Below are 576,716 nucleotides of genomic sequence, written 5' to 3' on the forward strand. Positions count from 1 at the left end.
GCCGCGGAAGAGGTCCGTGTAACAGAACCATCTGCAAAAACATGTTCGGTATATCCGTACATGTAAGCAATGTAGGATGACGCGAAATGTTTGAGACCCGCAAGCGGTATTTTCGACTTTTTCGTTATTCCGGAGATTGAGATTTTCACCGTCGGCTTTGCCATCGTCCAGAGTGGAGCTTCCGGTATGCCATGCGGTGCGAAGTCCGACGGCCGTAGATCCCGTTGCGACAATACTGCTTCTGAGTAGGTGGCGTCAGGCCGTATACTTATGACATTTGTCAGTGGATGATTCCTACGCCTAGTTAGTAGCCCTAAATGCCCTCGCATTGGCTCATGTTGCAGGTAAACTCGAGCTGGGCATGCGCGTGCCTCTGCAATAGTGCCCCATGTGGAAGTACATCGTGGTAATCCTAGGTTATTGCAATCAATGCTTCGCCTATCGGGCGGAACTGCGACTTTTGTTTTGTACCCTAGCAGCAGCTGGAGTGTCCACATTTGTCAGTAGTAGGCGCATGACATTTGTGACACACTTTAGCATAACAATCACTTGCGAATCCTTGTCAGCTGCAGCGACAGTGGAGTTTACTTGGCAATTCATGCGGTGTGGCTCTGATATTTCGCATTTCTTCGGAAGCGCTGGCCGCATTTCACTTTATGAAGCCGCAATAGCACTGCCGCTTGTTTCATTGACATTCGCGGTCTTATTAGATGCAGATGGAGGAGGAGGCACCGTTGCCGGAGGAGACATCTCCGTTCAGCCGGAAGAGGATTTCCCAGACTTTCGTTTCCGGGAATGTTGTCGCCTTATTGCAGTAGAAGTGCCTCTGTGTCCTTCTCTGACTATCTTGCTCAAGAGTTCCTGCTATTTCTTTAACGTGGAGACTCTTTTGAAGATGCAGCATGCAAACCTTGACAATCTGGGCACTTGAGCTCTGTTGAACGGCAAGTGTCAGTGTCGTGTTTTTCAGGACATCATGGGCATACCGTTGAATTTCGGCAGACAGAGTTCACGCGTCCAATCCCTTGACATATTCTGCACTGAAGTGATTTGGGTACGAAAGGTCATGCCACATGCCGAAAATGGCCGACCATTACGTGTGATGATAGGCGGTCACCTTTAATGGCGATCTTTATACAGCTAGAGTTGCCAAGGCGCCGAGTTTGCAGCAAGGCAACACCATCGGTAACAGTTTTGATTGAAATTGGGAAGTCGCTGTTGAAAATCGATGCGTCAATGTAATAAACAACATCAGCGGTAGTTTCATTGTCCTGCGGAATGATTTAGTGGACATTAATGTTGCCCAGGAGCTTTATTGTCATTCAAAGCATCGATTGCGCTTCGGTGGTAGACATTAATAGCTAGGATGTTCTTTCGGTTATTAATTCTGATATCCGTAATCTCTCCTGGGACAATAGCCTCAAGATAAACGGAAGTGGCTGGTCAATCAAGGTAGTTAAGTTTGTCCGCAGGTGTGTCAGGCCCAAAGACAATTGTGTGCGCCGATGGATATCGCTGGGGCATGACAGTTGACTTACTTGACGTAGACCGTCCACTGATGTTTCTTCTCTTGGCCTTCCGGTGTACCACTTTCTTGAAGCCTTCTTCACCTGAAGCGTCATCGTTTGAGCAGGAGTACAGCACAGTGTCCTCGGTGCCATCTAGACTTGGAGGGCAGTTTCTCTTCTTCGGGCCGGTTTCTACTGAAGTAGTCACGTCGCGTCGGCGTTCTGCCGACTGCACCTCTATTGTTGTAGCAGTGGGAGCGGCGTCTCCCAGTTAACCACTTCGTCGTCCAACGGCGAACGAAGCCGCATGATTCAGGCTGGACATGCACATTTCTGGTCATTTTGACTACAAAGAAAGTGTGATGTGTATTGCGCGACACGGTTCGGTGGTAGGAGACTGTAGGATAGTGTGATATGTGTGGTGCGCGACAAGGTGCGGTGGATTGAGACAAGAAGCAGACGACAAGGAGAGCGCGCGCCGAGGCGAATTCCGTGTTGGCTAAAGACGACAACGTCGAAGTGCACGTGAACACGCGCCACAAGAAGAAAACCAACAAAAGAAAGACATCCTATCGCAAGACAACACGAAACCTCAAGCAGCCAATGAGGAAACGACAAATCGTCCAGAGTGGTAGAAAAACGAGCCGCGCTGGCAGAAGAAGGGAGAGAGTTCCGGAAGCGGCACCAGGAGAAGGTCGGCCACCGGACCGTGGGTTGAAGACGGGCCGTCGGGTTCCGGACCCGAGCCACCAGGACTTCACCCGACCGGGGCCTCCTGCCAACCCGTTCCTGGGCGTCGTCACTCCAGCTGTTCGGGAACTGCTGAACGAGGCCGGTGAGCGTCTGGGCCCGTGGGCAGAACGTGAGCTGGGGCTATGGGTCCGAGTTCCACAACCAGCTGCCCGGCCAGAACGCCACCACCGTCTGCCCGTGCTGCCAAGCCGCCTGCCTTCCTGGGCATCGCTACTCTGCCCGATCGTCAACTGCTGCTGCCCGAGGCCGGTGAGCGTCTGCGCCCGTGGGCAGAACGTGAGCTGTCGGGCTACGGGCCCGAGTTCCACGACCAGCTGCCCGGCCAGAACACCGCCGCCGTCTGCCCGTGCTGCCGAGCCGTCTGTCTTCTCCCTCCAAGCCAGAGTTACCACGCTCTAGTAGCCGGTCAAACACAGCGATCTTTTGCTGAGAACTACACCGCTTCTCTCGTCGTCTCATCTCCGTTTCGCCGCGTCGAGACTATAGTGCGCACACACACCCGCTGCTTGCCCGAACTTGACTGTTATTAATATCATCCTAGCCATAAGTGCGTTTCGTGCTGTGATAGTCTTTTTGAGTGTTTGTTTTATGGGTTACTTTTCGTTCCAGTTTTAATAAATGTTTGTGTGCGTTTTCCAACTAACGGCTTTGTCCTCGATTGGGTTCTCCCACACAGACAGACACAGACAGACAGACAGACAGACACACAGACAGACAGACAGACACAGACAGAGAGAGACAGACACAGACAGACAGACACAGACAGACCGACACACAGACACAGACAGTCACAGACAGACACATGCAGACAGACACAGACAGACACATGCAGACAGACACAGACAGACAGAGACAGACAGAGACAGACAGACAGACACCCTTCACGTTCTTACCTTTATCATTTATGAAGTTCTGCTTGGTTGATTTTAGATTCCAATACGCCCTGGATTTCTTTATTAAGATAGACGTTTAGAGCCTGCGCTCTATTTTTTTGGTGGATCTATGTTTCACCTTGCCGTAAAAGGAAATTTATGTGACGTGCATAAATTCCCTTCATGCCCTGACAGATCTATTTTATGACTGCTACCAATCACTCCTCCGGCCTCCCTTTGCTTATCTATATGCCTTTCGCATATGAATATATAACCCGTGACGACCTTTATATCTAAATGTTTCTTGAATTGCAATGGTCGCCTCTTTCACCTGAGGCCGAACGCAATTACATTTTATTAAATATGTCCCGTCATTTTCCTGGCCTTCTAGAACTGCGAAAAATATCATTTGCGTAATCAAACATGTGCCTTTAGAATTGAGTCCACTTAGCCCTAGTGTGAAAAAGTAATGTGCTCTCTTTGACATTGTCAAAAAAACATACTCTCCCTCTCTCTGTGCATGTTTGTACGCGCGTGTCACTCTGCGTACCCATAACTTGCGACAAAAAGATCACAGGAAAACCTTTCCGCTCATTCACATTGCAACACGAAAAAAAAAGAAACACACACACACACACACACACACACACACACACACACAAAGTAATACTACCGAACGAGGCACAGTTGATCCTGTAGTGCTCTTTTGCTTCCGGCTGCTTTAAGAAGAGATAAACATGTACAAGTAACATTTTTACTGTCCCGCCGTTCTGATGGCGAAGCTTCCTCACTACGCTTAATTACGGACGCCCAGCGTCCAAACTCAGTCGCAAACTCAGGCGTGTTTTATCACTCATACTTTGTGCTAGCGGAGAACAATCCTCTGTTGACACCAGAGAGCTTAACGCACAGTGTGGGGCGCGGGTATTACGATAAACACGCGGTGAAGCAAGTGGAACGGGCGCTGCCATGTTCCCACGCGGTCCTGGCTTTTCCATTTTCCATTTCTTTTTTTTTCTTTTTTTTTTTTTTTGCAGATGCCACTTCTTGTTTTTTTCTGTTTGTGTTGGATACAAAAAGGCAGCATACATGTGTCTTTCGCGCTTGCAAATGTGAATTGCTGACTCGATATATTTGCTTGTTCTTCTTTTTTTAAGCCCAAACCGCATGAGAGCGATTTTGTGCGCGACGGCAACGAGCGACGGCTTCGAGCGACGAATCGGGCCGTCGCGCGAACATATCGCTAGTTCTTGTCGCTCGATCGCTAGGTTCTGAAAATCTAGAATTCGTCGCTCGTCGCCCGGAAGTGCTATGAGCAACTAGCCAATAGCGCGAAGCCGGAACAGGATGTACATCAGTCAAGTACTACCGATTGTCGCACTGAACGCGCAAACGACTAACTTTTGATACGTGCAAGGATAAGAACCTAGCGCAAGACCTTTAGAGATATTTATGCGGCTCGTTACAGTAAAGCACATCAACTTAAATTAATAAAGCACGCGTCACGCCAGTTTCGGCGCGTATTTGCTGCCCTCATAACGGCAGCACCGGGGAGACGTCGCTCAATGTCGTTGCTCGCTTGCGGTACGACTTGTAGGCGACGAGCGAACGCGACAGCCATCTCCATCGCGTCGCTTGTCGCTGACGCGCGCAAGATCGCTTGCATGTGGTTTATACTTTAAGTATGCGCCCGAATAAGTATAGCAGACACGAAGTGCCGAAGTAAGCGTCTCCTTGACGTGGTTAGTAAGTTAAGGTGAATTATTTGCCTCGAATTGCTTGTATTTTGCAGTTTATATTACAGTCATTGGTTAGAGGAAGCTGTTATTGACGGTTCTCACGCTGTGTGAAATTCTGGAAGTTGTCGCGCTCCTTGAGATGTTCGTCGGCAGGGTTGATCATGGAGATTCCCATTAACTACGCGATTGAAGAACGCGAAGCTAAGGGGCGAGGCCGTTCTTCTTATTTGCGGATATCAGGCTGGCTGGGTTCGTTCTTCTGTTTCAGTACAACGGGAGTACTGATAAGCCATTCTTTACATCATGCTTAGTGATATGGTATTACGTTTCGAAGTTATTTAGTTCGTGGCTCATGCGGTGCAGGTAACGGCTTAGCCAAGAGTAATAAAAAGGTAGACAGATAGATTGATAAACTGTGGCATCACATACAGGCGCCATGATCTCAATAAACAGACCCAATAAACAACAAAAAAGAAAAAAAGTTGACGTCTCAGGGTAACATAATGGTTAAAGAGTTCTTGCAGATCAGCCATATTGTCGATAAGCATTAGGATAAGAAGTTCATTTGTATGTTTCGCCGGTGAAAATGACGGTGTATAAATAGGCAACGTATGCATGTATGTATGTATGTATGTATGTATGTATGTATGTATGTATGTATGTATGTATGTATGTATGTATGTATGTATGTATGTATGTATGTATGTATGTATGTATGTATGTATGTATGTATGTATGTATGTATGTATGTATGTATGTGCGTACCTACGTACGTTAACGTGTCTATTCTAAAATACCAAGAACATCTCTTGGTCACGTTAAGACTGTTTCACGGGGTATCGGGGAAGTATTTTGTATTGGCCTGGCATAACTCAATGTTTCTCTGTCGTGTCGATATATGTTAACTGTCGATCACGCATTTCTAGAACCTGGACGTAAGCAACAAAATTGTGCAGTCGAATTTTGCGCTTCACAACCACGCTTAATCCTACAGAAAGTGCAAGATTGAGAAACTTTCCACTGTGTAGCGTTAACAAAGCTACGGCGTTCACTGACCATAACTGTATAAGCTTAGCTAATAAGGTAATGAAGATAACCTAATAATTTTGTCTGCGCATGATTTTTCTGAGGCTAATGGCCACCGAACACGTCAATCGAGATGGAAAGATGGAGTTCGTGCTTCAGGTATAGCTCAAGAGAGAAGCTCCGTGATAGTTTACTAAACTAGAGGCATGGCACTCAATGTTCTTTTGCTAATTTATGCACCACAATGCAGCCCGACGTACAATATATGCATCGTCTGCAGAAACGTTTGCAATATTAAGTGGTGTGGGCGTGCCTGAAACTTCAACGTCAATTGCTTAGCGTAACTGTGCCTAATTAACACTGCTGTTTCTCTATCGCCTTGTGGGCTCATTGAAAATAAAGTAATAAATCATCATAATCATCATCATCATCATCAGCAGCAGCAGAAGCAGCAGGAGCAGCCTATTTACCCCACCTAATTTTCTGCCTGCCGTCCTCGACTGCGCTTCCCTTCCATTGGCACTCATTCTGTAACTCGAAATTGTCCACTGGTTATATGCACTGCGCAATAATAAATCAGAATAGCATAAAAATTACAAAGAAGAGCAGCCAGGCTTGATGGTGACGAAATGCTATGTATTGAGGAGTTGTGCTTACCGTTTTTTTTCGCAGTGACATATTGTGCCAACTAAGCAAGCAAGCATTTTAGAGGTTACTCAAAGAAACAAACAAACAAAAGTAAAACAACAAAGAAGCAAAGAAACAAGCAATAAGTCATACATACATACATACATACATACATACATACATACATACATACATACATACATACATACATACATACATACATACATACATACATACATACATACATACATACATACATACATACATACATACATACATACATACAGACAGACATACATACAGATAGACAGACAGACAGACAGACAGACAGACGAGGTATGTTGAGTCATCTTGCAGTGCACAACGGAGGGCGCAATTCCGTTCACTAAATACAGTGCGCGCATGCCCGCACGAAAAGGACACCCGCGCCAGACAAGTAAGGCGTCGCGCCTCAATTGTTTCTGCGTCGGATTAATTAATTCCTCTGTTCCCTACTTTTATGTCGGTTATGCTCGTGATCATTATGATAACAAGGTCACACTTGAGTACTCACGTACGTGCTCTTCCAGATAAGAAAAATAAAACCCTTTCGATTTCCTAGTGGTAACGCCATTTTGTCGCCTACTCCGCCCCCCCCCCCCCCTTTTTTTTTGTTTCATTATCTCGTGTTGTTATCTCGCAGCCTCTTCAGAGAAGAGACGGGCTCCTTTTCGAAAGGCGCTTGTCCCACGGCAGAGCCGTGTCCCAGAGTCCGCCGCGCACGAACTCGGCGACACGGTGCACGGAGTTCAGTTCCCACAGGAGCAAGTACGAGCGTGCTTCGACTTACGAATGAGACCTGTTCTGGCAGACTTCGGGAACGATGCCTTTTAACTGCCGCCCTTTTGAGAGCTATCGCGAACGGCGCAAAACAACCAAACAAGAACAGTTCGTAGTATACGTAAAGCCAAAATAAAGACGCTGCTCGGAAGCCCGCTTCTTTTGCCGGTTCCTGTATTATACGCGCGCGCCTGTTTACGGTAGCCGAAAGTTGTTTTCTTGTTAGCCGGGCGAAAAAAAAAAGTTATTCGTGGCGGAACCGCAGAAACTGGCCAGACGGCTCGACTCACAGCGGGAGCACTGACATTAAGGATCCGGTGCACAGTTGGTCGGGCGTCCGAGTAGATAAATAACATAAGCGGGAGGGAAACGATACGATGGCGGTTAGTGGTGTCTGCGACTAATCGGAGCCGTGTTTGATATCTCGTTCGGGGCCATAACCGAACGTGCTCGTCAGCGGCGAGAATTCCCACGACGGAGAAACTGAAGGGTGGAAGACTAATAGCAAACCGGTGCTTGAGCGATTGGAAGTGACGTCTTCATGATGACGCGAACCGGTCCTCTCTGACAGTCGGCGTTTAGCGATAGGGCGACGTTTCCCACGGTCATGAACTAATGCTCGGAGTAAATTAAACCGGTTTGGCGATGGCCCAGGTAAGGAGGAAATCAAATTCTTTAATGTCCGCGGGCTACGGGACCCTGCGTAATTAGCTGTCACTGACCATGTGATTCGGTTATCGAGCATCCTATAGTCGGTGTCACTGGAAGCTTCGCATGCAGACAGCATTTACACCCTTATTTAGCGTAATGGTACATGCCTGCAGGAGTGGTATGTTAAAACGAAGCAGGGAGAGATGTTTGTCGAGATTGGAAATAACCGGTACAACCTCGGTTAACCCGTCCACAAATAGAACAAAAGAAAAGGCGCCACTTTAAGTGCGTCAGCGCGGGCAAAGACGTACATGCAGGATCTTCTTTAGAGCGCTTAATTCAAGCACGGTGAGTTAAGATGGTTGACTGTTGGCGAAGCTAATGGGGATTGATCGGATACCTGGAAACACGTGGGAGATATTTGGCAAGCGACCACCAGATATCCTTCAAAAGCGCCTTTGTAGCTCCTGTAGAGTCTTTAGAGGCCCTTTATTACGTAGCCGACTAATATTAGCATAGATAGGAGTAAGTAGGGAGTTTTAAGTTCTGCGCCTCCAAAGCTAGTGGACGCTAACAGCCGTGTGTACAAAAGAATGCAAAAAAGTATTAAAAAGAATGCAAAAGGAGTAAAAAAAAAAACGCAGGCAGGGCCTTGGAGCTTCTTGTACGCAAAGATGCTTCTGTCCGGATCTCCTGACCCTCCCCCTTAGATTTTTGAGCGCCGCGCCAGCGTACTGAAGGTGACAAACTCATAAAGTCCTTTTTCACAGCTGCTGCTGTTCTTTTGCGCTGGAGAAACAAGAAAGGTTTAATGTTTTTTCCGAAAGTTTTTTTTTTCTTTTAAGGCGAAATGCCTTATATGCCTCATCGCACAATGACCTTAAAACACTCGTGTCGATGCTTCTGTGAGTAAATAAGGGGAAGAACCTGCGGAAGAAGACGACGGCGAACGCGCGAGCCGTGCACGAGCGCGTCTCTGTGACCACGTGACGTCAGGTGGCCCAAATATACGTTCAGGCTTTCGCCTTAACGTTTTACAAACGTGTAACACTTGCTTAATTTATTATACCGCATTTTGGATTTATCACTTTTTATTTGATCCTCGAGGCCTTTATGCCTTATCCCTAAATAAATTAATGCACTGCTTATCTGCGTGTAAGCACCCGCGAACTCGTTGGCCGACCTGGTATCACTGTCATGGTTAATGCGAGCTCCTTCTTATATTGATGTCGCAAGTGAGCTGTATCTCCATTAAAAGTAAGTGCACTTAGCATCGCAAGTTGGCCCTCAATGCGCTTTACTTGTTTTAAAACCTGCTTGACATTGACTATATATTAAGTAGTGGCTCTTCACTATCGGAGCGCACACAGCCGGCCGGCATACTTTAATTTTGAAGTTCTTTTGTTCCTTTTATATCCAGCCACAACTGACATAGAGATGCATTGCTGCTGTCTCTGTGTGCCTCAGAAAATCAGTTGCCTCCGAGCCAGCAAAGAAGTAAAGCGGCATGCTTGAATGCCATCGCTTCTTGTTCAAAAAAATTGTGTCGTTAGAATCGTCGCTGGGAAGGCTAGTTTATTATTATTATTATTATTATTATTATTATTATTATTATTATTATTATTATTATTATTATTATTATTATTATTATTATTATTATTATTATTATTATTATTATTATTATTATTATTATTATTATTATTATATATGGCGGCGATACCTCCGCCCAGCGCTGACACGTACCTCGTTTTTAACAGATTACAGATGTGCCGCGTGAACGTGTTCGAGCTGCACTGCTACTGATTTGTCGATTCCACAAGCTTCTGACCCTGCTGCTACTCTTGGATTCCAGAATTCTCGTAAAGCGTCGCAGGAGCGGTCCATCTTTTCGCTACACCAGGAATTGGTCGCTAGTTGCTGGATTCAGCGGCAATCGTCTACTTCATCTGAAAACGCTGGCAGAGGAGCACCTATAAAATTTGCCCCGACGCCCAAGATTCCTTGCAGTTGGCAGCGATACCTTCGCCCAGCGCTGACACCTCGTTTTTTAACAGGTAGAGTGTTGCGACTTTATTTTTTTTTTTGATGTATCGCCGCCGACTGCAATGTTGTTGCTTTATTGGGGAAGTCACAATGTCCGATGATGATGAAAATTGCATTGTATATGTCACAAACAGCCACCCACTGACGGAAGGTAATGACGTGTTCAAGCTGTAGCCATTCCTATCACTTAGGCCAATCTTCCTCGCCCAAGATACGTTCACCACGATGGGGATGTCTAAAAGAGAGGCTTGGATTTGCAAAACGTGTAGAACTACAAAAAGCCGTGCTGGTTCTACTACTCAGTCTGATACTACCCATGTAGCGGAAAATGTGATCCCGGGAGTGTCACTGGTGGCTGAGCTCAAGGTCATAAAAGACAGTCTTCTCTGCTTACCGTCCTTGGCCCAAAAAGTGGACACACTTCTAAGCCTCAAAGAAGAATTTTCGAAAGTAGCTCATTCCGTTGACGATCTAGAGGAAGCGGTGACATTTCTCTCGCATAAATACGACTCTGTTATCACCCAGCTAAGCGAATGCAAGACTCAAAACGCAAAATACGAATCTGAGATAGCCGTTCTATCATCTACAGTGCAAACGCAGGCAGAGCAGCTTCAGCGGCTGCACGATGTTCAAAATGACAGCGAGCAATGTAGCCGCAATGCTAATTTGGAAATTCACAGCCTTCCACAAGAACAACACGAAGACTTGAAGCAGACGTTGGGGCAGCTCGCTGCAAAACTGGGATTAGCGAACTTCACCCTATCAGAGGTGGCAGCTGCTCATCACCTACAAGGAAAACGCGACTCGATTCCCACAGTCTTGGTGCGTTTTACGTCTGCTACCTCTAAGCAAGGATGGTTCAAGGCTCGTGGCAAGTTGCGGGAGCTCTATTGCTCTAATAAGCTGCCAAAATTATTTTTCAATAAAAATCTAACCAAGCAAAATCGAGAATTGTTCTGGCGAGCAAGGACAGTTGCCAAAGAAAAAGGATAGAAGTTCGCCTGGGTCAAAGCCGGAAAGATTTTCACAAAGAAAGATGAATCCTCGGCTCTGATTCGGATCAACACGCTAGCAGACGTTGAAAAGATTGTCTAATATAATGGCGAGCACCTGCCACGAGTTTCCTGATTTTCAGTCGTTCTGTGACAGCTGCAGTCACAAGTCGAATGACGACTTTATAGTTATTAATCTTAACATTAGAAGTTTACGGTGATACTGGGAAGAATTTAAAATGCTTGTCATTTCAACACTTAGTTTTGTGGATATGTTTGTTGTTACAGAAATTAATGTCGCAGAAACAGACTTGGATAGGTTTGTTCTACACGGTTATCAATCGCTCTTTGTGACACGACCGCATCGGCGAGGAGGTGGGATTGCTATTTTTGTGAAAAGCGTGTATGACGTGTCGCACATTCATGTATCATTCACTTTTGCGGAATGTCTTGCTATCAAAGTGGCTCGGGTGCGGTTCCTGTTATCTGTATTCGCATTTTATAGTCCTCCATCAAATAGCGTCAGTCGCTTTTTAATAGAATTGGAAGCATTATTGCAACGAATCAACCCGGTGGATGACATAAGCCTAGTTGGAGACTAACATGAACGCTATTTGCCACACAAAGGGCGTGGTAGCGGACTACTTATCACTTTTAGCCTCCCAGGGGATTGAAAATATTATAAACATTTCAACCAGAGCAGAGCTGGTAAATGGACATGTAGTCAGTTCATGCATTGATCATATTGCGGTTCGCACTTCGAACCATTCTTTAGACTCATGTGTCATAACTCAACGTTTGGCAGATCATTATTTTGTGGCTTGCCGCTTTGCGTCGTCAGCCCCAATGGCAACGCATGTTTGCGCAGATGACTCGCCTAACAACGTTGTTCATATTTGTATAATAGACCAGCGCAAGCTGGATGACCTAATTAGAGCATTATTGGTCTGCGTTAATGAAGTCAAAGGTGCTGCACATGTCTATGATTGCTTTTGTGAACAAATACAAAAATTCGAAAACTTGGCAAAAAGAACTGTAACGAGGAAACGCCGAAGGAATCATAACTGGTTAAATGCTAGCATAATTCATGCTATAGCGGAGAGAGATGTGCTGTGGAAACGTTCGAAACGTTCCCCTCAAAACAAAACACTTCGTGCAGAGTACACAGCAGCTAGAAACAAGGTAGTTGCCCTTATTAGATCATCAAAACAACAGTATTTTTTACAACAATTTAATCTATCCTTCAGAAACCCGGCAAAGACATGGTCTTTAATAAATCACCTTCGAGGTAAAGAAGACCGGAGCTCTGCTACTGATACCTTTTCGAATGACCCCGCAACAACCGCTAATAATTTAACCGTCACTTTGCTCGTACGTCGGATGGATAAGCTTACGGGCATGCGTTGGACTGCACGCTCCAAAAAGCTGTATCTGCTTCCGCCTTCCTGCCGAAGCTATCGGAACATGGTCTACGTAGGATAATTTTCAGTTTCAGACAGAATTAACCACCCGGTTTTGATGGCCTTTCAGCGCGCATGCTCCAAAGAAACTTTGAGGTATTATCAGTCATTCTTCTTTTTATGCTGAACGGGTTTTTGGACGATACTTCTATCCCTGAAAAACGAAAAACTGCTTTCGTCAAGCCGCTTCACAAAGGAGGAAAAAAAGGACGTAATTGAAAACTATAGGCCTATATCTATTCTGCCTATACTGTCCCAAGTGTTAGAAAAGTTTCTCTTGGAAGTAATGCTTTCCTTCATTGACAAGTTCTCGATTTTGTCCTCTCATCCGTTTGGATTTGTAGCTGGTAAAGGTACTACATTACGTTTAGAATCCTTTTCTGGTGAAATATTTTCCGCGTTCGACCAAAATTTGTTCAGCATTGCGTTTTTCCTGGATATTAGTAAAGCCTTTGAGACAGTTAATCATGACATTCTGTTGAAGAAATTATGTTTATTGGGCTTCCGGGGGCCTTTTTATGACATCCTTAAAAGTTATCTGTCGAATCGATCACAAGCAGTGGTATTAGGCAATCACTCTAGCTCTATCCTGCCTATCAAAGCCGGGGTCCCTCAAGGGTCTATTATATCTCCGCTACTTTTTAACATTTTCATGAATGACCTTGCGGCCACTGTTTCAAAATGCGCAATTTTTCAATACGCCGATGACACCATACTGCTGGCAAAGCCTTTATGCTATAAATCGGCGATCAATATGCTACAAAATTATGTCTATAACGTAATTGAGTGGTTTTCTAAAAATTGTCTTCTAATCAATAACTCAAAAACGAAGCTGATTTGTTTAAGAAATCCCTTGAAGATGACGTCGATAGATGAACATATTTATTTGCACAGTAAGGTTTGTTCGTCGTATAGTTGTACTCCAGTGGAGCATGTGCAGTCAATAAAGTACATGGGTGTATTCTTTGACTCAAACCTGTCGTGGGAAACCCATTTAGCGTATGTATGTACTAAACTCCGAAGTGTTTCCTGGGTACTTTATCACTGCAAAAGTATAGTTCCCTTTTCTGTCAAAAAAAAAAAGCAATTGTGCACGCTCTTGCGTATGGAATATTAAGGTACGGCATCACAATTTTTGCCTTGTGTTCTGCGCGCTGGGAGAGCCGGGTGGACGCTCTTTAAAAAAAAAAACATGCTCCAAAGTGTAGCGTACAACTCGCCTTTACTTTCATCATAAAATATATTTACCGCCGTAAGTCTTCCTTCTTTCCGCTCGTTGTTTGTTCAAACAGTGGTGCTACGTCATTTTTGGGACTCTGATTTCAACGTTGGGCATAAACCTGCACGCATGCTCCGTTCGGGTTTGCGTTTTACTGTGCCTCGTTTCTCAACGAGATATGGTGAGGCACGACGATGTGTGTACGTTCCTAACCTGTTTAACAATTTACCGGAGGATATTTTCTCGGTAACTTCGGAAAGATTACTGAAAAACATGATCCGTACTCTTTAGGTTAAATCTGTTACATATCCACACTCGAAGTACTTGCTTACCTTATGTGTAACGTTTACGTGGCAATTGTTTTAAAGAGTTGAATCATGCAGTCTGTGTGTCTGTTTGTTAGTTATTAGGTTTTTGTTATGGGTAAAGCTTGAAATCTTTGTACTGTTGTAATAAATTTGCGCATCCAAATGTAATGTCGCGCGCACTTTACGTAACAGCGTTACTTTGATATCTGAATGTTCTCCTATTTTTGTATTGCCTTGCCAAATCTGCAGGGCCATGTCCCACAAGCCCTTGTTGGCTTAGACAAGCCTGATGATAACTCTGTATACCTGTTGTGGCAATAAATTTATAATAATAATAATAATAATAATAATAATAATAATAATAATAATAATAATTATTATTATTATTATATATATTATATTATTATTATTATTATTATTATTATTATTATATTATTATTTGGTGAATAAACATTATTATATTATTATTATTATTATTATTATTATTATTATTATTATTATTATTATTATTATTATTATTATTATTATTAATGATCGTAAGCATCCATGCAGTCATGCAACCGCAGCTGTGGCCTAGCGGTAGAGCATCCGCCTCTTATGCGGGAGGTACCGAGTTTAAATCTCGGTGCGAGCGAGAACCCACCGGCTTTTTTCTAATAGGTATAGATGTTCCCTGCCTGGTGCTGGGCACTCGTAGGGATTCACATCTCGAAAGGGGGCCCAATAGAGATTTCACGAGTTAATAGAGTTCAATAGACATTTCACCACAGACGGCCTTCTAGAAGAGCATCCACCGCGGCTGTGGGAGGCAAGTGCTACCGCCGGGTACCTACCGGTAAAATAAGTACAAGCACGCTCCCGGCCTCGTGCGCGCGCGGCCATTATGGGACGTCAACGCTTGGAAGGGGGTGTTCGTCCCCAACCCGAAGGCGTGCCAACCTCAATAGGTGCATTTGGGGCGCCACATGAAAAATGCTCACCATGGGAGCAGCCCAAACCTCCTTTCTTTGGGCTTACGTGGGTTTCGACGGGAATTTAGGACGCAGGCTCCTTTCCCAACCTCGAAGTGAGACACTCTTAAAAATCTCATGAGCCATTCCACTTTGTGAAGGTGGATGACCAGCGAAGTTGTTCAGCACATAGGCGCGTTGCTCCAGGGGAGTCCGGCCTGTACGCAAGCAGTGGTATTAGGCAATCACTCTAGCTCTATCCTGCCTATCAAAGCCGAGGTCCCTCAAGGGTCTATTATACCTCCGCTACTTTTTAACATTTTCATGAATGACCTTGCGGCCACTGTTTCAAAATGCACAATTTTTTAATACGCCGATGACACCGGGGGCGTATTGGGTTCCCCATCACGACGCCCGAAGAGATGTGAATTCAAAATGGAGAACGGCAACTTGTCTTTCTGGTTTTTTATATATATATTCGCGTGGACGATGGCACCGCGGCCACGAGGAGCCGGAGGAAACTAGACACGGCGTCACGTCTCGACGACACTGCCACCACGGGAAAGCGGAAGGAAAGGAAACTAGATACACAAGCGCTTCGAACGCCGACAAAGAGAGGGCGGTGCGAACGTAGACATGGCCGACGCGGGTCGCACAGCGGCATATCTTTGAGAAACCTTTATTATCTACCTAGGAGTCTGCTGATCTTGAAAATTGTGCCTATTGAGAAGTAATCTACTCAAAATGCATATCCGAGGGACGCTGACGAGCCAGTTGAGGATAAAGACGACGACGAACGCGCGAGACCTGAGTTTTTGTTGACGCACACGAAAAATGCACGGAAACCTAGGCATATACACCTTCGCTGTCAAAAAACCTGGACCCGCGCCTGGTTGTCCATGCTGTTTTCATGATACAAATTGCGCACCTTTTGCAACACAGTTCCTCTTGTTGCCAAGTCAAAAGGAAGCATTGATTGGGCTTGTGTCATCAGTGCTGGATGATGCTGATGTCTTATAGAGACCTGTGACAGGGGACATCAGCAATAACATGTCATGCACCGCATCCTGAGTGGCGCGATGAACACAATGCTGAACCATTTGTAAGCGGCTGCAAAACGCAAGTTGCCCGCTTCCCCCTGAGGCGCGGAAGCTTGAAACCATTAAAGCTTAATTTATAACTACTTCGGGTCAAATAAAACTATTTTACAGCTTAGCATGGATTGCTATTAGCGGCGAGAAGTTGGAGTGGCGCCCTCTACGAGTGACGTCACGGCCAGGACGGCGCTCGCTCGACTACTGCGTGCGCTCGTTCCCTTCGGTAATGCTTGGGGTATTGGTGGCTCGAGCCGTACTTATTATTGCGATAGCAATTATATGGACACTCCAAAGCAGATTTCTGCCGTCGCCGTCGCCGTGAGGTTCCGTATGATGTCAACGGCGATGAAATCGTCGCCGCGTTCCGGACGCTGTATGTGCGACTGAAAGGGCGCGAGGGACGCGCGCTTTCGCGGGGAGCGAACGCACGTCGGAGAGCAAACGCGCGTTCTGCGCCGTCCTCCCTGAAGGGCTGCAGAATTAAGCGTCTCTTTCCTCCGTTCCATATATAGAGAGCAAGCGCAACTTTTTCCGTCGAACGAAAGGCTGGGGGGGGGGGGGGGGGGGGATGGGAGGGATGGAGGGGAGTCGAAGTTTAGCTGCGGCACCAAATACGTATTGATATAAAAACGCCGCGCGCGCTCGGTGCGAACGCGGGCAAAACGCCGACGGCGTCGACAACAGTTCTCCGCGTTGCTGGTGCTGCTGCATGTCCAAGTTTATACAGCTGATAAAACCACTATCCTTACTCCGTATAGCTCTCTACTAATTTGCTATCGCAATTGGTGCTTCGCCTTTCGGGTGAAACTGCGACAAACTTTGAAGGATATGCCGGCTTCTTTTTGCTGTCATGCCTGAAGGGCAGTTTCTTCTTCAAAACCGCGAGTCGTGAAAATGTGCGGCGTGGATATCGCAAGCTATGTATCATGGAAGGGGTCTATCGGGTTTGCAATGCGTGTATGCGCAGTGTCTGTCCATAAACTTTGCGTAAAAAGAATGTCTGCAAATTAATTCAACACATGAAGTTGTGTGTGATGCTCCGCAATAGCACTTAACATTCCCTAAATGCTTAGCTATGAGAGACATTGCATTTTACAAGGAAGAAAAATCTTGGTATTGGTATTTTATGCCAATAATATATAAATGTGTATTAGAAGGAAACTGCACAGCGAATCTTTTATGATGATTCTTATTACTATGGTGAGTTGTTCTAGTCAAATATGGCTACTTTATTAACGCGTAAAGGGAAGAGTTAGGAGCGCATTTTGCATGAAAACGTTTGCTTATACTTTCACCGTTCTCTGAAACAGGCACCCAGAAAACGCATTGCTCATGACTGTTAACACGACGGCGCGTCACCTATAGTATGTATATACTTCACGAATACCATAACAGCAATCACCTAAAAGAACATTTTCGTGGTTAAGATCGACAGCCTATCAATTGCAAGCGAGAAAGTGTTTCATAGTGACCCTCAGTTGCCTTTAACGGCATCATGGCACAGCCCTTACGCAACTAAATCTACCGACTGTCGTTATGGCGAGGCACGCATTATTCGTGAAACCCATCAGTTCACTACAACTTCGAATTGAAACCATGAAGCAGTTCTTTAAGCGCCAATTGCAATGCCTAAGGTATACTGGAGATTATACAGCGCAGCTTAGGCTGCCCTGAAGAGGAAAATTCAAACGCCTTCTGCCTCACCATGTCTCGATCCTGCGTTGTTTAACTACATCCCAAACTGAGAACTATTCGCTTCGTGAGTACATAAAAGCAAACCTCACATACCCGCCTCATAGAGAAGACACCACAAGCCTCAAATGAATTCACTTGATTTTTGACCTCCACAGAGGAATAATGATATCTTCAATAAGCCCCATACTGCTAATGAATGTGGCTTCGGCTTTTTTCTAGCTGCAGCCATACGGTCCAAAAGGCATATTTCACTAAAAAATGTGGGCCGAGCAGCCTGTGTCAGTTCGCCAAAAGATTCGTAATGTCTGTTCCTCAAGAAACAAGCAGCAGTAAATTGCACACGTGAGTTGAACGGGTAGCTCGGAACAGTGAATAAATATTGGTACATTCCTTTACGTAATCTGCAAATAGCTGTAAGCCTGAATTATCTTTACTTCAAATTACCGCTACTTAAGATTAACTGCTAAAGAACGGCCTAATTTTGAGAAGCAGTTAAAGAAACAACTGGTGCTGGTTGAATCTAAACTGCAGTGTCAGGTCCTCGTATTACTGCCGAACGTTTCTGTGAAGAAATGAAAAATTAGATATTATACCATGAGCTACTCGTCATAAGCAAACGCGTTTTAATGGGTTAAAATGAAGGTAAATGTAGCAGTCATATATAGCAGACATAGTGACATTCTCGTTGCACCACTGCATGTATGGTACCATAACTGGATTCTCATGTGCTATGTTTATGCGTTTATGCTTTTATTAGTCACTTGCTATTTATGCTTTTTTATTCGTCCCTCAATCTGCAAAGTTAAAACACACAACGGGCTGGTCTGAGTTCCTTCGGCTGGCACATGCAGCGTTGCCCTTGAGAAATAAACTCTTTGAATAAGTTTGCGCGAACGAAGACGTCGTAAAAATGTATTTGAGATGACCGTCATAAGTATACAAGCACAGGGAACGACAGCGAACAAACGGAAACACTGCAGAAGGCGCCCGGACAGCGCCCGAACGGCAGCAGACGACAGGCGCGAGTCCGTGCCCTGACGTCACGCGAGCGGCGTTCGCAGCACCCCTGTAGGTCGTTCTCGGGGCTAATAGCTGGCTCAACGTGAAATTGTTTCATTTCCTAGTGCAACACAAACATATTTTGGCAGCATATAGTTGTTTTTGCTAGTGTCACTGCTGTTCTCATCGACAGCAGCGAGTGGACAAATAAAGTAATTACACCGATGAGATAATAATTAAATATACTAGAATGCCCAATGAATGAAGATGCCCTTATGACTTTCATGCCCTTTGAAGCAATCACAATTTTTTACAAACACCCATGTCCTCTGCGCGTATCTTCAATGGAAGCCACATGCTCGCAACTAGTCAGTTTTATAAATAAGAAGCGTGTCAGTGCATCAACATCACCACCATCGAAAGCTTATGGTGGAGTCCAGAAGTTCGCTCGTTCCAATGATATGCGCGGTGAACCCAACTTCTAGGCCCATCTTGTCCGTATGACGTCACGCTAGCGTGCGGAAGCCCTGTTAATTTCGGTGACGTTGGCTCAACACCGGTCAACCCCCGTATATCGAGTCTGCATATACGCAAAGCCAACTGTATAACGCCTGGAAATGAACCGGTTGTCGGCTTTGTTCTCTACAGGATTATGCTACGAAACAACAAAGGCTACATACCTACCCTCATCGCAAGGAGTATATGCCTTCAAGAGTCACATTCCTATAACAAACTGAATTGATTTCGTTCTCACTGACGTTTTGAAGCGAACAGCTTTGTTTGATTCCTTCATCCGTCTTCGTACTCGAACGGGCTCGTTCGTTGCTGAGTGCCAACTAACTTATGAGACGCCCTTACTCTCGCTCGACAGCTTCACGGCCTGTGAAGGTTTGGATGTTTGGGTCGATGGTGGGCGCCGTGTCACGTTTCTTTGCCGCTAAGTATCTTATTCCCACAGGTCCATGCTCTCGAAATGAATTCTTTTTCCATGGGTAACGCACATTTCAATGTCATTCACTTGCAAACATATCTGCGCCTACTTTCACTGTTATTTTGGCACTCAGCGGTGACAGCTTATGTGGTAATCTAGTTTGGTTAAGAAATTAAATAGCCCTCAGTTTCTTTCTTAGACTGATACTAGTGGCACTATTTGGGAACTTCATCCAGTTTGCGGTGTGTCTCCATTAATGCAAGCATGTCCACGCCTAACCCCTGTCCCGCCAACTTCAGTCACTGGCTAGTTAAAGGTCTTCTTCTTCTTCTTTCTGGGGTTTTACGTGCCAAAATAAGTTCTGATTATGAGGCACGCCGTAGTGGAGGGCTCCGGATTAATGTTGACACCTGGGGTTCTTTAACGTGCACTACAACGCAAGCACACGGGCGTTTTTGCATTTCGCCTCCATCGAAATGCGGCCCAATGTGTAGATCATTGGGGCTGCTGTGTAAAGGTAACCGGGTTCAAAATGAGCCGTCCGACTAACTTGGGTAACGTAATATGTAACCCTGGGTATTTACCGCCTTTCGGGGTTATATGGGTTCTGATATGTGTCTGCGCGCGGCATTCGAAACGAAGTGCGAAACGCTGAGAATTCTTTCCTCTCGCCGCATACCCAGTGGCACATACTCAGGGACCTAAGTTTGTGAGAAGTTCATTGATGAGTGACACATACCTAGTGAATTCGTGGCCCACCCCTCGCTAAAGCGTTGGCGTGAAAGCCCGCACATACCCAGTACATTTGTGACGCAGATTGCTAAAGCGTCAAACTTCTGTCCTTGAGGAAACCGTGTGAAGTGTGTTCGATTCTGCCCAGCACGCGACAAATTTCAACGGTTTGTCTAATGGTACATTCAGCTGGTCGAAATCACCCATCACTAAATCAGTTGGTTGAAATGGAGCCGGGCTTCTCTACCACTGCAAGGCTGCTACTGCGCGCTGCTTCCCACTGCACACGCTGCGCCGTCTATCGGCGTTGCCGTAAGTTCCGCTGAGCATCGAATAAATTAAAATTATACTTTTTTGTAATTATGGAGCAGCACGTTCCCAGTGGCAATTATCTAGTTACTGGTACCATCACATCAATATTCACTGTTGATAAACTCACGCTCTGCATGAGTTTACCCAACTCGGTCACTTTACTACCTAGAGTACTATTGACCACTTCACAGACTATCTATCTATCTATCTATCTATCTATCTATCTATCTATCTATCTATCTATCTATCTATCTATCTATCTATCTATCTATCTATCTATCTATCTATCTATCTATCTATCTATCTATCTATCTATCTATCTATTCGTTTTCCTGCCAACTTTGGCCATGGGGAAGTTCGTGGTAAAATGAGTAGAGCATTGGGGTTTTGTGCTGATGGGACCGTGTTCAAAACTAATGGCCGTACCATCTTGGACCACTGGCTATGTGCCATGGGGTATCTGCCACTCTTCAGTGAATCTCTTCGACGGCATCTTGGGTAACTATGTGCCACCTAGTATTTGCCGCCTTTTCAATGGCAAAAACAAAACAAATTATGTAAGATTTCTCCGTTGCTTAGGTGGAATTGAACCCGCGTCATATAGTCTATATATTCAGAAAAACGTATCTGAATGTATATTCACACAAGCCCCATACGTGGACTTCGTGACGGCGTCGCTAAATGATCCAGCGTGTCCAGAGCGAAGTGCGAGAGAGGATCCCGGCTACAGAGGCGTCTCTGTGGTGGCATTACGGTGCGTCGCTACTTTGCTTCATTGCTAATCGCATTATCTTCGACATTCATCGTGATATAGGTTCTGCCGCATTTTTTAAGTGTTATTCGCGTCTCTGCCCTGTGTTGTTCCATTACAGCTTTTAACAGCAAAGCTGCTTAAGCCGGCCGTAAAAAGTACGCGTTTCACGAAATTATCATCATCAGCATTGGCTCGATTGTCGTCGTCTTCTTCCGCAGCTGGCTCGTTGGCGCCCCTCGGTTAGCGCTCGAACTCGTGCTCGGCGCGCGCTCGTTCCACTGCTCCCGCGTCCCTCTTCGTCGTCTGGCTGCGTGGCCGCTAATCACTCCAGCGTGCAATTTCACTTCTCTTCTGTCGTCGTAATGGGGAGGCAAAGCTTGCACTAAGCCGCGCAAAGCTCGAGTCACAATGAAGCTGGCCGATCGATTGTGTCTCCTGGTTGGTCTCCTGAACTTGGCTATGTCGAGGTTGAACTTGTTGTATCTAGGTTGAACTTGGCAGGAGCTAGGTTCGGCCTTGGATATATGCCTGAGTTCAGCTTGGTTATGCAAGGTATCTCTTAGGTTATGACGCAATCGATCGGCCAGCTTCGCTGTGTCTCGAGCTTTGCGTGGCCTAGTCCAAGCTTTGCCGCTTTTTTTTTTTCTGATCGATAGCTACATTACGTCAGGTTTTCGCCTCTGCGCCGTCGCCGCACTTTGAGCCGTGGCCGCATTGTGACGTCACACCACGGCCCTCGATTCTCCAGCGACTCGGCTCGTCGCGGTCGCCGCCATGGAGGAAGGAAAAATATAGGAGGTAGCCTACCGCAACGCGATTGACGCCGACTGTGGTGACCCAACACGTGGTGAAAACGTCAGAGCACGGAGGATACATCAGAGCGCGTGGTAGGTTTTGGTACTCCCGGTTGATTTTTTTTTTTCAGTACCAATTCAAAACCGTTTGAAACTCTTGACATAAACGAAAACAAAACCAAGGAAGAAAACAAAACAAGGAAAAATCTTTTTTCTTCCTGCATGTGAGCAGCTGCCGACCGAGCGCGCACCGAATAAAAACTACCGGTAACCAAACGTCTGGGAAAATCTCGATTCTCCGTGATCTCGACACAAGAGGTCACGTGTTGGGCCACCACTGCTGGCTACACGAAGCGTTCGCTTGCCAAGGCTGGTCGCGTAACGTAATGCTCCCTACTATATTTTTCCTTCTTCCATGGTCGCCGCGCGGCCACCGCTCCTGCCCTTGGTAAAGCCCCTTGAAAATTATCAATGGGCTTTAGCTGTTGGTAGGGAGCCTACATGCAAACGCTGTTTTAACAGCGCTTGCATTAACAGCGCTTGCATGTAGGCTCCGTAGCCGTTGGGCGCTCGCCGCGCCCTCTGTGTGACGTCACACCACGGGCCTCGATTCTCCGGTGACTCGGCTCGTCGCGGTCGCCGCGCGGCCACCGCTCCTACAGGCGCGCGTCCGCCGTTGCCTGGCAACCGCCACAACTGGCGCGCTCGCCGCGCCCTCTGTGTGACGTCACATCACGGGCCTCGATTCACCGGCAACCCACCTCGTCGCGGTCGCCGCGCGGCCACCGCTCCTGCCATTGGGCGCTCGCTGCGTTCTCTGTATGACGTCATACCCCTCGCTCCGCAGCTGTGATAACCGGGAGTATAGATGGGGAGAGCTTGCGTCGCCACAGCCATAGTTGAGGCCGCAGTATGGATTGTGTCTAACTACAAGCGAAGCCTAAGCGCAGCCGGGGGTCTGTAGCTATCGCTACTCGACTAGGTTTAACCAGAGCTAATTAAACCACAGCCAATATTTTTTTTTTCTTTTTGTTCTTGTGACGTTATTCAGCTGGCTCGTATCTTGTCTTGCCCGATAATCGAAATGAACATCGAATAATGAATAGCCGTTATGATTATTTATATCAAACGATCTTCACATTATAATATATTCACAAAGTTAGCCAAGCTGATGTCAATACATTGCACGTTATCGAGCATTGTTTAATAAAAGCACAAATGGAGCGTTTTAAGTGAACCAAGGTGTTTATTGGCATACTCAGGACTCATCGCGCAGTGCGGATGATAGTGGTTTAGCTAGAAAGGTCTGGCTCCCTCAGTGACACAGCGTCCTCCACTGAATAACTTCTATATTGTGTCTATATTTACAGTCCAAGGTGAAATTTATAGTAATTTGTTTTCCACCAGCACAAGTTACCCACTTGATCCGGCGAATAGCAACCAAGGCAAGAGGCAGCTGGAAAGCGGACACGCTTCGGTTTGTCCAAGCCTTCGTCGTGTCTCGAATAACTTACGCTATCCCATACGCACTTATCAACGTGACGGAATTCGAGAAAATCGACACAATGACCACAAAGGAATGCAAGCAGGTGATGAGTCTGCCGATAAGTACGCCCACAGAACGCCTACTACGACTAGAAGGAATAGAATGGACGGAAAGACAGGGAAGTTAGCCAGTTCTCAGACCGGCTGTCCACCCTGTGCTGGGAGTGCAAAATACGGCCGAAGAGCTGATCGAGGCACAACTATCCAGCCAGCGAACAAGGTTGGCGGTCACGGAAACGGGTAGGTCTATCCTCTCACCACTGGGGCTCTCTGCCCCGCTCAGCCACCCGCCGCTTCAGAGTGTAAGCTTACCCCATGGCATCCAGAGCAACATCACCGTACCACCCCTACCTCGCAACACGCACCCAGCGCACCAAGCGCAGAGAATGGAGTCCCGGGCCCGGGCGATACACAAGCAATACGGGATTTAACCCTCGACAGATTGCACGGATGCGCTGTCTTACCAGGGATGAGCAGCCACAACAGCCGCCGTAATCGTGAGCAAAGAACATCGGAGCAGCATTTCATTCCCTCCGAGCAATCCCTTCTAGCCGAGGACGCGGCCATAGCCCTCGCGCTCTCCTAAACCGAGGTTGAAGTCATAGTGACCGACTCTCAACAGACGAGTCGCAGCTTCGCTAGTGGCAGAATTCATACCAACACACTCAGAATCATCAATCAGAAGTCGCCGAAGAGACCAGTCATAATCATCTGGGCGCCAGCTCACCACGGCATTCCAGGCAACGAGATCGCCAACCTCGTGGCTCAAGATATGACCAGCCGAGCCGACGCTGAGGAATCCGAGTCCGAGCGCACGCACCCTCTAGTCTCGTACTAAGATATCAGACAACATTACAAGCTAACCCGCATCACATACCCTCGCCCGCTCAAATCACTACACAGAGAGCAGGACAGATTCCTACGAGCTCTACAAGTTCACCACCCAACCAGAAACCACCTCACAGTCCCTAAAAATTCTGTCCGCAATGCCGCTTCTGCGGTGAACCCGGGTCCATTAGTTATTCGCAATGCACACAGACGGTCGCGCCGCGTAGTGGCCAGCGAGAGAAATATTTCAAAGAGTATCCGCACAATCAATGGCACAGTGTTACCGTGTTGCTCTCTATGCGCTGGCGCGTTTCTGTTTTATTAACAGCTTCTTCATACGCCATGTAAGAAAAAAGTGTTGCGTGCCTCAGTGCACCAACCGAGCGGTGAAGGATGAGATAAGCCTTCATTTGTTTCCGCTGGACGCGTATCTTAAAAAGAAGTCGGCGTTGAAGCTCCGTATCGGCAAGCCTGTGACTCCGCCAAAGAAAGTTTGTTGCGAACACTTCGTCGCCGAAGACTTCTTCTCGAGCAACATCGGTTAGCAGAATGCTAATCGTTGACGTTGTTCACGAAGGCATAAACATTGCACTTTTACGATGTGGTAGTTGTAGCTTACGTGAACGGCACGTTCAATGCGGCACGAAAAGACAAGCTAACAAGTTCGCGCCTATGCCTTACGACGTCCGAACGCTACCGCTACAGCTGAATATTTGTGAATAAGGCTGCCCAAACGCTCCCGCAACAGCTGGTTATTTGTAGAGCCATTTAGGCAGCTTGTGTCTGGTTTTCGAGCGCAACTAGGTATCGGAGCTCCACGCCGATCGCTACCTCTGTGGCATATTTGCTTGCACTGACCTTTTTTGATTGTTTTCAAAACAATATCGGTGTACCTTTTCTGGCTTAAACCGAAAATGTGCACTCCAGCCATAGCGTTAGTTTTAGATACGCTTCGCGTCGCATACATCCTTCAGTAAGGTTAAGGGCGCCATTCGCCGTAAAATAACAAGCACGCACGTACTTCTCGTTATGCACGCTTCTATAGTTACGCAGCGGCATTCCGCAGCCGATGAGAATAAACTCTGAAAAAATAAGGATACACTCGGCGTGCGACGAGAAAGATGAGAAAAAGCCCGGCGTGCTACCACACGGACGCGCAGTCGCCTATTTTGATACTCTCTCGGTCCGCCATCATGGATCGCCTCGCGCGCCACCTGTAGTCCGTGTGCATTGCGAATATAGTAGGGGTTGCAGACAGGCCCCACTAAATCATTCGAAGCCTTAACACACCAACTAGCTTTGGGAGAGAGCCTTCCCACCCCCCGACCCCGAGGATCAGCAACGGCTGATCGCGAGCGCCCAGGACGAGGCTCGAGCTCAAGACATTCGGGCCTCTCCTAATCTACATTCACATAATAAATATGTTTATTCTCTCTCTCTCCACCAGCTTTATGCTTGATTGCGCAAGTTGGCGGTTTGAAATATTCAGAAGTACTCCAAAAAATATTCGTATTTACGAATAGTAGGTATTCGATTCGAATGCCGAATCGAATGGGGCAGTATTCGATTGGTTGTTCTAAAGTTTCGAATGTTCGCACGCCTAGATGTTTTGAGAGCAGCGCCCGAAGTGCAAACTTGATGCGGAGTTGTGGCAGAAACTACAAGTTGAAGCACGTGTGCTCCGCAGATAACAGTTTCCATTAGTACGGGCAAGCGCATACGACGCGTGTGGTGTGGTTGCAGTTGCTGCAGGAAGGGTCATCTTCGATAGCAGCCGTTGCACAGCCACGCAGCGAACAGAGACAAAGCCACCCATCAACAGCACACGCTATCCGTTTTTCCCTTCGTGTCCAAAGGAAGACGTATAAGCGGCAAATCTTTATTTCTCTTCTCAGGTACATGACAAAAGTTGGCTATGGAACAAAAAAAAAAAGAAAGAAAAAAAAACCGGCGGGAAACCACTCTTTCGGAGAAACAAACAAACAAACAAGCGGAAAGACAGAACGGAGAACAAGGCTCAGGCAGGAGAAGCTACCAAAAAGCCTCATTTGCCGCAGCTCCCGACAGTCGACTGCCCCGGACAACACACACAAATAAGAGCAGCAGCGACATAGCGCTGGCCGTGCGTGCCTCCTCGGAGGGCCCCCCGAAAAAGCGTCCGCGCCTGTCTCGACAATCAGGCCAATCACGCAACAAGCGCAGCCGTCACCAGCGTCGCAGGAGACGAAGAAGCAGCGGCAACATGGGCCGGATCGAAGGACGCCCACAAGCGTTCGGATATCGCCTCGCCGTCTCGGAGACCCATTCGTCATTCAAAGGGGGGCGCGCACGCTGACAAGCGCGGGCCCTTAGCGTGCGGTGGCTGCCGCCGCTGGGGCCCCGTGACGGACGCGCGCGTACCCAGGACGGCTTTCTGGCCACGCATATTAGCCCGGCGCAAAGACGTTTCCCGGCCGGGCGGCCAGCAAACAAGGCGTCCTCCCGGCAGACGCTCTGCTCGCAAGCGACGCTCTCTCTGTCTCTCTCTTTCTGCGGCTCGCGTCTTTTTTTCCGGGCCAAGGAGAACAAGACGTCTTGGGCACGTGCGTGCGTTCCTCGCGTGTCGAACATGCAGGAACAAAAAGTTCGCGCAGTCACGCCCCAAGCGCGCGCTACGGCAGAGTTATTTGATTAGCCGCCAAGCACGGGGTACCTGCCACTGGTAATATCAAGTCGAGAGCGATAAGCAGGCAGTTTTCTGCCACGAAACACGTGTTTGAACTGTTTGCAAATGCGTGGTACTCTCGTTTTTTTTTTTTTTTTGCTTCTGGTGCAAAACTGCAGGAAAGCTTCGCGCGACGACGCATTCTATACTGGTTGTTAAATTTACCCGTATACATAGACGCACCTCCCGAAACAGGTGGTAAGGTGCCACTAAGAACGTTTAGGCTGACGACAAGTGGGAAGAGCGGAGGAAGAAAATAAGAGTAAAATCAGACAAGTTGGCACTCAGTCGCGCAAAGCTTAGGCACAACGAAGCTTACTGGCTGCTACTGCTAGGTATGAACTTGGTTGCTGCTACCTCTTAACTTGGTTTAACTTAACTACGCGTGCAGGAGAGTATTCTCGAGCTATCATTTTCCGAGGTACCTTCCCTTTCGCGACATTTCGCGTGACTAGCGCTGGACGCGTGGGCGCCTACGAGCAACAGCGCTCCTGGCATGCCACAAACGCAGGCAGGCTAACCAAGTTTGGTTCAGTGCCAAGAGCGCTGTCGCTTGCCGACAGCCGAACGCGTTGGCGACATTTCGCGTGACTAGCGCTGGACGCGTCTGTGCCTACGAACGACAGCGTTCCTGGCATGCCACAAACGCAGGCAGGCTAACCAAGCTTGGCACAGTGCCAAGAACGCTGCTGCTTGTCGACACCGAACGCGCTGGAGGCTAGCCGCTCGATATCAATCGGCAAGCTTCGCTGTGTCTTGAGCTTTGCGCGGCCTAGTGCAAGCTCCCGCCTTTTTAGGGGCGAAGCACCTTAGGGCCGAGCCTTGTCCCTCCCTCGTCGTCGTCCGTAGCTCTGGTTTAAATGGAGTCCGTTAGGGGCGCTGCGGTGCATAAGGGCGTTCGTTCCCGACGCGCGCTCTATTTCTCTCTGCAGCCATGGATGATAACGGTCGCTTCTGATAACGGCGCGCCCGGTATGGATGAAAAGGCGAGAGTGGCGGCTCAACTGCAAGCGGAGTCGAGGGCTCGCAAAGCTGCTGCAGCATGGCGACGCAGACAACAAGCGGACCCGGAGCTGAGGGCTCGCGAAGCTCGCGCTTGAACCGAGCATCGGCGCCACCAACCTCAGGTAGAGAATGCTTCCGGCGTTTTGCCGCCGCTTCCCGCGCTTTCCCATGTACGGGGGATTCACGTTTACCCGAATGATTCCCCGGTGCTTCGCCCACTCATCATCATTCACTTCGTGGATATGCGGTGTTTTTTTTTTTTTTTTTTTTTTTTCTCCGGGCTCAGCGCACCGCGGAGAGAAGAGAGGCAGGGGTCGGGAAGGCAGGGAGCTGGCGAGGAGGTAACCGCGTGCGCATCTCATCCTCCTCCTCCAGGTTGCCATGGCTACCACGGCTACGCACCACAGATTACGGCTTGGCTTAAACAGCTTCGCTGTTAAAAAAACAAACAAAAGATATGGAAGAGCTTTGAGAAAGGTGCCAGGTGCAAAATGTTGAGCGCAACTATTACACACTCCTACAAGTACGTTGCTACGGATTTCTAGATACCGTGTGGAGTTTCGTATTCCTCAGCTAGCAGTTTTACCGGAGAAGCATCTGTTGTCGAGGTCGCACTTGTATACATCCATTCCGCGGTAACTGACCTTGTTGCCGGACATGGCGGCACCTACCTGCCCACTTCAGGCCAAATGAACAGCTATTTCTGGCCCAGTCACCCTCTTCACAGGAGATGAATGGTGTTGCATACTTTCGCTAACCTTCATCTCACCTTCGTATCAAGGCAATGTTCGGCCGTTATCTCGGCGGTCTTCTTGAAATTGACTTATCGGTATCGGGGTATGAAACCCTAGCTTACACACAGGCGGCTCGCCGTGTCACTGGCTTGGACTGGCCTGGCTTCAGGCATCATGCGCTCTTCTTCGATCGAGGTAGCTCGAGTCTTGCAACGATTGAAACACTCATTGAATATGCATATGAACGAATCTGTCAAAAAAATTAATTTTAATGGACGGAAATGTGCGACATAATTTCGCACCACTGCCTTCGTTTTAATATGTACTGACTAGCTGAAGCTTCAGCTTTATTTCAAAATACTTATACTTTTGACGGACACAATAAGAGGTCGGGTCGTTGCTTTGTCTGACGCATTACGAGTACGTTTCTGATGAAGTCTTCTTCACCAAAAAGTGAAATCTGAATGCTGACACGCTCTTTGGACGAAAGATACAAAAGTGTGATGCATATGCCCCACTGTCCACATTGGCTATTTTTCATGAAGGAGAGCATTACACGACCCCATTTCCAGGCTGCCTGTAAAGCTATTGGAAGTAGCCTATACACTATCCCCTATCCACTATACAGCATACATGCAGTAGTTGTACAGTTTCCATGATTTCGTTCTGCTATTTATATACCAGCATCATATACCAGCCTTTAAGGGCTGGCCAATATCACAACCATTCCCAGAAAGCTTCTCAGAAAACAGGGGCTTCATGGAAAGCCTCACAGGCTACGCATTTCCCAAATATAGCGCTATGATATATTATTTGTAGGTGTGATTATGGGCAAATTAATGTCTAGCCTGACCAACATAATAAACTCACACAGGCTGTGATGGAAACATGTCTTCAAGTATTCTCAGTGAATACATATGGAGGAAAATGGGCTTGGGTGTTTCTTGTGTCTTCACGTCATTGCAAGAAAGAAGTCCCGCTGGAATAGAGTCTCAATTTCTCATGGCGGTAGCATGAACATTATGGTGGCATCAACGGCAAAGCGTTCATCGGACCCAGAGAAAACGCCTTGGATACTCAGCAATGAACATCGTACTAGTCCCGTAGACGGACTATCCGTGACGATCGTGCCCAGGAGTCACTGTCACTGTTCCTGCAGCGCTCGCCAGTGCCAGCTTCTGCTGTCCCCTAGTTTGGTTAAGAGCTCAAATAGTCCTAATTTGTCTTAATGGTTACTGCGGAGCAGTTCTCACATGGACAAGTAGTGGCCCCTCTCCCGCAAGGCTATTTTTGTCTTCTTCTTCTTCTGCTTCTTCGTCTTGTTGTTGTTGTTGTTGTTCTTCTTCTTCTTATTATTATTATTATTATTATTATTATTATTATTATTAGTAGTAGTAGTAGTAGTAGTAGTAGTAGTAGTAGTATTTGGTTTGCACATGTAAATGCCGACATGGAGAAATCCACGCAAGAGTAACAAGACAGTAAGTGAACGAGTAAAGCTTTGCTTCCTGCTTTTTCGCGCCGATGCACTTGAGAAGGCGGTTGTGCGACTATGACGACGCTGAACGATTACTCACGCTGGCCTTGCGGCATACTTACGAGCGCTGGTCGCCCCTACAGTTCCCATCACGTATTATGGCGTACACCAAGTATCGACTCGGTGCGATACGCGTCAAGCGATCGCTTTCCTTTAAGTTGATCTATGCCACGAAAGGTTTTCGGTATATTTCTGTTTCTTTTTTTTTTTTCGCGCTCTGGTTCACAACTATATCATTAGTTCGGCCAGAAACTCGTTTCTTATCTCGAGCTTCGGTACAACGCACTCTGTTCCACGAACGACACAGGCGGAATGAGAAGCAAACAACGTTGGACACTTCCGAGCTTAATAAATGGTAACGACCGGCGATAAAAAGCCGCGTTTGGTGAGAGCGATTACGTCACGAACCTTAGGCTGCGCGCAAAGCTTGTTCGGCTCGGAGCGGCGCATCTGCATGTTGAGTTACATTGAGAGCTGCCAGCTTTCGTGAAAAGATGTTATCTTTTGTTTCTTAAACAACTTGCAAACATGAACGTTACTAGCGCCTTATTTCCCATTATGGAAGAACCGTTTGCGATGACGCGCTGAAAAGCAGGGCAGAAAGATTTCCCTCGCGCGTGTAGTTAGGGGATAATTGTTATAGCTCTTTTGTTAAACAACCGCAGATTTTTCGCTAACGACTCGTTACGAAACTACGCAACTCGCTTTGCACGCTAACTTGCTGCGCCGTACTATGTTTGCTTAGCAAAGAAGGTAAAGGTTTACGAAACAATGTTGGCCGTTAAAGAATGTAAAGTACTTGTTTATGTCATCTTATAGTTTAAAAAGCTCTCTTTCAAAACATGATCAATGTGTTTGCAACCAAGATTTAAACTTATCTGTTTTTATTTCATTTTACAACAGCCCGCTTACTGCAACGGAAGTAAGAAAACAAGTAACCAGTCCTCTCAGTGCATAACCTCCCTAAATACGCATCGTAACAGTTCGTTACACAAAACCTCTTGCGTAAGCAAGCTCATCTCCTCTAATGTGGTTGCGGTGCAAACTAGAGTCAGCCCATAATATGCGGCATCAAGAACGGAAGTTTGAATAGTATTAAGCAAATGTACAGAGTCATGTTAATGGGAATTTCTGCGGTGCAATCTGCTGCGATACTGCGATGCCTGTCGTTTTAACACCAACACAACTAACCTGTGCGTCCATCCAGAATATCCAAGCCCAATCCCTCAGGATATGCCTCAGATTACAGTGGAGCGCGTCAACGATAGAAACTATTGCAATCGCTCAAGATTACGAAACCGGAGTTACGACATCACTTTAACTGTGTCCGATTGTGTATTAACACTCGGTATGCCCTTCTCTGTTGATTTATTTTGTGTTATTCAAATATCTCGATTGAGTGACTCGTTTTTAATTGCAGAAAGTGCCATTTTGGTAGTGAATGTGACGTTTTGTTTCCGTTTTTGTTTTGACTGTTCAGGCTGGTTTAAAAAATGTGCTTCACTTGTGGAACGTTTCTTCTTTTTTTTATATCACATCATGTGATCAACCTTTATCACTGGACAATTAATTTTTTTTTTGTGGAGAAGCTGGCGACAGAATACTTGCGAACATTTCCGATTTCTTCCAAATAAATCACTCACGTTACAGAATCAGGATGCACATTGGCGTTGAGATCATGCGTTTTGAATATGAGACACTCGGCCCCGCACGACATTCAGTGCACCTGTCTGTGCACGTAATGCCGCGCCAACACCAAGTATACGCATTTGTTGCTAGGTAGTCGTTTCCTCCGCAATGTGGGAACCCGTTTTCAAGTGCACCTCACAATTCACGGGCTTCAGTAAAAAACCTGACTTGCCATCTTTTGCACTCAAGTCACTCGGTTTGCTCCTCTTGTATGAAAAATTCAGGCAGAACCCATTTCACGACGAAAGTCGACGTTAATGCGATTAGCATTGAAGCAATGTAGCCGCACAGGGAATCGCAAACGCCAAAGCGCATCATGCATGACACGTCTGAGCAGCCGGACTCTTTTCGCTGCACGCTGACCCCGCTTCGTCATCTAGCGGTGGCACCGCGGAGTTTGCGCTTTGCCCGCGTGCGAATATATATCAAGACAAGGTTGTCTGAACATAGAGGGAGTTTCAGCGAACACTTTCAAAAACATTCTTTCTTTAATTTACTTGTGGCGGATAGCGCAATTCTAGTTCATGTGCTCGTCTACTCGAAGAGGCGGACGTTACTTGCAGAAAAAAATTGAAATGCGTAATCCACTTATTACAAAAAATTCAGTAATTAAGCTTTCAACTAATTACCTTATAGCACATATTGCAATTTACAAATTGTAGCCGTGGAGTTCGCAAGGCGGATGCACTTGGAACGAATTCTTAGGATGACACTAGTTTCAAGATATTAATTCCCGAACTTTGCGGAGAAATTCATTGGCGTTCCAGTTGCTTTTGCGCTTCAATGCATATAAAATCAGATCAAATAAAACATTTATTTATTTTTTTCAATGCAGGGTTACAACAAGAAGAATATGCAGAAGAGGGTCCCAAGGTCACAACACCATACCGTGACCCTCAAACGACGAGACCAGAAAGCGACGTTTTGTAATGAAAATAACTAAGTGAGAATTAATATCTCAAAACTGGTGTAATCCTGAGAATTCGTTCCAAGTGGATCCGCCTTGCGAACTCCACAGCTACAATTTGTAAATTGCAATATGGGCCCCAAGGCAATTGGTTAATAACTTAATTAGTGATTTTTTAATTAGTTGATTATGCATTTCAATGTTCTGTGCAAGTAATATCCGCCTCTTCTAGTACACCAGCTCATTAACTAGAATTGTGCTATCCTCCACAGGCAACCTTTAAAAAGTTGCGAACGTTATCGCTGAAACACCCTGTATATCAAGACAAGGTTGTCTGAACAGATAACACGGATTCGATTGCGATCTGAACCGGATAATTTTTAAAGCTTTTTTTGTCATGGGAGAGTGGCAGAAAACCTCACAGATGTTCAGTCTCTGTGAAAATTCGACTTCGCCCTGCCATCTGCTAGCCACCTGGTTAGCTCAGATGGTAGAGCGGCTGCCCCGGAAAGGCGGTGGTCCCGGCTTCGAGTCCCGGACCAGGACGAATTTTTCTTCAACTGCGAGGCTTTCTTTCGAGGGAACCCGGTTGGGTTTCCATTGTAGCAAATTGCTACATTTGGGTGGATGTCTCAGTTTCCCTTTAGCTATAGGTAAACGTTTAGAAAATGCTTTCTACACCCACCCAACCTCCCTCCTCCCCGGCTTGACCGTGGTATTTTTACAAATTTTAACGTTCGCAGGTTGGTAGGTACGCGAGTGACCCAAGTTAGCGCGAAAACGCTTAGAGACATCGATATACAAGTGCGTGAGGTACCCTAAAAATGCTAATCGCATTAAAGTACAGTGACTGCACACATGTCTATACCGATGGCTCAGCTACATAGATTAGTTCTGGCGGCGCTGCGGTCCCAGCGACAAAAAACATTCCAACAATTCAAGACTGCGCATGTCACAACGTGTATCAGCAGCGATACTGCAGAACTCGCGGCTCTCCGTAGTGCAGTTGAGATGGTCGATACAGAGAGCCCTGGAAAACTAGGGCGGCTTCTGCGAGTCTAAGCCAGCATTTGAGTGTATGCAATTGTTCTTTCGACACGAAACTCGCGATACATTGACTTGAGAAATCGAGGAACATCGCCGCCTCTTGAAAGAAAAGGTCATCCGACCGTTGCGGAGTCACTGGAAATGATGACGCAGACAAGGCTGCTCGAACGGTAACTGCATATGAATTTTACTCTCTGTAGCACAGACGCTGTGAGGCAGCTTAGAAATCTGGCACACACACTCTAAGCTGAGTGGAATGATGATAATGACGACGTTGACCATACTTACATCCCTTCTGAAACACGTTGCCGACAAATAGTGGCGCAGCCTGCTTATGCTAATCAGGTTTACCTGACGCATAAAGCACGCCCACCAGACGGCAGAGCATTCGCTGCATCTCGGACCTCCACCCGGAGTGCATCGACTCGAGGCACCTTTTCTGCGCCGGTTGTGGTTGGGAGTTGCCTGCATGAGAACTTATTCACCACTAATTGGAATGGCTGACAGTGATGCACGTCCGGTTTGCGGCTGCGAAGAGAACACAGACCACCTGGTTTGCCACTGTACTCGATTCGACATACAAAGAGAATTATAGTCCAATACAATTTAGGCGACTAGATGATCGTCCACTGAACGCATAAGCACTATACTTATTATCCCGTACAGACCCGATAATAAGTGTAGACACCATAGTTGTTGACACTATAACCCGGGTACAACCTTATAATTATCGGGTACAGACCTCGTCAATCTTATTGCGGCTTTTAGTACGTACCCCCCAGTATTTTGTGCTGCAGACATACTGGAATAAATGAATAAATAAATAAAAAAGAACGTTCTCGCCGAGCATCGGCTCAGACGACAGTCAAGGTACTTTTGTGCGTTTTGAACACGAGTGGTTTGGGCGACCGCCTTTGACTTCGTGGCGCTGTTCGCCACCTCTCTCTTCTTTGTATTCCTCCTTTGCCATTTCCTTGTGTAGGGTTGCTCGTGGCCTCAGAGATCGCACGAGCGCCATGGTTAGCTAACCGGACGCTTTCTGGTTGACATCCATGCCTTCATCCTTCCTTTTTTTTTTTCTTTTAGATGCGAGAGCATCTTATGCTCGGGGCAGTGTCCGCACTGCGGCGTCCGCACCCATACTGCTCATGCGCAACTCTCCCTCATTCTCCTCTCCTACACAGGTGTGCGCTCTCCTCCCCTCTCCCCCTCTTCGCCACAGGTGCGGCGCAGCAAATCATTGCATATAACTCTCTCTCTCACTCTCTCTCTAAGGGTATGCCGGTAGGCGGCGCAAGTGTCGCGGCGCAGTATAAAGCACGCGTTCTCTGTGCTTCCGTCATTATCTCTCTGTGCAACGATCTGCGAAACGCTATGAACAACGTTAACGTCGGCGCTAGTTGCAGCGGCAGCGCCACCGCCGCGGAGCAGAGGAAGGCTCGGGAAGCCGAACGTCAGCGTCGGCAAGCGGACCCCGAACTTCGGGATCATCTTCAAGATACCGCGCGCACCGACGCTAGGAATCACGTACGATCTCTAAATAAAGACGCAACAACCCCGTACAAACGTCTCCTCTCTTCTCAATACATTCTCTCACTCTAACTTTGATTGGGTTGTGTTGCCAAGTGAAACGAAACGGAAACTCGATGCGCACCCCCCGCGATGCTTTCGCATCCCACCAGGGTTGCCTGTAGGTTGAGATGACGTGATTTTTTTTTCTCTCTCAGATCACAAAGCAGCTGCATTAGCGCACCCAATCACCGGCAAGGCGGTGCGTGGAGCCCATCGTACCGGGCTTGTGGTCACTATAGAGCGAAAAGCTTGAGCACTTGCTGCTATACAGTGCTCAATTTTCGACAGTCGTCGGTTTGTGCTGCAGAGAAACTTACAGCAACTGCGCTCAATGATTTCTTGCTTCCAGCGAGTCGTGTTGCAATTCGATATGAGGCTCTCAAAGCTGTACTAGAACTCTTCTCAACAATGGGACCGGACTCCCCGGGAGTCTGTGGTGTCATACATTGTGATGGGATATGTGGCGCGGTGTGCCTTCCTGTTCTTTTCCCATTTTTCTTTTCAATCTCCTTGTTCTTGTTTTCTTGTTTTTCCCCTTTTCTTTCTCCACCTTTCAATTGGGTCGGCGCGGTGTCAGTTTCGGGAGACAATTGCCATATCCCACGACTGTATCTCTCTGCCTGGTGTGTTTACACATGTTTTGATATCGCTAATAGAGCGGCAACATGCTCTCAATAGTGTAACGAAACGTCACATTATATTCGCACAGTTTTCAAACTACAAAACAACGTTGTGGTAGCGGCACTTCTTCCCTCAAACAAGTTCATCTTTTCAGAAATATCGCATTATTCGTAACAGCAGCCAAAGGGCCGTGCAGGTAACGCACAGTAACAGCGATAAGCCTTAATAGAAATCTGGCTGTAAAAAAAATTCATTGCTGCTTTTAATTGCACGAGAACTCTCGATCAAGGGCGAGAAGCGCCTTTTTATCGTCGAATGGCAGAACCTTTCGAAACTGTCTCAAACAACCCGAGCTCTACCTCGAGCCTCAGACAGGACGGGCGCAGAGCAGGCAGGCATATTAGGCTAAATCATTATTGATGTATAACATTCAGCGATAATGAAGGTCAAGCACGGAACACCACTCGGGAGCATCGATTACGGGGCGCGAAGGAGGACCCGGCAAGCCAACTAGGGCAGCTTAGGGAGCAAAAAAAGAAGGATAAGGGAAAGAAAGGGAGGAGGAAACGAGCGGCGAATCAAGATACGAGCAGCGAGCAACAGGAGCAAAAGAAAGCGGGAATGAAAACGGGAAGAAATAGCCGGAAAAGCTGTTAGGAGTACCGTCGGGTACTTGATTGATGGAGCTTCAGCGTTTACCATTACGAAAAGCGGGCCACGGTGGCAAAAAACAGCGCCGCCTCCGCCGCCAGGAAAGTAGCTCCGGAAACAAACGAAGTTAGCCGCGCGCTCCGGGTTCTAGCCCCGTAGCCGCTTAAGGAACGCGATAAGGAAAAAGTTTCGATGGCGTGGATGTGGCCGGGCGGAGTGCGGGGCAGCGCGGTGTTGGGGGTGGGGGGAGTGGAGAAGGTGATGCCGGGGAATGAACAAGTCCATCGCTCCGACGTGTGGGCAGCGGTGGTTAATCAGGCCGAAGAGAAAAGAAGGAATTTAAGACAGTCCGCGAGAGGGCGGTCAGACACGCAGGCAGAGGAGCACCGGCGCGCAAACGAAATAGGAAAAAGCGCTGGACCATTAGGTTCCCACGCTCGGCATGCACAGCTCTCATCAGTCTGAGTAAACGCTAAGGTTTACGGGCCTTCCTAGCTCTTCTATCTCTCTCTGTATGCATCGAACTTTCTTTCTTTCCTTTAGTTTCGGTTTCTTTTGTCTTCCTTCTTGTTTTTTTTTTTGTTTGTTTGTTTTTCGCCATGAAAACACTGGAGAAACGTGTTCGCTTCGAATAAGTCTGTTTTGCAACGTCGACGATTAATGATCAGCGTGCGGTGCTCATTACCATTTTCGCGCCGGTCATTACGACGCGTATGTGCGAGTGGACTTGGCGAATGAACGTTAATCACTAAAATTAGGCGCCGCGCGCGAAACTTGCGAATTTTCTTTTCTCGCGAGCAAATGCAGCGCTGCGCATGTGTAGTCTCGAGGCCTGAACTCTATGAAATGTATTGACGTAAAGAAATCGTGATAACAAAAATGTTGAACCTATGATTAGCAAGGCTGTGAGTATGCGGGTTCAAGTGTTTGGACACTGGAGAGAGCATACTGTTGGGCATGATGGGCCAGAAAACCGCTTATTCGTGTATGCAAGATGGCGTGGTTCGAGTGCATGGATTGTTCGTTGCTTCATATAACATGGTACACTCTGATTTATGTTGCAATAACGCGCCACATCTTTGCTGAAACGTGCCCTACCCTGCGCGCGCGCACGCGCGCACACCACACGCACACACACACACACACACACACACACACACACACACACACACACACACACACACACACACACACACACACACACACACACACACACACAAACGGTTATTTGACGTTCTTTGCACCGAGGGTATCTGCACTGTTAACATCATTTGTGGACGTTCTTGACTCATCTGAAGAAAACAAGAAGTACGCTGATAATGCTTGGTCGCTAGGTTAAATAGCTCCGTTGCATAAATATTTTGAAATTGGTTTGAATAGTTATCCCCTTCATTTCCTTGAGCAAGGTTGGAAGGCGCAGGCTTAGCAGTGTAAGCCGCATTGCCAATAAACTGAGTTTAATACAGCCATTGCCTCGGTATAGGCATTTTGTTTTCGCAAAAAAGAAAGCTCTTTATCGCCCTTTCCCTATACAACTCCGTGTTGTTGTTGTTGTTTTCCTTTTCCCTTTTCTTTTTGAATATACATTTCCTCACAGTAAGGGTCTCAAGAGATCTTGAGTAATCGTTTTGTCGGAATTAAAAACAATTAAATGCGTTTGTTTCACATATGTCTGTTCATGGTATCAACCTTAATGCTGTTACGAGGAAGCAGAAGAAGAAGCTCACGAGGAGGAGCGTGTAGCGACGGCTCCGCCGATTTCGAATGTTTTGCGGCGTGTGATGGAAGATTACATCTACAATCCTTAGTGGGAAGGCGGGAAAGTTCCAAGGAACACCTGGATATCCGAATCAAGTAGGTGGTCCAATTATTATTGGCACATCGACCACTTCTTTGAAGAGCCACGCCAGCGGGGAAGCTAAACCAAACCAGCGTACACTCGGCGCCATTTTTCTCGCTGCCCCCGCGGCGAGTTCGACCTAACCCAGGGGAAGCTGATCTGGGCCCCCTGGACAGCTTAATACCTCAGGTTAGCGCCTCAAGATGGACGTCGTGAGTGTGGAGGAAGAGTATATAACGAAGGAGTACGCTGAAGAGCCAGGTTGGCATACCGTAGGGAAAGGCAACCAAGACAACGTGGAATCCGGAGTTCCCGGAAACAAAGACCAAGGAAAACGTCTCCTAAGCGAGGTTTTGGCTAGAAACAAGTGGACTAAGGGCCATAAAGTACGGCAAGTCATCATGGCGAGCAAAATGGCCAATTTGGCCGAATGAATGAATGAATGAATGAATGAATGAATGAATGAATGAATGAATGAATGAATGAACCTTTGTTTGAAGCAGTGACTTGGCAGTCGAGGTTGGAAGGTCCCTTATTCCAGGAACCCTCTGGCTTGGATCGCCCTCCGGGCCCGGGCAACGAGTTCGCGCTGGTCGACCAGGTCCGGCTTGGAGATCGCAGCCTCCCACGTCTCTGCGAGAGGGTTGGGTCTGCGTCTGCTGCTATTGGTCGTGTCGTTGTGATGCTTGCTCGGGTGTGCTTGCATTGCGGTAGCAGGTGCGCCAGGGTGTCTGGAACGTTGCACTGTGGACAGGAGTAGCTGTATAGCGTCGGGTGGAAATGATGAAGTAAACTTCCGTGGGTGAAGGTATTGCTCTGGAGTCGCCTGTAGTCGGTGCCTTCGTTTCTAGTTAGTTTTGGATGTGTGTGTGTGTGTGGGGGGGGGGGGGGGGATACCCTGCGTCCAAGCCGATAGTGCTGCCGTAGTGCTTGGTAAGTTAGCGGTATTGTTTCCGTTTCCTCCGCTGATTTGGGTGGGTGGGACATGTCGTGCGGGGAGGCCCTCGTGCGGGAAGGCGGGCCGCGGTGTGTGCCGCTTCATTCCCCTCGAGTCCTTCGTGTCCCGGAACCCACATGATGTAGGTGTAGGTGGGAGGAATGTAGATTACAAGATAATCATGCGTCCACGTGGTGGCTTTAAGGTCACCGACTACGGACTCGATCGCCTAGGATGTTGTGTGCATAATGCCGCTGGAATTCCAAGAGGAGAATCAAAAGGGGACATCGTGTGTGTCAACTATAAGCAAAACATTTTAGTGGTCAGTACGCCATCCAACGATCGTGCTGCAAAATACAGGCATATTACCAGCTTGAAGATAGGCAACCAAGAATTCGAGGCCAGCGCGTATGAAGCCGCCCTGGAGAATACATCTAAACGAATAATACGGGGGATATCCCTGGAAGAATCCCCGAAAGACATATGGGAGAATCTGGTGAGGCCGCAGAATCCAGGCGTTCGTATGGTCAAGAGGATGGGGAACACCACAAATGTCATCATCTTATTCGACGAACACTACGTCCCAAACTATGTGAAATACGGGTGCATACTAGCCAAATGTTGGCTCCACAAAAAACGAATCGACATGTGTTACCAGTGCGGACGACTAGGCCATCCAGCCGACGTCTGCCCTAACCCCAACGACAAGGTGTGCAGAGGGTGCGGAAGTGAAAACCAACCGCAAGACCATGAATGTGAAGCAAAATGCAAGCTCTTCGGCAAGAATCACCCTACGGCGGATCGCAAATGTGAGGCCAGGTACAAGCTACCGTACTTAGTGAAGAAATGCCCCTGGGAGAAGACCAGAAGGGAAGAAGAAGCGGAGGCAGCGCGCAGTTTCCATAATGCCAAAGAAACAAAGGGAACATATCAGAACAGCCAATGACCATACGGAGAGAAACAATCAGAATACAACAAGAGGGACAAGAGCCAAGATACTCGAGGACGAGACAGATCGCGATCCTTCCCTAGACTCAACAGAAGAGAAGAGGGCCGCTCAACGTCACGTAACAGATCCCACAGCGACAAAGAAGCACACTCCAGCAATGGCCCCGGTGGACCCTTACAAGTGAGCTGGACGGACGCAGTTTCCTGGGCGCGCTCGAGGGCCGAGGCTGCTTCTCAAAGTAAAATAAGGGAGCTAGAGAAAGAATTAGCACAGATTAGGCAGGTGATGGTACAGTATAATCAAAGTAGTGCCGCATTAGAAGAGGAGAACAGAAAGCTCAAAGAGGAGAATAACAGAATTAGGAAAGCAACGGTAGAAAACCGAGAAGTGACACAAGTTGTAGTGGAGGAAAGAGAAATAGATATGGAGGAGGATGTAGCTACTCCGGCTAAACGTAAAGCCATGGAAGATACAGTGGGAAACAGTGAGAAAAAGACCAAACCGGTTAGTACACTTTCAGAGCGCCAGGAAGAAGTCGAGCAATAAATCGAGGCAAAAATAGAGGAAATGGGCGCAAGAATTATGCAACAAATACAGCAGCCGCTTAATGCAATAGTGACCCGCATCATGGATATAGAAAGAATAGCAGCGTGGGGACCACAATCCAGTGGGGGTGGTCCCATCAAAACAACAAGCAAGCCCTACATCAAACCCCCGGTACTAACCGAGAGAGCAGGAAACCTAACACCGCCATGGATAGACCCGATACACAAAGGATCTGGCAATGGAATTGAAGAGGATACCGTAGAAAAAGATTCAATCTACAGCAGAATCTGCTTAACAAAGAAAGCCCAGATATCTCAATGATACAAGAAATACACGGAATAGCATAATTATCAGCATACAAACCATTTAGTGGTGCCGAAGGGGAGACGAAGGCCATAACCACTCTTTTAAAGCGAAACCTTACGGTCGTGCAACGCGACATGGAAATTAGGCGTATTGACAATATCTTAATAGAGATTATACCCACACGGAAATTAGCAGATAGCCTTTTTATCCTCAACGTTTAGAGTAACCCGCGGTGTAAAAAACACAAATTCCGAACGGTATTTCGTAAAACGCTCGCCATAGCGAGTAATCGTGCGGTGGTAATCGGGGGAGACTTTAATGCTCAACACGCGGCATAGGGCTATAAATTCGAGAGTCCCAAAGGCAGAAACCTCTCGCTAGACGCGCAACAGGAGGGCCTAACCCTCGTAACAATGCTTCAGCTCCCACCAGGAGAGGCACCAGTGTTTGCGTCGACACTACGCCAGACTTTACTTTCACAAAAAACATAAGGGACATGCAGTGGATAAATACACATCAAGACCTGGGTAGCGACCACAATATTAAGACGTCTCTGTTTGCACGACGTTTATTCGGCCCGAACCAGCAAAGGCACACACCCGATGATGATGATCACACATAACTGAAGATGAGGATCGAGCAACGTAGAATGATGATGATAATATACAGATGAAGAAGACGTGCGTAATAAACGCCCACACTAATTTTCCCCCCACGTGGAAGCGGCCATCCTGGCCGCAGGTCAATGTGACGAAGAACGCCACGTGAAGGGTTTCATGCGGGAGACATGAAAGACCTCGGTGCTGCGACAACGGCGGTCTGTTGCGGCGACAACAGGAGTCACGCGACAATTGACGGGCGATGTCTGCTCCAGGACTATGTAGGGCCCGATGAATCACGGCTGGAACTTGTCGCACAAACCAGGCGTGCGAAGGGGTGTCAATAGAAGTACTTCCTCACCAGGTCGGAAAGACACAACGCGATGGAAGGTGTCGTAAATGATCTTCCGGTCTTGTTGTCTGGCCGCTGTGTTTACGCGAGCACGCTGGCGGCACTGGGCGAGTCCTGAAACGAATTCTTCGCTAGACGATGCAGATGGGTTGACAGGAGAATTGAAGAAAGAAACGTCTAGAAGGGAAGTAGGCGACCATCCGTAAACTAGGTAAAATGGCGAGTAGCCGGTGGTACGCTGAACGGCCGTGTTGTAGGTGAAAGTGACGAATAGTAGAAGCTTGTCCCAATTCTTGTGATCAGGCTGAATATATACGGCGATCATGTCGGCAAGCGTGCGATGAAATCGCTCTGTCAAGCCGTTAGTTTGTGGATGGTAACTCGACGCTGTTTTGTGGGTGGTACCATAGGCACGCAGGACTTCGTTTAAAAGTTGCGAAAGAAAGACCTTTCCACGGCTTAGCAGTACCCGAGGAGCACCATGGTGCACAATTATAGATTGAAGGACGAAGTCGGCAACCTCCGAAGCTGAGCCAGTGATCACTGATGTTGTCTCAGCGTAGCGCGTCAGGTGGTCGATGGCGGTCACTATCCACCGATTGCCAGCTGCAGTAACAGGAAGGGGCCCGTAAAGGCCGATGCCAACAACGTCAAAGGGTGCGGGGGGACACGGAATAGGCAGTAATTCGCCGGCAGAAGCAGAGGTTGGGAATTTGCGACGCTGACACGGAGAACAGGAACCGAGGTATCTCCCCACACTAGTAGAAAGGCCAGGTCCAATAGTAATGGCTTCGAATGCGATCGTAGGTCTTGTGGAAACCGAGATGGCCAGCAGTCATGTCATCGTGGCATGCTTCGAGGACATGGGCTCGAAGAGAGCGCGATAGAACTGGCACCCAGCGTTGACCGTCAAGGTGGTAAATGCGCCGATACAGCACGCCGTTGTCCAGCTTGAATTGTGCGAGTTGGCGTCGAAGCCGCGCGTTAGGTGGGCGAGAAGCGCCAGAGAGGTGGTCTATCATATGCTGACAATATGGGTCAGCCCGTTGGCGAGATGCAAATGTTTGATCGTCGTCCTGAGAAAGGTGGTCTATTGAGGTTAGAGAGGAAACCGGCGTAGAAGTGACATCCGAAGAGCTGCTTTGCGACGCAGTTGCCGAGTTGTCGAGTGGGTGCGCAGGAAGCGGGCAACAAGAAAGAGCGTCAGCGCCTTTTTTTTTTGCCTGACTTATGAATAATGTCAAAGTCATATTCTTGCAGGCGGAGAATCCAGCGACCCAGGCGTCCAGTCAAGTTCTTGAGAGTGAAGAGCCAGCATAATGCGTGGTGGTCCGTAACAATTGTAAAATGACGCCCGTGCAAATAAGGACGAAACTTCTGTACGGACCAAACAACAGCCAGGCACGTGCTCCTGCTCAGTTATCGTATAGTTCTTCTCGGCATCGGTGAGTACGCGGCTGGCGTATGCAACGACTCTCTCGCGCGAAGATTTGTCGCGTTGCAGAAGGATGGCGCCGATGCCGTGGCCGCTAGCGTCTGTGTGCAAGAGAGTCGGTGCAGTCTCATCAAAATGGCAAAGCACAGGTTCAGACGTGAGGGCGCCTTTCAGCATGTCAAAGGCTGCTTCACATTCTTCAGACCAGAGAAAGGGTACAATGGAAGCAAGTAGCTTGTGTAGCGGCGCAGCGATAGAGGCAAAGTTCCGTATAAAGCGACGGAAATAAGAAGCGAGGCCAAGGAAGCTTCGCAAGTCTTTAAGCCTTTCTGGGCGAATGAAGCGAAGGACCACAGCAATCTTGTCAGGGTCAGGACCTATGCCCTCCTTGCTCACGACATTCCCCAGGACCTTAATAGATCTGCTGGCGAAACGGCATTTCTTCGTGTTGAGTTGAAGACCAGCGTCGGCAAGGCACGTCAGTGTTGCAGGTGCTCAGGAAATGTTGATGAAAAGACGACAATGTTATCCAGGTAACAGAGGCAAGTTTTCCATTTCAGGCCATGCAGCACGGTGTCAATCATGTGTTCAAACGTGGCAGGTGCATTGCATAGCCTGAAAGACATGACGTTGAATTCATAAAGTCCATCAGGGGTAGCAAACGCTGTTTTTTTTTTCTTTATCGTCTTCGTGCATTGGGACTTGCAAATAGCCGGAGCGCAGATCGAGGCTCGAAAAGTATTCTGCACCTTGTAGTGAATCAAGGGTGTCGTCAATGCGAGGCATAGGGTATACGTCCTTTTGAGTGATCTTATTGAGGGCTCAGTAATCGACGCAAAAGCGCACGGAACCGTCTTTCTTTCGAACCAAAACAACCGGAGATGACCAAGGGCTAGCTGAGGGCCGGATGACCTTCTGTTGTAGCATGTCCGCGACATTTTCTTCTATGATTTTCTGCTCGGCTAGGGACATGCGGTACGGGCGTCGGCGCACTATGGCCGCGTCGTCTGTCGGAATGCGATGCACTGCAGCTGTGGTTTGGCCCAGAGTCGACGAATGGACATCGAAAAAGTTTGCGTGTTTGTTCAACAAAGCAAGCAGCTGCTGCATCTGTGAAGGTGGCAAGTCACTGCTGATGGCTGCAGTAAGGGCAGAGGGAGAAGCAGTAGCAAATGTAGAAGGGTCCTTGGAAGGCATAGTTGCAAGAGGCACGACGCATACAGGCCCTGGGTCGGCCGTGCAAGCCACTGTGGTGTTTTGCGGAAGGAGAATTTTCTCCGATGTCGCGTTCGTGGCGGTGACAAGCGCCGAGCCATTGGAAAATCGAACTACACCTGGTGCAAAAGCGATGCCTTTATGAAGACAACGGGAAGAGGGCAAGACCAAGACGTCACCATAGTCGATATCGGTTGACATAACGGCGATAGCCGCAGTAATAGCACGTGGGACGTGACGGACGCCGTGGCGGATAGTACAGGGGGCTAGGAGCTCCTGGAGTCAGTGCAGTCAAATGGGCCGATGAAAGCTCGGGCGGCGTCGACGAGATCTTTACTGGAGGCGCGGCAGCAACCGACGCGTACGTGGGTAGTGGCACCTTGGAGTTGGCGCTGCCTGGAGGCGTGGCAGCAACTTCCGCGTACGTTGGTAGGGGACGAGAGACGGAGGGCTGCAAGCGCGTGGAGCAGGTCAAGGACGCCAGTTCATCCCTGATGATGTCAAGCAAGGCCGTGCTAGAAGGCGCACTGGGGCACCCCGACGGTGACGACAAGCCCATAGATTGTAATTCTTCGCGTATCATAGCTCGTATCATGACACGCAGATGTGGGTCCGCCGTAGAAGAATAGTCGCCAACGTCCGGCTGAAGGCGAACAGACTCAAGTTCGTCCAGGCGCTGACACGTTGTGACGATGTCAGTGATTGTAGCGGGGTTCTTGATGGCAAGGGCGTTGAATGCGACTGATGTAATGCCTTTCAGAACATGGCGCACTTTGTCTGACTCTGACATGGATGAACTCACACGGCGGCAAAGCGCAAGAACATACTCGATATACGATGTGTAAGACTCGCCTGGCTGCTGTTGGCGAGTAGCGAGGGTTTTCTTTGCGATGGTAGAACGAACAGCCGGTGTACCAAATACTTGGCGGAGCTGCTGCTTGAAGGCAGCCCAGTCAGTAAAGTCTATCTCGTGGTTGAAGAACCATGTCTTCGCCACACCCGTCAGGTAGAAGGAGACGGGGCGGAGCTTGTGAGGGTCGTCCCAAAGATTGGCGGAACTTACTCGCTCGTAGTCGTCCAGCCAGTCCTCCACATCTTCCCCGCGAAGACCAGTGAAGAGATGGGGGTTACGCTGGTGGCTGCCTAAGAAGTAAGGGGTGGCTGGTGGTGTCAGAACGGTAGCGGTAGAAGTGGAGGGTGGTGCGTCTTGAGACTTGCTAGTAGACAGTGGACGCAAGCGGCGGCCTGAACGTAGCTCCAGGGGGGTAGACTGAGCGGGCAGAAGACTGAGGATCGAAGGAGCTACCTCCACCACTTAGGACGTCTCTGTTGGCACGACGTTTATTCGGCCCGAGTACTCGGGAGCGAACCAGCAAAGGCACAACCCGATGATGATGATCACACATAACTGAAGATGAGGATCGAGCAACGTAGAATGATGATGATAATATACAGATGAAGAAAACGTGCGTAATAAACGCCCACAATATAATAGAAATAACAGTCAGGGCAGGACCGCGCAAACACAAAGGCAAGAAGCTCAAAATTGTCGACTGGGATAAATTGCCGAACATTAGAGAGGATACCAGCGGGGAAATTAAAAACAACGCAGATTGGACTGAACAGTTAACGAAAGACGTAACCGCGGCTACACAAATAGTTCCACCAGAAGCACACTTAGAAGTCATAGACAGTAGGCTCCTGCACATGTGGGAGGCTAAGGAAGGGCTACAAAGGAGATGGAGGAGTCAGAGACACAACCGGGCAATCAGTAGGATAGCCAAATTAGATAGAGACATAGAGCAGCATGCACAACAGCTATGTAAGCAGCAATGGGAGGGGACGTGTAGTAACATGGGCTGTCAGTTAGGGCTAGCAACGACATGGAACCTTCTCAGGTACTACACCCAGAGGAAACTAACGTGGTATACAAGCAAAGTATTAACAAGGTAATTAATGTCTATCAAGGTTCAGAACAAGACTTTCTACGGGAGGTTACAGAGAAATATATCTCTCAGGCTAGACCGGTTATACACCCAGACTATACAGGAGTAGTCAACAACCAACTTGACAGGGAAATTAGTGGAGCAGGAGTAAGGGCAGCCTCGCAAAAACTTCATACTAAATCAGCACCCGGACCAGACGGAATCACAAATAAGATACTCAGGAACCTATATAATGAGTCTATAACGAAATTGACAGAATATATCAATGAATGGTTGAAAACCGGCAAAATACCACAACAATGGAAGACGGCACACGTCATCTTAATACCTAATCCAGGCGGGCGCTTACAGCTGGAGAATCTGAGACCCATATCTCTCACATCTTGTGTTGGAAAGCTCATGGAGCATGCGATCCTAGCGAGACTAACCAACTATCTCGAGGACATTGACCTGCTTCCCTCCATGATGTTGGGTTTCAGAAGGAATCTTTCCGCGCAGGATGCGATGCTCCAGCTTAAACACCAAATTATAGACAACCCAGGCAGATCCACTAGAGCCATGCTTGGCTTAGATTTAAGGAAAGCTTTTGACAGTGCAACACATCAGACAATACTCAGCAGCCTTGAAGAGCTAGGATTAGGAAGAACATACAATTATGTTCGTGAAATCCTAACCAGCAGAAAGGCAAAGATCACCGTGGGGGACCTCGTCTCGGAAGAGATTGAGATTGGTAGCGCCGGCACACCACAGGGGTCAGTGATATCGCCGATGCTGTTTAATCTGACATTATTCGGATTACCAGCCAAACTAGAAGAAATTGAGGGCCTTAACCACACTATATATGCCGATGACATTGCCTATTATTATTATATGGTATTTAGGAGATGCTGGCGCCTTTAATTGGCGCCGGCTACTCCTTTTCACATAGAGGTGTGAAAAAAAAAAGAATGAACCTACACGCATTAAAATTAAATGTCAACTCCAAATCACAATAACACAAAGTCCAGTCACATAAGTGCACTAATACCACACTAATACTGAAAGTCAACTCAGAAACACAGCAACACAAAGTTCAGTCACAAAGCTAGGCGCATTAAGTTAAACACTGAATGCGCCTTTGTGACTGAACTTTGTCATTACCTTATGAATTTTGACATTACCTTATGGGTAAAGGAGGGTAGTGATGGGCAGATAGAACAGACACTCCAAAGCGCGATTGAAACAGTCGAAAAATACGTAGAGGGAACCGGATTGGTTTGCTCGGCGGAAAAATCTGAATTATTATTGTACAGGCCGACTCGCAGGGGCCGTAAACCAAATAGCTACAGGGGGGCAGACAATCTAAAAACGGACATACAATTGAAGACAGCCGATGATGAACCTATACCTAAGGTTGATAAAATCAGTTTTTGGACTGCTCATTGAAGCAAAAGGCAACAATGGAGAAACCATTAGGAAGTTGGAAGGCACAGTATCTCAAGTTATGTGGTTGATCAAAAGGATAGCCAATAGGCACAGTGGAATGAAGGAAGGAAACATGATCAGACTGGTACAGGCTTTCGTTATCAGCAGGATCATATACGTCATACGCTACCTTCGATTGTACGCTGCAGAAAAGATTAAATTAGAATGCCTCATTAGGAAAATTTATAAACAAGCCGTAGGACTACCAATTAGCACTAGTACCGACAGGCTATTCGAATTAGGCCTGCACAACACAATAGACGAGCTCATAGAGGCGCAGCGGATAGCGCAGTACGAACGCCTTTCTAAGACCAAGACAGGAAGACATATACTAGAAAGACTAGGTATTGGGTACCATACTCAAGACAGAACCAAAGTGGACATCCCGAATGGTGTCAGGGATACGATAACCGTTCCCCCCTTACCAAAAAACATGCGCCCAGTATACCATTAAGGTAGAAGAGAAAGCAGAGCAATGGACATACAAAAGAAATTTGGGAATAGTAAGGACACAGTATTTGTAGACGCTGCTAGATACAAGAACAGGCGCGGCTTTACAGCCGTCGTAATTGATCACGAAAAGAAGTGCAAAACATGCGTTACGGCAAGCACAGCAAACATCGAGACTGCGGAGAAGATAGCTATTGCGCTAGCAGTATCACAGACCGAAGCGGACGTAATAGTCAGTGACTCTCAGGCGGCAGTACGAAATTTCGCTAATGGCCGAATCTCTATTGAAGCACTACAAATCCTGATGGCAGGTAAGAAAAGTCAAGAAAAGAATGTTTATTTAATATGGATACCCGCTCACACCTCCACCTCGCCAGGAGACAGCAATAATAATAAGACGGCGCGTGACGTGGCTGGAGGGCTTACGGACCGAGTCACGGCCGATTATAGGGCCGACACCATAGCGTCTCCCGAGATCGAGGATGGGGAGGAGTGGGAATGGGAGGATCGTATGACCAGATTTAACGACATCGCACAACACTACAAATTTCCAAGGTGCATTTTCCCACCACCTCACCAAAAGCTCAGCAAAAAGTAGCCTGTCGAGTGGCGGCAGTTACAGACCAGAACTTATCCGAACCCGGCGATCTCACACCTTATTTGCCCAGACATGTGCAAGACAGATAAATGCAAAAACTGCGGTTCTAGAGCCAATCTGGAACAACTGCTATGGGAATGTCGAGGCATGACAAACAATAATGGGGATGCAGCTTGTCGCGATCGCCTCCGCGTGCGCTGGGAGACTGTGTTGCTGAGCTCTGCCCTTGACGATCAACTTTGGGCTGTCCAGCGGGCCGAGGAAGCCGCCAGGACTAAAGAGCTCCTGGCCGTCACCTAGGCGGGACCATTTGCCCGTCCCACAAACTCGCAGGGCCTTTCAATAAAGTTCTTTGACTGACTGACTGAATGTTGTTACTGCATGCATATAATTTACGCGTCGTTGTTTCCAGCTGTTCCTTTCTGTTTTTGTGTGTTGCATTTTTTAAAATTATATTTTGTTATTATACTTCCCATATTATACTTCCCATTATTATACTTAGGGGCCACGGCATCGCTGATTCAATGCTGTGTCACTCACCCATCATGTTCTTCCAGATAGTGCTGCTGGCTGTGAATAGCTCTTTATCGGCCGTTGCGTCAACCCTGCCGCCGGTCTACCCTGCTGATGCTGCTGCCGCTTTCCTAACCGAAGACGGCCTATCCCGGATTCCGCCACTGGACGAGCCGCCACTTCTGGTGCAGACGCGCTTCTTCGTCTGGCAACATGCTACGCTGTCAGCTGACCCGGAACCTTTAAAGCACGGGGATCCCAGCGGAGACACGGGCCACGGCATCGCTGATTCAATGCCGTGTCACTCACCCATCATGTTCTTCCAGATCAGTTACTATGAGTGCAGTTGTTACCGCAGCAATGATGTCTGTCTGTTAGTGGCCCCCTCATGTTTTGAAGCGTTTCCGAGTGGTTTCAATGCACGTGTGGCGTCTTTTGGTTCTTGGAGGCGATATTGAGATGAATCCTGGGCCGATGACTAAGGCCCAAGAACAGAAGCTTGAAAGTGTGTTCAACACAGTACAGCGGCTTGAGGCCAGTAACAATAACCTACTTGAAAGCGTTAACAAAATTTTACAGATTCGTCTTTCACTGCAGAATGATTTACAGGCTCTAACTAAACGTGTCGAAGAACTAGAGTCAAAAAGCCAGGCGACAGCATCACCCGGGGCTTCTACTTCCTTTCAACCTGACATTTCAAAAAATGCAAGAAAAGATAGACGACCTGGAAAACCGCTCACCCCGCTCTAATGTTCTTTTTTACGGTATTAGTGATACGAACAAATCTGAAGCATGGGACGTCTCCGAGCGTCTCGCCCGTGAATTTTGCTACTAACAAACTTGGCATATCCGTATCCACCATAGCTAGGGCGCACCGCATAGGCCGTTTTTCACCTGATAAACCAAGGCCTATCATTGCTAAGCTGTTCAACGAAAAGGAAGTTGAAACAGTCATGGCCAACGGCTTCAAGCTGAAAAACACGACATTCAGCGTTTCCCGTGACTACTCAGAAGCTGTTCGCGATATCCGTTGTAAGCTGCGGCAGTTCTCTAAAACGGTAAAGAAAGATGGTGACCGCGTGCACCTTAACTTTAACAAACTTACTATTAACAATGACACGTATTTCTGGGACACTGAAGCTGAATGCGCTGTACGTGCTTCTCAGCCTGTTTCAAAACCGTGCAATAGCGACAGCCATTGACACTCTGCAGTCTTTCGTCCAACTACTCGGGCTAATCAGCATTTTTGCTCACGTGTACGTCTTAATACGAACATGACTACGAGTTTTTTGTTTACTAATATCCGAAGTGTAGTGCCCAAAAGCGTGCCTCTTTCCTCGCTGATCGATTCATGCTCTGCATCGGTCGTCGCACTAACGGAAACATAGCTAAATGACAGCATTCCCGATCATTCCATCCTTCTCAATGACTCTGAATTTAAGTTGTATCGCTGCGACCGTGAAAACCGCCGAGGTGGGGGTGTTCTTCTTGCCCTTAGTAAAGACCTTATTGCTATTCCCATTTTCATTCATACATATCTCGAGTCTACATGGGTGTCTTTGAAGAATGGTGCTACCAACATAATTATTGGTACTGTTTATCGTCCCCCTGATATGAATATGTTCACAGTCGAATTTCCCAGAGTATTAGTCGAGATATCATCGAAATTTTCTAATCCAACGCTAGTCATATTTGGTGATTTTAATTTTCCCACTATCGATTGGTCTACCTTTTCTGAAGCTTCCTTGCAATCGGAGCCTCGTGCTTTCCTGGACATCTGCCTTGATTTCTCATTGTTTCAATTAATCAGTCTGCCCACACGACGTTCTTCAACCTCGGCTAACATCCTTGACCTAATTTTAACAAACCATCCCAATCTTTGTTCTGATATTGTACATCATGATGGTCTTTCCGATCACGCCATTATCACAGGAAACCTGAACTTTTCACCCATTTCAAAAAGCGTTACTAAAAAGCAAATTAGGTGTTACGGTAGAGCTAACTACGATCGTATCAACGAGGAATTGTCTACTTTCGCAGGAGTGTTTCTCGACGATCATGAAACCCGATCAGTAGATGAAAACTGGAGTTTGTTTAAAACTAAATTTGCCGACCTCATAAACAAATGTGTACCCGTCATAACAATTCCATGTACTAACACAGTTTCTTGGTTTCATAACCAGCTTCGGCGACTTAATAACAAAAAGAAACGCCTTTAAGGCAAGCTAATAAAAATAAAGAATCGGCTTCCTGGTACCGGTACAAATTTTGTGACAGTCAGTACCAATCGCTGCTAAAATCAACCCGCCGTAACTTTTTCATTCACGATCTGCCATCAATGTTAACCAACAACCCAAGAACGTTTTGGCGCACAATAAACCCTTGTAATCATCCCGACATCACCCTTTCAAATGCTACTGGTGACGCGATTCCCTAGGACGAATTCGCGTAAATAATTTCTTTTTGTCAGTGTTTACTCGAGAGGACGTTACGACATCGTCAACTGTAATCCCTTTTTCCGTTAACTCAATGCCCGAAATAGTTATTGACGAAGCCGGTATCTTTTCCTTACTCAGCAAACTTACAACGACTTCAGCATCTGATCACCTTGGATTCAATAACAAGATACTAAAAAATGTTGCTCAGGGCATTCATCGCATCTTATCTGCTCTCTTTACTCAGTGCTTGTCGTCTGTTTTAATCCCTGAAGACTGGAGAATCGCTAGAATAGCACCCATCTTCACATCTGGAGATCGTTCATCCCCACTTAATTATAGGCCAATATCATTAACTAGCACCATTTGCAAACTTCTCGAACATATAATTCACTCGCAGGTAATTAACTATCTGGAAGAGCATAACATCATTTTCAAATACCAACACGGCTTTCGAAAGGGCTACTCGTGCGACACTCAACTTGCTGGGTTCGTTCATGATTTACATTCTTCCGTTGACGCTGGCATACAAACTGACGCAATTTTTCTTGATTTTTCCAAAGCCTTTGACCGTGTGCCTCATCACAGGTTGCTAATCAAATTAACACAGGTTAATATTCATCCGCTTGTACTCGCATGGATTAAAGATTTCCTTTCAAGAAGAGTCCAATTCACATACGTCAATAACAGTTCCTCATCCCTTGGGAAAGTGTACTCAGGCGTTCCTCAGGGCAGCGTCCTGGGCCCTTTGCTTTTTTTAATTTTTAATAATGATTTGCCTAACACAGTTTTATCCCAAATCAGGCTCTTCGCGGACGATTGCGTGATCTATCGCAAAATTTTATGTAAAGATGATGAACGGGCACTCCAGGCTGACCTGGCCTGCGTAACCTCATGGTGCTCTAAATGGTTAATGTGCCTTAATACTTCTAAAACTAAGTTTATGTCCTTCACTAAACGCCCTAATCGCATTGCCACCTCGTACTCTTTAAATAATACTGCAGTTGAACTTACTACTACTTACAAATACCTTAATGTTTACCTTAGTTCAGACTTATCCTGGAATCATCACATCAACGTCATACTCGCATCTGCTAACCGCTCATTAGGTCTCTTAAAACATAACTTGAAGCATGCTCCATCGCACCTACGTAAACTTGCTTACATCACCCTAATACGGCCTAAAATCGAGTATGCATGTGCCATTTGGGACCCTTACCAAGCTTACTTAATCAACAACATCGAATCACTTCAAAACCGCGCAGTTCGCTTCATCTTTTCAGACTACTCCCGTCATTCTAGTGTCTCAGCATTGAAAATTCGTGCAGAACTGCCAGACTTGTTTCAACGACGCACAGTTTCACGGTTATCACTGTTTCACAAACTTTATCATCACCCATTGCTTCATGACGACTCCTTTTCTTCACCAGTTGCCATCCATCCCAGACGTGACCATCCTTTCAAAGTGAAGCGTGTTGCGTGTCATACCTTAAACTATTCACAATCATTCATTCCACGTACAATCGTTGACTGGAACGAACTGCCATCACACATAGCCACCGTCATTGATTCTGTTAAATTTCATGAACTAATAATGACGGAAGTTGTGAAGTGAAAATAAAACTATCGCTATTTTTATTGTATAACTTCCGACACATTGTTCTCTCTTTGTTTGTTGTTGCTTCTTCCATGTCTATCTTTGTGTTATTTGGAGCTAATATTATTTTGTGATATTTGTGTTCGCTCATGCGTTGTTCTTTCCATGTTTGACTAATCCCACTTTATAACATTTTTTTTGTTGTTGTATTGAACACCCCCTATGTAATACCCTCCTGCGCGAGGGCCTTCAGGAGTATTTTGAATAAATAAATAAATTGCTTTTGTGAGATTTGGGCTTCGTTCCCTTTCGTAATGTTTCAAAACCAATGTTTGCTTGTTCTGAGCTCTGCTTGACGTTGTACCTTTCTATTTGTCGTCGAACCACCATTTACTGCACTGTCACGGATCGACAAGCGTTAACAGTATGAGTGAATAACAAATGAGTGAATACAAAGAATACTTCGAGCTTTGCTTACTCTTCCTGATTTTCCTTTTTTTTTCTTTTTCAACTGAACCTTCCTTGTTTTTGGGGGGCGTGACGAGATCTGTGGAGAGTTAGGCCACGCCATTGCAGTCGCTGTTTCTTTTTCTTTTTTGCTTTTCCTTTGTTCGCAGAGACGTAGTTCTGCCTTCACTGACGGCAGTCAGTGAAGGCAGAACTGCTATACTCGCTGAACGAGTATAGCGTTAAATTCTGTAATCTCTGTTTCATGTGGGCACGCATCAATTAGAAAGCTTCCGTATTGCACATAATTCAATAACGGGAAGTTCGACCCATTCTTCGCAAATATTGCGTCACCGGGATGTCCAGATATAAACATGGCAGTCAGCCGATATTGCGACATGAGTTTGATAAACGCTGCTCTGGATCGGATCACCGTTCCGATCAAGTCTCCCGGACTGTGCCGCACTTTCTGCCGGGGAATATGCGCGTTAAAATGTTGCACGGTATTTGTGAGAAGTTCATCCCAACGAAAAAAGATAGTATAGCCTTTTGTTCTTTCGATAGTGCAATGATGAGTATCTGCTAGCGTTCCTGACATCATTGGTGGAAATTCTGACGATAATAATTATACTGATACAGATTGTCATAATCATCAGGTTTACTGCGCTGATGTTTTCCCGGTCGTTATATATTGTCTTTAATCCCCAAGGCGATAAGGAAATTGACAATATTATTGTCCGTTTTGGAATGCATGTTCTCACATTCTAACAAGATAGGTGCAGTTGTTTACGCCGTACTTTTGCACGCTACGCACAGATCATCTTCTTTAGTAAGCCTTCTTTAACAGCCTGCCCAAATGCCTAAAAAAGAGGTCCACTGCCCGTCGAGTTATCGTAGAGAACAGGCTTCTTGGTCTCTTTGTTCCCTATCTTATAGTTTTCCGTGGCCTTTTTATTTTAAATCTTCTCTAAGCACCGCTCGCACTCCGCCTGTCTAAACTTAAGACTGTTTTTTGTTTGTTCGTTCGTTTGTTTGTTTGTTTGTTTGTTTGTTTGTTTGTTTGTTTGTTTGTTTGTTTGTTTGTTTGTTTGTTTGTTTGTTTGTTTGTTTCACTAGCCTGAACTGTCGTCTGCACCCACTTGCCGGCCAGTTTTCTCGTTTTTTTCCGCCACTAGGGATCTACATTTGTTCTATACAATTCTTTATAATTTTGTACACCCTTGATGCCCACAAGCTGCACTCGGTGCGTCTCTGTCTCTCCTCGTAGGATAATTTTACATCGTAAAATTAAAATGAAATTATGAGGTTTTACGTGCCAAAACCACGATCTGATTATGAGGCTCGCCGTTGTGGGGGACTCCAGAAATTTGGACCACCTGGGGTTTTTTAACGTGCACCTAAATCTAAGTACACGGGTGTTTTCGCATTTCGCCCGCATCGAAATGCGGCCGCCGTGGCCGAGATTTGATCTCGCGAAATTTTACTTCGTGCTTCCCTAACCTCTCAACATTCCCATTTGATGTCTCCTTGTACCACCTCATTCGTAGTTTTTTTTTTTCCACGGGATTCCAATGCTGACCCACCTACAGCTATCTAGTTCACTTCAAGCACTTCCATTTTTATTTTTATTTAGAACATGCTGCCGTCCGAAGACATAGCAGGGGTGACATAATACAAAGAAACTTACAAATAAATTCAAACAATATACAGAAATTGAAATAGTGAAAACATGGTTCAGTAGTAAAGCGCACGCACTATAGCTATTATACACAGTTAAAAGTCATGCAACAGAGCAAAACACTATTCACGTACATTGATATGCAATGTTATATTGACAGCCATCATCGTTTGAATACTGCGGTGATGAAGAAAAAGATGAATAATTTTCAAATTCAGTGTTATCCATTTCCAGAAAGGCTTCAGATGGTAAAGCGTTTCATTGATTGATAGCCCGAGGAAAAAAAGGGATTACATGAAAACATTAGTGCGAGATCATTATTGATGAGATTGCTGTACTTCCGACCTTAAACGCCACACAGCATCTCCGAACATCAACAACCAGCACTTCTAGCAGCCGCGAACGGGAAACAGGCCCTCAACACACATTTTAAATGTCCTCCATGCTTCATCTGATTTATTTTGGTTTACATCTCGTTTCTTCTTCATTTCTTTGTTCTTGTGTGTATAAATTCTAAGTGTATGGCATTAAGCATTAGTTGGAACTTAGAGCTTGTGCCGGCCGTTTATAGTCTCTCATATTTTACCCCAAATGTATAATTTTTATGAATTCCGAACGATCCAGGAGCAAGGTTTTGCTCATGTATAATTTTCTTCCATAAATCAGTTTGCACCGGTAAACTGTTCATTCGAGGCTATATATTTTATTGCATGATTCTTATACGATGTTTTATATACCCCATGACCATGACGTTTGGTGCAAAACGGCTGATCATTACTCATAAAGAGGAAGGCCAAATGTATATTTCTTGATGACTTTTGTGCCGCGATCGCAGCGACGTCAACAAACGTAACGAGTTTCAAAGTACTTTTTCGGACTGAAACCATGTTGGCGCAGCTATTGTTGCCTAAACTTGTTATCTTGAGTACAAAAATCGACCATACGTTGGATACCCTTATACACCACTGACGAATAGATGGGACCTACATTTCTCACTTTTTGCATCGCTTGAAGAAGGCTACAGCTAACCCGTGACACGCCAGAGGCTTCTGAGGAGCACTTCCTCACAGAATATTCGCAGAAAGATTAAAAACGAGACCGATTTCGCTATATTTAAGCCACTTGGACTGACATTTTTTCCATAACAAAAATACTTCATCCATGCTCATGACCTGCTAAACAGAGATGCGCGTTGACAGCCCTGCGACATTTCCTTGCAGACACAAGCGTATTTTATTTTATTTTATTTGTAAGCATTTATGAACTCCTCCGCTTATGTTCAGTGTTCTATGTCAGGATTGCGTCAACAATGGAATTTGTGTGCTAAGCGGATGATGGTGCTTGTATTGCACATTGGACATGGACTTAGTTTATTTAAGGTTGGTGCTACGGGGGTCGTTGTTCGCTATTATTATTATTATTATTATTATTATTATTATTATTATTATTATTATTATTATTATTATTATTATTATTATTATTACACAGACCTTTCCATGTTGCTGCCTGTCACCACCAACACTCAACCGTCCATAGAATACAGAGGCTTTATAACGCCCACTTTCATGACCTTGATAACTTTCACAACTCTCTGTCTTTGTTCTGCTCTCAGCTTTCCGTTGTTGTGTCTTAGTTTCACATATTGTTCAACTTCGCTTCTCCTCCTTTTTATTGTGTATGCATTTTGCGCCTTCGGTTACATGTATGTACACTTTTCTTTTCAAGATTGTTATTTTTTATTCATTGTTTTTTTTTCACTGATACTCCCCTGCTGTATTTCTTTTTCTATGTATACGTGCGCCAGCACCTAGACCTCACGGTTGTTCCTGGGCACGATAAATAAATGATTGATTGATTGATTGATTGTTATTATTATTATTTGTCTACCGTCATGGTTTTTGCAGACATAGCATGTTTGTGTATTTGTGGCATACGCGTGCGTATTCGTGAAGAAATGTGTAGTTTCGATTTCCTAATTGTGTCTTTGAACAGGCGGATCTAATATAGCTTACCGTGCCATTTGTCTACAGTTATCGAACGACATAACAAATCTCTCTGGTTTCTTTAAAATGTGATGCTGCCCTCTTTTCTCAAGAAGTGGTTCACTAGACCCCTCCGGTTTTCTCCGTTTCCTCAGGTCTATATACTGAGCAAACGCTGTCAAAATCCATGGTGCCACAGAGAATTCACGCGGGAATTGATAGATGGCGCCGCTTAGCTTACTTTTGGGCTATTTTATTGCGATAGCAATTATATGGACACTCCAAAGCAGATTTCTGCCGTCGGCGTCGCCGTCGCCGTCGCCGTGAGGTTCCGTATGACGTCAATAGAGATGAAATCGTCGCCGCGCGCCGCCGAACGCTGTATGTGCGAGTGAAAGGGCGCAAGGGACGCGCGCTTTCACGGGGACTGAACGCACGGCGGAGAACAAACGCGCGTTCTGCGCCGTGCTCCCTTAAGGGCTGCAGAAGTAGGCGTCTCTTTCCTCCTTTACAATCACCTATATGTAGAGCAAACGCGCCTTCTTCCGACGCGTGAAAGGCCGTGGGGGGGAAGGGAGGCGACGTTTAGCTGCGGCACCAAGTACCTATTTATATCAGAGGCTCCGGCAACAGTCACCAACGCCGCACGCATTTTGTGCGAACGCGGGCAAAACGATGACGGCGTCGACAACAGATCTGCGTGTTTCCGGTGCTGCTGCATGTCCAAGTTTATACAGCTGATAAAGCTACTATCATTACTCCGTATAGCTCTCTACAAATTTGCTATCGCAATTGATGCTTCGCCTTTCAGGTGAAACTGCGACAACTTTTTTTCTCTTCTCTTGTGGCTAAGTAAACCTCCCCTCAGGATAATAGTAGCGGTTTTACTGTTGCAATGTATTGATACAGCCTAACTTAGTATGCTTCTGTAGTGTATCATTCACTATTCGATATACAAAAATTTTCTGCGCAAGCTCTTACGGAGGCTCTTGCGGCAAGGGCAACATATTCTGTATTTAGGCATAGTTGGTGAACACTTGATACTGGAAACACTGGAGACACGGCGCTGTACGTACAAATGACACAGATCAACCGACTGAACATATCACATTATTCCGTGTAATTTCGCGGTTGGAGATTCAAGCAATGATAACGTACCGCTAATTCATAGCTACTACTCTTATAGCTAATTCATAGCTACTACTCTTATAGCTCACTCGCTAATGCACTCTAATGATATGCATATCTCGGGTGTGGTATTGCACGACGCATGACAAGGACCAGAGATCGAAGAGCATAGGCGATAACTTACAAATACTTGTTTTGGCATTCCTACGAAAATAAAATATGAATTCCTAAAAGATTTCTAATCTCAATTTCCACGAGAAAATCAGGTCAGTTATGTCACACGGATGACTATGTGTTATTCGTTCTCTCTTCTGGACTTACTTAAGCGTCTCTAAAGGTATTTGCGAATAGTTTTGCATAGTTGACGCCGTTTGTTGGTCATATATATGCGTGTACAATGTGTGGATATTGTTTGCCAGTATTACTTGTGTATCAGTCGTATTTAAACCTCCCTAATTTAAGGCTGGCGACATGATGCATCGAAGGGATCACTTAGTGAGCAAACACGTGAGTGCCCGTCATCACTACCGGTGGTTCTTTATTGAACGCAAGAGGTATTTGTACACAATCACTTGTTTTTTAAACAGGTCATTGCCGGCAGGTTGCGGGGCCAGTGACCTTGTCAAGCTACTCAATGTAGCAAGTTTTAATGATTTCTCGTTCCTTTTATGCTGCAGAGAAAAAATTACTGAATTCAAATTGAAATTAGGTTGAAGAAAACGATGCCAAATTTGCGCACTGTCCTTTATTAAAAATCAGTTATCCGTGGCTTGCGTTGGGCTGTACTAGACGCCATAGAACCAACGTGTCTTGCTATTTGTTTAAAGCTTCACACACGCTTGCGAAAACTGCCTTAGTTATGCAATGCAAACTCGTGTTATTGCCCTTTTAAGCAATGAACAATCTACATTTTGTGGAGATGCTGGTGACAGGATAATTGCGAACGTTACCAAATACATCAAGGTGAATCTTTCATTTATAAGTCATAGCCCGTGCCCATACCCGTCTATGTCGTTGTCCGCGCTAATGGTAAAGGCTAAAGTTAAAGCATTTGCGTATTTATTAGTCACTATTTATGACCCCTGGGTTCCGGCAGCTAAGATTTCTTCTGTTTTCACTTGAAGACGCTTTGGGGGCCAAAGAACAAAGCATTTGGTTCACAATCTCAATATTTCTTCTGTATTTTTATGATCTGCTCGAAATGCGCCAACTAGAAAGCTGAAAATAGTTTTTTTTCATTATATTGTGTTCCAACTGAAGAACTACTTTTGAGGGGCCAAAATCTCATAACATTAAGATACGCAAGATTCTTGCACAAAAATCATGCGTTTCTCATTATGGATGCACAAAAGGCGCGAGCGTTATGTTAACATGCACGTAAGCCCACTAACCATGCAAAACAGGGCAACTGCTGCCGCCTTCAGTGCCTCTGGCGCCATAGCTCTGAGCAAAGGAAGATATCGCAATTATTTCGACGGAAGCATGCCATGCATTCCATAGTTTGGTCTTACGTTAGCTAAGGAACTTCCGTCCACTGCTACGCTCTTCTTTCGTTTACCGCCGCATCTGTTTCAGCCGTCATGACGCACGCTGCAGACGAGGGCTTTCGCGTCCAGCAATGCATCCAGCTTCTATATGGCGATTCCTACTCACAGAAGTGCACAAGGAAGGCACTGCGGGAGCCTTTCCCTTGTTACCACTGTGATCAAGTTCTCGTGCTGGCCGAAATACCTTGCCTTGCGTCAATGCAACGGCTCAATCAAACTTGGTCAGACTCCTCGGACTGTTCAGTGTGTGGTGTTCTAGAGAATATAGAGCATGTGCTCGTGGTGTGCCCTGAGTATGCGCGCGCAAGACTGAACTGGCAGCTACCTTGAGGAATTTATACAATGGACCACTGTCGGAAGACCTCTTGCTGGGTGCATGGCCACAGAGTTGGCAGACGATAGAGACAATGCGTGCTATTTCACGTTTCTTAGGCGACACGGGCCTGGACTCACGATTGTGATATTTATGCAACGCGTCCTTTCACCTTGTTCCTTCCATTGTCATCCCCCATTGTGACCCTCTTTCTTCCCCTCTTCCCCTTCCCTTACGTAGAGTAGCAGGCCAGATGTTCCATTTTCCGGCCGACCTCTCTACATTTTCAAATCATTAAACTACTTCTTCTTCAATCAAAGGTGCCTTTATTTTGTGGTCTGGTACAGTGGTCTTGGACTTGGCTTCTTGGTTGTTTTCGCGAGTAGTCCTCGCCAAGAACAGACACTAGCAGGAGCCTCGTGCAAAGAACAAAATCTACGTTATTTCAAAATTCAAACTGTGTAACAAGACAAACTGCAACGGCATTAGAAATAAATCCCCGAAAGTATTTCAACGACTTGATGATAGCAGCAATCATCCTCGAGCACTGGACGGGTAATCTTCGACCCAGCGAGGACAACGGCGCATACACGTACCACGCTGTCGCGAAGACGACTCTCCTTTTTTTTTTTTTTTTTTCATCGCAAGAAGCCGGGGCCATTAGCGCAACACATCAGAACGCTGGTGGTCAGAGGTTGTGTAAGCTTTGTGCCAATACCTGCTAAGGATGCTTTCCTACCAATTTTTCTTCCAGAACACCCTTTATGCACCCAAATTAAATTCATGGAATAATGACGAATGGCTCTTCCGTCCCCATGTATGCCCTAGAACACCCCTCATGCGCTCCAATTCACACCACGGAATTAAGGCGAACCATTGTCAGCCCATGAGCCCACACCTTCTCGTACATCGCACGAAGCCCACACTGCAACACGTCAAAAGCCGGTGGCTATGGAGGATAAGTAATATTCAGGCTTTTTCCTTTTCTTTTTAACTGCAGCGGTGGCCTATCTTTCGCTTCTTTCCAAGCGAAGGCGCCGGCAACCACGCATCGTAAGCGCACGTATGAACTCCCGGTCACGTTTTGTGATGCACTAGCTCATCCCGCATCAATCACGCTTTTGACGATGCATCCCTCTTCCCTCAAACTCCTTAACGCACGTCTTCCCCCTCCGTCCCGGGACCCGATGATCGGGCGGTGCTCAAGCCCCAAGGCTACACTGATTCGCAAGAATAAAAATAAGAGCGGCGCCTGAAGAAGACAAAAAAGGGTAAAAAAAGGAAGACAAATGCGAAAGAAGAACAGGAGAGGACTCCTCTTTAAGCTGAAGCACATTTTCTCATCTGTGTAAGACTCGAGTAAATCCCTAATTTCTCAACACCCGCGTCCACGGTTGGGGCGCGCCTACGAGCGCGCGCAGCGCGCAACCCACGTCTTCCAATACTTGGGGAGGGAAAAAATCGGGAAAAGGAAGGAGGGTTCGGGGGAAAACTGGGACGCCTCGCGCGTGGCGATACATGTAAAAAGTATACTTTCCAAAACCTGCGAAAACTTGACCGGAAAGACGACAAAAAAAAATGTTTCGCGCGGCGAATCAGAGCAAGAGCGCAGTGTAAAAGCCGGGAAAAACTGGCCGGTTCGCTCGCACTCGCGGCGGCTCGCTCCGGGAGACAATTTATTTCTGTTTCGCTGGTCGGCGCGCAGAGCCCAGAGGCTTTAGAGATCCGAATGAGAAGAAGCGCGGGAGGGGGGAGAGGGGTGGCGAAGATCTGGACGCGGACAAAGAATACTGGGAAAAATTGACCTGCGCGAAGCTAAAAAAGAAGGATCGATTGCTGCAGCCGTTGCTGCTTCCAGCCTCCGCGACGAGAGAGACTAAGGCGCCAACGCAAAGCGCAGCCATCGCGCTCGCAGCCTCCCTAGAAACAATGGAAGAAAAGAAACTCGCGCAAAGCGTGTGTGCGGCGGACTGCTTGCACTGTGTACGCCAGAGTCCGTGAGGGAGGAAGACCGCCTTTCCTGGAGAGCGCGCCCAGGGAAGAGAACATATATATATATATATATAGGAGGCGCCTCGCGGCTCGTCTTGGCCTTTCTAGACGAGATTAGGAGCACTTATGAGAAGGGGGCGGGTGGCCCGAGGTTGGGGGAGGCGCACGCGCGGGCGCGCGCCCGGCTCTGTCGTGCTGGAAAGTTTACTTGTCGAATTTACCGGGCACCTACTCCTCGCCTTCCCGCCCACCCTAACCCGGCTCCCCATGCACATAGACGCGCACACTTTCCCGGGCCGTTGCAGCTACCGAGCGACTCAAATCTGCGCCGCTTAATGCGCCTAAAGGGGAGCGAAACGCGGAAGAGGCTAGGCGCTGCTGGAATGCTTGACGGGAAAGTTAGCACACATCGTTTGGTTTAGGCGTGAGGAGCCTAGATTACTTTCTCTGTTGCCGAGTCTTGTTTATTTTAGTTTTGTGTGTGTGCGTGTGTCATTTTGCTGCGAACAAGAAGTATAATAAGCTTTTTCGCGGCGTCGCAGGAAACTTGGGAGAACATATCGCGTTCTCCCCGGTAGGGAGAGTTCTCTCGGCGGCGTCGTTGGGGGAGACACGTTCAATCGCAGTGAGAAATTGAAAGTGTCTTAAGGTTGAAACTTAGACGTTTGAGATTTTTCCAACGCCCAGGGGTAAGGAATAAAAAAAAATTAGAAAAAGAAACGGCTATAGGACGTAATGGACGCTCGACGAAATGAGGTTGAAGAAAAAAAGCGTGTCACTCTTTTTGTTACATGAAGAGCATGGTTTCTTTACGGTATTCCCCTAGACTGCGCTAAATGCTACGTTGGCCAGAATAGGTGATGTATAAAAGACTGACTGAGAGAACATCGTGAGCAGGGTACTGCTGCTAGCGGGGTAGGGTAATCTGGGAGACCCTGTAAGTGATGCCAATTCACATACTGTGATTGTTTCACAGCATGTATGTCTTTGAAAATTGTGAGAAAGAGAAGCGCAGATAAATACTGGAACCTCATCGTTTTATAATCGAGTATCTTTTACTGCGTTTGCAGCGCGTCCATCGTTCTGACCACTTATGAATATGACTATATCGAGGGTTGTGGCCTACATTAATTAATCTGTGATGGGCCCTGCTCCGACAGTCTGTCACCGCGTGATCTTTGCGGCTGTATTTTTTCCGGGGAGTAAAACAAGTTGAAGCTGTGCCATGAAGCGTGCCTCATTTCCATCCCATTGTCTGTGACGTTGCAGTTAGGCCATCCTTTTATTGATCCCGAGAGACCCGTCGAACGCCACAGAAACAATCCACACCCAGGCAATGAATAATAAACGCACACGTATGATGATGATGATGATGACGATGTACTGATAAGAAATAAGTGCGCTCTTTGTGAATGTCTCAAATTTAATTAAGCAGAGATACCGAGCTGCTTCGTCTTTCTTAGATTTCCGCGTAGCGTAGCTGGTTGATAAGACCTGATAAAATTAAATCGCGGCGCGTGAAAGTCATCTGATCTAGTGGTGACTTACACTATATGTGTGCCAGTTCAGTCCTCAAACCACATGGCAGATAAAACCTTTTAATAAGGAAACAGCGTAAGCGAAAATTTTGAAAAAAAAATATTTTTCTTGTTTGCGTGGTATTTAAAATTATGGCTTCTTTCTTAACACAATTCCCTATCTCGCTGTTTTTATTGGAAGTTGTTGCTTGAAATGAGCAATTTTCTAAACAATGTAGTCGTTGACACGGCCGCTTTCTTTCAGTTACTAGTGATACGCATGTTGTATAAAAAGCGAGCAAAAACAAAAAGTTGCTTTATCGCGCGACCTTTAACGTGATCTTGAATGTTTCTCTGGCAACACTGAAAGCCACCTAGGAATTAAATTCATATTTCAGCCAAGCTTTAAATGCAGCCAGAAACTTATAGAGCGCGTTGCAATAGCATTACTGGTGATGTACATCCTGAGCTGTTCATTCTGAAATCTGAAGGTTATAGTTCGTTTCTCTCCGTGCACCAGGAACGCTGTCCTAACTTTCAACCATGAAAGCATTGCCCCAGTACACATCGTAAGAGCATTTGGTCTATCACCAGGCCGCTACACAGTGCAATGGCTGTGAGAGATCGACCGGCATTGAATCTACTTTCGTAATCTACGCCGATCACGAAACAGGCCCAGATAGCCAAACAAGAAGCACAGAAACGGACAATTGATTGTGGCGATGATTATGTGCCCGGTGGTTGCCAAATAAACACCTCAGTAGGTTTTTAGTACAGGTGGGTAGTAGAGCATTGTTCTTACTTTCGACTAAATTATCTCAAAACGTCAATTTTCCTACATTTGCTCCACTATTTCAGAAACTACTTCGGCGAGAAAATATATTTTCCTCCGATGCTTAACAAATTACTGGATATGTCTACTGTAACAGAATTATAAAAATTCAATGAAAGAAAATATTTGAACACAGTAATTCATTATGATAATATCGCAAATTCGGAAGCTTTCAGTAAAAAAAAAAAAAATCTGCAGCCCCTCCCCTGTCGAGGAAAGGGGGGTAAGCGAAACTTGTGTGTTTCTTCGGTGTTTCTCGGAGCGAATTGCACTGACGAGTACCACGTTTTGCTCGAACCACAACCAGTCACACGCACTGCAGCTGGCACCTGGCACCTAAGTTCTGGTGGAGAAGCTCGCGTTGAACTTGGCCGTCATACCGAGGAAGTTGGCGCTGGCGTTGCCGAGGTGTGCGCCACCGTTGTCGGGTTCCTGAAGGGCAAGACGGCGCTGACATTTCGCATGGGCTTCGGAAGCCCTCACGCTAGAATTGGCACGTCGACATCGAGCCTTTCCCCGAGCGAGTTCGCGGCACCGTTGCTCAAACGCAGCCTGCGTCTCGGCGGAACGCCCCACGCGTGCCTTCCCATCAGGGCGCTGACACTGATCTGAGGAGAGGGAAGCCCGGCGGAGCGCGCGCCAACCTACTTTCCTTTCCTTTCCCTCCCCACGACACACCAAACGACCCTGATTGGTCCCGCGCGTCACGTGATCCGGCCCCGGCGTAGCTTAGCCCGTACCTGCTCTTTCTTTCTTTCTTTCTTTCTTTCTTTCTTTCTTTCTTTCTTTCTTTCTTTCTTTCTTTCTTGTTCCTGGCTCATACCGGCTTATCCAATGCGGGTATGCACCATACGTGATTTTTTGCGTGACAACAACGCTACCGAAACTTGTGAGCCAATAAAGCTTGGCTTTAAAATAATACAAAAATAACTATATATCGCCACAACTATCCCGACCAACCATTCTGTTTTGGTTAAAAGAGTTAAAAAAGTTGAAAATTATGAATACAATGACAGCAGTGTGGCTATGTTGCGTTGCTCAATTCCAAAGAAACCGGGTCATGAACATGCCTAAAGTTCATGGCTAGTATAGGGCTTACCTTTTCTCTTATTGCGAAGTATTCTTTGCCTCAACCTTGGTATTTAGTATGCAGGCAGTTTTCTGTCTCGCCTCGCTTTAACAAAAAGAAAATAATCTGTTAGCCATGGTTGAATCGAACATCTGCCGTGGAGCGCAGCAACCCGGCACCTTAACCACAAGACTACAATTATTTTACTTCCATGGTATTTATTTCAGGCACGCATGAATCCTGCGGGAAACCAACATAAGCGAGCTAAGAAGTACCTTGTAGTTACACGGTGACGAAGACGCAATACACCGAGCACCATAGAGTTCCTTTTCACTCTTGAAACCCGCTGTTCAGGTTGTGGTCATGCAATCTTCACAATAAACACTAAAGTTGTGGTAAGGATAATAAGCACCTTACGAATACAGAATGACAAACTGAACGAAATTCAATTTGTTCGTATATATGGACGATCATATTGAATAAAATGAGTGACTGATTAAATTACGGGTTCGGCATATCGATCCATCATGCTCGTTGTCCACAGGTTATGTATTGAAATGGGTAGAAACATGTGAAAGGGTACATCGTCTTAATTAGTTCGCACCAGGAGGAGAATTGAAATCAAAGTCTTTGTGAATAATTTGTTGAAGCACATCCCAAAATAATATAGCATCCCTGCAGCCTATAAAGCAATGTTCATTTGTTCAGGTGCATCACACAAGCGACAATTAATAGACTTCACAAAAATGGTTCTTGAACGTAGCCAGGTCCTGACAGGCAAGGTTTAAGAATGCAATTTAAAGAAGCACGTTTTTTGTAGGTGGAGGCCGAGGGGTTTTCGCGCACGAGATAGTACATCCTGTCCTGGCAGGCCAAAGTATTTTGCGCCGTAAAGTGGTGGCAGGAACAACATATATATTAAATCTGTAAAGGTTTTTAACAGCGGAGCTGTTGTAGCTCGATACTGCGCACAATGAGAGGCTGCGCTCAATGTAGGTCGAGGAAGCGACCAATGAGAGGCCGCGCTGGGCGCGAGGAGGAGAGGTGATAAGAGAAGGTGTTTCTGAGCGGCGCGCCGTTTCGGATAACGCGCAACGCACAGAGCTGCTGCCGACGCCGTCTGCGTTTCCCCGCATTCGCTTCGAATGCGCGCGGTGTCCGTAACTGCAGCCGATGCCTCTGGCGGCGGCTCGGCATGTTTGGACCACATAGCTGGACACTCGTCGAGTAGCGTCAGAACTCGCTGCCTCTTTTCGCCTCGCAACGTTTCAATATAATATAAGTTCGTGTTGTAGATGTGTGTTTAACTGTGTTTACGCAATTACATCACGTTCAACAAATGCACATGTAACCGTCGTAACGCTCAATGTAACTAACACAGCTTCACTGTTCGACCATCTTCACGGAGTGGAAGACAGGCATAATTTTTTCGTGATGCACAGTACAGATATTCATTTGAAAAACTCACTGTTAGAAAACGAACCAAGATATACACTTCACGCATAAATCTCCAATGACATTGTCGCAAATCAAAATTTTGTGAAACCACTAGGTTAGGTAAAACGTTCCTCATGTTGACCTTTAAGAAAGCTCGGACTATGGGTGAGAACTGTCACGAAGAAAGAAGTAGCGAAATACCAATTGCCATGCATACAGATGTACTAAGCCCAGCCAACCTGCACTAACCAGCCTGAAAAGATTATCTCACCTTATACCTTCATAACTTGAAGACCATATGAAAGTCACAAATACGCGGTGAAAAGTTGAACGTACTATCTGGCACAGTGGGGCACTTGTAATACATAGATAAGTTTTGTTGCCAAGAACGTGTTGCATGCCTCAGTTTTACCAAAAATTGAAAGGTTGTTTGGCAGAAAGAATTTAACGTAACGTTCAATGGCTGGAACTCTCTCTTTCCAATAGTGTGCACTTAACATATGTGCATTTAATGGAACACCGAGGTACTTTGGGAGCACCACAGACAACTCTATTGCAGCGGACAGAGTAGGTGTCGACTACCATGACACAAACCCCAGACCTGAACTTTTTTAATAGTTTATATGTGCCCCTGAAACAGCATCAAGTTGCACCATGATACCTGCAATTTGTTCAATGCTTGGTTTGTCTTTGCAGAAAAAGGCAATATCGTCTACATACGCTAGCACTTTTACCTCCTGTCCTAGCACGCTGTAGTGATGGATGATATCAGATTGAAGAATGCTAAAACATTCCGGCTCTAAGTAATGAGAAAACAGGAGAGGCCGACATAGGATTATCTTGCATGGCAGAGGATTGGATAGATATAGGCTCTGAGTTCACAATCAAGCCGGTAGAACACTGTTTTTAACAAAGTTTGAGTCCTCTTAACAAAGTAGAACAAACATTAGCTTGTTCTAGAAGAGATACAGAAAGTCGTGGGAACACGTTGAAATACTTTCTGCGAAGCCAACTTGAAGTAATGCGAGTTGCTCATCGGAGTTCGAACAATAATCAAGAATCGTACGAGCGATATGGATGTTACATTTTATAGAGGGGCCCTTTGGTACACACGTTTGGTGAGGTCCAATTAGGACTGACACTACAAATTGTTATCTATTAGACCAAATTTTGCCTAAACTTTCATAGTTCACGTTGCATAACGTTATGGGCCTGTAACCCTCAGCATGGCGTAATTTTTCTCAATCGGTACTTTTTGGAACAAAATTCGTGGGACGTTTGGCGAAGGACTGTGGAAGGGTCTTGCGGTCGAAGCCCTTGGTGAAGTCTCATTAGAATGGGGCAAATATGATTCTTAAGTGTCTTATAGTTCATATTATATTGCTATGAATATATTTATATATATATATTTATATTATTTTATAGTTGACGTTATAGTTATAGTGAAGCATATTAATCTTCTACCCCACTCTTACACTTTCTCGGTTAAGGTCCTCAATGATTTGCTGTAATTTGTCTCCGTTATTGCTGAATAGGACAATGTCATCTGCAAACCGAAATTTGCTGAGGTATTCGCCGTTGATCCTCACTCCTAAGCCTTCCCCGTCTAAGAGCTTTAATACTTCTTCTAAGCATGCAGTGAACAGCATTGCAAAGATTGTGTCTCCTTGCGTGACCCCTTTCTTGATAGGTACCTTTCTACTTTTCTTGTGGAGAACCAAACGGGGATAGCTGATATTCTAGTTAACATTAAGCGGAAGAAATTGAGCTAAGCAGGCCATGTAATGCGTAAGATGGATAACCGGTGGACCATTAGAGTTACAGAATGGATACAAAGAGAAGGGAAATGCAGTCGAGGGTGGCAGAAAACTACGTGGGGTGATGAAGTTAGAAAATTTGCAGGCGCAAGTTGGGAATCAGCTAGAGCAAGACAGGGGTAATTGGAGATCACAGGGAGAGGCCTTCTTCCTGCAGTGGACATAAATAGGCTGCTGGTGATGATACTTTATTATTGTATATATTACTATGTTTATTTTATAAAAACCACAAAGAAAAGATGTTGGCGAAAAGTCTTAAAAGCCTTTATGAGCTAGAGCGCGAGGTGCCCGTTTCATACATTCGAAGAAATTGCCAGTGTTAAATGTCAGCTCCTAAAACTCGACACAGAACGCTACAGAGGTGTCCGTATTTGCTCGCCCAACAGCCCTGTATTAAATTCAGAGAAATCAACCCGTCAGGCTTTGCTAGACAAGCATCGCCACGAAAAGCCGAAAACAATTACGGAAATATACTCTAATGGCACCTTCATAACAAGTACAAATGATATTATGACGCAATTTCAGAATTACTACAGAGCACATTATACCGCTAATCAACATACCGATAAAGCTGACATTCAATACCATTTCGTATCTCTTATTAGCCCGTTAAAGGACGAAGAGTGTTCTCCTGTAAGCAGCCCTCTTACTCTGCAAGAGGGGTGTTGGGCTTAGTGCGATGCATGAGGTCGCGGGATCAAATCCCGACCACGGTGGTCGCATTTCGATGGAGGAGAAATGCGAAAACACCTGTGTACTTAGATCTAGGAGCACGTTAAAGAACACCAGGTGGCCCAAATTATTCCGGAGTCCCCACTACAGCGTGCCTCATAATCAGATTATTGTTTTGGCACGTAAAACCCCTGAATTTAATTACTCTGCAAGAGCTTGAACTTGCCATAGATCATCTGCATTTATCAAAAACACCAGGTCCTGATGAAACTTCCGGTGAATTTTATAAAACTAGGCCACAATCGCTCGCAGTATTCGCTCCTCCCAAATGCATCCAGCTCTTTGAAACACTCGGCGCGTATGGCACGTGCCACTTTTTCGTCTTCTTTCCTCGTGACAGCTAGCGCTTTGAGGCGCCGTTTCAGAATGCACCAACTCTTTGCTCTTGCTCTTTGCAATGCCTGTCTTTGCGAGGAGACGCTAGAACACATTCTATGCGACTATCCTGAATATAATATTCAGAGACAGTCCCTGGCGTCCGCTCTAGCGCACCTTGACAATATACCGATGTCAGTTGAAACGATTCTCACATGTCGCCGACAGAAGACATCGCTGCTGAAGGCGAAGAAGGGACTACTCAGGTTTCTGATATAAATGGGCTTGGACAAGCGGCTGTGACAGTGATGTCACGTACCACGCAAGAGTGACGTACTTTGACTGACGATGTGTATGCTGTGCTATGTGTTCTCTCTCTCTCTCTCTCCTCCCCATCTTTCATTCTCCCCCATCCCGCTCCCATATGCAGCGCAGCAAACCGGTTGCGCTAAACTGGTTAACCTCCCTGCCTTTCCTTCTCCACTCTTCCTTCCATGTAGTGATTGCACTACGTAGAAACAGTCCGATGTTCTGCCAACTTCATGATCGCCCAGGTTAATCATGTTATTACATTTCTTCGGGGCAGTACAAACGCCATTGTCCTTTTAACATGCCTCACATGACATAGCCATAGGACGATTGCATAAAACGTAGTTGCTGATCAGGTCACAATTCATGTTTCTCTCCCTTACGCTCACCCACCAACCATGTAGTACCCAAGAACTGTCCCGTCGTAAACTTGCGTCGAACAACCAGCGTAGACGTCATGCATACCTTGCTGCCATAGGGTCGTCTTCGACGTGGTCGTCGTCATGCTGTTGACCTCACGCACACACGTACGCTCGCGACCCACGCACACAACTACTCAATTTACATCTGTTGAAGACAGCCGCGTCTCACAGGTCACAGTGGTTTGATTGAATGAAACTTGGTTTATTAAGTGAAAAAAGAAAAGGAAGAGTGCTCACAGAGAGCAACGCAGGGGCTCACGTTGGTCGCACATAAACTCGCACATAGCGTCCGTCGAACACGCACATGGTCTTTTTGCGCTCACACTCGCACAGCCTCGTCGTCACACTATCGAACGCGCACTCTCACTGCCACAGAATCCCACAACACAATAGACGCGTCTCGGCCGCAGATTGAGGTGTACAAGGTAGGGGGCGCTAGCTAACAGCTTGTGAAAAAGCTAACACATCAACACGTTGGTTCACCTGGTGACGGTTTGCGAAACCCCAAACAATGCGGGATTGCCAGCTACCTGCAAAATACTTCGCGTAACATCGATTCCCACAGTGTGTGGGATCCGCCCAATTTACTTTTTGTTCACTTGATACTTGCGTACATGTGCACATTCAGTGAAAAGATTAGCGGTGACTCATCGCTGCATGTGGCCAGCCGGAGGAGAAGGAAATTGCTCATGTGCTTCCGGAGTATTTCCAGTCAGCAATTTAAAAAATATTAAAGAAAAAAGAAAGTGTGACCGCGGCACAACACTTCTTTAAGTATTGGAACTGCTTGGTTCTCGCAGCAAGGGTATACCCTACAACGGCAGCAATTTCTTACTTATTTTTTTCTTGCTGTAGAATTTGTTATGCACTCGCCACTCGCATCCATGAGTTCAAGACTTCGTTATCATTATTATGAGGAGCTGAACAGCCTTCGAGTAATGGAGTCACCCAGACTTGTTATGGCCTTTTGCGGACGTTTGGAGTTTTTCGAAGACGTTACCTGCAGTGTTAGCGGTTTCATGCAAAACGCATCGACTTACACTGCCAAAGCGAAGTTTCTATTGCTAAAGCATTTGACTACAGCCTGTCAAAACTATGCAGGTATATACAAATGAGCCAGCTAGTGTAGATTCAGACCTGTGTGCAGCCGCGTTCTGCATATCTTCTTTCGCTGTGTGATGATCGGGCCTGATGGATCGCTTAGCATCTCGTACAACCATAGAAATCGCTGAAATCACCACTGCACTAGAAAACTTAATCCCTATTCGGGACCACATGTCATGGCACTTACAAACTCAGGTCACCGCTATAACGACAATGTCATGGCCGGCATGGTGACAAACGTTCTGAGCAATATATGGCGCTACTTATGGTACTCCTCATGAGCAGAGGTGTCGATATGAATTGTCACTCTGTTGTCTAACGCTGGGAATGAAGAAAATTACAACGCTGAAGCCCTTGCGGGCGCAGCGCTGTCACTTGCACGGGCACGGCGACTCCACAAGAACCTGCAGCGCGCGAAGTACGCCATCCACAATCATTTTCGCACAGACAAGAAACCTCGACACCAACGCCGTGTGGGCAGTAAACTTAACCTCGAAAAGCCTACCCTCCTGTATCGCGATCAAACTGGCACTATCTAGACAGAGGGTCCATTACTTAAGACGGGACGAACTGCTTGCCCGCTACGTGCCTTACCTGACGAGATGGCTGACGTGGAGCACTTGCTCAGGATGTGCCCGGGCTTCCGAGCAGCAATGCTTCCTGAAGGCCCCACAGCGATCATAAAAGAAGGTTTACGACCGTTGCTTGGCCTTCCACAGGGACAATGAGTTGAAAAACGTTACTTCAAAAGGTCCGTGTAACAACATAAGAGATGATCAGGTGAGCAAAATCGCAGGCCAAGCGAGCCAGGCTAACCCTGCCTGTTGCTCAACATGATACTCAGCAGCAGAAAATCACAGCAAATGAGCGGACCATGGCGGGTATAGCTGAATTCGTAGACCTGATGCTGGAAATATCAAGTAGGAATGCGAGACTTACGGAACGGCGTGAAAAAAATTACTTCCACAACGCAACGAAGGCAAGACAAGACTATACAGCTGAATCTGCTCGGGGCGGGCTTTGAGCACCTTGACTCTCCCGTATTCACACTAAGAATTGTTCGCAACAGCAGACGTCAACCGATCAGGTTGCTGGACATATTAATGAAGACGGCAGGTCAATGGCAAACAGCACTTACGTTACAGTATCCGTTAACTCGAAAGCGCTCAAAAATGAGAGAAGAGGAGACACCTTAGCACTAACTGCGCACCCGGCCCCCTTTCTGGGCATACTAGACCTTGCAGAAACTTCTGCTGAAATACCCGTATCGGCATTTTACCGAATAGTATCGTCATAGTATCGATAATAGTATCGACATCTCTGCATTGAAGTATCGGCAATGCAAGATAATTATGAGGATGGATAATTTCCTATCGCATCCCCTTTGAAACAGGGTGGCTTCAATAGGCACCTAGCCTGCTCGAGCTAATCAGGTTTTACTACGTCTATTGCAGTCTAGCATTTTGCCTATGTCTCTGTATTCTTGTGTCTCTCCCTTAAAACATCAATATCTACCTTGTATAGTTACCTATGTCTCTAAGAGACGCGGTTCAATAAATATCTTCCCTTTTCCACCTCTTATGTAATACCCGAAGTCGGGGGTCTTTAAGGAAAATAAACTGAACTGAACGGAATACTCTAAACGTGTCTGGTCTTCACGACCACAGAACAGTTAATGCTCTTCCCATCAGTTTTGAACCTCGGCGATTCGGCATTCCCTGCGGTCCTGGTTGGGTGAATATCTTGCCAAGCCATTGCAATGTGCCGAGTCTGCTCTTATTGTTTATTTATTTTTGCCGCAGACACGTGCTGAATCCTGTTGCGCATAAGGAGGTAGTGCACCGTGTCGCTCTCTTTTATTTTTAATGCAGCCAGTGGAGAGGATAATGGTAACGCGGCTTTGTGCTCTGGAGAGCGGTGCCTAACGCTGAGTAACAGCCGGCACTGACTTCTAGGCAAGCACCTCCTGTAGCAACAGCACCACGCCGCCACCGCTGCCACACCCACCACCACGCCAACCCCGATTACCATCTGAGGGTCTGGGCGGGTGGCCCAAAGAACGGCCGCGCCTCTCTCGAGTCGCTCCTGGCTTTTGTCAAAACATCGGGCCTTCTCTGCCATCCTGTAGATCCTGCTGCTCACGGCGCATCTCCCAGGGACTTCAAAGATGCGAGGCAAGCTTTATAGCCCGGGGTCAACTCCGACATTCCCATCCAAATGCACGTAAAACGCAGAAATGCTTTTATGAGACAAACACTGGACAGTTATGAACGAAACTTGCTACATTTGATTGATAAAATTAAAGTCTAGTAACTCTAGAAAGCAGAATTTTGGCTTACGGCCTGAAAGTGTTTTACAGACTGAGAACCGGTAAGCTTAAAAAAAATGTGGTTGATCCCTCTTATATAGGAATCGGTATAGAACACGAAAGTGAAACGTGTCTTCACAGAAGTAGTGTAATGTTTATTGCACATTGATATATAATGTCTATTGGTGTTTTGTGGCTAAAGCGCCCTTAGGCGTTGATGCACCCACGCTGACGCCTGGTGGCACGTCTCCTCCATCACGACTACCAACGTCGATGACCATGAGCAACCGTCGTGCATATGGAAGCTGCACTACGCTGCACACGCTAGCACAACGCGAAAGACGAAGCACGTAACTGACACACTAATACAACGCGCAAGACAAAGCACGTAACTGAATCGTCACCGAGTCAAATCAGCGCGTACAGCGCGTCGTAATTGTAGCCTCCGCGATCAACTTCAGAAACATTTTCAGAGCTAATTGCGGAGGCCACGCTCCGCTGTGCTGAGTACGGTGAACGCCACCTAGGTGGCGTTGGTAGTGCTTCTTGATGCCAGCGTCCCTTCGAATGCTGGCATCGAGGCGTCGTAGTGCTGAGACCACCGAAGCGTTCACTGTCGGTGCGCGTTAGTGTCATAATGCAGTACTTCTCTTTTCTGCTCGTAGGCGGCAGGCACCGCCCCGAGCAAGAGCGCGGGTACACGGAGGAGTGTTAGATATATAAGGCGCGTCTGTGTAGCTCTCTGCAAATGCGTTTGTGGCGCAATGGGTTAAACGCTCGGCGATCTATCGTCGCGGACCGAGAGGTCGTGGGTTCGATTTCCAAATTTTGCATGTTTGTGGAACTTTTTCTTCTGGTTTCTTTCTTTGTATTATGTTCGTGTACATTGTAAGCTGACGTATTTCCGCGAAAATTGAAGCACGAAGTTTACAAATCCTTAACTCTGCAGCAAACACAAATAATACACTTATGTTAACTTAATCTACTAGAGTATGTCAAGCGGACAAAGGTGATATATCAATTTAGAGCCTACGTTAAGTTGTTCCAATGATTACGAGGCTTCCGCGGAACTCCTACTCACAAAGTGGTATACTTCACAGTGGTGTAAAAGAAATCCGTTTTGTCCGCTTTAGAGGTATTATTAAATTATGTGCGATTTGCGGAATTGTGATATTGTTTTTCGTTGCTCAGTCGGCGAGTTGTAAACTTGGTACTTGACTTTCTTCTTTTATTTTTTTTTTCTGGAAATCGTCAGGAATCTAAAAAATACATATTTATGACATGAATTATTAATCCACTTTCTGCATTTACTAGTTAGATTGTTCTTCTGAATACACTAAAAGTAATCAAAATCGCTGTTTTGGGTGCCGAGAAAAACGATTTCTGCGCTCGCATGTATTTAGATGGGAGCTCCCAATTTATAGCTTCCTCTTAAGCCTCTTAAGCTTCGTACGTCCGGCTCGTTCCTGCATATTCGTGTAAACCTAACGAATCTGTACCACTGCCGAGATATTTTCCCTGGCAATGCACTCTAAGCGAACAAAATGAATACGTTAAGCAAAGCGTAACATTTTCGTGACACCTTGGTTTGCTGAGCTTTCCTAAGCTTCTTTTTTACAAAATACCATCGAGTCCAACGACGAAGCGAATTCTATGACCTGTGATTGAACGAAGTGCAATGTCTGCCGATAAACTGAAGTTATATTTACAATTTTTTCTTCTTGAAATAAGCTATTTCTTTCAGCATTTATGACAATTATTTGATGTTTTCCTTTCCTATACAACAAATTATACATCGATTGGTTTAGTGGTAGCCTGTTGAAAGCGTTCAGCTTTCCCCACTTTTTTTTAAGTAGTCAGCAAAGTTCTGCTAGACTGAAGGCTTTTCTCAATACAACATTTCTTTAATTATTTGAATATGAAATGTCTGGTTCAATAAATGTAGTTTTCTTCAGTGACAGAAGCTCTCGTATGGCCGGTTTCAAGTGTTGTAGTAAACCTGTCTACTTTAAAGGGCATTTTTTTTTTTTTTTGCTTATGTGCCATCGTAAACTTTGTCTTGCTCACTCAAACCTCCCGAGGCTAAATATTCCGGGTATATTTCGCACTTTTGGAACTCTAGACTGTGAACTCAGAGCACACATTCGACACCTATGTCGCGTGCCCAGTCACTACATTGCTGCTATGCCGGCAAAAAGACCTCAAACCACGTTTTCGAAACTTGTTTCGGCACATCAAGGCTGCCTTCCGTCTGGCTTTACGCCAGCAGCAAGACAACTGTTACCCCTGTGGTGTCTACGACAGCCACAAGTACACCTCATGATTCCGGGAATTACTAATAAGATCCGTCATTCCACAGTGGCTTTACGACAGTTGACATTGTCATTATTGAACGATGCATATGAAAAAAGAACGCAGATTTACACCGATGGATCTTTCTCAGCCACCAGCTCCACAGGCGCTTTTATCATCCGGGCCTTGCAAGTCACAAGGAAGTTCAAAGTGTCCCAGATAACGACCTCTACGGCAACAGAACTTGCCGCCCTACGTGCTGCTGTTAATTACATCGTAAAAGCACCACGTATAAAGTGGGTCATTTTTTCTGACTCCAAGGCAGCCCTTCAGAGTCTGCAGTCAGCATTACGACGCAAGACCCATGAACAACTGTTGTTTGAGACCAGAGAGGTTCTCCATCAAGCACTCATGAACGGACATAATATCATATTTCAATGGTGGCCTGGGCACTGTGGCATCGTCGGTAATAACCTTGCTGATGCTGCCTCCCGGTCAGCCCATACGGAAACCCTGACAGTTCCTATGCCCTTATCAAGGACAGACGCTGCGAGGGGTATTCGTTTACTCGCTCAAACCAAGACTGAAACTTCATGAAGCACCCAGATTTTCTCGAACTGTCGTGTCCACCGGCTGGATCCTACATTGAGGCTGCGAATTCTATCGAACTTCCCCCGCCGTGATGCAACTTTACTTTGCCACCTATGGTTAGGGGTGGCTTTTACGAAAGCGTACTCATTCCTTCTGGGCATGTCCGACACACCAATCTGTGACTCGTGCAACTGTGAGGAGGCGGTGAAACACGTGTTGTATTTTGGTCTTCTTAAGAGACCGAACGCGACATTCTCCGGAGTGTGTTAAACTGATTAGACAGGAGACCGTTTTCAGAGACAAAAGATTCTTGGGCCGTGGCCCCACGCGTCACAGGTTAACAAAGCGATGCCGGTATTGTTACAGTTCATGAAGTCGACTGGCCTCAGTGACCGATTGTGAAGTGTTGGACAACCGCACGTGTTCATACTGAGAGTACTTTCTTATCCTTCTCTCCTTTCTTTCTTTTCATCCCTTTAAATCCCTTCCCCCGTGTAGGGTAGCAAACCGGACGTGCGTCTGGTTAAACTTCCCTGTATTTTCTTTCTTCTTTTTCCTCCTCCCCCTCCTAGATTGTGAACTTGAAGAGCATACGTACGCCAGTCAGTAAATATTCATCAGCAGATATCAGGCGGTATCATTCAAGAGGGTTGCCGGTTTTTCCGGATTCTTTTTCGGCAGTGAACAAGTCCTATTCCCGTTTCACGGATGCGTCAGATTTATTGAGCACTAAGAAGGGACCTGGGGTGCTATAACGTAAAATGATTCCAAACTGTTTTGATTCCAATTTCTGCAACCAGCCTCCACGATTGGTCAAAACATCTTCGGGCCACTCCCAACTTCGCCTGTCGGCCACGCGACGTCACGAATCTGATATAACGTGTACACACTGATTATGAATGATTAAACCACACAAAAGAAAAATAATCTTTCCTGATTCGACGCCTTTTTCACCATTAGCCCTCTGCTATTGGTCCAATCTTTTCTGGCTACGCCCACTTCGCCTGTCTGTCACGCGACCTCACAAAACCACAAAACTCACCACGTCAAAGTGACGTATACGCGAAAAAATGCATTAATATGCTGAAAAAAACTGAAAATGTTTTTTGAATAGCCGCAGACTGCCCCGTTCCGAAAGGAATCGAAGATGGATGCCTGCCGATTGCTCAGGCCCTCGCTACTCGCACCTGCCGATGCGTATGTATTTATTTGTGCATGATAAACCTTTTTGCGTGGCAGTAAAACGTTATCGAGCCCTTTCGGCATGCATACGACATCGCTCTGCCAACTCTTTTTGCTGAGGATCCGTTTTACCGGCATTCGTATCCTTCCGTTGCACGCTGTCGCGATTTTCGACCAGCCACCGCAAGCTAAGTAAGGCGAAGCGGACCAATCGGAGAAGCCGGCACCACCTTCTTCATGCGGTTATCTATTTTCACTGCGCTGGCTCGGCCCCATCGAAACACTCTCCACTAGAGCGTGCTCCTTGCCTCTTGTCAGCCAATTTTGTAAGAAAAACCGCTGAATGTAGACAATGTTGTTGGTTTTGAAGCCGAACAAAGGTGACCTATAAACGAGGAGGGTGTTTGATTGGGTTGTACAGACAATGCTGCGGGTCACCGCCCGATGCTTTAGTCGGTGGTTACTTCAATTTGACGTCAGGAGTTTGGAATCATTTTACGTTATAGCGCCCCTGTTTGATGACATTTGATCTTCAAATGTGGAAGTATGTTTTTAGTTTGCTGAGGGCTTTGCCTCTCAGTACACGGGTAAGTACATCCTGCCAACAGTCGCGGCTTGTGTTTTATTGACATAACATTATGCAGAGTGTGTTTTGTTAACGTGGTAAGGAGCCGCGGAGGTCGATGCAAAGATCTTCTGACGTGCGCGAAAAGTGCATCAATTAACTTCTAGAAAGCTTTTCACAGGTTGAAGCTGAGTTTACTTGGCCAATCACGCCGGTTTACTGCGCATAATGAGTTTGCTCGGACTTTGTTGACGAGTCAATTCACCGCTGCTGTGCGAAAACCTTTCTGTAGTTTCACTTAAACTAAAGAAGAAGAAAAAAGAACTAAGCGTCTTGATAATACTTTTAACCATGCTTGTTGTAACTCGCGAACAGATAATTTAGTGAGTTTAATCTTGAACGACCATACGTCGCAAAGTGTTAATCAATAGGAAAGTCACACTCAGAGCTAGTTAAAGAACTTCAATCTAATTACCAGCGCGAGAGAGTCAATGGCAAAGTACGGGGGACACGACGCCTGTGCTGATGCCAGCTCGTGTAACAACTACTCCACTAGCAACCACATCACTAACAACAATAATGTATTTACTACTAATACTAATCGTAATATTAGTAATAAAATTATTTCCAACTAAAACACTATGGGAGAAACAAAACCTGAAAATGTAAAGCACACGCTTAAAGTTCACCTTTAAAAAAGACGAGAAACCTAACTAGCTTCCGAAGCTGTAAACACATATACATTATTAATAACCATATGAAATAGCACCCAGCACCTGTCTTCCTCTCCACAGCAAGAATCGTGAGCGCCCTAAAAATGGAAAACAACATGTAAGAAAGCCAAAATGTAAATGTAATTAGAATATGCATAGTCTTCCCGCAGAAAAAAAAAGAACACGTAATGATTGTTATAGTTATTATACGGCGCACCGTTTTAATCACGCACTTGGAGGCCACAGAAATTGTTTTACAAACTGCAATATCATGAGCACTAGCTCTTTTTCATCGATTTCTCATTGCTCTCATACTGCGCTGTGCTGCGCACGCGTTTCGTTTATCTTTCTTTTCCCGGTGCATTCGGCAGTATTTACCAGTTAATATATTAACCTGAACCAACCAGCCAAAACTAATCGTTTTACCAAAGTTTGCGCACCGCTTAGCACAAGCTCCGAAAGAAGCAAAGGCACGGAGCTCCGGAAGTGTATTTTGAGTGTGGAGGCAGGAGCCGGGACTCATCTTGACTGTAGCACCTTTTTTATTATTTTGCAACCCGTTCTTAATTTATTCTATTGGATGGGGGTAGGCCCTTGAACGGGAGGGCTTGCAATGAAAACCATGGAGTCTGTCGCTGTCCCCCCCCCCCTTCTCTCCCGGTTCCAGAAAGCCTGATTTGAGGGTATGCCCCTTACAATATCAAAACTACGACGTGGCAAATAATTTCCTGATATCGACTGCCCAGATACGAGCGCTGCACAATTTTTTTAACCCTTAAGAAACTGTATTAGTTCTTTGTTTCCCTCGTGTTCAATCTTCCTATGCACGAACCTGCAACGAATGGTGGTAGAATAGAAGCTCGGCGGCGACAAAAACTTGAAGGGAGATTTGCATGTCAAAAGTCAGAGACTGCTGTCGGCGCCGCCTTGCGACGCCTTTTGGGAGGTGACAGAGAGGCGCACATCCATCGCAACACAGCGGATAAAAGATCGCAGCGAAACGACGCGATCGCACGTCCTCTTTTCGCCATCTGCCTTTCTGTCAACGAGCCTGTGTTTCTGATCGTGTCCCGGTGTCCCTGCTATACCGCTTCTGAATCTACGACGCCAGCGTGAAATATCGTTGTTATGTATTTTATTGTTCAGTCGACACTTTTGGAAGCGTGAATACCGGATTAGCTTGCCGACGAACGAGGAACACGTCACTCTCTCTGATCCTCTCATATGTTACCGCTACTACATTGAAGTTTGCCCCTTTTTATTCCTTTTGAGCGCATTGTGGTGTTTTTTGCTTGGAATGGGAAGCGGGCTTTTTGTACCAAAGCATGAGGCGATAACTGCGTTTACAGATTTAAGAGGTCTTCGTTCTTTGCTGACAGTGATAAAATGGGGAACGACGCCTTCAAGTTATGGCGATGTTTAGACTCGGTCTCTGTCACAGTTGTGAAGAATGCAAGCCCATGTCCCCTGTGGCTCTTTTGCCCCTTCTTATCCTCTTACCCCTCACCACCCCCTACACCCATGTAGGGTAGCAAACCAGCAATTCTCCCTGTGACTTCCCACTACCCTTTTTATTGCAATTAGTGTTCATCGCCCACTTCAACCACTTCCTGTCCGTCCGTCCGTCCGTCCGTCCGTCCGTCCGTCCGTCCGTCCGTCCGTCCGTCCGTCCGTCCGTCCGTCCGTCCGTCCGTCCGTCCGTCTGTCCGTCCGTCCGTCCGTCCGTCCGTCCGTCCGTCCGTCCGTCCGTCCGTCCGTCCGTCCGTCCGTCCGTCCGTCCGTCCGTCCGTCCGTCCGTCCGTCCGTCCGTCCGTCCGTCCGTCTGTCTGTCTGTCTGTCTGTCTGTCTGTCTGTCTGTCTGTCTGTCTGTCTGTCGTCTGTCTGTCTGTCTGTCTGTCTGTCTGTCTGTCTGTCTGTCTGTCTGTCTGTCTGTCTGTCTGTCTGTCTGTCTGTCTGTCTGTCTGTCTGTCTGTCTGTCTGTCTGTCTGTCTGTCTGTCTGTCTGTCTGTCTGTCTGTCTGTCTGTCTGTCTGTCTGTCTGTCTGTCTGTCTGTCTGTCTGTCTGTCTGTCTGTCTGTCTGTCTGTCTGTCTGTCTGTCTGTCTGTCTGTCTGTCTGTCTGTCTGTCTGTCTGTCTGTCTGTCTGTCTGTCTGTCTGTCTGTCTGTCTGTCTGTCTGTCTGTCTGTCTGTCTGTCTGTCTGTCTGTCTGTCTGTCTGTCTGTCTGTCTGTCTGTCTGTCTGTCTGTCTGTCTGTCTGTCTGTCTGTCTGTCTGTCTGTCTGTCTGTCTGTCTGTCTGTCTGTCTGTCTGTCTGTCTGTCTGTCTGTCTGTCTGTCTGTCTGTCTGTCTGTCTGTCTGTCTGTCTGTCTGTCTGTCTGTCTGTCTGTCTGTCTGTCTGTCTGTCTGTCTGTCTGTCTGTCTGTCTGTCTGTCTGTCTGTCTGTCTGTCTGTCTGTCTGTCTGTCTGTCTGTCTGTCTGTCTGTCTGTCTGTCTGTCTGTCTGTCTGTCTGTCTGTCTGTCTGTCTGTCTGTCTGTCTGTCTGTCTGTCTGTCTGTCTGTCTGTCTGTCTGTCTGTCTGTCTGTCTGTCTGTCTGTCTGTCTGTCTGTCTGTCTGTCTGTCTGTCTGTCTGTCTGTCTGTCTGTCTGTCTGTCTGTCTGTCTGTCTGTCTGTCTGTCTGTCTGTCTGTCTGTCTGTCTGTCGTCTGTCTGTCTGTCTGTCTGTCTGTCTGTCTGTCTGTCTGTCTGTCTGTCTGTCTGTCTGTCTGTCTGTCTGTCTGTCTGTCTGTCTGTCTGTCTGTCTGTCTGTCTGTCTGTCTGTCTGTCTGTCTGTCTGTCTGTCTGTGTCTGTCTGTCTGTCTGTCTGTCTGTCTGTCTGTCTGTCTGTCTGTCTGTCTGTCTGTCTGTCTGTCTGTCTGTCTGTCTGTCTGTCTGTCTGTCTGTCTGTCTGTCTGTCTGTCTGTCTGTCTTACGCTACTCTTCAATGTAACAAAAAAATCCTTAAGGCTTCCCGTTAATTGGACCGCTAACAAGATGTTGTACATGTCGGTCCCTTTGAATGTACAATAGACAAGGATAGCATCTTGTTTATTTGTGATGCCACAAAGCTCCAATTTCCACTTCGCCCATTTCAGCGTGCTCACTAGTGCGCGTTTCTGAGTTTAAGTGAAAGAGTATGCATGTGCATTTTTTTTCCTCTCGTACTTCGATCTCTGGTTATATATTTAACCTGTAGTAGCATGCCAACCTCTTTTCTTGCTTTTGTTTGCAACATTCTGAGCAGTGTAGCTGAGAGAACCAAAAGGTAAAATATGATCTCTCTTTGTTCACTACTGTATACCGGGCCCCTCCGCAAAAATAAATTGTTTTTAATGTATGTTACGATGAACTTCTGCAAACAACCAGTACCCGGCCATGGCTCTCACGTTAATATATTTCGTCTCCACATTCAAATACTAGCCCTCCACTACTACTATTATTAATACTAATACAAGTCGAAATACTACTAGTCCTCAACTCATCGTTAGATGACGCGAGCTCGGTGCAGCCATCCTGATGTCCTTTAACGCAGATGACACTGTCTGGCGATGAGGAGCAAGTATATGCTGATTTGTCTTGCTCTTAATATGGACAATTTGGGCGCGAAGGCCATCATGCTAAAACCGCGCGAGCTATAAGCTCGCGCGGTTTAAGTTTACCTAAAACACGCGAGAAATCAAACACGGCAAAACTCGAGTTCAGCAACATTTCGAAGTGTTTATGTGATGCGAAGCGTTAGCGCCGGTAATTTCAACACTTGTGTTCTTGATCGCCACGCTTGGTCGAGTTTGCGACACGAATCCATTAGCATACGGTATTCATCCGTGTGTTGTGGGGAATACTATAAAAAAAAGATACATTGATTGGGTCCTAGTGATTTCTTCGACAACGAAGATTCGTCAGCCAAAGGTTCTTGATTTTTCACGGGGAAAAAAAGGAAGGATAATCTTGGTTGCACAACTGAAGTCAAGATGCATAAATAACTCAAAAGTTTATTCTCCCTTACTAGGCGAATCTTCAGGCAACGCTGAAAGTGAGTGTTCCCGTTACTTTATTCGACTATACTCCGCCTCGTTCGCTGATTACATTTAATTTTGTCGACTTGTAAAGACTCCACGATGCCCTATACAAAGAGCTCTTTTTTTATTGTACTCAGCATTCCGCACTGTGGCTGACAACCACAAAAGCATAGTTGAGCAGGCAAGGCAGTTTTACAGCGGCACGTGCTTGCATAATTTGCTGCTGTTTATCAGTAGCACTGAAATATCCTGCAGGAGAGAACCGCACGCATGAACGAGGTGTAGTCCAATGCACATTTGCGCAATGTATAGCCCGCGCCCTTGCATGCATCAAAGCACGCAGGTTGCATTGTCAAAGCTTACAACACTTCTTTAAATATTCCTTCCTCTACACGCGTGCGTTTTGAGACGTGAAGTGTCACTTTCAAGTCACTTGCTCCGAAACCAGACACGCGTACTCGATGTCAGAAACTTGTCAGCACTTCGCCGAGTTGCCGTAACAGGGATTTCAGGTACGACAAAGAGGTTTCACTGGGGTTGTTTTCGCTGAAACTGGTTTCGTAATTCATCTCTCCCTCAAGGAACGTCCATTGACCCTATGATTTTTTAAGTCTTCTATTTACTTACTTAATTAATTATACTGTAGCCGTCTTGGGTTATGGCAGGTGGGGTAAAGAAGTAGAATAAAACAGCGCATGAAATCCGAAATTGGAGTAAGAACAAGTGAAACCGCGTAATGTACAAAATCGCGTAGATTATAAAGTACAACTTCAAGGAGTGAACAAACTTTGACAGGGACAATGACATATAGGTAAGGTACCAGGTTATACATTTACCGTAGCACTAAACTAGAGCTCATAAGAATTTGGACAACGGCAATGTCTGGGCAAGATAGAGTGCGTGGTCATCAAGCATATCACATTATGCAAAATGAAAACGCCATCAGGGGACGTATTCTCCGAAGTTCACTTTCGGAGGTATCACTTTCAGTGCGCGCTGATTGGTTGGGGCCCCAAAGTCACTCGAATCAAACAACGCACCGTGTAGATACGTCACGTGAGAGTGATAGTATCACCGAAAGTGATCGTCCGAGAATACGCCCTATGCCTTCATTGTCCCTTCTAGAGAAGGAATTGAAGAAAGAAAAACGGGGGGCGGGGCTTCATTCCCGTTTATCGCATTAGTCTTAGCGCTGCGTGGCAATGATCAGATATTCTGTTTCTTTTTTATTTCTTTTTTGTTTTCTCCTCATATTAACTTTTCATTGCGTCATGCTTAGGCGGCGCCTGAACGTAAACAGCTTCTGTGAACAAACTTCAGGTTGCTAATGCCCGTATGTTCTGTTACACAATGTTTCTGTCCCGATCGTTTTGCGCCGCTTGTTCTCCTTCGGAAGGACCGACCAACTAGTTCAAAAGAAGATGCTGCTTGTAAACGTTGTGCTAACTAACCAACATTCTGCATTTTTTGTAAAACCTTGGAGGCCCTAAATCAAACTTCTGCTTCTTGCAGTCGCTATAAATCAGCCTTGTCTGTTAAAGACAACAAGTTTAAATCAATTGGGCGGTTGTCTAATAAAAGTATTTGCGCGTTTCAAACGTATTTCAATAGATAAATTGGTTTTGGCCGAGCTTACGATTCACTCTAATCAGATTTGCTGGCGTTTGTCTTGTTCATACCTCTGTGTGTATATGCGTCAATTCGCGCCTCTCTTCTAATACACATTTGCTGCAATTGTTGGAGCTACCGGATAGAGTGATCGTCTGAGCTCCGGGCTGAGTGACCGTCTGTTATACAAAGCAGAAAACTCTTAGGCCCTATAACGTCGGCGATATCCACAGCGAACTTTTTCTTCTCTTATTCTTTCCCTACACGTTTCCCTTCCCCCAGTGCAGGGTAGCCAATCGGACTCAGTCCTGGTTAGCCTCCCTGCCTTTCATTTATCATTCTTTTTCTCTCTCGCTCTCTCTCTGTTGTCCAAGGTATGCCACATTCTCCGTCCGCACCACCAGTTTTCTCTAGTACAAAAAAGAGAGAGTGTACTGCATGGTTAATCCTGAGATGAGCAACAAGTATGAACATTTTATCCTGATAACAGCGACTGAAATAACGTCACTGCTTTCCCGAACGCCCCCACCTTTACGTTTTCTCGTGTATGTACTACTTTATCAAAATGGGCAAGAACCAGAAGTTTTGTCAATTCGCACTATAGTGCCAACTTAGTATGAACCCTCGAATCTGTGGAAGACCTTTCGGCGTAGCGAATGAGCACTTCTACGAGCAGTATTGACACGACAACTTCAAGAACAAATTCCGCAAAAAAAATGAGAAAAAAAACTATGAAAAAGAAACGCTTGTTCTTACATGGTTAACGCGTAGTAGTTACGTTGAAGGAAAACTGGTCCTGAGGCAATTCAGAATGTATCACAGGTTGTCGAACGATACGTCTGAGAATATCGGAAGCCTTGATGCAGACCAACATTGTCCGGCGCAGATGCCTCTGTCTGCCATACCACGGGCGCCAGTTAAATATTCATAAGCGTTCCTCGAGCCAGCGTGAAAGCGGGAGGGAAGCAACCCACAAGGGGCGCTGTTCTCAAGAACGCGCGCGCGTGTGTGTGCGCGCAGAAGCAAGCTGCGCCCCGGACGGCTATCTCCAGATGGTCGTCTGCAGCCGAAGCAGGTGGCTAGCAGCGTTTCCTCGATCTGAAGAGCGAATAAAGAATTCAGCGACGACATCGGTCCGACTTTGGCCACGTGATTACCAACGGAAACCATCCGTTTTATGATCTTATTGCTCTTATTTTATAGCCTCTGACAGAAACGGAAGGCAACGACGCAGCAGTCACCTGCTGGAAGCCAGTAACGCCTAGAGCCTTTATTTTTGTGGCGTCAGTGGATGTTGGAACCAATGTCAATAAACTTGTCACCCTATACGTTGAAATACAGGGTCCAGTCTGCTAAAAATGACTTGGAGATCAAATGCAAGCAACCGTTCTTTTTCTTTAGGTTCTTACTTGCGTCTGGCTATACATACGAACAATAGAATTAGTTAGATTGAGTAGACTTGTGTTATTTCAAAGCTCATTATAGGGACTTCTGTGGCTGCATACATTTTCTTGGAGCTAAGAAGCCATACTGTAAGCAGCAACAACGTATTTTGAGCGTTATAGCCATGATGACCGCTCCGCGACAAAAATCCCAATTTACAATTGTCACATCGCGTCTCTTATTTATTTGAATTGAATTGAATTGAATCTTTATTTTCATGTATCATACATGAAGGATGGCGGGAGTTCCGCAATAAACATCTAGTCTATTGTATTCGACACTATGCGTTTCAGAGTACACACCTCGAAATATGATTGAGCAGGCGCCGTGTCTGCATACTTCTGATAGAAGTATGCAGACACGCAGGCAGGCAGATGCTGTTCTGGAGAAACTCCAGCCACAGCATCGTTATTCTATCAGGCTATGGTATACTGTACCGATTGCCGCGTACTTGAATCCCTTCCTTATTAAGGCCTTATATGTCTCATCATTCACTCGACCTTCAACGTCCTTGAGCAAAATGTGTCGTCGAAGCAATGTCGTGTTTAGAAAAAGTTTATTTCAACAAAGGACGATGCGATCAATGAGTCACAATGGCGGCGCAATTCCACTGAGGCAACAACATATACAAAGTACGGAGCACTGTATACACGGCACGTTTTCGAAGAAATGTGCGAGTCCACACTCACTATCATATAACCACATAGACCCATGGAAACGCACAGCGAAATCGCACACAATGACGACTCGGTGTAGTAATTCACTCACTACACCCACGAGGCATTGTGTCCTAGAGCACTGCACGGGCTCGGGCTTACCCGAAAGCCCGGGCCATGGGCCGGGCCGGGTAGGCCAGTTTTCTTGCGGGCTCGGGCCGGGCTCGGGCACGGCATGTGCTATTGGACCCGGGCCCGGGCCGGGCTCAGGTGTTTTGACGCGGGCCCGCGCCGGGATCGGACTTTCTGGTGGTGTGATGTAACGTGCAACGAGTTATCCTCGCACGTCTCGACCCTGAAAAACATGCCTTTTTCGGTCTCGGGCCGGTTTCGGGCCGATTTCGAGCCGGGCTCGGGCCGGGCTCGGGCCTAAGGTAAAGGGGTTCCGAGCCGGGCCGGGCGGGTAACATAGATTATTTACCGGGCCCGGGCCGGCCCCGGGTTTTCCCATAAAACTTTTGGTTGGGCTCGCGCGGGTAGCCCAACGTAAAAACGGGCCCGGGCCGGGCCCGGGCTGACAAAATCGGCCCGTGCAGTGCTCTATTCTGCCCTACCTATACGCAAACGCTCCCGCAACAATTCTGATGGTGGGCGGGTCAAGCAAGCAACGGCCGCGGCGGTTGCATTTCGATGGAGGCGAAATGCAAAAACGCCCGTGTGGTCGCGTTGTATTGCACGTTAAAGAACACCAGGTGGTCAAAATTAATCCGGAGCCCTACACTACGGCGTGCCTCATAATCAGAACTGGTTTTGGCACGTAAAACCCCAGCAAAAAGAAGACAACGCTCATGCAACAATTTTGATGGTGCGTGGGCAACCGTCGTCACCATGTTAATTAAGATGGAGTTAACTGAGGCTCTCGAACCCACCACCTTTGGTGCGAGTCGAACCCACGCCATTTGGTGGTAATTATAGTGAAGTTAATTAAGGTAGCGTCAATTTAGGCACTTGCACCCGCGACCTTTGGTCGGAAAAAAAGCAAGTAATAAGAAGTAACATTGCATTCGAATGAGAATGTCAAGTAATTTAATGAATGTCTCTTGAACGTGCAGGCTTTCGCCTTCCCCCTCTTTTGCGTATGCTAAAGTGACTGTCAATTTTTGCTTTCCTCATTCCCGCAATCGATTTGCACGTTTCTAGAGCTGCTTTTACTCTATCTTTACCGCTTTATAGCGACAGCAATTATATGGACCCTCGAGGCGCGCTCGCGCAGTCGCCCTCGCCGGGCTTTCCCGGTATCGACTGCGCATGCGCGGCTTGCGCGTGGAGGTTTAGAAGGCATCCAGAGACGCGAGACGCGCAGCCTGTTTGCCTGCAAAAACGAAGAAACCAAATAGACCTCGCCCTCACGCTCCGCTCGAACGTTTCTGCAACGGTACCAGGGCCACGTTCTGCCTTCCCCAGCCGCCAGTTGGCTCCCACAAAGATTTCAAGCTGGCCCATCCCAAAATTCAACTTGGAACAACCCCAAATTTCAAGTTGATTTAAGCCCGAATTTCAAGTTGCCCCACCCCCACATTTCAAGTTGCACCACCCTGAAATTTCAGTTGGGCCAACCCCAAATTTAAGTTGGCCAAAACCACTATTTCAAGCTGACCTACCCCCAAATTCGAGTTGCCCCATGCACAAATTTAGGTTGACCCACACCCAAGTTTCACGTTGGCCCACCTCAAAATTTAGGTTGGCCCACCACAAAATTTTCATTTGGCCTACCCCTACTATAGGCTTCGCCATGCATTTTCTATAGAGTCCTATGTATCTCTTGTATGGGAGTGTGCAACAGAATGACTGGGTCAAGGAAAGGCGAAGGCGTAGGCATGCTAATTCGGCATGGTATGAAGTGGCAAAGGGTAAAAGATACATATATAAGGAACATTTATGGATTAGCGACACATGGGAAGGAAAAAAAAACGTGGCTGGAAGTAGCTTACCTATTTTCACGTAGTGATAGCAGATATTAAAAAAAAAAAGCCGGCAGATCCCATGCCCTGTGGGAATCTATGTTATGCGAAGCAGTGTGCGGCGACCCTACCAATTTAACGAAACGGCCATGAGAGCACCAAGATGTAGGCGGCTTTTTCATGACCTACATGACACGCATGTCATGAGTCCTCAGGATTCCCTTTAGCTAGACCTAAGAGACCATAAGACGAAAGCCTTAGTCGTTCTCGTGACTATGACTTCTACCACCATCTTTTATGTGTCATTCACTTAGTGCCCACGTTCGAACCCATTCCAGTGATTTTTGAGTGGTAATCTCTGTTCGCTGAGTCATTGTCATTTTTGCTGAGTCATGCTCATGAATATGACTTCTACCAGCATCCTATAGTGTTTCTTCAATATTACCCACGTCGGAACCCATTTCAGTGGCTTTTGAGTGTTAATCTTTTTCGCTGGGTCATTGTCATGACATTTATGTCATGACATGCATTCGTTATACACTCCTGTCATACTATGCCAAGTTTAGCACCTACCAAGTTAACGAAACGACCATGAGAGCACTAAGACGTAGGCGGCTGTTTCATGACCCACATGACGCGCATGTGGTGACATTCATGTCATGAGATATCATTTATGTTCGTCATATTGTTACGGGGAGAAAATATATGTATTTACAATATATACAGAGGGTTGTAGCTCTGTGGCCAGGGTGACACCATCTACCGAGCTCCGAGACACTTCAGCCTCTTCTTCCCCAACCAACGTCATTTTGCCAACAGCGGTACAAACTCGTACGTGACATGAACCCCCCGGCGGCAGAAGCATCGTCTCGATGCTTCTTAGGGTGTCGAAGTAGCGTGCGAGCTATAGGGCTTTAGTCGCGAAACGTGCACGATATCAGTTCCTGGGGTGGTAGAAGACTTTGAATTCACAGGTGAGATCTCATATGTGAGGCTGGTGACTTGGCGAAGAACTCGGTATGGCCCGACGTATCGTGGGAGCAGTTTTTCGCAAAGGCCGACGCGACGGGAGGGTACCCAAAGCAGAACAAGGGACCCAGGGCTGAAATGAGCGTCCCGACGATGACTGTCGTAACGGTGCTTCTGGATAGTCTGAGATGCCAGAAGACGGTCACGGGCAATACGACGTGCTGCGGCCGCGCGAACAATGGCGTCGTGAGCATAGAAAGTGGTAGTGGTGGCGTCAGAAGGGAGCAGTGAGTCAAGAAGCAGGAGAGGGTGACGGCCATATAGTAGATAGAATGGGGAATAACCAGTAATATCGTGACGCGACGAATTGTATGCAAACGTCACGAAAGGTAAGGTGCAGTCCCAATCCCGGTGATCATCACTCACGTACATGGAGAGCATGTCCGTAAGTGTACGGTTGAGACGCTCGGTAAGTCCGTTTGTCTGTGGGTGGTAAGCCGTCGTGAACTTGTGGGACGTTGAGCAAGAACGAAGAAGGTCGTCGACAACCTTAGAAAGAAAACAGGGGCCTCTATCGGTGAGTAGCTGACGTGGGGCACCATGATGCAGGATCACTTCATGGAGGAGAAAATCAGCCACATCAGTTGCGCAGCTTGTAGGGAGGGCCCGCGTTATGGCACAACGCGTGGTATAGTCCATCGCAACAGCCACCCACTTATTGCCCGAGGATGAGGTAGGGAATGGGCCAAGGAGGTCCAGGCCGACGCGGAAAAATGGCTCACTGGGGATATCTATAGGCTGAAGGTGGCCAGCGGGAGACAATGGAGGCGTCTTGCGGCGTTGGCAAAGTTCGCAGGCAGCGACGTAGCTTCGAACAGAGCGAGATAGCCCAGGCCAGAAAAATCGTCTGCGCACACGGTCATATGTACGGGAGACACCCAAATGACCAGCGGTAGGCGCATCGTGTAACTGCGAGAGAATTGTCGAGCGCAGATGCTGGGGAACGACGAGGAGCAGTTCAGCACCATGAGGATTCATATTGCGTCGATATAAGGTCCCGTCCTGGAGAACAAACATACGGAGAGAAGCGTCCTGTTGCTCCGAGGTAATGCGTTCGATGATGGATCGCGAATATGGGTCACGACGCTGCTCGTCGGCGATGCGTGAGAAGTCGGAGATCGACAAAACGCAGGTATCTGTATCGGTTTCGATGCCATCCGGTGGGTCGACAGGGTAGCGGGAGAGGCAGTCGGCGTCCTTATGTAACCGCCCAGATTTGTAGGACACGGAAAATGTGTACTCTTGCAGGCGTAAAGCCCAGCGGCCAAGACGGCCTGTCGGGTCTCTGAGTGAGGATAGCCAACATAAGGCATGATGATCGGGTCCCCAACGAAAAGTGGTGTCCTTTTTCAGAAGGTCTGTGAGAGGACGAGCGATTTCGGCAAAGTTCTGGATAAATCGCCGAAAATAGGAACACAGCCCTAGAAAACTGCGGACATCGGTAGGAGAACGCGGAAGGGGAAACTCCCCAACGGCACGAACTTTGTCAGGATCAGGCTGGACGCCAGAAGCGTCAACCAAGTGACCAAGTACTCGTATTTGGCGGTGGCCGAAATGGCATTTTTCAGAATTGAGTTGTAGGCCGGCACGTCTAAAAACATCAAGGATAGCTGAGAGTCGGTGAAGGTGGCTCTCAAACGTCGGTGAAAAAACTATGACGTCATCAAGGTAGCAGAGGCATGTGGTCCATTTGAATCCGCGCAGAAGAGAGTCCATCATGCGCTCGAAGGTAGCAGGGGCATTACACAGTCCAAAAGGCATCACTTTAAATTGGTAGAGACCATCTGGGGTGACGAAGGCGGTCTTTTCGCGATCTCGTTCATCCACTGCGATTTGCCAGTAGCCGGAGCGCAAATCAATCGATGAAAAATAACTGGCACCGTGTAAGCAGTCCAGCGCGTCATCAATACGCGGAAGCGGATACACGTCCTTTTTCGTAATCTTATTCAGGTGACGGTAATCGATACAAAATCTCCAGGTATTGTCCTTCTTTTTAACCAAAACTACAGGTGACGCCCACGGACTGCAGGAAGGCTCGATAATATCTTTGGAGAGCATTTTGTCCACCTCCGATTGGATCACCTGGCGTTCAGCTGCTGACACGCGGTAGGGCCTCCGGTGTATAGGAGGAGCGTCACCAGTGAGGATGGGATGGGTGAGGACACGGGTGCGACCTAGCGGGCGATTTCCAAAATCAAAGATGTCTTCATAGGACATCAGAATACGGCGAAGGGCGTCGGCGTAAACAGGCCGTAGGTCAGTAGCTATCATGGGCGTAAACTTGTCGTTGCTTGAAGTAGGACGGTCGGAAGCTGCAGCAGTGTCGAATCGTGGTTCGGGCGTAAGAGCAGCTACTCCACACTCTTCCAAAGGGGACAGCAAAGCGAGAGATACACCCTCAGGAAGCACTTGCAGACACGAACCAAAGTTCAGAAGGGGAAGCCACGCTCGATTGTTAACAAGAGTGACAATGTAGCTGGGTAATGCGATTTGGCGTGCCAGGAGAACGTCACAAAGTGGGGACACCACGTAAGGACCATCTCGAAGTGGAGGAGAAGGCGACATGAGGACGTAGGTCGCAGCATCAGGTTGCAGGCGAACAAATTCAGCAGAACGAAGTCGGGACTTGTGGTCTTCGGTCGGGTCGGCAAAGTAATGGGGCAGTTCAAGGCGAAGGGTGCCGGTTGCACAGTCAATAAGTGCTGAATGAGCAGTCATGAAGTCGATTCCAAGAATCACTTCGTGGGGACACTCGGCCAGTACAGTGAACAGGACTAACACAGGACGACCGGCAATGGTAACACGGGCGGCGCACATTCCCATCACGGCTGTTGTACTGCCATTAGCCACTCGGACGGCAGGCGACTCGGCAGGTGTCAGGACTTTACGGAGACGGCTACGAAGATCTGATCGCATAACCGACACCTGAGCGCCAGTATCGATGAGGGCTTGAACGGGTACATCATCAACAAAATTTTCGACAAGGTTCGGTCGAGCAGCAGGCGTCAGCAGAGGTTTTGCAGTCCGAGTCGTCAACGCAGCCTCACCTCCGGGGGCTGCATTGCTTAGTTTCCCGAGAAGCGGCCCGCGTAGGACGGGGACGAGGGGCGTCGAGGTGTAGGCGAGCGGGACTGACGGCGTTGCGGCGAGGGCGAGCGGCTAGTTGTGTGTCCCTGAGAGGGAAGGCCGGCATGGTATGGTTCAGAAAGAGGCGACAGAGACCGAGGGTCTCGGTTGAAGCGGCGATCAGCGTATGGTCGAGGCGAGGAGTACCAGCGGCTACTACAGCAGTGGCGGGAGATGTGGCCGACCCGGGAGCAAGCAAAGCAAATCGGCCTGTCATCCGGTGTTCGCCACTCAGATGGGTTCCGATATCGACTCGGGAACGACTGGCGAGGTGCAGCAGAGGCAATTACAGGAGTGGTAGGGGTGGGACGTGGGCGGACGGCAGACTGGATGTCCATGTTGGCAATTTCTTGGCGGACAACAGCTTGAATGAGCGAGATGATCATGTTGCCGTGCGTATGGGGACAGTGAGAACTTGGAGCCATAGCCTCAAGTTCGCGGCGGATGACCTGTGTCAAGCTTGGCGTGGCAGGCGGATGTGATGCCGGAGGGTCATTGCAGGAGGAAGTGGCAGCCGTATTGGGAAGTCGGTCGAAGCGTTGTACGGTGCGTTTGCTCTTCGCTTGCTCAAAATTCCGGCATTCCTTTATGATGGATTCAACCGTTGAGCAGTTCCTGCAAAGCAGGAGGTTGAACGCATCGTCTGCGATGCCCTTCAAGATGTGTCCAACCCTATCGGCCTCTAGCATGTCCGCGTCCGCTTTACGGCAGAGAGCCAGAACGTCTTGAATATACGCGACGTATGATTCGGTTGGTGTCTGGACACGAGACGCTAGCTCTTGCTTGGCCTCCATTTGACGTCCCACAGGCCTTCCGAAAAGATCGCGTAGCTTTTCCTTGCAGGAGTCCCAGCTTGTAATTTCGGTTTCATGCGTATCGAACCATACCTTCGCGGTTCCTCCCAAGTAAAAGATGAGGTTGGCCAGCAAATGTGTGGCATTCCACTTGTTGTGCTTACCGACGCGCTCATACGACGTCAGCCAGTCTTCGACGTCGACCTTGCCAGTGCCAGTGAAGATTCCCGGGTGACGTAGCTGGGTTAGTACCACTTCCGCCGGTGTCTGAGCGGCGGAGGCAGCGTCAGCGTCGGAGGCAGCGTCAGTAGCCATAACAGCGGAACCGATGTGACGCCCGCTGCGAAGATCCAGGGCCGGCTTGTGGCGAGATTACCCCGCACTTCCACCAAAATGTTACGGGGAGAAAATATATGTATTTACAATATATACAGAGGGTTGTAGCTCTGTGGCCAGGGTGACACCATCTACCGAGCTCCGAGACACTTCAGCCTCTTCTTCCCCACAACGTCATTTTGCCAACAGCGGTACAAACTCGTACGTGACAATATACTCTTGTCATAGTATGCCAATTTGGTACATACCAAGTGCCATGATATAGGAAGCAAGCAAGTCTGCCTGATAATGCTAGAGGCAGATAGGCTGTGCGCATCCGAGGGGACGCTGCTGAGGTAATGTACCGTGAGAAACAAGCAAAAGAATTATTCTGCGTTCGCGATTTTCTAGCGCACACAAACCGTTTGCGGTGACTATATGATACATCAGGGAAGCGGTAAGACTGGAGGACCAGCAGCGAGAGGTGTGACATAAATAATAAAGTGACATAAAGTGGTTTCGGTGATTTATTGCGAATAGACGAATGCGGCCCTGGTAAAGGGCGATAACAATCAATCGTTGTTGCGAGTGAAAGCAACTTGACCCGGAAAGAGGGTGCATGGTATCAACTCTAAGAAATGACGAAGGAAAGTTTGTCAAGGGGAAAGGTAGAGAGAGAGAGAGACAGAAGAAAGGGGAAAGGCAAGGAGGTTAACCAGAGAAGAAGATCCGGTTTGCTACCCTACGCTGAGGAGAGAGGGGAGGGGGACGTAAAGTGACAGGAAAGTACAGATAGAGAAAAAGGGAGCACAGATACACAATTACAGTCGTTTACTAACACCGCAGACTATCACCGCACATCAGAGTAGCACTTCTAGCACTGTAGACATCAGTTCAAGATACAGCCGCTTGCCCAAGTCTGTTGCCTTTAAAAACTGCAACAGAGCCCCCGTCACCCTCCGCTGCGATGGCTTGTGGTGTCGGCATTCTAAAATGGTTTCCTCTGTTAACGGTCCTTGGTCAAATAATGCTATCGCGATTGCGAGCGACCGTCTCTGTAAAGTACTCGCTACAATTTACGGAGAGGACCCTAAGTCATACACACCTATAGCTTGATGTTATGCATGGAAGTAGAACGTTTCAGTGAGAAGGGAAGATAAGTGCTTGAAAATGGGCGCACATATACATGTTCAGAATGGGTAACGCGTAAAGACGCTGCATGTCACTGAAAAAAAAAATCGTATGTGTAAGGTCGTCCTCCAGAACCGCGCAAGCGCTCGGCGAGCGCCTCAATGGGTTACAATCGTCTGTAGGCGTCGAAAAGCTGAACGAAAAGCTTCAAACTGTCCGTGCAATCGCCTATTTCTCCCGTGCCCCAAAGCCTTAAGTTCCCTAATCAACAGGTAGCTGTCTATAGACTGTCCTAGATACTCGTTACCGCCTATGATTGTGCTTGTTACGTTGTGTGCGTGCGTACTGAATATGAGTAGGTCCGTTCATGCTTCACCGTGTCACCTAGAATGACGTAAGGACGTCTGAAGCAAGGACGTCATTGTAAGGACGTCTGAAGCAGACATGTAAGCCGATTGATCAATAAACAAATCAGTGTTGTTGAGTGTCACTTCAAGTCACAGAGGCGATAGAGAAGTGTACAGTGTACACTTCTCTATCGCTGGCTAGCTAGGTATGCTACGCAATTGGCGATGCCTTTCAGTGTTGTACACTGTGCCAATGTATGCTTCAAGAAGCGACTCGCATAGAAATGTGAGATAACCTCCCGACTGCTGTGCACAGCGCCTCTTTCGACCAGCGACGTCTCTGTTCGCGGGTCCGGCAGACCACCGCAAAGGCCAGAAGGAGAGAGAAAGAAAAAAAGAAAAATCGAAAAGTCATAACCACCCGCGGGATTCGCAATCGATGCAGCGGAAGGAGCAAAGCTGTAGCCCCGCCATCAGCACCACCGTGACACAAAACAACCACACGAGACCCCCTCCCCCTGCGGCCGCAACCGTGGCGGCCAGATTGACGCATGGCCTTCCCGCCAGCAATGAGAAGCCCGTACGGGCACCCACAACGGCAATACATGCCCAATGCCCGAGCAACTGTATCGATCTCTTCCACAGGACCATAGAAAGGGGAGGTATACAGGCGGGCCAGTAAAAGGAACGGAAAAAAACAAATAGAGAAAAGGAAGTATTAGGAAGGCATACAGGAAAGCCAACATCACCACCGCCTTATCGTCGTCGTCTCCTCCTCCTCGGAGGGCCATTGGCAATACCAAACAGCAGTGGCTGCAGCCGAGCTATTCTAATGCAATTACTCGCCGAGGTTCCGAATGAAAGGCATTGGGCGATGGAGACCCCATCTGCCCTGCTGAGCTCTGTCCGCGCACGGGATACCAGGGCGGCGCGGGCGCTGCCAGGTAATAGCGCGGCAGGCCAACCTTCATTATGGGCGCAGTGGCAAAAAAGCAGCTGTTGCCGCCGCTTGGCGGATGAAACCTGTTCCCGTCGTCTCATTCAGGTCTCCCGCGCGGTCGGTAAAATATCGCGGAGTCGGAGATTGCGACGCGCCAGCCGTTGCCGCCCCGGGAGCCTGTCACCTCAGCCTCTCGTCTTGGCTCCAGTTTCTTTCTCTTTTCTTTTTCGTTTAATCGAGCAATTCTGGATTAGGTTTATATTGGTTCCCCTACTATAACGACGCTCTCTGCAGCTTCTCGGGGAGCCTTTAGGGGGTTTCCTTTTTTTTCTTCCTTCCCTCCTTCCTCGGAGGAAGATCTCGAACGTGGGCGTTAAATCACAACCTTCGGCTTCGCTCGATAATTGCTGCGGGGCCTGAACTGATCAATAAAGAATCAGACCTGTAATCGATATTGATCGACTAGCTTGGCACTAATGAAACGTGTTGAAATATCTCTAATTTGGCGTAATTTGCGAGACGTGCAATCAACTGGTGTTGTGAGAGAGTTTTTTGGGGGACATGAAGGTGGCGCATCAATTGCTAACAAGCAAACACCCTGTGCCAGAAAAGAAAGTAATAAAAACGTGCTGTGCACATCTTAAGATTCTTCACTATACGGACGTCGTTAGCTTCATGCGGGTGCCTGGAAACGCTTAACCACATGAAATCACGCTTGTACTATGGAAAACCATGAAAGATAAATCAAAATTACCAAAGGTATTCCTGCTTGATATGAACTACGTACTCAATGCACATACTGTGTTCAGAATTCCATCGTTTCCAGCACACCCAATGTGTGCAAGAACTCTGCACTGAAAAACACAATGCACCTGTACACCTTAGCAGCTTGCCAATCTTCACCGTGTTATGTTTTCTGGTAAATTTCTAATTTAGTTCAATGAGTCACGCATTTGGATGTGTCTTCAGCGTCAAATTAAAACATGTCTCTCTCTCTCTCTCTCTCATGTGAATAGCAAGGCGGAAACCATAGTACACCAAACACGATTGATAATAAGCCTGATTCAAATCATCATTAATGAAGATAATAACTGACGCTATTGTTGTAGATGGCGCCACGAACGATTTCATTCAGAACGTTCTTCAGTGCCTTTGAAGTCGTTCTTCGAGAGCCTAGAATGTTCAGAAGGTTGACAGCTAACCTAGAATGGCCCACAGAAAGTGGACATCGCTGTTCGCGTAATGCCGCACGAAATTAGCGTTTCCTCGAGTCTACCCTGGCCGTACGAACCGAAACCCTCTCGATTGGGTCGATGAGGCCATCGGCAGTGTTTCAACGTAGACGGGACGTATCTATATCGGCGACCCGTCTACAAGACGTCGATCCGTGTTCTCGACAGGCGAACAATGGATTACGCCGTGAATTGATCCGTCCCGACAGAACACGGGATCCATCACGATTGATCTGGCAGGCACCAGGAAGGACAGAAAGCGATCACCCTGCCTCACGCTACTTACTGCTCGCCATATACGATAGCGAGCGAGTATATGCATAAGGCAATCCGCTCGCTCAAGCCGACGACGCAGAGCGCCGGGTATCGACAAACTATTAAGCCCCCCCTGCTCGTCTCTGAATATTCATAGCAGAGCCGCCTCTCTACAGGCCGCCGCCTCCGGTGTCGGTCCGCGACACGGCTGAAACGCGATCGCCCGAAACCCGCGGCCAATGATTGATAGGGAAAGGCAGCCAAATTCCGGGCGAGCTGCCGCCACGCTGCTTGACTTTGCCTCCTTTTCTTCTTTTTTTTTCTTCTTTCATTACCAATTCGTGCTTTTGTGCTCCTTGATGCGGCAGTGCTTGCATCTGACTCCCTCGGCACATTCTATCCGATCTTCCCGACCCTCGACACCCCCCGTATTCACCACCCACACATCAGGGACATGCTGAGCTGCCGATCGGGGCGGAGCAAACAACCTGATACCGTGCACCGGCCCTACAACATGCTGTCAACTCGTGGCAAGCAAGGGGAGGACGATCAGCCGCCGTCGACTCCACTCCGGTGTCCATTACGCTTACCCTCAACGTCACAAGAGCGGCAGCGAACGGCGATTGCTTCTATCTCTGCCAATGTGCGCGCATCTGTTTGCTTAGGTTCTGGCTAGCTGGAATTGTTTTCGTTGGATGACGAAGTGGATAAAAGAAGCTGCTGCAAAAATACATAGCATAGACGACAATTATTGTTTTTTTTCTTTCTTTCTGATATTTTAGCGTGTAAGATTTCCCCCTTGTCGAAGAAGGCGATTTGGAACTCCTTCGGGCTCGCGCTCAATCGCAGTTTCGAACAATTTCGCTTCAACTATCGTTTACCATCGAAGCGACGGACAACGTTTTCAAAGGGGGAAAAAATAAGCCAAGCGCGCAGGGTTTATGCTAAATGTATACGTGTAGCTCCATCGCGAATAATAAGCGCATAAACGTTTCCCTCTCCCTCGTTCTCGTCCCCCCCTTCGAGGGATCGGTCGTTCCATTAAGTTCTGGTACGAGTCGCATATACGCTGGTCTTTACGATAATGGTAATGCGCGGACAGGAGCTGGACCGCAGGGACGGGGACATCAAAGCCGCCCCCACGCCGGGTTTTGAGTCCCCCTTACGCTGCAGGAAAACTGCAGCTGTCATAGTGCCGGGTGGAGCTTGCTGAAGGGAGGGGGGAGCGGTGGGACAGAGGGGGAGAGGGGAGTATGTAGGGTGCTGGAGGAGGGGGGAGGAAAGTTGTTCTGAGGTAGGGACGGAGAACTGCTTACGCCTCAGGAATTGCGTGCGCGTGTCTCACGTGTACAGCCCAGCCTGATGGATTAGATGGGAAGTTTTGGCGGGGAGCATTAGAAGGTCCCCGGCGGTGACGGTGTTCGGCGGCGCCCTGTCGCAATTCGATCGAACGACGAGAGGTGCTGCAGATGTCTCCGGAAGAGCGCTCGACGTCGACGTCGGCAGGTTCGTCGCCTGACACTCGGCCGATGCACGCTGTTTTAGCGGCCGGGAACTTAAAGAATGCCGCGACGGCTGAGAGCGTCTGGGCCGGGAAACGAGACTCGCTCTAAACTGGCGCGAGGTAATCAACCGGGCGGGAATGATAGCCTTGTTTGTGGACCGAAGCCGATAGCGAATTTTAAGGACTTCGAAGACACCGAGGTTTGGAATAACGGAACGGTGCGTGCGCGGATTCTAACGAGTCGGCATAGTGCAGCATTCGTCCAAACCTATTTCATTCTGCTGACTGCGACATCGATAAAGACGAATGCTCTGAAAGTGGACTTGGAGTGGCCTTCTCCGTCTCGGCATTTTGCTTTCACTTTAATTTTCGTAGAAGGAGCACTTCTTTAATGTCGCTAAGCCGGTAACTGCTTTGTAGCTTCTTTAAAAAGCCAATTGGGGGTTGATGTGCCTCTTAAATAAGTATACCAATTACTTTCTTTCAGTGGAGCCTTCTTCGGTACATGCGAACCAGAAGTATTTTAGAAAGCTGTTACCTGCAGGTAGTCTACTTTAAAAAAAAAGCTTGTGATAACTATAATAACGCAGTCACTAATGCCTCCCGATAAAACAACCCTGCTCCAGCCGATTAAGCGCCGCTTACGCAACAATCCAACCGCGCCAAAGTGAAACAAAAATTGGCCTCGGAGCAATCAAGCGTGGCGCTACAGCTGCTACAGTATCACCGTGTTACGTATTCCACAATAAAGACAACAACTCCCCTCCATACTGTCTTTGACTGTTTCTTTCTTCTTCTGTTCTATTTTTTTGATTTTTTTACTTTATTGTTATTTTTTGTCCGATATGCGCAAGAACGAACGCACTGCGAGTCCGTAAAAGTGCCACGTTAACAAAAGACGGTATAGTCCGGCGATAACGGCATGTTCTTAAACAGTCATTTATCATCCTCAATCGGTCCCCGCTCCTTTAATAGAGGTCATGGAGGAGGCCTCTAATAATCGAAAGCAAAGAAAAACAAAACAGTGAACGAGGAGGTAAGCAAGAGACGCGGGGGGGGGGGGGGGGCAGAGAGAAGGAGGAAGGTGTTGAGAGGAAGGGTTGGACAGAGGACGGAAGCATTTACCCATGAACCGCTCATATACAGAGGAACAAGACAAGCAAGCATCCCTATAGCTTCGGCGATATTTTCGCGGCGCCCGAGTCGACGAAAGGCGTCCAGTGTTCGTGCCGCCCACCTTTTGTCTCCGGCGGGTTTACACACCGTCCTCCCCCTTCTCTTCCCTCCGCCAAAGTGCGCTCTCGGACAATATTATCGCTTCCAGACTTCGCGGTCAGGTCACCGTAGGCGTCGCCCACTACACCACCTCCGCCACATTCTCGTTCGCGACGCCACACGCGCATAGCGCGAACACCTACCAACCTATGGCGTCGGGGGTCGCCTTCGGACGAGTTGGCACGCTGGTGTTGGTAAGCAGATTAGGAGCGCCGTTGCCGGCACGACGCGTCCTGTGGGCCGGGCGCGGCCTGGGAAAGGAAGCGTGTAGCTAATTGTTGATAAAAGGAGTCGCTAATGGCTCGCCGGAGATAAGTGGTAATTAATTAAAGGTACAGCACACGCGCAGGGGCTAAACGCGGTACAGCCACCGTGTGTGGCCCGCCGCAGCTGAGCCGGTGGCCGTCGCTGCAGGACTGGCCGACCGAACGCTTGAAGACCGCGTGTTAATCACCTGACTTGCGGAACGGGCGACTGCATGAAGCTTTCGGGTGAATCGGTTGTTCCGTTACGCGTCCTGCTGCGAGAATGTTTAGCGGGGATGGGCTTCGGGGTTGCTGCATGCGCGGATCTGAAGATGACCCCGCGCGTCTGCTAGCGACGCCGTGCGAGTGCGTTTAGCGGAAGCGGTGAGTTACTGCTCAAAGTTGCCATGAGCGTTTCACCTGCGCTCTTTCTCTTCTTCGCGTTTTCTTTCTGAGCGCTCTATTTGTCTAGCTTCCTCAAAAAAAAAAAAAAAAAAGAAAACGATCGAAGAAAGCAATGGATTGCTGTCAACTCTTTATCTGGGAGTATCTGCTTGCTTCAAGTAAATTACATTTTCCAGCGTCCAAATACTCTCCTATTAGAGTGCATTAACGCTGATTAGATGCGGTTAAAACAAATAGCTACCCACCCTCCACCCTCACCCTCGCCCCCATCGGTAAATAGGATTCAATGCTGATAAACGAATTACTGCCTGACGAATATTTGATTGACCCATAAGAATGTGCAATTGTTCTTGGAGTACTGTTAATGCAATACAACATGCCCCCAATATCACTCATTTATCGGCAAACAAAACGACGGGAGACAAACGCAGCTTTCACATTTTCTGGCCTCTGAGCGCCATTCATACTTGCTGCCTCTGAGGCGAGGTCAGGTGTGGTATTGTGAGTAGGAATATATATATATATATATATATATATATATATATATATATATATATATACAGCGCGTTTCACTCTCGCAGGATGCTTCAACAGGCTATGAATCAATCTTGCGCCAACAAGTCATCCAACATAGCGACATTGAACTGGTCAAGCAATAGATCGTTCAAAATGATTCACGTAGTGCAACATGAATAATTTGCAAGTGCACATTGTCTTTCGCAGTGTGGCTGAAAGGAACACCCTTATCGGTCATCTCACGAAGTCAAAGGCTTCAGAACTAATATAAGTTCCCATTCTTGCTAACATTTGCGGCTTTATTTATAGACCGCACCAGTCCTGTGGCCGAAACAAATCGTATACTTCGTGTGCTTGCCTTTTGGCCCCTTGCTTTTCCTTGCGGCCAAATAAATGGCCGCACTACGAATGCTTGTGGAATTGAGTACACGGGTGATATTCCTGCCGTCGTGTTCTACCAAACTGAACAGGCCTTATGCGAGCCATATCGAACCGCGTCTGCTGGCAGCGTGTACATATCAGAAGGACAGCTGAGTATTGCGTGTGCCGCCGATTCTAAATCCGGCAGCATTACAAAGCGGGGGAAATGAAACACGGGCCGTCGGAAATGAGGATATAATCGAACGTGGGGGCGGCCTAGTCTTCGGGAGGACCACGTCTAAGCAGAACGCTTTGTGAATTTCGGCCGCTAATAATGGGGCGGCCGACGGAGAGAACCGGCGCCCCCGCTGCTGACATGAAACAGCCCAGCGAAGAATTTGAATGTGCCGACTCAGAGGTCGTAATTGTTACTGCCGTGGGCCACGGAAGTCGTGTACACGTGCGTGCTTGCGTGCATGCGTGCGTTTGTATATGTGTGTGTGGTGCGTGCGTACGTGCGTGCGTGCGTGTGTGTGACGGTACGCAAAAACACCTTTGTGGGTGCATTGATCTGTTCGGTCGCTAACACCTTCTTAAGAGGTGTAACAATTTTTCCTGCGATGCATGTGTGCGTGTGTGCATGCCTGTCTGCGTGCGTGCGTGCGTGCGTGCGTGCGTGCGCGCGCGCGCTAAGTGAGCTTGGAGAGACGTGTCGCGTATAGGAACCTTCGCTCTAGCTTCGCATGGTGACTGTGCGGCGGCACAAAGTGGCCTTCAACCTACGGCGCGAAACTGGCCGCATGAGTTGTCGAGCACGCACAGATGCACCACCGCGGAGACACTGTGAGCGCCGGTTTTAATTGGGGTCAAGATAAAATACGGCCAGCCGCGCGCGCACACGAAAAAAAGGCGCGCACGCAGCTCAGCTTAAACGAGACGCGGTCGCCCGCTCTGTTTGCGATTGCCGGCGATAAGAGCTGCTTGCCTGACGCCACAATGAGGTCTGCTCGTGCATTGTCCCTTACGTTGGAGAACAGAGTAATTACGTAGCGCGGCGGGCATTACGAGGTTTACTTTTCACTCGGCGAGACTGTATTTGTCGCGAGAGTTATCGCGAAATGCCCCGAGTGGAATTGTTTACCGTTGTTTTCGTTTCGTATACTGAAATGGTCATTAGCCGGGCACTTGTCCGGCGGGACTTAAAGAGTGTAATCTGCGCCGGAGACCGATGGGCTGTTCGAATAATGGAGGTAGTTACGTCTGAGTTTGAATGTGATCAGAAGACTACTACAATGCCATTTCAAAAATAGAAGCAAAAACTGCTACATTGTCCTTGTGCATAGGCTTCTATAACTCTAACACTGGCTGCAACTGTGTTTATCACCCAAGGACAAAACTCTCGGCGAGCGCTGAAATGGTTTTAATCGGACTATAATTGGATATGTGTAAAACAGCGTGAACATCTCGGTGTAAACTTTGATAACTTACTACTTCTTGCGCTATCATGTCGTGTTACTGCCTAAATATTATGCAAGAGTAACGGTTGTTCATGTTCTGAGTGTTAATCCTAAACTATATGAACATGTCCCTAAAAAAATAAGCGGTGCGGGTTATCACTTGCCTTAGTTGTGTACATTATCAGGAGTCATAGACAGGTAGCAATAAGGACGGGACAAAGCTTTAAACTACCAACATATGTCCGCTATGCGCTGTAGGTCACTGACTCCCAGCTTGACTGACACTTTTGAAGACTCCAAATCAACGAATATTTCCTGAAGGAATGCTCGTTAACGTAGACTCATGCACTGCATAGGAAAACTCAGCGTTCGCTGCATTGTTCTTCCGCGCTTGCAATAAAAATGTTCGCTGCTCTCACTTCGGAGTGTGGCGTATAGCTGAAGCAACGAAAGCCTCAGAGTGACCACTACACGTGTCAAATAAACGTGACTTCAGGAATGTGGTCAGTCGCAACATGGCTCGATTGCTTTTCGCATTACCGTTCACAGTCATCCCGAGATGAGTTCTGCCATAACTTTTTTTTTTCAGTATAGACCACTCTAATTTGTTGCCTGGCTGTGTTCGCCAATTGTCACTTGATGAGTTTCTAAAATTTATTGAATGTTATAGTGTTGCGCACCTTGTCTTTTTTTGTGCATTATACTATCGCTTACTGCACTGGTTTGTGCCTTTGCATTATTCTCCTCCTCCTAGGCCAATATTTGGGCCGCAGTATGTAAAAGGTAATTAATTAATTATTATTTAGGATTGAATGTGCTCATCCAATAGTGTTGTACTTTCTCAAATGTACGTGGCAATATCGTACCAGCAGTTACTAAGCAAGAGTGAGCTCCCAGTATTTCCTCCGTTCTGCAGGGAGTACGTGTGAATAACCATGTAAGCAATATAGACGACATATTACGCAGATGAAGCAATTTATACGGAGTACTCACGCAATCAACCTTTCCCGTGTAGGCAAAAAGCGCTTTCGCAAAGCGCCTTGCGTGAGTTGCGTGCCTGACATTGTTCGGATTCATGGTGGAAAATCACAACACACGCGATTGAATTGGTAAAGAAAATTATCTCATTATTTTAGTCTTGCACAACTCACATCACGTGGCAAAAACGAAAAATACCCGCCGCGATAGGTTATTGGCCATGGCGACGGGCTGCTAAGTCCGAGGTCGCGGTTTCGATTTCGGCCGCCGCGGCCGCATTTTTTATGGCGTCCAAACGAAAAAATAAATAAATAAAAACCGTTCATGTACTTAGACTAAGGCGCACGTTAAAGAGCCCCAGGTGGTCAAAATTAATCCGGAGTCTCCCGTCACAACAGGCCTCATAATGTCAGATCGCGGTTTTGACACTTAAAAAGTCCAGATTTTATTCTTTGATTCGAAGATTAACGTTACCCAACAATAAGCCATGAGCGCCTTGCGAAGAAAGATCTCGCATCGTGCAATGCCATTCTGATAAATTGGAGTGTCGCTGTTTCCACACCAACACGGGGAGATCGCGAGAACCACGAAAAAAGGCCGATTGCAAAACAGTGTCTGGTCGCAGATAAGACTCATCCCGCGGTTGCACCGGTGACGGTAAACCCGCAAGAAGCAAGGACGCGCCGCAGCAGCTGTATCGAACGGAGGAAGAAGCAAAAAACACGTTCGCCCCCCCGACGAGGCAGCTGCAATGTCATGCTTCCAGGCGGCGTTAGGCCTATCGGTTGACCCGGCAGCTGGATCCGATCGAGAGCTGCGGCCCGCTGAAATCGGGCCTCGCTTCCAAAGTGCGCTCCTTTGACAGCGACCGCCTTGAACGATGAGTCACTGCAATATATATAGGTGCCACACTGCGTACAGAATGCTAACGAGATGCGCGGCTTGGAGCCCGCGGCGGTGTATATCCGGCCTTCTGCTGTACTTCTGCTTCTGCTATGCGGCCCGTATACGAATCCCAAAAGTGAACTCCAGTGAAGGGGAGGCATGGGAAGGTTCGGCTTCGCGCCTCACGTACGACTGGTACAGTGTCGGCAGGCCCGCTAAGAGGGAAGCCACTTAACGCTGCACCGTTATCGAGAGTGCGGTTCCAAAAGGCGAAAGAAGCGCTTTTTTAAGCGGGGATCGCGAGGAAGACATCCGTTACTGCATGGTCTGAGACTTCCATGTGGCCATGCGCGGGCTTAGAATCTCTCTGAATACGATGACCTGAGTTTTTACGCTAGAAGCTTTTTAAAAGAAATGCCTGTTTAGCGCTACATTAATTTCGATCAAATTCCGCAGCAAGATCGCATTTTATGGTGTCGATCGTTCGATATAACGCTTGGTGTAGTTACTTACCTGACCTACCCCCCCCCCCCCCCAAAAAAAAAAAAAAAAGCGAATTTCTTTCCGTCGGAGATCCTCATGGTGTCTACCTCGCACGCCCCAGCGACTTCAGGAACCCAGTCTCGAAGACCATGTTCTGCCGCACTGCGGAGGCCGGAAGCGAACATATGACGTTATAATCGCCATGTTTCTCACCCACCTTAAAGGGTGCAAATAAAGGAACCCCCATTCTTTTTTTTTTTCCTTGGTAAACCACGCAAGTAAGAGTGTCAAGTGTTACACAAATTGATAGGGGCCATAAAATGCGAAATTGCTGCAAAACTTCAGCAAGCCCAAAACAGCGGCAAGCGAAAACGCTCTGCTTTAAAGTTCTTTCGGTAAAAACGCGAGTATGGATAATGCGAGACCTATGAGTTCGTGTCAATGTTGCTTTGTGTAGAGGCTGGTGATAATCAATTATCGTTTTACTTTTTCGGGACCATATCGCATCGTTTCTTCCAATAAAACGTTGAGTCAGCAAACGACGCATACGTTGAGGTGGTGCGCCTCAATTTCTGCGATATATCTATATACCGGTGCTACTGGCTTATGATTAACTACATTTTGTAGAAATTCACGAGGTGGTGGAAGCGTTGCGTAAATATTTTCAGTTGTTAAGCAAGTCTACCCACTTCCTGCCATCTGTGCCTTCGGATTAGCTGAGTCGGTTGACTTATCGAACGCGCTGATTGTGATTTCGATTCCCGGACAACGCGGAAGAAACGGGGAGCTTTATTTTTAAGGACACCTAATTAGCTTTCTTTCTAGCTGAGTACTACTTTTATACGGATGCCAAATTTCTCATTTGTGCAGTTAGCTCTAGCCAAATAATTCTGTCCACTTTTGCCTCAGTTACCAATAATCTCTTCTCGCCACTTGCTACAGATGCAGGGTGACAAGAACTCCCTTTTACGTTACGGTGATCACAAAAATATCACCTTGGAGCCCTTTCGTACGTATCTATAAGTTCTACATTCACAAAAGACTGATGTTTACATAGCTTTGCTCTTCAATAACTCTAAGTAAATGTCGACCCTTCGGTATTGTCACGGTAAGGCATAACTTTACTTAAAGATTGCTTTTGAAAATTTCACTGGTGCCGACCACTGTGTGTGAAATATATACGGCTCTTTGTAACACAGTAATGCGTCGCAGAATCAAAGAAATACAGCGACCTCTTAAACATCATACTTTTTATGGAACAGGGTGATTTGTCTTCACTTCCTTTCTAGAATAACAGCGTCTGGTTTCAACCCGCCTCTCCGTGTCAGAGAGCAGACTGAAGTTAAAAAAAAATAATAAATAAAGATCTACTCCACGTCGGTAGTCCAGACGTGGTGTATATGGCTTGCTTAATGGTTTCGAGTCGCGATGACCCAGTATGCGGCCGGGTTCTCTTCGTGAATAGAACAGCCCTGCGGTCTCTCGCGCGTCGAGGAAGTTATCGGAGCGAGAGAAGAGGCAAGAGCGCCGGAGCAACAAGAGAGCGCACGAGAAGAGAAAGGCCAAAGGGCAACACTTCGGCGGCATCCGAGCGGCGAGCTTCCTCGACTCAACGAGTGCTTCCGACTGCACCTTCCGGGTTCTCCACGGACGCCGCTCCTTGTAACACTACGTGTGCCCGTCATTTCTTCGCACTCACCTCCCCCGCCCCCTTCCCCTGCTGGGCGCCTCTCTCTCTTTCTCTGCGTCCTCCTCTCTTTCTCTCTCTCTCTCTCTCTCAGGCCACAAGGGATGTGCGGGGTCACGGGCAGCCGCAGGCACTCGGCTTGCCGAAAGTCAAGGCTGTTTTCGAAGGCCCCTTTTAACCCACTGACTTGTTCCGCCCCATGCGCCGTGAGAAGAAAGAAGACTCGCCGTCACATCGGGGCGATTGTCGATGCGTACGCCGAGTTTTCCTACTAAAATCGCTAGGGGGAACTGTGGCGCTGCGATCGCTCGGCTAGCATGGGAATGATGGGTAGTAGATGGATTATTCGAATCTTCGTGCTTGTCGCTTTAGACGTTCTCGTGGCTTTCAGATGTACCCTATCGATAGCTTACACGCGACTTAAGTGACGCAGCTTCTCACCGTGATGGTGCTGAATTTGAATTACGTGATACAACCACGATTTGGTTATGAAGCACGCCGTAGTAGGACTCCGGATTAACCTTGACCACCAGGGGATCTTTAACCCGCCCCCAATGCACGGGACACAGGCGTCTTTTTTTTTTTTTTTTCGTCCCTATCGAAATGCGGCCGCCGCGACCAGGATTTGATCCCCGCGACCTCGTGCTTAGCAGCGCAGCACCATACACGCTAAGCCACCGCGGCGGGTACCGTGTTGGTCCTCCAATATGGCGCCTAGGATGACGTCAGTACATCATATTCGCTGCCGCGGGTAACGTGCTTCCGTAGAGGAAGGAGTCGCTTAGTAAAGGCCACTGCACTATACTGGCTGTGTTGGAGAGTTGAGGTCGCACTATACGACAATGGACGCAGCTGTACACTGCGCTGGTTCACCAACATGGCGCCTAGGATGACGTCAGAGTAAGCTATCTCTTGCAAACTAGTTCGTCTATTTATTTATTTATTTATTTATTTATTTATTTATTTATTTATTTATTTATTTATTTAAATACGGCCAATGGTATTGTGGTGTTACAGAGAGAGATACAACTATGGTACATTAACGCAGATGGAAGTCTTGAATGCAGATTGATCCGGGTTGCTGGCGATGAAGGCGCGAGTGAGTGAAAGTGGCATCTTGGTACTTTCACGTTGAAGCGATCATCAACAGGTGACGAAATGTAGCATTGCACATCGAAAAGGATTGGGCATGAGACCATGATTGGTAGTAGTGGTATAGCAGTAATAAACTTAATTGATCTAAAGAGCGGGCAACGTCTTCGCCCTAGGGCGGCGAAAAAAAAATCGATGCGAATGAGCGAAGACGGGCAATCGCTCTTCTGCAACCGAAAGCAAAAGAAGTAGGAAGATTGAGAGAAGGCTTCATTGTAGAGACACTGGAAGTACGAGAATAATTGGTAAAAAATAAAACAAGCACAAAGATTCTGGATGGCCTAAAAAAAAGAATAAATGAGCACAGATGATGACGGGGCGACCCAGATTGATGAGGCGTTACTTTAGCTTCGACCTGACGAATGTTTTATAGAGCGTTAGTTTCAACGAGACGGGACCCACGGAAAAACGTTCGCGTGCAGAAAAAAAAAAGATTAAAAAAAAGAAAAGAAACGAAAGAAAGACCAAGGTAACGGTTTGCATTGTCATTGACGTAAATCCGTGAATACTTACGTTAACAGTACGTTAACCCACTAATACAGTTCCTAATGATTACGTGCTAAGCTAAATTGGACAAGAAGGGCGGAATGGGAGATTAACTATTCCAGGCTACGATTGTCCCAGCCTGCGCTCTGTCATATCTCTATTTCTATTCTTCTTGCTGAGCTTATGCGCAGCGCATTACTTCCTCGTGGCTTTTTTTACTACGCTATATCTCCTCGAATTTCCAAGCTCTCATAGTTTAGATTTTAAAGTCAGCAAGGCATAAGCTTCTGCGTACATATACGTAATCAATGAGAATTGTCGCTAACATATATCGTATATTGTATTTCATTTCCCTCTTCACATAATTTTGTTCCATGCTAACTATTTCATAATGCTAACAATTACACCCCCCGTGCTTGCGTTTTTAAATATATTTTTATTGCGCTGTCTATATAACGAACAACAATTTGCTATCTGTCTCCTTCCCTCACACAATGCCCCGCTTTAAGAAGACTGCGATGTATTTGTATATAAATAAATGAATAATTAATTAATTACACCGGGATAGCGACCAACTCTGCAACAGACACAACAGCAGCCAGAACAAACACAGGTGTGTATGCAAAGGGAGCTTGACTTTAATTTTAATACAGTCGAACCCGGATATATCGAATCTGAAGGAGAACACAAAACAGTTCGATATATAGGTAATTGGACATATAAAATAAAATAATTATACAAACATTTTCAAGGGCATTTTACTGCTGTTCGTTGAACAAACACAATAATTCGTTACATGTTGGTTCGATATATCCGAGTTCGACTGTAGTTAACGCAGAGCACACATCGCTCTAGCAATTGGCAACAATTCTTTAAGCGGCATCAAATTCAAGTGTCGGCCATGGCCCCAATAACAGCATAAATTTTGGAAATAAACAGCGCGACTTTTACGCCGACCGCAGGTATGTGCCTACGTCTGTGTAAAAGCTGAGCTGTCTGTATTCGCCAATAAGCCCAATAGGCCGTTCCACTGATCAGCTTCTTGACCTCGCAACAGATTGAAAATTCTTGGACACGTAGTATGAAGCTGCTCTAGGCCCTCAGCTTCGCCGCGGCTTATCCCAGAACGGGGCCTTCTGAGGACATCGAGCGGACAGCGATACGTCGTCGTTTCCAGATTCAAACACGCCTGCTTCCGTGGCGCGTCTGTAGCATGCGGGCCCTGCTTGATAGCCAGGGGGCACAGGCTACGCTTACACTCATACAAACCACGTTCGGGGCTTTCCAAGTTAAGCTTCCGACAGTTTTTCGTGAGAGTGAAACATACAGAAGCTACTCAAGCTTCATTAGTTCTAGGTGGGTTTTTGCGGTATTTCACAAGGGGCAATCTATTTCTGAGAACAGACAGACAGACATGAACTTTATTAAGGTCCTGAGGAAACAAACGCGTTTTTTTTTTCTTAATTGCCACATTTACTCATTATACAACAGTGATGGTGATCGCTACGCCTTTCGAAACCATTTTGGACGAACGTAATTAGCGTCTTATCATCATGCCACCAAAAAAAAAAAACAACAAGGAACACAATCACACCACGCTGATCAAATCTGGCAGGAGCTTGCGGCATGCAGCCTTGTTGCCGCTCCCGACTGCGCAGTGAAGCAGAAGAAGGAATAACTTGCGCAAGCAGGGATATTTATCGAGACGCTTTCTTTACGCCCTTGCACATTCAGCCATCGTCTTCAACTTTACAATGCAAACATAGCACGTAAAGTTCACGATTACATGGGTATCATCATAATTTTTGCTAAGTGTAGTCTCTCCAAGCTGATACTATAAATTATTGCCCGTCAGGCCAAATATTACGGTAGCGCTCTGCATCCGGGAGAGCCGCACGCGTGCATGTTCTTGCGTGCGTGTGTGTGCTTGCATGTGCGTGGGTGTGCTTGCATGAGCGAGCGTGCGTGCGTGCGTGTGTGTGTGTGTGTGTGTGTGTGTGTGTGCGTGTGTGTGTGTGTGTGTGTGTGTGTGTGTGTGTGTGTGTGTGCGTGTGTGTGTGCGTGTGCGTGTGTGTGTGCGTGTGCGTGTGGGTGTGCGTGTGCGTGCGCGTGCGTGCGTGCGTGCGTGTGTGTGTGTGTGTGTGTGTGTGTGTGTGTGTGTGTGTGTGTGTGTGTGTGTGTGTGTGTGTGTGTGTGTGTGTGTGTGTGTGTGTGTGTGTGTGTGTGTGTGTGTGTGTGTGTGTGTGTGTGTGTGTGTGCTTTGCTTCTTTGCTTCTGCTGTTTTTCTGCTTTTCTTCGGCTTTGTACGCATACCTGCCATTTCAAGGCGCACAAATACAAATCGCAAACTACATTCTTTCCTCCCGACCGAGAGACAGAGAAAGTAAAGGAAACACCAGAATGGTATCCAGGTTCCACTTGGTTTGCTATATACGTTTTCACGAGGGCGCTTCCGACGGTCTGGCGTCGAGAGTATGTCTCAGTGTTGCCTGTTTGGTCTGGACTGTGAGCTTCCCTTGCGCTTCGGTTGCGGAGTGGTAGCTTTCCTTCGATGTTTCCGTTTATTTTTGTCCCGAATGACTTACGCTCGTAAATAATGACATATACTCATCAAAGGGCTACAGGCCAGCACTGCGCAGTTTATGGGTGCACAAACAACCAGCGGAAAATAACGATTTTGGGGACTATAGTGTGTCCACAACACAGCACTCCGCGAGAACACTACCGATGTGGTATGTTCACGCTTCGCCGGTTTCCTACATCACCTGAGGACTTAGCATTTCAGTCTAATATGAACCAATGCACACATCAGTTAAATAACGCATTATGGTAAACGATTTCCGGCACATTTCATTATAGGTTGCCAGAATTGTCAGCTCTTCGATGCAATATTTTCTCGTATGTAGTGTGCAGAGGCTAGATTTGTTATTCTTTCAAACACGACTTCATTCAAGTGCCTAATACGCGGGTCACAGGCGCTCTTTTGATCGTGATCGAGCCCGATCTGGGTCAAATTTCTTGGTCGCGATTGGCTTCTTTGCTCAATCTACGGGAGGGAGCTAATCGCGGTCGAACATTCCGATCCAGATCGCGCTCGATCGCTGTCAAAAGTGGCCGTGTGACACAAGTATGAGACAAATTGAAGCACTCTGCGAGAGAACTAGTCGGTAAATACACTTCGCAACGATCTGGAAAAATCGTGTCCTATGGAAGATGTATGCAGCCCCTGTGTCCACCAAAGCATTGTCTCTGCGTTCACAAGCACCCTGTGCGGCCTTGCCCATAAAGGTAATTGAGTTCAACAGTGTGGTGCTGCATGGAGCTCGCCCATGTTTGAACGTTGTCTATGTGCTTGGGCAGCAAGAGAATGCAAAAACTAACGCGTCAAACTCATCAGCGCGGCCTAGCTCCTGTGCTAGAGTTCGGAAACGGTAATGCGGTCACTGTGCGTGGCGTAAAAACGCGCTAAATGAGCCCGCGCAAGAACGTAAAAAACGGTATTCGCATGAGTTCGCGGACAATAGCATCATGCTTGCAAGAATAACAGTAACGAAAAAAATTAATTACTCGCACAGTCGATCAAGTGAAATACTTACGTGCGTGCAGTGACCGCTTCGCTGACCACTAAGCGCTTTTCACTCACGGTACGTAGTGGTTTACAGTCATATGCATATGTATTTATTCGACAATTGTTAAGCCTCGACATTAGTTTATTATGAACATAGCACAGTGAGACAGTGTAAGGGAAACAAGAGAAAGAGCAGAGATGGCCCTAACGCCGCAATATTATTGGCTCATTTCGCTTCAGAGATAGTGCACACGAACAATTCTTGCCGTACGCCATATCTTCAACACAAACTTCGCGCATGATCTGCGTTAAGGTTCACCGTGAGCGAAGCTTGTTTCAATTTCACACATTCGAAAGAAAAGCCATTCCAGGTAAACAAACGTAAAAAATAGGTAAACAAATACATCTTTATAACAAGTCCTGTTATAATCCCTATTGGGATTGACAGTATGTATAAATAAATAAATTCTAAATACTAAAAATAAAAATCTAGCACCATGGGCTGTATCAGGTGCGCTGGCATCTGTGATCACTGTCGCGCGTCGATTCGCTGCAGGTACCGCGCTGCTCGATCGCCACGCTTTCACATTTTGTTATAAGCACCCTGCACTGCACCAGATCCAATAAATTTTGCATGATTGAGCTGCTGAGTTGCGTCGGAAGCGTATGGAGTGACCACCGCATATCTACCAACCACTGACACGCGTCGTCGGGCCGCCGGCGCCTGGTTCTAAGCATTTCCCGACAGCTACGTACGCGCCTGCTTTCGCTAAATGAGGCAACCCTCAGCCGCGAAACGTAATGATGATCAAATTCAATCGACGATACGGTCACATGTGCCCAGCAATAACAATGAAATATACTGTAGTTCCTCTATCTGTGTCTAGGGATTGTTTATGCAGTCAATCCAACTGCACGTTGAAAAATTTCATTTCGTAATTTACTTTTGAACTAGACCAGAAGTGCTTCTAGTAGCTGTCACACACCCCTTGTTTCTCTATTGTGTCTAGGGATTGTTGATACAGTCAGTCCAATTGTGCGTTGAACAATTGTGCGTTATTTGCACGCCAGGTCTCGACGAAGCAGAGGCGGCTGCCGCCGCTACCGACGGACGAAACACCGTATCCACTGGCTGGGCTTGCTGTTGCCATGACACACCACACTGAGCGCTCACGCGAGCACGTGAAACATGTAACAAGTCAAGCAGCACAAGACAAGCAAAGCGGAAGAAAACAATCGAAATAATGCGCAGCGAAAATCACACAACCCAAGTGCGGCCGCCCTTCTCTCGCAAGGCCCACAGTCCATAATGGCGGCATAACATGTTCTGACGCTAGACGTCGCCCGTGTCGGGCAATGGCGCTACTCAAACGTCGGTTTGTGAAAACTTCTACACGAGGAAAAAGAAACGGGAAGACGAAGTCGATAGCAAATGATGCTTCTCACCAACCGAAACAACCGAAACGGTTGCGTGACATGTGCGCCTCATCGGCACTACTTTCGTAGCCTTCTGAGAACTAGGATTTTGCAACAGAAAAACAACTCGTCGAGTCAGTCGACCTGAGCACGCATTTGCACCTCAGACGTTTCGCTTACACATCTCATCTACTTATTTAGGTGACCCATTCGCAAGACCTCGAGCTCCGGTGGCACAAAATCGATGTTTGGTTTTACCCTATTGAAGAGAAACCTCTAGTTTAATGTTAACAGCAATTTTCTTACTCAGACACGCGTGAAACGGGGAAATTATCTCATCAGACTGCCGCTGAACTGATCTGAATAACGCTTGCTTCATATTAAAGAGAAAAACAAATTCCAGCAACTGGTAGAAGGAAAAAACGACATACATCACAATCTTGTTCAGTGCTCTTCTTAGGCGGACATATACGTATATAATGGATATGTTTGCACCTTACGTGACATCATTACGTTGTTTACTCGAGTTATGCGAGCGTCCTGCTCACAAATAATTCGTTTAATTCAGAGCGGTGCGATAACATATCCGTTTCTCCGTGTTGGATGTTGCAATAAGTACAGTATATAACTTGTGACATTGCTTTTGATGTAGAGTTAAAGTTGCGTACTTGACGCGTCAGTTGCGTCAGCTAATTGTTACTGGCTTAATAATCAAGAATGTGTTTGCAAGAGCCGTTAGACTTCCAACCTCAGTCCAACAAATCTCGTGTGAATGCTTGCTCCCCCTTCACCGTCTACCTCGCCCCTAGACGTCGGCCGGAATCAGTTGGCAGGGAGGTTAGCCAGACGCACATCAATCCTTTAGAAAGGATAGAAAAGAGAGCAAGAAGGAAAGAGAGAGAGAGAGATAGCACTAGTCTTTTCCCGTACCTTCAACCGTGTATAGACTCGGTGCAAATATTCAAATATGCGCGAAACTGTGCTCTCTCTATCTCCTCTCTCTCTCTTTTCCTCCCTGTACTCCCTTCCCCAGTGTAGGGTAGCAAACCGGGCGTGCGTCTGGTTAACGTCACTGCCTTTCCGCTCTTCTATTTCTCTCTCTCTCTCTCTCTCTCTCTCTAGCGCGCCGCTGTTTTGCGCATACGAGAATTGTTCGCGAGCGAGCTGAATTTGTGAAAGTTACGCTTGCGTATGAACAGTCACACAGGCTACATATCTACCTTACTACTTCGTTGTAAATATATGATGTAATCTGACATATATGTGACGTATGATATTAATAATTAATAATAATGCGCATGGGATTAGTCAGCTATCCTAAAACGCAGTCAAGAATATAACGCTACCATGCACTTCGCAGCAATAACACGCCCATGCAGACCCACGAGAGAGACACAAAGCATGCTTGATGCCTACCTTTTTGGCAATTCTTACGACAAGTGCCACGAGCGTTGAGCTTGTTTTCGAAATTTATGATCTAGCATTTTGAATATTGAACAGCGCAACAAAATACAATGACAAAAGACGAACACTGTACTTGTCCTTTCGCAGTGCTGGGCTGTTCAAACGTCATAAAATTATAATTGACAGTTCAACGTGATGATCGCTGCTTGCCTCGGCTTAGGCTTTTTGTTTAGAGGTAAGCCTGACTTACCTTCGATATCGTGCACAAAAATGCAGCTCGAAGTGCGTGGTTTACCCAGCTTATATTGAAGTTTGGTATCTGCTAACCCAATGACGCGCGGTTCCGCTGGATTTTATATACCAGTTATGCGCTGTAGGATAGCATATTACGCAATCACTGAGCAATCAAGAAGTGCGTTTCCGGGTAAGCGCTTTTATTTTCCCGAACCTTCTTTTTTTTTTTTTTTGATGATATGCTTGAACGATGTTTCTTTTTTCTTTTAGCTGTGCAGTAAGAGAAAGTGCGTTCTCGCTCAGGAGTATTACTTCTCCAGAACGCCTGCATAAGGTAGAAATCTTTATTGGTCTCTACTGTACTTAAGTACTGAACTGCGCTGACAAATAACATTTTGAAACGCACCGGTCCTGTTAGTTATTCCTTTACTGGGGACAATAGGTCTAATTAATATCTCTAAAGGCACTTTCGCAAATACTTTTTATTTTATTTCGCAGTTGAGCGTGTTTTGCGACTCTTCTATATGCGAGAGACACATCATATCAAGACTAATTGTAACGACCTTCGCTGCTGTTGTGGCACCGTCATTTCCATTGTCTCTATCCCTTTCTTGCCTTGTTGCACAACACAAAGCTTTAATTAACAGCCCGCTTTAATTCTGAAGCGACGCGAGAACTAACTAGAGCGAAAGAAGATAACGGAGTGCCGGTAACTTCATCACAGGTAGTTATGGTTTGCCAACTAACCTAAATAATAAGATAGAAGCACCAGAAAGAGATGCTGCACAAAGTCAATCCGAAGGTTTTATGCATCGTTATCACAGCCAAAAAAATCAAATTGTGGGGCTTAGGACCCAAAGAAAAACGAGCTACGAGAGACGTCGTAGTGAGGGTTCTCCGTAAGTTGACAGCCGCTAGTTTCTTTAACGTGGACCAATAGCTAAGTACACGGGCGTGTCTTTCTTGAACAACATGTTCTCTTAGGCTGTTTGGTACATCTTGTAGACAGTAGCAGTTTTATTTCTTCTTCCTTTTATTTTTGTCCGCGCCCGATTGAATGCGGCCGCCGTGGCGAGAATTTGAACCCACGAGCTCATGTTCTGACGCAGAACGCTACCGAGTAGGCACGGGAGGTGGGTGTTTCCCAGACAATCGCACTCGACCGGCAACACGAGCAAGTGCACTATTCTGTCCATAGGCTTTAAAATGAACTGACTCATGTGAAAGCCACGTGACTCAAATCCTGAATACCCGTACATTAACAGCTGCTAATTACGAGACTCAATTTGACGCAGCCACAGTAGTTGAGTCTATGCAGACCTGACGAAGTTCGTTTAGCGGATTTAGTGGCAAGCTTTCCATGGGCCTACAGAAGACTTCAGGCGTCCTTTATCGCCAAGATCTGAGCTCACTTCACGCTCATCCTCTGTTTCATAAATGATTCATTTGACGACTCAGTGCGCGCTGCAATTAAAAATCAGTGCCTCCCCCCCCCCCCCCCTCCGCCACCACCTTTTTCTTTTTCGATTAGGATCGATTTTCACAAGACGCTTGAGAGAAAACAATTCCTCGCATCATCTCCGCTATCGTGTATATATTAGCTACGTTAGTCGGAATAAGTTAGCTTCGTTCAGCCGGCCGTCCTACATAGGCATTAATTAGCTGTCCATATGATTTTCTTTTGATTGCTTTTTCAGTTATCGCACTTTACGCAGCCAGTACGTAGTGCAAACTTCGCTAGCGTTATAAAAGCAATTACAGCTATGCAATTTTAGCGGTGAAACACGTAAAAAAAAAAAAAAACACAAACCTTTAGCAGAAACAATAGGAAACGTTTTCAACAAACTTCAGTAAGGAATCCCGATTCGCGCCAATAGAAAACATTTCTTGATTTTGCTTTCGCGATATAAACTGACGATGTTTGAGCATTTACCCACAAGAAATTTTGTACCCGATGGGCGACGGCTTTCTCCTTTGCTCGGGTACGCTAAATGATCATACTACAACACTTTACCTTAACTACACATTTCTTTGTCCTTATATTGTAGAGCAGTTCAACCAATAGATTTTTAGTCGTCCAACTTACATGGCAAGCAAACAAACGCAGAACATTGGTAGCAGTGTTGCGTTTTGATCTTAACGGAGGCATGCCTTTGACGCGCCTGAAAAATGGAGTCCGTTGTAATGCGTACTTGAGGGTAAGAACAAAGAAAGCCTATATTCAATAAGAAAACCGTGGAGTACTTCGAGAAATTTCATCGCAACTCAATTTATTTGCGTTTGCTTTCTTTCCGTGTCCCTTCTAACTGCTCCATTTCTTTTTTTTTTTTTTTTTTTCGTCTTCCTTTCTCCACGTTCCGGTAGAAACGGTCGGAAGTTCTGCAGGCTGCGGGAAATCACGATGTCATAGGGCGTTAACCCAAGAACGCCGCCCGTGAATAGAACAACAAAGGAATACAGCGGAAAGAAAGGAAAAGTCGATCTGCGCGCCGAATGAGGAAAGTTTCTCGGCGTTCTTGACGTACGCATCCTCCCATTCTTCCGTCTTTTTTACGCCAACCGAGAAACGTTGGAACGAATAAATCTGGGTGGCTGGCCGCTTTGAGACGTCTTTATAGCTTCTTCGGGCCGCGCGTGTATTTCCATTCGGACAAGGCACTTCCTGACGTTATACGAACGCTTCATTCTCGCCCGAATATTTATAGCCGACGTCGCGCTTCTTCCTAATCTCTACCACGACTTTCTGCATTATTTCGGCGCGCACATTCGTAGTAACCCTCTCTCTCTCAGACCACGCGCGCTCCTTTCTCGTGCCCCCCCCCCCCCCCCCCCCAGTACTTACGCATCCTGGTTTCCCACGAAAGTGGTGGAACCGATGTTGAATAACAGCGTCAAGCGATCGCACAGTCTAGCGATCCAGTAAGAGCAGACCTTTCTCGCCTAAGGCGCTTTCGTTCGTTGACTCTCTCTCTCGTGTCCGATTGTGTTTTACCCCACCGATGCATCTGTATGGCTCTCCGGAGGAGGTCTTGGCAGAGCGCTGTCATGCTTACTATGGTACGCAAAACAAACACACGCGTGTCTACGAAAACCGCAAGTGCTGACGAAGATAAACAATTGCCGGGCCTCCTCACTGAGGACGAGCAGGTTAGACGGTGCCGGAGTGGCAAGAGTGCCACCCCCTTTGGTGCCGGCAGCCTCTGGGAAGAGACACGGTCGAGGGTCGGAGAGAGAGAGGGTCTGTCTAATGCCTTGCCAGCGCTCTCCCGGCTTTCAGCCGTGCGGTTTCCAGAGCCGGCCGCGGGAGGGCGCCACGGGCCTTGCCGAGCGGAGCGCGCCGCCGCAGCTTGGCTCAATGGGCTCCGTGGCCGCGATCGGAGGAACAACAGCGCGCCGCCCGCTGCCGCCGCTGCTGGCATTCCAGCCATCCGTCCAGCGTTCCAGCTCCAGTCTCTCCGGTTGCCCGGCGGCGCTCTGACCCCGAGGCTCGCACGCCGAACGGCTCCTCGTCGCGGCTCTCCTCCCCGGCCGCATCGCCGCTACTGACTGCTTCTTTTTTATTCTTCTTCATTTGCGCGCGCTGCGTTCGACGTGTTTTGGGCGAACGGCAGCAGTAGTCCGACCGGCATCGTCGCACCCCGACGGACATCGCGCGCCTATCCGGTGCCGCTCTTCTCCGTCGGGACCGGCCCACGCGGCCCTGAGCACGTCGTGGTCGTTCGCTCGCTCTCCAGGAGAACTCTTCTTCGAGCCTGCGGCGTCGCTTGGAGCTTCGCGCGTTGGATGCGCGCTCCGTGTTTCTTGTGGCGCTCTTTCTGCACCCCGCGACTGCTGTCCTGGGCCCCGGCTTGCGGGTCGCTCGCCGCCGCCGCTGCCGGAACAGCCGGCCGTTCTCGCTAGTGCGTTTCTCGGTGCGAGTGTGAGTGCGTTCTTCTTCTTCCACTGGTTCCTGCGGTGTGACCGGGAGCCAGAGGCGACTGGTGACCGCAACACTCTTGCGCGGCGCGCTATTATGGTGGTGCGTCGTTCGACGACTGTTGCCCGTGCGCGACAAGCGGCGAAGACGACGACAGCGTGCCTGTGTCGACTCTGAGCGCGAACTCTTCCGTAAGCTTGGATATCCGTCGACGGGACATTCGAGGAGAACCGTCGCCATGCAGTGCCGGAGGCCGTCACCTCGTCGGCTAAACCCTCCTGCGGGCATGCTACTACGAGTCTTCGCCGGCTGCCTGGTTCTGGTTAACACAGGTCAGTTGCTTTCTGCTCGATCGGAATCGCTCGCTGCGATTAAACGGCGCGCCTTGTACCTGCGAATTCTCAGAGGCGGAGCGCTTGTTGCTTCTTCGCAAGCCGTCGTGCGACGCAAGCAAGTAGGTGATTTCTAGTCATGAAGCGATGCGACGAAGGACGCCCGTCATTTTCGCTTCCAAGGTACCGCTTCCTACGTCTAATGAATTCGACAGAACGAACTTAAGAGTGATACTGATTTCTCGAAGCAGACGAACTTTTGTATTTTAGTTCGAGTTGTTTCGAACAGCCAGCGCGCGATCGCCGCATCTTTGAAAACACATTGCTTCGTGCCTGTGCATACTCTTTCCCGCATGACTTCTGTGATTGCAGGTGAGAGCGCGCTGCTTTGCGGTGCGCTCTCGCCATCGAGGTGCTGAACGCAAACATGATTTCATCTGCACTTGACTTTCTAGCGCACCCAGAGAGCACCTCGCAGTTTTGTCTGGGTCTTCGCGTTCTGGGGGTAGTTTCTGTTTACTGGACAGATAATGACACCAAGTTGAGGTTCGCGTCAGTCGTTGCTTTACTGGTAGTTTGTTTGGGAAGCGTACAACTAGGAGTGTTTCAAAACCGCGCGATTCTGCAGATCGACGCAATAATCTTGGGGACACCGTGAAGCAACAGTTCTTGCGCTGCAGCGGCGATGACGGCGATTTCGAGTGTTCCTAAACCTTGTCGCAAGCCAACGTTGAGCAAGCAAGCGCTGCATGGAAACTCGATTTTTATGAGCTTGTTTACGGCGACTGTGCCAGATTGCCTGACCCTTTTTGGGTTTTTTTTTTACTTTGTTTCTTTTGCGCACAGCATCTCGCTGCTCGGTGGGCTGCATCTGCAAGCAGACGTTATCAGTGTTTTTTGCAGAAGTCCATATCTGGCTCGTATACCTATAACGCACCGTCCACAACTTCTTTCGATTTCCTCTGTCACAAACTTTTCCCCGTGTATGTGAAATTTCATCACATATCACACGAAAACTAGACTGCGTTGAGGTCAAGGGACCTTACGAGAACATTAGTTCTTCATTCTTAGCGATTTTTTTTTTTCATTTCTCGACCACCAGCTTCTAAGCGCTGGTTGATGAAAATTGTTCATCGTCTTCAGAGATTTTGCTTTAGCTTAGCGACGGCCAGCTGCGCTATATCACCGCCTGCTTAAGTTAAGCTTCCATAATCTCTTTTTATCGTGTACTTGCTCTACACTTGTTCCTGTTGAAGTTTTCCCAAGTGCAGGATGTTTTCGAACTCGTCGCTCGCTGAATTGGTTGGATTGTTTTCGAGCTAGAGACCTCGTTCTTATTTTGCGTATACCGTTGAATGCTTGACGTAATTTCGTGTTAATCGATATTCCCTCCATGCGCCTTGAGGGACTTCTTGCTGTTATTTTACTGCGACGGCAGTTGGAAAGCTCGAAACTATAAGCTTGCCATTTCTGTATGTGCGTCCTTTTTTGTTTTTGTTATTTTTTTTTTCACGCTGTCGTTATCAATCATCATCCTGTCCTCTGCGACTCTGCGAAAAAAAACAACTAAATTTTGCTCACCTCAAGGACCGAATTTTCTTGCGAATATTGTCCCGGAGTACCGCATAGTCGCAGGAATGCTGAAAATTCTGCAGTCACTTTTTTTTTTAATTCACCACGAGCGCTCTGTTTAAGTACAATAATTTTACGTATTTACATCACACTGCAAACACAATAAATTTCCTCTTTTTTTGAAGTTCCTTATACGTTCTGCTTCGCCAGTGCGGAAATACTTCTTCTGCGACGCTTCCGAGGAAAGAAGCATGATGAGCACTTGCGTCGTCGGCGAACTTCCGCGAAAAATGTCTGTGCTAAGTTATTGATGTATATTTCCCAAATGCCGCGGTGGCATGCTCGAGCAAATCAGCAGCTACATGTAGTTAATAGGTGCCAACATACGCTGTAAAACCTGTTAACATTTCAGTTGTCATTTCGGGATGCTATTCCTACGAATTGAGTGCCTTTATTTTTTCTCTAATCTTCGTTATCTTAGTGTGCTACTCGTAATTTTTTTTTCGGCACCGTTTCGATATACTCATACAGTTAACCAACAGCCTTTTCCCATATTTTTGAAATGCAGCACTTATGAAACGTTCCTGTACGACCGCATATGCATCTAGTAAGTGGTTCGTGAGGAAAGGGAAAGGTTGACGCTATCTTCTGCAGCCCTTGAGGGAGCACGGCTCAGCGCCAAGATATGCATCTGCCTTAGGTTTTGTACTTGCATCTCACCTGATAGCTTCGCGAGAGAACCTATTTATTTGTGATGGCGACTGAAAAGAGCGCTTACGCATTATCTTGGTTTGCGATAGTTGGCCACGCATAACCCGGGTAACCATCGGCATTAAACATACGCGTACAAAAAGTAGAGTGACAGAGAGAGAGAGAGCTAGTCGCGAGTCTTAAATTATTCATCCAGCTCCGAATTCATTTACGTGCCACAGTCGCAGGCTATCACAGCAGAGATACCGCTATCGTGCTTGCCTTGCTCCTCAAAACAACGCTATCCCGGTCTGGTCTTTAAAAAATGACTCTTACGCACTATCGCGTATTACCCACTATGGCGTATTACCCACTATGGCGTATTACCCACTATGGCGTATTACCCACTATGGCGTATTACCCACTATGGCGTATTACCGACTATGGCGTACTATCCCACTATGGGGGCAGTACTGTCAACTGCGGCCTCCGAGATGCGTGAGCAATCTTGGAGTTGGCGTGGCTCGCGCAATCCCGCACGAATCTCCGAGCGTGAAGGTCACGTGATAGCTCAGCAGTTGGCGCGTCCGGTTACCAACCCATCGGCGAAGAGACGTGGCTTTGGATGTCCAGTGGTGCCCAAAGTTTGTTTTTCTTCGCCATGCGCTGCGGGCAAAGCTGAGAGTGAGAAGGTGGCCAACACGATGTAGCGTCAACACCACACGACGACGTCGGTTATGGCGAAAAGTTCCGACGGACAGGCCAAAGCATCCCAGTTTGGAGATTTTACAAGCAATGCGATCGGGCTAGTTGGTGACGACGCCGTGGTTGCTGCGGCCAGCGCGTACTTGACACAGAAGCAATCTCGCCTGTGTGGCCTGTAGCGCTCGTGATTGTCTTGCGTTGCCTGCAACCAATTTCGCGCTGCCTGCAACCAGGAATGTTTAAAGGTCTGCCGCGGTAAAAACGTTCACGCCAAGACGGCCTCTAACGCGAGCAGTCGCACTTGGAGAACGCAAAAGGGTCTCCAAAAGCTTGTGCGCCCTGGCAAGAATCATTCGACCGCATTCCATTGATCTTCTTTGGTGGCGGGTAAGGAAAAAAAGGGGGGCAAAAACCATCAATCCGTGCCGGATAATCAGATGTCGTTTAACGCACTTGCCATTGGCACTCATTCGCGGAGCCAGGAGGCAGAAGAAGAGAGAGGGTGAGGTGGCGGGGAGGGAGGGATGGTGGTGGTAAAAGAGGCAAGAAAGGAAAACGTTAGGTCGTTGTGTCTCGTTAAGGACGGTGGTGCAGCCTGCAGCCTCCGGGCCCAAAGCGGTGGCGGCGGCGATTCACTGCACCACATTGCTTGTTTTGTGCTCGAGCGCTTCTTGGGTCTCGGGCGTCGAAAGGACAAGCGGCAGTGCAGTGGGAAAAACAGGAGCGAGGAGTGGACGCAGCACCCTCCTCCTCTCGGAATCGAGCAACTCTCCCGATGCCACGGGCGGTTTGCGACGCTTCGCTCGCCCTCTGGGAGAACGGCGACGCGCGTCGCTCTTTCTCGTTGGCCCCGAACGTCCGGAATTCGGCGCCCACAGCAACGTTTCTAATTGGATCATCACGTGACGAGAAGCGCCAAAGGAGGAGGAGGAGGAGAGTCGCGGCTTTGGCAGAAAGGCCGCCACCGATGACCTGCTCTAGCTGTCTCTCCTCTTCTCTCAGACACACACACGCACGCACACTCGCGGACCCTGTCGGACGGATAGCAGCTCGCAGATTATAGCTACCGGTCTTCTTGGCTTTCCGAGGGCAACTCGGCCGTGGCATGTGGAAGCGAAGCGAACGGCCAGAGATGCCCGAACCGTAAAGTGAACGATAGGTTCGACAAGGAAGGAACTTGGGCACATGTTCCTCTCACGAAGAGACTTCCTCCTCTCCACTGTGCCTGCGTGAGCTTAACGTTAACTACGGAGGCAGAACTCTGCACATGTTGTCTTCTTCTACCCCCCCCCCCCCCCCTAACACATGCACACATACACAACAGATACCTATTTATTTTCGTGAACAGCAGATGTGCACTTACTTCGTAAAGACAACCGAACAGCGTTATATATGGTTGTTTCTTGTGGCGTAGAACTGGTTACCACACGTTGACGCGTTGTAGTTTTGATACGTATGGCGCCAGGTTTCCACACAAATGAATAAACACTTGCACACCTGTAAATAGTGCTTGCCGTTTCCCTTTGCATGAGACATTTAAGACGCTGGTGAACGTATTTAAGCTCCTAGTGCAGTGTACAGGAGGATCACGCGGAAGCATTACTAACGCCCTCTCTTGGATGCGCAACATTGTGCCTCGAACATCTATCTATCTATCTATCTATCTATCTATCTATCTATCTATCTATCTATCTATCTATCTATCTATCTATCTATCTATCTATCTATCTATCTATCTATCTATCTATCTATCTATCTATCTATCTATCTATCTATCTCACAAGTACAACACTCCACGCGCCCAACTAGACTACCGATGTGTTCATAAGAGCCAGCTGGCAGACACTCAGTGTATAAGGTAATAGTATAAATGTCCCGCGAATCGTAGATTTGCGACAACGGTTTTTTTTTTCTTTTTTTTTTTTTTTTGCCGCACCTTACCTTATACCGCGAGACAAAAGACGGACGTGGATGCCGCTAGCGCGAGTAAGCCTCCTCCTGTTCCGAGCACGTGTGTGCATCGAAAGCAGCGCTCGTTGTGTTATAGTACGCATAAAGGAACCGGTTGCCACTTCTCGAGCGGGGATTTAACCCAAGATAAACGAGCCCGTCGAACGTCGTCGGCTGGGGCATGGGCTTGCCGCGGCGCACGCATTTCGCTCGATTAGTCTCATATGGGAAAATGAAGTCGGACGAGGAGATTTCGGGAGAGAAGAAGTTCGCCCCCCCCCCCCCCCCCCCCTCTCTTATGCGCATCCTCGGTTCGTTCGAGAAGCGGAGACGCATTTCGCGGCGAATTTTTCACTGGAGGGCTGCCGACGCCGGCGAGCTACGCGCCCGGGACGTGCACACAGCTGCTCGGGCGCAGGTGTCTCGGTGCAAATCTGGCGCATTAATAGCGAGAGCGTATTTCTGTCCAGTAATTACTAAGGCCTGGGGAAAATTTATTGTTGGTTAATTTTATTCACTTTTTGGAGCCGCGCGGTGGTGTAAGCCTCGCTAACGAGCCCATCATTTCCGGTTAACTCGAGGGAGGACACGGGACATGTGTGAGACGATAAACGAGGCGATGGATATCGCGAGGAGTCTAGCATGCGTAATACGCTAATGTCGCGCGCGGTATATATATATATATATATAGTGCCGCTACATTGGAGCTCCGCGCGTTTGCAGTGCCGGCTCTTCGAATGCTCGTCGAGGTAGTGTTCGATTTTTCACGTTTTCGAGCTCTACGATTCGGGCTGCAGGTACAAATTCATCCCATTGATCACTGTGTATATCGCATTTCTCGCCAAACACCCGAAGGAGCAAGTCTCGCCATCAGCGACGCTAACATCTTGAACTTCTATAGCTGAAAGTCAGCATTCATCATAAAACACTCCTTTACTTCTTTTAGGAGGTGAAGAAATCGCAGCCGGTGAACGATGCTACCTTGGTACGAACTGCACGGAACAGCTGAGAAATTCACGGTTTTAGCGGGATAAATATGCGAGAGCAAAGCGATAACTGTTACCCGTCTCATAGCGACGATAAATAAGACTTTGGCAGTTAACTTCTCTGCATATAAGGTTCGAAAGCGTGCGCCTATTTTATTCTTATCTTCGCAATCTTTTCTGTCCTCTGACCAAATCTGCGTTAGCGTCAGCTACCTTCGCGTTTTCGTTGATTTGAACAGCGAATTATTATTTTGTCACACCAACAGCGACAATACTTGCCGATCGGATGGAGAGAGAGAGAGGGAGTAAATATAGGGAGGATAAGCAGATGAGAGTTTCCGGTTTGCTACCCTGCACGTGTCTGCTGGAAAATCGGTTTAGAAAGAGAGGATCAAGCAGCCCGATAAAAGGAACAATTGATAGGCAATGCGCAAAAGTATTGCGTGTCGGATCAGTATCCCGAGTTGCTGCGACGTAATCGACGTAAAGCCACGGCCCTCTTACCATGTTCTCTCGCAATGCACGCATTCCTGCGCTCAGATAATGCGCGCGCTCGCATACGCAAACATGATTTATTTTTCTTTCATTGTTCCTTCTCTCTCTTGGCGTTTGTACAAGCACCGTTACAACGCATTTGCCTATTTCAGACTAGGTATCGATTGTAATATCCAAGATACGACTTGCTCGAGCCGGAAAGTACACAAGCAAACTCGTCCTCTTTATTTCCTCGCTATCAAAGAGAGATGAAAGGCGCTTCTCTTCGCGAGTGCCCTCGGGGTTTGGCTTGACGCGTCCTCGAGGCAAACATTTCTCGAGAGTAAGGACCGCCGCCGCGGTAATCGTCATTACTTTAAACAGAGCCGCGCGCGCGCACACACACTTTGAAGACGAAGGGGGGGGGGGTCTCGCACTCATGGCCAAGAAGGAAACACTTGGCGCGGCTCCAGAGGATCTCTCCAAAAGCGTCGTCGTGCACGGTTTCTTGCCTTCCGTGGATCCGCGCCTTCCTTCATCCCCCACTCCTTTCCCCAGTTTCCTCCCCCCCCTCCCCCTCCCTTTATCTCCTCTCACTTCCCCCTCCACTGCCACGCACGCTGCCTAGGCGGACGCCCGTTTCCGGAGACGTAAATCTAATTTATTCCACTGATTCGTTCCCGCTTTCAACCGGCCATGCATTTCTATCCACAAGCGCGCACACACACAGCATCATGACTCCCGCTAAGCAGAAGCAACGGCACGAAGGACACAAGTCCGTTTGTGCTTTTTCGCGCAAAGAACAGCACATCCCCGTCAGGGAAAATGAATAATGCTTGTTTGGCGGCGTGGTTCTCTCTCTTTCTTTATTCTGTATTTGCCCAGTCATACGGCGCAGGCGATAAGGAAAAACTAATCAGAGTGAGCGACGGTTTGAGTCTTGTTTTGGTATGAGGCCAGGAGGCGCCAAGCTTTGTGCCCCCTCTACCCCTGCTTCTCGAGCCCCATTACCACTCGGTGCCCTATAGGAGAAAATAAAGATTCCCCAAAGATTTATTTCCGATCCGAAGTATTATGAACACCTGTTTGATGTGTGTTTGGCGTGCAACGAATGTTCATCGAGTGACCTAAAAGAAATTATTAAATAAACCAGTTCCTGCAATGTTTACACTTCGATATATCGCGCTGCTTTCCTCAACGGTCAATGTAAACATGTCCGGACATGTAATTTTCGAGAGACAATTCAGCGTCTCTGCGGAGCGCTTCGATTATACTTCCAGATCACGCGTTTGGAAAGCGTCGGTTAGCATATAGAGCAGTCTAGCTCTCTAGTATGTTTGAGCAAAATTGAAACATTTTTTTTTGGGGGGGGGGGGGAGGGGGGGGGGAAGAGGATTATTCTAGCCACAACACTCGGAATGCTCTCTTGTTTTGAAGAGGTGAAGGCGAAGCCCGCAGTCCGATAACAGATTGTGTGTTCACAGAACAAACACACGTGCACAGGAACACACGCGCATATTTACGAGATATTACTTTGCTGGTTTCAACGAAGTGTGGTCTTGGTACGGGTATCATATCTATAGGCCGATGAGAGCAACACTGGAAGCCGCGCAACACACTCCCATCTTGCAAACTGCTCGCTCTTCAGTACAGGGGGCGTTGTGCGCCATGTTGTGTTGTAAATGAATAGTGCTGCCGACTGACAGCACAGATTGCACCCAGCTTAGTCCAAATCGTCAACTGGCCTTAAGGAAGGGCAAGGAATACGTTTCTACGTTTCGCATCAAACTACTCGGAGGTGGCAGTTAACATTTTATAATTGAGGCACTGTTTCTGCCTTGTGACGGGTGTCAAATGCCGGACCTATAAACTAACATGGTTTGACACGCTAACTTAGTGATTAGCTGGAGCCCACTCATCTGAGTCAATACTGTCTTACCGTTACATTGAAGCGCAAAATGTGATGGATTGGCGATACGCAAAGGTTGAGTTCATTGCTTTGTTTACATGACACGCCTTCACCATTTACGACAATACGCCCATTGTGCACGACCACTAAAGAAGACATCCTTGCCCCTGGTTTCGCCGCGGTGCCAACAGATGGCAGCACATTTGCGTGAAGTCTAGAGCTGCTGTTCGAACCAGGCATGCAGTGCTCGCTGTCGGGACCGCCGGCAGTATAGGCTCTTGTCCGGCGGGAGAGCTTGCATGAGATATTGGTTGGCGCAGACGTCTCCCAATCAATTATTCAAATTGCATCTCTCGCTTCCTGCATTAAAGCATCGCACGACAGTCTTCGAGGCGTAGAAGGGCGCGCGTCACACGCGGGTCGATGATCGTTGCCCGGGCAGGAATGAACGATACCGCAGTGGTAATCAAGTCTCGTAGGAACCCAGGTCGTCAAATTCCATCCACAGAACACGGACAACGAATGGTAATTTGATAGGAACGTCTCTGTTGGATGCAGATGTAAAGAAAAGAGAAGTTCGCACTTTTGGTACATGGATGTCTTACGTGGCGAAGCAGCCTGCAGACGGTCGTCTGCTTTTGACGAATCTGAAGAGCGTTAAAGCAGACGACGTATAGGAAGAAAACCGTCAAGCCTAAATGCCAGCTCCATCATTCTCTATTTTCCGGCTGTTTCGATGCTGCCGTGCGTGGTCGCAACCGGGCCGGATTTGAAAACTCTGGTTTATATTACCTATATAGAGTGCTGATTCGAATTCTTTTCGTTTCTTCCTGGCGACGTCACGTGTACACCTTTTTAAAGAGAGAGAGTTAGAAAAAAAGAGAGATGCAGTCGCTGCTTCGACCGGCAATAATTTGTTCAAGCTGCCAAGCAAGTTTCCATTCTGTTTCCAGCCGAGTTACGCCGACCCCCTTTTCTTTCTTTTCGCTGACACTTTCCCACGGCATACTTCCAATTTAAATTTTACCGCCACCGATCACTCAGATCGAGCACGATGCTGCATGGAAGTCGACTCATTCTCGATCGACACTTCCCCTTACACAGTAAGCGTTGTTCACACGGCAGGCGTGACCCGAGTCGCTCCAACGACGGCGCTTCTATGCGCCCACAAAAGCAGACAGGACCCCATTGAAGCTCAAATCTCGGCCGCCACGGAGCATGCAACACGGCGACGGCATGCAATCACGGCATGCCATCGCGTGACCGTGTACACGAGAGACGAGTCCATGTACGCCCAAATCACCAACCTGCCCGCCGCCGCGCCATGTGCCTGCTATATATGCATCCCGACTCGCCCCCCCCCCCCCCTCCCCTCTCCTCCGATACAAATACACTCTGCATATGTGAACACGCACGTCCTCTCCTCCCTCTGCCTCCTCCTCTCCGCCGACTCACTTCAGCGCGCGGGCCGCCAAATTGTGAGCGGAGACCCAACCTCCGGTGTAACGTCGATCGAGTCCCAGGCCGCGTGTTCGGACTTGCGTCCCCACGGGACTCAGCCACTAGCCATATAGCTGCCGCCACATCACACATTTAGAACCGTGCAGCATCCGTCCACGCCCGACGTAGGCTCTAAAAAAATGGGCTCGAATCCGGGAAGCCGCTTGCGTCGCTATAACGCGGTTCACAAACGCGACGCGTCGCGTTTTGTGAGCGTCGCTCCCAACGTTACGATTGGGCAGCGCACACACTCCGCTCATTCGCTGGCTGCAACCGATGCTTGCGGTCCCGATTAATATTGGTTAACTTCTGGCAAGGACGAGCGTACGCCATCGTCCCTTCCATAGGCTTCGCGGCGCTGCACCCTATTATTGAGACAGATCGTAGCTGGGCTAACGCACCCCCCCCCCCCTCCCCCCCTTCTGTTCGCCTTCCCGCCGTATCTGCTGCGCGGCGGACAGGAGTGATGGCAAGGTTAGAGGGGAGGTTCCCTCTTTCCACGGTTGGGAAAGAGGGAAGCGAGGGGAGGCAAGCCGTTCCCGCGTTACCCTTCGCAGAATCGGCAGCAGCAGCCGCCGCGGTGTGATTGGTCAGGCCGGCCGATCGGCCGCCGAGAACCACAATTCCCGCGAGTCCCTCTATCAAGTGGCCCACGCGCTGGCTTCTCTTCATTCCGGGGCAGCCGGCCGCTATCGGCGCCCACTATATGGAGCGCTGGTTTATATATTGCCCCGGCTCGTCGGCTTCCCCGCGCTGCTTTGCCCGGCCTTTGGTCGTGAGCCTGAAAAGTGGCGGGTTTGTGGCGGCCGGCCGCTTCGTTTCCTTCGCAGACTCGGCTGGGTCGTCGTCATCGCAGAGGTCGTCGCCGCACGATAGGAGAGAAGGATAAGGTGCTTCGGCGTACGCGTGCTCAGACATGCGCCGTCGTACGAGACGCACAAAAGACGCGCGTTACACCTGCGTTGCTCGGATACGAGGGAAGAAGTGCCCGAGGAATTCGAAATAAAAGGAACTTGAATAGAGGAAGTCTACGTATGCGGGAATATGTTCGGTTAAAGGGGAAAAAGAAAGAAATAAAGACAGAAAGAAAAGAGAACGTGCTCGTGTGAATATAGGATGCCGAGATAAAAAGAAGTAAATTGAAGGAAGCAAGAAAGAGACCAATAAAGAAAAAAAGAAATCGCAGTGAATGAGCGGTATGGTTCCCGCTTCTTTTTTCGCTCACGTATAGCACGAGTTTCGATGCAGACTCACGCATGCCGATCTGCGGACGGCGGCACAATGCGGCATATATATATATATAGACCTCGGGAGCTTGCTCCATCGCATCTTTTTTTTACGATCCTCCCTGCGCCAGCAGTTGCACTTGTTACTGTCCTCACATCTCCCTGTCTTTATATATAGTATTTTTTTCCCTGGTCGGCGGCCGCCCCGACTCCCGCGTCGTCGTCGTGCGCGCCGCGTTTGTAAGCGTTTTGTTCTCCCAGTTTGTAGCGCTCGCCGCCGCCGCCGCTCGCATTCCGGTCACACGTGCCCGTTCGGCGTTGTGCCGTACCGGGCCAGCCCCCGCCGCGATCTCGGAAATAACACGCTGCGGAACGCATTAGGGCAGCGCTTGCTGCGCTCTTGATGGTGGCGGAGGCGGAGCGATGCTCCGGTCAGCGGAGGAAGAGGACGGCCGAGTGAAAAAGAAACGTGAACAGCGCTGCCTCTTCTTCCTCTTCATCGTGAGGAGGAGCGAACGGCTCTCGGCTGGCGTTTTTCTTCTTTCTCTTTTTTTTTCGTGGGGACCTGCGGTGGTGGTCATTCCTTTTCTTTTTTTTTTTGTTTCTTTTTTGTTGTTGTTAGACCGTCTAGCGTCGTCCTCCTTTGTGAAAGGTGCGCGTGTTCGCTCTGATTTTGTCCTTTCTCTCCCTCTTTTTTTTTTTTTTTTTGCTTCATTCTTCTATTCATTCAAGCTCGAGAATTCACCTCCTTTAGTAGTATATACATATATATATACACACCGCTCCGGGCTTGCGGTTTCTTTGTGAGAGACTCTCTTGACGGCTTGACGGCGTGCGATGCTGTCGACGACCTGGCGGCGACGCATTCATCGCTGCGCATTCGGCGCGCCGTCGCTGAGGAGGGTGCCACGCGGTTGAGGGGGGGGGGGGGGGGGGAGAGAGAAGATTAGAGCGAGTATGGTAATAACAAGGCGCATGGTGTCGGCACTGCCGTGTGAATGGCGTGTATGTACGCGAGCTCCTTATCGCGTCCCTGGGAGAGAGGTGCTTTGCGCGCGCGCGCTCGGACGAAGGAGCTGTTGTTGCGCAAGGTCAATTTCGGCTCCGTCTTCTCCGCGATGCTTTGTCGGGGATGTGAGCGACCGCGAACGTTGGGAAACGTCTTTATTATATATATATATATATATATATATATATATATATATATATATATAGTGTCCTAGCAACGCGGAGAATTCGTATCGCCAGTTCGTTCGAGCAGCACAAATAAAAAAAATGAAAAACGGCTATGTAGTGTCCAACGCGCGCAAACATACCTGCGGGTAGATGGTAGAGCCTATAGAGGAATGTAAGTCCAATCTTAGTAAGGATCGAGTGTCTGTGTTTGCTTACGAAACATAGTGGACATGAACACACACACACACAAAGAAGAGGGAAGTATTTATAAGTTCGACCTTGCGTTCGTAATCATAATAACAATTTGAGTGATTCGTATCCCGACTTCAGGTGCGCAGCCCTTGGTGAGTTGTGGATTTACGCTAGCTTATCCGGACTGAGCTGTCGATCGATTGCGTCATTACATTGCGTCGCGAAGTTTAATGTAAATAAAGCGAGGATGGGAAGATTCGCGGCTATGCTTGCGTCATATTAGTCGAAATGATCTTAAGTTATTGCTTTTCATCTTAGTTGCAGCAAAAAAGATGAAGTACTTCAAACGCTCTGCACTAACAGCCGTTTAATTTATATTTTTAATACCGCCAAATCTATCTCATTTATTCGTCGCTTTACGAGTTCTCTTGCGATACTAAAGCAACTCACGCGAATTCCATTAGTGTACTGATGAAATTGCGGCCTTTCTTTCTCTTATCGGTTAACATGTATCCGCCTGTCAGATTGCTTCGGTTGCGGAAGCTTGTATTCCTTCTATTCGTCGCTATTACCAGTTCAACATTGCGTTCTAGCGGACACGCGGCCGCCACGATTAATACGAAGAAACGAAAACATGTAACGCGCCGCTCAGGCGGCAAATTCGGAAAAGCGAAGGGCTGCTATACCAGGGGGATCCGACGCGCTGGAAACGCTTGAAACGGTGCACAGCTCGTAATGTCTGGTGCGCGTCAACGCCGCCACATAATTCCGAGAGACGCCGCATTCATATAGGAAGACCCCCCCCCCCCCACCCTGGTCACAGAGCCGCCGCGCGGTCTGGCCACTTTTACCCGCTCTATAGCTTTTCCCGCGCGTCTCCCAAGCGCTGCGGGAAAAGCCGTCGCCTAGTGCGTGTTCCTCCCTACCCTCGATCCCCGCAGCCAAATCGGGACGACGGCGTGTCGCGCCGGCCGGTGGCGCTGGCACGTTAGCTTAATTAAGGGCGAGCTTGTTTTCGATCCCGTCGGCCCGCTCAATTAGGCGCAGCCAACCGTGGACTCCCTCGCCAGCCCGGGCCGCCGATTACGCAACGAGTGAACGAGACGAAGCACCGTCACGAACACACGCAAACTCGTGCGTGCGCACGCACGCACGGAGGTTGCCGCGCGTCCACGCAGATCCTTAGAAGTTCGAGAGACCCCCGCCACGAGTTAATGTTGGAGACCGACGAATATAGAGAGTTTCATTCCAGAAAGCTGGGAAGTACAGCCTGTTGCTTGCAAGGCCGGGGAGCGCTCCCGCGTTTCCGCCGAGCGGTCAGCGTAGGAACTTCTCGGCGGCAGGATAATTTGAGTGGTATTGTACGACGGGTCGGGTTTGTGTGCATATGGGCGCAGCGACGAGTGGCTCGAGCATCGGTAGCCGGCAAATAATTGGACAGCTGCGCCCTGCCGCTCTCTTAATCCGCGCGACTCCAAACTATATAATCCTAAAGCGACGATTGCACTGCTTCCACATTTATCACGTGATAACTTATCGCTATGCGTTACAACGTAACCTTGAAGCTACGAGATCACGTGCGCTGTCCGTTCTTGTAGCGTCACCATTTTCAAACATCGGTTGCAGTGCCAACAAAGAAAAAGATGGACTCGAGCGCGTAGAGCAAGCGAGCGAGGGTGACTTCGCCACCGTGGCCTGAGTTGGGACGCCGCTGATCCGCTCGCCTTTCGCTACACTGGGGCCTAGTTGTAACTATAATAAATGTTAGTCCCTCCTTTTGCTCCTTTTCGAATGAATGCGTAGGGATGACTTTGGACTCCGTTGGCACCGATCACGGCAGACTATCACTACCGTGCAACGCTAGCGGTATGCCGTTACAGCTACCATGTTCCCTCGACTACGCTTGCGTGGTAAACATCTTGCATGCACAGTCGGCGGGATTACTAATGGTAGAACCGTAACTGTAGGGAAGAGTCAATGCCCTGGCAAAGACGAGATATCCTTTGCGGAAACGTTGGCTCCTGCGTCATTTCTTCCTTGTTCGACCGCATTTCATCGCTGTAATGATTTAGTCTATAGGTAGGACAGCGCTATGCAATGTTAATTCGTGCGTGGTACAATACGAAACATTGATTGCTCGCAGCAAAGGCAACATTACTCCGTGGCTTAGGCATGCGTACACTCGTAAGCAAAAGCATACGAGCCACTGACTCGCAAAAAAAATTATGCGTGGCTTAAACATAGAGAGTAAACCTGAAGAGCGCACTTCAATGCCGACTTTGCGCAACAGAGCTAAGTTTCAAGTTACATTCACAGTCGGAGAAGAAGAAAGGGGGAGGGGGGGTATATTCTTTAAGTGTCCACCTAGTGGACATGTCCCTTTCGTCTGCTCCTGAAGTTGTGATTGGCTGCGCTATGGTATGCGTCAGAAGGAGGCAGGCGTCCGCAGCCAATCAGAACTTCGGTAAGCAGACGAAATGGCCATGTCCACTAGGTGGACACTTACAGAATCCCCTGCCCCAGCTTTACTGCGGAATTTCTGGACCGCATACTTTTGAAGACGTAGGGAACAAGCACAACCTAGAATTGCGAACTGCGGCTTCAACTCCGCTATGAGAACACAAGAATTCACTCATCACTTTCAGTATGTGCACTTGAGTTGCCGAGAAAATTCCAAATTTTTCTCGGCAACCACATTTGTTACGCTCACCAGTGCGAGTAGCGTCGCGCGCGTGGCGGTCAGCTCGCCATAGCAACATGCGCTTCCTGAGCGTCACAGGCTATGTGCTCTCCCCTCTTTCTATCGGCGTGAGCGTCGATAGTTAAAGAGCTCAGTGTTGATGATTCCATTATGAACGTCTCGAGGGAAATGAACAGGGCTTTTTCAGTGCCGGGCAGTTTCGATAATCGCAACAAGCGCGTCGAACACAAAGAAAAATAATTGAGCGAAAAAAAAAGAAGTATAAGGAGCTTAGCGACGCGACTCATTCGAGACGCAGCAAGCACCTGCCAGTCGCTGAAGGTGCCGGTCTGATTCCCAAGGAACCGCGCGCGCGCACAAACACACAGCGAGAGAGATACAAATGAACTGCGTGGAACCTTCTTGTTTTTCTTTTTCTTTCTGTCCCCGCACCGAACCGCCGCGTATTACGGTGTCCCCGCCACTTGGATATCAGCGGGGATTAATTCCTCACGATGCAGCGCGGTAGCGTCCCGGCGAGGCGGGCCAAGCCTCGCGCCTTAATCCAGCACGACCTCCGCTCCCGCTTTTTTTTTTTTTTTTTTTCCCGCGCGAAAACTCCTTTGCCTGGCTGGAAGCGCGCGTCGCACTTATTACGCGGTCTGCCTTGGCGCGAAATCCCTTTCCGCTCTCTCTCTCTCTTTCTATGTCCCTCTATCGTTTCCCCGCACTCTTGAGTTCTCCGTTTGATCTTTGTCCATTTGATCGCTTCACATTCTGACGCAGCCGAGAGAGCGAAAGCACGGAACAACAACAACTGACGAGATGAGGAGAGGGAAAGAGAGAGAAAAAAAAGGAAAGGGGTGCGGCCGGCAGAGAGCCGCCATAATTCGCGCCCTTCTTAATGACAATGCCTGCTCGCGCCGGGCCCTTCTTCCCTTTCATCTTCTTCTTCCTGCTCATTGCGTCCTGCGCAAGCATCGGTGGAGAACTAATTAGAGGATGATAACAGTCGGCACCGAGCGTGCATGGAAAAGGAGAAAGGCCTGCGTGCTCCCTGCGGAGCAAGGGAGGGGGAGGGGGAGGAGGAAGGGAGGCATAGACACGACGTCCTCCTCCTAGTGCATCTAACTGACTGCTTGTCGAAGAGTGCCGCGATGTTGTCGCTGCCGCTGCGGCTGACGCACGCACGCACAGCGCAGAGGGCTAAATTCTCTGTGTGTGTATGTGTGTGTGTGTTTGTGAGCGTGCGTGCGTCGGACAATGCGCGAAAGAAATAAAACAAGAATGAAAGAATGAAAGAAGGCGTCAGCGTTGGGTGTCGAAAAAGGGCGCGCGAGAATTTGAGCCCATCACTCGGTAGCAGCCGCCGCCGGCGCTGTGGCGAAAAGTACTGGTATACTCCGGATCGACGTCGATTACAGGTGTTTTTTTCCGCGGCCAGAAATTACGCCCTTTGGCACTTGCTGCTGCTGCTGCTCCTTGTCTAAGTGACCCCCTCTTTATCTCTTTAGTTTTTTTTTCCTTTATCGGAATTGGTAGTATAACCGGTGAAGAAGTCTTACGGCGTATTTGCAGCCATACTTTTCAATTCAATTCAAGTTTATTATACATACTTAAGAGGTTACATAGTTGTGTATATACAGAAGGAGGTCCCAAGGTTTTAATCACCGTTGGCGGGACCTCCTGTGCAAGTATAACAAGCAAAACTACAAAGTAAAAAAGCAAGCAAAAGAGAGAACATAAATATTACAAAGGCAAAATACATGTAAGTATCGATAACATTCACTGGTTGATGGGATTATTTATAGTTTAAAAATAGAAATTGTTTTAGGTTTCTCCTAAATATTTGCAAACAAGTAACAGATTTCATATGCGTAGGTAAACTATTCCAAAATGTTACTGAAGAAAAAAGCAAAGTGGATCTACCATAATTAGTACGGATACTAGGCAAGTTACGATGAGTAGCGAATCGAGTAGAATTGGGATTAGAGAGCACATGTTGTGGAAAAGTGTCTAAATTAAGGTAATGGTTATGAATTTTAAAGAATATAATGCCTATATTATAAAAATAAAGGCTAGACAAAGGCAACATATTAAGATGAACAAAAATGGGAAAGGAAGGTGAACACCGTGAAGCGAAATTAATAATGCGAAGTGCTTGTTTCTCGAGTTCAATCAATGGGGAGAGGTGAACGGAGTATGCGTGACCCCATGATGACATACAGTAGCTTATATGACTGTGTATAAAGGCGTAATATAGTGTTGTGAGAACATGGAGGCGGAAGAATCTGGTTTTAAGGAGGGCACGTATGCCAAAAGATATTCTATTGCAGACTGAAGAAATATGTTTATGAAACCGAAGATGAGCGTCAACAATAACTCCGAGAAAAGTAACATGATCGGATGAAGTTAGAGCCTGGTTGTTGATGAAAAGGCATGGAGACATATTTTTTTCTGTTTGGTGAGTGAAAATGCATAAAAGAAGATTTAGAAGGTTTAATTGAGAGCCGGTTTGCTGCACACCACTGCACAAGGGAACAGGTCCCGTGAATTGCGAGTATATATACACAATAAATAATAAGAGAAGATATTTTCCAATTCGTACGGTTTTCAGGTTCCATTATGACCATAACGGGACTTTTAATCCGCCCAATCTCTGTGCGCGCTCGCAAGTCTTACGATATCCGCTCTGTTAAGCAGACGCGTCCTCGTTCCTTATGCGGACAGGAAACACATGGAGTTAAGGTTTCTTTCACATTTGGCTGCTGACGGGGATCTCGGCGGGTATTTTCAGTCCGAGTAAGGACGTAAAACCTGCGTTATAAACGTCGGGGAGTAAATGCTCGCAGGCCGAGAATACATTCCATCATTCTATTAACAGGAGACCGTCTTTCTAACGTTTATTTCTGCTTTTACTTTTAACAGCCGAGACTTATCCGCCTAAGGCGTATCTGCATGTCTTTCTATATTTCTCTCTCTCTATCTCTTTCTGCTTGTTTTTTTTTTCTTTACTTACCTTCTCCTAGAGTCGGAGAGAAAAAATCCCGAGTGCCCTTTTAGTTATTGATCCTCAAACCCGAGCCCCTATTAATAGCCCCTTTGCGCCTGACTGTCGGGAACACAAGTCGCCTTAATCACGTTGACAGTTTATTACACTTCCTTACGCGGCCGGAGCTCTCTTTTATGCGAGCGCATAAATTTGGGACAGTTAAACAATATATATATATATATATATATATATATTATATATATATATATATATATAACTACTAATCTGGGTGACACGAAATGCGGCACCATTGTTCCCGCTCTTTTTCACTTTTCCTGAATACTTGAGCCATTTTAGCGCCTTCGTGCTAGCGTGCGTGTTTAAAATTTTTTTTTTCCTTGTTTCTTATATTGCGCTGGAATGCGAGAGAAATGCATTTCGCTGTTTAGTAGACAGCTATACAGCACCTCGGATGCCGGTACAGCCCTATCTGACTGTGTTCATCGCGAAACGATATGCGCCGGCAGCGCGAATCTCCCGGAGTTAATTATTTCGATCTAAAAACCTCGCAAAATCCTCAGTGATTAGCATGTCATTTGAGCATTATGCAAATTTTGCCGTGTTTTTGTTTTGTTTTCGCACCTCTCTCTCTCCTCTGAGCCACGCGTATACATGGGCGGCGATAAAATTAAATTGAGTCGCACTAATAACGGACTAAACGCTAAAAAAAAAAAGTATCAAAGCTACGCCACTGATTCCACACCACCTCTTTTGTCCTTACTTTGGCCGTTTTTTTTTTTCTTCTTTCTTACATTTCGTTTACGTTTTTCTTTGTTTTGTGCGTGTCAGGAAAAAGAACTTTTGAAAGTCACTCTCGTACGTGCCACGAAAAAAGGCGAAAGCCGCTGGCGCGGCGATTTTAACGTTTTTGCAAGATGAAGAAAATAATCCCCGATGAATTGAACGTTCGCGGCGGGCTTGTTCGCGTAGCTTTATAACTTGAGAGCTGGTGGCAAACTCCATAATTACAGTTGAATTTGATAGAGAGAGAAACAGAGAGAGTGAAAAAAACGTATATATATAACAGGCACGCCACGCGAATTCGCTAAGTACCTGTGCACTTCCGCAGAATTGATTGGAAGTCGTTAAGATTCGCACGGCACGTGTCACAAGCCTTTGCTTTTGAACGAGCTCGACAAAAGGTACTCAGACAAACGGACTTTACATTATGGCACGGAAGCTTTCTTTAAAGCACGCCCACCTGCTAATTTGAAAACATGGTAACAGGCGTATGAAAAAGCGTTTTGCAGGAAGCTACTATACTGGCGCGACTTGCAATAGCAAATAGATGTCTGCCGTGCAAAACATCCAGCCGACGTCAGACTTAACCCGAACAATCAACACAAATCTATAGTGGCTTAACTATAACAAACACCAACTATAAGGAAAGAACATGAAATGCGTCCAAAGAAATTTGCGAAGAAGCACAAAGTTGCCTAGGGGGCATGCTCGGGTTAAGTATATGACGGTGATGGTATGTGCTCTTGCTTGTCGATTGTCGCATCAGGCGCACGTTGGTGAACTTATGCTAGGCCTATAAAGCGCGTTGATGAAGCGCTCGTATTGGCAGCGTTGCGGTATTTTGCCGCCAGATGACGGCTTTGTCCTCCGAGATTTCATCCGTGCGTATCTTTCGTCTTTCTAGTATTTTTTTTTCTGAAGGGGGGGGGGGGGGGATGTTCTGTCTGATTAAAATGTGAGAAACCAGAGGTGTCGCAAAATATAATACGAGTCACTGCAAACACCAATTGCACATCGCTATCGCCAGGAAAACTTTGCGTGAGAACACATCTCGGAGCACGTATAACACACAGAAAAAGGCTTCAGACAATAAGCGTCACGACCCACTGAAAACACAGAACTCTCTATTGCAAGTAAAACTAAAGTTGGTACAGTGCGACAAAGCACAGATGCCTGGCGCGTCCAATTCAACGAGGGCTTTGGATATCTGTCATGCATTTTTGCCATTTTTCCAGATGGCTTATTCAACGCGATTAAATATATTGCTGTCTTCTGCAAAACATGTTTTTATTATTCACCTGTACTAACGTAGGCGTTGATTAGTAAAATTCTTCCCTCGATATATATTTGCTTATCGCTCGACAGTAGTAACTGCTGCTGCAGCTTTCTGCACTGACAAATAGCGAGAGTTTGCCAGAATAAGTAAAACTGCGACGTTTTGTGCTCAGTCCTTAATTTCTTTCTTTTCAGGCCACTGCTTCGTTCATCAAGTTCAAATTAAATTCCGGTTCCACCGTGGTATATTAACGGTGGCTCTGAAACTTCGCTTTTGAACAGCGATTCGCTTTGTCTCGTTCGTTAATCGGTTTAACAGTGAGGAATTGAGTTGTAGATTGCCTCTACAAGCAGCTCTGACCGGACAAAAGGTAAGAAGCGCGTTAGTTTGTTTCGAGTTTTGCAGTTTCGCTAACTTAGCTAAAACGAGAGTTGGGGGAGCAAGAGGGAGACAGAACGGGCAGGGGGAGAGAGGGAGGGAGAGACCGGGTCTCCGTTCGAGCACCCGGAGAAGACGAGATGGCCGCGGCCGTGGGTGAAAAACAAGCAGGACAACTGCCGGGCGAATGACCGTGCGTAGCCCACGGCTCTGATTGACCCGCGGAAAAGCAGAGGCGGGCAAAGCAGGGAAAGAGGAGAGGGAAATGAGGAGGAGGAGGAGGAGAGATGAGGCGACACGCGGCGGTGGGTGCTTGCGGACACTGGGCGCGACTCGAAGTGGCAAAAATACGCGTGCAAAGCAAAGCCATCGCGGCAACTCGGCCCGGTTCATAAGCGAAACACGACGGAGGCGGGAAGGTTTGCCCGAGCGTCGCTTTTCCGAGTCTCACCTCTGCGACAGAAGGGTCGACTCGTGCGAACGTGCGTGAGTACAGACCTTGCGTACCGCGCGGACCAGGAGAGAGGGAGAGAGACGGTCATTTCGGGGCCCGAGGCGCTCATATACGCGTATAAACACAAAAGAGACAGACGCGGGGGACCAGCAGGAGAAGAAGAAGACCCTTAGCGCAAAAACTCGCTTTGCAAGTCGGCTGCTGCTGCTGCTGCGCGCGGGAAAGGGAACGGCGAAGGGGACGGGAAGGGGGGACGTGGCCGGAATAACAATTACCTGGCTGGACTGTCGCGCCCGTTTTGTTCTTGGTGTTCGGTCTTTCTACTTCTTTTCTTCGTCGCTTATCGCGCGGGGAAAGAGCTAAAAAAGGGGGAGGGTGAGAATCTACAGATCCTCTCATGTCTCCCCCCCCCCCCCCCCGTAGTTTTTCTTTTTGTTCAATTTGCTCGCATTACTTTCATTGCTCCTGTGTCCTCCTCTCTGAGCAAAAGCGTCGCCGTCGTGAGGTCCGTCGTTCTCCCTTGCTTCTCCGAAGAGTCCGCGCGACTCCTCCTCCTACTCCTCCCTCTCTCTCTCTCGTGCCTCCGAACGGACAGTCGACGAGCTAGCTATTCTCTTCTCCCTGTCCTCCGCATCTCGTCGTTTCCGCCGAGCGCGCACGCTTCTCATTTTCCGCGCCGTTTCTGTGTGTGTGCGCGCGTGTTGTGTGCATGCTATACAAATGCCCCGTCGCCGCCGCCGCCGCCGTTCGAGTCCGCATTTTCTTTGTTCTATTCGCGACACACTCGCACGCTTTTCGCATCCCCAAAACCGCTCCGGACGTCACTCTCTCTCCCCCTCTCGCTCCTTCCCCCTCCCACCATAGTTTCGTTTCTTCTCTCTCTCCCCTTTCCTCTTCTCCCCGGACACCTCCGTGATACACCCGACTCCCTCGCCCCTTTTCTCTCCTCCCCCCACTATAGTTTCGTTTCTTCTCTCTCTCTCTCTCCGATTTCTTTCTCTCCATGTCGTCCTCCTCCTTGATAACACGTGCGCAGACGGCAGCCGGAGCGCGGATGCGAAAAAAACCTCCTCCGCGCCAGGTTCTGTATTCTCCGAAAGTCGCGAAGGATGAGCCACGCGCTGGCCGGGGCAGCAGCAGCAGGTGCTCTTCCTCGCCCGGTTTCTTGGCCCACTACCGCGCCCGCCCGCCTTCCCGTCCCGCCCAACGCCACCGCCGGGCGCCGGAAACGCGTACCGATTAAAACGTGATGGTCAGATTTTTCACCCCCTCGGCGCCGAATGCCTTTCGCCTGGACCGTGGAGTGGAGCCACGAACGGTTCCAGTGGGTTGAGCCGTTGTCCGGCAGAGGAGGCCCGGTCACTGCTGTCCGCCAAGGCGTGATTCACGCCTGTGTATTTCTATCTCTCTCTCCCTCGAAGCGCGTTCGCGCATGAGTCTGTTTCCTTTCACCTTGGCGCTCGGCGTTTCTACACACGACTCCTTGTGAACACGACGAACGTGATTTAAAGGGACACTAAACAGTGAAGGCTAGGTATATTTAGACTGCTTGAGTATTCTTTCAGAACTGTGTTTTCGTTAGTTTCACGGTAGTAGGTCAATTATTAGAAGAGAAAGCAAACAGCGAATTTCCATTTCCTTTCTGATGTCGTGCCCGAACGTCAGCGCTGGAGCGTCAGTCTGATGTCAGAGATTTGAAAGTACCTTGTCGTATTTGGGCTGCTCTGGCTCACTAAAGGATCTTGAAGCGTACTAAGTTCCTTCTTTGGTTCTCTTATAATGAAATGCAATCCATCCACATTTGATACAAACTTGACTACTCGCGAGTAGACGCGGTGGACATTTATGACGTCATGTAAACATGGTGAGGACACTTCAAGGCGGCTTCGGCACGCGTCTTCCGTTTTCACGAAGTTTCTGGGTCGCCAAGCCTGTGTTCTCACTGTAAAAGCGGCTTTTTTTTTCTTTCTTAATTCTTTTTGTATCATAGAAAGGTAAGTTTAATTTACTAATACAGCTGACATTACTTTTCTTTTTAGTGTCCCTTTAACCGACATTCTCGGTGTCCTGGTCAAACTGCCTACGTTTAATGTGCCTCCGTTTAATTCAGTGGAGCGAAAACGCAGAACTTAGGCCTACAGAAACTAAAGCAGCTAAAAATTGGGAGTTGTCACCTCAAATGTTTCGTATAACCGAATGAGTTCAATTGTCATTTGTTGGCTTTAGTGCGGTTAGGAGAGGTTCTATATTTACAGACAAAAAGTTATTACGGTAAAAATTGTAAGAGTGGATGCCATGCATCCAATCCTGACGTCAGCCATATTATTAACGAATGGCATTAAGGCAAATAAAGCTTAGATGGCAAATAAGCTTAGAACGAAAATATTTGTGAATTTGGCCCCGCATTAAATTTTCTACCTATTACCATTTAAGCAAACAACACTGTGTTCTTTCGCGTGCTTTTATTCCGATGTTTATATGGATGTTCAACTCATGGGCTCTTTCCGATCACTGCGGTTAATGATTTGTGGACTGCTTTATTGATATTATGTTTGCTCTTCTTGTTTTTCTTGCGTACTGTTGACTCAGTTTTTACCCCATACAGGCTTATTACTCCAGCTATATCTCGTTTACGAACATCAGCGAAATCTATGAAGGAAAAACAATCTCGAACTTTGCTTGACACCCTGGACGATCTGGATCGCGCGCATCCAGAGGGAACGCGTACATCAAGCCTTTAGTTTTTCTGTGTGTCGACGAGGCGTAACACATTTCACCGTCGTCGCTTACGGTTGGTTAGATGCGGGATTAAGTGGTGGAATCGCGAGTAAACATCCCGCTGCGTGGGACGCTAATAATCGTGATCCCAGAGAGATATCGCGCGAGCGCGGTGATTCCTCATTAACCTGGCCGCTGTTGTAAAGCGCGTAATCTCTGCTAAGTACCTCTCCTAATTGCCCTCGCTGATTAACCCTGGTTCCGAGTGCGAACGAAGATTGAGCGCTTTGTTTCCAGAAAAATAAAGAAAGATAAAAAGCAAAACATAATACTCAGAGAGAAGGGCGAGAAGACGTGGATAAAGTTGGGAACAATCAAGCAAATGCCCATTTGAGACAAAGTGCGCTTGAGAGCCGCGTTGCGTGAATAGAAGGATTTAGCTGTCTGCTCTGACGTCAAGACTGGCTTGTTGGTAATTCATATCTGTTTATTTTTCTTCTTCCAGACGACACGCAGTGGCAGTATATTAGAACGAACGCTGGTGTCGTCTATTTCTTTCCCACGGCCGGCGTGTCGTCTGCACTGTAGAATAGTGCAGACGACGCTGCTCAGTGACTATATTTCTTTAATATCAGCAAAAGTATGTAAAGAGATGTTGGCGCCTAGTACAAGCATCGGTTACTCCTTTGCTTTGCTCGACTTGCAACAAATAAAGTAGGAACACGCTTGGAAGGATATAATGATATACAGAGAGCCCTTATGCACGAGTTCCCGCAAATAGTTCAAAAGTCGTAACACATCAGTGACAAGTTCACAAACCCTAGGAAGCTCTTGTTAAAAAAATAAAGAAACGAAATGGAAAAATGTATTTCGTTCGAGTAACCTGCAATGACCGGGGCCCTATACAAAACCTGGCAGCGTGTCTAACACCCCGACCTTTCCTTGATAAACCCCATGATTAAATATCAGACCACCCCGGAAGGATTTAAAACACTGTCATTGGAGAACAGTCAACCTCAGGTGTCTACTTCAAAGGAGTTTAACCTCACATGCCTATACTTAAAAGCAGTGAGCGCTGGCTAATTATACACTGGCCAAGCTCATCACTAATGTAATGTTCACACACCATCTTTAATAGCATCGCGCTTCAGTTTTATTCATTACTTCCTCTTTTCCACAAATATCTTTTGGCAGAATTCACACAGACTAGCAAACACTTTAACTAAAGAACGAGTCGAACGCGCATTTGAGCAAGTTTTCTTACGACAGATTTCGCCATCAAACTGAAACGCCGCATTAACGAAATCACAGCACCATCTAACTAACGTTCGGAGACTTACTCCCCCTTCTGTAATGAAAAGCGGGGCACATCTTAGTCAATTTGACCGGGGAGCACGAATACGTGTAGGACCATTATCGGAGGGCGCCATTTTTCTTCAACCTTTTACCCAAACTCTTCCGCGCACTCAAGCCGGCTACACGCAGGATGTCATGTTCGATAAATAAGCAACAGCGGCCGCGTAACGCATGCGAGCGCATAAAAGCACGCTTTTGTTTTTAACCCTTCCTGAGCGCGACTCGCGACGTTTCTTCCTCCTCCTCTTTTTTACCCTTTCTTCCTTTATCCTAGGATGACAAATTGACAACGCCCACTACGTCGATTAATTCTGCACTCGCGAGATCACGCTCACGTCGAGCCGCATTACAGATTGCGCCCGAACCGAGTGTCAGGAGATGGGAGGGAACTACACACAGCACAAAACACAGCCAGGAAAGTGCGCAGAGTGAAAAAAAAATAAAAATAAAGGGAGCGCTGTGACATCAAGCAGCCCCTATAGGAGAGAGCTGCCTTGTTAGTGTAGCCACGAGCCAAAGAAAGCGTACATTGCTGGAGAACCGGCTTTGTTTGTGTAGAAATTCACGGGTTCTCGCTTTTTCTTCTTTCTGTCTCTATCTATCTCTAGATTCTTTTTTTTTCTTGGTCTAGCCTGAAAGGGCTGTGGCGAACAAAGGACCGAACTACTAAGTGTACAGGCCCTGGAATGAGTAATTATTCGGCACAACGAACCCGTTCTTCCAACTCGCAGCGTGTTCCTACTACTGACATCTCCGTGGTACACTTCCTCTTGTTTCTTGAGAATCGAGCTATTCGGCGTACACCGTGTTTCAATGAGTGAACCTGATCAGAGACATAAAATTCGTTCTAATGACACCTCCGTGGTACACTTGCTCTTGTTTCTTGAGAGTCAAGCTATTCGGCGTATACACCGTGTTTCGATGAGTGAACCTGATCAGAGACATAAAAAAAAAGAATAGAACAAGAAATCCTGGTGTGGCGCCGGGTGGAAAGAGTTGCGCACCGATCGCCAGCTGAACCCGAGTTCAACTCGCGTCGACGCACACGCCGCGGCGTTTCTGGAGCTTGAAGTATGATCAATGATGTGGGAAGGCACTTGAAGGCTCGCGACTCGGCTTCCGTCTGAATAATTTCACGTCCCCTCACGTACAAGAAGTCGCACCGTTTCCTGTCACCCATGAATCACCGTAAATGTAAAAATTTGTCCGAATGTGTCGCTTTTATCATTCCTTCATATTCTCTCATTTATTTTCAGTGCTCGTTCCCTTTGTGTCTGTATTGCAGCACGGAACATTTCATATTCGACGCGACCCGAAGTTTCCAAGCTGTCACCTCCTCCACTGAAATCGAAGTCCTCGCTCTGTCTCTCTCGCCTAAAGGTATCTATCAATCGGCCGAGCTTGCACAATCGCGTCGTGTCGGCTTATCTCTCTGTCTCCACTGCCTTTGTACTCTTCGGGACTAAGCGCAATCGGGGCAGCGCGTAAGGACCACCCATTAAAGGCAATTCTCTGCCCAGGCAGACCTGGAAAAAAGGAAGAAAACTTACAGAAAACGGTCACTGGGCCCATCGGTCCAGCGGGCGAAGCTCACATTGTATATCTCGGCTCGCCGATGGACCAACGACTCCGTTCGAGAGAGGCGAAACTTCGCAATCCTGTAGAAGCACTCTTTTCTAGCCGGGCCCGCTTCTTCAGAGCTAAAGCCGCGCGCTTCTCGATCGTCCTCTCTGTCTCCTCGCCTCCGCATCTCGCGCGCCATCACTCATCGCTACGAGCTCGGTCCGTGAAGGAGACTTGCGACAGTGTGTACTAACCAGCGTCGAATCGAGCTGGCGCCCTGTCGCAGACACGCTGTCCAAGACCCGGTCCGGACAACGACACCCTCCTCGCAAGCGACCACGCCCCTCCGGTCCACCCTCTGTCCATCGCTTCGTTCCTCTTTTTCCTCCTCGTTCTCACTCTCGTCACCTCGCCTCCTCCGTTACTTGACGCACGAACTAAACTAGAAAAAAAAAAAAGTGCGTACTAGAAAATGAACGAGAAAGAAGGAAGGGGGGGGGGGGGGGGGGGCTTTCTGGCTCCTATTCATCTCGGCGCTTCTACGCTTCCCTGGTCAGTGTCTTCCAGTCCCACTCGCAGGTCGTTTTTGACGGAATCGCCGTGTCTTCACTGCGCCACGTTCTTTTTTTTTTTGTGTGTATTTTCTTCAATTCTCAACGCTGCGCGCAGGATATTTTCTCCGCTGTGTTTTATACTTTTGTATTTCCCCCACTTTTACTCGACATTTTTTTTTTCATTATTACATCGGATCGCTGGCCATTCAGGGCGACTGAATTCCGAGATTCTATAAAAGAGGGGCCGCCTCGCCGTTTCCCTGCTGCGATCCGAAAATGACAAGTGGTCGCTTGTGATAAACCTCTCTTTCTCTCTCTCTCTCCTGAACGACGATGTCCTTTTGTGCTCGCCTAGCTTACCGCTTTCGGTATACTTTCTAGTTTGAGCGGAGGCTCAAATGCGGGAAAGGAAACAGTCTATATGTTAGTAGTAAAATAAAAAAAAAAGCTATTTAACCACAGCTTGGACTTGGCAGGCCCTTATCAAGAAGTAACAAGGAAGAAATTAATGAGTGAATGCAGTCCAATAGAGGCGTCACACGGAGAGAGAGAGAGAAAAAAAAAGGAATTTGCGTTGAAATCGTCGTGGAAACCGGAGTCTTGGGAAATGTGATTTTTCCTCTTCTACAGGCTCGGCAAAGAAAAAGGGTGTAGTTTCTGGGCTGTAGACTGGAGCGTCGGTTTTTGACGGCCATGTCAATCGCGGAGTACGTTAGAGCCTTTCGATTTCTTGGTAGAAAACGAAGAAACTGCGCAACCGGATTGTCGACTCATCATGTAATATATGTCTGAAACTACGTGCTTTGGAAGGTCTGAATTTGAGACCTCATTCGTTTTTTTTTTTAATCCTCTTCGTGCCTCGCCAGTGACTCACAGAGTCACCTAGGGTGGCCACACCGCTAAAGTTGGATTTACACGACGAGGGGGATCACTTGATCAGTTCGCAAACACGTGCGACGCGGCTGCGCCGTCGAGAATAATGTCGCAAGCAACTGCGAAGCGCGATTCGACAGCACTGAATAACGTCATGCTCGTCCGCAGACTGAACTATGGATACGGTCCCGTCGTGTGGATCCAGCTTAACCGGCGTCCGCACTCATGCGTGTGAGTTGACATCACTTGAAACCAACAACCTAATGTTGCTGTCACGTAGTAGGATTCTACGTGTCCTTACATGTTGACTACAATTTTCGTTGGTTTGTTTTTTTCTTCTTCTTTTTTTGTTAGAGAAATGTTTAGCGTCGTTCTTTTTTATAAAAAACGCGTTCCTGTGAAAATAGGTCATTGAAGGACCGGCTATACCACAAAAACACCAGAACTAAGCGTCAGCTGATAAGAAATTTGAAAAAGAAACAAACAATATCAGCAAGGACAGGAAGTAAATTAAGGCTCGAAGGAAAAAAAACGTTGGTTCGCGTCAAGCGTAGCCTATGCCACATTTTATGTCTATGGCCTTGCGCAACAGAAGAACGTCCAATCACGGCACATATTACGAGCACATCTGCTCAGCAGAGCCAAAAAGAACATTACGGTCAGAACGTTGTCGAGCGATCTTGAAGAGAAGGGGAACTACTAAAAGCAAGCTACTTCAGTGGCAAACAGCGTCGGCGCTATAAAGACAGAACCAAAGCTCACCTGAGGAGAGTAAACGAGCTTTTATTTTTTTCCCCGAAGCGGAGCGGTTCGGCGCGCCCATAGCAGCTTCAATGACCTGTCATCGCGGGAGCGGCCTCCCCCCTGGAAGGTAACCGCCTGCCAGAACTTTTCACGCGCAGGCTTGTCTTCTGCTTCGCCGACTCATTGGTGCCGAAAAGCGCGCACGCGTGCTCGTCAAGGCTAGCTTCTCTTCTCCCGTTTTACCTTTCTTTTTTACTTTCTTGTTTGGCCAGGCCAGGTCGGGTGCGCCTGTCTATATACATGACCTACAAGCGAAGGGCAAATATTTGCCTCCGTTTAACACGCTTTTCCTTTTTCTTTCTTTATCCGCTAGCTGTTTCTGTAACTTCGTCGGCGAGCGAACGGCGGTTCCTCGCGTTTGCTCTCGTCTGCGTGCGCAATATTAGGACTTATATTACGCCCAACAGCGCATGCGACGGGCAGCACGTTCATCCGGAACGGCTTCGGGAACGCTTCGACGAACACGCGGCGCAAGAACCCGTTCGGAACGACGCCTAACTTTCTCCCTGGCCCCGGTTCCGTCGCGATTAGCAAAGAGAGCGAGGCCCCTGCCGTGTCCACGCTTGCGATTAAATGCTTGACCAACGAGGACCTTTGCAACAAGGAAGCTCATTCGCGTTGGCATTAGACCTGCCGCTATTTTACTATGTGCTTTACGTTCGAGCCGCTTAATCGGTCAGGTGCATAACGGCACTCAACGCGGTCGTATGTTGACGTCAGGTGACGTCATATCTGGCCTGTTGTATGGGTAGCCTGAAAAAAAAAACGACGAAGCTGCAGATACACACGCGCGCCCGAGCCAGTCCTTGTGCTCGTCCCCGAAGAAATCGGTAAGCCGTCGTGCCGTTGTCGTAACACTATCTTCGTCGATCCATCCACGTCACTTCTTGTTCGTCATTCTATTGGGATCATGCTGTCGTCGTCCAATCGTGATTGTGCCGTCGTTTTCACGTCATCGTCGTCACTGCGTCAGCGTCATACAGTCGTCATCATGCCTCCATGTTTCATGGGCGACCTTGGCAAGCGAGTGCCATCGCAAAGTGGGTCGAAATCTGGGTATGTATAGCATATGGCGGAGTCGACGAGTCTCAGAATTGCCACTGCACGTGTTAAATAAACGGGACTTCGGGATTGTGGTCTGTCCCTCCATTGCTCGACTGCTATTCGCATTACCGTCGACAGTTATCGTGAGATGAGTTCCGCCATAATATTTTATAAACGCTCGTTGCTTCACGTGTTTCTGCTATAACGATTTTTACGGTTCTTCGTTTGTTAGCATAGCGAAGTAGAGGAATGCCGATTACCAGTGAGAGCAGCCATTTGCGAAATTGAAATGCAGCCAGGCACAGCGAATTAAATGTGGACACAATGTGCAGAGATAGTGCGAACAAAGAAAAAAAAATCAAAGTTGAGGCGCCTTCGGATGCGAGCTACTCATTACGGAGCTTCAAGCACTTGCGCAGAAACGACGTTTCTGGCTTCGTCTTTTTTTTTTTTCTTTTGGCCGCCGCGCAGGACCCTTTTAAGTGCATCCACTTCTTCACAGGGTCAAATGAAATGTGCATTAAGGATTTCAGAGTACAACGCGGCTATATACGGTTGGCGAGAGGATAAATACTTTCTTGCGTAATGCAGAACGGGAAAAAAAAGGCCGCCTTACTGCATTATAAAGCACGAGAGACGAGCTATAATCCAATATTCTTCCGTCGTCATTGCGTTCAAGTATGCCTAATACACTCTGATCTTAAAACAAGAGGGTGAATTCGAGTACGGTCGCCAGAATGGCGCCGTCTTTTCTCGATAAAAGCCGCCGTTACAACAGCGCCAGTAGAGCTGAATAAGACGATCGCCAAAGTAAACCAGGAGTCTGCGCATTCTACAAAGGAACTATAAAATAAACAGTCTTTCCAGGGAAGTTTGCCCTCCCACATTTGCTGCGACTCGTCTGGTTCGTAAATCGATTCCTTGTAAATGCGCTTTTACGCAAGTACGAAAAACAAAGTAACCTTGTCAACAACTTAGGCGGACTATCGCCCATGTGCACACTCTATTCGCTTCATGAAAACACCAGTTCCGGCAGTGTGCTCCGATTGGGTCATAAAATGGAAAACAAAAATAGACAAGTATACATTGACGGACGCTAATGAAATCCTCTTGAGTTTCGAGCGTCAGAATTGCCGCACAACTTTTCGAGCTCACACCGACCTAACCAGACGATAATCACTGTTTTGAAGTTTACATAGACGTATTGCAGCTTACACGTCGGCCGATAATTATTTTACCCTCGCCTTGTTCGTGCGTGCATTGAGAGTCAGCAATGTAAACATCAGTTTAAGTTGTTTTACTTTCTCATCTTGCAATGGTGGCTTTCACGTATCATGATTACCTTAGTAGTTACGTCGAGCACTTTGAAGTCTTGTGCGCACGTGATCGGTCGTATAGTTATCGTTAAACAGATAGGAACCGCGAAGCCGCACTGAAATAGCAGCGCCTCATTTTCCTCGCACAATTCAACTAACCGACGTCCTGAAATTCGCTTCGCGTCTGCGAGCGTCGGCATTCATAATTGCCGCCCTTGTTCCTTTTTTTATTAGTGGAGCGAATAATTTCAAACTCACGGGAAGGTCATGGTATGAATCTACATGAAACAGAAAAAAAAAAAACGCCGTACAAAACAGAAGTTGTTTCGGCAGCACATACAAGAAACTGGAAACATCTCCCAAAGCGTTTAAAGCCCTTTATGCAGGTAGGCATCCTCATTAAACATCACTAAGCACCATAATTTGGTAAAAGGGAATTGCCCCAGGTCGACGCACTATCACAATTACTCTGACTGGCCCGTGCACTCTGAAGTCGTGTTGATGACAGCTGCGAGCGGTTTGGCGTAGCTTTGTTCAAGGGGCGTTAGTCGCTACCGCCGCGCTGTGACTTCGGTTGTAGGAATGACTGCGGAAGAGAACGAAAAGAATGGCGCTTGTTCCCTCAATTCAGCACCTCGCATAGTGACTCACGTCATTCATTGAATGTCAGTGAATGGATAACGCTGAATATATCGTTGAAAAGCTTTCCACAATGTTGCACAGCGTCACACATCGTTTACAGCGTATAGCGCATATAACGTCGACGCAAAGTGTCAATAGAGGCTTCGCCAATACAAGTCGTTCAAGAGGTAGCGTGAAGACGGGAGTTCTTTTTTCTCTCTCTCTCTCTCTCTCTCTGTTGCTGCTTTTGTCTGTGGCTCCTACTTTTGCAATACGAAAGAGGAAACGAGTGTCGGACACCCGATCCCTCGCAGCAGAAGCGGCGCCGGCAGGAAAAGTTAACGGAGCTAAACCAGTGCCACCATCTGCGAGGCCGTCGCTCGCTCGTTACCTCGCCTTCTGGGCGACCAGTGCAGAACTTACTGCGCCTTTTCCCCCCGTGCGCGTAAGCTTCGCGGTGAAGCGCGCGCGCGGGGAACGAGCGGGCTCTTTCTTTCGCCACGGTCCGTCGCATCCGAGAGGCAGGCCGATCGCGATGTGAGATCTACTCGCTCGCTTCATTAGGCTTATGGCTTCGAACTGGGGCCTGGCTGCCGCCGACGCGCCATTGAGCGGGTCGTTTCGGGACTCCTCTGCGTTCGGGTGTCCGCGTTCGCGCCAGGTCAAGTGTCCGGAGCCGTCTCGACGGTGTGTATAGCTGCAGTCATGAGGCCAGAGCGTTCTCCGTGTATACAGCTTCGTATACGTATAGTTCGGGCGGCCAACGAGCCGAAAGTTGCAGCTGGAAACAGCCGGTCTGAACGTAATATATATATATATATATATATATATATATATATATATATATATATATATATATATATATATGTAACGGAAGCAAGAATAAAAGGAACGAAAGAAAGAAAAAAAGAAAGGGGAGCCTGGCGTAAACGTCGTGACAGCCATCAATGCAGGCGCACCGCTCGGTCCGATGCCGCCGTTGCTCGAGCAGGTGCTTATTGCCGAAACTGCAGCCGGCCCCGTTCAGCACCGCCCTCGTGTACGGTGTGTGTGCAGTGTAAATAAGGATGGCCGCGTGTACGTGCAGCCGCCTCGTGCATACAGCCGCCTCCTACGACAGGCAGCCGGTTGCTACAGGAAGCGACCGCGAGAGATGACTAACCAGTTAAAGGCTTGCGAGTGGTGGGGTTTCGCACGTCGTCGCGCCAGAAGATGAGGTCAGACGACGCTTAAAACGATCGTCAAAGCAAGATAAGAAGGCGCGGCTAGGTTTCTCATCAACCCCCGGGTATCGCGTGCTTTTCTCGATATAAATTTTTGTTTTGCGGTCGTGCGTGGTTCGGCTAAAGCTCTTCCAGCTATATATTCAAAGGCGCGAGAAGAGCAAACTGCATTGCCACGTATTGCAGACATGAGCTATAGCATCATTACGTACTCTTACAAACCAATCGTTTGCGACAGACTTGCAGTTGTCGACGGATTTCAGAGGACATGCACTGTCTATAGGAACACCTGAACCCATATTTACGAAATGTTTTGTAGGCTGTAGTCTTAGGGTTAGCTATATATTAAGCACAGGTGCCGTCCAATGGGGATAGCGAACATATCGGCAGATGCCGCCAGCCAGTAACAAAGAAGTTCTTACCGGAAGAAAATGAATTCGGTTTCTGGTAGTCTCTGGACAAATGCGAGACGATGGCAACGTCGATATACCAGTTTCGTTGTAAAAAAAATGAAATGAGAGCGACGAAGGCGGAATTTTGTGCAAACAACCTATATAAACACAGCTCCAAAGAGATGTAGAATCTTGGAAACCTGCTAAAGGCTGCATTGTAGGTACGTGCGCGGGAACGGAAGAGCAAAGTAAAACAAAAAAAATAGAAAAGCTAGAAAAATAGGGGCACGGCAAACACCATGGCTTGCTGCGCAGTCCCCTCGACGTTTCCTTTCCGAGACTTCACGCGGTCATTGCGATTGTCCTTTACGACTGTCCCGGCTGGACCCGACGACGAGTGCGACAATACTGTAGCCGGGGGAGACCTGTTATGCAAAAGACTCGGCCATTCAGCCCTGACCCCTAGAGCGTCTATCTTCTCTCAGAGATAACACGCGAGGGCAGCAGTGTCGCTTAGGCACCGCTCCTCCTTTTTCTGCGAGTCGAAAGGGGGGGCTGGGGGGGCTGTGCCCGCGCTCGCCGAAATTACTGCCGACGAGAGAAAAGAAGCCAGAGCGCAGGTCGCGTCCGCGCGTCGCTTTTGTCTCAACGCGGCAGGCTGCGGCCGTCTCGTGAATAGACACCGAGGACACCTGTCCGTGGGTTCCGGCGGGGGGATAGGCGTTCCCCGATGCCCAATTGGCGTGTCGCTGATTTCCTTTCACGGCGACCGCTCGAGCGCGTCTCCGGCGTCACGCTCACGCTGACGTCTGGCGGCTGATCTATACGCCCCAGCGCAGAGGCGCATACAAAAACTACGCATTTACCCTCTCACTCCGCCAGTTCTGTCTTTTGTGTTAATCGTTTTGTTTAATGTTTAGCCAAGCCTATCCCCAGCAGCGGCTGGCCTCTTCGGTCTTCCCACGCGGTTATGGCTCGACACGGTATACGCGGGAGCAGACCAACCTTCATCATCCCGAGCCAGCCGGGCTGTCGCGTCGTCGACATGCGCCGCCGCTGTAAATCGAAGCTCGGACGCGCACAACACAGTGAGGGCTCGGGCTCCATCGCTGGACCGACCGGCGTCGTTCGGGACCCTGGGCCGAAAGAAGAAAAAGAAAAGAAAAAAAAAAAACGACTGTCCTTCCGCGAGCGTTCGGCTCTTCATTGCCTCTGCTCCTAAAGCAGTGTATACATACATAGGCAGGCGCCACACCTACGTATATACCGCACAGGCGCGGCTGTCTCTGTCCTTCTTTGCGTTTCTTCTGACGCAAGCCTTCTCCCGGGACCTGCACTCGGTGTGTATAGAGGTTGGTTGTTTATCTCGGTGGAGGTCGGTTTTGTTGTTGATGTCGCTTGGTTCCTGGCGCCGCCGCCGCCTCACTGCGATGGGGCCCGAGTCTTTTTCGGCTTGTTGGCCCGGGCTCGCTCCACAGCAGAGCCTGAGTTCCACTCGAACGCATCGCGCATTTATTAACGCGTGGACGCGCGGGGCCGTTCGGCTGTGGCCCGAGGCACCGTTACGTCGCCAACCGGGCGTGCGAATGCTCCGCGATGGTGTTTCTTCTATCTTTCTTTTATTTTGCTTTTTTGTTTTTATCTTCTCCACCCCGGTCTTACCCGAGCGAGAGCGTTCGCAAGTGGGCGGGAGACCCGCCGCTTCTTCGGTGGCACTCTCTTGAAGATGATGTGATTCTTGTTATATGCCCCATCGTTTACTTTATTTATTTACTGATATATAAATATATATTTTTTTTCATCTGGAAAAACGTAGCCAGGCTTCTTACCGCCGACTTCGAAGTTGATGCGCTGAACTGCATCGCTATGCGCTGTCGACGGCCATTGCTGGAGCTACCCCTTCCTTCCTGCCTGTTCTATTTTTATTCATTAATTTTTTAAATTTTTTTAGGTTGAACGAAAAAGAAAAAAAAAACTTAAAAAGGAGGAATGACACGTAGATTTATTTCCTAAAGGAGGAAACGATGGAGTGACTGTCGTTTCCGGAACAAGATACAGGCTACTGCTTTGCAGTCTAGAAAGAGAGAGAGAGAGAGATTTCAAAATACGAAGGATGGGGGGAATTTAGAAGGATAGGAAAGCGAGCGTGCAAGCATACCGTGAACATTTATACTTCAGACAGGGATATAAATGTCCAATGTAAACCGGCGTCGTGAAGGAGAAAAAAAAAAAGATAGCTAGCGAAGGAAAACAAAAGAAAAATAGCGGAGAAAAGAGAGGGAAATATTCTCGCGATTCTGGAGCGTTGCATGAAATTTAGATGTCCTAAGTGATGGTGTCACACTCAATTTTAGTAAACGTGCCATTCATTTCCGGGCCTGCCCTCAGACGCCGTGAGAAAGACGCAGTGAGGCCCGTTCGTAGGCGCAGTGAGTTATCTAGAAATCCGGTCAACATTCCGCGTGCGAAAGCGACTTTCTTCTTCTTCTTCTTCTTCTTCTTCTTCTTCTTCTTCTTCTTCTTATTATTATTATTATTATTATTATTATTATTATTATTATTATTATTATTATTATTATTATTATTATTTTAGCTAATTCATATTTTCCATGAAAGGGCAAAGCTGTAGCCGGAGACTTACTACCTTCCAACTTCCAACTTGCCCATTTAACCCTGTGGATACCATGATCATGTCCTGACCATGGAGTTATTTGACCTGTGTTGCGCTATTTAAACCTCATCAGGGTACTTAAATTAATGTCGAATCATTCGATGTTCGAGCTAAAAATTGACTTCGATGGAAATAAACTTATTTTGTTACTATATGATATAGAGCAGGATGATACACATGGTAAATATATAGTACGGTGAGGTGAGCACGGACAACTGCGCGGGCCAACATACGCTGTAAATCGCTGCCACCTTTGTATTCGTGCTCGAAGAGCAGTTCTGCTAATATTTCCTCGTACTTCCGTTTCACTTCGAAACCGGACTCAACATAGCGCCATTGCCCAGACAAATTAAAGCCTTCGCATCATTTTTAGCTGGCTCTATCATTTCAAATAAGCCAAGGTTTCATGTAACACACACACAAACACGCACACACACGTATATATATATATATATATATATATATATATATATATATACCTGTATTTTTATTAATTTATTTTTTACTATTTAAAAAGATAAGTTGGCCCACCGTTAGCTCCTCTTTTCCTGTTTATAACTCCTGATCGGGTAAACAGTTTAATGTCCTTTCTGTCTGCTCGATTAGGAGAGAGATACACAAATGGAAGGAAAATTAGAGAGGTTACCCAAGGCCGTGCCCGGTTGGCTACCCTACATTTCAGCTAGCCGGGGTAAGCGTCCTCTGCGTTCTGTAGTGCAACTACCCTCCCCTCCCCTCCCTCAATTCCAGCCTCCTCTCCTCAACTGCCCATAAAACACAAGTATATAGTTCACAAAACTTTCTCAAGGCGTCTATGGGTTGCAGCAGCATTCACTATTACCAGCTCCTTTCTCATTAGAAAAGTCAATAGTACTCTGTGCGAAGTGGGTTGGCAGAAAAGAGATGTTTGCGCACCTTCTCTGTCACTGTTCTCGCTTGAATGTGCAAAGAACGACGTCCTCCACCCCGCTTCATAAAACCGACGACCGAGCCCTGAAGGAAAACATGATTCTTGGCTCATGTACCAATTGAAACCACTATGGTTGAGAAAACACCGCTGTGGTTCTTTCTTTCTCTCTTTCTTTCTTTCGAAAGCAATGGGAGTGCATGACAGACTGATTGGCGTTACATTTTGCCTGTAAATATAATGCACAGACAAAAGTATTGCGGGCTATCCCCCCCCCTCCCCTTATTTCCATTTCACTCTTATTTATTTTATTTATTATTTACATATACTGCCATCTTGCATATCAGGATATTTCAGGAGTGAGGACATGCATATCTTTAATCAATTGAATGATATATTTGCGGCAATAAATGAATAAATAAATAAATAAATAAATAAATAAATAAATAAATAAATAAATAAATAAATAAATAAATAAGAACACAAAAGAAAAGATAGCAAACAGAAAAAGCAATATCAGGATGAGATAGTTGATGACGAACGAACATAATTAAGCAATTTGTCGCCGAATTCATCAATCGAAAACTCGCGCAAAGACTCCTCAAGGCCATTCCAAATCCCAATCGTATGTGGGAAAAAATGAAACTTTCTACTCGCTAAGACGCTATAGGCGATAAATATTGCCCGAAAAAAAGAAAGAAAAAAGGAAAGAAAGCTGACGAACACGGGGAAAACTAAGAAAGGAAGTAATGGATGACGTAGGGTCACACATAAGCACGAGGTTGAAAAGGTCAAATAAAGCTCGAACCCATGCGCACTGTCAGTATGCGTACACTCTGAGGCTATAGCGTCGAGGGTGCTTTAATCCTTCTTCGCAGTCCTTCCTACCATTTACCGTAGCATGCGTGCCTGGTACACCTTGTGTTTCCCCGAAGGATCAATTATAGCCCGCAAAGAAACTTCACGTCTCATTATCACTGGTTTGGTGGACATGCGGTGAAACACCGCAGTGATATAAGAGACGCTCGGGCGGAGCAATTGCTGGCCTTGATCGCCAAGCCAAACCCGCCTGTTGCTACAACCCACCACCACCCTTGCCCCAGTACAGGGTCTCTTACCGGACATTTATTCCGCCTAACTTCCCTGTCTTTCGTGTGCTGCTTGCTTCTCTCACTCTCTATTTTTCACACAGACCATACAAAGTCCGCGTGGAAGATTCTCCTCTCTAAGGAAAGCTCCACGGTGAGATACGGCAGGGCTCGTATATCGCTGCTTCGTTTTGTTTTTGTTTTTTTGCCCGCACCTTATTCACGCGGTGTCGATCAGACGAGATAAGGATCTCCAGTATACGAGATGGAAAGTTGTCTGGCGGGGAGGACGAGCGTACGCAAGCGGTGGCCGACTCGCGGGAAGCTCGCGGCTGCAGGCGCACGCGAGGTGGCGCCATCGAAGCTTTTTTCCTTAATGGAAGCTGGCTGGTCAGCTCAGAGACGCTCTCAGCGTCCACTCTATACGCCGCGGGACGCGTGTGATTCGTCCTCGTGGGAAAGACAGCGCTGGGAATTCCCAGGGTCTCATTGGGACGAGCAAAGGGAACGGGCCGCAGCAACTCGACAAGGCGCCACGCACCTGAAGGTGAGGCCAGGGTGGGGGGATCACTCTGTCTTATCCGTCTTCTTCGGGCCAGTAAGTGTCAACGAAAAGCGGAACGTATACTTGGTGGAGGACGATGTAGTTGACCGTATTGACGTCGTGTGTCGCTATAATAGGGTGTTTTAGAAGCAGGGATGCCCAAAGCTAGAGGCCCTCATTCCCTCTCCCCCGTGCAGGGTAGCCAACCGGACGTCCCTCTGGTTAACCTGCCAGTATTTACTTGTTTTCTCTCTCTCCCTCTATGCAGTAGATAGATTTTGATTCGATCGTACACAAGCAACAATATTTGAATACTCAAGGCATCGACAGGTCTGCATTTATGCCACAAGAAATGTGGCGTAGCGGGATGTATGCAGGCATAGAAGTACGTTGTACATAATTGGCTGCGTCGCTACTGATGTATTGCGCGCCCCGATGACTTCATTTCAGGAATTCTTGCAACGAGCAAAGAAATCAATGCATAGAAAACAAGGAAAACGCGTATTTCGACGGTCGCTGTCAACGCGGAATACGCGTAATTCCGTAGCAGAACCGAAACGTTCACACAACGGCAGGTTAATTACTTACGGTCGCGATTGCTCCTCACATCGCTTTACCCATATTGATCCTAGTTACGTTTAAACTTTCAATTAGGCTTTCGCGCTCGAACGTAAGTACTTGGAATTGCATAACCTGCAAGGTCTACAGAAGCTATGTAACTCGCTGTGGGAAAATTTTTTGTGTTTTAGCAAAACCAGTAATCTCGTTTGATACCACGGGCTCTATGACCCCAGTGAATCCTCGAGATTGAGTTAAAGGTTTAAAGGTCACGCTTACGCAGTCAATTTTGAAACCTAGTGTGACCAATATCGTCGCTGTCGTTGAATGCACGCTCGCGTCAGCTGTGCTAATTAACGATTTGATTAAGAGTGTTCACGTGTATTTTAACAGGACGAAATGGCTTCAGGACGTAAACCGGTTCACCGCATTACAAAACAAGTACTCGACAAATCAATGAGTGATTCGTAAGGTAGCTTACCCATTCGTGGTTTACCCGTTATGGAAAGTTAAGCCTTACGAACTCCTACTACAGTTATACTGTGAGCAAAATATTCATCCTTCATCTCCTTCACCTGTACATAATCATCATGACTGTGCGCGTCGTCTTCGTTCAGCGCGTGGCTCAGCAGAATAAAGGCGACGAGACAACAGCTGTGCTGCTGCCTTACAAAGTGGTGGAGTTGCTGGACTGGAGGACGTGAAATACCAAGACATGGTGACATTCGGTGACAGGGCCTTACGAAATTGTCTGCGACAGTTGTGCGCTCTGCACAGCTTCGAATAAGGTGGAGTTCACCTGTTAATACAGATCACGACATCGGCGAAGCGCTTGCGCCAGGAGATTAGTCGAACGAGATGCGCGTTTCAAAAAGCCTTCCGCCCACTTCTCCGTCGAGAACACCTTCATCGAGTGCTGCTAATAGCTCCAAGGCCCTTACGCCACGTCACGGCGGTAACACGGCAACGCTAACACGCGCAGGTCAGGCTACTGGCTCCGCTCGGTCGAATACGTTTCCTATACGCGCCAGCATCTGAGCAATCGAATACGTCATTCCTCTTTCGAGCAGCGCTTGCCGCCCACCTATTTGTCTTCCAGGGCCCCCGGTCGGGAAAATAATTTGCGATTCGTCTTCCCGCCCGTTTCTTCGCCTTACTCCCTTCCCGGTCTAGGCGGAATACATAAGGAGGAGAAATAGAGGGAGAGAGAGAAAGAGAGAGGGAGCAAAAGAAATGACCAAGCGCAAGCTGCCGACAGAAGTATGGGCGAGCGCGCACCGAGGCGCCGCCTTCGCCAACACGCTGACCGATTCGGCAGAGCTCGATGACGGATGGCGGCTACTGAATTTCAATGCGACAAGAAACTTTCCGGACACAGATGTCCGGGACCCCCGGAAGCAATCAATACGGAGAGCCTATCGACTCATCCTGGCCGTAGGCGTAGGAAAATTGCGCCGTATAAATAAGTATAAACGGGCGTGAGGACAAGGGCTCCCCGTACTCGAAGCAGTGCTGATCAAACGAAACGAGATACAGCATGCTTAGACGTAAACAATGGGACTGGGTGCGGCACTGCGCAAGGAGGAAGCAGCTTCGGGAGTATTGCAGGAACAGCGCAAAGCGCGTGGAGGTTTCGGCGTCGAAGGGAGGGGAGGGTTGGTCGAGGTGAGCAGTCCCAACTTGGTGCCCGCGTCCTTGTGCCCAGACCGTCGGTCCGCGTATCGAACCGGCTCGCTGCGACCGATGCTACAAGCGGACAAAATCCGATACACGGGTCGCCGACCGTCCAGTTCGTTTCGACCTGCACAGGCGTGCGCTTATCCTTTTCTTTTTTTTTCTTTCTATATATATACATTTATATATCTATCATTTTTGTAGTTGGCTTCGCTCACCGAATGGCTGATAAAGTCTGAGAAAGAGCTGGCGATTCGGTTCCCGCGAGGTAGCCGGTTAGGACGTCGCGAGAGCCACGATCGAATTATTGGTGAGTTTCTTGCGGACGGCGTTTCAGTATTCCGAATGTCTTTCTTTTTTTTTTTGAGCCAACCTCGAAATTCCTACTGTACGCCGGTTGTATCGATTCTCAGGCTACGTTGTGACGAACGCGGCTTATCTTCGGACACAGAAATACGGACTTGTTCAGGGCGCTCCAGCTAGAGTGCACTTCGTTTTTTTTTTTTTAATTTTTTCCCCGTTTTTTTTTATGGAAAGTTATGCTGAAATCAAGGGCGAACGATAAAAAAAAAACAAAAAAGCTCGCGCATTATATATGGCTTGTATGAGCGAAATAGCCAGACAACAGTGAGCAACGTAGTCGTGGAAAAAGCAAGAGTTCCAGCGTCGAGGTTCGCGCCAGAGCTCCGTTGCTCTAATGGGTTTCATAATCAGAGTAATGTCGTCATATGAAGGATTTTGTATCTTTAACAAACAACCTAGCACTTGCTCTTACACACTAGTGACCGAGCGTCGAACAGAAGGAAATTTCAAACCAACAGACCTGACGACAGTGAAAAGAACGCCGAGACAACACGAAGCTGCACCGCTCGGTATTCTTGTGTTCGTTCCGTGCCCTTCGGCTTGTGCACCGAATTATTTCACCCTGAAAACGAACCCGAACCAACTCGTTCATCTATTCATACTATACCGCGCCTCGAGGCCTCCAGCACCGAGGTTCGCGCCAGTGTTCCCAGGGACGAAACCACGATGAGTTTGACTCGAGCGTGCAACGAGCGCCCGACAAAAGAACCTAAGCACTTTCAACCCTCTCTCCACCTTTATCTCTTAACAAAAGACCCGTAGACGTCACGCAGCTCCGTACGCGTTCAAAAAAGAAAAAAAAAAAAAGAAGCATCATACACGGCGTCAGAGGAGCAGAATGCCTAAATAGAGGCGGCTCACTCGCTGCGCGTGTAATGAGCCATTGTCCGGTGCCTTCGCTCTGCGACTGTCGCCTCGGCAGCGGCAGCGTCATCCTCGGTCACGCCAACGCTTTATCGCCGCTTGTGGCGTCGTCGTCAGCGAAGCCGAGGAACTTGAAACAATGCTATTCCTACCCCGGTGACTGGGCCGGGACCACTGAGAAAGCAGGAAAATCAAAAACTAAGAGAAGAGATTTTGAGGGGCCAGCGGGCAGGTTAGGTCCGCCGCTGCTGACCCCTACCGGCGACGGCCGTAGAGCGGGCAGGCAACAGCGCTCGCCTCTGCTGCTGCTGGCTCAACCTGGCTTGCGCTGGCTCTTCTCACCTCCCTCGGAGTCACCGCCTGGCGCGATTACCTTCGATTACGAGTGGTGGGGCCCCCATTGTTTGTGTTGCGTTTCATGCGCGTCAGCAATTAAAGACCGGCGCGCGCTTAATTGCCGCACTGCCGTGGTTGGCTTCCTTTTACGCCCACTTTGGCTCTCGCGCGCGACAGGGTCGAGCCGGGCTGGGCCTCGGCGCCATTTTTTTTTCCCGCTCCCTTCCTCGCTTTGTTTTTCTGATGTTGTCTGATTGCTGAAGCCCTTTACGAGGCGGTCGGCCAACACGCACCCACCGAGGCCGGCCCTGGTTTGGGATTGAGATTGAAGAGCCGGGCCTCGCCGAGCGGTGGACAAACTTTGTTTCGGCTGCGCGGGAACACTTGGGGAGGCGGCGGCCGCTGCTGCCTTCGGTAGCAGCGGTGGTGGGGGAGGAGGGAGGGTATGGTGGCAGTGGTGTTAGGGAACTTGGGGGCGGAAGAATCGAGGACTTCCTTTGTTTCGTCCGGCCGAACGCCGCTAAGGAACAAGAAGAAGTTGGGACCGCTTTCGACCACGCGGTTTTCGCTGATTTCCATTAGCCCTCTCTTCGCGCAAGTTTCCTCCGCCGAAGACATGTTTTTTTTTTCTCCCTCTTTTTCTTCGCTTTTCCGCATTGCTTAAGTGCCGGGGAGTAATTTTGTCGAGACCGTGCCTACGATGTATTGTTTATGTTGCCGGGCACTTTGCTTGTTTTCTGGGATTTGCCTGCTTGCTAACTCGCTTGCTTGTCCGTGCCCTAATTTTTGCGACAGTTGGGGAGCTCCGCCTTTTCAAAGGGACGCGACACTGTATCTGTCGTTCAGCACGTCTTCCCTTCTAGAAGAAACTTCTAAGCGAAACGACGGGTCATTAACGTAATGCGAAGTACACAGATCCGATCAAAACATAAAGAAACAGGAACCTCTCGTTAATCCTTACAGAATGCCTTCTCGTTCGTGTATTTATTTGTATGTCTTTTACTGTCGTTCTTTCTGTTTTAACGACAAAAGAATCGGTCTCAAACGCAGCGATATATAAGCACGGCGGCTCTACCTAAACGCCGTCAGCGGGTTGCAGTGCATTACATATTTCGCCTGGCTGCCTAGATAAAGGAAATGGTTTTAAGGACCTTACGCGCCAGCGAATGGTCTTCTGATTATATATTTTTCTTTCCTTATTGCTTAGCACTCACCAAACTTTCGAGAGCGAAAAGTTTCACCTCGCTATTGGGAAAATGGTCGGTGCTTCCTAGACACACTGCGCAGTTCAGGTTATGCAAAACACGCTAAAAAATATCAAAGGAATGGCGATAACTATACACATTCACTATATTTATCCCATTCATTTCTATAGGAGCCTTACTGAATCTCATTAGCAAGAGAATGGGGCCTTATAAATGAAATAAGTATCCTTTAACGAGCTAGATAATTAAATTTAGCGCAGGGGCGGCTGATATTAAAAACGCGTTATCGAATTTCTCGAAGTCAGGATGAAGAGGAAAGTGCCAAATTAAAAACGTATTAGACGATGATATATGCCCCGGCATCATTCCATATGAGTTCTGAGGCTGCGGAAGCCGAAATAGTCAATATATTTTACTGATGCCAGGAGTGTGAATCGCAGCAGAAGTCTGCATGAAAAGTGAGGCCATGATTCATTTGCTTAGGGCTCCCGGAGAAATTTCTCCCGTAATGTTTCGATGAGAAACCGATGAGTTCTGTTTATTATATTAGCGCCGCGAACTTCGCCAAAGTAGATAACTGAAAATTAAGACAGAATTGAATGGGGAGAAAAAAGAGTAAACGAAAATTACAGCTCCTGCAATGGAGGGCGGTGATCTCAATCAGCTATCAGGGTCCAGACACCACCGTATTTTTTTCTCCCCCTTTTACGGCACAACGCGCTCTGTGACGCCGTTGCTTCAATGGATGGGCTGGTCATTGGCTACCCGAAGGAAAAGAGCGCGCTTCGTTCTTGTTTTGATTCTTGCCAACTTAACGACATGAAGTTCAGCTTGGATTCGAGGCTGTTCTTGAAACCTCGTGTAACGTGTTTCAGCTGGAACTAGCTATAATAGTGTTAATAATAAAGTTTCCATAAGTACATTGTTGATGGAAGGGGTAATTCGAATAACTAGGTTCCTACCCTCTGTACAAGAAATATACGCTTCCTTGTACGTACTGTGAAAGCTGGTGTATTTGCATGTCTGACGGGAACAATAGCTGATCAGAACAGTCTGGGTCTTTTTGTGAACGCTCAATGTAATTGGGTTGACAAATTAAAAAAAAACACCGAAAATGCTTTCTCGTTTGATCTCACGCTATGTTTTCCACCCTGTAGTAGTTTAGAAAGAAAAATGGTGTTAAAATTTGTAAAATAAATTAAGCCGCATGACTACCCTGTGTGCGCCCAGTGGTATGAGAACTAGAAACTAGAGGGGAGGACTTCATTATTGTAGGGATACACACCACAAAAGAAAAAAAAAGGAAAAAAAAGAAGCGTTCAACGATTTCTTCAGCTCTCATTTAGCCCGACAGGAATAAATGAATTCTAGTTCAGAATTTAGTCTACTTTTGCTTTACCTGCTTCCCAGTGACTGAAAGTGTTCTCTTAAAATTATTCCTCGCACTGCACTCAAGCCGAGTCGTTACGGCCGAAGCTATACAGTCTCTCTCTTCCATCGGCCATGGCATACGGTGATTGCTGAACGCAGCGTCAGGCCAGGTTGGTCGCGCGCGAGTCTCCAACTCTTTTCTTGACGCGAAGAGCGCAACAAGACCAAAAAAAAAAAAACAGTTACATAGGCCTTCCCGCGTAAGACACGTTCCTACGCCATACACATACGCATGTCTTGACGCTCTGTTTGCGCGCCCACAAGTACCCGCATAGCCGCACACGAACAGCTAGCTTCGGTGGAGCAGCGACGTACCACAAGAAAACGGCCGAGGAGACCTAATTTGAAGCGGCTCTCTTCGCCCATCTGCTCTCCTCTCGCGTGCAGCCTGCTGCTTCCATGTCTCGGCGCTCTCGCAGCCGAAAAAAAAACACACACACAAAAAAAAGCAAGGGTGAGAGAGACAGAGAAGGAGAGAGAGAGAGAGACAAACGCCGGCATATCGAGCAGAACGCGATGGGACTCGACAAAAAAACACTAGAGGGGCCGAACGAGAAGCGTTGAATACACCGCAAGCGTGGATGATGCCGCATTGCGGGCGTGCATTCCTCCTCCAGAGACTCCCCCCTCCCCACCGCTGCTTGCTTGCTTGCAGTTCGCTTATGCAAAGAAGTGCCGCCGCCGCTGCTCGGTCTTTCTCGAACCCTTTATTCCTGAACGCGACGTCGCCGCCGCCGAGTCTGGCACGGCCGGCAGTTCGTTTGTTTGGGGAAGCGATAATCTGGGAAGAAGGAGGAGTCTTCAACTGGACGGTGCTTTTTTCTTCCTTCTTTTTTTATTTTTATTTGTAGTCGGTCACCCGGAGTACGGAAACCTCTTGCGAGACGAGACCCCCGCTCTTTCTTCGATCGCGTGTTCTCGCACCGTTTGGACGCGTGCGCGTAAAACGCTCACCGGGCTCAGAAAGCTTCCTCTGAGGCATCAACGCGACGCTGCCTCCCTTCCCCATAGTCACAAAACCCTCTTTCCCTCCTAGAGCATTCGCCCGCCGACCGTTTTTTTCTTTCAATCCCCGGAGAAGCGTGGACTAAAGGTTACGCGTGGCAGTGGTTAAAGCGCTAGCACGCCAGGTTTTTCGTCCGCAAGTTCATAGAAGCCTCTCTCTGAGATATACACGCGCTGGCTTTATTGAAGTAGAGTTTGAGACCAGCGCGCGCTCTGCGCTCTGGAGAGATTGTCGCACCGGCAGTGCAGGTAAGCAATGAGACCAAGAGACGGGCGAGCGGCTAACGAAACACACCGCGCTGTGTGGCAGGAAGGGATATCGTATCCTCTGGGCGCGACTGAATATTAATAAGCTGGCGTTGTGCGCGGGTGTCGTCGCTATAGTTTAGGGGAGAAACGGATGCTCCTTTGTAGCTTAGCTTGCTTCCAATCATTGGCATGCGTCTCCACTGAGTGTCTATGGAAGCGCGCATTATTAATGCGAAACTTCTGGGATTACAGGACCTTACAGAACTTATAAATTATGCGGCGTGAAAGAAGCTGAGGAATAACTTGAAAGGACAGCTTAACGTCGTCGACTGTACCTGTACCTGACTGTACTGTACCGAACGGATAACTTCGAATCGGCTGACGGTATACGAAAAGGAAGGGGGGGGGGGGGGGGGATACCTCTGAAGTTTAAAAAAAGCCTGCCGTAATCTCCAACCTATGTGTGCACCGCGCCAGCGTTGTTTATTTCTTCCCAATCCCAGCCTTTTGCGTCATCTTCCCCGCCGATGCAGGAAGCCAACCTACTGCCTGTTTCTGCAGATCTCCGATGTTCCCGCGCCATGGTCTTCGTCTCGTTTATTTATTTATTTATTTATTTATTTATTTATTTATTTATTTATTTATTTATTTATTTATTTTCATCTCTCCCCATGGAACACATCGACAAGACTAGAACAGCGGAAGCAGTGTGAACCGCCTCCGACAAAAAAAAAAAAAAAAAAAAAATCACCGGCAGATTTCGACCTTTCCGCCATAGCCGTCAACACGCAACCTGTACGCCTCCAGCCGCGGAAGCAATGGACGCCGCCCCTGGAGGTTGCGCTTTGGATGCTGAACTTGCCGTGCAGTGAAGAACCCCTCCCCCCAACCAAAGGGGTATTGCTGATCGCCGCTGCTAGGGGCAGAAAGGGAAGACGACTCTGAGCCCAGTAGGTCTGCCTGCCTGCCAGGGGGGCGCTGCAGGCATGCCGGACGGCCAGGCCGGGGGAACGCGCGCGCAAATAGACTCCCGCCAATCCACGTTCGCAGTTATCGACCTCGCGGCAATAAAAGCGTTGATCCCGGCCGGGAGCGGTGTCACCGGGAGAAGGAATGGAGGCGGGAGAAGGAAGGGATGACGCGGAATGCAGGTTAAAGGACCCCAGGGCGCGGTCGGTGCATCGCTCGGGTGGCTCAGCAGCACGCCACCTGCGGTGCCGCTTCATCACTCGGGGCCGCGGAAATCAAGCTCTCGGAGTAGGGCGGTTGCGAGCACACGAAAAGATGCTGGGATTAAGCGCGAGATTGAAAAATTTCGCGAAGGGCCATGGAAGCAGAGCGTAATAATTACGAAGCTGTAAGGCGGAAGGAAAAGCGTAAAACACCGAATCTTTATATATTTATTACTTCTTTCGTGAGAGACTGCCACGAGGAATTATTTCTCTTTTCATTTTCGATTTGTAGAGAAACGGAAATAGTCCGTAGTGATTCTAAAACTTCTAATCTGTAACTATGCTAAAAGCGACATTGCTGAGGCAGGCTCCTCTTCGGAGCACATTACCCTCGAAGGCCAGAAAAAAAAATCGTTTTTCTTTTTTACTTCCTCTTCTTCTGTTTGAGGTGCGATTGCGCTCAGGCTGATATTTCTATAGCGTTTTCTGTCCGTACACTGTAACCTGTTCTTGAAGCCATCTGCGCCGGTTTCCTAGCGACTCTGAGAGATGGCCGCGAACGTTCTTATGTCAATTTGGTCGGCACAAACAAATAGTCGGTGGAGCCATAGCACCAGTTTGTGCCAGAGTGCCTCAGTTGTCGGTTTGCTAGCGTGGCAAGTTGCTGTTCGTACATTTGTATCCGGTAGCGCTTAATCATAATGCTAATACATAATACTCGTGCGTCTTATAAGCGACAAATCATTACGGCTGGTATATTTGGTTTGTTTATGAACACCTAAGGTTCCTAAACGTAGTACACGCAAAGCACGGTACACGATCCTTTGTTTTCGTTAAAGCAGCAATCGAACCCACGACATCATGCCCAGCTGCACATCGCCGTATAGCCAGTGCCACTGCGGCGGGCGACAATACATTTGACAACACCTTGCCACCAAGGCCGAACCACTACGCTCGTCAAGCTCACCGCATTTTGGGAACCTATACTATCAGGTACAAGAAACGAAGAACGGTAGAAGGCACACCACGGGGGTGTCGTGCCGTGTGTTCTACCACCTCCTTCGTCTAGTGGGCTTCTCTACTAGGTTCCCAAAATGTACCAACTAGTCAAGCTCTCGACTCTTCTGAACATCACCACTGCGTGATCTATACTTTTTTTTTCCCCGGTCAGTAGCGCTCAAGGAATAGGTGGTCGAGGGAGTTGGTCGGGAGTATCGGGAACCGTATCCACAGGAACTGCGGATGCAGGAGACGCAACGGGGGACAGATAATGGCGAGAGGGTCGGCGGGGAGGCCGCAGTAGGTAGGAAATGGGCTTTGGTGGTCGGGAGCTTCACTGGCTGCCGCAGTAACGAGCTGCGTGACCAGCACGGTCGCAAATGGGCTTGTCGTCAACTGTGCGGAGCCATTCAGTCGCATCGCGGGGAAGCTTGGGAATGCAATGACTACGACAAGGCGGGACCGTTGAGACGTGCATATACATGGAGCGAAGAAAGTGAATGCCCGTGTTGACGCTTAGATAAGAACGACGATGTATTAGGGAGTTTTAGAAATAGCGCACGCAAGAGGCTTTGCGTCCCCAAGGCCCCACGCCCAGCTATTTGTACTCCTTTTGCGTTCTTTTTCGTGCCTTTCTGGGTTCTTTTGTAGGCCCGGCGGATTGTGTCCCTTAACTTTGGGTATCAAAATTTAGAACTCCCTATTATCAGCGGTCTCATTGAAAAGAAAGAGAGATATACATATAGAGGCACACACGAAGGGAAGATAATCACACAAACAGAGCATATATAAAGACAAGCGAGAAGATCAACCGAGATACACCTGCGTGGCCTTCAATGAATTGACGTGCTTTACCCTTCTCGACGAACCCTTCTCGACGAAACAAGGCCTGTGTTTGATGCAAAATATCACAAAACGCTTTAGAGTTAGAAATTGAAAAACTTAGCCCTATAACTGGCCTACATTACAAACAAAAGTCCGATAGTCGGCGATAAAATGTCTCTTAGTGCTTTCATTCTTCTTCTTGTTATTTGTTTCATTCATGATAGATACGTCCTGCAGCCATGCACTCTGGGCATCCTCTGTTGCCGCCTAAAGCTAAAGCTAATAATAAATAAACAAACTGCGTAGTAATGGAAGGGTTTCGATCGTCACTGTAGCTCGTTGTTTCAGCGTGTCTCCGCGGATATGTCGTCCATCCGGGAGTAGCGCTGAGCTGCCAAAGAAATCTGTGTTGTCGATTCCTTCAAATTTCGTGATCGTCCAGCGATCTCCTAGCCTCCTATTGATCGAGCTTAGATGGTATACAGATTGCCCCGCAAGGGCGTTAGTCCCGGGTTGGATCCCCAGACCAGGACAAAATTTTCTTCAGCTGTCAGAGAGAGAAAGAGTTTTAATGGGAGCAGAAGATGTCAGCCCTGCTATATGCAGGGCTTGCTACTTCAGATTAGGTGAAGAGAAGAAAAAAAAAAGAAAAACAAAGGGACCAGGAATAAATAAACGACTCAAGCCCACATGACTAGCAACACGTGAATGTGTATTAAACCTGGCAGGTGTAATCGTATACCAGCAAGGCCTTCGTGGCTCATATTGCGTCCCCATTTCTATCCCAAAGGCATAAGTAATCACTAGCCCGTATTTGTCCTTATACAACAACCGAAGTAGTTGCTGCTAACCGCGCAGTGGCGTAGCGGGAACAGTGACATAACGCGGGCTCACAATCACCAGATATTTGGCGAAGCTTTCGTTGTGAAAAACCCCGTGTTGGTTGTCTTAGTAGCTTCCGTCCACTTTCCGGTGGATGGAAGCTTTTCGCTTTCGAGAGCCCTAGTTTTAAAAGAATTATTGACCATCACTTTAGCATACACCAAAGAGGGTGAAGGCGAAAGCCTGCGCGCTTAAGAGACATTCATTAAATTACTTGACATTCTCATTCGAATGCGTTGTTACCTCATATTAATTTTTTTCCGACCGAAGGTCGTGGGTTCGAGTGCCTGAATTAACTCTATCTTAATAACACGGTGACCCGCACACCATCACAATTGTTGCGTGAGCGTTTGCATAAAGGTAAGACACGATGCCGGGGTGGTGTAGTAGTAAGTGAACTACTACACCGTGTACGATTTCGCTTCGACGACACTGTTTTCGCTCAAGGACGTTGAAGGTCGACTGAACGATGAGACATATAAGGCTTTTTTCGCCTTAATAAACGCGCGAAGCCTTCGCTCGCCGAGGAGACGTGTTCGCTGGCGAAAACGCAACGAGCCGGTTAGGACTTTTAGGATGGTGGCGCCATCTGTGGCCGCCCGTTCTAACGAGCCATGGTCGATCGTGGTGCGGGAGGTCCGTCTGCTTTGTTCGTCGCGTTCCGACGCGAGCGAGATGCGAAAATTGGAAACGACGCAACTACGCGATGACATGAGCACATTGACAACGGGGAAAATTAAAAGGCTGCGAAAATATGCGCCGGCAGCGTGTCGCAGAGTTTGTCGCTGTGCAACAGAGGCTCGTTTCTTGATGGCACGTGGGGCTCCATGTTTTCGCGGGCAATTGAAAAGAGCCAGGAAATTACTATTTTTCTTTTTCTGACACCGCATATCACCGATATTATTAATACGCTGAAAACGTCGACAGAGTGAATCGACCGTGTTTGCTTCGTTGCTTAACGTCTGGTTCGCTCAATCGACGAGACCGTTTCGACGCAAAGGACAAATCACGCGACTCTGCAGATCCGCTGCAATATCAGAAAACACTCAAACAACGATATTGAAAAACTCGTATTCTGTAACCGATATTTTCTTCGCAGGCATACGCAAGCATCGGCGCTGGCGGAGATTTCTTTTCCACCCACAGATGGTTGCGTATGAAGCTACGCGGTTCTTGTTGAACTTTTGTTTCGTGCTACATATAAGCATAGCGCAGCCGTTATTTCTGTTCGTAGGTGGTGTGATTACCGGAACGCGAATCTTTGGCATCCGACAAGTCAAACATAGGGAACTTTGCGTTTATGCCTTGGTGTTGTGCAAGTGTTTGGACTGTTTGCGGTTGGCTTTTATATTCAGCAGTGCGTTCTCTGTCAAACAAAGTTGTCAAAAAGAACGCGAAACCTTTACAAGTCTAAAAGCTGATTTAGTGTCGTGCTCTATAGTGTCCTTTTCATGTAAACCACGCACTGAGCGATGATAGCTCTATTAAGCTTGTTAAGACGTCTTCCTCTCTTTATGATAAACGTTCACAACCTTTTTTATCGCAGTGCGAGCGAAATGAATCGCGCAAAAAAAAAAAAAAAAAAAAAAAAAAAAGATGTGTAGGCGTCGAGAGGGGACGAGCGCTCATCAAAAAAGACCTTTATAGCCAAGACCAAAACAAGCAATGAAGAACAAAGATGGACGTTTGAGTGCGGCCTGCTTTCAGTCGCTGATTGAAACTTCTAAAGGGTAGTTGTCTGAACACTTAAATTACGGCGCACGCTTAACAGTTCACGAGGAGCCGCAGAACTTGAAACGTCATTGCCAACGCGATAAAGCACTACGCCGCAAACCACGAAAGGGAATATATGTGTACTGACAATAAAGTCCTCGTAGATGGCCTAGTCCATAAAAAAAAAAATAATAATAAGCGAGAGAAAGGCTGAGTGCCAAGAAGAAAGAAGTAAAGTAAGAACAGTCAGTCAAAGCTGCAGGAGACAGGAGGACAGGATCCGGACGCAAAAAGTTCGTTAGCCCCCCCCCCCCCCCCTCCTCCTTCCTCCTCCCCTCCCCTTCCATGGAGGCAATGCGCGACGTAACCACAGATGATCCGGAGCAAGGCAGGCATAGCAGGTTGAAGAATGTTCAGCTGGTCGCCATGTGTCGAAAGAGAGAACGAGGAGTCTCGGCCAGAATGCAAGAACCGTGAGAAACGCTCGACGAAGGTTTGTGCGCTTCGCCTTGCAACGCGTTTATCTTTCCAGTTTAGAGCGTTAGATGGCTCTCCGCTTTTTTTTTTTTCCTCCTTTTTCTCGTTCCTTTTTTTGTTGCCCCCTCACATGTGCTCTGTCGCGTTGTGGCTCAAAGAAAAGAGCGGCTGGTTTTCATAAACATACGCGGTGGCTTTGTCGGCGGCGAATGTTCGGGATTTGATGTAACGCGTGTAACGCGGCATCTTATAGCGGAAGCGTTTGTGCTCCCCGGTTAACTCCCGTTATTACGCTGCGGTTGGTGCCTTCTTACGTGGCGAGAAACAAACGCGAGGAATTTGGGCCATACGTTTAACTGTGACTTGCGCTTCAATTTATTTGGCCTATATACGTCACTGTTACATGAATGTTGACGTTCCAGACGGAAGCCGTGGGGGAGGTTTAAAAGCCCGCTTTTTTCTCATGCACATGGCTGACTTTACCGACGTTCTAGTCAAATTTGCTCGAATGTGCTCAAATTTGAAACAGTAGCACTGAATCAGAATGACAGAATCGCTCTACGTTGATATGTCCTTGAGTATGACACATGCAGAAGAGGGAAAGAAAGAAAGGAAGAAAGAAAAAAAGAAAGAAAGAAAGACGTCCATAGCGTCCACTCCCTGCTGAAACCATGAGCACCATAAACAGAAGACAGTTACGACGGTCTTGTCGAAAGCCGTGCCGCATCCACGAGCCTCCTGTCGTTCCTGTCGACACAAGGACGGCGCCTTTACCGCTGCTATTTCGGTTTACATGACCGTCGAACAGGAAAAAAAAAAGTTTGCCCAGCATGGCGCCAGACCATGTATTCGTAACCACACGGATATTATAGAATTCGGTGCAGCACCACAGAGGCTTGCAAGAAGCGCGCAATGACATATAGGTAAGGAGGCCTTTCAATGCGCAGTCAGCGCTCCTGTATCTACGCGCGCATCATCTCTTATAATTTACATCGGTCCTTCTTTTATTTCTGCAACTCATTCTCTCTTCGCTAGTATGGTATAGTATAGTATAGTACAGTATAGTACAGTGCAGCAAGCCAAGCTTAACCCGCTTCACCTTCCTTCCCTTCGGTCCCTCGTTATCTCTCTTCAATTTACAGAAGGATGGATGATAGCGACGGCCACTGTTGTCCATCAACTTAATCGTTCCCATTTTCGAACACTGTAAAAACGCTAAAAACTCTCTGCTTGGGGCTTGCGACAGCAACCGTCAAAATGAAGCATGTTGCCGAGGATGTTCTCTGATATGAAAACGTTTTTCGGATAATTGCGTTATAGTGAATCATCAATTTCACACTAAAGTGAACAGATTCCTTGTGCGTCAGCCTCGCAAAATTTTTTAAAATTGCTTTACGTTTTCTTGACTCTGCTCGTGCTCGCGTCTGGTTGTTCGGCGTTGGTGGTGGTGGTGTCACGCTGAAAGTGGGCCGATCCTGGTGATTGTGCAGGAAGGGTCCAAGCTCAACGGCACATACCAGGGATAACAAAGAAAGAGAGAAAGAGAGAGAGAAAGAAAGATGGAGAGAGAGAAAGAGAGAGAGAAAGATAGAGAGACAGAAAGAGAGAAAGAAAGAGGGAGAGAGAGAAAGCACGAAAGAAAATCACCACGGAGGTCAGATACACACACGACAAGCTTCGCTTACCTCCATTTTCTCGACAGGGTAAGGGCTCGGGATTTTTTTTTTTATTACATCTTCTACTACACCGATTAAACTCATCGCTAGTAAGAGCGCTTGCTAGCGTCGCTTTTATGTGCGGAGAGGTCGACACACTTGCCTAAAACACACTTCTGAGGGCCAAAGCAGCCACCAAAGCTTAATCCGACCACCAGGTCGAGAGAAATCAATGGAAACAGTAAGTGCAGTCACCCAACCTCACATACAGCCGATTTCGTGCCACATGTCATCTTCACATATCGCCAGCGCAGTCCTGAGAACGTGGTTCGCGCGTTCTAGAGACGTGTGTTGACCTCTGTACCACCTCGTTTGCACTGTAAACACGGATTATATATTTTAAAAAATTTGAGGACGCTTAAGCTTCGCCTTTAAGAGTGGAACGCGATAGCATTCAAAAATCCCCGGCTCCTTATCAGGCTTTTTTCTCGTATATTCAAATTACAATCCGACGCTATCACGTCCGTAGGTTGTGGTTAAGTCGTACTTTATGATTTTTCTGACGAATTTTACTTTGAGAAATTCAATTTTTGTTCACTAACGCCTTGCGCCACGCGAAGGGCCCGCCCGGTCGGGGTGGTTCGGGATGATTATTTCCGCCAACGCCGCCGGCGAGCCCACGCCGACACCGACGGCAACACCGCGACGCCGGATTTTCTGCGACACGGGGCCCCTTAATGCTATCGCCTTAGAATGTAGCTACGTTTCTTTTAGCGGGTATAATTGCATCGAAGCCGCTCGCTTGTTGCTCCGTGCGACCGCAGCGCGAAGTCCAAGTTTTTTTTTTTTTTTTTCTGCAGCGCTGCACGCAAATAGCGAGGCGACGGTGCATAGCTGCACGCGCTCTGGTCTCGCCAGAGTGCCCACGCGTGCCGCCCGCTTGACGGGGGAATCGCGCGGCGGTCTCGTGCCAAACAGGACGAGGTGCCGGCACGCGCTCGCTGTCTTTCGAGCGAGCGCGTTTTGCGTTATGCGCTGCTCCGCGCGGCTCGCAGCGGGAGGCCTATCCTCCCCTTCTCTCCCCCCCCCCTCCCTCTTATAACGCACACACGCAGACATACACACACAAAGGCAGCGCGCTCGCAGTCTAAACAAGTCGTAACTCCTGCCCAGTTACGCGAGAGATGCCTCGGCGCGCGCTCGCTCAGCGGGGGACATCCACACAGGCCCGTGTGGGTGGACACGTGTGCAGCGTATAGGCACGCGACCGGAGTGATGACGACGATGCACCACCCGTGCACTGCGCCGCGTTTATTTCATCGCGCTGTCTTTCCGAACCGGAACGATGTTCCGGCACGCGGTGTTATACAGCGCGGTCGCTGCGTTTCGCCGCCGGGAACTTGTTTCGAGAAAGGGCGATTTCGGCTCCGCTCGTTCATTCGCCAAATTGGCTGTCCGCCGATTGTAAATCCCGAATAAAGATTCCATTACATCCCTCTGGGACGCCCTTGTACGTTACATTCGATAATAAAATCACGTGTGGCGCATACACGAATTGGATATGCGGGTACACGCCAGGGATGTGCGGGTATGAGCCTGGGACAAGAAAGAAAGAAATAGAGAAAGAAAGAAAGAGTGAAAGAAACAAAGAAAGGAAGGAAAGAAAGAAAGCAACAAAGAAGGAAAGAAAGAAATCGCGTGTGGCTCATCCAGGGCCGCACATTTCAGCTTCGCGGATTAACCATCTTTACGGAGTGCTTGGGTGGTGATTTTTCTTTTAATGAACTAGTGAAGGATTACGTAGAATATTAATCCGAGATACCAAGTAGGGTACGTTGTGAACTGTATGGAGTTGTCGAGGCATATTCTTTGCGTCATGTCTCGAAACACTGACGCTAATTCTATCTTGACCATTGTTTCGCCACATGCGACGAAACACAACGGTGTGGCGCGCGTTTTGAGTACACCGAGACTGACATGAAAATCCTCAACGTACCATCACAACCCACCAAATGATCTTACACCTTCACCTCTGCGTTCAAAGAAGAGCTGTCTTCGTCGCTTTCCTATGCCTCAACACAAAGCTGTCTTATATAGGCCTGAATACAGCATTTAAGCTACGAAATATTGCGGTATAAATGCAGCACTTCGCACTGATTATGCATCTGTGACAATCCTTTTGTTTTCCTATGTTTAAAAAAAACTTCAATTATTCGGAAATTTCGAAAGACAAAGTGTAATTATTAACTCCACAAAAACGCCTGGAGCCACACGCGCACCCAAAGATCATGCAAATCCGGACAATTCCTTCGTTTGAGTAATTTTTCGAAGCCACCTCGACTTAGATTACAACTCAACATCACCGATTCTTTGTATAAAGAAATGCGCGTGCGCAGGTTAACGAGCCGTTGAAAAATGAAGATGATAATAAAAGGCGTCGGGAATGCGCTCCCTGCGATTGCCGTTTTAATCTCGAGGCACGTGGCAGATCCCGGAAGTTCGGACGCATCGCGCAAGTTCCGGCCTATCCACATCCCAGGGTCTTCTTATTGCACCAATGCGTTCTTTTTTTTCTGTCACTCAATGCCTTCCGAACGCAAAGAAGAAGAAATAAGTGCATCGAACATTTCAAAGCACGCCACACTCGGGAAAATGCTATAGGTCCAAGAAGACGCCGGTCTCGTTTCCGCCAAACAATTTATTTAATGTGTCTTTTTTCTTCCTATTTCCGCACGCCAAGTGGGTCAAAGTGAAACTTGCGCCTTTTCTGCGACGCCTTTATACAGCTTCGTCTTTCTGCCGTTTCTTCTCGGCGTTCTCGTTGAAAAGGAGGTGCCGATACGCATCTGCAAAGAAAGGAATTAGAAAACAAACTGCGAGTTTCGAGGCCGCCGAGAGGATCCTCGTGGTCGTCGAGTCTTCCCTGGCTGTCATTCAGAAGACCGGGAGGCATATGGAAGACGAGCGCAGCGCCATCTTTCGTCACCCTGGTGTCGGCGTCGCGCGTCATGGCAGCCCGTCAGCAGCAGCGAGGCATCGCGCTTTCTTCTCCGCTATAGTGAGAACTGAAATTGCGTCAAGTGAATAGCGTCTCTGCGACGTTTCTGATACAGCCTCCCGTGCTGCAGCTGATAGCAGGCTGCACCCAAACGCGCGTTTCACCCATGGCACTGCTCGCTTCCTGCCGAAGCGAGGATTCCACAAAGTTTGCGCGTCCTCTATTCCGCTTTTCACGTCACGAAAAAAAAAAAAAAAAGGCTGCCTTTTGTTATTCGACCGGCAAAACTTTCTGCTTGTGTTTTTCAGTGTGTTCTCCCGTTGAAGTTCTTCCGGCACCGCGCTAGATGTTGCGTGAATTATTTAGACGACAAGATAAAACACGCCGAGGCTTTCCAATCTATTTTTCAACTTTGTCTCTTCGATACTCGGGGCTTTCGCCACATGCCTTCAGGCTTAATTGTACTTGGATCATGGAGTGAACTTGTAGTGCTTTCCCAAAATGCCTCGTTGGTTCGCTCGTTGGGGATAACAGCAAATAAAAGCGCGTCTACGTTCATCTTGGAAAAGTTTAGCGGATTATCGATCGAAACAGATCAAGTCCGCTCGAGAATGTTTAGCCCGAACTAAGAGCACGCATGAAATGTCCGGTTAAGGAGCGAAGAACGTGGCCGGTCAAAAGCGCGTTAAAAAAAAAGAAAAAAAAACAGGTCTTCGATGGCAGCAGTTGCCGCTTCCTGCACCGTTTGCCTAAATTTGAGAAATTGCTTCTATGAGGCCTGCGGAATACTGATGACGCCAGTTGCTTGTAATGCATTCCACCCCCTCCTACCCTTCCGCTTTGAAAAAGAAAACGAAAATAAGAAGTAGAATGCGTCTGTTGCGCTGTCTAACGCAATGACAACGTGGTAGACAGTGAGCACAAAGGAAAAAAAATCAGGAAAAAAAAAAGAACGCGCGAGAAATTGCGAAGAACATGACGTGTCTGTGGAACACAGTTGGACTTGTAGCATGGCGAAAGCGCGAAAATGCAAAAAAAAAAAGGAAGAACGACGCATTACTCGCTCTGACAGCGGTGCTTAATATGCAAATGCATTCACGGTCACAAGGCGTTTATGCATGCAAATCATTTAAACGGGCTCGAGCTTGCCCGTTCCTCGGTTCTCTGGGACGAAGCTTTTTTTTTCTCTGGGGCTTGTTGGCTTGCCGATATATTTTGTCTGCAAGTATTTCTTTATCTTTACGGCTCCTCCAAGTTAAGGGCAAGTGGCCTTGTTCACGTCACGTATCCGAATCGTTCTTGCTTGGTCGTGTGATGTCTTTCCTGTGAATTATGTTATCTTGCTCGGCTAACGTGGTCGTGTCAGTTCCGCTAACGCTATTAAGGATTGCACACATATAACATGGCGGTCTAAATTGATGGAAATCAATTAATAAACTTAGGCATTTGAAACAGCCAGAAACCAAGCGAGCAATACGCAGGGTAGACGACGGCTGCAGCTGGAATGGCGAAAATTTCTGCGGGGCACGTCTGTAATACTTTTTATTTCTTTCTGTTTTTATTTATTTCTATTGCGTCCATAATCGTTTGACACCGAATGGACGTCATGTCTGTATATTTTGGCTGCAGTGCTCCGCGGCAGTAGCCTTACAAAGTTAGTCCATAGCATAATTACAAGCATGTGTGATCAGCGGGCGTTCTATGCACTTCCACACTTTTTTTTTTCGTAACATCGGCTGCATGCTTGAGTTCAGATCGAACTGTTTAATAAGTGCTTGAGGATCTAGCCTACAAATTCTACATCATAAAGCGTGTCGTCATAGATAGATATATTTAATTGATAAGCAATTTAGGTATTGAATGTTTCTCGTGTAAACTTGGTTATTCTTGTGCATTTTTCACATGATTGAACCAGATGTCAGCACTTTGATTAGTGCTTAGTGTTAACATTATTCTATGTAGCGAGTTACATATATTAGATCTAATCAATTTATTCTACTCATTTTGTTATTGTTTACCAGTTTGTTCCCATATGGGCGTATTTATTGCCTCTGGCTCTCTTTTTATAATTGCCCCATTTACGTAACTACAGGAGGTCCACCCAGTTAATTTTTCCCACCCTCTGAGCCTTCCTGCAGCGATATGTTTTTACCATGTATAGATAACGTCACCATGCTTTTTCAACGAAACTTGATTTGCCGCTTTATGAGCTTGAGTTGTGAACGGAAATTGCTGCGATAGGCCGCAACAAAAGCGCGGAAGGGCGACGACCCTAGACAAACCATAGTGTTTTTTTTTTTTTAGAAGAATTACTAGAGAGAACTTTAATGCTGGTGTCTACGGGAGCAGCAAACATGCCGGTTCAGACAGCATAAGAATGATAGTTAGTACATCATCATCATTATCATCATCATCATCAGCAGCAGCAGCAGCAGCTTATATTTATGTCTACTGCAGGACGAAGGCCTCTCCCTGCGATCTCCAATTACCCCTGTCTTGCGCTAGCTGATTCATTCTGATAGTACATAGATTTGCCTAAACATCAGTCCTTCTAGCTTCAAATGACTTTTTGGTTTTTGCAAATTGCTCATATTCAAGTAAATATTAGGTTATAAATTCAACAGTTCGCAACGGTCACGCATTTCATCCAAGACTAGTCGTATTGCTGTGTCTAGAAAACTATTGAGTGCTTCGAAATTCACAAACATTAAGTGCAATAAATGACGCCACAAGAACGTTTGAAACCGCAAGCACGAAGAGCGAGACAAAGCTACGCACTATAACCACCATGGTAGCCGAGCGATTGCAGCGCCAGAGTTTCCCTTGGTGGTTTTAGCGGGAAACTGTAAACACTTCCGGTGACATCACTCGCCTCATTCAACTGCCCGACGCATTTAAGTCTCGCGGACTAAGCGTTCAGATTAACATAGTCCGTTGCTCCACTGATGCCAATGCGTGGGCGGCCGCTAGAATATGGTATCCTCGGCCATGCCGGGGCTTGGGCGCTGCGAGCATCCCCTAAGTTATCGGAAATTCGCAGTTCTTTGGCGGATGCAGTCTTCATGCATAAATTCATGCGTCTGTAATGAGAACAAGATATCCTCTCGGCAGGTCATTCGTAGCCGTGACTCCGACTTCTGATTAAGAGGACACAACGGAACAGGAGCGAATAATTTATGGCCCTAGAGACTGTCGGGAAAGGTAGAATAAGGAGAAGGAACAAAAAAGAAAGACGGAAAATAAAGAAAAAATGAGAAAAAATGGCAAGAATAGAAGCTCTGAGGCTTAATGAGGACCTGAGGACACTGCCTTTTCTTAGGGGGCGAACGTGAAGAAGAAGTTCATATCATTATGCAGTCCCCCGAAGCAGCCAAAAGAGAAGCAGTACGGGAAAAAAAAACAAGGAAGGAAAGGAAAGGAAAGGAAAGGAAAGATGAAATAGACAAAAGAAAAAGACGGCTCTGCAGTTATGAAGGCTCAGGTGATTAAAATTGGGAGGACGGTTCTGTGTTTTACATGCGCAGGCCTGCAGCCTATGTATACGGTCGTTTGTTCGTGTAAGAGTTGCGGGCTGCGTCGACGTAACCGAGTCCGCCGGTCGGGCACCTCCCGCGGTCTACTATAAATAAACAGACCGTTGAAAGCAAGCAGCTGTACCGCGCCTCCGATGTCAAGCCGGGCGAGCATAACAAGAAAAGACAAGAACAAGCCGCCTGTCCCGGGTATGGGCTGTGTATAGTTCGGGTCCGTGGTTTGTCCTGTTGCTTTCACGGTAACGGGAACCGTGAAAAGAAGGAACCTTCTCGGCGGTCGGGCTATGTTCGCCATGTTGTTGTCATCATTACTTCTTCCTTCCCCGTCTAGCGTCGCGTTTCAAGCTTGTACACGCGTCGGTTGCTTAAAGGGTTGAATACCGCTGGCGTTTCTACGAACCGCCGCCACCAAGCACACGAGGACACTCGAAGCTTTGCCTCAGGCGTGATTATACTGGAAACCTGATAGGAAGAAAACACCTCGCAATACTCGGCGCATGCGCGATACAGACTCTCACCTGCGAGCTGCAGGCACTGAGCTACCGTGCCAAAGGCTGAGTGGTTTTCCTTTCACTGTCAGTACAATCTCACCAACGTTCTGCGGACTTAACGAAGTTGTTAACAATGGTAATAGCGTTATCCTCGTATCTTTTTGTTCTCCTATTTATTAAAGTATTTTTTCCCTACTTTTTGCTCCTCACCAGAGAGATAAGAATAGTCAAGCTATTTTGTACCCTAATCTCTCTACAGCAACCAATCTAGAGCAGAATGAGCCAGAACAGCGTTGTTGTGCTGGCATCGTTCAACCTGAAAGCATCGCACAAGAAGACACAAATCCCGACATGATGCGCCTCAAGAAGCGCAGCAGCGCTTTTTTTTTTTTTCGGTCGTGATGAACTGAACAATCAATGCTTGATAGAGAACGTGTCCGTGCGAAGTGTGAAGTTCTTCCCTTCCCATTTTTCAGTCCCTTTTTCCCGCTTTCCCAGTACAGTGTAGCCTACAGGGCTCAGCCTGGTCAACCTCCTTGCCTCTGCCTTATGACTTCTTTCTCGCTCTGAACCCCATGAATCAATCAATCACTCCACAAAAATGACAAATGCGGCTGTTGTATACGGAAGGCAGACGGTTTCTTTAGGGCGAACGCACGTGATTAAGATCCTGCGCCACTTACTCGACAACGCAGTATATGAATTGATCACGTAATGCCTCGACGAGTCCCTGTCCATTCCTAGCCTTACAACAGTCGATATTCTCGGATGCACTGCAGGAACGGTGCCAACTTATCGATCACATTTAGGCGGCAAGAAAACCGTCGCGTTGACTTAGTGGATGGCGTTCTGAGCACGAAAGCTACGGTATCGAATCCCGGCTGGAGCGACTCCGTTTTGTTAAATGTGGCACAGAAATTAAATAAATAATAAAGAGGAGAACTTATACTCAAGTACACGTTATAAAAACATCTCGTTGTGAAAATTAATTGGCATTTGTTCGCACTGACAGTACACTGTGTATATCCGAGATGTTAAACACCAACAATAATGCTTCGTCTTCGAAGTGACATTATACAATACTAAGCCGTTGTAATCCTCATTTTCGTAAACTGACCGCGTTACAACCTAGTTTATTCACCGTAAATTTTCCCCGCGTTAATTTTTATTCATCTCCTTCTTCCTTTCATCCATCCGCTAGCGTAGTAGGGTAGCAAACCATCGTGCAGCCAGGTCAACCTGGCGCCTGCCTCTCTCTCTCTACTACGAGGCACGCGGCTGTCTTTTCTAATTGCTACTCCTATCTTTTATTTCTTGAAGTATCATCAACGTCATCATCATCGAACGAAGCCTTCATGTTTTCATGCCACGTGCGCGAAGGTAGGAGAAAGAAAGAAAAAAAAAGTAAAGAGAAAAAGAAAGAAGCTCATCGCAAGCGGTCCGAAATCGCGTGCGCGCGCAAATCCGAAACTATCTTACGAAATTCGGCCACGCATAGGCACGGTGCGACTTACTTAACCGCCAAGGGCACGTGGTTGCGCCGGCTATGATATACGAAGAGCGCCACGCCGTACCGCAACTCTATCAAGCGACTGCAACGTAGGGCGTACGGAACGACTCAGCTCGTCCTGCCTGTTCGGACTGAGCTCAGAGCTCCTGTCATGTACAGGCGGCCATGGTTTACGAGTTGGGAAACGCGGATCGCCGCTTCACTGGCTGTTATTTCGGACGCAACTGGCACCCCACGGTGTGCCAGCGACGCCACGGTGGTGACGCCAGCGAGGCCAGCTTTTGTATTAACGTCGAAGGCAGGCGGTTTTATTCATTTTTTTTCTTCCTTCGCGCTCGACAACGGATTACGTCTCTGGCTTCCCCGATTATTGAGCCTTGTCTGCCCGGCGGGATTGCAACATTTTCTTGCATTACGCCCCCGAAGTTATTTTCCGCATCGTGTTCACTCGCTTCCCGCCTAGCAAAGGCGAGAAAGTTGTCTATCTTATATACGGCTGTGAGAACTACGCTGCAAGAGGCGATGAAAGTAGATAAAAAGAAGCGACTGAGCAGGGCGCTCGCCATAAGTCCATCCGCCTTGTTCTTGCACGGTGTCAAGCTGTGTCCATGGACTGGCCGCGCTCTGTGTGCGGTCATATATTTTTTTTATTAAGACACTGGTCGTTCCATCGCCTTGGCGGCTTCTGCCGGACGCCTCCAGATCTCCGTGGTCATCAGCAGCGCACACACAAGTCGGTCGCGCTGATTGCGCAAACGCGGGCAGGCGACGTGACATCACTTTGTGATTCAAGCTGACAGCCGGCTTACCTTATTTCGTTGGGCTTCCAGGACTTAGCCGGGCGGAACGGAGGCGCGCCAGGACCGATCGAATGCCACAAGTCACGTCTGCTGGGCCGCTGGTCACCGTACAGCGTGGTGGTTCCATCCGTCTTTTTTTTTTTTTACCTCCGTGGGCATTAGGCTTACCTTTCGCTCCAAGGAACATCAGTAGGGGACGTCTTAATCACGCGAAGTGCTTCTGCCGACCTTACTTTCCTTTTTTTCCCCCCCTTTCTCCAAACTACAGTGACGGACTGTTTGTTTCAGTTGTCCTTCGTTGGTTAGGGAGGTTCCACGAACATTTGGGATGTACCGCGGTGAGGTAGAAAATAATGAAGCGTAGCGGCACAGAGGCAGCTAGAAAACACGTGTGCACCCTCAAAGCCAGATCCCCTGGAAGTATTCTAGAGGAGCTTGATAACTAAGGCAGAAAGCTGGCCTGGTAGTCAGTTTCAGTAGTCTGACCCGTTTGCTCCGCTAAAAGACAAGGAAAGTATAGGAGTTAAAAAGAAAGCTGTGATTGTTGGATTCGGTATTCTGACATATTTACAGCGCAAAAAAAAAGAAATAGAGAAGAAAAAAAAGGAAGAAAGGAAAATGAACACACAACAGGAAGAAGACCTATCCTGTCTTCTTCATGTGAGTGAGTGACATAACTTTATTTGAAATCCGGCGATTGGGAGACCCGGGCCTGGGGCCGCCTAGATGGCCACTGGGAGCTGTTGCTCCCGCACGGCATCCATGGCTCGCTGGACGGCCCAAAGTTGGTCTAGGAGTTCTGAGCTGAGTAGCGTGGCCGACCACCGCGCCCGTAGATTTTCCGGGGAGACTGCCATTTTTTCTTGATATACTTTACATCCCCACAACATGTGTTGAAGGGTGGCTCTAGCAGACTTGCATAGCTTGCATATATCGCTGGCGTATATCTCGCTGGCGTATATCTCGCGGTAGAAAGTCTTTAACTGCACGGGATTCACATAGGTTTCTGTTTGTATCGCCTCCAAGCAACGGACTCAGTTCTGTTCAGTTTAGTGTGAGGCGGTGGTAATATTCGCCTCTGATTTTGATAGAATTTTGTAATATCGCTAAATCTTGTTAATTTGTCTATTTCTCTCCAGATCTCTTCCTCCGCGTTCCCCTGACCGATAGAAGTCACTCCTTGCTCAGCTCGGCGAGTAAGACCTCGAGCTTCGCGGTGTGCTACCTCGTTGGGGTTGATCGCGTGAATGCCTGGAGTCGTATGTGCTGGGAACCAGAGCAATTGCCTGCCGTTCTTTTTTGCGTTAGAGAATTTTGCTTTGTTGACTATGATGATGCGCCACGCCTCAGGAGAGATCCTACCCTTAGCATAGTTTCTAATGGCTGCCTGAGAATCGCTAATTATGTATTGAGCGTTTGTGGAGACCAATGCTAGTGCAATGGCTACCTCTTCTGCTGTCTCGGAATGTTTGGTATTAACTGGCACGCTTGTAAGGTGCTTTTGGGTGTGATCTACGACTACTGCCACGTAGCTATTTCTGTGTGGGTATTCAGCCGCGTCTACGAAGGATGCTCTGTCGTCTGAGCCATAGCTTCGGATCATTTTCTCTGCTCTACTCGTGCGTCTGCCCTTGTTGTAAACGGGATGCATGTTCTTGGGTATATTTGTTACTAGGAGTTTGTCGCGAATTTCTCTCGTTATCGTCCTCTTTTCCCCGTATTGATTGTGGCAATTCATTCCTAGCTTGCGTAGTATATGCCGTCCTGTTTTGGTTTTGGTTAGTCGTTCCACCTGGGATGTTTGTTGCGCTTCTATGAGTTCGTCCAGTGTGTTGTGGAGTCGTGCATCCATTATTTAGCGCTCTAAATATGTTAGAGCTTGGTAACAACACCGCTCTCTAATAACCTTTGCAACAACAGTGCTCGACGCATGCTCATACACTCAAAAAGTTCGTAAGAACATGCGTCGTCGAATCACGATAGCGAATGTATATTGTAGTATGTAACTAGTCATATATAAAAGCATTCGGCCAGCCAATAGACGAAGAACTTCTTAGGAACAAAAGGCGTCTTCAGTTTGGTGCCTATATTTCAATATCATTACCATATATTATCGCGTACTAACGCTGTCCTTTGAGTGCTTATTCCGACGGGAATGACGACGATCTTTGCGACCACGTGACTTCAGTGTTCCTAGCCCTGCAGGCGTGTCGTGTAGACTAACAACGTGGCTCCGGGAGCCACCACTTCAGGCCGGGAACTCATGAGCGAATACGTATAATAGTCCAACCCGGATATATCGAATCTGAAGGGCATCAGAAACAAAAGTTAGATGTATAGGTAATTCGATATGTAAAATAAACCTTTTGTACGAAAATTTTCAAGGGTATTTCACAGCTGTTCCACATACACAATAATTCGTTATATGTGGGTTCGCTATATCCGGGTTCGAGTGTAGTCGCAAATGAGAGAGAGAGAGAGAAGAGTGCGGAAAGAAAACGGAGGTCGAAAAAATTATAGGCGCCTGTCTGGTGGATCGCGCCAACACTGAATACCCGCGCATCGGCTCATGCCAAGAAGAGTCTTCGCACGCTGCCGACAGTAAGGCGGGGGGAGGGGGGGGGGGGGGGGGAGCACGAGCGCGCCGCCTGTCACACACGATGGCCCTCTTCATCATGGCTGTTCCTGGTTTAACACCTCCGGAGGCGATGCCCGTTACACCGACTCGCGGGCCCGCAAGAGGCCGAGCGGGCTCGTCTACTATAGTAGGCGGCTGCACCACGTGACGGAAGATTAACTGTGAGCCCGACCTGCTGCGTGTCAGGGAGGAAACAGACCGGTAACTTTTTAGACCCCCCCTCCCCGCCCGCTCCGCGAGCCGTCGACTGTTCGACGTTTTCCTCGCGTTTGCCGCGTGCTCGGGCGCGCAGAGCGAAGTACATAAAGCTCGGAGCCATCCAGTTTATTTCCGACTCCGGGCAACGACGTTTTCTCCCAAAGCCGAGCTGGCCTCACCGTTAATGGAGGGAATATATATATATATATATATATATATATATATATATATATACATATACGTACATACTGCGGCATCTCTCACTAACTCCGCACTACCAGGGTTGCCGAGGCAAAATAAGGTAAGGGCGCAGGTTTTAAGCCCCGAAACGCGCAAGAGCCAGCGGCGCGAACGGGGCGAAACACGGCGCAGCTTGCGCGTGTTTATTTTAGTTTTTTTTTTTTTTTTTTGAAGCCCTTCATAATGCGCGTGTACTTCGGACGTCGTCGTAACGACCTCGGCGTGGGATTTATAGCTCCCCACAAAAGCGGCGTTTATTCTTTTTCTTTTCTTTTTTTCCGCAGTATATGTACAACTACGCTGGCCCGGGCCATGTTTTCAGTGTCCCGCGGAGGCGAGTCAGTCGAAACGAAAGAAACGAGAAGAAAGATTAGAACGTCGCACTCAAAACGAAAAGGGGAGAAACGTGTTCCATACACGCGCCCGTTTTGACGGATCCCCGGTTGGCAAGGTAGCTAATTACCCGCTTCGCCTCGGAATGGCATTCCCCCCCCCCCCCCCCTCCCCCTCGGGCTATCTGTCTATCGCTCTAACACGCGAGCGCACGCGTTTGTGTGAACGTTTCGAGTCGCTCTTTGTACGCGCCGTTACCTCGTATAGCGAAGCGACCAACTGCGATGAGCTTCGAACGCGATTTTTTTTTTCTCAACAGTGCCGCGTTTGTCCTGACGTCTAACTGTATAGTTGCGAGAGCCGCACACACACCTGCGGAGTTACAACCTCCCATAGAATTTCGAAAACACCGAACTTGTACCGCGTGCGCCGAGTTAGCGCGCCACGAATTCGTCAGAGCGATGGAGAGACAGAAAACAATAACAACAAGTCTTCGAAAATAGGGGGCGCTAGTTTTAAGCCGAGTGAGAGGTAAGAGGGATGGGCGGGGGGGGGGGGGGGGGGGAGTCCATCTCTTTCGTGTGCGTGCGCTACAAGTTCATGGCGTTCGGAGGTTGCCGGGTGGAACGGATAATGCACTGCCTCAGGGACTATAGTGTAGCGGGGGATAATGTTGCTTTTAAAAGAAAATTTGATGCTATGATTGGGCAGCCTGCTAATGGCGCACGCATGAAAGAGGTTTCTGATCTCCAACCGTGCCTAACGATATTGTTCAGCTGAAGGATATCTCTCTATCTCTTTGCACGCATAGCAGGTCGTTTCCGAGTGTATAGGTTGCATTAATAACTAATTCGTGTTTCCTGAACGTTGCCTAGAAACAACAACTCTTTCTACAGGCGGCCTATTAATGTTTCACCCAATAAACACGAGCGAACGACTACATTAATGACGTAGTGAGAACACACGCGATAAGGGGGAAAGAAGAGAAAAGAAAAAGAAGGCATAATTCAGTCGCACTGATAAGTTTCAGCTTATTTAAACTGATAGCACTCTGTTATTATTCAGTAACATCTCTCTCTCTCTCTCTCTCTTTATAATAATGCACTAAAATGTAGGAGTTCTCAGATAAGCAAAACGCTTTTACGAAATGCCACGGTCCGTTAGTACGTGGCTGCGTTGGCTGGCCGGACAGACAGAGCAGTCTTCTGCGTGTCAGGACGAGAGCACAAATATAAAAAGAAAACAAACGGGGGGCGGGGCTAGTTTTGCTTTTCGCCACGTCATTGAAAAGGATAATTGGGGAGGAGTTTGGATAGCGAGAATGTCGAACCTAGTACGAATATGGGAAAAATGAACAGCGACTGTTCTTGTGCTCCAAAAATAAGAAAAACTTGGCAGACTCAATTGTAGTTGACGTGTACATAATGCGAATCATTCGTAATTTGTAGGCAACTCTTGCATGAATAATGAAACTGTTGTGCAGCAAACGGTTATGTAGAGCTTATGAGCTGTAGCGTTTATATTTAACATAAGTACGACGTAATGTTTGTAATGGCAAGATATACGATTTAAAACAATCTATAACCCAGTGGCACACACACAGTCGCCCCTGTGGTACATTATTTTAGACTGTACGATCACCGCGAGATCAGTCCACGAAAATGGCGAGACATACTCGCCCGCCAAAAAGTGTCAGGACTCGAAAAAAAAATATGGGGTTTTACGTGCCAAAACCACGATCTGATTATATGAGGCACGCCGTAGTGGGGGACTCCGGAAATTTGGACCACCTGGGGTTCTTTAACGTGCACCTAAATCTAAGTACATGGGTGTTTTCGCATTTCGCCCCCGTCGAAATGCGGCTGTCGTGGCCGGGATTCGATCTCGCGACCTCGTGCTCAGCAGCCCAACACCATAGCCACTGAGCAACCACGGCGGGTGTCAGAACTCGAAGAAGAACGCTTCGCATGAAAATAAATGTCAAGAGGAAAAGCTGCGGAAAATATAAAAAATAACTGGTTTCTTTCCGTCACTGAACGAACACTATGTAGAAATCAGTTCAAACCAAGTTATGCTGTATAACGCCCCGAAGCGACGCACATGCTGTTCTGGGCGCAGTAATGGAGAGTTCTGGATTAACTTCGACCACGTGGGGTTCTCTAACGTGCATCTGAGTGTAAGTATACGATCGTTTCTCTAGTTCACTTCCCGTCTGAATGCGGCAGCCGCGTCCGGGAATTGAAACCGCGACCTGATGCTGAGCAGGGAAAACGCCATAACCACTGAGCCATGCATCTCGGCTGTTCAAGTAGACAGTTTGTACATTATAGTAAAGAGGCAAAAAAGTAATGACAGTTTTCAGTTGTCTTACAACGGACACTTCAAGAAGTTGGTATACCATACATGCCTGAACTTTCTTCCGTGACACGCAGACTCCAACCATGGTAATCGCCCCATACTTCCTCCTACAATCGAATCCTCGAAAGAAAGTCAACATCGAATACACTAAGCGGGCGCGCTTCGATGCAAAGCAGGTGACATTCGATTAACATTAGAAATTGCGAACATATTCACCCCACCTTATCACTCTATCTTCTCGAAATAACGGTCGTTTTTCCCAAGTATGCTATCACGAGACATCGCCGGCTACATTTCCTCTCCCTCCTTTCTTTGTTATTGTCCCGGTGAGGGTCTTCGAGCAACTCGGCATAGAGGCGCGCGCGAAGTGTGCCTGGTCGACAGTGGGCTTCAATTATTCGCGTGCTGCGTGGTCCCCCTCGTCGTCAAGACGACGCGATGCCACCTTGAGCGTCGCGAAGAAGAGAGAGAGAGACAACGACAGCACTCGCGTCTTGTACGGCGCTTGTCTGTGCGGCAGTTGTCGCTGGCAGACGGCGATCGCGGCGGCAGATGCCAGCGCACGCCATATCCAGGGAACCCATCGATTTCGATGCCGCTCCTCGAACGCGCCGCCGCCGGCCGCGGAAGAGCGCAAGCACAACAAGAACGCTGGGGTGGAAGGCTGAATCAGGCAGCGGCGAGGAGGAGAGAAGAGAGGGTATGATGCTACACGTCTTCAATTCGTAAATGCGAGTGCGGGTGCGGTGGGTTCGTATGGTGGAGACGAGAGAACGTCTGCCCGCCCAAACGCCTTGTGCTTAGTAGTTCCGTAAAAATAAAAAAAAAAGGTCAACGAAGTGTCGACGCTAAAGAAGACAAGGTCGAAGTACAGGGTGTTTCGAAAGATTGGATGAATAAATGTTGGTTATTCTGTTTCTTTATCTTCTTTTGCAGTGTAACTATTAACTTATTTCATATCTTATTCTTATCATATTTCACGCGCAATTACGTCGACGTCGTCTTAGCGTCGACGCTTTATTGACCCTTTCCTTTTTTGTTTATCGAGAGGCCAGGTGGGCCCATCAAAGAGGTGGGCCCTGCTTAACCCGAGCGAACTCGCTCCATTTCCAAAAAGTGTACTGTATGGCGGCTTTGCCTCAGCATGTCTATATCTACGGCGGATGCATCCCTTTCCAGGGGTATAGGTGCAATGTGGTTAATTTTTTACTGTATTAGCGCTGATTGACGCCCGTACTGTGAACTTTAACTGCACTGCGACTAATTCTCGCATTTCGTTCTGAAGTACATTTTGACACATCTTACGACTCGCTACGATGATCTGGACGCGCGAGAGGTTCTTTTGTTTTCTGGAAGTGGTTACAAGATACACAGATCCCACTTAGGCCAAACCCGTGAGAAGTCAGCTAAGAAGACATCGTCATCAAAAAGCGCTAGAGGGAAATGTGGTGTCTACGGAAGCTGCTGTGCTAGTATGGCGGTTCAGCAAGCGTGGGAATGATGGTCGGTACATGGATTTGCCTAAACTTCGTCCTTCTGGTTTCCATCGACTTTGCGTTTGAGTTTACTGAACACAATCATGCTAGGGTTACATAGGGAGTAAGGTACACAGAAAGAGGTCCCTTAGTGTGAACATTGCAATGAGACATCTTGTTAACTCTGTTAACTTTGTGACTTTGAAAGTTGATTCGCATCAATTGATCAGAAGGCTGCTACCATCTGGAGGGGCAGTACGGAAACAGAGGTCCTTCTATCGGGCCTTGTCGCAGTGGTACGAATACGGCCTTTCTTTGGTCTTTGTGATGTGGTGAATATGGGACACTTATTCACTAGCTTCTCAATGGAGATGAGTCAAGAATTCTCTCGAAGGCCATGACGTTCATTGCAGTACATTCGATTAATAAATAAGTGGATCAATCAATTGAATAATCCATTGCCTGTCTGTCTGTCTGTCTCGTGTTGTCTTGTCTTACCCAATATGCCTTGTCCTAAATTAGGAAAAAGAGAGAAAAAAGCAAGTGAACGCGCCGACCACGGAAATAGAGAGAGGGAGACAGACACTCTCGGCACCGCTGCTCTTCTATCACTTTAGAACACGTTTCCCAAGAGAAACAATAAACCGTGGCAAGCGAAAAAAAATTAATAATAAAAGCAGCGGAACAGCGTCGGTAAAGCCGGCCGCGTACGCGAGGTTGTACGCGCTGAGGCATCTCCGCGCTGCCGCCTCCTGCGCCGGTGAGCGCGCTCGCCGCTTCCTCGGGACTCCTGGCTTTTTATACGCTGTAAAGCCCAGCCACACATCAGCCGTACAGTACTCGTAAAGTGCTTGTATGGAGAGGGGAGGGGGAAGGGGAAGCGAGCTAACTCGAAAGGGAGGATGTGTTGAGCTTCCGCGGAAGGAGTGTGTAAATCCTCTTTAGAGGGATCCGGCACGGATAGCGCCGCGAAGAAGCAGCCCGCGTCGTGTCTAGCCGGCCGGAAAAGTGCTCGGATCTTGGGGAGAGTCTTAAGGGGCGCAAAATGGCCGCCTATAGAGGCTGGAGCACATCAACCGCAGCAGCAGACTCTCGAAAGAAGTGGTCTGCTTGGAAAGAAGGGGGGCGTATACCAGCGAGTGCGCGCATACACATGATGGATCAGGTATTCGCGGTATGGAAAAGAAAGAGATAAAGAAAGAACCAAGAAACGCCATATACTCACGAAGCAACGGGGCGCACCGGTTAAAATATATCAGGTCGCGAGCGAGCGCGTGAACGAGCCAGACTTGTTAAAGCAAATGCCGTCAGGCCAGTGTTTAGACCTCGAGTGTATGCTAACGAGTGAGCTGGATAGGAGGTCGCGCCGCGGTGTTCGCCCGCAATTACGTTCCGCTTTCCTGACTATTAATCCTGGATTATATAAAAGCGCGGAAGTGGTAGAAGATCACCGCGTCTTCTTCTGCTGCTTTCGTGTTAAAAAAGAAGTGCAATACGAACTTTTCCCGGACGAAAAGAAGAGAGATAGAAAGGGGGAAGGTGGGGAGGTGGCAAGAGGTTCGAAAAGGCCTGTTTGTTTAAGCTCGTTTGCTCTGTTTTGTTCTTTTCGATGGGCTGGTTATTTCTTGTCGCATTTTTCTCTCTCAGACCCGCGCAACAAAACTTCGAAACTACCTAACGAATCTGTCTTCTTTTCTTCTTTACCTCTGTTTGTCTTTCTTTCCTTCCTACATGCTTTGTGGAGCTCAGCTGCGCATTGCAGCCTTACTGTATAGCCGCAGTTCGAAACAAATTTCTCGCACGTGAACCGCAATTTGCAGAAATACCAGATAATTGCGTATACGCCAGAGACGGATTTGCTTACTTTAACCGCGGTACAGCGAACTACGTACAGCTTCTTATTCCGTTGCAGCCTTCACTTGCGCGAGTACAGATTACTGGTAAAATACTTGAAGCTGAAGTTGTTAAGTGGTCCGGTATGAAAATCCGGCGTCTCTCGCTCCCTTTTCTCTGTTTCTGTCATTAGAAAGGGAGCAATGCAGGCCTTTGTATTTCACTTCGAAGCAGCAACGCCGACAGAGCCCGTTAGACCGTACACTGCGCATAACGAGTGCTGCGTAGGATGAGAGAGCGAAAAAAAAAAGAAGAAGCAGAGAGTAAACGAGGCAATACATTTCTTGTCTTTTTTTCCTTTTTCGTCAGCACTATTTACAGTTATAAAAAAAATGATGCCCACCACTTAACTTGAACTGAGACTGAAGCAACGGTGGAAAAAACAAAGCGACAGCTGCGCTCCATAAATAAATGTTTCGGAACAGTATAACGGTATAGTTAGGTTGCTGCAATTTCTGGCGCCACTGCAATCCAATCAGGAACCTTCCTTCGTTTAGCATTGCACTGTCAAAAAAAAAAAAAGGCGGAGGGAGAGAGAGAATGTATAGAAAAAGAAGTGTATTTATATTAGAGGGATGAAGCCACGTTCTGTATAAGAGAGCAGAGAGAACTCATCCGACTGAAGCTGTCGTCGCGCGTCGAGGGTGTTCGTGAGTTTCGCTGCGAAAACTGCCGTGACAGCGAGTTATCGTCGTTTTATTGGGGCACCCATAAAATGTTACAGAAAGAGAGAGAGAGAGAGAGAGACAAGCGCGAGCCCAGAGAGCTCACGTAGTTGGACATGACGGCTTGACTGTCTCGCGTTTTTTTTTTTTTTTTTTTTTTGTTTTTTTTTTTTACCGTCATGCAATGTCAGCGCATTGAGAATGTGCCCTGATTGATACAATGCGTTCCGTGACTTCGATGATTTACCAGCCTTACAATGCGATGAAGTTAAATTTAAATAGCTCATCAAGTCGCCTTTTGTTATTGTTGTTGTTGTTGTTTTCTTATGTATTTCAAGCTTTATTCTCGTTCTATACTTGGAAACGCCTTTGTCTACTGCTCATGAAAGATCCTCATATTTCATATGCAAGTAATATTTCTATATTTCTTTTCGTTACTTATTTATACAAGTACCTACAGCGCCACAAGGGCATTATTGTAAAGTAACTATTACATTGTAGAGATAGAGAGGGCATTATTGTAGGGTAACATTGTAGAGAGAGAGAGAGAAAAAGAATATATGAAAAAAAAATGAGCTGGTTCCAAATCAGAAAGCATACAAGGCACAAGCGCTACATCACAGACGTCAGCACGATAGCAGGCTCACAGGTTCGTATTTAATATTAACATATTTCGTATTCATTGAATAATACTGTCGAAACGAAGAAAAACAGAATTTTGACTTAGTGCCCCGGTGACGCCGGGTCGGTTTAACACCCTGCTATAAATTATTCACTTTCACGGCCCTCCGGGCGACGAGGATACGAGTAACAGCGTGCAAATAATTGTAAATATGGATACGCACCATCAACGACATATCTACGCATATCTACGCGCCCTCCTACCTTCTATACGCAGTAAATTGTGTACCTGTACACACATTCTGGCATTTCTTATATATAACCACAATGGTTGCCATAAATAATGACAGTATGTCATAATTAACTGTAATTTGCTCTAAATGATAGCATAAAATCTAAATTATTGTGAGGCCTAAAGTTTACAGTAATCGGAGTAAACGGTACTCGTTAATTACCTTGTCAACTAGCGCAAACTTGTACCTTGCCTAAAAGTTACGGGAGCTAACAATGTTTAACTCTGGCGCCAGACGCCGTGTTACAAAGCATATGACACGACGCCAGGGGCTACGGTTAAATAGTTAAGTGAGTTGCAAACTTCCCCGGCATAATTCATTAACATCGTTGCTGCCTTCAGATCTAACGAAAAAATAACCAAAAAGCAACCAAGCCTGCAACTTATCCGCCGAAACTTGCACCTTTAACAAATGTTACCGCACTTTTGGTATACGAGGCATAATCGAGAGCTTTACCTTTGCGTTCTATGTCACCGCGATACTTAATACTCGTTAGGTCCGGTACCGTTGCAGACATAGCGAGAGACAAGTGTTTTCGCACACCGTCATCACTCATCATGCTGGAGCGTAGAATCGAATCAGTGAAGAATTAAGCTTTTGAAGCGTTCCCCATCGTCGACAGATCGCGAACGGTGATGCTGTGGCGCCATCTGGTAGGTGGAAACCAAAACACTTTTCCGGCTCGATGTCGCCTGTACATGCTTTGCGGCGTTAAATCAAACAGTCTTCTTTCTTTCTGGGGTTTTACGTGCCAAACTCAGTTCTGATTATGAGGCACGCCGTAGTGGACGGCAATGACACAGTCGATCGCAATAATTGCGATAAAGCGTACCTAATATTTTGTCTTCAGCATGAGGTGGGACTAAACTATGGCTGATTTTACCATTTATTTGTTGCTGTCACGGCGGAGAGCAGTAGATAGCGTGAATTCGGATGGAAGCGGCCGATCAGGACGGGGTGGAGACGCTGCCATGTTGTTACGCAAATCACGTTAATCTGCGCGGTTGTCAGCGCATGCGCAGTGCTCCTCACGTATCACGTATCATGCAAAGATAAGGGTATCGAATGTTCAGTGATTCTTTAAGTCGCTGTTCTGTCTCTTGTTGTCCCGTTAGGTATATCTGTTTTCGTTCTAAATATAGCATTTACCAACCTGCCCAACAGCGAATCCCGATATTGCGCTTGCGAACTTGCAAGCGTCGCGGTTTCATGACCTTTATGAAACCTCGTTAGGCGCTCGCTTCTGTCTCACCAGTTCAGCACAAAAACGGGACGGGAAAAGAAGACGCTGCTGGGTCGAGGAGGACCCCCCACCGAACTGGCAGCGCGCACGGCGCCTGGCGGGGATTAATGCACGCTGCTGGATTGTCGTGCGGAAAAACGAGCCCGCCGAGACGGCGTTTCCCGTTCCCACGGGGCCGCGATGCGATCGACTGGCGCGACCGACCGGTCAACGATCAGAGGGCACTCGCGCTAGCGACTATGCGCGCATGCGCAACTTGGTGCCGGAGGGCGCTTGCGCGCGCGACCTATAGCACTCCCACAGAGAGCGGCAACATCGCCTTTAACCACGTGTTTCAAGTTGCGGGCCAACCTTATACGCAAGAGCCGCGCCACATGGGCTCTTGCGACTTTGTTTTGTCAATAAAGCTTACATCTTGGGGCTAGCTGGTTTTGCATGACGCAATATAAATTACTGTCTTTTTTAATGTCTAATGGTCGAAAGAAAGACGTGGGATTTGCAAAGTATGTGCAGACACAGCAATTGTTTGTTTAGAGCAAACGTATTTTAGATAGATAGATAGATAGATAGATAGATATAGATAGATAGATAGATAGATAGATAGATAGATAGATAGATAGATAGATAGATAGATAGATAGATAGATAGATAGATAGATAGATAGATAGATAGATAGATAAATTGACAAGAAGGAAGAGAGGCTGAGTGGTCGATAATGTAAGGTTCCTCGAGGCCACTTCGACATTCTCTTGAACATACAGCTCGACAAATCCGAGAGCAAGCAGGGCTGGTATCGGAATGGCATTGTTGCTTCGGTCGATTCGCTTGGTCGAGGGAGACCATGGCGCTAAGGGAGGAGTCGAAGCCAAATACAAGCTTCCCTTGCTTGCAGGAGTCCTGCATTACGGATTGACCTATGCGGGTGCCCAGCAAAGCCATTGTTTTATTTTGTTTGAGCACTATAGTGAAGAACCTGGGCCAGAATTTCCATATTTTTAAAGTTTGGCCCAAGTTAAGTAAAACACCCTGTATAGGGGCGTCGACAATACGTATCAAAACATTGGTCTATGGAGCCAGTCAGACGAAGGCGGAAGAGAAGACAATACAACCGCCAACTTCGAGCTAACGTTCGTTCCAGACAAAATTCACTACTGCGGGCCTGCGACGCAGCAGAGAGGCTCGGCCTTTCTGTACCGACGTGGGAGCGACCCGCTACGTGCTGACGTGCGTTCCGAGGGACCGTAATAAAGTTTTACCATACCATACCTAAACTCAGTTAGGCCAGTCATGAATTCGCGCTACGAACTCGCCTAACTTTCAGTTCTCATAAACACGTGAGAAATAGGAATTAGGCTGTACATACGGAATGCTTCGTTACACAAGTCGAGTCGCTCGTTCTAGAGACGTGCTACAGTACTCAAGCAAGCGTATCACACTGTACTCACTGTTCAGAGCCTGCTAAAACCAAGACGACGTGTAGTAGCGACTGGTAAAGTTGTCGCAACCTCAGTTTTTTCCTGAGAACGTTCGCAGCTGCGAACCTCCTCCAGTGCATGCCCGGGCCGCGGGAGCGCTCTCCCGCAGACAACTGCGTATAGGTTCGTCGACCGCGCGTTGTACACACAATGAGAGGCATATTTTGTCGGTTCGGAAAATAAGTTGCGCCTCGCGGTTTCGAAGCGTATTGGGCTTCGCGAGTTTGCTCGTTGGGCACACAAACCACGAACTGCGCGTCGGTGCGGGGCATGCGGTGAAAGCCCTGCTGAGCGGAATGGAGAATGAGCCCTTTTGGCGCGTCGCTCGCTAGCTGAGGCGGCGCGGAAAGTTCAATGCGTCGTATCAGCAAAACGGCCCTCTGGAGCGATTCCCGCGCGAGCGCGCGCAGACTGCGTTTGAAAACAGAAAGAGAGAGAGCGAGAAAGAAAAAAAGTATTACAAAGGCGGCTGCAGAACGTTGACGTGGCGTGTGACCGCAGATGGTGGTGGTCCCTTTTCTTTCGCCGGAAAGGCGGCGCGCGGCTGAATATGAATGTGGCCCTGGCTTATTTTATTTTCTTTGTTTTTCTTCCCGCGGCTTCTAATCTTTCACACCGCAGACCTTTCTGTTTCGCAAATGCTGGCCCACGCCAGCGCGCAAAGGGCAATATTTCCAGGGTTCAGGAATGTATAAGGCTCGAGTAAAAAAAAAAAATTGCCTCTTCGGCACGTTCCTAATTACGCAGCGTTTTCAAAGTCAATACGCAGGTGTGGAGGGAAAATGTTTGCCGCTACAATGTTGCAAAAGAAATGTGCTGCACATGACGGTTTGAAATAAAACTACGTGGTGTAGTAAAACGAAAGGAAGAGGAAAAGAAGGAATGAAAGGCAGGGAGATGAACGAGGCACCCGTCCGGTGGTAGGTGGGTTAGGGCATGAAAAGGAACCAAGGAGAGGGAGGAAGGAAGGTACCAGCAATCTGAACACGTTGCGGTTGTCCATCACGCCTACAATCAGTCATTCAGTCCAGTCGATTTCATAAGCCATAGATTTCATAAGCCATAAGCCATAGAAATCTATAGCCATAGCCATAGATTTCAATGCCCGCGTCGCTTTGTAAGCTTGCCACGCGTGGGGCCATGGTCCGAGGGTCTGTGTCTCTGAAAAACGCGTGGTGTAACGAACGTCCCGAAACAGTCACACACGCTCTGAGCGACACCGGATGACAACTGACCACCTTTTCTGAGAGAAATGTTTGCACGCTTTGGCTCATACCTCGTCTCCAAGCAGTAATGGTCATCTATGTTGCGTTAATTTTTCTTCTTTCTTTTTTTTTTCCTTTTTATACGCTGCGCTGTCGGTATTTTCAGGTTATTTATGGCATGCGCAAATCAGCATAACCATTGCATTTTTCACAGGAAAGTAGCGATTGCAGAGTTTTAATGAAAGGAATTGCACTCAAGATGGATGGCGATCATTGTTTGAAGTCAAGATAAATGACATCAACAAGTAAAATTTATTTCTCAGCGTTCACCTCGCATTGCAAGCGCTGTACACGAGAGCGTTCGTAATCAACTCCCGTTAGAGTGCGGCAGCCACGGCCACGAATCGAACACGTGACGTCGCGTTCAGCCCCGGACCGCCATAGTCGCCATAGTCGTGCCAGGTGGGCATGGAATTTTATGCCGACAGGTCTTGTTCTTGCTGGTAAGTATTATGCGAGAAAGCCAGGTAAGTATGTCCAATGAAAGGAGAAAATGCGCGTTGGATTACATTCACGATGTAGCAGTGCTGCTTCACGATCAGCGCATCATTCAGATTCCTCGGTGCCATACGTTTAGCTTGCGAACTTTTGGGGTTTCCTGGCTGAGGGGCAATCGAAATGCAGCCGAAGTGGTGCGGCCGAGAGCGCACAGAACGCGACCACACATCGAGAAAGAGTCCGTGCACAGTCGCACCCCTGGGCCACCACGTAGTGTATGAACAATGAAGTCGTAGCCGCGTCCAGTCGCGGCCCGTCGTGAGAAAGGGAACCAAGTCCGACGATGGGGTGTCCGGGCTTATATGCTTCTGCAGTGTGGGACTCCGTGGGAGTCTTGCGCAAATCCGTGCGGCTTTTTCTTGAGTAATGAGTTCGGGGAAAGTACCCACGAAACAACGGAAGGTGGTGTGCGTTCGTGGGCCCCTGGAAAAGGACGGCGAGTTACGCGAGCTCTGTGTGCGATAAGGAAGCACTCCTCGCATTCGGTTTTCCCTTCACGTACTGTATATATATATATATATATACGTAGTGGATCCACCGCACTTGCGGCGGCTGCCGCTAAGCCTGATGAATCTGTTCGTGCCTAATAGGAAGCAACAGATCCATGACGTGACTTAAAGAGCGACGGTCGTGCAAGTGGATGGTGTGTTTGATTCGGCATTGCACACGCTCGCCTCCTCCCCCAATCACCCCCTACCCCCAGCCGAGGTGTCATAAGACCGGCCCAACTTCAGTTTCACTTGGCCTCCTACGGATTTCCTAATAGTCTTTTTTTTTCCTTTTACTTTTGATTGGAACCCTCCTCTTATCGACTTTATCCCTCTGTTCTTAGCAGATATATGGGAGGCGGGGTATATCGCGACTGTAGAAGTCTTTTGATTCGTTTGTGGCGCCTTGTTTTTGTCGCAGTGTCCGAACGATATACATATAAATAATTAATTAGGTGGCAAACAACAAGAAAAGGAAGATATAAAGATCGCTTCTTTCTTTTTACGTTCGAATGGCAAATTGAGTGCTTTGCTAACAGTCGCGCTATATTTGTTTGTTGAGGTGTGGAGTGTAAGAATGTGCGATCAACCACTGCCATGGTTGATGGCACAAACTACGTACTTCTTGGCAAGAGCCAAGAATTACTAGTTCCTGAAATATGATGCGCTAGTTGCGTGCTATATCTATGCATACGTGTAACGCTCACATTGTACAGCGAATAGCATAGGATGCGTCTGTGTTAAAGTTGTAATTGACCGCATGTGCTTGCCACGTGACTACGAGACCTGTTTAGCAGCCTGGGTTACGTCACCAGGAACGCGTATCCGTGGACGGAAAACGAGCGCCTCCATGTAGTACAGAGGTGTGGCGTGAAAGAAGGGACAGTTTCTTATCCTGCATCCTGCTATAGTCGTTATTTCTTAACAGATGTGTGAAATACACATTATGTAGCCGCATTATCATGAAGGAGTTAGGTCAAACGAAGTCGGCGTTCGCGTAACGTGACTTATACTGAGTAGCGATCGTGTTCGACCTACTGTATAGAAAAACGTAATCTCTTTTTTTCTGCAGCCTTACTATGGGCATGCTGCAATTACTCGTACTTCATCGCGATACCGACCTTAAGACGAAGCGGCTCTGCTATCGAAAAGCGTGCAAGAAACACGAAGTTAAAAAGGATAAACCGCTGTTTGTTGTCCGCCGGCCGCCGTCACAATAGGACAAAACAGGGAAGCGTAAATCTCTTTCGTCGAGCGACCAACGCTGTCGGATTACCCTCTCTCGCTCGGTACCTGCATCCGAGCATTCCTTTCACCTCTCTGCGAATTCCCGCCGCTCTCCGCATCCGACCGCGCGCGGATCAAGCCGTTGTGCCCGTTAGCCGGGGCTCGCCAAAGCCGTCCCGCACCCTTAACGAACACACGTACTCTGTACGCTTTCTGTATACCTGACCAGAGCGCAAGCGATCGATTGGCCGTGCCAATCGTGTCGACAGACCGGGCGCTCTTCGCTTCGCACGGCAACCAGGGCCCGACAGGCTCGGGGCACAAATAAAACGAAACAAGGGGCACAAACATCGTATGCGCAAAGGCCTACTTGTGAAGTGAGGAGGGGCCAACCACCGGCAACATCTCAGCGCGACAAACAGTCCACGAGGGAGAGAGCGACCTAACGCGGAGAGACTCCTGCGAGTTCGCGAGGTGCCCTTGGTCGGAAATGAAGGCTGGCCCGGCTTAACTGCAGGAAATCCCGGTAATCTCGCCGCCGTCGCGTCCACTGCGGCAGCGACGTCTTGCTGCATGGTTGCTGTGTCCCATTTGCTCTCTTTCGGCGATGTTTCCGATGTTTCCGCAACACTACACGCACGCGACGCATTGGCGCACGCTGCAATCCCCGGCAAGTGGTAATTAGAAGGCACGCTATCCGATCCGGACGTAGTTAGCGGGAGGAAGCTCGATTCTAACACAGCTCGTCCGTATGTAGTGGGTCAGAGAACGACGCTGTATGGAAGGATGTCTTTTTCGCGCCTTCATATATGCGGGGAGGGGTTTCTTTGTGCACCTCCGTGATTGTGTTGGCGCAAACTAAAACTCGAACCGACGTTTTGTGCCGTTCATGATACCTTCAAGTGGAGTGGCCACTATGCATGTTATCGTGAGCATCGCCCCAACTGCTGGTCAAGATAGAACAGGGCAGAGCGAAGAGAACGAAGAGAATCGAATGTCCCAGCCCTGGCCATTTTATTGAAGTAGGCGCGTGACCTAAATGAGAAGTACTGTAAAACACGATAATTTCGGGGCCCCAATATCTGCGAAATTCCGTAAGTAAGTTTTTTTCAGACGCCTAGTTTGACCGAACCACAATGGCGGACCTCCCTCACGTCATGTAAGCTTCAAAAACGCCTTTCTCAGGTTTAACAGTGCTACTTGCTGGAACGGCGGCCATCTTGGTTAGGGACAGTTGGCAAATGCATCATTACGAAATTTCGCATATTTATTTTTTTATTATTATATGGTATTTAGGAGATGTTGGCGCCTTAAATTGACGCCGGCTACTCCTTTTCACATAGAGGTATGAAAGAAAAAAAAAAGGAAAAAAAAGAATGAACCTACACGCAAGTCCAGTCACATAAGTGCACTAATACCACACTAATGCTGAAAGTCAACTCAGAAACACAGCAACACAAAGTTCAGTCACAAAGGCGCATTAAGTTAAACACAAAATCCAGTCACATAAGTACACTAATGTCACACTAAAACTGAAAGTCTTATTTTTCGCGAATCACTTGGGCCTCAAAAGCTCCTCTGCGGTATTTTGTAACCATTTTTCTTTCTCTCACGCTGGCACGATCGTGACGCCACTGAAGCAGGAAAAGATGACCAAGGTCCTTTGACGGTTTCACTGAGGAAGCCAGTGCACGTCGCCTGTCTCATCGAAGTATGACAATCCCTTTCTGCGACACCGGAGATTCCTCTTTCAGCATTTTGATAGGACTAGTGGCAGAGCACAAGCTTGCGTAGCATAGTAAATCGAGTGAGCGACGTATTATGGTGCACAGCCAACAGAGCTCGACGACAAATATATATATATATATATATATATATATATATATATATATATATATATATTAGTTTTCACCACATCTGGTGGTATTGTTCGCAGATTCAGTCCACAAGATTGTGTTACGGGAGCTGCTCTTCGCAATAATACACCGGTATTCTCCCGTGGCACTTATAATTTTAGCCGCAAACAGTAACAGATGCAAAACAGGTTAGCACTGCTAGTGTGACTATTATACTGACAGCTTGATACTGATCCCTCTTTCTTTTTCCTTCTAACTGAACGGACTCGGTAAGTTTTAAAAATACCTTTTCTGACTGAATGACCGCGTTAAGTGCGGATATTACTTGGAAGCATTATAAAGCTGGCCATCCTTCGAGTTCTCTTGTTTCGGTGTGAATATTCTGGGAAAAAAAGTAACTTGTAACTTTTAGCAGTGCTTAATTAAAAGCGCGCGCCTTCGCCGCGACGCACTTTTGGTGCTGACGTGTATCAGATATCGCGCGTTTTATTATCTTGCTGGAAAAAGAATGTGCCGTACCTTGCTGCAAGCTTACGCGAATCTTTCGTTAACTTCATTCTTACGTTGCGCTGCTAACCCCGAAGCAGCGGCAGCAAATCCCGGCCGCGGCGGCCGCATTTCGATGGGGGTGAAATGCAAACAAAATACCCGTGTACCGTGCATTGTGTGCAACTTAAAGAAACCCAGGGGGTCGAAATTCATCCGGAGTCACCCACTATGGCGTGCCTCATAATAATGATAACGTAAAACCCGCCCAGAATTTCTAACTGTGCACGGTCTTACGAATCTCGGCGCGAATTCATTTAATGCTTCGCTTTTATGCTTGGATTATGCTGCCGCCTTGCGCAATTTGCTTATTCTTGCTAAGCGAAATATAAGGTCGTAACGGCGTCAATTATGGAATATAATTAGGAAAACAGGAAACAAAATTTCAAGATTTCGCAATCTCGGTGACAGAATAAGCGCTTCGCAGACCAGATATGGAGAATGAAAGCCTCGAAGCGAGACTTCGTTAGGGAAATTCATCTCTCTAGCAGGTAAATGTATTCACGCTTTTGAAACTTTTCTAATTCCACTGCGCACCATATACGTCAAAATTATTTTTGTGCGCGTTGCTCGTTTGACTAACCGGGGGCCGTTGCTCAAACGTAGCTGACTTGGTTGGACTATTACCATGAGCGGGACCTTGTTAGGTTCTTCTCGCCTGTTGTCTTAATTTTTGGTGCCAACTTTTAGTTGACAAAAAAATAAACTGACACTTTCACTTTTTGCCGAGACCCGTCTGTACCAGTGTCCTAGAAATTTTTCCTCTGTCAAGAGGCGATCGCCCAGTTTTTCGAGCGTAGTCGCGTGCCTCATTGTTACGGGGACAGTCATAGAGGAGGTGCTTGATCGTCTTCTCGCAGGCACAGTTGTTGCAAGCGGGGCTGTCGGATAAGGTGTAAGGCTGTCTATTGGGGTAATAACTTGCAATAACTGTATACGTACACAGCCCATCGTTGCAGATGCGTGTTCGTGTTGAGGATGATAATATTAATTGGACATGTGGGGATATAGTGCGATGTGCGCCGTGCCGACGCTGTTTGTCGGGCCACACTGCCTTGTACAATTTTTTTTTTCATCTTATCATACCGGCTAAATTTTTCCACTGGTGCGTTTTATGAAGGTAAAGTGTTTGTCAAGTGATCACAAAAATGATTGCTTAGTTGTTAGTTGGACCCCGTAGGGCCGGCTGCGTGACAAGCATTTAAAAAAATAAGTAAGAAATAAGGTCTACACAGCTAAGAAATATAAATTTATGTTAGGTTGAGTGAGCGGCCTTCTTTTTAACGCCCTATTGTGGGCGGTTGCTTCCGGTTTCACGAAGTGAAAAAAGGCTGAAGCGTCTACTATAATTTGCATGCTTATAGAGTTCGGCTCGCACTTCTGTTGCGGCTTTGCCTCAGGGACAAAATGTTGGTCGCAAAGCTTGCAATAGTAAGGCGCCCGCGCATATCTAGCGTCGTCTTCCCACCAACAAACTTTAATTGCCGCTGTGTAGCAACATTGTGCAGTACAACTTTAACTCCGCTGAAATTATCCTATTTTTTTTTTTACTTTCCTGTCTTTTTTTTTTTTTTCGCCAGGAAACCCAACTGACACCAAAGCAGTAATATGAACTAGCCAAATCGGTACTTTTAGGCTACATATAACTCTTTCTTTTTTGTCAGTATAGCCATTCGCGTTTTCCCTGCTGAGATTCACGCACTAAACGTGCACGGCTTGGTATGTTGAGCTCAGGAACGAAAAAGAGAAGAGAATGAACCTATCAATACACCAAGTCTCCATAAAGAAACGGATGAGTTGTCGTTTACTGTAATTCAACGGCTCATCCTAAATTTATCCCCTTGATTTTTTTCTCCTATATGGTATGAAAACGAAGAGTACGAATATATATATCGGCGAATTAAGCGATGGACTCACTATTGCTGCGTATCTCCCACCTTCTTTGCCTCGAGTTTCTTACTTCGATGCAGAGGGTATATCACATGGAAAGTATTGTAATGCCAGGCCCGGGCTGTCGCCCACGCGTCAGGGCACGCTCCGGCTTTCGCCCTCACAAGGGGCGCGAGTTGGATGAAACGCATTAGTCAGGAGGACGAGGCGGCCGCCGGATGAAGCTTCAATTTCAGATACTTTTAATGCATCGCCCGAATAAGAAGAAGAGAAAAAAAAAGGAAATAGAGAATGTCCCGTATCTTCCCGCCGATCCCCTCCCTCGACGCTCTGTTTCTCGTAAATGAAAGGAAAATTCAATCAAAGCTGCAGGACCCGGATCATCACTCCTTGCCTCGTGGCGTGAACCAGCCACCGTTCTCACAGACTCTCCCCCCTCCCCTCCCGCTCTTCCCTATACTAGTCTGGTATCCCTCGCTTTTCGCTCGCCGTGTGGTACGTCGATGGCTTCGTCCGCGCCCCTCCTGCTTTAAGGCCGTGTCATTCACATAATGGCTCCAAAGCAAGCTTCGGGGTACCTCGGAAAGAAAATAAGGTTATTTTTCTTCCGCGTCGTTGTTTTAACTCCTAAAGGCCACTCGCCTAGGGAACGCTATATTGTATCGTCGTTCTTCTTCTCGTTTTTGTTTTCTCTCTCTCTCTCTCTCTTTTCGCCTGCCTTCTTCTTCAAACGTACTCCTCGTCAGCGGAGCTGATGACGGTCGCCGTCGTATCTGTCCCATCCGAGACGAAAAAGGGGTCTCTTTTCTTTCTTTGCCCGCGCTCTCGTTTGCCGTTTCTCCCTGTCTGTCACGTCGCTGCAGGTTTGTGTAGACCACTCCCTGCGAGGCAAGTGAGCAGACGTTGGCCATCTGTGTATAAGGACGGGGGGGGGGGGGCGCAATTAAAGATTTTCGATACCGTCATATGCGACGAGGAGGTCCCGAGATTTGAGCCCCCAAAAAGTTCCCTCGGCACTCGCTTTTGGCGCGAGCTGCGGCCGTCCGCTTCGTGAGCACGTCTCCTTCAATCGGACAGCCCGCCTCGTCGCCGGCTGCGCTGACTTTTTCAATTACGACGTCTATACGAGTCGCGATTCAGTCCCCCCATAGCAGTGTCCCCTGATTGCCGCCGTTCTTGAAGGCTTTTTGCCTTTTCGGTGATCTTACGGCACGCTGTTTGGTGAACCGGCACGTGGGCTATTGGAAGAAGGCCCTGCAAAGAAAACAAAACATCTCTGTATTTGAAGATGGTAGAGAGAAGGGGTGGTAGGGAAGGTGTGCGGACGTAGTTTGCGCAAGATATCACGCTTGCAAAACACGTTCAGTCTGGAACTGTGTTTCAATCTATAACTGTTTTGACACCATGAAGATGTGCCCTTTCGTGTAAACTGGGTGGACGGTTCTACAACAGCTAACTATGTTCTGTCGTAAAAAGAGTTTGCCAGGGGCCTTTGCTAGGTTCTCTCTCTGTTCGGCAGTTCCTGGCGCTGGAATTTACATACTTCGCTTATGTGCGTATGTAGAGCTATCTGAATCAGGAGCAGGATGTTGAAAGAATCGGCACGGCCTGGACGTTTATTCTGGGTCATGAACGCGTGTGTGTGTTCTTGCCTTCTTTCTTGAGTCTGTCTGGTTCTGAGCTGAATTTTATGCCTAACGGCCCGCGACGGCACGTGAAAAGCTACCAACACCTCGCATGACTGTGTTTGATAGTGTGCCTTTAGAGAGTTCAGAGTACTGTTATAGACTAGCGAGGACGTAGCGCTGATGTACTTGCAAAACAGATCAAATGAAACGCAAATGTCTTTCGAGGACATTACACACGACGTTATCAAACTTGAATCAAACAGTAGTTATTGGAGCTGAATCAAAGTGTAGAAAATTGTTAGATGACTAAAAATTGGTCGGAGCGCATTTGGAACGAAATATCATGTCATATCAAGGCAGTTTCCCGATATCGCTAAAAAGAAAAGTGTACAACTAGCCGATTCTAAATGTACTAAGCTGTGGGGATGAAACTTGGAGGGTAATAAGGAAGCTTTTGAGGAAGCCATAAACGGCGCAACCAGCGTTGCAACGGAAAATGACAGGAGTGACGTTAAGAGGCAGGGAGACGGCAATATGGATCAAAGAGCACATGAGTATAGCATACGCATATATTAGTTAAATGAGATCGAGTCAAGTTGAGAAGTACGTGCAGGTAATACTTAGAGCATATAACAGTTCCTCTTCAAGCTGGCCAGTGCATGTTGCGTCTTTATAGGTTTGAATAAATAAATAAATAAATTTACGATGCCCAGGAACACCCATGAGGTCTGACCATGGTTGAACCACGCACACATTAAAAGAAGAAAAAATACAGCAGGCGGAATATAAGGAAAAAGAAAGAAAAGCAAGCAATAAGAAGAACCATATTGAAAAGGAGAGTGCACATACAGCAAGGCGCAAGGTGAATACAAAAGAAAGAGGAGGAGAAGGGCAGTCGAACTATAACTGAAAGTATGACACAACAACGCGAAGCTCGGAAAAGAACTATGACAGCGACGTATGGAAAATACGAGAACAAGACAATAAGCCTTATAAATACTTATAATCAGCTAGTGCAAGACAGGGGTAATTGGAGATCGCAGGGAAGAGGCCTTCGTCCTGCATGGACATAAATTATAAGCTGATGATGATTCTATACTACTACTACTACTACTACTACTACTACTACTACTACTACTACTACTACTACTACTACTACTACTACTACTACTAATACTAATAATAATAATAATAATAATAATAATAATAATAATAATAATAATAATAATAATCCCATCTGGTTTATTAGAGTATCAGAATGTGCGCTAACGGAAGGAAAACGCAGTCCAGTACGGTAAAGAATTAGGTGGTGCGATGAATTTAGAAACTCTGAGGGGGGCCAAGTGTGGAGTTCGCTGGTGCAAGGCAAGGGTAAAGAGATCTCCATCTTGCAGGAGGTGTTTATTATACATAATGAAGAGACGCTTAATTATGTATAATAAACACCTCCTGCAAGATGGAGATCTCTTTACCCTTTCCTTGCACCAGCGAACTCCACACTTGGCCCCCCTCAGAGTTTCTAAATTCATCGCACCACCTAATTCTTTACCGTACTGGACTGCGTTTTCCTTCCGTTAGCGCACATTCTGATACTCTAATAAACCAGATGGGATTATTATTATTATTATGATGCAGTACACACAAGGGTGCGTAGTGACGACGACGACGACGACGACGACACTATTATCTGCGTGGTTCTACAGCATGCATACCTGCGACATCACGCGCAAGTTTTCAGCCTCATGATACAGGGACAAGTTTGGGCGCAGGGTTTCCCCATACAGTCTTCGACTCCCAGCCATTTTTTTCGAGGTTTCTTTCTCAGTTTGCCTGAAGGTGCGCAGAAGAGCTCGGGCGCTTCCAGCGTTGATTCCTTTTTCCCATCGACGTCAATCGGAAAAAGGGAGAAACGCAGTTTGTAAACGGCCGTCCTACATCGAAAGCGACGGCTCGGTGTCCTCTCCGTATCGACCTATTCCGGAGCGATGCGGTATTGACCACCACATGCGCGTGCCGTGCCGCCCTCGATCGTCCCAACTCTTTCGTTCTATCTGGCGCTTTCTCCTTGAAATCTTCGCGTCCTTCGCGGTCTTATAAACATCCACGCGTAGCGCTCGTTTCCTCGCCTTTCGCACACCGCCGTCCACGTCAACTCTTGCAGTCTTCCATCATTCTCCAAGCGCGCGCAATCCCGGGCCCTGGCTGCGTTTGCGGAAACAATACAATATCCACACACAAGCAAGCCCCGTACTATGAAAAAGGACCGTGCGTTCTGAGCACGCGGCATCACGGAGGAGAGCCATTGGAGCGAGTTCCCCGGCCTATCTCTCTCCTCGGCCCAGGGCTGAGGCTCTTCGAGCGAGCTCGCATCCCTGGCTGTCCGGCGGCGTGCCCGTCCCCTTATCGAGCGGGATTTGGGCTACCGACTGGACGCTGCATAGATATCGCAGCGGCACAACTCGGCCACCACTGGCACCGGTGATCTCGGTCACATTTTTTTCGTGTGTGCGTTTCCTGTTTTTCCCCCTTGAAAAAAAAAAACAGAGGAGGAAGGGAAGAATGAGTGGTGAGGGTGTGGCGCCGAGATATACAGAGTTTGGTGGATCTTGCTTGATGCTTCCTCGTCGGCCGACGATGCTTCCGCGGTGCTCCGGCGCGCGCTTGCCACTCCTAAAGTCTTATATGTATATAGTTTTATTTATTTATTTTTTGTTTACTAATTTTTTTCCCTTTCTGGCACCGCCTTTCGAAATTTGTGTGTTCCGTTCTTCAGCTTCTTATATTCATCGCGCGGGCCAGCACTAGGCCAAAGTTTTCGGCTATAGGATTGAAAGGAAGGAAGCCCTCATCAATCAACGCTCGCACATGGGAGCGAGATCGTGGCTTCTTAATGCGGGATTGGCGCCGCATCCAGTGTGAGAAACATGAAAATAAGAATTAGAAAGAGACTGGAGAGAAGAAGCGACGTTGGACGAAGTGGAGTCTCTATATACCGTATATAGCTGCGAGGAAACTGTACTTGCTGTGGATCGACACAGGAGTCGAGTCGCCGATCTATTTTCCAAGCTCGACCGAAATATGCGCTTCCCCCAGAAAACAAGAAAAAAAAACTACAAAATTACGATACTACGAAGATGAAAATATAAAAGTACCGCGATCTTTACTATTAGCTGGTAAGCATCATTGAGCTGGGACACTTTCTCAACCGACATGATCTGTACGCGCTTTGACATGACCCTTAACGTGACACAATCTAGCTTGCGCTGGCCAGCGGGAAAGTACAGAGCTACGTCTATACATTCCATTAGTTAAAATTTATTAAAGACAATTAAAAATTCTGCACTTCCATTCCTACTCAAGCAGCACATGAATTCTAGTGCGTATATAGACACCATGCGGAACTGGCTTTGTCCCGCGTAGGACCTTCGTCGGCGACGATTCTTGCACTACTTAATTTAGCTTGAAAGAACGCGAATACTGCTTTCGCCACCGACGCAACCGCGCGCACTGCCAATTTGGTTCTTTCCTTTTCAGTTCTCAGTTGGGAAAAGCTGCTTGAGGATACGCTCGTAGTCTAGCCGCTTTAGGCATGCCTATGCTTCCTACGCTTTCAAATGGTTTACGCGCTGACAAACGCTGCATTCAATGGCACCCTGTGTCTTGCTTTTTTTTCCCCTTTGTAAAGTACAAATCACCGACTCCGGCGGGAAAGTTATCCCGGGGTGAGGTCTTTTCATGCCCGTCCTATTTATTAGTACTGCCTGTGTAATTTGTGAAGAGCTTTAGTCGACACCGTGCAAGCTGTTCCGTGATCCGCCGATTGCTCAGAGAATATATGCCGTATTTGATAAGTGGCAGTGCTTGCAAGGGCAAGCAGTTTCGCCTGCGGCTAGCGGCATCTCTTTTTCACCTCCTGCGTCAAACTTAGTCGTTGCATAAACACGCACGGTAACAGACCGCAGAACCCTGTTGCCTTAACCAGAGAAAACAATTAAACAACCGCACCTTCGCCACCGAAGTCAAACGCGCCGAGTTCTAACATCTGCGTAGGAACTCTATTGACCCGACTCGGCCTTCAGAATAAAAGGCGTCTCTTTCATTTGTACGTGTTTTATGGAGCCCCGGAAGTGGATGCAAGATAGGGAAAAAATGACCCGAGCTTGTTTTTGCAACAGTGGGGGAGGTGGGGCTATGGTATACACAGAACGCATCCTCCTCACGTGACCGCCGCACATGCCGAGTCCGCGCGCGCACGCACAAGCAGATCGGTGCATCTCGCATGTATCCAAGGCGTGGTGGGCCATCGAAGCTGGGGCGCATGTGGCCAACGCATAGCCACGCAGGAGACAGCGCTGGCTCTCTCTCGCGGAGCTCACAAAAGCCCCGTCTCGATAGCAGTATAAACAAAGCCGAGCCGGGGGTCGCTGACTCGGAGCACTTTGAGCCGCGAGATGTGCGTTGCTCGGATGGTGGCGGGGAGGCCATCTGTATGCGTCTCCGCAGAGTCGTTGTGCTGGAACCCCTCCCTCTCCCGTCTTCCTTCGCGACGTCTCACTCTTATATGTTAACCTTCTTACGTCGCTTGGGCTCTTCGGTCCTCGACGCTTACGTTTGATCGGTTCCAGAGACTCTCTCTCTCTGCTGCTGCGCCCGAAATTACCTGCAGAGAAAAGATGCGACGGCAAGTATGCATGCGGAAGTTACGAAACTCGTGTAAGCATTGCGCTCCGTATACTGCGTCGTGTATACGTGTAATCGCTCACTTTTGCGCGGGTCTAATGTACACCATTTCTTTCTCGTCTCTTCTGTGATTACTCAATTTGCACTTTCGCATAGCAGGCCTTCGGGAATGCGTTTAAAGAAGAAATGAGCAAGAATTGGAAAGCTATGTGAGGTTTTCCAAAATCATCTTAGACGCTCTCTTTGGGATCGTAAGCCGCACGATTGTCCGTGATATTCTTCATCTTTTTCTCGCTGTCTATTTTTTATCCCTGTCAAGATGTGTGATTCAATCAGTCACGCTAACGGAGCTAGAATGAAGATGCGTTGGAATTGCCCCCTTTGGCGTGTCGGCGGTTGACCCGCGTGGGCAGTTATCCAGCTTCTCGAAGCTATTCGGCCGACAGTTGATGCTTGCCTAACTGTCTCTCAGTTCACTTGATTTTCTTCCAAAGCAGGTCAGTTGCAAAAAAAATTATTTGTTTATCAGACACTGCTGAACTATTGAGTTATTCATGCTTTAAATTAAGGAGCGCACTAAAAAGAATTAAGCGCACAAAAAAAAAAAAAAAAACGTAAGGATAGGGGTAAAGCGGTGATCTGTAACGACTGGTGTATTAGTGAAACTCGACTTAAGTGAATTCATGGTGCATGCGTCGGTGAAAGCATGTTATCGCAGCGCATATGTTTAATGCGCGTTTACTGAATGCACGTCCTTGCACAATAAGCCGCCGGTTGCTGTCTAGCGCTTTCGTTGCTCTCCTTGCTTTTTTTAAATGTTCTTGATTTAAAAAGGGATACACTTCTTTGACTAAGTCGAGTTAACCAAAGGTACGAGAGTTCTTTGAGAGTGAATTCTGTCCAACGAACCGTTCACTGCTAAAACAGTTAAGTGGGGGACCACACTCTCGTTATCGGCTTGCTTTTGCATGGTGCCATTTTTCAGCGTTGTTTTTTCGCCTGTCACGCACCACGCCGGATGTCTTTGATGAAAACAAGATGACTTGCATTGGCAGAAAAAAAATAAAGCCGAGAAACGTGATTACCACGAAACTCACTTCTATTATCCGTGTAAGAATACCAGATGACCGGTAACGCATGCAATGCGTTCCGGGTCACGTAGTCTTTACGACCACCTTCCGACTTGTCTACTCAACGACCACCTTCCGACTTGTCTACTCAATGATACCTCTATAAGGTCAAACATGGCAGAATCCTTGCGACAAGTGGCTGTATAGCTGAAGGCAGGACCACACCGTGTGTTCGCTGGCATTTGGAACATGAAGCTGACAAGTGATCGCACGATTTGTGAAGCAGTTCTAACCTGCTCCTCCCCCCTCCCACACACACACACGCGTGCGCTAGTGCGCGTCTTGCTGTCGGCTTGCTCTAAAATTTAGACGTCGGGCGCCAGCTTCAAGCAGGAATTCACGAAGCATGCGCCCACAGCTCACTTGTCGCATACCGGCGCGCTAGGAAACTTGAGCGCGTGAACATTTCATGCGTGACGCATCGCGCGAAGCGGGGACGAAAAAAACTCTATAGAGAAGCGTAGAGAGTTGAGCCTAGAACTCACTTTCTTGCCGGCGTCGCACTTTTGGAGGGATGAAAGCGAGCGACAAGAACGGAAGCAAGATCAAAGCAAGCATTTGCTCTTGCTATAAGTTAGCGCGCAGAACGACACTGAGGTGGGAAAACCGCGTCGTAATCAAGAACGAAAGTTTATGAGGGGAATTGAAAAAAAAAAGGGGGGGGGGGGTGAGCATAACACGAAGGAGAATGAACGACCGTCCACGAATCTGAGAAGCGCGATCGCTTCTGTTTGATAGAATTAAACCACAAGTAACGGAACGTTGAGCTCGACCGCAGGAATGTCGAGTTCCGAGGGGTGGGTGCGCACGGGAACGTTGCCGACAAGTGCGCGCGCAGGCCCAAAAGTATGCGTTCCGGAAACATTCCTAGTCCTCGTCTTCCAAACTCACCGAGTAACGCGAGCCGCACTGATACTCTTGCTTCGCGCTCGGAGCGGCACTTTGATCGCGACGAGCTCCGGCTCTTGAGAATGCTCGAGTGTGCTGCCGCGAGATGGAAGCAGAGGAACACAGCCTCCGGAAAAAAAAGGGCGAGAAGAGCGTCTTGGGAAGCGAGCCTGCGACTCCACGGAGACAATGAGACGCGAACGAACGCGCGAGGAACGCCGAGTACGCGCCACGGTCTTTTCAGTCGCGCTGCTGCTCGCGATATTTATGGATATATCTTCCCGTTGTCTCGCGTGTGAGAAAGCTCCCAAGTCCCCGCGTGCTTGGATGCGCGTGACTTGAGTACGAGTGTGAGCACGAGAGCGCCTAACAGCGTAGACGGAAAGCTTCCGCACTGGTGCGCCTTCTGTATGTATCCGAGAGACTTTGCTGTCGACGGCTCCCCGTCTTGGGCTTCCAAGTAGCGGGTACGTTCTCGCTAGGGATGCGTACTACATTGTTCCAGCGCCCGCTATGTTTCAGCCTTCCCGCCACCGCGAAGCCGCTTCTTCGTGGCAACGCCACCGCGTATAGTGTTTATTTAATGAGTGCCGCGTGTCCCGTGTCTCCCAACATCTGTGTCTGTTAATGCGAAGCGTTCTCGACTAACGTCCCTAGATATTTATTCTCGGCGAGTTCAACCGAGTTTTCTGTGGCGGGCATCTGAGCATCTGGCCTCTTCTGTGAAACACGAAAAGCGCTCGACACGTGCTGCTGACGTCAGCTTCCCTCACATTTACGCTCTGACATCTTACTTTTGAATAGAGAACCCGTAGGTACATGAATTGCTCCTGTCGGTCGGCTGAAATAAGAGTACTGATTTCAGCGCACATAATGATTGATTTACGTCAGAAACCACAGTAACCTTGTAATAGGGCCAGAGTCTGCACGGATTGCTCCCAGGACGATCTAGAAACGCCTGCGAATTTTTAGAGATGCGCATATTCAGTGCCGTTGAGTATGTACTCGTAAGCATATATAAACTCAATTGTATATACATACCCAACTCCAGATGCCATCTGGAGTTGGGTCTGCGTAACTTTTCTTATTACCGCAAGAGAAACCAGCTTGCAAGAGTTTCTTAAGGCGTTCGTTTATTTGTGTACTTGCCGGGCATATCAGCCGCATAGAGCGGGCCACCGTCCTCTGTGATATAGCGTTAACGGAGAGACGCCTGTGATGCATGCAGGGTGGGGCGTGCTCGCGTCCCCTTCAAAACTTTTACGCCGCATGAGGATCACGTCAATTGACAGGGCATTAACTTGTCACCGACCGTGAAGCAAAGTCCAGTGTTTTGCGGCGAGCTTTGTACTATGTGATCGAACGTGTTGAGGAGACACAGCCACGACCTTTCACAGCGCTCAAGCGCGACGTATAGGCCTAGCTGAAAAGCTAGTTGTCCGGCATGTCACTAAACGATGGGTTTAATCTCGTTGGTCGTAGAGGTGGGGAGGGGGGGGGGAGGAGGGGGGGACGTAGCGCTTTAAGGCAATTAGCACTGGCGACAGTAGAACGTTCCGAATCTCGGCGTTATCAATTAACAAGCTGTGCCGGAGTGAGCTCGTCCGCTCTGCTGGCCGAGATTCTGTCTCGTTCGGATGGCTGGACAGTTTTTCGCACTGACATGCAGTTGGCAGGACGCTGAACGTGTCAGCCGGGCCAGACCGCTGGTTAATGTGCTCGCATGATTGCAATTTGAAACGGCAAATTACTGCCGACAGCAAATGCTAACTGAGGCTCAGGCGTTGTTGTGGCGAGCGGCGTGCTATTGACATCCGTACAATTAGCGCTCTCCCATCTCACCAGGCGTCATTCTGTGCGCAACAAACCAGCCGAGGTCAAACCTCCGCTTTTCGCATACAGGACAGTCATCTCGAATTGACTGCCCTATCACGTGAACATCTGTCCCAATAATCAGTGCTGTAAATGACCTTCGTAATTGCCTAATTCGTATACGAGTTTAGTGACAACTTCTCATTGGGAATGAAGCATTTTTAGGGCTCGCTTCAAAGGAAACGACCGCGTTTGATCAGGGCGAAGTTGTCTGGCATATTTATCAACTCATAAAAATGTTAGCGTCTGACCGCCATTTGACAGAGTCGTCTTCGTATTCTAGAAACACTGATTGCTTGCCAGACGTTTCTACAAAGACTCGGAACTTTGGGTGGGACGGCGGTGTGTCGTTAACCGCTTGTTTGCGGACGATCCCTTGCACTGGTAACACGCTGTGTGTGTCTCTTTAACTGCACTTGCAAGCTTGGAGTACGAGGTTAGTCTAAACTCTCCGGGGCAGTTACTTCGCAGAAGACGACAACATATGGCTCGCAGCTGAGCGTTTGGTCGACTGGGAGGTCTGCGTTCGCTTGTGGTCCAAACGCCGGAAGAAACATAAAATAAAAGGGAGAGAAAATAAATAAAACAACCGGAAGCTTCTGCTTGTAACTGCGCGCGATACTGTGGTATCCATGTTTCGTCGCTATTATTGAGAGAAGTTGTCTTTGTTGACGCTGTTCAGCATAACAAGAAACGCAAACTTTGCCGTCAAAGTGCATTGACTGTTGTCTGCCAGATGGCACCATAGCGATTTGCGTTGATATTTGGTTGGCTAATGCCAAACGCCCTGCAGTTAAATGTCTCCCGAGGGTAAAGCCGTTTTGTGTCCGTCGACGCCAGACGACCGGAGCGCAATACCAAAACCGGTCAACTATCTGATATTGGAAACACCACTGCCAACCGATCAGTCAATGCAGACAGCATATGCATGGGGTGCAGATGTGCAACGCCTGCTTTATCCTAAGAAAGTGTTTTGCTCTATTGAAACAAACATCAAGCACCTGCTTTACTCCAAGAATTGGTTTCACTGCATCAAATACAAACATCGAGCTACCGGTGAAAAAAAATACACAAGAAAGAAAAAAAAAGAAAGAGCTTTACGGTAATCTTTGTTTCAGGGGAATCGCTATAACACAAATCGACATTATTTCTGGCAAGTATTCATGGTAACATCGTATTGGTTACACCATGCTATTCATGGTAGCATCCATGGTAACTGTCGATGTGTTTGAGTGCACGACATCACTCTCGCGTGGTACTTTTGCCACATCACTTCGGCGCCGGCATGCCAACTTTTCTGGCATGTAGGCATTTATTCTTTAGCTTAGTTTGAAAAGCCAATATTCACTAATCGTATCGACCCGCGCCAGCTGACCCATGCGATATCTCCCCTCTGATTGCTTTTTATCTTTTGTGTTACCGCGCCTCTGGAGCACCAACGATCACGTCAGAAGACGTCCCTTCGTGTCGCTCAATGTTCCTCCAAGGGCTTCGATCGCTTCCACTGGAACGGCGATGGGGTCCATTGCGCTGGTTCTGTTTGTTTGTCTGTCTGTTTTTTCCTTCCGTGTGCCTCAACAACAGGACCTCGTTTCTTGCGGGTGATCACGTTTTGCCGGTGTACGCAACGCCACGTCGAGAGGTTCGTCGGGGCTCTTGCTGAGATCAGGACACGAAAAAAAAAAAAAAGAGGGGAGGGGAGGGGGGGGGGGAGCCACGATTACTGTGCGTTACGTGCTCATTCTGTGCTCTGCGTTATTCGCGAGAGCTTCTGGAAGAAAAAAGTAGGAAGTGCTGCCTGGCGATCCCGTTTGAGTGTGTAAACAAGCCGAACGTCCAGTGTGCGAAGCCTGACGCCAATCGTTGTTGCAGAGAAAAGCAGATGAGTCAGACGTCGTTATCGTTTTCTCTCCGGCTCTCTCCTTTGTGCGAGCACGCATTGTCAGCGCTACCGGGGCTTGCCGGTGATGTCTTTCAAGGGTTGTTCAGCCTAGAGACAGATATCATACGGACAGCTGGACGTGTGATCAAGGCCCACGTACAAGCGTACCTCGCTTTATAGTCCGTCGCTGCTTGGCTGGGTCCTGCTTGATGGAGTGTAATAAACCTGCAAGGAAGCGGCCATAGTACTGGTTCGGAAGTTAATTACAGTCACGATGCTTTTTACTTTGGTAACGTAACTTGATCGCTCTACTGAGAGATGACCTTACGCAGCGATATTTTCTTTCAGTGTCCTCATTTCACCGGCAGCTAAGCGAAGGAAAGGCGTTTTTTACCGTTATTGCATCTTCGAGACAGTAAGGTTGCGTGTGTCTCTTGAACGCTCGAACGAACGGGCAATAAGTCAGTTATTGCCGAGATAGATATTTAGTTCCTGGTTTGTACACTTGCAGTTAACTGCCATTCAGACCTTTGCCTTGCGAAAACGTTTAATACGGAAAAAAAAAGATACAAACGACACCAGCGTCGTAGTTGCACAACTACCTGACGAGCAGTCTCTCTATGCAAGACCTTCACAGAGTCTAGGTGCTATAGTCGGATACAACTGAAGTATTCAGTGAAGCCCCGCACACGCCCTCATAACCACCAGCCACCGTTCCTCCGCGAGGCTGCAAATAGTTCGTACTTCAAACTTACCCTGTTACCTAAATAAGGCAGTAACCACAAAAATAAAATTATAAATGCGTAATTTTATACGTTTTCACTCGTCTATTATAGTGGAACGTGCAAGTACGACAAGTATAGTCGTATCAAGTACGACGCCATTTTGAAAACGTTGCATGACGACCATTTTGTTTGCTTCTGCAGTGTGATTGGCTGGCGGAGTAACACAATCCTGAGCAGTCCGCGTGCCTTTGGTGCCAACTGCTGTTTTCTTTTTTTAAGTTGTATGCTACTATAGCATGTTTGAAAGCTGGAGTAAGCGACAACACATTAGACCGACCGTCTAATGATCTGCAACATGGAGGAAGCACAACCATTTTTACATAAACTGGTGAGGTTGTTAATGCTGCATCCTGAAGAGCCACAGTGCACGCGCTCTGCGTCGGTTCTCTAACTTCGTTCCGTGTGTTTTATTTATTTATTATTATTGTTATTATTATTATCCTTGCGATTTTGTTCTTCGCGATTCTGCACAGCGCTTCCGCGCCATTTTGTATACGGTTCAGTTTTGCAACTCCCGACACCTTAAGTCACTTTGTGCAAGGCTGGGCGATTCTTCAACCAAGCCCAATCACGAATCAAAATACCAAGCATGATTGCATCATTGAGGCTATACTTCAGTTGAACAGTACACTATAGCTTTCAACTACATTGCAACGCGACACGAGAGAAAACCCCGAGGAACAAATGCCCGCGGTGTCGTTTACCCAGCCACTTTCGAATTTACGCCGCCAAATACGGGTGGCGCTTCTCAAGGCAGGTCGGTTCGCTGGCCCGCCTGCAGTGTAGCCTGCAAAGTCCCGCCGACAGCCCCGGTGAGCTCCAAGACGAACGAGCTTCCCCGCACTCCTCCCACTCCCCACCCTCGAGTGTTCTGAGACTGCTACGCGTGGCTTTTCAAAGCTCCCGGCGAGAGCTTAGGGCGGCGTTTTTCTCCCTGACGCTTATCTAAGCAGCCTCGAGGGCTTCCCCCGGCGTTGAAACGGCGGGCGGAGTGGCCATTGACTTCATTACGCGGCACCGAAACTCCGTGGTCGAGCGAGTGTAGAGGAGAACACTGGCGGTGGCTGCGGGCCATCTGGCGACAAGCGTTCATTCTCTCTCTCTCTCTCTTTCTCAATATATATATATATATATATATATATATATATATATATATATACAATGAACGCCTCGCCTTGAAATCGCCTACATCGCCAGCATCACACTTGCTTTCTTTCAACCTACATGGTGTTCTCAAGAACGAGACCTCCCTCATTCGACCGCACGATTCCGGGGCCCACGAAGTGCGTTTCTAATGAAGGCCCGGTGATCACGCGTAGACAAGGAAATGCCACCACGACATAGAAGAACAGACGTGTTCTTCTATGCCGTTTTCTTCTATGAACAGACGCTCGCTAAAGAAACTCAGAAGAACCAAGGAGACGGGGAGCATTAAATGGACGCTGAAGGAAAAATATCAAATCGAGATGGATTCAAAGATTAGGCTTCTACAACAACGAAATCGTCATTCGTCGTGAGGACAGAGCTTTTTGTAAGCGTGAGGGTGACGGAAATAGAAAATCGGAGTGGCGCCACCTAGCTATTATGGATACTAAGATGCCTCTCGCGTGACGTCAGCACTGGCTAGTCCACGGGGAGCGGCAGAGAGGGAGGTCATGTGGGCATTATGTCAACTCGTCATTCTTTTTTTTTTTCGAAGGGGGGGGGGGGGGGGGGGGGGGTGGGGGGCGTTTGAAATTGAGGAGCAGCAGAGCGAGCTTCGGTGGCAATTTCCTACACGGGCAAGTCATATATTCGCACACAAAAATTGGTGATAGACTTCTAGATGAATAATCTATCTATCTATCTATCTATCTATCTATCTATCTATCTATCTATCTATCTATCTATCTATCTATCTATCTATCTATCTATCTATCTATCTATCTATCTATCTATCTATCTATCTATCTATCTATCTATCTATCTATCTATCTATCTATCTATCTATCTATCTAAACTCAGCCTAATATTTTTCTTTAGCGTCCCTTTAAAGAGCAGCAGCGCATGCCCAGTTTTCCGGCGCGTCGCTAAATTCCGCGCAACGTTGCGAAAGATGCGTGACGTCAAAACGCGCTCCTTTGTCCCAAGGAAAACTGCCCGCGCCTGGTGTCCTCGTCGGTACACCCAACGCGCTGTCCTTTCATCTGTATACGTGACTAGCCAAATTTCGAGGCGTTTGTCTTGTGTCGCACCGCGGTCACGTGCGCTTGGTACATATGTCAAGGAGAAACGGAAGCTGAGAACATTCATTCTGAGAACTGTGTTTCTCCGCCTTTTGTGGCCCTCCACGACGACGACTACGGCAGGATCCAGCAATGCACGCTACTACAGCGAACAAACGCTGTTGTCGGGCGACGAGCCGCCGCCTCCAAAGGAAGACGCTAATTATGGAAAAATATGCCGAGTCGCTATTTAGACACGCTGGTTCAAGAGCCCAGAATGCCTCTTAACATTTCGTTCCACATTTGCATTACCGCGGAAGCTCCGGCTCGTCATGTACCAGCTGTGCGTATCTCTTGCAGTGGGTCCGCGCATGATCTAAGCCGCCGCGCAAATACATAAAGCACGCGCTGCTAATGCCTCTGCCAGCGCCATCTCCCGGACTCGTGGGGAGGGAATCGCGGGATCGTGAGGGAGAGATGGGTTTGGACGCGGCTGCCTGCGTCGCTTTGGGGAGGCTTGCCAAATGCTTTCTGTGCTTGGGTGGCTGCGACGAACCGCGGTTATACTCGACGAGAAAGCGTCGTCTCAGAGTTCGCGCTGCGAGGTTTATACGCGCGACAAGACAAACTCTTGGCTCACTCGACGAGTGCCGTGAGAGACGCGGGACACTCGCTATGCAGTTTGCCTCGCAGTTTGTCGTGAGACGGTATACTGAGCTCTTCCTTAGTGGGTTCCTGAAAAAGAAAAAAAAAAAAGAAAAAAAGAAATAGCTTAGGGAGTGCAGTCGTGGTCGAAGCTGGTAAATGTACGGTTTGTGCATGTAATGAGGAACACCTGAGAAAAAACATCGTATACAGTTCATGTTCTGGGGAATAAATAAATAAATAAATAAATAAATAAATAAATAAATAAATAAATAAATAAATAAATAAATAAATAAATAAATAAATGCTCTACTACAGTTCATTTACCAATTAAATATTTTTGGAGAAGCCGTTGACAATACAGTTCCTAACCTTGCCAGTCAGAATCAGTCAACGAAACAAACGAGAAATACAAAGAGTAAACGACGTGGCGACAAACAAATTATTTGGTTTTGTGGTTGTTCTAAGGCAATAGAAATCTGCTATGCGCCGTTCATATGACGTTCAGTTTGTAGTATTCCCGTCAGGTCCCTATAATGTTGAAATCAGATAGCTTGCCACGAACGATGAGCTGGTCACTTGGCTGCGTTGACGATATACACATAAGAAGGCAGCGATGTAGCGATGTTAACCAGTCAAGAGTCCGGTTGACATGGCTGTGTACAGATGACTTGGTTTGGACCTCTACGTCATCACCTTGCACGGTGAAAGTAACAGAGAGTGACAAGCGTTGGCTGAGTCTTAATTCAGCACCACGGTTTGTCCAACTCATAACTTTGTTGTGGCGCTTCTGTGAACTCCGCGCGTTATTTTCAGAAATAGGTTAGGTGGCACGTGGTATGTTCCTGAAGGCAGCAGTGTAATCCAATCTGTTGTAGGAAGCATCGCTTCTGATCAGTGCTTTACCGAACACTCTGGAGCTTCGTAGACTTCTTTATTCTCGTTCGTTAATTTTTCATCAACCGTTTTCCCATCCAAGCGCACAGAATGTATTTCGGTTTGCCGTACCCTACGTGCTGTACGATGACCCGTATGCTGGTCCGAATATTCGGGCCAAATAGCCGCATCAGGAAACCCAAAGAAATGAACGCAAGTCGCGGAAAGCAGCGCAGAGACCGACCGATGTTGGCGATGGTGCAGTTGCCCCGGGGAGGAGCAGGAGCAACCACCACTGCGTCGAAGTCGGCGGATCTCGTTGGGGGCGGCCGCAACAGCGCTGTTTTTTTTCCAATCCAATTCTAAAGTCACCATCTACGTCGCCGGTCACGTCTTCCACTCCAAGACGCCTTCCACTCGAGTCCAATACCTCTTCCATGTTGTTTTTTTTTCCTTCTCGGGCATTTCCCGTCTATTTACTCCGCTTTCTGTATCAATGGTTGGGTGGCACCACCGAAACGAAAGCCGTGTTATCTCCCGAGCACGCACACTCGCCCACGCACGCAAGTAAACAAACAACCAAACACACACAGGCGCATACGGACACCGTTGAGCCCTACAACGTGTACTCACACGAGTGCATACACCGACGCACTTTAGGCGTGCATGGGGACTCGCAACATCACGCTCGCACTCCCACGCCATATAAGCGGGTTCGTCCCTTCCGCATTCGAACACTTGATTGCTGCTCTAACCACTCGAAGAGCCTATGCGCACGATGGGAGATCTTGTGTTCTTATAGGCATGCTACGCAGTTTCTGGCCTTGCTGTCGCTCCTGATCATCGTACATTACGAAAAACCGGGATAAAATAAAAAAAGAAGAAATTGGATAAACGTGCGTCAGCTCTGTCTCGCGTCGCATTTTCTACCGGGCATCGTATTTCACTTAGGCTGTCCGTTTGCCTCTTTTATCTCCCATCGGCAACTGCTGTTTTGCCCTTCGTTCCACCTGCGATGGATTCCTTAGATTTTGTCTCCGACTGCAAGATAGCGTAACATGCGCGTTTCCGACTGGTTGGTAGGCTTGCCTACAATGCCAATGCTGCATGAAAACAGAGAGAAGCACATCCCGCGTCTTTTTTTTTTTCTTTTTTTTGCATTAGACAAGGAAGAGAAGCAGGAAAAAGAAAAAATACAGAATGAGAGGATTCCGAACACGCCGTGTGAAACGTCGCCTGCGTTAGGTTAGGTTAGGTTAGTTTAGCCATTGCAAGGCTGTTTCCACCCGAAAGAATTGTTACCGCGGGATGCGCAGACTTCTGACTCGGTTCCTGCGCTAATCTCATATTCTGGTGTCCCGCCAAGTAAGTTGAGCGGCTTCGTGTTGGTGCATGCTAAGGGTGAAGAGGCTGGTTTGATGGTGGAGCGCAATATTAATTTTAGTCACCGTGCTGTACCGGGATTATTCATTTTCTTTTCTTATTGTAGCTTCTTCTACAGTGGCTCAGTGCGTATGGTTTGCTTCTGCTAAGAACAAGGTCGCGGCTTGAATGGAGGGAGGCCGTGGCCGGATTGCGATGGAGGCAGTTTAAGAAAAAAAAAGAAAACTAAACTGTTTGGGTGCGCGTTAAAAAACACCGGCTGGTCAGAATCAGTCTGTAATTTTTTAAAAAGTTTAGCCTGAGATTAGTTCGCTATGTATGCTAGCCTATTTCGCACGGACACACCAGTAAGGGCATGAGCAGAGGACGCTAGTGAGGTGGAACTGGTTTGGAGGCTACCCTAAGCTATCCAGTTGGCTATCCTGCAAACGGGAAGACAGAGGAGTGAATTCAAAAAAAGAAAAAGAGTGAAGGAGAGGAAAGTTCTCTGAACATTAATTGCTTACGGAAAAGTAGGCGTGAAAACACAGGCAAAAGTAGAGAGAGCAAGACAACGCCTGCGTAATCCGTCTTCTGTGTGTGTCCTCGTTTGCACCGCCGAATTTTCCGGTACGCGGAAACCTCTGCCAACTCGTTCAACTTTCACTCGTTCCCAAGTTCCCTGGACACATGCAAGGGAAACGTCACGTGGTCAGAGTCCAATCACACAGCTGACACGGTTCTCCGATCTGGTTGATGCGACATTGCAAGTGCATACGCATACAGCGCGAGTAGGCGGAGCGAGGAAGGAGACAGGACCGGGCGTTGACAGAGCGTATAGTTCCATAACAGCTACACCGCCCTGTCTCGTTCCTTGCTACTTGCGATCACACGGGCCGTGGCTTCGAGGTACGCTTACGGAGTCCTGCTCCGGTGTTGCGATTCGGGGACCCGGCGTGTACCTGCGAAAGAGCCGCGGCTGAAGGACGCGCGCAGCAGTGTTCGGTAATTACGCTGTCGGTGCCAGCCACCTGAACGTGGCGCGTTTCTTCGCAAGGCTGGAGCCTCTCTCGCGCAGCATTGTGTTGCTGAGGCACCTGGGTGCTTTCCAAGCGGATGGGGGACGGCAACCGCGAAGGCACGCCGCACACGTGGGCGCAAGTGCAGCGGTCGACGTCTATTTCTGTCCTTGGGGTTTCCAGGACGACAAGACGCGCGAGAGATTTGCGCGCGTCGCTTGTCGAGGTGGTGGCCGCGATGCCGCCACAAAGGAGATGGTCGAGGTTTGCGCGTCGCCGCAGTAGTAGCAGCAGTGGGAGACCGCTAGAAGGTGGCCCCGTGCGGTTATATGCCTGAATGTGCGTTCGTTTATTTATGCAAGCGTAAGGAAGAGAGCACAAAGACACCGCGGCCTCATTCGACGGCTCATACCGCGAGCCGGGTGAGCCGTGGGAGGCGGCCCAGGGTTGAAGCGGGATGAAGGACTTGAGTAGGTGTACGCGAAACGTGATGATTCGACGAAATCGTCCGTGTAGAGGAATACTACCCCATACGCGCAAGCTTAGAATGACAAAGTAGTGCGGGAGTTTTCGCGAACGGTTCGTTTTCTTCAGATTATTCTTTAGAGCTGTTCCTTAAAGTTGTCCGCATGTTTGAAACTTTACACGTTCGGAGAAAAGAAGAGTACGTCACGGTGTACAAAACTACATCGCGTTTAACGACGCTCGCGTTGTTACTTCCTGCGCAGCTGCGGGACTTTCGCAGATCAGCCAGAGCCGCGGTCATCGCCTTTGCAGGGTGGCTGAATGTGCTTAGTTGGGGGTTTGTTTTGTGAGTAAAAAGCGCAAAGTCCTCAAAGACGTAAACGGGACGTCTTCGTCCTGTCCTACTCCACCGTGGCGGTGTTAGTTTTACGAAATTCGCCTTTGCATTCCTGGTCGCTTCTTGCGCCAGTGTTTCTCCATATTTCGCACGCCCCATTTCACATTCCATAAGTGTGCTCCGTTTCCCATCGCGTGTTTGCTTCGGCTGGCTGCGTGGTGGGCTTCTCGCTTACAGATAACGATCAACAAGCAAACAAGGCAGACGCGTCTTGCGCATGCCATAAGCACGCGCGCGCGCGGTCGTGTTTCCACTCTCGGATGCGGTGCTGCCAGCAGGTGTCCATCGGCGAACCTGCGATGTGAGGGGAGAGAAAGAACACATGTTCGGTCGGCCTCTCGCGTGTCATCGATAACCATTGAACTGCTATGCGGGGGCGCGCTCGACACGAGCCTGTCGGTCGACGGACGCGTGCGCTGGGGTCGGCTGGGTGGAGCATCCTTTCTTCTTCTTCTTTACTCCGTTGCGCTTTTATATACCACCACGGGCTCCGATGGTTTCAGCCGAAAGAGCGGGATCGCGTATGTACCTGGCGGGCTCCGCGTGGGCTCATTGAGTAGAGAGACCTAGGCGTGGGCAGGAAGAGGAAACGGGTGGAAGACCGATAAGCGAGGTTTGCGGGCTTATACTCCGCGATCGAGCCCGTGTGGTCGGTCGGTCGGGAACCCGCCGAGGTCCTGCGGGACCATTCAGCCCTTCTCCTCTCTCCTCCTCCTCGCCAACTTCTCGTATTCTCGGCTCGAGCGAAGAGTTGTTGCGGTGAAGCCCTCTCCCTCCAAATATAGAGCACCCAGGAGAGGCACCGCGGAGGGGCTTCTGTGTGCACCGGCTTTTTGCTGCGGCCGTTGCCGCCGCCGACGCCATCACCTCCGCTGGGCGTGTGTGACAGGAAAAAAAAAAGAAAGAAAGAAAAATCCCGCGCGCCGGAACACCATCATTCAAAGCGCGCGCGCGCGTCCCGGGGATATCGTCAGCATCCCCTTGTGTTGTGATTAGAAACAGCCGAGGGATTCGTTGACACGGAGTCTCGCGCTGCTCGTTCTCGTGAAGACATCATTCTCTCTTAACACCCCCCCCCCCCTCCCGACACCCACATGCCCACCTTCGTCTCAGTTTTGGCTCCTGTATTTCTCGAATTTTCTATTTCTTTCTGCACTTACCCCTATTTCTTGTTTGTTGACTTCATACTTTATTTTATTTTTCTCTCGCTACTTCGCTTTAAAAGCGCATGCCGCTTAATGACGTCGTCTCCTTTTTGGGGTCGTGTGCAGTGAACAGGCGGGCACATCCTGTCATTCAGGGGACGTAATCGCGCGTTCCTCATAACACGCGAGTATACCGGTAGCGCCTCTCGAAACTTGACATATGAAGTGGGTAAAACTAAAAGAACATTAGGTTCTGCGGTGAGCGGTAGCCGTAAGCTTTCCGGCTGGACGGCTATCGGTACTTGAGACGATAACCAGCACTATCAGCAGAAAATTCAAAGGAAAGTATATTTTGTTCAGTTATGGGTTGCTGCGGAGATTAAAAAAATTTTGACGCTCGGTATTCTTAGTATACGGACATAGTGACACGTTGACACGTATAAAGTGTATGAAAACAACAGGACGAAGGAAGAGAACACAACACGATGATGATGATGATGATCTTTACCATGGCTCGCACCCACTGAGGGGGATAGGCCAAGAATCGGGCGGCAGTAGGTAGCTAAAAAAAATGGGCTTGTTTTGGTCCTCCTTCTTCATTCTCGTCTTTTCAATGAAAGCGTTTTATACTTGCCATTTCGCTATGGAGAAATTTACCTGGAAGGTGCCACGAATGCTACGTTTCTTTCTGTTTTTAGGCAACAATTAATAAAAAAAAACATTGTACTTGAAGGTAACGAGAATAGAAATAAGACTTTCGCGACACAGATCTCAATCAACATCAGTTCGACCGGTATGTTGTAGTGGTTACTTTCGCTCGATCCAGTTATGGTTTCATTATCCACCGATTACGACCAGCTAATCTTGATGACAACGTAGGCGGATACGACTCCGTTTAGATCAGCTGAAGAAGCGCGAAGAAGAAAATAAGCACGATATAATAATTACGTTATCTATGGTACGCATTATGTAATGATTCTTTTAACAAAATTCTATCGATTTCTCATTATCTGCACCGCCGAGTGGCCGAACTCGGTGATAACGGGGGCGCGGCTTCATTCGAGCATATGACGAAGGTCACAATGAGTAAAAAATAAAAAAGGATCCTCGCGTAAGACGGGGTCCAGGCTCTGCCTCGGTTGTCAACCCAAATTTAGGCATTAATGCTTCCTGACATCTTTCAAGAACGTGGTATATATTTCGTAGATTCAAATTCAAGAGGACATTTACCGTACCTGAATCACCACGGACAGTTTGTGTCATATCTCGCGATTCGGTGACAAGCGTATAACCGAGAACAGAATTCTCCGCAAGGCCTCTTCTGCACCGAACGTCATGTTCCGCTCGGTGTCCGGGGACGAGTTCGCGGAAAAGCCGTTATTAGCGAGGGACGACAGGCCTCGCGGGTCGGCAAGATAAATGCGGGCCCGATATACCGAAGCCGCGCAATTCTTCACGTCGGCTCGAAGGGGCCAATGCTTTGACGCTATTTTTGAGGCCGCGCGCTACGGGCCTCATCACTTTGTCGAGAGAGAACCCTCAGTTCCTCCCTCCTCCTGTCTTCGTGAGCGAGCTTTTTGGCCGAAGCACTTCTTCCGTTGGCTCGTGCAGCCGAGCGCTGCGGTGCACGTACCCTGAGAGGCACAAAAGCGCGCCCCGATCATTCATCTTGGCGTTGGCGAACGGTTTGAAGAGCGAGCACGGTGGGGTTGGCGGGATGACGCTGTCCCATAACGTGTGCATGCTCGCCGACGTTGTCTCCAAGCGCATCCATATACGCCCGTGAAGGTTGTACACTAGCGGTACAAATACCCGGTGTCAGGTGTCGTCCCGGAAAGTCTTTTGTCTGCCGTCTCCTTGTTTTCTTGTTCATTTTTTTCCAACGTGTTAAGCATGTTTCTGCCTGCGAATGAATTTGGTTAAGTCTAGGAACGTGCACTGGAGGAGGGTGACGCGGTAGTTTCGAAGCACTCGCGCTGTCGTATTAGTCAGTCAGTGTTGAAGACTTTGCTAAGAAGAAAGTAACGCGCACGCACGCCCACACGCCCCCCCCCCCCCCCCCCCCTTCTCCTACAAGCACACCAACACAAATGACAGCTGCACAAACAATGGTGCTTTACTCTCGACATGACACATTTGGGGCCCCGAAAAAAACATTGGAGACACACTAAAGCTAGCAAAAATGAATGCAAAGGCATATCCGTATATACCTTCGGGAGCGAATGTTGAGAGACCACGCCATCAGCAAAAGTTTAACTTCTAAGGCGCAGCCGTCGAATGTGATATTCCGGCAATGTATTGCATTGGTTGAAAATCCACGCATGGAGTGCCAGTATTTCAATGTGCATGGCTATAGCTGCGAACAAATATATTATTTATGGTATTGTTGTTATTATTATTATTGTTCTGCGGAACTTGTTACTTCTAAACTTTCGCTCGCGACTGCAAAGAAGGTTGTACACTAAGAAACGTGCTGCAAGTGTGCTATGTCCGCTGTCCTGCCGACATACTATGTGAACACGAAGTTAGATGTGTGGATCGCAATCACTATAGCATAGCGATGGCTACTACATTGCGAGGAAGTTATCACCGCGCAGATGGAACGGCCGAAAGGAAAGTTACGATAAATGAAGACCGAGAGAGACAGTCGATCTTGAATTGTTCGGACACTACGAGGAGGGACGAAGCAGATTACTAAGCCGAGTGCACAGATCTTACAAAAAAAAAAAAAACACGCACGGTGGCGTGCTGAGACAAAGCAGACGAATGCCAGAGGAAGGTCAGAACCGAGGAGCATTCGGCTCAATTATATCGCTAATCAGATGGGCCTGCCCCCTGCCCTGAATCTCTGACGGTCTCGGCGAGTGAGCCTAATGTATGCCCAGAGACTGGACGCCGGGTTCTGACCAGGAGGGCTCGTTAATATCAATAAGGAATCGACTGGCATGAACACGGAAGCGGCAGAAGCAGAAGAAGAGCTGCTTGCGTCGGTGCTTTCCTCTGGGCCCTTTAAAAACCATCTCCCCCCCTCCTCCCCGGATTAATTCACCCAAGCTAATTAAAGAAGGCTTTTCTGTTTTACATCGCGAAAGTGTGGGGTGGCGTGTTTCCAGTGATCGTATATATAGAGTGCCGGTGCGTTGGGCCTCACTGAAGTCGCTTCGATCGCGGGCTGCAATCCGGTGGGTCTGAGTGAGCAGAGCATAACTGCGCTCCTTACCGAAACGGTACCAGAGCGACTGTTTTCTTTCATCTTTCTTTTTTTTTCAGCAGAGATTGTTACTCCTACGTCTCCTTTTGTGCCCAATTCTTTACATTCTACAACGCGACGAAGAATGTCCGGCATTCGTCCTCCGGCACTCTTGAAATACCGCAGGCGTTTTCTATTGTGGAAGGATATAGAAAAAGCAATGTGACTGCAATAGAAGGGAGACTATGCGCATAAATGACGACTAAGAGACTATTCTGCTCTAACAACAAATCCTGGACAACGCGTAACTAAGTGCGCTGTTTCGACGAATTTTGTTCGCTGAAGTGCACGGCGTGCAAAATGCGCGAGGTTTATGCAGAGCAAGGAGAATGGCGAGATACTTTGCACTATAAGTAAATTATTGCCGAGTGCAGGCGTAATGCGCGAATTCAAGCTATGGAAAATTTATGTAGGTTTTTTATATTTTGTTTGTAATAAATTTGCAGAATATATTTCAACAGATTCCTCTACTACGCTCATATTCTGTTCGAATGTAAGCTGTTCGTTAAAAAGAAATGTAGCTCCTTAGTTCGGTGATAAAGGTTGAGATGGCTTACGCAGAAGAGACTGTAGATTCGTATATATATATATATATATATATATATATATATATATATATATATATATATATCCCCGAAACTGAAACACGGCGTCCATCTTCTGTTCTACACTTTATTCTAGCAGCACCATCGCATTTCCTTCGCAGCATGGACATCCAGAACTGCACTGAACACTGATGTTTATGAAACTATACCTTGTTGCAATGCTTTAATTTCAACTCACGTCAACCTTGTTGCAACGATTTCACGACTGATGGTTGTGCGCGAGCGAATGCTTGCAGTCTCATCAAAATCAATCACTCTGTCAGCGTCACATCGCCAGAGTTAGAGCTTGTTTTCTTAAAGTTCCGGGAAAAGGGACGAAGAAAGGCGCGGAGGATGAAGGAAAGGGAGAGGGCCACCTCTCCATGCGCAAAAAGGCTCGTTCAGACATCCAAGCCGTTATTGCGTGGAAGGCGGAAGACCGAAAAGAATTATACCGAGCTTACCGTTTGTCCTATACTCCGGGCATATATGAGGGGTATCGCGCCTAGCACCGATGTACACCTTCGCATAGCACGAGCTGTATTAGTTTGAGCAAGCATTCAGGGGAAGCTTCGCCCCTACCAACATTACGAAGGCAGCGGCATAACGAAGTGGCGGCAGTCTTAGTAACATCAACATCAATGGTAAGGTGAGAGCTCGCGCCACGATCTCGTTTCAGTTCTTTTTTGTACCCCTCCGCATTCCCCCGCTCCCCATCCCGAAGAGGGTGGATTGGAAGATGCCTGCTCGTGTGGTGATAGGAAGCTGGGAATCCCATCCCCATTCAGCAGGTGAAGACGCCACGCGTGAGCGCGTCCTCGCTATCGGAATCACCGGGTCGGGGTAAGCCGTCTAGAAGAAAGAAAGAGAGAGAGAAAGAGAAAAAAAAAGGAGTACGTCTTTGATTTGGTCTTCTCCCACCGAGGCCTTTTCATTTAGTGACTCCTGCCAAGCTGCCTTCGCGGCGAAAATTCCATCCCCGTGAATCTGGCCTGCCGCGAGCCAGCTTCGCTGTCCCTGTAGCCTTACACCATGGTCCATCTCATCTTGGCCTATAAGCAACCAAAGAAAGAAGACGCTGATGCATCTTCGATAAGAACTGAGCTCATAATATCAGAGAGAGAGAGAGAGAGAGAGAAATAAAGAAAGAAAGGCAGGGAGGTTGGTCATAGTCGTGCACGGTTGTTACCCTACACGTGGGGAAGGAGAAAGGGTGAAGGAGAGATAAGAGGGGCGTATGGAGGTCACTCTGCAAACACCCGCAGATGAATGTTCTCTCACGTGTATATATATGTAGTCACAAACGCTCGTCTAGCACAGTTTTCTTTCAGAAGCAAATTAGCGCTTTGGCGGCCCCGTGCATATATACTACCGTTATTCGCCCAAGGACCGAGAAAATTTGCTCCTAGGAACGGTCTGTCTTCTAAGCGGCTCAGAATATGGACTGCCCCTGGGACGACAAAATGGTATCGCATATACGGGAGGCTTAATCAAGGCGAATCCAGTCTGAGCATAAAGTGGACGCCTCTTTCCATGCAGTCATCCCAAACGATGCTGTCCTGTTTGTGCAGCACTCTCACTGGACCTGAAATATTTGGCCAAGAGGTCATCTTTTGCCGAAGAGCCTTTTTTTTGTGGTTTTCTTTATGAGCATAACACTGCCCGTTTGAGGCATTTTGGTGACAAATGTCGTGCAACGTCGGCGTAAGTTTTGCTGTCGCCTTATCGGTGAGAAATGAAATGAAATGAAATGAAATTGTTTATTTGCCATCCTGTAGATTTACAGATGGGGGGACTGTAGAAAAAAAGCTATACATCAACAGCTTGACGAGTCTACGAGAGGCAGGTCGTTCGTGAGGATGAACGCTAGGCAAGCTGAATACGAATTTCATTTGCCATGGTTTCTCTAGTGGTTCTTTCAAGCTAGCCTTCCAGTGTTTGCTGCTCCAAAATGTACATTGTTGGCCACAGTGAAATTACCGATACATCTGTATGGTGTCTCTTCTCATGCATTAGATAAAGAAAAGTCCGCGATTAACCCAGAACACATAGCCGTGACATTTGACCCTATAGCCTAGGTTAGCAGGGCCCAGAAAGACAATTGTTGCAGGGGGGGCTTTGAGACAGCATATATACTGATTCTATATATCAGCAGAGTTCACCCATATGCTGAAATCGCATGAAGATGCTCTGTGTGAGATGGATGAGCGGTGGTCGAAAGCTGTCTGACCTGACGAAGGCAGGTTCCTTTGTCGAAAGGTTGACTCATGAGTTCTCCATGCTGAGGCTTCCCTTGCACGGCCACTGTAAATCACTTCAAGTCTCCGTATTGCCATGCCATGAACCCGTGCCATGTTACGCTTTAGCTGTGGTATACATCACAGTATAACTGTTACGAGCTTCCGAACAGATTGGCGAGGCTTCACGGCGCATCATTATGGCAGGAAACGTTGCCGTGGCTTTCTTGAGCACTGTCGAAGGACTGCAGTGCGAAGAAGCGGTACGTCGTCTGTCCACCATTCATGTGTCAAAGTTGGACAGGCTTCCGCATTTGCCGACGCCAATTGGGTGTCTGTCTTTGTTCTGGTTTTGTGTTTGCTATGTTTCCCTTGAACTCGTAAACTAGGAACACGGGTGTAACGTGAATACGGCCGTGATCCCGAGGTGACTGAACGAAGCGATGCAGTTGGAAGTTTGTGTACGCGCATCGTTTGTCGTACTATATATTTTGTTTGACTTCTTTGGCGATCAAACAAAGTCCGTTACATAGAATAATTGAGACGCGTTAGTAAAGTTTAGGCTTGGGGAATAGTTTTCAATATCCTTCGTTCGAAGTTGCGAGTTTCAAGAACACAGTTCACCTGTTTGCAACTGCAAGCTTGAATAAAAAACCATAGGTTTGCTGGAAATGGCGGAGACACGCTGATGTCATACTTTGGGCCATTGGTGCCCCGTAAACGGTTTCTTTGTACAAGTGCGCTTTTTCCACAATCTCGTGTTTCTTTCTTTCCTACGAAAAAAATGTTCAGCATATTTCTTCCGGACAATTCTCTCAATGTGACCGCCCATCCCGGGCGATAAAAACAGAGAGCGGAAGATGCGGTCTTGTCGAGAAGGCTTCGATACAAAACCGGTTTCCGGAACGAAATTATACGACGCCGCGGCGAAGCTTTGCGCGGGCGTTATTTGCACTACGGGGCCCGGTCACGTATACTCTTCCAAAGCGCGTGGCGAACCAGACAGACCCCTGAGGGCCGAAGTGCGCTGGTGGCGCAGAAGACGACGCCGCTCGTAGCACATTCGTGAGTGGGGAGAAAAGGCGTCGCCAACAACCAACCCACTCGACAACCTCCCCTCTCGAACTTTGAACTTTCGGCCTTCTTTTCCGCTCTCGAGCCATCGCGAGGCGACGAGACTCGCGTGTGCATGCGCGTCGCGCACAAATCGACGTCTCGTCTGGCGCTGCCCACGTCAGATTCTTTTTGCGCAAATGGGCGTGGATTCGTCCACACTGTATGCGCGTACTTGAGCGCCTACACGGCAACGCCGGCACGGGGCGCAGTCCGTCTGATAGCGTAGTACAATCGAAGCGTAGCGCTTGCTGGCTTTGGCATTCTGGTGATCCCTGTAGCGCACCGTGCAATGGACGTGTACACTTTCTGAGGTCGAAAAGGGGCATCGTCACTAGTGAGGCATGGCACTTTACACCCACCTATCGAGTGTGTGACCCGACCGCGCGTCACGACGGGTACTCGAGAAGGAGCCCACGAGGCGAAGTGTTACAGCGTCGCTCTATTCCGCACCCATGTTTAGGGAGCGTGGTTGTAGTGCACACTAAAAGATAAAATCAAACTTTCTTTCACACCTCTCAGGAGGAGAGCTAAGAGAAGTGCTGAACATGCCGACAGAATGTACGTTTCTCTTGTGAAAATGTGTGGGCTGTGTAGACTGGTTATTAATCTGTGTCTGACGCAGCTTATACGATCTGATGCGTCCTGCGGATGTTGCTGTCATGCACTTTCAAGTTTAGTTCGCTGCTCGGCAAACAAACCAGATCTCGCAAGAAACTTGACCCGGCGATTCTCGCGGTACTCGCGTCTGTCGTGCGGGCGCAAACTTCCAAGCTGGGCATTCTTCGGGCGTAGCCGATTTCGAGTGCTTTCATGTTTATAGAACTGTAGCAATGCCGCTCGTATTGTCGGGGCATAAGCGGCATGTGGGACTCGGCGTCAACACCGATATATCTACGTACTACATTCAATCAGGTAGCAGAGACCGCAGCTTAAGCGAAGAGGAGCAAAGTGGCTGCGCATGTGAAACCTTGAAAACGTTGTTTCAATGCTGAAAACAGCGCCAGAGACACGGAAGGAGAGAGAGAAAGCTTTAATTGTACAGGGTACGGGTTGCAGTCCTCGTTAAGACAGGGACCACCTAGCTGACGACGCAAGCGCTGCCGTGGAACAGCGCTTGGCCGTGTATCTTTTGTGTGTAGTTCGTGTTGTTTCGCACTGTCAGTGGTTTCAGTGTGGAACCTAACCTAACTTATCCTATACTAAGAGAAAAATTCGAGCCACATTCCACAGGGATACGCCTCTCGCTACTGCCCCTTATTCGAACATACAGGTGACGATGGTGTTCCAGACGGAAATGCTTCCTCGTAGTCTGCAATTGAAAGTGTAAATGGACAACCTGGAGTAATCGAAAAGAAAGTGAGAGAAACAGAGACTGTAAATTGGATGCGAAGGACTCAAACGAAAATGACCACGGAGATTTACAAGTATGGCAAGAAAGAAATCACGAAGAAAATTCTGTACGATAACACAAAGCCAGTGCAGGCACAAGCTAGCTGCCTAAAGACAAAAAAAACAAAAAAACATACCGGAGCAAATATTCGCAACAGTGTGAGGCATTTGTTTGTCCGCTGCAGCAAACGCAATACTCCAGATACAACTCAGCACGTTCTGATAGGAATGCGAGACCTGAAGGAAACGTCCACCTTCGAGAAGCACTGCGATTCAAAGGGGATGGAGGCATTAACGGGTTAGCATTCGAGATGGGCAAGAGACGTAAATAGTATTGGCGGCAAACAATCAGGGAAGGGATTGATAGAGAGAGAATAAAACGTTTATTATTGAAAATTAATAGCCGTTTTGTGGTCGGACGTCCTAGTCCGGAAGACCATTGGCTTTAGCCGCCGTCCGAGCTCGGTTGACCGAAGGGATTGATAGGAACGGATCTATTACATGCATAGGTAGCTGTAGAAGATAGATAGATGGTTGAAGGAACATTGGAAAAATATTAACATGTGTAGGAAAAATGCAAACTAATAGGCATATAAACTCGTTAAGCAGGCTGGGTGGCTATTTGTCACCGCCCCGTTTCAAAGGGGAAGTCAATAAATCATCATTGCCATCGTCTGCTGAGTTTACAGACTAACCTAACCTAATATATCCTACCCTACCCTACCCTACCCTAGGCTAATTTGACCTAACACCTAACGTACCGTAACACCCACCTAGCCCTGTGTCAACATCATGCTATAGACACGGTTCGCTGCCTAGAAGAATGGAACAAACGCGCTCCTACCGACGATGGCTCGCGGACAGTACGAATGGAAAGGTCAAATATAAAGCACAAAAGCGAACGTTGTATTCGCAAACTGTTGGTCGTAACACTAACGCAAACCACACGAAACGATGGGAACAGCGAACGAATTACGAAGTAAAAAAAACAAAGGCTCGAGTATTTCAGTGCTTTGTTTCGCTTCTTTTATTCATTTTCCGCTCAACAGAGAACATGCAGACGTCGGCAGGTGCGCGCGAGACCAACCGAGAACCCTTCGGCGCCTTTGGAGATCCGGTGTTCGTCTTTCCCATTCGCTTATGCGCATTTTCTTGCCTGCGTGAGCACGGCGATTCTCCTTCGCGCAGCGTGGTTCCGTCGCTTTACTTACTTTATGCAAACGTTATTTTTTTTTTCTTTGTAGACGCGTACGTGGCCCTCCGCATTATTTCGAGCGCTCGCAATCTGTTAAGAAACTATGAAACGTGAAGAACCCGGGCGAACGGAACAAGAAGGGCAATGCGCTGAATGCAATACGTGGTTGAGGCAGAAAAGAGGAGAGAGAGGCCGGGGAGCGAAAAAAGAAAGCTCCCCCACTCGGAAAATTGAATCGCCCGCCGTCGATCACGTCTTCCGTGGTTTACCGAAGACAAATACCATCCGCAAGCAGGCAGTCTCGCTTCGCGAATTGTGGCCCCGCGTGTTACGTGCATCTTGCGCGGCCCTTGTGTTTCTGTTTTCCGTAGCGTTGCGCAGTTCCGTTTTGCTTCCGACTCCTTCGCTCGCCCCAGTTCAACGCCACGGACGCAACACCCGCTCTGCTCGCATGAGAAACAAACTGCTTTTTTTTTATTGCTTTTTTTTTTTTGTCAATTCCGGGAGCCATTGGCTATACGGTGTTCTGCGGCTGAGCGGTCGTGGGTTCGAGGCAACGACGCGCCTGGAGCGAAACTCAAAAGCGCTCGTGTGCAGAGCTCGGGGAGCACGCTAAGTGACCACAAGTGGTCAAAATTGATCCAAGGCCTTTCACTACGCGTGTTACTGGACTGAAATGAAAATCAATCGGTGACTGACTGACTGACCGAATGAATGAATGAATGAATGAATGAATCTATCTATCTATCTATCTATCTATCTATCTATCTATCTATCTATCTATCTATCTATCTATCTATCTATCTATCTATCTATCTATCTATCTATCTATCTATCTATCTATCTATCTATCTATCTATCTATCTATCTATCTATCTATCTATCTATCTATCTATCTATCTATCTTTACAAAGTTCCCGCCCTTTGGGGCGTATCTCGTCCCCAAACAGTGATCGTCATGTGCCCATTGCTTGAGCTTCCTTTCTTAAAAACTCCACACTCGCTACTTCCCTGTCAAGAATGCTGCGCGCATGCCCGGCGCGATGCGTTCACGATAACAGATTATGATTATTGTTGTGGGGACAAACTGAGCCTAATAAGGTGTCAACTTCTCTTAGAGTGTATCTTTCTGTTTTCTTGCTAACCGTTGAAAAATTCCTTCGTTTATTTCACGTCCTCGCTGGCATCTGCAGATGCGAATTTCCAGTTGATTTTAAAACCACCTCTATTGAAAGAACTAACGAAATGATGACAAATACATAGTGCAGTGAGCATCTTTACATGTATATCGGGCGATTTCAGCAGTTCTGATTCAAAGGGGGGGGAGGGGGGAGGGGGGGAGGGGGGTCATCCCAACTTGCGCACCCTACACGCTGTCCCCTATACAGCCCTCACGTTGTTCTTGTGCGTTCATGCCTTGGTCTAAGCGACTATTTTCCAAAAATGTACTCCCAGCCTTCTTTCGTTTTCCTTTTCTATTTTTTTTTTTGGCGCAGAACATATCTATAAGTAAAAAACGTGAAAAATGAAGAGCGACCACAACTGAAAGCGAACGAGGCATGCAGTCGAGACATCGAAGCGAAAAAAGGTTCACGAGCGTGCCTTTGAATGCGTAGGTTGCCGCGGCAGCGCCGGCACGTTTTAAAATGTATACTTTTACGCTGCCTTTACGATCGCCTCCCGAGGTTTCACGTTTCTCTCTAAAAACGCTCTCTTCCAGGTTACAGACGTGCCACGGCATCGCGCGAGGCAGCGAATGGCGACAGTGCGCGCGTTGGATATCTCTTCGCGCTTTTGAAGGAACAAATCCGACTGAGCTAGTTGTGCGGCTTCCCAACTATAGGGCACATTGTGTGCGTCTGTATGTGTCGGTGTACGTGTGTATGTGTATGTGTGCATGTGTGTGCGCGTGCGTATGTGTGTGTGTTGCTAGGTGGCAGTTCACACCGTAAGAGGAGCCATAAGAGAGTGCGGGCGAGGTCTCATTTTACGAGTAACCCTATCGACATTGCTCGAACACTATGCGGACTCGTCGAAAATGCCTGTTTCTTTTCGTACTTATGTTTTCTTTTTTTATTATTATGACGTCTCTGTTGGAGCGACGTTTATTCGGCCCGGGTACTCGGCATCGAACCAGCAAAGGCACACACACCCGATGCTGATGATCACACGGAACTGAAGATGGGGATCGATCAACGTAGGATGATGATGATAATGTACAGATGAAGAATACGTGCGTGATAACCGCCCACATTGTTATTATTTTTGATTTTCAGGCGGGAAGCGGAATCTGACCATCATTTTTTCTCGGCACGCTTTGCAGGGTCTATTGAGAGTGGGAACATGATTCCTGATTTTGCGGCTCCAAGTTAACCAGAATAGACCACGAATGGAAGGCGTTGGAGCGCAAATTAAATGCGTAACCAAAATTAAGATGCATATTGCCGCTGGACGCTGTGGCTCGCGTTGCATGCATACAAGCTGCGATTGGTTCCGCCGGCATAAAAATGTCAAATTGAACAAAGGAACGACGGCTTGACGTTCCCTGGCGTCTCGCGTCTGCGTCAGGGTAACCTACTTCTCTGACCTACAACTTCGCGATAATCCGTGTAGCTGCGAAACAACAACCTGTGTTTCGCCGGTAAAGCCTTAGCAACCTCTCTTCGGCAACCTGCAATGGCTCGTTATACGCAATTAGTTCTCAAGCTCTGCGAATTACTGACATGGCCGTCAATTCCGATCGAGTGGCACAATGAATTTCAAGAGCCGTCGTACTGAGTGTCCACATGATTGTGTCCCTGTGGCGAGTACAAGAACCGGTAATTGTATGTGCGGTGTGGTGTAGGAAATCATTGAGCAGAAACAAGGCCTCTAATAGAGAGAGAGAGAGATAAATGAGATGCAAAATACAGGACTCTAAAATAAGCGCAGATGTCAAGCAAGCTATTTCCACTACATAGACGAGATGTATAGAGCTGATTAAGTGACTGGAACGGAATTTAATGAAGAAGCTATACCCTCATCGCGGCGCAAAGCTGTCCTGATCGGGTGTCGTGAAAGCATCGGCGAAAACGCCCTGGAAGCGCGGTGCTGTCCTGAAAGCATCATCCCGCGGACAATTCTTTTGCATGCAGACGTAAAACATTTTCTTTTTCTTCTTTTGATTCGCACTACTGAAGCAACAGCTCTTGTTTCACACACACACACACACACACACACACACACACACACACACACACACACACACACACACACACACACACACACACACACACACACACACACACACACACACACACACACACACACACACACGCACACACACACGCACGCACACACACACACACACGCACACACACACACACACACACACACACACACACACACACACACACACACACACACACTCTTTCGAAGCTAGCAAATGACGATTTAGTATCTTTCATTGCACTGGGCCAACACCCGGCCAGTCGGAGTGGACCGAAACAATGTTTTAAACAGGTGTACAACGATGTACGGTCAACCAAAAAAATTTTACGGAACACGAGATCTGAGAAAAAGCTGAATATCTGCGCAGGCTCACAACGCAGCATAGTATTCGCAATTACAGCCTCTGCCAGTACATGTGAACAACATTGTGATGTTCGGTTTTACTGACTATACTGTCACAGGCTGCTCGGAAATTGAACGTTTTACGAGATCGCGTGGTCCGTAAACGTTTGTGGTTCACTGTACACGTACAACGGCAGGCGCCACACTCCAAGATTCGAATGTGCTTGAAGGACCCACGGGGCAAGCCGAGGCGAAAGTGCTTGCTTCTTTAAGGGCCTTTTGACCTCGGCGTTTCCGTTCATTTCCATCGACCCGCAATAGAGCAATTAGTCCGGATAAAAGACAAATTAATTGGGCGGCGGAAGCGGTATAGCATGAAGTTGTCGGTGTCAGGAATGTTTAATGCCTCTCTTTACAGCGTGCATCCCCCTTCTCCTCCCTGGCCCCCTTGTCTTCTCGAGGGAGACGTCCCGGTCCGCGCTCGTCCAAAGAGACATCTCAATTGGCGAGCGACTACTCCGGCTTTCATTTAGCGCGTGACGCGGAGAAACAGGGTGCTCTAATGAGCGGATGCCAACGATATGGGGTCGCTGTGCCGTGCTGCGCGGACACTGAGAGGCGAGGGAAAGTGCGGGAGAGAGAGAGAGAGAGAGAAAGAGTACAGCTCGGTGACGTACGCCCGCTTTTTGCTTGTCACGACGCACATGTCACGGCTCGCTTACGTCTCTGACAGGTTCTGCGCACTGAAGTCAGCGAAGGGGCATGCCAGTGCGACCTTACTTTACATGTAGGAGAGATAGTAGCGAGCGTCTGAAACAAGCGCAGTAATAATTTTAAGGAAATGAACTGAGGCGAGAGCCGCTTGTTGAAGCTCCGAGGGGATTCAACAAGTTTACGACCCAGTAGGGAAAAGCGTTCTACTTGTCTGCTTGCTGGTTCATTTTCCCTTGTATTATTGCACTGTTTCTGCCAATGCAACTTAATGAAACGAAACGAAGCTCGCTCGATAAGATATTGTCACCTGAGCAAGGCATTATAGATATTATTGACGAGGAGCGTTCCCTGGAGGCTCCCTGGTTGTTTTCTGGGCTGTTTCACGAACTGCTCAATCGATCGATTGATTGGCCGATTCATTCATTGGTTGATGCATTGGGGTTTTACGTGCTAAAGCGAGGCAGATATTATGAAAGACGCAGTAGTCGGCAGGGTTCCGCAGTAACTTCGACCACCTTGGGGTCTGTGCTCCCGAATCACGGTAAACGAGCGTTTTTCGGATTTCCTCTCCCATCGGAATTTGGCCTGCGGGATCGGGAAATCGAACCCTTAATTTCGCGCCCAGCCAGCAGAACGTGGCAGCCACTGAGCCTCTATGGCCCTGTAGGCGTCACAAAACTGTCTCTGAGCGTCAAGAAAGATGGCAGAGCGTGGAATTACCAACCACGCACTATAAGAAGAAAGCGTACGTTCTTTAGTACAACATGAACCAAATATAATCACCACCCGGTCGAACAGGGCATGCCTCTGATGCCAACGATTCTGCGAGTCTCTATATAGGGTGTCCCAGTTAACATTAGCCAAGCTATTCAAAAAAAAATTGATGAAAAAAAAAATGAAAAACGAACACGGTGCCCGATAAAATTTTAGGACCCGCGGTGTTCGGTCGTTAGACCTTTGACGACTGAACACCGAAGGTCTTAAAATCATGACTTGCACCACGTTTTTGAAATTCTTTTTTTTTAATTTCAAAAGCTTGTCTAACACTAGCTGGAACACACGGTATATGTTGAAACGTTAACTTGACGGAGGACTATGGATAACTTCATGCCTCCGTGTTCCTGTGTACTCCACTCTTGTTCGTATGGACCAAATATGCACTCTCAGGACTGAACTCGTACTGCCTCACAACAGAGCACATACTAATCAGGACACACACTGCTTCGGCTCAATATACTTTCCCTGTACGTCTCCATCTACATCAGTTCCAACAAGCATAACGGACGGAAGACGTGGAAAGGTCTAAGTGGCTTACTAGAAAAGAATTAACGTAAATATATAAACGATCCACGAACGTACAGGAACTTCATTGCGGAAGTGAAGTACGGAAGACATGGCAAGGGTCTAAGTGGCTTACCAGAAAGGAATTAATATAAATATACGAAGAATCCATAAATGTGCAGGAACTTCATTGCGGAAGCGAAGCGGTGGCGGTAACAATTCAAACGGGGCTTCTCGGCGGAGCTCTCCATTTATATCGGCGTTCTTTCCTTTCAACACTCTTTCGCAGGAATGGTCGGTGCGCCCTATAAAGTTCTACGCTTTTGAAAATGTCCGCGTCCTTCGGGTTCTCTCGCGAAATTCAAAGGCGCAGCGGCAACAGCAGCAATGGCCAGCGTGCCGCCAACTTAAAAGTGAAAGGAAAAGAAAAGAAAAGAAAGAAGGCTCGTTTGCCTCCTCTGCTTTCCGCATTAGAGCACTTCAGATTGCGCGCGCGCAGTCTCCCCTCATTCGCCCCCCTTCTCTCCCATTTCATCCTTTTTGGATTCTCCCCCATCCTCCTCGCCCCTCCTAGCGCCAGTGTACTGCCATTTTTTCCCTCATGCACCCCGGCACTCCCGGGTCGTTGTCGATGAAACGCGCGTTCGTCTTTTTATCGGGCCACAACCAGTGGCCCCAATTTCGGGGCAGCCCGCTTATCGCGCCCCCTCTGGTCTTTTCTTTTTTTTTTCCAATAAACACAAATGCGTTCGCGCCTCTCTGCTCCTTTCGTCCCTGTTACCTTTTAACGCCGATTGATGTTAAAAGGAAACGGGATAGCTATTCAAAGCAACGCGTCGTCGTGCCAGTGTGTTGAGGCCATAGTACGGGTGGCGGTATGTGGCCAATGACGTTAAACCCACCTCCCACTCCCCCCCCCCCCCCCCCTTAAAAAAACTACTACTTTCTTAAGTATTCGAAAGTGGGTAAGTATAAACGGAAACATCAAATTTTCTTTATTTGTACACCATCAGCGTCCTTATTCGAATATAGATTGCAATGAAGGTGTATGTAGCTCCAGCGTTACTGCCATCGCATGTGTCGGACTGAACGACTTGCTCGATCAGCGGACGTTGTCTGTACTCTGGTTGTTACTGCGTTCAAGGAAGGCGCAAGCGACAGTGATGACATTCGCAAACATATGCGTCGTCGCATTCTGCTTTATGTTCTGTCCTGCTTCTCTTTGGCCGCATATGTTCTTACTTATAGCATACTTCTTCCTCTTCCTGTGTTTTTTAATCATTTGCAACTACGTTGAACCTCGATATAACGAAGTTGTAGTTGCAGCGAAAAACTTCGTTATATAGCGAATTTCGTTAATTCGAGGTTTCGGTAATTCAATGGAACTAAGATCGCGAAATACAAATAGTTGGTTACATTGCGAATTTTGTTAAACCGAGATTCGTTATATCGAGGTTTGACTGCATACCAATTGACGCCGCAGAAAGCATAGTACCAACTCCGTTGTTACCGTTATACGGCATTAGATACGGACGCCTTGTTTGCGAGATACCTGACTGCTATAAACCAGGCAGCCGGGCATATACGGTAGCGTGGATGAGACCGCGTGCGCGAATGACATCTTGGAACGGTCGTGTGAGAGCGCTTCGGCATCGCTGTTCAGCAGTCGTGGAACGCACCAACAGGGCTTTCACACGAACGCGAAGGTGCCTCCTGTGGCGATAATGTAGCCCGATTATCGCTATTACAGGCCCATCTTTTCGAAATGGAGCAGGAGTGCTGTATAGCGTGACCTTTCCACTATAGTGCAAGCAAGATCGGGCGCTCGGGAACGGGCAGTCAAAGAAGATGCCGTGCGAGAAACTGCTGTATCGTGCTGAGCGACCGCGCGTGCTGGCGGGCCGGTGATCATGATGCCGGCGTATGTAGCCCCATGCCGATCGCACTGCGTATAAGAATATTCTGCAATGCGTAGAGAAAAAGGAAGTGTCTGCTCGCGGATAGCTAATAAAAAAAATGCTAACCACTTTCCAAAGTTTCCATCGCAATGGACAGGAAAACTAGACCAAAACAATATCCTATTGGTCAACAAATTTAAATACGGCACGCACAGGCAATTTTCTCAGAGTTGATATACCGTCCCTTCCTGCTGCACGAAACGGGAGTGCAGTAAAAGAACGCGGTAGTCACGATCACGTAGAGGCCTCAAGGGCACATTCTATTGGTGTCAAGTTCGAAGAAAACAAAAGGAAAGCTGTACTCAAAGAGGCTAAAGAGACATCAAGACAGTTTAACGGTGCCATGAAGGAACACGTCAGTATGCTACAACCTGTTTTTCGGGCTGAGGTTGGTACACACTCGGGCAAAGGTGCAAATTGTGAACTGCCTGCGTTTCGATCCACAATGGTGGCTATATATGGCCACGACATTGTACTGCTGAGATCGATGCCGCGGTTTCGATTTCCGCGGCCACTGGAAGTGCACTCCGATTGGAGCGGAAGACGCGAACGATTGTTTGCTGCACCTTCGTTGCAATCAAACGCTTATGCAGTACGAGAATTTACAGAAACAAGGGTCTTGGGAGTCCGGCGTCACAGTTCATTAATCAGCCCAGCAAGCCACACGAGCTCTTCTGCAGCTCACGAAGACGACCAACTTGAGTGTCCTACTGTAGATACGCTATACCTTGCTTAGTGTGTAAGTGAGCTAGACTCGTGTCTTCTCTCTTTAACTCCCCTCTACACCTCCCTAAGTGTAGGGTAGAAAACTGGACAAAGCCTGCTTAACCTATCTTCTTTTCCTTCCTCCTCTCTATCTTTCTTCTCTCTCTCTCTCTCTCTCGCAGGTTTAAGATGGAGTCGGTTGGCACAAGACAGTGGTAATTGTAACATGTTGGGAAAGGCCTTCATCATGCAGTGGACATAAATGGGCTGCTAATTGATGATTAGGCTGATAATTATTATTATGTTTTATTCAGAAGCATGGATAAGCAGATGGCAGCAGAACTCAAAAGAAATTTGCCACAAGAAGGAGCGTAATTCACCCTTTTGCATCATGGCTGAATCTAGAACACTAGACTGGCGAATACGTTGCAAGAGAGGGAGAGAAACGAACAGAAAGTTGCGTGACGGTGTTTCTGTAAGTGAAAACACGTCTTCACGATGTCGAGACGAACGTAGCGCGTCCGCACGAAAGGTAAAAACAAAGGCTACCATTGTCAGCAGCAAAAAAAAAAAAAAAGAGGTTTGGGAAGGATAACGACGTTCCACCGCAGCTTCTCCGGAAAGTTTCTTCCCAGAAGTAGAAGGCAGGTGCGTTGTCTGCAGATGCATCTGGGAAACCCTTTCGTTTTTCTCTCGGATATTGCTGTTCCCAGGAGTGGACAACGCGAGCTGAGCGGAAGAATGAATCACCGCCTCACCGGATGCGAGGGATCACCTGTCCGCGCGAAATTGACTGCGCTTCCCTGGCCGAGCCGGACATGCGAGCGATGAGAAACGATGGCAGTAAAGCGCCAAACCCGTTTTTCTTGCGGTGTTCTGGAATCGCAGAAGGACTTCGCATTCTTAACGCACGTTTAGCCTTACGTATACCGAGATGAGTAATGAGGCGCGGATAGTTTGTTGCGTCCGAGATGTTCGTTAAAAAAAAAAAAAACTGAAGAGGAATATTCAGCTTTATTTAATAAATTAGGCTTTGCAATATCAGAACAACCACTCTCAGTTTGGAAGAAGCCTTGGTAAGCCAGAAAGACGCAGCCACGGAAGACTGGTGTCGACAGCAAATCGAAGTTTTTGCACCAGCTTGTAATGACGTCATGGATTTTGACAGCGTTCACTCGGGTCTGGGTAAAAGTCAGTAAACAAGAATGACGTCCCATTATTAAAAAAAAAAAAAAACTGACGGCTCACCCAAACAGTTTTCAACACCTTCAAACTGCCCAAATACGAAAAATCAGTTTGATATATGTGACGTCACATAGACGTAATGGTTCTGAGGTGAGAACGCGAAGTTACAAAAAAATAATAATAATTAGAGCCCTCATTTTCTACAGTGACATGTAAACAATATTTTTCTGCTGAATGAATCAAAATAGGGTATTGAAGGGATATAGTTTCCCAGTCTACAATAATTAACGTTAGTATTTAGCGTCTGCATAAAGCAGCATGTGTCTTTGCAGCCGCGGTATGTTTTGTTTGAGAAAAAGTGGTCTTTAATGTTAATCTGCGTTATTTTTCCTGGTACTTCTGCTCAAGTGTTTAGATTTGGAATGACAAAATCTTTCGTTTGCTTTGGGGCAGCGAAAAGCTACACGTATCGAAGGCAGCATTGTTTTCTCACGAAACGTTCAGTTATGGCTTCGCATTTGGGGTCCCGAGACGTCCTCGTTCATCTCATGAATGCGAAAACTACGGGACACTACCTTTAAGTTTTAAAAAAAATATTTTTCATTATTCGTCCATTCTCACCAACTGTCAGTATATATCTCTTGCACGCAGCGGATATCTCATCTAAAAATAAATCTTATTGAATGCACAGTCGAGCTCTACCGCACCAACAGTATTCAGAGCCAAAAAAAAAAAAAGGGGGGGGGGGGGGGCAGGCGGGATTGTTGTGAGTCTCCCTTGACGCCATTCCACAAGACCACTTTGGCATCGCGCACTTCGTCGTTGTTGCGAGTCATTTGACCAGTGAAGTCGGACGACGACGACCAGCTCTAACGCCAACGTACAATTGAACAGCAACTTACAATTGTTCGCCTCGGCGCAGATTCTCACGGGACCGCCACATTGCAAACGCGCCTCTACGTCAGTTCGGATGGCAAGCGATAGCGATCAGGGTCAATGTGTTGTCCACGAGAAAGAGAGAGAGAGACCTCGAACCAGAGTGGCCACCACTTCGTTCGACGCGGACAAAGCGTTTGTTCTCCTCTTTCTTACCGCCTTGTTGTCGGCTTCGCCACTTGTGATTAGTTCGCGCTCAAAAGAAGAATGAAAGAAAACAAGAATAAACGAACGAATATCGCAGGAAGAAAAGGCCAAGACAACAATGACAGTCACTGCGCTGTCTGCCTTCAACAAAGGGGACAGTACGTCTCCCAGCCAACTGACGTGATGACGAAGCCAAGGAGTCCGCGACGAATGCCAAGGGACACGCGAGCAGTTGACCAGCTAGCACAACGAAACAAGCATAACTTTAGCGGCTGGAGCGATGATGTGAAACCCTCTTGTGCCAGGGAAGTGTACGCTGCGAAGCCTGTAATTTATTCCCCCGATATCCCCTATATGAAGGAAGGAAGGAATGAAAAACAGCTTCGAACACTTATACGAACACTGCAGGGGGCGCCGGCAAGTTTCGCTGAAAAAGCAGGCGTGATAAACAAAGAGCGCTTTGTGTGGTATAGGCCCTGCGTTTTAGCGCGCTGAATCAGCGTCGCAGATCTCGCGTCCGAGGATCGCGGTGCCAATAGATTTCCATTGAGTGCGGCGGACAAACGGAGATGCCGACGGCTTTTGCGGAAAAGCAGGACGTATGGCGCTCCGCGCAGTTTTCTCTTCGCCGCAGACCGAGCGAGAGATTTCGGTTCCCGAGGAAAATATCACGGCATCCGATTCGAAAAACTGGACTCATTCGTTTTCGTTTATAGTTATTGTTCGGACGTGTTTATGGAGTTATTCCCCCCCCCCCCCCCCCCCGCTCCATTTGTGCGAAATACTTCAGCATTGGTGCAAACACATGTAGACCGTAGACCGATAAAGCTTTCGCCGTGGAAAGCGATCTGCGCCATGAACGATAGCATGAACAAATTTAGCATCACTCAAATTTAGCAAGATCGAAAGGAAGCCCGATTATGAAGACCTTTTCGTTTTGCATGTCGCATCCTATAACTTCCTAGCTTTTGCTTATTTATCGTTGCTAGAGTAACGAACTTGGAATTTTAGGATAGCCGGTTCTAACTAGCCTGCCCTCCCATTTTTCTGCATTGAAATAATTTCTTGTTTTCGGAATCTCATTTGCTCATTGAGTATAAGCTTCTAAAGTGCGTGAACACTTGACGACCTCAGTCTCACGTCTGTTTCAGCACAGCAGTGAACTCAATCCCTCATACAGGAGGGCGAAGTGGTGCGATCATCTTACCGTGTCGTACAACAACAAACCACCAAACTTCCCGCTGAAATGAAATCCATAGTATGGCGTGCAGCTTGCAACAAGTGCCGCTCTATACAAATAGACTACACGAGTGCTACGGCTAGAATTTGCTCGGCCAGCGCCGGTCGAAATCCACGTGTCCGTGGGGAACCATATGCCTCCCAAGAAGTCGTGCGTGTCTGGGACCTCAATTCACATCTCACGCAGGCAGAGAACGCACTCGCATAATGGGAGCGTTTCGTTCGAAGCCACAGCACGGTGCTTTGAGCCTTATACAGAACGCTACATAAAACTCTGAATCTGTGGCGGCGTACCATGCTTTAATGGGCCCTTTCGTTTGGTCTTTGCTCGGTGCAAATAGCACACAAAATACGGGCGACACCAATTTCAAACGCGCTGAACGAAGATGCATCGAACTGAAAGCATCACACCGCGGAACCTTTGGTGTAGGCGTCCCATAAACCGCATTAGAAGTTCGATCATTAGCGGAGACGGATGTGCGTGACTTGATTCAATCGGAACTTTGTGTTTCATCGCGAAAAACAGCCTGCGAGCGGATGTGTTCGCTTTCATGTGTCTGCCCACAAACACTTGTATTCTCCGGCTATATTGATTGCGCAGCCTACTTACACCGAGTTCATGCGGAACATTTCCGAGAGAAACCGGTCTCATAGCGATCATTAAAACACATGAGGGTAATTAAAAGTGCCAACATTGGACTAAAATAATACTGAGGTGCACATTCAATTAAGGTCTTCATTCTCCTGTTTCTTAAGTTCGGTTAGCATTGGCTCTTTGCTCTTGCCGCCTCATAGCTGGGTAATATTGGAAAGATATCAGCACTGGCGTAGCATCGCCTGTTGTGTTTTTGCTAGGAAATTAATGTTAAACGCACTGGTCGTACTCTCGTGGGATGTTCAGGTTACCCTAATGAAAGCGAATCAACAAACGTTTGAATTTTCGAAGGTATACATATACTAAACTCTACGTTGGGTCGCAACAGTCATTGTGACAACTTCTGATTGTAGACTTGAGTACACGCAAAAAAGAACGTCTTGCTTCAAATTTCTTGCGGTTTTTCTTGCCGAAAATTACACCGCCGCTATTGCGTGGCATGGTGAATACCTTTTAGTTCCCAACGTTTCGCACTTTATATAAATAAACCTCTTAAAGATGATGTTCAGAACAACACTGGCAGAATGTTTGGCAGAACATTTGCCGAACATTGGCGTAATGTTTGGCAGAATGTTTAGGAACAGTTCATGTTCAGGTTCCGACATGTAACACGCTTCTGTATTGGTCGTGTATACGCAGCTTTGTTTTTGAGAACTTGTCGAGGGCATGTACGGCATCAAGCAGCACGGGCCGAATTCACAAAATCAGTTATCACGTTAAAGCTGGTCATAAGACCGGTTGCTAGCCAATCGTTACGTCAGACATAATTTGGGCGGAGGCTGTCGGCCAATGGCATTCAGCACATACGACCCAAAAGCTTTGCGAATTTGACCCCTGGTGCTCAGATCATTGCAATATTTCATCAACAATCCTCACTCTCTTAATTTGTTTTTCTATCTTCCGATTACATCCTAAACAAAGCTTACACCCTTTGGAGCGTATCTTGCCCCCGAACAATAGTCGTCACCCGCCTGACTTGCGTTTCTATTCCTGAAAACTCGGCCTTCGTTATTTTCCTGTCAATAATGCTATGTCACGCTGATAACGCGCAGACCGTTCGTGACATGAAGGTACCTCTAGCGCAGCTTTAAAGAAAGGAAAGTCAAGCGATATGGATGACAATGATTGTTGTGGGACAAGATAAGCTCCAAATGGGGCAGACAGATTTTTTAGAGCCCACACCGCAGTGCAGACCATGGGCGCGCTCTTCAGGCTCAACTATATACGCCTTTCCCATCACTAAACAGTCTCCTCTCTCTCTCTCTCTTACCCTCAAAAGAAACACTCCACCTGAAAGCTTTCTATCTCGACGCTCCTCGATTTCCCGGAACTTCCATCAGCCCCAGCATCACCCCGATAAGTCTCCCGGCGAAGCGCGGTGCGCGATCACCGCGGCAATTAAGCTGCCACACCTCGCAGCTGCGCGGATGTGTGGCTCGGTGGTGCCTCCTGTTTCTCCCCGTCCTGCTCTCCTCTTCCAGTGCGCCCTGCTTCTTCCCAATTGCACTTTTGATGGACGGAAGAAATTATAGCGCCGCGGCGGCTCCTGTCATCAGTTCTCTCCGGCGTTTGGCGTCGAGACGTCAGACTCGCGCACAGATGCTGCGCCGACATCTGCTTCTATTTAGCGACGCCTTTTAGGAGGGAGGGTGCGGGCGACGGAGAGATGTCGCGATGGAGAGCAAGCAGCGAGGAAGTCGTAATGGCTCTGCAGGTTCACGGGCGTGTCCTTTTCTTAATATTTTGTTTTCTTTCTCTTTTTTTGAGGGGAGGGGGCAGGAGGCGAGGGGGGCACAGGGCATCTACATTGCTGAATGCTGGTCAAGTAGGCAGTGACAGAATTGGGATCAACGATGTTGGTTGCAGGTCGCGCGAAGGCCGAAGGGTGCGCACACGTGATGCCGCGCTGTACGAGCAGGTTGAACCCAGTCAAAATTTGATGTATTATCGCATTTGCCGTCTTGTCATCTGTGATTGGCTAACGAGGCGGTTAAGCCTTCCCTTACTGGCTCAAAATGGCAACAGGGAGGAGTTTGTTCGTGTCCGGGATGGTTTACCCTCCGTGGTCTTGTCGGTATCTGTGTACAGTGCTAGAAATGATCACTCTTCGGTATATTTTGATTGCAGATATATTACTTTTACCTGCAAGAGATGCACCATACAAGGAAGCGTTTAAAATTCAGTAAATTCAGTAGGAGGTTGTTGTGCAGGAATTGCTGGCTCCATGCATGAACGGGAGCATATTGATAGGAGGAATAAGGACATCGAACGTCGCTCTTAATATATAGTTTTCTTTGCTGCCCGTAAGTGCTGCATTTTTGTAGCTCTTGTTGGGACGATTTCGCTGTTCTTGTACTTATACGTGTCAGCCATTGTCGGTGTGCAGCCATTAATGGGTATTTTTATTTCTCTCTATTTGCAGGTATGGTACCAACGCTCTCGTTTCACAAGTGCTTGCATGAATGCGATGCACACGCGTAACTATGGCTTATTGTTCGGGCAGTCGTGCATCCATGGAACGTTTGGTAAGAATTATTTTTCATTCATACGTTAATGTAATTATCTCGCTGTTGTTGATACCTTGAAACGAAGCTTACTCCAGCGAGGCCGCGTGCTATTAACAGCATTTTTTCGGGTTTCTTGGAAAGTGAATGTCGTTTTCAAAACAGAAATACTGAAAAAAAAATATTTTCGGCACTTCAGAGCATCTCTAATAGCAAACATGATGTATTGTGTAAACAGCAAATCTTATAACTTGACCAACCTTGTACTTGCTGAAGCGGTCGCTTAGCTTCAAATAAAAGGAACCCGCTCCGATGAGCCGTTGTTTATCGCTGATTCACTGGTTTTACAGGGCTGCTATTCCATCATCGCGCATGTCATAATTTTGGCCTGTACTTTACGTTGCACTCGGAAGCTTCCACGCAGTTGGAAAGCGGCGAATCAGGAATGCTTCATCGATGGGCATCACCATAAATGTCTGTCTAATTGGTGGGAGCGCATGTCAGCACCTTTTCGAAATCCACTCAGTGTAGAGACAGTATGTTTTTTCGGCGATGTAATGTGCGACGGTCAAGAAAACGTATTTCATGGCACCACAAAAATATTGTAGCGATTGAGGACAGTTTATCGACTCCTCGGCGCCGTTATCCACTGGGGAGCCACGAAGCCGAACAGCTGCGACCAAACTCGTTGTGGCCTTTCAGTTATTGGCGTGCTTCTACATTGAATGTTGGAATATTCTCGAACAACCACATTTCCTATACCTCAATCGGCATGCATGGACGAAGGAATCACTTGACGTGTCTTGAGATTCCGAGGGCGAATTCAACATCTTTTCACTGAACAGCTGTTCGCCTTTAGTCCACCACCTTTAGAAAATAGTACGTCTAACGTCACGAGTGACTGGTACCTGCTCTAATGAACAGTTGATATTATAAGAAATCCTTCGTGAATGCGGCGCTTAAGCTCACCGTCGTCGCACCATCTGAAGCGCTCATTCCTACGAAAGAAAAAAAGAAAAGTGTACTTTAGGGCATAAAAAAAAGTCTTCTCTCAAACTTCTGAACGGAAGCAGACTGATCAAGTAAAAGACCTGTAAGAATAAGAACGAGAGTAATAGGAAAGAGAGGAAGGAAAGTCAGGTAGAGTTAAAGACCTCATCAAAGCAAACCGAGATGCTGCGGCCTACAGCCGAAAATAAGTTTGCATTACAGAAAAGCGGGGTATGATGGAAGCTCGCTAAGGACTGCACCGAAGTCATTCAAAATGGTGGTGGCGGAGCAATGAAGCTCAATTACGGCTAGGTGGCGCGAGGTATTTTGAAAAGGGAGCAATGGTGGTTTCGAGGGAAATCAGCCGAAGGAATGAATGAAAAGTCTAAAGTGACATGGCGCTCTCGAATTATTGGAGAGAAGGGCGTTACTGATCGTGCACAGTTAGAACAGAAATGAAGTAAGAAATTTATGCGGCGTTATTGAACGAAATCACACAATCTTAACAAGTTGGAAGTCTGTGGCATTCGGTTCGACATTAACAGCGGTAAATAGGCGTTAAGGACATGGACTGTAGTAGGACATGTGGCAGAACGGTAAACCAGGCAAAAGACATATGAGTATGCACACAGGTGACACAGAGCCCAAAGTAAGTGCTCAAAATATTCACAGGCTAGTGATAACGTTCGGAGCAACATATCAGTTTCCTTTGTCTTGTCTTGTTAATGGCAGAAAAGCAAGTGTAATGGTGACTAACAGCATTAAAAAGGAGAAAACTCATTTGACGCGCAAGAATGTCGACCGCTCCGGCAGCTGGTCTTCTTCTAGTCGACGTAATCATGAACCGAAACTTGAGAGTTGTCCTAACAGCTCGAGTAAGTCGTTTCGAGGTTGCCGGTATGGAGAAGCGAAAGAGGGAAGAGTTAAAACCCGATAGTATACTGGATTCGGGCAGAATGATCATAGAGGTGAAACTATAGCACAGAAAGGGGCAAGGTAAGGCGAGAGGTCATTGTGATGTTGTAACGCCGGAGTTTCCGGACATTCGGACTGCCCGAGCAACGACAGTCGCCGAAAGGGGAAAAAAAAAGTGATAGGGTGAGGGAGAAGTCGGAGACACGACGCCGGAGCGACGCAGAACGGCGTAAACTAATCGCGCGAGCTGAGAGACAAAAGGAAGTGTAATAATGAGAGGTCGTCTCCGCGAGTCTGGCCCCCCAGAGCAGCGACAAGTCGGGGCAGCGGCTTCTCTGTGACTGGCTATAGAGAGAAGAAAGCGGTATAGAAAGAAAGGGAGATGGGAGGGGGGAGGGGGGATAGCGTTTCTCGACTAATAGGCCATTTGGGGGACGCACAAAGCCGGAGACATCGTTACGGAGATGTTGTCGGCGCTCGTCACCCTTAGCCGCCTTTTGTGGCCGCCACAGCAACTCCCCCCCCCCCCTCCCCCTTTTCTCCCTGTCTCCCCCACCTCTCTTTTCTACTATGTCCGACCATGTCTCTGCGGCGAGGGAGGCCAAAGCGCGCGCGAACCGCCATTCATTTGCGCTGCCTTAACGCGCCCTGTGGACGGTCTTTATTCAGGAAAATTCGTGTTCCTGCTTAAGGAGGCGAGAACAGGAGCGTGGGCGCGCGAGTACAGCATGGCGGCAAGCGATGCAGCTACGGGAACGGACGCCGACGAGGGAGTGCGTCGCGAAGGAGAGACACATAGCCGCGCGCAGAGGCACGCCGCCAAACGCAGGGGCACCGCGAATTAAACTAAATCGCGAAGTCATTAAGCCCGCCGTCTCCTTAAATGATGCCCCCGACTCCAGGGGACGACGAACGAGTCGGATATTTGGCGCTGAGGCGGCCGAAGAAGAAACGTCCACACTGGGGGATAAAGGGGGAGTTGGGGGACAAGTTTGGCGTTCTTAAGGTTCGTGGTGCTCTGTGCGTGGTAACTGCACGTTCCGACGGTGGCAGGCTCGAGGAATGAGACAGTCGCGCAGACTTCGCGCATTAAAGCCAAAATTTCCTTTACAGCGGCTTTCTCACCGCTTTTTTTTTTATTTCTCTGTATCTTTCTGTTGTTTGGCTCTTAGTGACACTCTTGAATAAGGCATCGTTTCGTATGTAGCCCTCGTCATCTGGAGTAGCAAGCTAGGCGCGCTTCCAGGCAAACACCTCTGGTATCTGTTAACAAATGTTTCTCTCTGTATATTAGTGTGCAGAGGATGCGAGTCTTGGGATTAAAGAGTCGTCACTGTTTATTGCGAAACCCCGTGCTTAACAGGAAAAGCGTGAAGGATATTCCTGACGGCTCAACGTGGTCAGGGTAGCAATACAGCAGTCACGATCCTAACACTGTAGGAAATGATAGATAGGCGTTTCCAGTGCCTTAGAAATTACGCAGGCTATTCCAAAATGAAAGCTACGATGTAGTGGTCCGCTATTGCAAGAGGGATTCGTTTTAGTACTCATGCAGTGGTCTGACTCGTGGCATATCATAGGGGAGGCAGCTCACAATAATTATGAGAGTTTCACCAATGCCAGAGCAACGTACATATCAGAGTTAAGAATAAACTAGTGGTATCGAAAACGTGTGCCCGAAATAATTTCTTTGTGTGACACTGTGGCCACTATTGAAGGCAGTCGCACGAATGTCACGCCGCCTCCGGAGTATCTCACTAGTGTCGGTGTCGTCGATAAGCCGCGGATATACTAAATATTCCGCAATAATTCTTATCTGTGTTGTTTTTTACTAGCTGCAGTGACATGGGAAAGTTGGCTATTGTATAGTTTCCTCTTCAAAATCATAGCTCAGAAGTAAAGCTAAGAGCACGTACCAAAATATAAGAAAAGAAAAGAACTTCCCTTATCTTTTTCCCAATTGAACACCTTATCTAGTCTAACGGTGCTTGTGTAACAAGTGTAACGTTGCTGTAGTCCCTCACCAGAGAGAAGAGATGCTGCTGCTGATGGTGGTGATGCTGCAAAAAACAGAGCTCTTCTTCAGCGTCCACCATGACAGTTGAGAGAGATTGAGACAGAGATATAGATAGATAGATAGATAGATAGATAGATAGATAGATAGATAGATAGATAGATAGATAGATAGATAGATAGATAGATAGATAGATAGATAGATAGATAGATAGATAGATAGATAGATAGATAGATACGCGACTACACGGCACCTAATGCACCTTCGGTTGACGTTAAGCTCATTGTGTGACGGTTGCTGGCCTCAATGAGTCCTCGACATTTCTCGAGGAGACCATCGTAGAGAGCCATAATACACCTCGGTGCCCTCGCTCAAACGCCGAGGCGCCGTCGCCGATTCTCGCAGCTGAAGCGCGGCACTTGACGGCGCCGCCGGTCGGAGCTCGCTTCATCACGGCCGGTTTTCCGACGTGTTTCGGCCCGGCGATCACCGCGCGTAGCATCGTCTTGTTGAATCGACGACGTCGGCTATGTTTCGTCAGGGGCGGGTGGGGGGAGGGGGGGGGGGGGGGCGTTGCGGGCCTCCGGCGGGATTGAGCATCTCGTGCTAGAGGTCGCCTGTGGGGTCAGCCAGAGGTGAAGAGTGGGCACGATGAACGAACGAGGGAAAGAGAGGATAAGAGGAGAGGATAAAAAAGAGGGCAGACGCGTTACAGGCAGGGCAATGGAAAGACGGAACCCTTCGTTCACTTCTTGTTGGTGACCCGCAGCGCACGAAGAACATCACTCTTTCTTTTATTCTCACTTGGAGAGCTGAGGATGCGTCCACCGTTGCACAGAGTGACCTGGTGCTGCCGAAGATGTTACGGCTGCCAAGCGGTTGTCCAACGGAGCGGAGGAGCGGTTGATCTCGAATGCCAGCATATAACCGGGACGCACTCGATTTCCAGCGCTTGCTCTCTCTCTCTCCCCCCCCCCCCCTTTCTTTTTTTTTTCACTCGAACCATGCTCCAGTGGTGCTGTCATCGGTAGTTTGCCTTTTGGTATTCTTTGGCACTGAGGCGCGTTGGGTTGTACATTTATTGTCAGTGATTTTTAGGGCAGCATTGTGCACTGTCTGCACGGTCCTTTATGCCTGCACATTGCTGATCGAATCGGGTCGCGGAATCATGCCAATTTCTTATCAGTAAGCTCTCCTAGTACGATTGCAGTTGTAATTTTTGTTTTTCACATTTACCCTGACGTGTGTCCGAAATGCAAAGCGAAACTTCTTTTACTGAGTGCTGTCAATCATTTGAGTTGCGGACACGAGCTTTTCTTGCACTTTTTGTCATTTTGTAATCCTTAATTTACCCTTCGTAATATACTATATCCCGGGGCGGAATCTGCGTAATATAGTATAGTTATCTTAAAAATTCGGGAATATTTTGTTACAAATACTTACTTTAAGAATTGCAAACCGATGGCGAAGTCGCACGCGTATGCGACTTTCTTGGTTCTTTTTCATAGCCCTTTATTCATTATTAATGAAAGTGTTCAAGAAACGGGAGGAGAAGCCAAATAGAGGGCACGTAATGTCAGGAATAGCTTTGGTCGAACAGTGCGAATTATATGGGGTGGTGGAGTTGAAGTTGGCTGTTAGAAGATGCTGCGAAGAGGCAAGAGTATTTAGCTTTGATGGTAGAAGAGACATCAAGTATCGAAATGTCCACTGAAGTCAGCTCATAATCAACATCATCAGCTTTCTCGAAACCTTGTGGGGAAACCAAAGGTGCAGAGTAAAGGTTTCTGCAGCCTAGAGCTTCAAAAACGTAAGCTTGGCTATTATACTGACGTGCATACGTTGACCGATGTATAGAGTCCATCACAATAACCTTGCGATATATATACATTTAAATGGAAGGAAAAACAGGAATCCTAACTAGTCTTTATCTAGTTACACGGGGAGAGGTGGCGCGAGAAAGCCGTCTGCTGCAGTCTGCAGAAAGTCAGATGCCGCCGCATTTTGGGTGCAGAGTAGTCAAAATTCGTTGTTTCCCTTTGGCGTTCTTGCTTAATATACACACATCTAATTTAAATTTCTAGATTTATGCATTAAGACAAAACGGTTTCTATACGATGTGGGCATAAGTAAAGTGTTCATCCACCCGAGCAATGTGAAGAAAACCCAATATGACAGGGCTTTTACGGAAACTCGATCAACGTCATGTCTGCTTGGCTGTGTGTATGCGTTTAGCGAGGGAAACAATGTCACTGTATTTGCTCATATAGTGTAGACGTTGCAAAGCAGCTTCAGCGCTGACTTCGAGTCCGCGCATAGCATACACAGTTCTGAGGTGCATTCATGTATACGTGCAGTGAACTTCGTTGCTTCCTGTATACCGTATAGGTCTGGTTGTAGTTGATGATATTGAGCGAGATATCTTGAATAAACTTTCTTCAATTAACGCTGGAATGACAGCATGTCGAGCTTGCCCAGCTAACTTACACACAAGGCAGATCTGTGAAGATTTGTTTTCTACCTGCGTGATTCGCGTGAAGTTTAAAAGAAAAGAATTGGTTAGACCTGATCGATTCCGGCGGAAGCAAAATAATTTCCTTCCTTGGTTGATTGCTGTCCAGCGATTAGTTTAGGTACATTCGCATTTCGTCATCATACCTCCTTTGTCTACGGACACTTGTGACTGCTGGTTGACTTGTGACTGCTGTGCATGGCGACCACTAATTACCAAAATCACCTTTATCGACATTACGAGGTATATAACCACAAGGACGTTCGAAAGGAAGGGAACGAAGCTTGTCGTCGTATTACCGGTATTACCGGGTGCGGAGATACGGACACGATCAGAAACACCGACACGAACAAAGACATTTGTTTGTGTCTTTGTGTTTGTTCGCGTCGGCATTCGCCGCGCCAGTCATACCGCAGCGAATATGAAGGAAACTATAAACTTGTGTAGAGCTTTTTTTAGACGTATCGTAAACCTCTTGACGTAATGTAGGAATGAAGTATGAGCCTTAGAAACAAGCCATTTTAACCTTAAGAAAATACGTCCTGGAAAGGCACAATAATGCGTCCTTCCTTTTTATGACCTGCCACCATTCTTTGTTCTTTTTTTTTCGCTTTATGCTGGAAATAACGGTTTAAACGGGGAACCGAGAGCCTCGCAAAGTAGGGCACGGACTTTCTTCGCTCACAATCCCTCATTACAGATTCTGTACACAATTACGCTATATTTGAAAGACAACAAAATATGCAGCACTGGGTCATTTAGGACCCCCTTTTCTGGTTTGCATCACACCGCGTTCCACGGGGACAGAGTCGGCGTACGAAATCGTTAAGCGGGCGTACATAGTGCATGCATTTGCATGCCTGCTTCCGCATACTACGCCATGCATGCCCCCTTCCGTGCCTCTCCTCTTCCGCTGCCGAAGGCCCCGCGCTAATTCATTCACGCCGAGTTCGTGCCCCTCCGAGCACGTCTTTGGACAAACAGGTTCTTCGCTCGCAGCGCGGGCCGCTCGTCGAACGGAAAAGGACGAGGGATGCGCTCGCCCCTTCGGAGTATGTAGGTCGAGCCCCATCGGCCGCTCACACTGAGCGCGCCTCGGAACGCAAATTGATGAGGCAGGACGGAATCGCTCCAAACCGGCGCGCTCACGGCTTTCACCTGTCCTTCGTCGTCGACGTCGTCACGGCAGGTGCGCGTACGAGGAGCCTCGGCGCGCCAAGGACGGTTGCGCAAGGTGCGAGCGTCTTGTGGGATGCCGCTATACGACGCGCGCGCTGCGTCGATTATGTAGAACGACGGCAGCGGGCTCTGCCCTGAGTTCAGGGAGCCACCTGAAGGGGCTGTTTATAATTACTTCTCTCGGCGTCTGCGGTATTTTAGTGTCCCTATTTTTTTTGTTTTTGTTTTTTTCTTGCCGTGCCTTTTACTCGAGTCTTCTGCTATATCTCATGAACCGGAGGGCAAGTTCACACCCTGCGTAGCGTCTTTGTTTCTTTTCAAATCCAAACTGTGGAGCTTAACGTCCTGGAACAGCACAGTATATATATAGCTGTGTGACCTCTCGCGGTGGTGCTGTACTCTGAGGCCTTCATTAATTAAACCAGAACGCCTCTCGACAATATATTAATGAAAAGAAAAGAGGAGAGGTCGGCCGGGACAGAGTGCCTCTGTGCAGATACTCATCATATCAGGGTGAAGGAAAGGAGGAGAGACAGAAGAAGGAAGAGGCGTATGTGGCAGGTGACGATGCAGGAGTACAGTGAAATAAATGTGCGCAGATCGTCCAATATGTGGTATTGGCAAAGTACGCGCGCTGCACAGAGAAACGACGCGTCCACGCAGAATGATCTCGGGCAGTCAGATTTGGCGCCCTCTAATTCACGCCGCGCATGTGCTGTACAATGCGTTATATGAGGAGCGCCGCCGTCGGGCGCCGCTCCGAATTTATTTCGGCAGCGAGGTGTTCTTGGTGCGCAACGGAATATAAGTACACGAGCGCCATTTCGCCCTCCCGCGGAAATGCGCCTACCATTGGCGGGAACAGAATCCGCGATCTCTTGCTGCCGTTTAAGGGTTTCTTTTGAAACGCCGAGCGTCCGATTAAATGCGCATCTTTATAAATTATAACCCCTTGCAATAACACACGCACAAAGAAAAATGCCTCATCGAATGTTGTGTGCCTAGCAAATAGGCAAATACGGGGGAAACATTGGAGGGTCAAGTGTGAAGCTGGAGAAAAAAAAATAAGGAAAAGGTGTAACCAACAAAAATTGTGGATCCGCGCATCGCCCACTACACCGATTCCAGGCGGAACTCGCGGAAGGGTTCCGCGGGAAGACGCGGAGTCGCAAGTGTTCGCCGCACAGCAAAGGAAAACCACGTCCCCACTTTCACGACCCACGTAAACAATGTCGGATTGGAGCACCGGCGTCGTACGCGTATAGCTCCTAGCCGTAATAAGCGCAGTCGTAACGGCGCTCATGGTAGAGAGAGGGAGAGAGAGAGAGTGCGGCACGGCGACGGCGGGATGCTCCAGAGGAGGCTCCCTCCGTGAAGACGTAAAGTAATTTCGGTGTCCCCTCGGCGCTGCGTCATAAAAGCGGGCGAGGGGGCGATAGCAGGAAACGGGCGTCGTCAATAGGCATCGCTCCGCGTGGGAGGGCAGCAGCAGCGCGACCGACGGAAAGCGAGGTGAAGTGAGAAAGGAGGGTGATTTCGTGGCGACATTAGCTAGCGGAGTAGCGATAGTGCTTCGCACTGTTTTCCGGGTGCAACGGCGCCGTAGCCATTCATTCTTGCAGCTTCGCCCTTTGTTTCTTGTTTCCATCGAGATTGCTATCTCTGTTGCTCTGTTGAGACACACATCGGGGGTTGTAAGGAAATGTGACCGAAGTGGCCGGTAAAAATTGAGAGACTAATCTGGGACTGGGCGTTCGTTCTTGCAACGTTGTGGAGCTCGTTATGTGGTCGTATTCGTAGGGGCCGACGACGACGTTGTTGCAGTAAGAGGAACTGTCGACACAGCTAAAGGGAAAGGAACGGCCACTGGCCAGTATGGGTTAAGGTGTCGTTTCCGTCATTCAACTAATCGTAGTTCCTCATCAGCTTGTTTACGTGTGCAAAGCAGGAGGAAAGTCTTCTCCCAGAGATCTTCGGTTACCCCTGTCCAGACACCATCCTCTGTCTGTAAGTTTCCACGTTTTAGTCCCTGTCGTTAGTTAGTAACCACTGAAAATGACAGATAGGGTGGTGCTTGTGAACGACGTTGCAGAAAACAGTTCGTTAAGAAGTCCGCTCAATTTTGGTATCGGGTGACAGGAAACACACTTTTTAAAGAGACGATGAGATTGCCGTATAGAATTTGCATTCAAATTATCACAGTAGCGGGTAAGACGCTTGTAAATAGAGCGATGTTCAACCGTTGCGGAGACCCTCGCTGTATATATACTAATACGTGGTGCTTTACTAATGTGAACCTTGCCATCGTCATGTTTAGGACCTATTTACAGAAAGGCCAATAGCTTTTCGAAATTTTACAAAATGCATATCTGAAACATCCGTCGGAATACTGTCGGGAAGTGCAGGGTCGATTTTGTTATTCTGTAATAACGATAGAATAATGTGAAATTGGCAGTGTGGCATGTATAAAGAACATTGCTCCTCGTTCCAGAGCATGCGTACGCAGATCTTAGCGGTCAGCACAATGTCGATTGCAATAAAGCGACGAGCGACTCGTTAGAAAGTGCTCGTTTGACGAACCGTTGTGATCACTACTCCTTGAAAAACAGATATACTTGCTTCCTAACGAACGAAGATCAAACTGTGAGTCAATTACTGGATAATAAAGCACAAATATTTGGTCTGAGCGCTGTTTTCTTTTTTTATCGGTCACAGCTAAGAGCTCTTGCGCTGGAAGACAACTTGGCCTAGAGTTCACTAGGAAATAAAATCATACAAGGTGTTTTCTAAGCCGTGGCTTCGGTGGGGAAGCACGAACAACTTCCTACGTTTTTTGCGTGTTTCTTTCATTCTGTGTTCTCGCAGCAGCTGTTGCGATATGCGCCCCGGTGCTCGTTAGCGCTGTCAGCCGAGATAGTGGCCTTGCGCAATTTACCCTCGCCTCCCCCCCCCCCCCCCCCCCTCTTGTAAGGTAGCTTCGGTTGCACCACCGTGTCCATCGTGTGCGAAGTTCGTCAAAGAAGCGTAACAGTTCGCCACGTTCCTCCCAGAAAAGACGGGCCACACCGTGTCGACGACCAACTGACCAGCGCAGTCCAGCCGATATGGCAGACAAGGGAACAGAGAAACAAAAACAACAACAAAAAACAAGAGGCACATGGGAGGAGGGCTGGAGGAGAGGTAGAAGAGTGGTGGGGGTATCAAGAGGAGCCGTAGCCCGGTCACGATCGTCGAGTGGCGGTGCCCCCGTGATCTGTGAGAAATCTGGGGTGATGAGAGAGAGAGGTACGGTGACGAAGCATTCGTTCTATCGGCGCGCACGCATATATACAACAACGCTAGTAGGCGCTCACGGCGGCGTTGGCGAAACAATAGCGCCGGCGTCGGCGGGCCTGCGGGTCCTTGAATGCGCGTTACATGGTCGCTAAGCGAGTGGGAGGAGGGCACTTCTGCCGTCCTCCGCCGGGATCATCAGTGCGCGATCGCGGTATACAGAGCGGCGGCAGCGCTATGAGCTATTTCCAGAACGGACCCACCCTCGCCTTTCCGTAACCCCCCCAGCCCGCCACAGTCCCCCCGTCACTTTTCCCCACTTTGGCCTATGCTTCGGCTCTCTTCCCCTCTCTCTACGTCACTCGTTTTATATAACACTATCTGACGCACACGCACGCATCTCTCTCGCTCTCCCCGCTAGCCTCGTTCATTTGTTTCTTTTCGGCAGCGCTGCGAAAACGAGAGCAAATGGTCCCACGGTCGTGAAACGTGTGCTATACGAGGTCCCGATGCATAGCGACCGAGAATGGAGGGCGAACAAGCGTTTAAGACACGCTCTTCAGGCCCCAAAGACAAGGCGCATGCGCTCTCCGCACCTGGAGGTGGCTTGTACAGTTAGTCGTTCGTCTAGGCGAACCGTTTCTGAAGCGCAATGTCTTCCAGCCGGCCGGCCAGCCATGAGAACCGAAAAAGAAACGCTTAACAACGCTCGCTCGAGGAGATGTGTCCGGAGACTTCCACCTATCAGTTTGTCGGATATTCGTTGATGTATATCCGGGAAACGATGATTGGGAAAGCCGGGATGGGCAATGCGTAACGACCCCTGGAAATGTTTTGCAGAAATGGGTTATAAGCGGCTCTCGCGAACGTGCTGCCATCTTCGTACTTAACCCGGACAGGGTACCATAGACGGTTTGTATGCCCGTTTGAATTGAATCGGTTCACATTTCAAGTAACTATTAGAATGCGACGCCGTGTTGTCTAGGTGGTTTTGACGCGTGTGCTTCTTTAAGGGAACTTTCTGCGTAGCCGTGGGATAAATATTATCAGCGTGGCGGCTAGTTAAGGGCCCAGTGTGCTATTGTAAAGAATACTAGATTCGTACAAAACGTTCAGCGGGACATGACAAACATATCTTTCAGAAAGACCAAAAGCAGGGCTAGTTGACGAGTACCGGCAGTTCCTTTAAATGCGAGTGCTGCTAAGTGTCAAGTTTCTAAATAAGCTGCGCGAAGTGTGCCGAAACCGTATTTGACAGCAACGCTCACAATTACCTCATTTAGGACCAATATTTTCTTTGCCGCAACATTGACGATAGACTGACAGAGCAGTGATGACGTTGGGGCATCCGAACGCGCTGGGCGGAATGTCGCATCAGTGGTTCGCGTTCACGTGATGAGACGTTATTGAGGTTTCAGTGTCACTTTAACTCGAACCCGCATTAAGAGTGCTAATGGTAGTGATAGAGAAAGAGAGATAAATGGGGTGGAAAAGACAGGGAGGCTAATCCGAAAAGATTCTGGTTTGCTACCTTGCCCATGGGGGAAGGGGAAATGAAAGACGGAAAATATAGCGGAGAGAAAAAGCAATGTCACGAGAAAAAAAGACGGAAAACATAGAGGAGGTTGGAAACGTCCGTGAGAACTATAGTCTGTCAGACAGTTCAGTCGAACGCAAAAGCTACAAGAACGCGGTAGTGATGGTCACCAAGCGGCTGCTGGGATGAGTCAAAAGCATGGCACCAAAAGTGCATGCCACTTTAGGATGAAATGCAGCGAGTAGACTCGTAGAGAGTACAGCGAACGCCACGATACGCGACAGGTGGATGACTAGCGCCGACTGGTGAGTGAACCGGACGAACGAGCAACGAGGGGCCGCGGGGTGAAAGCGTCGGCGGCTGGCTGAAGACTTGCGGCAGCAGACAGCTTCTTGAGCGAATTTTCTCTTGGCGCAGAGTGCGTTTGTAGGTGTGGTTCGAAAATGCTACAGTGAGAAGACGTGTTTTCGCCTGAGCGACGATTCCAGCGTCTTTGTTTATTACTATATGGAGAACGAAACTCAAGGTGGGAACCGACAGATGGTCGGCAAATGTGTCGACCACCAGGAGGATCAATACCCCGCGAGGATAAACACACTGTAGGATAAAAGTTAAATGAACACGGGTAAGGTAGCTCAGACAGGCTGGCATTTTCTCTGTTCATCCTATAATTTTTATATAAATATTTTGTGTGCAACATGGGACGGAGTACACGGAAACGCTGAGATAGTTTCTTTACTGAAAAAGACTTTACATGCAATTTTTCTTCTCAACTTGTTTCGTGCCTTGACTAAAGAAGCTCTGAATTAACGATTCTCAGTTTATTTACCACTTGATGCGTAGCTTGTTGAGGTGTTAGGCAGAGTGAGATGTTGGAATCGTAAATTTTTCTTCAATAATGACAGAGACGTAATCGTGGACTTGCAAGAACGTGCTACATTCCTACTAAATATTGAGGGCCGCTTCTTGCATGAATGCTGTGTTGCCTTCTTTCGTGAATGTACATTGGAGGTTTCTGTAGGACTTATACGGCCCCTTTCCAGAATATTGAAAATCGGATGTATGTCAGTGGTGAAGAGTGGTGTCAGTGAAGAGCAGAATGGAAGAGAACATCTGTACGCGTGCCACCATAGGACCTCTTCCGATTCTGTATACTTCTCGTTCATTTTGCTATTCACTACCGCGTCTTCATCTTGTATGCTTCTCAACGAAGAGGCGATCGGGCCTTTTGTTTTCCTATCAGTACAAACAAATACGCGAGCTAGTGAGGGGATTCTGTGGTGCACCCTGTGGGCCGTGAACCGCAGTGCACGACTCACAATGGCTCCCTCGTGGGGTATCGATCCTCCTAGTGGTCGACACTTTTGCCGACACATTGATGGCGCCGTCAGTCGGAGCGTCAGTTTTCAGGGTGGTATAGGGTGGCTCCCGTTCGAAAGCGATCAGTGTGGTTCCTTTCGCTTTATAATCATTCATTTTATATATTCTATTTATCGGTGCCTATTGAAATGACGGCATTGACCGACCATCTTGTATTGCACCGGCGTCGATAACGCGTTTCAGAACCATGAGCGCGCGTGTTGTCGCGTTTCGCCGATGTATAAAAAGGATGTATCAGGCGATGCCGGGTGTCCTGTGGAGAAAAAGAAAAGAAAAGGAAAAAAGAAAAGGAATACAAAAACGAGAATAAACGAGGTGAAAATTCGCAGATCGCGAGAGCTCGCGGAAACAAAAGTAGATAGCTGGAATGAGAATGTATAACGGAGCGGCGACTACCTAAGCGTAGACTCGCTGCTTCGCGGCAACGCCCCCTCCTTTGTTTTTCGAGAGTGCATTCTTGTAGCAGCGACCGATTTTTGCGCTGGCTGTTTATTCAGCGTTTCCAAGGAGCCCGGCGGCTTCTTCCGAGGAGCCTGCACTTTCCATGCAACTCCTGCGTGCCTCTTGCTGCGGTACTGCGTTTGTGTTTGCGTGTTTGTGCCTGTATGTGCGTATATTTACTCGTATGCGTGTGTGTGTGTGTGTGTGTGTGTGTGTGTGTGTGTGTGTGTGCGTGTGCGTGCGTGCGTGCGTGCGGGTGTTTGCGTGTGTCTAGTGAAATTCGCTCCGGTGCTGGCGGCTAGCATAAAGCGGCCTCTCGTCCTTGCTCTGAGCTAGCGATCGCTATTTGTCGCCCCGCTGTTTACCTCACCTGAGTGCGCGTGAAAGGTGCAGACAGAGGCTCCCTCTGGCGGAGGCTCCAAATGGCTTTGCGCCGTTTGTCACCCTTACGAGTTCCGCAAGGTGCCATTATTCGGTATTGTGGATACTTGAAGTGGCGCGCATCCCTTTCTGTTCGGCATTCGGCTGTTTTTTCTTGCCTCTGGGGGTGAAAAGCGCTGCAGGCTGGCGAAGACAGCGAAGGCTATAGTAGGCTACAACGGAAGTAAGGTGTCCGGAGGCTGTTTTTGCTGATGTTTCTGCTTTCTTTTTCTCTTTCTTGCTCTCCCGCGTGGCTCTCTGCGTGGTTCTCTTGCACTAATCGACCTGGCTGACGCCACTGCGGCCCAGTGGCACAGTAGACTCTTTGCTATTCGTACGCGAATCAAGACCTCATGGAGCCCACCACCGCAAAATTCGAAAAGAAAAGTTTTCTTTAATTTTATTTCGTTTCATTTCATTTATTTTGTCCTTAAATGCTCGATGACATTACTGGGGCTCAGTTCAACATGAAAGAAATAAATGCAAAAACGTGGTAAAAAACCAATATGAGGCGCTTAGAATTGTAAACATAAAAAAATAGGATACTATAAAAACGCACTCAAAAGAAACAACACACAAGGCTTGAAGTAAGAGTAATCCAGTAAACGGCAAGAAAAAAAAAAAAAAACATGGTAACAAGGTGATGCATGTTTGAATGGGCAATACAGTTATCAAAAATAGAGAAAAAGAAAGAAACGTTCTTTTTCTGGATTGGTCCTAAGTCATAATTGGTTAGTAAGGTATATCGTTACTTTTTCCCGAAATTTTATGCGGTCTGTACAGGCCACCTAATGGCCTGGAAGGCTTACAGGTCATTACATTACATTACAGGCTGGAATAGCTTAACCTTTCGGTTAAGCTATTTCAGAGTGAAGTAATTCGTTAGTACATTCGATGCTGCTTCTGCGCTGGAGTGGGATTCGCCGGGAGACGTTCTCATGTAGCCGTCGACATACTTGCTTATTACGCTGTGTACATGACCGGCGTGGCCGAGACGAGTAAATTAAATAGGTATGGTGCACGCTTGAATTCTTGCTCAGCTTTATCGCTTCAGTGCTCGTACAAAAATGAGACCATCATCTGTTTCGAGTAACTAACTACACGTTGGCAATTCGCATGTTGTACTCCTTTAACCTACTCCTTTGTACTCCTGTGGTACTCCTTTAACGTCACCATGTATCAATGACACAACGTTTTGAGAAAAAAAAAACTATTTACACTACGCTGGGCTAGAATTTGTTTCTACAAAGGCCAGAAAAGTCGACCAGAAAAAAATAGCCAGAAAGAAAGGTGGACTCCTCTCTGATGGAACTACCGCGAAATATGTTTGTGGCTATAATGAACGCTAAGTGTGTATGTTTCACCATCTTATGGTTAGTGTAGATAAAGTTGCCAGCATCCGCTATTTCAGACGTTACTACTATAAGATCCCGGCTATTATCCGTAGCATCCGCAGGATATCCTTCGCGACCGCGCTGGTATTGGAGCTACGCATTTCTGCAGGGATTCCCTCCGGAGTCTCACGGTCAGTGGAATGCGCCGTGTTCTGGTTCCCACGGACGGTAACTTTCTTTGACTCAGTCGAATATCACCGCATGAGCGTGCAGCGTGTGAACGCAGGAAAAAGAAAGAAAAAAAAAGTGATTTGCTTTGGGCCAGTGCCCTCGCATTATTAAACCGGTCACACGGTTCTGTGATCATAGAGGCATGCGGTAATAGTCCAGTGCTATACGTGAAGTTGCGTTTGTACGTCCTTTTGGTTACTTAACCAATGTATAGTCACTAAGGTCATGAATGTGCCAGACCCCTTTTTCGCTGGCTACCAGTGCATTGTATTAAACCGAAGGTATTAGTGACATCGGGCTTGCGAATGGGAAAATCACGAGGGCTTCCTGTTGCTGGGTTCGATTCGATGCCGCGACAGTTGCGCTCTGCTCTCACATAGTCCGAGTATTTCCCACGAGGTATCTGTCATACCCATAGTGTTGCTGAGGACATTAAGTCTTAAAATTTCAAATTCGATGGCGCTGCCTCGATTTCAAAATTGTGGGAGTTGGTCGGTTTGACATGTGCAGAGCGAGCTATAGGCGAGTTCAAGGTGCCACCGATTTCAGTTCTTGCGCGTCACATGACTTGCAAATGTGACAGCTTGTATAACTCCTTATTATAATGACGGTACACACGCCAGGGCCGGTATTTTGTAGCGATGCCTTTAAAGTAATAGTACCTTTTCGCGCTTATCGCGCCTTGTCAGTGGTCCGCTCGCGTTATCAACGGGATCAGCCGGCCGGGAGCGGTGGAAGATAAGACTATTCTAAAATAAGTCATAAGGCATCGCTACAAAATCGCAGCCCAGGATAACACCTCCTTTAGAGGAATTGACCGTAACACGAAAGTGAAGCATGCGTTATGGGCATGGTTGCTCATTACGTTGCGAACTCGTAAATTTCGTGCAAATTATCTGCGTCTGGTAGCTATTCGTCTCATCATCAATAAACTTATTCAACGCATTGTAACTTTTGATTACATAAGGATCGTTACATATCGCTAACGCGTGGCTCGAGAAATAGGGCAGACACGCAGTTTCTACCATGCAATTTCGACGCCGTCATATGCCGTCGGTGGGCACCCAGCCTTCGACACCGACGTATAGTTCATGAAGGTGCCTCATTGCAATCTGACAAGCCCGAATGCGTAACTTCCTCTGCCCTTAGTCAGCGCTTCAGGCACGGGCGGACCGGGTGGACCGGGTTGACAAACCTTGTCAACAGTTCAACATATGCCGTTGCATTTCTTCCTCTGCCGTCTTTAACCTCACGTCTTGCGCCCATACCCACAGCAGTAGCTCAGCGGGTTTAGCGCTGCGCTTCTGAACTCGAGGTCCCGTGTTCTACCCCTGCCGTGGCGGCGGCATTTCCCCAATGAGGGCAGAATGCAAAACCGCTCGCGTACCAACGTCGGACGCACGTCACGATCAATTCTTTCACCTTAACGAAGATTTTTTTCCTCTCTGCAGTAAGTGAAAGTATCGACCTTATCGCTTAAACTTCTGCCTGAAAAGTCTGGCATCCATTTTTATCCTTCATCGCCGGCTACTTCTGCGTGCCTCCCGTGTCTCACTCATGACATGTCTTTGTACGAAAACACCTTCCTAGTTCGAATGAGCGCTAACTTAACGTTCTTTTCGCACCTCAATAGCGAATTACTAGAACGCGTACAACGGACCGTAACGAGGTCAACCAGCAGTAAGATGCGAAGAAAGCAAGTGACAGGGACATAGCGAACTTCAAGCTCAACTAGTGTACAATCTCAAGTCCACCCATGAAAAAAAAAGGAACCTTTCCAAACCCAGGAAAAGGGCAGATAACAAGTAAAAATAGGGTCTTTAATATATGGACGGCGGCAAAGATGCCTTTGCATGTAGATAAAACAAAATTCATTAATACATTTGCAGGGTCGAGCTAAATGCTTCGGTGGTTACGGGAGAATAATCTCGGGAGGGCTAAAAGAGAACCGTGGCTAACGGTGCGTAATTGATTAAAAAAAGGACGAATGAAGTCTTCAGTGACGTCAAGGTGGAGACACGCTTGGCTAGGCCAATGAGCACCGACTTATATATAGCTCCGGCTAACGAAGTTGCTGCTGGAAGACTTCATCTAGCCGGGGACACACGACCAAATAAAAACAAAAGAAGCGAAGAAAACAGCGAAAGAACGAAAGGAAACGACGAGGTTAGAAACGATAGACAGAGCGCGAAAAAAACAGAAATAAAATGAACGTGGGAAGAAAGCCGAGCTGAAATGTGTTGCCAGGTTGCACAATTCCGCAGTTTCATTACGCGAGAAAAGCAGAACTGAAAGAAAACGTAGAAAAAAAAAAGAAGAATCGGACAAAACTGCCTTCGTAAGGTTAAAAGCTGCTGGCTTTGTGATTTCCGAATTCGCTAATATACTCCGAAGATTATATACTAGTTTTCCTTGTATTTGCTGATCTTTTCCGGACCCGTCTGACCCGAGCATATTTTTCCAGAGGGAAGTAATTTCGAATGTCGACGATGAATCCGGCTGCGGTTTTTGTTCGCTCGCCGCCGTATGCACTGGAGCCTTGCGTCTTCATTGTAGTTTAATTATAATTTTTTTACGAGTGCAGTAATTCTGAAACACGGACAATTGAAGCATGTCCACTGGATTAGAAAAGCTGACAATAGTGGACACATCAGGCAGAATATGCTGACTGAATCCAATTCAATGAATAGACCGCGCTGGAACAAAATCACTACTTTGATGTGTGGCATGGACTTTTGTTTTCTCTTACCTTAGTAAAAGAGAAAGAAAATGTTGAATGAAAATGCGAAGTACTAGCATGTATCAGCAATTTTCAGGCGCTCGTATGCAACGAAATGAAAAGACTTCGGGACGCATTCATCATGCTGGCTTTTCTAAGAGGACCCGAAGTGAAACACATATAGCAAGTTCGTGACGTCAGCCGAACTCCCGATTAATTTGTCTGTGCGCCTTCTGATAATATTGTTCGATGTATGCAATATAATGTCAGTATTTGGAACCTCTCAAAGATTCGTCTCGTACACCCAAGACACAGAGTGGAAAATCATGCTTGGAACCTATGGGCAATGAGCACTGAAACTTGGCGTGTCAGCAGCAGCGCCGTAGCACGCAGTTTAGCGAGCTGAGGAAACAGTTTTCAATAGCGCATGCTGCGAGCACTACTAGTTCGAGTCAGCAAGTTCAGCATTGACGATCTCGGGGTGCATTTGTCCTGCGTTTAATCAGACCGGGCATCGGCGTGCTAAAATGTAGGAATGCATGCGCAGCGCAGAAGGCCACGGACGGAGCTTGGTTGGAGGCGTCGGATATAAAGGGCAACGTTCATACAAGCGTGTGTCGGTTACCGTTAAAAACGTATTGTCATCTTCGTGGCCTCCCTACCAGTCGATGTCGGCAAGCTTTATCAAGACTGCTGCAGAACCTTCTAGCCAGCGCTGGTTCCCATATGTAATCCGTTATAGAATAGAGTTGATTGAATTTCTTAGTTTATAACTGGTGATTCACTCGAAACATAGCGTTTGACACATTGAAAACACGCAGCAACATAGCATACGAATAAGCCACACCGTTGCGATTTACTAGCTCTATTCGCTGGGAGAAAAAAAAGAAAAACAGGAGGAGGCAAGCGAAACTGTTTCGAAGATTATTGTCCGTCCAAGAATCTTTAGCTCTGAGTAATCGGAAATCGCTATTCGGTGATTTTAGGCATGAAAATGTAGTGAACTTGGGCCGAATTCACGAAACCTTTTGTTTGTAAGCGCTGCTTGATACTGGCCGGCCGCCTTCACCTATCTCCAATATCACGCATAGCTGTATTTTCTTTTACCAGCGCTTCTGGTCTAAGGTCCATTTGTGTGTGTGCCCATTGTGTATGAAACTACAAAGACATCGATGCTTTCAGCGCTCGCGATAGGCGTTTTCTCACCGCGAACTTTTCTTGTCCTTTTCTCGTCGGCATCAAGCGGCGACCGCTTATCATCCACTACTTACGAAGAAAAGGCGACGGCATGGAAGCGTACGTTGAAGCGAGGCTGTGCTCTAATGCACCACCCCTGCGACGACTCACTCGGTGTAAGAGAAACTATCATCTCGAAGGATAAGCTTTTGCGCACTGCATGGGCTGGAAGCAATTCCAGGAACCGGAAACAGTTTGAAATGTTGCCAGGTTGCACAAATTCGAAGCTTCATTACGCGCCATTAAGCATTCGCAGCCTTATTATGTTTCATAATTGCCATGTTTTGTCCAGCACCTATCGGAGCACCAAACGCTCGTCTCGTGCTTTTCGTGTCGTCATGACTATCCGCACACCCGTGCATGTCACAAACATCAAGAGTCTCTTAAATAGGCTGTCCGGGAGTTTCCCTCTAAAAGCGCCGTGTTTACTACTTTAATCGGGAAAGACGCTGACTAAAGTGACTATACCCTGTGTATTACCGGTATGCGGATAGGAACCGACCAGAGACGTGTATACACGAACGTGCACCTAACGTGACAAGAAGCACGTCGCATTCCCGGAAGAGGACGCTCGGGCGTAAGGCCACTGATATCATCCTGCGCGCTGGTTACAAAGTAAAAGAAGCGATGATGCACTGGAGCTATGGCAAACAAAAAACAGAACGAACGAACCGACAAACAATAAAGTGAACGAAAGCATTGGAGGAAGGAACGGGGAGAGGAGGGACTCTGTAGGGGAAGGCGAAGAGCTGTCAGCCTTATCGCTGTCCGGCCCATTCTTTGGCTCATTGAAGTGGCCGAGATGGGGCACGATATTACGCCGGCCGCTGGCCGTTTTCCCTGCTGCAGGACATTTATCTTGCGCCGGGCATAACGGTCCCGCTGACGGCCACGGCGCGGCATCCCTTGTCGGCGTCTTCGTCCTTCAACGCGGCCCGCAGCGAATGCTCGCTGATCGCGGCCTCGGGCGAGAACGTCTCCGCTTGACCCGCCTTGAGGACGCTTGTGGTCTACGTTCTTTTTGCTGCGCGCTCACTGGCACCCATTTCGATGCTGTGTGGCCGGCTGGCCCCAATATTTGGCCTTTGATTACAACCCCCTCCCTCTCCCCTCTTTTCGCCGGTGTTCTTTCTCTGCGTGTTGTTTTTGTAGAGTAATATTCGGGCATTAGGGTGATCGTATTATCCCTGTTGTGACAGATTTTTCAAGGCCGAGTGAGCAATTCTTGTTGTTACATTAGAGTATTTTAAATGGTGAGGACGGCCTGGTACTTCAGAAGTTCTTGCTTTCCGATTTGTTTTGCTGAGGAGCGCAATATTCTTCTCATTGTACTTCAGGAGCTGCTTCATACGTAGCAATTTTTCTGCGTATGGGATAGTGAAAACAAATTGATCTGAGCGCGGTATAGTGATCGAGAAATCGAGACACTACAGGCAAGAGAGATGCGCATAAATGAACCGCATTCTAAAGTTGCCTATGGAATAGTATTACAGTGGTAATTACGAGGCAGTAAAGACATTAGGAAAGAGGGGTCGGCAGATGGGTAAGTTTGCTAATGTAAGATACGTATATTACGAGGCAGAGGCGGCGTTGTTTTATTACGAGCACTGTAATGGGCTTGACTTAATCCTTTCTGGACGAGGCGTCTCGTTCAAGTGGCGAGGACTTCAAACTTGTGATATTCCGCAATGTGATCCAAATGGAGTTTATTTTCTCTTTCGCTCTCTCTGTCCACGTTGTCGCGTCCACATCAACTTTGCGCAACGCGCGCGCGCTAGCCGGAGAAGACGACCGAGCAGGGTGCTCAGGTGAGCGAATTTTTCACGGTCAGATTGATTCATTAGAGACCGCGTGAAGTGCAGGCTAGATCTCGCAAAGCGTCAGTGGCGAGGAGGAGGTGATGGCGAGTGGCACCTCCCTTCTTCTAGGAAACCGCGCGTCCAAACTTGGCGTCTGGCTGCCGATAGCCCAACCACAACTTGCTCGCTCGAGCGAAGTCACATGCGCGCCTTTAATAAGGGCGCCAATGCAATAAAGGGGCCTCCCCGTGTGGGACGTTATTAGGGCTCCTTGTTTGGATGCCCGACGGATATGATGCGCCCCGGAAAGTTCTGCGACGCGAGCCGGTGACCGGTGAAGTTGGCCAGCTGGTTGGATGATTCCTAGCGTGGTTAGTTCTGCTTCAGCGGGAATGCCACCGAAGACCGGGTGCCGCAGCCGAGACCTCAAGTACCCTCCCCCAGCACCGTCCCCTTTCCCATTACAACACCTCTCGCGCACGCTAACATTCTTATGAGTGTTGACTGGTTTAGCCCAGGTTGCCTCCTTTCCGTGGCGGAAGTTTTGGGATGGCTAGAAGACGAGGTAATGACGGGGACCTTAATTGAGGCGCTTAGTTTGAGTAGGTGGGAGATTGCGAAGTTAGTTCCGGGTTGTTTGCGACGCAGCACGAAAAGTCTTGGTGGGGTATCTGCATCGTGAGAGTGAGGCAACACCTACCACACTGATAGGTGCGTAATAATTATAATAATTACTTCGGAAGTCTCCGGATTTTTTTTTTTTTTTTGTGGTTGGAGTATTAGCAATACAGCATGTAAGGTCGCCTCTTCAACTTCCTACAGCTCACTGTCTTCACTATAATTTAGAGACGATTACGTTGAACTTAATCCCGGCTGTTTTGCAACCAGTGCACCTACATTGAAGAAATGTGAGTCATAAATATTGATTTGAAGCCTAATCGCATCTGTGAAGATAATTAAAGTTAAACATTAAACACGAAGATCAACGACAGTGAGCGAGATTATTAGCGACTACGAATCGGTTATGTTTGATGTTGCATGTAGAGGGAGAGACAGAGGTAAATAGAAGAGAGGAAATCCAGGGAGGGTAAGCCGACGCACGTCCGGTTTGCTACCCTGCACTGGGAGAAGGGGGTATAGGGATGAAAAGAGAGAGAGAGGGGAGATAGAGGGAGCACGGTTTCGCGCACATGTTGTGTGTAGTGTTCACCAATGGTCATTGCCGTTTATGACAGCAATTGATTTGTTCCTTTTTTATGCATGGCGCATGAAAGAAGTGCACGAGCTCAATTCGATTAGAAGTTTACTATATTAAATGACACCTCAAATACCCTCATAAATGTCTCATCAAATACCGCACATGATAGCCAGAGTTCGTCGCTGCTTCAGATAAGCTAAATTTCAACTTTTAGTCGTAAGAACACCCGCTGTGCTACAAGAAAAATTATCTTTAGCCACTGTTTTCTTTTTGCTCTAATTATTGTGCGACGTTTGTTCCGCTCGCTCACCTTGGAATATGCTTTCTCCGAATCGACTGCGTGGACTGGTTAATTGACGCGAAAATATTAGTTCAGTTAGTGCGTGGTTCCACATTAAGTTCCGACGGTATCATGTGTGCGCGTCGCGGGGGGGGGGGGGGGGGGGGGGGGGGGGAGGTTGCGATGCGACCAATAAGAATAAAAGCAACAGAAGATACCGATGAGTAGTGCGGGCAAAATTTTAATCGAAATGCAGGTACTTTGGAAGTATGCGATCCTGGTTAGTGCATCGCGCAAACATTAATTATCTCCACCAGCTGTTATATCAGCTGTAAAATGACGCTTCGTGAGTACGTTATCTTTGTTTTTATTACTGCTTCTTGAACCGCGCACATATTGTTCCGGCCGTTGCAAAACTCTGCGCACTTTCTAGGAGTGCACAGATGATGTACGAGGGCACTTTGATCTCGAGCGAATGTTGGTTATACCTAGGCTAATAAATCATGCCTGTTCCATCCATTAGGCCTCTCTTCTATCGCCCTGCGCAGCCGCGAATTCGCTCTGAAAGTATATACACGTTCTTGGTGTACTTACAGAGGGGAACGCAAAATATCAAGAAAGAAAGAGAACGAAGACTGTGATATAGATGTCTCCATGCCACAAAGCCGGTCTCGCAGCATCAAAGCGGCGCGCATATTCAAAGGAAGCCGACACTTGCGATACAAGTGCCAGAGATTAAGCTCCTGAAAGGGGGTCCAACGTGGCCTCGTACGGGTGGCGCGAGAGATGCCGCTTGCGCTTGCGAACCGTGTTCACAGCTTCGCTTTCGCTGTGGTGTTGAGCTCGTTGATATGAAATCGCACAGCCTCGAACTTACACGCCACGCGAAGGCAGGTTTCTCTTCGAGGAGCTCGCTTTCCATGTTTCGGACGCGCTGGCGAAGGCGTCAAGTAGACGGGAGAGTCATTTGCATTATAAGAGAGCGCTTATCATGCAACCTAACTTTTCCGAATCCTTTGTTGGCACTGAATAATGGGAATTCACTATCGGTGGAAGCGCGAAAAAAAAAAAATACGTTTCTCGCGAGATATCATTATTTTTATGCTTCCTTACCGCAGGCACCATTTTCTTTTGTTCACCGGCTGTTTGCTGTGCCTTCCCATTTCCCTTGTACGTGCTATATTTGAGATGTGTACTTCACGGCATGGTGCGCGCGAAGGTTGTCGGCGCGTGTGGGCGTAAGTCACTGAACAGTGTCTTGTGAAAGCGGGCTTCTCCGCAGTAGAACTCACTGTGCGGTGGAGCCCGCTTCTCTGAATCTCTCTGTTCTCCGAGTTGTAAGCCAGCGCTTGTCTGGTAACAGCAGGCACAGTGGGAGATCGAGTTCCGACATTCTCAGCTGTGATGACGAGCGTAGCGTTGAGTCGCGGGAGAGCGGTGTTAGATGCGCGGCGCGTGCAAAATATTGCTCGGATAGCGGGAACTTGTGAAATACAGTGCGGAGACGATCTTTATGCTTGTCCTAAGAGAGAATGCTAATGGTATTGAAAGCTCTTCAAATGTTGTCAAAGATGAGCTGGATGCACTCAGAGCCGAGGACAAGGTTGCTGGAGGCATTGCAATGGACCACTGTGGTAGGGGTCATCAAAATTATTATGGCGAGATGATCACGAAGTTTATCACCTACCTATAAAGCACTAGTAATTAAGAAAGAAGCCAGATTTGTTTTATTTTTAGCGCTTCACATTTACTCATCGTCGAACACCTCACAAAGTCTTTGCAGTGATCTGGCCATCCGTGACCTGAGAACCAATTTTCAAGGAACTTTTCTTTTGAAGCACGTAGCTTTCAGCCCAAAAACACATATGTTGCGTACATTTCTTTTTTTTTTGCTTGCTGAAAACTCAAAATCTGTTGGTTCATTTTAAGCGTTTTGCACATGTCGCTTACATGCTGACAAGACAGACAACTTTAGTACAACACCTGTGATACCAAGGCCGCAACTCGTATCCCCAATGTTTAATAAAAAGAATCGTCATCCCATTAGTGTAATAGCTCTTTGTTCAAGCAACACCTTCGACTGGTTGAACACCATTCAGCGTCGCGAATACGAAAAAAAAATAAGAAAAAAAAAAGCTGGCCGATTCACTGAAAACTGCAAAACGCGTGCAGGCCAGTAGAGAAAGATAGGTGAAAAAAAAAGAAAGGAACAAGGACGGATTGAAAAACAAAATCGAAATAAAGAAACAAGGAACAACACGAAGTAAGAGATGGCTTGGCGGATGCCAAAGATGTGACCGCCTAAATCTGGCTCCAGTCCCGGAGAATGGATTCCATTCGCCGCCCTGCACCACCACGACGACGAGTCTCTCTCTCTCTCACCCGAGAAGAAGAAGCTGCGCCAGCGTCTACGCCGTGCAGCAGCGGCCGCTTCGTTCCGCCTTTTCGCCGCTCGCGCGTCTCGAACTCGAGCCTTCATTATTCACTTTGGCGTCCGCGCCGCTCCCACGCCTCCCGCACCGCGCCTATAGTAAAAGCGCGCGAGGAACGCGAGCGCGCGCGCGCGCGCCCTTGCCTTTCACGAGCAATTTCCCCGCCGCCGTTTCCTATCTCCTTCACTCTTTTCATTTTCCCCTTCATCTTCTTCCTCCTCTGTGCTGTTATTCCTTCCTATACACGTCGTCTGTGCGGGATGTACTTACTTTCAAGTAAGGCGCATACTTTAGCACCCTTGTTAACTTTCCGCCCTACTGCCCACCCCCCTAACCCTCCTCGCCCACCTCCCCATGTCTTGCCTTTCTTTTTTTCCCCCGTTCTGCCACCTTTTCGCTGTATCTCGGCATAACCGGTTTTCACTTTTGATTTTCTTTTTTTCCTACGGATAATTCAGGGAATATTTTTTTAAAGATGTACTGTCGCGAAGTTAACAGCGACTGCACTTTTTCTTTTTTTTTTGTCTTCATCTGGTCGTCTTGCTCCCGTTTTCCGTTTTGTTTTGCATAACGAGCTCGAAACGCTTTATTTTCTTGCAGTCGGCCGTCGTAATTTACTGTTAGAGATATTGCGTCATCCAACAGAGCTAGAAACAAAGAACGATCGTGACTTGAGGCCTTAAATGTACTTTTACAAGACGCACGCAACGTCTGTATATGCCTGACTTCAATAATCTGAGGCACTGCGGCTCTGTCTGAGTGCAGTCAAGGACTGACTCTTTCGTGCCGGCGCACATGGTCGAGAGCTTGCGTCATCTTACAGAGAAAAAAGACGAATCTTCATGAATTCAGGCCTTCGGTGAACCTTTACACGCGTATGAGGCACTCAACCTCTACTCGTAACTCACTTAAGTATAGCGCGTCCGTGATTTTCGTTGCTGCGGTGATTTGCTCTATAGGCGGCTAACATCAAGCCGGTACCGCCGCTAAACCCATATACGTCTTTCTCCTTCGCATCCCTGCATATCGCACATTTTGCTCAAAGGACACGTGCTGCTTATAATGAAAATCGTTTTTTCAAAGATCAAACGCGTACGATGAAATGCAGTAGCTCATTCTTTAAAATAAAACGAATGCGCCAGTCTACTTTTTTTATTGAAATGAAGCTAAGATTTAGTCGTCTTACAAAGGGGATAGCTGTGCTTCTTCATTCAACAGTAAATCCATAGTGTATCACAAGAAGAGACGTCTGAAGCTTAGAAAATCAAGCACAAATGTAGGTAAGAGCATACGACGTCTCGGTGCCTAATTCTAGTTGCGCAAGAGCATATGAGAACAAGAAGCACAATACACTAGGTCACAAAGACGAGAAAAACAAGAACACAAAGACATTATGCTTATATCAGAGGACCTCATCGTATTCATTGTTACCCTGAATGTTCCGTTACTGCAGCATGTGCAGGTTTTTCGGCGCATGTACACATGGTAGCTCGAGTCTCTGCATTGCCCATGGGGATAGTAAAGCGCGCTATGCCCAAATTCGCTTTCATCAGGACGACGCGGCCTAAGGACCCTCAAACAAATTAATCAGTTGCTATTTTAGAAAAGCGCTTAGGCTCAGACCTCTCAAGAAGCTCCAAAAAACAACGGACGTTAAACCTAGCTCGCTCATCTTTTTTTTTTTTTTTCGCTTTCTTTTCTCCGCTCAACAATTGTTTTTCAAGGGGTCGTTGACTCGGATGCCCACGCATGCGCACCTCGGGGCATACTTGTAATGCGGGAGGACTAAGTGTATAGCTCTGCTGCTTCACCCACGTTGGCAGCCAGAATAACGCATACATAGCACGCCGTGCACCGGCACAGTAGGTGCAAAATATTTCCTTGTTTCGATGCGTTCACGTGGTTCTGCACAGTAGTTTTTGTTTTATTCGTGTGCTGTTCGAGCGATGCAAGCGAAACGCAGCATTAACGCTGTGTTGGAACTCCGGGTCACGACCCGGACATCGGGCAACGCCCACCACTCTGCGTGCAGCGGGCAGGGAGCGGCGCGCAGACTGTTTCGAGTGCCAGCCCTTCCCCGTCTACAATTCGCTTAAAAGGCAACTCGTCTGGCCCCGCGGAGCCGCTGATCAAATTACGCGCTTTCTCCCCTCTCATGGATATTTATTGCCTTGTTGCGAGTCGAATCCATTTGTTTTCTTTCTATAGTGAACGACAACGGGGTAGGTATGTGTGCGCGCCATCGTTCTCGTTCTGCTTATCGTTGCTGTCGTTGTTGTTGCCGTTGTCGTTGTGCTGCAATATCTTAGCCGACGTCGAAGAAGGCTCCGTGGCTCATTATGCTGATTTACCCGAGCTGCCTCTGATTGTGAGTAATAGGTATAGATCCTCTAGATATGGTCTCGCTTTCTCTAGATTCTTCTGCGTAATCTTTCTTTTTTTTTTGTCTTTATCGATGCGAGGGGTTTCCTAACGTATTGGTAGCCACGAAATAGGCAAAATAAAAAAAAAAGAATTCATGCTTTTCATTGATAGCATTGCGCGAGGTCTTTTCTGTTAGGTGGCAGGTAATTGTGTACATTTCATTTTGTTTTAATTCTCGAGTTTTACGTTCCAAAACCCCGATCTGATTCTGAGCCACACCATAGTGGGGGACTCCGGATTGTATTTTCACCACCTGAGGTTCTTTACCGTGCACCCAACGCAAGGTGCGCGGATATTTTTTAATTTCGGCCCCATCAAAATGCGGCCGCGCAGCCAGGATTTGATCCCACGCCCATCGGGTTTAGCAGCGCAACGTCAAAGTTACTACGCCACCCCCAGCGGATTATTTCATTTTAAGATCAACTACGGTTGGGACTGGTGCTGCTGTAGATAGTAATTGGAGATATTAGAATGTAGACATTAGGTATTTGAGGGGTCTTCTTTCCTGCCTCTTGCAGCGCATGCGACAATCGGCTCTGGCTTGAGATACCAGGGAAGATGGCCCGGTCACGTGCCGAAGTCAGAAGCACGTAACAATGCAGAATTCGCGTACCGCTTTTCCTTGCGCTGAAATGGAGGAGGCGCAAGAAGATGGTGGTTAAGTCCAGGTGCATCTATTCTTGAAAAAAAGACACGCCGAACCGCGCGTCCCACACCACCAGAGGGTCTCATTTTAGCGCGCGTGCGGCTTAAAGAATGCCACAGAGTGACGGGTGGCGTGAGATTGTCACGTAGCACTAGCACTGCTAGGAATGACAAACAAGGTGACTAAATGGAGCGAAAGTAGCACGCCTTCACTCCAACAAGTTCACTTCACACTCACTGAGCATTGAAGTCCTACTACAATAAGCGATATAGGTGAATATGTATTGAGTACTGCTAAGCCTCACCACTGCTGGGAAAATTGGTGTTTAAGAAACTTCACTAGGGCGCAGAAAACTTCCGTTACGAAAATACAGTGCCCTTGCGGGAAGACCAAGTCCTCTATGATCGGGCACGGAGGCACACCAACGCTGTCTCGACTGTACCAGCCTTCAGATCAGAAGCCTCCATACTGCACCGTACTCGCACGCTGTCAGCGTCAGCTCCGGCGTGGCGACATAAAACGGGAGTGTCAACACCACCAGTGTGTTCGTTTTGTCACGGTCGTGGTGATGTGAAAGAAGACTTTATTGAATTGAACGACAAGGAGAGCTTCGCTGTTTTGGGTGGGTCCTCGGTGCAGGGATTTAGTGGCAGAGGCCACCGTGTGAGCCTTATCGCTGAAGCAGCGTTCTCCGTCCAGGGTTCCGCCCCTCAGTATGCAGGATCGGGGTTGGAAACTGGGGCCAGCATCTCTCGGGTATCTGGGTACCGCCTTGGAAGGGGGGAGAGCTTTGCGTGGAGAAGCGGTGGGCGGGAGGAGGGGGGGGGGGGGTGTATTGGTGCCGCCAGGCACTAGAAGTATGTGGCGTATCTTAAGTACTGTATTGCATGCTACTTTGCGTGTTCCACACATAGCCTGTTTCTTAAGATATTAGAGACAGGTATATGTTGTGTAAATCTGTGTTATGTCCGCCTGCCTGTTTACTATTATTGTGAAATTTACAGGGAAAGCGCCTAAATATGTAGGCGCCTTTTTTTTCTTTTCAAATATTTAGTTTTTTTTCTGAAACGTAGCAAAAAACTAGAAAGTGTATAGACTCATTTTGTTCATCCTAAAGGCCGTTCGATAATCTATTGAGCGAACAGCAAATATGTGTTCTACAGCGCCCAAGGAGCAGTGACCGATGTATGACTGGTGGTTCGTGAGAGGGTGGGTAATGACGAGACATTGCCCAGACGACTGATCGCTCTCACCTTCAAGCGACTGCGCTCGCTGCGATTTCTTTTACCACTCGGAAGCTGTTCGCCTCACTTAAAATTCCTTCGAGAAAACCGCAACGCACGGCATCAGCAATACGTAAAGGATGGGCGCTCGACCGAAGATCAGGAAGGGATAATAGAAAATATAAACGAACTGAAATAATATATATATATATATATATATATATATATATATATATATATATACAGTATGACCGGCAACCTACCCTGATCTGAGCAGTTTCGTTCGCACAGCCATTCCTTGCGTCGGAATTCCAATAGGCCATTTGCGGCCGCAGACCGCAAGACAAAGATTTCACGCGGCCATAGAAGCAAAACGCTGAGTTAAAATGCACTCGTTGCGAAAGACGTCTCCACCGCTAAGTGACTGGCCGCGCCGGCAGTTTCCATAAAGCGAGAGAGCAGGGTGGTGGAGGGGGCAGGGTAAATCACTCTTTTCAGCCATTCCGTGGCTGTTTTTGCTAAACTGGCTCGCCGGCAGCAGGCGAACCTTACTGGATTGCTCTTGAATGTCTGGCGCCAACTTGAATCGTACTCGCCGGCTACGGTTTTCTCATACGCCCTTTAACCGCCGCTGCTGGTCTAGGCCGTATTTGAGTTATCACTGCAGAACCGTTTCTCATCACGTTCGTGTTTCTTTCTGGTGCTCTCTCTCGATAGTTAACAACCACGACTAACAAAAAAAAAAAGAAAAGTGGGCGCTTTTTCCTTAATACTACGCTACAGCGATATGACCTGCGACTTTCAAAGTCATATCGGTACACTCTAAAGACAGTGTAGCGCGCTGGCGACTACTCATTCCTAAGTAACTTCTTGTCTCATGCATTACTCCATTTTGGAGAATTATCTGACATCCGCAGTAGAGTGCGTTCCCTCCGATTGGGCACAAGCTGAATTAAAGTCCTCCATTTGGAGGGTATTCGGGAATTCCAGAAAATTGATATAAGAATAAGACCTACTCTCTAAAAGGGAGTCGTCAGCGGCTCAGCGCTCCCTTAGTTTTGAGAGTGTGTATAATATCTGGTTCATATACCTTGTCTCCTAGACACTAACAGTGCGAGATACACTGTGCTTTTTAATTGTATTAGAGTTTTTCATGTCGTCCCCTCGTTTCATAAGGGCACGTTCTCTTTCAATCTGTCACTCTCGTTTTCTTCCGCGCTCTCAACTCGAGAAAGGCTCACGTCTCCAGCATGCCCGAAAACAAGTACGCCACTATCGAATCCGGAGGGTATTAAGCAGCGGATGGCGCGTGCAGGGCGCGTGCACTCCTAACAGCCTCCTGCGGGGCCGGGACGTCCCATTAATCATCCTCGCAGTTGAAAGACGAACACGAGCGTCCTTTCAACCACTATACGCTATTGGCGCTGTGCTTCAGGCGCCACTGCTACCGTACGCGGGATCATCTGTGCCGCTGGCTGTTCGCCGCCGATAAATCATGAACTCGGACCGGAGAAATCGACACGCGGCGGCGGGTTTCCTTAGGGGCGCGTCGGCGCTCGTGGGCAGGGAGGATTTGTGTACTTGGCGCTGGAAAACGAGGTCGTTATACTTGTTACGAACGCGACCCGTTTGGAACGGCGAGGCTATTTTGGAAGCTCTGCTCCCTCTGGTGGTCTGCAGTTGAGTTGACCAGTCGGCAAAACGTATCGAGGTACGTTCTCAGGTATGTTTTAATACAGTCCCAGGAAGAAGGATAAATAAGTACGCGTGTCAATATATAGTATCGCCGTGTTCGCGTTTTAATTGGCTAGTTTGCTTTCATGCAGCTCCTATTCAACCGGATCTCTGAGGATTCTGGGGTTATTTAGAACAAACAAACAAACGAACACACAAACAAAAAAAAACAAATAGGTAATTAAACAAACTACATAAATAAATTATCAAAAAATTAACCTCATTACCTGCAGGTCGTCGTGATTATCACAGTTATTCCTTCGCCCTGTGCCCCTTCATTGCACATTTCCAGTTCAATAGGCCATTCCGCGAGAAACTGTAGATAATTAGCACACATAACTATACAATTTCGTGCGGTAAAGCTGCCGCGCCTGGAAGAGTTCAGCACTTCAAGAACACCCAAGACACGCCTGTATTTTACATTGCATAATCACAGGAGATTTGTCATGAAATGACAGATTTTCTCCTTTCTGGTTGCATAGATGCTTGCAGACACCAGGGAATAGTTTTTCTTCTCTGCACTTCACAGTAAAGCTCAACATTTCCCCTCTCTTTGCGGAGGAGTTCCACTAGCCTTCCCTACGTAGAAAAATTGAGATCAGATTGCTAGTCATCACAAAAGTAGTACGTGCGTAAGAGTGGTAGGTGAACTTCAATAAGGTCAACAATACGCATAAGATAAAAGAGATAGAAAAAGGCCAGGAATTTCCCGCTCTGATAATGAATGAATTTCCTGATAATGAAGACCGGAGCAATCAAGATAGCAGAACTGCTGGGTGAAAAGCGAAAACACGCAAACTCAGAACTATCATTCCTTTTATTAGAGCAGAAGTTCTGCTCTAATACGTGTCACCTTTAAGTAGCGAATAAGCTAATCATTTAAGAGGAAAGCAACAACTTTTGCTCAACCTTCTTCTTTTTATTTTTTCGTTGACAAAATTGCTCTCTCTCAAAGCACGACCAGCTTACGGATTATGTTGCGTGGACGAAACTCATCAAGCCTTTTTAGCCGGAATGAACGGTTTTTGAATGCCTAATGAGTGAAGCTTGCTGCGCCAGTATCTGTCCGCTTATTCCAGTTTCCACCTTTCCCTTCATTCCACTATTTGTCTGTTCTTAAGTTTAAAGCTGTTTTTCTATATTACCACCTAAGAGAGAAGGATGAAAAATATATATATGTATCGAGAACTAGGTGAGCGAAGTCCGCGATGTTGAGCAAATATGTTGACACGAAGAAGAAGGAACGCGCGCGCCCCAAGTTTTCGAAAAGAAAAAAGAATAAAGAGGGCGGGAAAAGAAAACATTTCGACTGCAGCGCACCAGCTGCCGCGGCGTCGAGAGGCCCGAGTATCGATTCCCGGCATTTCAATAGTTCTCCGATGCTGCGGCGGCGCAAGGGGGGGGGGGAGACGAACAGCACAAAAGCGCGAGCGCCAAAAGTGGGGCGAAAGTTCTCCTCGGGCTATGGAAGAAGAAAGGGCGAGGAAAATGTGGAGTGGAAGGAAAGGGAGGGATACGCGTTTGCCGGCAGTGTTACGCGTGTTTGCATTGAACAAAAGACCAACGCGTTCGCGCTATAGGTAGCGAGCTTGTGGCGAAGCCTTTTTCGAGTTTTCGCGCTTGCGTGGGCGGCGTGCGCCTGTCGACGCTACCGGCGACAGAAAAAGGAGGGGGAATCTGCGAGCTCTACCGACTCTCTACTCTCCTGCACACTCTATCGCCTCTTTTTTTTTTTTTTTGTGCATTACGGCAATGCGTCTAGGTTGCGATGCGCCTGTCAGTGCCTTTTGTACGTGTCTGAAAGCCGGCGCCGCTGAGCCTGCGTATTGCCTGGAGAGGGTAACGCTGTGAATGGTAAATAGTGAAGCGCGCGTTAAAGTGACAGTTCGAAAATCGCGCTAGGGAGGATATTTAATATGGATATCGGGGGACACGTGCACACCTGTAAAGTAGTGCGTGGTTGTTGATGCATGAGAACTGAGGTGTGACTTGCCCCTGGTGCCGTTCAACATCGTTATCTCTCTGTGTGTGTCTTGGGGGCATGGGTGATATCAGCGTGTTCTCAAATGCTGCAGGGATATTGCGGTTGTGGCGAAGCCATGAGGTCTCTTAATTAGAATAAGAAGGACTTTATTGTCATAGTCGCCGGTTTCGTAGCACGCGCTAAGCGAGGAAGATAACAGTGAAGTTGCCGCTAAGATTGATTCCGGGATTTTGATTTTGAGGAGCGTTTTGATCTGAGTACCTTAGCAAGTCTGAACGGAGAAGCTACGAGCAGAATCAGCGGTTGCACCATTGTGGTGATCGTTGTGCATTTTTGCCGGTTAGGCCAGGTTTTGGCACATTGTCTGGCACTTAGTTGCCTTTCTGCCACTTCTACCTGCACAGCCAGCGTATAAAAACCATTTGTATGCCTGAATGAGCGTCTGAACAATTGTACGAATTGATTCCGCCACAGTCGAAAGTAATTCGACTGTGGCGCTAGAAAACAGGTTAAAGAGAGGGAGAGAGAGAGAAGTCATGAGAGAAAGGCAGCGAGGTCAACCAGGCGACGGCCGGTAGGCTATCCTGCACTGGGGAAGGGGGAAAGGGGATCGAAACGTTACAACGTGTGTTCCAGTGGTGGCGAAATTTTGTTCGCATACCTGGATGGCACAACTAAATCCTTTAATGCGCTTAAGAGCCCCGGTAAGACTTCGAAATAAGGAACTTTTTGAAAAATAAATCAACGATCAACTGAGCAAGGCCAACGTAGTGCTTTGCAAGCAGTGAAATTAGAAAGAGAGAAAAATACAAAGGGGCGAATAAGTGGTTGGCAAAGATATTGCGTAGCCGTACCGGTTCAGCGGCCGAGAAATTGTTACGGAGTTGTGAAAGTCTTTGGCGGGCTATTTTTATTTAAAACCTTCGTACTTTAACTTGTACTGACCATGACGTAACTTACAATACACACTTTGCGAATTTTGGGGGGCGAGCTAAAAGCGTGGAGAAGCGTCGTGGAATAATGAAAAAGAAAAAAAAAAGATCGTGGAAGTATGGAAGCGGGAGCAGACGTGAAAATCCCGTAAGGATGACCAGACAACTGCGCAACCACCGTTCATTGACCGCCTCGCTCCGGGCGTCAGCGTTTCTAAGCTGGAACCCTGAAGCGTCACAGAACGTTGCACTTAGTTATAGTTATCGTTATAGTTACAGTTGAATTCTATTTTAATATCATGAAAGTATAGGTGAGGGGCACGCATAGTGAAATTTCGGCGCTATGGGTCGTTCTCGCTATATCTGACACATATTTAGTACAGCCGAAGTTGGCACTCGATAATAATTTAGTATTTGATGGGCGATGAAAAAGTGCTCGAGTCGCCTTTTTGAGCTACTCCTCCTTCACACGCGTACCTTTAAGTGCGCAATAATTAAGTAGACATGGCGTTGCCGGCATGCCCGAAATCGTGGTTTGAAATCCTATAGCCACGGTCACCGTATACCGATGGAGGCGGAATGCAGTAGCATGTGTTCATTTATACTTAAGTTGAAACATATGAACCTTAGGAGGTCAATTTTGATGCGATGAATCGAGTTGCGCTGTCACTTCTAGACAACTCGGCAGATTTGAGGTAAAATACCTTATCAGGAGTCTGCTGTTGCTTGCTGGCGATGGCTACGTCCTTTTAGCTTGGGGAATAAAAACATTAATAGAAAAGTAATACAAAACTTCAATAGAAAAGCTAAAGAAAAACAAAACGATAAACTCTTGCGCTACCTAATTATGGCAGCAGAAAATGTAGCGACGCAACGACAAAAGCCTCTTCTACGAAAATTTTAAAAATTCGCGGATGTCCGAGACAGACGAGTGTTTTCTTCTTTCTTTTTGTTTGTTTGTTTACGTCGATGCATGAATGAAATAACAAGAGACGGCGATGTGCAGTCAATAATGATCGCTTGTACGCTGGTCCTCGAAGAATTCTGAACTGCATTGTATTGTAGTGTATTGTACTTTATTGTACTTTATTGTACAGTATTCAACTTTATTGTACAGTATTCAACTTTATTGTACTGTATTGTACTGCATTGTACTGTACTGCATTGTGTTTCATTGCATTGCGTTCTATTGCCTCGAATCGTTTCGTAATTTGTCACCCCCCGAATGATTTCCAACGCTCTCCAGCCGTTTCAGCGCCGAGCGCCACTGCCCGGCCAGTCCGAGTACGTGCTCGGACTGAGCGGTCAGCGCATGGCGTGCATTCTGAGCAACCGCCCCCATTTCCATAAGCCATTCCTTGTTGACATCCACAATGAGGTCGCCTGAACGAGTGGGGAGGGGGGGGGGGGGGGGGCGAACGGTGTCGCCGCTTTCAGGCGGCGCGTATGCAAAGCACATTTGGGGGTCCCCGAATGTTTGCCGCACCGGATAAAATTGCGCTTTGCGAGCTGGCCCGATGAGAAGCGCGAGGTATGGTCAGAAACCGATTAAATGGGCCAGCATGCGCTTTGCACGCCGATGACGACCGAAGCGGAGAGGAGTTACTGTTTATGATGACGAGCGGCGTGCAGGGCGAATCCTGCGGCTAGACTTGTTTTGCTGCTGATACGAGTGTTGCGTGGGGTCTAGTGAACCGAACCTTCAAGTTAGTGATCACGAAATAAAAAAACAAAATTTCACCGCCCACGCACCCCGTACAGATGCTAAACCAACGAAGCTGAAATATGCGGCCCCGGTATGAGCCACACGTGATTTCTTTCTGTCTTTCTTTCTTTCTAGTCCCTGGCTTATGCCCACATATCCCTGGCTCATACCAGCATATCCAATGCGGGTATGCGCCACACATCATTTTATTATCGCTAGTGATGACCTAACTGACGAGCATGTGATGATATTGATGTCATGACCTATCAGTCATGCTAGTCATACATTCGTACCCTTCCATGCCAATTGTGGTATGTACCAAGTGAACGATCGAGAGGCGAGTTTTCGATAGGTTTTCGATAGATTTATTTCCGCCGGCGGATTGCTGTGGTCGTACCACGAGTGTTTCAGCCAAGGCATATACAGCTTCGCTGCAAAAACTAAATTGCGGGGTTTAACGCCTACAAACTGCACGGTGGGCTGTGTGACGTGACGTAATGTGAGGGTTCCGGATTAACACTGACCACCTGGGGTTCTTTACTGAGCACCCGGGTCTACACCGCCCACGAGCGTTCTTGCATTCCGTCCTCCATCGGAATGCGACCGCCGAGGCGGGCATCGAACCAGCGACCTCGTGCCCAGCAGCAGCGCAACCCCGTAGCCACTGAGCTATCGCGGCGCGTCTTGCGCCATCATCGTCATGAAACGCTGTAGAGGCAAGCAGCAGCAGCGAAAGCTTTTCTATCGTCAAGCGGTGTATTCACAGATGTATCGTTGGGCTTGACAAGTTGTAAAAAAAATGCCCCTCCAAACGCCGTTTGTGACGTGCCATCGGTGGATACACTCTTGCAAAAAGTTTGCACCCTTTGGGGCTTAACTCGTTCCACGACGATAATCGTCATCTACCTTGCCCGCATTTCCTTTCTTTAACGCTGCGAGCCCGGTACTCCCAGGTCACGAACGGCTTGCTCGTTACCAGCGTGACATCATAGCCTTGTCGGGAGGAAACTAGCGAGCGCAGAGTTTTCGAGAAAGGAAACCCAAGCAAGGCAGAAGACGATTATTGTTTGGCGACGACATAAGCCCCAAATAGTGCAAACTTCTCCAAGAGTGTAATGTGGAGTGGAAAGTGTGAAGATTTATTTATTTATTTATTTATTTATTTATTTATTTATTTATTTATTTATTTATTTATTTATTTACAAAAGAAAGAGGACACCTGACGAGGTCTTTTTATTTCGATTGTCTGAGCAGCATTGCGATATGTTCTTTTATCATTCTTCGATCATTGAAGAATTTCACCACTTATTGCGTCCTCTTCGCCTGAAGATTTGGTACAGATTGCGTGACAGGCCTTGCCCGATGTTCAAACTGCCAGTTGCAGCACGTTCTACCTTAATAGAGTCGTAGTATAGTTGAGGCTTTTGAGAACCGAGACGTTTGAGAATTGAGAATGAGACGTTTACTGAATGCGGGTTTTTTGTTGGTGCATGGTGCGAAACCAGAGTGATCTCACAGTTCCTTCATTTTTCTTTTTTTTTATTTGCAGGTAAGAACACGACAAAGTCACAAGCCAAGCCCATGGTCAAATAGGGAGAGAACTGTAAGCAATATCGCTTCCATTCGTGTTCGCCCTGAAGGAACGTCCGACGCTTTCGCAAGCATATAAACCGTGTATCGCACATTTAATCCATGCGCTAGAACACGACGGATGTACGGCGCGGAGACATGGCGGAGACTTGACACAGAACGAGCGTTGTGTTTTCGTGACGGTAAATTTTTATTAGTTCAACTGAGCGAGGAGACTTAAGAGGACACCGTAGGAAAATATTAATTCGAGCTGAATTGAAACATAGGACTTCTGTAATAACGCCTTCGTCATTCGTCGCGAGAACAGAGATTTTGCGAGCAAGAAAATCGCGAAAACAGAAATTCGGAGTGGCGTCACCTGTCGTCGACAAGGGTACCTCTCATGTAAGGTCAGCACTGGCTGATCCACAGAGAGCGGGATATAGCCAGGTCACATGGAGATTACGTCGACTCGTCCGTTTTGGTGGCGCTGGTGGTCCAGGTCGAGGAGCAGCAGTGGAACTTTCGGCGGCAATCTCCTACGCAACAAAGTCATACATTGACACACAGAAAACGATGATAGATTTCTAGACGATCAATATATTGATCTAGGTCGACGTAATATTTCCCTTTAGTGTATCTTTTAAAGTGCCAAAGTGACACACATGCTATGAGGTGGCGAGGGCTTTTTTATTTTGTAAAAAAATTTCGTTATTTGTATTGCTTTTTTAACACGAAAGTGTTTTATGCCGGGGTCCACCAAGACTTCACTGACGTATTTCCGTCACGGAAATACGTCACACGAACATACACGAACATAATACAAAGAAAGAAACCAGAAGAAAAAGTTCCACAAACATGCAAAATTTGGAAATCGAACCCACGACCTCTCGGTCCGCGACGATAGATCGCCGAGCGTTTAACCCATTGCGCCACAAACGCATTTGCAGGGAGCTACACAGACGCGCCTTATATATCTAACACTCCTCCGTGTACCCGCGCTCTTGCTCGGGGCGGTGCCGCCGCCTACGAGCAGAAAAGAGAAGTACTGCATTATGACACTAACGCGCACCGACAGTGAACGCTTCGGTGGTCTCAGCACTACGACGCCTCGATGCCAGCATTCGAAGGGACGCTGGCATCAAGAAGCACTACCAACGCGTTCTCGCAGAAGCACTACTAGGTGGCGTTCACCGTACTCAGCACAGCGGAGCGTGGCCTCCGCAATTAGCTCTGAAAATGTTTCTGAAGTTGATCGCGGAGGCTGCAATTACGACGCGCTGTACGCGCTGATTTGACGCGGTGACGATTCAGTTACGTGCTTTGTCTTGCGCGTTGTATTAGTGTGTCAGTTACGTGCTTCGTCTTTCGCGTTGTGCTAGCGTGTGCAGCGTAGTGCAGCTTCCATATGCACGACGGTTGCTCATGGTCATCGACGTTGGTAGTCGTGATGGAGGAGACGTGCCACCAGGCGTCAGCGTGGGTGCATCAACGCCTAAGGGCGCTTTAGCCACAAAACACCAATAGACATTATATATCAATGTGCAATAAACATTACACTACTTCTGTGAAGACACGTTTCACTTTCGTGTTCTATACCGATTCCTATATAAGAGGGATCAACCACATTTTTTTCTATCTAGATTGATCCGACGTCTATACTCGCACTTGACCTTTTGCAGCAATTAAGGGAAAGCTACCAAAGTAAACGAGCAACAGTAAGAGCGCATGTGAAAAAAAGAAGTCCGACATTCTCAGCCGTCGTTTAATTAGCCCCCTGTGGAGAAGAAAACAAACAGCTCATTCACACGAGCGAGGCAAGACAAAATACACCACTGAGTATTAAATTTCATTTATTTTCCAGCTCTCCCGCGTTCCGGTCAATGCGACGCCGTCGTATGTGTAAGCTATACACCGAGGTTCCGAGTATCCATTAAAAGAAACCAAAAGTGTTGTACTTGAAGTTTCGCTCCTGTAGATTTTCTTCCATTTTCATTGGAAGTTGTTCGCCAGTACAGTGCTTTCTTTTTATTGCCGATAGCAATTAAACGGTCACTCGGAGCGCATTACGCACATGCGCTGTCGCTCGACACTGGGACATCATGACGAAGGTAGTACCGGCGGCGTGAATGCGCCTCCAGTGTACCCACAAAACTGCTGTCGCAACATAAAAGCGATATATGCTCTCGTGGCATGTATTTACGTTATGCAGACGACGTTGACATTCTACTTACGACGAGCAGTGCTACTGATCCGCGTAATTGCGGGCCTTCTGCACACTACATCTCGCACAGCCGTGACTATTGCTCAAGTTATATCTGCACTTGCTGACAAATTATCTGTTCTGTACATGAGCCAGATTCCAAACATTTCGAGCTAGGACACAGTATCTCCATTTTCCGGTGTGCCTTTTAGCAAACTAATACGAAATGGAACCAGCAAGATGAATTGTTCGGTCATTTACGCTACAGAATAGGGTCACACACTTCCGGAACGTGAAGGCCGCGAAGTTCCGGACGCACCGCCAACGCTATACGCTCAATCGCCTCGATCGCTGAGCGAGGGCGCCGTTCTGTACCTTCCAGTGCTGGCATGAGCTTTTATTGCGATAGCAATTATAGGGACACACCAAGCGGATTTCTGCCGTCGGCGTCGTCGTCGCCGTCGCCGTGAGGTTCCGTATGACGTCAAACAGCGATGAAATCGTCGCCGTGCGCCGTATGCTGTATGTGCGAGTAAAAGCGCGCGAGGGACGCGCGCTTTCACGGGGATCGAACGCACGGCGGAGAGCAAACGCGCGTTCTGCGCCGTGCACCTTGTAGAGTTGCAGAATTTAGCGTCTCTTTCCTCCTTTACATTCACCATATATATAGAGCAAACGCGACTTCCGTCGCGCGAAAGGCTGTAGGGGGACGGGAGGGAGGGAGGGGAGGCGACGTTTAGCTGCGGCACTAAATGTGTATTTATATAAAAACGTTGCAAGGCGAGAAGGTGGTAAAGACTTCGGATGTTGCTCGACCAGTGTCCTGTTCTGATCTCGTCGAAAACCTCCGAGCCGCCCCCAGAGGCACCGGCAACAGTCACCAACGCCGCGCGCGTTTTATGCGAACGCGGGCAAAACGCCGACGGCGTCGACAACAGTTCTGCGCGTTGCTGGTGCTGCTGCATGTCCAAGTTTTTACAGCTGATAAAACTACTATCCTTACTCCGTATAGCTATCTACTAATTTGCTATCGCAATTGATGCTTCGCCTTTCGGGTGAAACTGCGACATTTCTTGCGCACGCGCACTACAAGCACGGCTCGCTAGCGTTCCTGCTGAGCTGCATGGTCCGAGCTGTAAACGTCCACCTAGCGTTATATAACACTTGATCGGGCGCTGTCTAACGCCGACGGTATCCCGTCGTTCACATATCGTGCTTCATCAAGGTGCGTGATGCCTGCAACGCCACTGGCGCCGCTCTTCATCGCGCCAACCTTGTGAGACGCCTGGTAGCTGCAGGACGCTGTTTCTGACGCCCAGCAGGAGTTGTCTTGCCTGCTGCGTCGAGCCATGTCGCACCCGCTTGTAGTTTTACAGCACCGTCTGAACAATTCAAGCGCAACGCCAAACCTTATTCCTATCGATGTCGATGCGTCGCCTTATCGCCGCAGCTGCGAACCTTTTGTTTTGTTCTTCTCATTCTTCCCCGGCAATCGAATGCGAATGCCGCGGCCAAAAATCTAACCCGTGGACTCGGGCATGACGTTTGGCCACCGTGGGCATGACGTCATGGGAATGACGTTTTAGCCACCGAACCGTCGGTGCGGGTACGTCCGCGCTGTGCTTTCATCATGCACATTTTGCACCTTGCTTAGTTCGCTCTACTAATTTGCTCAAGCACGCTTTGTTCTACGCGACACATGAATAGGCGTAGTTCTGACTGGTTCGGTTTCAAGTAAGCACTGCGGATCTTCGAGCGGAAGAACCACTGACAAAAAAAGCTATCGAATTTTTTTTTACCAACTTTGGCGTAAACATAAGGCTCTGTCAAGGTGACATCGTTAGCACTAGAACAGCGTCGCAACGCCGTGGTTTTGTTTCAAATCAAGGAGCACTAAATAAAAAATAAAAATAAGAAAGAGAGCAGCAGAAGTGAAAGTGAGGCACTCTCTTGTTTTCTTTTTCTTTTTTGGTGGAGCGGGGTAGGATTCGCCCACAACAGCTACCACTGTCAGTTTTCCCAAAAACAAAAGCAAACAAAGTACGACAACAGCAACACTCTGAACATGCGAAAGCTAGACACGACATAACTGGGCGTTGCGTTCTTTAGAGAAACTGTTGACTTTACATTTCTTTTATGTTTATTGTTATTTCTTATTTCATTTTCCCTGATTCACCGGAAAGAAACTGTCACTATACACGAGTCATGTTAAAGTGACGCCGTTCAGCGAAGAGTCTACACGTGCACAGGGAACGGAAAAGAAGCAATAGCTTTTCAAACGACAGCGTCAGGAACAATCGATGCAACTCGCCCTCCTGGAAAAACAAAGCTATACAATGAAGATACAAAAAGAAAGACAGAAAGGGAGAAAGCACATACAGCGCAGTAAAGCCGTAACTAACGATAAGGAGAGCCGTGCAACACGAGAAAACATCGGGACTGATAAGACGGCGCGCTCAGGCGTCGCCTAACACAGACATGCAAACAGATATCCAGCAGTGGCCAAAAGACGCATCGAAAGCAAAGTGCCGATGCAGCTTTCTTATTTCTCTTTGTCTCTCTATCTTTCGGCGTTATTCAGAGCGCCAGGAAGGCTTAATCCTCGCATGCAGAGCGCGGCTTCGCATTAGCCTAAAAGCACCCCGCTCGCCTTTGTGACCGCGAGTTGTCGTGTTTTACCGCTTATCTCCGTTATTTTATGCGGCTCTGGTCATTTGTGCCTGGTTGGATGGAGGCCGCGGATTCCGGAGCTATATTTACCGTGATACACCAACACATATGCTGTGCAGATCGGCGCGTGCACATAGGAGATATCGAAGAGTAAAGGCAACGACTACGGAAGCATGTAAGATGAACTTGCGCCTGACACGTGCCGTACTTTTTTTTCTCCGTATGCTACCATTGATTGGAGTCGCTGGCCACGTTCTCTCTTGCCGCATCAATTGGCTAGAAAGTGCAGTCTGTCTGCCCTCTTGTATCGCAAATGCGTCGCTGTGGAAGGACTGAGGTAAAAGATACAATGCTTGCTGTATTCCTCCTTGTTCTACCGCAAAAACACGATAAAAAAGGTAAGAGAGAAAAAAATGTTAACTTGACGCCACGTAGCAAACTTCCATGAATAACTGTTGTAAAAGAGTAAACGACCACCACTCGCATAGCTGCAGCCTTTGTGGCTGTAGAGTTGTCAGGCTGTGTAAGTTATGGTTGCCTGCCTTGCCGTGGGTGACTGTATGAAGGCGTGTGCGGAGCAGATTAATATTAGTTTGGCTTGTCACTGCGATGACTAGAGGGCAAGAGGTGGGCAAGGATGAGCGAGAGCCTCAACTCAGCCGGGTACCCTGTGGTACCCGGCTAAAAATACCCAGCCGCGTACTCTGTGGAGTAGAGAATTTTGAGCTCTATACTTAGCTCGGATAACGGAATAACACGTCGCAGGTGACTTGGTTCTCCATGTGCGCCTTGTAACCTCTGTCCGTGAAAACAAATGCTGCTCGTTGTGCGTATAAGAAGCCTACCTTGCCGAATCACTGTCTGAGAGGAGAAATCGGCGCCGTTTATGACTCACGGAGTGACTGGAACACACGCAAGATGTCACGCTCCACAACCTGGGCGGTAATTAAAAAAAAACAAGAAAAAAGGATTAAGAGTTTCCGTTTTGTTGAGCGTCAAGTCTATACTGACAGCTACCGTTCACGTAATGTCAACGTTTCTAGGATTGGAGTGGCCTGACAATCTCTTTAAAAACAAAAAAGAACATGAGCAGGTTGGTGAGAATGCATCATTCTAACTACAAAGGCCAAGCGAGAGATGTCTACGATGTCGAATTGGCCTATATTGCCGCGACCACAGCTGTCCCCACAAGCAAATAACGTGTTCTCACTCGAATAACTTCTTCGAAAAACTTGATCGGGTGGGCGATTTACTATTGATGGAGTTAAATATCGCGAAGTATTGGGTGCCGAGTACGAGATCGCTGGTTCGAATCCGGCGCAGTGGCCGCATTCCGACAGACGTGTAACGCAAGGACGTTCGTAAACCCAGCACTGGCTGTACGTTAAAGAATCCCAGGTGGTCAAAATTAATCCTTAGTACCACAATACGGCGTGCCTGATATTTAGTCCGTGATGGCACGTAGAACCCCGGAACTAGAGGGCAAGAGAGGGCAAGCAATGCGACACACGCCGTAATGAAGAGATTCGGATTCCGCTTGGCGACTTCGGGTTCTTTTCAATATTACCGTTTGGCGGCGGGATAACAAAGAGACGGAACACTGGGCTAAGGGAATACGCGTAAAAAGCGCGCGCCAGAAATGCGATACACAAGCAGCCCTTTTGGATTGTGCCCCCCACGGGAGCGCAGCCTTCACGAGTGGGAGTCGAACTTGCGACCTCACGCTGTGCACCGAAACGCCATCTCCACTGAGCCGCCGCTTCGCGTTCTCTAAATGCACACAGCGCAGCTGGTTCTGCGTCCGCAGAGAAAGCCCAAAGTCAGGAGGAGATCACGCGACGCAAGCAACAGCATCCAAGCAGGTTCCTACGTTAGGAGGGTGCAAGCATGCATACTTACACATAGGCTGACATTTCGATTTCCCTAAAGGAATTATGATGGAAACGAAAGATGCATTCACGGGAAGGCTTGCATGGTTGCGCGTTGCGCGCAGTCACTGCAATCCGGTTGTTTCGCGCGACTTTCCTGGGCGTTTTTTTTTTTTTCTTTTGTGCCCCCCGAGTAATGTTTCTCCCTCTCGTCCAAGTTTTGCGAAGAGAAAAGAAAGATGAATTCTCCTGTTCCGAAGACAAGTCTCCGCAAATGTGGTTCGATCTTCTCGTTCGCCGCTTGAAAAGCGGATTACTTACTTTTATTTCGTTTTCTCGGAAAGGCCGTGTCGCTACGGCTACTGCCTTTTTCATCAGCTCTGGCCGGAAATCCGATTTGGGCACGTTAATGGTGTCTACGGGGCCGCTTCGAACGCCATGAATTACATTCACCGACATCGCGAAATAAATAAATTGAAAAAAAAAATCAGGACAAGGAGTTTAAACATTTTCCCTCTTCGTTCTTCTCTTTCCGATGCTTTTAAGCCCAGTTCCACGGTTAGGTCAGCGCATAACTCGCTTAGATTTCTTTACTTCGGGTCTCGGCAAGAACGTGCAAATCGTTTGGGAGGAGTTCTGAGTGGATTTATTTCTTTAACCTTGCTCTTAATGAAACGTGAGAACCGCGAAGAAAAGTGTCTGTTAGCGGCGGTGCTAACTCCGATTTACTTTTCGCTTCGTTTGGAGATCTAATAGCGGAGTGATAGGGAGGCGGTAAGTGGGCCCATATCGGCGATCAGCCGTCCCAGGGTTTTTTTTTTTCAGATAAGTTAATTTTTCAATTGACCACGATATAGGTGCCGTGGTGAGACGAGATAACAAAAAAATGAGCCAGGGGATATATACGCAAACGAGGAATCTGACCGGTTGGTGAAAGAAAAAGAGAGAAAGAGAGAGAGAGAGCAAACGACCGATTCGCTGAAACAGCACTTGAGAAACTGGCGCTGCATTGCAGTTGGAGTTCAGCGGACAGTATACAAAGTGGTCTGACACAACCTGGTCCATGGCGTTAGAGCAAGTCAAATGCGTTGATTCTCTAGTTACAGGGCGCCCTTACACTAAAGTTCAATGTGAAATTCGGCTGGTATTATCATGGTTCGCGTCGCCAATAGGCCGATGTGCAGCACTTGATTATCGTTGTGCAGGGAGGTTTGAGGTGGCAGTGAGGGCCGGGGTTCCACGGTTATGCTTGTTATCATTTCCCTGTTGGCAAAACGACGATTCATGGAAAACAGTCTTTATTCCAATTTTTTTTTCACTTACAATGTGGTGCTGCGGCATTTCGTGATCCGTAAAAGTGCCTTCACTCCTGTAATCGGGCACTTGTTGCCCAATTGCGTCTAGCATTATTGCCGAATGAAAGCCACAGTGAGCTGAGCCTGCCGGCGGAAATGAGTAGGCTGAATCTAGTTAGCGCACACGCGAAAACTGTCATTGAAGTCATGAATTCCACTAAACATTTATTTTCACCTAAAGATGTAGTAAGATGCGGCCTGATAAAGGCATTACAAATCCTATCACGGAGTTCTTTTTTTGTCTTTCTTAATTTTTCTCCCTTTTCCACGTGTATAGAGTACCAAACTGGCCGTGACCGTGGTTAACCACCCTGCCTCTGTTGCGCTCAATTTCTCATCACCACATTTTACAAGAAAATGGGGCTGAAATAGTCCCATTTTCTTATTTCTTGTATTTTGTGAAACGAATTGCAGCCGTTACAGCGTTATAGGCGTTTCTCAAGTGCCCAGCGTCATTTTTATGCGTTCTTATACCGGTTTTTGTCCGAACATTTATAATGCAGCCTTTCTGTTTTCTGAATATAAGCGTCGACTAGTTCACTTGCTGAACGACCTCTTCGATATGGGCAGCAGAATGTTTCAGTTTTCGAAACTGGTTTGGTGGGTTCTGAGTGCATGCCTTCTTTCACTTTCTTTAACACTGCGTCTGGTTGAAGAGAACTTAGATCGAACGAGAACTTCCTGATTACTCTCGCTTCGCGTGAAGTAGTTGTGTCTGAAAAATACGGCTTTGAAATTTGATATATTTTATCGCACACCTAGGGTACAGAGAAAATAAATTCACGTGATGTGCGTGAAGAGATATAGCCAATTTAGGCACTGCATTAGGACTACTTACACACGACAAATGGAATGTGCAGTACGATATGGAACCAAGGACAAGTTCCCTAATATTATAGCATCCGCAGCTATTGCATATTATTTTGTAATAGGTACACTATATATGCGTCAAAATGTTGGCACCAATAATCTTCGTGATGCAATACTGCTTTGCTAACGAGCAGACATGACCGAGTAATTAGTACTGGTAACTAATAAATAGCTAGTCGGCGATGTAAGAGCAATTACACCTTTAGCAAACACAATATAAAGGAAACCTATTAACAATGCGCAAATCTCTTTTTATTTGCCACGTAATCGGACAACGTTTGCGCTATTCGGTTTGGCGGCGTACTATCTGAGTACCACGTCAAGGGAGGCGGTATACCTTATTCGCATTCTGCGAACGGTGCTTCGGAGCAGAGACTCGTCACATCAAACGTAGCACGTGCTTCCTCAAAGCCGCGTCAGTGTTGCTCGCAGGAGATGGTGCACCGTGACGGGAATTTGAGCATTTGCGGGAAAGGGGGCTGCTAGCGTATAAAAAAAAAAAAAAAAAGAAGAAGCCAGCGCGAGGCTTGCCCGGTGTGTCGCGAGTATACCCACAGCAGATCTGCAGGACCTCTGAATGACTTTCGACGTGTGACAGTTTGGGACTTGGCAGCGGGGGCATCGGCGCGTACACCGCGTGGCATCCCGTGCTGGAGGTCCATTTCTGACACCTGTCACTAAATGCACCGGGCGGCGGCGGCGGCGGCGGGGGTGCGGGCTGCAGCTTCCGAGCGTCGTTTGCGCGCCTTCTTCTATCCTAGAGCTGACTGCTTCGATAAGAGCAAAGACAACGTGCTCCCGCTCATCGCGAACCTATTCCTTCCTTCGCCTTTCTCTCTCGGAAAAAAAACTGTCCCTGTCTCTGGCCCTTCTGGCGCCTTGCCGTCGAGATCTTCTTTTTTTTTTTCCTTCCTCGATTCTTCCTAAGACACTCATCATGGTCTCTGCTGCTGCCTGGCACCGCGCCTTGTCGTTCCTTTTCGAGACTGCTTTCTATTCCTTCTTCTTCTTTTTCTTTCTCAGCACGCCTTGTACCCGGCTTAACGTGCTGATGTGTTGTGATGACCGCGCAACGCTATACCGGTATTGGCTTTGCCGCGTCAATTTGTGTTTGCTTGTGTTTCCTCTGTTGTCAGATGTCTTTTGCTCTCTTGAGTCGCATGTCTCCTGCGTGCTTCGGGCAAGCGCCTCTGTTACTGGCACCGAGGAACAAATGCCTTCGCTGTTGCTTTTTGGGCAACAGCTATAAGCGGCGGCGGTGGCCGATAACAGTGAGGGAAGAAGCGTCCTGGCAACACTCGCAGCCTCTCTCTTCCCGCCAACTTCATCCTGCGCCGATCACATACGACCGTTCGCTGCGGTAGCTGAGTTCCTCTTCTTCCTCCTCTTCGCGCAGTCAGAAGGATAGCACGTGACTTGACGTGCTGCTCCTCTGGCCGGTTTTTTGGCTGCCCTATTAAATGAATTTCGTTCAGTATGAAATCAAATCAAAGCAGTGCCTATTAAGCATCTCGGAGTATGTTTCATTACCTCCCTTTATAGAAATTCTCAGTGCTTTCCGAATAGAGCTATCGTAGAGAATGAATCGTTTAACACTTGACAATTACTGGAGAAGCCGGCCACGAATTGGGTGCCAGAATTTCCGAGTGTGCTCAAATAAACAAAACCTAGTTGGAGCCATTTTGAAGATACTCGTGCATTGAGCCGTCGAAAGGGTTCGAAGCATTGGGACTGGTAATTACGGTGGCTGACGGTGTGCTTATAATACCACAAGAAGGTGTACTATGTTTCTATGTTATTTCTCGACCTGATTTTAGCGTGGTTTAGGCTGATGGGATGGTTCTCAGCTGAGATAGTCAGCTCGTACTTTTCGGGAAAATACCAGGCAGTTACTCTGACAAGACGGAAAGAAGACGACACCCCGAAATGACAAGAATGCTACGTTTCCGTTTTGTGTCGCGCTCATCTAGCATGCATTAGTCGGCGCTGCATGATACCCTCACATTCTATTCACTGTGAAATTCTGACTTCCTCTTATTAAATTGGAAGGAAATGGCAACAAGTAATCTTTTATGTGCTTATCTGAAGGAACAGAGCACAGAGGCTCCGCACTGCAGGAACACAGTTTCGTTACATTTGGGTTTCTTCGCCGTTTGCCGTACAACCTATCCGTATTTGAAAATGTCAGTGGCGGAAAGCCAAATTCTTTAACTCGCATTCGCGAGGACTTCAAAGTGGCGATTTAGGGTGAGGGTTAGGCCTTGACGGCAGACGCGAAACGGTGAGTGTCCTTCATTCTTCGCGTTAACAGAATTCAAACACGTCCGCCCTGCCCGCGTCGCTTATTTTACCGCGTTGTTTCATCTTATACGGTGTTGCGCCAAAATACCGCCCGCTTTTTTTTACTTTTTTTAAAAATAAAGAACAAGGAAACATGAATTCTTAGAATGTAGCCACTCCTACATACGGTAATTTGCATCAGCGCCAACAAGCACTGTAACGATATGGGAATCCACCCATTCTAGGGCGCGATTTTTAAGGGCGACGCGTAACGTGCGCGCAAATTATAATTGAGCCGCTAGAGTTGCGAAGAGGCGGCGTCCTTTGTCGTTTAGCGAGGCGAGAATGTTGAGCTATGCGAGGACGACGTTCGTATAGTTTCTAAATCAAATTCCTTCCCGCATTTGATTTGTGAAGCAGCGGCGCGCCGAATGGGGCCTCGACCTTTTCACATACGCCGGCGTAAAGTGGCTCGGTGATATCGTCCTATAATTGCCTCCAAATTAAAATTCCTGCACCCGCGCCACGTTTGATAAGGCGTATACTTGTCGATGTTTGTATTTTTTTTTCATTTATATCCAGCGCGCTATCACGCATTACGATATAACGGCGCGGGGACGGCAGTTCGACTGCTTCTTTGAAATTTGGTGCTGTGCTTCGGCGTTGAGGCGTAGCGCTGCCGAAACGAAATGCGTCCTTGTTACTAGGCGCATGGAGTTCATTCTGACTTTTGAAGAGCCAATTTTGTCCCCAGCAGCTGAAGCTGTCATATTGATTTCTTTGTGCATCGTGGTCTCGGTCTTTGTTACGTCTTTTCGACGCTTTTCTCCTGTAGTGAAATAAGAGTGAGAGACGGAATTTTATTCACCCTATACACTGGGTACAATTACTCCGTTTGGCGCCGTTAAGTATCCCGCACTCTATATGGAGTACTCGGAACATTACGTGCCAGTCACTTTATTACCTGAGTCTGGCTCGCGTAGCGGCAGTTCTTGGCACCAAGAAAGTGCCCGAGCGCGTTGGACACTGAGCTGTAATGTTTTATAAGTAGTATCTATTACTCCTCGAGAGAGTAGCGCGTAGTAAATCGAGTAGACATTTGCTACCCACACGCATGTAGGACAACAAAGGTTTGCACATGTCCGAACATCTATCTGTGAAGGGGAGTGTTGGTGTTGAAATTAAGAAAATTTGCATACAGCTCTCATAAAATACCGTAGTTACTCGAGTAAGGCCCACACTTTCTTTCGTATGGATGTATAGCCGAACCCGGATATATCGAATCTGAAGGGGATCACAAAAAAAAGTTCGATATATAGGTAATTTGACTTATAAAATAAAAATTTCATACAGAAAATTTCAAGGTGATTTTACAGCTCTTCCATATATACAGTAATTCGTTATATGTGAGTTCGATATATCCGGGTTTGGCTGTATTTACTGCGTGCGGGCCTTACACGAAGCAGAATTGCGGCTATACTCACTGAAGCCGCGAATTGCGCTCAGACACCTACGCGACATAACGCAACCACTTACGGTGACTATGGACACATTAACGTCGCACCGATTTTTTTCAGACACACACAACGCCAAAAAAAAAAAGAAAAGAAAGTCGAAACAATCTGGTAGTCCGAAAAAAAAAATGCGATGGTAAAGTACATTTTGTCACCTTTCTTAAAGCGCTAGCACAACTGAAAATTCGTTTACAGGCTTTTGCGCAGTGTAGGGATCCATAAAAATAAAACTTCATTAAAATTTCGTGATGGCCGACGCCCGGGAGCTTACTCATCGCGCAGCCGGCGCGCGTCACGACATCGTCAGTTTAGGCTGTGTTCTGCAAATTCTGTTCGGAGCGTTATTGGCTTTGAGGCCACACGCGAGCTTATACGTGGTTCGCTCCTGTAACTGACACGCGAACTTCGTAGGCGTTCGCGGTAGTTGCTGGCTGATTGCCGGTCCATGGACCTGAAACTCCGTTCCACGCACGTGGCCGTCAGACCAGCCCGTATGCGTGATCTTACATGACCCAGGATTACGCACGGTTTTTGTGATAAGTGGGCTTTTATAACAATGTACGCTGTTGTGTCTTTCTTATATTCTCGGCAAGTGAGGAAAGTTTAGACGGCTCCTTGTTTCAGCTTTCCTCGAGTTTTTGTCGATGCCGTTAGCAATCAAGATTTCAGTCGAAGAATCGATAACTATTTTCAGATTAAGTTACATAGACCGATTCTAGTCCTAGAAGAAATTTAGCGTAAGGGTCACAGCCCATAGGAGAATATACTAACTTTGGGCGTGATAAACGTGAAATATGGGGGAAAAAAAAGCCACCATGCATGTGGACCCACAGCCCCGCGCACATGGAGCCTAATAAACAGTTCCACTCAACCTGAACGCTGCGGAAGTGCGGAGAAGCCGCGCGTGTTAGAAGCGATGTTAACGAATTTCTGTTAATTAATTCGATTAATTCATGAGTATTCCTGTATTTTCTATTATTCTGAATCTTGTTAGTTTAATTTTACCCGGTTTGGTACTGGTATTGGCATGTTCTGGCCCTGTTTTGCGCTTGAGATTTCTGAGCGTGACGATATGACACATTAGACGCCGACAGCCTGGGCACCTAGAGTGCCCCGCACTTAATACCAGTCATGCACCGAGGCATGGTTTTTGTTCGCGGAAGCATCCGACGAATAAAAGCATCCGTAAACAAAACGCAAGAATGAAGTTCATCTCACTGCGGCTTCTGCTCGGAGATCCCGCATGTGATCGCTGACGTAGTACGCATGCGCGCAAGCCACACACAGAATGAATCTCGTTTCTCGGCGCGGATCGAATCGCTCGGTGTTTGCTTAAAATGCAAGAACCAGCGCATATATTTCGTTCCATTCCCTTACACCCGGCGACGCGGTCTTATAAATATCGTATGTAAATAAGCAACCTTCCGTACAAAGTATAAGTCAACTGCTTCCAGATGTAAGTAAACCGCGTGCCGTAGAATTGAATGTGTCGGGCGCAAATTGAATACGTCCGGCTACACACCATCTATGCAGTTCCGTTCTGCTCTATACGAAACACTCCTGGCGTCGCGTTGTTTATTTCCCGTGATATGTGCCCGGCCGTAGTACAAGTCTGTTTTTCAAATAAATCCAACATACATTTAGGACCTCCGAGTTTCAGCCCCATATGTTAACACCGGTAGAAAGCAATGATTGTACACTTTTCGTTTCAACGACAGCGGTAAGCTCCCAGTCAGGATTTATCAATGCCTGCCGTATGCACTCCAACCCAATTTTATTCTTCCGTAAATTTCCTTCTCATGATCAGGGTCCCCTGTGAGTAATTGACTTAGATAAACGTACTCCTTTACAGACTCTAGAGGCTGACTGGCGATCCTGAATTCTTGTTCCCTTGCCAGGCTATTGAACACTTTGTTTGTCATCTGCATATTAAGCTGCAACCCTACTCATACGCTTTCTCGGTTAAGGTCCTCAATCATTTGCTGTAATTCGTCCCCATTGTTGCTGAATAGGACAATGTAAGCTGCAAACCGAAGGTTGCTGAGATATTCGTCGTTGACCATCACTCCTAACGTTAAGAGACAGGAAGAAATCGGTGTGGATGATAAAGCGAACGGGGATAGCCGATATTACAATTAACATTAAGAGAAAAAAGATGGAGCTGGGCAGGCCGTGTAATGCGTAGGATGGATAACCGGTAGACCATTAGAGTTACAGAATGGGTACCAAGAGAAAAGAAGCGCAGTAGAGGACGGCAGGTAATTAAAGGGGGGGGGGGGGGGGGATGAAGTTAGGAAATTTGCAGGCGGAAGCTGGAATCAGCTAGCGCAATACAGGGGTAATTGGAGATAGCAGGGAGAGGCCTTCGTCCTGCAGTGGACATAAATATAGGCTGATGATGATGAGGATGGCATTTAGGACAAAAACTTCTCTTCAAAAGCGCTCCAATGCCCTCGCACATCTGTGATCTTGTTTGAGTCTGCTTCGTTGTCGCCGAAAGCAAGCGTACTCGCACTGCGAAATGTAAAGTGCGCGTAGTTTTACAGCTGAATTTAGGGCAGCGTGTTGGAAAAAATTTGTTCTCGCTACGGCTTCTCCTGTTGAGACGGGAAGCGTGCGCGAGTACGAGGGCTGTTTGTAAGTAACAGTGGTTAAACGAAGTGGCCTTGAGTAAGGTGCCACAACAAACCATTGCAGCCTTTAATATATAACCTGCCTTTTCCAGAAAGCCCCTGCGTGACTCATTCCTCGTCTTCCGTCGTCTGTTCAGAATGGGTGCTCGCAATTTCCGTTAAGGAATCTCTTATTTTGCGACGGCGCAACAGTTCCTGGAAAACCAACATCAAACGCAACTTTTGGCTGCCGTCTGGCTTTGAGAGCGTTTTTACCACGGCGAAAAATACATGCTCTGTCTCGCTGAACAAATAAAACTGACAAAAAGAAGAGAGAGAAAAAAAAAAGGTAACGGGACTGTCTTACAACTGAGCTCGTCTATTCAACAAAAGGGGAAAGATTTAAAAAGAAACGTTTATGAACAAGGCAAGTACACACTCAAGTGAAAGAAAAATTTGAGAAAAACGCAGTGCGGAATGAAGATCTCCACACACCTGGCCAACGCTGAGAGGCTTCCCAGCAGTATAAAGACCGATGTACTTTTCACGTATCGGCAAATACTGACCACTGCATTCTTGAGCCACTGCGTATAAGCCACGTGTCTATTATTGGACCAATCGAATGACTCTGCGAATGGCTGACTCTCTATTATTTTTCCTCTCTTTCCTTCTTATCTATTCTTCTTCTTTCCATCTCCCCAAGTGTATATAGGGTAGCCAACCTGGTAACGTCCTTGGTTAACCTCCCTACCTTTTCCCTTTTCGTTTTTCTGTCTTTCCCTCTTGACCAATTCCCCATCAATGCCACCGCAGCACATGGGACACAGAATAACTAAATGTGTTTAGATCTTTGACTTGAACATGTGCGTCAGCGCTGCATATTTGTGTTTTGTCTTTTGTTCGTCTACTACAAGACGCGCCGGGGTAGCGGCTAAGAACAGCGCCTTGAAGCTGCGTGATCGTCGCTTCGATCCCAGCTATACCTGCTGCCGTACCGTCTTTTATTTTTGCGTTTTCTCGTGGTGTGCCAAAGCGTAAAGAAGGAACTAACACGATCGGTTCGTTTCAGAACTCATAACCGCCATTCGCGATGAAAAAAAAAACACTTTTTCTTTGTCAATTTTAAAATGGGAATCAAAAGGGCAATGGCTGGAGTGGCGGGGTCGGCCCCAAGTGAATGACTTTCTCACCGGGGCAGCAATTTCCCGAATTATGTTTTTTTTTCTTCTGCTTCTTTTAACGCCAGTCAGACGTACAGCAAGTGATCCGTGACGGTGCAAAAATATAAAGCATGGCCGCAGAGGTGGCATGGCCACACTCAAGCAAACGATCTTGTTTTTTTTTTTTTTTTTTTTTGCAGTCTCGTTTCAAACAAGAGGCGTTATCCGGTAATGGGTTTGCGCCCGAGATATGGGGAATACGCCAAGCGCAATTCGCTAGCAAACGACGAAAAAATATATATAGTAAGGAACGAAAAGAAACAAAAATACAGTCCTATGTTTAGGCTTTTAGATAGCTCCATCGTGTGCGTGCAAGGACTTCTTTCGCAACCTATGTAAACAACACGCCTGCAACAGCCTTCGAATACTCGTAGAACTGATGGCTTATCCGATGAAATGTTGGTTGAGAGCTAAATGCTTCCGCAGGCCATTAAGCAGTTAATCAAACAAAATCGATGGGTAAATGCAAGTAAATACGTGAAAACATGCGAAAAACCCTTGTCTTTGTTTCCCGTCGAGCTTGCAGGCAATATGCCAGATGGGACTGTGTACAAACACCGGAGGGGTATTTCAGTTCAGGGCTGTCACCGTGAGCACGTCTTTCAGGGGTTATTCGGATTGCGGGGGAGCTCTTCACTCCATTACGTGAAAAAGGAAAGTTTAATGTTTCTTCGTTACTGTGCGCACGATTCGCAGCGGCAACCACTGCAGTGTGTGCTGGAATATTGCAGTGACCTGGCATCCACTGAAACGCTACAATGTGATTCTTCACACTTACTTTCGTGAGTTCTTTCAGCGTCTTACACCTTCCCCAGTGCAGGGTAGCAAACTGGAAATCTACCTTCCGGTTAACCTCCCAGTCTTTCGCAACTCCTTTATCTCTCTCTCTATCTTGTGCAGCGTTTCGTACAATAATTATCTATTCAAAAACGTATTGTCTATGCTTTTCAGTCAGGCGAGTGTGGCTTGATAATTACTCAAAATGATCAATTTGCGCGCATTCTCTACTGATGCTATATATATATATATATATATATATATATATATATATATACGAAGCACTCCGCCGATAGTATCACAAAAAGTTCTACGACGGTGGTATGATGAATGCTAATGCAGAGGAATTATTATGGCACCAACCTTACATAGACGTGGATATACTGAGGATATAAGGTGTAAATCTGGTATAGGGCCAATTGTTGCGCGGCTATCATGAACGTGTCTCTCTTGGCTATTATTCCCTCAACCGATAGTTTAATTTTGGGTGTTTTCAGCGTCCAAGGAGGACAAGTTATATCCGCTTAGTATAATTCGAAGCTAGGTAATAACGTTTTATGTTACTGAACAACCTTGTGGATTCTGCTTTTGTTCCTTTCTCTCAGCCGGGCCTGGTTTAGTGGATGCGTGTCACGTTGCTATAAAATGTGGCAAGTGTGTCGACAAGTTTCAACCTTACGTATAACTGGAAAGGGCGGATGACGAGATTGAGCGCTGACTAGAGGGCTCGAGGTTGCTTGGGCGACACCGAGACACACCCTAAGTCTCTCGTCAGTAAATGTTGAAACCGCTGCTCAGAAATTTGCGGCGAACCATGAAGAATAGGCGCAGAATAAGCAATTTTTTGCTTTATGAGTGCGTTATGTACTTATAATAGTAAAGATACTGTTCCCCCCCCCCCCCCCCCTCCTCCCATGTAGTGCCGGCTAGTCGGCGAAGTACGTTTATAATTGTGTTACCTTGTTTTTACACTGCACGGAAGTGCGAAGTTGTTGGTTGAGAATAACTCCTAAATATTTATGTTCTTTCACGGACATCAATGTTTGCCCTTGAAGATTTGGATGAAAATTCTTCAACTGCCGTCTAGTGAAAGGTTCTTTTTCATTTCGTCTATACAGCGAAAATCCGGCTAGATAATTAAACGCGTTTCTCACCACAATTAGTTTCATGTTGCCTTGACTGCATCTACAAATAAAAAAATACAAATAAAGACCAACTTCTTGGACACATCTACAATATATTATTTGAGTGTTAGAGTGGGATGTCGCAACAACCGTAAACCATTTCTGAATGCTGCGGTATGCTATAGGCGTAGCCTGCTTTCGTCGGCACTGCATTTAAGTGCGAGAGCTCCAGTTCTGTACAGTGGCACGATGCATTGCGTGTCTTAGCAGGACGTCTGTTGCGCAGGTGTCTTTCATAACCCGTATTTCTTTAGCTTTCTGGACAAGAATAATGACTCATGCAGACGTACGTTTTCAACCGGGTTTCACGAACTATAGACATCAGAGAGAGAGAGAGAGAGCAAGGAGAGGAAAGGCAGGGAGGTCAACCAGAAGAGCATCCGGTTTGCTACCCTGCACTAGGGGTAAGGGAAAGGGGAGATAGAAAGAGAAAAATAGGGAGAGAATGAGCACTGAGTACACGTGGGACGATGTACAGGGACACTATAGGCGGTCTCTTAAACCGGTGCACTTCAAATACAGTACTAATGCATGCAACGCTTTTTGTGCCAGTGACGGGTGTAGCCATGGTACGAGTATCTTTGCCTCAGAAAACGGTCTCGAGTCCAGCGGTTTAAAGTTGACCTGAGAGAGAGCCGTTGTACGTCGTAGCGAAATAGCTTTAAAAACAACACACGGGCCTGCTTGTTCTAAACCGTGTAGGTAGTAGGAGGTGGTTCGCAATCATATAAGTCCGACACGCATATTCTGGAGTTAGGTTCACCTTAACTATCATTTGAAGCAGACATGAAGCAAAGTTCGGATAATGCGAACATTGATTAAAACTTACTGTGCACGCACCACATGGGGAAAGCACTGCGAACATCGGAAAAGTAAATGCTGCACAGGTAAGAGCGCTTGTTCGGAGCAAGTTTTCCGAAGAATGCGTTAATACGAAATCTAGAAAAACTGTAACGAGGTACAGCACATTCATCTTTGCATGAAGTATTGTGTTAGGATGCCACAATATGGCGACAACGGCCGTGACGATGATGGTGGTTTTTGCGGCTCGAGCGTCCCTTTAATTGCACATCACACAAAAAAAAAAAACTCAGTGAGGACTCTGGGCTGCAGCGCAAAACGGACATAGACAGGTGTGCACACCTTGTGTCTGTTCTGTGCTGCAACCGAAAAAATGCTCGACTAACTAGCCCGAAATATTGCGTTCCGTGAAGACATGCTACGAGAGGACTGGTTAGTATAACACATCAGCACACAGCTGGAGTTTCTGAGCGGCTGAAAAAAAAGACACTTTTAGACAGTTTACTGCCAAGTTAAGAATAACGTCAGCGTGCCGGGCGTCAAACTGGAGTTTCAGGAAAGACCCCCGTGAAGGGCGTTTTGAACCGAGTGTTTCTTTTTTTTGTGTTTTTCTTTCTTATCTCCATCCTGAAATGGGCTGCCGATTCTTTTCTTTTTATTTTTCTAAGGCCACCGCTCTATGAACACAAAGTGGCGCAGCTAGTGCAAATCATAGCCACGACGGAGTACTTTCCATAACGATATTAAGAGAGGAAGAGCCACTTTCTGTTCGGTTTGGTGGTTCGCCATGTTTGGAAGGCAATAAATCATTTCCTTCGCCACTACTTTTCTGTTTTAAGCTAAGCAAACTTCCGCCCGAAAAACCCTTTGAAGTGTTAAATTATAACATTGCATCCGGCATAATCGAGCGGCAAATACCGTCGATGAATGCTGAAAAATAAACAGCAGCATCAGCACCGAAAGTAAATGTGCCAAATAAATAAAGCGAAACCGATCCAAGAGCCATGTGTAAAGAGGGAGGCTCAGTTACCGGCCGTCACCGGTCCAGTATTGATTTCAAATCGGCGGCGGCGCAGGTGACGAAGGAAGGAGGGAGTGGAGAGGAGGAAAGAAGAGGAAGCAGGAGTGGGGCTAACGATGTGCTCGGAGAGCACTTTGCCGTTTATTTTCGCCTTTTCTATCCTGTGTATTTCGTCCCTACTTCGAACACTACGCTGTATATGCTTTCAGCGGTTCATCGTAAATTGTTTGAAATCCCTTCGTTTTTTTTTTTTTTAAAAAGCTTAATACAACGTAAGCGTTCGTTCGTTTATTTACCAACGTTTATTCATTACTTTTTTCATTTAGTAGTCGTACGTGAGGCGGGCAAATCGGCTTTCCGGTACGGATGAGAGATTACTGGAAAAGTTGTTGGCGGGTAAATGCCGAGATTCGGCAGCTCGCGGAAGAGCAGTATAGAACGAGACGAGGTACGGCACTACAGCGCAAGTAACGGAACGATTTCTTCGTTAAGCCGCTGTAATTACGTTCGATATCGATAATTTATTTCCTAGTAAACACACAGCTAAGCATCCCGAGATCAAAACATGTACCATAATTCTGAACGCGTGCAAAAGCGCTAGCGATTACTGCGCTTTTGATGTATGTTAAACAAAACCAGGTGACCAAAATTGATCCGGAGCGCCACCACTACAAGATCTGTCGCACAGCGTGCGTTGCTTTTGGACGTCAGACATCACAACGCAATTTTTCTTCCCGCGCTTGGAGATTATGATGTATTTGTTCGTACTTTTCAGGAAGCGATCTTGCACTCTCAAGTTATAGTACCTACTTGTGTTGCATTTAGTACCTACTCTGTTTGCATCTGCTTGTGTTGAAGCAGCTACTGCTGGTGAAGGAATTGATCGGGGAGCGTCGTAGCCGTCAAACCGGCGGTGATTTATGGATTTTTCACTGCGCTCCCAGCATCTCTCTTAACAAGCAAATAAAGTTGAAGTTGGAGTGGAGAAGTGGAGAGCGCGTGAATTCTAGCTACTTCAAACCCAGCGTCGTTGTTTCTGGTAGGCTATTAATCGGAGCTTTGACTGAGCGCAGGTTCCCTTTAGTAGAGCATAAGGCGTCTTTGCCAATTCTGCACGTGCTGCACGCAATTAGCGAGAAAATGCGCATATATGCAAAAGCGCGGCGCTTGCAGTCGGGCGAGCAGCGACCCCAGAACGAACAATAGGCAGCACAAGCCACTCGCGAAGACAAAAAAACACGTGTCTTTTTTTCGGCCGGCGGTGCTAAGTCACAAACAATCCGGAACAGCGGATTCGTCTGAGGTGCGGGGAGGGAGAAAGGGGAAAAAAAGAAAGAGAGAAAAAGAAAACGAATAAACAAAGGTGCTCTCGCATTCAAAGAGCAAAACGGGGGAGATGCAGATTACTTAGCTAGCACGGGGCATGACTGAGAAATAGAACTAAAGAGAAAAGGAGAAAGGGTAAGAAAGGAGAAATTACGAATAGAAAAGGCTGTCGCGTAGTCCGCTACAAGCTACTCATTTGAAAGCGTTCAAGCGGCACTTCGCTGAAACGGCTGGGACAATGGCGGGTGCGTTGGCTAGACAGAGAGGCAGGCGTGTAGCGCGGGAAAGCCGCCCTAAACAGTGGAGGGACGAGAGAAGCTGAGTGGGTTTTGCTCCTTTTGTCTTCGCGGTTTTTGTTGCGGTGGTTTACTTACAAAGACCGCGTGTTTTTCCGGTTCATCCTCGAAGTGGAGGGGGACAACTTGCAAAGTAGATAAGGAAATTGATTTGAATTGCAAACGTACTCGATTGGCACTGATAATGGGCTTTCTTGCTGCCTTGCATCAGTATGATTCTCCTTTAGTTATCGTACGGTTAACTCACGCTTAGAGGCTCAAGCGGAGCTGTGTTGTTGGCGCTGATTTGCTGCGACGTTTGTCGGGCGTTGTATACAGCCATTTTTAGGTAACAACACGCAAGAAAAATTAAAGCTTTCCCTGGCGCGTTCGAGACCTTGTTATTTTTGGAGAAAGCGGAGAAAGCGTTTCAGCGTGAGAGTTGGGGTGATTGTGAAACACGGCAAGCAGCGCTATTGCACCGACATGCCGGCCACAGCCTTAAACTATTTAAGTTGAGCGCTAATTGTCTGAGGAAACTTTACTGAAAACGACTCCAACTTACAGAAGTGGCTTGTGATATTACTAGCTGATGTCATATCTCGCGCTGAGCTTAACTATATGTAGTGAAAGAAAAAAAAAACGTTGTGTTACTGCCTACACTCTTGTGATGGCTTCCATCAGCGCCTGGAATGCGTGAGTGTGCGAGAATATCTTCAGATTATTGCTGCGTAATCTTGCTACACAGCAATAATTTCGATTATTCCTATGGACTTTGTTTAGCGCTGGGCGTGCCAAGAGCACAAGCTGCAGAGCGTGGCACCAAGAAGGTGCAGCGGCAAACCCTACAGGCATGGATTTCCTAAAAGGAAGGGAAGGTTAGCACAGGCGACTGATATTTCAGATGTTAGTTAGCATAGATGGTTCATCAAAGTGTCAAACAGCGAAAAACAAAAGAGATGCGTCTGTTCAATTTTACCAGCTCTGTGGGCCGCAGTGCCCCTTTCGCAACAAACACTGCAGTTTGTCTGTGGAACGCCTAGAGGACCATACTGTTTCTGATGGGAACGTTCCTATCAACTAGCATTAAGCAAATGATACATATGCAGAAGTAGCGGTGGCTTTTACTTTGACGAAAGTACACGAAATGAGAGTGTAGGGTACAGTGTAAAAAATATGACTGCAAATGCGAGGAAATATCTTGAAAGCTCTATTTCCAAGCCATTTTACCGTCCGGCAGACCGTCATTTTTTAAGGCGTACACCACGACGTACTCCACACGGCAGCCGATCGAATCGCGTTGTTATCAAAGACGTGATAATCGTGAATCTCTGATTGTTCTTGGTGATAGAAACGTGTTGTAGTGATGCCGATGGCTCGTCAAAAATGATAAAAGTATGACCGTTAACCTGACGGCTGATTTTCCACAGAGCAGCGCATGGGAGCGCGATATATATATATATATATATATATATATATATATGTGTGTGTGTGTGTGTGTGTGTGTGTCTTCGTTGGCTGCTTATGATATGACTAATAAAAATCGGGCCCCGGCTTTCTTTCTACTCGCTCATATCTCTCTCTCTCTCTCTCTCTCTCTCTATATATATATATATATATATATATATATACCTCACTCAGTAAAGTGAAGTGCTTTTTTTTTTTCTTTTCTCGAAGAAACCGGAGGAATCCTTCAAAAAAAGGTCATAGCCTCCGGTAGAAGTTAACGCTCCACTGAAGAAGTCTAGTGGCCCCGGCGGCTGTGCCGTTCTCTCGGGTCAGGCGCTGCTCCGCTTTTCTCGAGGCCACCGAGTGTACGAACACGCGCCAGCTGCGGCCCCTCGCGCCCTTCCACAACAGCGCGCGGCGAAATTGAATTCGCGCCAGCTACGAAGGGCGCGCGTTCTCCCTTGACAGGCTCGAAACGCGATTCGCGTCTCCCGGCTTCAGCCGCGGCTCCTGCATGTGTGTGTGTGTTGGCGGTAGCTGTGCACATAACGCACGCGTTCTTCGAGTGTGCGCCCTCTGGAGGCGTCGTTGCTCACTAAGGTGTGCGGGATGCTTTATGACTAGAAGTGGCATAAACCGAAGGGAACGACAGAACTGGCCGGGAAAGCGAGATATCGAAAGCCTTTCACTAGAAAATATAACTTTTTGTTAGCCTAGGTAGATGATGATGAAAGTGTGTTATTAAAGTAAATTGTTTTGCGACTAGTCACGATATACTTGAGCGACTGTAATAAGCTAGCAGTATGGGTTAGCCGACCTGTTCAAGGAAAAAGAGAGAGAGAAAAAAAAAAACGTGGTGCTTGATACGATCCTAAGACCTACAGTGTTCGGTCGTCACACCCCTGACGATCTAATAACACGGTATCTTTTATAATTTTACCTTGAACCGCCTTAATTCTTTTAGTTGAACATATTGGGTAACGTTAGCTGGACACACGGTATAGATATTGCTGAAATATGCATGAGCCAGCCTGGCATAAGCGTATTGATTGTCATGAAACAAGGGGCGGCACTACCATGAACTTATACTCTCTCTCTTTTAAGTAACATAAAAGTAGATGTATTTATGAAGTGAGTGAGAAGAAAACGATTGGATAAGCGAATAAAGAAGCTTCCTCAGAAAATAATGTGCTCCGTCTTTCCTCAACCGTGAGGTCAACAGTGCAATAGGCTTCCTGACCTTTCTCTCCAGAAGTGTATGGCTCGTCACCCGTGGCGACGGAAATTATTTATAGGTGGGGGCAAAATGCATAAGCACCCGCGTACTTAGATTTAGGGGCACGCGATGGGTGGCTGAAATTGAAACAAATTCCTTCCCCCCTTCCCCCCCCCCCTCGCCACTGCGGCGTGCCTCATAATCATATCGTGATTTCGGCACGTAATACCCCGGAATTTCCGTATGCATTGTTTTATCCCTCGAAACCCTAATAAATATAACCCCCTTATGAAATTTTAATCACAACCATAAGACAGCACGAACACGTATTCACGTGACATTATCACAAAGTCACACTTATGCGAATATTTTGGAGAACAAAGGAAACCCCTCCTCCGATACGCAGTGGATTTCTCGCTTCCTTCGAAGTCGCGAGGTGCCTCGTGTTAGCCAACAACAATTTCGCCACCTGACAGCTATCTCGGTCGAAGAATCGCCGACGCAAAACCTGTTTAATGAACGTCATGAAACGTCGTGGCACAATTTAATGCACGAGCGACTCTTAATGTTACCTTTGACGCGCGCTAAAGGCGCCGCCGCGACAACAAAGACCGAATTTGCCGTGCGCCTGACGATCTTGATGATGACTACGCGCGCGCCTGTCTCAAAGTGCGCACGCAGCCACTGCTCCCGAACGTCACGGATACAAAAACCGCGCCACTCATTCGCATAGTCATGATAAGACAGCGTCGCTTGCCTGCGGAAAATGAAAGGACCTGGAACCAGAGAGCGAGTAACTTTCTACGAGGCAATGCCTTTTGTTTTTACTGTTTCTTCTCTGTTTTCCCTTTGAACTCCATCTGCGAACAAAGACTATGGGACGGCGAGGAGGAACGAGTAAATGACTGCGCAGTGTAGGAGCAGTTCCGGTAATCGCCTTCATTACCGCTGATATCGGCACCTTGGCGCTCCGCGCGTACTCTCCATAGACGGGGCTACTCAAACAAAAAAAAAAAGAAAAATGAAGTAGAAAAGATAAAAGGTGGACCTGCGACTCAGTACAAAGATTCTCACCTCCTGGCAGACAATGGAGGCCATGAACTTCTTTTTTCTGCGCGACAAAAGGCGCGGAACGTCTCATCTCGCCTGAGCCTTAGCGATGTCCTGATCTCCGCTCACCGTGATTGCCCCGTGTGCTCCCTGGAGGGTAATAACGCCAGGGTCAGGACAACCTTGACACCCGACTTCCGGTCGTATCTTCTTCCTCACCTGAGCGCCAACGCTCGCGAACCTGCTCACCGAGCAGGTGACGAGGCCCCGTTTTCTTCTCAGCTACGCAGGCTGCGCCGCGTCATCCTCGGTGTTTATCCCGACCGTAATCGTCGCCCGCGGCCTCTAAATGCCGGTTAATAGTGAGAAACTACGAGAATGGAACAGAGCAGCGCGGCTCCTTTTGTTTCTCTTTCGGGTTCAAACGGTTGGCGGTGAAGTACAAGCAGCAGCAGCAGCAGCAGTTAGAAGAGGTCTGGGTTCCCAATTCGACACGCGTGAAGAGCCACCGTATACGTTCGCGTTACGCCGTTGTTTTGCTGCTGCTCGCACGTCTGTCGTGGGTGTGACGGCGTCGGTGGAACAGCGCTTGGCGACAGACAGGTTGCGGCGCGACGCGGTAGTTTCCACTTATGGGAGAGTACGGAATCGCAAGGGGGGAGGGGGGGGGGGGGCTAGACGGCGGCAGCTAATTCCAAAAGATGTGGGTGTGTGCGCGCGCGCGCATTGACTTGACATGTGCGTAACGCGACACGAAAGAAAAAAAAAAAAAGGTGGGCAGGGGTCTCTCACGATGTTGCTGCCAAGGATAATGCAGGCGGAAAACAGCGGGTCTCCCCATCATTCTCCCCTTCAACCTTTCGTGTTCAGCGCGTAGGTGTCGTCTAGGCGGGTATTAACGAACCCTATACCCGACGCCGCATAAACCCTTTGTTTCCGTCGTAACCTTGCACCCCCCCGTCCGAGGTTAAGCCGGCTTTTCAAAGCCCACCGAAGCGACGTCGAATTTAACACCTGTCACGTGTTTATGCTCGCCAGCGCTTCGTGAGAGCGCAGTGAAGCGGCCTTATCGACTAGCCGAGTGCACGGCACTTCCTTAAAAAAGACTACAACGCGAAAAAAAAAAAAAACGATATCGATAAAGGTGCGACGAGCCATGCTGGCTTTGCACAAAATGCTGACATGCAATATTACAGTTTTGAATGAAAGACGCTAAGAGAAAAAAAATCAAGAAAGGCATAGTCTAGTTCAGGGACGAGCTTTTAGCAAATGGTGTCTGCATGCATAGGGTCAGAGCTGTCATGTTTGTGTAGTGAAAGTTTCGGTGGCGCTACGCGTGACGTCACTCGGCGAGGGAAGCCTTCTGTTCACTACGCTCACTTATGGAGGTATACAACTGCGGTGGTACAAGTGCGGACAAACGTTGCGCAAATAGAGCCACACCTTTGACGCGTTCATTAGTCTAATATTTTATTTAGCTAACGAAGCGTGCTCGAAACGCTGCGCGCTTCGTTTCGGGAGTTCGTGCGGCGCACGCAAGTTGCACTTTTACTACTCCAGCGAGGAGGAAATAAAGGGTGAAAAATAAAAAAAAATAAGTTGCGGCGGACAGAAAGAGCCCGTCGTGCAGAACGGGTACTCACGCCATGGAGCGTCCATAAAAGCCCGGAGGCCTGATTCGGCGAGAAGACGGAGCGCCGGCTAATTAAGGCAACGGCTGCGCGTTTCGCGTGCGTGCCGTTGTGAACGACTCCCGCGATGTTGAAGCTCTTGGAACGAGAAGAAGAAATGGAGAGAACACGGCGGCGCAGCCATGGTTTTGCTCCTTCCCTCATCGCACGCTTATACCGACTATTCGCCGCGACTGCATTCTGTCGTATATAGCAGCCGGCTCGGCTTTCTGTTTGATTCTTTTGCAATGCGTGCTTCACGTTTCCAAGTGTCCTCTGACGCAGGGATGCAGTGTTCCGACGCAAAAGGAAACGTCCGGGGCACTCTGTCATACGTGGCGACCGTTTTCCGTGGAGTTGTGCTTGGCTGCGTACGGAGCACTCGTACGTTGATACGAGTATCGTCGTTTCTCGTGCGAAGTCGCACTGCCAGCTTGGCCTGTCGAAGTCTTGAATTTTAATTGTTGACCGCGAAGTTGAACCGTCGTAGCGGTGGATGGTAAATTGAGTATTCTACAAAAGTCGGTGTACCTCCCGCTGTTGGTCAGTGGCCATGGCGTTCCACAGCTTAGCACAATGTGGAGGGTTCGTTTCAGGGTAGCAGAAAGCGCATTTCGATCAGTGAGTTGGGGGATGTAGGAGTGAAGAGGTGAAAGAGTAAAGGTCAGGAGATGGAAATGGCGGCCGCTCCAGTCGTGATCAGTTAGCAAATGCTACTTTGTCGGTCCATCTTAACTATCATTGTAAAGGGATGTATGGGTACCCTGTGTAAAGTACTTCTGTCGCAGAGTGTAACAAATCGTATGGTCTCGAGAAAAGCAGGTCTATATGCTGTAGGAATTTCGGGCACGTAACGGCACCTCTTGTACTAAGTATTGCTCGCACTGAATGTTAAGATGTCGCTCTACGAACGATGACATCCTAAAAGAAGTGAATGCTGAGCGAAGGCGGTTGACCTTTGAATGCGGGATGAGCGGGGTGCTCGGGCAGCTGCTGCTAGATTCCTAATGTTATTTAATCCAAATAAATGTTTTGCTTCACGTCTGCCTTGTCTCCGGAACCCACGTATTTAAAGGTGACAACTGCCACAATGCAGAAAAGAACACCGTCTTTCTTCAAACCGGCTTTACATGCTGTAATACAGTTGAAAAGAATATCAGCCGGATGACTCTTTGCATTGCGGTTTAAGTGCATTTCTCGCCAATGCAGGAGTTCGTGATAGCCTATTTGCAAACTTCTCTATTTTGAGGTCAATAACAATGCAGTGAAATTCTTTCCTAGTATACCAAGTTCTATCCTGCAGCAAGGCAATCTTGTTTTATTGCAAATACTGATGGTTATGCAGGGCATGTCTCCTAAAATGTTTATCCTAAATTCCACTCACGAAGAATGTCACGGAACCACGCACATATCACTCTCGGTGGATATTACGGGCCTCTCAAGAACGCACCACGCGCATCGAAAACTTCGCAGCTTCCAAAAGTTGACTCTATTTGTTGGCAACATAAACGCTGTTGATATTTTTTTTTACGGGACGCCTCCTTCTTATCCGAACTATAAAAAAGAAAATAGCGTAAACTTGCGGAAATGGACGATCACTGCAGCCGCATGACGTTCCGTGGCATAAACTCACTTATTCCGTAGCGCCCAGGGAGACACATATTTTCGCCGCGCCGACCGCCGCTCGCATATTTCCCGCCACATCTTGTTTCATTCTGCGCTTTTCGCGCTTCCCTGCACATTCGCGCGCGCTTTGCTTGCGTCAGAGGGTTATGCGACGGAGCTCGTGAGGAGCGTACTACACGATAGAGCGGACTTCGTATGTGCTGCTTCGAGTGCTTCGCAATTTTAACCTCTTATAGCCTGAACGTGTCGCCTAAAAAAAAAGCAAGCATTCAAATTTCTGTTAGAAATAGTTGTAGGCGAAGGAAGAACATTCAATATTACTCTCATACCATTTGCTACCCCGGGTGCGATTTCTAGACGCACTCATTTTTAGAGAACTGAAGCGGGCATATAGCATAAAACAGTGCCTTTATTTTTGCATATTTTCACATTGATCAAACTCAGGCTTGACAGGCGCAAGTGTCTCTGCATCTTATGGCAGTCCGTAAAACAGTCGGTAATGCAGAGATGGCGACTTCGCTTTATGCCCCTGAATGAACGCAAACGCGTGAGGTTCTTGGAATGTTCACCCTCATTGCAAGCACCAGGCTCAAACCGTTGTGTTCCGAGTCCGACACGGTGACACAATGGCGCGTTTTTGCTGAATGACCACAGATGACGTCAAAGTCAGGATTTATCTCGCTTAAGCGTTCCGTTTCAATTTAGGAGCTAATATTCGGTATGATCCTGAAATCGTATCTACAGGAATATATTAAATGAGTGTGCGATGTACCGAGCAAGATGGGAGCACTTACGCATTCTGCGCGAACAAGGGACAGGTACATGCCAGTGCGAGAGGCGCCGTTACAAACTGCAGACTCATTGCGGTGAAATCGTTAGTGTTATGTTTCCAACTCCAGGGAAAACAAGGGAAATGCGGGAGATGGCGATTCAAGACGATGAGTAGCAAGAGAACAAGGTGAGAGCAGGATCCAACGTTTCGACAAGTGGACTTGTCTTCTTCATCGCCTTGAGGAAGACAAGTCCACTTGTCGAAACGTTGGATCCTGCTCTCACCTTGTTCTCGTGTTACTCATCGTTTACAACTCCAGCGTTATATGACCATGCCAACACTCCTGAATGAACAACAACCAGAACAACAATGACGACGACGACAACGACGACGGTGACAACGACGGCAACAACAACATCATTGTCAACGCGTTGCGCTAAAGAATGGGGCCGTCAACGTTAGTACGGGGTCCCATTCGTTCGACGCATCGAATCGGCACGGCTATACTTCGCCGCTGTGCTCGGCGCAAAAGCCCGCTTGAGTTTGCTTCGCTGCATTACTGAAACGTATACATGGCAGCACCCTACCAGGCGTAAATTCTGGCACGAGGCACGAGCGCCCGTTTTCACGAACACGGGACGAGGGCTCGCGCACCACGGGAGCGATAGCGTATACCCGCGTGTGCGTGAAACTGTCGCCCGCATTCGTTCTAGCCTCGTTGTAAGAGTTTTTCGCGATATGCACACGTGACAACTGTGTTTCGATCCTTTTCGCCGGGAAACGAACACTTTCGCACAAAAACAACGCTATCTCGCCCCCTTCCGGTCCCAGTTTCCGGATTTTTTTTCCTTTAAACATTTGGCTTCTTCACTCAGGTACTAATGTTTACATTGTTTGTGGAAGATAACACTCGTTCTACCGCACTTTAGTGCCGGCGTTTCCTGCACAAAAGTAGTCCGCTTCCCTGGTCCGCGAGCCGTCGTGACTAATTTTCGAGAATAATTTCTTGTTTGTGTCCTGCACGAGGCTACGTTGCCTCCGCCTGCTGCGGGCTTTCTTTCTTCTTTTTTTTTGTCGCTGCTTCCTTTGTCGCGATAAATAATGGCGTGACATCGCGAAATACATCTGTTCTGTGTAATGTTGTGTCGCTGCGATTTTTGTCTCGATAAATAATGGTGCGGCGTCGCCAGATATATCATTTTTGCTGCGCTCGACGAGCAGTGATGCCGCGCATCGTTCTATGGCTGGCAAGGAGGCGGACGCGGAAGCGAGAGGGACGGGTCGAACTCCTCTCCGTGTGTTGACACTAGTTTCATCCGGAGATGGTAAGTGCGTCTAGGAATGGAGGAGAAGGACAGGGTGTATAGGACAGGAATAAGGTGGGAAGCCGGCGAGGGGTACACGGATCCCCGTTCCCTGGAGGGCCTGCTACACTGCCTCTTTTCAGAGCGCGTCTTTCCCCCCCTTTCTCTACGATTTCTCTCTCTTTTCGTCATCACTGAGACGGTTCGATAGAGCTCGGTTTAGAGGCTCGGAGCTCCCTCAGTGCTTGGTTTGTCCGGGGTGACATCGGCAGCATCTTTATTTGGCTTCGTCGATGATTAGGACCCGAGCGTTTTTGCTTTGTATTCGGGAAAGCCACACATCGGGGGGGGGGGGGGGGGGATTTATTAGAGCATGACGAGGTTCCACTTCCTGTTGTGTCCTTTTCAGTGAGAAAGGAGACGACGGGACAAATTGATTAATTGACTGATTGATAGCGTAAGATGGCTTAAATCAACATAGAGGATGTGAAAGGCGCCGTAATGCACAGATTCTGAATAATTTTGACCACGTGTGGTTTTTACTGCGCACCCATTTATCGGTTCGCGAACGTTTTTGCAAACCACTTCCACCGAAATGCAACCGCGGACTCGAGCCCCCGACCACGTGCACATCAAATATTATTATTATTATTATTATTATTATTATTATTATTATTATTATTATTATTATTATTATTATTATTATTATTATTATTATTATTATTATTATTATTATTATTATCATCATCATCATCATCATTTCATTTGAATACATATATACACTTGACAGGAAAGGAACGTTATCACGTTCGCTTTACACCAATAGAACACAATCGCCAAAAAGTCACCGGAGCGATTCATAGCTTTGTCAATATGAGCTTTACGATGTGCGCTAGCCATTTCACATTCATTTTCTCGAAGGCATCGAAAATATTGTTGCTTTTTAAAGCATCCAGCTACCTCTGGACACGTATTGGGTTTTGCCAGTAGTCAAATAGAAGGTGTATACGTTGAGAAAAAAGAAATAAGTCACAAGCAGAGCCTGCGTTTGTTAGAAGTACCATGTCATGTAATATCCAAAGCGCGCAACCATACTGCGCTGTTATTCGCAAAGAGAGCCCTTCTGCTTTTACTAGAAAAAAATTACCGTAGAACAGATGTTAAGATTATTACGCGTAGGCCCGCATGCAGGACATTAACATAAACTTTGGTTTCGTAGAGAGCTCCCATTTTTTTCCATTCTTTAACTATTAAAATGTCTCGATGAGGCCAGTGTATCTCAGAAAGGTTAAAAACGGCTTCCTTGGGCAGGTCGCGCAGGCGGGCGCATCCATGGGCCGTGTGCGTATCGTCGCTCAAGGCACGACAGTCTCTGATGTATATTTATATTTAGCGTGAACATTAGTGCGGTTCTGGCTCATTCGAATAGTGTGCAGAAGCAGATAGGTGAGCTATATTTCTTCCCGTATACGCTGCACACACAGCACAGCGATGATCTGATCCGTTTTGTTTAAGACAGGACAAGCATTGTTGTAGCTGCATTTATCCCAATGCGGTGTAAACAAGCCCGATCTGTCGTCTGGCTTCTGACTTAAAAGATGCGCGCTCACAGCTTGGGGCTGCCGTTAATCCCTCGAAGTTCGGGATCACCATAGTAAATCTTATACTCGCTTCTGCGAGAGAGGAAATTCATCCGCAAACCCTCCGCGCCAAGTTATCGATAACGACCGTTCTTATACCGCTTTCGTGAGGTTTTCGAACTCAGGAAACCCACTCGGCATGGCCCACGCCTCCTCTAAGGTCGTTTTTATTATTATCGGAAAAAAAATATCGTTAAGTGTTAAACAAGGATTGGCACCACGAACGCCGACGAACTCGTTTCCCGAGCCGTTCGCGTTTATTATTATTTTTTTTTGCACAATTGGCAGTCGTGCAGGGGGTGAAGGGATTCTGAACTGTTATTCGCTCAGCGAACTGCTTGGGCTATAATGCGTCCGATTATGGCCGGTGCATGCCCGGGCGCGCGCATAATCCACGGCCCAAGCCGCGACCCCGAGGCTGGAGCACGCGTCCTCACTCTGTATAGGCGATGCCGTGTCGTGGACCGCGCAGCTTCGCAAAGTGCCGTCGCCGCCTTGCAACAGCCGACGGCGACGTCCCAAGGCATCGGCGTCCCCGCCATGCTCGGTTTTCTCTGAAGGAAGGAAACTTGCGAGCCAGCGGCCCCCCGACTTTGGGGCCGTAATATAAGTTGTCAGCCGCAGGTGCTGTCGGCGACGCGAGCAACAAACGCGCGAGCAGGTCACGGCGCAGCGACCCTATAGTAGATTGGTGGCCTGGCACTGGCTGGCCGCTCTAGCTGAACGGGGGTGCTCGCAAAATGCCCCCCCCCCCCCCCCCCCCGGTGTCTCGTTGGTGGGAGCCTTGCAGCGTAGCCCTAATAGACGGAGTAAAATTAGTAACTCTGGTTGCGAAGAGAAGAGAAGAACGTCGCTGACTAACGCTTACGCACATATTGCTTTTGCTCCTAAACGTTATCCCTTCATTGTCCTTCGACATCGCGCTAGTTCAGGGGGATGAATAAATCTCGGTGGCAGTGTTCCGTTCGCCGAGGCGTTAAGGGCAGTCGTTTCCTACCCAAGTTACGCGGAAACGGTGCGCGTCTTAACTACGTATAATTTCAGCCACAGCTTCTGCATAAGTCATACGCGCGGTGGATTGTTAGGAGTAACAGCTAAGAGCAGCAGGAGGAAGTCAAGTAATACAGGGGGCTAGCGTTGCTTGTTATCGTATCTGTATAGTGTATCTTGAAATTTTCTTCTTTCTTTTCCTTGTCTTATTTTTCTTGCGTAACGAATCTGGGATTTTGGTACAGCCGGCTCAGACCTATGCCTTCCCATGCTTCTGCAACTAAATAAATAAATTAAAAAGAAACGGGTAGCCCCTGAGCACCAAAAAGAAAATGAATGGAGTAAAGAACAATACTGAGAGAGGGAGAAGAAAAAATCACCAGCCCTTCCCGTGTCCAGAAAATGGTTAGCTTCTCGTGTGTGTATCTCACCTTCGTGGTGATTTTCTTTCTTTCTCTCTCTTCCTTTCTCTCTATCTCCATTTCTTTCTCTCTTTCTATATCTCTTCCTTCCTTTCTCTCTTACCTATGTGTTGATTTTCTTTCTCGTCTTTCTCTCTTTTCCTTTTTCTTCTCTCTCTTTCTATCTTTGTCTGACCTTCGTGGTGATTTTGTATATTTCTTTCTCTCTCTCTTTCTCACTCTCTCTTTCTCTCGGTCTGTCTCTCTCTTTATTTATTTCTCTCTTTCTCTCTCTATCTATATTTCTTTCTCTATCTCTTCCTTTCTCACTCTCTGTTTCTCTGAGTCTCTCTTTCTCTCTTTATTTCTTTCTCTCTCTCTTTCTTTTTTGTCCCTGATATGTGCCATTGAGCTTGGACCCTTTCTGCACTATAGCCAGGAGCGGCCCCCTTTTCAGCGTGACACCGCCGCCACCACCACCACCACCGACACTTGTGAGCCTATAAAGCTTCCCTTATAAAAATGTACGGATAGGCTGAGACGGGAACCAGATGCACGTCCGGTTTGCTACCCTACGTAGAAGAAAGGGGGTTAGGGGGTGAACCGAAGGTAAAGGAGAGGAAAGACAGAGGGTGTCGCAATACTCGCAGATGCGCATCGAAACTACACTCACTCGCTGGGGTCTGTCGACTTCAGCATCTGCAGTAATACACGTCTCACAATCATTCTCGATGACAAAAGTGCTTGGACTGTGACCGCAAGCGTCGCGTGTCCGAAAGGGCAGAGTTGATGGTTTCTTCGCAATATGTAAACGGTGCCTGACAGCAAACAAAGAAGAGAGACATTCCGAACTATCAATCAACGTAATGCCATGTCGTACATCGGAAGCTTTATTGAATTCATATGTGGTGCATTACACAGGAAACTGTGGCGTGCCGCTAACACTGACACGCTGGCATACCCCATGACTGACTCACTGATAGGCTTACTCGCATACCTACAAGTATGACGCCAACAGACAACGAAACCAAGGAAAGGATAGGGAAAATTTACTGCGGTTCTTTAATTGAAATGTAGAAATAACAAGAAAAAGGGGATTGAAAGTGGAGGTTGTGGAGCGTGCGGCTAGTCTGTTTAATCTTGTTTAACTTGAGGAGTTTTGCACGCGTGTTGTGTCAAAGTGGAGCCTGTGAACATGTTTCGGCTGTATGCACGTGCACGTACGCAAGAGCACTTACGCGCCACCAGTCGTGTTCCAGCGCCATATCGTCATTTAATGTTCCTTTACAGAAGGCATCCACGCATACATAATACATTATAGTAGAACATATATGGGACAATCCGAAAACTCACGCTACGAAGAGCGTTGTCGTTTTGGTTCACTATCCGCTAAACTTTTTCAACGACTTCACCAATATAACAGGAACACAAAGAACGAAAAATAAAACAAAACAACAAGAACGACGAAACAAGTAGGAGTGCTAAAAAGAACAGAAGAACGAAAAATAAGCCTTCCCATTGTGCAAACGACGTGACCGAAATGCGTTCCGCGAAGGATAAAAAAAAATAAAAAAGAAGAAAAGTTAGAAGAGAAAAGAAAGAGAGAAATGGCGATACATTGGCAAGGATGGGGTGGAACTGCAGCCATTATACTCGCCAGTTTAGCAGGCCATTGACAAAAAACAGAGTGAGCGCAAATCGAAGCTCGCTAAATGAAGAAAGTGTAAAGAGCAAATATATAAAGAGAGAGAGAGAGTATAGAGTTAGGCCGTGGGCAAAGGGGGCGAGCTGCCACGGTCTTCATTGCTTCTGAATCGCACTACTTTCGGGGCAGGTCTCGCTGTCAGCTTGAAGTTTTCTCTCGCATAAATCACGACACGGAAAGCCGAGTTTTATGGCCAGCTGAGACCGAGACGCCTTGGTGCGCAGAAAGGCGCCGTCCGTGCCAACATCGAGAAGGGCCGAGCGATACACCAGCAGGTCGTAAGAAATGGAAAGTGAGACAGTAGAAAGATCAACAACAAACAAATAAGTGAAGACAGAAACATGATGTAAACAATCGTAGTAAACAAAGAAAACCGACTCTGATGGTGGAAAGTGTGAAGGGTCCCCACTAAGTAGTGATGCCGAAGAACGACAATAAAATGGCACCATGCTACTGTACGAAGAATAAGAAAAATAAAAAAAAAAAAGACTCTGAAGGGGGAACGCAGCTTGCAGCAGCAACCGAAGCGTGAATAAGCAAGCGCTTATGTCGATTTCATTGCCACGGCGTTCATTTCCTCTTGCGCCATTGCGTACGTTTAGCGCCTTCATGTGTTTCTTTTTTTTTCTTTTTCTTTAGTTTTTTGCTGTTTTTTTTTTCGTGGCCTCCTAGACGTTTCACGGAAAACAGGAGGATGTGCCGGCGTTCTTCCGGCAACGCGCGCACGCACGTACACACCACGTACACACACACACGCACACACACCACGCACCACCACCACCACGCACACACCACACACACACACACACACACACACACACATATATATATATATATATATATATATATATATATATATATATATTACGCCTCTGACTTTGAACGTAGAGGTGCTCCCGCCATGGCGTTGTAAACAAATAGAGCAAAAGCAAGCAACGCCATCGCCATCGAGGCTGAAACTGCTTGCCCGCATGGACGTTTCTCTGTGCAAGTTTCTTTCATTGCGTTTGCTATGTTGCCGCGTTGTCTGCTCCGATTTATTTGCGCATAATTTTCGTGATGTGCGCACATTTCGATTCTTTAGCAAGAGTGTTTCCTCCACCGTTTGTCTTTCTATATATGTGAATGCGCTATAGGAGAAAAGTTTGGATGAGTTGAGTTGACAATGTGTGAATGTGAATTCACGCTGAACTTCAGCAGCGTGTACTTTCAGGCAGATAACTATAGCATATGTTTAAGTATGGCATCAACCATGCGTAAACTTTTGTTGAAATTTTTACCTGTTTTCGGGGAGTAAATCGGTGCGATACTTTGCGGACGCTATCATCAGCGCGAAGTTTAAGCACTGAATGTGCCTGTTTTCAACGGTAAAACAAATGGCCCCCCGCAAGAAACTGCATTAAAATTGTCTCTGTGGATGCAGAACGAAATGATGTCTCCGCTATCACTTATTTAAATAAGGTCCTCGAGGTCCAGTGTATAGCCAACAGACCTCAATCGTGGTTAAACGATAGCACTTGTCATTCTCTGCCCGATTACGCGATTCATGGTTTCGCCGCATTTCACCTTAGAACTGCTGCCCTAAATTGCGTGCATTTAGTACGCCAATCTATCGACATCTGCGTAGTGGCACTCTTCCGATGCAAGCCTGACGACGTACATTGTTCCGTTCCTGTGTTTCAGGAGTCCACTGCCAACAGCAGAGCTTCCGCGTTCGGCCACAGCCCGTGGAGGTCATTGAAGGACGCACGGTGGAACTGAGGTGCGAGGTGGCCAACCAAGCCGGCGCAGTCCAATGGAGCAAGGATGGATTTGTACTGGGTGAGTGCCGCCGGACTTCAATTTTAAGTCGCACGGCATGCTGTGACGTAGATATCTTCTCCGGATAAATAATGTACTCTGGCTGCCTGAAAAGAATACGAAACGATGTCTGCCAAGGCGAAAATAGTGAGCCAAGACCAAGGAGGTTGGCCGAGACGTATCCAAACCGCCATTCCTCGCGAGGCACAGGAAAACGCAAGGCGCGCGAGCGCGAGCTTTCACACACCGGCTAGCGTACGTGTAGTTTGGCCTTTAGTGTGTCAAACTCTACGATCGGCGACATTTCGCATGAGCAGATGTCATAGTCTACCTAATTTTTCTTTTATACGGAGGGCTGCGAACATACGCTTAGCGCTGTGTCGTTCAACACCCCGTTCCTGTTTCTTTAACCGGCTAAGCGGTAGCCTGTTTGCGGTGCTGAACGTCTTGCATTTCTTAGTCTCCTAATGTCATACTGAATGAAGGATTTAAATAGGAGGCACCTCGTTAGGTGGCACTGGCTACTCCTCTTTGCTAAGGCCTTTGTTCGTCACATAAGAAAAGTTAGAGCGCAGTTCAAGCGCTGAAAAAGACTGCCTATAGTCTGAAAGCACAAACACATGCAATCTTCTACAATCCAATGAAAACGCTGATAAAGAGTTGTGTGATGCATACAGTTTTCGAGCATTTGTTCGAAAGAAAACACGCCAATTCTTGAGGTGAATTCACTGAATTCACGCAATTCTATCTCACCTCCAGGAAGGGTCGTATTGCTTACCGCTGATTTAAAACACCGAGTATGCAAAACCACGACAGCGCTGTCTCATTTTCACGTTGTTCCTGCTGCAGTGCGTGTGCGGGCATTCATCATTCTGTTTTCTGCAGTTAATACGGAAGACGATATGCCTCATTGCCGTAGCTGGCTGTTATCTGGAAAATTACAAGTATGGCTTTTTGGGCTAGTTGGTTATATACATCAGAGGGGGGTCATAGCGCTAGAAGACACGGACAAGAATGAGAGAACAGGACGAGCGTTAACTTTCAACTGAGTGTTTATTTCGAGAAACAACCGTATTTGTATACAGGCCCTCATACAGAAAAGGCCCAGTCATTGCACATGAAACCCGGCCGCATCCAGGAACGCAAATTCATTTGTAGTCAGCGCAACTGAAGGAGAGCTGGTGCAGCTATCACCGGCCCTCGCTATCAGAGTGGAGTCACCAACCTCTCGCGTAACTTTATCTACATTTCTATACAAAACAGAACACTTCTTGAACAAACCCTTGTTCAAACCCATGTGGGTGCAAACCCTTGTTCAAGAATTTCAAGGGTTTGGTTAAAACCCTTGTTCAAGGGGAGCTGCATCAGCGCCCCTTCAGTTGCTCTGACTACAAATGAATTTGCGTTCCTGGATGCGGCCGGTTTTCATGTGCGATGAGTGGGCCTTTTCTGTATGCGGGCCTGTATACAAATACGGTTGTTTCTCGAAATAAACACTCAGTTGAAAGTTAACGCTTGTCCTGTTCTCTCGTTCTTGTCCGTGTCTTCTAGCGCTATGATCACCTCTGATGCTGGAAAATTAGTTTTTCTTTTTGTTTGTCCGATAAAACAAAACAGAGAGAAAGAAAAATACATGACCGTTCTTTATTGCACTTTGTCTTGCTTGCTGGTACTCCTCCTTTTATTTATCATTATTATTTTTTACTCATGTATCAAACGAACCTTACACGTCTTGCCTGCGTTTTTCTGCGCCGGGTGATTATAAGCGTTCAGTTGTGTTAATCTTGGTTCTGAACTGTGATGAAATGTGTATATTTGCTGCACATGGTTACTTGTAATGCAGCACCCTTATGCCAGATTCCACTTAACGGAAGGCCTTCAAGGTATATGAAAGGAAACAACTTTAAAGTATGAGGTTCCTGAAACACGTGGGCTCCGAATAACCAGATAAATCATTTTAGGCAAACAATCCGGACGTAAATTTTTCAGAGGCATTTGAAGACGTCTGCTAGTTCTCTTCGTCATGGCGGCCGCTTGTTCTATTCTATAACCTTTAGCACTATAACAGCGCTAATAATGTAATAGTGTAATAGTAGAACAGCCGTAAAGTTGAATCACGTTTCAAATAGTTTAATGACGCATCTAGGCGGCACTTAATCTGCTGGGAAATACAAGGTCCGTTTTCAGCAAGGTACACTTTATCACATCGATAAACGGAAGTGCCAATAACGAGCGATAGTGTAGTAGACACCCAGCAATTTCCGGTTTCCGCGAACCAGTTATATCTGTGCGGCAGCTAACCGTACGGCAAAATTTATTGATACTTGATACATTGCTTAAACTGCTTCCCGGAAATACTGGCAACATCGACGTCTCAGATTACAAGCGCTGTAATTAAATTACGCGCCAGCTAGAGCCCTCCGAAGGCAAGGCCACGTGGATGAAGAACACGGAACAGTGTTCGCCTCTGGCTATTCAGCCTGCAGTATTTCGGTGTTTTTGTTTTCTCGGGCAATTTAGATCGCCAGACGTGGCGTACGGCCAAGTTTATATCGCTGTTTCTCCACTACACTTTCGCATGGCTCAAATTGAATTTTCTCTCGACATGGCAGATATGGCGCCAGGGGTGACTGTGTCGAACGGTGTTTTGATTAGCAAAATTTATTATGTTCGATTTTCCGCGGCATTTCCGCTGCGCCTGGGACACGTTAGCGTCATTTTCATTGGCTATGCCTGTCTCGCTTTTTAAAGTTTGCTTTTTAATCTGGGTGAAGTGTAATCAGTCCCTTTATTGATTTTGGAAGATGAGTACCCGCTCCCGCTTCCTCTCTCTTTCTGAGTGCGCGTGCACTCAAAGGTGTGAGAACAGGAGAAAAACACCGCAAGCGTGATACTGCATATGTAATGCACTCTGCGGCATACGAGAAAGGCGCAAACATCCGCATTGTAGCTGCTTCTCAGAACATGGGCCAGAGTGTGCACTATAGCAGAGGCTAAAGTGGCAGAGAACAAAAAGTCATCAAAAAGTATGTATATATATATATATATATATATATATATATATATATATATATATATTCACAACCCTTACATTAGCGCAACGTCCTGAAGCTCTCAGCTTTCTTGCACATAGAGGTATCTTATGAGTAACGCAAAGGTGTCAGAAACATGCGGGTTCAAGCGATTTTCCCGTCCCGCCCCATCTATACACAGTTGCCATGACGTATGCACTTGCGCTTTTAGATGACGCGACGACGCTCAGTAATAAACCGCGATACCATTCTCACTTACTAAGGGCAGGGTTTGGACTATAGACGCAGATGAAGACACTATAAAGCGCCGCGTATTGCTCCATGGGATTCCGCACGCGTTTGGGGGGAGTGCTTCTTTCTTCGATGGGAATATTTTATCTCAGACGTCAGGAGGAGGCACTTGCGTCTGCGTGATGTTGACATAGTCGCCGTATGGGCAATCAGCACTGCTGTAACACACAGCTTATAGCGCGCGGAGAAAACAGTTTCCAGTGGCACTGGCTGCGATTTCGCGTCAGCAAGTTTACCGCTCATCACAAATCACAGTCGTCCAGCTCTTTGGCATGACTTAACAGACGCGTGCTTCTATGGAACTCAACAGCGCATGCGCTCCTGACAACGCGAATGGCCATGGACATAGCTTGGATGGACCAACGCATCGGTCTAAAGCAAGCGTCGATGCAGGTATAGGGTGGTATAGGGTGTTTAGATTAATACGGGCATGTGTCTTTTCATCGATAAAAACGTAATTTTCGTGGGCTCCCTAGTGGAGAGTGTCAGAATATTTTATCTGTGCGCTCAGACTGCCGTAGCGTGCCTCCTGTTCAGCGTTGGTTTGCCGTAGGTGCCACGCTTATTTCATCGAGTAAGCCTTCTTACCTATTATTACCCTTTCCCCCTCCCCAAGTTTAGGGTAGCCAACCGGGCACTTACCTGGTTAACCTTCCTACCTTTCCTTCTTCGTTCGTCTCTCTCTTGTCTTCTCTCTCTTCCTCCTTCTCTCCCCTTCCCTACGTGTAGGGTAGCAAACGGTACGAACTCAATTTAACATCCCTCCCTTTCCCTCTTCGTCTCTCTCTCTCATCGCGTACGTCAGAAGGTTTGCAGTAGTCTCTTTTTTACTCGCCTTTCATGCGGGCTGTAGCCTTAGGCTACGCTTGTGTGCCGGTCGCCGTGACCGTACTCGGAGACGAAGGGAACGGAGGCGCGCACTTCAACGTCCGCACGGACCACTCCAGCTGTTACCGTCGCGACGACGGCTCCTTGCGCAGCGGAGCGAGCCGCCGCGATCGTTAAGCGTAGATCACGCTTGACGGAAACGCGCTCGCCAAAGCGTTAAAAAGTGCCGTTACCGGTGACACTGAAATAATAAAAAACCGGAGCAAAACGAGAAGACGAAGGATGTTTAAAAAATGCTAGGAACTCCCGGACGAGCGCCTGAGGATTATGCGAGCAATATAGGTACGACTACAAACTTTACGAGCTGATCGCACGGATATTTTTTTTTTCGCTTTTCCTGATTTTGTACGCTTCCTCTGCTTCAGTTCCGTTGCTCATATTAGTGGCGCACTCGTTGTATTGCAGCGCGTTCGCAAGGTTCTCTGTTGCCTCTTTTAAACGGTCGCTTTTCTCCGTGAACCAGTTTAAGAATCATTTTCTAGTGGCAAACGTAAATGGAGTGATGGCTCGAAATCGAACTGCGCTAAAGGTTCTTTCCAGTAGTTCTTTCTGCTTCGATGTCACCATTTCAAGCAAGATGTGTAGGGTGGTCCGTGACACTCAAGAGAAGACTCGCAAATATGCTTGCGTGGTAAAGAAGGGATGTACGTAAAAGCATTTGCATTCAACATGGTGATAGTCACACTTAAAAAAACTGTTTCCCTGCATGGCTATTATTATCTAGCAACATTATAAAGTGCTAAGGTTAACGCAGGACTTTCAGTTGCGTGTTAGACGGGCCAGGAAGTGTTCAACAGAGGAATGTTATCCCTCAGTTGGACCATGAGTTGTTTTAATAGTGAATACTCCACTGAAAGATAATCTCTGTTTTGACGGGCGCAAGAGCTTCGTGACAGACCTCGAATCACCACAACAACAGCTTATGTCCGCTCATTAGGATACGAAACACTTCCTTAATCTCTTTCCGGCGTCAATCGGTGTGTATTCTGGTATTCTTCCTCCTGTTTTTTTATCTTCCTTTCCACCGAGTGACTTAGTTGTAACGACGGGGACCTCATTTGTGTGTCCCAAGAACCATCTCCTCTCCGCAGACCCAGCCCGACGAAGCGCGGTGCGAACAGGAAGATGCCGAATCTCTAGGGCGGAATCGAGAATGTTGCTGCGATGAGGAACATTTCCCAGAGTCCGCTGCTCAGACATGTGCGAGCCCCTCTCGGACGCCCGGCTCGCTTGCAATACAGCGCACTTAAATAGAAACGTGCGCGCCATGCTAAGCGTGCTCATTAGAGCACCTCGTGGAAGGCACTTGCCCCTCTCTTCCCCGTCTCTCTCGTCACGCGTATGTCCAGCGTTCTTCTTAAGCGCACTGTCCGAGAGTCAGTGTTCGAGTGCGCGCTTGGCGAAGCTCCGCGTTGCGGGCCCGTTCCGTGCGGCCATTGCCGAAATCGGACGCATTTGTAAAAGCACGACGCTGCGCCATACCCTCAGCGCCCCGCTCACTTTCAACGCCCCAGCAGCTGAGCGTGCGTTTCTTTCTATAAGCTAGGCTCGGCTCGGCTTGGCTCGGTGCGGCGCTGAATAATCTTCTCGTGTTGCTCGCCACGAGAAGCCGGGTATCGTATAAGGCACCTTTTACTTATTCAGGTCGCACTTTGCAAGTTTCTGCCGGCGCGCGCGCGCTCTTCGCAACGTGCGTATTATGCAGGTGCCTCTCTCGGAGTGTCCCGCGCAACCGCATTGCTTTCCATACGCGCAGCCGCGCAGTCGAATTTAATTCAGCCTTCGCGGGTGTCCTCCTGAATTCGTCATGGCGTCGTTTCTCTTTCTATACCCAACGTTCTAACGACCAACGCTGCTGCGGCGCGACGCGCTGTACGAGTCTCTCGTTTTTTTTTTTTCGTGTTTTTTTTTTTTTTTTTTTTGCGAGGGTTCAGCTCGGAAAGCCACGGGAGAAGCCGGCTCGACAAGAGTCATTAGCGTGTCCGCTTGAGTTAGCAATTTGAGTTACTTGTCCTTCGCTTTCTCGGAGAAGCCCTGTGCGCTTTCAGATCATAAAAAAATGAAGGGACAAAGACGAAGAAAGGTTTCACACACACACACAAAAGAAAAAATAGAACTGGAATTGTCCTGGTTTGGGTGCTCCTAGCAGCGCTCGGCTTGGTCCCGCCTGTTGTCAGTACCGTGGAGAGAACCTGTTGGCAGCGCGACACTAGAGAAAGGACGCACGGCCCCACTCGGCGAAACCGCCATCGCAGGGTTATCTTCTCTTTAACTGTAGTCATAACAGTTGCGCGAGTTTGGATGGAAGCTTTTCGTTCAGATTTCAGAAAGATACTTCGAAAAGAATCGTCATGCTACGTTAATCGGAACTGGTGTCATTTTTTTATGAAACTTTTTTTGCGGTAAACTTTTTTTCTTTTTTTGCTTGCTAATTGGCTCACTAAACGTGGCTCACGTTATGAGGAAAAGCGAAGAAAGCGCTATGAAGGCCGGAAATTTGAAACAGGCAAGTGAATAAAAAGCTCTTCTGTATTGACATTTATTATCTCGGCAACATATAGCGCACCGCTTATACACGCTGCTGTGGCTTTAGTGATTTGCTGTTATTATCGTCGCGACCATCTGTGCTAGTTGCATTACACTGCAGAAAGCTGCTAAATTCTTAAGTAGACTTTGTGTATTTTTATCACTAATGGCACATTAGGTTTTTAAGTGATATCTCGGAGAATCACTGTCCTCCGTATGTTGTGAATAATGTTTAATGGACATCAGCGTAACTGACGTATGATTGGGGGTGCTCCGGGCATACCTCACAGGAAATAAGTAATCGTTTTTTGAAGCAATGAAAAATGGTAAAGTACGCCGACTGAAATAAAGAAACAAGCAATAGCTCTGGATGGAATTCTTTAACAAATACGCTGGAGGCAACGTGTCGTTTTCGTGCATGAACTTATTCAAAGAAAGGAGTCCTTTCTTACGCACGCATGTCGGTGTAACAAAAGTGGCAACCACTACTCAACGATCGACGGTTAACAAAAACGTGTAAGCAATGGTAGGAGGTAATTTCTAATGACTAAGCGGGGCAGTAAATTAAATCACCCTGTTCAGGTAACACAGTGTCATGAAGGAAACAGGTTAGGCCGTTCCGTCACCCATGTTCACCAAATGCCGAGTCTTCCTTTAGCGATGAAGGGAAAAAAAAAGGCAATGCTTCAAGTCAGGACTACCATCCTTGTGGGAAATTAGATAATGCTTATATTGTTCGGCAGGCCAGCGCAAATACTGAATGTAGTTTAACAACTTATTGAGTAAGTTTTCATACATACACATGAAATAGCGTGAAAGACAGCTGCGAAGCAGACTGCCTGTCGTACTTAGGGTAAAACAGCAAGTGAACACTTAGTGAATTCTAATGTAAACATGCCAGCGCTGAAATTTAACTACGTGGAAAAATGTGCATAACAATATAGATTACATGCTATAATCCTTCGCTTCATTATCTGTTGGCGTCGTAGTGTTGTGGCTAACAACCATTGGGTCCCTCGATTCCCTTACTCCTTCTATATATATATATACACACTTTAGCAACATCATGTGTTTATGTTTTACAGGAAGAACTTAAAGAAATGAATCAATACTTTTTTTTCCACCCAAGAGCTGACAGAACGTACTTCTGGTAATGTTCAAGTGCATATGACACTCATATAAATGTATGTGCATTTCTCTTACTTTTTAATGCATTTCCAGTACTTGGTAGAAAACTTTCCTTCCGCCATAGCAGTAAGGGGCGCTGGCTAGCACTCCCAGGGCTAGTCTTGTACTCAAACACAAGTACCCCAAGCAACTGGACGGACTGAAGTGGTAGCTTGGGCGAGTTTGCGAGTCAATATCGACATGACTGCACAGCACAAACGACGAGGACCGAAGAAAAGACACAACACAAGCGTTGAACGGGAGGCTGGCACCGCGGTAGCATTATTAGTAAAGCACAGCACGCGTAATGCGGAGGTGGTGGGTTCGGTTCCCACCTGCGGCAACTTATTTTTTCGTTCACTTTTATTTCCCTTCTCCTTGTCATTCCTACATTTATAATAAGTCATTTTAATTCATTCTCTGATGTTTATGGTGCTTCATTGTCTGTTTTCTTCACGTAGTTGTAACTGATTTTTTTTTCAAGCTGAATTTAGGTATTTCTAATTGTCAAAATGGGTGATAGGAATCTTCTTAACTATGCAGGTAGAATGACGTCTGATCCAACGCAAATGCTGGAATCCATGTGAAGGGAAGCTTTCATGACGCGGATATCTAAATGTTATAAAACGGCCTGTTTTTTGCACCCCCTTTCGCGGCATAGCGATTACTGGGCCCATGACGGTGACAGTTAACTAATGCACTTTCTCCAGGATCGGCTGGTTCTTCTGACGCCCGCTAGATGTCTCGGCAACTGCGCGCACGTGCGTCCTGGGCTACAATGCGCACTCTCATTTATCAATGCGATGTTTCTATAGAAACATCGCATTGATAAATGAGAGTGCGCATCTTTTCCTCTAGAGTTACAGTACTAACTCTAGAGGAAAAGCTGGGCGATAAAAACGGGAACCGAAAGGAGACCGCCATGTTGCTACGACTCATTTTGTCGCACACAATATATTCAAAATAATTTGCGAAAGCAAGCACTTACACGCAGCACGTAGGCACGGACAACGTTTGACGTTCATTCCGTATATTTTTCAGAAAGATCGGATGGCTATTTAGAAAATGTTGATGTAAAATTTACGGTGTCTAAAAGGCTGCGTTTGCAGACGCCTTAACTAGATGGCGCTACCATACTGACGGAGGCTCGGGATCGCGTTATTTTATTGCGCGCCTCGTCTGAATCGCATCTCGTCGTCTGCGCATGCGCGCCTGCATAGAGTAGGAACATGGCAGCGCCCTTGCGGTTCCCGATTTCAATACAAGGGCGCCATGGGGAGCTTTTCCTCTAGAGTTCTTTATAATAACTCTATGGTTTCTACATGCTTCGTATATGTTACAAACTTGCCGTTTCATGCACACTGAGCAAGCCTATAATGCTATCGCATTTAAAAAATAAGTGAACCACTTCGATCCGATTATCTTGCTTCTGCTTGGGGTACACTTCCCGTATTAGCACGACATGCCCCGATTTGTTATTTTTCAGATATTTGATGTGACGAAAAATTGTACTAGACAGAAAGGTTCAGGGAACGAAAAAAAAGTGGCACATTTGTCATTCTCTTTGCCTCGCTATCGTATCGTGGTATAAGACCGACGCTGGAAGCGAAACAAAGTGCGATGCCTGGTGAGAGCCCGAGGCGAGAGAACCGAAACTACGCTTCCGCGATGTTTTTGCGAGGTCAGAAATTGTTTTGCTTTGGCAGAATAAAAAAAAATGAAGGAAAACAAGGTGACGGCTATCACATCTGCCCTATAATGAAACCGTTGTCGTGTTCTCAACGTATACAAAAAAGAATAGAACCGCGACGCAAAATGAAGCAATATACGCGTGAAATATACGAAATATAAAAAGAGATAGATCCGCTGCAATATAAAAGAAAGGGATAACGCAGCTCTTTGAAAGCGAAAACAAGGCGTGGGGAATTGAAAACGGAGCGTGTGGCCTTAGACGCCCGGGGAGAGCGACGTGTGACTTCTGGTAACGCGAAATGGAAACTTCAAGGGTCACAGCGGAAAGAGGAACATTGTCAGAGGACGAAGACTGAACAAAACTTTAACAAAATAATAAATCATAAGTGTATAGCTAGAAATGGGAGAAGTTCCATGCGACCTTCTCTCTAGGGACAGGGTCGTTTGACTTTTCCCCCACTTGCGTTGTAGTGCCGAGTGTCTCTGACTTGTCATCCTCAGCACAAAAATTTTGTTCGAAAAAAAAACGTTGCGCATGCGTATGGCCAACTGAGTTGCGTTTCTTTGCTTCTTACGTCACGTTACTGTGAAAAAAAAGAAGCAGAAGTTAAGTAAGTTGTTTACTGCTTTCGTATGTATTCTTCCAAAACTTTAATCAAGTCCGCTGTGAATTTCGTAAATGAGATCTTATCTGCAGCAGATTGTCCTGATTTTTTAACCGTAAACATGTCAGCTCTATTCCTTGGGAAATCCTCTTTTGCCTGTATATATTTTGTTTAACGCGGAATGAAAGCACTATACGAACTTACGGAGGAATCAAGTGAGCAGACGTCAGGAAAAGATTAAAACATCTATCGAGAGAGAGCGAGAGAAAGAAAGAAAACATCTTTACTGGCCACATACGCATAGTTCTGTGCACAGTTCGCTGCTATGGGTTATCAGAGTTTCCTGGATGGTTGCCGTCGGAGTAGGACTGGTTCACTCTATAGAGGGAACTGTAGAGTGAACTATATAGAGTTTAGATTGAAGCATGTTCAATGTGTTCATGATGGGGTTCTCAGATGAAAACAGTACAACGCTAAAAATAGCTTTTTTTCCGATCTTCTTTATGGGCACTAAATAATCCCCCGAAGAAGATGAACTTGCGGACCTGAGAATACAGCTATTTCGTCAGAAACATTGTCGATGGATGAGCGATTCGGGCACTGGTACACACCTTGAAGTGCACCGCTTTAAGAGAACGCTTATAGTGTTCCTGTGCATCGTGCCACGTGTACTCAGTACTCACTCTTTTCCTCTTTCTATTCCCCCTTTCCCTTACCCCTATTGTAGGGTTGCAAACCGGACGCACTTTCTGGTTGACCTCCCTGCCTTTCCTCTCTTTGCTCCCTCTCCTCAGAAACACTCATCCTTTTTTTTTTCTGAAACGCGTACACGACTGTATTGTTGTCGCTAGTTGTTAGGCTACAGTATGCCGCCGCGTTTTCTCTTGTATGCAATTTGGGAAGCCATTTTCGTCCTTTTTCGTTTCCAGTGATCGAATCACGATAGATTTCGTCGTATCGGTGTTTCACGTCTCTGTCTTTTGAGACAGAAAAAAAAAATCTCGAACTCATTTTAACTTCTTCCCAGCAAATATTAACCCATAAAGTTGCTAACAGTGGCAGAAGAGAAGGGCGATTCATGTCTTATAACAATTTCGATTTATTACAGTGACGGCTTCAGCCAGTACTGTGAGATAAGAAATTCTCGATGTTGAGGCGCAATTTCGATTCTCGTTCACGAGGGAAAAAAATACATTTGACGTGCAGGACCTTGAAAACACAAACTACGCGAAAACTAAAAACAAAGGAAGATGTTTCACTTCAAAGGATGAGGGTAAACAATAGTGTCAAAAGGATTGACGTGAATAAAAGAAGAGACTGCGCTCAAACGCGCAAAACTAGGGAGAAAAAAAAAAGAAAAGAAAGTCGCGAATTCGATTTTGGAGGGCGTATTACAGCTCGTCTTCCATTGCCGTCGAGTTGAGGAAACAGCGACCGGCATTTGCCCTGTCCCCAAAACCCGGCGCGAAGCACAATTCGTGTCCGAGTTTAATGGCCGGCCACAAATCTCTTCGAAGGGAGATTTCCCCCAGCAGTCCCTGATTTCCCTCACCCGGCATACTCTCTCGCCCTCCAGCCGCGCATTGGATGTCGATTGTGCCGCGCCAACCCGGCGTCCGAACCTCGGCATCCGCTCCGTCGAAGAATACCGGAGCTCTGGGCGCCGACCGTTCGTTCGCCATCGGGTGTCGTGGATTGTTCCAAAAGTTCCCTCGTTCACATTTCGAGCACGCAGGAAACAAGCGAAATTGTAAAAAAAAAAAAAATAGCAAAGTGGGAAAAGTGGGCCAAATTGTAAGACTCAACAAAATTATACGAAACGTGCGAAATTGCTACGTGACTTCAAACTACAAAATGTGCCAGATAGCAAAAGGCGGAGGATTGCAAACGTTTCGAAATTTTTAAATGTGCAAATGAAAACGTGTCATTTCGCTTCCACTTTCTCTGGCTTTTGGCTGTTGGTGACTATTCCCCCTTTTCTCTCTTCTTCTTTCTCCATCTCAAACACAGCAGATGTGCGTTCTTGTGACGAGTGGATCGTTTAGGTATCATTCCTCTGTGGTTCTAGCTATAAGAGGACACTTCTTTTGCAAATCTATTTCTACTTATCTGAGATGCAAAAACGCCTGTGTACGGTGCATTGGGTGCACGTTAAAGAACCCCAGGTGGCCAAGTTTAATCCGTAGTCCCCCAATATGTCTCTCGTCTTGTGCCTCATAACAAGATAGTGGTTTTAGCACGTAACACCCCAGATTCTTTTTTTGAACATTTACGCATGACCTAGGTATTCTGAATAAACGGAATGTCCATCTCGCTGACGAAGAAAGGCTGAAATATTTGTTGGGCACTGTGTCGTGTCTATCCAGAGGGAGAGAAAATATGGCGAGGTTAAGCTGACGCACATCCAGTTTGCTACCCTTCACTAGGGGAAGGTGATTTAGAGACATAGGGGAGAAACAAGCGGAAAGAAAGAACCCAAGTGGCGCGCTCTAACGTGAATGTGCAGACCGGGCGAATAACTATTGTTGCGGGGTCAAATCGAAGGATATCAGGCGTGACTTTTTCTGAATGACTTTGTTTACTAATAACTCTCTAGCATCGATAGCCTTCTTTTCCTTTTTTTCTATTTCTCTTTTAGTTAAGGCGTCACTGCGACAAACAATATAACAGTAATCGTATAATTAATCCTTACATAGCTCGCACGTCCGTAATTGCGCTTCGATATGCTCACAAAATTTACACCAAGCCCCATTAACAGCCCCAATAAAAAACTAATTCAATTTTTCAGCAATGTTCGTCATTTGTAGATTCGCATGCTTCAGCAGACCGCGCCCCTTTCGGTGCTTTTATTTTTTGATCTTGCTAATTTTCTAAGAAGGTATTATTACTACACGACATAATTACAATTCTTTTTACAGTAGAAATGTAATCTCGTTTCTTTTTTTTTATCGAGCAGCAGGCTTACAAGCACTTTCGCTTGTAGTAGGCGCTAAGATGAGTCAATAACCCCTCCTTTCATACTTGTATATCATTCTTTCACTCATCAGCGACGGCGATAGATCTTTTCCAATTGACTGATATCATTTGTTTACGTAGAATCCACGTCATTTAGCCTTTTCTTTCTTTTATCGCTTGCTATGCTCATGAACGCCGTCTAGTGATGCCATCGGGAGGTCCCTTGAATGTCGAAAGTATGTAGCAACCGATGTTCGGAAGTAAATCTTCGTGTTAACGTCGTGTTACGCGCGCAGCCAGTCAGCGTAGCGTCAGCTCACTGTTCTATGGCGGCGAAACCCAGTGAAGCTTGTCTCTCCAGCGACGCTTCGCTTCACTTTCCACCTCACGTCATCGCGACCTTTCTCTTCTATTACATCTTGCTCGGCATTTTATAATCGCCACCCCTCCCCCCCCCCCCCTTTTTTTTTCTTTTTGCACCACGCCCACAAGACGCTGTGCGCGGCGCCGTCCGCCGGGATCTTCGCCCGGGCTTGCGAGAGGTTCTTAGCACGATCCGCCAAACTACACCTCGCCGCCCCTTCCGCACCCTTGGCTTCGTTCCTCTTTCAACCCCCCCCCCCCCCAACTGCCTCCTCCTCTCGTCTGCCGTTGTCTTGAACTTCGATGTAATGCATCCGCGTGCCCCCCCCCCCCCCCCTCCCTTTCACCTTATTTCCTGGGCCTCCTTTTTTCGTAAAGATGACGGAGGACGCGCGACTCCGGGTGCCCCGAAATTTATGCATACGACACACGCTCCAGTGACCGCAGGTCTTTCGACGTTCCCCGCCCACGACTGCCGCGTTCGCGCGATCATTGTCATTATCCCGCAGAGCTTCCGAGAATGAGAGAGGAAGAGAGAGAGAGGGAGAGAGAGAGCAGGTCCCGGCGGAAACGGCATCGACGGGTGCATCTCGTCTTGTTCACCGTCGCTTTCTTTCCTCTAGCTGCCATTTAATCTTGTTCCCGCTTGTTTCCCTTCGGCAGGCAAGAACGAAAGAACTGCACTTTCGAGTTCCCCATTTTTCATAGACCCTTCCATGTTTTTTTTTTCCTTCCTCTCGTTTCCTTCGCATTCTTTCCTCCTCCGCGTCGTTTTTCTTCCTTTCTTTTCCCCCTCTCCCCTTGGTGGAAGTAATGCGCACGGAACCCCAGGCCGCCTCTGCAACAGTATCGCTCCGTCATAATCCGTGGCGTGCTTCGACGCACAAACGAAAAAAGGGAACTGAGGAACGTAAGGGGGAGTGGGTGGGGGGGGGGGGGGGGTGAGGGAGGATGCACAGACGTTGCCAGGCGTCAGTAACGCTGCCGCTCCGAGCCCGGCCGACTCACGCACGCACGCAAGTCTCGGCCGCTTCGCGAGAAAAATAACGTCGGGACCACCACAGCTTAAAGAGCTCGATATTTTATAGCACCGCGAGCTTCTTCAAGGCGGAAAGGAAGGGCCGGGAGGAGCAAGACGCGAGGTGTGAGAAAGAAGAAAGAAAGCGGGAAACGAAAAGGAGAAAAACAACAACGCACCATGTTAATGACGCAAAAAGAAAGTAACTGCCACGCTGGTCCTTCTCCTCGGAGAAGGAGTGGACGTGCGGAAGTGAAGCTTGGCAGCGAAGTGTGCCTCGCAGGCTCCCTCCCTTTTTCTCCCATCACGGTAGTACTTCCGTCCGGACTCATGCTGGGCGTGCGAAAGGAGGGATGCGATTGTCCTCTTCGGCGCAGGAGAAGAGCGTCTCTGCTCCGTGCTCGGCAAAAGGATGCTGCAATGCCCCGGTGAACCAAGCGCGCTCGGCATGCCTTTTGCTTCGCATTCGCCTATTGGTTCTCTGGGCTTCGTCTTTCTGCCACCTTCATCTTCCATAAGACTTACCCTATAGAGTACTCGAATATGAGGTCTCTATTACTTGTTTTGTAGGCTTTACACGCCGCCTCGCAGCCTCACGTCTTCGGGATCTTTATTTCCAGCTTTCGTTCCGCTCCACTCCTGCTCTTGGCTCTTCGTGGCATAACGCACTGCTATGAGGCTACCTGCACGCAGAAAGTTCTTGTCTTAACGTCATCCACAAGTAAAACGTTAATGGAGCAAAAAAATATCATCAAATTAAATGCATAACGCCAATCGTGTCACCGGACCTCGGAACAGTTTCAAGCCTCCTTTTTGTGGCTTTTCGCTCCGAGGTCCATTTCCTTACATTGTCGTGGGAATCAAAAAACGTTTCAGACTTCAATCCAGCAGTTGCGTTTTTAATTATATCCCCTTGTGTCCGTAACCGTTGTGCAGGGTAACAAATAGGGCCCACTTTGAGTCAATAATCCTGCCTTTCCTGCCGTAAAGTTCACCCTCCACCTTTCGCTCTCTTTCGCGCTTTCGGAACATGCACATTTCGCAGACTTGACCTTTGTCGCAAATAAATTTCCCACGCTTAGGCATGACGTACGTGACTGAGGGACCATCTTTCGGCAAACTTTTCACCTTCAAAACACAAGATCGCTTTTCCTCAAACTCATCGACTATGCGGAGAAAGCGCCCTTAGTTCAGGGAATGGGCAGGTTGCGTCGGGGGCTCGAGGTTGTGGAAAGCTTGGTCAAAATGGCGCAGTTAACAGCGGCATTAAATGCAGGCAAATAATCAGAGCTGATTGTTGTATCTTGTGCCTGCCAGCTTTAATATGCTTCTCTTGTACAAGGGCGCATCATTATCGGTTTGCCGAAATGCCAACTATGGTTTAAACTGGTGCAAGAAGGAGAATCACGTTCAACTCAGGATCTTGTGTCCAATCTAAGCGGCAATCTTCATGGTTTCACTTATAGGTACTATTAGTGGCAAAACGCAACGCACCAGATGAGGAAAACGAATTTCTATAAAGTAATCAGTTAAATAGTTTGGACTTGTCAATTTATATTCTGCGGGGGCTAACACTGCAACTGACCAATTTCGACTAAATTTTGAATCATCGAGCATCCGCGATTCGGATGCGCCCGCAGCTCTTTCGATGGTGCTTTTCCGATGACCAATGCCAAATATCTCTGGTAAATTACCGTGCCCGATTGCTTTGTCTCTCATGGTTCTTTCAATACTGAAGTCCTTTGTGCCATGTGAAGTGAGGAAGTGAACTTCCAGGAGCTCAGGGTTTATAAAGAAAGGCGTTCATTCATTGTTCATTGAACGCCTCCCAACGTACATTTGCTTTCTCGAGCTTTAGTAGTCGTTCCACTCAGTCCTACAGCTTCCCCGAAATTGTAATTGAATGATGACGATGGTAATAATGATGCGGATTTTAATGGTATCTTCTTTGAAATGGGATGGCGACAAAGAGCCACCTATCCTACTTGAGCTAACAATATTTTACTGCAGTTTGATACTGCATGTTACGCTAGGACCGCGCGCCCTCTGTTGAGCCGCACGACAAGTTCTCCAGATAATACGCAGAGCGCGCGCACTTCGAACCGGTCGCAGTGACCCGGTTGCGGCAGCTATTTTTATCGCTGATATCATCGCATACTTTCTTATGTTAGGTTGCTGTGTTTGGTGTCCGGCAGTGGGAACATCCTTGCGCGGCATGTAGCTTCATGCGTCAATGCAGTATGTCGTCGCTTTCGGCGCGAAATTCTGCGATGATTCGAATGTTTATTTCACAGTAAATCCCCGCTAAAAGGGGGGCATATTACGGCACGAGGACATCACTGGGGTTGTGACTGTAACCTTCTCGCAAAGGGGCGAGTTGTCGAGACCGGGGCCCTTAGCTACTCACATCGGAGGAGACATTCGGGAATGTTTTACAAGCATCTGTTTCTTCAAGAACATCTCTCTTGTTTCGACGCTTCGCCGACGTTCTCATCTTGCCGCGAGATGAAAAGTTCGTTCGTTATTTAGTTCGTGGCTCAATGGGCCGATCGACTTGCGCAGATCAGGCTTGAATAATGTGTCCTTAGCTTCAATGTCATTTAATGATGCCGAATAAGATGCGATTGTGTTTGCGAGCTACAAACAAAACAGCAACGGTTCTTTCAAGTTACACGCGTCCCCTTTTCGAATCACAGTGTGTTCCTGTGACCCTTTAGGATTGATTGATTAGAGTATTAATTGAAAGGCTTGTATTTCAAGAGAAGCACGAGGGCAATGAGACACGGGACCTAGCCTGGGTCATCTTCTTCTTTCTGGGGTTTTACGTGCCAAAACCAGTTTTGATTATGAGGCACGCCGTAGTGGAGGGCTCCGGATTAATTTTGACCACCTGGGGTTCTTTAATTGATGCAGTCACTGCAACTCCAACCTCCATTCGGACTTCCTCGACGTGAAGCTTCGCATCTCTGTCGCCTTTGGTTAGGAGTTGCCTTCACAAAGGCATACTCTACATTAATTGGAGTGACCGACAGTGCAGCATGCGAGGTCTGCGGCACCGACGAAACTATTGACCACCTGCTGTGCCACTGTCCACGATATGCTCAAGAAAGACAAGATCTTGCTAACGCGCTAAAAAAACTGGACGATCGGACGCTTTCCGTGCAGGTGCTGCTGGAACACCGCCCCCATCGCTCGTCGGCCCATAAAGCGGTGAAGGCACTGTTGTGCTTCTTGAGGACGACGGGCTTGTGTCAACGTCTGTGACTATTAGTGCACTAACACACGCGTCAGCGAACTAACCGCTCATTTCTCTTCTTTCCTTCCCTCCTCTCTCTCCCTGTCATCTTTGTGTTCCCTCTTCCCATTCCCCCGGTGTAGGGTAGCCAACCGGACGTTATAATGGTTAACCTCCCTGCCTTCTGCCTTTCTCTTATTTCCTCCTCCTCCTGGGGTTCTTTAACGTGCACTACGACGCAAGCACACGGGGTTTTTTGCATTTCGCCTTCATCGAAATGCGGCCGCCCCGGCTGGGATTGGATCCCGCGATCTCGTGCTCAGCAGCGCAACGCCTCAGCTGACTGAGCAACCGCGGCGGGTGCAGCCAGGGTCAGCGAGTGTACATACTCGCGATGCCTACACGCATCAACTGTCTCGTTTTCACTCGTGCTCTGGAAAGCATATAATTACTGCGGCCTGCCGCTGGTCAGAACGATAATACTAACCTTTAGGTCATTCTCAGAGGCCGATATGAAACGAGCGCCAGATAAATAAAAAAATACGAACGATCATCAGAGCGTATCGCTAAACACAGAGGAGAGAGAGATGCTTGCCTCGTTCAGCCGAGCACAGGTGGCTTTCCGTAGACCACAGCAATTAACAGTACAGCGTCGTCGGGACCACATCATTAAGCTCTGTCGAGAACAAAGGGCAGGTTAAAAAAGAAAGAAAAAAAAGATGAGGGAGTGACAAAGGGGGGTAGTGCTCGGCCTTTGTGCGAGCGCGCACAATGCGCCTATGTGTCCACGCCCGGATCGTCGTCGCTGGTGTGTGTGCGCTGCATAATACAGCGTATACTACGAAAACAGCGTCGCTTCCCCTCCGCCCCCCCCCCCCCCCCTTCTGGTTCTGGCGCAACAGAGTGCTATGGGGAGTCCGAGCGGAGCTAATAAACGAGTCACGGGCCAAACAAGGGCTACGGTGCTAAAAGGCGCGTCCGGCACACGTAAGACGGGAGCCGCAGAATCGCAGGCTGCGCGCCGTCGCTCGCACGGTAGCCGCCGCTCTCCACCGCGGCTGCCCAGGGGCTGAAGCGGAGCGGAGGGTGGTGGCAGGCGGGCAGGAGGTGCGCGCTGACACGGAGCGGCCGCACCTCTGTTACGCTCTTTCGCGGACCAGCCACTTTCTCACAGGCATTTCTCGAGTGGAACGAAGAACCCTACGCACTCTTGTGTGTATGATCCTATAGGGCTCAGAAATTGCTATTATGTACACTTTCACTCCGCTGCACTTACGTAGCATGGCGCTGGCATATTGTTTTCTTTATGTGGCCAGACAGTTGTCGGATTATACGTTGACCCAGAATGAGAACAAGGACGGAAGATCATGGGCATGCACTGAAATGTTCCATAAAATGTGCATCAATTGATAATGCGTGATGTTCGAGCTTTCTCGAGGGACCTGGAAACATTAATCTCGACAATGTCAAGTCGGGAAAAACGTTCCCTAGCAGATAGTGCAACTATCCTTGCAGGTGTACAATGTTTTGTACGCATGTTCGTCTTTTTTTGTGAATTTGCGCTGCCTGTCCGTGAAAGAGTGCCCTTGGAGCGTAAAATGTGGCGATTCCTCTTGCTCGAGTCTAATCCTTTCTCATCCATCATCCATCCACCGCTTACAATGGGCAGGTCTTAGGAAAACTAGTATCTGGGATGGTTGGCACTCCGTCTTGATAACAGCTTGATAACAGTGGCAGATCTTCGCGATAACGCAGGCGGAGTGCCGGTCGGACTACTGACGAAAAGATAAAAGGAAAAGAATTGCATTAGCATGGTTCCATTGTTCCGGCCCCGGTGTCGGGAAGCGTTGCTGGAGTTCGTGTTGATGAAATCAATTTGTGACGCAAATTATAAACTCGCATTTCAGCGTCAAAGCGTGTCATGAAAGTCACGAATGATGTTATAGCTTTTCAAACAGTTCTTGCATTTCCTGTGTGCTTCAGCAGTACAAGTGAACAACGCGCTAAGATGCTTATCGCACAGGCGAAGTGTTGTTTGAGCGTTGAAAGCGAGTGAAGTGAGGCCAACAGAAATCAGTGTCTACGCTCGTCGTGTCTTTTTCCGTTGTAACAATGTTCCGCCTCAACCAGAGCCACCAAGCCAAATTTTCACTCCTACGTCGTTGTCGTGGCTATGAAACTGGGGCTATAACTTGCAATCTTCAGGAAGGTGATAAATATAGTTCAGTTTATAAGAAAATCTTTGGGCTCATGACCAACAAGAAGCCATGCAAAAATGTGCTTTGGCAGCATTAAACTATTTTTTTTAGGAGAGCGGCATCACTGGGTGCTATTAACGGATGTATAAATCGTTTTAATTGTACCAGTGTTCTTTATTTATACTACCGCTTTGTACGTTATGCGATACTGTCGCTTTTGTTTGCGTTGTTGCTCCGGGAGATTCTTCGTATGCGCTTAGGATACAGGTGAATAAGGAGGTAGTAATTTTATTTCGAATAAAAAGAAACAAACACGAAAGCCGGCTGGCCTTCATGCTTGCGCCCGGCAGCTAGGGGCCCTCCGTCCAGGGCTCCTGTGCAGAACTCTGCATGTAACTCTACAACGTGTTCGCGGCACAAGACATAGCCGGGGCCACATCTGTGCGCCCATATCTCCTTCTTCTGTCGTATAAAAAAAAAATAAAGGAGCCTCTTTCTTACCGTACAAAAGCGGCACAGAACACTCGGGCGTATTTAGTGGCACGTCCACTCCCCTGTGGCGGCTGACATATGCAACCTCTCCTGAGGCACCCGAGAGGGCCACACGGGGGCAGCCGACGCTGCAACGCCGAAGCAGCAGCAGCAGCAGCGGCACCGGCCGGACAGCCTCGTTCTCACGCCCCTGGTGCCTGGAAAGGTCGCTGGGGGAAGGGAGCGGGGAGGGCCTAATTGCGCCCTCAGGCAGTGGCAATGTCATTCTCCCCTGCCTGACTGGGCCTGCCTGCGAGCTGCTCTGGGGCTTGGCTTTGTTTCTTGCTTGCTTGCGAGGGCGAAGTCTTCTCTTCCTCCCCTTCGTGCGACGCCATCTTCGAGACGCACCTTCCACTGCCCGAATCTGTGCAGCGCGCATCGCTTCCCTCGCCACCTTTGGCCCCGGGGCCCCTCTAGCAGGGAGTGAGTCTCCAGATACGGCTCGCCAGTTTCTATCTCGCTGACCAGCACGGGCTGGACACGCCTGAGGTTAAGCGGCATCTTGTAGTGCGTGGTCGCGAGCCCCAGATGCGCGTACAAAAAAAGGGTTCGGGTTCGCTGCCTCTCGGTCGTGAGACTGTCTTGCCTGCCAGCGTTCGAGAACAGGTTCCTAGGGGGGGGGTCTAACTCATTCTCGATGCACAATTCGCGCTTTTTCGCGTCCCCAATAAGCGTCGTACCTGCAAACCTGGTGCTACTTAACATCTCGTTGCTGAAATACCGAGACGCAATGACCGTGCGACTCGTGTGAATGCGACCGAGGAGGATTTTCCGTGCGCTTCGCGTCAAGGTATTGGCAGCGATCGGGAGCTCCCATTGCCAGTTATTATATGAGCCACTTGCGCCGTCGATTTATCACACCTACCTGACGAGCTCCTTCACGCTTGGAGGCACATTCTGCTTTTTTCGGAACTTTTGGCAGTGAACGTAGCCTGACCATTTCCCGTTCTAGCAAAACCTTGCACGCCTTAGTGGCTCGATGGCTGTGGCTTTCCACCGCTGAGCACGACGTGGTGAGTTCGTATCCGAACCGAAGTCATTACTGTAGCGGAATGATGCAGCAAATACTCGTAATTTACTGAAATTTAGGTACAAGTTAAGTTAACTAACCTTAGGTGGTCGAAATAAATCCGGCACACCATCTCACTACAGCGTCTCTTTAGATCTGCATGGCGTATTTTGAAAGTTAAATCTCAGCACTCAATTAATCAGCAATGTTAAGTGTTCCGCTGCGTAGGCAATTTTTACGTTGAGGTTTCAGAAAAGTGCGTTGCCATGATGACGTATCTAACGACGCGTTCAAACAGGAAGCCCGTAGGAAGCCTGTCTAGCGCAGTATACTTGTACGCTCTCAATTCGCCGTTCAGGGTTTGACAAGTGCTACAAGCGCCAAGCAAGTAAGCGCAACTGCTTCAGAAAAGAGGATGGGAACGCGTCCTATGGTGCTGTGCGAACGCCAACGTCGGTACAGGCAGCTAAAAGTCTCCCGGACAGTTCAATTCTGGTCGGCTCCATGGCGGGTGCAAGATAATCTCTATTAAGGAGACCGATAAAATAAATACGTGGCATGTGGCTCAGGCGATAAGCGTGCTAGGCAACGACCAGAAGCGCGGCATCCTTTTTTCTTTTTTAACATCGTACAGGACAGAGGTTAATAACACGCGCAAGGAACGACATCGTCACTGATTTGGAACCACTCTCTGGATACTCTTCCGTGCTCGAGTGCGTGCGTGCTCGCTTCCAGTCTGCCCCGAAGCAGGGCAGGGTTTCGCCTGGAAAAACAAAAATGAGGCGAACTTTTTTTTTTAAGCGGCGTCACCGAAGGCACTGCGCCTTCTTCCGCCCTTTCACTTGCCCCCTTCCTTCCCTCGCTGCTACCGCGCAACGTCTTCGCCTTTCTCCGCTCGCACACGTTTCGGCAAAGCAGAAGCCCCTCCGGTTCTCACCGGCCGGCCCTATTACAGTAGAGCGTCACCGTGCGTTCGCCTTCCTGGGCCTCCTCTCTTCCTATTTTTTTGCCGCTTCTTGGCGCGACTACCAACGAGATCTGTCCGGAATCACCGTGGGAACGGAGCCCGCGCTCTCCCTTATCGAAGAGCAAGAAGGCAGTCGTGCTTCGATGCGGCGCATGTCTCGGTAGCCGAAACGTCCTTCACCTTGCCGCCGGCGGCCGGTTTATCTGACCGCTCTTCGCATGCATATCTATAGCACGTTCGCTTTATATCTGTCTTTTTGGCTCTCTCTCTGTGCTTTTACTACCGCATGGCTCGTGCGTCTCTTGTTTGTTTTGCTTAGAACCAGGGCGTTCGCCTTTTCCTCGCCACCGCTGCTTCCTCCCCCTCGCGCTGTTACGCGGCGGATGCGCTCTCGTTCTCCTTCCTGGAGCAATTATCGGCGACGATGACGTCCCGACGAGCTAATAACATTTCGAGTGGTCGCCTTGACCACGGAAGGGGCCGGACGTCTTGCGGTCGGTGTCCTCGCCTCGCCCGGGAAACTGTGCGCGAATATCGCGTCTCTTGGGCTCCTTTCGCGTTCGCGGAGAAGTGAACATTTACGTGGGAGCCACGGGACATTGCGCACTTCCGCTGACTGCCGGTACACAGCGCCACTTCCGTCGATGGCTACCGCATTCATCAGGGAAGCTGGGCTGAATTGTAGCCCGCTGCATTATTGAAAAGCAGACGCGAGTGTAAATGCAGTTATCTGGGTAGCCGATGCAAAACGTAGCGCCCCTGACTGTTACAACGGGGTGCGTTTAATGCTGCCTTAGACACGCGCCATACGGATTTGGAAGACGACGTTACTTGCAGATGTGGCACGATGCGCACTTAGCACGATGTTGTCTCAACGCACCGACTATACGAGGGGGATGGATTCAGGTCGACTGTGTACACAGCATGCAGTCTCTGCGGGATCTAAGCGAGTGTGCTGGAGGCTGTACTAGACTTTTCTCTCGAGAGAGGGAAGATAAGCATGCGGTGAAACAAAAAAAGCAGTGCCGCTTTCATTTCCTTAGTTCACGAAATGCCGGCGAGTGCCTCGCTTTGACGGTCCTTTCAAAGGGTATACGCCAAAGTACCTATATAGCTCCTCACGGGGAGGAGTCAATATAACCTGGAGCTGCGGCTATACATCAGGCGTTGGTGCGGGAACTCCATAGGGAACAAGCCACGGCAGGTCGGACATCGAAACCCCTGATCGATGAAGGAAGGCGGCAGCCCATCGCCTGGCAACGGCCGCACCGGCTTGCTTGGAATTTTCTCCATTAAAAGCGCGCGCCTCGACGAAAACACCCGATGCACTCCATTCTTTTCGCGGCCGCATATAGACTACCTTCCGGCCCCTCTTTGGCCGCGTCGCGGTGACGCATTTCCGATACACGCACCGAGAGAAGCCGTAGATACGAAAAGCCTGGGAGGTTCACCTGTAAGTATGTGGTTACCCCTTTTATGCTCCCGTGTATCCTAAGCCACTCACTGCCTTTCAGTTCTTGTAGAGATCTGTTTGTCGGTGAAAGTAAAACGTTGTAACGTGTATCAAGAAATTGGCCTTGCAATTACTTTAGTGGTTAGCTACGAAGGAAGAGCGCTTATTCCTTTAAAGGCCATGCAGCGCGGTTGACCCGGAAGAAAGAAGTATGTGCGTACATATCTGCACCACCGCATGAGCCGAAGAATGAGCGTTATTAATAACGCCGTCGTTGACGTCTCAGCCGCTCAGCCTGAAAAGGGCCACGTGTCAGTTCAGTTATTTTGCCCTTTTGTTCTGCGTATCTGGTTTCTTCTGTTCTTGTTTCGTTTCGTATTGCACAGCCCCTCGAGTTTGTGATTGATGATTTAGGTATATAGCCAGTCATCCTATTGCCTCCCCCCCCAAAAAAAACAAAAAAAAAAACAAAAAAAAACAACAACATTGTATCGTTCATTGAGCTACTACGGCTACGATTCACGTTCTGTGTAGTTCGAAGTGAATGCCTATCTTCAACATGAGCGATGAATAAACGAGCAGCGAAAAGAAACTTCGTTGAATCTTAGCTAGCCGCAGCCATCTTCTTTATTTTCTTCATTTCTTCCCGCGCGTTCTTTCGTTGACCCTTAAAAACTTCTCCTCTGGAGTCATTTCTTTATTGGTAAAACGAAGGGAAACCCGTTTTGTTACGCATAGACACGGTGGCACTATTCAACGTTCTGTTTGTCTTCATAATGAACTTTCCCAACTCAGTGTGAAAAGGTTCCCAAATGACGTCAAAGTTTCGTAGCAGTTCGATAACTCAAATCTATACCCTATTTACGCCCAGCTATTTGCATTTAGACACGGGTTAACTGATAAAATGCGCGATCGCGCCCGTGTCGGGTAGTGCGTATAACCTCGGGCCGTGGCTTTGATCATGACCTATCACCTCATTACTGTTTTGTTTGACTTTGCCTTATAAGGAGAAGAGCGTTTCATTTAGCGGATGTCTGCTTGTTCTCCCGCTTTGTGGCACCTGGCTAGAAATACTGAGCAAACGGGCTCCTTAAATCGAGTTATACGAAACAGAGCCAAAAGCCGAGGTAAGTGGCTTCCAGACTGCAAAAAAAAAAAAAAAAAGGAAGGCGTCTCGGATTTTTATGGAGGTCACGTCTCACTCGCGAGGCGACCAATCCTCTGCGGATACCTTCCCCAAGATTCATCGTGTGAACGACGAACGGCCAGACAGGCCCGATGCGCATTGGAAGCCGATATTTCTCAGCCAGGTTCCAAGCCGAGCGCTCCAAATATATATACCGCTATAATGAAGAAACGAAAAAAAAAAAGATGAGGTGGAGCACAGAAGGAGCAGAGAGCGGAGAGAAGAAAAATATTGTAAGAGACAAAAACGAAACAAAAAGGCAACACCGGACGGTTCCAGAACAGAAACATGAATTAATTGCGGCTGCCTGACCTATGCCGATTGCAGTCGGTTCAGGAGAAGGCCTCCGAAGAGGGCGGAGGGCGTCTCCTCCCGGGACGTGCGCGGAATTTATGTGAGTCCGAAGTGGCTGCCGTCTCCTATTTACGAGTGCATGCGACGGAAGCTCGTTGGCTCTCTTCTCGTGTGGACACCTCCTTCGGCCCGCTGCGCTCATTCATGGGGGAATCTGTGAGTGAGCGGACTGCGGATTCCTCGTCAGACAAGATCCCCTCTCTGCTGCGTTATTATTTTTTGTTTCGTTTTGTCGTCGACTGAAGTTTATTGTAGGCTAACCCCAACGGCATCGCGTAGGAGCGATAGAGATCGGATTGATTCGTGGGGTTTAACGTTCCAATCGAGGCGAGGCATGAGCTGGGAGAGACGTCGTCGCTGAGGTCCGCGGATTTACTTTAACCACCTCGATCATTATAGGGTGCGTCCCACGGAGGCAGGGTACACGAGCGCCGTTTTGTTTTCCTTCACGCCGCTTACGGAATGCGGCCGCTGCCACCAGGGAGTAGAACCCGTGGCCTGGCGCTGCTGCACAACGACGGTAACCAGAGAGCCACCGCATGTCCTGATGAAAATGAAAGAATTTAAAATTGGTTCCTTACGATTCATGGGAAGGCTGTCATTATCTATCTATCTATCTATCTATCTATCTATCTATCTATCTATCTATCTATCTATCTATCTATCTATCTATCTATCTATCTATCTATCTATCTATCTATCTATCTATCTATCTATCTATCTATCTATCTATCTATCTATCTATCTATCTATCTATCTATCTATCTATCTATCTATCTATCTATCTATCTATCTATCTATCTAATCTCTTTGTTATTGTAGAATGATCTTTCTAACACGAATCCATGTGGTAGTAAGCGCGAATGAGCCAGTCTGCGGGGTTTTCTTCTAAAAGCAGCGTTCACGGGAAGGAGCCATTCTCCACTACCGGGTTAGCGAGTACGTATATGGAAGCTTCCCAAGTGCGCTCGCGTTCACTTTCCCGCTAGTTATATGCGGGTTACTTTATTTCTCTTTTTTCCTCCGCCAAGGAAAGAAGAAAGTTCGGCAGTTCGCGAAGCAACTTGGCGCAGAATCCGTCATTCGAGCAGTTCCTCCTCTCACCACACTCAGTCTCCATACCACCTACCCTCTCACTCGCCTTTTATTTTTATTTTTTCGCGCTTTCTCGTGTCCGATGCGCCCAAAAGCAGCAGCCTCCAATGAACGAGCACCGACGGCGCGCTTAGAGAGTCCTAGACGCCGAGATTTGCATCTTGCGCAAAACAAGCTCGTGTCTTCTTACACGAGCGGCCCCTCCGAGTTCTCATTCTTTTGTATCGTTCCTCGTCGTTTCGGTTTCTTTTTTTCCACGCTCGCGCGTGTTTTCTTGTATTTCGGTGTCTGAAAGATGCATGTTGGCGTCAGAACTTCCGGAGAAGGCAAAAGTTTCCGAAGCAGTTTTCACGCTTCGCGAGGAGCGTGTAACGAACTACGCGCGCAATGCAGGCAAAGAGCGCCGAATGCCGACGTGACGAACGTGCATTGGGGCTCAAAGCATCGCGCCAGCGCAAAAGTCGGCCGCAATACACACTGGGCCTCTCTTTAGGTGCTCTACGGACGACATGATCGCAGGTTTCTTTCTTTCTTTCTTTCTTTCTTTCTTTCTTTCTTTCTTTCTTTCTTTCTTTCTTTCTTTCTTTCTTTCTTTCCCTCTCGCCTTGTTCTCAGTTGCAGCGGTTCGTGATGGCCTTTGTTTTGTGTCTTTGTTTCCCCACCGCCGCATCTTTTTAGGGCAGACCTGAGGACCGAAAGAGCTCATCAAAAATGAACAGCGCCATCTACTTCGAGTCTGAGAAACATAACGTGGTCGAAAGGGAACGTGCTCGGTGTGCATAGCTCCGGGGCACAACGGCTTTCCGCGAATTCGTGGCGTGTGAAGAACTGAAGGCTGAATGAAAGCAGTGACAGCATTGCTCTTCGAGCTCGTGAAAAAAAAAAAAAGAAAGAATAGTTTGGGGGAAACCTGTGGTGGTATAGCTTGTGCCCGCAGGAAAGATGGCTGTTTTGCCTTTTCTATGCGTCTGCGAAGACGACGGACATAAAACGCACGCTTCTGTGTAGCACGCCACGTAGGTTGTCATCGTATTGCACTGCTCGCGATAAATGTATGCTGAAATGAGTGACTTTCCTGCTGCTGTGCCGGTACATTTGCTGCTCGTGACCACCCGTGAAGTATACAATTCCACCTTAATAACCGAGTTCTTACTGACGAAAAAGGTAGCGTGCTTGGGCTCTGTAACGATCCAGAAGCTACAAAAGCATGCTGCATCGGAAAAGATGAACTGAGCGATATAGCCTGAGCACTTCTTGAGCGATAGATAACAGAGAGAGAGAGAGAGCGAGATAAAAGGAAGGGAGAGATGTTAACCAGTCAAGAGTCCGCTTGGCTACCCTACGCTAGAAGAAGGGAGAAGATTAATAAAAGAGAGAGAGAGAGAAAGAGACGTGTATTAAGAGCATTACAGAGTGAAAGGCGTTCGCACAAGCCAGACGCACTCACAAACCACAGAAGTGCCTTTACTAGTATCTGAGCCGATGATCGATGGGGACAGTGTTATAGTATAGTCTGTTCACTCAGAGGACGATCATCTAGCTTCCTGAATCCGTTGGGCATAAATTGTTTTTGTGCTTCAAATTGAGGAGAGTGGCACAATAGGTGGTCAATGTTCTCATCCCAGATAAAATAAATCTAGGGTGCCAAGATACGAAAGCGCTGGCGCAGCGCCTGGAACTATTGGCGAGTTAACATTTTTCTTCCTAGGTTCCAAATAACTGAAGGTCACTATTTATTTCAGATAGTTCGGCTCTGTAGCTGTATTCGGCGTTTTAATGGCTATACTAGCGCTAATTTGCATATTGCTGAGGTCGCCAAAGTAGGCGACGCTTGTGGGGAACATTCTAGCGAATGTTGTGTACTACCATCGTGGCCATATCGCCACATAGTGGGGATATGGCCATGATGGGGGGAGAAAGGAGAAGCGTTCCGCTCAGCATCACTCGGCACTCGGAAAAGCGGTGGACAGTCACTCTGCCACAGCCGCACAGTCGAAAATTTTAGAATCCAAAAGTTAGCGGACCCAAAGAGATTTGCGGATGTTAGCGTTGGGGCACGCAGGAGCGAAGAGTTTTAGAATAGGGCTTTGTGCTAGCGGATTGCGTCTTGCGCTTGCAGTGCCACAACGGCTTCATAGGAAAAGTATTATAAATATTAAAATGAAATGTACCATTTTATAAGAAGAGTAGTTTTGAATTTCGTGTGTTCGCGGTTAATTATAATTTAGAAGCTATTCCATTAGCAGCAAGCAATTTGTTGCGCTTAGTTTTGAGTAACTAACTTTACGTGCCTTCACCAGCCAAGTTAATGCACTCCACAAGTGTTAGGCCTTCGAGCCTTGAAATCGACAATAGAGAATTAGGAATCAGCAGCGTGTTATGAATCAATCTTCATTACACACATTAATTGAGAGAAAGCGATAACCGCAGTCACTTCTCCTTGCTTACGAAATTCACGCGTTACCACGAATCGAGCCCAGTTTGGTGCTAAGGTTAGAGCCGTAGCTTCGATGGGTGCGACCTCGTTTGTTGGCGCAAAACCAAAACGCAGTTAGCGTCTCGTGCGTGCACAGTTGCTTCGACCCTATTTGTTTGGGGCCCCAATATGTTTGGGGCCTCTATTCTAAAACTCTCTACTGCTCGTGCGCCACCATTACAGTACAATTTCAAAAGTTTCGTGCCACTCCTTTCAAACACTCGAAAACGATTAACCAAACAAGGCTAATCAAATAAGTCGATTAATATAAAGGTGGACATCAATGAAGATTAATCGTCTCGTGGGATACCTTTAATCGAATAATCGATCAATCATTCATCGATATAACCAACACTAGAAAGAACGCAAGGTTTCGGAAAAGGCAATTTTCATTTAAATTCTGGCACTACCTACCGGTGACGTTGTCTATATGCATATTTTGGTAACTTCTCTCGTGTCTTCTCTCATGACTGCATTACAAAAGTGTTCTACTTCGTAGTGCAGTCGCTTAATGGCGAAATATTCTTTCGCCATTGACACGCTGTTATCTTGCCCGAGGTATTTCCAATAACTTTAATTAGCACCTTTAGAGGAATTACCGGTAAACGCATATTTTAACTCTTGCAGAAAAAAGGTAAGCTTAATTGTCGTTTCTGTTATGTGTCTTTCTAAGGCGAAACGAGTTATCTCTTCTTTACTGCACATGGTAATGAAGTCGGTGTCACTCTCTTGACAGTCGCTCAACACGAGGCCCGAAGGCAGTAACTCAGCTTCATTCATGTCTACGGAAAAAAAAAACAAGAAAGAAAATGACATCAAAACAAAGAGAGAGAGAGAGAGAGAGAAATGAACAATTGTTTCCTGCTCTGAACTCATTTATTGCGACGGCGGAATGCTCTCACAGGAAACGTCGTGATGTACACAACTTCGTCCTCGTTCGCTACAGCATTGCCCATTGTGGCCTCCCAAATGCTTGCACAGTCGTCACCATCCTAATACTCTTCGTGTGGCCCAAAACACCCGCACAAATTACCAAGCGCCCGCAGTAATTGTATGGCACGTCGGGTACGCAGAGGCATGTAAGTGGTGTTCAAAACGTGGCGTCGATGACGTGTATCTCGTTCTGCAAATGCTTCTGGCGCATGCGGTTAGCAAAAGCCTGGCCTTCGAGAGTAACATCCGTTAAAGAGAGAGAGCCGTCACTTGGGCGGGGATTTGGACGCCAACCTGTAGCCGCAAGGGCGTGCAACGTGGAATCCCAGTGGCGGTGGTGGACAAAGCTTTGTTTTTCATCGCCCTATGACGATTGTGGAGCTGGGGATTAGAAGTTGTTTTCTCGACCTGGCAATCATTGGTGTAAAGAGAATGACGGGCGGACGTGGAAAACATTGTTTCCATCTGTTAACGGCTGTCGCAGTAACGGAAGCACAAAGAACGGTCTGCGGCTCGCCCGAGCCGCATCGCGCAAACACAAGGACGCTAAAAACCTCGATTACCACTATCGGCACGGCCGAAGGCCAGACGTGGCACCTGTAATACCGAAAAGGAGGAAATCAAGCCGGTTGTTTGGCTTGCAAGTAGGATACTCGTAGTAGCAACGCAGGACGCAGTTTGTGTGGTCTTCCGCTCGCCAGAGAAGGTTGTTTGACTGAAAGTAATAGCGACTCATATTACAGCGCTGATTGCGAGCTGTCAGGTCAACATTGTAACCTAATGGAGAGAAAAGGAAACGAAGGTAACAGAGCCTGTATTTTTTTCTTGATTGCAGGGCGAATTGCTCGTTACAACTTCGAGATCGCGCGCGCTATGCTTTGAGTTTTGCTTTCGTTGGCAGAAAATTGATGCTGTCGACTAAATGGCGCAATGACGAACGTGCGCGTGGGCTTTGCCCGAACGGCGTGTGTATCGCCGCATCCTCGTAGGCACGCTGCCAATTGCAACAGTTCTCTTAGCGCTGCCCATAGCCTGATTACCCAGTATCGCGGCAAAGTAAGAGACGTGTTTTCTTTCACGTCGTGGTACTGGACCGCGCTCTCAGCTGCGAGCGACATAAACCGTGCTCGACAAGCGAGCGAGTCACACTCACCGGCTAGCAGCCGAGGAAAAGGAAATAAACAGGACGCGGGTGCCTTCGTTTAATTAGGCCGCCCATGGGGACGTGTTTACAAGTCACCACCTACACACCTTGTCCGAGTGTAGCCCGAGGGAACGAGTGTCGAAGTAGGCCGCACGAATACACATCCCCCGGGTGACAGACTATGCGGCGTACGAGAAGCCCGAGCCGGCTTCCCAATTATCAAGTGCCCTCGGGCTGCTTCCCAAAACAGCTACGGGTCGCGGCTTTCTCTTCGGGGAGCGAAATGAGCCAATCTGCGTGCTCGGATGCCGAGTTGACCGGTGCCGGCTAGCGGCCGGAAGTCAGGCGGGTACTTTTTGACTGGCGCTAATCCGCGTGGATTACGGCCGACTGCAGCAGCAAAAACAGTCTCACCGCACGCGCGCGGCTCAGAGCGATCCGTGCCAGATTCAGGTGCGTAATCATTGCAAAACAACTTACTTGGTGAGCTCCTTTACTTTTTTTCTACGTGAGCACAAAATAGGAAGCAATCTTAACTACACTGGCCGCCTGAAGGCTTCCTGTTGCTATAGACTCTCACTCGGTCTAGATAAAACTTGACGAAGCAGGTTGCTATGATTACTCATGAAACAGAAGCGAAAACTGGAGCCCGTAGCCTTTCGCTAAACATTACCAACTTAACAATAAGTACTGCGCTTATAGCTCCCGACAAGCCGGATTAGTTAGCAAGTACCGATAAATCTATCGTAGAGAAAGTTCTGTTGACTCTAATGATGCGGATGGAGAGACAGAGAAATCAACGAGATGAAAGGCAGTCAGTTCAAGCCGAGGAACGTCCGGTTTGCTATCCTACACTGCGGGTAAGAGAAAACCGGTACAGACATAGGGAAAGAGAAGAAGGGTGAGCATTGCGATCACACAAGAGGACGCACAGCAGTACTGCAAACGATCTATAATACTGATGCAACTGAAAAGCTGCACTAGTGCAGTGCACTAGGTCAGAGTACTATCCGGGAATGCGCATTGCACATCATACGTAAGTATGATGTCAAATTACAATAAAGATATAGAAGATCGAAATGCCAAGCATTTTATCAGGAAACTGGCATAGATCTGCGAAGATAGCACTGAAATAATTTAGGAATATTTTTCGGGTATTGAAGATAAGAATGCTTTTAAAGAGATGACAAATATGCTACGGTCTTCACTGACACTGTTTACACAATGGTACTGCTATTGCGCGGTCGTGCTTTGTGTATCTCACTCAGCTATATTTCGGCGTTTCAAATCATGACCCCAGAAGGTCGCATAAGAATAGCTGGACAGTCGCCGTAACGCAACATTGTCAGGTATTTTGGGGATAGCGGGAGTTGCCGCATTTATTAGGTCTATTGTCCCAGAGTTATGGCGATGGGATTTCGAGTTAGGGAGCCGTGGGCGTGCGTATGAAATTAGGGCTCCCTATGTCGAGTTATTTCTCTTGAATATAGGAATAGTAATGCCGAAAGATTGAATAAACACACACTACACCCCCCCCCCCACACACACATACATACACACACACATGCATACATACATACATACATACATACATACATACATACATACATACATACATACATACATACATACATACATACATACATACATACATACATACATAGAGAGAGAGGGATATAAAGAGAGAGGAAAGTGAGACGATGGCCAAATATACAACAGAGACTCAGACACAAACGCCCGTGAGGAGCAATTCCATCTTGAAGCTCTGGCCCCCTGGAGCATGCGGTTTTACTGGACGACACCGCAAGCCCATTAGCACGTACGGACCCGAGGAACCAGCAGTAGAAAGGGGAGACAGAACATCAATGCAGGAGGCGACAGTCGCATGCGGAATCGGTAGTCGCGGAAGCGCCGACGAAAAAAAAAAAAAATCATTGTGCCCCGCTGGTGTCGATGTCCGTCCGGGTCGAGGACTCGGCGTCTCACATTCCCCGTCGATGCTGTCGCTCCTAGCGTCGCATCTGGGACAGCGAAGTACGAGAAGAGCGCCATCTAGCTGTGGCCGCCCACCCGGGCCTTCTTCATGCTTTCCAGTACCTCGCGCCTGTGTGTGTGTGTGTCCTTTGCGCTTCATGGTGTGGCGACGAAGACCCCCCCACCCCATACCGAGTCGAGCCTCAGGCGCACCCGGGGACAAAAAAGAATAAATAAAAGAAAGCGAAGACAGTCCGGCAGCTGGCGAGGAAACTCGGTGTTGGGATGGACGACGAGACAGCAGCGATTTGGGCTGGTAGGCAAAGGGCAAGCGACAGCGGAAGAAGGCCCGATGGTGGGACACGGCCCGGGCCCCGATGTTTGCGCAGCACTTGACCCAACGGCAACACGAGACTCTCGCTCCATTGCAGAACGCATTAGACAAACATGAGCGTGCTGCTTTCTGTGTAGACGGGGCACACGCGTCTTGCTTATTCACGGAGACGGGAAATCTCGCCCTCCCCGCGCCACCACGTTTCTTCTTTGCCTCTGCCAGACGGTAGTGCTCGCTTCTGTCGCCGTCCGCCGCATAAATGGAATCTCCTCCTTCTTTGATTTTCTTCGTTTCTGTTCGCGTTCCAGCGTTGTTTCCGTCCATGTGGACACGCGCGGACTGAAAGGAAATTTGACGTCTTTTCGCTGCCGTAGGCTCTCGCCTCAGCGGTGTATCCGAGCTCCTGAAAGTGTCTGGCGTGCGCTTGGACAATGCATTAGACGCGACGTATACTGCTTCGAGGTATTCAAGGGTAATCTCTGCCAACATTTGAAAATGATTTGAACCGTGTAAGATTTTTGTCTCTTAAGAGACAACGCAGCCGTCGAGTGACCGTCTGTATCCCGAGTTGTATCAGGCGCTAGAAAAAGCGGATATCATTGGTGGAGAGACTCTCCAGTAGATTTTGGTGATATCCAAGAATTGACGTTTCCAAAGAAAACTTTGTATATTAGAAAGCAAAATATAGCTCTTGCGCGTATAGACGTTACATATTGACAGAAAAAGGCGTGAAAATAAAATAAGAGACACGTTTATCTTATTAGCCACCACACTGCGGAACAATCACGTCAAACACTATTCTCACCCTTGTCCACAATAGAACAAGAAAACTAGTATAGTAGCAAATAATTTATTTTACTGTCCGCACCACAATTAAGGAGCATTAATTAGGTTGTCCTATAAAGTAAAAAAAAAACTTTACAGTGTAGAAACGCGAAGAGCATCGCCCCCTCTAGTTCGTGAACTGAACACAGAAGTCACGGTGGCGCGACTGAAAAGAAGAAAGTATCGAGCCAACGTTATCATAAATTGCTATTGGAGCAGAGGTCGTTTCAAAATTAAAGCCATTAACGGACGTTTTACCGTTGAGACACGCGCTTTTCCCATCGACGCGCACCCACTTTATTATGTAATCTTTACTTTTTTGTCCCTTCCGACCGACGGTTCCTTGCCTTTCTTCCCCAAACCAGAAAATGTAGCCACTTTTCTCACTTGCCTCGCAGAAATCGTACCGTGTCTGCGCATACGAAGGGAAACACCTTCACAAAGCGCCAAGTGCCAGAATTGAGCAGGGCGCCGGATATTGCCGAAGCCGAACACGCTATAAAAAGGGCCCGGCCCGTTTCGGAGGAGTGCAGGTGTATCTCTTTAACAGCGCCTTCGAAAAGCAAAACGCAAAATTTGTCGGGCACGTGCCGACGTGTTCAATCGCATCAATGGATCACGAAAGAAAAAAGGAAAACCGATTGAACTGTTACAACAGAGGGCAGGAAGACTTCATAATGGGGAGTGGCAAAAAAAGGGGAAAAGATCTACGAAAAATCTGCCATTGTGGACGCCGTTGGAGCAAGAGCGCTCCGCTCGCCTTCAGTTATGTGCAGCGGGTTAGCCGTTCAGTGTTGCCGAGACCCCAGGGGCAAAATTACGCGTGCGATTGGCGGCACCACCGCCGCGGCAGTGCTGGAGTGCACTGCTCGAAGCCTCGAACTGATTTCGGCCCCATGACGTAGCTCAACCTGACGTATAGTAACAAGTAACATCACGCGCATCTCGAAGAATTTGAGGAATTGCCGCGGGCGAACGCAAAAAAAAAAATTAATTCACTGCAATACACAGAGAAACTGAAAGCTCAGTGATGACCGACCTCATATAGAGAGGTTGTGAGAGAATCGAGGCGTAGACAAGCAGAGCGCTCTGAAAACGCCGCATTGAAGAAGAAGCGCGTTAAGTGGCAGTGAGAAAAGTGGGACGAGCGAAAAACAACTATAAGTTGAATTAAGAATTACCAAAATTTGGGTTATAGTTGGCATGTGTTCAATTCTGGTGTAATGGCGCCACAGAAAACGCCATAGCACCGTTATAAGTTACGCGCCAATCACATGCGCAGTACACCACTCAAGGCTTCAAAGAGTCGTGATTTGCAGATATCTTCGTTTTTTTAACTCTTGGGGACTTGTGATGTTCTCCCATCGTATCTATTTCTGAGAAAGACCATAGAGCGTCATTAAACTACGTCCAAACATGAGCCCTTATATTCGAACTTCCTGCATTCATCCTTAGAACACTTTTGTGATGGTTTTGTAGTGACCTGGTCTTCGGGCACGGAAGGAATGTAGTTACAAGCGGCCACAAAATGGCTAAAAGAAAACGTTTAGTAACTGAACTTGGTGAACGGTTTTGTTTGGTGTCTTCCTTGACGTGGTAGACATCAATCACCGCCAGTACATACGCTTCTGCAAACAACCATTACGCCCCCCCCCCCCCTCCCTTCCCTCCTAAATTAAAAAAAAAAAAACGATAGCTGGAGAAAGGTGAATTGGTTTGACCTCGCTGTTTTACAGGATTGCCGTTAGTTGGATTTGTTTCTATATGTCAACCTGTTGTTAGCAAGCTTCTAGTTCCTACACCGCAATCTTGCCTTCTGAGGTTGAATTTCGGTGAACTTGCAGCAATTCTCGTGCATTACGTGTCTACTGGCACCGCGTCGCACTAATAAAAATGATGTCGTCAGGTTTCTAACCTCTAACCAAGCAATTTCAGCTATTGAAACTCTTAATGTCGTGCTGTGCTGCGGGTCCTAAACTCAAACGTCACAGGGTTGTTTCAGCCAGCTTGAGCGTGCATTTATTCAAATCGGACACGCACTGTCGTAAAACGCAGTTTCTCAACTTCGCCTACGTGTTTCGAATGATGTTACAAGCTCTTTGTTTCGTGTTTTTGCAGGGTTCAACCGGAGCATTCCCGGATATCCCCGCTACACAATGATCGGCGATCCCGCCCAAGGCGTCCACAACTTAAGGATAGACAACGCGACGCTCGAAGACGACGCGGAATACCAATGCCAGGTGAGCGAGACAACGTCCGGGCATTTACACAGCTCACGTGCTGTTGTAAAAAGAGAAGAAGAAACAACGTTTTAATCACATAAAGGAAACTGGTTTAGGTGTGTATAAGCTTGCCGAGTTATTCTTAACGAAAACTTGAGTGCAATAAGCACTGCCGATTGAAGCTGAGGAGGTCGTTTGCATCGTGTCTATGAAACCAAAAAAAAAAGAAAAGGGACACGATAAAGAAAAGCAATTTCTACTGGTCTGTAAAATAGCCTAGCCATGCAGCGAGGTTTGCTTGTTCAACTATGCATGTTCTTGTCAAGATGAATCATGTTCAGAGCTACGCTGTTTTAATTCTTGACTCATTTTGGGTGTTTGTTCTCCTCTTTCTTTTCAGGTCGGCCCGACAGCAGACCACAAGGCTATCCGATCGGACGCCCACGTCACTGTATTGCGTAAGTGAAATTAACCATTTCCAACATAGATACTAAGCTGATATGCGCTTTATACTACGTGCGAAATACTTTAATAAATATGTTGCGCAAAAAAAAACGGAATTCAATGAAAGCAAGGAAAACGATGAAAAAGCAACCAGCCAAAACTATATCTTCACGTAGTGATCATATGCTCCCCTTATCATAATCTCCGTAGGGAATTATACCATTCCGGACATACGGGCAAGAACACCTGCGGTCATCTTCATTTTGGCAATTGCTTCAGTGATACAGCGCCACCAGCGACTCCCGGCAGTTCACCAAGCGGTGACCGCCATCTATATCCAAGACGCAAATTGAGCTAAACTATATACGCGAGAAAGTAGGAGAGCTGCGTCGACGAACGAGCGCAAGAAATGCCAAGTCAAGAGGGCGGAAGGGTTCTCGCACTGACCCCATCCGTCCACGCTGCCCTCGCGGAGACGACCTGTCTCCAGCAGGCCTGTCTTTCTAGCGCCATCGCGCGTACTTCCGTATCCTTAGGCAAAAAGCGGCACTGCCCAACAACATCCGCCCACGTCAACGACGCTCAGGACGACCGCAGTATCTCCACGCACCTTCTCTAGATATCAAGGAGAGAAGGCACAGGCCACGAGCGGGTTGCACCGAGAGCGAATGCAAAGAAAAGAAAGGGAAAAAAAAAGGCAAAAAAAAAAAACAAGTGCGCGACAAGCACCGTGGAAAGCGCAGAACGAAAGTTAGGCTTACAAGCTCGCCTGCGGGCTCCCTATTTTTCTAGCCTGTGGAAGCTTGTTGGCCTATGGCCGGTAGCGGAGCTTGCAATGTGCCGGCATGAACCCCGGAAAATCCGCGACTCAGTTCCAAGCTCTTCCCCCACTCTCCTTCTCTACCCGTAGCCCTTCCCACACATTCTTCTTCTTCTTCTTCGCTTTCTTTCTTTCTTTCTTTCGTTAGATTCTCTTCCCGGCGCCCGTGCAGCGATCTTTAGAGCGTTGAAGCGCGCCGAGATGATTCATCATCTTCTGTCAAGGCGCATTACGCCAGTCATCCGGCGATCCACCAAGATTCTTCAACTTTTAAGCCTGAGAAAAGAATTCCGTTCTCGCCTTCGTTCATCGTCTCCGTGACTGCTTCTTCCTCGAACATTTTCTTTTTTAAGGTCGTCGACGAGGAAGCTAGCGCTACCGTAAGGGCGACTTTGCGCTTTTGGCTTCTGTGAGAGAGGGAAGCGTATAGCTCCAACTTTTTTCTGGGGCGTGAAGATCAGGCGCCGTCCAGATCGGTTGCATCGCGGCGGGCGTTAACTTGAGGTTATGTCTTGTTTTCAGTATTGCGGGCTTGCGTGGAGTACTTTATCTCATTAACCGTTTTAACCTTTCATTTTTGAGCCGCTAGCCTTTCAGCAGATGAGAAACCGTTTTGTTCGAAAGCAAAAAAGTGCTGACGGCTGCGTAGAACACAGGAAGTGAAAATACTAGGCAGTCACAAGTTACTTCACTGTGACATAAGTAACAGTACTTGTTTGTGTCTTTGGATCGAGAACCGCATGTTTACCATGTTTTGATGAACCTCCAAATCCGTGCATCAATGCACGTCCAATACACCTGTACTATAGCGCCTCTAGGATTTACGCGTTGATTTTTTGTCATGCGTTATTCTTGAAAGCTTTGCAGCACCAGAAAAAAATTACAGATTATGTGCTCAACATTCTTTCTGGTGCCTATATGGAAATCATTTATAAATCTTTATGTTCTCGGTGTTTATTATGCGTATTCTTTCATATACCCACTAGCCATGCAACGACACAGCACAGTGGCTTTGTGCTTTCTGCTGTAGCGTTCTACTGCTTTGCACGAGGTCACCGGTTCAACTTTCCTTCAATGGCGGCCGGGTTCCGAAGGGAGCGCGGAATGCAACAACCCTCGCGTACTTAGATTAAGGTGCACGGTGTAGTACGCCATGCTCTCAAACGAAATTCGTAGCAGCTCGCTGCGGCGTTTGCATAGCCGCAGATGTTCGTTTCGGATCTTAAACCTATAACTCACTAATCGTACATTGGTGTTAAGAACTAATTACGAAACACAAAGCCTAATTCTTCCTTGCGACTCTTGCGGACATGAATAAACTATCGAAAAGCTGTTTCTCACCTGTCCTCAATGCGATGTGCTGCTCATCTCTTTACAAACGGAGGCTGGACTCTACAGTCCACTGAGACGAAACTTCTTGGACAGTGGTCGCACCTCTCGCCGGTGCAAAAAGCTATTCGTGCGCTAATTAAAACTCTAGATTCTGTGGTTTCGCGTGCCGTAACCACGACCTGATTATGAAGCATGCTGCAGTAGGGTAACTCCAGATAGTTCTTGAACACCTTTTCACGTGCACCTAAATCTAAGTACACCAGCGCTTTTCCTATTTCGCCCGCATACAAAATGCGGCCGCCAGGGCCATGGGATCAAATCCTCGACCTCAGCAGCGAAACGCCGCTGGGTAGCAGTCCACTATTGCAGTTATTGACGTGTATCGGCCTCAGTAACTGTCTCTAGTCCTCCTGCGCACCTTTCTGGTGTGCTCTCAAGGTTCACCCCCTCACTCTTTTCTTCCTCCTACTCCCGTTTTCTTTTACCCCACGTGTAGGGTACCAAACCGGATGCTCGTCTGGTTGGCCTCCCTACCTTCCCTATTATTTCTATTTCTTTTTCTTTCTCTATAGGACTCTCTGGTGGATACGTTCCCAAATAATGATTACCTGTCCGTAATCGCCATCTTTTATTGCTTTTCCTTACCTTGTGCGCAGTGCCCCCTTCTTCCGTGACCATCACGAACCATCCGAACGGCAGCAGCGTGGAAGTTCGCCAATCCGAGTCCGTCAAGCTCACCTGCGTCGTTTCCCAGGCGAAGCCCGCAGCGCAGCTCAAGTGGCACCGTAAGAATGTCGAGCTTCGCCCAGGTGAGTGATACATTTATTATGTGGTAAACAGAAAACTGCAGACAATGTCGCGTACACTACATATGCAGCTTCAGTCCGGGAAAAAGGAACAGGAGCGCAAACAATAGCTGTCCTGTCGATTGCTTTAGGGAGTCGAAGACTCGAAGGTTTCTAATAGACGAATCGATAATTGTTGTTTCATTAGCAAAAAAAAAGAAAAAAAAGCTGGGCGTGGTTAGCATTTTTATGATCTTAGCCCTTGATGTATGCAGTACGAGCAACATTTCCTAGAAACAGTGGGCGAACTAGGCAATCCTCTTCCTCGGCACTGGTTCCGTGAGCCAAATCTGTTGGCTGTACCAAATAAGTCGTAGCGTCATCGTCATCATCGCGCTGGCTCGAAGTCGAGGGCATCGGACAGAGAGAACAGAGCGCAAGAAGCTTACGTGGAAGTTCGTGACCATATGCCAGAGGCTACTCCCCGTTTTCGTTTTTATTCATCTTTTCACCCCTGTGTTTCCATTCAGCCTAGTACGGAAGCAAACCCGACTACTTCTCCGGTTAAGCTTCCTAAGTCTTTCCATTTGCTATTTTTCTCTCCCTGTTGGCACATTGTACGCCTGTGATCACGACATTTTTTGTGCCGTTCTTTCGCAGACAACGTGCAATACAGCGTCGAAGAGAGCGAGGGAGGTCGCCAGAATGCCATCAGCAGCCTGACGCTGACTCCGCATCCGGAGGACAACGGCGTCGTCTACTCCTGCGAGGCTGTTCATCCCGCGCTGGGGACACCGCTCTCAACCTCCGTCAAGTTGGACGTGCTCTGTGAGTCGAGATGCGTTGCCTCGCGACCGCGTGTTTGCAATTACGTTCGCAAGTGCTCGCTGCGTAGGTAATCATGCCACCACTTAGTATTAATTAGGCGAGCGAGAACTTTCCCGAAATCCCTGCGCCAAAGTGGCTTTTTATTTGCGTACAGAAGGCGATACAACGCCTTCTGTACACACGCAAAGCGTCCTTGCGTGTGTAAGGTCCCTAGCGACCTCATGTCAAGCACGTGGCGCGAAAATACAGCTACTAAGGGGACCCCTCAAAAATCAACGAGTAAGGTGTAAGGGGGAAAGGTCTTCCAGGAAAGCTCCGTCGGCTATGCCAATTCATGTGCGCAAGCGTCGGCTTAACTCAAGAAATATTGCCTGAAGTCGCTTTCTTGAGTTCCTATCTCTTTTTTCTACTTCTGCCTTGCCACTTCCGCTCATTAACATGCATTATCGGTTTTCCTTAGGAATGGAGTTCCTTCACCTCCAGTGACGCACGTAACTGATGTTGCGCAACGCCTAGACGTATCCTAACCGTCATGGGGTTCGTCTTCCCTAGCCATAGGAGATACCTTTAATGGTAATATTACGTGCAGTGTCTACTCCTGACTCATTAACAATGCAGCCATGGTGATGTTTCGCTGTACTGAATAGAACTCAGCTTAGCTCAAAATAAGCTTATGATATTGCAAATGAGGTGTGCCAAAGACAGATCGCTGTGGGAACTGGTGCCTGTGAGCGACGTTCAATACGCCATTCCCTCCGGAATTCGTAATACTTACACAGAAGACTGGCTGAGGCAGTTCCCTACTTCCCTAATTCATACTCCAATTATTGATCTGTCATCGAGACTGCCGCCCGTTTCACCGCGGGTACGTTGCTTTCAGTATTGCGCCAAATGCTTCGTCACTGTATACGCAGCCGACTGAAGTTCAGGCCACTGTAGTAGCCGTAATTACGAAAATAAATAGGTAACGCCGCTACGACTGTAGCTACTGAACGTTGATACTGAGGCCGTAATAGATGAAAACTGCAGAGTCACGCCTACGCTTAATCCAATTGATTGGCGGCCCTAACGGGTTCTCAAGTGCTTTGCGTTTGCTGCAGCTGCCTTTACGTAGTGAGCGGCGGCCGTGACGTCAGCGTCCACATACGACGCTGACGTCATGACCACCGGTGTCAACGTTCGCAGGTGTCAAAGCTCGTAAACGACATTTATGAGACCTATATCACAACGTAGCTTGGAAGGGTTTTAACATGCTTCGGAGTTACGGTGTTAGCACATGCGGCGCGTGGCACCTCTGTTGGAGCCGAACTTTCCAGCGGCTGTATCTCGGCTGAAAGTTGCGGCGGTGTCAGGACGCGTCGTACGAAACGAGGTGAGGGCCAGACGAGACGACGTCAGGAGGGGCTCCGGCGCCTTCATAATCGCCACTGCAGCGTCGTCCTCCGCAAAGTGCGCTCATCGGCGGCACCGTGCCATTCGCGATGGGGGAGGTGGCGGAGATTCCCCACTTTAATCGCATAAATTACGGCGCGAGAGGAAAATTGGAGGAGGCTCGCGCCCCTCTTCGGTCTAGACTCCCCCTCGGTGGCCGTCGGGGTTTAGACTGGAAATTTAATTTGCAAATGCGTGGCGCTAACCCCCCCTACCAGCGCTGGCGGTGGTCTGCCCGCAGCCGCCTACACTGGCGTGTTGCATCAGCACCCCGCCCGTCCATGGAGCTGTGTTTACCTGCGTCATTCCCTGTGCTGCGGCAACGAGTAGTCTGCAAAGCCGAATGCAAACTCTATCTCAGACTGGTGGGACGAGGAAATGACCGTGGTAAAGCTCTTGGTATTTCGTTCTGTCATGGCTGATTTAAGCTTGTGCTCTGATTGAGCAAACGGTCTAATACGTGGCTGTCGTAGTCACCTCGGGCGACCTCTGAGAGGAACTGGAGGTAGCGGAAGTAAAGTGAGCGTTATCGATTGGCATAGGAATGAGTAAACTGTGATAAATAACAGCAAGCGAACTATCTGTTCATTTTCGCATTTATTGTTTGGTACGGCTTACAAAAATAGACGAAAAATGGAAAATGGAAACACACAGCCCTCAAATTTATCGTTTTCTTTTTTCGCGGGATATTTTTAACGAATGAATAAATCTCTATTTCAATTACCTATAACTTCCCTGTGGCCTAAGAATGTAAGAAACACTCTATTGTGACAAGGTTTCTAGCACTGCATTAATAAGAGATTATGTCGACCTGAAATATTTTGCTATATTACTGGGCGTGCTGAAGAGGAAATTGTAAAATGAAGCTCTGATGAAGCGAAACTTATCGTACAGTCTCCGGTCATCTGCTTTTTAAAATGCTGATGACAAAAATGAAGACATTGGCCGAGAAAAAGCATGCACAAAATGTGGGGAGAAAAATTTGCATTTCTTGCGTTATAGGCACATTTGCTATGCTCTGAGCTGCATTTGCAGTCCGCGAGACCTGCCAAACAGGTACACAGCCTTTGTAGTTAGGCATCTATGTGTAGGTCTGTTATCGGCGCGCTTTTGCTTAATTACTTTAGTTTAGCTAACTACAAGCCATGGGATAGTAAACCTATTCGATTAGTGTGAGCAACTAGGGGCTAGGCGCATCAGCTAACAAATTGGTAAACATGCATATAACCCGCAAAATTTGAAAACACAATGATGCTTTCACGCACAGCGGCCCAAACCTCGGCTTGTGGCGGGTAAGAACAAATACTGGGGCCGAGTGACGCCGTTGGCTGCTGGTACTCGGAGCTAGAACTCGGAGCTAAAACAGCGCTAAAACAAGGAAGAATTAAGAAAATGGACGAAACCGGCACTGAGCGGCAACTAACGTTTATTACGTCTATTGCTACGCAGCGCTAACCTATACCCTAACGTTTATTGCAGGTCGTCGCAGTCTCGTCCGTTTACGTTCCTCGTCAAGCGTTTTCGTGCTTTTTTGGACTCTGACACGTACCAGTCAGACCGGATCAATAGGCTTTCTCGTCGTACCTCTTGAGAGCGCAGGCTCAACACTTGCCCCCCTTTTGAAAACTGTGAGACCTGGAAACGCTGTAAAGCATAGTGAGAATGGGTGTAGAAGCATAGCACTGTCGTGTGCGCGTTCGTTTCCGTGAATCAGGTCTTTGGCCTGCCATGGTGGCTCACTGGCTGTGACGCTCCGTTGCTATAGACGAAGTTACGCCTTCGATTCCCGACCGCGGCGGGTGTAATTCCGATGGCGATGAATTGCAAGAGCGCTCGCGTCGTCAGCGCGAATTGGGTGGAAGTTGAAGAACGTCTAGCGATCCAAATTCGCTGGAACTCAAGAGCGTCAGGTATGCAAGACTCTCCCTGCTAAATCGCTGTTGGTTCGTTCGTGCTGAAATTTTGTGTACGCTGAGGTAGCATTTTGCAGCCAGTTAAGTTTATTACAATGTTCGCGAACATTACGTACCACTCTAGTCCAGGATAATTTCAAATTGGGCGCCGTCTTCGGCGAAACCAATAAAAAAAAAAGAGCACCTATTCTGCTGCAACGTTACGGTGACGCTAGTTTTCACAGCTACGGCGAAAACAACGTTCATCGTTCAGAGTCACGATGTCGCCACCGTTCCTTTGCCACGGAATCGGCATGTTTTGTTTGGCATCGCCGCATACCACAGCCACTTCGTATTTATTATGGGCTACAAACTGGTAACTAACGCCCGCAAAAATGGTAGTTAACTAAAATTCCTGCAAATCGTACCTGTTTGCAAAAGTTGATTGCGAACGACCACACGAATTAGCAGGAAGAGCCATGCGTCGTTGGCGCTCATTCTATGGAAAACTCAGTATATAGTTTCAAGTGTAGCTTACCCCTGTTGTAGCACTTTATGTACTCCGAGCAAATGAATAACTAAATAGTAAACCCCGAACCTCCTCCTCCCCCTTCATCATTTTCTTTCACGGAAAAGCTGTTTATGACTAGGCTTCTGTGCGTATTTCGTGGCGATAGTGCAGACAGGGTCAAAGCGCAATGGCACAAAAACCCTTTTTGACGCCGGGTGGTGGGCTCCAGGACGTGTAACGCGCCCTCTAACTACCCTTGCGACACCTGGGACCCAAAGAGGTCCCAGGTACAAGGGTAGCAATAGCATTTTTATTACGCTAGTTACAAAACACCATAATGATAGCGCTACGATCGAATCTTAGCCCAAAAGGCCGTCCCGCGTTGGCCATGTCTCTACCATGTTTACGTTAGCACCGCCCTCTCTTTGTCGGCGTTCCAACCGCTTGCGTGCCTAGTTACCTGCCACTCTTCTGCGGCGGTGGCACCGTCATGCGTGTATGCTATAAGACAAGGTGCCATTCTCCGTTTTGAATTTCACTTCTCTCGTCGTAATGAGGAGGCCGCGTGAAGTTCGCATTCCCGGCGACGATTGCATTCTCGTCTCTGTTCCAGCCCTCGCTCTTCGTAGGCACGTTGCCCCTCGGGAATCCAGACTATACGCGGCCTCCCTATTCCGTGTCACCTTTGTGTCGTGTGCTAAAGAGCTACGCTGGTCATCCACCTTCACAGAGTGGAATGGCTTCTTAATTCTTTTTTATTATTATCTCTTGTTTCCTCGAACGCAGTCGCACCCGGCCCTCCGGAGATCCACGGCTACACCGAGGGCGAGACGATCCGCATGGGCGACACCACCACGCTGCGGTGCATCTCTCGGGGTGGCAACCCGTTGGCGCAGCTCGTCTGGTACCGCAACCAGGAGCGCCGAGTGGTGGACAGCTCGTACACCACGAGCGGCCGCGAGTCGGTCAACACGCTCACCTTCGTGGCTAACTCGTCGGACAACAACGCCGTGTACCAGTGCGCCGCCACGAACGTCGTGGCGCCAGAGCCGATGACGGCGTCGGTGCGGCTCACGGTGCAGTGTGAGTGTCGCTTGGCAACCCTCCTCGTCAGTGGCCCATAGTGAAATTTGAAGATCATTTTACCACACCCTAAGGTTACGTGGCCAAAATTGCACACGAGTGGCAATGATAGTGGGGCGAATAGCTGCACTACGGCAGTTTGACTGGCCCAAACACCCTAGAAAACACAAAGGCAGCAACAAGCAGCGGCTGAAGGAGTAGGAAGAAAATAGATAGATTCATTGATTGACAGTGGTGGGATATACCTGAGGACATAGCGAATATAATCGTAAGGACAAGAGTAAGTATGAAGACGATATTTTTCCGCACATTTATTTATATTAAGAGCGGAGTTGTAGAAGGCCCTGCAGTAGAAGTTGTAGAAGATAACTCCTGCAAGAGATTCTTTTGTGCGTGATCTCACGATAATGAAATAGGCAGTGGCCGCCATGCATCTCCGGATATAAGTACTATAGCACACTTCAGCTATAAGAAGATCATCAGAACAACTTAGTAGTGGATCAAAAGTACATTAAAAAAAGGTCACCGTAAGTAGATGAGGAACGAAGGACCGGAACTTCCGCTAACTCATGCTGTTGTTCCTGCAGTTGCACCTTCGAAGGTGAAAGTACGCGGCCCAAAGGAAGCCAAGGCGGGGGACCAGGTGACCATGCGCTGTTCCACAGAGCGCAGCAACCCCCCAGCCGAGGTCTCGTGGGTGGTGGACGGCCGACCCTTCGAGTCCGTTTCCACCATCACTGCTGACCCTAAGGGCGGATGGGTCACAACGTCTAACATCACTGTCAACATCACGGGACAAGTGAGGGCCCAATTTTTGCCTTATTGTTTTCGAGACGTTATAGGCTAGCTGCAAAGAACGCACATTTCTTTCATTTCTTTGAATTTCTTATTTCACTTGTGATCTCTTGTTCGCCTATTCGCTTCTGCATAGTTCACGAGATCTTGAATAAACTACATCAACATAGACATCCCAAACAAGGCGTGCTCGAGGGAAAAAGATCAGGAGATGTAGACTCAACGAAAACAAACAAACACGACATAATACCATAGTGGGCACCGAGGAAAAGATTTTTTGAAACGTCCTCTGAAAGCAGTAATGCGATAGTTGACAGTTTTTTACAGGCAGGAGGCAAATAAGTGAACGAGCAATCGCGTGCCGCTGAGAAAATGCAGAAAAGATCGACACAACGTGGATAAAAATGTCGCGGTAGCAAGGAAGTGTCGCCCCTGCAAGTGCTGCTCGAGCATACCATTTCTCCACTCTTCTTCATTTTTTTGAGTTCTCTCTTTGCTAGCCCTTCCAGCCAGCCTCAATATGCCCGGCAATTCCACTTTTTTGCCCTGCAGCTGTCACCATTGCGCCATAGATTCCTAGTGCTTCTCGTCTTGCGCGGACAAGCGGGACATGCCCCGGAGCAATCCTTTTTATAGCAGGTCCGCTCAGCGTAAGAGTCCGCCGAGACTGGAGCGTCTGGCCGTCCTCGCTCTTCGTGTCCTCGGCGATTTCACTCGTACCGAGATTTCACTCTACCGCACTCTTCCCTCTTACAAAGTTTCAAGCCTTTCCTCCGTCTGGTCCGCGCGGCATCATTCATCCAACGATGACTATCTTCTTCTTCCTCTTACTTCGGTACATCGGTAATGCGGGCGCCTCGTAATCTTTCTTTTTTTTTTTTCTCTGATTGCTGAGCAAGTGCCGACAAGTCGCAACGTAGTCTCCCACGCCTGATTTGCCCTAGCGCTCAGTGTGGCGCCGTGATATTCCGCGCCAACGGGACGCCACTTTTTAAGCGCCCGGGGCCCCGTGCTGGCACGGAGTGCAGCTCCGAGCTGATGGGCGTGTTCGGAAGCAGCAGAGGATGCGTTCGGCGAAGATGGAACAGCGAGAAATCAGAAAGGTGTTCACGGACCGAGCACGGGTGCTCGGAGGAAACGAAGAGGGCAGGACCGTGTAGTTACTGCCCGTTCCGTTTCTATATATTAAGAGAGAGAGAGAGAGAGACAGTGAGAGAAAAAAAAGTAGGTTTGTGAGAAAGAAAGGATAATAAAAGAATCGGCGGGGGCTAGGGCTCCGCAGTTGGCGTGAGCGGTAGCGGCAGTGACGAAGAAAAAGAACAAAAAATACAGTTGAAAGGAGAATGTAGTAAATCGAGATGAGACGCGAGAGCTGCGTGCTCCGATTGGATGACCGAGTGCAGCCGTCGTCGGAGAGGAACACTTCGCCCGGCCGCGCCACTCTCACGTGATCACACTCACCCCCTCCTTCTCTTTACTTCCCTTTGGTTCGCTTCCATTAAAATCTCATCAAGAAGCGACATCCAGAAAACGATGGGGAAAATGGACAAATCGCCAGAGGAAGCGGCAACAATCGCCTCGAGCTCCTGCCGGCTTCGTGCCTCATCCTGTCCTACCGGCATTTATGTTTTTTGCTCTGTTTTACTGGCCCTAATATCTTTTCTCTCTGTCGGTACGACTCGCCTTCCTCTTTAACGCCTGCAAATCTTTCTGCGCTGTCTAGTGCGAGATATACGTTTTGGCCGTGGGGCGAAACGCGGTGAGGACGTTGGACGGGGGCGCATCTTATACTCTCGAAAATGTGATGTATCTGAACGTATACGTATTCTTTGAAAAAGAAAAAAAGAATCGCAACCTTGGGATCAACTTCGTTAAATTTGTACCGTATAAAAAAATGAGTCGGCAGAGAACAGAAGAAGCGCGCTGAGTGAAGCCAATGCGCTGAAATCGGAAGGCACTAGTCTAGTCCTAGGACTCGACGGAGAAAAATGTCGCCGAGGCGAGGAACTCGGCGTCGCTGGGTTCGACGGGTAACGCCGTAATGCTTTTCGAACGAGGATCACACCTTCTTACTCTCGTTTAATAAGAGCGGCAAGCTGGAATTGAAGTATTTCTGAATTTATGCTCCGAGTTGTAACAAGACAGGGAATCGGATAAGTGCAAAGTTCAACTTATAGTAAGGCTTTTTTTTGGAGCTCGAGGAAAGTTTTCCAGGGCTTCCGTCTTCGACGTTTGTGAAATGGAGAGTGTCCTGACAAGAACAGCTCTTAGTGAATGTGGTTCAGAGAGAGAGAGCAAGGATATATAAAAAAAGGCAGGGAAATTAACTAGCAGTTAGGCTGTCTAGCTCCCATTCATGGTGGAAAGGGTAAGGGTATATAAAGGGGAAAATGGGGGAAGCAGGAACAAAGTAAACCACGTACACAATCCGGGAATGATGTAAAATGGTAAAAGTCAACAGTGGAAACTTAGTACGCCGAGCTTGCGTAGCGATACCACGTAGTCTTCCCTATTTAAAAGATACAGTCACGGCTTAAATGAATGTATTGAGGTGCACTTGTGTGAAATAGTATAAAGTTGGGTAATGAGCAGGAGGAAAGTAGCACTTTATAGAGCAGAGTGACATTCGAAATCATGTTCCCTTTGCTACGGCATCATAACGCAGCGTCGGACGCCTGAGAATTGTTATAGATGAAACAGGCACATGCGATCAAAGCGAAAGGAATCTGGCATAATGAGCTCGGAAATGTGTCAAATTTAAACCACGGGGCCACGCAAACGCCTTCAAACCAAAAGCGCTGTAGCACAGCTACAATTCTGAACATTGTGTTTTTGAAAGGGCCTGTACGATCCCTAGTGTTGCACCAATAACGGCGCCAGGTATACATGACTATTACTGCTAAGCCGCTGAACAATCTCAGTTGAAACTTCGCACGTGTGCGCCTTTCAGCATGAAATTTAGGTTAATACCACGTTTGCGATAATTGCTTAACAGGGGCCGAATTATCCCTCACTATTGCTCAACAATCTTTCATATGTGTTCTTCGCCGCTGACCGGCCGCTTTCGCTAATAATATGTCGAGCATCAACATTAGCTGGAATTTTCTTTTACGAAGAATTCAAGCGTAAGACCTTTATGCGAATACGGGCCGTGTTTTGTCCACGATAAATCCTATGTTTGCATCATCTGGAACCACGCCACCGAAAATGTGCCGATTGCGCTGCAGTGGAATGGTGGTGCCGTCTATCAGATATCTAGTAAGTAAAGAAAATGAACTGGTCAGCAAAGCCCGCAAGCGTGGTACTAAGCTAAACTTCGTGTAACATGGTAGCTCTGTGCGAAATTTCAGCGCTGCTTAGCCAGTGGTTTAACAGGGGGAGTGATGTACGCTGGCACTGTTATTGATGCAACACTCGGTATGACAAATTCCTGCCTTTTCAGGTGAAATACTTCAAGAGAGTGGCAGACCATGCATATTAAAATACAATGCTCAGTTGGCTGGTTCACGACGCATCGCTTATCATTCCTTCATTTGGAAACGTTAGGAAAGATGTTGGAATCACACAATTGAAGCCGAGCGGGTAAATAAGTTTTATTTTAAAACAATAATCCTGAGGCCTATAGCGTCAATTTAAATAATTTTTTGAACAAGCCTGGCTGACATACCTTAAATTAAGTGGTAGTTTAGTATCTCTTGGCATAGTTTGGGGATAGATGTTTAATAACTCTTGGCTATCCCCATAATTTATGCTCAACAGATATGACTTCGGTACTTCCATGCTTCGGTATTGCACTGAAATAAGTGTGACGAGCCGAATAACATGAAAAGGCTAATTAGTAAAATGTTCTTAATTCGTTGATTTACATTTAGATTTGGCGTGTGAGTAATGTGGTCTCTTCGTGTATTTATCATGAATACATTGAGTTACGCTATATGCCAGAGGCCATTTCTTAAAAAGTTTACTTGTTTGGAATATAAAAAAAAAGAATATGAAAACGAAATAAGCAGCCCATACATGCAGTGTTGCTAATCTCACCATTTGTTTTCTGTATCCTGTTCTTACGCAAATGGCTTATGTATAATACCTTTAGTTCTTGTAGTTCTGCGCGCAAGCTACAATTCATCACGTTCTTTAATCTCCCTACCGCTTCCCTCACAAGCAAAGCTGTCGGTCTTCATTAAACTCTCTCGCTCTTGTTTTTCACGCGTGGGGAGACAGATGGCTAGACAAGGGTAGCCATCAACAAAACAAATTTATAGTGGCTGTCTTTCGGAATGTACAGCACACCGACTCCGCTGAAAGCGGACAATCAGCATTTTCCGGTTTACGCGTTCACATATCACCGCCCTTCACGGAGAACCCCTTTTATCGCGCATGTCGAGCAACGCGCGCACCAACTGCACCTCGGTGCCCGAAGTCAAGAGAGAGGGCGGTGCCACGCTTTCCGGACATGCCGTATGCACGTCCCGGCGACGACAAGGCCGAAATTAATGCCCGTGTCGCCGTCGCATCGAAGCCCGGCACGGCCAAGAAAAATAGGTGGCGCGCCCGCGAGCGCCGCCACCAAAAGTCCGCGACAACGCCGTCGACTTCTCCGTGGCCTACATTGGTGGAGCCGCGGCTCGAGCCGTCGCTGCGTTTCCTAATGGCCCCTTCGCGCGGAGCGCCAGCAATCCGTCTATGCCAGCGCCTCTTTAACCGTTCAAACCGCTGCGCCTTCTTTGCCTGCGTGCGCAATCCCGTAAAGAGCAAGACAGCGGGAGACGGCGTCACGCGCAAAGACACTATTTGCCTGTTCGTGTGCTCGTCGGACCGGCTCGCAAACCCGTGACCTTCTTCTTGATCACCCCCTTCTCCTCCCCTCTTCCTTGTCCTCTTTACCCGCTTCTCCCTTCAAGGCAAAGGGGGCTATCCTTTTTAGAAAACGATAGCGGCGCTGCCAGCGAAATTTCATTTCTCTGAGTGCACGCACATGCACGCATTCGCGGACTTGCGGGATTCGAGAGAAACGCGCTGATATGTTCATCCTTTTTGCGGCAAAGCACCAGAGATCAGCCGTTTTACCGAGCTCGGAACGTTTCTTGATTTCGGGTAGAACTCGTTTGCTTTCGTATTGCTACTTCTGTTTGTCTTTTTGTTTAATTTTTGGACGTTCTGCGGATTCCTTGAGATGTGAGATCAAGTGCGCCGCGCGTTCGGAGGATGTGTTTGATGTCGCCTATCTACTGCATTAAGCGGGCTCCTTTCGCAACTTGTGCTTGTTGTTCGATCACTTCTTTTCTATCGTGCTTTCAATCGCGTGGCCTGTCGTTTCCCTGCTGAATAAGGGCCGATCCTTAACTAAAGTGCTTTATGCTGATCGCTGTATTTCAGTGGCTGTCGTTAAGGCACTCGACCTCATCGCGTGGCTGTTTCCTTTGATCTCTTTCGAATTATCTTGATAAGGTTGGCTTTTATTTCTAGGTTTACCTACAATGATGGCGTTCAGGTAGCTTGTAATGTAGAAACTTAACGTTCACGTCTTTGTCGTTTTATTGAATGGCGTTCCGCTTTATTGTTGTCACCATTCGCAGGAACGAAATATGAAGATGTTCTCCTGCTACGCGGTGAATCAAGCTCTCGGAGACACCGTCGTGGAAACTGCAGCCGTCAGCATTCTCTGTAAGTGCTTTGACGCCATCGTGATAAAATGCTCTCACCATCGTTGCAATAATTTTGAGCACGTTGAGTGGCTCACCTGTAAGGTTTTTACAATAGAGGTTTCATAAGTGCAATGCATCTATGCTTTGGGGAATGCCGAGAGCAAGGTATACTTAGTGTCTGCATTGGTTTGAGAACCCCGTGCTTCGAAGACTCTGGTGTGTCGTGTGCGCCTCACGCCAAAAAATTGCACGTGTGATAGCAAATTGTGTTTTGCACTTGCGCTGGTTTGTGTCGCCTTGTTTAGAAACTCTTGTATCACTAAAAACAAAACAACAAAAAAAAAGACTGAAAATAAAAAAAAACAGAACAAATGGCAAAAAGTGCGGGAGTAGAGGCAAGAGTAACGGAATAGAATAATTTAATATTCGCGACAAAAGGCAATACATTGGAATTATGAAATTGGGCCCCGAGAACTCAAATGAGCTGTGGGAGGGGTCCCTGTATCACAAAGCATCGCCTAAAAAATTCGTCCCACAAAATCAGACAAGTGCGCGCATACGTAGTAACGGTTAGAAATTACGCAGATTGAAGGAAAAAATTACCTGAACGGAATGTAATTTCGGTGTGCGCCAATTTACGCACCGGAATTCGAAGGTAACAGCCTTCATTAGACGAGTCAATATAGTAGACGGTGCCTCAGTGAGTGCCGCACCACAGCAAAGAGATAAGCTTCACCAAAGAGCGTAGTACCTGCGTTTCCGCAGCGTAAGTTTGGCGGCGCGCACTTAAAGCGGGGATCGTTCAGCAAAATTATGTAACATAGGCGGTACCTTGGGCCGGAGAGCTCTGGACTTCCTGTCTTATTGCCTGCGGGAGCTTCCGTAGGACAACATCAACTACGTCACGAACATGCTTTTGATTGTGTTTACGCCCGCAGATGCTCCAGAGGCCCCGCGCATTTTCGGGTACACGGAAGGAACTGCCATTCGCGCGAAGACGCTGCAGCACATCACCTGTGTGACCAACGGGGGAAATCCGCTGCCAACTGTCCGCTGGTTCAAAGGAACGCAAAGGGTGAGTTTGATTAGAATCAAGAGTATCTTGATTCGCTGAATGTAGTAATAAAGTTATTATTCGACCTGCCGCCTCTCGATGAACATTTTCGTAGTTACATTTTGATATCAGGTGATTATCAGGTTATTTGGGGTCTTTTTTACTAAAATGAAAGTGTGAAATAAAGATGAGCAATTTTTCAGCAGGAAATGGATAGAAGTAATCTAGCATTACAAATTAGGGTAACGCTAGCGATCGGAAATATTCGGCGGGAGGGGAACTGATTCACGTTGTGCCGCCCGACAGAATCCGTAGAATATGAAATACATAAGCAGATTTACAATAACTGCTGCCTGATTGAGGTTAGTGCGCTTTTTTTTCTTTTTTTTTTGCGAAGAATAATGTCTTCTTATCTTCTAAGGCCAACGTGGCTGTGTCCACAGCCTCTTGTCGCATTTGTTTCCTTTAGATAGCTCTAACAGTACATCGTTACTGGTTAATAGTTTAGCCTGCCGTCTTTTTGCAGTTAAGAAAAAGTCTGAACGCAACTGCCTTAATGCGTTTAGCTCTACTTCGTTTTCCCGATGACTCCGCCAGTCCCAAACGAAGCGTAAGCTGATCCGGAAAGCGCGCTTTGCCACACTAAGATATATCTTACAGAAAAGCCTACCTCAATTTTTGCGTTATTCTCAGCTATTTTCTTTTTTTTTTTTTTCTTATTGCGCCTGCTGTCGGGCTTATTTTATTTTAATCCGCCGGGCATAGCAACTTGCACAGCTTTCTTAAACGGTCTTTCTGTCCCATATGTAGTAAAGAGCAGCTAAACCTACCTCGGAGCAATTTGTTCAGCAGGGCAGTCCCGAGGTAATACAGGAAGCTCGCAGAATAAGCTGCAAGATGAACCCTACTCGGTTTTGCTCCTCGCTGAGGTTATATCGGTGCTTGTGATTTCAAGTACTTTTTTTCTGTTTTGCTTTCTTTGCAACGGCAAATATTAACCTAATGTTGTAAAGGCAAAACGAGAGGCATGAATGAGGAGAATTTTCGAGAAATAGACGCGTAACGGCTCCGCTTCGTTAAACCAGATCGTCACCAATCAATTTGGAAGCATGGAAGTTATATATTATCCTTTCTATTTTACATTTGGCTCTATCTATATCTGTTTCATAAACAGATATGGATAAACGTAATGCGTAACACACTTCCGCTGCGCGTAACTGTGCTTAGGCAATATTCTGCTCTTACGTAACAGAAAACACAAAGCAATACGACAGGAAACTTCTACCAGGTGCTCCTAAGTATATACAACTTTTATTGAAGTACGGCCTTCGTTGACAATAAACAAATTATGAAACAGCGGTCAGCTATTTTAAGGCTATGGAAGGAAGTCTTTCGTTGAAAGCGATGAAACGGGAACTTACTGTTAACGAAAAGAAGTTTATTTTCGGCACTGAGTTTGTTGCCCGGTGTTCATATTTATAATCGAGCAGCGTTCAACTTAAGTTCTCACGTGTGCGCTGTTTTTAGTGGATGACATTGTGCGTCAGTAAGACCTTCGTTTCGTTATCAGATAATTACAGTCTTTCATTGTTTCACACGTGTCAAAAGGAGGAATTTCAGAGCCACCTTGATGCCTTGTCCCCTGTGCACTCGTCAGTGGCGATGAAATCACGAAAGGCACAATTGAGTTCGCACAATTCTGTCTCCAATTTCAGAGGGTGTACTTACTTAGCCGAACTTTGGTTCGGATGGGTTGGTTAACGGCCGAATGGTTGGGAAAGCAGCACCAAAAAACACGGGGAAAGAGACACATGGCACACAAGACGGGCGCTGCCTTGTGTCCGTCTTATGCTCCTCTCTTGTGCACTGTGGGTCTCTGTCTCCTTGTTTTTTAGCGCCCCTTTCCCAACCGTACGGACTTAGCTCACAGCTTATATGGTTACGAACAAATAAGAAAACATTGAAGCGTTGTTTTGTTATCAAACCGCACGGCACATCAGCCCGCACTTGGTACGAGCTGATGTGCATGAAACCTCAACACAGAACAACAAAGTGTCAGCAAAATGCAGTTTTTTTTTTCGACTGACGCGAACGAGAGACAGGGAGTGTGCGACACGAATTGAGCGAAATGAGTCAGCTATTTCAACTTCTGCTTCGAAATTCTGTTGCCCAGGTGAACTCTACTTCGAAGGCGAACGGAAATTCTGTAGCCTCGGAAGTGGCGATCGTTGCGCAAGACTCGGACAACGGAGCAGAGTATCGTTGCGAGGCGTCCAACCCGGCAACGAAGAAAGCCCTGACAACAAGCATCAAACTCACGGTTCATTGTAAGTGATCGACTTCGATGCACTAAACTATTCGGTCATTGCGGAAGTGCTACTGTTACGTGGACGCACACGAAGTACTGTTTCCGTGGAGCTAACACACTGTGTCAACTGTTACATGCAGTCCCGCCCCCAGCTGTCACTATCAAAATAAAGCCCCGGAAGCCGAGGTCCGGACAAAAGGTAGGCATCAAAACTAGAGTCTCATTTTGTGAACGGTTGTGTGTATCGCCGATTTGGTATAGCCGTACAATACCAAAGCATCAAGTGATTGTTCCGCTGCGAACTTGGGCTAGCTTCCCGCAGATAACTGATGTTTAACTTATCCGAATATTACCCGTATGAAAGTACATTGTTTGTCACAGATTACTCTATCTCTACATTTCTTCGAAACAAGGTGTTTCTAGAGTGAGTTGGCTGGATGTATCTTTTTTTTATTTAGTCTAAGTGACCATTTCTTGAAGGCAATACATATGAAACTTTACACAATAAAGGGCAAATGTAGAAATACAAGAATTATATTTGGCACGATTACAAATGATAAAGCGTATTCAAGGGAAAAAATGCACATACAAGAGAAAGAGGAATAATTTCAGAGTGCAATGTAAGCGCAAGCATAAGCAACACAAACGAATTTATGAAAGAGATTAAGATTGAACTAGAGAATGAAAAAAAAAATCTTATTTATGAGGGCTGTCATGGATTAAGGTACGATTTATGTACTGCCTCATGGAGCCTGTCACTAAAGCGAGTGCGATCACTCGTATAAAAGTTTTTGTGGGGCAAGCTAGTCAATCCATTTGTTGCCACTATGATAAAACAATAGTGCACAGAATCATTGCTCGAGTATTGAAGGCATTAAACGCTTCCTTGGCGCGCACCCCCTGTCCAGCTGACGCTGACGTGCGAGACCGGCTCGAGCAACCCGGCGTCCGTGATCAGCTGGTGGAAGGACGGCCTGCAGCTCGCCGGAGCGACCGAGGAGCCGTCCGTCGACGCACCGTTCGGAGGCAAGGCCTCCAAGAGCGTACTGGTGGTGAACGTCACCGCCGACGACAACGAGGCCAACTACATGTGCCAGGCCACCAACAAGGCGCTCCAGCTCAGCGTCCACGACTCGGTCTTCCTCGACGTCACCTGTAAGTGGGATTGTGCACAACACCAGTTTATGAAAACTTCTTGTCAAGAAGTCACATTATTTCGACGCACATCTTGTACAACTCTACGCCATTGATTTCCATTAAGAGTCTTTACAAGCATGTATTAAATGACTCTGGCCCTGCTTTTGCCAAACAACCCAAAAAATTATATTCTAAAGGGCGTAAAGTTCAACACATATGTCGCTAATAAAATATTTTATTGCTTTTATTTATTTATTTATTTATTTATTTATTTATTTATTTATTTATTTATTTATTTATTTATTTATTTACACATACTTACCTTACAGGCCTGAAGGCATTACAGAAAAGAGTGCTTCAAAGTAACAAGAACGTACACGTGGTGCAATAAAGTTCGACATAGTGTTTTGCACGCCTGCTTAGAAGCTTGCATTGTTCGGAATAGTAGTGATGGAAGCACTCAGGTCGTTTAACACCGATGTCACTATGATACCTTTTTACCTTTACTGTACAACCCTGGTGGTGGTCAGTGGCTATGGCGTTCCTGCCGCAGAGGGCGAGGTCGTGGGCTGAGTTCCCGTTCATGTGGCCTCGTTTCCGATGGTCATTCAGCCAAATCGCCCAGCAACATGCTCTACTACTTCTTCTTCGTACTGCCTTGTTATTTTATTGCGATAGCAATTATATGGACACTCTAGACGAATTTATGCCTTTGCCGTCGCCGTGAGGTTCCGTAAAAGTCAAAGGGCGATAACACCGTCGCTGTACGCCCTACGCTGTATGTGTGAGTGAAAGCGTGCGAGGGGAGCCGACGAGCGCGGCCTAATCTCGTCCGCGCGAAAGGGAAGAGCAGGAGCAGTAAATGCGTCGTCTTTCGCCGCGCGCGAGGCCCCTAACGTTGCGAGGCATTGGGGGGAGGGGAGAGAGGGGGGTCGGCATTTTACTCCGACTGCAACTGCGTATGTGGCGGCTGTGCGTGGTCGCGCGGCCGTATCTTGAGAGCGATCTGCGTTGGGGGCAGAGTCTATAAGTACGTCGGCGGCCCGCAGCTTTGTGCGTGCTCTGTGTTCTCGGCGCTCAGTTTGCGTTGAAGCGATAGACAACAGCACGAAGGTCACTTCTCTCGCTGCAGCGGCCGAGTTTCCTCACGCCAGCGTTTCGACAGCGAGTGTCCGCTGTTATCGAGTGTGACGTGTTGATATTTGCTGTGCGCGCTGACAATATGCGTGCTAATTTAGTTAGCAAGCGAATGTTTACAAGTTGATACGGCTGATAAAAGTACTATCTTAACTTCGTATTTCTCTCTACTAATTTGCTATCGCAATCGATGCGCCGCCTTTCGGGCGAAACTGCGACTGTTTTCTTTCTTGTTACGACCCGTCAAATCAAACCTGTTACTGAGCTTTAAGCTGCACTGGTAAACCGATACCGTTTGTAAACAAAGTAACACATATCTGCAGATACTTCTGCCTCCCAACGACTTTCCTCCTCCTAGCTTCATTGACTAATATGACTTCAGGAGAGCACCAACACGCGTGGTCTTTTTGCATCTTTCTATTTAAATGTCCTTTCAACTTTTCCCATAAAGCTTGGGCTCGCGTCTGACTTCACTCGGCACTACTTCATTGCGAGGTGAGACCGAGAGCCTTTCTTCTTCGTGAGCAAATAGCGAAGCTCGAACATATTACGTTCAGAGCACGGGAAGGAAATAGTGGTGTCGGCAATGCCAACCGCGTCGACGTTCATTGAACCGGAACAACGAGATTTGTTCTCGACTCCCCGGCTCGCAAACTCCCTCATTGCTTTCGTCTCTCCTTTCCAAGTCGGAACCCAGGCTTCCCCTCACGGCTTCCCATGCACGCCCATATTGTGAAGGGGCTGCGCCGACCCTCGGAGGCGCCCGTCACGCTGTTTGTTCTCCTCCTGAAAAAGACTCCAGAGCTCCGCCACAGTACTCGAAGGCACAGAGGGGAAGAATGCATTACGCGCGAATGGGGCTGGCTCTGGGCTTGAAAGCTGAAAAGAATGCCCGCGCACGTTTGTTCAGGAAGCGGGCGTGCACCCCCTAACCAGCCCGCATGCTGATGTGCATTCGCCAATCTCGTGTCCGCTTCGCGCGCCCGCGAAAAAGAAACTCTTTCTGGAGAACAAATAAACGGCAAACAGCAGCAATTACGGCGGGTTTGGGTTTTGGGGGCTGTCGACGATAAAGCGAAACGCCGGAGCATACGGCGAGTGAAATAAATGCTCGGGAGGGAAAAAGCCGTCGAGTGAGGCTCCCAGGGAAAGAGTCGGGCGTAACTGCACCGCCGCTTCCTGCTGGCGTTAGCCTCACTTAGCGCGCCACTCGGCGGTCAAGACGAATGCGCCCTCTGGCGAGCGACAAGCGGCTCCGCATTTCCGTACGACGTTTGCCTTCGAAACAACAACAGTCGGGATGAAAAGTAGACGCTTCTGTGTTTGTTGCGGCGTCGTTTCGGCGCTCGCCTTTTGCTCGTCACGTTGAGATGGGTTGCGGAACGCGTACGGTTCTGGGTGCTAGCGGCAATGGTGATTCTTAGCCAGCCGCCACGCGCCAGCGAGAGCCTCCGCCCCCGCCTGCGTTACCTCGAAATAGCCTCGCGAGTCTCTCCTCCGTGGCGCTTCCCCGGCCTTCCTGCTTATCCTATCAAACTTCGCTAAAAAGGGCCATCGCTAGGGAAGTGTCCGCGGCAGGGACGGCGTTGCGCTAACGTCCAAGCTGGTTCTGCCCAGCATTCGGGGAATGCTGGGACGAGATCGCTTGTGTTCATTTTGTGCGCGCGGTTGTTCCCGCTTCTGTCATTCCCGCTTCTTTTTTTTTGTCTTTGTATAACCTCGTTGCAGTGTCAGTGTCAGGGATTTATCTATCGCGGCGGGAAGTGCACTGCATTTGAGCGCCACGTTCTCGGCGGGAGGCGGATGCCGTTAACAACGGCCGACGCCCGGTGTTTTGGGTAGCTCGCTTTGTTATTTTTAGTTGCGGCATTCGCTCGCGGACGTACGTACGAAAACAGAGCGACGGATACGCCGAAAGTGGCAGATCGAGCAGTTTCCTGCGTCTGCGTAGTGCGTGAAATGGCTCTGTAAACATGAAACTAATTAGGCCATACGACAAGGCCAATCTTTACAGAAGGGCAGTGTTCACACTTCTGCACCGCGGTGTGTTCTGCCTACTGCGAACTATGGTTCGAGAGTCGTTTCCGTAACACCTGCGTATTGTCTCTTTGCGCCATTTGATCCGCATTGTGGTGTTGCGAAATGTGACACCTACGTTAAAGCCGACCGCTGCAAAACTAGTTTGTCTGAAGTTGACATTTACTATTGTAGCAATAGGCATTTGCTTGGTATTTCATCGGCAGATTGTTCAAGTGTAAGTGAAGCTTTACAGAATACTTTCACTCTGTAGAGTTTAATAACACTTTGCATCACTGCTTATGTTTTAGTGTTAGAATTCTCGGACGCTATCTCTAGCAGTTCTTCGATTGCTGTAGGAAAGTATTTTGGTCGTTTCTCTCTATTTGACCAATTATACATCGCGGCAAGTACCGAATACTCTCTGTAAAAGGAAAATTGATACATGTACGATCACAGAGTGCTGTGGGATCTTTATTCTTACGGTACTGGCTTAACGTGGGTTAATTTCGGTGCGTTAATTTCGCAATCGCAAGTACTCAAGTTTCTTGCGCGCTTGGTTTCGTTAATTCTAAAAAGAAAAATGAGAAAAGAGAGAAAGAAAGAAAGAAAAGAAAAACGTCTACAGGTAGCTACAACTTGGAAGTTCCAAGGCGATATGATACGTGCCTTAGGGGAACTTTTCTATATATATTTTTTCTTTTTTCGGCGCGATGCTGTTCGTAGTTCACTTAGTGATTTGTACTTGTGCTTCCCTCTCTCTCCCCGCCCTTCTCACGCATAGACAAGCCCGAGTTCTCGATCGGGCCGCTGGAGCGCTTCGACATCGTCGAAGGCCGCTCGCTGGTCATCAACCTGACGGCGCAGGCCAACCCGAGGCCAGTCAGCTACACGTGGAAGAAAGGCGACCGCCGGCTGCCCACGGCTCGCACCTCCGAGCGCTCGTCGTCCAGCCGCTCCACCTCCTCTTCCTCGGTGCGCGTGTTCGCCAGCGGACCACTGCTCAACCTGACCGGCGTGGAGCGCAGTGATGGTGGCGTCTACGAGTGCGAAGCCACCAACAGCGAAGGATCGACCAAGGCGTCCATCCTCATCAACGTCCAGTGTGAGTCGCCCTCGTCACGTCACAGGCCTGGAGAGACTCGCAGTAGCGGGTCAGCCGCTACTACGGCGCTCGATGTCCTTCTGAGCTCTTGATTCTGTCTTCCTGTCGCGCAACTCGTAGACGGGAACACAGTAAAACAGGGATACAACAACAACAACAACAACAACAACAACAACAACAACAACAACAACGTCGACGACGACGACAACTACAAGAGACAGAGAGAAGCCGTGAACACAAGCGTAGATGCTAGACGGTCATTTTATTAATACAAACAAATATATGCAATAGTGATCACAAAACGTGCTCGTCCAACGGGAAGAGCGTGAAGCTTAGAAAACGCATAATATCCCAAATTTATAATTTTTGTTGTGTCCTGTCAGTTTTATGTTTAGGGCTATGGTAGCGGGAATACAGACAAAGACGAACAGACAAGTTGCTTGGAAGTATTTTGCGCTAACATATCCCTAGTTGCGATGGCACGCCGACTAGTGCAAACATCAGAGAGGTTTAGCAGATAATACATAATAAAACTAGCTCACCTTTCCATTCTTCTTGGGGTTACGCACTGAACACAGTGTAATTCAGCTTCATTTTTTCTTGATGAAGTGGTTGAGCCGTCTTTCAATTCTGTCACCCTGACTAAAGTGGGTCGCATTCCAAGTTTCGGACGCAATCAGTATCTGACCGGTTCGCGAGCAGCGAGACATTGCCTGGTTGAGAAACGAGGTGTAGCTATTTGTTGGTCGTCCAATTAGCGAGGCTTTATTACATAGCCTCAAAAAAAAAAAAAAAGGGGAATCTACTGCAAGGGCGGCACCAGACTTCCCAAATTCGCAAGGTCTTTCGCTTTTTACTTTTCTACTTGATAATCAAATTCTAGCGAAAGAAGTATTTAATTTCGGAGCTTGAACAGAGCTGCAACTGTGCTTACCTCATTGCCGTATAATACGCTTGCCACACCGAGTTGTACGGGGCAACATTACATAGGATAACACTTTACAACACTTAAGGTGGTGGTACACTGAAGAGATATAAATTGCGAATTCACAGCGAATTTATTCTAATTACTCTTATTTTTAATACCTATTGACTTAGTCCATACTGAAGTAGTTGAAACTCATGTCTGTTTCTGATGCGAGACACATTTTTGAACACATTACTTTGAAAGGGATAGCGGTAATATCTAGTTGTCTCCGGTGACTCCGTAGTCGCGAGAAGACAATAAATATTTATTGAGTGGACAAGTATACCGACACAGAAGCAGTATGAAGTTCACAAACGCACTCGAAGGCATGAGGGAGCGCCTTACTACGAAATACGCACTAACACTAATTATGAGCACGCGTTGTGTAATAATAAGCGAATAGTGTACCATCATAAACAAGTCTACAGTTTAATTTGGTGTCTCGCAACAAAACACGAACGTTGAAGACAAAATAGCATTTTTTTCATAAAAAAACATTTCAGAGAAAAAAAAAAGAAAGAAAGAAACGAAACGCGAAGCTAGAAAAGCAATCGGCACTGCACAACTTTTATTTGTTGAAGTATTGTTTTTCTCGTGGCGAAGTTTGTAAGCGTGGTCATTGAGTGCGTTTCCATACGTGATTTATTTATTTAGTTATTTACCTAGTTTCTTTCATATTATTTTAGAGATGCTGCCAAAAAAAGAAAAAAAATGTTGACGGCGTCTCTAAAACATTCAATTGTTCCGGCAGTGAACTGATAACTTGAGCAAAATTGATCTTTACAAAAGGTAAGCATTTCAATTCCACACGCTCATCGTTCATTCCGCAAGACAGTGTGTCAGTTGTAAAGTGTAGTGTTTTACTTCTGAATGTTATACAGTGTTCGCCCTGTCTTCAAAAGCAAGCTGCGTGAACAGTGCTTCATACCAAAATAAGTTTACACGAAATAATATTTACGCCCTCTTGCGTCACATTTTTGAGACCGTTCAGGATCGAGTGAGTTGCTTGCTCGCTTCCTTTATTCGACCCTCGGGCGTTGTCTTTTTATGATCCTGCAGACGGCGCAGTGATCAAGGCTGTCACCGAGACCGTGATCATCGACGCTGGCTCCAACGCCCAGCTCGAGTGCGACGTGGACGCGAAGCCGTTCAACGACGACACCGTGTCCTGGCGCCGGCCGGGCTTCGACATGAGCCGCACGCGTCAGATGATCAAGGACGACATGCGATCCATCTTCACCGTGTACAACGTGTCGCGCGAAGATTCGGGCCCGTTTGACTGCGTCGCCCACAACGGCATCGGCGAAGAGGCTGTCAAGACCGCCAGCCTCATCGTCAAATGTAAGCTCCTTTGGTGTCTTTCTCCTCTCCCCCTCCCCCTTCCCTCTACCCCCCCCTCTCTCCCTTTTCCTTTAATCACTTCAAGCTCTTGCTTTGATGCAATTTCAGTTTTCGTGGACACGCCAACTCAACTTTTCGCGCTTCGAATTGCTCCTTCGTATTGATTGACATCTAAAAAACAATTTTAACAACGTACCAACCCATTATGCCTATCGCGAATGGAAGCTTTATGGGAGAAGTATTGAGACCGACTGGCTGGAAAATAATGCGTTGACGACGAACGTTTTGGAGTGGGACGAAACTTGAATGAAAGCATTCATTCAAGTTTCGAAGCAGCCGAGTGTCACAGCACTGCTACCATATAGGCGCGGTATCCACGCAGAGAACTATCTAGCCGGTTCATCGTTGACGACCGCAAAGGGCGGCAACCATGCGCGGTGAGTTTGCGCATTGATCTTCAGTGTAATTCAGCCCAGCCGAGCGCGCTACTTGGACGAGAATGAGAATTCGCTTTTGCCATTCCCGTGAGAAGCGCAATTTTTGTTTTCGTAAAACACATTTCGTCTTTAATGAAGTATGCGGTACTGTAACTCGTTCTATCTACGACGCAGTTCGCATGCGTTCCTCGCTAGCTAACGCCACGAGGAGGCACTACGAAAGCGCGATCGAAGTATATCAAACGCCAAATATTTAAATCAAAAGATCTGAGATTTACGATAATTGGAAGGGAACTGCACTGCTCTTCGAAGCTATATCGAAATGTCACAGAACGCGATGGTATAGAAGAAAATTTGCGGATGACGACAATACACACGTAGCGTACGGAAACAGTGCAGAAACTATAGAGCAAATTTTGTTAACACGTCGCTGTTGTATCCATCTGAAGGTAATTAAGGATGTAGTTTCCCCAAGCCGAAGACTTTAGCTTTAAGGATGATATAGAAAGGGTTAACGATTTTGCGGTGGAGAATAGTAACATACGGCTGGGGTGTTGGTGGTAATCTGCATTTTCAGGCAGGTTACACATCCTGTAAGTGCATTAAATTTTAGGGTAATAGGTTTCCGTCATGCTGGGTCGTTCGAGAATACGAACCACGAGTTTTAAGGAAATCCGATAATGAGCTGAGAATAAACGTAAAATTAACGAACCTGATTGCACCAGCCCCAACGTCGCTTCAAGAGCGCTGCCGTCCATTCATTATTTCACAATAGAACAGGAAGTACACGTGCGCTGTTGACTGACAACCTCTATGACCGCCGCTTTCTTCGCAGTCCGGCCCGAGATCGACCAGAGTCCTCCGCAGCTGAAGGCAGCTGGGCGAGAAGGCGGCACGGCCGAGCTGGTGTGCCGGGCGCAGGCAGCGCCAAACGCCACGTTCTCGTGGTCTCGCGAGGGCGTCGTCATCACCGCTTCGTCCCCGCAACCGGACAAGTACGACGTGTCCGTGCGTCAGGTGGACCTAATCACCTTCGAGAGCACGCTTCACGTGAAGCTCATCCGGTCCTCCGACTACGGTCCCTACGAGTGCGTGGCCCGAAACGAGCTGGGCTTCGACAGCGCCAAGGTTCACCTGGACACGCTCAGTGAGTGGCTTTTGCATAGTCATGCGCCATCATGATCCCATTCCTTGCCCACCGCTGGACGAAAGCACCTCCGTATCGATGTACTCTTTCGTAAGCCTTGAGTTAACCCGGACAGGGTCGACGAAATTCCTATGTCTGCAGTCCCCGTAAAATTTCCATACCTTCGAAATTTATAATCTCATCAAGCGACTGAATCGTGTTTTCTTTCCCACGGGACCTATTTTGTTACTCTGACAGACCGCTGGTTATCTACCTTACGCACTGCATCACCTGTACGACTCCAATTATATTTCTTAATAACAACTTAAATATCAGATACGCAAACTATGCTCGGTAATCCATATTACCATCTTTCTGGCTGTTAAAATAACACCTATGATTGTTAGTTTTAGCGCACGTTGTGTGGTCCTTAGGTGATTCAGTAACAATCTGTGTGATTACATGGTTTCCTGTACTAGGAGACGCTGCTAGATCTGCAGTAGGGGCACGTGAACTTGCCTTCACGCGTGGAAACCTTGTTTTGGGGTTGCCTGATGTCGTTCTTGTCTCTCCGCCAGGTGCCCCTGACCCGCCACTGCAGCTGAAGGTGACCAACGCCACTTACAACAGCTTGACGCTGGTGTGGCGGCCGGGCTTCGACGGCGGCCTACCGCAGTCCTTCCGCATCCGGTACCGGCAGGCGGCGTCGAGCGAAGGCTACCACTACCAGGACGTGCTGCTGTCCAACGCTACCAGCTACACAGTGGGTGCTCTCCGGCCGGACACCGAGTACACGCTCGGCATCATGTCCTTCAACGACTACGGAGAAGGGGAGTACCTCAAGGACATCGTCAAGGGAAAGACCACGGGTGAGCTTTCTGCTTTGTTCCTGTCTTTCGTGATCGGCGCTTGTCAACGAAATGATGAGACTGTCGGGCCTGATGTCCCAAAACTGCACGGGGGCCTGCGAGGAACGCCGTTGTGAAAGGTTCCGGATTGATTAAGACCTCCTGGGTTTCTTTAAACGTGCACAGAAATCTAAGTATACGAGCGTTGTGTTCTTGCATTTCGCCCCCATCGCAATGCTGCCGTCGAGACCGGGAATCGAACGCACGACATCGTGCTCGGGAACAAAATGCGACAGCCACTAATACACCGCGGCGAGCCGCCACATGTTCGATACATGAAGACGCTTCTGATCGCTCTTCGTGCTGGCGCAGCTCTCAGGGATGACAAAAATATATATACTCGCTTAAATTCTACATCATAAGTAGGTTAAGCTGTAATATCAAATGATTTGTTATGGGAGTTATAGAAACGCTAATAGACATGGTTACCTAACGTTACTTATTGTATGTAACAATAGTACCTTTGAGTTTGAGTTTGTATATTTGATTATTAAGCCAGAGTTTCAGGAACGAGCTCCGTTTCTCACGAAATGCCTGTTTGGACGGTTTTCTTCCGCCCCAGGCGCGCTGCTATTGAGTTCACCGGCGTAATCGTAATTGAAGCTTTACTTCGAGAATAGACGGTAACAATAGGTTAACGAAACGTTATATTTTATCAACAACCAGCAGAAAAAATTATTATGGATAATTTTCTCCGCAGCTGAAGGCAGCATTCTCTTTGTTGGGGCCCTGTATTTAATGACACCTAGAATGAATTCATAAATGGTCTGGCTACACAATAACCGGTAACCAAGTTTCGGCTGCCCGTCTCTTTAATCACCGCGTAACCTAAATCCGGTAACACTGTCGCCTATTTTATTGGCTTGATGACAAGTTACGAATGCGCAAGTAATCTCTTACGTTCGCTTTTTCAGATGACGCTCCACCTGCGCTGACACAAGAAATCCCGCCGCCGGCAAAGATCGACATTCCCAAGATAATCATCACCAGCGTCTCCGTTGTGGGGACCTCGCTGCTGTTTCTCAACATCATCCTGGTCATTTGCTTCGTTCGCAAAAGGAGGAAGAAGCGTCTGGAAGAAGGTAGGCACGTCCTTTCCGATTCACTTTCTTATTCGCCCGTGTGTCTTCTTTGCTTTCTATTTCTTCATCTTCAGTCACTCTCCTCCCTACAATGATTGCTCCTTTATTTACCGCCAAGATGACCCAGTTCCGTTTTTTTATGCGCGGTTATTTGTTTTCGTGTACTCTGGGACATAAAAAAAAAGTCGAAGCCTCATTCAATGTTCCTTCGCTGCTTTCCTTTCGTTTCCGCACCAATCGACTGTTCTTCTGGATAGTCATTTCGTGGTTCGTAAAGCTCCACGAAGACTAAGTCGAACTGCCATTCGCACCCTTCACATCTCGCTTTCTTTTTCTTTTTTTGGAAGGGAACTGGAATCAAAAAGCGAAATGAAAAGGCGATGCCGTAGGCACATAACGGGCCCGTTTCCCCCAGCCCCAAGGTCACGCCTTTTGCGTATAGAACAATACATTTGAGGAACATTCCTTCTGCAATGTTCGGCGAATTCTTCGGCACGAATGGCTCTGTTTTTGTTACCCCCCGAACAAAAAAGAAGAAAAAGGGTACAGCTGCCGCCAGAATCTCGCCGCTATTGTTATGTGCGTGTTTCGTTGTACCATCTTCAGTATGAAAACCTTGGGCGAGACAGCTTGTCGGCGACTACGACATTCTGTTCGATTCTGAACGGCATACATTGCTTACTTTCGGAGATCAATGCAACAGCATTTTTCGAAGTAGATGGTTTTCTCGCGGAAAATTACGAAGCTGAGGAAGAAAAAGAGATAGAGAGAGAGGAAGAGGAGAGCTGAGAAAGAAAAGGCAAGGAGGTTGACGAGCGTTGAGCCCCGTTGGCCACGTTACACTTTGGAAAGTTCTCCGATGCTCAGTGTTTGTGCGACCGACTGTCGTGTTGCCTGACAACTCCGTTTTTTTTTTTTGGAGGGGGGGGGGGAATCTTGTCACCCACCTCTGGTGGCTCATTTCTGTGCAATCGCCAGGTAGAATATGCTGCGTCACTGGGTTTCTATGCCATACGCACGCGCTGCTTAAGGCATTGCTCATTCCTTAGCAATCTGAATGCGTTAGAGTCATCAAAAATATCTTACGCATAACTAATTACTCGTATTTCTAGACAGGAGAACATTGTCTAATGGTCCGAAATAGTGTTGTCATTATTTCACGTTTACGGGTTTCTTTCCTCTATCACGTATTCATCACGCACTCAAATGATATTCTGAGACATGTTAACAGTGTCAAACAAAAAAGACAGTAAACAGGACAGGTAGTTCTTGTTTCTTCCTTTTTGTCCTGTTCATTTTACACTTGTTAGCATGTTTCACTATGTCAATAATAAACTAAGCCAGCCATCAGCTATTAGAACACCAATAACAGTTTCCTGTAGCAGCTTTCTGACTACCGAAGCGCATTATTCATAATGATGATGGTCATCATCCTCCTCATCATAATTTTTAATTGTGCTTATGTATATTTTTGAGATATATCGCCGATGTCTCATTGCTCGCATACTTACCATTTTCTATAAATAATCCTGCTCTTAAAGCAGGCAGGCTTTCTGCCGATCTCCCAACGGCGGTATCTACTGTCTCTCTTATTCTCTCTGAGACCAGTTTATGCTAACAACAACGACAACAATGACGACGATGACGACGACGACGACAATGACGATGATGATGATGATGATGATGACGGTGATAATGATATGTGGTCAAAGTAAGCGCTGCTTGTGACCTCCAGTTTCAGGAATAAGTCATTTCTTCCACGTTTATTACGCTCTGCTTGACTATGTGTTTCTATCTCTCTTTTCCCCTCCTATGTTTTTCTCTGTCCGATGCTGTCAAGAAGAGAGCGACCAGTCGAGCAAGACGGCCACGATCGAGATGTACGCGCCGAGCAGCTACAACGAGACCATGAACGGCGAGACGGTCAGTTCCACGTCCGAGAAGAGCGAGGCTTACTCCAATGAGCACAGCGCTGAATACTCGGTGAGAAGCGGGTTCGTCTATAGCGCAGATACAGCATGCATGGTCACGTGGGGATAGGCTGATTTCACAACAAGCTTCACTACGCCACCGACACCGCAATGTATGCCAATAGCAGTACTTAAAGGCCTGAAGAGCAAGTATGGCATGTTGTGTTTGTGCCATGACAGGTCTCCTTCGGCGATAATATACCCAACGTGACGTTAACTTGCATCAGGTTTTTTTTGCGAACAATTCCACCGAAAGAACCTTTGTTAACATGAGCCAAGGTCAAAAGAGGGCTCGTCGAGGCAGTGCACAATATTAAACAAGAAAAAGTGTTTGCAAGCATTGCCACGAGGCACCGTTTAATTTGTGCGTCACTTGATCTGTACCGTATGTAACATGACAAGCGTCCGCCAACCAGGTGTGATTGCTTTGCCGCACATGCGCAGAACATTATCATGGGTATTACACTTCTTAGTGCAATCTCGCACGTGAGTGCGCGCCCGGTCGATGGTGGTGGTAGGCGATAGAATGATTGCTATGCTGTCGGGAAAAATGCTGACAGCGAAATGATGGCCGGCAAAACATTACTGCCGCCGAATGGTCCTGCAGCGTCGTGGTGAGGAGGCGCAATTGAGGTGACGGCTAACGAGCTATGGGGTGAAGCTGTGGTTGCCAGAAGACCAATTACCAGCTATCTGACATGTGCAAAATCACAGAACGACGGTGAAGGATCATATTTCCTATACGACGAGTTGCTTTACACATTGTGCCATATTCGCGTGTGCTTCGATGTGTCCTCTGTTGCGGACGGTTAAGTATTAGCTCACAATATTCGCAAGCTCATTCTCAGTATCGCATTCATTGAGCCGCACTCAAGCCATCGCCTTCAGCATAGTGACCTACTCGCCGTTGAATGCAATCAGTAGCCAATGTTCCTACACCAGGCAGCTGTAGTAGGCGAGGCTATATTTGCCCGCAGGAAGGCGGCAGCCTAATGGGGTGACAGGTGTAGGAACGTTCTCGTCGTAGGATTTAGCGGTGTGGCGTGTCAGCCATCTACTTGAGTGATTAGCAAATGCCTGTGTTCTTTTCATTTTGTCCTGATCCAGGAGGAATCGAGCAAACCCGCCGCGGCCACGTACTTGATCGATCAGGCAAGCGACACCTACGTTCCCGACGGGTCGCTGCACTACGCCCCATACAACCGCTATGGCGACGAAGGTAAGCTGCATTCCAGGCTTTTGCTCACTACACGAGGTAGGCGTGGTATGCTATCAATGCCTATCTCAAATCAAAAGCTTCGGACTAGATCTGCATTATAATGAAATGTGTTCTCTCTCTCTCTCTCCCGTGCTGAAGTGTTATGCCTCGCATGACTCATCTTGATTTGGAGGTGTGAACCTATTTTCGAAGACAGAAAAAAAAAGCAGCGGAAGGTCGTGGTAATAGCGACTGCATCTGTAGTCGGTGTCAAAACTTTTAAAGCAAGTGCTTGCGTGACTGGTGACGTCTCAAGCCGCGTAATGTAACTCTTCTACACCCTCCGCTTTTCCGAGTTCCCAGATATTCAGACGGACACTCTCGACTGTCCTGAGCCTAACAATGAAAATGCGTTCGACGGGGCTCTTTTCATAAAAGGTCGGCAAAACATATTGCTACTGTACTTAAAACGGCTTAAGTTGTATTCACAAGACTACGTGTGCGGCTCTTCATAACACATTTATAGGATATTGATCTCTGCGACTTCTTTAAAGGTATCTTACATTTCGTTTTCGTGTCACCATCTTAGCATTTCCGATACTTACAGAAGCAAGTGACCCAGAACTGTGCTGTAAGTTTTCCTGCTGCTGTTATGTTCCAAAACTTGCGGGAGGTAACGGTGCGCTACAGTTCAGTCATTTCTTGTGGCATTCGCGAAGGCGTCGATACCAACTAGAGGCACTACCAACTAGAAATTGATTTATTTTGTGATAGCAATTATATGGACACTTCAACCGGATTCCTGCCGTCGGCGTCGCCGTCGCCTGTGAGGTTCCGTATAGATAAAATCTTCGCCGCGCGCCGTATGCCCGAGCGGAAGCGTGCGGGGACACGCGCTATCACGGAGAGCGAACGCACTCAATCTCCCACGCGCAAGCAAGGAAGCGGGAAGCCAGCGCCGGAGGGAGCGGGGGGGGGGGGGGGGGGGGCGCACTTCTACTCTGCCAACAACCGCGCTCGCCTCTCGCCCGCACCGTCTCTTATCTCCACACGGCTCTGACCTTTATGCACTGTGCATTCGCCGCTCAGTTTCTGTTGAAGCGATAGACCGCACGTACCTTCGCCCGCTGCAGCGTATGGGCTTGCTGCCAGCGTTTTGACAGTCGTTGTCTGCAGTCATTCAGTGTGATCTATTTATTTTGTTTGTGCGCGCTCACACCACGCTTGTTCATTCAGTTAGTAATAGTCGCCACATTTTCCAACGCACGCTACACATGTAATGCTGCCCGGATCGGCAGTGCAGCGCTACAGGTGTGTCCCTTCGCACGCGCTGCCCACGGGAAGCGCTTCTCAACACCACCGTTTCACACGCGCCTTCTCGTGGTCATCGAGTCTCTCTTCATGTCGGTCTACTTACGCCGCAGCACACCTGCTTACTTAATCAGATCATGTTTACTACAATTCATATTGCTACCAAAGCCGCTCACCTTACTTCGTATGACATTGCTGTGTTGCTATCGCATTAATTGCTTCGCCCTTAGGGCAAAACTGTGACATTTTTATGATAACATTGTCCTTGAATTACGCGCGATAAAACCAGCTGGGGTGGTGGCTCATTGGATGCGTCAATTTGCTGCTTAAATCATGTCGCGGGTTCGTTTCCTATGGGCGGTGGCTGTATTCCTATGAGGTCGGAATGCAAGAACGCCCGTGTACCTAGGTATAGCTGCACGTCAACGAAACCGAGGCTGTCAAAATGAATCAAGAGCCGCCCATCACGGTGTTTGTCATAGTCTCAGTGTTTCTTTGAGACTACAAAATCAATCAATCAATCAATCAATCTGCGAAATAAGCATAGTGTAGTGGCCACATTGAAGGCGATTTCAGGTAAATTTGATGTTTGCAAGAGAAGAGTTTTTTTAGAAGCATTTGTTGTAGTTTAACTAAAGCGTAGTTCTCCGACTGGTCAACTATATGAACCTCACATGTGCTTTTTTGTCTCTGGCAGAATTTTAACAGCGTAAGAAGAATGGAGAATAACGTTTACGCTATACAGAAACCGTACCGCATGACTGGTGCGTTACGGTACACCTTTCCTCCGCCGCAATGCCGCACCACGTTCTTCATTGCTGCGTGCACACATTTCTACCCACAAATTAGACCATCGCTCCCCGTTTCTCAGACGTCCAACGTGGCAAAAAAGACACACACACACACAAAAAAGAAGTAAAGAAAGAGACCAAATGCAAATTGAAGGCGAGGAACATCTCTGTCTTTCCTCCCAAGCTAATGCTGCTGCCTCCTTTGTACACCACTTTGTACCCTCTTAAGCGGCATGGAACATTTCACGCTCCCTTTACTCATAAGGTTTCCGCATTTCCTCGTTCGGTAACCACCTTCGCCTAGCGTGATTATTTTTTTTTTCACCTCCGGTTTTATTTTTCTTTCGCTCATTTATCTGCGCCATTTACGCGATGAAATGTGGCTGTAACGAGGAGTGTCAGCGATCCTCACCGCGATTTCGCGCTGACCGGTGGCTGAAAAAAAAAGAAAAAAAATGCAGAAAATAAGAAAGACCATGAAGGGAGTTACGAGGTAGAGGACATAAACGGTTCTCGTTCTTCTTGCGAGATCGCCTCCTCGGTTTCTCACCATGGATGCATAATGCGCCTTAATCTGCATATTTCTAGCCCTCCTCAGCACGCTTCTCTTTCTTTTTTTTTCCCCGGTGATTAAGCGCCCCACTGGGAAAGAGCCTAACGAGAAGATCGTTCGAGAAGGAAAGAATCCAAAATGAGAATTGGAAACCAAGTGTATGGGGCAAGAAAAAAAAAGAAAAAAAAAGAAAAGGAAAGACGGGAAAGACTAGATTCTGGCGCTTGCATTTCGGCGCTCGTTGCTTTGTTTTCATTTCTCGCTGATACTTTGTAGTACAGGACATGAAGACTAATTTGGCTCTAACACCAACTCCCAGGGGCACGCCTCTAGGTACACGCACTAATATCTTTGAACTTGAAAGAAAGTAAGAAAAAAAATTCCCTTTGCATCCACCTGCAATACAAATATAGCAATGGCCGATAATCCGGGCATCCTGCTGATTGCGATTCCTTTCCTTTTGTTTGTTGGCTTTCAAGGGACAGGTTCTGCTCGGCACACGGAGCTAGCTTCACAGCTAACCGATGCGTTATGAGCAGATTGTTGGATTAAAGCACTATTTACTAGTTGTGCCACGCATCTGAAACCGCTCACTGAGCAGTAGTTCTGATTGGTGTGTGCGCTTCCCCTACGAGTTTCTTTCCTTTTTTCTTTTGTTTGATGGATTCCCGGCGGGATAGTTGTCTCGTTAAATGAACGCGTGGATGCCCTCGTCAGGCAGAAATTGTAGTAGTAGCTTAGCGGATCTTCTAGTCAATAAGCCGACACCCGTAACTGCCTGTATGATCCACTTATAGCATGGGAGCTCCAAGTATCCTTTCTCCAGCAGCCCTCGTTACTTGGAAGAGCCACAACACTTGGTGAATGTCCATCGTAGAAGCTGGAGCGCAATGCTTTGAAGTGAAACGCTATAGACGTGAAAAAATCCTCGAATCCTGAGTACAATCTCCAGTCCAGGTGGCCAGGTTCTAACGGTGGAGTACAATGTGGAAACAAACTTAAGCTACAGTTTCGGTGGGCGTTAACAGAAATCCGGAGGTCAGAAATGGCTCTCGTTCCCTGAACGCCTGTGATCTCTCAAAGGCGTGCAAGAGTAATAGTTGGCAGATGAGAATGTAACTAAGTCCTCCATTAAGAAGTTAAAAAAAATCTCACATAATGTAGAGCGACATATTTCTTTAAGATCTGTTCGTTTGGACGGATGGCCTTGAATCCCTTTAAGTCACTGTCCTCAACTGAGTGTACAGAAACGGTTGCTCGCGGCTGCGTTAGCGCGCCGTGAAGACCGAACATTGTCAGAACGAAGCATTTTGGAATTGTGACCACGTAAGCTGTCCCAGAACCGGGAATCCAATGCATTATTTCAATTCCCAAGGCGAAAAAACCCGCGCAAACGGCTTTAGCATTTTTGCTAATTGCGATCGTGTGCACGTGACCTCTCTCTTTCTCTCTCTGTCTTCGTGTCTTTCTAATTTTTCTTCTCCCTTGCGCAGGGTAGGTTAGCAAACGTAATTTTCTAGTATGGCTAACCTCTCCCTTCTTTTCGTCTATCTTTCTCCAAAGCCGCTCAGTGCCTGACCATTTTTGGCGCCATAATAGAGAGAGAGAGATAAAAAAGGAACAGGGCAATACGTGTTCTCGTGCGCGGTACGGCAAGCATCCCGGAGAGTTGATGCACATTAACCGCACACAGTGCAGGGTTGCGCCAGCCTATTTGTCCACGTGTCTGCGCGCACCCTCCATTTCCCGGGAGGAGCTCGTGTCGCAGACGTCTCTCGCGTAGCGCGACCAGGGCTCGAAGATTGTGCTCACTGTTGTTCTTCCTCCTCTCCCCCGCAGCAGTTCCGGCGGCCGGCAACGGCAGCATCGATCGGCGGATGTTGCCCAACAGGCGAGTCCACTACGAAGGAGAAGACGAGTTCTACAGCGACGCGTTGCGGCGGAACGCCTACAACCAGAAACTGGGAGACAAGGTGCGTACGCGTGTCGTGCGATGCCGAGGAGGCTGAGAGCAAAATTTTCTAGAGTGGCAGCCCCCCTGCAGCTTCTTATCAGCAGAGGTGACAGTCATCTCCTTGAGTCGTTGGGGGGGGCGGAGCTTGTGCACACTTTACCCACGAAATGAAGTCGTGCCGGCTGGAGTGCGCCGACAGCGGAAGTGCTTTTCCTGCGTTAAAGTAAATACGAGGCTAATTAAAAAAAATGGTTGTGCCGGCGGAAGTGTCACCTTTTGGCTGAGTGCTAGTATCAGAATGTTCCATAAAATTAGCCGGGACGTTCAGGCTTCATCCTAAACCAGCAACACAAGAAACCACTTCGAGCAGTATAGCGACGAGAACCTAAAGTGGGAAGAACCAGCGTTCTTTGGTGCACTGTTTTTCGTGCCCATCGCGCTGGTCCAGCTTCACGTTCGGAGCATCGTCTCCACTGCAGAACTCTTTTTATGCCTCTTTGTGTGACACTGAAGTTCGAAGGCGAAGGACGATGGGAAAGGAAGTGTCAGCACGCTTAAAGGCCAACTCCAGCTAAATTTTGCACAGCGTAAAAATTCAGACAAACCGTCAGAGGGTGATTATCAATGCCCAACGGTAGCTTACCGGTAGACCTGCTGCTGGGGACACTTATTGATTAGCTATGTTAGTTAGGGGAGTTGGGGGGGGGGGGGGGCGCTATGGCCTGAAAACTGTTGCGCTGTGTTGCCTCAGTGATCAAACCGCGTTATAAACCACGCTAAGCTTTTGCGAGGAAACATATGCACTGGTATCAGGGTGGGCCAACCGAGACGGCACCTTTGATTACATAATCTCGGGGATCTGCATTTCTTTGATTATTCTGTCTTCGCGATGGGCGCAGTTTATTCGGCCAGGCAGCCGTCCACGCAAAGTAGTAGAAAGTGGAAAAAAAAAAGCTTGGCTTTAAAAGATTTGTTGTGATAATGGAACCGCAGAAAAGGCTTAGCGCTAAAATTTGTCATAGCGAAATGCGAACCGGTATTTGAAGAGAAAAGGAAAAGAAAAGACATGCAACAAGTGTATGCTTTACACGATGAAACTGCAAGAACCTCTGCCACAACAGCTCGTCGGAAGGGTCGACGAACCCAGACTCGTCCTCACACGACCCAAATTACCTCGTCACAGCTTCACACGCGTCGTGCACACTACGTTCGGCAGCACTTCCAAGTTGTTTACGCAAATTTTAATTACCGAAAGCACCATCTGCACAGCTCACGGTGCGTCGCGTGTGATTCTGGTATTGACAAATCCTTCTATCGTGTAGCAGTGTGGTAAACTTATAAGGGTGCATATAGTCTGCTACGGGGCACTCACGAATGCTTTTAATAGGAACATTCGTGGGGCTGCTAACCTTATGGCTCTGTAACATACAAACATAATTTTGGGGTCATCATCATCATCATCATCATCCTTTGCCTATATTTGTGTCCACTGCAGGACGAAAGCCTCTCCCTGAGATCTCCAATTACCCCTGTCTTGCGCTATCTGATTCCAACTTGCGCTCGCAAATTTCCTAATTTCATCACTCCCACCTAGTTTTCTGCCGTCCTCGACTGCGCTTCCCTGCTCTTGGTATCCCTTCTGCAACTCGAATGGTCCACCGGTTATCCATCCTACGCATTACATGACCTGCCCAGCTCCATTTTTTCCTCTTAATCTCAATTAGAATATCGGCTATCCCCATTTGTTCTCTGATCCACACCGCTCTATTCCTGTCTCTCAGCGTTAGGCCTAACATGTTTCGTTCCATCGCTCTTTGTTGTAACCTCCAAGTTTGTTTAACCTCCAAGTTTCTTCCCCATATGTTAGCACCTGTAGAATGCAATGATTGTACACTTTTCTTTTCAACGACAGTGGCAAGCTCCCAGTCAGGATTTGGCAATGCCTGCCGTGTGCACTCCAACCCAATTTTATTGTTCTGTAAATTTCCTTCTCATGATCAGGATCCCCTGTGAGTAATTGACCTAGATAAACGTACTCTTTTACAGGCTCTAGAGCCTGACTGGCAATCCTGACTTCTTGTTCTCTTGCGAGGCTATTGAACATTATTTTTGTCTTCTGCATATTCATCTTCAATTCCACTCTTACACAATTTTGGGGTATGACGTGCCAAAACCATGGTCTGATCATGAGGCACGCCGTAATGGGAGGCTCGAGAATAATTTTGACTGCCGGGAGTTGTTTAACGTGCACCGCGTGCACGGAAAACGAGCATTTTTGAATTGCGCCACCATCGGAATGCGGCCACTATGGCCGGAATCAAATCGGCGACCTCTAGCTCAGCAGAGCCACACCAGAACCACGGGGCTATCGCCGCGGTGTTTCTGTCTTTTTCTTTCTTTTTTTTTTGGCAGATTTACTTTTCTGACATCTATGTATCTACCATCCGTTTTTAGAAACCCAACTCTAGCAAACTGAGGTAATACTTTGTTGATTTTTCATATGTCTCGCTATGAAAGTACATTATCACCAGGCAAAATGGCCTAGTCTCATCTGTGGTGCAGTGCCTCGCCTTTCTCGAACGCATAAAGTGCTCCCTACTATAAACCAAACAACGCATTAACTGGCTGCGACAGACATTACCGCCTCATACTTTACAGGGCCCAGAGCTTAGTCAAGCCAACTTTCAAGGCTTTTTGTCTTTGTCTGTGAGTTCATGTACGTGTACGATGAGGACAAACATTTTTTTATAAACCATCCATGATGATATTCAATGTAGCTAATAACCCGAACGAACGAACGCACGAGCGAAGGAACTAGTGAGCAAGAAAGCCAGTGAGTGAGAGAGTGAGCGAGAGCGGGAGAGCGAGCGAGAGAAAGAACAAGAGAGATCTAACGAACGTTTGTCTCTCCGCGCACGACCACCGTCGACCGACCACCGATGTACCTAACACTGACCTACCCTCAAGACGTCTGAAAGAGCTGAAGGAATTTATTCGCTTTAATATCGCGAGATGTGCAAGCGCGTGCCTAACTGCAGTCGTGCGTTCTCTGACGAAGCAAGTGCCTAGTGTTGATACATGGCATTGCGCATGCGCGTGCTATCGTGCTCGTGTGCCTGTCAATACACCCACTTCTGACCAGCATGTCGGAATCGCAAAAAGTGCAAAGTTATACGATGGGAATGCCTGGTCTGTTTCCGCCGTTTCTCCGTCGACCCAAACAGACAATTCTCCTAGCGTCTTGTCGCTTTGTTCATCCTTGTATTTACCTTGTGTTGTTAATCTGTTACCGGTAGTTACAAACCAGCCCAAACCAATATGTTGCTTAAATAAATAAGATTTTCCTAAAGAAATGCATGTCGAAGCGCTTGACGAGTCAGACGAGTGCTGTTACTACACAAGTTTCTGTCCTTCTCGTCGCAGGTTGGCTACGGAAAGGTACCGGGCGTCGGGGCAAGCCAGCCTCCCCCTCCGCCCGGCCGCACCTCGGCAAGCGGCGTGGACGCAATCTACAACATCAAGGCGGACCAACAGCGATACGTTCCCTACCCAGTTCCGGGCGGCGCCCAGGGTTCCGGCCCCGGAGGGCCTTCCGTCCACCACCACCATGCGGGAGGCGACGTGGCCGCCGCGGCGGGCCAGACCATCCTGACCACGTTCAGCCCGTCGGGAAACGTGCCAGTCTCGCCCGTGCTGGCCTCCATGCACAGCTACTGGACCGCCGCTCATGGACGGCGCCCCGGCGCATGACGAGATGGACGGCCATCTTGTCTGACGATCCACCGCCGTCTAGCGTGGCCACCGATGACGCTAGCCTCGCACACACTTAACCGAGTCGCCGACGTACGTAGACCGGCGGCTGTGTTCCACCACGTGAATCTCGTCTTTTGTCCGACATCCGCGCCGCTGCTATACACGCAAGCGCGGCAATCAGGCCACGGTTACGGTGTGCCCGAGGAAAAGCCACGTTGCGTGTGGGATGTGCAAGATAACGGAAGTGAAAACTCCGTCGAGTCACGACAACAACACCGAGTAGGCTGTGTATTCAATGAACTCCGTGAACCACTTGGTTACCAGCGCTTGCCGCTCAGCAGCCGGACTGCAGAGACAAGATGGTAGTGCGTCGCGCCGTCGACGATGACATCACGTCGGCTCACTCCACGCCATACGCCGCTGGCTTGCGACAGGCCTAGTTTCAAGAGCGATTGCGTGAATGTCGCCATCGGCAGCGCAAGAGACCTTCTTTGCCAAAGTCATTTCTCGCTATAGTCGGGTTTCAGTCAACCCCCGAGTGGTGCGCTGTCTTCAGGGATGCTACAGAGCTTGTTGACGAGTCCACGTGAATGTGAAAGAAAGTGTTGCGCGTTACTTGCTGTATTCACACGTGTTTCGCTCTTGCTTTTGATTTTTTTTTGCGGCGTCATTGATGACGTGTGCGTGTATGAGTTCACGTGCCTGTGGATGTTTTCTTTGGACATCCGGGGACTCTGCCGTCGCACTGGCGACAACTCTCTGTTGTGCTCAAGTCGTGCATCTGGGAAAGCATCGTCTACGAGTCCGTCACCAGCAGAGTAGCTTTGTACAGACGAACTATAGACGGCTTTCCATCGTGCCTTATTGCAATCTAGTAAATTTCAGTGCGGAACTCGCTTAATTTGAAAGCCGCCCCGTTCACATCTACATTATGTTTGTGTGCTCGTCTTCGATCGACTACCGGACACTGAGTGTGATGCTGTCAGTGCGCTCTAGAACTAAACGTTTTTTTTTGTCGTTTTTTTCCGTCTTCGGGCGAGAGTTAGCATGAAGCTCGGTGTTTATTTATAGCAATTATGACTTTGACGCAATTGTGTGATGCGTTTTGGTATTGTACAATTTGAGATGCGAATGCGTCCCATGAAAGAATGACATCGTTAAGTTTCACTTGTTCTCTATGAAAACTTTCATTGTCTCTGCTTTCCCATATTTAATTTTTTTTCGTTGCGTGCACACGTTTACTTTACGTCTTGAAAACATGTGATGGTGTGAATTGTGTACATAACTAAGTGCAAGCATGCCATGGAGCTGTCACTCTATTCACCTCATAGCCACAAAGTAAAGTAACCACATTTTCTCATCACGTCTAGTCACAGCCAATGGCCAAAGAAACTGCTGTTGCTCTCACGCCAGACTGAAACTTTCTTACGAATACCAAGTACAGCGCTAAGAAAGGTAGGTACCGTTATCGCGAAATTAGGGCACTTTCAGCTTTCTGAAATTCCTAAAGGTACTCACGTGGTCACAGGGAAACTGAAATTTTGTGCCAGTTAATTTGCTAGGGCTGCTGAACTCACGGATTCTTCGATGTTTTTAGTTCACGAACTTTTCTTTTCGATGCAGTCCTAGATGAATTTGCGTCACTGTTGGCCTAGTTCTGCCCCTACTCGAATTCATTGTTCTGACATCATGCAGCTCTGTGCGACCAGCGTGGCAGACATTGTAAAGCCTAGTCTTGCTGACTATCACCAAAGGACCAACATGCCAACATGCTTGCGATTCCTTTTCGCACAAGCGAGCTGTCATGAATCTACGAGCATACTTTTCCGTATGTGTTTTGTTGTGTTTAAAGGGCGCAAAAATGGCGACGAGTTTTTGGTCAGCGAAGGCAAGCGCCACCAGTCCGCTTTCACCCTGTCCGCTGACTCGCTTCAAAAAATGTACAGCAATACACATGAATAAATGGTTTGTCCTTAGATGGTGTGTATTTTCTTTGAAGCAATGCCAGAACTACGAGAGTATTATTTCAGCTTGGCATAACGCGGCAATAAAATGACATGTAACCATGGCAGCCCATTTCATGCAGATACTGCAACAACTTATGAAACAGTCCATCAGCCATTGTACATCAGCCATTCTACATTCAATTCAATACATACTCTTTAGGCTGGCTAATGCTCACACCCCTAAGTACATTTTAACACGATAGCCTTAAAGACCCCGTGTCGCAGAAAATCCGGTGTCGGCGCCGGCGGCGCTGTCCGTTAGAGAATATCATCCCGTATATATTTAGGTATATATATATGCCACGCCTTGCTATATGGCAGGCGGTATATGGGGGTTTATATTGCCCCACCACTCTATCACTAAAGTTGCCCATACCTTCTCTTACATTCTTTACAAAGTTATTACAGCGGATGCCATTTATGTTAAATCTTCTCAGACTCAAATAATAAAAGTGCGAAACATAACAGAAGATCGGCCCCGACAGAGGCCACGGTTCTACCAGAAAGCTGGCCTTCGGGCATAGCGTTCGTCACCAGCATTTCCCGGTAAACATTACAGTTACATAAGCTTGAGTTGCCGGGTAAGCGTGAGAAGCAGTCAGGGATCTTTGAATGCTATCGCGTTCCACTCTTAAAGGCGAAGCTTAAGCGTCCTCCAAGTTCTTGGTAGACTGTCTTTGTCCCAGTGCTCATCCGAAGTACATGGCGGGCATCCTAGGCAGGCGCAAAACGGGAGCACTTCAGACACTGCACATAGTCTCCACTTGATTGACCCCAGGTGCATGTGGCAGCTGGTGAAAGGGTTGCCTCGGCCCGAAGACTACAGAGTGAGACTTCCTCCGCCCGACAAAAATTCTGGGGAAGGGAGCACACTCAGAATCGTCACAGTGGGGCTATGGCGTTGCTGCTGAGCGCGACGTTAGGTGCCTGGAATAAGCAGCCGCATTCTGCTAAGGCAGGGATGCAAGGAAAGTCGTGCGGTGAGCTTTTAGTGCTCGTTGCTGAACTTCAGACAGTCAAAATTCGACCAGAGTCTGCCACTGCGCCGACCCTGATAAGCTTCTGTTTATTAAGGCGAAAGCCTTAGGTGTCTATGTTGGCGGTGGCCTTGGCGGGGACCTTGCAGTGACCTTGGCGAAAGTGTGCCGTGACGAAAAATGACCGACACCGCAAAGAGTAAAAACACGTCTAAAAATGCTCGGATTGACGTCACATTTCTCAGGGAGGTTCCTGTAAAGGAAGTAAATTTGTGGTTCTTAAAAGAAAATTTGGTACATTTTGGTCTGGGTGGTGCGGGGTGAGAGACGAGCACGCTGATCCAATGCCACGGCGGCTCTTTTTTTGTTTGTTTGACGTGGTATTTATTTCAATGAATGAAATGATGTATGTACAGGAACTATTTGCCATAATATGAGTACCAGGTGACCACAAGCAATCACAGGTCAACGAGCAGTACATACAAAGAAAACATCACAGAAGTAACATCTTCCATCACAGCAAAAGCTTGGGAAGTTAAACACCTAATCAAGAGTACTGGAGAGAGAGTGTTCCAGCCCTCCAGCGCTACACAAATACCTTTGTCCCGCATCGTCTTTCAATATTTGGAAGAGCAGAAGCCTGCAACATGTTTTTGGTAAGCAAGGATTTCTATGTCTTTCAGCTCCTTCGACTACGCAAGGCTTTACATACAACGTCTTTACAGATCTTTTTCAACATTTTGATGGCCTTCGAGTTTTGAACCTATGACACGCGACAACGTGTTTCGACCAGTGAGTGCTGGAGGGTTAGGGTTGGTGCATTTATATGTGCGACAGTTAGTCTCGCGCTTTGTCTTTTTTCGAGATAGCTCTCCTCTGGTTTAACGAGCCTTCTTGCCGGTTAACCTAGTTCATGTCCTGCCAGAATTGGGGCGTCCTTAAATTTAAGTTCTAGACCTTGTTTATGGGGGTTAATGCGTGAGGTTTATTTGTCTACTTCTTTTCTGACTGTTCGTTTTTCTAAAGATTATTTGTTAATTGTGTCACAAAAAAAGATCTTTGCAAAGATTTAATATCGATGTTGCTCCCGCCACCGTTTTATCGATCAGTATACATCATATTACCAGGACATGATGTACTTGCAACAGTGTGCAAAATGCCAGTTCCCCCCTTCTAAAAGAACATTCTTTTTACCAATTGCACACTGAAGCTTTAATAGTTAAAACATGACATCAGAAAAATAATACTTTCGTTTCGTCAATTAACTGCCACCTTTGTGACGTGCCTGAAACTATTTAACACTGTTTTATTGATTGTAAAGATGACATTTTATTCTGGGATGTCCTCCATAGAAGTTTGCAAAAATGTTTTGATCTAAATTCTCACAGTATCCGATATCTTGTTGCTCCGTGTGATGATGTACCATTATACACGTTTTTACTGATAGGCCTGCATAGCCTATGGAAATCTCGTATGCAAGACCGAAATGCAGACAGATTTCCTCAAGATGGTATTTCGCTTAAGTCATTACGCGCTTAAATGACATTTACGATCAACAAGTACGTCAGCCGGATTCGTATCCACTTCTGGTGCCACGGCGGCTCCGCAATTCTGGCTGACTAAAGGTGTGCCTATGGCGTGCGTCAATGGGCACGTGACGGTGCAGCCAATGTGGAGGACGTGGCGCCACGTCACGAGTGTATAAAATGAGCGCTTTCGTGACGTTCGGAGGTCCACAAACGGTATAATGCTTTCGCATTCCCACAGGTAAGCCAGCCTAAGTGTCTCTGCCGAATTTTAGGTGCGTAAGCATTTCGATGGTTAGCAAACGAGAAAACTGTCTGAAAACTGCCTTCGCGTAAGACGAGCTTTCAAGATAGAGCCAGCAGCAATGTTTTCGCCAGCTGTGGAAGAAGACGACGATGAAAGCGCGTGCAGTGGCACGAGCGCGAGGGGCAGTATGGGAACGCTGGCATGATCAGTGGCATCGGAGCCAGCTGCGGAAGAAGACTACGACGACGAACTGCGCGAGCAGTGGCACGAGCGCGTCTCCGTGACCACGTGACGTGTGCAATCAGGCACGCACTAGATACACCTTTAGTAAGCCAGAACTGTGGAGCAGCCGTGGCTTCGGATCAGAACGTCATAAGCACACCTGGCGCCGCCACCTGCAGTAGTTTGCTTGCCTCATCAGTTCATGCTCCGCCGCCTTCCGCAGCAATTCGTGCCGCCACAGCACTGTTGCACTTACTGTAAAATCGCGAAGACGACCGCAGCCGCTGAGCAGTGCCAGGATTACGAGCAGTGTGGAGTGTGAGCACTCAACATCGCGTCGTTACTACAAAATGCTCACGCATAATTCAGATAACTCCCTGAGGAGATTCTGCCAAATTTCTTTTTTCATCTCAGATGAGTTTCAAGCTCAAACATCCTGCCACTTTTCTTTCGTAACCATCGGCGACAAACATTTGAGCAGCACAGCTCCGAGCTTCGCGGGCGGATATGCTTGCTTATAGGTCACGAAGTAAGCATAAATATCCTTTTATTGTTACACCTTTCGGTTATGCTTACCCGTACAGCGCATTAGAAATGCTTTCGAAATCTTCACACAAACCTGACCATGTAAGCAGTCTTTTCAAGATAGGGTACGTTGGCAGTGCCAGTACAGTTGACTGTACCAGAATAGTCAGCAAAGCTGCAGCGTTGGTAATACAGGACTTAAAGTAGGCAGCCTGCATAAAACAGCGCTTGCATGTAGGCTCCCTAACTTAAAGATGCTTCCAGCGCCAGTGTAAGCGCCGAAAGCAGAGCATTTACTATTTCAATTTACTTCTGAAACCAGATTCCGCACCGAATGCAGTCATACATAAACAATTTGGCACTTCTCATTTTTGTACCACTAAAATTAAAGAAACTATGATGCATAAACAAGGATTTACATGATGAAATAACTGTGCAGCTCCGAAGAACGAGAACAGCCGAAAGGTACAGACAGACAGGGCGGGCGCTTGTCTCTCCTCGTTCTTCGGCGCAGCCACAGATATTATTGCGATAGCAATTATATGGACATTCCGAAGCGGATTTCTGCCGTTGGCGTCGCCGTCGCCGTGAGGTTTAGTATGACGTCAATGGCGATGAAATCGTCGCCGCGCGCCGTATGCTGTATGTGCGAGTGAAAGGGCGCGAGGGACGCGCGCTTTCACGGGGAGCGAACTCACAGCGGAGAGCAAACACGCGTTCTGCGCCGTGCTCCATGAAGGGCTGCAGAATTAAGAATCTCTTTCCTCCTTTACAATATGTAGAGCATATATGTAGAGCAAACGCGACTTCTTCCGACGCGCGAAAGGCCTTTGGGGGGCGGGGGGGGGGGGGGGGTAGGTCACGTTTAGCTGCGGCACCTAAATGCCTATTTATATAAAACATTGTGAGGCGAGAAGGTGGTAAAGACTTCCGACGCTGCTCGACGAGTGTCCCCTTCTGATCTCGTCGAAAACCTCTGAGCCGCCCCCAGAGGCACCGGCAACAGTCACCAACGCCGCGCGCGTTTGATGCGAACGCGGGCAAAACGCCGACGGCGTCGACAACAGTTCTGCGTGTTGCCGGTGCTGCTGCATGTCCAGGTTTATACGGCTGATAAAACTACTATCCTTACTCCGCATAGCTCTCTACTAATTTGCCATCGCAATTGATGCTTCCCCTTTCGGGTGAAACTGCGACAACTTTTTTTCATAATGTCTTACAATCTCGCCCAAGCTTACCTGATTTTAAAGCATTCCCGTGTAGCACGTCATCATCATCATCATCATCGTCATCATATTGTTACGTGCTATTCCCGCGCACTGAAGCGCGCATCCTGCCGAGCATGGAAGAATGCGCCAGAAATACGGTGAAGACTACGATCAGAGTAACGTCGTGTTGTTGTTCTGCCATCTTGCCTGCAGCCGTATCTCTCTGTATATATTTTGTAAATATAATTTTCCTATCCTTTTTGGCGACTCTCATCCCCATGGCAATATCTTTATGTCCCCTGCAAGACTAGAGTGTACTGGTTGGGGGAGAGGGTCCAGCGTGGACTCCCTGCTGTGGCTTTTTTTATTGAAAAGTTGGTGGCGCCACCGTCGCCTTCACCTGAACGAGCGGCCTCGAGTAACGACCTACCGCAGCTGCATGGAGCTTTGACAGGCGTTTCACACTGCTGCATCTAGTTTTGAAGCTCGGTGGCGGAAACAGTGATTTTACAGCTAAGCTGTATATGCCTAGGCATATACAGCTTGTCCAAATTCGCGTCAATTTCAGGTGAAACGCTCCTGGTCCGAACACAGAAAACCTCCGGCGGAAATAAACCTATCGAAAACTCGCCTATCGTTCACTTGGTATATACCAAAACCGGCATGAAAGGGTAAGAATGTATGACTAACATGACTGATAGGTCACGACACCAATAACGTCACACGCTCGTCAGTTACGTCATGATTAACGATAATAAAATCACGTGTGGCGCATACCGCATTGGATCTGCGGTTATGCGCTACAGCTGTACGCGCCCGCATTGGACATGCGGATATGAGCCAGGGACAAGAAAGAAGTAAAGAAAGGAAAAAAAAGGTGGAGAGAGATAGAGAAAGAAATACAGAAAGAAAGAAGGAAAGAAGGCGTGGGATATGGCTATGATTCGCAGAGAGCAGGAGCGGGAGAGGTCTCGTCGGCGTCGAGCCAACGCCTCGGCAGAAGATCGGGCCCGCGATGCGGAGCGCAAGCGGCAATCTCGGGCCGATTCGGCGGCTCGTGTGGCCGAGCTAGACAAATGCCTAACCTATAACTGGGGAAGACTTTAACGTACCGTCGCGATTAACACAGTGATAAACACCGGGGTCCCACATTTCAGCTTCGCTGGTTTACCATTTGTACGGGGGGCATGGGCGTTGAATTTATTAATAGCGAAGCTGTTTAACTTGGGCTTTTGCCGTCAGGCGTCACGCCGAAATGTGAACCGATCCTGGTGATAGTGCAGAAAGGGTCCAAGAGAAATGGTACATACCCCTGTGAACTCAGGCTTACTGCAACGCAACTCACATAAGATGAGCGTTGACGCGAAGAAAGTATGTATTCAGCTGTTCAGTGTGCGCTTATGCCTGACGTATCCTAACGTGAAACATGTTAAAACAAACGACACGCGTCGTTAGTGTTTTCGTAACAAAAAAAAAGGTATTGATGCTTACTCCATAACCTATAAGCAAGCATATCAGCACGCGAAGCTCGGAACTGTGCTTCTGAAATATTTGTCACCGATGGTTACGAAGAAAAGGTGGTAAGATTTTGAGCTTGAGAGTCACCTTTGATAAAAAAAAAGATCACGATCCTTTCCCTGTCGAGAAACTGGGGGTAAGCCAAGCTTGTCGTGTGTGTATCTGACCTTCGTCAGGGTAACGTTCGGAAGCCGTCACCTCGAGATTCTGTGCTCGTCGCTGACGGCGCGCTTCGGCTTCGGAAGCCCTCGCCTCGGGATCGTCGGCACTTCGCTGACGGTGAGCCTCCGCTAGGGAAGCCCTCACGCTAGAATCAACACGTCGATGACGAGACCTTTCCCAAATGAGTTCACGCCGGCGTTCATCAAACGCAGCTTGTTCTTTTGCATAGCGCACCACGCACGACCATCCCATCTGTTCGCCGAAACTGATCTGAGGTGAGGGAAGCCCAGAGGAGCGCGCGCCAACCCGCTTTCCTTCCACGTCCCCATGGCCTCGCGACACACCAAATGAATCTTATTGGACGGGCGCGTGTCGCATGATCCGCGTGTCACGTGATCACGCGTGTAGCATATCCATTGCGGGTGTGCGCCGCACGCGTTCCTTTTTTTTCTGTATGTTTTCCTTCCTTCCTTTCTTTCTTTCTTGTCCCTCGTATGTGCCATTGAGCTTGGACCCTTTCTGCACTATCACCAGGATAGGCCCACGTGACAGGAGTATGTGCCATTGAGCTTGGATCCTTTCTGCACTATCGCCAGGATCGGCCCAATTTTCAGCGTGACATCACTACTACCGCCGACACTTGTCAGCCTTAAAGCTTCACTTAAAAGCTGGCTGATTCGTCTAACGCACTTTCAAAAACGTTGAAGGGAAACGTACCTTTAGTCACAGCCGTTTCATTAACCATCGGCGAAAGCTTCGCTTCACGGAGATTCCAAAATGCGCGTTGAATCTGCATAATGTTTTATCAGTTATTATCGCCACTTTAATTTCGGTTTTCCTTCAATTGCCTAGAGGGGTCCGCTTCGTTGATATGACATGCCTCACCCCCGTATTCTTGGACGCTCCTCCGCTCAACACTCCCCCTCGACTCGAAAAAGTGGACGGCAGCGCCTCCCCTTGACAGAAGTGGTTACTGCACTGCAGTGACTGAGAAGCGAAACATCTTCTTCAGCAGTGGAGCGGTGCTGTGCTCAACTTAATGGGGAGCCTTCTCCATTTTAAAGGCTTGCGAAAGCTTGTACCGAAACACTGGCAGAATCAGAAGTGGTTTCTAGCCAGCGCAAAATGAAGCACGTGAAGCAGATGTGCAGAATGTCCTGACGTTTATAGAACACTGACCGAGACGTGTGAGGTGGAGTACTAATCGCATTTCTTACATGTTCTTAATGGCATCTTTCCTAATCGCCTGAAGACAGGTAAAGTAATCCCAGTATTTAAAAAATGTGACCATAAGTGCATGAGTAATTATCGTCCTATCTGCATTTTGTCTTTCTTTAGTAAAGTGATCGAAAAACTAATACACAGTCGCTTAACTAAATACTTATCGAAATTTAATTATTTAACTCCTGATCAATTTGGTTTTCGTGAGAATTTTTCAACTGAACTAGCACTTATTATTTTTACTGAGAGGGTTAAATTAGTCATCGATCAAGGCCTCTGAGTCAGTGCTCTCTTTATTGATTTCACTAAGGCGTTTGATACAATTAAGCATCGTATTATTTCAAGTAAACTTGAATCTTATGGCATTTCTGGACCACCTTTACAATTAATTCGCAACTACCTAATAGACCGACCATATGCAGTAGAAGTTAATGGTGTCTTCTCCTCATCAAAAATTGTAAATACAGGCGTCCCTCGGGGGTCAATACTTGGACCACTTTTATTTCTCATATCTATTAATGACTTGCCAGAAATATTAACACATGCGCGCTGCCTTCTTTATGCTGATGACACCAGTATTTTCGCATCTGATAAAGATTTATTTGCATTGCAGGATAAACTTAACGCTAACCTAGCGAATGTTCATTCATGGTGAGTAAAAAACAAGCTATCCATTAACCCATCTAAGACAACACTTATGGTATTCCATTCTTCAAGAACTTTGCACATTCACTCTATTGTACTGTCTCTAAATAATAATGTATTTGCAAGATCCGCGTCTACTAAATTTCTTGGTGTAGTTCTAGATGAGAACCTAAAGTTCCAGTGACGTATTCAATCACTTAATCAAAAAATATTATTTGGCATTCACGTCATTATAAAAACGCGCTCTTTTTTTCAGCAAACCATTCTCATGTCTTTATATTACGCGTACATACACAGTCATCTCTCATACTGCCTGTCATCTTGGGGTAATACATATGCCACCCATCATCATCAGCTAGAAGTTTTGCAAAAGCAGGCACTACGATTAATTGCATTCCAATCGCATACATCTCCCTCTGCTCAGATATTACGTTCCCTAAATGTTTTACCTTTACGCATGTTATTCTGTCATAAGCTGTCACTGCTTATGTTTTGTCTTATGAAACCGAGCTTAATATTCCAGGTTTTATTCGCTCTAGCCTAATCAAATATAACAACGCAAGATTTTCAGCACAACTCAATCTTCTTCTTCCAAAAGCAAGAACTAATTATGGGAAATTTACCGTCGCGTTTTCAGGCATTTCTGCTTGAAATTCAATACCATCTGATATGAAGTCATCTACATTATTATCATTCAAGCGTAGAACGAAGGAGCATTTCATTAACACTTTATCTGACACATAGTATAATTTAACGAACATAGAATTAATTAGATTTTGTTCTGATTTACTATTATGCAATGTACTGTTCAAATTACCAAGTCACTGAATTTTGCCTATAATTGATACTTCTCCTCGTTGTTAGTTTTACGTGCCATTTATCCTCGTTTGAATTTCTGCGAGTTATCTTTAAGATTTATTCAATTTTTTATTTCTTTTTAACTGTGTGATTATACTTGTGATATTTTAAAAATGTTTTTTCTCTCGTACCGTTCATTACGATGGCTAGATTGGTAGATGTGCCAACCGGCGTAGTTCACTGCTTCTCCGCGTCATGACAGCAGGTGTGGCGCTGCGGTCGGACGTCTGTCGCGAAGCGCGCGTCGTCTGCTACTCAGACTACAGTTATTGCACGCCTGTAAGATTTCAAATACTTTGTTTTTTATAAGCAAAACTTGAAATAAAGTGAGAAATATACGCCGAAAGACACTATAAGCGTGTGATTTTGCTTGTTTTATTCAGTCGACTTTAAAAACAGTCATTATGTCGTCCGCGAAGAGGTAGACGGCACACTGAGCTGCATTCGCCGCCGTGATAGTGCACAGTTCTTTTATCATTTACCTCAATGTTTAGGCAGTGGAATGAATACCGTAGATAAAACTCGTCAGTGTCAAGCTCCTCAGTATCCCGGACCGAGTGAAAATGTCGCTACACCGAAAAAAAAAACCAGGAAGGACACCACTTGCTTTGCGCCTATTCTAAGTCCGGCTACAATCATGCGAGCCAAGGGCAGAAGATATCGCTTTTTTGCGGCACCGCGTGACCCAGAACGGTTCAAAAAACAGGAGCGTGCACTTCAGCGCGCTGACAAAGAACTTCAACCGCTCTCGGTAGTGTTCGAGCGCCACTTTGAGGACCAGTTCGTTAAGCGTCACTACACTCGTGTGATAGGCGTGTGTGTTGTACAGATTCCGAGGGCATATCCGCGACTAAGCGATGCTGTTCCATCAATACTGGCCGGCGCATCTGCTTACCTATCAAATACCACTCTCGCAAAGAAGAGAAGCAAGACTTCAACAGATTTCCACCGAATCACATGCCAATGAAAGCAGCGCGTGTTGGGATCCGCCTGTTATAACCACCCAAGAAAACATTGATGTGACGGCCTGCACTTTGTTAAACAGTTCATGGGCGCTGCATTCAAAGAACGATAGCCCAGAAACTGCGACGTTTTCAGTTTGCTCAAAAGATGGCCACAACATTACCCTATGTAAAGGTTGTCCTTGTACAGTTTTGTGGCAGCCAAATTCTCGCTAGTGTCTGTGTTCAAGGAACAATGGTACTGAAGAAGAAGAGTGTGCTGCTCTGGGCTGGTTGGTACATCATTAGGACGGGAACAAACAGCGCTAGGATGGGACGAAGTTAGTACGACAGACACGGCGCTGAATTAACAACCACTGGTTTATTGCTGAGAATGCAATATACATATAATATGATTTGACGAATATGATTTTCATCATATTCGTCTTTGGCATGTGATACTGTTCTCTTGAATGTGGCAGCTGCAAACTTATAATCACTCCAGTTATTCGGAGACTGATTGACAAGTAGTTTTTTCCAAGCGGCTTTTCGTCGTCTATAATCCCGCGTGCACTCCGAATTCCACCAAGGAAAGTGAGTACTTTTATCTTTGGTAACATTAAACTGAGACCTTATATAGGAACTTTTTAATACAGCGTAAAGGTTCATGACTTTGATGTCATCCGGTACTGTTATCTGCGAGTTGAGGGTCGCTTTTAAGATACTCTGAAATTTCTGGTAATTGACAAAAATGCGCGCCGGAGATTCTAAAGAAGTAAGAAGGCACACAATATCAAACCGAAGGGGTAGATGGTCACTGTTTGAGGCAGAGTCGACTGTAGACCAGGAAGTGACGGACATCCCAGAACTGGCAAATGTTAGATCCAATGCTGATTTATAGAGGCCTTATTTTGATTAATTTTGATGAATTGCCCAGTCCGACAATCTCTTTCCACATGAGTCTGGTCTGAAATCCCAAGTCACATGATGCGAATAAAAGTCTCCCGCCAGCACAATTTCTTTCCTGGAAGATTTTACAACGGTATCAAGGTATCTAATGTCTTGAACACCTGCGGGAAAATATACATTAACTAATGAAAACGGGGAACAACCAGGAATAGTTACATATATCTATCTAGTATCTCGCACTCCGTAGACATATACTGATATGATATTTTTGCTTTGTGGCATATTTTAGTTGTTATCAAGAAAGCAAGTCCTCCGCCTCTCGATGGGTGGTCCAATCGAAATAAACGGTAGTTTCTTATGTGGAATCTTGGCCATTTGAGAGCCAAGTCTCCTGCAAAAGAATAATGTCGGGAGAAAATTGAGAACAAAAATATATTAAATCTGTAGCTGCAGAAATATTGGAACGGCAGTTCCAATGTTCTATACTTCCTCCAACGGCAGTTCCATACTTCCTCCCCATTACGTTTCGCACCATCTGGATCACGCTCATAAAGTTCTTCTTCTTCTTCTTCTTTGTGGGGATTTACGTGCGAAAACCAGTTCTGATTATGAGGCACGCCGTAGTGGAGGGCTCCGGATTAATTTTGACCACCTGGGGTTCTTTAACGTGCACTACAACGCAAGCACACGGGCGTTTTTGTATTTCGCCTCCATCGAAATGCGGCCGCCGCGGCCGGGATTCGATCCCGCGATCTCGTGCTCAGCAGCGCAACGCCAGGCTCATAAAGTTGGCATTGTTGGCATTCGGTTGTGTAAAACAGAATCATTCCTACAGTCATACATACCACGCACATCAAATGATTGGAATTGCCTTCCCAAATTGGTAGTAACAATCTCAGATCATGAAACATTTGTGACTTCATTAACGAATGCATTGTAACATCTTGTTGTATTTTGCCTCTTTATAACAATTATTGTATAATTAGAAACACTGGACTGCTTCTTTGTACTTATAGTAGTTTTTGTATCATGTATTCTGCCTCTTCATAACTATTATCGCATAACTAGAAACATTGTGCTGCTTCTTGTAGTTAAAATTTTGTTGTTTTTCTGTATTTTATACCACTCCCCTCTGTAATGTCTGTTGACCCTGAGGGTATCATAAATAAATAAAATAAAAAAACACCTATGATGAATTAATGCCTACTTTAGAAATCACTTGCTCCAAAATACTGTCTTTTAAAAAATCTCTCTTCGAAAACTGTCTTTACCGTGTATAGTGGGTTTTGATTGATGGATAGAACTTGAAGAATTAGGGTTAGCATTTGTCTTGGAAAGACTATCTTTAACAACTTTTTTTGGTTTCTGAGTGCCGGACAGAGGTGGATGAATTATCATTAGGTGATCTTGTGCGTTTAAGCGTCGGAAGACCCATTTCTACATCCTGGTTGTTTTCCGACACTGATCCAGAGAAGCCTCCGTTGTCGGTCTGCTGAGTTGAAGTTGATGGCCTTGTATTTTCAGCATTTTCTGCAATGACTGGCGAGGGATCTATTAGCTGCCCAGCGTTCGATGTAAGGGGATGTGTAGGAGTCTGTAAGCTAGTGTTAGAACTCGCGACAGGACTGAAAAGCTGAATCATTTGAGATGTCATCACGTGAGCTAGAGTCTCCGACAGGTTTGATGTTAGTCATTCCATAGCTTTTGACAGCGCTTTTTCGACCGCTATCGCAATAGCATCGGAAAAGGTTGAGTCTGCAACCATTTGTTGACGGGCTGTCACTCCTGCATATCCCTTAGACCTTCCCTGGACCTCAGCAACAGCATCACGGCGTGAGCAGCGTCTCCTTTCAATTACTTCTATAATTTGAAGTTCCTGTGTTCTCGTAGGACAATTCGAGTAGTTAGCGGGGTGACCCCCACTACAAAGACAGTATTTCGCTTCTTCGGACGAGCAATCACTAAAATTGTGGTTGGCACCGCAATTACGACAACGTGGCGCAGATCTGCAGCCCCTCACGTTGTGACCGAATCGCCAACAGTTGGCGCATTGTAGAACGCGTGGAGCCAGAGCTTCAAACTTGTAAATTAGGGGCCAGAACTTGATTTCTGTCGGACGCATCGTCCCAGCGCATGTAACTATCACTGACTCAGTTGGAGTCTTCTTATTGTCAATCACTCGGCTACACCGGTAAACGGAGATGACACCAGCCACCGAAAACATCTCTAAAATTTCTTCAGGGGTTAAACCGACGTCTACACCTTGTGAAATGCCTCTAGAGCATGCAAGATGTGGTGGGACGAAACATCTCACCGGATGTGAAGCGAATGTTGAGCAATTGAGCAGTTCCTTGGCACCGTTGTGGTCTGGCGAGCAACATAATATACCTCCCCTGCCGAACTGGCGGACCTCAGTGATCTATCGGAAGTGAGTTGACGCCTTCTGCAATTCCACCTGAATCGTCTTCGGGTTCTTCACGTTGATTATACTCCCGTCGTTAGGCACCATGGCCATGGGAACGCTGCCGGTTCCACTGCGGAGAAAAAACTCAAGCGGTAGCTGATGGGGACTCGGTAGCTCATGGGGAGCTACCAAGGCTGACCACGGGGAGCCCCGAGGCCAGGTGATGAGACAGACATGAAGCAAGGCTGACTAATTAAAAAAACACATAAGAATTTTTCAAACGGAAATAAATAGAGTAACGTAAAAGAGCAAGGTGAACAAAAAAAAATACCACCCGATACTTGACCCAAGCCCCCAAAGCAGGAAATGCTACTACAGCGATCGAACGCAGGAACGCCGACGCGAGGCGCGAGCTTTGCATCCCCCGAGCACCCTTCAGCGCCAGACACCGGCTCTTCCTCTTCCTCGTCCATTGCGCACCACAACAGTCACGCGCATTTGGCCGCGCAATTCAAATATTGTCTCAACTCCTATCACACCTGTATATAAACAGTCGACCTTCCCCAGAACTCTACAATAGAGAAACCGGTGATGTCGGGTACATACAATCGGGTTGTCTGAAGCCGCCGTTGACTCAGGCTCCGCGGTGAAAGAGGAACACAACATGCGCGCGCTTTTGCTCTTGTGCACAAAGAGAAAAGATACACCGCAGGAACGCAGTGCTCATTGTCAAATTGGTGCCAGGGAAAAGGGTCAAGAGCACAACAAAAAGGAGCAGCACTTCTCGCAGTAAGCTTGCCGCGGAAGTCGGCTCGGGGGGTTGCAGAAGGATCCGCTTCTTACACGCGTTTTTGACAAACTTTTATGTAGGAGTTCTGGGAACCACATTGTCTTCACCATCTCAGGGCGAATCCCGCAAGTTAACCAGCGCCTAATAAACACGATCCTTTTGCAAGAAGCCCCCGAAGAGGTACACTACAATGCTGGCGTTGGCTGGTCTTAGAGAAACTCAGTCTTTATTGCTTCGTAATGAAGACGCGTCCATCTGCTGGAATGCCATACTTGCCAGAATTCCAATGCTCATTTTGACTAGAAGCTTCAGTGAAAGGCTGTTATATTATGACGACGAAGACATCCACCCTCCGGCTAATGCACCATTCGTAATACCCATTACTACAATTGATTTGCCAAATTTTGCCAATGGCAATGTATGGCAACGTATATGAGACAATTTACTGCAGGTAGAGTAGCCAGATTCATTATTTTTTTTTTGCCTGATACTGTTTTTCATCCGGTACCTGTTTATAATGGGAGTATAAGAAAGGGGACGCAGAAAACGACAAATCATTCAACTGACTACTTACTGGGATAGGTGCGGTGCAACCTGTGCCATGTACCACTTTCTGTAAACTACGCATTGTACACTTACCCGGGGTAATGACATTCTGAACAAATCAAATCAAGAATCAGTGCTGAAAACGCGAGTATATGCCATTTTTTTCAGCGACTTGTGTGGTACGAAAGCTTTAGTAGCCGGGTGTACAGTGACTGAAGACAAGCAAAATTAAATAATGCGCCCAAAGAAAGTAATAAGTCGGAGAATAACAAAAGCGCTAGCACGAAGAAAGAAACCTTGCCTAAAACTAGAACAAAGGTTACTCTGTAGCCAAATGTGTCCTTAATGACCGCTCCTCGAAGAGTTGTTTCAGAAAGAGCAGGCACGCAACGCACGACCACGGCTCTCACACATCGCAAAGAACATAGCGCACGGTCCGAAGGGCTATGTCCCACGTGACCAGCAGAGGAGTGTCCGCGACCGGATCCGCATCCGAAAAAGTTATCTACGAACCTCTGTCCCACACGGGATACGTGGTCCTACTCTCGACGCTGGTCAGGTAGCAACAGCAGCCGACGCGGAGGGATGTAATGGATCAGACTTTCTGCTCACGTTGCTGGCCATGAGCTCATCTATCTGAAGAACCGTGACAAGGAAATCGACTTCGTCTTCCGGCAACCGCGAGAGGAAGGAATCCTGGCATTTATTTTTTCTTGAGCTCTCCACAAAATTTTTAACATGCTGCTTGTAGAAGAAAAACGTAGCTATTGGGTCATGTCATCGCAACGTTCGGGCAGTTTGTCGTCGTTTGGACCTATCAAATCAATGCTCTCATTTAATTTTAGTTAGATCTCAAAAGCATCCGCATGCCTAAGCGCATCAAACCACTGTTTCTTTGAGTAAAACGCTGCATTACACCCCCAATATCAAATCGTGAGTGTTTAGTATAAGTAACAAAAAAGGTTATCAGCTGCGTTCTTCAGTGATAACCACGCTCACAAAAGCCGTATAGCTTGCCACGACGTAGGCGTTGTACTTCAAAAGTTAAGTCTTTTCGACGAATGCTCAAATTCGAGACACGAAAGCCCCCGTTGAAGCTGCGTGCTGGAACCATGCGCTGATATTTCTTGTTTTCCGAACATCGTATCACCGAACCATTCGAGAACGGAACAGATTCGAGGAAAGAAATTAAAGGTACTTAGGGGCACTCAGTACTAATGCAGTGTAACTGTTTTTTTTTTCTTTCTCGGGCAGATATTTCAGCCGGAAGTAGGCAAAGTGCCACTAAAGATGTTAATAAAATGCGAGGCATTTTCCACACGAAAGGATAACTGCCTAAAAAATATATGCACGAAGCACCGAAAAAACAGCTACGTATATGATAATGATACTAATAATGCGATTATCATTCTTAGGACACTTCACCCAATTTTCTCTATCTATCTATCTATCTATCTATCTATCTATCTATCTATCTATCTATCTATCTATCTATCTATCTATCTATCTATCTATCTACGCCTGTCGCTAACCGTTTTCCCACCAACTTGGGTCACTGGAAGATTGTGGTTCAATGGGCAAAGCATCAGGCTGCTGTGCTTATGTAGCCGGGTTCGAAACCAACCGCCGGATCATCTTGGGTCACTGGATATTCGACACCGGTTATGGGCCGCCCAACAGTTAATCCGTTTCACGCCAACGTGGTACCGGGTATGTACCACTGCTTATGTGCCACCCTTTAGTAAACCTCCTTGACACCAATTTGCGTCACTGGTATTTGCCATAGGGCATGTGTCACTCATCATTGGCAAAACCGAAATATTTAAGATTTATCTGGTGCTTGGGCGCAATCGAACCCGCGTCATATATAGTCTGAGGCACTTCTCTGAATGTATATTCACACAAGTGCCAAGTGCGGCCTTCGCGGCGCCGCCGCTGAATGAGCCACAGGAAGCGCGAGAGAGGAATGCGGCTTCATGCACACTTTTCTGTGGAGGCAATACGTTGTCTCGCTACGTTGCTACATTGCTAATCGTAATAATGTCGACATTCATAGTGAAATGGGCACTGCCGAAATTTTTTAGATGGCCCCAAACTAGTGCATCACTTCGGTACTTCGTCCTGTATGTAACCACGTGTAATAACCCCATAATGCCAATTGAAGGTGGTTATGGCTAACATAATCCAGCTCTCCGGTTCTCTTTCTTATGTCTCATAACGTAATACGGATACTAAATGTTCTTGAGAAAGCATAGAAGCTTACCATCTAAGTAAGCAAATCGCTTGGTAACCTCGCCGAATTATCCGTGAGACCTTGTGAGTCACACTGGAACGCATCGGACAACGCAGCAAGACTACGAAGATGCATGCTTAAACCTTTAATGGTGTTTTGATGATCAAAGCTTGATGTAGTTGTGTGTACTACATTAAAACGAGCAAAGGCAAATATTTCTAGCGGGTCGATCAAAGTGTTGATTATGTTTTGGCTGCGCTTTAGATGTTCTGAAAAAGTCGCAGTTTCGCCCGAAAGGCGAAGCATCAACTGCGATAGCAAATTAGTAGAGAGCTATACGGAGTAATCATAGTAGTTTTATCGACTGTATAAACTGGAACACATTCGCTTATAACTGAATTAGCAAGCATGGTGTCAGCGCGCACAAGAAAACATGAATAGATCCCACTCGACGACCGCAGAAAACCGCTGTCAAAACGCTGGTGTGAGCAAGCGCAGCGGTAGAAGCGAGCGAAGGTTCGTGGCGTCTATCGTTTAAACGGAAACTGAGCGGTGAAAGCACCGCGCATACAAAGCTATAAGCCGTCTGCAGATCGCTTTCAACATAGAAGTACGCAGTTGGTGAGTTGCGGGCAGAGTAGAAGCCCGCACCCCCTACCCTCCCGCGCTGCCTTCCCGCTTTTCGCCTTTCGCGTGGGAGACCCAGTCGTCAGTTCCCCTTGCGCCGTTGGTGCCGCAGCACAACGCACAAACAGATTTTAATCCGGCCTATACCTCTAAAGATATTACAACATATTATCGAGACAGTCATCGCCTTTACCCCCCTCCCCCCCATGTAAAGGCCTTAGAAAGGAGGATGAGCGGCTCTTTCTTTCTCCGCCTTCTCACCAATACTTTGCTGTGCCCGGCAGTTCTAAAACATTTTGACCCCTCCTTTAGTGGCAACTGTCCACACTGTGGTGCGGTGTCTTCAGACAACTATCACATGGTGTGGGCCTGCCCCTCCAACCCAGCCATTCCTTCCATCCCCAACCCAACCCGGGAGGACTGGGAGGCAACCCTGCTCGGCTGCCACGACTTACCGGCCCAACAAGCCTTAGCCGGGCGCGCCCGGGCGGTGGTTACCGTGACTGGGGTCCTCAAATAGGGACCTCCACCTAGTATTTGTAAGGACCAGTCCCTTATGGGCAGGTCCAAGCATAGCTCCTGTCCCTTCAGAGACTAATATTGTTTCACCAGCCAACTCAGTGAAAGGCGCGCGTCCCTCGCGCGCATGTATGTGCGTCCCTCGGCACATACAGCATATGGCGCGCCTGGCGACGATATTATGGTGGTGGTCGGAAAACTTTTATTGAGAAGGCCCGAGTAATGAAATTAAAAGCAGCGTTGTGGGCCGGCCTTCAGGCTGCGGTGTGGCGTCCAGGACCGTGCCTGTCGCGCACCTAGTATTTGTAGGGACCAGTCCCTTACGGGCAGGTCCAAGCATAGCTCCTGTCCCTTCATAGCCTAATAATTGTTTTCACCACCAACTCGGTGAAAGCGCGCGTCCCTCGCGCGCTGTATGTGCGTCCCTCGCACATACAGCATATGGCGCGCGGCGACGATATTATCGCCATTGGACTTTATAGGGAACCTCACGGTCACGACGACGGCTGAAATCCGCTTGGAGTGTCCATTTAATTAATTGCTCTCGCAATAAAAGCCCAGAATTTGTTATTACCACTGTGTAACCACTCAACGCCTCTCTCTATACATGCAGTGAGGCGAACACTAGCAACGTTGCAGATCGGAAGTGAAAAAGAAAAAAAAAACGCTATCGTCCTTATTCGGCGACGAACCGCTCGACGCGCGCGAACCAACCGGAGAGGCCTCCACAAGTGAGTGACGCCTCCTCGCAGCTTCTGGTGAAGCTGCGGTGCTAGGCCGCCACACACAAATGGAGAGAGAGAGAGAGAGAGAAATAACTTCATTGGGTCAGCGGTTTGGGGACTAGGCCCCCGCCTAAACGGCGGCCAGAAGCCCTTGGGCCCTGGTGGCGTCTTCAGCCAGCTGGACGGCCCAGAGTAGTACTTCCGGGTCAGAACTGAGTAGTACGGCCTCCCACCGCTCCTCATTAACTAGTTTGCGGCCCTGTTGAGTCACCTGAGGATAAACCCACAGGATGTGTCTCAGATCCGCCCGTCCTTCACATAACTGACATTTGCCCTCATATTTATCTGGATAATACCGGCTGTAGGCCACCGGATTCGGATAGGTGTTGGTTGGAAGGAAACGCCAGGCCACCGTCTGCGGCTTACTGAGTGTTGGGTGGGCGGCGGGATACCGAGCCCTCGCCAATCTAGAATATTTGGTGATTCCATCGTAACTAACCATGCGCTCTCTCTTCTCTGGGTGAGGCTGCTCTTTGGCTCGGTTAGTGAGTTCTCGAGCTAATGTGTGAGCCGCTCGTTCCCAGGGAGGGAGGCATGCGCAGGTGTCCAGATAATTTGTATGTGTCTGTAGTCTTTCAAATTGGTTAAAATCTTAATCACCTCCGGCGATACTCGCCCTCTCAAGAAATTTCGCGTCACTGCTTTTGAGTCACTAATTATGTGTCTGGCCCACGAAGAAGCTATCGCCAATGCGATGGATCATTCCTCTGCCGTCTTTTGAGCCACTCTGTTGAAAAGCGAGGGAGCCATGTTAAGTAAGTGAGCAGCGGTTCTGTCGAAGAGAGGAAGCCGGCTCTCTCTCGTTCAGTGAGCAGGGAGGAACCATTCCTAGAGAGCGCTCAGGAGCGAGCTGGATCTTTTGAGCCGCTCTTTTGAAGAGCGAGTTAGCCGTGGTTCAGTAAGTGAGCGGCGGTTCTTTCGGAGTGAGGAAGCCGGTTCTCTCTCGTTGAATGAGCCGTCCCGAACCGTTTCGTCAGAGCCGGGTCTTCTGCTGGGTTTCGAGGTTTCGATTTCTGACCGACGAATGGTGGCCGGTTTGGACAGACTCACGCTACTGGTACTCGCTCGCAGTGTGTGGTGTGCGCAGCAGTCCCTTTGTTTTTTTGTGCGTCCTATGGTGTGGCACCCGATGCCACCGATGGGAGAAGTAAAGAAAGCTTAATTGGCAAAGGATGGGTACCGTTCGTTGCTTGCTGCTGTTCGAACGATGTCTCACGACTCTCACCGATCGCACATCGTGCGCTGGTCCAACAACACTTCGAAGATGGTCTTCCGTGTCTTTAAAGGCAACAGCTGAACGTACAGTTTACGTCCTGGTCTTCATTTGTGCTAATTAGTGTAGTCCTGAAAATGTCGCTCATAACAGTGCATTTTCTGAGCGTGTATCATTAGCACGCCGTTAAAGCGAGGCCAATGATTTGTTGTGTTGTAATAGAACTTCATTTCTTTTTTTTTCTTTTTTTTTTGTCCTGGCGCATGATGGCATGATCGCCAGTATCGCGCGTGCGCTCAAGAGAGAGAAAAAAAAAACGAAAGGTACGTGCGGCACTTTTGTGGATATTTCGTATGATTTTATTGCGATAGCAATTATATGGACACTTCAACCGGATTTCTGCCGTCGCCGTGAGGTTGCGTATAAAGTCCAAGGGCGATAAAATCGTCGCCGCGCGCCGTATGCGCGAGCGAAAGCGCGCGGGGTACGCGCGCTATCACGGATAGCGAACGCACGGCGGATAGCACACGCGACCGCCGCGCGAAAGGAGGTTTGGGTATGGGAGGGAGGGAGGCGGCGCGACGCTGTGCTTCGGCACCAAAGGCGCATATTGTAACCGGGCGCAAGGGGAACTTGCCACTTAATCTCCCATGCGAAAGCAATGAAAGCGGGAAGGCAGGGCGGGAGGGCAGGGGGGGGGGGGCGCAGCTTCTACTCTGCCAACAACTGCGCTCGTACTTTGCCCGACTGTGACTGTCGCCCGCACCGCCTCTTATCTCCACACAGGTTCTGACCTTTGTATGCGCTGTGCATTCGCCGCGCTGCCAAGAGGCTGCGCTTGCTGCTGCCGTTTTGACAGTCGCTGTATGCGGCTCACGGTGCTTGAAGTAGCTGCGGCCATTTAGTATGATCTATTCATATTTGCTTGTGCGCGCTGACACCACGCTTGTTAATTCAGTTAGTAAGCGAATGTGTCCAAGTTTATGCAGCCGATAAAACTACTATCCCTACTCCGAATAGCTCTCTACTAATTTGCTCTCGCAATTGCTTCGCCTTTCGCGTGAAACTGCGACATTTTTTTGTATTGTACTTCAAGAAATGATTTCTACATTCATTTTGCATGGCGTTACAGCTCAGTCATATTACAGTGAAGGTACGTATTTGAATAAATGAATAAAGTTGAAAGATAATGTACAATCATTTTGTGTTCTTATTTTGACGAAAGTTGATTTTAAAGTACCACAAAAGCAGGCAAGCTTCTGTAATGACGATGAAGTTACATATATTTTTTTCTGAAAAAAGTACGTCGCATTCTGCCTGTGAGAGTATAATAAGTATTTTATCCCCAATATCAGAAAAGAAAGTTTCATTACATCTAAAAATTCATGCCTTTAATATATGTAAAAATATTCTCTAAATATAGCGAAAATACCAATAACACGGTTATTAAATTATGCATATATCGTTTCTTTTCAAAGCCAGATAACTATAGAATATGCATAACACAGGTTACACGTTAAAGTGAACCGGTGAGCCGTTTAATTGAACCGGTTCATTTCAGTGAGCTGAGCCGTTCCGAACCGCTCACTGAAGTGAGCCGTTTTGCCCATCTATAATATCCGCGCCGTCGAGCGACCAGCGGCGGTGAGGCTGCCGGCGCTGCCAGAGTGATCACTCTTCGGTCGCTGATTGGCCACTTCGCTGTAAGGCTGCCACACAAATGGGTCCCAGTCCCATCTCCTCTACGGCAAGGCAATCTCGCCGTTCGCGAGCGTTAAAACACCGTCGAACGGCAGACCGGGAATAGAAAACGGCGTGCGGCGAGTTGCCGTGCAGGTAACGTGGACGGGCCTTAGCCGCGACTCCGTGCTTCTCGGTTACACGCTGTTATTACCATGCCAGCCCGTGCTCATGTGAAGCGTACCGCTATGGACCCTGTGTTGCCCGCACGTTGTTACGACTGGCATTTAGCACACTTGTGCCCGGCGGCTGTTTTCGACAAATAATGCTACCCCGACAGCACTGCGGCAATGAAATGCCATTCATGCCCTTCGGTGCCTTGCAAGGCTGGGGAGCTGGCGACTTGACCAGCGTCACCTGAGGCTAATGGACATGCCATTATGTTTCCTATCTTCGGCTGCCCGACAGCTAAGAGCTGATAGGCGAGACGAATTCTGAGTCGCCGGTCTCGTGCATCGTTTAACGACATCGTCGATATTTTCCGCCACTGTATGGACTGTGCCAGTCAAACAAAAGAGCTCACTTAAGACGATGACAACGCCGCCCTTCGTGGAAACGCTATTTAGCGTGAAGGCCCATCTATCTGTCAAGCTGATCTTCATGAAAAGCCCCATCATTCTTGCAAGGGGCCAACGGCAAGAATTTCCGTGGGAACGTATCAAAGTTGAGGTTCCCAAGTCGCCAAGCGGTTGCCCGTATGTGAGGGCGGTTGCACAACCTTGGAGGCGTAAATCCGGTGGAACGGTGCAACGTCAGGGGCAGGATTTTGCGAATGCTTCGGCGATCGTGATTGGACGAGAACAATGACAGTGAATTCCCCTACGAGAGAAAAGGAGAAAAGGAAGGGCTTGAAAAGCGGACCTTCAGTGCTGTGAGGGTGCTCGTTCGTGCTCGTACATTGAAAACTCTCCAAATGTAAAGACTGTAAATAAACTCTTTGTTGCATCTCTTGGACGTCGCCCCGGACCTCTTGATCACCCGGCACCATGTACGTCACCAGCTACGTAAACTCGTAATGACTGCTCAGACACGAGTCGCAACAACGTCTAGAAAGGCCAACACTGTCGGACTCTGTTCGCGCAGTTAATCAGACCACTCGCGGGATCGAATTCCGGCCGCGGCTGCCGCATTTCCATAGTCGAACCCACCCGGCCCTGCCGCACTTGTGGTTTTACCATGCGACCCCAACACTAATCGGCACACCAACCTTTGGCTAAATTCCAACCCCGCCAATATCACTTATTTGGAGTGCACAATCCCATTCGCGAACATTAGCGCTCGCACCATCACCCTTTTCCAAGTTTTTTGGAGCATCACATTTATTGCAGCCCGATAGTGCTCTATGCTTCATTATTGCTGCATCACGTTTCCCCTTCATCCTCAGGTTATCTTGGTGGATGTTTGAGTAGGCCTTTCCTATGTTTGTATATACACTTAGGTATTTGTATCGCTTGTCTATGAGGATGCCTTGCTGTTTAATTGATACCACGTCATTACTCGTCTGTTCAATAAAAAAATATGGTGTGGTTTAGCTTTGGTTAACCCTCGTTGAAAGCGAAAGCTTCACTGCCCTGGCTAGGTCCATTGTCGAGCTGTGGCTGAGGTGTGGTTTCGCAATGATATACATACATGTTTGCAAAGAATACACTGTTTATTCATCATTTTTATGCCTATGAAGACACTGCGGTGATTAGTAAAGTAGTGAGACTTCGTTGCAACTCGCAGCCGGGTCCAACACTACTCGGGCAACGGCAGCAATGTCTCCTTTCAGGGCTCCGTAATGGCCAAAATATAGTCCGTAGCGTGAACGCGCGCACACGTTATGTCACGTTGGCGAGAACAAAAGCGGCTGTAGTTGAACCCATGGTTCGACGTACTGGCGCCGCCAACGTGCCCGGACGCGCGGCCAATGCGCTCCGACTCGCCCGGCGTCTTAGGACGCTTGCCCGCGTGCCGATAACGCATTACTATAAACGCGCCGTAATGCTCTCTTGTGGTTTGACCTATAGCTCTCAAGTGAAAACTGTTGAGTCGCCGACAGCTGCCCGAGGTAGCGTAATGAAGCTTTCGCTTCAAAAAAAAAAAAAAAAGAAAAAGCTAGGGCAGCTTCAAACGAGTGGTGCGAAGACTGGGCAAACAGCGAAGCTGGCGCCCCCACATAGCTTTATCTCGGTTCGGCCAAGTTTTTGCGAGGTTATGCTTCGAGACTCGGTCACGTTTTGCGCAAGATCACCCCGGAATCATCGACAGCCCAAAGAGCAACGAACACTCGGTCATTACAGTATCTGGGCGCTTCTGGGCTCTCAAATGCTTTTACTTGTATTAGCGGACTCGTTTTCCGGATCTTTTACGAATCGCCGACGTTTCGCCGCCGCTTCGGCGGTGCGATACTCGGGATTGGACCGAAGTAGTCTCACTGGCTCTCGAGTACAGGCGCGGTGGCTTTCGCGATGCATTTGCTCTTCTTCGGGAGTGACGCTCTTCTTCGTCCGTCCCATCTTCGCGGCGATGTGCTCGGCGCGGAGACGGCGGGGGCTTTTGTGTCGCCGCAGCGGTGACGCAGAGCTATATATCCCGTGAGTCGGCGCAGTGACATCACGGCTTATCTCTGCCTCTGCGCCGCAGTGGTAACCACTCCACACGGCGCGGTGACGTCATCGCTCGGCAAAGCTAAGGCGAAGCGTTGCTAGGCGACGCATGGTGACGTCATCGCCAGGCGGAGGTTGTGCGGAGTACACTCGACGGACCATGCTCGAGCTTCAAAACTTCGCTAGTTCACAGAGGCATGTGTCATTGCGCTTGAACCCTATCTGCACTACCTCCAGGACCGGCCCACATTTCAGGCGTACATCACCGGACTACCTCCAGCTTAAACAGCTTCGCTGGTAAAATGTCACAGTTTTGCCCGAAAGGCGACGCATCAATTGCGATAGCAAATTAGTGGAGAGCTATTCGAAGTGAGGATAGTAGTTTTATCGGCCATATAAACTTAAATTGCAAACATAGACATACTACCTAATTAACAAGCATGGCTTCACGCGCGCACAAGCAAACATGAACACATTTCACTCGATTGCCGCGGAAACTCACTGTCAAAACGCTGTAGTTAGCGCGGCAGCAGCAGCGTGCGAAGTGACCTTCGTGCTCTCTATCGCTTCCGCGCAAACTAAGCGACTTCATCGCACGCATAAAGGTATCAGCCGCCTGCAGATCGCTTTCAAGATTAGGCGCGCGCGACTGCGCGCGGTAGCGCAATGTCCGCAGTTGGTGCCGGCGTAGAACGCCGCCCCCCCCCCCCCCCCCCCCCCTTCCCTCCCTGCGCACTCGAGATTGAGATGCGATCGTCGGTTTCCCGTGTTAGCGGCCGCGAAATACGCAATTGCTGTCGGAGAACAACGCCGCCCCCTCCCTCCCCTCCGGCCTTTCGCGCGACGGAAGACGCCGCGTTTCCTGTCAGCTTCGCTCCCTTGCGCGCGCCAGATTGAGCCGCGAGCGTCGGCTTCCCTCGCCCGCTTTCACTCTCACTGAGCGACGACGGTGTTATCACCCTTGGACAGAACATCACCCTATAGAGAACATCACGCCGACACACCCGTGTGCCTAGATTTAGGTGCACGTTAAAGAACCCCAGGTGGTCCAAATTACTACGGAGTCCCCCACTACGGCGTGCCTCATAATCAGATGGTGGTTTTGGAACATAAAACCCCATAATTTTTTTAAAGTCACGCCGCCGGCAAACATGCGCCTGGAATGTCCATATAATTGCTATCGCAATAAAACGTAGAAATCGTGCAAACCAAAAGAAATTGGCATACTGGTGAAAATATGAGACACGAAACAGCATAATGATGCAAAGTAATCAGGGTAGGACCGTAAAGAAATTAAGATAACAGATGGAAAGACTTCCCAGCTTTTTTAATTGCATAGGCTTAGAAAATGACTGTAGGTTAGGCGGGAAAGCGTTCCGAAGTGAGATGACTGTAAATAGCAAGGTCTTGAGGCCCTAATTAGTGTGAACTTGTGGTAATAATAAACTTCCGGCAATAATAAACTTCCGTGCGACGCGAAACGAGTACAGTATGTGCTTTATAATAAGCCCTTAATTAGTTCGAACGGCTGTTGAATAATTATTTTGAAAAAATCAAGCAGGTACAGATAAACTGAAAAAGCTTACTCAATGATAAAATATTGTATTGCCTTAGTAATGAAAGAGCTTTAGAAACGCAAGGACTGAAAGTAATGATACGCATTACCCGGTTCTGAATGTGTTGCGCAGAATAAATGTAGCCATAATCTGTGTTACTCTAGTAAACTATACCCTTGTTTAAATGGCTATAAATAAAGCAAAAATAGGGAGATAACGAGGCATTAGACGAAAAATATGGCCTAGCTTTAATTGGTGCATGAATACCAAAAGCAGTTTTCTTTTCTTGATGTTACTGATATGCAAGCCGAAATTAGGGTTTACGTCAACGCGTGCTCTTAGAAATGTTACGGAATTACAGGCCGAAATAAGATAAGAACCGAGCGTCAGAACTATCGGAGTGAATATTGACTTTTGAGTGGACCTGAAGATCGTAAACACAGTTTTGGAAGAGAGAGAGAAAAGTCATAAGGGAAAGACAGGGAGGTTAACAAGGCTGAGCCCGGTAGGCTACCCTGCACTGGGTAAGGGGGAGAAGGAATTGAAAGAGGAGAAGGAAGAGAGAAGTTCACATTTCACATCCTGCACATTTACCCAGTCCAGCGTTCATCGCTGAGTTTCGTCACAGGCGGTCATACAGGCTTGTGCACTTCAAAAAACGCAGCAGCACCTTTGTAGCCCTGCACATAGCAGACGCACGAGGCCACGCGCCCAAGATCTTCTCCTCTGTAAAAGGCCTGTTGTCTAAGTGCCCCAAAGCCGTCCGAAGGGCAATCCTCTCATCTTCGTATCTGGGGCAGTCACATAAGAGATGTGTGGTGCTTTCCTCAACACCACATGTGCTGTAGTTGGCACTGTCCGCCATTCCAATTATGATTGAATAGGAGTTAGTGACAGAAACTCCTATTCGCAGGCGGCACAGCAAGGTTTCTTCTGGTCGTTTAAAACCGGGTAAAAGTTGTAGTTGCATCTGTGGGTCCATGGCATATAGGCGCCATTTGTGGAAGAGTTTATAGTTAGGTCATTATTTCTGTACCAGTTACAACATGTCTTAGTACAGAATTTAGCTTTGATGTTAGAGAGGGAAGCGTCTGGTCTCTACAAGATACTCTAGTTCCAGCAGCATACAAGACGCAATGTGGTTAACTTAGTACATCAGGGACTCCTTTTATATAAATAATGAAAAGCAAAGGGCCTAGAATGGAGTCCTGAGGAGCACTTTGGTTAGTAATCGTAGTTTTTAACTAAGAACCACCCGTAAAAACCACGTCTTGTCGGTTAAGCAAGTCCCAACAAGAAATTTAAGGCGGGATGTATGATACCATAAGACACAAGCTTGCTAAATAGAATGCAGTGATTAAGCGTGTCGAAAAACCTTTGTTAGATCCAAAAATACGGAACCTGCAAGATTGGCACTGCCGATTGAATATTTATTGAAGTTACTCAAAGAAATTACAGCATAATTAGTGGAGCTCCTCGGCGAAAACAAAACTGCCAAGGTATTATGATGTTAAATTTTCTTAGGTAAGAATTAAGACGCTTATGAAACAAGTGCGGAACTATTTTAGTAAACGAAGAGCGAATGAATATAGGCCTATAATTTATAATGACATCTTTATCAACTTTCTCAAGGAAAGGTATGTGTCCAGCTTTCTTTAATGAATCAGGAAAAGAACGTCCGACGAAAATGAGTTTGATAATATAAGTCAAGAAATCAGAAATCAGGTGAGCGACCAAATTTAAGGGAAATACACAAAGTTATTCAGACCAGGAAAAGTATCATTAAGACTACGAGTCGCGTGGCAAATGTGGTAAGTCAGTCAATCAATCTTAAATGTGGTAAGCTCGATGAAGAAATGCCTGCTGTAAGGCAAACCGAACTTTTTGAAAAGGCATCTGCGATATCTGAAGTACGCCATTGTAACTTTTCTTTTGTTATAGACGTGTTTCGGGCATGTGTACTTAAAATTCAGTCAACTTTTTTTCTTCTTGTTTTTAGGGTTATTCTCATTTTTTGTGAATTCATTAGTATAACAGCTTTTCTTAGCGTGTTTTAGTAAGGAGTTAAGAAGGTACAAATAACATAACAAGACGCTATTAAAGGGTTGTCTCTTCACTTTAGTGTAGAGATTGTCCGTTATTTTAAAACTGGTTAGTAAAGCAGTTGATATCCAGTCTCATAGGCTTTGCCGATGGATGAAGATTGCTTGTTTGCGCCGCGTGAATAACGGCCGCTTTTGTCCTGATGGAGGTACGGGAACTTGTTTGCGGACTGGACCCAACCTTGTTCTCAGATGGCACTTCCTATAGTTGAGATCAGCTTCTCGCCTACGGACACTCTCTCTATGGCGAAGGGAGTCAAGGGCCTTATTGAATAGTGGGGTCTGCATCGAGCTATAATCTTGCGGATAGCTGCATATATTTCATGCCAATTTCCAGGCGGGCGCGCACGAACTTCTCGTAGAACACTAAACTCACTATCGTTCGAAAGTGTGCGAAGTGCAGTAGCGAAATATTCGGCCGACTCACCGTCTTGCTGCACTGTAGTGTTGAATCGGGCTTGTTCGAAGATTACGATGCCTGGCGGGATAAAGTATTTGCCAAAGTGCTCTACGGCTGCGTCAAATTTATCGGAGTTCTTTTAGAGATAGCAAAGGTGGCGTAGAATTCTCGGCTTGCTCACCCGTGGTGTAGGGTAGCGTGTCTGCTTGATGTGTCTCGGGCTTTACGCACAGCTCTGAAGAGGTTCGTAAACGTTCAAATCTTTGTTTCCCCTTCAGCCGCTCATTCGGCTATGAAAAGATGAAGGCGTCGGGAGGTTGAATTATGAACGACGTCATGCCCTTAAACGTTAAGGGGTCGCGCTGCTTGAGGTCTGAGAAGTGCGTATAAAGAGCAGCTCAGCGGCGTTTACTTGCTGGCGTGGTTCTTCGCACGAAGAATGACTAGGAGCCGATACCTTCAGGTGGCACCTGTTTTGACACCGTGTTGTAGCCAGAATGGAATAGAGAGGCGATACGCGACGAGGATTCACGTGGCCACATGCTTTAATAGTGTCTGTCCGACGTATACTATCCGAAGAAGAAGAATGTCAAGCGCTGCCAGATTACTGACCACGCGCCGGCGCAGGTAACTATCTCGCGCCGCTGTAACTAGATGGCAGCACCTACAACAGATACACCGCTAACGCCAGTCGACCCTTGCACAGTAGTAGACACGCGCACAAAACGCCTAAGGCTTCCGCTCCGATGATTGATTGAATAAAGTTTATTGGAAGATCGTGGAGACCAATTGTGCCTCAAAAGTGGATCCCTTAGTCCGGGGCCCCGTAGGTAGCAACCACCGCCTCGGCACGGCCGACCAGCCATTGCTGTTCAGTCGTCGTAGTCGTGTCGGTCAGCCGCTCCTGCCAGGAGGTGAGTGTGTGATTCGGAACGGGAGGGACGTTGGGAACGTCTCGGCAAAGCCAGAGCATGGGCAGTATGGTTGGCCGGTCGCCGTAGTGAGGACATTCTGCTGGACCAGGTGCGAGAGTTATAGAGGTAGGAGTAGAAAAGGGGTGCCGGAAAGTATTCGTGTCTGTAGTGGCCGCCAACAGAAAACCTGTTGGTGAGTAAGGGAAGGATGAGGTTCGGGATAGTAGTGTTGCCGAGTAAGTGTGTCTCAGCAAGTTGGGATGTCTACGAGAGAGGGTATGGTCGGATGATGACCGAGCAATCCCCAGCTGCTCGGTATGAAATTTCTCGGGCCAGCCCATGAGCGCACTTATTACCGGGGATTCCTGCGTGTCAGGCACCCAGACCAACCCAAACGTATGCGAGGTGGATGATAGGAAGGATTCGAGTATGGACGTTGAGGTGGATGTAAAGTGTTGAAAAGGAAATGCCGACAAGCTGCCTGGTAGTCTGTGAGAATATGATTGAGGGTAGAAAGACAGAGAAAGAGATGTAAAGGATAGCCATAGCAATTGCACGTTCTTTCCGCAGGGAACCATCGGTTGATCCACGTCCCGAGCCTGCGAATACCATCATGAGATCCGAGTCCATTACTACCGTGACCTCCCCGCGTCATTGAAGAGCGCACGAACCGCGCTGCATGGCCACGGGATATTTGCGCCGCAAGTAGGGCGACCGATGGTCCTGGCGGGCAGTATGGCGATCACGGCATCTCCTATTCCCCGCATATGGTGAGGAATAGGAGATGCCGTGAGTTTGGCACTCGCTGCTGGGGAAAGGGTCATAGTTGTAAGGACAGCAGGACTGGGTAAGTAACCAAGTGAACTAATAAAATTCTGTCCCTGCGGGTCATGGAGAGCAAGTGTGACGTCAGCTGGGCGGCCTATAGAGGGTTTCTACAAGTTCCTCTAGAGTGTTAGTCATCTCAAGTCGCTCCAGGTTGACGGTTACCGTGTGCATAGGAAGGCCAAGTACTAGTTTTGCTGCTGTCCTTAGCAGGGTAGACGCACGTGCGCGTTCAGTGCGAGTTCAGTTGCGACAAGGTAGGTGGCATAGTAGGCGTGAGTGTATCAACACCTGCACAAGGTGTAAGGCATCAGCCTCTTCAGAAGCATGTGGGCGGTTAGGGACGCGCCGAAGCATATTCATGATTGTGTCACATCCTCTCCGATGCCCTTGTCAACTGCACCAATGCCGCGGTACATCCACTGTTAGTGCCTTTACAGCGGTTACATTGCATGGCGCAATAAACAAGACGCTACTGGCTGCGACACCACATGAAGCCATACTACGCCGTGTAAGTGCGGCAGATTGCCTTTTGAATGCAACCGAATGTCATAATATCCGCAAGAGGAGCATGGGCTTGTGCTGGACTGTATACAATAATACGTTGCTCATGTGAAGCAAAGCATGCCTTCGTACACCATAAAAAATCTCTTCCGACACTATGCGATGTCAGCGTTCCTTGGAATACCATTAAGGGGAAACGCGAGTTTGCGTGTTTTGAGGACAATTCCTTTTAGTTAATAAATGTTTGTTTGCTAAGATTTTTACAGATGAGCTGCTCAAATTTGAAAAAGAAATGTGTAGCTCCGATATGAATGCGATATGAACAGTTACAAGCATTAGTTAGCTAGCAGATGAGAGCCCTTTTGTAGACTTTTCATGTCGCCGCACTGCCGTGCTTCTTAAGAGAAAGCTTTAGCTGGCACCCAACTCCAATTCCACGTATTCAAATACATGTAAAATGCAGATATGCTTTTCTGTGATAATCCCTGGGCCAGGTTGAATGCGATTTGTTGCATTTGAGATAGAGCCGTCACATAAGCACATTTTACACTTTACATGTATTTGAATAGTGCAATCGGAGTTGACCCAATGTTAAAGTTTTCTGTTACAGGTGTTAATTTGTTTAATTTGTTCATGAAGTTACATAACTCTCCAAGCCTGTCTTGTGCTTTTTGTCTGCCCTGTTTATAACTTTATCTTCAAGTTTGTATGGTTCTCAAGTAAATTTTCACTTTGAAAGAAGCCGGAGAACCATCATGGTTCGCAGGAGTGAGATAAAAGGCGAATTAATTTTCGCTATCAATTTGTGCAAACCTCTAGGTATTTATATCCTTCGTCATTGAACTTGCAAGACGGTACACTTACGCAATGCCCGGAGCAGTGTTTCAAATTATGGATGCTTCCAGAAGATGGCATTTCCGGGTCGTCTGGCCATTTTTTGTCAGCATGTCACAGTATGCATCCAGAGGAAAATGACCACGTAGTATTCTTGCCCTATAGTTTAGGCTTTAAGAATCATAGAGGAGTAGTTGAGAATATGGCGCTGAAGAACAGTATAAGACAGCTGGAGCATCGGTGGCGTAAAGGTAGCGGATACACAAAATAAACGGCTTATACTATTTAGGAAAATGAATTCATTTCAGGATTAGTGTTTTCAAAGAACAACCATGGTTTGCAAGGGCCAATAATAAACGAAGAAGGTTAAAAAACATGAAACAATTATGGCTGTACCACCGCGTTTCAGAGGGGATCCCCATAATAAGCTCCCGTTCATTCATTCATTCATTCATTCATTCATTCATTCATTCATTCATTCATTCATTCATTCATTCATTCATTCACACTACACGTACATAATTAACTACTTACTTACTTAACAGTATTACCCTCGAGTCCATCAGCTCTTACCGTTACCTAAGCGTACACATCATCTCCTCTCTAACTTGGTCTCTCTACATCAGTTCCATAATTATTAACGCCAATCACGTGCCAGTGTACATCCTCCATAACCTCTCCTCCGCACCTGTTTCACTAAAACCACTCATGTACAAGACGTTAGTTTGTAGCAAACTAGAATACGCCGTTGCAGTATGAGATCCCTGCTCTAAGGATCTAGTGCACGCCCCATGAATTAATCCGAAATAACTCTGTTCGCTTCCTTTTTCATAACTGCAGCCGCGAAGCAAGCATAAGCGTGCTGAAGGACTCACTCGGATTGCCGCCTTCTGCTTCTAGACATAAGGTTTTCCGCCTGTATTTAATGCATAACCTTTATTATCATATTCTTACTGTTCGTGACATGCTTATTTCTCCCGATTAATACGTATCAGCTAGGATCGATCATTCTGATAAAGTTGCTGTTATGTAATGTCTAACTAAAACAAGCAGCGATCTTTTAAATTCCGAGAACATCGCTTGACTGCAACCGCCTTCCCGGATCTTTAGTGAGCATCTCCGATCATCAGCAGTTACGTTCCACACTAGCTGTCATTGTATAAAGAAGTAATCCAACTTGCCTGTCCTTCTTATAAACACATTCCTCTTTGATATTATTATAGATGGCTAGCACTGTGTGTCCTATAAATTGATGTAACCACTCCCAATGTCCATGGCCCGGAGTGCATTACAAAAGTAAATAAACGTGTTGCACATCAACATTCACGACAGAGAAGGTCTAAATGGCCAGCAGTGTTCATCGGCAGCAAACAGCATTGTGGCGCATCCTGTCCTTAATACGTGTTTCACTTCGCATCGTGCCACTGCACGCTTTTCAAAAAGATAAATTGTTATATTGCGCCTAACTAAACTTAAAAAAATAAAATCGCTGCCCTTGCTCAGCGAAGTGTAGCTGTTGATTGTTAAGGGGTCACCTGAAAATGAGCGGATATCCCATCAGGGAGATTGCTGTGGCTGCGGCTATTGCTCGAAAGAACAAGGTGACCAGTGATGAACCAAGCTAAGCAGTCCCATTCGACGAGAACAAAGATAAACTGTTTCAGTGTTCACTGGCATTTCACCGAAATCATAACAATGTCGCGACATTAAATCATGCGAATCTCCCGTTTTCAGCAAGCAGTTATTTGGCTTGCGCAGCCCAATCGTCAAAAGTAAGTTGAAGAGCGGTTTCATAACGAAAAACGCTAGCAATTTCACTAAATGTGCCGCAGAGTTGTTTTACAGGATCCCTTTCACGTGCGGATGGTTTCATATCGAACAGATCAGCGTTTGTGTTAAAGGCTAAGGACCCACGAACACGGCAGTTTGCTGCCCACGGGGATAAGTGGCCACTTGCCCTGTTTTAAGGTGGCTTTACCCCTGAATTTATGGACGTGCATGCTACGCAAAGTATACATAATTAAAAATAACACGGCTCCTCACAACTGCCCAGCGCATTGTTTGTTACGCTCGCCTATAAAGAATGCATGTACCTGTAAACGCTTTGATTTAAATTCGATATGGAGCGCTATAACGTAAAATGATTCCAAACTGTTTTGATTCCAATTTCTGCAATCAGCCTCCACGATTGGTCAAAACATTTTCGGGCCACTCCCAACTTCGCCTGTCTGTCACGCAACATCACGAAAACCGCGATAGCTCCCCATCTGATATACCGTGTACACACTGATTATGCATGATTAAACCGCACAAAAGAAAAATAATCATTCCTGATTCGACGCTTTTCACCATTAGCCCTCTGCTATTGGTCCAATGTTTTCTGGCTACGCCAAATTTGCCTGTCTGTCACGCGACCTCACAAAACCGCGAAAACTCACCACGTCAAAGTGAGGTGTACACGAAAAAAATGCATTAATATGCCGAACAAAGCTGAAAGTTTTTTCTGAATAGCCACAGACTGCCCCGTTCCGAAAGGAATAGAAGATAGCTGCCCGCCGATCACTCAGGCCCTCGCTACTCGCACCTGCCGGTGAGCATGTATTTATTTGCGCATGATAAACCTTTTTGCGTGGCAGTAAAACGTTATCGAGCACTTTCGGCATGCATACGACATCGCTCTGCCAACTCTTCCTTGCTGAGGATCTGTTTTAGCGGCATTCTTATCATTCCGTTGCACGCCGCCGCGATTTTCGACCAGCCACCGCAAGCTAAGTAAGGCGAAGCGGACCAATCGGAGAAGCCGGCACCACCCTCTTCATGCGGTTATCTATTTTCACTGTGCTGACTCGGTCCCATCGAAACCCTCTCCACTATAACGTGCTCCTCGCCTCTTGTCAGCCAATTAGATAAGAAAAACCGCTGAGTGTAGACGATGTTTTTGGTTTTGAGAGCAAACAAAGGTGACCTCCTATAAACGAGGAGAGTGTTTGATTGGGTAGTTCAGACAACGCTGTGGGTCACCGCCCGATGCTTTCGCCGGTGGTTACGAAAATTTGACGTCAGGAGTTTGGAATCAAAACAGTTTGGAATCATTTTACGTTATAGCGCCCGTGGTTGGAAAGTTTTTGCTCGATTGTGCGTAAAATGTTGGCCAGCGATGTTCTGCGAATAAATTAACACATGTAGGCCCTCCGTTCACCTTGCCGTCTTCTTGCACCAGCTCCTCGCCATTTCTGCGTTTTTTGCTTGTGTGCAGTCACGTGACATGTTTGAATGAATGAACGAATGATCCGTTTTGTTTCTCAAAGAGAACGACAGGGTTACCGAGCAGAACATGCACATTGCAGCTTCACAAAGCTAAGGATCCCAGTATGGTTCGCACAAGAGAGTTATTTAAGCGATGGCTTCTGACACCTAAAATGACAAAAAAAAGAGGAAAAAGGACACACACACAATGCAAAGCTAGACTCATGGAGGAGAATGGAGATTACAACTCAAGAAACATACTGATATGACCAGCGGGCTCATATGCCCAGCGGGAAGGAGAGATGCGCCAGCTCACATCATAGTCTGTTCTGTTCTGTGGCTCCCTGCCTCGGAGGGGCGTGGAAACCGCATTGCCGGCGGCTGTTGAGCGCGAAATTCGTTTTTCCCCCACGTTGAACAGGTTTCGAGCATTTGCTTTTGATGTAGAGTTGCCACTATCATTTTTTTTCTCGTACGTGTATACCTGTTACCTTCGTTCTATACCAGCATTTTCTTGGCCTCTGAATACTCTGTCATTCCCCGATAAATGCGTTGGAAATGTATTTTGCTCGTGACAGGAACTTTTATGCTCACAAAAGCTGTCGTCTAAATTAGGCTGCAATGCAGTAGTACGTCAAGTTGGTGCGATGATAAGGTTCCTGTGTGTTTTTGCAAAGTGCCGCTATGAGATAACCCAAATGAGGACTCAGCTGTTTGAACAGGTGACACACAAATGCTTTTGATGCACACAAGGAACGGAAAGTGGGTAATAGACAGTTAATGAAACAGTTAGCAACAAGAGGTTGTTTCAGCTCACGTTAACAAAAGACTTGCACACACAGTGGCAATAGGACATATAGCGAAGGCGGACATGCGATGCAGTCAAAGCAAAACAGTTCACCGTTGCATTCCTGGCGGTCATTGTTAGTTGCACTATGTACAGCACACACTAACCGGGACAAAGTGAACACGAACTGAGAACGAAGACACAGACTTACGTGAAAATGCGCATGGCTTCGAAAGCTTGTGTCTTGGTTCCCAGTCAGTATCCATCTTGTCCCCGCTAGTGTGTGCTGCACATACCGCGATAGCAATGAACTTAAACCAACTAGGCCAATTCATCGCTCTGTTAATTACTGGTGGAAGCGACGATGAGCTCACCGAATCAGTAGTCGGGCTGAGCAATGGGTCAGTGATAGCTTCAACACGGTTGTTCCAAGTTGGCCGAGGGGAATAGGTCCACCAGCAGGTACGTTAAGGATGACGCACCAACAGGTCGTGCTGGCCAGGCAGCTGTCGGCCAGCTCGGACCTGACGCCCGACCACTTGCGTTCTGCCCACGTGCACAGGCGTCCACATGCTTTGGCGTATAGACTCCGTGACCTGGCGAAGTCGCGTAAGAAGGCGTTGAATGGCCCTTGTCTGGTTGCTCCCGTCGAGTAAAGTTCTCGTGGCTCGTGTCCAAAACCCGACGGCAGGTCCTTCAACGCTCTGTCGGGTGGCCGACCTTCTCCCTACGTGGCTTTCCATTACACCGGGTTCGAATAACGCGTCTACCCTTTTCTTCTTGTCAGAGCTTTGTAGTTCCCAAGGATTGGTCCCCTTCGGAGCTTCATGGTTCACAGACATTAGTCTCCTGGGAGGCCATGGTTTCCAGTGATTGGTTTCGTTCTCAATTTTCTTTCTTGTTTTTGTGCCACGTACCGTGCTTTAAGCTTGTACTCGCACCCGCGCACTCTTGGTTGTCAGCTTTGTTTCCTACTTTTCAACTAGCACAGCATTCGCGTTGGTGCACTTCCCTCATCACAAAAACCCATTTTCGAAGATTAAAAAAAAAGTAAAAAGTTTTCTTAAGTACACAAGTCCACCTCAGAGATCAAGCGTTGCGCGATTAGTACATCACATCACAGGGCGATGGAAACTCAAAACTAAGTCACTACTTGTAAATTTGTTGAGTCCAAGGTCGAACATCCAGAGAGAGTAACCATGAAATCATCATATTTCTCATATTCTTCGTTCCCGCAAAAGAAGGATGACACGTCATATCTCCCTATTACTGGACGGCACTGGCGCCAATTTAGCAAATGTGCATTGACTTGCGTGGGTTTGCATGCCTGCCTCATTTTCTGAAGAACTTACATTTTGTTTGCACTCTGAGCGGCCCGCAGCTTCACTGTTGTCAATTCTGGAACTCTGCTGGTCTCTTTGCCACCAATCTGTCTGTCACTCTCTTTCTGAAAATATAACTCTACCGAAAGTCCGTGAAGAGGATCGAGGCAGCCGTTGCACAGATAATCCGAGTCGCTCCAGCTAGCAGTGCTTTTAAAACATGCGCCAAACGCTTGTTCCCTGAAGCTTAAGCGTAACTCTAGCTCGTGAATCCCTTCCTCGAGGCATGCACTTTTGGCTTCCGCGATTTTGAGGCGCAACTATAATAACCACTCCTCAAGTTCTAGCTGCTGCTTTCTCAGGTCTCGCGCCTCAGCAGGCTTTCCATACGCTCTTGCCACTTGTTCCCCATACCATGCCTTTAACACAGCTCCTTTCAGACACATGCGTTCTACTAACGCCACCAAATCTCGTGCGCTCTTCTCTCAAGTCTCTTACCAAAAGCACAGACTAAGAAATGGCTTTGTGCAGTCGTGTACGCCAAATGGTGATAAGATTGGTTGATATTTTTGAAACAGGTCAATGAGGCATAACCTCAGTGAACCCAAACTAGGACAAAGGCATATACACACGTGACACATGACAGTGTCCGGGGTCACCGAGTGCTATTTTTGCCTGTGTACGCATGACACCGTGCTTGTTAGTTTGGTTAGTAAACGAATGTTTACAAGTTTAGAGGGCCGATAAAATTACTCTCCTTACTTGGTATAGCTGTCTAATAATTTGCTATCGCAATTGATGTTTTGGATATCGGGCGGAAAATGCGGCATATTTTTTGTTCCTGCTGCGGCGTGCCCTCGTGATTCGCTTTTGGTCATCTTCATTTTCTCTGTTATTGCGATAGAAACTATATAGATATTCCAGGTTAATTATCGCCGTCGTCGTCGGCGTCGCCGTGTGGCTACGAATATATATAGGTATATGTAAGCGTTATGTATATACATGCCGTATATGAATGCTATACTATACAACCACCAGGTTGCTAAAACCAAGTCTTACGTCCTTGGCTAAATTATTTCTCAGAATTTTGAGAATGATGACCCGCAAACAAAAGCCATGAAAAATAACATTCAGAGCGCGTGGCCTTTATCTTAAATATTCTCTGAATAATAAATAATAAAAGTGCAAAACAATATGAGTGCTTAAACCTGAAATCGATCTTATTTTGGTGGCGTGGGTCTTAACGGGCAGCGTAGTGGTGCCTTTGCGACACCATTACACGCCCTACACGGGGTGTTAAAGCTTTTACGGGTGCCAGAGATTTTGGCACACCCACGTATGTCGTGTCCTCGTTAGTCGGACCGCGTATGGTTAGAACACCGTCCGTGGAGTTCAAGAGCAACACTAAACCCTTACTATCGGAGTCAGTGCTTCGCTATTCGGGAGAAACTATCCATTTTTTTTTTCAGAACCACAGCTATATCGCGCTCACACGCCCTTGGTCGTCAGCTTTCTTCTTTTCAATTGCCACAGCGCACTACTCATTCCTGTTGAGTGAGTTGGTTTCTGTTCATGATGAATGTACACAGCCCAAAAGGTAGGAGACCGCACGAGCCCTCAACCACAACTGAATGTTATTAGGAGAAACCATGTCATATGTACATATCAGAAGAGCCCCCGGCAGGTACGAAAAGGTACGACATCGTTAATCTAACAGATTTATTCAGTCAGGTACGTTCCATATTCACCAGAGCATGCGTAAACACTGGTACAGATTTAATGATGAGACACATTGAACTTAGGATGCAAGGAATTCTTTGCCTCTCTCCAGGCAGTTTAATTAGGTGGGTAGGTCGGTATTTTCTGTCTCGCCACACTTCGGTCCTCTGTAATAAAAATAAATCTATGATTGACAGTGAAATTAAACCTGTGCTTTTGTCAATTGAAACCCAATTCTCTAAGCCACTCGGGTACGATGGCGCTTTCTTTCTCTTTACTTAATGAAAAAAAAACTAGCTTTCCACAAGCAGTACTGTTTAAGTACACAAATAGTTAATACTATTATACACGCATACTTTTGCATACGCATGCAAAAGCATGCGAGTATCAAAGATATCCACTAAGGTGGCGACTCTTGAGCCGCTAGCACACTACGTACATCAGCCCTGTTTCCCGAAAAAAAAAAGAAAAAAAAAGAGGTTTAACTCTTGACGTAATAGTTCAGCGGAAACGCGCTAGGTGTGGAGAATTAATTAAATGAAAACTGTCTCATTTTCCGTTTAGGTTTAATTCTTGTAAACCTAGTTATCACGAGCGAAATATCTGTTTGGCTTGGTTTTACAAAGACTATATATATAAACGCACACAGTGTTTCATTAACGCACGCTTCTGAGCTTGGCAAGCTCAGAAGCGTGCATTAATAGGCGTGCATTCCCTACAACGTGTTAATCTGGCCTCTCCCTTTGCTTCAGTTCAGCAGACAACTTTGCCTTTGCTTGAGATTTCGCAGCCTGCCGTCTAGCTATATCTACTGGATGATTGGATTCAGCCTGTGGCTTGCGCTGAAGCGCACGCACAGACGGCCTAGCCGGCGCGCCATCCATGGCGAGACTGAGCGACCAAGCGCCGGCGAAGCAGCCGGTAAACCATAGAGTAACGTATGTTTGCTATGTTACATCGTGGATCACGTGCTGTGACGTCACACCTGGCACACTTACGCTCCGGAGCATCAAGGTCATTGCGACGCGATGAATGACCGTGCGAGACATGGCGTAGTAGAGCTTGCGCTCTAAAAAAATCAATTTCGTTCATTTCGGGGTTTCTGCATGCGTATCAAACAATCTACTTTTCCAGAGACTACGTAGGTTAATTAGTACGATCCTATCATATGGCCGATATTCGGGATTTTTCAAAGACAAAAACCCAATTGAAAAGGGTGTTACCTCAACACCTGCATTCAGGGTTCTTTGAAGGGCGTCAAGCGATGTTATTAGTCTCTTCACGTTGACATAAGCGGCAGCTATGTACGATGGTCTAAGCTACGATCGCACGCATATTCCTCTCCCGCCAAAGCAGACTAGCCGTTTGAGACAACGAGTGCTTAGATCTGCCAGGGCGCCTTTCGTTGTGCCCAGAAGTAGTGGCGCCAATACCTGTATATCGTACCCGCGTATAATTAAAGCACGGTCCGACAAATTTGGCAGTATGGCCCTTAGAGTGAAAACAGCAAAATCTTAAAGACATCGTAGGTCTTGGCGAGTTACCCCCCCCCCTTTTTTTTCTCCCCCATATCAGGTACTTTTAAGCCTCTTACGTGGGCCCATCCCGCGGATAGTGCAGGCTAAAAATGTGAGCAGATCTGGAGGATAGATCTGGTACCGATGCTCTCGGTGGTATCAGTATCTGTGGTACCACCGTGAACTCCTGGTGGTACTGGTACCGGTGGTAAGGGGAGCGTTCTTGAATTCATCTCTCGTGACGTCTAGTGTTTTGAGACGCTTACGTTGAGACTTCGCGCCGCTGGTTGAAGAAGCAGACGCTGTCGTTTGAGATGCCTCGAGCCTCATTATAATTTATATTTCATACACTTCATTTCTGCCCGCAACTCTCTCAGGACGACACTGTCTTTTACCTATGACAACTAGACGTTGAATCGCCTTCCAACATTCTTCATGAAGCGAACGTCTATAGCACAGATAGGCAGGAAGCCAAGAGGCTTCTGCTAGAAGTCTATCACATTGCACATACAAATGTGTTAGGCCGCTAACACACTCTCGTATTAAAAGGTGCAATATGTTTCTAAGCATCACCTGTATCTCTGTGTTTGCGCAGGCTCTGGTGGATATACTGAACATACTCACAAGATGACTTTGTTATCATAAAGTTGTCGTGTTTTTATGACGTGTACATGTGGCACGATTTTATTAATAAACTTGCAGGTGTGCGTGAGCGGCCCTATATATATTTGTTCTATCTCGCATTTCCCTGTTCTTGAGCTTTGTGCATTCATCATGAGCGGCTACAATGCATGCGTAGAACGCTTTACATTTAAGAGCAAATGTTCCGCGCTTCTGATACTTCCGAAACTATATTTTGCCCGAAATGGAAATACGACGGGGGAAGAACCATAGTCCACCGTCATGGCGCACCACTACGATTGATACAGAACTAAGCCATCCACAGCATCAATCAGTGGCCACGCGGATGTCATATCACCCCACTCTATCAACAGCTTAATACTGACACCAGTGTCCTTGTTTATCTTTTTCCATTGACTGTTTTAGGTGCGAAGCACCTTTGCGCTCGGGCAGTCGGCGTGTCCTGTCGTCGTCGTCGTCACGGTAAGCAAGCGGCTCGTGCTCGCGCTTGGCACGCGCTCGTGCCACTGCTCCTGCGTTCATTGTTGTCGTCGTCTTCCACAGCTGGCTGGGTTGCCGCTCATCATTCCAGCGTGGAATTTCACTTCTCTTCTGTCGTCGTAATGGGGAGGCCGTGTTTACGGGGTTACGAGCCATTGCTAAAGGCATTATGAGCCCATTAGCGGTGCATCACTTCATGCTTCGCGCATCCCCAGGTTTCACGTTAGAGGAGCTGCATTTCGCTCAATGGGTCATTTGACACTTACGTCTAAAATGTATTTCACCGCTCAAACTGAGCCTACGACTTAACTTGTGCTAACTGTAATAAGTAATAAAAACAAAAATAGCAACAAATGCGTCCATAATGGCCATGTTGCTCAGGAAGCTAATAAAATGATGGTTTCGCCAATACTTCAAGGCAAAAAACATCATCAAGCCGGAATACAAATTTTTTACCAGCAACCACTGTTACAATGTCATCGCTCGTTGAAAGACGTGGCAGCATGTATAGGAACTTTCCTGAATGTCATCGCCGTTTCTATAGCAAAAACACCTCCAATCAGATTGCATGCTTGAAGGAAACTGTGGTGTTCATTCTCAACTCGAACGAATGAGAGCACTTGCGAATACGCTGGCATGAACGATGATTCGCGCTTAAATAGGCGGCATCCTTGACCCACAGAACAGATTACGATAATCAATGACCGTGCACGCTGCTCTCATTGTGCTTGAGTGCTTCTTGCCTTTCTGGGCACAAGTTCGCCTGATAAAGATTTAGATATCGTGACTCGCAGTTGTACCACTGTCCGGTTCTTCACCGTCACTAGAACGTGACAATACTACGTAAATTGGTTATAGATGGCTTAACTAACTATATTCTCGGTAATCTCATGCATGGAATCGTTACAGATCGCAACTTAATTCAGTTTATTCAAAGAGAAGACTTACTCCATATTAACGCGGAAAGCTTCACATCGGAACACAGTTTTATTCTGAATAAAAAATGGACGAATTACTGCGCTCATAGTGCTATTTGTTGAGGCATCAAACGGGAACTATGTCATGTTTCTCATCATTAAAATGTAGGTTTTTAATGCGTAAGCATTATGAGGCGACTCACCCAGGGATAGAGCACTGCACGGGCTCGTGCTTACCTGAAAGCCGGGGCCCGGCCCGGCCCGTGGGCCGGGCCGGGTCAGGCCGTTTCTTTCATGGCATGTGCCTTTTGACCCGAGCCCGGGCCGGGCTCGGGTACTCTGACGTGGGCCCGGGCCGGGCTAGCACTTTCTGGTGGTGTGCATGTAATGTGCAGCGAGTTATGCTCGCGCGTCTCCACTTTGAAAAACCCGTTGCCCCGGCGCAGCTCGAAGCTAGCAGTGCCTACTCCTGTTTACTTCCCTTTTCTTTTTCCGTCGTATTTTGCGCTGTTTGAACAGAATGTAAAAGTCCAGAAAGACCGAAGTCACCTCAAACCAAAGGATGCCATTGTATTCCATACACAAATCAGTGTAATTAATGCTTTCAGCGCGGTGGAAGCGCGTTCGCGACTTGCTCATTCTTAAAAGGCGAATTGATAAAACGATGACTGGTAAGATAAGATAACTCGTAACGCGGCTGAAATATGGCACTGCGTCCATCCATGATGCACACATGTTCTCAACCGGCCGCCTAGCAGCAGCCCATTACGCTGCACCATGGAGGAACGAGAAGCTTTCTTTCTCCATTTACTCCATCCATGCGCTGCGCTCACGACCGGTCGTGGCTGCGCTTCGGCTAGAGCGTACTAGAATACGGTTAAGTGGGACGAGCGGCGGGGCGGCGCATGCTTTTTTGTGAGGCGCCTGACGTGGAAAAATACTGTGGCGGCGCTGCGATAGAAGTGGATTGGGCCGCATCAAGGTTGCGCCGTTAGAAACTGCTGGCGATACTCCTCGGCAGGGTAATTTGTACTACTTCGCGCGCTGGTATTTGCGTTCAGAACGCTCAAATGGTGTGAATAATTGCAAATGACATTTATGTCTTAAGAATAAATTCCTTTCATTCTCTTCTTTATTTTATTGCGATAGCAATTATATGGACACTTCAACCGGATTTCTGCCGTTGGCGTCGCCGTCGTCGTCGCCGTGAGGTTCTGTATAAAGTCCAAGGGCGATAAAATCGTCGCCGCGCGCCGTATGCGTGAGTGAAAGCGCGCGGGGGACGCGAGCTATCACAGAGAGCGAACGCACGGTGGAAAGCAAGCGCGACCGTCGCGCGAAAGGCCGTGGGGGTATGGGAGGGAGGGAGGGAGGGAGGCGGGGCGACGCTGTGCTGCTTCACCAAATGCTTATCTTGCAACCGGGCGCAAGGGGAACTGGCCACTCAATATCCCACGCGAAAGCAAGAAAGCGGGAAGGCAACGCGGGAGGGAGGGGGGGGGCAGCTTCTCCTCTGCCAACAACTTCTCCTCTGCACAACTCCTCTGCACTTTGCCCGGCGGTGGCAGTCGCCCGCACCGTCTCTTATCTCCACACGGCTCTGACCTTTGTATGCGCTGTGCATTCGCCGCTCATTTTCTGTTGAAGTAATAGACCGCGCGAGCCTTCGCCTGCTGCGGCGGCTGCGCTTGCTGCCAGCGTTTTGACAGTCGTTGTCTGCGGTCATTCAGTGCGATCTATTCATGTTTGCTTGTGCTCGCTGACACCACAATTGTTAATTCAGTTAGTAAGCGAATGTGTCCAAGTTTATGCAGCCAATAAAACCACTATCCCTACTCCGAATAGCTCTCTAATAATTTGCTATCGCAATCGATGCTTCGCCTTTCGGACGAAACTGCGACATTTTTTTTTTACTGCCGTTCGGTGATCTTTTTCGGTCTCGGGCCGGGTTCGGGCCTGTTTCGAGCCTGGTTCGGGCCGGGCTCGGGCCTAAAGTAAAGGGGTGGTGGGCCGGGCCGGGCGGGTAACGTAGATTATTTCCGGGCCTGGGCCGGGCCCGTGTCTCGCCATAAAACTTTTGGGGTGGCTCGGGCTGGCAGCCCGACGTAAAAACGGGCCCGAGCCGGGCCGAAAAAATTGGCTCGTGCAGTGCTCTACCCAGGAAATCAGTCCGTTGGTCTGTTGTTCCGTGACGCGTAACACGACGCGCTCCATAAACAAAAGCAGAATAAAATTCGAAAGCGAAAATTCGAAGATGAAACGGTGGCGGGGGTGAGCTTCGAACCATTGACCCCATGGTCAGAAGCGCGTGTCTTACCCACTGGGGTAAACACCCACGCTCGTAGAAGGCGGAATATATATCTAAACCATATGAATGTGTTGTACCACTCTGTCTGCATTGTCGCACAGCACAGACAGATAGGCAGCCAATGAGTCCATAAGGATGATAGAGATTGTATACGGGTTAAATGGATCTGATCGCAGATGATAATGGTTCGACGCGAAAGGATAAGGTGCTAAAGAGCGATAAGAGCTTATAATAGTCGGAGAAGTTTTGATAGGGTCGGATGAAATCTGATAAGGTGTATAAGGGTCGGGTCATGTCGGATAAGGTTGATAAAGACAGATAAGGGTTAATAAAGCTTGGATCGAGCCTGATGAGGCTGATAACGACCGATAAGGGTTGAATGAAATCCGATCGGGTTCATAATGACCGAGAAGGACTCAAAAGGGTTTATACTTGTCGCATCAAGAGCCAACGCAAATTACAAGGCCTCGAAAGCCTACATTTATTGAAGCATCTACTGCTTCATGAATCGCGGTAAACAACATACGACATGGCGTAAGTTGGTAGGAAAAACTTTATTTCGTCAACGTTAGGTGGGGTTATTAGGCGTGGTTTCTTCAGGTGGGTCCCGTATGCGTGGAGATTAGCAATTGGCACAATGCTTACACATTGATGAAAATTCATTGGAGTTTCATCATACTTTTGTTTTATTTCTTCAGTGTCAAATAATTATTTCACGATTGTCTGTTCCTGTTGTAGTTCCCGTTACAAAAATGGTTGTTGAATTCTAGTAGACATTCCGTTGACATCCTGTTGCTCAATCAACAAAGGTGAAATATCATTGACCCATCGTTGAAGACTTGCTGATCATTATTGAAAAGTGGCCACCGTGGACCATTGTAATTTATTTTCCAGTTTCTGTGTAGATTTTATATGCAATTACCATCGAATAAACATTGCATTTTACTGAACAATAAAGTGAAATGCATCATGACAATTATGGATTTTAAAGTGGACTTCCATGTTAAAGCAATGAATTTGCATATTGAACATTGACACATTGAAGTGCGTTGGACAATCTCAAATGTGGCTTTTTATTCTAAGGTGCCCTTCTCCGGTATTTTTACGGCGAAGGAACGTTCAACTAGGTAATAAAGAAAAAGAAACTAATGAATACTTGTAATCTAGGTTCTGACAAATTTATTTCTCTTGATTTCATTTGGTTGGCCAGCATCGAACACAGGCTGTTTTCTGCCTGATGCTTCGGCCGAAGCTAACTTGGTGCACATGTACTCTGGAAAGAAATACAGCACTTGATTACCAAAGCATATGTAATTTACGAAACCTATATTGTTCGTGACAGGCACTGCAGTAAGAGAATATGACATTCAAGTCCTATGCTTTAATTATTCATAGCTCTTGATTAGAGTGTATTGAACATATAATTCAGATATGAAGGTAGCCATATCTCATCACACCTACCTGCAAAAGGACATTAAAAGGGAAAGCACCAAAAATAATATTGTGCTCAAGATTTTTTAAAAAGCCACCAGTTTTACGTGAGGTACGCCATGCTGAAGTTTTTAATTAAACATGCTCGAATGATTGAAATGATCGAATAATAAATCACGCGATCGATTAATTTTTTCATCTGTATCTTCGTATTTCTTTTATGGAAAAGCGATAATATATTGTTTAGTACACTACTGCATTCTTTTCAATTGTCCTGTGATCGAAGCTCAATCTAAAGTTTGTTTTCTTCGTTGTAATTGTATTGTGAGTCAGGGCGATATTCTGTTTGATTAATGACATAATGACAAATCATGACATAAAACCTTTACACGTAATGTCGGCCTTATACGTCTCTATCAAGCGCACACACCTTTTAATAGATTAACGCACGATATTAGAGACTTCGTTGATTTTCTTAGAGAGAGAGAGAGAGAGACGGAAGAAAGGGGAAAGGCAGAGAGGTTAATCAGATGGGAAGATCCGGTTTGCTACCCTACGCTGGGGAGAGAGGGGAGGGTGAGCTAAAGTGACAGGAAAGTAGAGATAAAGAAAGAAAGGAACACAGGCACACAATCACAGTCGGTCACTGTCACCGCATACTGTCACCGCACAGCACAGGATAAAATTTCCGTTTGGTCTACCCCATTCTTTGGCGGCTATCTTAATATATCTAAGTATACTCAGATATATGTGCCATACACCGCCATACATCGCCATTCTCCCCACGAAAAGCATCATGTATCGCCTTAGTCTTCGCCATAGCACCGCGTCCACGTCTCACATTTTGAAGCCCCTGATCCGGTGTTTGCATTCTGGCCTAGTTTGTGTGCGGTGTATTGCATTCACATAAACATCGGATAAGATTCAAGTTATGTCCTTTGTGGCACAGCATCATCACATTTCTTTCTCGGAGTGCAACAAACCAGCTGTAATGCCATCGCCGTCATGCTCTCTTCGTCACCGCCGTCGTCACCTTGCTGCTACCGCCACACCTAATGCTCGCGTCACATGCACATTTCTCAGCTTACACAAACACTTTTGTTCGCCTGTGAACGCTTTCCGGATGTCCAAGCCATGCTAGATAACCAGCTACCTCCAAAATATGTGACATAACATTGAGTCCTTGTGGGCGTAGGATACGATTTTTTTTTAATGTTTGGCTTTTTCATAACTCCTAAAGAAATTTTCGACACACTTTCGTACCAAATTCTCGCTACACTGTAAAGTTCACTAGTAAAGTTTTCCCGTTCTAAAGCTCTGCCAAGTTAGTCTGAAGCAAACGAGAAAGTCCTCTTAGGCCGACCCAGTAGCCCAAGTTGTCTAATAGCTTGCGCCGTTAGGTAAGGGCTGGTGGTCGTTGCATCGTCGTCATTCCATCTTTTGTCATCCCACACTCGTCTTGCCGTCATTGTGAGGCCATCGTCGTAATACAGTTGTCATGCATTTGTTGTCACACTGTATGTTGTATGCCGCTGTCGTTATGCTATCATCATCGCGTTGTCGTTTCGCCATTATCATCCCGTAAGTTCCTTCATCCAATTCCCGTCATGTCATCGTCGCCATGCCCCCTTCGTCAATCGACAGACGCCGTTCCTAGTTCGTGATTCTATCGCAATCAGGCTGTCGCCATTCATTTGTGATTATGGCTTCATTGTCATGCCATCGTTGTCATTTCGTCGAAATCACACAGACGCCATCATGCATTCGTTGTCAAACACCCGTCACCGTGTCGTCTTGGTCACGCGGTCGTCGTCATTCTCGATTCTTCATCCGATTGTCGTCATACAGTCGTCGTCACACATCGTCATCATCTTATTCTCCTCATCCCGTCGTCGTTTTACTATCGTCATTACTTAGGAATCCGCGCATGTCCTTGTCGTCATCCAGTCGTCGGTATACGCCTTTGTCGTTCCATCGATATCATTCCTCGTTCCTCATTCCATCATCACTGCGTCAGCGTCATACAGTCACCGTCATGCATCTATGCTCATAGGCGACCTCGGAAAGCGAGTGCCACGGCAAAGTGGGACAAAATCGGAGTGTGTGGCATACGACCGAATGAACGAAAGTCTCACAATTAACCATCCACGCTGAAAGGAACGTGAATTCAGGAAAAATATGGCCTGTCGTCGCATATCTCGATTGCTATTCGCATTACCATCTACAGTCTTCGTGAGAGGAGTTCTGCCGTAAATATTTTTGAAGTTTCGAATTCTTGCCAATTTTGCAAGAACGTCTGTGTCAGAATCAAAATTCTGCTTTCGCAAGTTGCTTGAATTTAACTATCTCTCTCAAATGCGCTAAATTTCGTTCAGGATCGGTCCAGGGGCTGTCTCATAAAAGTATTTCTGCGTTTTACCTGTATTTTAAACAGGAAATACGAGTTGGTCTCGAGCTAAAGCTTGTTAAGGCCAGACCCCTATGACACTGAGTAGCGTGTTGCCAGAAAACTTTCTAGCGGGAAGGGCACGTACTGAAAATTGGTGAAGCGGTCCGGTTACAGAGGGAACCGGAACCTACAAAATGAAGGCATCCGGTGCCACACGGCGATAGTCATTGCCAAATTGAATATAGATATCCAAGATTGCACCAGCTCGCCTGTTGCCCGGAAATGTCGCTAACGGCTTAGTTCTAGTCTTCACAGCAAGTGCACAGCAATAATTCGCGCGCGGAAAGCACACTGCATGAATACTTCAAGGATGAACTTATAAAATTTTTTTCCCACATTCAGACAAACGTGCGTATATAGACATCACATACGCCCAGGTCTTCAACATACAGGCGGTTAATGGGGACAACTTTCAATATAAACAGAAGAGTGGAAATGTCACTGGTTCACAACCACTTGCAGCACCATGTTCCAGGGATTCCCATGCACAGTGAGGTTCATCGCGCCAAAGCAAATCTGCTTCTCGCGAGTGTACCACTACGCGAAAGAAATCGCGTGGCGCAAAGTGACTCCGTCTGACCCGAAGCGGCGAAAAGCACTCGCTGTCAAGAAACGATATTCCCATTTCACTCAGATGCACGTCGAACGAGGCGAGTTCGGGGAGCTGCTCCGAGGCGCCCATCATGTTCTCCGCCGGGTAACTGCAAAGAGCCTGGAGCCGGTCTGTTGGCTTGCATTCCAGCCGCTGTAGCTGCGGGCTGCCTGATCGCTGTTGCTCTTTCGGCTCAAGCCACGGTATTTGAGCCGGGCCGCGTCAGCGCTCGCTACTCGCACTGTCCTGTGGCGCCCTCCAATGGAAGGAACATCAATATGCGCCGCTGACGCTTCCAGCAGCGGGAATGGGTATCCTGCGAATAAAAAAATTAAAATAAACACTCACAATGTTGCCTACCTAGATTGCACGGTACATAATTTTATTATTCGTTTATGCTACTCCTGACGAGAAGAAAAAGAACTTCGCTTCCTCAATCAGTGTGCTTATTTGATTTCACTTTCGATCACAAGTTTATAGTCAAACTTCCAACAGCATGATTTTTTTTTCGTTTTTGTTATTAATATTGTTGCTGACAAGTCGGTCTCACCGTTTTTTTGTTTTAGTAGCTTTCGTCGGTAATTTCTTGTCGTTCTGTTGTAAAGCTGCATGGCTCATGACTCAATTTAGGCTGCAGGGTCGGTATTTTGCAGTGATGTTTTATAACTTATTTTATACTAGTATTATCATCTACCGCTCACGGCCGGCTGATTCCGTTGATAACGCGAGCGGATCGTCGCTTTGACCGCTCACAAAGCGCGATAAGCGCGAAAAGGCATTATCCCCGGAAAGGCATCGCAATAAAATACCGGCCCAGTGGAACGTTCCGCGATTCGCATTCCTTCGCAATGTTCCTTTGAAATGCTATTGTTCACTGAGTTTTGCCTGTTATCTGTGTTTCCCTCGCTATAACTTTTCCTAAAATAGCGCCTGCTGACTCCATTGGCAAATTTTGGGACATGCTCACACAAAATGCTTCTCTATAGTTTTGCCATTGTTAAAAAAAAGAAAGAGAAAAAGAACTAAAGCAAAAAGACAAATAAAACAGTAAGACATTGCCATGCATATTTTCGTAGTGGCAAGGTCCATGGGCTCAGTCTTTTTCCAACCTCATTGCTGCATGATATGGGCCAATAAAATGCCGAGAAAGAGAAGTGCTTTATTGAAATGTGGAGAGGCGTGCTTGGAGGTACCTCCGACATGAAGCAGCAAGTTAAACTTATATTGAATGCAATGAGGCGCGCAGGGCACACCACAGACAATAAGCGGCATACATAAAAACATGCGATGACACTCACACTTTAAAACTAAATGAAGTATATTATTGAAAACTGTTTCTCCCACACGAATATTTCTTTGAAGACACAGGCATAATAAACGTAGGTTGTGTACTAGGTACAATCATGTGAGCAGAACTCATTCATTCATTCATTCATTCATTCATTCATTCATTCATTCATTCATTCATTCATTCATTCATTCATTCATTCATTCAAATAACTTTATTGAGTGCCCTGCGATTTGGTGGGGTGGGCCTAGACCCCGCCTAGGCTTCGGCCAAGAGTTGTTGGCCCTTGGCGGCTTCCTCGGCTCGCTGGACGGCCCAGAGTTGGTGCTGCAGGTCCGAGATGAGCAACACAGACTCCCAGCGCGCGCGGAGGCTGTCGCTGTTTGAGGCTGCATCACTGTTATCGTGTGTTATACCCGCACATTCCCATAGGATATGCTCTAGGGTGGCTCTAGAGTCGCAATGTCTGCACTTGTCAGTCGTGTATAAATCTGGGTGTATTATGTGCATGATAGCTGGACTCGGATAGGATCTGGTTTGTAACTGCCGCCATTCGACAGACTGTTTTTTGTTTAATTTTGGATGAGGCGGCGGGAATGTGCGCCTCTGCAATCTATGGTGTTGTGTAATTTCATAAAATTTGGTCATTCGATCTTCCCACTCCCACTCGTCGGTAGTCGCTGAAGCGGGACTAACTGAGGCTCGGTCCGTAAGCTCTCGAGCCATGCGGTGCGCCACCTCATTGCTACCGTCTGGTAGTGTGTGAGCGGGTGTCCAGATGAGATGGACACTTCTGTCGTGGTTGTTACCTAATTTTAGGAGTCGTAGTGCCTCTGGGGAGATTCGACCATTGGCGAAGTTGCGTATTGCCGTCTGGGAATCACTGATGATTATATCTGCTTGTGTTTGCGCTATGGCTAACGCGATAGCTATTTCCTCTGCGGCTTCTACGTGTGGCGTGTTGACTGTAGCGCTCGTCGTGCATTTTCCCTCGTAATTTATCACCACTGCTGTGTAGGCGCGCTTGTGTCTGTACCTAGCTGCGTCTACAAATATGGTGTCCTTGCTGTTACCGAATTTCTTTTGTATATCGCGTGCTCTGCTTTCCCGCCTACCCTGATGGTGGGTGGGATGCATATTCTTGGGCATTGGAGGGACGGTTATCATGCCTTGATGTGTCTGGGCATATATACTTTGACACCATGTTGGGCATGATACCCTATACCCAGGCGATCCAATATGTGCCTACCTGTTTTAGTTTTGGACAGGCGTTCATATTGTGCTATGCGTTGTGCCTCGATAGCTCATCCAGTGTATTGTGAAGACCTAGCTGCAGTAGTTTATCGTTGCTGGTGGTGATGGAGAGTCCGATTGCTTGCTTGTAGATTTCTCTGATTAAGCAGTCTAATTTGTATCTTTCTGACGAGTACCATCGTAGGTACGATGCGACGTATACTATTCTGCTTATTACAAACGCTTGGACTAGCCTAAGCAGATTACCTTCTTTCATTCCACTGTGTTTGTTGGCTATTCGTTTCAGTAGTCGCATGATTTGAGATGTTATATTGTCTAATTTACGTATGGTCTCTCCATTGTAGCCGTTACTTTCAATGATGAGCCCCAATACTCTGATCTTGTCAACCTTGGGTATGGGCGTACCATCCGCGGTAGTTAGGCGAATTTCCGGATTGTTTCGTTCCTCGTAGTTGCGTGGTTTTCGGCCACGTCGCGATGGTATATAAATGAGGAGCTGAGATTTTTCAGCCGAACACGCCAGTCAGGTTCCTGCTAGGTATTGTTCAACTGCTTCTATTGCACGTTGTAATGTGTTTTGGCTTCTTTGGTTGTCGACGTAGTTCTCATATTCCACTTGTTCCTCTCTCCGGGCACGTTCCCATCTTCGTCTTTTGACGAGGTATGGGATCCGGTACCTTTCTTGGCATCATTTATCCGCGATCGGGTGGTCATTTCCACAAAGTTGGCATTCTGCTTTGCATTCGTGGTCTTGCTTTGAATTCTTGGTGCCGCAACTCCGGCAAATTTTGTCAGTAGGATTGGGGCATACGTCCGCTCGGTGTCCAAGTCTTCCGCATTCGTAGCAGATGTCAAATTGTTTCTTGTAAAGTGCGCATCGAACAAGCGCAGCTCTGTAGTTCACATAGATAGGGACGTAATATCCATCAAAAATGACGATTACGTTGTTTGTATTTCCCATACATTTGGCGTAGAGTACGCTTGGGTTACGTGGAGTGACCAGCTTCCTAACGATGTCTTCCGGGCTTTCATCGGCAGAGATACCTCGGATGACTCCTTTCGAGGTGTTCTCCGGTGCTGCGCGATAAGCACAGGCTTCATATTCCTTGCTCCCAATGCTCAGACTGGTTATCGCGACATACTTTTTGGCTCTTTCTTTTGATGGTGTGCTGAGGACTATAATGTTCTGCTTCTGGTTGAGGCAAAGATTATCTTCTTCATCCGCTGTACGTTCAACATTTGCAGCACGTCGTACGCTGTGGTAGATGCGGTCTAGATGTACCGTGTTCAGTCACGTTGAGTCCCCCTCTTGGTCTAATAATGATCCTGTAGTCGTCTACTGGTAAGTGTGGCATGCGGCTTGCGACGATTAATTGTCGGATCTGCCGTTAGCCCTTTTTCTTGTTCCATGAGGTTTCGTTAGCTTGCTGAAGTCGTGTTTTATCACTACGTGGCCGGTCCACGTCAACAGTGAGTCTTCGATGATTTCTTTTAATTTCGAACCAATGGCCTTGGTCCAACTCTTCTGGTTGAATATCTTCGCCTTCTACACATACAACGTCCATGTTTGGCATGTTTAGAGGCGTTAGGCTCAGCACGTCAGCCATAGCGGCTGGTGATACATCGCGACGGGGATGCTATCGCTAGGCTTAGGCTTCCCGGTCGGCGTGGCAAACTGTTTGCAATGATTGCTGGAAATGGCCCACCTGGTTGATGAGGTGTCCAGGTGATCCTTGGATCTTCCTGCTTCTCCTGAGATGTGAATTTCCTCGTTATAGTCGAAAAACCGCCGGCAATCATTCGAAGTTTACGAAGCCGACGTGAAACGCATCCGCTTTCGGTCTTCTTCTTCTTCCTTCCAGAACTCCTTTGTAGAAATTATATTGTATGTGCCCTGGTTGACTAACTTTACTGCCATAATATGACTGCCATACGAATGTTGTGAGGCGCAGGCCAATTTTCATATTTGTGTCTGCGCATGTTATGTCGTTTGCGCAACTTAATTGGACAGCACCGCGACTTTGTGTACCTGCTGAGTGGTCAGTATACGCGTATTTGACGGGACCCAGTATGGACAACAGTGCAACGAGCACGGGCCTTTGGTCTCCTTATGTTCCAATGTGCCTGTAGGACTAAGATGATGACCTCATTTCTACTGTTCAGGTAACTCTGCTTCTCTGTTTTCTGAACCTGATAGTTTTCTTATTGTACAATATAATTAATAACATGACTATAGTGGAAAATAAGTAATTATCCGTCCCCGAGTGCAGGGTGAATAAGCCTTTTAGTATCGCTCTTATTTCAATAAAACAAAAGCAGCGTCTCACAGAAAGATTGTAAGCACCTTCGCAGCGCAGGAAGCACAGGGGGTAGCGATTCAAGCTCCTCCCAAGATGACGATAATTACATAATGTTTTGTGGCACAGGGGCCAGGTATGGCCAAAGAGCACGTATCCAGCAGTTGAAAACGTGATCGCACTAGTATGTTTGGTGTGAAGTCGAGGCTTGGTTGATAGAAACCTGAATAGGCGCAAGGGCGGATTACGTAGTCAGTGCCATTCGCCACGGTACCCTGTGCTCAATGCACAGTTGCGATCTCATCCGCTCAGTTTTAAACTTGCAAAGCTCAAACACACATTTACAGTTTTTACAGCGAAGAAAAGCAGAACGATTTGTTCACGTCTATTCCTTACCATGAAGGGTGCATTTGTGCAAAATAAGAATGCGTTGTTATTTGAGTAAGAACTAAGTCAGTCTGATAATTACTTGTGTAGTATTCAGTTTGCTGTACTATCCACCCCTGAAAGCAGGCTACAGTGCGTTAAAAGTGCAGCTAAAGGCTATGCGAGAAGTTTCCTGCACTAGTGACACATACTTACAACACCAACTACCAGAGATAAATAACGAGAAAGCCTCCTAATAACATAGGGTTGTCCCAAAATAAGCCATATAAACTTAGGCGTTTTTCAAAAGACGCACAATTAAATACTGATATATTTTAGTTTATAAATAATTTTCGTTAAAGGAAATTGTGGATTTCAAAGAGCCTGTGAGAAATGGTTGATTCTATTTAAGAACATTAGTAAGTAGATCAACAGTGGTGTTTCACTACTGGATATGCTATAAAATAAACCTTCTCGCAAGCTTTGTGAATTTGTGCTGAGAGGCTGCGAAGAGATCACCCATTAGTGAAATGTGGCAAAAACCACGGCTAGTTTGATAAGAAAACAACTATGACCTCCGCGCGACGCATTGTTCAAGATAGTCGTTGTTAGAACTAGCTATTCCTTCAGTCACACAAGTTGAAAGGTGGGCTGGGCACAGAAACATTATCTTAGGCGAGAAATGTTTCAGTTTAAGCAGAAATGCTTTGAGCTTATTTTTGTGCTTATCTTAGCATTCTTCACTTTTCTGCGGAAAAATAATGAAATGAAATGGAAGTTAAAAAGGCATTTACAGGGACTCTGTGTTCAGTAGCTCTTAATAACCTTTAGTTGATACGTCGAAAAGTGCACGATGGGCAAATGAGAACAGCTGAGTTAACTCAAGCTTCTATTTGTCACAATTGTAATCATTACAAAAAAATAACACTTCACGTACTATGCGCATTGGTACAGTTAGTACTTTCTAATAACACAACACAGCAATTGATGCTTTTTGTGCTCATATATCATATTCGATGAACAATATCTTAGGGCAATGATGCCAATATTTAGCTATGGGCTACGCATGGGCATCCAAGGCTACAGCAGGCGTAATAATGCTTAAGTCGCTGCCTCAAAATATTATTCCGTTCGTATCATGCATCACTTTCGACTAGTGATGCAAAACTATCGGTAAATTGGCTATCGATAGCATCGATAGTTATTTTGACACTATTGACAGTGTAAAAAGACTATTGATAGTATTACTATCGATAAACTATCGATACTGTAATCGATAGTGTGACCATCGATAGTCGATAGTACCATCGGTAGTCCTTGTACGTCCTTGTATGTACATACGTAAATACATACGTGAGCAGATTTGTTTAGAGCGGTGGAGTGGTGTGCTGCGGAACAAATAATAGTGCGCAGCTGCTGTGTCAAGGGCAACGCGCTCGTTCCTTGCTTTTATGTCTATGCAGCTTCGATTAAGTTCAAGCACTCACCTTGAAACAAAGCAAGGATACGTGCTGAAGTAATAATTAAACTCGAATTCAGCTCAGAAGCAGGTGCGCCAAACGGTGCACCTCAGGTCGCTGTTGCCAGCACACCGAGAACATTTGCGACACTAACATTTTATCCAGAAGCTGTACGTAGGGTACATCTCCAGAGCTCGGTGAGGGGTAGACTGCGATAATGAACAGTCCTGTCATAGTTACCACCCTCTACCACAAAGACGGGAAACCGAGTTTATGCTGCAATGAGTTCGCGCGGTTGGTTTCACACTATCGCTAGTGCTATCGATGGTTTTTTTTACCATCGATAGTTCGATAGTGACTCAACTATCGATAGTATCGATAGTAATATTGATAGTTCTGCATCACTACTTCAGAGCTTAGACTCAGGCGATGACTTAGGCTGGTCGATAAACGTACTGCGTACGGAAGTGGCAAAAAAAAAAAGATTTGTTATATCATTTCTGTTCTGCAATACTAGGCTCGCATTGGTACGCTGCGGGTGCATCCCGTACCTTGAGTTGAAGATGCGATTTCCCACCGCAACATGTTGTCTAACCTATTGCGTCACCAGAACACATAAATAGCAACGTGGAATTTCCGAGGGCGGACAATTTCACAATCCCGTTTATTGCACATAAAAACGGCCGTGCCTACATTTTTTTTCTTTATGCTATGGAAAAGTGTTATCAATAGCAGAAATCCATTAGTCCATTATGACATTAAGCCGCGTTGCAACCGAAGCAAAAAACAATAGCAGAAATGTTCCTGCAACCGAAACCTAAAAAAAAGCAGTCCTGCAACGGGCATAGAGCTGTAGTGCACTAGAACACAAGGATTTAAGCATAGAAGCCGTTAAAGCTTCCGCTGATATAAAATGGGGATTGCCGGCAAGACATGAGCAATTTTTGGTCGCAGCTATTTGGCGAACAACCCCAGTTCTGTCGGCAAAAAGAACTAACGACTCTTCTTTGCAGCTGTTCGAGATTGAGCTATAGGGCAAATCGCCTTGGCATAAAATATATCGCTACGTGGGGTATTACAGGCTGCAACAGAGATAGCGCATGTTGTGCGAGGCACTGTCTAAATTCGTTGCACGAAATAGCATACATTAAAGTATTACCATACTACTATTTTACGTTAATAATTAATGGTTATTGAAAGCTCCTTAGCACTGAGGCCTCTATAAATCCCTCTCTAACTTCCAATTATGTCCCATACTACCATCTCAGGCGTCTGTACCGTCTCATTCAATACGTAGCGAGCAGTGCGGAATAACTGCCGGGGTTAGACTGATACCGTGAAAGTTGGAGGGCTAGACAACTTGAGGTACATGCAATGTACAGCACAAAAATACACAAAGGAAAGCAGAGCTGCGTGCAAGGCAATGTCAAAATGCGTAAATTTATTGATAGAAGAAATGCCTTTGTAATATTGCAGAGGTGCTATACAACACAGCTAATCCTAAAATGTTTCGCAACAAGCTCTTGATGCTAGGTTTCCGAATTTCCAATGTTCCGCGCATCTATTATTTTCTCTTTCACTATAGGACCCTGCATCACTAAGCCACTCATACCGCCCAGACTGCCAAAAGTGGAGTCATGAAATGCCAGATCCTTGAACGTGGTTGTAAATGCATGGTGTCAAAAAAGGGAAGCCGTTACAAGTGAAATCTGCTTGTATGTAGAAATTCCTCTCTGTAGAAAAATATACATGCTTTGTTTGGAAAATAAATTTTTATTACTCTAATACTTCTAGTCCTAAGATGATAATTGTAACTGCCATTTCCCTGCTAAGTGCTTGACTAGGTTCTTTTTCCGAAGTCGCTTCTTCTTTCTCTCAAATTGTTATATGTTATAAGCGCATCTCTTCACACAACTGTATGGTTTCTTGACGCGTTTCGTGTTACCTTTCCGTTCGTTCCTATTACATGTATAACTGGTTACCTACGTGTTCTTCAATGATAGTTATTTTAGTATCATGTTAGTTAACTGTCGTGTGAAAACAGACAATTGTATTCCCAAACTCGGCGTCATTTTTATATTACCGTCCGTGGACAACTGCTTTTTTTTAGTTTCCTTTTTTTCTTCAGTTAACTGTTCTGCCTAGATGTTCTTTAACCATGTTTTATACCTAAATCCTGTGTACTGATATATATGAATATATACTGTATTAAGCAACTGCCACGCTCTAGAATAAGAGTACCAGTATTGTAAATTTAAAAAATAAACAAAGATAACTGATGGGTGAAATCAAGAATATGATCAGTGATTGCCCAGATCCAAAGGAAATGGTTAACCGTCTGCCCATATCTAATGTCGTCATCTGCGTTCTAGATAAACCGGCGGTTTAAGCATTCTATATCCACCAAAGACGTTCGATAACTGCGCGCCCTCCAACAAGAGGCGACTAAAAAATAATAAATCAATGCATTTCCAACCTCTGATGCACTGCTCGTTTCAAAGCTTGGGCAAAGTTAAAAAAAGCGTCCTCTATATATATATATATATATATATATATATATATATATATATATATATATATATATATATATATATACTTTGTAAATTACGGCTTATGAGAGTTGTCCATTCTTAATACCGACATCATGTACAGGGCACTGAAAGTCTAAAACGTAAAAGAAATATTTATGTGCCGTAAGCCAAGTCATGTACGCTCATCGGCTGTGTTCAGAAATATACTTTGGCACCGTTTCATCGCCTTTTACAACCCCTTGCCACTAATATTTTACTGTAAAGCGTGCTCTGCCGCAATAATGGTCTTAGTGCAAAAAAGCCGACTATAAAAACTTTTTTAAAGGGTTGCTAAAAAAGACATACGATTTCCCATGTATAAGTAAACTACCTTTCAAAAAGGTATACCAAGAACTTCACTCTTACCGCGAGAAGAGGCTTGGTATGCCAGAAAAGGTGCAAGAAGGATGGGCAGGTATGCTAGGGCCTAGCTCAATGTTTGGCGGTAAAAGTGAAATACATTGCCCTTCAAAGGAGCCAAACATTGAACATGACAATCCTCGGTAACTTTAACTTTCACAACGTGGCACCCAAATATGAAAAAAAATAATTTGCAATTCGTGGCGTCCGAGTGACGTACTGTGGTTTCTGCACGAAATTTAAGAAAAAAACAAAAAGAAACTTTTCTTTCAATTTACCTTCGAACATTCAACCTATCATGGCAGAATTAAGAAAAAAAAACGTAGTTATGAAAGAATATTTCAAAAGTGTAAACTCCCATTTAGTGTTCCTGTCACTTTAAAGTGAAACATTCTTAGCGCACCCTCAGAGAATTTTTCGACCATGGCTGCTGCTGCCCTGCCGAATACGCGCGGCCCTCACGTGGAGTGGCACGTTCGCTCGAGGTCACGTTCAGGCGAGAGCTTGTGTGCGCGCGCAAGCTTCTATTAGGCCATGGACGCAGTAATGAAACGGAAAAGTAATGGCCAATCTCACCCTTGTCTTTCGCATCGCACTAAATTCAACAAACACTCTTCCCCATCCTTCCCTGGAAAGACATCACTTTCGTCCTCGTCATCTCATTGCTTCGACGTCACACATTGTGCGTTCGCATGAACCGCTCTGTGCATCTCGGCTTACATTGTGTACGGTGAGAGGTACGATACATAAACCTAAATATTGCATGAGATTACACGTTGCATAGATGAAAATAAAGGTAACTGCATGCACTGCATTTAGCTTTATAGCATTTAAGTGACCGGTTCAGGAGATCTTCACTTCCCAGAGATTCTAACAAGTGCGGTGAATGTGCGCAATGTTTTTGGTCACAGAATGGTTGAATAGTATTGCCGGGTGTTTCTGTTTTCTGTGACGGTAGGTTAAAATAGCTTAGATTACGTTAGGTTATTCACATGTCCGACGACTTCCTGCATTCTTAGGATCTAGAGAAAGTGTACGAATTTCGTGGTCGTTATGAGAAACTAAGCCGGTCGCACTTTTTGCTGGTGCTGGAGCCGGATTTTGAACTAAGCGTGAGCTTATCCTCTCTAAGGTCGAAGTCGTGCCGAGTAGTGGAAGAAAGAAGACCGGCCTCTTCGTGCTCAACGTATATAGCTCCACCTCGCAAAGAAACCGCACTCACACTTTCGACGCCATCTTTCGCGAAGCGATGTCCAAGGCCGCCTCCAATCCCTTGCTGATATGTGGAGACTTCAACGCGCCGCATACGCAATGGGGATACGGAGCCGACTCGCCGAAAGGGAAGAGGCTAGCCGGACTGATGGATGAGCTCGGCCTGGCTGTACTCAACGAACCGGCTTCGCACACCAGGATCGGACAAGGAGTGTGGCCGCGACACATCCCCCGACCTCTCCAGTCTGGTCGGGCGCGGACGTGGTCACTTTATCGAACTCTTTCGAGGACCTGGGGAGTGACCACAGAATCCTGTGTATGACCGTGGGAGAGAATCGAGGAGGACGTCTGCCGAAAGGCAAGAATCGTGGACTGGGATAGATTCTTGAAAAATAGAGAACGAGACAAGAAGGAGGGCCCGATTGAAGGCATCAGCGAATGGTGCAGAGGACTACTCGCGGACGTAGAGAAAGCGGCCGATGAGATCGAATGGACGGACTGGCGACAAGAATCCCCCAAAGAAGGAGGAGACAGATCCCGCGGAGCTGGGGACGACGACGCTCCCCAACCGTCCAGAGTGGACAGCCGGCTAGCACATCTCGTTGCGGCCAAGAAATCCATGCAACGGAGAGCGAGTAAGCAAAAACTCAACAGGAAGATACGCAAGAAGATCACCGAAGTCAACCGGGAGATCGAGACGCATTGCGGCCGCCTGTGCGAGCAAGAATGGCAGGAGCTGTGGGACACGATGAACGGCAACACGAGTGCGGGACGCACCTGGAAGATTCTCAGGCACCTGCTCGACCCAGGAAGCACCAGAACGGTGACCCGTACAGAGATGGCCAAGCTGCGACACAAGTACAAGGACGCCCCGGAAGCCTTCGTGGAGGAGATCATGCAGACGCACCTAGCTTGACCGGAAGGGAAGAGTCACCCCGAGTACCGCGGGGCTCCCAACGAGGAGCTGGACGCGGACTTTGCCGTGCAGGAAATTAGAGCGGTCTTCCAGCTATTGAAGACCAAATCGGCGCCCGGTCCTGACAGGATCACCAACAAAATCCTGAGGAACCTGAACGACGACGCCATCGAGAAGCTCTGCGAGTACTCGTGCTAGAAGGAGGGCCGAATTCCGCAAGAGTGGAAGTCCGCGGAGGTTATACTCATACCGAAGCCGGGCAAATCGATAGAGGTCCAAAACATGAGGCCGATCTCCCTCACGTCCTGTGTCGGGAAAGTGATGGAGCATGCCTGCCTCAACAGGGTGACGACGCTCCTCGAGAAGCAGGACGCTTTCGGCACCCACATCATCGGTTTCCGGAAGGGACTTTCCCCGCAGGACGCCATGCTGCAGATCAAGGAACAGGTTATGAAGGCTCCGAGCACTCACGTGCGCGCCTTGCTCGGGCTAGACCTCGAGAGCGCCTTCGACACTGTGAAGCACATGGCCATATTGGACAAGATCAGCCGACTCGATCTCGGGGCGAGGTTCCACCGATATGTCAGCAGCTTCCTGAATGGGCGCGAGGCGACGGTCAAGATCGACGGGGCCACTCCGCTAACGGTCCGAATGGGTGGTGCGGGAACGCTGCAGGGCTCCGTACTCTCCCCCATGCTTTTCAACCTCGTCATGATGGGCCTGCCGGAGCGTCACGACGCAATAGAGGGCATCAATCACACGATCTTCGCAGATGACGTGACAGTGTGGAACACGGAGAACACGAGCGTCGGCGAAATACAAGACCGGCTGCAGCGGGCCGTCCGGGAGGTGAAGCGGCACCTTGAAGACACGGGACTCGTCTGCTCATCCGAAAAGTCAGAGATCCTACTCCACAGACCGCGCAAGAAAGGACCCCTCCCGCAGGGCGTGCTCGACGCCCATCGTTTGGGCGTCCACGTCACGACGAGGGAGGGGACCCTAATACCGACGGTGTCCAAGTTGCGAGTGCTTGGCCTGTGGCTGGAAGAGAACGGTGCCAACCGCGACCTGGTTGCCCGACTACAGAAGAAAGTAGCCGCCGCCACGCACCTCGTGCGGACGGTCGCGAGCAAGAGGAAAGGAATGAAAGAATACAACGTGACGAGGCTGATACAGGCGTACGCGCTGAGCCATATATCGTACGTCGCCGCGTATGCCGACTGGAACAGGAGCGAAAGCGACAAGCTGAACGTGGTGATCCGCAGGGCGTTCAAGACCGCCCTGGGGCTACCCCAGTACACGCCAACCCACAGGCTCCTCGAGCTGGACGTACACAACACGCTCGAGGAGGTCGCCGAGGCGCATAGAATAGCGCAGCTGGAGAGGCTGTCGGGCACCAAAACGGGAAGACGAATCCTCGACCTGCTTGGGATTCGATATCATGAGGCGCAGGGACTGAAGGAAAGACTGCTACCGGAAGTCATGGACGCCATACAGACGGAAAACATGCCGAAGAACATGCACCCGGCGCATGACGTGCAAAGACGTAAACGAAGTGCGGTAGCAATCCTCGAGGAGCACGGAAGACGAGAAGGCGTCCTCTTCGTCGATACAGCCAGGTACCCGCGGCCCGCCGGTAACGCTGATGGCTACGAGGGACGACGACCACCACCGCCACTACAACGAAATGTGCGAGACGAATCGGGGATGCCAGCACCACCACTACTACTACTACGACAAAAACGGCAGAAGCAACAGCGGCAACATCAACGACATGGTCTCCGAAGGCGGCGGAGCCCGCCTTCTACATGGCGGTCGTAGATACAAAGGGAAGAATCCGAGTCACGGCATCAGCGAGGCTGCCGTCAGCCGAAGCAGCGGAGGAGATGGCCATAGCCCTCGCGGTACTCCACGGAGGTACGCAGTATAGCCTGATCATAAGCGACTCCAAAAAAGAGAACAGCCGCGACAACAACAACAATACTAACGGCCGAAAACACAACGGCATCCCGCCCAACCACAACGAGCGTGCCCACCTCGTCACGAGGCAGCTTACCCGCCGCGACGCGATCACCCAGAGGGCAGCCGCCGTTGTTGTGCGGGACCCCAGCGGAGGAGTTACCAACACAACCCAAATCGCGGCGGACGGAGCTGGGGGCCACGGGGACGCCGACCGCGATATCGAGGAGTTTCCGGCCTCTTACCGAGAGGTTCTTGAACACTACAGGAAAGAACGTATGAAATATCCACAACCCCACGGGCGGCTGGACAGGTCCCAGACAGTCGACCTGAGGCGGTTGCAGACGGGCACTTTCACCAAACCCTACCACCTGCACCGCTGGTGGCCCGCGCTGCACCCGTCGCCCGGCTGCCCGTGATGCGAGCATGAACGTGCTGATATGGCCCATATACTTTGGGAATGTCAACGCCCTGGAGAAGAAGAAAGACCAAGAGGAAGGGGGAAGACAACAGCAGGACCCTCTGAAGCGGGGCGCCTCGCTGAGAGATGGCAAGCCGCCCTCCTTAGCGAGGCACCCGAGGACCAGGAGTGGGCCGTCCAGTGGGCCAGGGCCATTGCCGAGGATCTCGAAAGATTTTTGTCCGGCGATGGACCCCTGGCAGCCTAGCCCCGGGCACCAACAGCCATAACCGTTGGACAAATAAAGTTTATTCCTATCCTATCGTATCCTCTCTAAAATAAAATTTGCTCTGTGCATATTCAGTGTTTAACAATCATAACAAAAATGGTTCAAGCGAGCGGGACATAACACGGAGTTAAAAAAAAGAAAGTTCCCATACGCGAGCTGTTTCCGTCTTTCGTTCTAACTTCCGCTGTTCATGCAGGCCGCTGTTTTCCGTAATGCACGGTAGGTAACAAAGGCTACAGGCATGCCTTAGATAGGTGCATTGTTAGCAGCTGCCTTATGTGTGGTAAAAATTCTTTTCCCAGCCAATTTCAAAGAAGGTTATTTTGTATTGCGCGTGAACGCATCTATTCGTGCGTAGTTGCGTTGTATCTGCAGGGCAAATTTTCCCAAGCTGCCTTCGCACAGGAAGCCAACGGCGAAAAAAAGAATAGCGACGGTAAGAGAACGATGCATATAGACATCAGCAGTTGTCTTCTGGTATTCTCTCAGTGTTTTCGTCGTCTTGCTTTTTTAAGTGATCGTCTTCCAGTTCGCGGGCAAGGTATTCGTTCAGTGAGGGCTTCCCGCTGTGGCTAAAAAAGAACACTTGAATGCTGAAGTATAACAAAGGCAAAAAATTCCCTCCTTCTGCTCAGAAATGCAGCTGCTCAGATTTCCAGCTATGTATAGAAACTCGAGAAGACAGAATGAGGCCTGTTCATAGATAAGATGGCGCGAAGTCAGGTATGTAATTGTGTGTCTGAACTATGAGAAGCTATCCGATTCATATTTCTTGTTGTCTAATATTAGGCTTACTTTTCCGAATTTCGGCTCGGAAAAGAGTAACTTCCGGCTCGAAAATAAGAGCTGGTCTTCTTAGTTCATGCCTTCTTTCCAGTAAAAAACAGACAGCGGCCGTTAGCAATTTATTCAGTTCTGAATTCTTTTGCTAGGACAACAGCATTGTTTCACCGTAATGGCCACTATCGCATTGTTCCCTGCCTGCTCTTTCATCAAATAATTGCGCTGACCCACTCCAGGGTCATGGAGAAGCAACTAGCGGTTGTATGGATTTCTGTTTTGGTGGGTGTGGCCGTATAATCAATCAATCAATCAATCAATCAATCACTAACGTTTATTCCACCAACTCTGTACATATGTGAACAAAGAAGGAGACAGCAAAAAAAGAAAAAAACTGCACAGACTGCAGCTTGACAAAGCATCCTCTGCCTTCAAGGCAATGACAACTGGGTTTATATGCAAATAAGAATACGCACACATGTACGCACGGTTCGTTAATTGTCTACGTACAAGCAAATAAAATCAAATCATGTAAAACAGTGAGCCTAATGTGGGATTTATAAAAATTATTTCAATAATACCAGTTTTATTAAGGGTTAAACGTCAATGCTTTGCTGATCAAATAAGTTTAGTGCACTTGGCAATGTGTGATTATTTTATTTATTTTTGACTGTAGCTTTCTGATGACATGGTAATTCTCTATGGTTACCTATAAACACTCTGGGTTTGTTCCAAGTGCCCTGTAGCTAGAAATAAATCCAGTATACCTCGTAGTGTTATAACGTAGACGCGTATCAGTCTTTACCTGTCCACTTTAGCTGCCGTGATAAATTCATATTTCCGAAAAAAAAAAATGATTGCGTGCATGCGCATGACACGAAATGTTATCCTGTGCCCGAATTGCTGTTTTAAATGCGAAGCATTTCTTGGCGAACATTTGCTACATTGACAGTATCTATCTATCTATCTATCTATCTATCTATCTATCTATCTATCTATCTATCTATCTATCTATCTATCTATCTATCTATCTATCTATCTATCTATCTATCTATCTAGCCGCCTACGTCTTTGGGCTCTCATGGTCGTTTCGTTAACATGGTATGTAGCAAAATTGGCATACTATGACAAGAGCATATGACGAACATAAATGGTATGTTATGACATGAATATCATGACATCCGTGTCATGTAGGTCATGAAACAGCCGCCTACGTCATGGTGCTCTCATGGTCGTTTCGTTAACTTGTTAGATACCAAATTGGCATAGTATGACAGAAGTGTATGACGCATGTCATGACACAAATGTCATGACATGCGTGTCATGTAGGTCATGAAGTGACTCAGCGAAAAATATTAACAGTAAAAATTTCTGAAATGGGTTCCCTCGATGGGTACTATGTGGAGGAAACACTACAGGATGCTCGTAGTAGTCATTCATGAGCATGACTCCACATGTATGACAAATACTCAGCGAAAAAAGATTACCATTCAAAAGCCACTGAAATGTGTTCTGACGTGGATACCAAGTGAAGGAAACACTAAAGGATGATCGTAGAAGTCATAGTCATGAGCATGACTCTGCAGAAATGACAATGACTCAGCGAAAAAAGATTAATACTAAAAAAACCGCCGAATGGGTTCGAATGTGGGTACTAAGTGAAAGAAACAGTAAAGCATTGTGGTAGAAGACATAGTCATGAGCATGACTCTGCAAAAATGACAATGATTCAGCGAAAAAAGAATAACACTCAAAAGCCACTGAAATGGCTTCTGACGTGCGTAATAAGTGAAAGAAACACTAAAGCATGATGGTAGAAGTCATAGTCATGACCATGACTGAGAAAAAATGACAATGACTCAGCGAAAAAACATTGACAGTCAAAAACACTGAAATGGGTTCTGGCGTGGGCGCTAAGCGAAGGAAACACTAAAGGATGGTGGTGCATGTCATAGTCATGAGCATGAGTCAGTAAAAATGACAATTACTAAGCGAAAAAAAGATTAACACCTAAAAACCACTGAAATTGGTTCGGACATGGGTACTAAGGGAAGGAAGCTCTAAGGGATCGCGGTAGAAGTCATAGTCATGACCATGTCTCAGGAAAAATGTCAATGATACAGAAAAAAAAAGATTAACACTCAAAAGCCACTGAAATGGGTTCTGACGTGGTTACTAAGCGAAAGAAACACTAAAGGTGATGGTAGAAGTCATAGTCATGACCATGACTGAGCAAAAATGACAATGACTCATCGAAAAAGATATTAACCCCTAAAGACTACTGGAATAGGTTCGGACGTGGCCTTACCCGCCGTGGTTGCTCAGTGGCTATGGTGTTGGGCTGCTGAGCACGAGGTCGCGGGATCAAATCCCGGCCACGGCGGCCGCATTTCGATGGGGGCGAAATGCGAAAACACCCGTGTACTTAGATTTAGGTGCACGTTAAAGAACCCCAGGTGGTCTAAATTTCCGGAGTCCCCCACTACGGCGTGCCTCATAATCAGAACTGGTTTTGGCACGTAAAACCCCATAATTTAATTTTTTTTCGGACGTGGCCACTAAGTGAAGGAAACACTAAAGGATGATTGTAAAGTCATAATGATGGACATGACTCAGCAAAAATGACAATGATTCAACGAAAAAAGATCAATACTCAAAAACCACTGAAATGGGTTCGGACGTGGGCACTAAGTTAAGGAAAAGGGTGTAAGTTGCTGGTCGAAGTGATAGTCATGACCGTGACTAAGTATTTCGCCTTAAGGTCTCTTAGGTATAGCTAAAGGGACTCCTGAGGACTCATGACATGAATGTCATGAGATGCGTGTCATGTAGGTCATGAAAGAGCCGCCTACGTCTTGGTGCTCTCATGGTCGTTTCGTTAACTTGGTGGGCTTCCTGCACACTGCTTCGCATAACACCGATTCCCTCAGGGCGTGGGATCTGCCGGCTTTTTAAGTACCGTTAGTTTCTGTAAATCTTTTTCATGGGGTATTTCCCCATATTAGGCTGCAATAGTTTCAATGTGTATGAAATGGATCATGAAATAGGAACAACTTAATTTTGACATGCAACAAACGGTGGCAGCGATTAAAAATATCAACTACACTTCAACTTCGGAATAGATACGATATACCTATTCATTTCATGACATGTGCTTCGAAAAAAATTACTTCAATTGCCTTGACCGATTCTTCCACTGTAACTGCATATGGGCTGAGAATAATGATGTCATTTAACTAAACGGATGTACCAAGGCTACGAAAAAGAACCCAGTTTGTTTTTCATACACTGAGCGAGAGATTGCTTTGTAGGGACCACTCGTGGAGCTTATAACATATACGTAGAATCGGCTAGGGGCATTATGGTTTCTAAATGTTCCATAAACAAGCACAGTGATATCGTTAGTGTAGATAATAAATTTGCAGTTGCTTTCTAGGCGTACAAACTCAGTTTTGCAGTACAGAAACAGCATAGGTCCTCGAATGCTATCCTGTGGTACCCCTATTTTTATTTGTCTTGGACTCGATCTAAAAATAATTTCGCAGCCCATGTTGAAGCCGCGCTTCCGAATAAGAGCCCATAACCTGAAGTGCAACTACACTGAAGCCGTAGCTTTGTAGTTTATTAAGTAGCAGTTCGTGAATAACGCGGCGAAATGCTTTAGAAAAGTCTAGTTAAATTACTAAACGCCAAATTTTCTTCCAAGATTATCGAGTACCATTAACTATTGTGCCAATAAAAAACTTTCAGTAGAGCGTTTTCTTTCCCTATATACGATATTGATTGTCGATAATGAGGCTGTTATTGCGGGAAAATGCACCTATTATTTATTTACAATTTTTTCAATGCGCTTGAAGAAAATTTGGAGGAAGCTTAAGCTTCGCTTTTAAGAGTGGAACGCGATAGCATTAAAAGATCCGTGGCTGATTATCAGGCGTAATTCTTGTAGATTCAAATTACAGTCCGACGCTAGCACGTCTGTAGGTTGTGATTAAGTCGTGTTTTACGATTTTACTGCTGGATTTTACTTTGAGAAATCCAATTTTTGTTCCCTTGCGCCTTTCGTCACGTGAATGGTCCGCCCGGTCGGGTTGGTACGGAATGTTCTGGTTCGGCATGATTATTTTCACCAATGACGCCGGCGCTTATGCTGATGCCGACACCGGATTTTCTGCGACACGGGGCCCTTAACGCTATTGCGTTAATACAGGCAGTATAGATATATGGTGATAGTTGCTAAAGGCCTTTTTTGCTCCCTGCTTTGTTTGTTACGGTCATCCAGTACGTCATTTAACATTTACCACAAGATACCACTTCACTTTATGCACATCAAGTAATATATGCGGCAATATGGGCCCTTTCTTGCCATTTCTTTTGCTTGTTCTATTATATTTCTGGAGCACCTATATTCCTCCCACAATTTTACATCGCATGAATTGACGAAAAGCTCGTATACTTTGTTTTCATGACATGTTTTCTTTCTAAGACGTCTGGTTATACGAGATATGCGCGACCTTTTAGCAGTACGGTATGTCTTAATCGAAAATGATTCATTGTAATGTGTTCTGAATATTTCTATGAGCGCATCGTAACAGTTGTACACACCTCTGGAGTCTAGTTCGTTTGCTGGAGCGACTGTCCAAACACTTCCAGTTTGGTAGGCTTTATTAACTGTTATGCTAGTTCTTGTTTAAGATGCCTAAATGTAAGATGCAGTATGATGAAAAAAAAATATGAGAATATTGGAACTTATATCACTACCTAATATTGCTGACATCGTGTGTCTAACAGCGAGCTTAGAACAAATATATCAAGTAATGAAGGCGTTGATCCGGTAACATGCGTGGGGGCTGTGATAACATTACTTAATGAATTGCATTCAACGACTGACAATAATATGTTGCAGGCGACCGAGTTTTTCAATAAAGCTATGTGAAAGTCACTATTAGGTACATAACAGATATCACTTGCGCAGAGAAAAAAACAATTTGAAAAAGGGTAATATAATGCCGCCCACCACAAATTGGTTTTTATCTTTCTTTATGTGAATAACTTCGTAGCTCAACGTAATGACGCTGTATTCTTTGATTACTTCAGAAGCTGGCAGTTTTGTCTGAATTGAGATACCTCCTCATCTGCTTTATGCGCGATTCAAAATGAAATTATTCAAACTTGATAGAACATGTGAATCTTATTCGATTCTGTACCACGTTTAGGTACACGAAAACATGAAAATTACCATTACATGATTCAAGTAACATAGTGACGGTATTCCCGTTTTGGCAGTGGTGAGCGCGCATTGAAGTGCGGAAGCTTCAACAGCTTTTATTTTTCGACGTTCGATGTTCCTGCGTGTAAGATATATTCGAGTGAAATGCAGTTAACAAAGATATTTCAATAAAATAACGTTCACATTATTTAATTATTCATTTGGTACCAGCTTCGCCATTGCATGACACGAGTTTGGTAATATTGTTCGACACCTCTGTTCTTGTGCTCTTCACTTTCACGAGAACAAGCAGTGACAGGCGAAGTCTTAGAACAACGGTCAAAGGCAGTCTTTGATTGCATACAAAAATTTCATCTACGCTGGCCTATGCGCAACTGCCATTTCCGTTATGATTTTTTAATTTAAAAAGTGTTCAATAATGTAGATGGGAGCATCGCTCTGGAGACCAATGGAATAATTTCTTTACCTTTCTTTTTTCCGGCCATGCTAAGAACACTGTCTCGCTTTTTTTCTTTTGCTGATATTGCACAATTATGTTTGTTCGGGTGTTGTCTTTTTAGCGTACCCAGTGGGGCACACGTCAATGTCAGTGGGCAAAATGGTTTCTCAATAGCTTCACCAATCTTTGACAACATCTGCACTAAGTTCTCACTTTGTGTTTTCATGACTCCTTTAATTTCGAGATGGCGGCTTCTTGTGTATTTCTCAGGCGTAGGAAGGTTTGCATGGCACTCGGCCAGTTCATTATGCAAAGTGAAAACCTTATGCTTCATCATGTCATTTTTTTGATGAAGTATTTGCCTTAATTTACAACTTTGCTACGTTCCCCGGCTCGTGTCAACGAGGCTTTTTCTCGAGAAATTCATGCTCATCTTGACTTCTTCTGGCTTCGTGCCTATCAGTGGCGTAGCCGGAAATTTTGTTCGGGGGGGGGGGGGGGGGGGCTGACGTTGCAGCGCGGCCTCCTCCTTATAGAATTTGTCGAGGGATCAAATACATGAATGTATTGATCATGGCAATGACATTGTATATTAGACGCTGCAAACGAATTATTGAACGCTACGCACTGTCAAGTAAAATATGTATTTTTTCATAAAAGAATATATTCGTATGTCCCAAAAATTGTGGCAGAAATAACTGATAGCAATGCTTCCGCGTTTTTTTTTGTCTATTTAATAAGTAAAGAAAATATCACACGAACTTTAGAACTATATCCGTTCGAAACCAGCAAAGCAGTGCATGCAGCTGATACGAAAAAAAAAAATCACAGCATATCCACGAAGTGAATGATGATGAGTGGGCGAAGCACCGGGGGATCATTCGGGTAAACCACAGCTACGTACGAGAGATAAAGAGAGCACGCGTCGGGAACGAGAGAGAAAATTACACCATCTTCCCGTAGGGGAACCCTGAGTAGTATGCGAAGCAGCCATGGGGTCGACTCAAGGTAGTTTTATCAGCTGTATAAACTTGGACATGCAGCAGCACCAGCAACGCGCAGAACTGTTGTCGACGCCGTGGGCGTTTTGCCCGCGTTCGCACCGAACGCGCGCAAAGTGGAACCGGAACCAGAAGTGGAACCGGAACCGGAAGTGGAAGCGGAACGGGAACGCCATCTAGTGAACACTTCATAAAACTACAGGTGGCTACATACTACATCGGAGGAAGGACAGACCCACGCCCTAAGGAGCTTCGCCCCTAAAACGTAAAGGCCAAGAAATGAATAAGTTGAGGAGACATATTTTGATGAATCGGTGTCATTGAAGAACCTTGTTTACATTTTTGCACATATGCAACAGCGAGGAAAAAAACTCAATGACGTTGTCCCTCGTTGCAATAGATTGCGCAGGAGCAGCTGTTACCGGTCGTGTATTGTAATTACACCGAGATTACACTCGCAACAGTGAGTACAAATAAAAAGTAAGAGTTCTGCAAAATATACATTAGAAATGCGAAGATAGAATGAAATATACAAAGTCGAAGATACAACTTCAAGGGCCAAAAAGTGTCGCTGGAAACAAAGTTCACTGCTTGTATACACAAAACCTCGCAACAAGATATTTAAATATACGTCTAAGTCTCCAATAAATCTACGTATTTAAGCAAACGTCACTGTATATAATCCGTCAAACAAGACAAATAAACATGTTGCGCAGTCACAGATAGTAAACTTTGCCACAGAAATACAGATGGTCTAGGCAAGAACAAAACTATGATCGCAGAAATCGTGATATGTACTCGGGCCATGCGGCGGTCGCGACAGCGCCATATGGGTAGAATAATAGAGTAATAATGCAGAAATCAGTACGAAAATGTGTAATTTAACTGCCTGCACAGCGGCAACAATAATTATTCACCCAAAATTAAAGGAGGGTATTGCTTCGTTTCAAAAAAGAAGTAAAAGCAGGTAGCTAAAAAGGAAAGAAAAGGACAAACGAAAGCCGCAGATGATGCGCCAAGTTGAACCACCCAATATCCGAGATTGTTTTTGGCAAACGCCGCGTGGGCCGAGCTTTCAATGAGCAAGGTCGCTCAAAATTGGTTATTGATGTGCTCGTAATTTTCGCATTCGCATGATAATTTTGATCGTGATGCTAACTGCTAGAATAAACGGCTAAAATTTCTGCGGTTTTAGAAGCTAACGAACAGTCATACGTTTTCATAATTACGGGCTTATTGACCTAAGGAACAGAGGTTTTTACTTTCATTGATTTTTGCTGTTTCGCTATCTAAAGGACAAACTTCTCTCGGCGGGGAAGTTGAGCGAAGCGTTCAATGACTTCGGACACGTTGATGCCGACGTCTCTGTGGGTGTATAGAAGCGCCAGCCTAACCATGCGTTCCACAGACATTGTAGAGCGCAAGTAGTCTTTTAGTAAATCTTGTTAAAAATATTCTCTCTGCGCTGGCAGAGGTTACTGGAAGGATGACTAGAATCTGCAGCAGTTTGTACACATTTACACAGAACCTGCATTCACGATGAGAGAGGGCATATATACCGGTGCTAAAACCTAAACCACTCCCTCGATGTCCTTGGCATCCTTGCTTAGGTACCTTGCACAAACAGTGGGCTGTTCGATTCCAGCGATGTCCGTCGTTTCGTCAGGAAGTATGGAGAAGCAGCCTGCTTTTGTAACTAGAGTTTCTTTGATAATTTCACCACAAATTTCTATAATTTGGTTTTGTGCATCTGGACTTAGATACCGAGGCATTACTGGGGCAACTTTCCAAATGGTTCCTCAGATGTGTATCTCCACAATCAGCTCGCATGCGAAGAAGCGCTTTGAAAATACCTGTATTTTCAGCGGGGGCTATCCTTTAATCCATAGGGCCACTGTCCCTGTGGCCACAGAGAGCCAGAGCTTGTCGCCCGCAAAAAGAGTTTCCTCAATAATAGGCCATTTACTTTCTTCTGTTTTCTCATATTTTACTTTGTCTGCTCTGGTCCAGCTGATCGATCACATTGGGCACGCTTCCTGAAAATGTTTGGAGAAAATTATCAGCTGCTAGCTCACAGTCACGGTGATATTTAGTATTTTCGTATGTGTGGAATATTTCGAGCGCGTGCTTTCATTTCTGGAACAGCTTGGTCACGAGGGCTCCGGTGCGCGCATGTTGGCCCAAGTGTATAAGAGCATTAACCCCATAAAGTTCCAGAATTGAAAATCTTTTAAAGCACGCCTTTGGAAATGCCAGTGAACCTTTCGCATCAAAAGTTTATGAGAACTTTATACCCATAAAGTTTCGTAATAAAAATTCATGCGCTCCGTAGATTCCGTGTCCGCTGCGAGATGCCGCAACGTGCCCGCTCGCTATCAAAAAGCCCTTGAAAGTTTGTGCTCGGATGGGGCTCCTTGCGTTGCGTGACTCCAGGTGCAAGGGTGTTGCCACGAAATCCAGCCCGAAGTTCGGAATGTTCTTGCCAAAATGCCCTTTCGAGCGTGAAAAAGACATTGTAGACAGAATCCAGAATGATTCCCGGCGTCAGTGGTAGTTTTGGTCAGCGGTGCATGCCGGCACGAAAAAATTTCGGGGGGGGGGGGGGGGGGGGGGCTGAAGCCCCATCAGCCCCCCCACCCCCCTGGCTACGCGCCTGGTGCCTATATTCCTGTCGTTGGGACGAACAAATTTTTATCTATATATATTTTTTATTCTTTTCCATTCTGCCTTCATTTCTTCCCTGAACTCCTGAAATAACATCGTAGTTTCTTTAACCACGTTAACAAGTATACGCGGTTCACTGCAGTCAGCAGCACGGGACAGCAGGGGCAGGGAATAGTGAAAATTCTCGAGCTAATTAAGCTTAATGTCAAATTTGCACACTAACCTCGAAAGTTCACTGGCTGCGTGTTAGTTCCAGTTGCTTATGCACAGCGCTGTGATTGCTGCTGAAACTCCGGGCCGTAGTAGGACGGCGCAGGCGTTTACGAGCTCAGTGGGGTGCAGTTATGTATTCCCACTGTCCATCGCCAGCTGTCGCTGCAACATGAGCAACATGGAAAAGCTCCCGATACACCTTTTTGTTGCTCAATACGTGCTACATAAAAGTGCTTTTCCGAGCGTGAATAAGCCCTCGATTGCACGCAAAATTGCCTCGTGTCTAGCCGCTCGAGGCACTTTGCGTGTATTCGCGAGCATCTCTCACGATCGGAAAAACACTTTTATGTAGCCCGTATTGAGCAACATAAAGGTGTATCGGGAGCTTTCCATGTTGCTCTACAATTTCCTAATTGACACTTTTCATCTAGAAGTTAATTAAGTAATAAGACTAATTATCTAATCAGGCGGAATGGAAAAAGGGGTCTTGGTGTCTCCAAGCGAACAAAAACAACATTACCTTGGTTCTGTCCTGCTACGTAGCATTTGCATATTTTTAAAGTTTGGCCCAAGTTAACTGAAACACCCTGTTTAGTAGTAACTTCCAGTCGAGTTGGTTCAGCGTTGGAAGCGAGTAAATGCGCCCGCGAGACAAGGATGAAAAGAAGTACAAGGTGCATTACGTGTGTCTTATACTTAATTTCTTCCTTGTCTATTTGGCCCATCTACACACTTGTACAGCTAAGCTTCTCGATAAGCGACTTCATTTTGAATATTAGAGAAATTGGTGCTAGGAGTCTTTATTCTGCTATAAGGACTTCTAAAAAAAATGAAGGTAATAAAAATAACGTGCTGTTCTTCTACAGCTGCATTGTCATAATTCGTAAGTACTTATTATGCAGCCACTCTGTAAATAATGCATGGAAGAAAACTCCAACATTGTAGCAAAGGCTCTTTAGGGCCAGTTAGACGAAGGCCTTATCTAAAAGGATGCTTTAGCTCAAGGTCAAATCCCGTTTCCCTATTGAAATACATGTAAAACGCAGAAATGTTTTTATGCCACAAGGACTGGACAGATTTCAGGAAAATTTGTTAAAAGTTAAAGTAAAGAAAAAAGTTAAAGTATAGCAAGTCTATGAAGTAGAATTTTTATTTTGGACTTCATTGTTTTAGAAATCTCCATAGATTGGTAAGTTAAAGACAATGTAGGATTTATTTATTTATTTATTTATTTATTTATTTATTTATTTATTTATTTATTTATTTATTTATTTACATTGCCTCACAGGCTTCAGCGTCGGAGCATTGTGTGAGGGAGGAGGAATTACGTGGATAGGAGTAATGTCAGGAGCATGAGTAACATGACTATACAATACAGTGCTTATTGAATATTAGTACCGATCACTGAAACGTAACGTGGCGATTTAGGAACGTTGCGATTTAGGAATTGCGATTTAATTAAAGGAACGTTCATGCGAAAGGAACGTAATGGTTTATGAAAGTGCATTAATTTCAGTAAACTAGTTTAAACAAAAGCCAGTTGTCATTGACCGAACGCTGAGAAAACGTCGGAATGTATGTTTCACAAAAACTTTGCAAGCCGAGATTAATAGCGTTATAGCCAGCATGGTTATAATAAAAAATACTTACGTGTTAATTCACGTTTGCATGAAGAAATGGAAATCATGATGTTAAGCAGCACATGATCACTAAATCCGGCAGAACAAACAATAGCGCTAATACTGTCAGGGAATGACGCGATGACGAGGTCGAGCGTGTTTCCTCGGGTAGGCTGATGAACTAGTTGGACCAATGAGAAATCGATAGTTTTTTGAAGAAAATTATTGCCGTCTCGCGTTTGAGAACTTAAGCTAGGACAATCAATTTCGGCATAGTTGAAGTTTGTAAAGAGGCAAACACTTGCTTTTGGAAATTTAGCTTTTATTTCAGCGAGATTATCATGCAAATCGAAGACGAAAGATTGAGGGCCATCAGGTGGTCTGTAACAGGCTCCAATAAGATGTTTAGAAGGTGGTGATGTGATGCAAAGCCATAAAATATATAATTGACTAGGAAAGCAACAACGGGAAAGGACGTTATATGCTGTCTTACTGCAATCAGCACTCCACCTTCCCTTTTGACATTCCTATCATTTCGGTAGACAGTGAAGTTGTTAAAAGCAGCCAGGACTTCGTCGTTCTTGATGCAGCCAGGTTTCGGTTACTACTAAAATGTGATCCTCACAGTTTTCCAGGTATGAACAAAGCTCGATGCGTTTAGGAAGGATGCTGCGTATGTTAGTGAAGCATAAAGAGAGCAGGGATTGTGCAGTGTTATTACGATAAGGTATCAATTTTTTTAAGAGACGTGTCACGGAGCTATACCTTTCCTATGTTGAAAGTAGTGTTACGGCGTCGTTAGCGGCAACGTACACGTAAACGTCGTCATTTATTCTTAGCTTATCGACATTAGGCGTATACGGAACCCTTTTTGGTTTCGCGAATTCCAGCAACTTCTTCCTAGCCAGTCGCGTCTGCAATGAAAAATCTTCGCGCACCGCAAAGTTGGTTCCAATGAGCTTGGTACCGTTTCCAATTATCCGTTGCTTATCTTTAAAGAACGCGAATTTGACAATCACTGGTCTGCATTTTCCAGAGTCGTATTTACCAATGCGGTCTGCCCGTTATATTTTGGATGAATCAATTGTTATGTTAAATTATCCTTGCACAGGTCAATGACTTTCGTTTCAGCACTTGATCAAGTCTCAGAAATATAATCGGTAATGTCGAAAAACAGCAAGTTAGTGCGTCGAAGCCGGTTTTCTGCATCATTACAACACGATTCAATTGTTCTAAGCTGATGAGAGATGCCACTGGAAACCGCCCCAGCAGAACAAGCAGGTGACGTAGAGGGGTTGTTTTTAAATATTTCAGTTCAATAACTGTTGACGCTTGCCACAGCTTCAAGTCTATCGCTGTTCGTTACCCTTGTTAGTGCGTCTGAAGCGGAAAAAAATGGTACGGGAATTAACTACTTACGTGAGATTGTTGCAATGTTTATTTTCGTTCGCTTTACATGATTTATTAGGTGCACTTTACGCAGTTGTGATATCGGTTTTTGTTCCTGAGTTCTCCAGTCGTATACTTGATTTTTCGATTTTTTCAAGTACGGCTATTTTCAAGAAAATTGAAAAAAAAATTGGAGGACGCTTAAGCTTAGCGTTAAAGACTAGAATGCGATAGCGTTTCGGGACCCGTTCGCATCGCATCGTTCGCATACGGCAAGTTGGCTTCATTCACTGCAACACAGAACACGGGAAAGCCAGCTTACAAAGACCAAGCTTACACCGATCTCGTTAAAGTCGGCTTCACTTTTAAACTGAAATGCATCGCTGGAAAGACAATTTCCCAGGGGCAATATAAGTGGTCTGATATTAAAATGTGAAGGCCCTAGCACCTTTTAATTATTTTATTAATTGGTTGCTATTGCCCTGACGCGCGCAGGTCTGGTAGAAATGCTGGAAAAGGGGTTTGTGTTGGAGTTTCCTCGTAGCAAAATTAGATTTTCTCGTACATTCAAATTACAATCTGACGCCGATTGGTAAACAATCCGATGGCGAATCCGACGCCGAATGGTAAAGTCGTACTTTAGTATTTTGATGATGGATTTCACTGTGAGAAATTCAATTTTTGTTCACCAAAACCTTCCGCCACGTGGAGGGCCTGCGCGGTCGATGTGGTTGGATGATTTTCTTCGCCACCCGTGATCACACGCCGGTTGCCGACGCAGGATTTTCTGCGACACGGGGCCCTAAACGCTATCGCGTTAAAATACGGTATAAATTAGAAGTCCACTTCGTACTATACTATTAAATTTAAACTTTTCATTTTAAATGCAACAAACTTCATTAAAAGAGGAGCAATGGTAGCCGAGTAAAAGCGGCATGACTGCTGATCGGGATAATGTCAGGAGCATGAGTAACATGACTATACAATACAATGCTTATTGACTGTTAGTACCGATCACTGAAACGTAAACACAACATTATACAATAGTTGGTAACGCATTAGTAATTAGAAAAAAATGGCTGTTACTTCAGCCCTAAAACTAGCTGGATCACGGTGTTCCCGATGTGCTCAGAATACCATTCTAGTGAATGATCATGAGCATGATCATCATCATCATCATCATCCAATTACCCCGGTCTTGCGCTACCTCATTCCAAGTTGCGCCAGCAAATTTCCTAACTTCATCACCCCACGTAGTTTTCTGCCGTCCTCAACTGCGCTTCCTTCCTGCCACAGCATACGCCACACCACCGGAAGACACAGCCAAAGGAGTTATACATAACATCCCTTCATATGACACCGATCAAGACATTACCAAGAGCCTCGTTTACAAGAAGAACCCTACAATTCTGCAGGCCCGACGCATGGGCAACACGAATTCAGTGCTCATCGTATTCGACGGAAAGCAAGTACCGTAACATGTCTACTATCGTGGAGCAGAATACAAATGCTATCTACATAAGAAGCGCATTGAGGTCTGCGACATCTGCGGCACCGTCGGCCACAGGGCCGATGTATGCCCCACTCCAACCCAGAAGAAATGCAAGAGCTGTGACACAGTAAATCCGCCGGCTGATCATACCTGTCAACCTTGCTGCGCGCTCTGCGGCAAAGACCACACGACTGGCGATAAGGCCTGTCATCGCCGCTTCCAGAGACCACACCTCCTACTCCAACGACGAAGGGAACGCCTACGACTGGAACAAGAAGAAGCGAACCAGGAGACTCGGCCATCGACCTCTGGAAGTGGAGACTCAGTTCAGCCAACACTGAAGTCGACGCCCCAACCAGTAGCTCCCGAACGCAGCAACTCTCCTGGACGCAGCCGGTCTCGTGGACGCAGCCGGTCTCGTGGACGCAGCCGGTCTGGTGGACGCAGCCAGTCTGGTGGACGCAGCCTGGTCTCGTGGACGCAGCCACTCCCGAGGCGGACCGGATTCAACACCGACGCAGCATCAACGAAATGCCACCCTTAGAGCGACCACAGCTAAAGTCCAAGATGCTCCCCCTAAGGTAAGCTGGGCCAGCATTGTCTCCCACACAGGTCACACCACACAACCTAAAGCCACCACTGCGAACACAGTTAGTGATGCTACCATGCACAGCTTCATGCAGGAGCTCCGATCCTTACGTGCTGAGATACAAGACCTCAAGACAGAAAACGTTAAGCTCAAATCACAACTTGCAGACACACAACTCAAGCGATTAACATCAAATGCAGACATTGTTCCTGTCCCTGCAGTAGAGTCTCCGCACACCATCCAACAATCAACCCCGCACAAACGCAAAGCCCTCGAACCCATCACACAAGCGACATCATCAGCATATACTCCAGAAGGGAGTGTCAACTCTGAGGCTCTCACTCAGCTGCAACAGCGGATCGAACGTAAACTCAGCGAAGCATTAGACTGCAAACTCGCCGAATTGCTCGACGCCTCCATTACAAAGGCTCTCGAACGCGCAATGGACACCCTCCTTACTGCGAAACTCGAAACGCTACTACTACCCAGAATTGAGCAGGCCTTTGCAGCAAGAGAAAAACAGCGGCAAGTAAAAATGGACGTCACGCACAAAGCCTTTCAAGACATGGTCGCGACCCTGGCTCAAAATCACAATACTCGTTTGACAGAGTTGGAAAATTCCCTACTACGTCCCAGAGCAGGTCCCCTAAAGAACCCGTACTCCCGTCCCGACAAAGATGGCTGCGAGTAATCGCGAACGAGCCACCTACTGCATTTGGCAGTGGAACTGCAGGGGCTTCCGGCGAAAACGAGCACATTTACAGCAATACATTACCTCTCTCGCACCGCATACCTCCCCCGATATTATCGCATTACAAGAGACCGGAGAACCGGCTAAGCTGTCGGGATACGCGGCGTACACAGCAGTTTCGGATGATGGACGCAGGCCCCAAGTAACCACACTAGTTAAGCGAAACATTCCGGTTATACAACATCACACAAGCATTGATACAGCAGCCCACATTCTCCTGGAGATCATCCCGTCTGCAAAGCGCACGCAACAGAGCCTCTTCATCCTCAATGTATATAGCAGCCCCAAACAACAACATAGATTTCTGCGACTCTTCACCAAAGCAGATCAAGTAGCCAGAGGAGCCCCCCTGCTCATTGTAGGGGACCTAAACGCCCCTGCGGTGGCATGGGGATACCCGGTGGACCGCCGAAAGGGAAGACAACTATGGCTTGACGGACAGAACCTAGGTCTTACTCTTGTCACGGATCCAACCTGTCCAACTCGTGTGGGAAACAGCGTTAGCAGAGACACTACTCCGGACCTGACATTCGCAAAACGAATACAACACGCAGACTGGATAAACACACAAGACAACTTGGGCAGCGACCACTATATAATCCAAACCACAGTTCGAGCGGGCCCGCGAAAGCCCAAGGGCCGTCAACTCCGCCTCACAGACTGGGACGCTTTCCGGCAGGCCAGAGCCATCACCTCTCTCTCCGGTACCCAACAGCCTTTGGAAGATTGGGTCGCATCCTTGCTGCAAGATGTGAGCGAAGCAACTAAATCGGTGCCAGAGGAAGCCAATCTGCAGGAGGCAGATAGCAAGTTACTGCATATGTGGGAAGCCCTCTCCAGTCTGCAGCGCAGATACCAACGCAACAAGCTCAACCGAACGCTCAGAAAACGCATTGCCACGCTCGCCCTTCTTTTTGAAGACTATGCACAACTTACTCGTCAAAATTGGCACAGTACATGCAACAGCATGGAGCGGCAACCAATCCTACCCAAAACGTGGAATATCCTTCATTGCCTCCTCGATCCGGCCAACAGCAAGAACACACAACAGCACAACTTGCAAAAGATTATTCACACCCATCCGGGCACGGACGCACAAATTCTTCAAGAGCTGATAGACCGCTACGTAGGACCTCAACCTACCACACCCGCTCCAGCATACAATCGCACTGCTAATGACCATCTGGACGCGCCCATACATTCAGCAGAAGTACGTGCAGCCATCCTCGCACTCCGCCCTAACTCGGCCTCGGGACCTGATGGCATTACTAATAAAATGCTTCGCAACCTAGATGAGGATTCTCTAACAGCCCTCACGGCTTATTTTAACGAGTACTGGCAAACTGGACAACTCCCTCCACAATGGAAAGAAGCCAAAATCATTATGATTCCCAAACCCGGGAAGCACCTCCTACTCTAAAACCTCCGCCCCATCTCACTTACTTCATGCGTCGGAAAGGTCCTGGAACACGTCATTCTCACACGCTTACACAAACATATGGACGACAACGATCTCTTCCCCAATACTAGGGTTGGCTTCCGCGCTAAAATTTCTACTCAGGACATCATGATTCAGCTCAAACACCAAATTATCGATGGCGATAAAAGCTCGAGGCTGGACACCAGAGCCATCTTGGGGCTAGACCTAACTAAGGCTTTCGATAACGTCACGCATGAGGCCATACTGACCCAACTGGCACAACTCCAGGTTGGACACCGAACATATAACTACGTCAAGGATTTCCTGACATGTCGCACTGCCACCATCACCATCGGAGGGCTGCAGTCGCCAATTATTCACCTTGGCAGCAAAGGTACGCCGCAAGGATCGGTTCTGTCCCCGTTTCTGTTTAACGTGGCCTTGCTCGGATTACCGCCTGCATTAGCTAGCATCCCCAACCTCAAGCATAGCCTCTACGCGGACGACATCACCCTGTGGGTCACCGGGGTCAGCGACGGGGACATCCAAGACACGCTGCAGCAAGCCATCAACGAGGTTGTTGCATACGTAGAACCACGTGGCCTTGGTTGCTCCCCACAGAAATCGGAGCTCCTTCTATACAGGCCTACGTGGGGAGGTCGACGCCCAGACCCTCATCCCCCCGAGATACAACTCCACGTGCATCAGCAACTCATACCTACAGTGCCTAGCATCCGTATCCTTGGCTTACGCATCCAACAAAACGGCAGAGACACGGAGATGCTCAAGCAATTAGATAGTCATGTACACCAAACAACTCGCCTCATAGCACTCATCGCAAATCGACATCACGGCATGAAAGAAAACAACCTCATTCGTCTGGTAAGCACCTACGCCCTTAGCAGGATCACCTACGTCGCCCCGTACCTTCACCTCAATGCGACTGACAAGCTCAAACTCAACACCATGATTAAGAGGGCCTATAAGCAAGCCCTACAGCTTCCAATTTCCACATCTAACGAGAAACTGGATGCCCTCGGCCTTCACAATACAATAGACGAGCTTATTGAAGCTCAGCGTATAAACCAATATGAACGACTCGCCAACTCCACCACGGGCAGACACATTCTGCGCACCCTAGGCATCACCTACACCACCTAATTCGGACCAAAAGTACCCGTCCCTCCAAACATTCGCGCTCAGTTAGTTATATCGCCCATGCCTCGTAATATGCACCCAGAACACAATCAGGAGCGACGTGCAGACAGAGCTAAACATCTACAAAAGCGCTACGACCACGCCGCAGATGTAGCCTACGTGGACACCGCGGAATACCCCCACCAGAACGCCATGGCGGTCGCCGTAGTCGCGGGCTCGCAGTACCGCCTCGCCGCGGCCGTATCAATACTCACCACTCAACCCGAAGAAGGAGAGGAAACGGCCATCGCCTTGGCTTATGCCTCTACCAATGCACACTACATCATCAGCGATTCAAAAACGGCCATTCTAGCGCACAAAGCTAGCGCCGCCTTGAGTTCATGGATTGAAAATGGAAGATCCATGCGGGGGTCACGTGGTGGCGGGAAGCTGATGAAACGTGATAAGTTGTTGGAAGCTGCGTGCTGCCCGGATAATCTGGCACAGAAGTCTTCTGCGACATCAATATCTGGTCGTTGTTGGAAGAGGGCCAGAGCCTTGAATGGAGACTGTTGTAGGGGTGGCGTCCTGAGCACTCGCACCGTCCTCCATAAGTGCGATAGGGGCTTGCGAGGGTCCAACGATTCACAGAAAGCAGTCCAGCGTTGTGACTCTAGCTTATCGAACCGGCGCTGGATCTTCTTTTGTAGGCGTCTAGCGGTCCGTAGATCGTCCATTGACTTCGTGTGTCGGTATCTACGTTCGGCACGTCGTCGTTTAGCTCGAAGTTGCTCTAATTCTACGTCAAATTCAGTGAATTTTGAGAGAGAGAGAGAGCAAGCAAGAGAGGAAAGGCAGGGAGGTTAACCAGAAGTCAGTTTCCGGTTTGCTACCCTACACTGGGGTGGGGGATAAAGGGGTTGGAGAGAGTGCAAAGAAAGAGAGAGCGAAAAAAAAAACAGAAAAAAACACAGGCATTGGTAACAAAGGAGGCGTTCCAGTCACAGACGTTCACACAGGCCAGTGGACTTCAGGAACCGCAGGAGCGCTTGCACGGCCTTCTGATGCGATGTTGAGTCGCGTCGATGTTGCAGAATTGTTTCTTCCGATAACGGCTGGTCATCCAACTGGTTCAGCACGACGGAGAGCGATTGTCTCTGCACACTGTATTGTGGGCACTGACAAAGAACATGACGAATCGTTTCCGCGTCTCCACAATTGTCACATGCTGCACTGTCGGCCATCCCTATGCGGAACGCGTAGGCATTGGTGAACGCGACGCCCAACCATAGCCTACACAGAAGGGTCGCATCTCTTCGGGGAAGTCTTGTTGGAAGTCTAAGGCTTAAAGTTGGATCCAAGGTGTATAATCGGGCGTGCATAAAATGTGGTTTATTCCAGTCTGATGAAGTGCATTGGCGTGCAAGCAGGCGGAGCATCCTTGCAGCATCTGTCCTAGACAGCGGGATCGATAGGCGGTTGTCTTGTTCATGAGCTGAACGAGCAGCTTGATCGGCACGTTCATTGCCAATAATTCCACGTGACTTGGCAGCCACTGAAAGATTATTTCGTGTCCTTTTTCAGTCAGGTGGTGTATGGCCTCTGTGATTTCGAAAACCAGTTGTTCCTATGGACCGCGCCGTAAGGCTGACAGTAAACTCTGCAGTGCCGTCTTCGAGTCGCAGAAAACGGACCATTTGTGTGCTGGTCCATCATTAATAAAATGTAGTGCGACTCGAAGCGCTGCCAGTTCTGCTGAGTGAATATTGAAAAGCGCTTTAGAGTATGTGTACTATCTTGCACTGTGGTTTTGATTATTTCTTCCAAATTATGTAATAAATTACCTTGACATTGGTCTTCAATAACAGCCTGGAATTTGGGCCAGTCCACTCTTCGGATGGTATCACTTGATTTCGACGACGACAGTCCTCTGATCTTGACATATGTGGGAATATGGTCACTCCCGTGCGTTTCAATGTCCGTAAACCATGCTGTACGCCTGACGAGACTTCGTGATACGAAGGCCAAGTCAAGACAGCTGGTGTATGTGGAGCCGCGGAAAAAAGTAGGACTGCCGTCATTTAAAACCCAGAGCTCGCTGTCGGAGGCGAATGATACCAAGGCTCTGCCTTTCGCGTTGATTTTTGTACTTCCCCAAATTGTATGATGTGCGTTGAAGTCCCCGATGATAATCCATCGATCAGGCGTTGCTGACAGGATATCTCGTAATCTTTTGGAGTCAAATCTACTTGATGGTGATAGGTACGCACCAACAACAGTGCCGGTAAGTCTTTTCTGTGATCCGAACTTATCGAACTCAATCAGGCTATCCGGCTATGAATCATTTATGTCATCAACTAGTGGTGAAAAAAGCAAGGTTATGGTGTTTATTCGCCGTGACCTCACTTACATTCTTCAACCTGTGCCACCTCATGACGATAACCAATACGTATGCTTAACAGTAAAGTAGAAAATGCTAAGTGCTGCTAGGCCCGGTATTCTGAATCGGCTCGCCGCCGATGCGCAGATTCTCGCTTGGTCGCGCGACGCGCTTCAAGATGAGCGGCTTCTTCTTCGGGTGTCTGGCTCTTCTTTGGTCGTCCCATGTCAAGGCTACATGTACTCGCCACAGCGTCAACGAGAGTTCTGCCAGCGTCACGGTGGCTCCGAGCTTTATTTCCCCGGCTGCTGAGCCGCCGCCAGAGGCGCCTGCTGCAGTCACGGACACCACGCGCGTTCGGCGCGAACGCGGGGAAACGGGGAAACGCGGATGGCGTCGGCAGAAGCTTTGCGCGTTGGCTCGTTGGTGCTGCTACAATTTCTTTCTCTCTCTCTCTCGCTATCATTTTCTCTTTCTCTCTCCCGATCAAAGCGCGCTCCGCGCGCATGCTCTCCTTCCTTCTGCTTAGCGTCCCACGTCAAGGCAACATGTGCACGGCACGGAGAGGAGGCGAAGCACACGCCGCTCGGCGAGGTGGTTTCTAGGCAACCCAGGTGACTCATCGCTCAGCGATGTCTTTAGGGGCGAAGCTCCTTAGGGTGTGGGTCTGTCCCTCCTCTGTAGTAGTAGTAGTCGTCGTAGTAGGTAGCCACGTCTACTTTTATGAGAAAAAAAAATTCCGAGAGTTGTGTACGTAGCGCGGAATTGAACCAGGGACCCCTCGCTTGTGAACGCGTGGCGCTAACCACTACGCCACGAAGCGCACATGGACAGACGCACCACGGTGGCAATAAATACCCAACATTAACGAAAGACTGCGCGTTTCTAACGCGTTTGTGCTAGCGCGTTACGGCCCGTGCAAGAAGCTGGTGTAAGACGCTGTGGCCTCTCCGCCTTACCCCCGTATTCATAAACGCTGATGGCATCGGCAAACGCGGTGCACGTTCCGGCATGTGTAAACGGCTGCGTAAGACGCTATGGCCTCTCCCCCTTACTAGAGAGTACTGCACGTTTCTAACGCGTTTGTGCTTGCGTCCCCTTAAGCGGGAGATGGTGCAATTATAATGAAGGGCGCTGTTATAAAATAGGAATGACGTCACATATGGCGCGTGTCATTGGTGGAAGTCAATCGTTCGATTTACTGCGGCGAGACTGGGCGAATTACACGGAAGATTCACGGTTTACCGATGATTCCCTCCGGAGCTTCGCCCACTCATCATCATTCACCCCGTGGATATGCGGTGTTTTTTTTTTTTTTTGTTAACGCGTTACGGACTGACGGTCGGCTTACACAGCACCGCTGTTAAAAGCGAACGTAATATACGACACAACGGCGGAGAACCTTACAGGGCAAGTACTAACTTGCAACTAAGATTCATTCATAACAAAGACGTATTTTATTGTGTACACACTATATCAATTAACGATCCTATACATGTCCGCAAGCAAAACCTCCTGTCACCACCTTGTATGTGCGCTGCCCCCAATGCGCTATCAAGAGCTCACATTGCGAGATTGATATCGAAGCTGGCTAAAGGAGTCAACGCCTATTCGTGAGATGTGGGCTACTTTGACTATCACTCCCATGTCCTGCTCCCTGCATAGTATACCTGTGTCAGCGTCTTTTAACGCTACAGCGTAAAGGGCCTCATGCCGCAGAAAATCCGGCGTCGGCGTCGGTGTCGGCGTAAGCATCGGCATCTGGCGGAAATAATCATGCCGAACCATATCATCCCGAACTACCCCGACCGGGTGTGCCCTTGGCGTGTCGCAAGGCGTTAATGAATAAAAATTGAATTTCTCAAAGTAAAATTCATCAGAAAAAAATCACAGCATATCCACGGGGTGAATGATGATGAGTGGGCGAAGCTCCGGAGGGAATCATCGGATATCCCGCTTAAGGGGACGCTAGCACAAACGCGTTAGAAACGTGCAGTACTCTCTAGTAAGGGGGAGCGGCCACAGCGTCTTACGCAGCCATTTACACATGCCGGAACGTGCACCGCGTTTGCCGACGCCATCACATGACTGCTGAGAGAGTATACCCCCCGTATTCAGAAACGCTCCTCGACATTGCAGAAGATAGCGTCAACCTTTCCTTTTCCTCTAGAACCACTTACTACTTGAACTTGACTTGCCACCGCCTTGGGCAGCGCGTTCGAAACGCGTTGAAGGTAAGGCGGAGAGGCCACTGCGTCTTACACCAGCTTCTTACACGGGCCGTAACGCGCTAGCACAAACGCGTTAGAAACGCGCTAGAAACGCGGCCTTTCGTTAATGTTGGGTATTTATTGCCATCGTGGTGCGTGTGTCATTGTGCGCTTCGTGGCGTAGTGGGCTAACGCCGCGCGCTCGCAAGCGAGGGGTCCCTTGTTCGATTCCGCGCTACGAACACTACTTCGGAATTTTTTTTCTCATTTTTCTCAGACTGGTTACACACTACTACTACTACGACGGGGACGGAACGGGTGCCGCTATAAGGAGCTTCGCTCCTAAAAATGTAGAGTACTACTTACATACGTGATAGTATCGGATTGTAATTTCAATATACGAGAAAAAAGCCTGATAAGCAGGCAGGGATCTTTGAATGCTATCGCGTTCCACTAGTCATGGCGAAGCTTAAGCGTCCTCCAATTCTGATGATGTTTCGCTGTACTTTGCTTCTAGGCAACATTGAGGGGAATTTTGAAAACCAAGCCTTTCTAAATTTTTATCTGGGCACATGTCACAGAAAATACGGTGTCGGTGTCGGCGTCAATGGCGTCCAATAACGCTATCGCGTTGCGCTCTGAAAGGCGAAGCTTAAGCGTAGTCCAAGTTTTTTTGCGCTGTTATTACAAAATACAGCTATACCAGATGACTGTGCCAACTTGCCTAACTTTCCATCTTACTGGGAAAGAAACTAAGAAAGCAGTTTTGAGTTCGAATTTCAACTGTCATACAGGACGGTGCTCAAGTATTCTTGAAGCAGCTGTAGCAGCGAGTTCTCGGAGATCTCGTTCCAGCGGTCAAACGTCTCCGCTTGCACGTGAAAAAAAAATTGTCGCAGTTTCACCCGAAAGGCGAAGCCTCAATTGCGATAGCAAATTAGTAGAGAGCTATACGGAGTAAGTATAGTAGTTTTATCAGCTGTATAAACTTGGACATGCAGCTGCACCAGTAACGCGCAGAACTGTTGTCGACGCCGTCGGCGTTTTGCCCGCGTTCGCACTGAACGCGCGCGGCGTTTTTATATAAATACGCATTTGGTACCGCAGCTAAACGTCGCCTCCACTCTCTCTCTCCCTCGCGTCCCCCACAGCCTTTTGCGCGACGGAAAATGTCGCGTGTGCTCTCTATATATGGAAAGGAGGAAAGAGACGCTGAATTCTGCAGCCCTTCAGGGAGCACGGCGCAGAACGCGCGTTTGCTCTTCGACGTGCGTTCGCTCCCTGTGAAAGCGCGCGTCGCTCGCTCCCCTTCACTCGCACATACAGCGTCCGGAGCGCGGCGACGATTTCATCGCCTTTGACGTCATACGGAACCTCACGGCGACGGCGACGGCGACGGCGACGCCGATGGCAGAAATCCGCTTTGGAGTGTCCATATAATTGCTATCGCAATAAAAAAAAGTTGCAGTGGCTTAGCTCGACTATGCCAGGATATACGTAGCGTTAGCAAAGGTTCAGCTGATTATTCTTAGCTTTCCTGGTTGTCTAGATTGTCAAGGATTAGCTTGATTGTCATGCTTACTGCTGCTCCAATGACACACACGCGGTATACGTATTATGTGGCACATGTATATAGCCTTCTGCTCATTCCTCCTACGCTCAACCGCTAATGGCCAGGCAACTACTTCGGGATCCGATGAGTCAAGCTTCTCCGTTCTTCTGCGCTGTTGAGCAGCATTTGCGCTCTCCTTCTCCATGGCTATAGCACACTGGCAAACGCCAGTCAGAAGCGCAGTGGCTCCAGCGCAGTGTCAGACGGCGACTGCACAGCGAGCGCGCGCCGGCGCCAGTGCGTCTACCACGGCTACGACGTCACTCCTCTGGAATGCGCAGACGGGCGGCGGTGAGTCGCGCGCGGCGGCGGCGGAGTGCGCGAGAGGTGCCGGCTCCGGTGGCTCCGGTGCGCAAGCCGTGTGACATCACTGATCCTTGCGCATGCGCAGCACGGCTCTTGATGTGCCGCGCGAAACGGGCTTGGCTAGGCCAGTGTAGCTAACGCTACAAAACTATATCCTTGGCGTCCACGTTCCCCTCGCACACCCTCACGAGTTGGAGTTGAATGAGAACCACAAACGGCTCTGTGAGCTGTATCGCACTGCCATTTTTCTCGCTGTTTGGCATCAAACGGAAAACGTACGAGCGGGACATCGTCCTTTCCACTGTAGCCAAAAGCAGCCGGCCACCCAAGACGTTGCAGACATCAGCGTTGCTGTTTTCTGTCCGGAGTGCGCTAATGAAACTAATGTGACGACTGCGACTGGCTCAGAAGCACGAAATCAGCTCGAATGGCGACAGCGGCGGCTCCCCGACTAGGCTGCACTTCGAACAGGGCCAGCGTTGCGATGCGGTCGTTTCCGGCAGAAAACCAATCTCACTTATAGCGTTACGGGGGAGTTTCGTGACCAGTAAAGCATTACAGGACTTCGCCTTAGTGACAGCAAGGATGACAAAGATAGCACACTGACGAACACATCACAACGACGAAGACTGCAGGACAACAATGACATTGCTCTAACGAGAAAGAGAAAGACGACGAATCCGTGAATTCTTTTTTCTAGATAAGTTTTACGCCTAGATAATCAATGTGACTGATTCTTACTGAATGCCGCGAAGCTTCATTCATTGTGGCGCCAACTACAAACTCGCACTTTTCTTACCCCACGCACTTTGCACTTATTCTTTCTCGACACATACCCGACACCCAAGTGTCGCTTCTGCCTCGTCCAGACAGCAGATCTCTCCCATATCATGTGGAAATGCCCCATCACATATCGCATCCCCCCCCCCCCCTAACCTCACACAATTAATTAGTAGGGAGGAGCTGTGGAAGACTGTCCTGCGCAGCTCCGATCCGACCCTGCAGGACCGAGCCCTGAGGTGGGCTGAGGAGGTAGCGGAGGCCTACCACGACTGGTAGGCGGACGTCTGGCAGCAGAAGGTGCTAAGACTGGAGCACACAGGCCTCCCTCTGTCCTCCCCGGCCCCTCCCCTATCTTAAAAGGGGAAATAAAAGTTAATTCATTCATTCATTCATTCATTCATTCATTCATTCATTCATTCATTCATTCATTTGTTCACTCAGAATTTCTGAACAAATACATCCCTATTTGTCCTTTTTTACTCTTACGTGTCGAATGATTCTTTTATCAGTGGAAGCGGGCAAGCACTGCAGCTTACTCGTAATTCATTGCTAATCCGTAATTCCAGGGCTACCATGAATTTAATAAGAAATGTGTAGAAACAGGAAGCATAATAAAAAGCCACAGCCTACCGCGCCTAATGATTAATATCCAGGATAATAATTTCTTGCCGATTGCGAACTTCTCCGGCAATGACCTCGAAGACAACTTCCTGAAGATACAATCTCCGCGTATCCAAAAGCGGCGAGTCTGCCTTTCGCCACGAGAAGAGGCAGCGATCCATAATCTTTATTCGGCGACATCGCAGGTGACAAGGAAGCGCAGCATTGTTTATTTTGTTTCTCGTTTCTGCCATACACGTGGTTCACGAAATACGCATGGACGTCGACGACAAAATTCAAATTTTCTCGCGGACAAGGTGCTTCCCGTCATCTCCGAGACGATGACATCTCCTCGAGCATCGGAAGTAAGAGGCGTGACAGCGTGCCCTTGTACGGTTTGGAGGAGCAGTCGTTGCTCGCGGGCGATCGCGGCAGATGCCAGTACACGGCCATATAGGCATCGATTTCGCGCCACTCTTTCCTCACGCTGTGGGGAAAGACGGTAAACACCGATCGAACGTTGAGCTGAGCCAGTGAATGGCAGGGAAGAGAAAGGCGAACGCGTTCACGAATCGGGGAGGCAGAAAATGGTTTCGGAGGTGCGGGAGCTGCATCTCCTGAAAGCATCCATGGCAACCAGAGAGAAAGCCCCAACATCCGGGTGGTGGTCGTGTGTGTATTGGCTGTACAGAGCACGGCGCCCGATGGGTTGTCGTATGCTGCCGCATTCCTGCGTGTCCAAAGGCTGATTCCATTTGCGCTCCAGAAATGATCTTCCTTTGATGGGACGCAAAGGTGTGTTTTGTGGTTGCGTTAGCTTAAACGCCTTTTGTTATGGAAAAGTCCAAGCTGGCTGATTTTATGCGTATTTTTTAATTTTTTTTTACAGTGGAGGGTGATGAAGGCACTTGCTAGAATTGCTTAGGGCCACAAACCTGTAAAAATGACTGTAGCCTTAATTGTAAATCAATTTGATCCAGTGATGGGATCTTTAACGGCTTTGATCGTGTGCCGGTGCTCTGTGGCGTTCTCCATTTTCTGTTTATCTTGCTGCATGCTCACCCTCACCCGTCCGCTAGTGTAGGTTAGCAACCGAATTTTGCGTTCTGGTTTCTCTTCCCTCTCTTTCTACCACCCATCGTATCTCTATCTCTCTTTCTGTCTTTACGCGGTTACTTTGCACTCGAGAAAGCAAAAATGATAGTTGGTTCTTTGCTTTCAACTGAGTCCGTGCGCTAGACATGCGAAGAAGAGAGAGGCATGCGTGTGTGTGTTTCAGTGTGCACGTGAGTGCGTATGCATGTTCAGGAATTATGAACTCAAAGGTGGAGTTAGCGCACACCGCCTTTACGCGGTAAACCAAAACAATTTATTCTCTGTCTCACAAGCAATTTGCAGCGTTGCGAAAGGTACGAGAGCCAATATCTTTGAGCAGCGGTATCTAGTTCCGGAAGTAACGGTTTCATTCTTGGCTGAATACGTGACACGCAAAGCGATGCGTAATACATTAGGCCCACTGCGCATGTGCGTCGTAAACCGTTAATTATTGTGATGGCTATTTCCAGTAACCGTGTTTGCGTAACAATATGGCAGTGCGCGGCCCAAACCGTCCACTTCGATCCGTATTTGCGCTTGTGACTTGCTCTCCGTCTTGACAGCAAGTAATAATTGATAAAATTAGCCATGGCTTAGCCTTATCTTACGCTAGTACATTCATGTAGTAGGAGAGATTGGCTGCGCGGAAAACGCAGGGCATTTTTCTAGTTTATTATTTTTTTCATACACTGGGAAGACAAGCCGCACATCACTGTCATACTCGAGAAACACTTGCACGGATAAGCGAGCTAACTGGAAGGGGCACCGGCTGTGAGTGGCTTTGTTGAGCTTCGCTCGAGGAGTGCAAATCCTCTTTAGAGGGACTCAGCTCGGATCGTGTCGGGAAGTAAGCCGAAGGCGTGCTCCTATCTTGCCGGCTGAAGAAGTGCTCGGATCTGGATACTCCTAAGGGGAGGGCCAAATCCGCGTAGGCGCAGCGCACGCGAGCGAAGCTGAGCAAAGCTCGGAAAGAAGTTGCTGAGAAAACTGTTCCCAGTCAACAGAGCATAGAGTGTGCAAGCACATCAAGCGTAAGGTACGCGGAACGATAGGAGTGGTGTGTGCCAAGGGCGCAGCGGGCACTTTGAATAAAGTAGCATCGACAGGGAACAAGACTTCTTGAAACAAATGCCATCGCCCGAGGTTTGTCTTCAGGGAAGCTGAAGAATGTACCGAACAGGCCCAACTCTTTCTCGAATAAACCGAATAAGAAATTGAAAATTAAATGAACAATGGGGTTTTACACGCCAAAACCACGATCTGATTATGAGGCATGCGGTGGTGGGAGACTCCAGAATAATGGGGACCACCTGGGGTTCTTTAATGTGCCCCTAAATCTAAGTAAACGGGTGTTTTCACATTTCGCCCCCATCGAAATGCGGCCGCTGTTTACCAAATAGCGATGCTTGCGTGCATGCAGAGCTTTGTCTCCGCAATAGCTTGTACCGCTTTCCTGACTAGTGATCCACTGTTATAAATACTATACCACAGCACCGCCGATTACTACTTCTTTATCCGTAATAGGGCAACAATGTCGGTAATTTAGAGGAATAGAAAAGAGACGCTACAGCACCTGTATTGTTTAAAGATGGCATATGTCGGAAACACCAGTTCTACCTGCGAAGTTGATTTTTGGGAAAATGCGGTATTACCGGCATGGAAAATGTCAATGTTTGTGTGTATAAATCAAAATATACACTAATTAATTTATTAATTATTATTTTTATGACGCATTATGAAATTTTGAAATTGAAGGCGAGCACTAATGAATTCATGGTGGCTTAACAGCAATCCTAATGATGAATAAACAGCGCAAGAAAGGCAGAAACGAAATGGACGTGATAGGCGTAGACTTCGAACCACATTTAGAAGCACTCATTGACTATCCGTCATTATGCGACTCTACCAACCCGCCCAATTTGCCGCCCTTCTCAGGAATCAAAACACCTCTGTCGAGCTAAAAGTCCACGATTTCTGCTAAAAAAAGTAGGGGTGGGGAAATATTCGAAGTTTCGAATAGAAATCAAGTACTACAAGATAACTATTCGTATTCGTATTCGAAAAGGTATTCGGTATTTGAGAGTATTCAAAACTAGCGCATCCTCGCTACTTCAACAGCCTGATGTATTATCAGTATGCAATTTGTTGAAATATAAACGGGATTTCTTGTTTTTTAGTCTCTAAATGGTACCATAGCAGTTGATATATTGCAAAATACACATTTGTTCAACCCTAACCCGACTAGGTTTGCCTCGAACAGCAATTTTTTACTACCATATGTGCGCACTAACTATGGCAAACATACTGCTACTTTAGAGGCGACTCAGGTTTGGAATACGATGCCATTAAGTACTAAGCCTTTGCTATCTTTAGGAGCGTTTAAAAAAGAGCTTGTTTCACTCTGAAACGTTGTGTAACTAATCTGTATTGCTGTATGGTCATGGTTCGGCTCTGTAATTTTTGTGAGCTTTTGCATTATTCACTGTGTTTATATTCTTACGGTGTATATTACTCCTGTGTTTTTGCTGTGTTTCCGTTGTTGTCAACTAAGAACTTAATTTTAATTTGTTGTAATTTTTTGTATTCATCTCCACTTAATTTCTAACAGGTGGTACCCTTTCAGCCATGTGCTACGGGACGTGTACATGTACTCAAATGCGTGTATTTGACTTCATTAAGAGCTCTCTCTCTCTATCTGACCAAATATTTTGCAATAACCGCATGTTAAAATCTTGTCACTGTACGCCGTCTGCTAGAAAAAAAAATCGGAAATCATCAGTGATGAGTCAACGACAAAATACTTGAAGGCTATGCAGAAAAAAAATGTGTAATGAAAGCTTTATTTTCGATTTCGCTGGCGGAAACATGGCAAACGGTGATTTTCTTTGCTTATAGTATGTCATTTAAAATTTCTGGCAGTCTAGTGATGTAACAGCTTCATCTATGGCGGTACAACTGATGACACTTTCCCTGCGGCGGTACAACCGGTGATACCTTCCCTGCAACGGGCCCTTTTACATGTTTCTACGGCACACAAGTCATTCCGCAGCTTTACGTTTTTTTTCCACAATTACATATCTTATTTAGTACCACATTTCTCATTTTTCACAAATGAGCTAGCAGCTCTGGAACTATAGACACGTATGCGAGCGATCGCGGCCTAACAATTAGCGCACCGGACTGCTGTGCTCGACGGCAGATGCTCGACTCCGCCATCGGTCACACATTCTCTTTTTATTGAAACGAGGCGAGACGGCGACCTGCCTACTTACCGTCAAATACCCGAATAAGGCAAAGAACGCTCCGTATTAAAAGCGCGCGCTTTGTCCACTACATTTCGGCATTCCTACGGCGTCTATGAAGGCGATTCATAGAAAACACGCCACAGTCGCTGCTGGCAAGCCTCTTCGACTGGACGACCCTTTGCCGCATCAGCTGCAAGGCGCGTAATGATTCGGACACCTTCACGGCGGTCACACTCACTTGTAGCACGAGCCGCCACACGGGCGTAGTTCGCGGGCTGGCGTAGGTGATCTCTAAGCAGTGCAACGATGGGGATTGGTTGTCGACGCCATCTCCCAAAGTGCGTAGCTCTGTCTACTCTACAGAATGCTTCCGCATGTTAACGAAATAGACGGCAGCTTCGCGCAGCTGCCGTGCTTTGCCTGCAGTGTTGATCCGAACTGAGAATGAGTGCTTCTGGTTTCACTCTGTGGTAGCGGGTAAATTTCAATGGACTGTACCAGAAAAGCAGGCTCGAGAACGTCCGTATGCAAGAACAAGGGAAGACGTACCGCGCGTCCCAGCTAACGTTGGTCAAGCTGTTCAACGAATGAATGAATGAACCTTTATTTGAAACAGTGAGTTAGTTGGCAGTCGAGGTGGGAGGGTCCCTTATTCCAGGAACCCTCTGGCTTGGATCGCCCTCCGGGCCCGGGCGACGAGTTCACGCTGGTCGACCAGGTCCGGCTTGGAGATCGCAGCCTCCCACGTCTCTGCGAGAAGGGTTGGGTCTGCGTCTGCTGCTATTGGTTGTGTCGTTGTAATGCTTGCTCGGGTGTGCTTGCATTGCAGTAGGAGGTGTGCCAAGGTGTCTGGCACGTTGCAGTGTGGACAGGTGTAGCTGTATATCGTCGGGTGGAAATGATGCAGTAAGCTTCCGTGGGTGAAGGTATTGCTCTGCAGTCGCCTGTAGTCGGTGCCTTCGTTTCTCGTTAGTTTTGGATGTGGTGGGGGGTATACCCTGCGTCCAAGCCGATAGTGCTGCAGTAGCGCTTGATAAGTTAGCGGTATTGTTTCCGTTTCCTCCGCTGATTTGGGTGGGTCGGACATGTCGAAAATCTCGTGCGGGGAGGCCCGGTTGACGCTTGCGCGGGCCGCGGTGTGTGCCGCTTCATTCCCCTCGAGTCCCTCATGTCCCGGAACCCACATGATGCAGGTGTAGGGGGGAGGAGTGTCGCCACGTTTCAGTATGTTTATCGCTTTGACGGAGATCCTGCCCTTCATGTAGTTGCGTGCCGCTGTTTGAGAGTCGGTGAAGACCACTATGGCATCGTCGCTTGTATTTGTGGCGAGTGCTATAGCGGCCTCCTCTGCTGTGTCCGCGTGTTTGGCGATAATCGTAGCCAACGCCAGTGTCTTTCTCTTGTAGTCTGTGACGCTGATGGCGAAAGCGTTTCGGGCCGGATACTTGGCTGCGTCCACGTAGCGCGCCTGCGGGTCGTTGCGGTGCTTGTGTCTGATGGCGTTTACCCTGGCAAGCCGTCTGCCTCGATGGTGTTCTGGATGCATGTTCCGAGGGATCTGATGAACTTGTAGGCAATCTCGGAGCTTCGACATGATCTTTTCCTTACGTTCGCCATCAAGTTCTAGGTTGGTTGCGTATCCTGTGCGTCGGAGGACTGCTCGGCCTGTGGTTGTGAGCTTGAGTCTCTCGATCTGGTTGATGAGGTGCGCTTCCGCAAGTTCTTCCCAGGAGTTGTGAACTCCCATGCGAAGCAATCGGTCAGTGGAGGCGGTTGTTGGCAGTCCTAGGGCGAGCTTCGTGGCCTTTCGTATTAGGAGGTTTAGCTTTTGTTTCTCGGCTGTCTTCAGATTGAGGTAAGGAGTTCCGTATGTAATGCGGCTGTACAGGAGGGCTTGTACCATTCGCAAGGTGTCGTGCTCTTTGAGGCTATTGCGGCGATTTGCCACGCGTCGTATCAGATGAGTCAGCTGTGGCACAGTGTTCTGTAGTCTAGGGAGTGTGGCGGAGCAGGACCCGTCCTTGTGTATATGGAGTCCGAGGATTCGAAGTGAGTCGACCTTCGGTATCGGGACTCCCTGAAGAAGGACTTGTGGGTCCTGTGCGTCGTGGCTTGGGGGCCGGCCCCGGGTGCGTGCCGCGAGTACTAATAGCTCGGATTTATCCGGGGCACAGTGGAGGCCGCAGGTGTTCAGGTACCGTTCGATGATGTTGACCGCCTCCTGAAGACGGTCCTCCTGTTCACCCGTGCTCGCGCCTCTCGTCCACAGTGTGATATCATCTGCATATAGAGCATGAAATATCCCTGGGATGGTGTCTAAGAGGCGGGGAAGTTTGAGGAGGGCCACGTTGAAGAGGAGTGGCGAGATTACCGAACCCTGCGGCATACCCCTGTTAGGTAGGTGAAATGTCTTGCTCCGGAGATTGGCAATTCCCACCGTGGCTGTACGGTTGGTGAGGAAAGCGCGTATGTAGGCGTATGTTTTGGCACCGCAGCCGATATCTTCTAGGTTACGGAGGATGGCTTCATGGCTCACGTTATCGAAGGCGCCCTTTACGTCTAGAGCTAGAATGGATGAATTGCTGTGTTTGCTCAAATGGTCAAGAATATCTTCCTTTAGCTGGAAGAGGACGTCCTGCGTGGAGAGCATCTGGCGGAAGCCGAACATGGTGTGTGGATAGCGATCATTGTCCTTGAGATGTGTGGTGAGCCGCTCGTTGACCATGTGTTCAAATAGTTTCCCGGCACAGGACGTAAGGGAGATGGGGCGGATATTTGCGATGGAGATGGGTTTGTTCGGCTTGGGTACCATGGTCACCTCCGAGTGTTTCCAGGCTGTTCGTAGCTCGCCCTTAATCCAGCAGTCGTTATAGTACCGAAGGAGCTGTCGAAGGTGCTTGTTGGTGACTCTGTCTTTGCCCGGGCTCGTATTGCGTGTTAATCTAGAGAGGGCCGCCTGTAACTCTGCCTGTGTGAAAGGCCGATCTAGCTCTTCGTTGGACGCTCCTTCGTACTCCCTGATGGTGGAAAGGTTGGTGGCAGTGGTGTGCGGGTTAGCTGAGCCGTGTAGCGTCGTCTGAAGTTCTTGGAGAAGCTGATCGTCTGTGCCGCCATAGTTGTGGATTAGCCGGTGAACTGTATGTCTTTGTTGGGTTTTGGTGTGGGTGTCGTGGACCAGTGCTCGAAGTATATGCCAAGTTTTCTTTGTGCTGAGCGTCCCTTGAAGTTGGTCGCAGAAGGATCGCCAGTTCTGGCTCGCTAGCTGTTCAGCGTACTCCTGTGCCTGCGTGCTTAATAGGGCAATTCGGCGTTGGAGCTTGCGGTTGAGCTTTTGCCGTCGCCATCGTTTGAGAAGCGATCGCCGAGCCTCCCATAAGTGGAGTAGGTGATTATCGACCGCTGTATTGTCCTCGTCTAGATGAATCGTCCTAGTGTGGCCGTCAGCCGCACCCACGATACCGTTTAGCCAAGCTTCAATGTCTTCAATGTCCGAAACGTCGTTAAGCTCATTCCTATACGCGGTCCAGTCAGTAAGTCACGCCTTTCCTGTCTTGGGCGCGCAGTGAGATTGTTCAACCTCGATTTGAATTATGTGGTGATCGATCCCTAGCGTATCTGGGAGTCGGGTCCACGTGGCCTTTCGAACGTCTCGGGTGAACGTGAGATCAGGATTGGTGTCCCTCGACACGCTGTTGCCCACTCGTGTTGGTTGGAGCAGGTCATTCCATAGCGTAAGGCCGTGCTGTTGTGCGGCATCGTGAACCTGTGCCCCTTTCTTGGTGGCATTGGGGTAGCCCCAGGCCGCGTGTGGGGCGTTAAAGTCCCCCACTACAACAAGCCGGTTACCGTTAACGCTCTTGCGAAGCTCCCGGACGAAGTGGTCGTAGTGGAGTAGCTGCTCTCGCGGTGGGCTGTAGAGGTTGACCAGGTATAGGCTCTGTTGATTCTTGCGAGTCGGCAACACCTCCACTATGGTGTGTTCGATTTCAGTGTCTTCAATTTCGTGCGGCTCTGCGGTTAGTGTCTTCTTGACAAGAATTGCGGTGCGGGAAGTGTGTGCCATAGTGGTGTAGCCGGGGAGCTTTATTTTCTTGGTGTTGGTTTCCTGTAACGCGATTATATCAGGATTGTTTGTTTTGAGATATTCTTGCAGGTTGGCCGAGCGGGGTCTATAGGATCTGCAATTCCAGTGCCAAATGCGGAGAGTGGGAAGCGACTCGGTGTGTCTATACGTTTGAGAGCCGCCATGTTGGTGGTTGTCCTCCACCTGGAGTAGGTGGTTTGGTGGTGTAGAGCTAGAATCCTCTGCGGATTCCACTCGCACTGTCTTCCGTCCTTTGCGTTTGGTTCCGAACTGCTCTGCCAGATGTTCATGAGTCACGAAATTCTTGTAAGCATAGGTCATGAAGTTGTGTTGTTGTGCCATGAAGCCATCCAGTTTGGCGTCGAGTGTGGTGACCGTACGGGTTAGTGGCTCTACCTTTTCCATGATTTTAGTTATCACTGTCTGTATGGTTCTGTCTGCTGATGCGAGAAGCTTCGTAGTGAGGGTTTCCTCGAAGACTTGAAGGCGTCGTTCAACAAGGTCGAGAATCTTCGCTTCATATGCTTGCAGCCGTTCGTCTACCCGCTTCATTATTCTGGTTTCTACCTGTTTTAGTATGCTTTCTTCTACTCTCTTCGCTACTCTGTCCTCGAGTTCTGGCGTGTTGCATTCGGCTACCGGTTGTTGTTGTATCGTCCTCTGTAGATCCTGTACTTTGTGTTCGAGGGTCCGTATAGTCGCTGTCTCGTCCGAACTGCTCGTGTTGCGTGAGGAATTCGAGGCACTGCTTCCGTTCGCCGCGGCGACGTAAGTGATTCGCCTAACGGAGCGAGACCGTGACCGAGAGCGGGATGTTGAGCGCGATCTTAGGATAGAGCGAGAGCGTCTACGGCCAGGTCTTTGTTGAGGCGAGGGCCCCTGTGAGCTGTCCGAGGTGGTAACCAGTGCGGGGAAGTCTTCGATGCTTGAACTCCAGTGATTCTCTCGGGTGCGAGCGTTATCAAGCTGCTTTCTTCTTACTTGGTAGGGGGGCGGGTTGTTACGGAGTTTCTTCTTGCATTCCTTGCCTGCCGTTTCGTGGTCTCCGCCACAAATCTTGCACTTCTGGTGACAGTCATGTTCTTCCGTGACCCCATCGCGTCCGCATGTGCAGCAGAACTTGGCCCTTGGCTGAGGACAGATATCCTGTCGGTGTCCGATGGCGCCACAGGTTCTGCAGTATTGGACGGATTTTCGGTAGGGCTTGCATCTGTAGTCACCGCTCTGGTACGTTACGTAATAAGGGACGTGCTGTCCGTCGAAGGTGATAACCGCGACTGTTGAAGATCCTAGCATGCGTGCGCCGAGAACCGTGTATCTTGAGTCCACTCGAAGGCCGGCAACAATCTCCGCGGGACTTGTACCCGGTTCGAGGCCGTATATCACTCCACGGCACACATCGTCTGGGTGTCGAATGTGGGGATTTACTTGATAGACGGTTCCGCCGAGTTGTATAGTGTTGATATGCTGCAGTTTGGAAGCTCGTTCCGTACTTGCCGTGCTCGCGATGATCACATTCTCTAGTTTCTGCACTTGTATACGGACGTCATCGTGGAAGTCTTGCTGGACCAAACCACTAGATCTTCCGATGGCATGCGTCACTGCGATGAGTGTATGTTTCGAGAGGTCAAGTCCTGCTTGAGGGCGGAAGACGATTTTGAAGTCGTCAGTAGGAAAGGGTCGCATCCTCAGAATGCGTTGACGCTGTGGAAGTGGCTGTTGTGCTTGAGGTTTGGGGTCTGGGTTCAGGACTTCTATAGCTCTTTTTTCGATGGATTCATTGTCTTCTTTGGCTGATCTGCCTTTACGACCTACTTGTAACCACTCGATGTGGGCTTTACCTGTCGTTTTGCCGCTATTGGCGTCGTATGTCCACTGTGGTATGGTATCAGAGTTAGCCCCGGTCAATTCCATTCGCGCCGTAGTCGGCTCTTCTTGTAAAGCGTTCGCCATCTGTGTTTCCAGAAAATCGTGAGCGTTTCGTCTCAGACTCTGGTTCTGCGTGATTCCCTCCTACTGTGCGAGCACCGCGGGCCTGCAGGCGCGAGCCGCTGGTCTCCCGCTCGCGCCACGGTCACAGAATGTTAACAGCGCACGGTCACAGAATGTTCAGAGCTCGATTATTTGAGTAAAGGTCTACTCACTGCGTCGTGGCTGGCGTCAAACGATGCCTTGCAACTTTAGGAATCCGAGGTTACCAAATTCGCTGAGTGTCCAAGCAATGTTCCATACAAAATAGCGAAAAAGCAGGAGCCCATGTGAGGTAAGACTGTGCTCCTCGGCCCCCATGGCGGTATTCCCTGTTCAACGAAAACAAGATTTAAAAAGAACGGTGCAAGATTTAATTATAAGGTCTATGGTGTTTGGTCGTCAGAAGTCTCACGACTGAACACCGTAGGTTTTAAGCTCCTACTTGCACCGTGTTACTTATATATATATATATATATATATATATATATATATATATATATATATATATATATTCGTTGAAGAGCTTGGCTAACGTTACCTGGGACGATCTTTATGAAGAGCGGCTGACTGTTTGCAGTTCATGTGATTGCATATGGTGCGCATCTTTTTCTATGGCTTGATAAAACGGCACCACTCAACATGAAATCTGCATTCACTATTTCGTTTTTAATTGAAAGCCTTCTTGACGAGTTGAACGCAGTATCCTGTAACAGGCATGTGGTATCTGGCATCCTTCGCAAAGCACGAGAATGATCGACATGTGCGGCTGATGTCCACTTTGCCGATATCTGCGCCTTGATGGGATAATATTCAATAAAGGACGCGTACACATGAATCGCGCCTGTCGTTCGGCTGAAATAACAGTATTCATTACCGCATACCTAATATATGAGCTACGTCGAAAACATTTTCAGCGACCATTTAGCGGCAGATGTGAGAGAAACGCGATAGCGTTACGTTTCACCCTTTTGAGGTCCTGCATCCATGATATAAGCAGCGTTCACCACATTGAAAAGTGTCGCACGCTCGACACGCGTCCTGGCTCTTCGAGGAGCGAAGTGCAACCGACGGTGATCCGGGGCAGACGACCATCAGTTACACAGCATAGAGTATAGCGTAAAAAGAATATGCATATATCTGGCTGTTGAGGGAGCTGCTTTTTGAAAAAGCTAAGCAAAGTTGCAATCTGGACTAGTAAACGACCAATACTTGTCTTTCTTTTTTTTTACATTTTCATGATGTTTTAAAAGCAGTGACTGAAACACAAGGTCAAACTTTCTTGCAAGCACTTAGTGACCTACAGAAGAAATATGTAGGCGATAAAAAAAACAAAAACGCTTAACCTTGCACTCGGCCACGCAACTCTTGAAACAGCGAAGCTGGGCGATCGTAGCCCAACATTTTCCGGAAGTCCGCGCGAACTTTTCATCTTATTACTCATGATGATGATAATTTCTTTTCATGTGTCTCGGACTTACGGCCGTCACTGCGCGTCAAACCAGTGACGTTGTGGTCAGCAGCAGAGTGCCATAGCCACTCAACCGCGGCCGAGTACACTTAAATGGCAGTCAGAGAATGCCTTAACCAAACAATTATCCCTCTGCTTGGGCGACCGCAGCTTGTTTTTTTTTTCTTGTCCTTGTTGGTGTTTCAAGGACGTTTCCGTTTTGACTTGTAATTTGTAGCATCTCGAGTTTTTTTACGAGTTATAATTTTCACCTGTTTGAACGTTGAACCATCTTCCTGCTGATTGTCATTTATGTATGCGTCGTGGATGCTTTCTTGTTACTACCACCTCTACGGTAACGCCACGATGTGCAATCCTTGCGGGTTCCTGTTTCCCGTCAATATATCCCGCTCAATTAATATACCGCGTAGTGTTGTCTGAGCTAACGCGGCAGCAGCTATTGCTTGGCGTCCCTTATCCAGCCTGGTACAACAAAGCAGCAGAATACCACGGCGTCGTGGAATGAATGAGCAAGACCGCAGACAAGGGCGGGGGGTCACTAAGACCACGGCACACCTTTAAAATTGTCTGCTGTTTTGTTGTACCAGGCTGGATAAGGGGCGCCAAGCAATAGCTGCTTTCACGTGTTTTCTTTTTGTAATCTCCCTGTTATTGTTGCGCACGCGTTTTCAGTACAAAACATTCATTCCTTGACATTTTGTTTAACACCCGATGAACGATTACTATCAGCTACCATGTATATTGGCAGCGATAACGCCCCCTGGAACCGCTGCCTGAGCTGTCCATCGAAGAACTGCAGCAGCGAAGCAATTGACTAGATAAGCTTGAAGTACAAATTGCTATTCTCACAATCTGCTTTCTACCTGTCCAGTTTTGATAGGACGTTATAAAGCCGGAGGCACAAGGTTTGCAATGCGTGATTTCTTGCGCTGGCATCAAGAAGGAGTTTCAGGCAGAGAAATCAGGATTCGCAGAGCGATAGGCTAATTATACGACGGTGATGAACTCGTTGCTTAAGGAACTCTTTTTGTCTACAGCCGTCTTATTCTTAAACAAATCACTTTAGCGTAACATCAACTCCAATCAAAATTTGAATTTATTTTCCCCTTCCTACATCAGAAATGCAGGAAACGGGGACAAAGTGCTTTGCCAATCGACCGCCTGACGGGATCCCGTATCCTTGCCGGCAGTGAATGGCAGCGCGACAGTGATAGCCTCAGTGGGGAAGCATTATACAAAACATGAAAACTTCGATAATGGCGACAATAAAGAAATTAATGCTTGTGGAATGCAAAAAAAAGTGAACAACTACAGGACAGACACAGTGAAGTGCAAAAGAAAGAAAGACGTACCACGTTTTAGGAATTCAGTACAAATCGGCCGGGATCGCTTTCCCGTGTTATCAAAACCATGTTATCACCATTTTATCAATGTATTAACAAAACTAGCAAAACTGCTTAGAAAATAGAATTGAGATCACTTTGCTTCCGTCTGGAGGATATTTATACCAAAAGAAATTAATTCATTCAAAAGTGTGCGTAATTAAGTTTCTATGTTGTTATAGCCATTATATGTCCTGCAGAAAGGTTGTCTTGCTCGGGGAACTGTACACTTTTTTGGAGCGCTCATTAGGTTGCACAGTGACACAAATGACGTGTTATTCCACTTTAAACTCATTCTTTAACGAAGCAATAATCTGCATTTGTAGAATTTCTGAAACGGTAATATCCTGTGCGTAAGGAATAATATAAGTGACAGTGAATCCCAAGGAACGTTTGCAATTACACGGATATCTTTCTTCTGTAATATTATGTGAATCCTCTCTATATTTATGTGTGACGCAGTACCTGTCACTAACGAACAGTAATTTATTCGGGAGGAAAAAAAAGTGAATTGTACAGTAAAAGCTTCAGTCTCTCAGGTAATACATAACGGCATTCGCACATCACCCCGAAAATTCTAACAAGATTACGAGAAGATGCTTAACTTGTGAATTATTGAGTAAGTGCTTATTCAATATTACAACAAAAAGTTTAGTTTATGCCCTAGTTCAATTTTTTAGACCGATTTTAGGATTAAGGTAACCTGTATATGGTAATGGTAAGGAGTAAAGAAAATTGCGTTTTTTAGTATTGATTTGGCTGTGCGTTTGCTGTACACCAGTTATTTTCTTATCGAGAACAATGCTTGTATTAACGGAACGATTAGCAGGGCTAATCGCTTGTATCGTCTGAAATCGCTTGAAATATGCTTGTATCGTCTGCATAGATTATAAATGAAGCCTGTTCCGTCATGTTTACCATATCATTGGTACACAGATTAAATAATAAGAGTCCAAACATACTGCGCTGAGGAACACCCGCTTTCACAGTTTCTATCACTGAAAATTCTTCATTTATTGCCACAGCTTGCTTCCGGTTCGTTAGGTATCACGTCAGAACATTTCAGGCCAAGCCATGAAATCCAGAACCCTCTAAGTTTGCAAATGATGCCACGTGATTTAACGAATCAAAAGCTTTTTTAAAAAATCACCACAAGACATCTATGACTGACAAACAGTAATATAAACCACAAACAGGTGGAGGTAAAACGGATAAGCAATTTGTGTTGTACTGATATCAAATGTCCACCGAGCAGCGCCTCCGGGCAATCCTCTACAGCGGCTTCGTAACTTCGTAATCTCAAAGTTCTCCGAGAGACCACACTGGATCCCTGCCGCGTGGATCAAGACGTCGTGCTCGTTAGCGGAGCTCGCCTAAGCGAGCGATTTCTACCTGACCGCGGAGAGCACGATCGATGTCCTGATGAGTCCCACAGGCAGGGCAAGTCTAACATTACGGATCACGCGACCTCATCGAAGGGGTAACTTAATACAAACAACTAACCGACCTCGCAATACATCTGTATGTGCCAGAGAAAAAGAGTATCACAGTTGGCAACATCACACTGAACGACAAACAGCCGAGGTGACAGAACGGCCGAGCTGCCGCCGGCATTCTAGAAGCAAGCGCCGAGCGGAAATGAAGACCGACGCAGCTTAGCGGCAGGAAATCCGCCTAATCTCTCGGGCGCCACCGTCTCCTGCAGTGGCAAATGCTGTCAGTGCTGATGTGGCGTCCATTTGCTCTGCCGGTGCCAGTTTCCGATGGTTGCGCAACGCTACATACAAGCACTCGATATGTGGTGCGCCGCTTGCATCTGATCCCGCAACAGCAAAGCCTCTAATGCGAATGTCTGAGCCGCGCCTTGTTAGTCGAGAGAAGCTGTATTTCAGCTCCTCTTCTCGAAGCTTTGCGAACAACGTGACTCAAATGCATATTCTTTAATGCACCTATAGTTTTACTCGCTCGCCATTTTGCGGCGCTAATTAACAAAATAGGAGAATCGACATGATGCCAGAGCCGGTGAATTGATACCCGATGCACGGGCTTGCAATGTGGGCGTGCTGAGCCCAAGTACGTCACAGAAACGATTACTTGAGTTCATAAGGGTGGCTTGTTGGGCAAGTTGCGACATTTTACTTGGTAAGGGTATGCCAGCAAACGGAAACGATAACTAGAAAAAATCGGGAGGCAAGATAGGGAGACCCTTCCTATTCCTTTCTCTGTGCCTTGTCTCGCGTTTTTTTTTTTTTTTAGTTTCCGTTTCCGTTTGCTGGCATACCCTTACCGAGATTTCTTGACGAGCCTGAAATCTGACTGTACAATATAATAATTAAACCCGGTTGCGCAATGGTTACACAACACCGCGTAGCCTGTTTGTACGCTAAGAAATTTGGTTGCAAAATGAGACATCTAGAATGTATGAGACAGGCTAAACATTCGTCTCACTGTGTAAACGAACATCAGGATGTTCTAGGTGCTTCGGCGCTCGACGTTTTCGTTGATCAACCGCATTTAGAATGGAATATCGGATATTGGTTACTTTTAAAGCAACATCAAACATTTTCTCTTAATTGACATTACAAGAAAAAAATGGAGCTGGGCCGGCCATGTAATGCGTAGGATGGATAACCGGTGGACCATTAGAATTACAGAATAGATACCAAGAGAATGGAAGCACAGTCGAGGCCGGCAGAAAACTAGGTGGGGTGATGAAGTTAGGAACTTTGCAGGCGCATGTTGGACGAGCTAGTGCAAGACAGGGGTAAATGGAGATCGCAGGGAGAGGCCTTCGTCCTGCAGTAGACGTTTATTTAGGTTATTGTTGTTGTTGATGATTATGGTGATGATGATGATGATAGAAACATAAAATATCAAGTTTGCATGGAGTCTGTTTGGTAAAAAAAAAAAGGAAGCGGGCTTATATAAAACTGACGCATGCATGTATATAGTACCCTTAAAATTACATATCCAGACAATTGGGAAGCTTTGTAAAAGATAAACAGCTGCTTTTGACTGCCTCGAGAACCGTGGCACCGACAGAAATGAAACAAGGAAAGCGCATGGTACCAGATACACGTACAGCGTTGCGTTGGCTGAAGTACAGACTTAAGATGCTACAGCACCGTCCATTGCTCTCAGGAGGTGCAAACATGGTGACACTGGACAAATAATAAATCGAAACAAGTTTGTATATAGGCTGTTAAAAAGCGAATAATTTTTAGCCAATCACTGAAAATGAGTAGGCAGAAGCAGTGCCGTACGGAACAGCGTTCCGGGAACTAGTTCTTTTTGGGAGGAACGCCAACGTTTCGTTAAGGGTTGGTTGAACTGTAACGGTAACTCGTTAGGTTTACGAAGGAACGGCAGAGGGAACGGCCTTCCTTCTGTAAACGTTCCACGGCACTGAACAGACGCACGCACGTACGCAGCAAACCATGCAGGGCGGATATGGACGACCGTGGGAAGGCGCAAAGAGCTACCGCTTGCCTGTGGTGCAGTTTTTTCGTGAGTTCTCCGTCATAGTATTTTGTTATGACTAGGCTTCAAGATTGTCACGTGATGATCCCTCTTGTACTTTCCTCCATGACTACCCACTGTCGCAGATGAAAAACTTCGAGGAATTGAACCAACTTTTCCTCAAGTACAATACGGTAGTGCCCTCAAGCGCTTCAAACAAGGGACTTTACTAAGCTGTGATTATGTACTCTGGACATTTTCTTTTCTACTCATGCTGCAATATTGAATCAGAATTAAACGCCTACGTATTGTTCCTTTCGATGCTGTTTCTTGTGCAAGAAATTTAATTATATTGGTGCATATCCGTAACTTTATATTTGCACATCGGAAGTACACTATCCTGACTGCGCATTTGACGACCGAAGTGGAAAGGGCCATAGGTGTTGCACTTGCAGTATACGAGCACCAAAGTTGCAGTTAGACATGTCTGGAGTATGCCCGGTGCTCCCTGAAAAAAAAAATTGGTCTAGGAGAGTTTCTTTGGATTCTTTTTATCTCCAGATAATCTGCTGCTAGCGTTGTTCAAATTCGTATAATATACGTAGTTCGATGTGAGTTTTAAATTTCTCACTTTATTTCGCCTCAGGTTCATCCGACACAATATCTAAATTAATGACGCTTTTTAATGCATGATCAAAGTGTAACTGGAACGCGTTCGTTTCACATTAAAGGAACTTGTAACTGGAACTCGTTTCAAGATTGGGAAGGAATGAGCTTTCGTTCCTGTTTTAGAGGAACGTGTACAACACTGAGCAGAAGTTACCTGTCCACTGCGTTCGGCCCAGGAAATGGTGCCTCTGGACCACTTCAACTATCATGCAGCACAATCTTTCGATATCGTTTAAAAGCCAACACATCTGTTGAGACGTAGAGGAATACCGAGTAACACCAACACGAGCGCTTGTGTGATACAGTGCTAACTCAAACACACACACACAAACACACACACACACACACACACACACACACACACACACACACACACACACACACACACACACACACACACACACACACACACACACACACACACACACACACACACACACACACACACACACACACACACACACACACACACACACACACACACACACACGCACGCACACACAACCGGTGATTCTGGGGATTTTCGTGCCAATACCACAACCTGATTATTAGGCAGGCCGTAGTGGGGGACGGCGGATTAATTTTCACACCCAGGGGTTTTTTAATGTGACGTCATAATGGTAAACAAGTGCTATAGCATTTTGCCTCAATTGAAATGCGGCTGCCAAGGCCGGAATCACACCCCACGACGTCGTATTTAGCAGGCCATGCCATAGCCCTTAAGCCACCACGGTGGGTAAGTGTTTGTCTATGTGTCAACAAGTCCATTGCTTTTGAAAGGATGATGGCAGAGAAACTAGCCGACCAATACATTTTGATAATCTTTCGGATCAATCCGGACATCCATCGCTTTATCTCCCTCGAAACATGAATACATGTTTATATCTCTTATATATTCGAAAGAAACGAAAATTTGACAATTTCGGAGAGGGAATTCCCGAATCGCACACGAATAGAATGGCAGGGACTATTCGTTTCTCATTAAAAATTTTGAAAACTAGCACACCCCTAGGAAATACGTTGTCCCACACTCTAGTATTCAGTTCGCTACGGTTGTGACTTCGTTCAACAAACGGGCGGCTATGTATGTACATAGGGGAACTTATGCAAACTGGCGAATACAATGACTTTAAACAATTTGTTTACGTGCAGTAGAAGTGTTTGAAATGCTTTGATGTGTTTCAGTGGCGCTAAATATACAGGGTGTTTCATGTAACTTGAACCATAGGTGATCTTCATGTAGGTACATCTACCAGGCAGGGGAGGCACTTAACCCCCCTGCCGACCCTGCGCTTATCGTTCAAGTTACGTTACTTGCCTCCTCCCCCCCCCCCCCTCACTAGCGAGAGAGGAAGGGGAAGGGCGAGTTTCCCCCTGCCCACCCGGTAGATATGCCTATGGTTCAAGTTACATAAAATACCCTGAATAAGACGTTGCTGTGAGTTATGCCTTGGAGTTATTATGCATTTTTTGTGCGTCTACAAATGTGCGGCAGCAACGCTTCCTGTGTACGAATTTTTTGTTCAGTGACACACCGTATAACACACGTAAGCTCAAGAACTGCATATTCTTTCCTCCCTCGCAGGTACAGGACTAGAAGCCACAACTGAAAATTAGAACGGAAAGCTCGCCATGCGACGCCCAATCTATTGTCTATCTGTGTATGCGTTCAGGCCAGTGGACCTGTTTTGCCATAATTGAATGATGGCACGAGGGCTGCTTGAGGAAATAAAAAGGACAAGGGTGATCGAACAAATGCGGGCTACTACCGAAGGTTCGTGTAGAATCTCTACAGGGGTCACTTTCAAGTGAGCGTGTCTTCGCTTCCCGTTTGTGAGATAGCTTGCAAGGGACGAAATACTTTTTACTAGCTTTGCTTTTGTACATCCTTTTGTGATTAGTGCGACCTGCGTGCTTTTTTTTTTGTTCCTGCTTTACTTTCGTCTTTGGGGCCTGATATCTTGCTGTTTATTTCTTTCTTTACTTCCATTCTTCTGCCACATGTTTCGCTATCCACTCTAGAATAGGCTATTCGTCAAAATCTACAGGCCACAATCAAAGTTCTTGTCACCGTCACAGTCAGGATTGCGCGATTCGAGAGGCATTACCGGCCTACAGAACACGACAATATAACTTAGCTGGCTTCCTTGTAGAGCAGAAGTAGTGGTACCGATGAATCCTAAGCAAAAATAGATGCAAACGCCCCCCGTAAATTCCGTAGATTCATTTTGATGCTTCCCGAGATACTTGCTTTCGCGGTCCCGTTTCAATAATGAACCCTGCCTGCCACATAAATAGACGGCGTCTCGCTGCTACATAAATACAAGAAGGTAGCCTTCAGTATACATTGGGATTGCTTGTGCCGTGCTAACTGGCTTGCAGGGACGGTTCACTGCCCCGTACTGCCTGCTGCATTGGAATAACCTTGTAGTGAAGAACCTTCGTGAAGCCCCTCCGCTCCCCTCTTCAACCTTTGCTTTCGTGGTTCGTTTCATGAAGCGAAAGCCGGTACGACCACCAGACGATGTTTTTCCTTTTCTCGGTGACATGAATCGGGAGGGGAAACGCACGTTGTAAAGAGCTGTCCCTCGGAGAGGTGGATGGGTCCCGGTCTTCTGTATCGTTGTTGTGCCAGAGAGGCAGATATTGACCACGGAATGCACATAAGCTAGCCCTTGTCGCACTCCCTTTTATTTAACGGTTTGTGTTTACTGGGTAGTTCGGCTAGAACGAATGCATACTCTGCGTATGCTCGTTCACATTATTCCATCACTCGGAAAACGGCAGTTGCGTATAAAGTATTTATTTTTATTTTATTTGTTTATTTATCAATACTGTAGGTCTTCTGCAGACCCATACAGGGAGCGGGCTTACATCATCGTAGGCATGTAATAAGATACAATAAGATACAAAAAGACAACAGGACAACATGAGGTAATCGCACAGTTGCTTGTCTGCGCCCCATTATAGTATCTGCTTGGCACACGTTCTTCGTATTACATTTAATGCTGTAACGCCTTGAGGGTAAAATTAATGAAATCATGCCTGCCTTGATTACGGGGCAGTGACGCGATCGTTTGCCAGCACTCACTGGTTGGGAGACGACGATATGGTGCAGTGTTACTCACCAGCCCTCTCCTGGCTTACTCTTCACCTTTAATGTACATCAGGAAAAAAGTGTTTTCACTTTTTTTATGCCACTTGGACCATGATTTGTTAAAACAGTGCAGGAACTAGGAGATAAATGTGGTCAGGTTGTCCGACGCAATGTTTTCTCATGGTGATGCGATACAGTTTAATACGTTTTTTTTTAACAGTGGATGGTAGAGCACCCGTATCACAGCACCTGGATTTGTGGTTCCAACTTCAAAAATTTTTTTTCAACATTTATACTCGTTGCGTTCAAACATGACACCACATTATTAGCCCTATTCCTAGCTAATAATTGCATGCTTAATGCAGTTATCGCTGCTGGAATTGGAGGAAACGCAGTCCCGGCACTATGTCAAGCAGGAAGCACTGTAGATACGGAATACTGAGCTAGTTGTACTAGCGCAAATAAAGGACAAACCAGTGTGCAAACATGGGCGTAGCTGTGTTGTAGGAGCAACAAAAAAAATACAGGTAATCATTTTAAGAAGACGGTCCAACCCACCACACCAAGTTACAGCACAATGGACCTAGCTCGCTTGCCTCTCTTTCTCTCTATCCTTCGAGTGAAGGGTGTGGTTCGCATTCCTCGGCTTTCTGCCTCCTGTACGGTCGCCGTCTCCTTATCGAGCGATATTTGGCCACGCACTGACCAGTGCATAGAAATCGGGGCAGCAAAGCTCCCCGGTGCTAGCGCTGTCAATCCCATCTCTCCATATATTTTGTTCCCCTATGAAGAAAAAGAATAAGAGATGGAGGGCGTGACGCAGAGATATGCAGTGGATGGTCGTTCTTGCTTGCCGCGTCCTCGTCGAAGCCCCTTCCCAGGCGCTCATCGGAGCTCTCGGTCACGCTTCTGGCCTCCAGCCAAGAACAGCTTGGTTGGAATTTCCTTATTTACTTTCGCTTCTTTTAGGGAACGCCTTTACGAGTTTTGTTTGTTCCGAGTGTCCTTGTATTCGCTGCTGGCCAGTGGTCCGCGACGGGACGGATGCTTTCAGCTTGGATTCAAAGGACGGAAAGCATCATCAATCAACGCCGGCGTTGGAGTGAGATCGTGGCATCCTAATGCGGCGAATGTGCTGTATTGACAAAACAGATAACACTATTCCGGCCAGAAAAGAATATATATATATATATATATATATATATGTGTGTGTGTGTGTGTGTGTGTGTGTGTGTGTGTGTGTGTGTGTGTGTGTGTGTGTGTGTGTGTGTGTGTGTGTGTGTGTGTGTGTGTGTGTGTGTGTGTGTGTGTATTCGAAAGACCATGACGAAGTCGGCTATGTATACAACGTAATTGAAATCAGAATGTGCGTGTCCTGGAGGGAAAGATGAAGTTTAAAATCTACTTTTCCGGTTGCCGAAATAGGCGCTTCACGAAAAAGATTAGTGATAATTTTGTGCGCGAAATTGATATGAGAAACCGACATTATAGATTTCGCGTATTCTTGTTTGTACTTGTAAAGAAGTACTTCTTCTAAAACATCGACCTCTTCTGTTTTTACTAGGTCCCGTGGAAAGCTTTTCACATTTATGTACAAAATAAGGCTGGCCCCTTTTTCCAGTGGGCCCACTTGACTCCCGTATCCTTGTTTTCGGGCAACGTATTTCTTATGATCATAACTAGTTATCAGGGGAGCGTTTCAAAACAAGGAACGAGCAAGGAAAGTCCCAGGCTAGAGCCAATGTTTCGGCAAGGGTATTTGTCATTCTTTGGGGAGAAACTGCTTTCTTTGGCCGCATTTATATAGCTCAGCCTCCCAGACGCCAACGAAGGAGGCGAATAAGCGGATACGTAGAGTAGAACACCAGAGTAAGCGTATATATATATATATATATATATATATTGATGTGTTTGTGTGTGTGTGTGTGTGTGTGTACCTTAGGATGAGACTTTACCTTTTTGTTATGATATTGGTAGGCGCACGTGACATTGAAGGACTGAGAGTTGAGCTAGTTGGCACGGATTTATTTGTGGTCTAATGGGGTCACAGAAAGTAGAAGGCGAAAAACCTCGGGTGTGGTTGAGCAGTAAAAGCGAGAGAAATTCGCTAGAATTACGTCACAACACTTTGAGATCCTGGATCCATGATTTCAACCACGTTTACCCATTACAACGTGCTTTTCAGCCATATTTGTTCTAAGTGCTAGAAATAAGCTATAATTTGATTAGATTGTGAAAGGAAGAATGTACGAACTTCAAATTATCCTATGAACGCTTTGAACTTCTTCGTATGTTGTTCACCAGCGCATATTTACTTTCATTTCGAGTTTAGCGTTTTACATCAACTTTATGCTGAACTTCGGGTCAACGTAATGTGCTTAGCCTATTTGTTAATGGCCCAACCGACCATCGGTATCGTGAATATGCAAGTACAATGTCGCACAAGTCAGCTAAGGCGAGTTAGCAGCAGAGAAAAGCAAGCAGGCATCGACAAGCAGAGGAAAATGTTCGATATTCAAGTGTGCAGCCCTGCGCCAGAAAGTGAAGTCATACCTCTACTTCCCAACAACGGCCTTCCGGCCGTTACTTTCTCGGACTAGGCTATACGTGCCGGAGGAAAACGCAATGCTAAGCCCCATACAAATAACCGCAAATGCCCGTGCACTCATACGCGCGGAAAACACCGAATAAATTAAAAAATAGGGAAGGGAAGAAAAGGTAAATCCCTGTCCTGAAGGGCGTTCGGCTCAATTATATCGCTAATCAGATGGGCTCTCCCTGCCAGGAATCTCCTACGAGGTCAGCGAGGAAACCTAATTTATGCTCGCCGACTGGACGGCGCACTCTGACCGGGTGGGCTCGTTAATATCAATAAGGAAGCGGCCGAGAAGAACATGGAAGACGAAGAAGAGCTGCTTGTACCCGTCCCCCTTGTAGCCCTGTAAAAACCCTCGGGCTCTCCTGCGGATTAATGCGCCGAAGCTAATTAAAGAGGGCCGGCCCACCGTGCTTGCTGTTTCGGTCAAACAGGGATGGGCTACGCGTCTCCCGCCCTCCCGCTGATTACTGCGCTGGTGCACCGGGTTTCATCGAAGTCGCTTCAATAAGCAGAACTAAACTACTTACCAAAGCCAGATAGCACTACTGCAACGAGTAATTCTTTTCATTCAAGACTTTTTGTTTACTTGCACGCTGCAAGCTAAGTCTGTTCACTTTCCATCGTTTCAACATACCTCCCGAGCACTCCAGACATAGAAAATGCTTTGCGGGAACAAATGGGCCTATTGAATGTACTGAATGCAAAGGAAGGAATCCTGACTCTTATTCCCCCCCAAAAAAAGTTCTTACGCCAAACTTTTTCGTACTATCAGGTGCCAATCAATGGTGATGTCGGACGAATGCAGCCAGCTGGAAATAACAAAAATAGCAAATAACACTTACTAACGAAAACCTTCGTAAATTCGGCGCCATATTTGTAGAGCGTATTTTTTTACCAAAAATGCAAAACTACATGCACAGTGTATAAAAGCTTACAAATAGAACTTCCACTTTTCTGCACAAGTAGTAATACTAGCACCCTTCGATAAACATTGTTTGGAAACATTTTGACGGTATGCTTTCGTCTCCTCGGCTTTGATGACATCCTCGTTAGGGAAATGAACAAGTATGGTAATGACAGAGGCCACCTCATAACCTTGTCATAGCTTTTTTTCTTCCCACCCTGACCAAAACTGAAAGGAACAGCTCGCCGCATTGGTAATAGAAAGCAAGTTATTCCATGCGTATTCGGTAGAGAGAGGGACCCTGTTAACTGCGTCTTTTCTATTGTAACCGCAGTTCGTCTGGCAAGAAAATCAGCGGCCCTTCGGTTTCATCACCCCCCACCTGTGCCTCTGCATAACCCTGCAATGCTGACTTCATCGCAAAACGTTCCGATTTGGCGCTTTTGGTGGCACCGGCGCCCTTTCCCCCTTTGACGAAGCTGCTTCGTATTTCTATGTACAAGCCATACGAGACAAATGGTTGCCGCTTGTTGTGGCCACAGTGGACTAGTCTTCGAAAATAATGAGGAGAGTGGACGCGAACAGACTGCATGGTAGACTCGAGTAAGGTCGATCCCATTACGATCGATAAACAGACGGCAGCTATCAGAACTGCGGCTATTCTGTTTGTATAGAACTCGATCAATGCCTCCCACCGTTAAGGCTGATGTCATCTGTTATTTGTGAAACAGCGCAGTGGTGCAAAATCAAATGGGCAACACAGAGACATCTTTCTGTCAGGCAACCTAAGCTGACACAATCTCACCGTTTGTGGTGTCTCTGTCTACTTTCTTCGTGCTTGACGCATTTACGCTGATAAGTTGTTTGACGAAACTTCTAACTAGCTCGGCCAAGCAGCGTTACTTACAAATATTACTTGGGAGCATTTTAGTCTTATTAGGAGAAAAGTTCTCATTTTGTTGACAAGTGTGGGAGACATCGATATATCTCTGGCCACATTAACGCTTAGAGAAAGGCGAATACTTTGTGCTTCGACTGCGCCATCTGAACGCAAATTTCATTACCCAAAGCCTGCCGTTGCAGCATAATTGTGTTTGGGGTGCTCATTGCTAAAGACGTAGGTGGGTGCAATAAAACTGTAAATACAAGAGTGTTATCTATAGTGGATATAGAATACTCAAAATTAAATATGTTTCATTACTCATTCTTACGTGCATCAGATTTTAAGTTTATTTATTATACTAGGGAGACGCATTGACCTAAGGGTCCAAGGCGTAAGGGCTGAAAAAATGGTCATTAACAACCCATGCGTATACTAGCACGTCGCATTAAAAATAATACACTTCGAAATGCGGTACGTCACTGGCGTGTCTTCTTAAGCAAGACGGTTGACTAGAGCACAAGGCATTTGATATGATATGGAAAGCAGCGCTTGTCTAAAATCTAACGGAACAACAAGCAAAACTGGCATGGTGGAAAGCTCATCTTGTCTAAATATTTTTGCCGCAGGATGACGAAACTACTTCGGTAAAATTAAAAACAGCTACTTGGGTCAAATGTGTTGCTTTAAATTATTTTAAAAATGGATATGTTAAGTGGTAGTCATCTTTGTTCACTGTGATCGTCCTTCTCCGCCTCGAGGAGGAAAACGTGCCCAGACTTCTTTTGCCTTGTATATAGCTAAACGCCCAGTGTTAAAAACCTCCGGCACTGCTGAGATAAAAAACAGAAGGGGACACCAGTATTAACCATATACAAAACGAAAAAAAAAACGATGACAATATGCTGTGTATGATATTTGATATAGAAGAGAAGGTAAAGAAAATACCAAGCAAAAACAAAAATAGCAGGAAAACACTGAGATAAAATCGCGGCCGGCCTGCGTACCATAGGAGCAACGGGGACCATTAAGGGACGCGATCCGATCGACATTGCCCGACCGCAAATGAGCAGCAGAAACTGGTGTCGTCAAGGCTTGGTAGGATCGTCCAGGGTGTACGAAATAGTGGGGATGAAAGCCTGAGCTTCAAGTGGATGAACGAAGCGAGGACCGTTAAGTTGCCACATGACGTCGACCGTCTGACGTCTCCAGCGAGGTGGTATGGGTTTGTGTTGTTACGTTTCCTATTATTCATGTTCGATGCTCCGGAAACACATTTGCTACAGTACTGAGAAAGACCACCAGACAAAGGGAAACGGAGAGAGCTAATTGTCTGACGTGTCAAGTTATGTTGCCCTGAAGATGAGATAACAAATGTTCATTACGGAGATCCTTACGAAAGACTTGGGGCTCTCTTCCTTATATACACACGATCAAAATAATGATGCGTGGGCGAGCAGTGCTTTTAATTCTTTCCGTACATGAAGAAGCGGTGTGAAGGCGGCACCCGGGTTTTTCCGCATGGATGTTTCCCGTGCTCTGATTTTACCTTGCGTAAATAATGCCGAGAAACGGCTTCATTGCGTATGGCCGAAAGAAAGATATGCGCTACATCCCAGCTTACTACAGATGAAATGAAGTGAAGACAGGCGCAGCGTTGTGCTTTAACCATTTGTTAACATACCCGCAGAAAGCATGCATCACGGCTTTCTCGCGTACGATCAAAGGAGTTCGGTAGAAATAAGCAGAGTGGCTAAGTCCCTTTATTCGGAAATAAAGCCAGAAGAAACGTGAGCGGTGGATTGCCCACGTGCGACAGGAAGAACTCAGCGAAGACGCGTACTGTGGTTGGTTAGAGTCATTTGTAAAAACAGGAGGAAATAGGTGCGGTTCTTACCATAGTGTATGTGGTGGAAAAACAAACCTTCGGCTTACATTAGCATCAAATCAGAAAAAAATTTGCGTCGGCAGGTTTTCAGAGGCTGTTCTACAATTTCCCGTGCCTACGCCAAACTGTACTTCTTCCACCAATCACCCAAAATATTTGGTGCTCGCAAAAGTTGTTTATAATTAGGCGCGGTAGTTTCTCTTGGGTCATCTGCTGTCTGCTGCGGAGAAAATCAGTACACTTTGATACAATCGTTCACAAAGCACACCAAAGGAATTGGGTGGGGTGGCTTACTTGGTACGAGCGAATGAATGACGTAGAACCTAGGCTTGGCGATACTTCGATCAATAATACGTTAAATTTAACGACAAAAAACAGGGTGTAGTTGCAGGTCTGTGTGGGACCGAATGACTGTAGTATAAGCAAGAAATGTATGCGATTCCTGTCATTTGGTGATAACTCATAAGTAACAGATGTGTTCTTAGTCCATGGAAATGTAGTAGTGGCGAGCGCCTTACCTAGCTTCATCATTCATAAATGCAGCATCACGAAGCAGATGTGGTTGCCTTTTTGGGCGCGACAGTATAGGAAGGCACTGGGGGCAATGAGTGTGTCAGGTCTGCAACAACGATAGGTTGTCCTTTCGTCGAATGTTTCCGTTACTAGTTATATTTTTATGTGCATTTTTGTTTGACCTAATGTGAAGTATACAGAATGCGCTTGTAAAAGCTCTTCGAAACAAATCATGGCTTACCACCGCCATCTTGTTGACATTGCTGATAAGTGAGGTCTACAATTCACAATGTGTGAATTTCGTATGCTATATATATATATATATATATATATATATATGACGAACCGCACAAGGACGGTGCGGTGCTGTAGTGGTGAAGGAGGAAGAAGAAGTTCCGAATTGACAGAGCTTCGCACGACCGCCATGTCTCCTGCGTTACACTAGTCGGCAGGATTTACCGTGCCCTACATCATGTTAACATCCAAGAAAGCCCTCAACATTCCGAAGTACTCGGGAGCACCCGAGGACGTCTCCTTTGACAAGTGGCTCCGGCTCTTCGAGGTGAAGACTGCGGCCGCTGCATGGACAGAGCGAGACAATCTGTGCAATTTCTCCGATTACCTTGAAGGGGAGGCCTTCCGATGGTACCTTACCGAGGTTTTTGACACTGACGCATCTAGGGAGACCCTCACTCAATGCATGACGCAACGCTTTACAAGCACCGTCGCGGATCCTTTCCGTCAGTTCATTCATTGTCAGCTAAAACCGGGCCAGAGCCTGAAGGACTGGACTGGACAAACTTTATTTGGGTCTTGCAGGACGCGCTTAGGGCGTAGTGGGCGTCTCCCACGTAGGACTACTACAATGAAGAAATGTCTCTGGGAAATCTTGCCGACCTAAAGGACGCGCACCTTATATCAGGGCTCATCGACGGCCTTCCCGCCGATATGAAGATGGCTCTTGCTGGGCTTAACCCGTCTACACCAGCGACGTGGCTTTCAGCGGCGCAACGAGTAGAGTCAACTATGCAGCGAGTTAAATCGCAGCGCATTCTACCAGGGCGAAACACGCAGATCAACGCAGCAAGCGGCAGCGCCCCTCAGCGTCCACCTAATACGCACCATTCTCCACCCTCGCCCACAAAACCATTCCACGGCTAACATGGACGCTTGTTTACAGGAAGTTGAAGTGCGTGATTTTGTGCATCTAAATGAAACTCAGAGCATGGCATTGAGGCAGCTTGTCGATAAGTACGAGGACATTTTTTTCCAAATCACAGACTGACATTGGGTGCATCACTAGCAAAACGCATCACATTCCTGTCACCAACAATGTTCCCATCCGCAGGGCTCCCTATCGATGCTCAGAAGCCGATAGCGTCGAAATGGACAGACAAATCAACGACCTTCTCACGCAAGGCGTTATAAGACTGTCAACGTCACCGTACGCTGCGCCGGCACTTCTGGCCGAGAAAAAAGGAGAAGGACGCACGCGTTTCTGCATAGATTACCGCAAGCTAAACGCAGTAACGGTCCCCGACTATAAACCCATCCCTCGCATCGACGACATTCTTGACCCTCTCGGGAAATCGACGCACTTCTCGACATTGGACATAACGTCAGGTTACTGGCACGTCAGCATGCATCCGGGAGACATCCCGAAAACGGCCTTTGTCACACGTACCGGTCACTACGAATGGCTTGTCATGCCTTTTGGTCTCCGGAACGCTCCAGCTACTTTTGAACGGGCTGTCAAGTCCATCTTGACTAAACACCATTTGGCGCACGTCACGAACTACTTCGATGATATTGTCGTCTATTTTGACACGTTCCCAGACCATTTGAAGCATCTAGATGCAGTTCTAAACGCTTTTAGACGCGAAAGCGTTAAACTGAAATTGAAGAATTGTCAGTTCGCACAAACTTCCATTGAGTATCTGGGACACAGAGTTTCAAATGGCGCAGTCACTCCGAAACAAAGCAACGTGGAGGCAATCGTGCGGTTTCCCACGCCATCACGCCCTAAAGAGTTACAGCGTTTTCTCGGCACCGTCAATGTTTACCGTCGGTACATCGCCCGCTTCAGTGAAATCGCTCATCCATTGACACACCTACTCAGCAAAGACGCCACCTGGAACTGGGACCCTGACTGTGAACTGGCTTTCACTCAGCTTAAAAAATGCGTAACGGAAGAACCCATCCTTGCCATCTACGATGCCACCAAACCATGTGTGCTCTACTGCGATGCGTCCAACAAAGGTATCGGCGCCGTCTTGGAGCAGGCTGATGATGAAGGTCGAGAGCATCCAGTTGCATACCATTCTCGCAAGCTGCTCAAGCATGAAATCAATTACGCCATCACAGAACTTGAATGTGTAGCAATTATTGATGCCATAGATAAATGGCATTGTTATCTACATGGAAAACCTTTCACTGGGATCACCGATCACGCGGCGTTGCAATGACTTAAGAACATCAAAAATCCTCGAGGCCCTTCTGTTCCGATGGTCCTTAAAGCTCTCCATGTACGACGTAAACATCAAGCATCAAAAGGGCATTAACAACATCGAAGCCGATGTACTGTCTAGAAACCCTATTATTCAGCTCCTATCTGCTGAACAACTGCGAGAGCACCACCACGATAAACCTCCTTGCAAGCATACCATTGAGAATGGAATGACCATAGTGACACGCAGAGGGATGCGAAAAGTCTATGTTCCTTTTGCTTTCCGGTCTTCTCTTCTTCGGAAGGCTCATGACGCTTTCGGTCATGTCGGAGTAAAGAAGACATTGCGACTTCTCTCTCCACAATATTATTGGCCTGACATCGTCACCGACGTTTCCGAAAATGTTCGACACTGCGATATTTTCCAGCGCTGCAAGAAGACGAAAACCAAACGTTTTGGTTCCTTAGAGTCATTACCACCCGCGGAGCAACCATTTGATCTTCTGGCCATGGACACTATCGGAGGTTTTGCCAACAACGGGTCCTCCAAAAGATTCATTCACTTGGCCGTTGACCACGCCAGCCGTTATGTGTGGGCTTTTGCACACATAAATGAGACCTGCGACGCCTACATTACCTGCCTGAAGAGTATTTTCATTGCTGGAAAGCCTCGGAAGTTCCTTTCCGACCGCGGCACAGGATTCACCGCTGGCAAATTCAAGCAATTCCTCAAACATAACAACATTCATCAGCTGTATACAAGCTCACAACGCCCACAGTGTAATGGCTTAAATGAGCGCACTAATCAGTCCATCGTCACTCGCCTTCGCTGCAAGATCAAAGACGAACCCCGAAAACCATGGACGCGTCTCCTCTCTGACGTTGTCGACGAGTACAAGAGACCCCACGAGGTCACGGGCAACCCACCCTGTTTTCTTATGTATGGCACACCATCCTACCCTCAGCTCCTCTCCAACGTTACCGAGAACCTGCAGGAAGCTCGTGCAAACGTGTGACGAACCGCACAAGGACGGTGCGGTGCTGTAATGGTGAAGGAGGAAGAAGAAGTTCCGAATAAACAGAGCTTCGCACGACCGCCATGCCTCCTGCTTTACACACACACACACACACACACACACACACACACACACACACACACACACACACACACACACACACACACACACACACACACACACACACACACACACACACACACACACACACACACACACACACACACAAACACACACACACACACACACACACACACACACACACATATATATATATATATATATATATATATAGGTGTGTCTATTTTAAGCTTTTCTTTTTCTCTCGTTTGATACTTGTGGAGCTTTTAAAGTATGCACGGTACAAATAAGGTACATGTGCAAATAAAAATACTCATTTTTGTTCTGATTTTCTTTGAAAATCTATACTGTCGAACTGTAATTTGTCTACTTGCTGTATGCCTTGTAGGCTACAGGAGGCCCGAGTCTCTGTCAAGTGGAAAAATTTCCAATTTTTGTTCGGGCCTTCCTCCATTCCTATGGAAATAAATTGAACTGAATTGAAATGTCTCGCTTCAAATTTTCTTTACTGACTTTGCCGCCTGTTCTAGCCCTTTGTGCTGATACTTGTGATGATAATGCAATGAAAACACTTTCAATCATCAAAACTACGCCACAATATTAGACTGCCACATTAGCGTGCTTTGATGCTTTAATGATTCTGCTGAAATTCGATGGTCTTTTGATAGTTGTGTGCATATTTTATTGCGTTTGTTTTATTTCGTCAGTACCATTGAGTTACTTGCCGAAGTTTTACACCAAACTATGGAGAACTTACATACCGAAATATTATATGGCGCTTTCATTTCATATCATACCACCACTTACGTATGAATAGTGCATTTCATAAAGCATTTAGCACGTTTATACAAAAAAAAACCTCTATAACGTCTTTTGCAGAACAGAATCTTTTTCATAAAAACTCACAAGGACCTTTAATGACCAGAAAATCTACATTGGTTCTGTGCTTGAATACAATCCCAGCTTGAATACAATCCTTTGGGGAAGATCGGATCCCCTTGGTCCCTGTTAGGGTGGATTTTCGAGTATGTTAGTTTATCTTTTTTCATTAGATTTCGTTTCAAAAGGGACAAAGCTAATGTATATCGGAGGTCCACCTTGCTGGTATGTACAAACACGTCAGGATGTCTGCTGCAGCAAGGTCAGAGCAGCGCGAACTAAAACATATACAGAAAGAAAGAGACACACGGGGACAAGCGCTAACTTCCAACTATCGCATTTTAGTTATTGGCCAGATTTACGTATATATATATTGTCCCCGTGTGTCTCTTTCTTTGTGTATATGTTTTAATTGGCTCTGCTATGACCTTTATGCAAAAGCAACTGGCCCCGTCTTTCATCTTACTCTGCTGCATATTGCGCAAATCGTGACTTTTATGCTTTTTACTCTTTTGTCAAGCGATCATTAGTTTACTGTTGTGCTGCACTTGAAGACATGTGATCTTCTGCGTGTTCATATGTTCTTCAACGTGGAAAAAAAAAATGTCAGTAATATACTGAAAGCTATCCCCGAGCCACGTCAATGGCATGCCAAATAGTCTTTTTATTTTGGTCAAACGTTTTGTTTTGGCTGCGTTTGACACCGTTGAATCTGTAGAAACTCGAGGGCAAAGTAGTTACTCGACTAATGATTTTGAGATTTCGGATTTATATGAGTTACCAGGCTCTCCTGGTAACTCACATAATTCGTTGTGTTGTTGTCAGAGCGCGCACACGCTTCAGAAGGCCTGCTACAGCTTTCAACAGAATGAATAGCTGGGCTAGTTGACATTTCGTTATTGGAAAACTAAAGCGCCAGAATGACTAGACACAAAGATGACACAAATGAGCGCTCTTTCTGTCATCTTCGTGTCTGCTCTAGTTTTCCAAAAATTGACTGTCACCGAAGTATCCTTACGTGATTTCAATTCGAAAACATTATGGCTTGTCTTAATAATTGACTACGTCCATGGTGCGTGACGTCATATATTCTCACGTGTCCTTCGCAACTCTAGCTTAATCCACCTTGCTCTAATTTGTATCAAACTTAATCCACCTTAATCCGCATTGATGATGATCTTTGTAGCACTCGTTGAGTACAAACACCGGCTTTTCTGCCTCTTGGGATATGTAATGCTTCTGCATTATAAAGCTCAGACTTGTGTTCCCCTTGCTTACAATGGCCTACATTATGACACATTGAAATTAACTTAAGATGACAAAGAAATAAAAAAAAGTTGGGGGATTCTCATTATTCAGGGTGTTTCATGTAACTTGAACCAAGGATTTTGGACAGAGTGGTTAACCGCTCTGTCCAAAAGTAGAAAGTTACCTATCAAGAAAGGGGTCAGGCAAGGAGATACAATCTCTCCAATGCTATTCACTGCATGCCTAGAAGAAGTATTCAAGCTCTTAGACTGGGAAGGCTTAGGAGTGAGGATCAACGGCGAATATCTCAGCAACCTTCGGTTTGCAGATGACATTGTCCTATTCAGCAACAATGGAGACGAATTACAGCAAATGATTGAGGACCTTAACCGAGAAAGTGTAAGAGTGGGGTTGAAGATTAATATGCGGAAGACAAAAATAATGTTCAATAGCCTGGCAAGGGAACAAGAAGTCAGGATCGCCAGTCAGCCTCTAGAGTCTGTAAAGAAGTACGATTATCTAGGTCAATTACTCACAGGGGACACTGATAACGAGAAAGAAATTTACAGAAGAATAAAATTAGGTTGGAGTGCATACGGCAGGCATTGCGAAATCCTAACTGGGAGCTTACCACTGTCGTCGAAAAGAAAAGTGTACAATCATTGCATTCTACCGGTGCTAACATATGGGGCAGAAACTTGGAGGTTACCCAAGAAGCTCGAGAACAAGTTAAAGACCGCACAAAGAGCGATGGAACGAAAAATCTTAGGACTAACGTTAACAGACAGGAAGAGAGCGGTGTGGATCAGAGAACAAATGGGGATAGCCGATATTCTAGTTGAGATTAAGCGGAAGAAATGGTGCTGGGCAGGCCATGTAATGCGTAGGATGGATAACCGGTGGACCATTAGGGTTACAGAATGGATACCAAGAGAAGGGAAGCGCAGTCGAGGTCGGCATAAAACCAGATGGCGATGATGAAGTTAGGAAATTTGCAGGCGTAAGTTGGAATACGCTAGCGCACGACAGGGGTAATTGGAGATTGCAGGGAGAGGCTTTCGTCCTGCAGTGGACATAAAATAGGCTGATGATGATGATGATGGTTAACCGCAGCTGGGTGAAACCAATGGCATATGGTTTGCCGTCATGTGGCGCTCCTCAATATATGTGTGTATATTCTACTTAACTAGTTAACTGACATAGATCAATTGTTCAAAATGTTTCAGATTCACTTTAGGGCGTGTCGTTACGTTGCAGAGGGGGTTCAGAAACGACCTATTCATTTTTTTTGGTGTGTGTGGCAACGTACATGCAGCGCAGGGATATTTTCGGCATATAAAGAAAGCCCGCGAAATATGAAATAAAACCTCGTGACTGCACTCATGCGCTATCGCTTTGCAGCGCTCTCAACGCTGCTTGGAGCGAAAGAACCGTGCACGTGGCCATCCTATCGCTAATGAGGGACGACAGCCCTTCCTTTCCGTGTGCCACCGTCAAAGATGCTGACGCATGGCAAAGCCGATGCCTACAGCCGCGGCCGCTCACTTCGCCTGGTCCGCGCGGATGGTTCTTTCGCTAGAAGCATGGTTGAGAGCGCTGCAATACGATAGTGTGTAAACGCAGTAAGGTGGTTTTATTTCATATTTCTCGGGCTTTCTTTAAACGCCGAATTAAGATCACCACGCAGCATGTACGTTGCCACAAAAAAAAAAAAAATCTAGATCGGTCGTTTCTGAATCTCGTCTGTACACCGCAACGGAACGTACCTCACTCCAAAGTTAATATTAATTTTTTTAATAATTGATCTTAGTAAGTTGCCTAATTAGGAAAAATATAAAAAAATACTCTAAGGACCACCAAAAGACAGCGAACCAAAAGCTTTTGGTTTCATTCAGCTGCGGTAAACCACTTTTCTTTATAAATCCTTCGTTGAAGTTACGTGACACACGCAGGACGTGAATGTAATGGCATACATTAATTTATCCATGTGCGTGTGATTGTGCGTGTGCATTGTTTCTTACTCTCTCTTCTTTGCACCTCATCATAATTTACCCATGCTATAGCTTGCCAAGCTTATCGCTAAGCTAACTCCATTCATTTAAACGTACTTACTCTCGCTAAACCATTTTATATGTTTTTCTCTTACTGTCCAGCCATCCCGTTTCTTAAAACCCTATACTGAAATCAACAACCTACGTCCACGTACTATGGCCACACTGAATATTGTCACGTTGTGGTGATGTTGAAGAGTAAGACGGTGTGACAACTGCGAGTCACGCAACTAACCCTTTATTGGGCCACCCTATGCCAACAAATCAAGTAAAGGGCCGTTTATAGTCCGACGTTATCGGAGCGCGCACGAGCGTCGTTCGCGGTCAGTCACGCTACGCCGGTTGCGTTGCGCCAGCCGTCGGCTGCTATCTTCTGAGCATGCGCAAAACGATCCCCAACCCGTGCGCCAATTTGAAGGGATGTCTGCGCCCGTCCGCAGCGTGGGTGCCTCCCTTTGTTCGCGCGCGATCCATTGTGGGTTGACGGTGCCGTCGCCTCCGACGCACGAATGGGTCAGCAGCACGGTGTAAGAACATTATTCTTACACCGTGGTCATGAGCCATTTCGGCGCTGGGCCCGTCCGAGTGCGTCGGAAGCCGCCGGTTACGTTGGCTGCGCCGGTGAGGGGGTCGTTTTCGCTAACGTGACGTACAGTGCGCGTGCGCGCGCGTTATGTCGGACCTATAAATGGCCCGTAACACTCTAGAACAACGACAGCGGCGAGTACAGGCGGCGATCGTCGAAGTCTGATCTGCGGGTCAAGCGCTTCAGCTTTTGTACATGACTCGTCAAAAGTTCCAGTGCCTGCGGGCCCTCCAGAAAGTACTACACAATTGGGCCGGTATTTTGTGGCGATGCCTTTAAAGTAATAATGCCTTTTCGCGCTTATCGCGCTTTGTCCGTGGTCAGAGCGACGGTCCGCTCACGATATCAACGTTGATAACGCGAGCGGACCGTCGCTCTGACCACTGACAAAGCGCGATAAGCGCGAAAAGGCATTATTACTTTAAAGGCATCGCTACAAAATACCGGCCTTGGTGTCGCACATACAATCTTATGGCACCAGGTTCGGTGATAACAGACAAAGCATAGAACCAGCTAAAACAATCATGAAATTTCAGATCAAGAAAGGTGTGTCCTGCGCTTAGCGACAACCTTGAACATTTGTTAGGCGGTAAAACGCGGTCACTGGTAAAAGTAAAACTAGTGCGCGTCAATACCGTGACTGACAAAAGGCTACCCATAGAGGTGTATACGGTGACTGACCATGCATTGCACATCGTAGCAGTAAAGGTTCTGTGCAAAGCATGATCGTGTGCTTTTTTGCACTATGGAATTGTCCAAATGAAATGGTTCGAATAAAATTACGCTCCCCCCCCCCCCCCCCCCCCCCCCGTCTTGCAAAAAAAGTAGTTTCTTTGTTGGTCAAGTGTCATCCGTACCATCGTAGTGTAGTTCACAAGAATTCGAGAACGAGAAGAGAGAGATAGGGACAGAGCAAAGACGACAAGGTTAACTAGAGAGCGAAAAAGAATGCCGAGATATGTCAGTATGTTCGGCACCGCTTTCTAATGCCCATCATTTTACAGATGTACATGGGACGTTTTTTGCGCTTTTGCAATACCAAAAGGTCCACCGAAAAACTATTACGATGTCTCAACGGTTGCTGAGTAGGCCAATCTGATCACCCCCTTTTTTTTCACAATGACTTTTTTGTGCGTCCCTCTATGCAGCATGGCTTCCGCGCGCTGTTTGGTGAACAATCGCAATAAAGCCATTTCACCCAGCGCTGAATAAATCAAGTTTGCCGTATGAACGCACCCTAGTGATATTCCTCTTGTTTCGCTGAAAGTGAGTGCCTCTGTGTGCTTGATGTCGAATCGGATTGAAAGTAGTCGATGTCAGTCGCACTAGGGGCAGAAAACATAGCCGTGTAAGTCTCGAAAGGTACCTCAGAAAATACGGAGAAAGCTTTTTCGGCCAGCAAACATCTCGCAAAAAAAAGAAAGGTAGCTTCTTACTCGCTTAAATATAAAAACTTTTTTATTTTCGGAGCATGAATACTTGCATACATGCTACTCTGCAAGGGACGGCTAGAGAGGAGACATTGGCCATTGAGAAAGAAATAAATAAAAATTAGTGCAAGAGTGTGCTAAACTGGGCTGGTTGGTACATCAGTAGGACGGGAAGAAACAGCGCTCAAGATGGAACTGTGAGAGCACGACTAACAAGAAGCTTGATAAAAAAAGTGTTTGATATTTTGTTTTCGCTTTTGACTTTTCTAAATGACACACATTTAGCTCCATGTTAGAGGGACAAAAGGGTAACTGGTCGAGAAGCAATGAAAAGAAGTAGTAAAATGACAAGTGGACAGGGCGGTTGCTTAATGACGGCACAGCAAGGAATTTCTGCGTAAAAATAAAGTCCACCGCGCTAATTGACAGCAAGGAAGAATAAGCTAAAATATATAGTAAGTCTGATACTATTATTGATATTTAAAAATATTTTTAGACAAGGTACATGACACGGTGGTGCGCGAGCAAAGACACGCAGACGTTAAAGCTTTAAGAGTTGTGGCTTTTCAAATTCTTACTGTATCATGCAAATTTCCTTGCACGTCCTCCATCCCTTTTGGTCACGTATTCCTGAGTTTTCTTCTTATTTTGCATAAACATTTACTCCGTACGAGTATTTCCTGACCTCTTCTACTCCTTGCAATCTGTTTAAAGCGATGAAAAATCAACACGCTCGCAAACCGAATGAGAAGGCGATGTGTTGAACGTGAAAACCGGGTCAGGCAGCAGGAGGGAGATGCCAGGGTTTGAAAAAGAGTGCCACTCGGAAAATTGAATTGCCTTCTGCCTATCACGTACGTCCTTTGTGGGTTTTTGAAAACAAACACGATTCGCAAGGAGGTCGGATGGGTTCACGAATTGCAGCTGGCGCTTTTGAGCTCGGATCTTCTTCTTTTTTTTTTACTTTCGGTATTCTGCGCAGCGTTCTATCATTGCAATCCGCCGAAAGATTCTACGCTTGGACAGCTCATATATTCCTTCCAAACAGTGTTGGCGCCGGCAGCCGAACTTGCCTTTTCCAGAAGACCGACAGGCTGCTTTTGAATAGCATGAAACATTGAAAATGTGGTTCGTGCCCTGAGGAACAGTCGCATCTACTCGATGTAGGGGAGGGGGTCAGCAAAGAGCGGGCAGTATCCAGAAATAGAGTTCATAGCGTATTAAAGAAGGAATGTATTCGATGTAAGATGTTACAGAAAAAAGCGGAGAAAACGAAAAGTCAATTTCAAAAGAGGCTGACGTAGGTAACTGCCTCTGAACAAAAGAAAAAGCGGAAGCACCAAGAGACGGAGAAAAAAAAAGACAAAATTATGACATCGATGTTTCCATGTCAGTGCTAAGTTTTCGCCGTGATATATACATTTTTATGAATACAGCCTTGCATAAAGGCTGCGAACAAGAGAAGAAAAAAATTGTTGGGCCCTTCCACTCCGTGAAGATGGTTAACCAGCGAAGCTTAAACATGCTGCCCTGGTGTTTATCACTGGGTGAATCCCGAGGGTCGATTAAAGTATTTCTCAATTATGAGGTTACAAACACGTTCGGCTGCAACGGAGAGAACGACGTCACTGACGGTATGCCCGCAGTCCGCCCTTGTCGCTTGCGTTCGATGTCTCGAGTGCACTGCCTAGAATATACTTATCTCGAGTTTGCTCGGCGGCGTGGTTAGCAGCATTCGCCCGCCCATTACTGCTTGCGATTCTTCGAAATTAAATTGCTTCAAAATTAAATCTGACCATTACGGTAAGACAATGAATGGCTCATACCCCCTTAAGCAATGGCTCATACCCCTGTAAACGCGGCCTCCCCATTACGACGACAGAAGAGAAGTGAAATTCTACGCTGGAAGGATGAGCGGCAACTAAGCCAACTGTAGAAGACGGCGACGACGAGAGACGACGATGAACGCGGGAGCCGCGGCGCGAGCGCGTGCCGAGCACGAGCGCAGCCCGAGGGGCGCCAACGAGCCAGCTGCACAAGAAGACAATGACGCCCGAGCCAATGCTGATGATAATAGTTTTCTGTACACAGGTGATTTCGCCATGGCATATAGGATTTCGCCTAGACATACGAGTATAAAGCTTCGCTTCAAAAGTACGAACAGTCGTGCTATGAGCAAATCGACCATAGCAAGATTGCTGGACTTCTCCACGGTGGTGTCTGTATAGGCGATGATGATCATGATGATGATGATTTAATGGCATCCCCTTTGAACTAGGGTGATTACATGCAACACCGCAAAACGGCTTTGCATGTAGGCTCCCTACTTTGAACCGGAGCGGAGACAAATAGTGACTTGGCCTGCTTTATGTAATCAGGAATGCTATACCTGTTTTATTGCGATAGCAATTATATGGAAACTCCAAAGCGGATTTCTGCCGTCGGCGTCGTCGTCGCCGTCGCCGTGAGGTTCCGTATGACGTCAACGGCGATGAAATCGCCGCGCTGCGGACGCGGTATGTGCGACTGAAAGGGTGCTCCGGACGCGCGCTTGCACTGGGAGCCAACGCACGTCGGAGAGGAAACGCGCGTTCTGCGCCGTGCTCCCCGAAGGGCTGCAGAATTAAGCGTCTCTTTCCTCCTTTACAATCACCATATATAGAGAGCAAACGCGACTTTTTCCGTCGCGTGAAAGGCCGTGGGGGGACGGGAGGGAGCGAGGGGAGGTGACGTTTAGCTGCGGCACCAAATGCGCAATTATATAAAAAAAATGTTGCGAGGCGAGAAGGTGGTAAAGACTTCCGACGCTGCTCGACGAGTGTCCCATTCTGATCTCGTGGAAAACCTCCGAGCCGACCCCAGAGGAACCGGCAACAGTCACCAACGCCGCGCGCGTTCGGTGCGAACGTGGGCAAAACGCCGACGGCGTCGACAACAGTTCTGCGCGTTGCTGGTGCTGCTGCATGTCCAAGTTTACACAGCTGAGAAAACTGCTATCGTTACTTCGTAAAGCTCTCTACTAATTTGCTATCGCAATGGGTGCTTCGCCATTAGGGTGAAACTGCGACATTTTTTTTATCTAGCGTTTTTGTATACATCTAATTAATCTTTTTCCCCTCAAAATCTACCTTGTAGCACTACCTATGACTGTAAGCGATCAGGGGCGGTATTCTGTAAGAGTCTACCTAGTGGACTGTTCATTTCGGCGGCCGTTGATTCGCTGCTGCTTGACGTGCAGGAAGGAGACTGGCTGGCACTTTCCTGCACATCAAGCAGCAGCGAATCAACGGCCGCCGAAATGGACAGTCCACTATGTCGACTCTTGCAGAATACCGCCCCAGGTCGTATCAATCTCTTCCCTGCTTTTTTTGCACAAATACTCTAAACGTCTCTTGCTTATCTCGACTGCTGACTGGTTGATGCTTACATCCACTTTGTGTACTTCTGGAAGGTGTACATTACCTACGGTTCTCACTGGGTGAATCCCTTCGCATACCATTAGGATGTGCTGAGTGGTCTCCGGATATCTGCGGCAGCATACACATGTCTCATCTAGTTCCGAATATTTGCTCCGGTATGTTTTGGACCTTAGGCAACCGGCTCGAGCCTGAAATAGCAAGGCACTGAAGTTTGTGTTATCGTACAAGTTTTCCCTTCTAATTTATTTCTTCTCATTCTTGTTAATCTCTATGGTCTTTTTGTTTTCATTCTTTTCCTCCAATTGGCTGTCTATTTCTCTCACTTTCTTTCTTTCTGGTTGTCTATTCACAGTTTCAATTATCCTGTACTTGGTTGCCAACTTTCTTGACCTCCTCCTTCATTCTGTGTATACGCTTTTCAGGTACAGATACTTGCGCACTTTAGCCAAGCATTTATTTTCAGCCATGTTCTCGAGTCTCTTCAAAACTGATTTTGTTCTGTGCTTCTCTGACTTCAAAAGATGCCCAACCCATGTCGCCCAGCACTGCCTCATTTGTGGCTTTACAGTCGGCTCCCAAAGCCAACTGGCCTATTGATCTTTAGTTAACTTCCAACCCCGAGAAAGTATCCGATTTTAAGCATAGAATGGCATTTGCGAACGTCAGCGCTGGCACCATTACTCCTTTCTAGATTCCACGCATCACATCATACTTATTGTGGCTCCACAGTCCTTTGTGTTACATTATTGCTGCATTCCGCTTCCTGTTTCACAGCGAAGCTGTTAAGGGCTCAGTCTTCGATGGTCACAGTCCGGATGTAGAAAAATCTCTCATTGGCCGTATGCTGTATGTGCGAGTGAAAGCGCGCGAGGGACGCGCGCTTTCACGTGGAGCGAACGCACGGCGGAGAGCAAATGCCACTTCTTTCGTCGCGCGAAAGGCCGTCGGGGGACGGGAGGTAGCGAGGGGAGGCGACATTTAGCTGCGGATGCGTATCTTGCGACCGGGCGCAAGGAGAACTGGCGACTCAATCTCAATCTCCCACGTGAAAGGAGGACAGCGGGAAGGCAGCGCGGGACGGAGTGGTTTCGGCATCTTCTCTGCGAGCAACTTGTACATTGCTAGGCGCCGGGCGGCCGCGCGCGCCGTATCTTGAAAGCGATCTGCAACACGGCCCCTACCTTTGTATGCGCTGTGCTTTCGCCGCTCAGTTTCCGTTGAAGCGATACACCGCATGAACCTTCGCTCGCTGCTGCTGGCGCGCTTGCTCACGCCAGTGTTTTAACAGCGGTTGTGTGCGGTCACACAAACAACGCGCACAACTGTTGTCGATGGCGGCGGCGTATTGCCCGCGTTCGCACCTGAACGCGCGTGGCGTTGGTGACGTGCTAACGAAGAACGGGCCAAACTTTGCCCTACACCCTATGGCGGTGTGCCGTAGCGACCATAAGGTCATGGTCCCTGTGGCCACTAAATAAATGAAAACCACCAGATAATATATATTTCTCATTCTTTAATAGTTCAAATAACCAAATACACCACCACATCTTAATAGTCGTAACTGGAAATACATTATTCCCACCGTAGTACAGCTTCGCTGGTCTTCCATCTCCACCCCAGTGGAAGGGCTGACAGTTTTATTTTCAGATTATCTTGGTTGGTGCTTGAGTAAGTCTTCGTTTTTGTATACGCAGGGGTACCTATATTGCTTGACTATGGGTATGACTTACTGTTGAATTGACGCCACGTAATTACTCGTCTCTTCATTAAAGATCATAATTCCTGATTTCTCTCTGCTAAACATAAGGCCTAGATTTGTAGCTGCGTTGCCACAGATATTTGCAAATGTCTGTAAATCTCTTGTATTGTCCCCTAGTAGGACTATGTCGTCCACATACATCAGTCCAGGGATCTTCTGTTGCACCATTTGTCCATTACGCGTTTATGATAAGTCAAATCCTAATTGACTGTTTTCCAGTCGCCTTTCTATGCTTTTAACATAAAGCGTGAACAACAATGGAGACAGAGCGTGCTTCAGTCCTTGGTGAATTCTCACCACTTTATTACCTTTTCGACCTTCCCATAAAACTTGTACTCGGTTGTCTCTATATATCTCCCTCAGCAGCTCCACAAGATCGTCATCTATGCCTTCGCGCTTAAGAATATCCCATAACAATTCCGTGTCTAAGTTGTTATAGGCTCCTTTAATATCTAGAAATGCTATCGATTAAAGTCTATTCTGAGCTACTGAAATCTCTATGCACTGAGTTAGTACAAATATCTTATCCTTAAACGCCTGCTTGGCCTGAACCCATTCTGTAGTTCTCCCAGTACATCATTTTTCTCAACCCACTTCGACAGTTCTAGTTTACGGCTTGCATTGCCATTCTATATATCACCGACGTTACAGTAACTGACCTGTAGGAGCTCGTCTTATCCTTATCTCTTTTTCCTTTGTAGATGAGGTTGATCTTGCTTTCGCGCCATCCAACCGGAATTTTCTTCGTTCTAATCACTTGCGCTATGGCATTAGTCAGTAGTGGCTTGCTCTTTGGACCGAGATTTTTGATTAGCTGTTCTGGGATTTCATCGGCTCCTGCTGCCGTGTTATTAAATTTTCTTCTGCCTTTTTCTAATAAAGACCTTCTATGCTAAATTTGGATCTCTCAGGCTTCTGTGTTGTTGCTGGATCTGTTGTCTGAACTACGCTTTTTCTCATGCCGAAGTTATCCCTAATAACGTCTGTGATGTACCACAGCGCATCGTCACTTTCGTCGATGTTACCATCTTCATCCCTTAAACGCGTTTGCGAGTTTTTAGTTGGAGCTCCGAGTGCTTTTATATGGTTCCAGAATATTTTTGGGACGCCTTTGTCTCATTTGCGAATGATATGAGCCTAACGTTCACTTGCTCTTTTAATTTTCTCTTGCACGAGCTCACTCGCCGCCCTTTTCTTTTCTCGGTATTTGTTCCATCTAAGGAGCTACTTTTCTTCGTGTAATCTCAACTTTTTGGCTTATCGATGATCCCTAGACGCCTGCTTACGCTCTTCTATAGCTTGCTTCATTTTTTTGTTCCATCAATTATGTGGTTTCCTCTTTCCAATCCAACAATTTTTCTCCGCGTCTCTCTTAGTTCCTGCTGCATAACGTCTACCAGTTACTTATATTCCTTAACTGCTGTAGGAAAAGCCTCAATTTTCTTTATATTTTTTGCGATCTCTGTTATTTGCTCTTCATTTATTTTTAAAAATTCTGATTCTGCTGGTTCATGTTTTGTTTCAGTATCTCCCAAGCTTTAATTGTTAAACGTCTATGATTGCTACCGAGGCTATTTTGTTCCATTTTTCCTATTATTATTTGATCTATGCTAGTGCACTACCAACGCCACCTAGGTGGCGTTGGTAGTGGCGTTCACCGTACTCAGCACAGCGGAGCGCGGCCTCCGCAATTAGGTCTGAAAATGTTTCTGAAGTTGATCGCGGAGGCTGCAATTACGACGCGCTGTACGCGCTGATTTGACTCGGTGACGATTCAGTTACGTGCTTTGTCTTGCGCGTTGTATTAGTGTGTCAGTTACGTGCTTCGTCTTTCGCGTTGTGCTAGCGTGTGCAGCGTAGTGCAGCTTCCATATGCACGACGGTTGCTCATGGTCATCGACGTTGGTAGTCGTGATGGAGGAGACGTGCCACCAGGCGTCAGCGTGGGTGCATCAACGCCTAAGGGCGCTTTAGCCACAAAACACCAATAGACATTATATATCAATGTGCAATAAACATTACACTACTTCTGTGAAGACACGTTTCACTTTCGTGTTCTATACCGATTCCTATATAAGAGGGATCAACCACATTTTTTTCTATTATTACTTGATCTGATCGTAGAGACTCCGAAGTAAATGCTCGCTACCTAGCGCTCTCGCCGAGAAACAGCCGATCCATGTTGAGGCTTGAAGCGAAAGAGGGTGTCCTATCACGGCATGCGCTGAATACCTCGTAGTTCTCATATAGTCGTTATGCCGCTGCGCAAAAGCCCGAAAATGAAAAAAAAAAAATGTGGATGTCGAAATACTTTTGTTGTGTGCCATTATGCGTGCCATCGCGGTGGAAAGACAGCAATGTAGGATTTCATCGTTTCTATTTAAAGAAGCAGACGACACGCATCGGAGAGCGACTTGGGTAAGAAACTTCCGCATTGGAAAAAATGGGACTAATACTATACCGGTTTGTTCGAAACACGGCACTCAGGACGACTTCTTTCTTCCCGGTGAGTCGGCCATTGCTTTCTTTTTATTTAAATATCTTGCTTGCGTTTCAAATCTAGGAGTGTACTTTGTTTAGCCAGGCGCTTTGGTAAATAATAGTGACGTACGCTTAAGCTTCATTTGGTTTTATGCTTTCATAGGGTTCTGCCCCAGCATTAGTGTTACTGATGTTTTAAGCTGCCGGAATATTCTCGCTAATGTACTAAAGTCTTCAGGCACGGCAGCAGGTAGGATAACTACCTCGGAAGATGTAAAGTTGATCATGACACATGTTATGCCGCGAGGCGACATATCGTTTTCGTAGCATGCTTTAGTTTAACGGTGCAAGCAGAAGATGCTGTTTCCTCATTCAACGCGTTTAGTTGTCAGTTTATTTTCTTCTCCAGAAATTTAGCAGCAACTGCAAGCAGCGCTCGTTCCAGATTTGGCGCATTCGGCCTGGCCACATCGCCACTAGTTTTCTTTCTGACAATGTGCGCAGAGCCGAATTCTATTTTAATTCGCTTTATTCGTTTTCAAGTCATGCATTTACACTAGTACAAGTGACACTGCTCAAAAGAAAAACCCTCGCTAAATTTCGGAAACCTGTTGGAAGAAACTCAACTTGCTCCGATTGGTTGTTATTCACTTCTCACGTGTCACCGGGTTTGAGAATTTTTACGGGCTGCAGGTGTCTGCAGTGTTCCCAAGCCTGGATCATATGTAGAACACTGAGAACTGTGTGCACGAACAAGCGCCCCTTAACAGACGTATGCCTTATCACACGGATCAGCTTACTGTAAAGAGAAAGGTGAGCCTCGACTCACATTCAAAACTAGCATTCGTTTTTGTACCAAGACCCACTGACCAGCTAACTTTACAGCTTTTAGCCTCGTTCTATCAGTGAACAATATCTATGTTTAGCTTCTGAAAGCACGACAGACGTTACTGCCTATATGTTGTGGGATGTTATGTGATGTACTGCAACACGAGTCACAGTGTGCAGTTGCGTATGAAGGTTGAAAACAGTCAAATATCGTGCATGTATTCAGTGGAGCAACACCGCGATCAAGGGCTTGCACCTTTCTGAGGCCCGGTACGCACAAACACTTCTCTTTTTACGCGATATCGTTTAGGGCCCCGTGTCGAAGAAAATTCGGCGTCGGCAACCGGCCTGTGATCGCGGGTGGCGAAGAAAATCATCCAACCTCCAACCACATCGACCGCGCAGGCCCTCCACGTGTGCAAGGTTTTGAGGAACAAAAATTGAATTTCTCACAGTGAAATCCGTCAGAAAAATGGTAAAGTACGACTTTACCATTCGGCGTCGGATTCGCCGTCGGACTGTTTACCAATCGGCGTCGAATTGTAATTTGAATGTACGAGAAAACCTAATTCTGCTACGAGGGAACTCAAACACAAACCCCTTTTCCAGCATTTCTACCAGACCCGCGCGCGTCGGGGCAATAGCAAAAGTTAATAATAATAAAAAATGTGCTAGGCCCTTCACATTTTATTATAAGACTACTTATATTGCCCCTGGAAAAACGTCTTTCCAGCAGTGCATTTCAGTTTAAAAGTGAAGCCGACTTTAAGGGGATCGGTGTAAGCTTGGTCTTTCTAAGCTGGCTTTTCCCACGTTCAGTGTTGCAGTGAATGAAGCCTACATGCCGTATGCGAACGATGCGATGCGAACGGGTCCCGATAACGCTATCGCGTTCTACTCTTAAAGGCGAAGCTTAAGCGTCCCTACACTTTTTTTTTAATCTGCGGTCCGCTTGAAATGCTCTTTGTCTTTAGAAAAATCTGATACGGCTCGCTGGGCAGGCCGGGCGTTAGCACGCGCAGTGCAACTATTTTCGTGATTTAGTCAATGAAATCATTGAAACAGATTTAATTAAGGTTCCACCAAATACCTCGAGCCGAGGCCATAAAATAGGAACGTGAGCAACAGCACCAAGCGATAGAGCCGCCGTGAACCTGGACGTCGTAGTCATCCTTGTTTATTTGTACAGTGTTGCCAGCACAAGTAAAGGATTCTGGAGTTGTCCAATAATAGGTCACGCGGAACTGTCGGGGGAACGAACGAGCTAAGAATCTCGACATTCCGTCGTTAATCCATACTCGTGACATATTCGAAGGGAACGTGGGCGATCACGCACTTAAAGGGGTCCTGAATCACCCCTAGGGCTTGGTGAAAAAGCACAGTCCGCGGATAGCATGCGATGCGTGAACATCTCAGCCAAATTTTGCAGGCTTCCACAGCACGTGGCGATCGCAAGCGTATCTCGAATACACCTTTTTTTCAAATGCTCCTTTTTCAACGGAAGGCCTCTCCTCACTCTTTTCGGGCTGCTTTATTTCGTCATATAGCAGATTCGCATACCCGGCTGCTATTGGCCAATAGCTGACATCAATCAAGAAGGGTCTTTGGATCAGTGCGTTTCTTCCTACTGTTACTGTGTATATTTATTGACGCCGTTTTATAAATAGGCTGAAGTAAGCGAAAATCTGCTTTCGAATTTGTATAAGAATCACGTACTTCCGGAAGAAATCGACTGTCGTCTGCTCACGCTCCGCCGCGGCCGCTCACGGCCGCCCGCGTAGGCAATTAAATTTTAGCTACCCTGCTTATCTGGGTCGTGGCGGTCGGGTCTCGCTAATTTAGACTATTTTTGAACCCTCAAATAGCCTCGAACCACCCGAAACTTAAGTGCAAAACACAATGCCTTGACTACGCTGTTTGTTTACACGAGTAGAAACTCCTCTTCGTCCTTCTTGTTCTCCACTTCATACTCGTAATACGCTGCGGTGAAGCATGACCAATTTTGCCGCCATTGCCCAACTCTGAACAAAACTAAACGCTACGCTGTAGAATGCTCTACACGCAAAAGCACAACAAAGCGCGTCTCCTAGATCCCCCCCCCCCTCCCCGAAGTTTACTGGGCTATACGTGTGAGCACTTCATGTTTTATGGCAAACGTATATGATTTTTTAACCCCTATTTAACCAACAGGCTGCTATATAGGGAGTTTTTACAATTTTAGGCAGTTAAATGTTTAATGCAAGGTGCCATGTATGGCGCCGAAATTTCTTCAGTGACAAGTTCTTACCGCTTTCCTGCATGCGCAATAATATACACCTGAGGAGAACTGCAGCGCACGGAACTCCACTCTTCAAGCATACACATTCCTGCCGCGTCGTGATCATCTCAACGTCTGCCATCATGATGATGATGCTGATGCTGATGATGGTTTATTGGCGTCTCCCTCGAAGCGGTTTGGTGACAAATAATCACCTAGCCTGCTCGAGCTAATCAGGTAATGGATACATGCTTACCACTCTAGCATCTTGCCTATATCTTGTTAATGTTTGCTCTGTTTCGTAAAACATTTATGTATTCCTTGTAGAGTTGCATATGACTGTAATGGATGCGGTCCTATCAATCTCTTCTCTGTTTTTTTTCCACCAATACTCTAAACGTCTCTTGTTTATCTCGACTGCTGACTGGTTAATGCTTCCATTCGTTTTGAATTCCGGTGTTTCTGGAAGGAGAACGTTACCTTCTGATCTCGCTAGGTTAGGTTTTTTGATTAGGTTAGACATTGCATTAGGATGTGCTGAGTTGTCTATGAATTTTCGCTGCGGCTGACACATGCCTGATCATTTTGCGAATATTTGCTGCTGTATGTTTTTTACCCATAGGCGACCAGCTCGGGCCTCAAATGGCAAGGTACTGCCCTCTTTGTTATCGTACAGATTTTCCTTCCTAGTTTCTTTCTTGCCATATACTTGTAAGTATCCATGGGCTTTAGTGTTTCCATCCTTTGCACCCAATTTACCGTCTCTGTTTCTCTCATGTTCTTTCTAGCGGCTTCTGGTTTCCTATTTACCCTCTAGCTGGTTGCCGACCTCTTCCTCCATTCCGTGTCATCGCATCTACATCCACGCCACCTATAGACTGTTGAAGTTGCGAATTCACAAAGAGGCCGTGTTTGCTATTTAGCCTTCCCGTCAGAACGCCATCCAGGGGTTCACCAAAAATCTATATGACCACGTTTCTGAGTACACAGCGAGAAAAGAAGGCTAAAAATAAGCTTAAATAAGACAGCAATTGCAAATGTACAACGAGTTGTTCGTGAGGGTGACTAAGCGTTTTTACGTGGCACGTTAGAGAACTCGGGCTGGGGCATTTCCAATTGCTTTCTTACGGTGCCTTTTATGACCGTCTCCCTGCCATTCCTTCCTTACCCTAATGCTCTCCTTACGACTACAGTTGCCCAACGGCGGTGCGGCAGTGGACGGTAAACATGCGTGTCGGGTTTCTTCTCGCGCATTTCGAACGATACCAAATCCACAGGACAAGAACACACACAGGGGGACAGTGTGGGTCAGGTTTCGTTTTACGAGTGCCCGTTATTGACATTGCGCGAACACGCTGAGGCCGCGGCGGCGAAAATCACCGCTTCTCTGCAATCGAAAATGTACTCGGTCGGGAACCCACGCGCCCTCGTTTTCTGCCTCGTTGCCCGGTCGAGTCGTTTTCTGCGGAAACACGCTTGTTGACTTTGAAGCTTCTCTATGAAGGCCACTCCCGCACTGATTCTCGAGAAATTCTATGCGATGCGTAAAAGTAAGGCTCTCGAGTGACCGTTTTCGCGCGGCTCCTTATTTGGCAGCGAAATGGGTTATTCGAGGCAGCTGTGAAATAGCCTCGGAGGGCTGTAGCAAACATTATTTGAGGTAGTAAAAAAAGGTATATTTTATATATTCCTACACAGTGGTCGTTGCCACTATAAGACATGATAATGTAACTTAATTACAAGTTATATTATTATTAGTATTTCGTTTGTACACATATACACACATGGACACGACGGAAATAGGGAGGGAGCAAGCTGACAACTGCCACCGAGAGGGGCACAAAGCCTGCCTATTCTTTCAGGAGAAGCAAATAGCAGAAATTAAAATAGGAGGAAAAAAAATTGAGAAATTACGGAGACACAGACAGAACAAAACAAAAGAGTAGAACGTGATAGCGTTATCGGGAGCCGTTCGCATCGCATCATTCGCATACGGCAAGTAGGCTTCATTCACTGCAACAGTGAACGTGGGAAAGCCAGCTTACAAAGGCCAAGCTTACACCGATCCCCTTAAAGTCGGCTTCACTTTTAAACTGAAGTGCATTGCTGGAAAGACGTTTTTTCAGGGGAAATATAAGTGGTCTTATATTAAAATGTGAAGGCCCTAGCACCTTTTTTATTATTTTATTAATTGTTTGCTATTGCCCCGACGTGCGCAGGTTTGGTAGAAATGCCGGAAAAGGGGTTTGTGTTTGAGTTTCCTCGCAACAGAATTAGGTTTTCTCCTACATTCAAATTACAATTCAACGCCGATTGGTAAACTGTCTGACGGCGAATCCGACGCTGAATGGTAAAGTCGTATTTTACATTTTCCTGGCGGATTTCACTGTGAGAAACTCAATTTTTGTTCACCAAATCCTTGCACCACATGGAGGGCCTGCGCGGTCGGGGTGGTTGGGGATTTTTTCGCCACCCGCATCGCACGCCGGTTGCTGACGCCGAATTTTCTGCGATATGGTAGCCTTAATGCTGTCGCGTTACAACACAAATAATGTCTGTAACCGGGAGGCCAAGGCAGTATGCTTCAGAAATGTTAGCAGGGCTCAATGGGCGTGGTCACGTCGAGCAACGCACCCCCTTGGAACCAGGCAATCGTCAAGGGTCGCACATTGCAGTCAAATAATTAGCAATGCGCGCTGCGCAACAAATGCGGGACACTCTAAAACGAGATGTACAGGTGTCTCACAGGAGCCACAAAACGTTCACGACGGGCTCTCCACACGTCCTTGTCGGTATAGGCGTTCACGCACTAATACAGATCTAACCCTTAACTTGTATAAAAGCGCTCTAGCACGACGGGGCAAGCCTTGAACATGAACACAGGAAGGGAATGATCCGTTTGCAACACGCTGGTCTGGGTGCTGCTTTAGGAGGTGTCGGCGTATCTATCAGAAGACGAGCGTTTTCAAACATACAGGAAATGTCAGGGCACTCACATTCGTGGTGGGCACAACTTGAAGCAAGGAGATCAGCCTCTTAATTTCCAGCGATGACCACGTGCGAGTGTATCCACTGGGCAATGAGGGACACTCCACGTGAAGTAATTTTGGGCGGTAGATTCTTGGAAACTGCATAAAATTGACAGAGTGGCTCGCTGGCTACCGTCGTAGAACACATGTTTAGGAGCAGACTTGCGGCATTACTCCCCATGGGCTATCGGCATCTCGTCTCAGTCTGCTGAGGGCAGCACGGGAGTCTGTAAGATTGACGACTTTCAATACATTTAATTCTTGGTGTGCCTACTTCAGAGGAACATCAATCGCTGCCAGTTCAGCAGTTGTTGAAGATGTTGGATGAAGTATTCTAAACGCCCATCTGATGCCAGTCGAAGGGCAGAAGAAAGCTGCAGAAGCGCCTTGGGCGTCTCTGTGTACAGATGCGTCCTTGAATACTGTAATATTGTTACGCGAACGAAGGATTAAGTACTGGGGACTATTTACAAAGCATATTTACAAAGGATAGCTGCAGCGCTGGCCAGTTCAGCCGACAGCTTGCTTGCTTGCTTGCTTGCTTGCTTGCTTGCTTGCTTGATCCTCAGCCGACAGCTCGAGAGCAAGGAGCAGTTCGTCTTCGTCTGGGCGCCGGCGCGCATCGTCCAGAAGAAACACGCAATATGCATGTATCATTACCCCCGGCGGCAGAAGCACCATCCCGGTGCGTCTAAATATCGGTGGGAACAGGAGGGTAATATGGTTTTAGGTGTGCGACATGCACAACGTCAGTTGAAATCGGGGCAGATGAGGCACTGGTACTGACCGGGGCGATTTCATACGTAACTGGAGTCACGGCACGCAGCACTCGATATGGGCCTGTGTAGTGAGACAGAAGTTTTTCTGACAGGCCAACGTGACGAGTCGGTGACCACATAAGTACCAGAGATCCAGGCGAAAAGTGAACGTCTCTGTGATGTTGATCGTACAAATGCCGTTGGTTTTCTTGGGAGTTCAGGAGGCGAGCGCAGGCAATTTCGCGAGCTTGGGCTGCCCTGGTGATGGCGTCAAGTGCATATTCGCTGGTCTCGGCTGCGGCGGATGGAAGGAATGTGTCCAGTAGCAATGTGGGTTCTCGACCAAACAACATAAAGAACTGGGAATTGCCGGCAGTGTCGTGACGCGAAGAGTTATAAGCAAATGTGACATACGGTAGGACAAGGTCAAAATCAGTATGGTCAGACGAGACATACTTTGCAAGCATGTCTGTCAGGGTTTTATTCAGACGCTCCGTGAGACCATTAGTCTGTGGATGGTAAGGCGTAGTCAGCCTGTGCCTGGTTCAGAAGGACTGCAGGATGTCGGCGATGACTTTAGAAAGTAGTGTCCGACCACGGTCAGTGAGCAGTTGGTGTGGACCTCCATGCTGCAGAATCACGTCGCGCAAACGAAAATCGGTGACATCTGTGGCGCAACTTTTTGGAAGTGCTTTGGTGATGGCGTAGCGCGTGGCGTACTCTGTCGCCACAGTCACCCACTTGTTGCCAGACGTTGATAGAGGGAAAGGGCCAAGTAAGTCCAAGCCAACATAAAAGAATGGCCCCGAAGGAATGTCTAGCGGTTGAAGGCACCCGGAAGGGAGCGTCGATGGTGTTTTTCGGCACTGGCATTTCTCACACGCCGCATCGTATTTCCGGACGGAGCGGGCAAGGCCTGGCCAAAAGAAGCGTCGGTGAATCCGGTCATTGGTGCGGGAGACGCCGAGGTGACCTGCCGTTGGTAAGTCGTGAAGGCATTAGAGAACAGCTGACCGTAGGTGCCGAGGAATGACGAGGAGTAGGGCAGGACAGTCGGGGTGGACGTTGTGGCGGGTTAATACACCATCCCGGAGAACAAACAAATTAAGGGACGAATCAGAAGGCGAAGATTTCAAACGATCAATGATGGCACGCAAGGTGGCCTCACGACGTTGCTCGTCGGCGACGTGTAGCAGCTGAGAAACCGAGAAAACACAATGCCAGAGCATTGCCAAGGCCAGAATCGATATCGGTAGCTCAAAGTTTGTTGCAATTTTTGTTATTTTGCTGGAGTGCTGCAGAGACGTGATATTGGTAATGGATTTCCTGAAGGAATATGGCGCTATTATAAACATTCGGGACTGGTCGGTCACGTTTTGGATGAACGCAGATTTGGCCGTACCCTGTGACGATCAGCGACGTGAGCATTTACGTATCTTCGATGACGATGTGACCATCCCTCCGCACTCAAGCGCTTTTGTGCCTGTAGCATGTGACTCGCCAAGGTGCTCCAACATGATCGCCTAACAAATTCCTGCTCTGCTGTTTAGTCATGGCGTATCAGTTGCAAGGGGCGTAGTTGACATTACTCGCGGACAGATTGACGTCCTACTAACAAACATTAGTCCTGAACGCCGGCATCTTACAAGAGGTATGGCAGTCACGTACGTGGAAGAGCTCAATGAGGTTACCGACTGCATGACTGTTGAATGAGACGATTCCGCCGGTCTACCAACCGTGCCTCTATCCATTGATGTCAGCTCAAGTTTGCTACCTAAACAGAAAGAAAGTCTCGTCGAGCTTATTGATGAGTTTCGGAACTGTTTCTCTTCGACGTCCAAAGTTGCCCAAACGCCACCGAATTATTACAGACAAAACGGCCAGACCCATACGGCAATACCCATACCGGGTGGCAGCACGAGAACACGGAGCGATAGAAAACCAGCTGCAGAAAATGCTTCAAGATGACGTTATTGAGCCGTCGAAACGTCCTTGGGCATGGCCGGTAGTGTTAGTCAAAAAGAAGGATGGTAGCTTCTACTTCTTCGTCGACTACCGGAAACTCAACGAGGCCACTAAGACGGACGTTTACCCACTACCCCGCATAGACGGTTCTCTCGATAGACTATGGCATGCGCGCTATTTCTCGTCAATGGAGCTCAGAAGCGGCTATTGGCAAATGGAAGTAGACAAAAGAGACAGCGAGAAAACAGCGCGGAGAAAACAGATGGTTACTTGGATTTGTGACTATGGCGAATACTTCCGTCTTGAACGCCGTTGTTTAGCAGGTATGAAGGCATGCGAGTCGTCTGACCTGGCGTCAAACTCGGAATCGGCAGCGCTTCCGATTCCACTGAGGAGCTGAGGCACTTCCTTGTGACGGGAGGTCTGCCACTGCCGCTAGACGGGCCCACCAGGATCTCCTCCATAGCAGGCTTCGCGGGCAGTGCCTCCCAGCAAAGCTGCAGTCTTGAAGGCCCGTACAAACAGCGCTGGGTGTTGCTGATGCACGAGTAAACACAAAAATGGAAAAACTTCAGCATCAAAAGGAACCACCAACAGAACGCACAAAATTTGTCGTCGTCCAGCATTGGCATTTTATGCCAAAGAAGCCATAAAGAAGAAATTCATTAACAATGTTCAATTCTTTTATCGTGAAGAAATGTTGTGACGTTCTTCTTCTGAAAGTATAATGAAACCCTCGCAAATTTTACCTCTGAGCAAAGGCATGTAAATTATAAAGAAGCGTCATACAACTAATATTTTTTGCAAAGATGTGTTCTTATTAAATTAACCTTCCTGGTTGTTTTAAGAAGCGGAACGTGAAAAGCAATTTGTTGCGCATTCACACGCTAGAAGCTCAAGCAATACATCTCTTCATTGCAAAATACATGCAAAAGGTATCAATAAGCTGTACTTGGTGGATGTTCATTGAAGCAGAAGCTTAATCCGGCTGGAACGCTAATTGTTTCTAGTTTGATTATCGAACGATAAGATCACGACTTGCAGCAAGGAAATAGAATACCTCATATTTACTCGTGTAGCGCGCGCGCCCCATATTTAGGGTGCAAAAATTTGGGTAAAAAATATTTCAACGAAGATAGGCGTGTTTACGCGCGTCACACGCACAACATGGAAGTAGATTGAGAGCGATTTAGAAGATCGCATAACCCCTTACCACCATTTGCACCATTTGTACATCTACAGCTGCAGCACTTACAGGTACAACACTTTTGCTAGCATGCTGATTATCCAATTTTGAAGCATAGCAGAGGCCGATAAGCAATTCATTGTCACTTGCACTTTAGCTGCCGTTGCCCGTGTCGCCGAACGTCATGCAGTACTATAATTAGATTTTCGTCTCTATCTCGGTAACACGTTTCCGAGCTCAATAGAAGGAGGAGGAAGAGGAATGGACTTTTATTGTGAGAAACAGCGAGAAAGTGTTCTTTCTTCGTTCTAGGTGGGCGGCTCTCTTAGTCCAGAAAGCCGTTGGCTAATGCCGCAGCCCGGGCCCGGTCTACCAGACTTTGGTGATCCTCCAGGCTCTAGCTGTGCCATTAACATTGCCTCCCACGTTTCTTCGATGGCTTGTAGCGGTTCTGTGGCATCATCTTGGGTGTTTTTCTCGCGGTGTGGGCACAACAACACCATGTGTTGGAGGGTGTCTGTTACATCACAATATCGGCATAAGTATGATAATTTGGTGGGACACATCCGGTGCATGGTACTTCCTTGGATATATGTCGTTTCAGGTAATCGACCGTTGCGCGACTGCATTTTGCTTGACTTTACAAAGCGTTCGACAATGTGTACCACGTACTGCTCATGTATCAATTACGGCTATTAAATCTTGGCTCTAGCTTCCTGAACAAGACTGAAAGATATCTCGATAACCACTCTGGCTTGAATTAGCCTAACCACACTAATTAGGAATTAAGCATTGTACAATATGATGTATGATATGGCTCCCTCCTGGGTTCATTTCTTCTTTTAATTCAGATTATTGATTTGTCGTGGAATGTTTATTCGTGTGTTTATTTATTTGCCAACGTTTGTGATATTATGAGGGTTATAATAGCACCAAATTACATCAGCTTTCTTCAATCTGACCTATATTCTGTCTGAAAATTACGTAAAACTTGGTCTATATATATAAGGAGGAACATATGTAAAGGATGCGTGTGTCTAAAGTTCATACTAATCCCCTACTTCTAAACCGAGTGATGTACAATAAGACACCGCGTATTCGTATAAATATCTTGGCATTTATATTAGCAAGGATTTATTACGAAATCTCTTCAAAACAGACATTGTAAAGAAAGCTAATCGCACTCTACCATACGTTCGCAATAATTTCGTCAAATTGACTGAAACGATCAGATTAGTGTTGTACAAAACAATCCTTCTCGAAAAACCACAATACAGCTGCGTTAGTTTAGGATCCATGTCACACTAACTTAGTGCGCTCACTCGAAATGACTCAGAGTATCTCGTTGCATTTAATTACTACTAAGTCGTAAGCATCACAATTTTTAAAATCTTCTTGTCTGCCTTCCCTCGTTTCTCGACATAAAATGTTCCCACTAAGCATCTGTCATAAATCCCTTTCAACCTTATGACCTGCGCGATCAACTCCCCGATACAGTTTTCGTTTCTTGCATAAGGTTGGCATTCGAACATTTCGAACCAGTTTATCCTTCCAGTCCAACGAGCGACGTCTGTCTGAAGTCTGGAAGTGCCTTCTCGAAAGGATTTAGAAACTCGGATCCATCACAAATTTGTTACAGCATCCAAATGAATTGTATTCTATTTTTTATTTGACTTCAGTGGTATGATGTCAGACACACAGACAAAAAGCAAAACTAATGCGCGTTGATGAGGTCTGCACACAGTGGCATGGCATACAGTTTCAGTAGGCATTAAAATATACATACAAGAAAATAAAAATAAAGCAAAAAGAATGACACAACTAAAGCGTGTGCACAAAAAATATGAAATATACAGCATAATATAAAGTAGACATTCATGCGTGCGCCTCCTAAGCTCCTTACAACACAAATGAAAAAATGCAAGGTATTATCAATGCAAGACTCACAGATACCGTATATATTGTTACGGCGAGTATTTAATTAACCGTGAACGGCTAGCGCTTGCCTAGTCAAGACTGCACAGAGCGCACAGGTTCCAGCAGGTTTTCAGTCCGTCAAGAAAGCCTCTGACCCAGCCCCACTACAATGTCTGTCTTTGCCATTGCTCGTGACATTAACCCCAGCCGATGAAGCACCGTCCTGGTGCTTGTTGTGATCAAAATGGATTATCACAGTTGTAAAGTTTGAGGCGGGAAACATGTACGATGTCACTTCGCGGTGCGGCAGTCGATGAGGTGGATGCCACGGGAGATATCTCATAGGTGACAGGAATCACCTGGCGCAGCACGCGGTAGGGTCCGACGTACCGCGACATTAACTTTTCACACAGGCCGACACGACGAGATGGGAGCCAGAGGAGGACGAGAGAGCCCGGTGGGAAATCAGTATCCTGGTGTCGACGATCGTAGATGACCTTTTGTGCGGTCTGCGATGACGTGAGCCGAGCGCGGGCTACTGTGCGCGCGACGAGCGCACGCGTGATGACATCTTGCGCATAGGAAGTCGTGGACGTGGAGGCCGGATCAGAAGAGAGCAAGGTGTCAAAGGGTAGTAAGGGATGGCGTCCAAAGAGAAGATAGAAGGGTGAGTAGCCGGCAGTTTCATGACGCGATGAGTTGTATGCAAATGTGACGAACGGGAGCGCAACGTCCCAATCATGGTGGTCATCGGAAACGTACATGGAAAGCATGTCGGTCAGTGTACGGTTTAAGCGTTCGGTGAGTCCATTAGTTTGAGGGTGATATGAGGTCGTGAAGTTGTGATGAGTAGCACATGATCGAAGTAGATCGTCAACCACACGAGACAGGAAGCAGCGACCGCACAAAAGGCCATCTACGATCGTCGACACTCGGGATACGGTTAATTAAATACTCCCCGTAACATCTTTTTGGTGGAGGTTGCGGGCTCTCTTCCACCCGGCCCTGGATCTTCGGAGCGGACGCCACGTTTCTCCCGCCTCCATGGCCGAAGACAGTACGCAGTCATCGCAGCCCGCGCCCGCGGCGCCGGCAACCGTGGTCCTTTCGCAGCCCCTCGACCCCGGCACGTTTTGCGGCACGGACAACAAAGACGTCGACGATTGGCTCCTATTGTACGAGCGCGTCAGCAAACACCACAGGTGGGATGAGACTCTAATGCTTGCCAACGTCATTTTCTACCTACGGGGCACGGCTCGGGTGTGGTTTAACACGCACGAAGAAGAACTTACAATTTGGGACCTATGCAAGGAGAAGATGCGTGCATTGTTTGGCCGATCGGCCGCGCGCCAAATGACAGCCCGGCACGAGCTGGTGGCCAGAGCTCAGACGTCCACGGAGTCGTACGTCGCATACATTCAAGACGTACTAGCCTTGTGCCGTACCATTGACAAAGACATGCCAGAGATGGACAAGGTTGGCCACGTGTTGAAAGGCATAGCTGACGATGCCTTCAACATCCTCCTGTGTAAGAACTGCACCACGGTTGACTCCATTATCACAGAATGCCGGCGGTTTGAACAAGCAAAAAGCAGGCGGATTACTCAGCGCTTTAACAGACTCCCGAATACAGCTGCGACCTCCTCGTGCGATGATCCCGTGACGCCCCCTCCGTTCTCGCCGCCTAACAACTTGGCCAGGATTGTTCGCCAGGAGCTCGAAGCCATGGCTCCAGCCGTTTATCAGGCACCTGCTCACGACCAGTTGGCGACAATATCTCTCATTCAGGCCGTCGTACGTCAGGAGGTTGCAAATATGGGCGTCGTATTTCCACAAGCCCCCAGTTACGCCCCTCCGCCCATGTGCGCTTCCGGTCCTCCCACTGAACACCACACCGCCCCAATTGTTGCTGCTGCCGCTTCCGCTCCCCGGTTCACACCCCGCTACCGCAACCCTTCTGAGTGGAGGACGCCTGACGATCGACCAATCTGTTTTTCTTGCTCTCGCGTCGGCCACATTTCACGCCACTGCCGCAATCGTCGGAATTACCGACCAAGTTTCCCCGGTGACCGCCGCCAAGATCGTGGCCCGTACTACAGCACATCTTTTCTTGACGACCAACTCCCGGCCCGTGATCCTCACCGTCTTTCTTCGCGCTCAGAATCAACCTACGCTGATATTGCCGCACAAGGACACTGGTCCAGCCGATCGCCGTCACCTTAGAGTCGCCAGTCGCGCTCCCCTCAACGCCGTCGCTCTCCTTCTCCGGCTTCCTCTGGACACCACCCGGGAAACTAGCCAGTGCAGCTCCGGGAGGTGAGGCTGCATTGACGACAAGGACCGCAAAACCTCTATCGACCCCTACTTCAAGACGCAATTTGCTCGGTGTTCTCGTCGACGGCGTGCCCGTTACTGCTCTCATCGATACTGGCGCCCACATATCTGTTATGAGTTCTACGCTCCGACGCCGCCTACGCAAAGTGCTGACACCTGCCGTCTCTCCTACTGTGCGAGTAGCTGACGGCACCCGAACACCTGTTCTTGGTATGTGCACTGCCCGCGTTACTGTTGCCGGCCACCACACTTCAGTTCTCTTCGGCGTTCTCGACGCTTGCCCACATGATGTCATTCTTGGCATTGACTTCTTGAGCGCCCACTCTGCCCTCATCGATTGTTCTTCTGGCATTTTGCGGCTCGAACTGCCATTGTGTCCTGATGACACCGCATCAAGTAACGCTCGCCTACGTTCCCTGGAGTTTCTACGACTACCCGCGCAGGCTGCTACCTACGTCCTTATGTCACCGTTTCCCCCAGTCCCTGATGGTGAATATGTGGTCGCTCCCCTCACAGATCTGATCCTCTCGCGCAACATCGCACTTCCCCATACCGTAGTGCTTATTGCCAACAACAAAACGTTGCTTCCAGTCCTCAACTTTTCTACTTCGACCCATGTTCTTCCTCGAGGAATTTCACTAGCCGAACTGTCACCTTTGGAAGAATGTATTGTTTCTGCATTCGCTGCTGACGCTGAGACCGCGACGCAACCTGCCATATACCGGCGCCAACCCAGGCACTTCTCGACAAAATGATATACCCCGCACCTCCACGAAAAAGATGTTACGGGGAGTATTTAATTAACCGTGAACGGCTAGCGCTTGCCTAGTCAAGACTGCACAGAGCTCACAGGTTCCAGCAGGTTTTCAGTCCGCCAAGAGAGCTTCTGACCCAGCCCCACTACAGTGTCTTTGTCTTTGCCATTGCTCGTGACAATATATATATATATATATATATATATTGCACATTGCTGAAAAATACTTGTGTTTACAGTTCAATCATACTAAGGCAAACATTTGAGCAATCACTTCATACATCAACTCTTCCAACTCAAAAGAAAATTCGGAAGGTGATTCCAATCTTCAAATCGGGAATAAAAGTTCACCATGTAATTATCGGACCATTTCCATTACTAGTACACGCTGCAAACTCTTAGAACACATTATATGATTGAACCTTGTCACCTTTCTTGATTTTAACTCCGTTTTCTCACCAGCCCAACATGCTTTCAGAGATCATTTTCGTGTGAAACGCAGCTGATATCATTTACTCATAGGCTACACCGCATTCTTGATAGTCTTTCGTTAGCTGACTATATTTACTTAGATTTTCTAAAGCGTTCGAAAAGGTCTCTAACCTACTTCTTTTTCATAAACTTAGTCAGCTTAATGTTGATCGCAGTCTTGTTTTTTGTGCATCAAGGATATCCTTTCAAATCGTTCCCAATTTGTTCTCTAACCAATGTCCTGTTGAATCTGGCGTCCCACAAGGATACGTATTAGGCCCCCTTCTTTTTCTCATGTACATTAACGACCTTCATTCTCTAGTTTCTTCTAATATTCATCTTTTCGCTGACAACTGCGTTATTTTCAGTAAAATGGTTACTGATAACGAAGCTAATATTCTGCAGTGAGCCTTGAATCCTATATCTAACTGGTGCAATACGTGGCCAATGGAATTAAGTAGTAACAAGTGTAAATATTAGCAAGTATATTCTAAATTAGAATGCGCCACTCTAGTCTGGGATCCAAGCACTAACAATTTTGTTGCTTCACTAGAAATGGTACACAATCGCCCTACTCACTGTATCTGTTCCTGTTATAATCGCACTGCCAGTATAACTATGAAACGGCGCCTAGAAGTTCGACAAGTAGGGTTCAGAAATGACGTGGAGAGACTCACACAGCAAGATATAAGTTCTATCATGAGCATCCCATCGAAAAAATTTTCGCTTGAACTTTTTTCATATGCTTTACTATCACCCGACCCTTCCGTGACGAATTGATTCTTCAGCCAGATTATATATCTGAGCGTGTTGACCATCGCTTTAGGGTTGGTTTCGAGCCATGTCATACTAAAGCTTCCTTTACTCATTTTTTACCTCGAACTTCACAAAATTGTAATCGCCTTCCATCCAACATTGTCTCCATTTATGCTAACACCCGATTTAAATCTGCTTTAGCTAACATTGTATAAATATGAGTTAGCATGCCTTACCATGCTTTGTTTTAATATTGTGAACTATGCTTATTGTCTACCCACTCCCCTCTGTAATGCTTCGACCCTAAGGGTAAATAAATAAATAAATAAATAAATAAATAAATAAATAAATAAATAAATAAATAAATAAATAAATAAATACAAAGTAAGAAAAATCTATACCCAAACCTGTCTTTACACAAACATTACCTGATATTTTGGTAACATGTTATTTGACGCTATGTTTCTCGTCCACTGACTTTAATTTGGATCAACGTTGTGGCTTTGTCTTAACCTTACTGCATGCTTTTTTTGTATGGAACAATTCACCACTCCCGTCCGTAACGTCCGTTCAGTTTGAGAGCATAATAATAAATAATGTTCGTAGCGCTTATACCCGAGCTACCTCTTGTTCTCGAACCCCGCTTTATTTCATTGTCTCCAAGCGAACCAATTAGGCCGCCTCAAGCACGCTTTAATTGGAAGGCGGAAGCGGCATATCCGACTGTGTTACCGACTGTGTTAGGAATGTTTTAATTATCGTCCGCGCAAACTATCCCAAGAATCAGGCATCTCGTGCCGTCATTGCCAGACCGACAGCTGAATTGGGGATAGAAAACGTGGCCTCTCATTTAACTGTAAATGGAAAATGAATGAACTTGTCACACTGACAAAAAGATGCCCTAATGAACGAATTCCAACGTGCTGTGTTACCTGATAGAAAGCGTGGAGGGTAAAGTAGGTAAGGGCAGCTTGTGCAGTGCACCTCCGTCGCGACGCCTGCATTAACGCCCGTACGCTTACCTCTCTTGCAAGTTCTAAAAAACGTGCCGTGTTCGTCATGTCTTCGTGCGTTTTGTAAGGTTTGGCGCAACTGTTTCTGTTGCAAGTTTGTAGCGGAGATTTCAGAAAGAACGTGCTCCTTAACACTTCATCGCAATGTCACATATCTTAAGGGAGAAACATTATACTATTTCTATTTAGTGATTTAATCTGTAGGTCTATGTATACATTTCCAGCCCATAGCTAGGATGGTGCCATATTAAGTATGTAACTTGTGAGACGACTCCTTTCCTTTATTTCTGTATATATTTTGTTTCACGTATGATTATTTTTATTGCCCTTACTATATGCAAAAGTATGTCAACTGCTGGTATTTTACTGATAATATTTGATGCCACTTTATTTTTTTGCTGTTTAGAAATATTACGTTAGTAATTTGCTATAACTAATACCAGTGTTTGGCACTGAGATCTCTTTCCTCATGTTTCGTCGACCAACTTGTCTGTATATGTGCACAAAGTGTCGAAATATTGAACACTATGTAGCGGTCGCGGACCATGTGCACAGGAGATTAACTAATGATCATCGGGAGCTGTGAAGCTTGCAAGCGTGCATTTGTTGCGGAAATTTGAACGTTTATTGGGTATGGCGCCTAGAAGTTCGACACGTTGGGTTCAGAAATGACGTGGAGAGACTCACGCAGCAAGATAGAGTTGATTCGCGTCCCCCACCTTTGACCATTGGGGGCCCACTACGAGTTCAAAGCAAGCACGATTGCGAGATTAGACCTTTCACCCCCCCCCTCCCCTGCCCCCAGCTGTATCGTAAGCTAAACATGCAAGCTTTTTAATAAGTAAATACAAGGTACCTGCGTAATTGATTACACCATTTCTGTTCTTTACCGTCTATACAATCTCAGCAGCATGCACTTCACATACTCCACTACGGCTTCCTCCCCGATACGGCCTACTCGATAACGCCCATGTATTTCGTCCGAAGACGTTGGGAAAGAATATCTCGAAACTGTTATCATTCCGGAGACTTATTTCAAGCTGACACGTCTTGAAAAGTGCATCCCCGGTGTTTATCACTGGGTTAATCCCGACGGTTTATTGAAGTATTTCTCAAATATGAGGTTACACACACGTTCGGATGCGACGGATAGAACGACGTCACTGACGCTATGCCCGCAGTGGGCCGATGTCGCTTGCGTTCGATGTCTCGAGTTTGCTAGGTGGCCTGGTTAGCAGCATTTGCGCGCCATTACTGCTTGCGATTCTTCGAAGTTAAATCGCTTCAAAATTAAATTTGTCCGTCATGTAAGACAATGAATGGCTCATACCCCCTTAAGCAATAACTCACACCCCCGTAAACGCGGCCTCCCCATTACGACGACAGAAGCGAAATTCTACGCTGGAATGATGAGCGGCAACGCAGCCAGCTGTGGCAGAAGACGACGATGACGAAGGCGCCAGCAGACTCGGCACGAACGCGTGCCGAGCACGAGCATGAGCACAACCCGAGGGCGCCAAAGAGCCAGCTGCGGAAGAAGACGACGACGCTCGAGCCAATGCTGATGATAATAGTTTTCTGTACACATGAGATTTCGCCTAGCCATATGCGATTTCGCTTAGGCATATAAAGCCTCGCTTTATTAAACAAAGTTATGGATCTATATTCATATAACATGCAGTGTGCACATATGTATTCTACAACGGAGGACATAGCTTTTATTCCAACATAATGATAGACGATAGAATTTCAAATAGAATCAGGGCAACACTTGACTTCAGCCAACCAAGAGACCAGGCTGGCTTCAACAAGGATATTCTACGATGGCTCATATTCATGTCATCAACCAGGTAATAGAGAAATCTGCGGATTGCAATCAACCTCTCTATATGGCTTTCATAGATTAAGAAAAAGCATTTGATTCAGTAGAGATACCAGCAGTCATAGAGGCATTACGTAACCAACGAGTACAGGATGCATACGTGAATATATTGGCAAATATCTACAAGGATTGCACAGCAACCTTGGTTCTCCACCAGAAAAGTGGAGAGTTACCTATCAAGAAAGGGGTCAGGCAAGGAGACACAATCTCTCCAATGCTATTCACTGCATGCTTAGAAGAAGTATTCAAGCTCTTAGACTGGGAAGGCTTAGGAGTGAGGATCAACGGCAAATATATCAGCAACCTTCGGTTTGCAGATGACATTGTCCTATTCAGCAACAATGGAGACGAGTTACAGCAAATGATTGAGGACCTTAACCGAGAAAGTGTAGGAGTGAGGTTGAAGATTAATATGCAGAAGACAAAGATAATGTTCAATAGCCTGGCAAGGGAACAAGAATTCAGGATTGCCAGTCAGCCTCTAGAGTCTGTAAAGGAGTACGTTTATCTAGGTTAATTACTCACAGGGGACCCTGATCACGAGAAAGAAATTGATACATGAATAAAATTGGGCTGGAGTGCATACGGCAGGCATTACAAAATCCTGACTGGGAGATTACCACTGTTGTTGAAAAGAAAAGTGTACAATCATTGCATTCTACCGGTGCTAACATATGGGGCAGACACTTCGAGGTTAACAAAGAAGCTCGAGAACAAGTTAAGGACCGCACAAAGAGCGCTGGAACGAAAAATATTAGACCTAACGTTAAGAGACAGGAAGAGAGCGGTGTGGATCAGAGAACAAACAGGAATAGCCGATATTCTAGTTTGAATTAGGCGGAAAAAGTGGAGCTGGGCAGGCCATGTAATGCGTAGGATTGCGCAATTCCGGTCGAGTTACAGAATGGATACCAAGAGAGGGGAAGTGCAGTGGAGGACGGCAGAAAACTATGTGGAGTGATGAAGTTAGGAAATTCGCAGGCGCAAGTTGCAATCAGCTAGCGCAAGACGGGGGTAATTGGAGATCGCAGGGAGACGCCTTCGTCCTGCAGTGCACATAAATATAGGCTGATGATGAATAAATGATGAATGATAGAATTCAACTGTTTATCTAAACATGTTGTTGAGACCACCAGTACATAGAGTAATAGACTATAGGTGACGGTGGCTTTGTCTTGGTCTGTTAAACCTACCAACAAGAAAACAAATGTGCCAGGCATCCTTGCTTGAAACGTAGATCGTGCCTGGCGTGCTCGTTAACTGCGTGCTACGGAACGAGAGCGCCGCGTGTCGCGATTTCCCTGCTCTAGTCATCGGTCACTTGTGCTACTCTTTTAAGTGAAGCTTTATAGGCTCACAAGTATCGGCGGTGGTGGTGGCGGCGGTGTCACGCTGAAAAGTGGGCTAATCCTTAAGATAGCGCAGAAAAGGTCCAAGCCCAATGGCACATACCAGGGACAAAAAAGAGAGAGAGAGAGAAATATAAGAAATCACCACGAAGGTTAGAAAAAGAGAGAGAGAGAAAGAGAGAGTGAGAGAGAGGGAAAATATACAAAATCACCACGAAGGTCAGACAAAGAAAGAGAGAAATAGATAGAGAAAGAAATAAAGAGAGAGAGAGAGAAAGAGAGAAAGAAAGACCGAGAGAAAGAGCGAGTGAGAAACAGAGAGAAATATACAAAATCACCACGAAGGTCACACAAAGAAAGAAAGAAAGAGAGAAATAGAGGAATAGAGAAAGAGAGAGAGAACGAGATAGAGAGAGAAAGAAAGATAAATAGAGATGGAGAAAGAAAAAGAGAAAAAGAAAGAGAAAAGAAAGAGAGAGAAAGAAAATCAGCACGAAGGTGAGAGAGAAAGAAAGACAATGGAAGGAAGAGATATAGAAAGAGAGAAAGAGAGAAAGAGAAAGAAAGGAAGAGAAAAAGAAAGATAGAGAGAGAGAGAGTGAAAGAAAGCAAATCACCACGAAGGTCAGATAAACACACGACAAACTTCACTTGGCCCTATTTTCTCGACAGGGGAAGGGCTGGTGATTTTTCTGCAGCTCACGTAACCATCGATACTTTAATTATGATTATGTATTGTGATACATTATTCTGGACTGTCCAATGTAATAAATGATTGAGCGTTGTGTGAAGGGGATTGTGATTGTAAGGGAGTTGAATCTTGTCAAACATCTGTGTTTTTTATTCAGATTCCTGGACTACATTTTCTTGTCCTAGGTTGTCTGAATAAAATGTAATTTATATGTATATATGTATACCTTGCCTTATTTAATGTCGACGCTTGTTTGACTTTTTGAGTGGTCTCATCTTTTTAATCACTTTCTTACAAATTACCCATGCCTAAAGCAATCCGCGCCTTTTGAAAATGCCGCGCGCTATTCCCTCTCTAACAATGATAAAACGAGAGACCAGCAAGTTCAGCAACGGCAGCGTGCCGAAAACTAAAGAAAGAAAAGCGAGAGTGAGAGAGGCACATCCTTTGTGCAGATTGAGCAGGCACGTTTTCCCCCCATTCGTGCGTTCTACCTTTCGCCAGTTTTTAGCGTCTAGTCTACCAAACGCGCTTTCGCGCACTTTTTTTTAATTATTTACGCATCTCAATATATCTTGGCTGCAATTGAAAAGCGCGTTCGCCTTCTTATCGCGCCTTGAACAGTGGGTCCAATTTCGAGGCTGGCGCTTATCGGTGCTCTTTCTCGAATGAACACAAATAGGACCTCGCCTCTCATTCTTCCATACCGGTTGTTTTTGAAAACTGATAACTGCTAAATTTAAGCAATGATTTCTACGCATGCTAGTCATATATCGGGGCTAGATACGTTGCACAAAGGACAGATTAATTTAAATGAAATGCTGAGGTTTGACGTGCCATAACCACGATATGATTATGAGGCACTCCGGATTAATTTTGACCATCTGCGACTCTTTAATATGCGCCTAAATCAATGTAAACGGGCGTTTTAGAATCCCCCCCGCTCCATACAAATGTGGCCGCCCCCTCCCAGATATAACTCGCGACCTATGGATAAGCAGCGCAGCGCCGTACCCACTGGTCTATCCCGGCGGATTACAGTTAATTACTGTCGCCGTATACGAATGGTGTCATATCTGGAAGCGCAACAATTATATGGATAATACAACAAATTCAGATATAGCAGGACTCAGTTTAATGACTGCCATAAGTAGCTCCACTACAATAGGTCTTCTGATGACATAGAAATGAATGTCATACAAACAGAAGAATGTTTACCCAAGATTGATGTCTAATCGAACGTTGCTGTGCATTGTGCCGTAACTGCTGTCATTACACCTCAAAAACGGTACATGCAGGATGGATTGTGACAGCCGCGGAATCTTGTGCGGGGACTTGGTCTTGAACGGAGGTATGCGAGAGGTATATGCTCCAGGTGAGCGTCAGCTCGGAGGCGACCATTAAGGCAACCTACATGACGGTTTCATAAACAACGAAAGTCATGCCATAGGCTAATACTTTCTCTGCACTGTCTACTTGAAGGCGTAGTGAATTTACTAAGTTCACAATAGTTTATGTTTGATCTCAATCACGAAATCAATTGCACCTCTTTTATGCTAGCTTAAACGTGACCGCCCAATATTACTTTTTTTTGTCAAGTAAAGTTACATTTCGACTCTTTTCTTCCGTGCCATGCAATGCGTTGATGGAGCATCACAACTGTGCATTAATTGGTCGGCACCTAATTAAAGCGAAGTGAAAAGAGAACAGTCATGACCATTACTTGGGTAAATATATAGGTAAAATAATTCAAATACATAGAAAATTTTTGAGAAAATTCCAATTCATTGTGCGGTGCGCCTTCTAGGTGCGAAGCACCTTATGCGTCCGGGCTGTCGGCGTCTCCTGTCGCAATCGTCGTCGTCGTAGGTAAGCAAGCGGTTCGTGCTCGTGCTCGGCACGCGCTCGTGCCAGTGCTCCCGCGTTCGTCGTCGTCGTTGCCTTCCACAGCTGGCTGAGTCACCGCTCATCATTCCATCGTAGAATTTCACTTCCCTTCTGTCATCGTAATGGGGAGGCCGCGTTTACGGGTTATGAGCCATTGCTTAATAAGGCAGTATGAGCCCATTAGCGGTGCATCACTGCATGCTTCGCACGTCCCCAGGTTTCACGTTAGCGGAGTTGCATTTCGCTAAGTGGGTCAATCGAGCGCCAATATTTTCTTTTTTTTAAGGCAGTACTCCTCGATCAAAAGGAGATAAGTGAAAGAATCATCATGTGGCGCACAGAAATATATCTCCGTCGATGCGCTATGGTCCATCATGACCAAATACCGAGCCTCTTACGAGTTTGTGCGCTGCATATGCGAATTTTTTTACAAAAAAGAACACTAAAGATAAAAAGTAAGCATGATTTTAATACTTAAAACGCAGGATGTGTATCTAAAGAATAAAAATTTGAGGAGCAGGGACTAAACAATGCTTATGTATGGCGATTGTTGGTAGTCACAAACTACCGAAACTGGTTGGAAGTCCGTACTTTTTTTTTAAATACAACTCACTAGCTTGGCGGTCCCGCATTCTTCAGCCGGAGATTACTAGATGGGAGCAGGCGACGAGGCGCGCTGTTCATTCTTTAACCTCACCTTGTGTACTTAATGTGTGATATGATCTATAAGAAATAAGTCTGCTTCTTCCATAATGTTCTTTTTCTTCCTCCAGACTTTTCTATCTATGCTACCTATGCAACTATGCTACGATATCAATGCAACTGTTACATGGCGTGCCACCTGGTGTAATAATAAGCAACTACAATGCAACGGGCGCACGTATTGACCCTTTTCGCGGAGAAGTTTGTTTTAGAGAAACGAGATGGCGCTTACGACGGAGCGCCATATCTCTCCTCAGCGACCGCGCACGAATACGAAACCATCACCGCTTCTACCTTGCTTCTGTGAGATCAGCTGTCGGAAATGCTACTGAGTTTTCGCTGACGCATTGTGCTCTATTCACTCTGGTTTGAATCCTGTAGATTGAAGACGTATGCAGTAGTTGGCTGCAAAAATAGTGACTGGCATAGTAAGGAATGTAATGAATATGTGGGGCCAAGTTCGCGGACCACTGCTGTAATTGTCCATACCTGTTTCCGGCACTTCGCGATGTACGGCTATCCTCGAGGATACATAAATTTGCTCATCCGCCTGCGTTGTATTGCTAACCTTCAAAGAAAGGGCTTGAGCCCCGGTACGTCAGCAAGAGTGAGTACTGCTCTTTAAACAATGATAACGGGAGTAGCGCCGCCTCCTGTCATAGTAGGTTTCGCGCACAGTGTTTACACACATCTACCCCAACCAGCACGGAAACTTACATTCACGCTTTCGCCAACGTGTCAAGAATAAGTGAATGGGCGCACACTTGAATATATGCGCACTATGTACGAACAATAATTGACGATACTACATCGATAGCGCACGAATGGGCGAAGCTGAATGTTTCGTGAAGGTCCACAAGAGTAAGCGAGTTACTCGCGATAATACGCATTTGCTACAAGGTATTGCAATGTGCAGAACAGCTACGTTTCAAGCCTTGTGCGCAGCAAGAACAAATCTATCGGAACTGAGCACACCCGCGAGCGATTAGGCAGAAAATAATCAGATAGTGGCCGCAACGAGGAACTTCACTCTGTCAGAAACTGACAAGCCGCTGCTTCAAAATATTTGCCAAATAAAGTGCAAAGAGCAAAACCCACTAATCCTGATTCATGAGCGGAATGTTTGGATAACTAGAAATACATATTTAGCCCTGCTTTTAGAACAAGTGAAATATACGCTGCTTGCGCCGTTTGAACACAGGGTAATCAGCTCCGAAAGCGCTTTTGCATGTCCTCTGAAGCTGTGATCAAAGCTTCGTGTCGTTCACCCAGTCACAGTTTACGATGTCTCCCAAAACAGAGGTTTTCTAGGCCGCGCCGGCGTCATACACTTCCATTGTAAACAAGGAGGCAACGGAGGCAGTTGAGGCAAGCAATGGACGCGTCAATACGTGATCAATCATGGCAGTGCCCACGGGATCGCCGCGAAAAGGGTCAATAGGCGCTACGCGGCGCGCATCTCACATCGCAAGTAATGCGCTTCCCTTCTCTTGGTATCCATTCTGTAACCCTAATGGTCCACCGGTTATCCATCCTACGTATTACATGGCCTGCCCAGCTCCATTTCTTCCGCTTAATGTCAACTAGAATATCGTCTACCCCCGTTTGTTCTCTGATCCACACCGCTCTCTTCCTGTCTCTTAACGTTACTCCTAAGATTTTTCGTTCCATTGCTCTTTGTGCGGCCCTTAACTTGTTCTCGAGCTTCTTTGTTAACCTCCAAGTTTCTGCCCCGTATGTTAGCACCGGTAGAATGCAATGATTGTACACTTTTCTTTTCAACGACAGTGGTAAGCTCCCAGTCAGGATTTGGCAATGCCTGCCGTATGCACTCCAACCCAATTTTATTCTTCTGTAAATTTCTTTCTCATGATCAGGGTCCCCTGTGAGTAATTGACCTAGATAAACATATTCCTTTACAGATTCTAGAGGCTGACGGGCGATCCTGAATTCTTGTTCCCTTGCCAGGATATTGAACATTATTTTTGTCGTCTGCATATTCATCTTCAACCCAATTCTAGTGCATTTTCAGGCATGGAGTGGTGCCTGACACCGGCAAAGAAAAAAAAAAGTACCCCTATATAGGGACTTTAATCGCAAACCCCTCTATCTATAAAAGTAGTGCCATTCTTAGATTGCTGCCACCGCGCTCACCCCGGCGTTTCCTCCTCGCCGCCTTCTGTCGCCCCGGCCTCCTCCGCACCCCCATTGGCCAATCCGTGTCACGTGGATTCGAAGCACGCGTTGCGCTTTTGTATATATATAGATATATATATATATATATATATATATATATATATATATATATATATATATATATTTTTTTCTTTCCAACGCTCTCCGGCCGCCATTCTCGGACCTGTGCGACGAAAGTGCTGTACGCACAAACGAATCAAACGTGTCAGGGACAAGAACTTCGTTGTGATGGCGTGCTGCTGCGCCTTCAGTTTCCGCAACTGACCAGACGAGGGCAAAATGCTTTTTTTTGTTTACCATCCGGCGAGCGCAAACGTTTGCTGCACAATTGGTAATGCGCCGTCTCGCATCGTCGCGTTGCTGCTTCCAAAACGGCATTATTAAGGCCAGTTACTGACTGACGAAGCGAAATCGCGCCTCAAAAACTGCTCCGCAAGGCACGATCGAAGTTTTCCGCGGATTTCCACTGGTAGCGCGTTAGCTGTCGTCTGCTACGGCAGGTCTGACGTAGGCGGCGTCACTGTCAAAATCGCGCCTCGATCCCGCTGGCCGCGCCGAGCGCGACAGGAGAAGGAGGGACGCGGTTGGCGCTACTTTTATTGCGATAGCAATTATATGGACACTTCAACCGGATTTCTGCCGTCGGCGTCACCAGTCGCCGTCGTTGTCGCCGTCGTCGTCGCCGTCGCCGTGAGGTTCCGTATAGATAAAATCTTCACCGCGCGCCGTATGCCCGAGCGGAAGCGTGCGGGGACGCGCGCTATCACGGAGAGCGAACGCACTCAATCTCCCACGCGTAAGCAAGGAAGCGGGAAGCCAGCGCCGGAGGGAGCGGGGGGGAAGAGGGGGGGTGGCGCACTCCCACTCTGCCAACAACCGCGCTCGTCGCTCGCTCGCACCGTCTCTTATCTCCACACGGCTCTGACCTTTATGCGCCGTGTATTCGCCGCTCAGTTTCCGTTGAAGCGATAGACCGCACGTACCTTCGCCGCTGCGGCGTATCCGCTTGCTGCCAGAGTTTTGACGGTCGTTGTCTGCAGTCATTCAGTGTGATCTATTCATGTTTGTTTGTGCGCGCTCACACCACGCTTGTTCATTCAGTTAGTAATAGTCGGGCCACATTTTCCAACGCACGCTACACATGCAATGCTGCCCGGATCGGCAGTGCAGCGCTACAGGTGTGTCCCTTCGCACGCGCTGCCCACGGGAAGCGCTTCTCATCAACACCACCGTTTCACACGCGCCTTCTCGTGGTCATCGAGTCTCTCTTCATGTCGGTCTACTTACGCCGCAGCACACCTGCTTACTTAATCAGCTCATGTTTACTACAATTCATATTGCTACCAAAGCCGCTCACCTTACTTCGTATGACATTGCTGTGTTGCTATCGCATTCATTTCTTCGCCCTTAGGGCGAAACTGTGACATTTTGTTATAAGAGGTTTTAATCACAAGTAATATATTTGCAGTAATATTTGGAGCCAGTGCTAGATTCGGCGGCGCCGACATAGAGTACGTCGGTTGAATTGGAGCATTTTTTTGTGTAGGGCCTTGGCCCTTTGCCTCCTGCGTGGGATGTAATGTATAGGGTGCATGGTCTGAGAAGATCATTTTCCCGCAGACCGCCGTGTCGGTTGGACACGCGGCCGAGCAGTCTGAGAGTGTTGTCGACAGTGGATTGGAGTGTCTGGAGGGTGTGCGTGTTGTGTCGATTGCTCTGAATATGCAGACTGATAACCCTGAGCTTGTCTACCCAGGGGACACGTTTGTTGCCGAGGAGGATGTGGGTGTCAGGAGCATGTCTACAGTTGCCGGTGTGCGCGGGAAGGAGAAGGATATCCGATTTCTCGGGGGAACAGACGAGACTCATACGTCCCGCAATGGCCTCCACTTCATCGGCGGTGGCCTGCAGGACGTCTTGAATCTCACCGTCTGACCCACCTGTGACCCAGAGGGTGATGTCGTCCGCGTATAGGGAGAAAATCAGCCCTGGGATGGTCTTAAGGGAGCGTGCAAGGTGGAGCATGGCGAGATTGAAGAGCAGGGGAGATAGCACGGACCCCTGGGGCGTGCCAAAGCTCCCAAGGTGATAGGTAGGGGATTGCTCCGCGCGAATAAATATTGTCGCGGTGCGGTTGGAGAGAAATGCGGCAATGTAATTTTAGATCCTATCGCCTACCCCCAGAAGGTTTAGCTCCCGAAGTATGACGCAATGATCCACGTTATTAAAGCGCCGTGAAAGTCGAGACCCAGAATTGCTTGTGTGTCGTGAGTGGGGTTGGGTGTCAAGATGTCGTGCTTCAAGCGAAGCATAACGTCCTGGAACGACAGGGAGTGGTGGAATCCCACCATCTCTGGTGGAAGAGGTTGTTGTCCTCAATATATTCATCGAGGCGGTTGAGGATAATGTGTTTGAAAGTTTTGCCAATGCATCAGGTAAGTAAAATTGGTCTGAGGTTTGATGTGCTGACGGGTTTGAGGGATTTGGGAAAAAAGATGACTTTGGCATCCTTCCACGGGGATGGAAGGGTGCCAGTGTAGAAGCAGTGGTTAAAGTATGTTGGGAGTGCCTTGACAGAATTGTCGTCCAGGTTGCGGAGAATATTGTTATTAATCTGGTCGGGTCCAGGAGCGTAGGTCGTGCGGAGGTTAGCCAACGTGTGGCGCGCCTCGGCTTTTGTGACCGGTGTAGTAAGGTCCGGATTAGGTAGGCCGATGTAGTGGGGAGTGGAGAAACGACGTTCAGGGGGGGAGGTGTTTTTCTCGAAGCTCAGCAAAGAGTCCATTTAAGTTGTCTGTGTGAGCATGTAATAGTTTCCTGGTGTGGTGGTTGTGATGCGTGCGTGAGGTGGTGGAATCTATGAGGTGTCGTAATAGTTGCCACGTCCGCTTACTGCCAAGCTGACCGTGCATGCTGTAACATATTTGAGAGAGAGAGAGAGATAAATGAGACGGGAAAGGCAGGGAGGTTAACCGGAATGTAGATATCCAGTTTGCTACCGTGAACTGGGGAAGGGGTAAGGGGAGACAGAAACATAAAGAAAAACGCACACACATAGAAAGAGAGGGAGATCAGAAAAAAAATGTGGTTGATCCCTCTTTTATAGGAATCGGTATAGAACACGAAAGTGAAACGTGTCTTCACAGAAGTAGTGTAATGTTTATTGCACATTGATATATAATGTCTATTGGTGTTTTGTGGCTAAAGCGCCCTTAGGCGTTGATGCACCCACGCTGACGCCTGGTGGCACGTCTCCTCCATCACGACTACCAACGTCGATGACCATGAGCAACCGTCGTGCATATGGAAGCTGCACTACGCTGCACACGCTAGCACAACGCGAAAGACGAAGCACGTAACTGACACACTAATACAACGCGCAAGACAAAGCACGTAACTGAATCGTCACCGAGTCAAATCAGCGCGTACAGCGCGTCGTAATTGCAGCCTCCGCGATCAACTTCAGAAACATTTTCAGAGCTAATTGCGGAGGCCACGCTCCGCTGTGCTGAGTACGGTGAACGCCACCTAGGTGGCGTTGGTAGTGCTTCTTGATGCCAGCATCCCTTCGAATGCTGGCATCGAGGCGTCGTAGTGCTGAGACCACCGAAGCGTTCACTGTCGGTGCGCGTTAGTGTCATAATGCAGTACTTCTCTTTTCTGCTCGTAGGCGGCGGCACCGCCCCGAGCAAGAGCGCGGGTACACGGAGGAGTGTTAGATATATAAGGCGCGTCTGTGTAGCTCTCTGCAAATGCGTTTGTGGCGCAATGGGTTAAACGCTCGGCGATCTATCGTCGCGGACCGAGAGGTCGTGGGTTCGATTTCCAAATTTTGCATGTTTGTGGAACTTTTTCTTCTGGTTCCTTTCTTTGTATTATGTTCTATGACGTATTTCCGTGACGGAAATACGGCAGTGAAGTCTTGGTGGACCCCGGCATAAAACACTTTCGTGTTAAAAAAAACTGTGGTTGATCCCTCTTATATAGGAATCGGTATAGAACACGAAAGGGAAACGTGTCTTCACAGAAGTAGTGTAATGTTTATTGCACATTGATATATAATGTCTATTGGTGTTTTGTGGCTAAAGCGCCCTTAGGCGTTGATGCACCCACGCTGACGCCTGGTGGCACGTCTCCTCCATCACGACTACCAACGTCGATGACCATGAGCAACCGTCGTGCATATGGAAGCTGCACTACGCTGCACACGCTAGCACAACGCGAAAGACGAAGCACGTAACTGACACACTAATACAACGCGCAAGACAAAGCACGTAACTGAATCGTCACCGAGTCAAATCAGCGCGTACAGCGCGTCGTAATTGCAGCCTCCGCGATCAACTTCAGAAACATTTTCAGAGCTAATTGCGGAGGCCACGCTCCGCTGTGCTGAGTACGGTGAACGCCATTGTGGCGTTGGTAGTGCTACTTGATGCCAGCGTCCCTTCGAATGCTGGCATCGAGGCGTCGTAGTGCTGAGACCACCGAAGCGTTCACTGTCGGAGCGCGTTAGTGTCATAATGCAGTACTTCTCTTTTCTGCTCGTAGGCGGCGGCACCGCCCCGAGCAAGAGCGCGGGTACACGGAGGAGTGTTAGATATATAAGGCGCGTCTGTGTAGCTCTCTGCAAATGCGTTTGTGGCGCAATGGGTTAAACGCTCGGCGATCTATCGTCGCGGACCGAGAGGTCGTGGGTTCGATTTCCAAATTTTGCATGTTTGTGGAACTTTTTCTTCTGGTTCCTTTCTTTGTATTATGTTCTATGACGTATTTCCGTGACGGAAATACGTCAGTGAAGTCTTGGTGGACCCCGGCATAAAACACTTTCGTGTTAAAAAAACACAAACACACGCACACACACAAAGGTACTCAGGAGTGTCACAGTCGTTTAAGCAGGTCGCTTGTCCGGAGGAACCTCAGCAGCGCGCTCATCACCTTCTGGTGTGAAGACTGCGTCAGCCGGCACTCTAAGATCGTCCGCTCAGAAAGCGGTCGGTCGTCAAGGCATGCCAGCGTCGTCACGAGCGACTGTCTCTGGGAGCTGTAGCGGGGACAATGACACAAGGATATTTTCGACTGTTTCCTCGCTGTCGCAACTATCACAGGTAGCACTGTCAGCCATTCCGATGTGGCAAGTAAAAGCATTCGTAAAAGTTTACTTCAAGCCACAGTCGGCAGAGAGCAGGTGCCTCGATTCGGGAAAGCCCAGATGGAATATGTACACTCTTAATCTTGTTCCACATAGGTTCCAGGTAAAACAATGCTCCAGATAATTTAACCGCAATGGGCGGAAATTTTATGTGGATCCGAGTTCAATCGCGAGTTTTGTCCAAAACAGTAGCTGTCTTTTCTCTTCTTTTTTGCTTAGTTACGTGGAACGAGTCAAACTTATCCTAAACGAGTGATTTGTTCCAGTTACCGAATTTTGTGTTTTGGGATTTGTTCCATTTACGACTGTGAAGCAACGCCGTATCTGGATCTCATGTTCCAGCTATTTAATTTATGCGCGTCTGTGTAGCCTTTAACCGAGAACCTCCTCTACTTCGTCCTTCCCATGAGCCCTTTCTTCGAATACGGAAGAATGTCAGTGCCGCAACGGGTCAAAACACGCCCAAGGCTTGACTGGCGCTGGCAAAGCGCCGCCGTGTGTCCCGTGCAGCGCATTTGTGCGTGCGCTCTAACCGATAAACTTTCACTGGCGGAGTGTTATGGCGGTTACGGAGTTACGGTGACAAGTGGTTCACTAGTTCCACACAAGCTGTGACACTGAACGCTACAAGCCAGCCATTTTCCGTGCCGATAAATGTGCAATAGTGGTGGGTTTTCAAAGTTTTGATGAAGGTCACTGTAGGGAGTTCCGGAAGTTTTGGGACTATCGTTAACAAGTTTGCCTTCGACGCTTCGGACGTTTCATCCGATGGTCACTTCACAGAGGTGAGTGGTGAGTATTTATGTTCCTTCTAGATAAGCGAGAAGGCGGAGAACAAATCGGGATCTCTTGCATCCTTTCCGCCATTCTTCTCGCTGGCTTTCAACTCGGTCTTTGTTGTGTGGCTTGAAATTTTCTGCTACCGCCGAGGGTTGAAGAGAGTTTGGGCGCGCAGTAGCAGGCCGCATGAATTCGCAAGCATCTCACATGAGCATAATTTCTGGGCCATGTAGCGCTTTTATGTGGCACATTCTGCCGATCAATCTCGAACTATACTTGACCGAGCACTCTTAACAGGAGGGACGCTATGCCAGCTAGAATGGCGTTATATGTATATGTAAAGCATTGAGTTGTCTTTTGTGAACATGTTATGGTACAGTACTGTTAACTTAATAACGAACTTACTGTGATGGTGTCGACTAGAACTTCCAATTTTTTTCCTCCATAGAGCCTGAGGTGGAAAATGCGCTCACAGCATGCGATCTCTCGTTAGGAAGAAGGCATGTTGCCGCTGCCTGCGTCTACACGTATGTCGAGCTAGCAAAATGGGGTGGATAAGATCAGATGTTCTGCTTCTGAAATTTTCGATAGCGTCGCATCAAGAAAAATACATTGAAATATGCGGTACTTGGTCCAATTTTCAAAACTTCGAGATTTTTCATATATATTTCGTGCTTTCGTCTCATTCTCGCTGGGCTCAGTAGCGGTATAGAATGGTCAGTGAGGGCTAAATATAAAGAATTGTTCACGAGAAGTTGCAGCATTTTGTTTCACCTCAAAAATTAAGAAAGTAGGCCTGGTTGTATACAAAGGGCATGCATTTAAATTTGCAATAATTGTGCACCATGTAATGAGCAGAACATTATGTAATGTAATGTAAAGCTTCATGTAACCGACTAAATCCGAATGGTTCAGACTATTTTGCCGTAAGCAAGAACGTAAAAAGATGGACTGAAAGTAACTGCTTTTTTTTCCCGAAAAATATAGATTGTATTGCGAAAAACGGGTGCCTGACACATTTCATTACAAAGCATACTAGCCTCACCATTACAAAAGCACAACAAAACTTTGCAAAGGGCCTAAAACAAACCAGCTTGACTCAAAAACACATAAAGAGACTGTTTCTTTAGAGTATACCTTTATAAAAAGGCTATGAGCTTAGCGAATGTAGCATTTGAGTACTGTGCATAGTGTATTTTTAGCTTAGCATGGAGGCTGAGGTTAGGTTTGGGGCATCACTGCACGCTATGGAAAGTAAGCTTCACAGAATCCGGGAAATACTCAACATATGGACACGTTTGTTGATATTGACTGCTATCTACGCCCTAAAAAAGCTGAATTTTCTTTAATATCTGTGGTGTGTACCCGGCAAGAGACATAAGTAAAGTGACAATACTTTCCTCAAACAGTGTTTCTGACAAAAATATACCACTAGTGAGTGCACTCTAAAAAGGACTTTAGAGCGATAAGTTTCAAATCAAGAATAGTTTGAAAATATTTTAAAACACCTTAACATAAAAAGCCCTTTGCAATGCATTGAGCGTTATGGGGTATGTGGCTTGCGAGAAATGTTTTAAAGCTGTCCTAAATAACTAATAAATAAAAATGTAACCCCCGTAGACCGCATTTGTTCGCACAAGGGCTCTGAATCTTTTGTTTTATTCATGTGTGGATTGTCACTTGTCCCCGAGAATATTTTATTATTTAAAGAGGTAAATATATGACCTCAAACGTTTAGAAAGGGCTCCATACAGTGTGCGTGTTTATATTAAGGTGGAAATGCTATAAAACTGCTGTATGATAAGGATGAACATTGAGGTCACTAAATAAACTTTCCTTTAGGACCCACATGATGCCAGCAAGCTTCTCCCAGGACGATGCGTTATCATGGAACCTGGAGCCGGAAGAATTGTATGTAAGCCACATAAAGTTCACCTTGTGCCTGGATGTCCCGCTGAACATGCACTAATCCTATGCTTGACAATCTATTTCATACTAGATGCCTCATATCCGCATGCGTTTGTACAGAACTTAGTGTTGCTGCAAACCATATTAGTAAAGAGTGGCACATTTCAGCAATGCTTTATGTCATATAGGCTGAAAGCTTTGTTGAAGCAGCTCAAGAGCTACCTCTCAAAGACAAGCCAGAAGGCTAGCCAGGCTGGGAACTGAAGATGCAGCTAGCTGACTGCTCTTTTGTGATGAAGCCTCAGACAAGGTCCTTTTTTTCTATTTTTGCTTGGGTGATATGAATACTTAGCCAGTGCACACTGTTCACCTGTATTGAGAATTGACAACTTTGAAAATGTGCATAACTAGTAAATGATAAAACTGAATC

At 47.3% G+C, this 576,716-nt stretch overlaps 1 protein-coding gene across 3 annotated transcripts; it reads left to right on the forward strand.

Annotated features, from left to right (window-relative positions):
- The first annotated feature begins 120,927 nt into the window (after window positions 1-120,927).
- LOC119455428 (nephrin-like) lies at window positions 120,928-407,859 on the forward strand. Of its 3 annotated transcripts, none has more exons than XM_037716834.2 (22): window positions 120,928-121,788; window positions 327,580-327,717; window positions 364,066-364,187; window positions 364,570-364,627; window positions 367,422-367,574; window positions 368,211-368,378; window positions 372,999-373,295; window positions 373,883-374,094; window positions 379,667-379,754; window positions 380,674-380,810; window positions 382,963-383,116; window positions 383,238-383,296; window positions 384,006-384,252; window positions 388,172-388,492; window positions 390,519-390,800; window positions 392,073-392,384; window positions 392,942-393,232; window positions 394,186-394,353; window positions 396,194-396,336; window positions 397,431-397,542; window positions 402,016-402,149; window positions 405,554-407,859. In XM_037716834.2, exons 1-22 carry the CDS (start codon window positions 121,695-121,697, stop codon window positions 405,878-405,880), a joined length of 4,017 nt encoding a protein of 1,338 aa, XP_037572762.2. In that variant the 5' UTR covers window positions 120,928-121,694; the 3' UTR covers window positions 405,881-407,859. The 3 variants fall into 3 exon arrangements, with proteins under 3 accessions (XP_037572762.2, XP_049524720.1, XP_049524719.1); XM_049668763.1 differs by having other exon boundaries at window positions 402,019-402,149; XM_049668762.1 differs by having other exon boundaries at window positions 396,197-396,336.
- Window positions 407,860-576,716: the final 168,857 nt, after the last annotated feature.

This window comes from Dermacentor silvarum, chromosome 6, assembly GCF_013339745.2.
Source record: "Dermacentor silvarum isolate Dsil-2018 chromosome 6, BIME_Dsil_1.4, whole genome shotgun sequence".
Classification (NCBI taxonomy): Eukaryota; Metazoa; Arthropoda; class Arachnida; order Ixodida; family Ixodidae; genus Dermacentor; species Dermacentor silvarum.

Excerpts from the sequence above, each read along its gene's own strand:
- LOC119455428 (XM_037716834.2), top strand. The coding sequence starts at position 121,695 with ATGCAGTGCCGGAGGCCGTCACCTCGTCGGCTAAACCCTCCTGCGGGC. Across the intron at positions 388,493-390,518 it reads CATCCTCATCAACGTCCAGT|ACGGCGCAGTGATCAAGGCT; the intron begins GTGAGTCGCCCT and ends ATGATCCTGCAG. Across the intron at positions 394,354-396,193 it reads GAAGAAGCGTCTGGAAGAAG|AAGAGAGCGACCAGTCGAGC; the intron begins GTAGGCACGTCC and ends GATGCTGTCAAG.